Here is a 576,614-nt window from a genome sequence, read left to right as displayed (position 1 = left end):
CCACTGGTGCCATAGAAGTTTGCAGGGTGATCTTGGGCTAGTCGCACTCTCTCATCCTCACTTACCTCACGGGATTGCTGTGGAGATAAAGGTGCAGGAGAGGAAAAGGATGTCCCCCTCTTTGGGTCCCTCCTGAGGAGAATGGCGGGGTATAAATGAATTAAAACGAATAACTAAAACAGGAAACCAGCAGCTCCAACCAATAAAAGATCTATTCGTGTTCTATTGGTGTGCAATGTTTTTATGTGAAAGGCTATTTAGTGCTGGAATCCTGAGTCTGCAGCCTAAAGTGGTACAGCCCGCCCACACTTGTTCAAAGCTCTGTCATCACCTGTGAACCTATCAGGCCATAAGTTACACTGTGGGGGGTGGGGAGGCTATATCATGCCAAGAGGGAGTCAGGAATTTACACACATCCAGGGCATGCGTGGGGTAAAATGATCATCAATGCAGTTTATTTGACGCCCTCCAAGAAGAGGAATCCTACTTAGCTACTCATTTTAGTGGGTGGTTGCTGCTCTAAACCACCATCACATGACTGAAAGAACATTGGAATCTGCTTCCCACATATTAGTTCCAGAACATAGAGAAAATTAGAGGAGCACAGTATAATAGAAGCTACCCAACAAAACACAATACTGTGATAAAGACACTACACAAATCTTATAATAAAGGATTTTTCATGTGTGTTTCTTACAGAATTTACTAGAAATTGCATTATAATGAATTTACAAATATAGTGTTCCAATAACTTAACAAACAAATCCCAAACTCCATCAAGACCCCCCACAAAATCCACCGTCTCAAAGAACCTTCCACAAATGAACAATAAAAGAGGCCTTGAGGCAATACTGCCCCCCACCTCAGCCTCCTCCAGACTGAACATTCCCAAGTCCCTCAGCCTTTCCTCATAGGGCTTGGTCTCCAGGCCCCCAATCATCTTCATTGCTCTCCTCTGCACCCCACTCCATTCTGTCCACTTCCTTTTTGAATATAATAATTCTAGAATTGCAAGAATCCCAGTATTAAATTACTAGAATATAGGACAAAAAGCACTGTGTTCTGTTCATTCCAAGTCCTGTAAGCATTGAAGAAGCAGATAAGACATTCATTCTTAGTTACACTATGTAGTTATATGGTGGGAACACCTTGTACCCTGGGTTTGTTAACTGTTATGTAACACACCTTAAAAACATTTAAAATTATCCAGTAAGTTGTAATTTGCAGCATATTGTTGTCATCTTTACTTCTTTGTTCAAATTGCAGGCTTGGTCCAGCCAAAGAGCACAGGGGGCATGATACAATAGGTTAAATATTAGGTGTTCAGTTAAAGTTAGCTAAACCAATACAATATTATCTAAAGGTAAAATCCCAGAAGCATCCTGACCCTTAATCACCATCCTAGTTTAAAGATTTTCAAGGCTGGGTCAAGCTCCCTGGCCTTTAAATTGCCTGTATCAGTAGTTCCCAAACTTTTAAAGTTGAGTCCATTTTGAAACTTATTCTACCTTTGGGGGTTGACTTAAAAAAGAACTGTTTGCTACTTTCCCCCTCACAGACATGAAACATAATAGTTTCACACTGATTAAGAGTGAATCATTTATATTCTATTTTTATTTTTTAAGATATATAAATGGTATGTGGCAACATTGATCAACAGGCTGTATAAAAATTTCTTGCCCATTTTGCATAGCATGCAGAAGTAAAACCCAAATTTGCCAATGAGTATACAGGAACTGCTACCAAGATCACCTTCCAAATTAGTGTGTTGTCCAGTGCTTAAATTTATAAATATATGAATGCAAATCTCGCTGTATTTTTGAAGGTATGAACTTAAAATATTAGGTGTGCTCCTAAAAATATAATCTGATACGGCTTCTGCTGCCTGTGCAGAAAAAGTTTATTTATTTATTTATTTTATTTATCTGGGATTTATATCCCGCCCTTCCCACCGAGTGGCTCAGGGCGGCTTACAACATATATAAAACCAACATAAAAATATAAAATTACACTTTAAAATTAACATTTCATAATATATAATTAAAATCAACATTTGTTAAGAAATTCAACTTACTTTCCCCTTGTTTCTCCCTCACAGCCTGAACAGCCCAGCTTAACCTGAGATGGTCAGAACTTGGCAAGACTGGCCACAGTTAGTACTTCCATGGGAAACCACCAAGGAAAATGGGGATTGCTATGCAGAGGAAGGCACTGGCAAACCAACTCTGCTTGTCTCTTGCCTAGAATGCCCTCTGGATGGGGTTACTATGAGTTAATTCTAACCTAAGGGCACTTTGTGACTTGAAAGCACATTTTTCTTCTGGTTTCTCCCTCTTCTATCCTTTTCCCACCACTGGGAGAGGCAGGCCCAGAAACCCTCCTCTCCCAGCTCACCTTGTTCATCTTCTTGTCTCCTAGTCTCACAACTACCTACAATAGGTCTGCAAGCCACTGAAATCTGGAATCTTTGGGGATTGCATGGAGCTGTGTGAATCTTTCTCATGTACCACTATGGGAGCAATGGACATATAGAGCTGTTTCATGTTGAGTCCATACCATACCAAACCTTTCATGGCATAACAGTTGCAAATAAAAATACACAGAATATAAAAATTTAAACATTGGAGATAAAATCAAAATGAAACCAAGCTTACAGATGCATTCATACATGGTCAGATTTAAATTTAAGGATGTCAGCCAAAAATTTTGCCACAGCCTCGCTAACCTCCCCTTCAGTATCGTTCAATAAATAATAACAGGATGGCAGAATAGACAAATCTGGGGAGAAAGAAAGCTTACAAAATAAATCTTTACAGAGATTATGATAAAAGGAACAAACAAGCAATATATGCTGAATTGAGGCCTGTCACTCCAAAGACCCAACAAAAATTAAAGCCTACATTGCTTGTGAAACAGCCTATCTGGAGCTTATTACATCCAAAAAGAAAGTTTTCTTTCAGAATAAATGGGACCAACTTTACCGCTTGATAAAATCTAATGATAATAAGGCTTTCTGGAGAATCATTTCAGGTAATCTAAAAATCAATTTATGTTGAGTCAAATGAATGGTCTGTTTAGCTTACAGCTGAGCACTTTGACCAACAACAGCTGTTCAGGGTCTCTGACTGAGATCAGTCCTTCTGACCAGCTGCTACCCAAGACTCTTTCCACTGAAGTTGGTACAGATTAAACCTGGGATCTTCTCAGGACTTTTTTTTTCTGGGAAAAGAGGTGCTGAACTCTGAAGAGGGAAAGGAAGGAGAAACACATGGGTGCCACTCATGAACTTTTAATTTTTTTTAAAAAAAATTTGTTTCCACAAAGAGGTTCTGGAACTCCATCCTGCTGTGGTCCCCAAGAAAAAAAAGGTCTGAGTCTTCTGCATAGAAGCATGTGTTCTACTGCTGAACTAAATCGCGTCTCATATAGCCTGGGGGAGCGCCTACATGTGGGCAGAGCATTTGCATCTCCCTTCACAGAACAGAGCCTGCTGCTACATCTTTTTTCCTGCCCTTTTCCAAGGAGCTCAGAGCATCCTGGTTCTACCATTCCACACAACAGTGATCTGAAGTAGGTTAGGTTGAAAATAATGTTACTGGCCCATGTGATCTTCACTGCTGTGGGTCTCAGATCCAGGTCTCCTTGTCCGTCAGGCATTCTACACAGCACTGGCTTTCTAAAGTATGCCTAATTTAAACAGGACAAGAAATGAGTACAATTAACTCCTCACAGTGACTCAGTCCCACACAAGCCAAGACCCTAGAAGTCCTCTCCCCTCCAGTATGAACACCTGCTGTGGTTTTGGAAGAGCTCTCCCTTTATTCTCCTGAACCACCTGCCCTCATTTGCCCTTTTTTTTTTTTTTGCTAACACCTTAGAAACATAAGGGGAAGAACTCTGACAGAACCTCTCTGTATTCATACATAGGTGGGTTAAAGAGCTGTTTGCCTGTGTCTCAGCTTTCTTCTATTGTTACCTCATCCTCCTTCCAAAGATCTCAAGGCAGTGCACATGGTTCCTTTTATTTTCATAGCAACCTTGTCAAATAGGTTAGGCTGGGAGAAAGTCAGTGACTCAAGATCACCCACTGAACTTCATGGCAGAGTAAGCACTGGAATCTGCATCTCCCCAGTCCTAGAATGCCTCACCAACCACGGTATATGGGATAAGGGTTCTTGGAATCAGGCACTGTCCTGGGATCCTGTCAGGAAATCCCAGAGCTAGACTGGGTTCCTGAGCTGCCAGTTAACTCTCTCTGGTTTGCTCAGTTAAAGAGCCTGAAAGGGAAAACCAGGGCTTTTTTTGTAGCAGGAACTCCTTTGCTTATTAAGCTATACCCCCCTGATGTAGCCAATCCTCCAAGAGCTTACAGGGCTCTTCTTACAGGGCCTATTGTAAGCTCTTGGAGGATTGGCCACATCAGCGGTGTGTGGCCTAATATGCAAAGGAGTTCCTGCTACCAAAAAAAAGCCGTGATGATAACCTTGATTAATTTGGGTGGAATTTGACTTGATAAGGGCCTTGAAGCTGCCACTGTGGCCCCTCCAGCCAATTATGTGAGGTGAGAAAACACACCATGCAATGTCATCACATCCCACATTATGTTTGCTTCTTGTAACATCTTGTTTAGTCTTTCAATGGGATTAATTTGTCATGGCAAGTAACTCTGCTCCAAATTCCCCATTCCAAATGACCTCATTTAAAACTATCTAATATACAGGTTATGCAAGAAACCGTAAAGAAACATCAAACATGATGAATTAAGAGTATTGTAAACAATAATTAACTTTTTCAGTGCAGTGCACATATTTTTCCACTGAAACAGTTGGGTTTTACTGTATGGTTATGTCATAACTAGTTCAGTGAAGTCACATTCCATGTTAAGATAGCTTAGGAGTTGCCCATTACTCATAACTTTGTCTTTGCAAATATGGTATTTTCAAAAGGCGAAGTGTCTCTGATTATTATTTTTTCAATGCAGACCTTTGAAATGATGATTAGATGACTCAGAAGAGGAAAGTGTCAGGCATCTAGGTCAAACGGAAAGCAGGGGACAGATGAATTCTGTTTCTGCTTGATTATTGGCAACAAAAGCCCAGGCAAGAATAAAAGGCATCCCAGTGCTATGTTGCCACTTCAGCTGCTGTGGTGTAAGCATTGTACTAACAAAAAAGAAAATGTCAATATGCCATGCATCTAAATAACTATAGGCATGTATCCAGCTTCCCATTTCCAGTGCAGAATAATAGCTAAAGAACTCAAGAGCAGAACAGTTATATCTTACATACTACTAACAGTGTAATAAGAGTGGATCACAAAATTAGGGAATGACACTTTCCACACACAGTGACTGTACAATGAGAACTGCCTAGGAATTCACAGATACTAATTACAACCTTAATCCCTTTATAACCCCCCCCAAGTTTCAGTATTCTGAGGAATGATGGGAATGTGGGAGCCTTTCTGGCCAAACAGGTCGTCCACCGTAAAAGAGAATGGTGGGGTGCAAACAGCTGTCAATCTCACCCATTTTCAGAGTTGCACCACCAAAAGACTTTGCAGAGATAAAGCAGAGCACAATGGGAGAAGCAGTCCTGCAGATATGTGGGTGGTAGGCCACGAAGTGCTTGTACGTAATGAAGTACTTTGAATCTATAACCAGTGCAGTGACTGCAGAACAGGTGTCATCTCATACTCTGCCTAGCCCCCGATAATTATCAAGTTGTAGCATTCTGTACTAGCTGCAGTTTCTGAATTGTCCTCAAGGGCAGACCTATTTAAAGTGAGATACAATAGTCTAGCCTTGGTGTTACCATGGCATTGATCCATGTCAAGATAGGGAGCAATCCTCTAGGCTAAATGAAAGTGAAGAATAGTAGTAAATCAATGTCTGAAGACAATAAAGGGCCTGGTGAGGGTAGATAAACTGAAATTTAATCCAGACAAGATCAATGTGCACTGGGTGGGGGCAAAGGGCATTTTGGGAACAAAAATTCCACCTAGTCCAGATAAGGTTACATTTCCAGGTCCCAGGTTCAATGCCAGGTACCTGAAGGGATCAGGTAGCTGGTGACATGAAAGACCCTGAGAAGCTGCTGCTAGTCAGAGTAGATAATGATGTCCTTGACAGATGAGTTGCCTTACTCACTTTAGGGCACCTTCACATGGCATTTACACCTGAAACTGCTTTGTATTTTAATCTATCTGAAAGCCACCTCGAAGACCTATTGGGTGGAAGAGCAACCTGTAAAAATAATCTGAATAGATAAAGCAGCATCTCCTGCTGAGCAATGATCTGTGCCTGGATAAAGCACAAAGCTCTCCTTCCTGGTCCCCAGAACAATATTGCATTAGTATTCTGATGCTTGATGAATTAGACTATTGTAAACAACAATTCGCTTTTTTGATACAGTGCACCTCCCATAATGAAACAATACGATGCTTACAGTACCCTGTTCTCATATTAACCACAGTACTAAGGCATGCCATATTCATTTATTGTGCAGCAGCCCAAAGGTCAAGAAGATTTGGTAAAGAAACACTAGATGAACATAATTATCCCACAATGTGTTATCACGCATTCAAAACAGCAGCAGCAATGCACTGCACAGCACTTTGGTGTTCATGTGCAGGTGTTTGCAATAGATATGAGCTAAAGATGAGATGCATCCAGCTGCCAGAGATTTTAACTGTTGGAGATCCTAGGGAAGGAGTCGTAAACATGACAGTGCATAACACCATATTTTACAAGGAATCCTTAAAATGGCTAAACAGGGACAAAATAGGAAAAGTGATTTCAGAGATAACAGAAAATATGGACTCTTCCTGCTAAATAGGGACAGTCAGGGGTAGAATTCTAGCAGGAGCTCCTTTGCATATTAGGCCACACCCCCTGATGTAGCCAATCCTCTAAGCGTTTACAATAAAGGGCCTTGTAAGCTCTTGGAGGATTGGCTATGCAAATGAGCTCTTGCTAGAATTCCACCCATGGGGACAGTTTATTCAACAGCACTGTTCCAGTTGCTCTAGGATGTGAGTATGTACTCTCGGAGCTGGCACAGATGACCATCTTGGAAAGCAACAAGAGGAACCTCCTCCTTTGTGCCAGGATAGAACTAGCCCCTGTCCTGTAGCCAGAGTGTAATAATGAAGCAGCACTGGGGCCCAGTTTGCAGAAAGAGGACATTTCTGCTTCCACCTTTAATAAACGTGGGGGAGGAAAGTCACAAAGGTTGACTTCTATCTATGTATGATGCACATGATTAGTAGCTGTACTTTAAAGATAATGTGGGGCTCATTTCCAAGGATATGGTCAGGAGTAAGATGAACCAATGCTGTCTGTATTTTTAAAACCCTCCCTGGAGGCTTGCCTGCTCCAGAAGAAGCAGGGCACACCCTTGGAGCTATTTATAAAAACAGCAACCCAAGTTCTTACCAGTAACTGCCAAAACAGAAATCAGATCCTTTCCCAGAACAGGTATGCACAGTTTTGCTTTGTAAAGTTATGGGATGGCAGTAGGACAGACAGATTTTACTGTGTTCTTAACAGAGGTAGTATGAAGCTTCGGGTATAAGCTAAGGATGGCATTCTCATTGTACATGAGTTTCATTTCAGATGAACTGTATCATTATCTAAGTAGGCAGCCGTGTTGGTCTGAAGTAGTAGAACAAAATAGGAGTCAATTGCACTAAGCTGGTCTGAAAGGTGAATCGACTCCTATTTTGTATCATTATTTGAAGAATATGTTCCTCCTCCCCCCAAGTCTGAACTGGGAATTCATTCTGTATTTGTTCATGGCATTTGGTTGGCAATTTTTTTTGGGGGGGGGGGGCGGCAGGGGTTCTGTGTCTGAGGAAGTGGCCTGCACATAAAAACTTATAACTTTAATAAATTTTGTTGGTCATAAAGGTACCACTGGATCCAAAATTTTGGAAATTGTAAGCCACTCTGAGTCTCTGATTCAGAGAGAAGGGTGGGGCATAAATCTGCAATTCTTCTTCTTTTTAAGAAATTCAAAGAAATCTTTCTTCCTTTCTGTGTGAGGTTTGAAAAGCAAAGAATAGTAAAGCCTGGTGTGATCCACCCCCCCAACCCCCAACCTCCAGGAATTTCCCAGCCCAGAGTTCATAACCCTAATGGGTCATCCTCCTGTCCTGACTCTCCAGATCAGAAGCAAAAGAAAAAGGCCTATATAAATGCTAATGCTTAGGTCTTGCTGTGGCGCACACTTCCTCTTCTGCTAGCACTTCTGTTTGCACTAGGGTCCCTGCTAGGGATGGGTACGAATCAAACTACAAATCGTGATTTGAATCTAAAATAGCTGATTCATGGTTCATTTCAAATTGGTTCAGGTACTCACACTATGCATGACTTGCAAAATGAAGTGCCTTGTTTTTTGGGAGGTTTGTTTGTGTTGTTATAGGCAAGGGATCCTCCTCTCCCACCACAATGTGCCTGGTGCAATGACTTCACACCTGCAAGTGATGCTATTGTGCCAGGCATGTCATCCTTGCAAACGTGCCCAGTGTGATGGTGTCACTTCTGGATGACATCATCATGCCAGAAAATGTCTGCGGTGCACCAGCACTTTCTAGCCCTCCCGAACCAAACAAACCAACAAACCACAGTTTGTTCAGAAAATTAAAAAAGAAAAACAACATGAACCAAACTACCAAATTGGGCAAACCAATGAACCACAAAACAAAACAAATCACCATTTTTGCATTCTGTGCCCATCCCTAGTCCATTCTATAGGGGAAAAGGAAGTGTGATTGCAGCACAGAACTTGTTCATAGGATCCAAGCCTAAATTGTTACAATACTACCATACAACCCTAACAGTTGTATATAGATTTAGAGTGAATCTTGCATGCATTTGAAATAACCTTTAAAAAAATTAATTAATTTTTTTCATTTGAAACAACCTTAATCCATCAAGTTTTTCCATTTTTGCAGGTCTATTGCCAGCCATGGAATTTGTGCTGGAGAAGAAGGAGGCCTTCATTGAGAGTCAAGAGATCCATGCAGGCAGAAAGAAGATCCCTTTGGGGTCTATTGGATGCTTCATCAAGGGGAAACACAACATAGGCCACATTGTTGACCAGAAATCTAGGCCTGTCATAGCCTTGATGAGCAGCCACATAAACCCACTAAATCACCATCAGGCTGCCCTCTTGCTCGCCATTGACAGCCCCAAAAAGAGGTACAGCCTTTTTTGCAATGAGCAGCACTTCACCTCCATTTGCTTCCTGAAACTCCATGATGTGGTCTTCCTGAGATATGGCAGCGTAATGACAGCTGGCATTGTGAGAGGCTTCTGGGAACGGCTCAGGAATCCTGGCAATGAAGATCTGAAAATGGTTCTCATTGAGGTGAATGCTGGTGAGGGCATGGTAATACTTGGTTCAGGGTGTTTTTGGTGGTTTTTTGGGCCTTCTGGTGACTGGAAGCTTCTGGCAGAATAACTTGACTCTTCCCATTCCTCTCTCCACAGCTCTTACTCTCTGGGTCTTCTGCTACCTCCTGTCTATGCACCTGTGTATCCCTCATCCTTTAAGACACACATATTCTAAAATATTTACAGAATTGCTGATGAAATATAGCATTGCTGTAGTTACAAGTCCACAGCAATGTATAGATTTTTGCTTGACACAAATGTTTCCATTTTAACACTGATGTTTTTCACTGCATTAGGATCCCAGGATTGTTGCTCTTAGTAACAGGTTCTCTAGACTGAAGGTGGATGCAAGTAAGATTCTCAGGGTTAGCTCCACTATTGCCATTTCTCCCTGCTGTAATGAAATTGAGCAAAGACCTCATAAAAATGGCAAGAGGGCTTGACTACTTGACTGGCTAATATTTCACCTTTGTTTGTACCTTGTTACCTGCCATAGGGATCTCTAGTCCTACTGCACAATTTTCCTGATTTCAAAGGATTGCCTTTTATTCCAGAACCTCACATTTTTGTCATAATCATCTTATTGAAAAAAACTTGTGCCTTGCTTCTTTGTCTTGGAGTTCTCCATGATGCAGCTTTAACTGTTATTGGGAGGGGCAGGTCTGCACTCAAACCCAACCATAGCCTCCTTGATATGATAAAAATGGCTTGGCTCCTGCATAAAATTTCTACTGGCTGAAGTGATTTCTGTCAGCAGAACAGAACTTCTTCACCTTCCACCTCCCTCAGTCTCCCATGCTACTCCTGGAAGACAAGGAATATCCGCCCCCTCCCCAGGAACAGCATGAAGTTAGAGGTCTGAGGCAAGAGGTGGGAATGTGGGGAAATTGCTTCCCCTTCCATTTGGGGAAATTCTCCTTAGGATCCAGCCTCAGCTCACATGAATGTATTTTCTGCACTCATTTAACAGACTTTTTACTAGGTTTCCCTTTATGTCTTGTTCCTTCTTTGGGTGGCACAGAGGTAAAATTATGAAAAGGCACATTGTGAAAAGGAGAACGTTCAGGGACCACATCTGCTCATTAGAAATGTGTTGGATTGGGAGTTGCCTCTTGTCTCTACTGCAGCCCAACCTCTTTCAACCTTGGTACCAGACTATGCTACATGGAGGGAACAGGGTGCCCCCTGAACACATCTTGACATTTTTGTCATATCCCTTAGATCTAAAACATCATGTGGAAAGATGCTAAAGCCTGTCAGATCAACAGAAGTGGACTATAGCAGGGATGGCCAATGGTAGCTCTCCAGATGTTTTTTGCCTACAACTCCCATCAATCCCAGCCATTGGCCATGCTGGCTGGGGCTGATGGGAGTTGTAGGCAAAAAGCATCTGGAGAGCTACCCTGGAATATAGTACCCATCATGAGGAGACTGAAGAAGAATGTGCTGTGAAGCAGAGATGATTTACCATTGGCTGCCTCTGCACAGCAATCCCAGTCTTCCTTAGTGGTCTCCAAGTACTGACTGTGACCAACCCTGCTTAACTCCCAAGCTCTGATGAGCTCAGGCTAAGCTGGTCTACAGCTCCATAGAACCTTGTGGAATGTATTCCAAAGCCCGTTTTCTGAAATCTTCATTTGACCACCATTTTTTAAATTAGGTACACTTGTTTGACTAGGCTCCCATCCAGTGGTGACTTTATATAAGAATATAAATAATGTGGAGACTTTATATAAGAATATAAGAACGTAAGAGAAGCCATACTGGATCAGGCCAGTGGCCCATCCAGTCCAACACTGTCACACAGTGGCCAAAAATCCAGATGACTAGTTATTCTAATAAAGTTGGATTGCTCCTTCTTTCTAATGGAGATGTAGCCTAAATAGGCTTCCCAATCCCCAGGTCCCAGCAAAGGATCCCCTGGTTTTACAGGCTTCCTCCCGCCCCCAGCCAGCTGGCCGGCGAGGGAATCCCCTCCCCCATAGCCACCATGTACCTGTAGATATCCAGCAGGTTTAGAAACCTGCAAACAGATCCGGTTTCAAAATGTTTGTGTGTGCCTTTAAAGTTAAGCAGGAAGTACTTTATGGGGAAGGGTCAGCAGCAGAGCCCCTCCCCTCCATTTTTTTTGGTTTGTTTCAGAGCAAGTAAGTGTGTGTGTAAAAGAGAGCAGCGTAGCCCCAGTACTCGTCGGACCTCCTTGTGGAGGCACCAGAGACAGTTAAGTGTGTGTGTGAAAGAGAGAGAGAGAGAGAAAGAAAGAAAAAAAGAAAGAACGCACAGAAGTGTGTGTCTCTGTGCTTGTTTTGCATTGTTTTCACAGTCTTTATATAGGAATCTGTTTATGTAGGGTTGCCAATCCCCAGGTGAGGGCAGGGGATCCCCCAGTTTGGAGGCCCTCCACCCACTTCAGAATCATCAGAAAGCGGAGTGAGGGGAGGGAAATGGCTACCGGGAACTCTATTATTCCCTATGGAGTCTTATTCCCATAGGAAATAATGCAGAATTGATCCGTGGGTATCTGGGGCTTTGGAGGGGGCTGTTTTTTGAGATAGAGGCAGCAAATTTGCAGCATAGCATCCAGTGCCTCTCCCCAAAATTTCTCCCAAGTTTCAAAAAGATTGGACTGGGGGTCCAATTCTATGAGCCCCGAAAGAAGGTGCCCCTATCCATTGTTTATTATGGAAGGAAGGGATTTTAAAAGGTGTGCGATCCCTTTAAATGTGATGGCCAGAACTCCCTTTGAGTTCAATTATGCTTGTCACATTCTTGCTCCTGGCTCCACCCCCAAAGTCCCCAGATATTTCTTGAATTGGACTTGGCAACCCTAAGCCTAAACAAGTACATACTGTTTTTCTAGAGGGCAGATACCTAATTCGGAATTGGGCAGAAAATAACAGTGAAGCAGCTTGGGAACATGAAATTTTGCTGAAGGTGGAAGGTGCCATGAAGGGAATCCGGGGACAATGCAATTCCTGCTACCTCGACACAACCCTTTTCAGGTTTGTTGTGTGCTAACTCTGAATGGGAGCCTAGTTCCGTGGGTTGTGAGTTTCCTCTCCTCATTGACTCCAGCTTGGATCCAGTCCTGCTCTTTTCAAAACCAGTGTCTTTTCCTTCCTTTACTTTGCTATGTCGGCTGCCTCTTCCAAAAACAATGCTTTGGCCATTTTAGAATATTCATTTTTCTTATCACCTGCAAAATGACTAACTGGATGGAGTTACAGTTGTATGTTGTGCTCTGGGGTTGCTACTGCCTCAGAGATGGCGCAGTGTAGTCAGTACATGGACTGGGCCTAGATAATAGCAGGCTATGTTTTGTGATTCATTGTGATTCAATCTATTTTATACTTCAGTGTACATATTCTGTGTGTGTTTCTTTATAGTTTATTCAGTTTCTCCTCTGCCTTGGATAGCATCCTTGATTCTGCTGAGGTACACGATACAACAGCACAGCAAATACTAAGACAGGAGATTGTGGAACCATTGAGACAGTGAGTTCCACCACATTTCTCAAGTGTCTGTACTGCATTGATGAATTGGATTCTTCGAGCTGTTGAGTTTTTGGTATTGGACTGCTGTGTATTATTTACTGTACAGATAAAGCTACTGATCAGTAGAGGTGCTTTTAGTTTTGAGGGGAAAAGGTGACATTTACACAATGCCATTTTACAAAAGCCATTTACCCAGTTTTGATGCTTTGTGTGGTGTATCTGTGCATGACAAGCGACAAAATCAAGGAAATAAACCGAGTGGTTTTTGTGTGGGAAATGGCTGGTGGGGGCAGAAGCCATTCCAAACTTGTTTGGGCTCTCCTTTTAAAAAAGAAACTGTTCCCCACAACTGCTGTGTGGCTGCAGGTAATATGAGTTGGGTCCAGGGAACCCAGACATTATAACCGCAATGTTCAGTTTGGCCCCAAGTGTGTGTAAACCCAGACCAGCTACTATTCCAGGTCAGTGAACAGAACAAATGATAAATTCTGAATATCCTGGAACTGGGAAGGTGAAGTAGAAAAATCTTGCCGTATCAGGCTCAGAAAATATGGCCCAATCTCTTGAAATGCTATGAAAGGCACTGAGCAAGACTACCAGAAACTTCTTATCTCCCTTCTCTGCTGCAGTCCAGTGCACACACCCTTGCAAATGAATAAATAAACAAATGCTGCTTGGGAACCCAGTAGAAACAGCACTGGGTACAATATAGGGGTCTTCAGTAGTAGTAGGAAGACAGCAAAAATGCCTCCCTCCTGCCAAGTGGAAGTGCTCTTAAGCAGGTAGAAAATCAAGCTTGGATACAAGCCATTATTCCTCATTGGAGCAGTTCATTCTGCCTAATACATAAGGCCATTAAAAGATATCATCTTATGTATTTTATAAAACATACACAGAACAAGAAATCTTTCCAATGGGCAGTGAAAATGAGTATACAGAAAGGCTGAAAGCATTGATCAAAATGCCAATCTGATTATTTGTTATGATTATGAGTTTCCCAAATTGCTGCTAATCTATGTTTATGATAGGGTTGCCAAGTCCAATTCCAGAAATATCTGGGGACTTTGGGGGTGGAGCCAGGAGACTTTTGGGGTGGAGCCAGGAGACACTGGGGTGGAGCTAGGAGCAAGGGTGTGACAAGCACAATTGAACTCCAAAGGGAGTTCTGTCCATCACAATTAAAAGGACCTCACAACTTTTTAAATGCCTTCCTTCCCTTCACCCTCCCCTTCTCTGATTTCACCTCAGAGGCGAAGCGGGCGACACCGCTGCGCAGCTGCCGCCTCTTCTCCGCTTCACCGTAGCTGGTCCTCTGAGATGGGCTCAGCCTGAGCCCATCTCGGAGGAGCAGCTACGGTGAAGCGGAGAAGAGGCGGAAGCAGCGCAGCGGCATCGCCCGCTCCGAGATGGGGCGGCTCGCCAGGCTCCTTGGCACAGTTCCCCCCCTTCCGTTTTTTTGGGGAGCAGGGGAAGAGGCTGGAAATTCTGGGGTCCCCCGCCAGGGCGGGAGGGTTGGGAAGCCTAGTTTATGAGCCAAGACTAACTCTAATCAACTGGCAAGTGCCTGGATGGGAGACCTCCTTGGAAAACCAGCAGTTGGGGGGCAGGGGCAGGCTTTATTCAGCCACCTCCCTGAATATCCTCCAGGCCACCCAGTAGGGGTCAGTCACCAGAGCTTGCTATGACTTCCAGGTGCGTGTGCATACACACACACACACAGAGTATAGTTGTTTTGAACTATAAAGCTTCTGCCTATGCCAAAATCATGGTTTCTGCCCTCTATGGAAGGTTTGTGGAATCATTGTCCCTGAATTTCCAAATCCTCTCCCCAAGAGCTGGAAATTGTAGAGAGAGATCCTTGTTTCTGAACTCATAGCTGTAAGAGCTGAATTTTGGTTGTTGGTATGTACACACACATGAACATATAAAAATACAAAGATACCAAAACAACAAAAGCAAACCAACAACCCTATGAAGTATGTTAAGCTAGGACCCAAGATCACTTGGCAGTCTTCATTGCAGAGCAGGGTTTTGAATAGGGGTGTAGCCAGAAAATTTTGGGTGGCAGGGCATTGGGAAATCCTGTGGGGCTGGGGAGCCAGGGGAAAGAGAGAGAGAGAGACAGAGCAATAAGAGAGTTGGAAGCTGCTGACAGAATGGCTCCCCACCTGCAGCCTTCGTGACTCTACTGGCTTCCTCGTTTACATGGGGGGGGGGGCGGGAATCTCCGTCTCTCTCTCTTTTGCATTTTGCAATTTTTTTTGTATTTTATGCAATTTTAATTTATTTTATTTTGCATTTTTAAAAACCTATTTATTTCCTGACCAGAAAAAAAGAAAACGAGACTGAAACTTCCCTGATTGTGCCCAGGGTCATTTTGAAAACCCCACATATATCGCTTTTTTTAAAAAATTATTTTTAAAATATGTTTTTAAAATTTTCTTAAGTCTTTGGAATTTTTTTCTGTGGGGGTAGTGATCATCTGTGGTGGGCATTGCCCCCAAATGCCCCTTTGTGGCTACAGGACAGGATTTGAACCTGGATCTCTAGCTGTAAGTAATCAAAAATTAGAAGAGTGTTAGCTTAGCAAATAGGCAAGTAAAGCTAACAGTGAGATGACAGACCCTGCAATGCCATCTAGGGAGCAGAGCATTATTATAATAATCATTGTGTGCTGTAAATTTACAACTGACATATGGTGATCTGAAACCATGAGGTTTTCCACGCAAGAAAACCTCATGGTTTATCTTTGTCTTCCTCTGCATAGCAACCTTGGACTTCCTTGGTGCTCTCCCATCCAAGTACTAACCATGGCCAACCCTGCTTAGCTTCCAAACTCTGATAAGATCAGGCTATTAATGGCTATTCAGGCCACTACAGCATATTATAACATATTATAGCAGACTTCTTTCTCTCTTTCTCTCTCTCTCTCTCTCTTTCTTTCTTTCTTTCTCCCAATACCAAATTGTCTCACCTACCCACCAGTACACTGATCTCAGCCTCCACCCTTCCAGGGAGCTGTAATCCTCCACTAGATGACCTGCCCCCTCTATTACTTAACATGCATTACTAAGTACTTGTAATGTTGTAACTCTATCAGTCCTTGCCAGGTGTGGCTATGTGGGAGCTGAGAATGTGATGAACTTAAGGAAATTGCTGCAATCTGACAGTTTTGTTACAGAAGAGAAAGGTGAGCTACAAGAGCATGACCTCTTCGCTGGGTAGAGCGACCTTGCTACACTGCACTCCCCTCCCTCCCTTAAATTTGCATATTTTTACACCCTCCCACTTACTTGGGCAGTGAGAAATTCAAAAGGTAGCGTTTACCTGGGTGGATTCCTTTTGGAGGACAGGTTGAGGAGTCTGTTAGCATTTCTGTGCCATTTGTTTTAATTGCAGATGTATTAATGGAACACAGGTAGAATCACTCCGGGGGGGGGGGGATCATATTCTTCAAACCCTAATGGGTGCTTGGACAGAGTCATTTCCTAGCCATTAAGGTTAACTGAAGTAATATCAATAAGAAACATTGTCATTTCTTTTGTCATGAGCTCTGGTTTCCTCTAGCATGCTGCTTTGGCCAATTCCATAAAACAGAGTAACTCACAGTACCCAGAATCCAAGCTTACTCCAGTACCCATAACACTATTGACCTGGATGACATATTTCTAGGGTTGCCAGCTCTGGGTTGGCAAATACCTGGAGGTTTGGGAGGTGGAGCCTGGGGAGGGTGGGGTTTGGTAGGGGATGGATGATCTCAGCAGGGTATAATGCCACAGAGTCCACCATCCAAAGCAGCCACTTTTTCCAAGGGAACTGATCTTGGTCATCTGAAAATCAATTGTAATAGCAGGAGATCTCTAGGTGTCACCTGGAGGTGGCAACCCTATTACTGCTTTAATGAATGCCTTGTGATTTCATTGTTAAAAGCTCTTCTGATATATTTACTGCAGTATCCTTTTCCTGTAAGGTGGACCAATGTTGCCAGTAGAGTTGACCATGACTGGCTTGCAGATGGCCACCTAGTGAGCTTGTGACAAAGATGAAATCTAAACTAGGACCTCCCAGTCACAGGTCATTCTTAGCCACTGTGCTGCACCAGGGTTTTTGTTATTCTAATGGCTGATCTGGTTTACAGATCCAGAGGAATTCCTGAATGTCCTTCTAGGAGAGGTCCTGGCTATAGAGCCCTTGCTCAAAATCAAGTAAGAATTTGATGTGTTGGGTTTTTTATCTCGTCATTTGAGTGCCACTCTTGGTCTCACAAGCATGATTCATGACTTAGGCTGAAAACTCTTGCAATTAATTTGTTTTTTTTTAAATCCAGTACCTAGATGGAGCCTAAGGGTGGAGCCCAGCAGTTTTGGACAAGTCAGGGGGGAGGGGACATGAGCCTGGCACGCAAAGCTGCCCATCCTCCTTATTAAAAGCTGGGGTGGTGGTGGGAAAACAGCCTTAGCCCTTGCAGCTGTGGCAACTGACTTGAAAGCAAACCAAAATGTTGTGTCCAATTTCTTTCAAAAGAGGCCCTAGCACTGGCAATGAATAAAAGGAAGCAATGGATTGCTGATGTATGATGGGCTGATTGCCTTTTGGCTACCATGGCCTTTCAGTCAGACGTGCTCTGGTAGATCTATGCTTGGAACTTATTCCCAAGCGTACAGGGACTTCGCTTGAATCAGGACTGTGACATTCAAGGAGACTGTTTTCCCAGTCTCGAACAGCCACAGCAGAGAGTCAGTTTAGTGTAGTGGTTAAGGGTGTGGACTCTTATCTGGGAGAACCGGGTTTGATTCCCCACTCCTCCACTTGCACCTGCTGAAATGGCCTTGGGTCAGCCATAGCTCTGGCAGAGGTTGTCCTTGAAATGGCAGCTTCTGTCAGCCCCACCTACCTCACAGGGTGTCTGTTGTGGGGGAGGAAAGTAAAGGAGATTGTGAGCCACTCTGAGACTCTGAGATCTGGAGTGCAGGGTGGGATATAAATCCAATATCATCATCATCACCTTCTTCTGTTACAAAAATTTACATATGTGGCTGGTTACATTAGTTTCCCTAGAGCAGCAAATAGTATTTCCTGGTGCTATTTCAGGTAGGGAAAATGGCATGGAGGCAGGAAAAGGTTCTTTCCCACATGTGCTGTAGTCATGATCCAATATGGGCCCCTTTGTGTTGCAGGGAACTCCCAGGCCAAACATGTCAACAGTCTATGAGAGGGGAATATGTGTAGAATGTGAATTGGCCTGAGACTGGGTGGGGATAGGCTGGCTAGGGTTGCCAAGACCTCTCCGCTCTCTGGAAGTGATGTCATGGCACTGGGAACGGCACTCGTGGCTGCTCTAGGTGTTTCCAGGAAAACTCTATGGTTTTCCCGGATGCTCTAGCCATTTGGGATGGGAAAGCTCTATGGTACCTATTTATACCATAGAGTTTTCCCTCCCAAATGGCTAGAGCATCTGGGAAAACCATAAAGTTTCCCCAGAAATGCTCAGAGCAGCTGCCATGCACTGGCGCGATGACATCACTTCCTGGTGATGTCATTGCGCTGATGACGTTTGCGGGGGGGTTTCCCCTGCTGGCCCAATGTGGGCCAGTGGGTTGGGAACCCCCTGGGTGGGGGAATCCCCGCCCAGATGGGGGCTTGGCAGCCCTAAAGCTGGTTCAGAGACTCTGCACCCTCTGGCCTGGCAGGCACATACTAGGTGGAGTTAGAAGCCCATATATCTACTGAGCGGCAGGGCTTTTTTTGAGCAGGAATACACAGCAATGCAGTTCCAGCTGGCTTGATGTCAGGGGATATGGCCTAATATGCAAATGAGTTCCTGCTGAGTGACATTATGAAAAGAAGGTATCTGACAAAGAGAACTTTGACTCTAGAAAGCTCATACTCCACCCACCCCAAAAATCTTGTTGGTCTCTAAGGTGCCCCTGGACTTGAATCTAGTTCTTCATAGAACAGACTCCTTGCCCTTTTCTCTTCAGATGCAATAAATGCATTCCCATGCTACAGCTAGATTAGTTTTGGCCTAAGAATTTGAAGTGAGCTCAGAGGTGCTTCCTATATATCTCTCATTTTTAAACAGATTTTGATGCTAGCTGATGCATTTGTCTGGGGGGAAAAGACATAATAGGCCTCTAAACAACTTTGTATTCTTTTGCTGTGAAATCCTAGGGCAGGCAACGAAGTACTTGAGTATAATTGTTATCAAGTTCTTGTGGCAAGAGACAGTATGGTCAACATGCCCGCTGTGCAGCAATGACTGGAAGAATCTCTGCTTTCCTATGACTTGAAATTTGCTGAGGTAGGTAATGAGATAAGTAATGTTGTATCACTCCCTTTTGCAGACGATACTCCTTCCTGGTGGAAGCAGTGCCTGTAAGCACAGGGAGTCCCATGTACTTCAACAGAGCCCCATTTCTTCCCTCTGATCTCGCTGAAGCTTGAGGGCCAGTGCAAGGAGGGAAAGCTATATTGGGATGTGGGAGAAACAGACGGATCTCAGGTTCTTCATAATGCTAATGTACAGTGTTGGGTGGGAATGAGAATAGACCATTGTGCCTGTGCTAGGGAGGATTCCTGTCTTCAGTGACAGAGTCTTGTCATTATTTTTGTTTTACATAAATTCCATAGCACTTTTAATATGTAATGTGCTTCATACCATTTATGTTTAGTCTAACAATGCCGCTGTAAATTCTCAATACCCTGACTATATAGATGGGAAACGGCAGGTGGGTAAGATTTTTTAAATTATTATTTGTGGCCTGCCCATGGAAGGATCTTGTGGCTGAACTCAAATCTGAATCCAAACGGATATGTACTGCATTTCCAAGTCTATGAAAATTTCATAGAGTCTTCTAGGCTAGAGAACTGTCTTTCAAATATCAGCAAAAACACATGTAGCAACCCTTGTCTGTTGTCCAGTCTTTCTTGAGCCAACGTCTGCAAATCTGTTAGCAGAGAGTCTTCAAAATGGCTCTTCTCTTTCAGATTCCTTCATGCCTCATCTTACAAATGCCAAGGTTTGGAAAGGGGTTTAAGACATTTTCATCAATGTATCCTTCTCTAGAACTTGACCTCACAAGCTTGGTTGACCAAGGTAAGCAAGTTTGTAACCATGGTAAAGATTTTATGCTGGTTGTGTTAGAAATGTGTCTGCCAAACTGAAGACCTACTGATCCAGAAAGATTGCACACAACTCAACAATCAGCAAACCAGGGCCCATCTGAGGGCTTTTGGTGTCTTAGGCCAGCCACTAACAGTGCCCACCTGCCAGAAGCACACAGCCCTGCCACGGCCTGGGTGCACTCCAAGTACTCAAAGCCTCTGTGAAGCCAGAAGGAGGGAGCACAACAGAACTGTCATTTGCCTGCTCTTGGTAGGACAGGGCAGGGTGGAAGGGTCAAGCAGGGAAAGCCACTGCAACTCAAGCTGTGAAGCCAGAGAAAAGGAGCATGGTGGAGCTGGTGCCTGCCTGTTCCTGTCTCCTTCCCTCCTACTGTGGGAGAAGATGGCAAGCTAGGCAGGCCACCATGCCCCAAGCCTCCGCCAAGCCAGAGGGAAGGAGCATGTTGGAGCTGGGTGGTGGAGAAGCAGGCAATGGTGCCAAGGCCAGGGGTAGCACTTGAGACTGCCACTAACTCTGCTTAAAAAGGTAGTCCTCTGTGCAAGCACCAGTCTTTTCCAACTCTTAGGTTCACATAAGAACATAATAAGAGCCCCACTGGATCAGACCAGTGGTCCATCTAGGCCAGCATCCTGTTTCACACAGAGACCAAACAGTTTCTCTGGAGGGCCAACAACAGGGAATAGAGGCTGAGGCCTTTCCCTGATGTTGGTTCCTGGCTCTGGGATTCAGAGGATTAGAGCCTCTCAACATGTTGGTTCCCCTCAGTCACCATTGCTAATAATCACAGATAGACTGTATGGTGCTAGCTGCCTGATCTGTCGTATTTAATCCCCTTTTAAAGCTGTTGATTCCTGTGGTCATCACATAGATCTATACAGGGGCATTACAATATTGGCTGTTTAATTCTCAATCCCTTTGCTAATAAACCATAGCATAGAATTTGCCTTCTTCATTGCTACAACACACTAGGTTGACACTTTCATCGAGCTATCCACTATGACCCCAAGATCTTTTCCCCTCTCAGTCTCAGCAAGTTTCTGTTGTCCTGAATGACACTGTGGTAACACTGTTCCCAGTTGGTGTAATAACAGCCTCTACAGCTCTCACCTAGTGGGCGGGCTGCTCCTGCTGCTAATGATTACACTATGAAGCAATACATATTGGTAGAGCAATCCACCTGTAAACACACAAGACTGAGTTTTCTTTAGCTACATGGATGCAGCAGAAAATGATGCCCACATACTTACTGATCCCTACCCACCTCACATTTCTTAGAAGTATTTATCATCTGGAGCTTAGCTATCACAACGTGAGTCTCTAAGCCCAGCCTCCGCATTCCTGATGGCTGCCAGTGCATTCAACATGCTTCTGATCCCCAGACAGGACACCATGGCCACTTCCACATCGGTTATTCACTCCAGGTCCCATGATGATAGGAGCAGGGGTGGGGAGTTCCTGCTTCCCCACAGCATCATAATACATTCATGTACTTCCTGGGGTTTCCCTACTTTTTCTCCAACATTGCTTTGTTGTAAAGTTTTGGGGAAAATCACAGCAAAGCCTGGATGGTTTCCATGTCTACAAGATTCTCCCTGTCCCATACCTGCAGCAGTCATTTCCTACACACACAGAGGAGCTTTTTTGATTTGTGATTAAATTCATACCCTTGGGCTGGAGACTTTTAAAAATGAAAATGGGAGATTCAGGAAACCTGATATACCAATAATCGTTATAACATACTAACTTGCCAATTTTTTTTTTTAAAGCTGGGAGGGAGAAGAATTGCTGTGTGCATGGGGACTGGGTTAGAGAAACTCTATATGCATAAGCTAGTTTCTGCACACAGCTCTCCCTTCTTAATCTGGTTTCATCTGCACTGTTTGGTATCTGCTACTGGATCCTTGTGCAGAGTGCTAAGGATGCCACTGGCAAGCCCCTTGCTGGACTGGGGCTGTGTGTCCTTTATGGAAAGATGTGTGTGTGTGTGTGTGGGGGGGGTTGTTTCTGTCATGGCAGGACTAAGGTTCTTTGACAGATGATTGGTGGGATGTAAGATACAAAAGGCTGAGAATCATTGTTCTTTGGAACACAAAAGTTACTTTGGACTGTTGGAGACCTCTGACATTTTTGAACTTGTGGGCACCTTTGGAACTCTAACACAAGGTAACAAATCGTTGCCACTGGAGGCAGAGTCCACATAGAGGAAGCCCAGAAGAGAAGGGTAACTTAAAAACTGGGAAAGAATAAAACCAGCATTGTGGAGGCAGTTGCTGCTGCAATGAAGTCATTTTCATCTGCATCTCCACCTGGACCTCCAGTAGCAAATCAGAAGCCTGCTCTGTTGGACAGGAGCACTTGATGGATGCCGGGAAAGGTGTCTGTGCACTATGGCACCCATGGAGGCCACATGGGAAATCCTTGATCTAGACTTTTTAAAAAAATCTAAAGAAAATACTGGTGGCACTGGTTTCTACAGATCAATGTATGTGGGGTGTATTTTCACTTTAAATTTGTGCATTAATTTAACTGGGTCTTTTCAAGATTTAGTATTGTTAAAATTAACTCTATTGCTTTCATCCAAAGCACTTAACGAGCCTTGCTCAGCCCCTTAGATGGCTGTTCCTCAGCCTATTGGTAATCTTTTCATTATTCACTTTTTTTTAACTGGTTATGTTTTCTTTAGAGAATGAGAAAGGATCATATATCCCTGTGGTAAAGGCCTCTCCTCAGCTTGGACACTTAACGAGCCTTGCTCAGCCCCTTAGATGGCTGTTCCTCAGCCTATTGGTAATCTTTTCATTATTCACTTTTTTTTAACTGGTTATGTTTTCTTTATAGAGAATGAGAAAGGATCATATATCCCTGTGGTAAAGGCCTCTCCTCAGCTTGGACACTATCTGGCAATGACATCAGAAGAGATTTCTGCTGTGGATATCAAGAAAATTGATCAATTTTCCAGAAGATTCTTCTGTGATTCTTACACATTCATGTACCAACGACCAAAATTCAGCTCTTACAGCTGTGAGTTCAGAAACTAAGACCTCTCTTTACAGTTTCCAGCTCTTTGGGAGAGAAAATGGGCCGTTGGCCTGATCCAGCATGGCTTCTCTTATGTTCTTAAAATTTGGAAGTTCAAGGACAATGATTCCACAAACCTTCCATAGAGGGCAGAAACCATGATTTTGGCATGGGCAGATGTATAGTTCAGAACAACTGCCTGTTCAGTTTCTTGTTTGCATTAGTACAGTATTTTGAAAGAAGACCATTATGGACAGGACTTAACATAATGGAAAATATATATATATACACACACACGCACACATATTATATGAGCATGTGTACACCTGGAAGTCATGGTGACCTCTGGTGACTGACCCCTACTGGGGGCATGGAGGGCATTCAGGGAGGTAGCTGAATAAAGCCTCCCCCTGCCTTTCTGGCTCTGGTATTCCAAGGAGATCTCCCATCCAGTACTTGCCAGTTAGCTCTGCTTAGCTTCCAAGATCTGATGAGATCAGACTTGCCTGGGCTACCCAGGTCAGAGTATAAAATTCTTAAGATCAAGTAGAATTCAGTTAACTATCATTCAGTACTTGTTAACAGTGCTGGATACAATTATGGTATCTGTAGTGAGAGGAAAGAAGGAAATTGTTGAAAATTTCCATACACCTCTTGAAATAAACTCCCACCTGCAGGAAACGACAGCTCTTAATTCCATGCACTTAGTGTAGTTCCCAACATAAAATCATACTGGACTTCCAGTTCATATTGCTCATACATGGGAGCTTCCTAAGACAGCTCCATGCCTCAAAAGAATAAAACCATAATGAGAGCTTGCTGGATCAGACTACTGGTCCCATCTAATCCAGCATCCGGTTTCACACAGAATACTGATGCTCTATGGATTTCTACATGTTACTAGGACAGTGAAGGAGTTAGCCACAAGAAAGCATGCCTGACACGCCATACTGTGACTAAAAGTTAACAGTCAGACACAGCATCATAATGAATTAGCCCAAGTAATGCACTGCATGCATGGTCATACCATCATTAAAGACTGTATTTCAGAAAATGAAGTTCATACTGGTAAAGCTGTCCTATCCAGGCAAGCAACATAAAAGCAAGGCACACAGGCACTTTTAGCTAAGCTCCTGTCTTGTGCTGAAAGTTCAGCATGCCTCAGCCACTAATACATCACAATGAGAAAAACAGCCATTTGGAAGAGGGTTTTTTCCATGGTGGGATTCATGCCTATGAATGTTGCTGGGCAAATGATGAATGGATGTTCCCATGAGACTAGATTTTTTTTGTCCTTCCAGCACCAGGTGAAGACCTACTTATTCTCCCCTAGACTGTTAGATGACATTTTTTGGTTTTCCTTCTGTTCTGTAGCTGAATTTTGAAACCATTCTGCTTCTTTAATTTGTTGTTTGTATGATGTTTTGAGTGCTTTACATTTTAGATTATTTGACCATTGTAATTTTAATTATTTTGAGTATGTTGATAGTCATTCTGAGAACCAGTTTTTGGGTTGTGGGATATGATACAAATTTTTAAAATACAATACAATCCATTCTTGGGTTGCTATTGGCTCATTAGTTCACCAATCACAGTTCCAGCCATGCAGCCCCAGATGCATGGGGTCAGGTAGGTTATAAGACATGCCTGAGGGAAAGATATCCTTCACACACTCCAGAACCCTCTTTCATTGATTCCGGAGCCAACTCTTTAGCATTCAAAATAAATCACTGGGTTGAGTTTAGGTGCAAACAAAGGCCTGTGCTTGCCACAGAAAGCAATACTTCCAAAGATTTTCTGCTTGCAAATTTATTTAAATGATCTTAGCTTGCTCTCCTCCCTCTACAGGACCCAGTTATAAGGCACAATAGAATTACATTTCCTGGTCTTGGACAAGTGATGTCATAATGCCAAAGCAAGCACATCTGTGTTTCCATCCTTTCAGACATCAATAGATCCACTTAAGTGATAAGTCCTGAAGCTTTAATACTCAGATATAAAAGAACACTAATAGAAATGAAAAAGCCATACCAACTTCATAACCACATGACATTTATTAGAGCATGTTCATGTATAAAATGATCTAATATACTGGTGGGTGACTGTAGCTTTAAGTAAACAAAATCAGATGCTGATTGAGAAATATAATTTGAATACTAGCAGAAATCAAGTTTTAGAGCAGAATGACAGACTAATCCATACAGTAGGAGTCTGAATGAAAAACTATTCAGTAAGTTGGCAAAAAAAGACCTGCAAGAAAAGCTCCTGTGATGGCTCTCAGAACCTACAGTACTTTTGCCTCCCCTATGATGGAATTTGCCTCTAATGTTAGAACTGAACAATGGAAGGGGGCAAGGTGGTATTTGTGGTATCTAGAAAGTTGCCTTGAAAAGTGAAGTAAGCAAAAAATAACGGCTTAATGGAGGAGCAGGAAGAATAGCAGAATCCATCCACAGTATATTAAGACTCACATCAGGTTCTCATTATAAGGCAGTCTTAGTGCAAACCTCCTTCTGTCCTCTGTCGACTGATCTTCAATTAAGATTTGAACAGTCAGGTCTACTTCTGGAAGATACCCATGTAGATAGTCTTTATATATTTTAAAAATATTCCTGGATGGGATCCATGAATAAGAATCATAAGTAGCCTAAACTAGTGTATAGTCCATAATCCATTATCACTATCTACAATAACTATAATCACAAAAAAATCAAAACTGTAGCCCAATCTATTCCCATCATGGAATAGCTCCATGGAATTAGCTGCCTTCATTTATATTAATTTTTCAATTATTTATTAAAACTGAAAAATGAGCTGTGTTTGTACTCCAAACACCTGTAGAAACCCCTAAGTAACTGAGTTCTGAATTATGTCTTGAGTTATTTTGTGCATTTAGACCACTGAACTCTGAGGTAGGCTCTGAGAAGTTAATTAGTTGGCTAATTGAAACGTTAAGGTGCTCTTAAAATTGTGACTTTTAAAAAGTTAAACAAACCAAGTATACCTAACAATCCCCAACAGGAGTTATAATATGAAAGTTTTAAGAAATAATCTGAAGATTCTGGTTATAACTGAACTAAGCAACCAAAGTTTAAGAAACCCCAATGACCCGGTTATAAACAGTAATACTTAATACAATCAGTTTACTGAAGTCAGACCTTTAATTTTCTTAAAACAAGTCAAAGACAACTGTCACATTCTGTGCTCTATAATAAATTCCACAGAGTTTTCCTCCTGCCAAAAGCCTCATAACGGCTACTATTTTAAAACCGTATACTGTCAAATGGAAGACAAGACATAAATTGAACAGATCTCATTTGGAGAGGGCAACACAGTGGGCACAAATTAATTACTACGTTTACCCTTTAGCAAAGAGAGGCTGGTTGTCACTGTAGTGGAGAAAGTCACAGAAAAAATTCAGATTGAACAGTCTTGAACTGCTTAATATTGTGATGGCTTTTTTAAGTTCCAGAAAAGCAACACTTTTTAAAAAATAATCAACACAGACTCAATTTCTCTTCTCAGAAGCCATGAAGCTTGTCCCATCTCCTCAGACCTTGGGCATAAAAGCAGGCTTAGTTTACCTCCCCCCAATCCATCAGAAGCCGTTTCTTAAAGTGTTCTTCAATAACTTATGACAACTGATTTGGCTTATTTTGTCAATCATAATGGATGGCAGTGTAGAAGATTATCCAGACAACCTAGAAGGGAGCACAAAAAAAGAAAGGCAGCATCAGCAAGAGGTCTTACTCTTTATCACCACATGCTGATTAAGAGCCAGTTAGGTGTAATGGTTAAGAGCAGCGGACTCTAATCTGCAGAACTGGGTTCAATTCCCCACTCCTAAACATAAAGCCAGCTAGGTGGCCTTGGGTTCATCACAGCGCTTTCAGAACAAGTCAAGCTTGCCACAAAAGAGCTAAAACTTAAGGCTGTCAGACAATCTTTGGATCTCCTGGCTATGCGACACACAATGCCATACAATAATTATTAACTAGCACCACATGCCCACAAAATTCCTATTCTGTTTTCTTCTTTTTTGAAAAACAAAACTTCAATTTGGTCCCGTGGTCAAGAAGAAACTTTGCAAGAGGGGTCAGCATTCCAACTGTTAGAAATTACACTGCTTGTATAGCATTGCATGGAGGAGGCCATGTCAGGGTCGGGGATTTCAGTTGTAATAGGGCGGGGAAGGTATGATGGTGGGAATAGGTTGCGAAAACAGAGAGGGAGTCGGAGATATGGAAAAACTCGGATATCCTCCCACCGATGTCCCATCCCGAGGCATGCTGGTTGCGGGGCTAGGATAAATTACCCATCTCCTTCACTGGTGTTAATGCCAGGTCCATTAATAATAAGTCCGCCACGTTACGGGATTTTATTATGGAACAGCAAATCGACCTGGCCTGTATGACGGAGACCTGGGTTTGGGATGGTGAAACTGTCACCTTGAACCAGCTTACCCCGCCTGGGTTTGATGTCTTTCACCAGTCTCGGACAAATGGGTGGAGGGGAGTTGCTGTGCTCATCCGAAACTCTTTTTCTTTCAGGGCACTGCCTGATCTGAATATTGCTGGCATAGAGTGCACTGGCCTGATGTGGGAAACTGAGGACAGTGTGGCGATCTGGGTGGTGTACCGACCGCCTGATGCACCATCGGAGAGCCTACCTGCCCTGCTAGACACGGTGTCCACTTGGGCATTGGACTTCCCCTGACTTTTAGTTCTGGGGGATTTCAATGTCCACGTTGATGACGCGGCGTCCTTGCAGGCACAGGACCTGGTGTCATCCATGGAGACGCTGGGACTCAACCAATTTGTATTCGTTCCCACACACCAGGCCGGTCACACGCTAGATTTGATCTTCAGGGCAGGAATATCAGTGGATTTGATGGCGGCAAATGCTGTTCCATGGTCAGACCACTATGCCTTGAAAGTCTGGCTGGACTTGCAACTTCCGCCCTGTTTAAGTGGCGAGCAGATTTACGCTCGTCCACAGAGCCAAATGGACCCAGAATGGTTCCAAGAAGCCCTGCGGGATCTGATGCCCCCTGGTGGGTCGTTAGATGAGCTTGTGGAGGATTGGCATTCCTGACTCTCCACTGCCATTGACAACATCGCCCCCTGGCGCCCTCTTTGCTGCCGTACCAAAGCAGCTCCTTGGTATTCCTTGGACCTAAGGATGAAACGGTAGCTTAGACGGTTAAGAGAGAGAGTTGCGGTATGCTCGTGATGAAGAGTCCAGAACCTCTTATAGAACGCTTATGACGTCTATGAGAAGGCTGTGAAGTCCGCCAAGAAAACTTTCTATGCGACCTCCATAGAGTCTGCAGTTGTGCCCAGCCCAATTATTTAGAATGATTTGGTCTTTGACAACCTTGCCATCGAGCAACCAAAAAGGGAATTGGATATTGGCTCTGAGGGTTTTGCGACATATTTTGCAGATAAAATCTTGACTCTCCACCAGGACCTCCCAGTCACGGTTGATACAGTATGTGAACTGGAAGCTCCTTGGCCGTCGGATGGTCCAATATTGGACCGCTTCAGCTGACTTGCATTGGAGGATGTAGACAGGATCCTAGCAGCAGTGAAGTCTACCACCTGCCCCCTGGACCCCTGTCCATCCTGGCTTGTGAAGGCTTGCCAGGATGATATCAGGGACTCTCTGGATGATATTGTTAACCTGTCCCTGACAAGTGGGACATTCCCAGAGAGATTAAAGGAGGCTGTAATTCGCCCGCTTTTGAAAAAACCTTCACTGGACCCTAGCATCCTAGCTAACTACCACCCAGTTTCGAACCTGCCGTTCCTGGGAAAGGTAGTTGAGAAAGCAGTAGTGGAGCAGCTGCAGCTTTTCCTGGATGAAACATCCGCCCTGGACCCATTCCAGTCCGGCTTCCGCCCGGGCCATGGGATGGAGATGGTACTAGTTGCCCTCACAGACGACCTTAGAAGGCATCTGGACCAAGGCGGGTCAGCACTGCTGATTTTTCTTGATTTATCAGCAGCATTTGACATGGTCAACTACAACCTATTGACCCACCGCCTTGCCGTCGCTGGGGTACGGGGGGTGGCCTTACAATGGTTTTCCTCCTTCCTCCGGGGACGGGGCTAAAGGGTGATGCTTGGCGAGCAGATCTCTCTGCGACACTCACTTATATGTGGAGTGCCGCAGGAAGCTATTCTCTCACCTACATTATTTAACATCTATATGCGCCCTCTTGCCCAGATTGCCCAAGGTTTTGGACTGGGTTGTCACCAGTACGCTGATGACACCCAGCTCTACCTGTTGATGGACAGCAGACTGTCTTCCACCCCTGAACAGCTGGCAGAGGCATTAGAAGCCGTGGCTGGGTGGCTACATCAGAGTCGACTGAAGTTAAATCCAACTGAGGTTCTGTACCTGAATTGAGGGGGGTGGGTTCGTGCATCCAGCTCCCAGCCCTGGGCGATGCCGCTTTGGTACCAGCCCAGCAGGTGAAGAGTCTGGGAGTGATTCCGGATGCCTCCCTCTCCATGGAAGTCCAGGTCACAACAGCTGCATGGTCTGCCTTCTTCCATCTATGGCAGATCAGGCAGCTAGCACCATACCTATCGTCCCAAAATCTGGCTACAGTGATCCATGCAATGGCCACTTCCAGGCTGGACTACTGTAACTTGGTCTACGCTGGTTTGCCCCTGAAACTGATCCGGAAACTGCAGCAGGTGCAGAATGCGGCAGCTCACCTGCTGACTGCATCACCTATATGGGTGAGCATACAGCCAGCGCTCCGCGACCTGCACTGGCTGCCTATAGAATACCGGATCCATTTCATGGTGTTAGTTTTGACTTTTAAAGCCTTATGTGGCCTGGGACCAACATACCTGCGGGACCGTCTCCTTCCATATACACCCCAGAGGTCGCTTTGTTTGGCCTCCCGAGATCTTCTGATAGTTGCCGGCCCAAGGGATGCCCGTCTTGCCTCTACCAGGGCCAGGGCTTTTTCAGTCCTGGCCCCGACCTGGTGGAATCAGCTCCCTATGGAGATCCAGGCCCTACCTGGCTTGTTGGCCTTTCATAGGGCCTGTAAAACAGAGCTGTTCCGCCAGGTCTTTGGATGAGGTAGCGGGCATCTATCCGCCTATTAGATTGGTTGGCCTCCCCCTACGCCCTTATGGCCTGCTGCACCACTGTATTGTGGTGCTATACTATCTCGCTTCATATCATCATGCTGAACTAACCTATTGCACTTTACTGGTTGCTGAAGTTGATTTTATTATGATTTTATTGTAATCTTAATTTAAATTGTTGTACTCCACTCTGAGACCCCCAAAAGGGGGAAGGGGTGGAATAGAAATAAACTAATAATAATAATGAGAAAGAACGGCTTCTTAGATATGTTTCTCCAACATACACTGAGACAAAGATATATGCCTGTGTGTGTGTAAGGATAGTGCCTATGTTTAAATCCAGAATGTACCCAGAACTTCAAATATTCTAGATAGATAGATAGATAGATAGATAGATAGATAGATAGATAGATAGATAGATAGATAGATAGATAGATAGATAGATAGATAGATAATTTTATTTATATCCCGCCCTCCCCGCCGGAGCAGGCTCAGGGCGGCCAACAACATCATTCAGTTATACAAAAAACAAAGTTACATTTAACATTAAAATTCTGATAAGTTTAAAATTAATTAATTAATTAAGTGATAAAAGTGCTAATGCTATTTGTTCTTTTATGATGGCAGTAATCATTAGCAATTACTTTCTTCGTCAGCGAAAGCCAGTCGGAAGAGGAAGGCCTTGCAGGCCTTTCAGAACTGTTCAAGGTCCCGCAGGGCCCGCATTTCCTCTGGAAGTTGGTTCCATAGGTTCGGGGCTACAGAGGAGAAGGCCCGATTGCGGGTGCATTGCAGCTTCACCTCTCTTGGTCCGGGGGTGGTCAACAAGTTTTTTCCAGCTGACCTCAGTGCTCTCTGGGGTTCATATGGGGAAAGATGGTCCCTAAGGTAGACAGGTCCTCGACCATATATGGCTTTAAAGGTAATGACCAACACTTTGTAACGAACCCGGTATATAACTGGCAGCCAGTGCAGCTCGCACAGTCCAGGCTGTATGTGCTCCCATTTAGGGAGCCCCAGCAACAGTCTGGCCGCTGCGTTCTGCACCAGCTGCAGCTTCCGGGTTCGGTACAGAGGCAGCCCCATGTAGAGGGCATTACAGTAATCCAGTCTCGAGGTGACCGTTGCCAGATCTTGGCGCTCTAGGAAGGGAGCCAGCTGCCTTGCCCGCCTCAGGTGGAAAAAGGCTGACTTGGCAGTGGCTGCAATCTGGGCCTCCATTGATAATGAAGGCTCCAGTAGAACTCCCAGACTCCTAACCCGGTGCGCCACTTTCAGTGGCGCCCCGTCGAAGACCGGAAGAGGTATTTCCCCTTCCCGGGCGCCCCGACCCAGGCAAAGGACTTCTGTCTTCGCTGGATTCAGTTTCAGCCCGCTCCCCCTCAACCACGTTGCCATATCCTGCAAGGCCCGGTCTAAATTCTCAGGGACGCAGTCAGGCCGGCCGTCCATCAGCAGATAGAGTTGGGTGTCATCTGCATATTGATGGCACCCAAGTCCATATCTCCTGGCAATCTGGGCAAGAGGGCGCATATAGATATTGAATAACATTGGTGAGAGAACTGCCCCCTGAGGCACTCCACAATCCAGTGTGCGCCTCCGGGACCGCTCGCCACCAATTGCCACCCTTTGTCCCCGATCCTCGAGGAAGGAGGAGAGCCATTGTAAGGCAGACCCCCTCACCCCTATATCGGCGAGGCGGCGGGTCAGTAGCCGATGGTCGACCGTGTCGAACGCGGCCGACAGATCTAACAACATCAGCACCGTCACACCGCCCCAATCCAGGTGCCATTGGAGATCATCTACCAGGGCGACCAGTACTGTCTCCGTCCCATAACCCGGGTGAAAGCCGGACTGGCAAGGGTCTGACTGACAGAGTAATCTTATCCTGTTACTTCGGTCTAAGTCTACTAGATTCAGTCTGCATAGGACTGCACTATGAAACTCCAGAAAACTTGTTTTGCCTACTCTTGTCATTAGTATTTTAGGTTATTTTGCACAGTGAGTACAGTCAAATGCCACGTTTTCCTTGACTCATTGTTCATAGTAGTACAAGACAAGGACATCACTGATGCCAGTAAAGAAAAGTTTTGCCTGCCTGAGTCTTCTAATGTATCTATCAAACTCAATGACAAATAATACATATAACTCTCTAAAGCTGCAATCATATAGTGCAACTTATCTTTTTGTTCCCTCACCTCTTCTTTGCTTCTTTTCCCACTAGTTAAACATTTTTAAAAGTTTCATGGAGTGATAATCTGCCTCTTATTTTATATTGTGGCTCTGTACATAAGGCCTCACATCTAAGAACATGTAACATAAATTTACCAAAAACAATGCGAAAGATGTCATGAACCCTTCCTTTGTTAGCTCCCATGTTCCTCCATACTCCTCTTCATCTATTTGCTGGAAGCTACTAAAATAGAGGTATAGGACACCGGCATTTATGAGGCAGAATCTGGAGAGGAAGAAAATAACAGCAATTGAAAGCCACCATTTTAAAATGACAGTATGCATTCAAATACTTAAGCCATGATCCATCAGGAAGATAACCTGTGAAAGCTTCAGTGAATTTAACAAGATGCTTGAGAACCCAGCTCCAATGCATTTCAACATGGCAAGCATAGGAGGTTTTCCTGATGGCCAGACAAATGAATCTATAAGAAGAGCTACAGCAAGCACCTGAAGCACTCTTGCAGAGCTGTGAAACTGGCTAAGTTAGAGAATTGAAATGCATGCAAGGACTCCATATGCTACTTTGTTTACTAACTCCAGTTAGCACTCTTTGCTTTTTAAAACTAGTTATCGCTAGAGATAGAAGAAACCATGGGTTTCCAATATATCAGTATAAATGTTCAGCCAAAGCTACCATTTTGGGTACAAATCCTGCACAGACTTGAAATGTATAAACACTTTAGGCATCAGAGTGACTGTCATCCAGGAGTTTACCCTGATCCAGACTACACTGGCAAGTTCTACTGATTCTTCTTTTCTGTTAACCATGCCTCCTCCCCCCCCTTCCCGGTCATTCCTTGGGATCCCCCAGAGCCCAGGAGCAGCATGCCATGGAGCTGGGAGGAAGGAAAGTTCCATTCTGCCATTGGAAAATTTAGGCTAGATCCAACCCAGCTGCTGTAGGCTTTCAACTGAAAATTCTCTATACACAGAATGACTTTTTTTGGGGGGGAAATCTTTATTCTGTTCTAAGTAAGAATTTAATATTATCTTCAGTATTAATACTTTCCAATGTTTTGGCTTCCTTTTTTCCTATCTGCACTGAGTAAAAAAATTAATAATCTTCTCTGACCTTCACTCTTCTGTATTTCATGCACAATCCAATGCAAGAAGACTGCAGACTCTCACCATTTGTGAATTGATGACTTCCAGCAATGTACATGGAGAAAGATTTCTATCACCTTGTCATCTCAAGTGCTTAACCTACTACTGTTACCAGCTGTAGAATATTTAACAACAAAAAACTTACATTGCTATGCCTATAAATCCTTTTAGTGGAACAATGCCCCAGATCACTCCCAAAATAACAGCAATGATCTGCCGGAACCAATAAATCACATCTAGAAACTCATCCTGCAGAGAAAAAACAAGATCAAAATTTTATATTTGTGAATAGCCCTATAATTCATACACATACCTTCCAGAGTGGATCCTGTAAGATTGTAAGTAAGTAAGTAAGTAAGTAAAATTTTATTTATATCCCGCCCTCCCCCGCCAAGCAGGCTCAGGGCGGCTAACAACAGCAAAATAACAATACATTTAACAAAACATTAAATTAACCCCAAACCGATTAATACATTAGTTAAAACAGTTACTAAGTCTAAAAACATTAAGTTAGATCTGACAGTACCGTTATTAATCGACGCTATGCCTGTCAGTTTGTGTAATGATGGCGGATCTCCAGACTGGACCATTTTGATGTTTCTTTGTGGACTTGGTCAGCCGTTCATGAATGCCTGTTTGAAAAGGGTGGTCTTGCAGGCCCTGCGGAACTGATCAAGGTTCCGCAGGGCCCGCACCTCCTCTGGGAGTTGATTCCACAAGGAAGGGGCCGCGGTAGAGAAGGCCCGTGCATAGGTAGTCCGAAGTTTAACTTCTTTTGGCCCAGGGGTGGTCAATCTGTTTTTACCTACTGACCTTGGGTAAGATTGGGGGGAAATAGGCTCTGAAAACATCTGGACTCCTTTGTCTTCAGAGCCTTTTTATTATAAATTATTGAGAAATACATCAATTGCCCAAGTCATCACACAATCTGATAATGTACCCCCATGAACAAGTTGTTTCACACTAGCCAACATCATAAACACAAACCACACCACCTTAAAGAAAGAAGGTTACGGCACCACAAAAACCATAGAGTAAGCTTTTTGTGGCCTTCATTCTTCAGAAACAAGAAGTATATTCTCAGTTGGCAGATATATAGATACTCAAACAAAAGAAAAAGTTTAAGCTTGGTGTCAAAAGGTCATGAAACACAATCTGCAATGTTTTTATATGATACTAGCTGTACATAAAGAATAACAATAGCAGGCAATACCCCTCCATACGTATTTATATTCTACATTCCTATCAAAGTGAGGCCACCATGGTTGATGTCAGATGATGAAGTGTTTTGTAAAGCTTTGCCACAACAAACTCACTGAATTACCCTGGAAATCTTTCATACCAGTGATCGAGTAATGCAATCCTCTACATATTGCAGCACCACATTTTTAAAAAACAGGCCAGCGCTTAAGTTAAGAAAAGTGAATCAACAGGCCAGCCATCCACTCCTCCTCTCCTCCACTAAGAGATCTATTCTGGATTCCCTGAGGACAGGAGCGCTGACTCTAGAAAGCTCATCCCTGAAAATCTTGCTGTCTCTAAGCCTTAGAGAGTCTAAGTAACGTATTATGGGATTCGAGTCTAGCTGTTCTATTGCTGACCGACAGGGCTAATTATCCTCACATGACTCCCAAGTCTCCCTTCCACTCTCAGGACACTTCGCAAATAACAGGACAATCACGGGGCCTCCACAGGGCGATCCTTCCACCTACCCGTCCTTCCTCCCCTTGAGGGGCGCTCAGGGCTGCAGCCCACGCTCGCCCCTATCACATTGTCTATCCGGAGGGAGCCGCAGGACGACAGCACGACGGGCCGAGCAAGCCCCAGCCGAGCCTCACCTTGTCCTCCCAGGCGGAGTCGCTCCGCAGCGCCTTGCTCCACAGCGAGCCCCGCAGGACGCCGCCGCCGTTGGCCACCAGGTGCTGCTGCGAGTGCGACGTCTGGTCCTCTTTCCGCCGGCCGCCACTCATCGTCCCCCACCAGGCCCCAAGCTCCGCGCGCCCCGCGATCACCGCACGGAAGCCACCCGCACGCTCACGTGAGCGCCGGCCCCACGGCCTGACCAATAGGGACGGCTTTAGCCACGTGCCTCTCATCACGTGAGATAAGCGGACAACGGCAAGGGAAGAGGGTCATGCCGAAACTGGTGTTGCAGTTGCGAGCCTTTGGCTCGACGAGCGCAGACTTGCGGCAGGGAAAGCGAAGGGCAACTGGAAGGGACAGTGAATGGCAACTCACCTTCGGCACCCTGTGTCTTCCCAGTAGGCACACAGGAAATCAGAAGGCTGGCTTAAAAATGGTAGGCTCGCCCCAGAACCTCAACATCCTCCAGAGACAACCAGTCACTCGATCAGCTTTAGTGGCCATGTGATGCAGCACCCAGCAGGGCGCCTCTTATGTTCTTATTTGTACAGTGCACAACCCCAGGTTGAACAGTATATTAACTGACTGTATGTTGTCAAGTAGAGTTCCCTGGGGAATTGGCTAAGTTAGTAAAGAGATTCGGATCCCCTCAGCACCACAAAAAGGCAAATCCCACCTTTTGCCTATCAACAGGCTGATCATCAGCCCCAAAACAGACCGGGAAAAGCCAAACGAAAATTGAACACTTCAGACTCTCCGGATTACTTCCCTAATCATGCACCCAGCTGGGCATACAGGAGTACCAGGCATCTCGCAACAGCTATGGCATAGCATCCAGCCTAGTAGCCAGCTCTCCAGGTGGTGGCTGGTGATCTGCTAGGAACTGGATTAAAAGTAGTCTCCAAGTGGCAGAGATCAGTTTATCTGGTGAGAATGGCTGTCTTAGAAGTTGGACTCTGTGGCATCAAATCCACTGAAATCCCAGCTCTGGCTTGGGAAATTCCTGGAAATTTGGGTGATACAGCTTGAGGAAGGCAGAGTTTGGGGAGAGGAGGGCCCTCAGTGGGGTATAATAATGCCATAAAGTCCACCATGCAAGAAGAAGAAGAAGATACTGGATTTATATCCCGCCCTCCACTCCGAAGAGTCTCAAAGCGGCTCACAATCTCCTTTACCTTCCTCCCCCACAAAAGACACCCTGTGAGGTGGGTGGGGCTGAGAGCTCTCGCAGCAGCTGCCCTTTCAAGGACAACCTCTGCCAGAGCTATGGCTGACCCAAGGCCATTCCAGCAGCTGCAATTGGAGGAGTGGGGAATCAAACCCGGTTCTCCCAGATAAGAGTCCACACACTTAACCACTACACCAAACATGCAAGCAGTCATTTTCTCCAGGAAAACTGATCTCTGCTAAAAATCTGCTAAAAAGTTGTTATTCCAGATCTCCAGGCCCCGCCTGCAAGATGGCAACCTGATGCAGTCCATCCTTCAATACAGCCATTTTCTCAATGGGAATTGATCCCTGCCATCTGGAGATCAGCTGTAATTCTGAGAGATGTCCAGGCCCCACCTGGAGTGGGGCTGCCAGCTTTGGGTTGGAACATACCTGGAGATTTGGGGTGTGGATAGGGTTGCCAGGTGGTCCCTCTTGGCAACCAGCAGGGGATGGGGAGGGACTTATTGAAAGAAAGGCAAAGGCCACATTGCTGGTGTCACACAGGGCGTCTCATACCAGCAATTTCTGGATGATGCTCTGGTATTTGTGCAAAAACTCCATGGCAAAACTGACTTCTACCACAGAATTTTTGCCCAATACCACAGCATCACCCAGAAGTCACTGTGATGATGGCACTTCCTGTGCAACACTGGGAACGTGGCCTAGGCTTTCCTCTTTCTACTGATTGTCAGATACCTGATGAAAGGAGCTTTGATTCTTGAAAGCTCATACTCAGAGAAGCTTGTTAGTCTCTAAGGTGCTATTGGACTTGAATCTAGCTGTTCTACAGCAGTCTAACATGGCTACCCTCTGAAACTATTCCCATGCTGTAGACAGTGGAGGTCAGCCTGGAGCATGGTGTGGAAGTTGATCCCTACCTTACCTCTAATCAAACAGGCAACTGCAAGAGAATCCATACATTTTTTGAACAGCATCAAGCTTACTGCAGAATCCCTATCACTGTGTGCTTATGAGAAGGATAACTGTCCAGGTTTAAAAACAACAACCCTCCCCCCATTCTTTAAGCAGTTTGCAATGATGCAAGATCAAGGCCAGAAGATGAAAGCTGGCTCCGATCCTGCAAGGCAACAGGCACCATCAGGGTTTAGCCAGCAGCTGCTAGTCAGAAGAGACTGGGCTTGAGCCCTCCATGAATAGGGAGTTGTACCAGCAATGGCAGCAAGCTAAGAACACAACAGTTACTTGCTGCTGGCAGATTGGTAGCCCCCACCTTTTCACCCTGTCCCTACCTTTTCACCCTGTCCCTACTGACTGCCAGCAGTTGTTGAGGAGGAGGGGGTTGCTGAGGCAATACACAGGACAGATGAGGAGGTGGGACAGCTTAAAACACTTATACCTGTCCTTCTCTTATGTAAAAGATGCCCCTCCCATGCTTAGCTGTGTAGAGTGCATTGCCTTTGTGTACCCAGTCAGAGGTGTGAAGAAGACTCTTGTTAGATGTCCATCTTCTGACCTGGAGTGCCTGCAAGGGTTCTACACACAGAAGAGTTCATAGTGTGCTACATCAGTTTATTTTCTCCCTTGGCTATTTGTGCAAAGTACCCTCAATTTCCACCAGCTGCATTCAAAGTATGCATACCAGAGGGACAGGGAGTGATGACTTTAAGCCATGCACCCTGTCATCTGAGATTTACAAGTCCTGGCTGGGGTTTATATGACTCTTTATACAAGGACTGTGATTGGCTGCAGACTGAAGAAAGTTTGGGCGCTGACTAAGCCTGGCTCCACCCGCAATATAACCCAGATGCTGCCCTATTCTAACAACAGTGCAGAGTTATAACAGTGTGTTGCTAGCAGGCTTGGTGCTGGCATAACTCCGATATCGTCAGTATATCCTGACCCTCCATGTCTTCAGTATATCCTGGCATAAGAGTACATAATGCAGTGAAAGCTCAATAGTGGGGAGAAGACAGGAAAAAGGGGGATCCACAGCTGAAGAAGTGAACAGTGACTCATGAGAGCTCATACTCTGCCACAAATTTTGTTAATCTTTTGAGGTGCTACTGGACTCTTGCTATTCTCTTCTCTAATTGTTATTATTTGTAATTATTGAGTATATATAACTAGTAATTAGTAATTATTAAGAGTATATCTAAGTGTGAAGCACCTGCAACATAGAGGTGCCATTGTCAGAAAGCCAGGATTGCTTGACACTGCCTCAGCTCAATTGTTTTGGTTGTGAAATGGCTCTAATCATAAGCACATGTTTGAGGTTGTCACCCCTGATGCTGAGCCAGCATGTTATAGCGTTGGACTAAGCTGGGGGTCAAATACCCAGGGCTTTTTTTTTGTAGCAGGAACTTCTTTGCATATTAGGCCACACACCCCTGATGTACCCAATCCTCCAAGAGCTTACAGGGCTCTCATATGAAACTGACTGGATGGTCTTGGGCCACACATTTGCACATAATCAACCTCACAGGGTGTTTTGCAGGATAAAAAGAACCAGCTGTCTTGAACCCCTTGGAAGAAGGCTGGGGCAGGTGAAGGCAAAGGACTCATTCAACCAGTTCAATAGGCCGTGGAGGAGCAATGTGTTGCAAGAAGAGCCAATTTGCATCTGAAACCAGTGTGCAATAGGTTGCTTTCTCTGAGGCTGTCTTCGGACTCAGGCACAACCACTTCCAATAGATCTCTTTTACTTATCTTCATCTGCCACAAGGTGGCAGAAACGTATAATCTTCCAGGGCTTCTACAATTGTCCCTTATTCCACCTTCCCCTGGAGAGCCTCTTTTTTTTTTTTTTTTTTTGCTAGGGTCTCAGATGCAGCCATTAGAGATAAAAGGCAATGGGGAATTTACAATATTTGTTTAACCTCCTGGTCTCCTAGTAGGAGCAGACATCCTATAAACACTGCTGTGCTTAAGGCTCCTCTGTGGTGAAATACTGAAGCACTGGACTGTTCAACAGTTGCAGCACTGGCAAAGCCAAACTTTACTGTGAGTTTAGTTAATTTTTTTATTTAAAAAAAATCCTTCTGGGCTGGGCTGTGAACAATAAAAACATCTACAAAGTCAGGACAAAAGAGGAGCCCATCAGAATGGGAACTTGATAGGAGCCCCCCAAAGCACACCCTCAGGAAAAATATTACTTCCTTATTGCACAGGCATTGACTGGTAACCTATTGATTTGGTGCCCAATCCTGGAGTTTATCTGCCCTTAGTTAAGAACATAAGAGAAGCCATGGATCAGGTCCATCTGTGTTACACAGTAGCCCAAAACCAGGTGCCATCAGGAAGTCCACCAGTGGGGCCAGACTCCAAAAGCCCTCCCACTGTTGCCCCCCAAGCATCAAGAATACAGAGCATCACTTGCCCCAGATATAGTGTTCCATCTATAAAAAGGTAAAGGTAGTCCCCTGTGCAAGCACCAGTCATTTTTGACTCTGGGGTGATGTTGCTTTCACCTATACCTTACGGCTAATAGCCACTGATGGACCTCTATATGTTTATCTAATTCCTGCTTGAAGCTGTCTAAGTTTGTAGCTGCCACTACTTCCTGTGGCAGTGAATTTCACGTTAATTACTCTTTGGATGGCACAATGTTTCTGCCAACTTACTCAGTAATTGGATAAAAAAATAGTGTTGGGTACATGGATAATATTAGAGTCCAATGGCACCCTTAAGACCAACAAAGTTTTATTCAAGTATGAGCTTTCATGTGCAAGCACACTTCTTCAGATAAAATGAAATGGAAGAAAACCATTCACACTTATGGACAGGGCTGAACAGCAAATTAGGTACATGATTCAGAATATGACTGTCACCCAATAAAGGACATTTGAGCTGGTTACATGTTAGGGACTGTGGTCTATGCTACTGTTTATCTTACTGAAACTAGGATCCCACTATATAATTTTTGTATCATTTGATGTGTCATGTTAAGACTTCTGTTTTTAGATTTCTGATTGGTTTTACAACCCAAGTTGTATTGAATTGCTTCCTGAATGCCCCATCTTGTTGATTGTATTGACTCACTCTGTGTAACCTGCCTTGAGTCCAAGTGAGAATAGCAGACTATGAATGGCATAAATAAATAAATAAATGCCCCATTACTTTGGCATTGTCTTCCATCAGTGGGTAAAGGCTTTTTTGTTTGGTTTGGTGCACCACCCTATAAAAAGTATGCCATGAAAACATTGTGAAAGCAACATCACCCCAGAGTTGGAAACAACTGGTGCTTGCACCAGTACCTTTTAATGTTTTATTGTATTTTAAAATATTTATATCTACATTTTCAAAGTCCACCATTCTGTTTCCTTGGAGGGCCAACAAACAGGGCACAGAGGTCAAGAACTAGGTATTTCTGTTCCACAAGGTAAATAAATTGCCATAACAAAGGTCAGGAAGCAAAGTATCAGATGATGAGTCTCTGGATTGCTGGTCTTCATAGGATATTTTTGATTAATCCCTCCAGTGTGAGGTGGAGTACATGGGATAACCATTAGGTGGCAGTATTAAATATATATATATATATATATATAATTTCAAAAGTAAAGTAGGTCTAATTTAATTTATTCAAGATTAATTGTATGAATGGCTATTCAGCGCAGCCATCTGCTTTTCTGAGAGAGAACCCTTCGCATCCATCTACCTGGACCCAAAAGGTGTCTCAGTGAGAACTGTAAAATGGGGGGGGGGGGGGGAGATAACTAAACAACTGTACAACAATTCTTCTGAATTACAAAATAGCCCAGCTGACATTCCCCTTTTCATGTAACCCTTGGGTTGCAATATTTTGCATGTGTACTTAGAAGTTAGGTCCATGAACTCAGTGGGACTTGCTTCTGAATAAATCTCCACAGGACTGAACTGCAAAAGGCACAGGCTCTCCCTTGCCCTATTCAGCAATGGTCCCACCTGTGATCAGATCTGAGCCTGCAGGGTGGCTGATGCCTTGCAGCTGACTTGGTCACGCGTCAGTTTTGTTTCTTTTAAAACGTTTAACTCCTGGATTCTGTGGACTCAATTGCCAGTAGACTGTGTTTATCAGGGCTTTTTTGTAGAAAAAAAGCCCAGCAGGAGCTCATTTACATATTAGGCCACACCTCCTGACATGACCATTGTTTCACACAGGACTTTTTTGTAGACAAAGCCCAACAAGAACTTATTTGTATATCAGACCTCACCCCCTGACACCAAGCCAGCCAGAACTGCGTTCCTGTGTGTTCCTGCTCAAAAAAGCCCTGGTGTTTATAGATTATTTGAACAAATGAGTTAGCCACAGTTTATCGTTGGAACTCTCTATCTGGGGCAGCAGGGCCGGATCTAGTGGGGGGGGGCAGAGGGAGGTGCTTGCCCTGGGCACCAACGGAGGAGGGGCGCCAAATTGGGTATGGAGCCCATTGTATTCTATGAGAGCATAAGATAGAATGGCCCATAAGGGGGCGCCATTTTTTAATTTTGCCCCCCCTCAAAAAACATGTAGATCTGGTCCTGTGGGGCAGTGATGCTCTGTATTCTGTTGTTTGGGAGGGGCACAGTGGAAGGGCTTCTAGCCCCACTGGTGGACATCTAGATGGCACTTGGTTTTGTTGGGGGTTTTTTGGCCACTGTGTGACAAAGAATGTTGGACTGGATGGGTCACTGGCTTGATCCAACATGGCTTCTCTTATGTTCAAATAAAAAGTGCTGTTCCCAGGATTTTTTTGAGCAGGAACGCAGTTCCAGCTGGTTTGGTGTCAAGGGATGTGGCCTAATATGCAAATGAGTCCCTGCTGGGCTTTTTCTCCCAAAAAAGCCCTGGTTGTTCCTAGAATATTTTTAAAATTTTTCTCACTGCCCCTTCTATTTCACTTCATCACCTTACTTGTACAATGAGGACAGCATCATAAGGTTTTTTAAAAAGCTTAGTCACCGCTGATTTCTCCATCATGTGTGTATTGGGGACCTGGACTTTTGGCTCAAATTTACCTGAGGAGAGGGTGGAGCTCCACCCCAGATGACATCATGCCACCTCCTAACTGGATTGAAGGGGGTCTAATCCCACAGGGCAAGGGAAGTCCCTGTTCAAATCTCACCTCAACTGTAAAGTGACTTTTAATACAGTTATTTCCTCTGAGTGTCACCTATCCTACAAGATTGTTGAGAGGATAAAAGGAAGTGGCTGAGATAGGGCAGGATAAAAATGTAATAAAGAAAACCCTGGTTTTTCTAAATCCAGAGTCTAAATTGAGATCTAGGCCAGGCAGGTGCAATAGGTCCACCTAGATAAGTGGTGAATAGGAAGACTTTACACGTAGTCGTTAGACAGCTGACCAGGAGAGGCCTGAGTTCAGATCTCAATTGTCCCAGTCACAACATTTACTGAGTGATCTTAGACAAGTCCCTTCCTTGCTGCCTGATCTCCTCGCTGGATTGTTGTCAAAATAGAAACAAAACATTAGTAGCACCAGCGCAAACGAAACTAACCCAATGTCGTCCGACCTCAGAAACTAATCAGGGCCAGCCCTGGTCGAGTGGCAGTAGTTCGCCACGGCTGCAGTGCTACCCTCCGCCACGAGGGGGGAGGTCTGCGCAGGGACCTGTGCTCGCTCAAAATTAGCGAGGGTCAAGTGAAGGCAAACCGCTCCTCAGAATAAAAACTTTTTGACCTGTTTGTTTTTAATTCTGTATAAAGAAACAGCAGGGAACAACCGAGCCCTGCAGTCAAAAACTGCGCGTAGGAAAAAATGCCAACTATGCCAATGCCCTACGGTAGGGCCCCTACCAGCCTCTGCCTTTTTCTTTTCTTTTTGCATTTTATTTTTATATCTTTGTTTAGAGCTCCTGCACCCAAGGCAGCATGAAAGCGGGTCCTTCGCCCGGCTTGTACCCTTATAAAGGAAGCTGCCTCTCGGTGGCAACCCAGGCTGCCTGCCCAGAGCGCACCGGGACCCCCGCGGCCCCCGCCCTGCCGCCTCCCGAGCTGTTTCAGCTATATAAGGCAGAATCCTCTCTTCTCCCTCTCGCTCCCCCCCTCCATTCTCTTCCTTCTCACAGACCCAAATCCAGCGTCCCACAGCTGGGCTGCTGCCACCCCTCGGCGCTCAGCATTCTTTTGCCTTGTATGGCCAAATCCTTTGGGGTGGGAGGGAACAGTTTGGGCAAACTCTAGTCTCCATTGGCCGCTGCTTCCATCTGATCCCGCTCTTTCCCAAACTAGGGAGATTAAAACAAACAGCTAGTTAATTTCACCTCTTTGCGGGAATCGGAAACCCTTTGGTCCACCTCGAAGGGGTCGAGCAGGTTTCTGGCTGAGGCAGGTAAGAGAGCGCTTCCTTGACTTCTGCTTAACGAACGCTTGGGTGGGGAAAGAGAGACATCTCCCCTTCGCAGGAAAATAAAAGATGAGAGGGCCATAGTGCCCTACGTGCTAGATCTCTCTGCTACGGCGCCGCATGCAGCTGTCCAGAGTAACTCCTACCGTCGGGGGGGGGGGGCAGACAGACTAACAAGGAGAGCCTCTGGAATTTACTTGATCTGAATGAAGTGGGCTCCGAGCCAGGAAAGTTTATGTCAGGACAAGAGTTTAAAGCTCCACATTTTGGGTGGGGAGGGGGCGGCAGATTACTAGTCAAGAGGTGATCTTTGGTGCCAGTCTGGGTCCTTAAATTCATGTCTGAAACACAGCCTACGCTTACATTGCTAGCAGCCTGGGGGGGGGGGGGGGTCTTGAGAATTTTTCCTTTCTCTTTTTAACACATTTTAAATATTTTCGTGACACCCGGCCTGGTGAAGGGGATTAGTGAACTTGAATGCTGGCAGGCTGCTAAGTCTCATTTGGTTGGTCCTAATGAAAGGCGTTAGGGGGAGGGCGTTCAGATTGCTTGCACAGACATGTCCCCCCCTGCACTCGAGAAGTGGTCCATTTCTGAAGCTCTGTCCATACCGGGAGGGGGAATGTCCATGAAGAAGTACCCACTTCGGGGGTGGGGCCCTGGCTCCATGGTAGAGAAGGCCCCAGGTCCAACCCCTAGGTGTAAAAGGCAGCTTGGGGACTGGGAACGTGGTAGGGTTGAATGCACTGGACAGTGGACCTTCTAGCCACCCTGGGCTTGCCATTGGACTACTGGTGCATAGGGCTGGTTAGAGAGCAAGTTGTATGGAACAGGTTTGCCCCTCCCCCAAGACTTTTACCTGATAATACTCTTCAAATAGTTATACCCTTCAAAAGGGGTGGGAGTACTTGTGAATTTCCTGCATTGTACAGGGGGTTGGACTAGATGACCCTGGAGGTCCCTTCAAACTGTATGATTCTATGATGCAAAGAGAGCTCAAGAATGCTCTTTGACATGGAAAGCCAGATCATCAGTTCTAGATGTGGGGTTTGAGAGGAGGGGAGCATGTAGGTGCTCAATGGTGAAGAGCATGCATTTTACATATGCTCATAAGTACACCCATGATTTATGACTATTTCATGGTTTGCAATGAGATTTTATAGGAATGTAGATGACAGATGGTTCCACCTTTTCCTTAGACCTGGATTCCTTCCACAAGTGCTTGGGGACAATAATGGACTGGATGGGAATGAAGTTGAAACTGGTTCCTAATTCGTTGCTTGCGGAGATAACCACAAATAGTGATGAAGATCACTTTATAGGGCACAGGCCCCAGAGTCTGGGCATACAAGATTTGTGGTGGTCTAAAGCTTTCTTTGGGGTGCATGACATTTAAAATTCCTTCCTTCCTTCCTTCCTTCCTGGTGTGCGTGACTAACCCAGCAGCACCCAGCAAGTTTCCAAGGAAGGGAGTGGGATTTGACTCTGGGTCACCCAAATCCTATTTTGACATTCTAACCACTACCCCCATGCTGACTATATTTGCAAATAAGGAACTTAGAAACACCTTTAGCCTCATCCACAGGAGCACGTAACCTGGAGCTTAATCTGGACAATGCAGAGGGTAGGTGGACACTTGACTACTGAGGAGGTACATGGTCTGGGCTGGATGGAGTTTCACTCCAGACTCCAAAGGTCAAGCCTTTAGTGTTGAAGTGCCATCCGATCCAGCTTTGCTTATAACACCTACATGATACCTGTGGTACTGGAGACTGCCTTTCACCATTGTCTCCTGGGGCACCAGCAGCATTCCCTCCTGGCAAAAAAATTAACTCGCTACATTTCCCCATATTCGGATCACTTATAGAATTCAGGAAGCGCAGAGCTTTCCAAACATTTTTCAGATGCACTGTCTTTTATGAGAAGCTGTCTCTTATTTTTTTCCATTTATTTGTTTGTTTGTTTGTTTATTTATTTATTTTATTCGATTTATATCCCGCCCTCCCCACCGAGGTGGGCTCAGGGCGGCTTACAACAGAAAAAAGTTAACAGAGATCAATTTAAATACGTTTTACTTTACTTATACCCTGCCTTTCCCCCCAAGTGGAAACCCAAAGTGGCTCACGTCCTCCTTTCCTCCATTTTTCCCTCACAGCAGCCCTGTGAGGCAGGTTAGGCTGAAAGTGCGCTACTGGCCCCAGATCTCTCAGCAAGTTTCCATGGCAGATCAGGGAATCAAACATGGGCCTCCCGGATCCTTGCCCATCACTGTAGCCCAGGAGTCCCCTATCTTTTTGACCCTACAGGCACATTTGGAATTTTGACACAACATGGTGTCACAAAAACACCTGCTGCAGCTTACGTGGTGCATGGTGTTACAAAATGGCTGCTGCAGCTTACCTTCAGTCACACAGTGAAGATCCTTGTGCTGTGGTGGCAGCTGCTGCCAAAGCAATGTTTTTAAAAATCTGCACAGCCAATCATATCTCCAATGGCCAATCAGAAGTCGTGCTGAGCAAAAGCCCCATCTGATCTCACCCACTTTCTAAAAACAATTGGCAGGCACCAGGAAAGGTGTCAGTAGGTGGTGCCCCCATGCAACACTTTGGCGACCTCCGCTCTAGCCTCTGCTTCACATTGGCCTCTGAAAAGGGTTTGGAAACATCTGTCCTTCCAGAAATACAGCAGCCAGGGCCTTAACTGGGATCCACTTCCCCCATAGTTGAAGAGCTACACTGGCTGCCAGATTGTTTCTAGGCACAATTCATATTGCTCTTTTTTTAACTTAGAAAGACCCTAGTGTTGTTAGTATGAGAATATGCTGTCCAGTGTATCCAAAATAGGATATCAACCCCCAGGCTTGGTTAATATCACTGCTGTACACCACATAGAATATTCCCAGTGCAAAGTGACCCTGATAGTGGTATTAGAAGCACAGAAGATCATTTGTTTGAAAAACATCCTAAGAGACCTTTTAGTACTAAGAAAATACATAAGGGTTACCAGATTCTAAGATTCAATGTTTGTTTGTTTGGGTGGGGGGTGGGGGGGATAACTTGTACCTGCAAGTGTAATAGTGAGACCCGGTGGATTGGGTTTAAAGTGAGCAGATCTTTTGAGATTCATTACATATTTTTCTCATCCTTCCTCCAAGGAGCTCAGGACAGCAAACCTGATCTCCTCCCTCACAGCAACAATCCTGCGAGGTAGGTAAGGCTAAGAGGCACCGACCGGCCCAAAGTCATCCAAAGAGACTTCATGACAAAATATGCATCTGAACTCAGACCTCACTGGTCTAGTCCAGCTAGATAAAATACTACATCACAGTGGGACCATAGAAAGGTGAACCACAGCCAGGGCAATAATATCACTTGGACCACTAAACTATGCTGAATTTCTTCTCCAAGCAGTGCAGGGTAGAGGAAGTAGGAATGAGTTGAGACTCCCAAGTCAGAAACAGAGAACTGGACTGACAGTTCAAGCAAAGAAAGGGGTGCTGCAGTCTTTGACTCACCTTTGCAGATGACAAGAAATCCCACTATCTCTCATACGACAAATTTCAGGCTGGCACTTCCTGGGCATAATGCAACATATCCCAGCATCACTAAGCACAGAGAAGGGAGGTTCGTGGAAAGGCCATACAGACTTGTGATGTAGAATAGCTTTCTTCCGCCAGTCTAGAGATCTCCACTGGAAAGGAGGAGCATACAACTGCCTTGAGAATGCCTGGAGTTGTCAACTCCAAGCTGGGAAATTCCTGGAAATTTGGGGATGGAGCCTGGGGAAGGTAGGGGTTTGGTAGGGGAGGGACCTCAGCAGAGCATGATGTCATGGAGTCCACCAGCCATTTTCTCCAGGGAAACTAATCTCTGTCACTTGGAAATCAGTTGTAATCCCAGGACATCTCCTCCATCACCCCAGGCGCTGGCAACCCTGTTATTAGTGGAGGTGCTTTCTTGGGAATTACAGCACAATCCTAAACCCTGAGCCAAGAGTGTTTGGGATACTGGCTAGCAGCACTAGCAATACCTATTTGTATGCTGGCACTATAGCCAGGATTAATATAGGGCTACCTGAGTCAGAAGTGGAAGGAAGAGACCAGCAGAGGAAGAGTGTGTGACAACTTTTAACATGCAGGCAGCAAAAAACTGAGCCCACCTCTGGCTAGACAAGTGAACCAAGGCCCTTACTGAACCAAGGATGTGAGATTTCCCAAGGGCACTAAACTGGCTAGCTGCTAGGCATCTTCAAATCCAGTTTGCACATGCTGGTAAATGAACTGGCAGAATGGACTGTACTGCTTCAGACTGTAGGGGATGGACTCCAGTTTGGAAGGGTCCATTACATCAAAACAAGATTTCTATACAAATAGAAAACTAGGACAGCAGGAAGAAAGGTTCTTCTGCAGCTTCAAACTTGCTGTGCTGCTTTTGCAGGGAGTGCTTAACATATGAGAACATTCCACAATGTGATCCTCCACCAACAGTCCATAGTTGTGCAGGCCATTCTTCCACCACAGGTCTCTGCCCCGTCATTGCCAATTAATTTTCCCTGCATGTGTGAACTAGGACTCAGTTCTTGTTCCTTCATTGGAATTAGTATTGCACTGCAGACTGGGGTTGGGGAACCATTTATCTGGTTCAAAGATATTAGTGAGAGCAAAGCAGGTATGTGACCAGTAAGCTGCAGATACCGATGAAAACACTCTCAGTGCCATGCAGAATAGCATTCTTTGCAAAATCCAGCTCTCTGGGGGGGGGGGGGGGTTCATTTTTATCTTGGATGTATAAACAACAGTGCAATTGCCTCACATCCCAGTCTTATGCCTTCACAAAACTATGGCAACAGATATCCGTCGCTTGCAACACCACAGCAAAAGCAGCACCCAGCTCTGTGCGAGAGGCTGAGGTGATGCCAAAGCTGAGCAATATCTTACACCTCCTCCCTTATCAGCAAGGCCAGCACCAAGGGTTGGCATCACTGGGCAGTTGGCCAGGCCCCAGAACCTTGGGGGAGTCCGCTATTGTGCAGCCTCCACAGCTACCTCCCTTCTGCCAGACACTGGTTCCCTGACCTGCTGCTGCCAACAAGAGGGTGAGGGAAGGCAAGCAAGTGGCAATGGCTGCACATTCGCCTAGGCAGGTGAGTAAGAAGCAGCAGCAACTAGGAATGGCAACTACCTTTTGCATGCCTGAGCTCTCTCCGTGTCACTGGCAAGCCCAATGGAGAGGATGTTACGGAGGAATAAGGCTGCTTTGTCAGATTCATGGTAAGAATTTTGCATGGAATGGATGACACTATAGCAAAAGCATAAGGGCTAAACTGCCAGTGGCACAAGGCAGGAATGAGCTCTAATGTGGCAGAAGTGTAAGGAAATCATTTCTATCCTGCAGATTAGTGTTAGTGATATCACTACATTATCAATCTGGCACTGCATCAGGACTCCAGTGCCTGACCTTATCTACTGCTTTGCTGGTGCAATGATTCATAGGATTGGACTGTTAGAAAATTTTGGAAAGCAGCCTTCTTCCCAGGTATAAACACAGGTGTTCCAAGCAGTTTGATCCATTCACACATGCATGCAGGGCTTTTTTTTGTAAAAAAAAAAAAAAAAAAGCCCAACAGGAACTCATTTGCATTTTAGGCCACACCCCCTGACACCAAGCCAGCTGGAACTGCGTTCCTGCTCAAAAAAAGCCTTGCATGCATACATACTCCATGATTTACCATGAACTGCCTCCACTGAAAATAAAAGATACAGAGAGAGGTCACTCTAGATTGCAAAATGGAAACAACCCACAGGGTTATAGTGACTACAAGTACTAATATTTCATGCACTATAATTCCAAATTTATAGGTGAAATGCAATACATGCATACATTAAATTATGGAACACTCAAAAATATCTCAGTACATTACAAATTCACAATACAAAGTAGAGTCCCATTGTCACAGGAGGTCGACTTCATATCCTGCTTCAAAGTTCCTTCCAGCAAGGTACACTCCACAGTCCTTTTTTCACAGAGCTGTAAGGTAAGTAGTGTCCAAACAATTCATGAAATTTTCAATCACAAGATGGTACAGCTATTGAGATTTACTTGGATACATAATTGTCATAAATTTATATTTACTTGCACTACTCCAGTAATTTCAAGCACAATCCAAATGAAAGACAACTTCCAATCCTTCCTCCTTCAATTATTCTACTGAAACATAATATAAACCATTACTATACATCTACTCACCCTACAACCCTTAACTATAAATTACCACCTAACATACTCACATAAATTCTTCATATAGTACATTTACAACTGACATCAAAGTCGTATCTCTTTCCAAAAAAGCAACAGTAGCACTATTCGACCTGTGCGAGTAAAAATGCCATATATTTGATCCTGTGTGAATGTGGGCTCCCCTATGTGGGAGAATAATTCAGTAGAATAATTGAAGGAGGAAGGATTGGAAGTTGTCTTTCATTTGGATTGTGCTTGAAATTACTGGAGTAGTGCAAGTAAATATAAATTTATGACAATTATGTATCCATGTAAATCTCAATAGTTGTACCATCCTGTGACTAAATTTCATGAATTGTTTGGACACTACTTACCTTACAGTTCCATGAAAAAGGGCTGTGGAGTGTTCCATAATTTAATGTATATGTGTATTGCATTTCACCTATAAATTTGGAATTATAGTGCATGAAATATTAGTAATTGTGGTCACTATAACCCTGTGGGTTGTTTCCATTTTCCACTGAAAATAAGGCTGCCAGTTCTGTTTTGGGAAATACCTGGAGATTTTGGGGGTGGAGCATGGGTGGGGCAGGGTTTGAAGAGGGGAGGGACCTCATCAGGAGTCCATGGAGTCCACCCTCCAAAGCAGCAATTTTCTCCGGAGGAACTGATCTTGGTCACCTGGAGACCAATTGTAATAGTGTGTCATGAGCCCTGACGAGGAGGAGTTGGAAGGGTTAACAGACCTGGAAGAGTTGCCAGCCAGTTCCTCAGCTGAGCAAACAGCAGCTGGCCCATCAATTACTCTCCAGGCACTAGTGTCAGCTGTTGACGATCAATCTTCTCCAAGCTCTCCTCCTCCCATCTCAAGAGTTTGAAGCAGGCTCCGGAAAGAACTTTCAGAGCGAACACATGAGGCACGCTGATGCTTCAGCTATCTCAGTCCTGAGTTCTAGCAGAGTCACTACCACCCAGGGAGCAGGTTGATTGAGAATCCCATATAGCTCCCACCCAGGACCTGGTAACCTTGGGAAGCAACACGTCTATTCTCTAGCTTGCAGCCACGCTCCGTCCTGATCCTGACCTGCTTGATTTCCTTGGCTTGCCTTCCTGATTTCCTTCCTGACCTTTTGACTTTTGGACATTGACTTCTGATTCCGGTTTGTGATTCTGCATTGGTGACTTGGCTCCTGCTTGACTTCCTGGGCTTTGACCTTGGACTGGCTTTGGACTTCTGCCTGTCTGCACCCTGAGAATGTGACATAGTGGGAGGTCTCCAGGTGTTACCTGAAGGTTGGCAAACCCAACCAAAAAACATTGGAATGTTCCAAATACTATTATATCACCATTAGCTCATGGCTGCATTGAATATTTCTGACCAACTGAAAAAGGTACACAACTGAACCATTACTATAGGAAAATGTACCTGACTATGGCAGCAATCTATCAAAAATGGGACCTTTGATACCAGCTGGATAGTAGGATTTTTTTTTTTTACAGTAATAGTAGCTCAGCAGTGGAATCAGCAACCAAAGGACGTGGTGAGCTCCCCCTCACTGGGAATCTTCAAGCAGCAGCTGGACAAACTTGTCAGGGATGCTTTAGGCTGATCCTGCATTGAGCAAGGGGTTGGACTAAATGGCCTGTATAGTCCCTTCCAACTCTATGATTCTATGATGGCTGAGAGTATGGTTATATTGTGCTGGCCAAATCAATGCTGTCGACAAATCGGCTGCAGTGTTTGGAACGAACTCAGAGCACATCAGTAAACATGATGAGGAAATGGATAGTCCATTTAAATTATGTATTATATTATAACTACACTGGAAGGGTATGAAAAATCCCGTTGCAGTAAAAGGGATGTATCTGCAACTGACCGGGAAATGTAGGGACTGTTGTCAGAAGCTGCAGAAGGGAAGACAGCCTGGGAATGCAAGACAAGAGGGAATACATCTCTGCAAAGAAACTATTTCTAGAGGGCTGGGACCTCTGGCAGAGTTAATGCTTTTGCATAGGGAAAGGCCCAGGTTCAATCCTCAACATTTCCAGATTAGAGTTTAAAAGGTTTCAGAGGTGAGCAGGTCTGAAACCCTACAGAGCCACAGTCAGCTAGAGCAGACCTGTGATCTGACTTGGTAGAAGGCAACTCCATATAGCCGTGTGTGCACAATTAAATTGCACAGCTGCAGATGCAGTCTGAATAGGAGGTGTCTGCATATGCAAAACCTTCACTGAAAAAAAGACCCAAGTCTGCTTCTCAAGAGGGACGGCAAGGATGCAAGGCTACTGAACACAGTGCAGAAGGTCTGGAACACTAGCATTGCCTAGGCCAGCAGTAGCTTTGTCTGCGATAAGGTTAGTAGAAAAGAGGCAGCTGGTGACAAATGTAAGGTTGGGTGACTTCCCGCTGTAGGCTGGAGGACAAAGAGGCTTTTATCCTCTTTGCAAGGGGAGGTGTACCTCAGCCTTGAACTAATCATCTCCCTCCCTGTCTTCACTAACAAGCCAGCCTTTGAGCTTGACAATAATTGTCTAAGGTTTTTTTTTTCTTGCTTGCTAAGCAACTCCCTCCCTTCCAAGGGAAACTGCTTGACAAACCCTTATCAGCTCTGTAAAGGAGTAAAAATAAAAATAACCACACTCTCTGAAGTTCCACTACAAGGAGCTGTACCTGTGTTGTGAGGACCCCACAGGGAAAGTGCCCAACTATAGTATTGCAGGGCAGTGAAGGCAGCAGCATCAAGAGCAGTTTGGGAATTTCCTGGACCAGGGCTCAGTGTGGGGGAGCGAGGGCTCCCACCTCTAGAAAAAGCATGGCAAACTTCAAAATCAGCTGGGGATGCCAGCCTCCAGGTGGGCCTGAGGATCTCCTGGAATAACAGCTCATCTCCAGGCTGCAGAGACCAATCCCCCTGAAGAAAATGGATGCTTTGGAAGACAGACTCTGCGGCACTGCACCCCACTGAGGCCAGTCCGTGTCCTCCCCAGGCTCCACCTCCAAATCTCTACGGGTTTCCCAGCCTGGACCTGGGAATCCTAAAACCAGCACAGAATTGCACATGCACACAGCTGTGCTTGTATTGATTTCTGCAAGTTGGGGTGAGAGTGACACAAACAAGAACCAGTGTGTTGTTGTTCTGGATTTTTTTTTTGAGGGGGGGGGAGGAGGGAGCTCTGAGCTGGTGTTCCCAGAATAGCAGTCCCCAGGGGAAGGCCAGTTAAGAGCCTGGAGACATTTCTGTTCCCTATTTACAAAGAAACTGTTAACAGCTTCTACTGTTTCTTGGGGAAAGGGGACAAGGGGGAGGAGATGACACAAACACTCCCCTTCCTTATCTAGTAGCAGCTGATGAGAACAGGCTTGCTCGATTGGGCCAAATGTGAAGCTCATCCAACATCCAGTTTCCCACAGGGGCCAACCAGGTTGACAGAGGAAGCCAATAAGCAGGACATGTGATTTGGACTGTGCCCTTCCTCCAAGGAGTTCAGAGGAATGTACACAGTTCTTCCCTTCCTCCTCAGGTTAAGAGAGATCTGAATAGAGATTTGAATCCAGGTTCTCCCAATCATAGTTTGGTGCACACTCACCACTACTACACTTTATTGACTTTCCTGGGGGCAGGAATAATGTCCACGCTAAGCCACGTTCTTGCTCCTAGAAAGACAACTTGTAGTGTTTTCACCTGACATTAGAATGTGGGAAGTTTCTATGGAGACAGGGTTGCAGATAGGGTTGCCAACTCCAGCTCAGGAAATTCCTGGAGAAATCTGAGAGGGCAGGGTTTAGGGATTGGAGGGAGCTCAGCAGGGACACAATGCCATATAGTCCACCTTCTGAAACTGCCATTCCCTTAATCTGGAAATCAGCTGTAATACCAGGAAAAGTCCAGCCCTCACCTGGAGGTTGGCAAACCTAGTTCCAAGACAAGAAAGCTGAACAGTTTGCAGTACTTTTGGATAAGGGTGACCTAAATGGTGAGGCTGAAATCAGGGGTATCCATGGACTGGCCAGCACGGAAAAACCTTTTGTCGGATGTTTGGGGGGGGGGGGCTGAGGCTCAGCGGAAGAGCCTCTGCTTGGCATGCAAAGGGTCCCAGGTTCAATCACCAGCCTCTCTAGTTAAAAGGATCAGGCAGTAGGTGATGAGAAGGGCCTGCGATCCTGGAGAGCTGCTGCCAGTCTGAGTAGGCAATACTCACTTAGATGGCCCAAGGGTCTGATTTAGTATAACACACCTTCATATGTATGACCCAGTGGCAAGGTAAGCAGGCCTTTATTACGGGGAACACGGTGGAATGGCGTTCTGGAGCCTCTTTGTGGAAACAAAATTATTGAAAAATGTTTAAAAGTTCATGAGGGGCACTTGTGTATTTCTCCTTCATTTCTTTCATGAGAGTTCCCACACCTCTTTTTCCAGATGCTTGATTGCTACCAACCTGTTTGCAAATTGTTTTGCCATTCCTTGAGAGCAAGGTATGACTATCCCCTGGCTCATGTTTAAATCAGCACAACCATTGTTTTTTCTTCCTCAACCATGTGCCAGTCAACAAGAACTGTATGTATGGAAGTGCAGTGAGATTTGCAAATGCGTGACAGCTGTTTTCCTGCCTTCTGTATGATGTGATGGAGAATGAGCGTCATGTAGTGCCTTGTGTGTGAGATATAGCGAGATCAAGACTCAAACCCTCACTCTGCCATGAAGCTGGGTGACCTTGATCCAGTTTTTAAAGCCTAATTTGTGTCATAGGGTAGCTAAATAAGTGAGGCTCAATTCACTAAAACTTATGTTGAGATAAGCTTTGTTAGTCTTTCATGTGCCACTGGGCATCTGTTTTCTTTTGCTGTGATAGACTAACATAGCTGCCTTTCTCAAATTGGGAGCTGTAAGAATAAAATGGGGGGGGGGGGTAGGATTGCATGTAGGATGCAAACTAGGGGAAATATCTGGGGACTTTGGGGGGGGGGGTGGAACCAGGAGCAATTGTGACAAGCATAATTGAACTTCAAAGGGAGTTCTGGCCATCACATTTAAAGAGACCATATTCTTTTTAAATGCCTTCCCTTCACTGGAAATAATGCAGGATGGGGGCACTTTCTTTTGGGGCTCATAGAATTGGACCCCATGCTTTTTTCTGCCCCTCTTGCTTCCTTCTGTGTCACAGCTTGCTTTGCTAGGCTTGCTCAATTACACAGAAGCTACAGAGCAAAGCCTCTATTTTTTCTATTGGCTGAGGCTTCTCCCTTGGGGAGGGAGGAAGGACAGCTTGCTTTGCCAGGCTCTCTCAATCATACAGCAGAGCTACTGAGCCAAGCCCCTTTTCCTTCTATACTGGATGAGGCTCCAACCCCTCCTCATCCCCTGGGGAGGGAGGGAAAGATCCAGAGCTTCCTTTGCCCAGTTTCCTTGATCACACAAGAGAGATACAAAATCTTTGTGTTTGTCTGTGTACTTTAGAAAGTTTATGTCTCCACTACCTGGCATTACATTTTATGACACACATGACCCAGCCCAACAAGGTCTCATGTATGTCAGATGTGGCCCTCATAACAAATAAGTTTGACATCCCTGCACTAGAGTCCACCCTTAAAAACGGCAATTTTCTCCAGGGGAACTGATCTCTATCCTCAGGAAATCAGTTGTAATTCTGGGAGAACTCCAGTTCCCACCTAGAGGTTAGCAACCATATCAAATACCCACTATAGGCAATATAAGGATCTGGTTTTGCAGAATGTTCACAAAACTTTATAAAGTCTTCTCGAAGACTGAGGGATGGTTGCCAGCTCCAGGTCGGGAAATACATGTACATTTGGGTGTGTGGGGGGGTGTACCCTGAGGAAGGCAGGGTTTGGGGAGGGGAGGAGCTTCAGTGGGGTTTAATGCCATACAGCCCACTCTCCAAAGCTGCCATTTTCTCCAGGGGAACTAGGGTTGCCAGCTCCAGGTTGGAGAATACCTGGAGATTTGATGGATGGAGCCTGAGGAGGGTGGGGGTTGAATAGGGGAGGAGCTTCAATGGACATAGCCCACCTTCTGAAGTGCCCACTGTGGCCAGGGGAACTAATCTCTGTCACTTAGAGATCAGTTGTAATAACGGGATCTCCAGCTGCCACCTGGAGGTTGGCAACTTTACACTGAGGTGAATGCCCTGAGGAAGACATGGTTGACTGCCTAGGAATAACAGGTGTGCCTCTGTGGTCATCCCAGTTTATTTATTGCTTATGGTTGTAGTAGATGTATTTTGCTGGGGCTGGGAACCAAGTGGGATAGCCCCTGTTGTTGCATACAAATCCCAATTTGCATTCCATCAGTGAGATCAAGTTGCTAAAATACTGTCTAAATATTTGCTTCATCCTTCTGGGTGTTCATTGGCAAAAGAAGAGGTGTCGAGACTCTAGTCAGTCTTGAATCTTCCTAGACGTTTGGGGTAGTGGTTAAGAGCATGGAATCTAATTTGGGGAGACCCGGTTTGCTTCCCTACTCCTCTGCATACAGTTGCTAGGTGACCTGGGGTCAGTCACAGATCTCTCAAAGCTCTCTCAACTCCACCTATCTCACAGTGTCTGTTGTAGGGAGGGGAAGGAGATTGCAAGAAGCTCTGAGACTCCCAGTGGAGGGCAGGGTATCAATCTCTTCTTTTCTTCTTCTAATCCCAGATATGCGAGCCATAAAACAGTTATTATTCACAGTTGAAAGAAGAGCACTCCGCCCATGCTTACAAGTACTCTCTTCATTATTGCTTCAGGTCTAGAGCCTTAGCACATGTTCTAGAGATGAGCCAAACTAAGCCCTGCATGCATTTTCTGTTGTTGTTCTGAAAACAGAAATAAATCTCACCTGCGAGCATTGTGACTTTTTCCCCCTTGGCTGATAACACCTGAAAAACTTGCCCTATCGCATTTTAAATATTAGCATCATAAAGCTGAAGTCTCACTTGGTCTTTATATATTCCCTTATTTCCAATTTGATTCTTGTTTGTCAACCCTGGAGAGGAGTTCAGCATATCTAAGAGATCCTGCTGTATTGATTTTTCTTTCTGTGTATGTGACTTTGGAGCCTGTGTGACTGCATAAGCAATCCCAAAAGCATTCATTTGGAGCAATACTATTTTTAGGGTCAATAAATTAAGTACGAGAGAATGTTTCTAGGTTGTCCTTCCCACTGAGGTCCTGCCCCTGCCCCAAATGCCTCCCTTCCCTGGCTTCATCCCCCAAATCTCCAGGCATTTCCCAACCCACAGTTGCCAAACCTCATTAGAGAAGAAGGTATGTGGCTGGGGAGATGGGAGTAATTGGGATCCACTTTCTCTCCTAATAACTTCTGCAAGAATTTTTTTCTTTGATTGTAAGCGGTGGAAATTTTTTTTCCTTGTTGTAGATTTGTAAATCATCTTAACAAGGTAGGTAAAAACAAATCAAAATGAGTTAAAGGAGATTTTACTTTTTTTAAAAAAAGACTTTGAATGTCATTATAGTAGCTTTCCATTTTTGTTTGGACTTTGGGAAGGCTGAATAGATCTTGCAGTCTAACCATTCCAGGGTGGGATGGAAATATTTGTTGAAGAATATCTAATTTGTGCTTATTCTTCCTCTTCTCGTCATGATGGGTGCCTCTAATCCTGATTAACAAACTGTGGTTTAGGAGGCTGAAGTTGGTTCCTTATTCGCAGTTCCTTAGTCATTCCTTATTCGTGAATTCAACCAAAAACACTGAAGAGAGTTTTAAAGCTCTGAACCCCAAAATAAGTCCTGGACCACCAAATATCATACACCCCCTTGTTCAGGGGACTCTGCCCTTCTAGAAGACATGTGCTGCCTCATGGTCCAATGAGCAGTTCTCATGCCAGCTGCTCCAAAACAATTTGCCCCCAGAACACTTCAACAGACAGACACTGGGGACAGGCTGTACCCCAAAACAATATTTGGACCAGCCCAAGTGACACATCCCCATGCTTGGGACACTGTTCCCTTCAAGAAGACATGCATTACTGCCTGGTCCAAACACTGGTTCTGGCACCACAACCTTCTATTTGGAGTGCCACCTAGAAGCCTGTATTTCAAAGGAGATTTGAATAAGGAACTATTTTGATAGATTGCCCCCTCTACACCCCAAAAAGCAATATGGACCACCACATGCCATACACCCCCACGTTCAGGGGACTCTGCCCTTCTTGAAGACATGTGCTGCTTCATGGTCCAATGAGCGGTTCTTGTGCCAGCTGCTCCAGAGCAAGGTGCCCCCAGGACACTCAAAGAGGTAGACACTGGGGCCAGGCTGTACCTCAAAACAATGAATAGGGATTGACCGTCCTCCATAAATCTGGGTGTCACTCTGGCTTCCTTAGTTTAAATGGAGGTGGTAAAAGCTGTCTGTTGATTGCCCTATTGCTAGCAAGCAGGGGCAAACTAATCTCAAAGGTTTGGTCAGTTCAGAAAATGGCTATATAATTTTAGGCGTGAAGACCGAAGGCGACTAAGAGTTAAAACAATTTTAATGGTTCAAGCCAAGGAAACCTATGGTGACTGTAAGCAGCCTGAAGATTCATGTCCTTCTGTCATGTATGACGAATGCAAGGGTTGGTCTCCTCCGATAACAGCTGAAGCTGCACAACGAAATCTTACTGCAAGTAGTGCTGTGGATCCTCAAAGTGTGGTGGTTTCCTATAACAGTATCAAAGAACATGAAAGTGCCAGTGAATGTTTGTATGTGTTTTCTGAAAAGAAAGATGTGCTCAGTTCCAGTGAGAAAAACCAGCAAGGAATTGTTGATCATGGCAGTTATTTGTGTCTGAAAACAGTGAAATGATTCTTAGCAATAGAGAGGTGGTGGTCAGAAATTCCACCTTGCAGCAAATGCTGCACACTGAATTACCTGTTTCTGCAAGTGGGGAATTTAGAGCCACATGTTTACCTTCATTTACCATCACTTTGTGTACAAGTGAATAGAGGCAGATATACTTGGGAAAATCACAACCTTGATTACAGATTGGCTGGGCAACTGTCTTGGAGGAAAAAATTAAGGAGTATAACAAATCTTGTGTGTGGAGGAAAAAATTAAGGAGTATAACAAATCTTGTGTGTTCGCTTTCATATACAACTGCATTAAAATGGAGAATTCAAGGAAAAGAAATTGCCCATTTTGGTATGGCAAAGCAAAATGCAAATTTAATGGGTGCATTATGCTATACATGAGTATTAAGGATATGCCAATAAACGAAATGAGTTCTGTCAAAATAAATATTACTGTAAAGGACAAATATGTCATGAAGTTGGCCAATTTTACAAAAGACACACATGTAAACCTGAAAGAATTACACTGAGAAAAGAACTTAAAGGAGACACGCCGAGTCAACTGAGAGTTCAGCTCATCAATCGTTGTGACCCTGATGCATTAATTGCTGGCAACCACAATTACATTAAGAGTTCTTCGGTGCTGCAAAAAATTTCAGGTGATGGACGGACAGATCCTGATGCCATCCAAGACTGCATCAATGTCCAGGGGAAGTAGGATGCTGCAGAACATTCATACTTGCAGGTGATTTCCAATTCACCTTTTGAATTAAACATGTACACGGATGTACAGCTTCACCTGCTATCAGATCATCAGAGGTTTATGTGAGCTATACCTTGATGCCACTGGATCTGTCGTTAAGATACCCCGATCAGCTCAGCACCAAATATTATACTATGCTTTGTGCACAAAATTACCCTTGTACTCCTCATGTATAATTCCTGTAGCAGAGATGCTTTCCTCAGACCAGAGCACTCCTATCATCCATTGCTGGCTGGCATTGCTTTCATGTGATATGTTTCGAGTTACTGGACACCATCTGAAGCCTCAAAACATCGAATGTGACCATAGCTGGGCATTAATACATGCTGTCACACAGGTTTTCAATGAGGTAGCACTTCCTAAGTACTTAAAAATGTGTTATGGTGCATGACAGTGAGGTCAACTTCACTGTAGTACACATCTGTGCAGCACACATGATAAAACTTATTGTTGGACATGCCAGTAAGTTAAAGCTTTCCAGAGAAGTGAAAAGTTTTTTTCTTTACTCATTTGCACTGCTACAAAATGGAAAAACAATTCAGGAGTGTGGTGAGCTTGTAAAACGCCTCACCATAATTGTAAGAAGGCAGTCAGCAACATACAGCAGGATTTGAAAAACCAAAAATTTTCAGTGATTGATTAAGACTTCCACTTGGAAGATGACACAACAGAAACACCAACAGAGGACATAGATGAGGAATCTCCCTTTGTAAAATTAATACCACAAGAAGACATTGAGGAAGATATACTCAACAGTGATTTACAACCCAACATCTTCTACAGCCTAGAACTGAGGAAACTCTTGTTAAGATACATTAGAATTCTGCCATGATGGACTGGAATTATGCTGCAAGCCAAACAGTGCGGCAAACCAGAGACAGTAACTCTAATGCTGAAAATTGGTTCAGATTAGTTAAGAATCAAGTTCTACATTCCAAGCTTCAATGCAGACCAGCGGAATTTGTTGAAATAATAAAAGGTACCATTCAGGGAAGACTACGTAGGGCTACAATAGGCATCTTCCAGGAAAACAATCCAAAGAAAAACACATTAAAAAGAAGGTGCTCAAAAAAGGAAGAAAAAACCCAAAGAGATCCCACACTCCCTGACTCAAGTGGAAACTTGGAGTAAAACACCCACGATCAGCATCCAAGAAAGTTCCAAAGTACTATCAAGCACCACTCATGTCTCTTTGCAAAGGGAAACATAAAGAATATGACTGTCCTCCATGGAATGGAACAGCTTACTTAAAAAGGCAAAAGGTAGTCCTTAGAAATACTTGTACCATTGACAATTTACTGTATCTAATCCATATGAGCTTTGAACAGTATCCAGAACTTGAAAAAGAGATAAATACATTGAGGAGTGTGGAAGCAGTTAACATCTTAATGCGAATACATGATGCCTTTTCTGAGAAAAAGTGTAGTACAGGAAAAATGGAATGGCTGCTGCAATTTGAGAGGTTCAAGGGGAAGAGTTTATGGGACTGCTATGGAACAGAAGAAGAGATGGTGACCTCACGTCTCTCTTACTTCTGGCATACCAAGCAGTACTCTACCTGCAGCAACCATGATTGCTCAAAAAAGGAATATCAAAGCAACTCCTTGGATATAGTTCTGTGGTGAGTATGCATTCCTGGAATGTAAAGCTTTTTGGTAGTCTTTGCAATAAACAGTTATCTCTGCAATGTTTCATATTACTATTATTGGGGAGTACAGTAATTTTACTTGGTAATCTTGCTTTTGTGAATGTAGTCTCAGTGATGCCCAGGAAGTCCAGGATGCTCTGAATTCATTCCATGAACCATCATCTTTGCCATGTACGATGCACTATATCAAAAGAAAACTACACATCGATGAGCAGAAAGATTGCCTCATATCTGACCACAGGACAAGGTAAAAGGAATACTCTCTGTGACATATTCATGATCTTAGTGATGCAGTCACTACCTGACAACATATAGGAATATCACACACTGATGACAATGTAATGTCCAGCCATTCTTCCCACTAGAAGGCATGCCACTAGTACCCACCATAGTGATTTCCAGTCCCTGTGTAATATACACACCTTTTCAATATTCTCTTCAGAATCACGGTAAAAAAATGCAGAGGGGCATGCCAGCTGGGCTCCCGGTTATTTGTCAATGGAGTGCCACATATGCTGATCATCACAGTTGCCATGAAAGGTCCATACAGAAATACCAACCACTTTGACCCATGAAACTTCCCAGCAGAGCTCTTCGTGCATACCGTTAAGTATGTTGCAAACTCATTTAATATATTATGTTATTTCATTCGAATGTCAATGTAAAGAAATGATGATTTTGACTATATTCCCTAAAAATGTCATTTAAAAAACAAAGTAGGAATCCCTCCCTCCCTTCTTCCCATCACAGCAGCATAGAACATGTACTGGTACACACAAAAGGTAATAATCTCCTCTCTTCTCCAGTTACAAAACTGTTGGCATAACTTACAACACAGGACAACATTTTGTTTGCTTTCACAAATTTGGAAAGAATGGCAGCTGGTGTCTGTATGCTGGACTGAAGGAACACCACCACTCAGGAAATGGCAATGTGGAAGCCCTAGAAGCTGTCTTCAGCAATATTTTGAAGAAATGTCCACTTCCCAACCACATTGTTGCTGTGCGTCAGTCATGAGTATTAATGTTCGCTCCCCCATCCAGGAGGGAACACTCACATTTCCATAGACAATGCCTCAACAATACAATTTGTGTTGCCTTGGATCAGCTGGCAGTGAGTGCGTACATCTAGCTTGTGCCACCTTCTCTCCTTTGGATGCTTAGGCTTTGGACAGAAGGATGGTAAAACCAGTGGTTGGTTTCAATGGAACCAGGAATTGACCTTGGGAATGAATGATGGAGCCATTCTCAGCGTTATGGTCTCCTTTTGAAATATGCACAGTTCTTTCCTGGCTGATAGAGCTGCCAGCTCGGAGACTCTCCATGCTGAGGTAATGGCCACGAGGAAGGCCACATTCCATGACAGGAAATGAGGCTCCACTGATTTTAGTGGTTCGAATGGGGGTTCAGATAAGGCCCACAGTACCCTGTGGAGACTCCATGTGGGGAACCTGTATTGGACTGGTGGGGCCAACTGACATGTACTGCGTATGAATCTCCTCATATGCCTGTTTGTGGACAGACCTTTGAGCCTGGCTCTGAGGTGCACCAGATCCTTCGTAGGCACCAGGTGCTACTCGGTGCCATCAAGACTTGCTTCCAAGTGAAGTCCCTGCACTTCCCAGGTGCCACATTGGTGAAATGATATCCAAAATGTTGAATAAATAAGATAAATACCTGTAAAAGTGGTAGCTGTTTCACACAAAACGATAAAAAAATTTACACATGTGTGATTAACAGTCTTACTATGACATTTCAGTATGAGAAGCCATTTGCAATAGATGTAGCTTTTTAGCTGGCACACGAACCTTTCATTGGGCCATGAGGCAGCAAATGTCCTCTCAAAGGGCCGAGTTCCCTGAACGTGGGAGTGTATGGCATGTGGTGGTCCATATTGCTTTTTGGGGTGTAGAGGGCAATCAATCAAAATAGTTCCTTATTCAACTCTCCTTTGAATAGAGACCTCTTGGTGGCACTCCAAACAGAAGCTTGTGGTGCCAGAAGCAGTGTTTGGACTGGTTAGCACTGCATGTCCTCTTGAAGGGGACAGTGTTCCGAGCATGGGGATGTGTCACTTGGGGTGGTCCAAAGATTGCTTTGGGGTACAGCCTGGCCCCAGTGTCTGCCTCTTTGAGTGTCCTGGGGGCACCTTGCTCTGGAGCAGCTGGCATGAGAACCGCTCATTGGACCATGAAGCAGCACATGTCTTCTAGAAGGGCAGAGTTCCCTGAACAAGGGGGTATATGGCATGTGGTGGTCCATATTGCTTTTTGGGGTGTAGAGGGGGCAATCAATCAAAATAGTTCCTTATTCAAATCTCCTTTGAAATACAGGCTTCTAAGTGGCACGCCAAATAGAAGCTTGTGGTTCCAGAATCAGTGTTTGGACTGGGCAGTACTGCATGTCTTCTTGCAGGGGACTGTCAAGCGCCGATATTTCTTAATAACCAGTTTTTTGTTTTGAATCAAAAGTAGGTTTATTATTAGAAACTCAGGAGCAGTACCAAGGACACAAACCTTGGGAGTAATGATGTACAAACAGTTACACAGTTGCTATATAGGATATCATCAAAGGTTACCATACAGATGCATACTTGAGTCACGGGTTCAAAGGTTGCTAACCAACTATTTTATTACTAAGGAATTTTAGACTATTGGAAACATCAAACATTCTCACACTACTCTGGGAAGAGATAAGGGTTGTCTGTGTGAAACTGTGGGAGAGGCGACTTGAAGGTAACATCAGTCAGGCTGTAGCATAAACATCCTAGGGCCAGATGGATTTATTACTTGCCCTCTGGCAGTAAATAAGGGGGGAGAGAAATGGAGAGCTGGTGACCTGCTCTCTGTCTAGAAAAATGCAGTACAGAAATGAGCACGCTTGACATACTGCCCCTCCTAAGCCCTCCTTCTGGGCTTTGGATATTTAGCATAGAATTGTTTAATCAACATTGGTGTTCTCCCATTTGAACTAATCACCTATTCATCGTGAGCTGTTGAAAAATCCTTCCATCTAATCAGAAAATACAATACACCGCACTTCAGCTTAGCATCTAAGATTTCTTTTACTTCATGGTGATTCTAATCTCCCACTGGGATAGGTTCTGGAGCTTCGGGTCTGGGTGCCAGGGCGTTGCTCCAGGATCTCTCTGAAAGAGGCTGCAATGAAAGATTGGGTGCAATGAAAGATTGGGTGTATCTTACTAAACAGTTTTGGTAACTCAAGTTCGACAGTCACTTTATTAATCACACGTTTTATACGGAACAGTCCCAAAAACTTGTATGCCAGTTTTTTTAGAGATTTGTGGTAATGGCAAGTTTTGGGTGGACAGAAATACTGTTTCTCCTACTTTAAAATCCCAAGCAGGAAAATGATGCTTGTCGTAATGTTTTTTGTAAGTCTCTTTAGCCAATTCCAGATTTTCTTGGATGTTGTTCCAAGCTTTCCCCAACCTTCCCCACCATTGTCCAAAAGTTGATGGAGTTTCAGGTATTGGTCCTCCTGGCAACTGTGGAAAGGGTTTCCCTTCATAGCCATTCACTACCAGAAAGGGGGAGGATTTAGTGGAGCTATGTATGCTGTTGTTATAGCCGTACTCTGCAAAAGGGAGCAACTCTGCCCAGTTCGACTGTTGATAGTTCACAAAGCATCTTAACTATTGTTACAGCAACACATTTACTCTCTCCGTCTGTTCATCCGTCTGAGGGTGATACGTGGAGCTCAATCCCTGCTCGATCCTGGTTAACCTACAGAACTCCCACCAGAAGTTGGCAACGAACTGTACTCCTCTGTCACTAATTAATTTATCCAGAAAAGAGTGTAATTTCACCACGTGTTGGAAGAATAGCTGGGCTAGTTTTTTGGCCATGGGTATCTGTGATCAGGGGATGAAGTGCGCTTGCTTAGAGAAGGTGTCTACTACCATAAAGATTACGTTTTTTCCCTGGGAAGGAGGGAGTTCTACGATGAAATCCAACGATACCACTGACCATGGTCTGGCTGCTGCCTCCAGTGGTTGTAATAAGCCCTGTGGTTTTCCCCCTCGCCTTTTAGCCATTAAATTGGGCAAGAGGCTACATAGTCAGATATGTATCTTTTCATAAACGGCCACCAAAATTGCCTATTCACTATGTGCAGGGTCTTGACATATCCAAAATGCCTGGTTAGTTTGTTGTCATGACAGAACTGTAGCACTTCTTTCCGGAGACTCTCTGCCATGTACAGTTTATTCTCCTTGTACCAGAAGCCCCCCTCCCCCTTTTTTACTCCCTCGGGTACTGCATTGCCTTTCTTTTCCACTTCTTTAATCAATCTGTCCCCCCCCCCCATTTCTCTTCAGGTTTTGCGTGCTTTGTCTGTGAGCGGGTGGTCACAGCTCCCCCCAAGGGGCTGGGGGAGATTAACGAATTATTCACTTCCTCTCTTTGGCTGTTTGGCTGTTGTGCTGGGGGAGGCAAGATAGCTAAGAAATTCTTAGACCCCTCTGGAACTGCTCGATCTTCATCTGCTCGTTCCACCTCCTTACTTTAGCTGCGCTGACCCGAAACTCTGCCACGTACTCTCTTACTGCCTTGGATTCTTGCTGTAGGTCTCTCAGGGTCGTCAGTGCTCGGGTCTCTTGTAAGGGAGCTTCATACTGCGTTCGCAGTGCTCACAGGAATGCTGCCACTGTATCTAGTTCAGGGCTCTGGGTTTCGTACAGACTCACGTACCATCTCTTGGCAGCCCCTTTTAGTTTGGAGCCTAAGTAATCCATTTGGCTAAACTCATCGAGGAAGGTGTGCCCCCAATAGAACATGAAGCTGTTAGCTTGTATCAAAAAAGTTTTCCACCTCCCTTTGAAGGTGGCATCCAGCTCGCGGCCTCTGCTGTAATCCCTTGGTGGCGGGGGCTGAGGTTGCTGGGGTTGTTGCGGTTGTGATGGAGGGGGTTGATGTGGTTGCCCCACTCTTGGTGCTGGCGGCTGCAGTGCCCGGTCTAGCTAACTCCTCACTTCTTGGGTCATGAATGCGTTATTTGCCTGCATTTCTTCCCTGAGACCTCTGGCCATCTCTGCCATCTCCAACCTCATCATTTGGAGGAAGTCCTGGGGGTTGGGATTTTGTTCTTCCTCCTCTTCCTCGTCTGGGATCGGATCAGGGCCTCTCTCCTCTCGACCATCCCCTCCACTTGCTTCATAGGTGCCCTGGTCACTGTCATCCCCCATTCGTGTGTGTAAGGGGGGGGGGGGGTAGCGCTAAGATCGCCTCTCTGTGAGTGGGTGCTTCATACATCAGGTTAGTGGACCTTCTGGGGCCCAAATCCGTTGAGATTATAAACAGTCGCTGTATGTGCAGCGGAGACCCTCTCCCCGCTTGCCTCCTGGCGTTGAGCACATGCCATGGAAGTTGCCTTGGGGCGGTGTTGGCTCCTTGATCCTCACCAATAAGGGGGGAGAGAAATGGAGAGCTAGTGACTTGCTCTTTGTCTAGAAAAATGCAGTACAGAAATGAGCGCACTTAACAGGGACTGTGTGCCGACTGTGTGGATGTGTCACTTGGGGTGGTCCAAAGATTGTTTTGGGGTACAGCCTGGCCCCAGTGTCTGCCTCTTTGAGTGTCCTGGGGGCACCTTGCTCTGGAGCAGCTGGCATGAGAACTGCTCATTGAACCATGAAGTAGCACATGTCTTCTAGAAGGGCAGAATCTCCTGAACATGGGGGTGTATGGCATGTGGTGGTCCATATTGCTTTTTGGGGTATAGAGGGGGCAATCTATCAAAATAGTTCCTTATTCAAATCTCCTTTGAAATACAGGCTTCTAGGTGGCATTCCAAATAGAAGGTTGTGGTGCCAGAACCAGTGTTTGGACCGGGCAGTACTGCATGTCTTCTTGAAGGGGACAGTGTTCCGAGCATGGGGATGTGTCACTTGGGCTGGTCCAAATATTGTTTTGGGGTACAGCCTGTCCCCAGTGTCTGTCTGTTGAAGTGTTCTGGGGGCAAATTGTTTTGGAGCAACTGGCATGAGAACTGCTCATTGGACCATGAGGCAGCACATGTCTTCTAGAAGGGCAGAGTCCCCTGAACAAGGGGGTGTATGATATATGGTGGTCCAGGACTTATTTTGGGGTTCAGAGCTTTAAAACTCTCTTCAGTGTTTTTGGTTGAATTCACGAATAAGGAATGAATAAGGAACCAACTTCAGCTTTCTCTGTGGCTCAATCAAAGAGCCCAGATCCACATGCCTGCTTGGCCTGGCCAGACAAAGAGAACAGGGGGAGGGGAATGGAATGCTAGGAATCTGCTAGGAACAGATAACCAATTTCCTGCTTATTCCTGAGTAGGCCTGAAGCTTGGGTTCTTGTTTGTGAGTCTGCTTTGTGCAAATAGTCAGTTGCCTAACCGAGGGTGGCTCATTCAGAGGAAAGGATCCTGGTGAGAACTGTCACAAATTTCTGAAGACATTTTCATCTCTTTTTAAAGAAATTGGACACCAAGCAGAGTGGCTGCCTTTCTTTTTCCAAACTAGTCTTCTGTGCCCAGTGAGGCAGAAATAGAGGAGTTCCTTATCTTTGTAGTTTCTTATCTCTGTACTTCCTGAGCAACTCATCTACCATTTATAGACCTAGGTGCACAGATGTTGCATGAAAGTTCTCAAAAGCAGGCCCATCATGGGACTTTCCCCTCCATGAGTTCTAGGGTTGCCAACCTCCAGTTGGTGGCTGGAGAACTCCTGGGATTACAACTATCTCCAAATGGCTGCTTTGGTAGGGTTGCCAGCTTTGGGTTGAGAAATACCTGGAGATTTTGGGAGTGGAGTCTGAGGAGTGCAGAAACTTCAGTTGGGGTATAGAGTCCACTTTCCAAAGTGGCCATTTTCTCCAGGTGAACTGATCTGTCACTTGAAGATCAGTTGTAATAGCAGATCTTCAGCTACCACCTGGAGCTTGACAATCCTAGCTTTGAAAGGTAGACTCTGTGGCATTATACCTCACTGGAGCATCTCCCTTAACACTGCTGTCCCCAGGCTCCACCCTCAAAATCTCCAGGAATTTCCCAATCCAGAGATGGCAACCCAATCCATAACCATGCGGAGTTGTTTTTATATTCAGACTCAGGACTTCCATCTGTATAATGAGACTTATAGTGACCTACCTTGCAGAGTTGTTGTGAAGGTGCACCTGATTGAGAATGTAAATCACTTTGCAAATTAAAAGAAAGAAGTACTTGTCATTTCCCAGAGTTCATCCGTGTGTGCTTTAGTGTTTTCAGTTGTCTGATGCATGTAGTCATGACAAAGCCTTGGCAAGATAATTAGAATGCTATTGTTACCAACAAGACCGTACTGGATCTGGGAAAGGTTGTTAACTCTACGTGAGGAAATTCGTGGGGATTTGTGGGTGGAGCCTGAGCTCTGTAGTCTGGAGATCAATTGTAATTCTGGGGAGATCAATTGTAATTCTGGGGGAATTCCAGGCCCCACCCAGAGGGTGGCAAGAACTGGAATCTGCATCTTTTTTTCACCTTCAGGCTGGGATGAATGGCATGAATTATTTTATAAAGTGTAACACTCCAATTTTAGAGAAGAGATTCAAAATGCGGTATTGATAAGCCTCATCAATTACTGAACATTCAAAAATAAATGCCCAAGATTTGAAATGATAAAATGTTAGGCTGACTACATGCAAAGGAGGACAATTTATTTGTTTAGTACATTTGTATGTGTGTTTTTGGGGTTTTTTGCAAGGAGCTTGGGATGACATACACAGCCATAGATCTCAAGAGTATACTTGAACCCATATGTGTCTTTAATGAAATCTGCAGGCTCAAGGTTGTGTCTCCAGCAAGCCAGAAAGTTTTTCTTTTCTACTTACTCCTGATATGAAGGCAACAAAACAAAGCATAGTACGTTGGTCCAGCTTAAGGTTGCCAGGTCCTACTCAGGAAACATCTGGGGACTTTTGGGGGTGGAGCTGGCAGACTTTTGCATTCCAAATTAAAAAAAAATTCAATACAGCAGTGCAAGTTTCTCTGAATACAGTTTTCATTTCCCTATCCACTTTTTTGTGTTTTTGTTCCCCAGTGCTGCACTTCCACTAAATTAAAGTGAACTCACACACTCACAAAGCAGCCAAACTTCCTGGCTCATTCTCATCACAAGCAAGCCAAACTTTATCCTTGGCATATGAATGCAGCTCATTAAACTGGCAATGACCAAGTCTACTATGGTCTGGACATATGCTTGAAGTCTCTCCTGCTGCCCCCCCTCTCCACAGAATTTCCCTGTCCCAAAACAACTGGATGGTTCATTAACATACACTTGGTTAATGGAACCAAATTTTTATCTTTCTGCAAAGCCAGGAAAATGCTTACACAGATAAATTGTGCACCTGTAAAACTGAGGGTCATATAAGTTTCAAAGATTCACTGCATGAAAACATAGGGGAGGGAGAGATTCCAGATTGCCAGCTCTTGCAGCATTAATTCATCCAGCCTTCTCTTGTATCCAGTAAACCCATTTATTTTCCAGGCACAGAAAAACTTCCAGCAAGATGTCCAGTAAGCGAGCCAAAGCGAAGACCACCAAGAAGCGCCCTCAGCGTGCCACCTCCAATGTCTTTGCCATGTTTGACCAGTCGCAAATCCAAGAGTTCAAGGAGGCCTTCAATATGATTGACCAAAACCGTGATGGATTCATTGACAAGGAGGATCTGCATGACATGCTGGCATCTCTCGGTAACAAAGCAATGCCATGGGCTGGTGCAGCACAGCAGCCAATAAGATGATCTGACCCAGGAATTCCTAAGCTTTGAATCTCTCACCTTGGCCATAAAATATACAAGCATAGCTGCTCTGTTTTACTCTCAGCTCTCACATCATTTCAAAGTGGGAATAATGATACCAACCCACTTCACAAGGTTGTTGTAAGGGTTATGGAGATAATGTATGTGAAGCATTCCAGATGTTTTAGAACACCTAATTCTGATTTATTCTATGTATTGTGCTTGGATGAAGCCTGCAACTGGCCATTAAGGAAGTCTAAGGTCAGGTCATATATGCATCCAGGCATCCTAGGTGACACACTTTAACTAAACTGAAAAAGTACAGGGCGGGGGGGGGGAGGGAGAGAGGAGACAGAAACTGGTAGACTGATGAGATGCAAAGGAATCAGAGCTCCTGCTTATTTAAGTTCTGGGGAGAGCCAGTTTGGTGTAGTGGTTAAGTGTGTGGACTCTTGTCCGGAAGAACTGGGTTTGATTTCCCACTCCTCCACTTGCACCTGCTGGAATGGCCTTGGGTCAGCCATAGCAATCTCAGGAGTTGTCCTTGAAAGGGCAGCTGCTGTGAGAGCCCTCTCAGCCCCACCCACCTCACAGGGTGTCTGTTGTGGGGGGAGAAGATAAAGGAGATTGTAAGCCGCTCTGAGTCTCTGATTCAGAGAGAAGGGCGGGGTATAAATCTGCAATTCTTCTTCTTCTTCTTAAAAGTTGGAGAAAAGAGGAAACTCTGGTAGGGCATCTCTGGGGTCATGGCTCAGTAGTACTTTGCCTGCAGAGGGTCCCTGGTTTATCTCTACTTAATAAGTTAGGTAGTGTTAGGAAAAATCTTTGCCCGAGGATCTGGAAAGATGCTGCCAGTCAGAAGAGACAGTACTGACCTTAACATATCAGTGGTCTGCCTCGGTACAAGGCAGCTTCATGTGTTGCAGCAGTGTAATATGATAAGCTGTAGCTACCCAAATTCCTTCTCCATAACTGTTCAACGAAACTAGCTCTCTTTTGTATCTGGCCACTGTACAAACGTTGCTTCCCAAGTGCCCTCCAGTCTGTCTGTTGTACAAAACAATGGAGGACAAACTGACCACCAGTATCTCGCAAAGATCACAAAGTGTATCTAAGCACAGGAAAAAGCCTTAATAAATGTTCAGATTCTCACCTGGAGATGATAAAGCCAGAACCTTTTACCTAGTCTGAGACAGTAGTACAAGTGTCTCCAGGATTTTTGAGCCTGCAGGCACCTTTGAAATTGTGACACAACCACAAAATGGCTGCCACAGGAGGTGAAGCAAATAACTAAATGTCAGGGTGGGGAGGTGAGGTTATGCATAATTCTGGTAGTAGCTCTTCTACATTTCAGGCAGAAGTTCTGTTTAATGGGCAGGAGGAAATCTCTCTCTCACTCACAGATACAGAGGAAGCCCAAGTTCTGGGGAGAAGAGTAATCTTAAAAATGCACGGGGGTTAGAAAGTGAGGGAGAATAAAGCCAACACTGGTGGCAACTGCCACTGAAGATCACAAACATTAACCTGCATTCTGTAGACTTACTAAACCTCTCCCATGGGCCATTACAAGGTATACAAATACAACCTGTTTTGATTGAAATCAGAAGCATTGGAAAGAATAAGAGAAAAATGTGTGTGTGGAAAAAAACTCTTTGAAAATTGGAAGAAACTGGGAGACAGGGATGGCACCATGAAACATAAAAATATGTGCTTTAAAAGAGGGGTCTTTTTTTGTATTTTTTTAATATGCATGTGTGTGCACCTGGAACATGGCAACTGCTGGTGACTGACATCTACTTGGCCTAGAGAATATTCAGAGAGGTGGCTGAATAAAGCCTGCCCCTGCCCCCTGACTGCTGGTATTCCAATACTTGAGAGAGATTTCTCAGAAAATGGATATCAAAATATTTAACCGTTCCTGATATTCAAGAAATTCGATTAGTCCTGAGCAGCCTCTGCAAAAACTGTATTGTTGATGTGGCAAATTTCTGTTTTATTGTGATTAACTCTTAGCTCTTTTAATTAGTGTATGGCCTACATGCTGTTAAACTTGAAACTTGGTATTCCAAAGAGGTCTCCCATCCAAATACTTTCCAGAGTTGGCCCTGCTCAGCACAGGGCTTGCCTGAGCTATCCGGGTCATGACTTTTAAAGGAAGTTTAAAAGGTTGCATTTCTATATATGACCACTAGAGGGCACTTGATTATGCACTTGTGTAAATAAAAGAATGGCCTTTTCTGATTTTTTTTAAATGGAGCCAATGAGCAAGCTGGGACTAGTTCATCCAGAAATTGGACTTGGATGCTGGTATGTGACAACCTGGGCCACACTGGAATCCCTCTCCTCCCATTTATTAAGTTAATGAGTTGTATGAACTTGGCAATATTTCTTCCATGGGGATTATCCTCCTCAGCATCCATTCCTGATTGGCTACTTAGCATTCTGACTAATGTTAGTTCCCTAAATCATATCCCCAGGATCTGGTTTATGGGCAGTTTAAAAGGAAGCTCCTAGGAAACTATCTTCCTACATCAGCAAAGGGCCGGGGCCCATTCACTTTTGTTTGTGAGAACAAGGTCAGAGGGGCATTTTATTGCCCTAGTTTAGCAGGGGAATGTAATGTTTATACTCTGGCTAGAAAAGACCTCATAGAGAAGAAGTAAATGCACTATTAGGATGCAGTCAAGCCAGCTGATGTAAACACAGTGGAAACACTTCCTGTTATGCTGATCACTTATACAAAAGTCAGTTATTTGAGTTTATAAACAAAGCATATCTCATAAGCAAAGACAGATGCTCTGATGCAGGAGGCCGGTCTTTGTTCAAGAGAAGCCAAAAGACTGGAGCAGCTGGTTCTGCAATAGTTGGGGGAGAGAGTATACCTCAAGAGCACAGGACTTACTTTGCATGTAGAAGGTCACAGCTTCAAGTAGCTCAGTAGAGGTGCTCGGGATTGTTCTCTTCTCTAGACTTGGAAGAGCCTCTGTAGACATTATTAAGCCAGAAGGACCAAAGGCCTGACTCAACAGCCCTGTTCACATGTTGCAGTGAATGCACAGAAATCCTGCAGGTATGTTTGTGCACCTGTTTATAAGGAAGTGCCTGGGTGTGTTCAGTTTAAAAATGAAATAGAGTATTTAAATAACATGATCAGTTTTACATGCATTGAATGTAACATGAGAATAACTCAATGAACTTTTTTAAAAAAAAAATCAACTGTATACTTTTTATATTGTACATGGACTGTAAATGGATTCACTGTAACCTCACTGTAACTTATGAATAGGGCTACGATAAGATAGCTTCATGTGTTCAAAATTGCACTGAATTTCAGAGAGAGAAAAAAAGGAGGAGGGAATTCCAGAATTAGCATATCAGGGATATTTATGAATACTGATGTGAACATTAAGGAGGAGTATTAGTGTTGTGAGTTGTGAATAATTCCAGATGGGTAGCTGTATTCATCTGCAACAGAAAATAAAATGGTAGTCCCATGGCATCTTAAAAATATATTCCAGCTTTTGTGAGCCAGAACTCATTTCATCAGATACGTAAAGTGAGCTCTGACATAACAGCATATATGCTAAAATAAATTCTGTTAGTCTCTAAGGTGCTACTGGATCCTATTTTTGTTCACGTTTACAATTGATTATTGTATAATCTTGTGATTTCTCCATATGCCACAATCAGAGAGAGGATGCTGGATGGCAGAGAGTTGCACTGTCCGAAGCACATTCATTGAGAAAACTCACTGTTGAGCGTAGTTTATCCACAGGGTCAGCCATATGAGTCAAACCACAGTCTAAAGATAAAAAAAAACTGCCAGCATAGCAAGAATACAATATTCTTTGGATGTCTAGACATTTATTTATTAATCCTCTGCTTTTCTCCACAGTGGAGATCCAAAGAAGCAGACCCTCTTCCATTTTTATCCTTACAACAACAATCCTGTGAGGTAGAGAACAAGTGACCCAAAGTCACTCAGGAAACTTCCAGTCCATGGCCAAGTGGGGTTTTCAACCTGAGTTTCCTGGACTCTAGTTTGATGCTCTTAACTTTGTTGTTGTTGTTCAGTCTCACGGTCGAGTCCGACTCTTTGCAACCCCATGGACCAAGTCATGCCAGGCCCTCCTCTACCAACCTCCAGTCTGTTCAAATTCATGTTAGTTACATCAGTAATGCTGTCCAGCCATCTCATCTTTTGCTGTCCCCTTCTTCTTTTTACTTGTCTTTCCCAGCATCAGGGTCTTCTCCACTGAGTGCTCTTAACTACTATACTTTAACCACTCCAACAACTATAATACCCTCTATGGGGAGGCCTTCCCCAAAAGAGGGATTACCATGATTCCTGGCTTTTATTCAAGAAGCTCAGAGTAGTGTATTATCTTGAACTCCTTGGAGGCAGGTTAGGATTAATATGATAAAAGCAGGCAGTAGCTATTATCTAGCAAAAAACCCCACCAGAAGTTAAATACATCTCTCAAAACCATCAGCAAATAAATGTTGATAATCAGGGACAATCCTAGGTCTGACAAGTCTTCTCAATGTTGGGGCTCCTGTGCTAAATTTCTTGGTCCTTTTTAAGTCTAGAAAAATAAAGATGGCAAGGACACAGAGCTATGAAATGACAAACACAGACTTTTTTTCTCCCTCATTAGACCAGATCTTAGGGTAACCACTGAAATCAATGGGCAGCAGATTCAGGACAGAGCAGAACCTTCTCCAGTGGTCCCAGGAGCGGTCCAATCCTTACTCCTGGGATCATAGCTCCTCCCCTCCAAAGGCAGGGGGATCTTCTTTGGAGAGGAGGAGCTATGATCCCAGGAGTAAGGACTGGACCACTCTTGGACCACAGAGGAGGAAGACTTCATGGTAAGTGAAAAGAATCTTCCGTTCTTCTTCACACCATTGATGTATGGAATTCACAACTGATGTATGGAATTTACTGCCACAAGAAAATATAATGGCCATTGGATTAGATGGCTTTAAAGTGGGATTAGTTGACGGCGTGGAACATAAATGTATCAAAGGCAATTAGCCATGATGGCAAATAGAACCTAAGATGAGAGAGGGCCTGTGTTGCTAAGTAGCACTAGCTGAGTGGGTGTGCAGAAAGCCTTTTGCCTTCATATCCTTCTTTTGGACTTCTTGGGTTTGATCACTGTGGGAAGCAGGATGCTTTAGTCCTTGGTCCAGTAGGACTCTCCTGTCCCTTGCCAGATGTGACTCTGATAGGGTTACCTCACTCCAGTTACAATTTCTGAGTCTCTATCTTATCCTCTCATGAGGACAGAGTGTAGTAACCACAGCTTTCACTAAAAGGCAAACTAGGCCACTGAGATGAAACACTAAACTCTCCCTGGCTGACTCTTTCAGGGAAGAATCCCACAGATGAGTACCTGGAAGGCATGATGAGCGAAGCACCTGGGCCCATCAACTTCACTATGTTCCTAACCATGTTTGGAGAGAAACTGAATGGCACTGATCCGGAAGATGTTATCCGAAATGCTTTTGCTTGCTTTGATGAGGAAGCCACAGGTACAGTCAATGCAGATCAGTTCTCCATAGCAACTGGAAATACTAAGTTAAGCTTCAGCAGGTAGTGATAGTGATAAGCAAACATTCTGTTGTTTCATGAGAAACTCTCAGACTTACTCTTGGGACTCTTGCCATGTCTCTTGGCTGTCTGTGTGAGAAAGCATTCTGGGGAACTTGAAAACTTGGTCAATATTCTGTGTTTCTTTTGGTTGGTCCTAATTGTCACAGTAAAATTCTAAGTTGGCCCCTTTGTGAAAACAACCCTTAAAATTTGCAGGCTATTCATACAGTGTTTGAAATCACCTGTTGCCTACAAGCTTGCAGAAGAGAAGCTAGGTAAGAAGAGGGTTTAACTAAGGATCTGAGGATGTTTTGCTTAACAGAAGATGGGAAACTCTTGATAGCAAAAAATTTATCATTGGACTTTATCTGAGCCTAGTTTGAGATCTAAGGAAGATGGACATTAGCCAACATGGGAGTCCATCTGCACTAGCAGGTGGTGAGAATAATGTCAGGGTGACATTAGTAGGCAAGATATTTATCAGAGATAAGCATGTGAAGGAAGAGGGGTCTCATGAGAAGAGAGAAAAGTTCTCATGGCAAAGGCTATATAGGCCTTAAAATTTTTCCATCTCCTTGCTGTTTCCTTAAGAGAGCTAACAAGTCTGCTCTGGGGAGGTCAGCCATTTTGGTTAAAGATCTTTAGCAAGATTGGGTCGATAGAACTTAGAAAAGAGAAATATTGAGAGTTTAGAAACTTAGCTTCTGACATGCTTAAGCATCTAGCTTAGAATCTAGCAGGTATAAAGTTGTATAAGACTTTCTAACTAAGAAAAATAGAGTTATTAAAACTGTTATTATTTGTGATTAAAACTGGAAATTGTTTTAAGTATAAAAGAATATAAAAAGCAATTCCTTGACACTAATAAAAGATCACGAGTGGATTGGTCATTATGGTCACTGGGACTTCTCCTGGTGGAATGATGATGCCCCCCTCTCCACTTGGGCTGGGTCAGTCAAATGGCAAGAAGGGCCCATGCATGGAAGCAAAACCAGGCCTGCCCACATGAGGAAGCACCCAGCCTGCAGGATTCCCGTGTGGCCAGGGGAGGTGGCATCTAGCATGCCAGAAGCCTGCACAGCCCGGCGGAGACAACCCCCAAGGCCTGCCTAGGGGAGACTCCCAGCCCACCTGAGTCTTGTGCAGAGCTTGGAAAGAGGTGGCCAGCTTGGCAGGCAGGATGTCTTTCCCTCCCTTCCTCCTTGGGGAGGGGCAGGGCTTTTTCTAGGGTAATTTTCCCATCTGCCCCTGTCAAAGATACCAGGTGGATTTCCTTTTTGGAGGTTGCTTTGGACCAGCACAACTACCTGCAATCTCTATCTGCAAAACAGTCATTCTGTTGATGGAAATGGAAGAGACCTGAATTCTGTCTTTGATGTAGCTCCCCTTCCCCCCCTTAGGGTTACCAGTTCTGACTCAAGAAATACCTGGGGACTTTTGGGGTTGAGCCAGGAGCCAGGGTGTGACAAGCATGATTGAACTCCAAAGGGAGTTCTGGCCATCACATTTAAAGGGACTGCCTTTTAAATGCCTTTCCTCAATTGGAAATAATGGAGGATGGGGGCACCTTCTTTTGGGGCTCATAGAATTGGACCCTCTGGTCCAATTGTTTTGAAACTTGGAGAGTATTTTGAAGAGAGGCACCAGATGCTATGCTGCAAATTTGGGCCTCTACCTCAAAAAACAGCTCCTACAGATACCAACAGACCAATCTCCATAATACCCTATGGGAATCGGTCTCCATAGGGTATAATGGAGTGGCCAGTAGACATTTCCCTCCCCACCCTGCTTTCTGATGACCCTGAAGTGGGAGGAGGGCCTCCAGAATGGGGGATCCCCTGCCCCCATCTGGGGATTGGCCGCCCTACCCGCCCCCACACTCTTGGCCTGTTAGAAATCCTTTCCTCCTAGCAGCATCTTTTTAGAGGTTACAAGGGGATGCCAGAGGAAAGGGAAGTAATGGAAAGATCTGTTTCTGCTTGTGGAACAGCAGTAGTAGGATACAACCCCGGAAAAACAAACAGTAATAGTAATATTCCTTAAAGTGGAAACCATGCCTGTAGGGGTGGGTGAGTCAATGAGTATCATGAGACAGACATTTGATTTCTGGATTTAACCTCCCAGTGAACTAAAATCTAAATTGTAGTCCACAAATCTGTTCCTATGATCATGAAAGCACAGCTTCATGTGGCTGTTTTGTTCAGCTGGGCCTCGGTCTTCGAATAGTGAAGACACAAGGAATGAGTTAATGAGCTCAGCCTGGGAAGATGGAGGATGGCCTGGATTAGAAAAGCACCTCAAATGGGAGTGAGCAGTAGATGCTTCTGGGAGGAGGAGAAGGATTCAGTCTCAGACAGTAGATTATTTCAGGGGGCTTGTGAAGGAGTATCCCATTGATCAGATCTGATACTTAGGATGGCCACCTCACATTTTTTCATTGAAGGAGCTGTCTTGGACATGATCCTGCTTTAATCCAGACCTTTTTTTGGGGGGGGGGGGATTTTTTCCCCTTCCCTTCCTTTCTTCCAATATAGGTTTTATTCATGAGGATCACCTGCGTGAATTGCTTACTACCATGGGCGACAGGTTCACAGATGAGGAAGTTGATGAGATGTATCGAGAAGCCCCCATTGACAAAAAAGGCAATTTCAACTATGTGGAGTTCACCCGTATCCTGAAGCATGGAGCCAAAGACAAAGATGATTAGAATTAAGAGAGGGTCCCGCTTTCTACTGCCACTGTCCAAATCCAGGCCCCCCTTGCTGCTCCCTGAAGATCCCCTGCCATCATGGTCCTGAGTCTGTATGGGCAAAAGAGGAAACAGCTTTGAAGTATTCAGCAGACCAAGTGCTAATTTAAAACAAGAATACATGTTACAAGTTTGTATACATGCACCTCCATACACACACAGAGCATATTGGTCCTTTGTTAAGCTGCTCCTTGATTCTGTAGGTCTCTTGGAATAAGGTACTTTGATTTCCCCTCTCAAAGGGTCTAACTGCAAAGACTTTGCCAAAGGAGGTAGCAGATACACTGGATTACCAGACCATCTGGCACTGTACATATATGACATACAATCACCCAATGCCGGATCCAGTATAATCTAAGGGGGCTTGCTGAGATAGAGTTTATATAGCACTTTTTTCACTTGCAAAGTGGTTTACAGTGCAATCCTAAACAGAGTTATAGCCTCCTTAAATCCACTGAATCAACAGGCTTAGAAAGGAATAACTTTGTAGGACTACACTGTTGCAGCCCTTACTGTTTTCTCATTACCCCATCTCTGTTATTTTATTCCCACTGTATATCTGGGAAGCTTGGACAGACATTTCTCCAGGTTTATAAAATAACTGCAGAGATGAGACTTGAATTCAGGTCTCCTAGAATCTAAGTTTAAATCTTTACAGGCTGTAACACATGGGCCTTCACCATTACTGCTTTTTTTTCAGAACTGCAATGAAGCCATTCCAACACTCACTGGGAACCAATTCACAGGTTGTTTTTCCACCCTGGTAGGCCGCCTGCTCTCTGCACATGTGCACAAAAGAACACCTTTTCACCTGAGGATATGCAAAGCGCACAAACATACCTGTGGAGAAGAAATTCCCTTGATTCTTTCTTATTCTCCATTTCATCCCAAATGCATACAACCACCCACACCTTGAAAAACATGATCCATGGAGGTACTTATTGATAGTTGGCTACCTGGCAAAAAAATAAAGGAGGAATACCAATAAATAAAGGAGGAATACCAATAAATAAAAAAAGCTCGCCCTCTTGCTTATAATTATATTGAGGGGGGAATCTGCTTTATGGGGTAAAAAAGGACTATTTTTTTTCAGTTTTAAAAAGTACAAATATCGAGTGCTATAGAAGCTCTTGTACCATAATCCCTGCTAATTAAATAGCTAAGGGTATAGCTTTGTGTTAGGAAATTCCTGGAGATTTGGGGGTAGGGCTTGGGGAATTCCTGTTTTCTCCTGGGAAACTAATTCTGGTAGTCTGGAGACCGGCTGCAATCCTGTGAGATCAGCCCACACCTAGAGATTGGTAACCCCAAAACAGCCTGTAAATCTGTTCACTGTCAGTCAGGCCAAATCTCAAGAAAGCAAAATGGTGTATAAAGAGTACAATACAAACATACTTCCAGTCTGTATGTGGCCTCCTTCATAATACAGCTCAATAAGCATTGGCAAGGTGAACATTGGAAAAATCTCCCTTGGCTCTGGAACATTCTTCTCTGGGCCAATTTTATGGTCCTCCCTATACATACCTGAACTGAATACTTTATGCCCTGAAGCTAAAGACACGAGGAGAGCATGCATAATGCAATCCAAGAAAAGTCAGACACACCCAAGACTAAACCTTGTTGAAATTCACAGGACTTAAAGGAATATCCAAGCAGCTGAATCCCATCAAACTGTGATAGCATTGTGTATACCCAGCTGTCTCAATCCAGCATCACTAGAATCAAGGTTTAGGCCACACATCTTTCCTAAGAGATAAAAATTATGCTACAGCCCAACTAATTTTTATCAGCAACCAGATTTTGTATGGAGCAAAGACAATGGGGCAACAAGGCTCCACCCATGATTCCCTCTCATAAGGAGGAGGAATCAAGTGAACTATTTAATTCATTCCTCCCCAGTGGGAATGTCAAGAGCTCCTTGAGCTAACTACCTCCTGTAATGGTTTACACACAGTTGCCAACTCCAGGTTGGGAAATACCTGGAGATTTGGAGGGTGGGGTTTGGGGAGGGACTTCCAAATGGGTATATTGCCATAGAGTTCACCTTCCAAAGTGGCCATTTTCTCCAGGTAAGCTGATCTTGGCCAACTGGAGATCAGTTGTAATAGCAGGAGATCTTCAGAGACCACCTGGAGGTTGGCAACCGTCACAGAGGAGTAAGAGTTGGGAGTGGAGACATAATAAAGAGTGAGCTTACAGAGTGTTAGAGACTTCATTTAAGATACCTCCTTCCTAGGGTTGCCAAGTCCAATTCAAAAAATATCTGGGGACTTTGGGGGTGGAGCCAATAGCAAGGTTTTGACAGGCATAATTGAACTCCAAAGGGAGTTCTGGTAGGGTTGCTAAGTCTGTCTCGGAAAATATCTGGGGACTTCGGGGGTGGAGCCAGGAGACTTTCACATTCCCTAAAATAAATAAGTAAAAAACCCCCAGTATCTCTCTCTCACACACACAAACACAGAGAGAGCAGCCAAAGTAAACAGTTTGCAATCCCACACTTGTGTGGTCTCACTAGGGCAATTTACTTACTGAGTTGATGAGGTTCCAAGTTCTAAAGAGTAACACAAGGAAACTAAAGGTTCTAGTTTACCCTTTCTTGTGCAAACGGCCTCTGAGACAATTATAAAACCAACACAGTTTCTGGACTCCTTCCCTTCCACCAGGCAGGTTGTTCTGCAGGCTTGCCCCGCCCACAGCCTTGTCTAAGGTTCAAAGGCACAGAGCACCTTTTTATGAAAAAAGCTGTTCCCAGGATCTTCTTAAGCCTTTGAGGTTTGAAGGCACATGCCGAGCCTGCAAAAGTGAGGGACCCCTGCTGGGACCTGGGGATTGGCAAGTCTACTCCTTCCTCTAGTTCAGGAGTGGCCAAACGGGTTCCTTCACACATATTGTGTGGCTCTCGAAGCCCCCACTGCCCTGTTGACCAGCTTGGAGAATACATTTAAAGTTGCTTTCTTTCCACCCTCCCTCCATCTATTTCCTTCCTTCTGACATCTGATGTTTATTCTATGTGGCTCTTACATTAAGCAAGTTTGCCCATCCCTGCTCTAGTTTATTGTGCCTTGTATTTTTAACTGCCCCCCCACCCTGCAACAATGTGCCCAATCTTTCTTAAGCATCTTGGGGAAAATTGCAAAGACCAGGAGTGGCCAAACTGCAGCTCAGAAGCCACGTGTGACTCTTTCACACATATTATGTGGCTCTTGAAGCCGCCACCCCCCCCCCCCCCCGTTGGCCAGCTTGGAGAAGGCATTTCTCTATTTAAATCACTTCTGCAAACCAAGCCAGCTAGCAACTTGGAGAATCCATTTAAAGTTAAAGTTGTTTCTTTCCACCTCTCTTTCCCTCCCAGCTTTCAAACATCTGATGTTCATGTCTTGTGGCTCTCAAACATCTGATGTTTATATCTGCTTCTATAATCCTCCCAAGAAGTTAGAAGCATAGCCTGAAAGAGACTGTCTCTTCAGGAGCTAGTGTTTACAAAGAAACCAAGTAGCTGTTAAGGCACATCCTGTTAATTGTGGTCTCTATGGTAGTTTATAATGATTTAAGTACATGGTAGATAATTACATACATTTCTTTTTACAGTAATTAAGGAACAAAAAAACCCCCTACAGGATAGAGTTAATAACCCTTCTTGTAGTTACCGGATAGAATCTAACAATCATAACTAGGCATTTATACACTGCCAAAATTGGACTAGATGCTTAAACAAAATAAAGAACTAACTTGGTCCTGCCTATCAAGACAATTCATGGAAATTAGTCGAAGAACACTCCCCCGTAACGAAGAGATAGGGTTTATAAGGTCCAGTTTGTGGAATGTTCATGTTTTATCTGTTTATTTATACTGATACCCTGCTTTTTTCCCCACTGGGGATCCAAAGCTGCTTACATCATTCTGCTCTCCTCCATTTTCTCCTCAGAACAACAACCCTGTGTGGTAGCTTGGGCAGAGAGAGAACAACTGTTCCATGGCCACCCATCAAACATCCATGGCAGGACAGGGTTTTTAATCTGTGTTTCTGGGGTTGCCAGCCCCAGGTTGGGAAATACCTGGAGACTGGAGGGGTTGAGTCTGAGGACAGTGGGGTTTGGGAAGGAGAGGAACCAACAAGGTATAATCCCATAGAGTCCACCTTCCATGGTGGCCATTTTCTCCAGGTGAACTGATCTCTGTTGCCTGGAGATCAACTGTAATAGCAACAAATCTCCAGCCACAACCTGGAGGCTGACAACCCTATGTGTTTCTCATATCTTAGTCTGATACACTACACATGACATGTCCAGAGTCAATTTCCCATACAAATGTATACTGAAAGAATGGGGAAAGTTTACTCCTTTCATGTTGTGTTTGTGTGGCAGAGTGACCAAAAAGTTTAACAAGTACTAAAGCATCACCTGAGCCCTGTGGCGCAGAGTGGTAAAGCTGGTAAAGCTGCAGTACTGCAGTCTGAACTCTCTGCTCATGACCTGAGTTCAGTCTGCCGTGAAAACGTTGTGAAAGCAACGTCACCCCAAAGTCGCACAGGGGATACCTTTACCTTTACCTTTTTTTTTTTTAAAGTATCACCTAAGCTATAAGCAAGCAAATAAATGGATACAAATACATGAAAAATGGAAACACTCAAAACCCAGTGATGCAGCATCCAATCTCCCTGGACGTTCGGGGTGGGGGGTGGGGGGAGATGAGAAATTCTAGCATGAAGCTGCTGAATCAGAATTCATACACAGTCTTGGTTCTAGCAGTTTAGGCTCAGTAGAACTAAAGAATCAAAGTGGTTAGTCCACTTCAGAAAGTAATTGTCTCTGATTAATATACTATTCAACTTACTTTGCCAATTCATCAACAGTTGGGAGTGATGGAAGCATTTATGGAGTGATGGAAGCAGTCAGGTTAAAACAGATAAAAGGAAGTACTTCTTCACCCAAAGGGTGATTAACATGTGGAATTCACTGCCACAGGAGGTGGTGGCGGCTACAAGCATAGCCAGCTTCAAGAGGGGGTTAGATAAAAATATGGAGCAGAGGTCTCGGCCTACAGTCTTTGATGTCTTGGATTTTATACATTAGTTGTCACCCTCCCTTCCACCATTCTATGGAGTGTGTTTATGCCAATTATTTCCCTCTTTGTTGGCCCTGCAGGGCAGCTGATTGGCTGCTGTGTAAAACAGGTATAATGGACTATCAGTGGGCTCCAGCAGAGCACCTCTTCCGTTCTTATATCTCCGATATAGAGCTCTGTCTGACAAAGCCTGATGCCATAATAAGTTGGTTTGTCTCTGCTCACGACCTGAGTTCGATTCCAGCGGAAGCTGGTTCAGATAGCTGACTCAAGGTTGACTCAGCCTTCCATCCTTCTGAGTACCCAGCTTGCTGGGGGGAAAGTGTAATGACCAGGGAAGGCAATGGCAAACCACCCCGTAAAAAAGGTCTGCTGTGAAAACGCTGTGAAAGCAGCGTCACCCCAGAGTCGGAAACGACTGGTGCTTGCACTGGGGACCTTTCCTTTCCTCTACAAGGTGCCCCAACCTCCTTGTCATTTTGTCTGTAACAGACTAGCACCACAGTATGTATTCTTAGAATGCCAAAACAAAATTCGCCACCATCCCTGGCCAAGACTACCCAGTTGTATTAGGCAGATGAGAAATTGATTGATAATGAGCGGAGTTGAGACTATTCATTCTATTCAACTTTTCTTCCATTGTAGATTCTAGAGAGCATAAATAAAGCTCCCACGGTTCCCTTCCACCACCACTGGCCAGGCCAGATGTTATTTTCAGTAAAGTTCACTTACCTTCAACCTAGTCCCCTGCCCCTATGCCTTTAACAGCAACCCAATGAAGCTCTTCCTTTCACTTAATAACTATCACCCCAAAAAAGCTTAACTTGCTCAGTTACTTTGTTTTAATTGTTACAGGTACAGAAGTGCAGTAGCACTTTAAAGTCTAACCTGTAACCACATTTATTTCAGGTGGGTAGCCATGTTGATCTTGAAGCAGCAGAACAAAGTTCCAGAATAGTAGCATATTGGAAAAGTGTGCTTGGACATGGTCTTTTATGCTTTAAATAAAACCTTGTCAATCTTGCTGTGACTTGGATAGCACAGGCAAGTCTAATCTCATCACATCTCAGAAGCTAAGCAGGGTTGACTGTGGTTAGTACTTGGATGGGAGACCTTGAAATATCCAGTCCCAGAGACTGGGGCAGGCTCTATTCAGCCATCTCTCTGATTATCCTCCAGGCCCCCAGTAGGGGTCAGTCACCAGAGGTCAACATGACTTCCAGGTGGAAACACACACACACAGAATGGGGGTGAGGAATAGATGCTTCTAAGATCCTAAAACAGGAGGAGGATTATACTCAGTCTCAGCTAGTAGATTATTTCAGGTGGCTTGTGAGAGAGGATCCCATGGATCAGATCTGGATGGCCACTTCACATTTTCTGATAGAAAGCCAGTTTGGTGCAGTGGTTAAGTGTGCGGACTCTTATCTGGGAGAACCGGGTTTGATTCCCCATTCCTCCACTTGCAGCTGCTGGAATGGCCTTGGGTCAGCCATAGCTATCGCAGGAGTTGTCCTTGAAGGGCCCTCACCCAGCCCAGCCCACCTCATAGGGTGTCTGTTGTGGGGGAGAAAGATAAAGGAGATTGTAAGCTTCTCTGAGACTCTGATTCAGAGAGAAGGGCGGGGTATAAATCTGCGGTCTTCTTTTTCTAATGGAAGGGGCTGTCTTGGGCATGATACTGCATTAAACCATACTTTTTTGGGGGGGAGGGGTTCCCTTCCTTTCAATCTCTCCAGTACAGGTTTCATTCACGAAGAGCACCTGTGTGAATTGCTCACTACCATGGGTGACATGACTTCCAGGTGCAGACAGACACACAAAATTACAAAAATTCAACTTTCCCCCTTTGTTGGTCTTAAAGATGCCACTGGACTCAAACTTTGTCCCACATTTATTCCAGTACAAATTTTTATGAGGCAGAATTCACCTTATCATATCTAAGTTTTGACTCAGGAAAGATGATGTGGGAATAAATTGTACATTCCTCTAGATTTCCACTTAATTTTGCTACCACAGCTCTGGTGTTAAAGGTAGGGTAAGAATAAAAATTGGCAGCTTCAGCTGTATAGTGATGGATTAGTAGCTAGTGAAAGAGAGGCCAGCATAGTGTGAGTATGGTTAAATATAAGAGGAATGTCAAAAGAAGGTGAGCGAGCAGTGACCAGAATTTGAAGGTATAATTCTCCCTATGCAAAGCAGCACCATCCATTGAATTTCTGGTTGTCCTACAGCTGATAAAGACACAAAGTCTCTAGGAAGAGAAAGTGACAACCCAAGGACTACTTCCCTGAGAAGAAAAAAAACCTTCCTTGGTCAAACATCCTCCTAATTTGACCTCCTTGTCCAGAAGCCTTGAGTACCCAGAGCTGTTGACTCATTGGCTGGTGCATGGGGGAGGGAGGGGCCAATATGTCTTGAGGTAAAAAAATTTTCTTGGGAGATTTTCTCTCCTCAGTAACACAGGCTATATCCCCAAAATTATGCTGATTGGGTTCAAATGGTACTTTATATCAATTCTGTAATTATCTAGTTAATCCTTTAATACAGTTTACCATCTCTATTCAGTCCAGTAGCTCTTAAACTGGACCTAGCTAGCTCATTTTTTACAGACTCTAACATTCCCACAGCAGCATCTCTCAGGTGGTGGAAATTTGGCTGTAATCTAGAGTCCTTCAAAGAAGGTTGAAGTAGCTCACTGTTTTCTTGCTTTGCAGTAATTTATTACAACACACCTGAATTTAACACCCATCTCTTCTAAGTTTACTGACCCTTCAGTTGCTGGATTTAGAAAACTGGCACCGTCCAACAAATTTCAAGCTATGGCAAATGACAATAACAGCTTCAAAATGGTTTTGCAGTTCCTAGGTGGAAGTTGTTTTGTGATAGATAGCTCGGGATTTATTTTAAGGCGCTGTAAATTTTAAGACAATAATTTGTTTCTAATGCTAAAATGATTGGTGGGGGGGGGGGAGAGTCTTAACAAATTCTAGCATGCTTAATGTAAAGTCTGTTTTCCTAATTTTATTTTTTAAATGTTGCTTTTTTAAAGATTAAAAAAGAACCCCTAAGGGCACTTTCCTGGAAGCAAGCTGCACTGAATAACATTACACTTAATTCTAAGTAGACCTGTTTAGACTTGTTCTGGCACTTTGGGTTTAAAGGTTGAGTTTTAGAAAAATATCCTTCAAAAATATGATTTGAAAACAGATCTTCGCAGATAAAGTCTCATCGCTCCGCCGCAACCTCCCCGCCACAATTGAAACGGTATGTGAGCTCAAGGCTCCGTGCCTGTTTTCCGGATCAGCCCTAGACAGTTTTACAACACTCAGCTTGGAGGAAGTCAACAGAATCCTCTCTACTGTGCGCCCAATAACATGTGATTTGGACCCTTGCCCATCCTGGCTGATTAAAGCATGCCGGACGGAGCTTCAATATCCTGTGAGGAATATTGTAAATAGATTCCTCTCTGAGGGGCTTTTTCCAAGGCCCCTCAAAGAGGTGATAGTCCATCCCCTCTTGAAAAAACCAACATTAGACCCAGCCAAATTGGCACATTATCGGCCTGTCTCCAATTTACCCTTTTTGGGTAAAATCATTGAGAGGGCAGTAGCGCTGCAGTTAGAGTTTTCTGGAGGATGCTTCCATCCTAGACCCACACCAGTCTGGTTTTCGCCCAGGCCATGGGACAGAGACAGTGCTGGTCGCCTTAGGGGATGATCTTCAGCGACATCTGGACCAAGGCGAGTCGGCAGTGCTGATGTTGCTGGACCTGTCGGCGGCGTTCAACATGGTCGACCATCAGTTGCTGGTTCACTGCCTCGCTGACGCAGAGATTCAGGGGTTGGCCTTGCAATGGCTCTTCTCTTTCCTCCTTCGTCGGGGACAAAGGGTGGCAATCGGGGGACAATTGTCCCCGAGACATCCGCTTAATTGTGGGGTGCCTCAGGGGGTGGTGCTCTCCCTGATGTTGTTTAATATCTATATGTGCTCCCTTGCCCAGATTGTCCGGAGATTTGGACTGGGTTGCCATCAGTATGCTAATGACACCCATCTCTATTTGCTGATGGATGGGCAGCCTGCCTCTGCCCCAGAAAACCTAGTCCTGGCACTGTAAGCCATGGCAGGGTGACTCAGGCTGAGTCGTCTGAAGCGGAATTCAATGAAGACAGAGGCCCTTTGTCTGAGTTGTGGTGGTCTGGGAAGGGAAATCCCACTACCAGCTTGCGATGGGGCACCATTTATATTGGTGCCCAAAGTCAGAAGCTTGGGGGTGCTACTGGAGCCCACAATGGCTATGGAGGCCCAGATAGCAGCCACTGCGAAATCCGCCTTTTTCCACCTTAGGCGGGCATGACAGTTCGTCCCCTTCCTGGAGCACAGCGACTTAGCAACTGTGATTCATGCAATGGTCACCTCAAGACTAGACTATTGCAATGCCCTCTACATGGGGCTGCAGCTAGTGCAGAATGCAGCAGCCAGGCTGTTACTGGGTATCTCTATACGGGAACACATACAGTCAGGTCTGCGGAAACTGCACTGGCTGCCAATAGTATTCCGGATTCGCTACAAGGTTCTGCTTATTACCTTTAAAGCCCTATATGGCCGAGGACCTGTCTACCTTAGGAACCGTCTCTCCCCACATGTTCCCCAGAGGGTACTTTGATCCGGATCGCAGAATTTACTGGCTGAGGGAGGCGAGATTGAAGGCTACCAGAGAAAGAGCCTTCTCAATTGCAGCCCCCCACTGGTGGAAACAACTCCCAGAAGAGGTAAGGGCCTTGCAGGACTTTGCCCAGTTCTGCAAGGCCTGCAAAACAACTCTATTTCGATTGGCCTTCAGCCCAACTAGTATGTAGATGCCCAGCATCGCTGAACGTACTGTACCAACTTTAGCACCAAAAATTGTTTTAATTTTTAAACTGTTTTAAACTTTTAATTGATAGTGGATTACTAATTTAATTGTTTGCTTATTATTTTACTATCTGATGTTAAATTGTTGTTAGCCGCCCTCAGCCTGCTTCGGCGGGGAGGGCGGGATATAAGTACGAAGAATAAATAAATAAATATTTTTTTGTAATTCATATTTTGAAATACAGCAATATTATAACCCTTTTCACAATACCATTACATTTGCAGGAATTATATCTATAACAGACTCCAGTGTTCTTTTATATATGAAACAATTCCTAATAATTAATTTAGGCCAAAATCTGTAATTAAACATCATGACCTCCCCATATGTTGGATGTACTAATCTCAACCTGGTTTCAATCAATATATCTAAAATTTGAATAGCTAATTTGCTTAATTTCCTGAATGAAGTTAAAATCAATTGATTCAAGATGTAAATCCACTTAAAGGTTTATGCAAGCTTAACAAAAGAAACTTCAGATTGCTTATTATGAAGTAGCTCACTGGCCTATTTCACAGGAAGAAACTTGGAAACTATGGTTTAAATTAAGTTAAAATGGTTTAAATATGTGTATAACCACCCTTTCCTCAAAAGAATTAGCAATTTTAAATACTAAAAAGAATGCCTGGTAAATGAAACTACTCTAGTATAGTCACCTTGGTACCAGAATGGTACTGCATGGTTCATGTTTGTGTTTTTAAGCTATGTTTGAAGGCTTCACTTGGATGAATTATTGTATTAAAAACTATTACTGATGATTTGAGAATAGGATGCCAGCTTCCCTGTAGGACCTGGAGATCCCCTGGAACTACAGCTCATCTCCAAACTACAGAGATCCGTTTCCCTGGAGAAAATTGATTCTTTGGAAGGTGGACTCTATGGCACTATATCCCACTGAGGTCCCTGTCCTCCCGTAGTTGCATCCCCAAGTCTACAGCCTGGATCTAGCAACCTTGCTCCCCTAACATGGCAACCCCATTGTAACATGTTGAACTTTTGATCAAATACCATTTGCAAGTTTTCAAACATCAAACCTTGCAAATCCATTTATCAGAGACAGAAGTGGATTCTATATATGTCAGCTTTTGAATTACCCAAAATAATAATAAAAAGGTTTTCACTGTTGCTTTACCTGCATCTGTGTTAGTGATGTCTTAGAAAACTGACATTATGTCCTCCATCTCTTTGCAAGCTTTGTGCAATCCTTATCTGGTTATCCTTCTCTTTCTCCAAGCAGCTCAGAGTGGATTACATGGTTCTCTGTTCCATATTTGCCCTCTGAATGTATCTGAAGTGTGCATGTACACAAAAGTTTATACCTTGAATAAAACTGTTGATCTTAAAGGTGTGACTGGACTCAAACTTTGTTCTACTGCTTCAGACAAACACGGCTGCTCACCTGAATAAATTAAAGTGTCGAACATTTTGATCATTTAACAGTGTAATACAAATAATAATTACAATGGATACATCCTAACAATTGGATTACAGATAGTTTCAATGTATTTATTTCCAGAGTTTCATTATATAGTCCTCCATGCAACTATCTGGCCAGCCAATAGTTGCTTGCTGTCTCATTCCAGCACTTTAAAAGGAATCATTTATTTCAAACTATCAACAAGTGTCTCAGCATGATTTTCTCAAAACCAGTGTCAACAAACAATTCACATTACCACCTCTTTGCAATGTGAGTTGTTAATTTAAAGCAAATGTAACAAACAGAACTATTTCACTCCTAATCTCTAAACTCCCTTCACTTTTCTTGTTCTTTGTTCATGGGCATTTGGCTACAGTGATGATTCCCATCCTGTATTAAATGCAGAACTGTGTCAAAAGCAGTATTTATTTAAAACCAAGAGAAAATGAGAGGAAAACTAGAATACTGAAACACTAAAATGAATTAAAAGTACTGAAATATTCTGATTGAAATGTTTAACCCCCTTAATTTAATTTATGCATGTTTCATTTGAAAGCATATTTATTTGGGATTAAGCCCTATCTAATTCAGGGGGATTTTGTTTGGAAATAATATGGTCAGGCTGCATGCCTGATTCTAAGCCAATTTTTCACTCCCAATTTAAGTTTTGTGTGGAGGGGGGATGATTTTATTATTCTTTTTTCAGCCCTGCTGAATTAGACATCTCAAGAAACATTACAACGTCTCAGGAACAATATATACCATAATGCCAAACATGATTTTTACATTTCTGAAACAAATTTTTACATAAACTGTTATTTTACATGTGAAGTATGTAGCTGCCTAGAATATTGGCAGCAACAAGAAAGAAAACATTGTGAATGATATAAATACAACAGCCATGTAAAATCTTTTAACACCAACTGAAATATCACAAAATAGTGTGCAAGCATTTGAATTCTCCAGAACTCTTATAAGGCTGAATGTTAAAAGAGAGGGGTAGCGAGATCTTTCAGTCCATGATCCTACAGATGGTTTCTTTTAGAGTGCCCTGTGTAAGGATGTTTTGCTGACTTCACAAGCCACAAAGTAGTTGCATCTGAGGCATGTTCAAAATAAGCAAGAAAATGAAAGCCACCCAACTGAAAACATAGCAACAAATAGCTGACCAGTGACGGATTCACTTTTGGCACCAATCTCTGGAGAATTCAGAAGTTACTCCTTCTGAAAGCTAACTTGATGATCACATTTGTGTCAGGTAGCAATACAGGGCCATGTACAGATAGGCTCTGGTTTCTAAATACTAAGATGATAGGGTTGCCAAATACCTGGAGACTTTGGGAGTGCATCCAGGGGAGGGTGGAGTTTGGGGAGGAGAGGGCCTCAGCATGGAATAATGCCACAGAGTCCACCCTTCAAAGCAGCCATTTTCTCCAGGGGAGCTGATCTCTGCCAGCTGGAGATCAGTCACCAAAGCAGATCTCCAGGTCCCACCTGGAGACTGGCAACCCTATTAGATGAATCCATACATATGCATAAAATATTACTTGGTAAATTAATTATTTGCCCTCACTTTTTCAAAGGAAATCATCAAGAATTTAAACAAGAGTCAGTAATTTAGGGAAAAAAGGGGTGGGGGATCAAACCCCCAAAGACCACACAAAAATTGAACTTGCTCATTGCCTTCCAGAAGGCACAGAAAATACAGTCAATTGTGTATTAGTTCAAACAACTGCTGTCTCTGGCTGCTGTATTTTTAAAAAATCAAATACCCCTCAATGTGGCAGGCCATTTTTATTTGTGGCGACAATGATCCAGCTGGCAGATAACTCTACTTCAGTGATCCCCAACATGCAGCCCCAAAGGCTCAACCAGGCTGGGGACTTTTTCTCTCGGTTATGACCAGGCTGAGAGTCATTAATGTGACAGACACTAAAAAGGTTCACCCAGGTAGGGATCTCTAGAGGAAATCATCACTTTGGAGGGTGAACTCTATGGCATCATATCCCAATGAGTTCCTTTCCCATCCTCAAACTCCACCTTCCCGAGGCACCGTCTCCAAATCTCCAGGAATTTTGTAAATTAGCATTGGCAACCTAGAGATCAGTTCCTCATATTTTAAAGGTCTAAGCCTCAAATTCACATTACTGCAATTAACTTAAGAACTACTTTATCAGCAACATCTATGATGCCTTCATTTTTCAGCTAATTTCATTACAAATCATAGTGTTTTTTCTATTCTACACTTAGATCAAGAAAATGACAGGATCCATGCAATGGCTTAGATGAAATTTCATTCACCATTTCCATTCTCTTACCTCTTGCCCTTCCATGTTCATCCCAGAGTCACTGATTAACAGGTTACTCTGCTATCTCTATCACCTAATATCCCCTTAACCCCAGGAGATCAGAAAGCAAACAGGGAACATGGAGGGAATGGTTATCTACCAGTTTGATGGTAGACACAAAACAAATGAGCAAAGCAAACACAAGGTGAAGGGGGGAGCCTAATCAATATACCATAGCTCTGTGATTAAGGCTTCCAGGAACTCAAGAGTTTTAATCCCCCCCCCCCCAACTTCTTCTAAACCAGCAAGACTTCTCAGGAAAGGTTGCCAAATGCCCTTTCCCTTTTATAAAGGCATAATGTTTAGGAATGGGAAGTTGAAGCTTTTCATGGCATGTAGGCAGGGCTGTTGTTGTAGAAAAAGCCCAGCAGGAACTATTTGCAAATTAGGCCATACCCCCTGACACTAAGCCAGCCAGAACTGTGTTCCTGTGCGTTCCTGCTAAAAAAAAGCCCTGCATGTAGGTTAATAACATCACCTGGTAAATAACACCCCATTAAGCCTCTGTTAAAGGGATGGGACATTTTATCTCATAGGCAGTTGGCATCCCTCTGGATGTCAGATATGTTCATAAACATGAAATTGCCACATCAAATCAGACCACCAAAATAGTCTAACCCAGAGGGTTTTTTGTAGAAAAAGCTCAGCAGGATCTCATTTGCATATTAGGCCATACTCCTGACATCACCATTGTTCTACATAGGGTTTTTTTTGTAGGAAAAGCCCAGCATGAACTCATTTGCATAGTAGGCCAAACCCCTGACACCAAGCCAGCCGGAACTACATTCCTGTGTGTTCCTGCTCAAAAAAAAGCTCTGGTCTAACCCAATAGGCAGCAGTAGAACAAGGCAGCCGTTATCCAGGGTTTCAGGAAAAAGCATTTTCTAATACCTGCTGCCTAAAATCCTTTTATAGAAGATGGCGGGGATTGAATCCAGGACTCTCAACATGGTGCTTCCCACTAGCTGCTACTCTTTTTTATGAACTGCTAGCCTGCCTGTCAAATAGCAGCTACAAATTAAAGAGCAGAATTAAAAAAACCCAGAATTAAGTGCCATTTAATACTTTTCATTATTGTCAACCAAACTTATACAGCAGTGTATTTCTTCCTTGAGGCTTGTTTAGTGGCATCCTGTAGAACTTAAGGTTTCGTTTCAATGGGCACAGGGTATGGCTGGCTAGTATTAGGCTATGTCCTTGGAATACTAGGAACAAGAAAAAAAAACTGGAAGTAATCCAGACAGCTGAAAATATAATTAGCAGTAGTTGATCAAAAGTCTAAAAGAATGCATGATTTTTTTTGAAAGGCAACACAAAGATGTAGTAGTCATTTCATCAACAATATAAGAGACTGATTCAGGTGTGTAGCTGTGTACATCTGAAGCTGCAGAACAAAGTTTGAGTTCAGTGGCACCTTTAAGACCAACCAGATTCAAGGTATAAGCTTTCATGTGCAAGCACAGTTCTTCAAATATAGGAGATTACTTCTGATGAATACACTGAAGTCAGCAGTACATGTAAGCAATACTCCCTCTAAATCAGAGGTGTCGAACTCATTTGTTAGGAGGACCGGATCTGACATAAATGAGACCTTGTTGGGGCGGGCCATGTTGGGGCAGGCCATGTGTATACCTATTTAAGATTAGGTAGCAGAGATATAAACTTTATAAAGGACAGGGACAAAATTAAAGGTTTTTTTTAAACTTAAAACATGCTTAAAACATTAGCACTCATTGGTCTTAAAGGTGCTTTCTTTGTATCTCTCCTGTGAAATCCAGGGAACTGGGCAAGGGAAGCTCTGGCTCTTTCCTTCCTTCCCCAGGGGATCAGGAGGGGAGAGCTTCAGCCAATAGAAGAAAGAGAGGCTTGGCTCAGAAGCTCTGCTGTGTGACTGAGAGAGCCTGGCAAAGCAAGCTATCTCTCCCCCCTCTTCCTCCCCAAGGGAGGAACCTCAGCCAATGGAGAAAAATAGAGATTTTGCTCTGTAGCTTCTGTGAGATTGAGCAAAGCAAGCTGTTATGCAGAAGGAAGCAAGAGAGAGGGAGAAAAGCAGATGACAGCCAGTTGCTTGGGGGCCTGATAGGAGCCCTCTGAGGGCCTGATTTGATCCCCGGGCTGTATGTTTGACACCCCTGCTCTAAATTGTGGAGTCTTGTGAGCAAAAATTCTACTTCATGAGTTACCAGCATTAAAGTTGTGAGCTACTACATACATTAGTTTGCACTGGGGCCATTTTTCCTGAGCTAAGACAAAAATATGTGAGCTGAAGGAAAGGCTGAGGGTCTTAGGAATGTTCAGTCTGGAGAAGAGGAGATTGAGGAGGGACATGATTGCTCTCTTTAAATATTTGAAAGGTTGTCATTTAGAGGAGGGCTGTTCCACTTGGCAGCTGAGGGTAGGACCTGAAGCAATGGGCTCAAATTACAAGCAGAAGGGCACTGGCTGGATATTAGGGAAAAAACTTTTACAGTTAGAATAGTTCAGAGGTGGAACCAGCTGCCTAGGAAGGTGGTGTGCACCCCTTCCTTGGCAATCTTCAAAACTGCAAAAGCCACAAAGAATAAACATCAGATGTTTGAGAGCTACAAGACAGGGAAGGTGGAAAGAAAGCAAAGAGATGGGGGAGCAGGAGGAAGGTGATAGAAGTTGAAAGAAAGCAACTTTAAATGCATTCTCCAAGCTGCTGGTTGGCTTGGCAAAATGATAAATGCCTTTTCCAAGCTGGCCAATAGGGCAGTGAGGGCTTCGAGAGCTGAATAATATCTGTGAAAGAACCACAGTTTGGCCACCCCTGCTATAGAGTATAATGGAGAATTGATCTGTTTGTATCAGGGGCTCTGGGGAGGGGGGCTGTTTTTGAGTTAGAGGCACCAAATATGCGTCATAGCATCCAATGCCTCTCCTCAAATACCCTCCAAGTTTCAAAAGGATTGAATTCTATGAGCCCCCCAAAAAGGTGCCCCTATCCTTCATTATTTCCAGTGGAGGGAAGGCATTTAAAAGGTGTGCGGTCCCTTTAAATGCGATGGCCAGAACTCCCTTTGGAGTTCAGCTGTGCTTGTCACAGCCTTGTTCCTGGCTCCACCCCAATGTCTCCTTGCTCCACCCCAAAGTCCCCAGATATTTCTTGAACTGAACTTGGCAACCCTACTGTGCTACAACACAGCTACAACATGACTATACTGAAACAAGATTTGAGATCAGGATTTACCTGAGCTACATGTTCCCCGTGTGACCTATAGCCCATACTTTATTAATTTAGGACTACACATTGAGGCCTTGTGTCTTAGCATGATCTCTACTATCTTGAATGCTGGTATATTCAGGTGGGTAGCCATGTTGGTCTTAAAGGTGTCACTGGACTAGAATTGTGTTATCTTGAATGCTGTAACATTATATTTTCCCTAGTTCAATCTTTTGTATTTTTTTTGGGGGGGGGTCATTAACAGAAGACTAAATACAGGAAAAGAAGCCTCTGCTCAATGTGGATTACCCTCCAAGAAAGTAGAGTACTAAGAACACAGCAACCCATCCTGAATATTTTGAAGTTGGATCAACAGTTGGTAGGCAATACCAAAAGGAAGACAAGGATAGAAGAAACTGAAATGAAGACAAGGATACAAGAAACTGAAACGATAAATCTTTGTGATGAGAGAAGAATGGAAGAAGCAACAGCAACAAATGCTCTGGAAGGTAGGGTTGTCGTCTCTGGGTTGGGAAATTTCTAGAGATCTGGGAGTGGAGCTTATGCAGGTAGGGATGCCAGGTTCCTCCCCCCACCCCCACCCAGCTGCTAGCAAGGAGTAGGTGGGGGTAGGGTTGCTGGTTCCAAGGAGATCTCAAAATCTCAAGGAGATTTGGGGGTGGAGCCTGGGGAGGGCAGGGACCTCCATGAGCTACAATGCCATAGAGTCCACCCACCATCCAAAGCATCCATTTTCTCTAGGAGAACTGATCTTTATAGTCTGGAGATGAGCTGTAATTCCAGGGGATCTCCAGGTCTTACCTTGAGGCTGGCATCCATTTGTCAAATGCTGAGTTTGGAGAGAGGAAGCTCAGCAGGGATGTGATGACATGGAGTCCACCCTCCAAAGCTGCCATTTTCTCCAGGGAATTGATCTCTGTAGTGTGACTGGAAATCAGATCTCCAGCCATTACCTGGAGATTGGCAATCCTACTAAGAAGGACATGCAGAGAATGGCTATAGCATGCACATTCTGAGGTATCAAATGATGTCTCTGGGTTTATTAACACATCATGTTGTACAACAAAGACACTACGTGGTAGGTTTTGTTAACACGTGGTAGGTAGCCTTAGCCAAACTGTTTATAGAAAGCAAATTACAGTTATATTTCACAGGTTTTTCTACTTCCCCTCTAAATGCCATTCCCCCCCCCTAGTTTTCAGGGGAAATCCAAAGAGAATTGTCTATTTCACACCATGGACAAATTAAGATTACCTTCACTTCTGGTTTGGCTGTTTTTGCAGGCTGAAATCTTATAGAAGTGAATCTTGCCAGCATGAAGGTGAGCTGGGAAAGCTAAATTGATTGAACCGCTGGTGTGTCATGCAATTGTTTTAAGGCTCTCAGGAAAGGCCGCCCTGAGCCCGCCTTGGTGGGGTAGGGCGGGATATAAATCAAATAAATAAATAAAAGGAAGGCAGCACTCCTGCAGGCAATTCTGTATGAGCTGGTTTTCCTCTGCAAAGTACAGCTTGATTAGATTTCTGAACCACAGGCCAATTGTTTTCTTATGTTTCCAGAGTCTGTTAGTTAGCATTTGAATGAGGTTGGTTAAGCTTTGTTTTACAATTAGCTCAACAACACAGAAGTGAACAAGGTGTGGGAGGTACTGTGATGTTGCTTGGGGCTATTCTCTGCAAGGCTGGGCTGATGAGGCAGCAACATTAATATCAGCAACATCCTTGAAACTACAGATACAGAGTCTGCAAATATAACTCCTATAGAATCTTTATCTGGAAAAAAGGACATTCTCATGATACTAGGGGTTCTTTATAAAACTTGTTTCCAGAAATGCTGTTGTATTTAGTTTGTGGTTTCAAGAAAATATATTTTATGGTTAGGAAACTGGGTACTTGATGCCTTAACACTTTTATTTGGGTACTTTTGTGACATGTTTGGACATGTGTTTTGAAATGTATAACTTAATGTGTACATACAAAGAGACAAAAATCACTATTGGAAAGGATTTAGTACAGGATAGGGCTGCCAGCTCTTAGAAAATTTTTGGAGGCTTGGGGGTGCTGCCTGAAGGAGAGAAGAGCTTTGCAAGGAAGCTGTATGGGGTTGTGATATCTCATTAACTCCTTCCCTTTTTGTGAGATAACTACATCTGACTGGCATTTAAATTTACACTTCCTGTCCTATCTCATATCCCCCCTCCCATCCTCTTCTACCTTATAGTGCTTGTAGGCGTGTCTATGTCTCCTGCATCTTATAACAGCCCTTTGATCCAAATATTTATGCTGGTATAATTGGCTGCTATCTTGTTCCACTCAAGCTAAAAAACCTCTTCAGCTTTTTAAATTCCAACAAAAACACAGCAGACTTTGTCACCAAACTGCTATTTTGTTCTCACCCACAACCACTTCAGATTTGGTGATGAACTGTTCCTTCAGATCAATGCTACAGCCATGGGGCACCCAAATGACCCCACAATATGGTAACATCTTTATGGCTGACTTGTAGCAATGCTTCCTAGATTCCCACTCACTCATACCTGTGCTACATGATGACATTTTTATTGTCTGGACACATGGTCAAGAAGCCCTGGATGCATTCCACCAGGCAATCAATGACTTTCACCCTACTATCAACCTGACAATGAACCAATCTATGCAAGAAATACATTTTCTGGATACCACTGTAAAAATACACAACAGATGCATAGACACCACCTTATTCTGGAAACCTATTGACTGACAAACATACCTAAGAACATAAGAGAAGCCATGTTAGATCAGGCCAATGGCCCATCCAGTCCAACACTCTGTGTCACACAGCGGCAATATATATATATATATATACACACATACACACACACAAACATACACACACACACACACACACACTGTGGCTAATAGCCACTGATGGACCTCTGCTCCATATTTTTATCTAAACCCCTCCTGAAGGTGGCCATGCTTGTGGCCGCCACCACCTCCTGTGGCAGTGAATTCCACATGTTAATCACCCTTTGGGTGAAGAAGTACTTCCTTTTATCCGTTTTAACCTGTCTGCTCAGCAATTTCATCGAATGCCCATGAGTTCTTGTATTGTGAGAAAGGGAGAAAAGTACTTCTTTCTCTACTTTCTCCATCTCATGCATTATCTTGTAAACCTCTATCATGTCACCCCACAGTAGACGTTTCTCCAAGCTAAAGAGTCCCAAGCGTTTCAACCTTTCTTCATAGGGAAAGTGTTCCAGCCCTTTAATCATTCTAGTTGCCCTTTTCTGGACTTTCTCCAATGCTATAATATCCTTTTTGAGGTGTGGCGACCATAACTGCACACAGTACTCCAAATGAGACCGCACCATCAATTTATACAGGGGCATTATGATACTGGCTGATTTGTTTTCAATTCCCTTCCTAATAATTCCCAGCATGGCATTGGCCTTTTTTATTGCAAACGCACACTGTCTTGACATTTCAGTGAGTTATCTACCATGACCCCATGGTCAGTCTCTGCCAGTTCACATGCTTCCATACCTGCATGCTTCCAGCTACTATATTAAACATACCAAACAATCCATTGTTTACAGCCAGGCTCTATGCTATAGCCGCATTTGTTCCAATCCTACTGACAGAGATTCTCACCTGAGGGATCTACAACAAACCTTTTTGGAACTAAAGTACCCACCTGATGAAGTCAGGGAACAGATTAAGAAAGTCAGAATGACACCCAGGGAAAACCTGTTACAAGACAGCCCCCCAAAAGACAATAACAGAGCATCAAGAGTGGTCACACACAACTCTCAACTAAAACAGTTCAGTGCATAATCAATTACTTACAAGCTCTATTGGACAGTGGCAGATCTCTTTCAAAAGTACTGTGTGGGGGCAAACCTTTTCTTGCAGACAGACAGCCCCCCAATCTCAAACAACTCCTTACCCACAACAATACAACATCTCATTTGAGCATGGACACTGGTAACAGAACTTGCAATAAACCCAAATGCCAACTTTGCTGTCACATATACCCAAACAACACAATCACTGGACCTAAACCACTAACTATAGCATCTCAGGCTCATTCACTTGTTCATCTTCCAACATTATATATGCCATTAAATGCCAACAATGCCCTTCCGTTCTCTACCTAAGGCAAACTAGACAAACCCTGCACCAAAGGATAAATGGACACAAATCTGACATCAAAAATTTCAAAATGAGAAACCTGTGGGAGAATACTTCGGCCTTCCAGAACATTAAATGGGTGACCTCAAAGTAGCTGTTTTACTGCAAAGGAACTTCAAAAACAGAATGGAGAGAGAAATTGCTGAATTACAAATTATTATGAAACTTGGAACAAACACCTTCTCGGGACTGAACAGGGATGTTGGTTTCTTATCTCATTATATGTGTTAGACCCATTCTCACCAAGTAGGGTTATACATCCAAATATTCCAATGTCTTTTAGAAGAGTGTATCAGAATAATTTCTTTTTTTGTATTGACAACCTTAAATAAGGGATATTGGCTCTTTATCTCATTAAATATGCTAAACCCATCTTGTTTTTTTACTGTAATGATGTTTATATTGTATGCTACATGTTAAAAAAGTAAATTAGGTGGACAGGAACACCTCTGAGAAAAACATGTTCTCAGTTTAACCCAGGCTTGAGGAGCAATAGAGCAATTAACAGACTCTGAATTTATTGCCTTTATCACAAGGCAATTCCACCATACTCTCACCATACTCTCACCATCATTCTCCAATTCTGACATGTTTACTGCCTTTGTTGTTGTGCCATGCAAATGCTAGCCAGACGAAACTTTGTGTTTTTTCAGTCTGTTCATTTCAGCATTTTGCTATTGGATTCTAACTTTGTACTATGCATACTTAACACTGCCCACCAGCTATATGTAGCACTGCTCACTGTACCTAATTTCATTGTCTGATGAAGTGTACATGCACATGAAAGCTTACATTCTGAACAAAACTTTGTTGGTCTCAAAGGTGCTACTGGACTTCAGTTTTGTTCTATTGCTTCAGCCGAACATGGATGCCCACGTGGTTTTCCCTCAGTGTTTAGGAGAAAAATCCACTGGGAAGGATACCAAACAACAGCAACAGCATACATTTTGCAGTCCCCATTTGGCCACTGGCTTTTAGGGTCTTGACAGGCAACATTATCTGCCCACTTGGTCTATATATTATTCTATAGGAAAAATAGAAGTTTTAGCGCAGGAGTGGGGAACCTTTTTTCTGCCAAGGGCCATATGGATATTTATAACATCATTCGCGGGCCATAAAAATTATCAACTTAAAAAACAGTGCCCTGCCAAGGGAGAATAATTCAGGTCAGCAAAATTAATGCAAATAATTGTTTTTCTATTTGAAGTCATGTGGGGAGAGCCTAATCTGGCGCACACCCCCCTACCCTAGGCAAATGCATAGGACCAGAGCTTTTTTGTAGAAAAAATCCAGCATGAACTCCGTAGCATATTAGACCACATCCCCTAATATTAGCATATTAGGTCACATACTCATTAGCATATTAGGCCACACCATCTGAGATAATCATGTGCAAACTGAACTGTGACAGTAACTTTTCCAGGCCCTGCAGCAATTCTGGCTGGCCAGCCAGGCCCCAGGGAGGTTGCTGCACAGTACATCTGGGCCCTGTGATTTTTGCTTGGCCCTGGGGAGGCTGCTGCACAGCGCAGCTGGGCCCCACAATCCTCGCTGGCCAGCCAGGCCCCAGGGAGGCTGCCACATGGCTTGGCCCAGCAATCCCTGAGGGCCACACCAAGTGACCTCGAGGGCTGTATACGGCCCTTGGGACAGAGGTTCCCCCCCCCCCCCCGTCTTAGAGCATGCATGCTGCAGCCATTCTAGGACTTCCATTGTATATCACAGAGTCTCCCTTCTGAATCTGCCATATTCTCCAAGGTAACTGAGGTCTGCAGATCAGTTGTAATTCTGGGAGAACTCCTTAAATTTGGTAACCCTATTAATCCAGTATGCTCGATGGAATGGCCTTATCAACTTCGGGTAATATATAAGGTTGCCAAGTCCAATTCAAGAAATATCTGGGGACTTTGGGGGTGGAGCCAGGAGCAAGGATGCGACGAGCATAATTGAACTCCAAAGGGAGTTCTGGCCATCACATATAAAAGGGACTGCACACCTTTTAAATGCCTTCCTTCCATTGGAAATAAGGAAGGATAGGGACACATTCTTTTGGGGCTCATAGAATTGGACCCCCTGGTCCAATCTTTTTGAAACTTGGGAGGTATTTTGGGGAGAGGCACTGGATGCTATGCTGCAATTTTGGTGCCTCTATCGCAAAATACAGCCCCTTCAGAGCCCCAGATACCCGCAGATCAATTCTTTATTATTCCTTATGGGAATAAGTCTCCATAGGGAATAACAAAGTTCCCAGCAGACATTTCCCTCCCCTCCCCCCGCTTTCTGATGACCCTGAAGCGGGGGGAGGGCCTCCAATTCGGGGGATCCCCTGCCCCCACCTGGGGATTGGCAACCCTAGTAATCTACCAACTCTGGCCTTCCTCAAGAAGTGGTGTCTGGCCGCAGTGATCTGTGCTTCATTTGCATCCAGGTTAAATTACGGTAATGCATTTTACATGGTCTATACTTGAAATCACTCTGGCAATCAGGCTGCCGTTATAGGATGAATACAGGAATCCTGTCATCCCACATGAATGCACATTGTAAGCTGCCTTGTACTGAACCAGACTATTGCTCCATCAAGCTTAGTATTGTCCACTCAGACAGGCAGTATCTTTCCAGGGCCTTTCACATCATCTACTTGTCTGAACTTTTATCTGGAGAGAGGCTGGGACCCTCTTAATGCCAAACAGATACTCTATCACAGCCCCTCCCCTCCCTGTGTTAAAAGATCTGCATTGGAGACCTCTGTTTCAAGGCAAAATTCAACTGGCTGGTTCTTACCTTTAAGGCCCTAAAATGACTTGGGGCTGGGCCCAGTGAAAAACTGCCTCCACTCATATTATACAGCCAGGCAGGTAAGATTCTTTCCAGTGCCTACTCTCAGTGCTCCAGCCTGCAGAGATGAAGAAAACAGCAACCCAAGAGTAAGCTTGTTAGGTTCTGGCAGCTTGTTTTTGGAATTGCCTACTCATTGAGGCATGCCTGAAGCCTATTTTACAGTCCTTAGGTGCCAAGCCAAAACATTTATGTTTATCCAGGCTTTTAAATGAAGGATTCCACCTTTTAAGGCTGGTTTTTTTTTTTTATCTTTTTGTACTGTGAGGGTTGTATTATGGATATCATTTCAGGCTGCTGATCTTGTTGTTTTGTGCTTTTTAAATATTGCCTTGTCAAAATGATTTTAGTGTGTAGGATTCCCACTCCCCCACCACACACACACCTTGTGAGCCTGGCTTGGGATCTCTAGAGAGGTGGCATATAAATCTTCTAAATGAGTAATGTTCTGTCTCACTGTTAACTCAAAAGTAAATCCTTCTGGTTTAATGGAACTTTTTTTTTTAAAAAAAGGTAAAGGTAGTCCCCTGTGCAAGCACCAGCCAATTTTGACTCTGGGGTGACGTTGCTTTCACAACGTTTTCACGGCAGACTTTTTACGGGGTGGTTTTGCCATTGCCTTCCCCAGTCATCTACACTTTCCCCCCCAGCAATCTGGGTACTCATTTTACTGATCTCGGAAGGATGGAAGGCTGAGTCAACCTGGAGCTGGCTACTTGAACCAACTTCTGCTGGGATCAAACTCAGGTCGTGAACAGAGGGCTCTGACTGCAGTACTGCAGCTTTACCACTCTGCATCACAGGAATTTACTTCCATATAACTGTGCAGATAGGATTGCATCTGAACACAGGGAGTTGCTTTGTACTGAATCAGACCCTTAGCCTATGAAGAAGTATGCTGTGACTAGCGATGAATTTCAAGGTCTCAATTATGCATAATTCATAGTCCTTCTGCCACAGATGTGCTTACCTGGAAATGGCATCCTCTGAAGTTGGGGATGTTTTGAATACAAAGCATGTTCTATTAGTAGACTGTCTACGCCCCTCCCCACAATTCTGGAAGAAGAAACTAAAAAAGTAGACTTGATCATATGAACTCCTCTCTCCAAAAACATGTTAGCCTTTCATGTGCCACAGAACCTCTTGTTATCGGAAATCTATTCTGTCCTTTACCATTTTTGTAATAAATTATTTTGCATGGAAATTACAAGCAAGAACTGAAAAGAACATTGTAGTTTATACCTACATGCAGTGTATTATTAAAGAATTAAGCATTTGGCATTACATTGTTAGAACACATTCAGGAAAACAGCTGAACTGTATGGAATAGTTGCATTTTCTGCTGGCTCTCTGCCCTTTTACCCCTCAGCCTTGGAGCCTCTTAAGCCCTCTGGCCTCACTCCTGAGTGGATCCTCATCTGGCCCCCACCATTTCCCACATTTGGGCCTTCCTGGAATTGACAACCCTCCCCCATTCATTATGCATTTGACTGATCAGATCAGTATTGCCCCTCCCTCTCCTAGTCTTGGACTTGCCTCAAAATATGGTGAAAAGCCTAGTATGCTTATGGTTGCAGAATCATATATCCGTTTCTTTTTCATTGGAGATAAAACTGCTTTTAAAGATTTTTTAAAAAAAACCCAGATCAACATAGGGGGAGAAACATGCAATCTTATGTATGTAAGTGTGCACAGGATTGTTAATGCACCACATGCTAAGGTGTTTATAAGATTAGAGAACTGTGTAAGCACCATTGAACACAAGTGAGGATTAGGTGCATACAAATATGCATAGGATCTGTCTGTATATCAGGAGTTTGTTTCCACAGACTGTGAAGGGCTGTCCCAGCTACATTTCTAATTAGTATCTTTTATTTCTCTGCCAGACTCTTGAATCTCTTTAGGTCACTTGTTGAGGAAAAGATTGAGTGCCTGAGATCTACTTCACCTCTGCTGTGCATTGTTGTCATCTCCCATTCAACTCTCCCTGCCAAAGAGATGTGTATGGGGAGGGGGGGGGGGGAGGCAGCAATCTTTCCTTATCTAGATTCCTTTATCTCTCTTCAAATCTTTCCTTCCAGCTAATCCTGCCCCATCTTCCCCCTAACTCAGATTCATCAGCTACCACAATCAGACAATCAAATCATTTGTCACTTATGCAGGCCGATGAATTCAGATTCAAATCCCATTCCTGAAACAATCAAGGGTTTTTAACACATTAGCTGCAGGTGAGGAGGACTGTGTTTCACAGAACTGATGTTGTGTGTATATTTTCAGATGCAAAATCAAACCAGCTTAGATGTGAAGCACACTAGTATTTTTATAGTTTGATCATTATGAAGTGTTGTTAGTTCTATTTCACAGTGACCGTAAAGATGTATGGCCTGGATTTCATTCATTCATGAGGGTAGCAGTATCACTACAGGTCACTTCCTGTTGAGCTAATGATCTGAAATGTGGTGTTATTTGTAGTTGATAGTACCCTAGTTATTAGAAAAAAAATATAATTTCTACATATCTGCCAAAAATGGAGACTCTCAGTGTTTATCATCTAAATTAGAGATGCATATTAGGATACTAACACTTCATAGAGAAAGAAAAGTGTCAAATGACAAGGAAAGAGAAACTAAGGAGAGATTAAGCAGCTTTCTGGAAAGGCTTGAAGGGAAACATAAGTGGGAAGAGAAGACAGAGATGTTAATGTGCCAGAATGGAACACAGACTCCAAGGAAGGAATCTATGGAAGAAGACAGTTGGGTGAATTTCTTAAGAAATATGACTGGAATGAAACCTAATGAGAAACCTGTTGGAGATTTAAGGGGAGACATTACTAAACCACAGCACTTGAAAACATTGCTTTGAATGAATGCTATAGTCTATAGCAGGGGTGGCCAAGGGTAGCTCTCCAGATGTTTTTTGCCTACAACTCCCATCAGCCCCAGCCATTGGCCCTGCTGGCTGGGGCTGATGGGAGTTGTAGGCAATAAAACATCTGGAGAGCTACCCTTGGCCACCCCTGGTCTATAGCTTTCAAGGCAATGTTTTCAAGTGCTGTGGTTTAGGAATGTAAAATCTTCTTTCACCCTCCCAAGAACATGAAGGCATAGTTTTATATTATATTACTTGATCCATGGTATCTATTCTTCCCATTATTTTGTAAACATAGTAGAAATACATAGCTATACATTGAAAAGGTGAAAAAATCGCTTTTTTGCCACAAAAACTAGCTACAACTCATGAGCAGTACATGATGTCATTCATATTAATCTCAGCTTACTGGTGGTGGTTATATGTGAGTGGCTAGCTCATGGTAGATAACAAACCTTGACTTTAGCACAGTACTTAGGGTGCCAAAGAATACATTTACTTCCAGTGGAGTGCAAAATGTCAGCTGCCCCTATTTAGCAAGCAAGATGGTTGAGCCCAGGTTTCACCTATATTGTGATGCTCCCCAGAACCCCCTTGAACAAGTTACATGTATCTTTCATGCAGGTGGGAATAAGAATCCCCATTTGGGGCCACTCATTGTTCCAAGTAACTAGTGATGGATCTATTTACTTCCTTTATACCCTACTTTTGTCCATGATGTGGAAAGTGGCTTACAACATTCTCCTCTCCTCCCGTTTTATATTCACAATAACCCTTTAGGCCGTGGTATGCTAGACTGAGAGATCATTGTGTCATTGGCCCAAGATCAACCAGCAAGCTTCTGTGTGGGGATTTGAAACAAGGTCTGACACTTAGTCTGACACTCTACCACTACATGACACCAGGGAGTTAAAGTCACTACAAGTAGCATGTTCCAGAGTAACTGAGTCAGCACTTTTTCTTGAACAGTTAAGAGTTGATTCCAATAGCACCAGTTACCAGCAGGATTTTTGGCGTATAAACTTTTGAGAGTGAGCACCCCCTTCATCAGATTAATCTGGATTTGAATCTAGCTGTTCTATTCCCAACCAACAGAGCTAGCCTCTGAAATTTTTGTTGAACAATCCAATCAGTTAATTGGTATCCTTTGCCTGTGAAACTGCAAGCTTTCTTCCACCACTGCAATTTACATGTTGTGTTAATTGTATGAGATTAAAAAAAATCAACAAAAGATTGCCCATGCCACAAAGGTTACCTAAATTTCCAGGAACCTTTTAAAGTACAGAAGTGTTATGCCTGTTCTGAACATGCTTTCTTGCTCTGAAGTGCATAAATTACATTTTAAAATCCTCTTGCTTCCTGCCACTCTAATCTCTTCCCCTTGATATGTAACATATTTATGGATGCTCCCCATGTTGGCTTGTAAACAACCACTCACTGTAGTATCATACAGAATGAACACCCTCTTTCTAGGATTGGGTATGCCTTGCCTTATTTATATTCATAGACTCATGGTCCTGTAGTATGTCCTTGGTCCAAGAATTGTACCCACCACATTCACTGTCCATAAAGGATAACACAGACTCTTAGGAAAACTCATGTCACAAGTTATGTATTAATCTTTAAGGTGCACTGGGATTCAGAGCTGGTTTTGCTGCAGGAGTGGTTATGTTTTTGGAATCCGTGAAAAATGGTTCTTCTTGTTTTAAAGCTAAAAGTGTCTAAAAACAGATATTTTCAGGCAGGTGAATAAAACTTTTCCCTACATATTTACAAGGCTGTCTCCTTCAGTAGATTAAAGCCTTTAAAGCCTTATATGGCCGAGGACCCGCCTACCTGAGGGACCGTCTTTCCCCATATGAACCCCAGAGAGCACTGAGGTCAACCGGGAAAAATCTAATGACTATCCCTGGGCCGAGAGAGATTAGATATCAAAAGACCAGAGCACGGGCCTTCTCAATAGCGGCCGCCGCCCTTTGGAACCAACTCCCTGAGGAGGTGCGGGCCCTGCAGAACCTTGACCAGTTCCGCAGGGCCTGCAAGACCTCCCTTTTTAGACTTGCACATTCGGACTGCTAGAGAGGCCCGTAAATCAAGGATCCGCCAAATGCGGTTTAAAGATCTATACCGCACTGCTGGTACTAGCAGAACTAGCGTCAATTTCCATCAGTACTGGCAGATGAAGTTATTAACTGTATCAATTGTATTGACTGGTTTTTAAAATTGTTAAGTTCAATGTTTTATATTGTTAAATTTAACTGTTTTGATTGTTATTGTATGTTTTTATGAAATGTTGTCAGCCGCCCTGAGCCTGCCGAGGTGGGGAGGGCGGGATAAAAATAAAATATTATTATTATTAGATGAAACTGAAGTTTGGTGCCCAATTTGGTGCCCCTGGAAGGCCGGTGCCCTAGACAATCGCTTAGTTTGCCTAGTAGCAGGGCTGGCCCTGAGCATTCAATCTTTTGAGTTGCGCCTTATTTCAAACAAAGTTCTAGTTGTTCTAAAAGACTGTATCTTAATCTCTTAAATGGGGCCAAACAGCATTGCAGCAGACATGTAGAGTCTGTGACATGCCAAGCCTAAAGCGAGCCCAATACTAATGTGTTGCTGCCTGCAAGGTGAACCTTTTGCTTTTGCCTGAGACTCTAGACAAACAAGGTAGTTCTGCCGGCCATAGCACATGACTGGTGGTCGCATTGTGGATGGGTATGGCTGTGAGGGTCTGATGAATCATTACAATTCCTGTAGAGGAGTAATGAGACCCCAAAGTGTCTACATGTGTGTGACAAGCAAATCTGGAGGGAAAAAGAGTCCTATATGTTGTTAGGACCAGCCAAAATTACACATTTTTTTCTAAACTTCTAAAGTTCTCCAGAACTCTTAATTGGGCTGCATATTAACAATAAAAGGTGGCCAGGAGTGGGGTGAGGGGAGGATAAAGAGTCTTAATATCATGGCCTGAAAATTACATTCTTCTCCTCTTTTGTTTTTGGATTTTGCTTTGGACCAGCATAGCTAATTCAAATCACCTTCTAGTATGCAAATTCTGTATAACAGAACCATAAAAGTCATTTTTAAAGATGAGAAAGCAGCTTTTAATGATTTGTGTGAAGTGACTGGCATGTGTGTTCTTTACTTTTTCTCCCTCTATTGCTGATTCACCTCAGAATTGCTTTCCTTCATGATATTGGAAATGTGTTTTGGTACTCTAGAGGGGGAGGAAATGGGAGGCAATTTGGAGCAGGAAAAGTGATGGGCGTGAAAAGCGTTAAGCATCCCTTTCTCTATTCCAAATCACCCTTAAAACCAATTTAATATGGGGTTCTGTTATGTTTCCAGTGCAAATTTCACATTTTACTATAATTACAAATGCCATAGAATTGGGTGGATATAAGTCTAGTTTAAAAATAAATACATTAGCAGACCTTTTTTGGTTCCTTCCCTCCTCCCTTTTTCATTCTTAACTATGAATTACAAGGTGTTAACACCTGTCAGAATCTCTTGTTATAACAAGGATAGTAACAATCTCTTGCTGTGTTAATAGAGCTCTTCGAAGTACTATATATGCTCTACAAAGTACTATAGAATTAGGTATATTTGAGATTAGCTTCAGTACCATTCAAAGATATCTCCACTTACCTGGAAGTGAGTCCTATTAAACTCAGTGGTCCATACTTCCAACTAAGAAGAGTTGACATTGCTGTGTTCAGGTTTGTGACTGCCATGTCCTAGCATGTGGGACCATTTGTAAAACAATTCCCTTTGATTTGAATGGCTTGGCTTTGTGTTTATGAACAGAAATTTTAAAAATCTCCAAAGGGCCCTGAAAAGTATTTCAACATTGTTCTCCCCTCCCCCCCCAGTGTGGAGCCCACCATTGGCTTCCTAGAATTTTTCAATGGAAGGAAGATTTGCAATTATAAGGTGAATCAATTAATATTTCACTATTAACAAAAAGAGGACCCACATTCTTAAATGCAAGATGTTATAAACTCCTTCCTCAATCAGCTACAGGCTAGATTTTTCTTATTGCTGGTTTCACATCAAGAAAACCTTTGCTCACCTAAAGACTTCTCTAGTAAAGCAGTGAAGTCTGGTTTTTCTTAAAAAATGAAGATCCCAGTGACCAGGCACTGAGTAAAAGTGTGCCTGCCCGCAACTTGCCACTCTTTCTCCTGAAAAGGGAGGTGTGTTTTTGTTTTTTTCTGTCCTGGCTGGTACCACCCACCTTCCGCCTGTGCCCCCTCCCCCACATTTCAAATCTGGGGGGGGGGGAGGGGGAAAAGGAGAGATTGGATTTCTCCCAAAACTGGTTGCCCCAGCCCTGCACTCTGCTGCGTGGAGCCGAGGCAGTCACTGGAAGAGGGGCTCTGACGTCACCCGCAGAGGTAGTTTCCAGCGGCCCGAGCTGTCAGTCCGTGTGTCAGGTTAGGTATTAAAGACACATCTAACAGCCCCCCCCCCGTCCCCTCCTCTAGAGCGGCCGCGGCACACAAAGAGAGTTGTCCATCTCCTCGGCCTGCGAGGATCCAGCATCAGCTGCAAACGCTGCCTTCTGCCAAGACCTGGATTGAAACTCAGCCGGGAGCGGAGCCAGGAGGTGAAGGGGGTGGGGTGGGAGACACCGCAAGGAACAGAATGAAGCCGACCAGAAAAAGTGAGTCTAGAAAGTTGCTTGCTTGGGGTAGTTCGTTGTTCGTGTGTTTTGCCCCCTTTCCACGGTGGATAAAACTTCTTGCAAGGCGCCAAGTGTTTTGAAAGGTTGAGAAAGCACTTGCTTTGCCAGCCGAAGTCGGGGGTGGGGGGTGGGGTGGGGGAGTTTTCGTGAGCGTGTGGGCGTAGAGAATGGAGCACCCTCGTGGAGACAGGGGCTGTTTGTGTGTGCGCAAGTGGTCCTGATCGGTGCTTGCAAAACCTTAGAAACTTTGCAAGAAGTTTGGGGAAAAGCGCGAGGGAAGGAGATGAAAAGGGGGTGGGGGTGGAAATGCCTTCCAGGCACTCAACTATGCTGAGGGAGGGGGACCAAAGGAGCTAGGCGAGGAGTCGCGAACGGAATCTTTTGTTCGGTCACATTTATTGCAACATTGCAGGAAAAAAAGCAAACCTGACTCAACTTCATGCCTTCCTTTCTCAATGGAAGAGCCTCCCCACCTCCAGCCTCCCAAGATGAATATATGTTTTAAAAACCCTACCTAAGGTTTTGTGTTTTTTTCCCTCTCCTCCCCCCCACTTGCATGTTCGCTTTTCTCTCTTGATCCCAAAATGGCAACTTTCCCAATTTTCTCTTTTGCAAACTCCTCCCTCTCTCATATGTGCCCCTCCAACCTCACGGTTTCTGATGTGAATTTTTAGGAGGGGTTCCCCCCCCCCCCCGTTTGCAGAGTTTATAAAATGACAGCTTGGGGGGGGCGGGTGAAAGGCGATGTGTTTGGAGCAAAACCGAGGTAACGTGTGTGTGGGGGGGGGGGCGCGCGCAAGTTCCTGTTTCTTTTGGAACAAAGAGAACTCTGTCTAGGCATCTGTCACTCAGGCAGAGAGAGACAGAGAGAAACTTTTTGTGTGCGCGTTTCTGGCCTTCCGATTGCTTCTATCCGTGGGTGCCGAGGGACCCCTCTTCTGGGGGGTGGGGGTGCTTGGCTAATCCAAAGCTTTGTCCTTTGATCACCCCATGGAAAGGGCTCGGAGGAGGAGACGCAGGGGTAAGAGCGGCGATGTAAAGGCAGAAAACATGGAGTCCCGGTTTGTTTTGTGTGTGAAGTCAGAGCGGCAGGGATTTAAAGAAAGAGTCTGGGAAAGGAGATGGAGAAGCTGGCCTGTCTGTGCTCGCCCCTTATTTTCCTCCCCTTGAAACTGATCTGACCTCCTTCTCAAAGTAATGCAGATGGGAAAAAATTCTTCAGTTTTTAAAAGCACATTTTCGTGCTTCTTACTAAGTAGCAAACTTATGACACGTGATTTGTCTCCTAAAATTTAATGTAAGCCTTTTCATTTGCCCTCTGTCCTGCTTGGATCTGCCTTCGGTGGTATTCTCTTTGTGTAGGAATGAACACGGGAGAATGCCGCTTGTTGCAGACTTAACTTCTAGTTGTATTATTTTTTTTTTTGAAAGGGGTATTTTTTAAATTTATGTAGAAAGTAGGGACAAACGTGCGGCGTCTCGAAAAGGTGCTTCCCAGGCGAGGCTTGTCGCTCCTTCCTGTGTTGCTTTATATTTGTAATTTTTTCGCCCCTTCCTTGCTTTGGGCAGGCTTGAGCTTTTCCCATGTGCAGCTGGTTGTGTGGGCAGCAGCTCCCCGGGCCTGGAGGAAACGGCGGCGAAGCGGGGGAGAGAGAAAGAGCTCCTCCTCTGTGCTGTTCCAAGTCTGCAACTCATCAGGGGATGGAGGAGGAGGCGGCTTCCCTCACGTAGCCAGCGACTCCCCCTGAGCCCTGTGGCACTGCGGGAACAGGACGAGGGTCCAGTTGCCATTTTCTCTTGTTCTGGGGAAGGGAGTCGGGTTTGCATCTCAATGGACTTGATTTTGCCTGGTGTTTGTGTGCTGTGCGTGCTGGGTGCCGAGGGAGTGAAGGAAGAGAGCGGGATCCCGACGTGTTGATCTTTGATTGCCTTCCTCCAAACAAACTCGACCACATGTCTGGAAAAAAGGGCAGCGAGTGAACCTTAAGCAAACTGAAAGTCTGGCGGACTCATTTGCTCACCAGTTTTATAATTAGCTCCTTCCCCCTTTAAAGTAGGGGGGGGGCAGGGAGACTTGCATGTAGATCTGTGCTAAGGAGTATTTGAAGTATCTTTTTGGATGCTCTTTGAATATATTTTAATTTTCCAACAGATGGGGTATTTCACCAGGATAAGGAGTTGGCTTTTGACCTCTTTTTCTAAATCACTTTAATGAATGAATTATAGATAATTAACAGCTCCAGTGACATACAGCTCATATGGGGGGGATTAATGAAAAGGTTTATCCCTTAGAACAATGCACAAGCGCTGGATGTGTCCAGAGGGGTAGCATTAAAGCAATGAAGCATATTTGGGGGGATATTAAAAAAAAAACCCCTTGTTATCCTTTCCCACAAAGAACAGGCTTGTAAAAAAAGAAAGAAAGAGAAACTTAAGTGTTGCCGCTTATTACAAAGGATTACTTATTTCAAAACATGGCAACTCTAGTTCCCTAGAATACAAAGCGTTGCTCTGCAGTGGATTGTCCTGTGGAGGTTGGCTCAATTGGATGAAATGCTAGCCTTAGTCAGGCTTAACCCACCCTTTGCTGGAAACTTTGCATCAGCTCTTGCTCATCTGTGTCCAATAGCAATTCATGTTCCCTGCTTCACAGTGGCACTGAGCTAATGACCAAGGTCAATTTTATAAAGGTCTCACTCTCTGCAGTGGCATCTTTTGCATCCATGTAATAATGCATACCCCAAAACTTTCTCCATGTTAACAGGCTTGAATCAGGACAGATCTGCCAGCAGTTCCACCATGTCAGACAGTGACATTGGGGAAGAAGATGGGATCGTATCTCTGGATCTGTCACAGGCTATTAAGAGGAAGCGAAGGGGAAATCTTCCAAAGGAGTCGGTGAAGATTCTCCGGGATTGGCTGTATGAGCACAGGTTCAACGCATACCCGTCTGAGCAAGAGAAACTCAGTCTCTCCGGACAGACAAATCTTTCTGTTCTCCAGGTAAGTATGATTTGCGAGTCCATCCCAGGGATTGCAAGATTACATTGACTGTATAGCAGACATTCAACATTGCACATTGCTGACTTACACTGAAATTAGATTATTATAATTAGTTAATGCAACAGGTGTCTGAATAGAAATTCTCCAAATCACTTTTATAAAGCAATTAGCCAATTTTCTTTTCACTCATATGGTGCAACTTAGTGATCTCATATCTGTTCTAAGATGTTAGTTGAAGCTGAAGGGTGTAAGGAATCTAGGTTTTAAGTATTCAGTGGTGATTCATTTCTCCCAAATACCCTGAAGAACAACAACAAAAATCTTGCACCTCAGGGAAAACATGTTTCTACAATATGCAGTGTAGGCATTTGTTCAGGGAATTTGATTTATGGGCCAAGTTTTGCAGCCATTCCTTTCCTGCTACATTGGTTTTATGGGAGTGCAATCCTAAACAAGCTTTACATGGGAAAGATCCATTGAAATAAATTGTGTTTAACTTGCACATAATGTCAGAGTATCCAAATCTGGTTCACAATGCCATGCTAGGCTACTTATGCCATTGATGGGATTAGCTCCAGTCTTGCATGAATCCGGAAGTTAAGTAGTTGTGGAGGATTGTAACTGGCATGGGTGAGTGTACAGTTGGCATTCAAATGACTTCAAGCATCTATCAAGAGGAGGGAAAGTTACAGATACTGATATCTCTTTTTAGAGGTATTAGAGTGCCGTGCCTATGTGCACATACATTTGATATATATAACAGAGGAATACTTCATCTTAACCACAGGATGTGTTTATGATGGATTCCTCCCTTGATCATAACTGATGTTCTAGAAGAACCTGATTAGAGGTTAGCCCACCACAGGTTTTATGGCTGATCAGTTGAGCAGAGAGTACCCCAGAATGAAAAAATTAAAGCATGGTCTAGCTGGATTCGTGCATGAGAGTTGAGATTAACATTGTGAGTTTAAGTAAAGACAAATCCTTTTAAAACCAATGACATCACAGGAAAGGGTGTAACTCGGATTAGGATTTCACTCAAACTCTCCAGGCTGTTTGCCTACAAAACTTTCAAGCGTTTCTGCCACTTCCAAGGTACAAGTCCTAGAGAGACAGAAGCCGCTGAAGTATTTGATTTCTTGAGATCTCAATGAAAATTAGGAAGTAAGCCTATGCAGGTTATTCAGTGATGCTTACTCCTAAAAAAGTTTTCTTAGGATTACACTTCTAGGCTCTTGGATCCCAGTCTAGCAGGAGAAATTGAACAATGTGTGTTTCCTTAATTTAAACTCCTTAACCTTATAGGAGGACCAAGCTTTGTTAAACGTAAGAAGCAGTAAATAGCTCTTACTTTGAAGTTTGCCTTTTTTCTTTTCTTTTAAAGAATCCATTTTAAGAGACTTCTTTGCATGAACTGTATTTAGGATAGCAAAATGTGGGCATAAACAAACCAATGGTTCAGTTTGGTTTTTTTTAAGCTGAAATAAAATGGTTCCCCAAAGGTGTTTTCTTGTTTCCTCACCATAACAAATCCTTTTATGTGTGTTTGTGCAACAAGGAGAGGGTGGAGGAAGGAAGAAGGAATGAAAATCAGAAATAAAATGAGCATTCACTTATTATACCCAATCTGGATGTAAACAATGTGTCACTGAACTGTATGCAGTGACACCCACTCAACACCTGATCTGAATTTAGCTGCCTCTATTTGTATAGAATGAAGCTCAGCTGAGGGGGTGCTTCCTGTGGCCACATCTAAGTTTTGGCAAGTGTGTGCTTCATTGTGGGAGCTAGGCTGAGCAGCCTGTGAAAAAAGCCACGCTTTTCTAGGTATCTGCCCCCTTCCAAGGTTTTGTGAAGTGCTTTCTGTATGTAAGGGATTGGCCAAGACTTTGCAGAGGAACTAAATATCAAGCATCGTGATTGGCTATGGTGTTGCTTTTTGGGAGGATGGTAGAAGACAGGAGGACCTGGCATGACTTTGTCCATGGGGTCGCAAAGAGTCAGACTCAACCGTGCAACTAAACAACAACAAGGGGAAAGAAATCTAAAAATTGAATGCTTGTATTTAGATTTGGAGGTTAAAAATGCACATTCTTTCATGCTGTATTGATAGATAGCACCCTGTTTTGTTTTTTGTCTGCGTCCTTGTTTTCAGGCATGGGTCTTCTTAACCAGTGTTGTGGTCTCATTCAGACTTGCTTTTTGACTAGTAACAGAAACTGTCATTAATCTAAGATTTATAAGCCAGTAGTAGTTTTTTTTGTACCTGTTTCTGAAGGGAAATTGAAATGCTTTTGGGTTGCAGTTTAAATGTTATGTGGTTTCCTTCCTGATTTATCACTGGGGTGCAGCAAAAATGCTAAAAGCTGACAAACAGTCTAGTTCACACAGGAAAGCAATGCCAGGTTTAGAACCAGAACCTTGGGAGTCCACAGGCAAATCTCTAGAGTTCTTGGTTGATCCATGCAAAGTGAAAAGTATCAGTACTAACTCAGAATTGTTCAGTGTTTTAACCAGGGTTTTTTAAAAAGCAGGATATAAGCCCATTTTTTGTTTTTAATATGACTATATAAAACAGGAGATTCACAGACTAAACTCCATTTAGAATACAGAGTGGCAGAATTGGTTCATATATGTTGTTCACATGCGGAACTTAACATTTCCTTGTCTGACTTTTTAAAGCTTTTTTTTGTAAAGACAAGAAACAAATTATTGAAAAAACTTAGTACATGACTGAACAAAATTCAAAGTTGTTATAGGATCCAGAATTATCAGTGTTTCTGGCTCTCTGTGGTTCTTTCCATTGCCTTAGCAAAACCTTTCTTCATGTTTTTCATTGTTTATTTTGCCTTATCTGCCCCCAAGGGTTGCTTCATATGTGCTGCCCACTAAATCTGAAGGAAAAGAATGTGCTTCATTGGATTTCTGTGTATGTTTAAGAATTGGTCACTTTTCCATTGTGAACTCTTGCTCAAATGTAGCTTTAATCTTCCTACTTATTGCTTATATGTGTATTAAAGGAAAGACTCATACTACAGGCACTACTCTTATTTGACACAACTTGTCAGACTTAGAACTGTTTTGTTACTGAAGTATCTGAAACCAAACACAGAAATCTGCTTAGAAGCAGCCTCTGGACTCACTGTCATCTGTGTGAATTCTGAAAACCCCCATGAACCAGGTCCAAGAGATATTTGTCATTGCCAGTTCCTAAAGTATAAGTTTTCAGTGGGACTCTTTGTCCTTGAAATTGAAATGAACATGGCAGTCCAGGGAATCATCTGAGATGCAGGATTTATTTAGACTCTGGATCCAAAAGCTCCCCTCCTGAATTTTTTTTACCAGTACAAGTGACCTATGCAAACAGATTTTTGTTGTTGTTGTTAAATGGGGTCCTGGTTAATAACTAGTTTTTCTGGGGAGGGGGGAATATTTTTTTTAGACCATGGGAGGTTGTTGTCTAAATTGGCTGTGGTGTTAGGCTGCCATTTGTTAAAGGCCTTATTTCCTTGTGGGGAGAGATGAGGGACCACATGCTGCCACCAGGAACATTCAGGCTGAGCCCAGACCGCTGGCTCAGGGTGGCAGTGTGCTGATCTGGAAGTGAGCTGGCAGAAACTGGAGTGCCCTGGAGCATCCAGACAGCCCGAGGAACAGGGGCAGGCCATGGCTACCCTACCCTGGGAGAGTGCTCATGTGCCTGTGTGTCCCATCCGCCACTCCCCAGGTGCTTCCCGGCTCTCCAGGCAGCTGGGGAGGTGCCTCAGAGGTGCTCCAGGTGAGGTGGAGATGGGTTGAGGGCAGAAGTAGGATAGCAGTGTGCATTTGGACATGCTTTTTTGGTCTGCTTGCCTGCCATCCCTGGTGCAGCTTAAACCACCCATCTGAACCCAGCCTCAAGTTGCTTTTTTTTGCCCACAGATTCAGTTGAGGCTCTTTATTTACTCTCTTAGTACATGAACATGGAACGAACAGTCATTATCCTCACCTGGCCAACATGTGGTTTTCTGGGAATTTCCCACTTTGCTGTTTAGTCACTGGGCCCTTGACTGGTCTACTTTTGCCCCTCGCTCAAGCTTCTATGAGAAGGAAAAGCTGGGAAGGTGAGAAAGGCAGTCAAAGTAGTCTCTTAAAAGTCAGGGAGGGCACTACAAGGCCTGTAGGATACTGTTTAGAGTGATGGACACGGGAACTGAAAGGAGGGGGGGAATATCTACTGAACAGAGTAGAATTTGAACTATATGTGTATGGGACCATCAGTGAGGGTACTCTATAGAATTACTGTAGGACAGTGGACAGGCTTTTGCTCCCAAGGAACTTATTGTCCAAACTAGACAGTTGGGAAAGTGAGTGAGGCAGAGACAAAGAGCAACATGAATGTGGGTAAAAAATGTAATTGTTTAGAATTTGACCAGAGACTGGAATGAGGGATAAAACCAAAGGCCCCAAAGTTTAGGTGATTTTTGAGGAGAAGCTTGAAGGTGGAGTAGCAGTGCAAGCTGGTCACTGGAAGCGTGTTCTCTGACCCGCTGAAGCACCTCAGTTGTCTTAACATGTCTCACAGGCTTCCTTTTGTCTTCCAGTATTTTATTAATTTGTTTCTAGTATCTTCAGGACCAAATCAAAACAAAACTCGATGTTTACTTAGCATGGAGTGAAAGGAAAGTAAAAGAGACATATTTGATTTGTTGCAACATAGTTCTTGTGAAAAGTAGCTCAGAAGCTCCATTTAGAATTATCTGCTGGGCAAACAATGCCTCAGGTCCATCTTCATGTTCATATTATACAACTGGAGATCAGTGGGGAAAGTGCCCATCTTGCTGAATAGTCGGCAGCATTCCTCAGAGAGTTCTGAGCTTCCTTTGATAGTTTCCATCTCTCTGCTGACCAGGCCTGGCCCTCTGAGCTGGGATCTGACTGCACAAGAATGCATAGTCTGTTCTGCTTGGCTTGCTCTTAGCACAAATGTTCTGATAACAAGTTACAGCCCTTGCTTGTGTGCAGAGGAAGAATTGGCTTACTATAAAGATCGTCTAGTAGTTCAAGGTCACTTTTAGTATCTCAAAAGCAACACATCATTCCATCTTGCAGTAAACTCAAAGGGCCTTAACAAAGAAAAGTGGCTGTGAAAATTCTGTATGCAAATGTTTCTTGGGGGTTTGAGGCAATTTCCTTATTCATGCTGTAGGGTCTGAATGCTGCAGGGGGCAATTCCTATTGACGTAAGAATCATGAAAGGTGATCCGCTCACTTGACCCTGCAGTCTTGCTATCAATGCTAGAAACAGCCCCTCTGTCCCCTTGCTAAGGGGCTTTTGAAAGCTGTTGTGAAATGCCTTCTACTTCATTTTGGCCATTTTAGCAATAAGGGGAAGAAAACTGCACAATGTTGGATTGTGTAGGAAGTTCCCATGTCAGCGTACTATCTCCCTGGAACCTGGTGGTTCTACCCTGGCTGCTCTCCGTGCATTCTCTCCATTCCAAATGACGTTCATATGTTATTGGGGTAGGATCCATGTATGGTATGTTGAACACCACTCTGTTTCTTCAGTGTATGTCTTGGAACTGAGGCTTCTATCAATGGGAGATACAAAGAAGAAGGTGACTCCTTTTTCATTGAACTCTGTCTACAGTTACATCACAGCCCAAATACACAGAGGCTCGGAAAATAAGATTTACCCTTGTAATATGAGTAACAGTTTGGAGACTACCCTGTCTGAGATTTACTTAAGAACATAAGAGAAGTCAAGTTGGATCTGGCCAACGGCGCATCCAGTCCAACAATCTGTATCACACAGTGGCCAATAATTTATATACACACACACACACACACTGTGGCTAATAGCCACTGATGGACCTCTGCTCCATATTTTTATCTAACCCCCTCTTAAAGCTGGCTATGCCTGTAGCCGCCACCACTTCCTGTGGCAGTGAATTCCACATGTTAATCACCCTTTGGGTGAAGAAGTACCTCCTTTTATCCGTTCTAACATGACTGCTCAGCAATTTCATTGAATGCCCATGAGTTCTTGTATTGTGAGAAAGGGAGAAAAGTACTTCTTTCTCTACCTTCTCCATCCCATGCATAATCTTGTAAACCTCTATCATGTCACCTCGCAGTCGACGTTTCTCCAAGCTAAAGAGCCCCAAGCGTTTTAACCTTTCTTCATAGGGAAAGTGTTCCAAACCTTTAATCATTCTAGTTGCCCTTTTCTGCACTTTTTCCAATGCTATAATATCCTTTTTGAGGTGCGGTGACCAGAATTGCACACAGCATTCCAAATGAGACCGCACCATCGATTTATACAGGGGCATTATGATACTGGCTGATTTGTTTTCAATTCCCTTCCTAATAATACCCAGCATGGCATTGGCCTTTTTTATTGCAATGGCACACTGTCTTGACATTTTCAGTGAGTTATCTACCACGACCCCAAGATCTCTCTCTTGGTCAGTCTCTGCCAGTTCACACCCCATCAACTTGTATTTGTAGCTGGGATTCTGGCCCCAATGTGCATTACTTTGCACTTGGCCACATTGAACCTCATCTGCCATGTTGACGCCCACTCACCCAGCCTCAACAGATCCCTTTGGAGTTCCTCACAATCCTCTCTGGTTCTTAGCACCCTGAACAATTTAGTGTCATCCGCAAACTTGGCCACTTCACTGCTTACTCCCAACTCCAGATCATTTATGAACAAGTTAAAGAGCATGGAACCCAGTACTGAGCCCTGCGGCACCCCACTGCTTACCATCCTCCACTGCAAAGACTGTCCATTTATACTCACTCTCTGCTTCCTATTAATTAGCCAGTTTTTGATCCACAAGAGGACCTGTCCTTTTACTCCATGACTCTCGAGCTTTCTAAGGAGCCTTTGATGTGGAACTTTATCAAAAGCTTTCTGGAAGTCAAGGTAAACAATATCTATGGGGTCTGCTTTGTCCATATGTTTGTTCACCCCCTCAAAAAAATGTAACAGGATAGTGAGGCAAGATCTTCCCTTACAGAACCCATGCTGAGTCTTCCTCAATAACTCGTGTTCATCAATGTGCCTACTCATTCTGTCCTAGATAATGGTTTCTACCAACTTTCCCGGTATTGAAGTCAGACTGACTGGCCTGTAGTTACCCGGATCTCCTCTGGAACCCTTTTTAAAGATGGGGGTGACATTTGCTACCTTCAGTCCTCAGGAATGGAGGCAGATGTCAATGAAAGATTACAGATTTTTGTCAGAAGATCCAGAAGTTCCACTTTAGGTTCTTTCAGAACTCTTGGATGTATGCCATCCGGACCTGGTGACTTATTGGTTTCTTCTTTATTTCTGAAAATTCCTCTGGGTTTCTTTGTGAGGATGCTGTAGGAGATCCCTAAAAAGATTATGGTCTGGGTATCCTTCAGGATAAGATATGTGATTGCACAGTCCCTTCCTGCAACCTCAGCCTGGCCTTGCATTCTGAATCAAAGCTCCACATTACCCAGTTTACCAAAACTAGTGGATCATGCTGTTTTTTATACCTCCTCTATAAAGTACAAAGAGCCCCGTGGCGCAGATTGTTAAAGCTGCAGTACTGCAGTCCTAAGCTCTGCTCATGACCTGAGTTTGATCACCGGTGGAAGCTGGGTTCAGGTAGCTGGCTCCAGGTTGACTCAGCCTTCCATCCTTCCGAGGTCGGTAAAATGAGTATCCAGCTTGCTGGGGGGAAAGTGAGGATGACTGGGGAAGGCAATGGCAAACCACCCGGTAAAAAAGTCTTCCATGAAAACGTTGTGAAACAACATCACCCCAGATTCAGAAACTACTTGCACAGGGGACCTTTCCTTTCCTATAGAGTGCATGCACAGTGAAAATCCAATCAACTGCACCTGAAGATTTGACTATAGTTGACAAAAGTTTATGCAGCAATAACATTTTGTTTAGATTAAGTGCCACTGGAATCCCTTTTTGTTTACTTATTTAAAAGAAAGTGTTAGGCTGGTTATTTTCTGCAACCAAGGCATTGTTTTGTAAATATTTTGCCAAAAACCCAAACTAACTCCCCTCCCCACCCCCGACGCCTGCAGCATGATAAGCAGAGATTCAGCCTGTGCTGTTTTCCATGGTTGTGCTTCATATCAGGAAAAAAAACATATCCTGCAGTTCTGTATCTGCTGCAGAAAAAGAGTGGCAGCCCTAGTTATGGAGGAAGTGCAAGCAAACCTTGGAGTTACACAGAACTTTTCAGTCGGCTGAATGAGCAGCAGGTCCTCATGAAGAGTCAGCACTGAGGGTCTGTGTGCTCCTTCTCACAAGGACAAAGACAGGTAAAAGCTGTTCCCATAACTGATGGGCCTCAAATGGCCAGCATCATTGGACCTTAGAGAGCGGAATGAAGGCAGCAGCTCCATGGTAGAGCATCTGCTTGGCATGCAGAAGGTCTCAGGTTCAATATCTGGCATCTCCATTTCAACAGATCCAGGTAGCAGGCAAGGTGACATCTAGAGACCCTGGAGAGCCAGCTGCCTGAGTAGATGGTGCTGACACTGATTAGGTCAGCTGTCTGATTTAGTCTAAGACGTCTTCATGTGTTTGTGTGATTAGCGAAAGATATGTGTGCAGGATTCCTTGTTGAATTCCTTGAAAACAGAAATCAGTACAAGGGTACTTCTTATCTGTGGTACTTTGTAGAGCGTGGGGAATGGTGAGCTCGTAAGAACTGCACAGCACGGTGGAAGTTTAATATCAGCTTCTCACAGTACACAGTTCAAGTATGGAATTCACTACCATTTATTTTATTTGAAACATTAGCCACCTTTCTACTTGACAAGGACTTAAGGCAGCTTGCAGTCTAAAAGAACAATAAAATACATAAAAATAACTGCTGGTAGACAGAAAACTGCTGGTAGACAGAAAAACTGAAATTAGTCAAATGCTGTCATGAATAAAACAGTCTTCAGCTATCCCTTCAGGGCTGAGAGGGGGCAGGTGTCCTTTCCTGAGAAAGTTGTTCATAATTGTGGACCTACCCCTGAAAAGTCTCCCTGTTGTGTACCCACCAGACAAACTTCTCTAGTTGATAGGACAGTCCTGAGGGTTTCTCCCTGTGATCATAGGACTCAGACAGGAGTTGTGGTGATAGCTGCTGGCCTTCCTTTGTCAATGGCTATTAGTCTTGAGAGCCAAGTGGATCTTGGGGAAGCTTCCCAGCTGCATGTGACTGAACACTGCTGGAAATTTTGCTCTATTAAGCAGACCTTTGGCTCAATCCAACATGGCTGCCTTTCTATTCTTATCCTGCTGCTGCAAATCTAGCTCCAGTCATTAATTAGGTCCAAATGGACTATTGTGGTATCTACAGTGCCTCCATTCATTCTGTCTCTAGTGACTGTTTTGATCGTGGATTGTAGAGGTGGTTTGCCATTCAGAGAGAGTTTGCCATTGTTTATAGATACATATAGCATGTGTGCATATGTAAATGGGGATGGCATGTTAGAAAGATCCAGTGTATGTACAGTGAAAACTAGGCCACCCCTATTTTGCAAATTACTCAGCATTCCATTTCCTTATTCATTTCCCTTTTTAGAAATTGTTTTATTGGTTTACTGATACTGCGTTAATAGGTAGGAAGATGTGGTATAGTATAGTGGTTAGAGAGGTAGGCTAGGACCTGAGAATCCTTGATTCAAATCAGCCTTGAAGCTTGCTGGGTGATCTTAGCCTAGCCAGCCTTATCTCACAGGGTTGGGGTGACTGTGTGACCAGGCACCACTGAGTTCCTTGGAGGAAGGGTGGGTCAAAATGTGATAAACAAGATACTGAATTTTTTTTTAAAACTCCTTTTACTTCGTCATGAAAATCAGTGATAAGGAATAATTGTAGTATGAATAATACTTTCAACAGCAGCAGCAATGGCAGTTGGTTTGCTTGTTCTCCAGTGGTAGGAGATGTGCAAGTTCTCCTTTGAGTGGCACAGAAAAGCTAGAGTTAACTCATCTAAATACCCACGACAACTTGGACCTGGCCTATTTTGGGGGAGAGTGCATTTCTCACCCTGTTGGGTATATTGCAAAAGCTTCTAAGTGATGTCCTGACCTGACTGTTTCTCACCCACTTTTAAGTTGGACAGATTATGGGAATAGTGTCTTGGGTTATTGGGGGACTTGAAGCCGTGAGCAGAGTGGGTAGTTCAGTTTTGCTATACTGCACATGTAGCGAAGGTTTAATTTTTGCAAGAGTAGCAGTGCCTCAGGGCTTCAGCCTTTTTGCAAATGCATATCCACAAACAGAAGTTTAGAATGCTCCCCACAATCAGTAATGCCAATAAATAGCCATGCTTTGAGTTCCAGTCCTACCTGTTGATCTATGTGCTTGGCAACCCAGATATTTTTAATGTGGAACATAGGATAAAACAGCATGGAAATGTATAAAAACAAACATCTACTTGTAAAAAGTGGCCACTGAGACTGTAGAAACATAATATCATGAAAAAAAAATTACAGTGAGTGGGGAAAATTTTTTAATGAATTTGTGGCAACACATGTCCCCCCCGAGGGACTATTTTACAGGGCTGCCGATTTGCAACAAAGATATGTCAATCTGTATGATTTATATTTCCATAATTGTTTTCTTGGAAGCATGCGTTCATATCAGCTTGGCTTTCAAAAGGAAGGGGGAATGCTGTACACCCTACTACATGTAGTGAAACAAATTGCCTAAACAGCAGCTGTGCTTCTGAAAGTCTTGTAGTTCTCTCCACGTGGTGTTGCTGTGCGATTCCTGCAGGCTTCTTAGGCAGCTGCTGTACAGTTTGGCTATCTGGTAAAATGAAAAATGGAACTGTTCCTCCTTTAATCTTTAGTCTCTTGAGAGTAGTGCAGTTGTACATGCTTGTGCTGCCTAACACAGGTATTCAGCAACTATGCTAGGTGCTATACAGTTGCTCATCTGTGCCGGGCTGCTGTGAGCAAATAATGTGATTTGTGTGAAGCTGTCTTTGTGTGTGTGTGTGGGGGGGGGGGGGACTGTTCCTTTTAAAGCAAAATTTTATAGTCCTGCTGCAGGTGTGATGCAATTTCAAGGCAGCCCTGACAGGAAGCAAGGGGCTATATTATGGGTCCTGGGCAAAGCTGTGGTACCAGCAGTTGGGGTACTGTTTATATTTCCTGCTTCTAATACATTAATTAAATGTAATGAAAGCACGTGAAGAATGAAATGGGGGAGAACAGCTGATTTTCTCCTCCCCCAAATAATTTTATGTCCATCATGAAGTATTATTTTTATTTCACCAGTGGAAAATTTAGAAACAGATATATTTAAAACATTTTAGCTGTAGTTTCCTTTAAAAATAAACCAGTTGAAATTGAAAAATCTAAGTGTAGGGCTATAACATACAGGTGTTATAGCTAGCACATAGGTGAACGCAGATAAACTGAATTAAATAAATTAAAGACTGCATTATAGGATACATAGTTTCTGCTTAGTGGCTGATGACACATGTACTATTACTGTAGGTTTCTTACTGGACTTTTGACTAGTGATCCCATCCTGTAGCTCAGCAGGGCCATCCACTTTTGCTTCTGCTTATGTGTCCTCTAAGTTATCTGAACCCTGCAGTCCATTCAGTCCTCCTCCTGTGACTATGACTGAACGAAACCGCACTGGAATTTGCTTTCTATCCAGTGGAGCAATGACATGCTAGCCAGTAATCACCGGTGCAGGAAGTTCTGAACATGTAATGGTGCAGTAAGTGAACTTGTTGCAGACACACTGTGAGGGAGATCAAGGTCTGTTTGGTTCTGCCTCTTTCACAAACTTAGTATGATTGTTCATGCCGCTTTTGTTCTACATAACATTGCAAGCAAATATCTTTCTCTGTTATGGTCTGCATGTTTGTTCAGGAAATATGCAAATTATAAATAAGAACTAGATGTAATCTCTCTGGTGCTTTTGAACACCTTGAGCTACTCTGATCGGATACTACCTGGACCACGTTTATGAACTATTTGGAGTTCCTTAGAAACATAAGTGTAATGAACATTATCAAATCCCACCACAAGTTTTTCATGAAATACAAAAGGAGTTGGTGGTAGGGATCCCATTTGACAGCCATTTAATTCTGTGAGTAGCAGCATTCCAGTATGTTTAGAGATGAAACATTTTTGGCTGCAAACTGGCAAATGCTCCAAAAGACCAGCACAACCACGTTTAGCTTTAAAAGGGGTAAATTCTCTGAGATGAGGAGGCATGTGAAGAGGAAACTGAAAGGAAAGATAAATACAGTCAAAACCCTTGGGGAAGCTTCGAGGCTATTTAAAACTACAATCCTAGAAGCTCAGATAAAATATATACCACAAGTTAGGAAAGGTACAAACAGGTAAAGAGAAGGCCTGCATGGTTAACAAACAAAGTAATGGAAGCTTTAAAAGCTAACAAGGACTCCTTTAAGCGGTGGAAAGCTAGTCCAAGTGAGATTAATACAAGGGAACACAGGCAGTGGCAAATCAAATGCAAGACTGTGCTCAGGCAGGCAAAAAGGGACTATGAGGAGCTTATTGCAAAAAACATAAAGACCAACAATAAAAATTTCTTCAAATATATTAAAAGTAGGAAACCAACCAGGGAGGCAGTGGGGCCTTTGGATGACCAAGGGGCCAAAGGATTACTGAAGGAGGACAGGGAAATGGCTGAGAAGCTGAATGCATTTTTTGCCTCCGTCTTCACTGTGGAAGATGAGAAGTGTTTGCCTGCTCCAGAACCACTTATATTGGAAGGGGTGTTGAAAGACCTGAGTCAGATTGAGGTGACAAGAGAGGAGGTCCTACAACTGATAGACGAATTAAAAACTAATAAGTCATCAGGTCCGGATGGCATACATCCAAGAGTTCTGAAAGAACTCAAAGTTGAACTTGTGGATCTTCTGACAAAAATATGTAATCTTTCATTGAAATCTGCCTCCGTTCCTGAGGACTGGAAGGTAGCAAATGTCACGCCGATCTTTAAAAAGGATTCCAGAGGAGATCCGGGTAACTACAGGCCAGTCAGTCTGACTTCAATACCGGGAAAGTTGGTAGAAACCATTATCAAGGACAGAATGAGTAGGCACGTTGAGGAACACAAGTTATTGAGGAAGACTCAGCATGGGTTCTGTAAGGGAAGATCTTGCCTCACTAACCTGTTACATTTTTTTGAGGAGGTGAACAAACATGTGGACAAAGCAGACCTCATAGATATTGTTTACCTTGATTTCCAGAAAGCTTTTGATAAAGTTCCTCATCAAAGGCTCCTTAGTAAGCTCGAGAGTCATGGAGTAAAAGGACAGGTCCTCTTGTGGATCAAAAACCGGCTAATTAATAGGAAGCAGAGAGTGAGTATAAATGGGCAGTCTTCGCAGTGGAGGATGGTACGCAGTGGAGTGCCATAGGGCTCAGTACTGGGTCCCATGCTCTTTAACTTGTTCATAAATGATTTGGAGTTGAGAGTAAGCAGTGAAGTGGCCAAGTTTGCAGATGACACTAAATTGTTCAGGGTGGTGAAAACCAGAGAGGATTGTGAGGCACTCCAAAGGGATCTGTTGAGGCTGGGTGAGTGGGTATCAACGTGGCAGATGAGGTTCAATGTGGCCAAGTGCAAAGTAATGCACATTGGGGCCAAGAATCCCGAGCTACAAATACAAGTAGATGGGGTGTGAACTAGCAGAGACTGACCAAGAGAGAGATCTTGGGGTCATGGTAGATAACTCACTGAAAATGTCAAGATGCTGTGCGAAGGTTAAAATGCTTGGAAGAAACGTCGATTGCAGGGTGACATGATAGAGGTTTACAAGATTATGCATGGGAAGGAGAAGGTAGAGAAAGAAGTACTTTTCTCCCTTTCTCACAATACAAGAACTCATGAGCATTCAATGAAATTGCTGAGCAGTCAGGTTAGAATGGATAAAAGGAGGTACTTCTTCACCCAAAGGGTGATTAACATGTGGAATTCACTGCCACAGGAGGTGGTGGCGGCTACAAGCATAGCCAGCTTCAAGAGGGGGTTAGATAAAAATATGGAGCAGAGGTCCATCAGTGGCTATTAGCCACAGTGTGTGTGTGTGTGTGTGTATATTGTGTGTATATATATATATATTTTTTGGCCACTGTGTGACACAGAGTGTTGGACTGGATGGGCCATTGGCCTGATCCAACATAGCTTCTCTTATGTTCTTATGTTCGCTGTGACTATCCAACTGAAAGCAATGGGATTTATTTTAGATGTGACTAACCTGTTTTCTTGGTTCCGTTATTTCTTTGGCTATAATTCTGCGCAGGTTTCCTTAGAAACTTACTTTCAGGTAAACCTGCTTTTTTATATAGGTAGGAGGGAACTGTAATATTTCTGACACTGACCAGCCAAGGGATGAGTCCTTTGCTGGAGAAGGGAGAAAGCCCAAAACCAGAGTAAAAGCAAGGGACATGGGCAAAAAGAAACACTCTGCCACCAGTTAAAAGTTAAATTGACTTCTGGGTGGTCAGTTTGCTTGAGAAATACACCCGTTACTCCCAGACAGCTATATTAAATATCTGACCTTTTGATTTAATTGGGGAAATTAGTACCAAAGGCAAAGCTTACAAGAGGTACCAGTGTTTATGGAGATTTTCCCCTGATAAACCCTTTATTGGAATCAAGAACCAGGTCAGGTATGAAAGCAAATAAGTTTTATTAAAATGTCTATAATTTAGAATACACTCATTAAAGCACACATACAAGATACTGGAATAAAAAAGTAATAATGGTTGTGCTGGGAGGGGGGGGAGTAGAGTGAGTAATACATTACTGATCTTGGAGACTGGATAACCCTGAACCCGACCAGCATCTTCATGTACAAAGATCTGATGTGAGTCAGGGGTGTTGCTTTCTTTCCAAGTGTTAAAGCAAGACATGCCTGGGCCCTGTAATGGGTGGCTTTTAATACTATTTTCAGGGATGTGAGTGTGAATTTTTGAACCGGGGTGGTGGTGGTGGGGGGAAAGCTTTCCTTCTTTGATTATTGATTCTCAAGCTTGGGTGGGAAATATCCTACCAGAATTTTTCCTATTATGTAAACCAGACTGTTGATAGTGATCTGATTGATCAGTAGGTACTATAATTTTCTTCAGTAACCCTGGAAGAATCATAAAACTTGCTTACCAGAGGGGACAGCCAAAGTTGTGTATACTACAGAGGATGAAACACCTGGAGAGCTGAGAGCCAGAGGCAGGCAGGTGTCACGGGGCAATATATTTAGGGAGCTTTCAGACTCCGGAGATAAAGATGCTGGGACTCAGCTGGTCTGTAATACTTATCAAGGGGGGGGGGGGAGGGAAGGGTTAGAGCACGTCATGTAGATCAGTTATGTCTATGCTTGTTTTTAGACACACGTGGTAGGTACCTGTTGCCTAAATGTCCTGTTTCATTCTGTAGGTAAAGTTGCATATAAACTAAAACATTGTGGACATCTTCCTGTATGGGGTGTACAGGGGCCAAACACACTATCAAGTTTTTTAGAAATTAAAGAGATTGGGATTGAGATTGGGATGGGAGGGCAAGACTTTAGGCTAAATGACTGTATTAGAAAGGAAACATCCATCAGACTTTCTGTTCAACCCTGAACAGATCCGGCACGAGAAAAGGAATCCCAGGAATCTTGGAAGACATCTTCTATGCCTTATCCTTGTGCTGGCTGGGCAGATCCCAGCTTGTCACCTGAATTCTCCCTTTCAGCATTACAAGGTGGCAAGACCAGTGGGGGTGGGGGGTGTCCCTTTTTAATTCTTGCAAGTGGAAGGCACAGCTGCCTCTCTCTGCATACTCCTATTGTGATGTTATAAAAGTTCCTTGAGTGGCATATTCATTGGATACTTCTAGAGCGGCATTGTGAGTTCATTTTTGTGAAAATCTGTTATCTTGCTCCCAAAACGGAAGCTGTTGGTACTTCCTTGTACATAAGTTCAGACCTGCATGCTCTTGTCCACTGCAGGAAAATGCTAAACCCTATGTTTAGAACTCTGTTGGATTTTTACAAAAATATTTTGACTTTGACCATGGTTGCTATTAATTTTTAACATGGGACTTTGCAAACTTTTTTTTTAAAGCCCCAAATTCATAGTGTAGTGATAAGTTTTCAGTGGGGGGGGAGAGAATACACATGCACATTTAAGCTAGTTGGGCCAGTGGGCCAAAGCTCTGCAACTTCATATCTCAACTCCGTATGCTCAACTTAAGCAAACTGGTAATGAGAATCAATAAAAGCAATTGTGTGACCAAGTGGTTATTAATGTGTTCTAAAGTAAATGATGAGTGTTGCTTGTACAGTGCCAGAACTTATAGCAGCAGGAAAAAAAGGTAGCTTGGGAGGGCACACAACTTTTGTGTTGGTATTGTTTTAAACCCCTTAATTTTCTTCGTTTATACCAAACGCAACTTCTGTGTAGGCTAAAGTCATTTACTTTTAATTTGTAGAATAGGGGATTGGTGGGGGAAGCAGCAGCTGAACTGGGAATTTGAGCTGTATTTTTTAAGCCCGGTGTTTTAGCTGCAGGTTCTCATGACGCTGTGTTCTAAGCCTGCCACATGTATCTCTCTCCCTGCAGATCTGCAATTGGTTCATCAATGCCAGGCGCAGGCTTCTTCCTGACATGCTGCGGAAGGATGGCAAGGACCCCAACCAGTTCACCATTTCCCGTCGAGGCGCCAAAGCCAACGATGTAGCGCTGCCCCGTGGTGCTGTCACCAGCTCTGGCTTGCTGATGGTGCCTCCTGCCTCCACGGCCACCACCGCCTCCAAGGTGCTGTCCATGTCGGTGTGCCCTTCCATGATCTGCCACGCTGCACAGCCTCTTGCTGGCAACTTGACTGTTGTGACAAGTGAGCAGGAGAAACAGTCTGCATTCCAGCGGGTTGAGCTGGATTCTCACCCCAAGCAGCCGCAGCTTAGTGCAGTGGGCAACACCCTGGCCCTTCTGACCAGGGCAGATGCAGCCAGTCCCACAAATGGACTCTTCAACACACCCCCTCCGACACCGCCGGAGCTCTTTGGAGAGGACTTCAGTAGCTTCCAGCTGCTGGTGGAAGTAGCCTTGCAGAAAGCAGCTGAGCTCGACTCGGAGAGGTTGAATGGGCAGCTCCCTCCCTCGCTGCAGAGGGAGTCTCCCTCTGCTGTCCTCTCTGAAAACTCCAAGTAGCCCACTCTGGCCTAGTTCCTCCTTGGAGGGTCTCCTTTCTTCTTCCAGGTTCTTTTTTTTTGGGTTGGCCTCTGCAGTGAGGGGCCACCTACCAGAGGTTAACACTGTGACGGCTTCCTCTCAACCAGGAGTATGGCCAAAGAAGCCTGCCTTGTTTTTGGCGCTGTGCTGTCGATTCATCTCTTAAGCCAGCCACTTGACTTGATCTTACAAAACCCTCTTCCCTCCAAAGACAATGCAGCATCCTCTGCTTGGCAGAAACACTTTGAGTCCTACAAGTCCCTTCCTCTTGAAGCCATGTGGAGGACACCATCTTTGGCCATGCACACCGGAATCACGCACAGAAGCTTCTTGTAAGGGCTCAGGTGCTCTGAGAGAACACTGTTGCTGGCTGATGCTTTTTACTGGGACTAGTTATGCTGTGGAGGAAATATGCACAGTCCCTCCGCCATTTTCTTTCTTTCAACGCTTGTTGACTTTTTGAAAAAAGAACAAAAAAGGGCCTTTCTGGTAATGGAGAGAACATAAAAAACAAGTATTGTTTTAAAAAAGAAAAAGAATTGCCGTGTGTTTCTCTTGTCAGGCCTTTCTGATGTGTATTTTTTGAAGATTTTTTTGGGGGGATATGTGTGTGATTTTTTTTTTTTAACTGCGGCATTTCTTTGCGACATACTCTCTGTATGGTGTGACTGACAGTGGCTGGTTCCTTCTTTCACATCCAGCGAGAGTCCCTGTGATGACCTGGAAATGTTAACTGTTAGGGGCATTGTTTTCCTGCACATACACTGTGGGGGTGGGGGGGGGGGAATCATAACCCTGTGAATATTGATGCCAGTAATGTTGGTATGGTGCTGTTGAACAATTTTGTAAGTGCTGGCAGAAAGGTACCTGTTGTGGGGGGCAGCAGGAACTAACCCCCCTTTTTCTATGGTGCTTTCTTCCCTCTGTGTTTTCTCCTATATGATGTCTAGAGATCTGTAGATGGGACTACAGATCTGTGGTGGGACAGTGCTGACCAAAAGCAGTAGAGGGCATTTTTTTGGGGGGGGGGGGGAGGGAATAGGAAATAAGATTGCTGACTGTGAAGTTGCTTTAACACCCCCCCCCCCCCTATTGAACTGTCTGCTGTCTTGCATGAGGGCATTTCCTGGAAGTCTGAGTGTCTTTAAGGATGCGATGACAAAACAAAACAAAAAAACTACCTATCTGAAATGCATCCCAGTTCTTGTTCTGTATCCTTGCTTTCGTCATGCTGAATGTAGTTACTCCTTTGCTGATGGAGCAAGGGCGCTCTCTAGAGGCCAGGAAGGGAAGTTGAACAGAGCAGGGTCTTCCTTGATGAATCACAACTCCTCTGGCGGGCTAAAGCTGACCCTGAAATCTCTATGTGAATTAATCTGAAATGTACAATGTATCTGCAGCCCTGATAGAATTTTGTGCCCAGCGATAGCACAGAGTTGCATATTAGAGAAGTATGTCTTGGGATTTAGGGGAGGAAAGCTGTGGTGGCTAGTTTGCTTGCTCAGCAGTTATGTCCAACTTTTGTTTGTTTTGTACCGCCTTTGGCTTGAGACTCATGAGTATGCAGAACATGGAGTAACCCTGGGCAACACAATTCAAGTCGCCTGTGCTAAATAGTGCTGTTTCACTGTAAATGTAAGTTAAATAGTGATCTATATATATACACATCTATATATCTATCTTGAGAAACACTAATTTTAGAAGGCCTTAGCCTAATTATTATGTTGCATGAATAGTAAAAATAAGCCCAGGAGAATGCAACTTTTCAGATTTTTTTTTAAACCAGGTGTATGGACCTGATGTTGATGGGTATCTTGGCGATAAGGAAGGCAAGCAGTGAGCACATTGGGGAACTGGAACCAGAAGTGCAAGACTACTTCATTTTTTAAAAAACCCCATAATTCAGAGTGCCTTCTTTTTCAACAAAACATGGATTTAAGGCTAAGATTGTTGCAACCTACATTTGCTGCTGCTGGGCAAATGGTTGGCCATTTCAGCCTTCACAATGCAATCTTAAAGCAGAGTTGCACCTTTCTAAGCCTGTTGATTTAAACGGAGCCACCAGGTGTAACTTAGGGGGTTGCACTGTTTGTCTCTGTGTAACTGTGTTTAAAAGCTGTCGTTCTTAATGTTAAGGCTGAAGCCTTACAAATCCAGTTCCCACGATACACTGCTCCTTGTTGACCACAGTGGCTACACTGCTGTACCTTTTTTTTTTTTGTCTGAATGTGGTGGAGATGCTGTTTTAGATGGGATGGAAAGTTTAAAATAGAAAATATTCTTTTGACTGTAGTTTATGGAGCAAAAAAACCCTACTGTAAATAACTTTTTGGATTTTTTTAATCAATAAAGTTTTTTTTAAAATACAGTCTACATAGTGAAAGGTGAATTTGTATGTTTGATCCAAAGGACTGAAGTCATTAGTTGAAATACCTGTATATTTCAAATAGATCAATACTCTTGAAATGTTTAAATTTGGGGGGGGGGGGGTTGCCTCTGTAGAACTAATGCCACAAGTCATAATGAATTTCTTGTTAACTGTTCTGTAGTTTTCTTTAGTACTTTCTTCATGTAAGAAGCAATATCAAAAAAGAAGCAAAAGGGGTGTTTGGTAGTTGGTTCATAGTGGTTGGTTCTTTGAGCTAGGAAAAGACATGGTACACAAGGGGGCAGTGTTCACATTGTAATCCTCAAAGGAAAAGGTACTGTGATTCACATACAGTATGCATTAGAGCAAAAAACAGGAAACCTGGTAAACGTTTCAAATTGGAGCGTCTTTGGTTGACTTTAGTAGCTGCTTGTCCTATACAAATGGGTTTCTTACAGCTTCCTTGGTAGTGTCCCCACTGCTGAAAAAGAAGCAATGCCCTCTTATTCTCTTACACTGTATCCCTCCTCCTTGGCTGTACAATGTCTGGGAGGGATAGACGTAACAGAAGTTTGCCATTGCCTGTTCAGGAAATCTGAGTCCTTCCCGGCAGTGTAGTCCACACGTCTGCTGTGATGTGGGCATAATTCATGCACCCTTCGGCCCATGGTAGGCTGCGATGGAGAGTTTATTTATTGCCCATTTCAATATTGAAGGTCTAATGAAGCAGCCAGAAAACTGTTAATGGAGATGGTCTATCCCATATGCAGTTTGATCAGGAAGGAGATGGCCCCTGAATGTAATGTGGGTAGTTGCTACTGAATTAATTTGGTATGAATTCTTAACAGGCGTTCTTAAATCCTACCTGTCCACTTCTCCATAGGCAACATCCATGTCACAATGGGGTGTATTTAGCTCCTCCCCACCCCTGCTGGCCCATTTAGGCTATGGGCAGGAAAGAGTGAAGTGAGCAACTGACAGTCAAGTAAATTTTGTAGTTCTTTGAGAGATTCTGTTCTCTGGCTGAAGGTGGTCACTCTAGTAGTTGTCTGCTTCTCAAGTGCCCTCCCCCCAACCCCCTCCCCCAGGAAGTAGCCCATAGCATCTTTCACCAACTGGACCTTTTCTTAGAAAAACTTGATCTGTTAGTAATATCCAGACTTGATTACTGCAGTGATTTGAATGTTTCATTTGGCCCAACATGGCTAGGTTTCTTAACAAGAACAATCATGGGAAGCCAGTTATGCACCAGCAACACTGGCTTGCAGTATTTTTCCAGGCTTAACTACAAGGTGTTTTTGACTGTTAAAAAGTCCTAAATAGTATTAGAAGGTCTGCCTCCATCGCTACCAACCAACTTGAGCCTTGAGGTTTGTAACCAGAAGCCTTCCTTTAGGAATCAGCCTTAGTGGAAGGAAGCAGAAGAGGACTTTTGGGCTGCTCTCCTCCCAAATGCCAGTTTTCCTCTGGAGCTGGTTCCCTAAAACCTTCTGGATGGGTCTGAAGACTTGCCTTTTCTGGAGGGCCTTTGAGTTGCACTAATGAATAATGGCACTACAGAGGGGAAATTAACTGTTGGCACATATTAAAAACTGCTGTGGGATGTCTTGGTTTTATTGTTCTTGCTGCAGATTGCTTCTTAGCCTTTTAGCTAAGATCAAGTGTATAGTTTGCTTCCTGTGTTGTAAATTTGCCTTGGGGACTTTTTTTTTTTTAAATTGCTAGGTGGTCTATAAATAAATCCCCTTGAAAGACACAGGAGGAGACAAAGTAGCAGGTTGAAACAAGGAGCCCCAGGTAACTAGCATTACAAAATAGACAGCATGACAAACAGGGTTTTTTTAGAATGATGGCAACTGATGGCTTCTAAAGGTTTTCACTCTGTTTCAGACAAAAGAGGTACCTTTTCTGCCTCTTATTTGTGAAGCAAGTCTGGGCTTCAGCCAGCAGAGAGGGCTCCACTGCCAGGCTGCACCTTCCTGCAATTCTAGTGCAGGGAGGTAATGTTAAATGTGAATGTTAACAGCATTCTTTTCTTGGATACCTTATCTGTTTTAATCATGCCAGTTGCCTTGAGCATGTCTGGCTATGGGAAAGGGGTGTTGGGAGCTAGACATTCTAAGACGCAACCCTTGCAAATAACAAGTGTGCAAGATGCATGGATGGATGTTGGGAATTACTTGTCCTTCCTTAAGATAAAATCTGCAACTCCTTTCAGCTACATTCCCAGCTTGCGTGGACAGCTGCTTGTCCTTGAGAGTTGCATCATGCTATTGCTACAGTAGCAAGACAGAAAAGTCTCTTGAGCTCATGCAGAGTGGCATCCCTTCTCTGCCACATTTGTCCTTTGGAGTCAGAGTTTTCTTGACAGACTTGATCACCCAAACCTTTGCCAAAAAGCCTGTTCACTGGTGAGGCCAATAGACTCTGAAGCCCAATTTAAGCAAGCAGAAAAATAAGATGGCGCCTATAAGGGCTCATGGGAGGTAGGAACAACATTGCTTTTCCTAATACTTTTTTCCAAGCTCCCAGGAGCTGGAGTAGACCAGCTTTTCCTCCCCCTCCCCTTTTTCCCTGACTGGTGCTCTCAAAATTACATGCTTCTGGAACATGCACAAGTCTACCTGTGATTTTTTTTGGGGGGGCGGGGAAGATAGGTAGGTCTTCTTTTGGTTCCTTGTCACTCATTTTCTTGCAAAGCCCCCTGTGTATTAGCAGGAGGACCAGCCATTTTATATGATCAGATGAAGTGATCAATACTGGGAGAATTGTGCCAAGCCAGCCAGCAGCCAAGCCAATTGCATAGTAAAGATGCATGAATGAAATCCTCTAAAGCTGCCAATTCTCATATTAATGGGAGGGAATTGTACATATACAGGCTGTGAATTACAAATGTCAAAAGACTTTGCACATCCCTTTTCGTTAGATAAATATGAATTTAAAGTATGTCTCCTCTCTACATTGGAGGAAGAAATTTTGTTTGAATCTATATTATACAAAATGGAACTGGTTTACTTTTTAATTTTTTGTATGCTTTCTGCTGAAGATTTTTTATGCAATATAACTACAACAAAGGCATTTAGCAAGTTGAGCATTAAAACTGCCAGAGATAGTTTTATTATTATTATTGACCATTTTATGACTCCTGCACCTCTCCTACCAGCTCCTAATTTCTGCCTAGCCAACTTTAGGCATGTGCATAACTTAACAAAGCAGCTTTTAAACTAATTCATGGGGATGGCTAACAGAAGCTTGGACATCTCCCATTTGGGATAACGCATCCCAGTAGACTAGAACATGAGAATGAGAGCAGGCTGGTACATGAAGGATGTGTGAGGAAGCCTAAGGGCCAATGAAGGCAGGGATCCTTAGAGCAGGCAGCAAAATGCATGTATGCTAGCGCTAGAAGTCTCCAAATTAAGAGTGATTGTTTCTAAAAGACAGTTTTATATATGGTAGGAATTTTATCCCTGGGTATAAACTCTGTAGACAGGATGGGGTGTGTGTGTGTTGGGGGCTAGTATTGCATGTAACACCGTACAGTCAAATAAGCTAGAAAAAATGGGAATAAACTACTTTCCAGAATTGCTATGGGAATATGGGGCTGTGTTACTTAAAAATAGGGGTGTGCTTGAATCTGTAATACTGTGTGACTTTAACTGCCCTCACACTGACTGGAACAGTATGTGTTGGAATCATGCAACAGAAGAGGATTCCAGGCATCACAAATGTATATTAGGACAACTCATCATAGAGTTGACTAGAGATGCGGCAACTCTGGACTTGGTTCTGAGCGAAGCTGGAAACCTGCTGCAAGATGCAATTGTACTGCTTGGGGACAGTGATCACAATGCTTATTAAGTGCAGCATTCATGTCAATGGAAAGTTGCCCTCAAAGTAAAAAACAAAAACCCAAAAAACTCATGATTTCAAAAGAACTTCACAAAAATGAGGGGATGAGTTAGAAGTTAAAACAGAGAACTAAAGAGTCAAATCCCTCCAGGCTGTCTAGAAATCATTAACATTATACTAATAGACTGAGGTAGAATGCATACCCTGTTAGGAAAGGTACCACCGTGTAAAAGAATGCTTGCTTGACTAATGGCCCAAGTCAAGGAAGTCATAAAAGGGAGGGGGGCTTCTTTTAGAAAGTGGGAGACTTGCCAAAAGGAGGTGAACAGAAAGGAGTGCAGGTTCAAGCAAAGCAAATGTAAGTTGATAATAAGGCAAGCCAAAAGAATTTGAGGAGCAGATTGCTAAAAACATTAGCTCCTACAATAACCCTTATCTACATGCTTAACTTGATCAAAGAATTCTGAAAGGTTGGCAAGGCAAGATTTCCTTTGGTAGAAGCCATGTTGAGCATTCCTTTGTTCCTCCATGTGCGTAATAATTCTCTTTCTACTGATTTTCCTGGTGTTAGGCAAGTGGCCTATAATTCCCTGGACCCCAGCTGATGTGACTATTGCCACTTTCTAGTCCTCCAGTTTGGAGGTTGGTTTTAGTGACAAGTTACATGTGCTGGTTTGAAGAGCCGCCATTTCCCACTTGAGTTCCTTAACTTGGGTGTATGCCATCTGGACCCAGAGACTTACCTGTTCTAAGTTTGCCTAGTAGTCCTGGAACTTTATCACTTCTCATCTGAATCTGACCTAATTCTTCAGACACCATTCCCCTAAGACAGGCTCCAGCATAGGATACATTTTCTACAGTGAAATCAGATGCAAAGAAGCAATTTCATTTCCCCACCATCTCCCTTAAGTAACACTTTCATTCCTTTGTCATCCAGAAGTCCAACAGCTTCCCTACAGTTTCCTGCTAGATCTGAAGAAACATTTATCCAATAGACATTAAAAAGGTTATTTACAAGGTACCTCACCAAAGATTTTTGAGGAAGCTTAACAGCCATGGTATATGAGGGCAGGCTGTTGAAGGAGAGCCCCTAAATAATTAATATCCCAAATAATAATAGCTATATTGAATAAGAGCACGAGTTGCCTCTAATGTAGACTCTGATGTAACATTCTGTTAAAACGCTGGCCCCAGTAAAGTGGGTGTATACCTAAGCTGGCAAGAGAGATAAGAGAAGCGGCCTCTTTGAGGCAACTTGCTATAATGAGATAAGTAAGGAAATGACGTCATGGAAATTTACTGGGGAGAGATCCGTGAGGCGGGATCTTTGAAATCGGATAAGCTTACGGCAGCCTACTCGCTTTCTTGCTTGCTAGAAAAACTGTATGCACTCAGAAATGCATCTCAGTTTTGTGGGGCTGTTCTGCCCAAACTGGGATCCGCCTTTTGGTACCAAAAAGTAAACCTCGCTTCATACCACTAAGTCTGTGCAGACCTCGTTATTTCTCTGCTTCATTTTGGTGTATTGGCCAATGGGAAAATAACGGGGTAGGATATTTCCTTCCCCTTGGGGTGGCTGCATAACTCTCCGCCTTCCACCCTCATGGGAGGAAGATCAAACTAGGCGCCACGGTCACATTTTTGATTGAGTCCAGCTCTCTCTGCCCCGGTGGGGGGAAGGTGTCTGGTTTGCCAACCAAGATCCTGTGCCTGATTGAACTGATGTATCCAGGGAATCGGAAGACCTTCAGAATTGTGAGTATGAACTGTCTGGGAATTCTGATTACCTCTCCTTAGGAGAGAAGGGTCTAATCACCCCTTAAGCTCTGTCTATTAGGCTCCGCTGTGGAGCTGAAGCACAGAAGCTAGGATTTGGGAGGATTTCTGTGGTGTGTGTGCATGTGTGAATGAGAGGAGGCCTCTAAGCGAGAAGGACTTTCTCTTGTGCAGTTCCCAGTAGGGCGACTTCACTGGGTCACGAGAGAGAGGAAGTGAAAACCCCCAGGCTCCCTGGCTGCCAGACCCCTTATTGGCAGCTGCTGATTTCTGTTTTCCTTAGAAGTGTCTTGTCTAAATGTCTGGGATCATGGGTGGAAATCAGTCAAAACCCCCGCTAGAGTACATGTGTAAAAACTTCAAGGAACATTTCTGTGATGATTATGGAGTCAAATTGACTCCCGGAACTCTGAAACCGTTATGTCAGAAAGACTGGGTGGCCTTACATGTAGAATGGCCACCCGAGGGTACCTTTGACCAAGGCTTGGTTCACAAAGTTTACAAGAGTGTAGCACAGTCCCCAAGACACAGTCCCCTACATTGACAGTTGGGCAGCAATGGTGCAGAAGTCTTACTGGTGGCCAGGAAAGTTGCAGAGGAAAAATGGGCTTAGAGGGCTGCTGCCAAAGCTGCAAGTCAAGTTATGGCTTTGTGCCAGGACATGTTAACAAAAACAACGACCCCTCCAAAGAAGGAAAAGCCCCCAATGTTAGATGCCGAATCAGAAGACTCCTTGGCTAGTCCCCCACCATATGTTCCAGTGTATCCACCTCTCCCGATGCTGCCAGCTGAAGGAGGTGCTGGGGCAGCAGACGGTGAGGCTGAAGGCAAGAGCCAAGTGCAGCCAGTTAAAAGTGCTCCAGAAACCTTTGAGGGGAACCAGGAAGTAGGGATGAAAGAAGAAGCCGGGGCTGTGAAAGGGTGAGCAAGATCTCTGCGAACTTTAAATCCAATCCAGCAGTTGTTTCCTGAACGATCGTTCCAAGCTCCCCTTTATCCCATGCCTGTGTCTAACAATCAAGGACTAGCAGCAGGTCTTAGTTCACCCCTAGAATTCTCCAACACTGAACTCTCTCCCAGTACTGAGCAAACATCTAGCTCCTCCACGGTCTCCCCCTTGACTTTTCCGGGTTTTATATCTAGCGCAGAGGGGCTGTACGGAGGCAAGGAATGAATGGTGGAAACCAAAGAACTGTGATGATATTCTGATAGGAGCCAAAGACTTACAGACTTGCCAAGATGCCACTGCTGCCCTGCTAATGCTCCTGACTGAGGCTGGGTATAAAGTGTCTTGAAAGAAAGCATAGCTATGCCAAGAGACAATGAAGTTTTTGGACTTCCATATATCCCAGGGCAAACAGCAGCTAGGCAGAGAATGGAAAGAGATTGTGTGTGTCATTCCCGTGCCCACTACCAGACGCCAGCTAAGAGAGTTCCTGGGAGCAGCAGGGTTCTGCAAAATTGGAGACCCCGATTTTGCTATAACAGCTAAGCCCTTGTACAAAGCCACAAAGCGGGGGGGGGGGGGGGGGGGGGAGAAAAAGCACCTTTTGAATGGACAGAGCAAGGTCAAAATGCCTTTGAAACCTTAAAACACCAGCTCATGAAGGCTCCAGTCCTGGGATTACCAAATACCAAAAAAACTCTTTACTCTGTATGTGCATGAGCGAGAAAGAATAGCTGCAGGCATTCTAACTCAATTGCTGGGATCTTAGCCCCGACCAGGGGCATATCTGTCCAAGCAGCAAGAGACTGTGGCTAAAGGGTGGCTCCCCCACCCCACCCCGTATGCATCCAATAGCAGCTGTAGTAAAACTTGTGAAGGAAGCAGACAAGTTTACCTTCGGGAGCCAGCTTGAAGTGAGAATGCCTGATTATGTGCAAATGCTTCTTGAGCACAAGGGGAACTATTGGTTCACTAATGCCCGCATGGTCAGATACCACGCTCTTATGTGTGAAAATCCCCGTGTGAAAATAGTGACTGTGTCAACTCTGAACCCAGCTTTTCTGTTGCCAACTCCTGGGGAAGAATCAGAACATGACTGCCTAGAAGTTATGGAAGACCACCCCCTACAGTCTAGGGAGTTAGGGGCAACCCCTCACAGTTAGGGAGCCTTATAACTTGTGAGGAACTGCAAGCCTTGGGCAAAGCTGTAAAAGATGTGAATAGATATGTGTTTGAGACCTTGCCATATCAAATTTATTCTCCTGTACATGCTTACCAGCTAGGAGACAGTGTGTGGGTTAAAAGCTGGAGGGCAATGACTTTACAGCCTAAATGAAAGGGCCCCTTTACTGTTCTTTTAAGTTCCCCTACAGCTGTCAAGGTCCAAGAAGTGGCAGCCTGGATCCATTGGTTCCACTGAAAATGTGCTGCAGATCATTGGAAAGTACAGCCAGTCCCAGGAAAGCCATTGACTCTGAAACTTACTAAAGACTCGATCCGGTCTTAAGCCATCCAGTAAAGATTGTTAAAAGTCAGCAGCTTGTAGCTGGTGGGACTTGTTTGAAAGCAGGTCCAGCGCCCCTGAGCTTCATCGGCAAGCCTTGCCCCAGCCACCCCTGGAAGCTGGCTGGTCTACGCATGGCCGAAGCTTTGGGGAAGTCATCTGGAGCAACAGAGAGTTAGATAATTCCTTGCATTAGTTATTCTGACTCTCTTGAGCCTCCCTTATTATTCCTTGTGTTGAGTGTGTAACCAAAGAATTATGCATGCTTCAAGTGCTTTTATTGCTGTGTCCTTCTGCTGTGCTTTTGCTTATGTGTGTAGTTCTCAAATGTAAGATGTTCTAAATGTTGGGACGGGGAGAGTTCACAACGCATGCTGCGTGTTCAATCTAGGGAAGTGTATGGGGCTTGCATAGAACAAAATACAAAAATACTTTGTGTAGAACGTGGAGTGTCATGTTATCAGGCAAAAACTGAACATCCCGATTCAGGAGGGACAATACCCTATAGAGGGAGTTTCCGCTGCCCGACTTAACTGTGGGCCCTGGCTGAAGAGATACCCGCCTCCCTAAATATTTTAAACTTTTGGGTGTGCGAAGGTCCGCTGATGAGTGAAAGATGGCCTTGGGTTGGCATGAAAGTTTTGCCTTTAGACTTGGCTTGATGGAATAAACCTAGATTGGAGTCAAGGCCAGAAGAGAGAAAAATTTGGGAGTTGCAGGCAGTTGTGAATGGATAATTGTGCATTTCTCGAGCTGTGCTATGGATGAATGGAAAGCACGTTGGGCATTCTCCATGCCGCAGAATCCTGCTAGTTAGCTCCACTAAGGAGAAACCAAAATGGGTACAAGCGAATGGTACTGTTATAGATAATTTTCAGCCATGGGAAAATATTAGCAGCATAAATATTCCAATGCTGCTTCAGAGTCCTCTGATCAATAGATGGCTCCTGAAGGGTTATAGTGGATCTGTGGTAAAATGGCTTATACTCTCCTGCCCAGGAGATGGCATGGGACTATGTCCCAGCTTTTTCCTTTTTCCTTCAAATGTTGGTTCAGCTCTAGGAACCTCAGTGTTCGATGATTATGTTAATCAAAGCATTCTCTGGACATTGGAGGTACACAGTGGGGAGATGAATGGCCCCCACAACAGATCATTGAATATTATGGCCCAGCCACGTGGGCGCAGGATGGGACCTGGGGTTATTGAACACCTGTGTATATGCTTAGTCAAATTATTAGATTGCAAACTGTGGTAGAGATTATAACAAATCAAACAGCCATGGCATTAGAGTTGTTAGCTAGACAGCAGACCCAGATGCGTGCAGCAATATATCAGAATCTGTTGGCACTGGATTATTTGCTGGCTGGAGAAGGTGGTGCCTGTGGGAAATTTAACCTTTCAAATTGTTTAAATATTGATGATAGTGGAGAAGCTGTACATAATATAGCATCTGAAATTCGTAAAAATGCTCATGTACCAGTGCAGACATGGAAAAATTTGGATATATCATGGTTTGGGGAAATTATGGGAGACTGGAAATGTATTCTATTCTTAATTGGTATTTCTTTTGGAGGCTTAATGTTATTGCTATGTTTAATTCCTATAATGAGGTCTAGTGTTAATAATGCCATGAAGGCACTCACTCCCTTAGGGAAAAATGTTAACATTATGTATATGTCTCCAGAGGAAAGGAAACAGTACTTTATTACTTTGTTTGAGGATAGTCAGTCTCCTTCAGACTAAATAAGTTTTCAAAAGATCGAAAGGGGGGAATGAAGGAGAGCCCCTGAATAATTAATACCCTGAATAATTAATAACAATAGCTATATTGAATAAGAGCACGAGTTGCCTCTAATCTAGACTGTCTGATGTAACATTCTGTTAAAACACTGGCCCCAGTAAAGTGGGTGTATGCCTAAGCTGGCAAGAGAGAGAAGAGAAGCGGCCTCTTAGAGGCAACTTGCTATAATGAGATAAGTAAGGGAATGATATCATGGAAATTTACTGGGGAGAGATCCGTGAGGCGGGATCTTTGAAATCAGATAAGCTTACGCCGGCCTACTCACTTTCTTGCTTGCTAGAAAAACTGTATGCACTCAGGGAAATGCATCTCAGTTTTGTGGGGCTGTTCTGCCCAAACTGGGATCCGCCTTTTGGTACCAAAAAGTAAACTTCGCTTCATACCAGTAAGTCTGTGTCCACCTTGCTATTTCTCTGCTTCACTGTCTTATGAATAAAATTGGTAAACTGATAGGAAGCAGAGACTACGAATATATAGACAGTTCTCATAATGTAGAGATGTGAACAGCGGTGTCTCAAAAGGTTTGGTATTGGGAACTTTTCAGTTTAGACAAAACCACAAATTGTATATGGGGTAGAGAGAACTCCTCCTCCCATAATACTAGAGCTCAGGGACACTCAATGATGTTTATGGGTACTCAGCTCTGGTCAGGCATACGGAAATACTTTTTTACCCAATGACTAAGTAAATGAGTGTCAGTGCCTGCAGTGATAGTCATGAACAGAGATGGATTTAAAAGAGGGTTGGCCGGAATCACAAAGGAACCCCCATGCCCAGAGGCAGCAAATCTCTAAATAGCAGTGCTCAGAGGCAACATCAAAGGAAGGCCTTAGCCACTGTGCCCAGCTGTCCACTGTTTGAAACAGAGAATGAAGGACATAATCTGATCCATCTCACCAGGGCTGTGCTTATGTTCTCTTCACTGGAGGATTTGTGCGAGTGCAAAGTGCTACAGAAGAGTGCCTTTGGCCTTACTGTGCTTGCATTCTATTTAAAACTGGCCTGTGCTTATTAAACCTGAACCGCAGCTCCAAGGAAGGATCTTTGCCCTATTCTGTTCTGGTGCATAGCAAGCAATGAAAACCTCTTATCAATCCTTAAACACTTTGGAGTGTGTGGTGGGGGGACAACATAACCCAGCTTCCTGGGGGGGGGGGAAGGAAAGATATTCCCTATTGCTTGATAACTGGGAAAAGAGCAGACAAAACAAATCCCACAATAGTAACAAGCTCATTCACACTGTAGAGCTATGTTGGCAGAGATAGTTACTATAATATCTCAGAAGGGTAGTTACTAAGAATCAAGAGCCCAAAATCCAGAACAGACCCTATGAGCTTCCCAAAGCCATTAGCTTGGCCACTGATGGAAACAGGAAAGATGAGCCACCTATTGCTTTGACTCAGCAGTGCTCTCCTTATGAAACAATCTTTTCCCAAGAGTCTCTTTTCTGCAAAGTAGATTTGGGCTTCAATTCTGGCATGGCATCCATGTGTAAAAAGCAGAAGATCCAACCATGCTGGACTGTGGATATGGAGTTTGAAAACATTCTTACCACCACCAAGTGTCTTTTTTAAGATGACCATGCAGCCTCAACAGGCAACAAATAACATACTGTTCTTTAACCACAACTCTTGGTTGTTTTAAAACATAGTTTCTCCATTTTTGTAGCTGGATGCAGAAACTGGATATCACAAACTGCAAGAGACACAGATATCAGGGCACCCATGAGGCACCTTCTCTTTGTTTTTACTGTAGTCTACAATGGCAGCAAATTCACATTACAAAACGTTGGGCCAAGGGGCTAGGTACAAGGCTTCATTTTTCATTTTTTTTTTTAAAAAAGTGTCATGAAATTAACAATCATGGGCCTAAACAATTTAGTTTTCTGCCATAGAACTAAGCTAAATCACTGAGGGGAAAGTGTCACAATTTTTTTTTTCATATTTGTGGTCATGAAAAATAATAATGTTATTAACCAAAGCATTCTATGTACACTTTGTTTTAAATCCACACAACTATTAGATAAACAGAACTACAGAAGCATCTAGGGAGCACAGTTGAACCAAGCAGGGGCTGTTCAGAGCCACTTGAGTGTCAGATCTCTCTAGATTGTCTCTTGAAAACACTGAAACCAGGAAAGTGACGGAATTTAAAACAATAGGGAGAGGAACGCAAGATACACCACAGTCTTCCCCCCCACCCACAACTATTGCTACAAGAGATGAAGTTACGCCAATCTTCCTAGCCTTTTTACTGAAACAAACCTATTCTTTTGTGGACTTGTCCTACAATGGAAGTGATACCTTGAAGTGGCAAGGGGGAAAAGTTAGAAAAGGTTAGATTTAAGGATGTCTGAAACAGCTATATCTTTGCACTTAACTGATCAGGATAAGCTGCAGTTGATCCTAATACATGGGCCGGCAGTGGCTGTATTCTTGTTACATTCAAGCAATTTTTGAACTATATTTAATCCATTCCCAGCTATTCAGTAACCACACAAGAAATGTAGGAATAGAGGAAATTTAGTAGGTTCACAATCCTTTGAAGGTATTTTTTTTAAAAGGGTTTTGCAACTATTGAGCTACCTGCTTTGTCCCCTTACAGAGACTGCTGAGATCTGGGTGTCTGGAAGGCCATTATTTCAATTTGGTGTAGTGGTTAAGTGTGTGGACTCTTATCTGAGAGAACCGGGTTTGATTCCCCACTCCTCCACTTACGGCTGCTGGAATGGCCTTGGGTTAGCCACAGTTATCGCAGGAGTTGTCCTTGAAAGGGCAGCTGCTGTGAGAGCCCTCTCAGCCCCACCCACCTCACAGGATGTCTGTTATGGGGGCAGAAGATATAGGAGATTGTAAGCCGCTCTGAGTCTCTGATTCAGAGAGAAGGACGGGGTATAAATCTGCAGTCATCATCATCATCCCTGGATACTAGGTTTCTATAACAGAGGGCGTAGCAGTGATGGTGAAATGTGGATTCTGCAAGAAGAGGTAGATGATGTGCTACCTTGTCACCCTACTAACTAAAACTAATTCATATATGAAAGTTATTTCTCAAAGCCTGTTAAGTCTCCTAGAGAGATGGGAGGTATTTTAAAGCAAAGGGTGTGTGCGCATGCGCACACAATGGACAGGAAATCTGAGCCAACTGCATTCCAACGATTGGAATACAAAAAAACCACCATATTCAGGCTATTGTCATTTCAAATATATTGCATGCAAAGGATGTCCATGTAAACATCTTTCGGTGCTCTTCTATAATACAGAAAACCACTCCTGCTTCATTACTACATTTTTAAGAAGCGAGAAGGCCTCAGAGCTATATGTTGAATGGAAGCTTTATTGTTTCAGCTGCTTTTGCTTTGATCTCACCCCTCCACTGAGGTAGGAGAGGAAACTCATATTTCTAGCTATGTGCAGCATGGCTCAGACTGTTCTGAAATATTCCCCAAAGCCCAACTTCCTTTACAACACAGTATCGAACCCATTATCCTTTCAGTCCTTTTTTGCTGCAAACTGGTGCTGCTTCACACTCTTCAGTTGTACACATTAACACACTTTTGCATGCACAGAACCTGTAAAAGGGTGAATGTGGCAAACACATGCCTCATGCAGGTACATGTGCTAGAGAGAAGAATTGTACATACAGAGGCAAATGTGTTTACCAGCACATCATATGTGAAGCAGTGCTGCGGCACGGTGAAAATTTATCTTGGCTGTAATTCATAAACTGATTTAAACTGCATTTACAGAGTTTTAAAATTTCATCTCACTGATTTTGTGTGGAATACATGGGGTTCAGACATTTGGCAGATGCCACTGCCCTCCAAAATTACTGCTTGGGGGAAACCTGAGAAATATCAGTTCCATTCCAAGTGTTTCAGATTTTAATAGAAAGAACTGTGGCTACTAGCCATTTGTTTAAAAGTCATCAAAGAAATCTCTACCACCATTTAGCATGTGGCGGGGTGGTGAATAAGAGGAAAATAAGTCTGCCTTGATTGGAAACCACATTCTCTATGGCAAGTTTTTACCAGAAAGACAGGTTGCACATGAGGTGGAGAGATCTGTATATGCATAGACAGCAGACATGTGCATGACAAAATTAGGATTTTCTATTGCCTCCTAAAATTACCAACACATTGGTATAAAATTCTTTCAGCATTTTGACTATTTGAAACCATTAACAAAATAGCTTCTATCATTCTTCCACAATGTGAGTGTTCAGCTTTGAGACAAATGCACACTGGGGGTGGGGGTGGGGAAGAGGGGGGTTGAGAGAGAAGGTGGAGAAGTCATTAACTTCTGGCTCCACAACATGAGGCCAAAATGGGAGAAGAAGGGCCAACGTGAAATTAGTGAGTGTTCCCCACAGAACATGGGATACAAAGGGGGTGGGACTGGAAAAAGTAATTTGATTATACACGGGTATATATTTTTGCACACACTTTTACACACATCTAGCTATAGTACATGTAAAAATATATGCTGTACATACACCCACTCTCACTGAGGTGCTTTTTTGTTTTTTTTTACAAACACCATCCAAATGCGTGTGTGCGCGCATGGGTATGTATATGTGTGTATGTGTTAAATATACAGATCCTACTAAGCGTGTATATGCATATGTACACATACATACAGGCAGGCAGGCAAACTGCCAGCCCCCCAATAGCTAACTACTCTTTCTTTTTCTTTCCTTTTTTTTTCTGAAGCCATCATCTTTCACCCAACAATGGTGTAATATTACATACCCCTTTGGAGACAGTGTTGTCTTGTGTAGCAGCTGCCTTCTTAAAGAGTGACCCTTGCAAAAACAAAAAAACAAAAAACAAAGCAACCCAACAGAACAAAAACCCTTGCAGGTAGGGGAGGGGGAATTGCAGAAAGAAGTGTATGTGTGCATGTGTGCATATCCACTGTGTAGTATGAACTGGGCACCCTGAAAGGGGGCATCTTCCTTTTGTGGCATCCTTCACAGGAGTGTTGCCCAACTCTATCTTATTGCAAGCCTGCTTCCAAGTGGCATGAACAGACAGCCTAGTTTACACACCCCATTGACCTTGCCCTTTGTGTATGTTAAGCTACAGATACATGAACCCCAAAGCCCAGTCACCTCCCCCTCCCTGCTTGGCCTCCCACACCCCGCCCACCATCAAGGAAAAAAAATAATACATTAAAAAAACTGCAAAAGGCTGCTCACTAGCAGAGTGCAACAACAGTACACGCTGAACAGGTGTTCTCTTCTGGAGCTCTGTGGAAGAGTTTACTTCCAACACAGTAAACAACGCCATGCAGAGAAAGGATGACGGAAGAAGGAAGGCTAGCAGGAGGACGACAAGGGATAGGGTGCAGACAGAAAGAGAAAGAGAGAGACCATGTGTGGAAGGGGAGGACAAAAAATACAGCGGAGAGGAGAAAAAGCACAGCATGGCAAGTGCCCAAGGCTTGGTTTCATTTTGTCCGTTTCATGTAAACAAGCTAATAATTTTCCTTAGATAGAACAAGTAAAAAGGATGCAGTTCCAAGTCTAAAGGACTGTGTTTCCAAGAGTCTGTTCCACCACACCACAGCCAGTGTGAAAGGGCAGGAAGGGTCAAGGGAGAGAGAGAAACCAGATTGGGAAAAGGGAATTTCCTTTCAAAATCTTCATTACTTAAAGCTGGAGAGAGAAAGAGAGAGAAAAAGCCAAATTGGGAGCCCTTTGAAAGATTGGCTCTGTGTCTCTAGACCAAATAAATCACACTAAGTTTAGTGAACCTTTTTTTCCTTTTAATGATGTGAAAAAGAGTGCGTTTTCCTCCTCTCTTCCCCTTGCTCAAAGACGGGTCTGTGCCTCAGGAACGTAGATTTCAATGCTGTCCGCACTCTCTGTGGCAGAGTTCTGCCGGACCGAGGCAGCACGCTTTGCCGCCATCAGTCGCTTGCGAGCTTCCTGGCGCTGTTTATCCACTGAATCAGAGGCCTTGTCCCTGTTTAGCTGAGATTTAGATTTGGCTGGCTTCTTTGGCACAGGAGGGGGTGCTTTCTTCTCTTCCTTTAAAGAAGAACAAAGAACACCAGATTACACAATGGGTACACACATCTTCATTTTACTCTATTTATTTGTATGCAAACAACTTTGCTCAGGGCTGGATCTGGGGGGGGGCAGAGGGGGGTGCTTGCCCCGGGTGCTGACGGAGGGGGGACGTCAAAATGGGTATGGAGTCCATTGTATTCTATGGGACCATAAGATAGAATGGCCCAAAAGGGGGTGTCATTATTTAATTTTGCCCCCCCTCAAAAAACATATAGATCCAGTCCTGGTTTTGCTTGCCAGTTAATTTACCTTTAAAATATATTTATTCAGGGCATGTTTCCAAAGAAACATATAAAGACAAAATGCAAATTAAATACAATCCATTTTTAAAAAAAATCCACACTTTTCAAACCATCAACATAAAATATAAAATAACAACATGAGCCAGTCAGCCACAAGAACTAAATACCAGTAGGTCACAATACACTATTTCAGAGATAGGTAGCATTGAATTCGTATCAATTAAAAGAATCAAACTTTAAAAATTTTGAGCCCAAAATGCATTCCTTGTAATTATGTTTACAATTAGGTTGAGACAGGAGCAATTTAACCTAGCACTTTTGAATTCTATGTACTATCTCAAAGGGACACACTTTTTGCAGTCACCAATTCTGCAATTATAAAGAGGTTCCCAGTGATGCAGCAGTATTTTTAAAAAAAAAAAAAAACAACTGCCAAACTAACATGATACTGTCTGAGGTTCAGTCATAATGCCACAATTCTTTGGGCAGTATATAAGTGATCCCAGAAGGATCCTTGGGCTCAATCAGTTCGCATCCCTCTGTGTGCATCATAGTCTAATTGTGTCCTCTTTTATGGCAAGACCATGAACACAACAGAGCCCCATGGTTTCATGAAAGTCAGTAGCTAAACAACTTTCACGTTACCCTGCATGTACATCTGGTTTAGAAGAAAGAGCCAATGTATGTTCACTTTACAACTGAAGCCAGAAACCAACACCTGGATAAATGCAAGTTTGTTACACACACTGAGCAGTACGTGCATTAAAGGTATCATAAGAATTATGTTTATTTTAGTTTTATTTAGGACAATTTTATTTAGGACCGTATTTGACTAATTTAGTTTTTTTATTCATTGGCAGTCCTGACTGAGATTTTAAATTGCAATCTTTTATGTGTTTTTATTATTGTTGTTTTAGTTACTTTGTAAGTCATCATCAGTTCTGCAAGGTAGAAAGGCACTAATAGATGCTTTAAATAAATAAGAATGACCCAACACATGTTTAAAGAAAAATCATGTGTACATTGTACATGGATTTTACAAACATTCAATTTAATTTGTGAACAGGGCTGGGGTGGGGGATTGTGCAAGGAACCAGTTCTCTCTTTCCAGGCTCACTAGCATAAAGCCAAACCATTGTTTGGCATTATGTCTGAACCAAGATTTTCTGTGGGAGTGTTATTATTGCTGGGGGATGTGATCAGTTTACATCTAATAAGAAAACAACTACAGCTGTGACTGAGAATGCTTACTTGGAAAGGAGAAGAGGAAATTGGATTTATACCCGCCCTTTATTGCCCAAAGGAGTCTCAGAGCAATTTACAATCTCCTTTCCCTTTCCCCTCCCCACAACAGATACTGTGAAGAAGACGATTGCAGATTTATACCCCATCCTTCTCTCTGAATCAGAGACTCAGAGTGGCTTACAATCTCCTATATCTTCTCCCCCTACAACAGACACCCTGTGAGGTGGGTGGGGCTGAGAGGGCTCTCACAGCAGCTGCCCTTTCAAGGACAACTCCTGTGACAGCTATGGCTAACCCAAGGCCATTCCAGCAGCTGTAAGTGGAGGAGTGGGGAATCAAACCCGATTCTCCCAGATAAGAGTCCGCACACTTAACCACTACACCAAACTGGCTCTTCAGCGAGGTAGGTGGGGCTGAGAGAGCTCTCCCAGAACTGCTCTTGAGCAGAACACCCTAGAGAACTTGTGGCCGACGCAAGGTCACATCAGCTGGTGTATGTGGAAGACTGGGGAATCAAACCCTGTTCTCCCAAATGGCCACTGGAAGAACCTCAGTTACAGGTAAGCAAAAACATGAATGTGCTTTATTTATAATTGCTGAACATTAAGCAACATGGCTTGAGTTCACACACTTGACCACTAACAGCAAACTGGCTCTTAATTCACAGTCACTATAAAGACCAATAGGTCTTCCTTCCAAGCAGACCCAGTTAGGATCAAGCCATGTTGCTTAATATTTAGCAAATATAAATAAAGCACACACTTATGCTTTTGCTTACCTGTAACTGAGGTTCTTCCAGTGGTCATTTGTGCAGTCACACTGGTTCTGTGCCAGTGCAGAAGAAATTCTAGATTTTTGAGCTCTAGGCCAGAAACTCACTTTCCAACCTGCTCCCTTGAGAGAGGATACAGACCCCCCCCCCCCTATAATGTGGGAAGGAAGGGGCAAGCACTTTTACCTTCCTTTTCAGTTCCTTTACAGGGTAGCATCCCTCTGCAGGAAAGGCCAGCAGGAACAAAGGAGGACAGCCTGTGTACCTGAATAGACGACCACTTGAAGACTACCTGATACAATCAAACAATTTGTTTTCCTTTAGAGTTTCTGCTCTAGTCCTATATACATGAAATAAGCAGATAGAAAAATATGGAGGTGGGTGCTGGCAGGAGAAGATGGCAGGGAAAAACAGCCTGGCTCAGACTACAATCTTGTCATGTTCTGATATCCAGAGCACAGTGAGAGATAAAAAGTAGAGGCTGTTGTTCTAGTGCAGTGCCACATATTTCTTAAAGTGAAACCCTTCCAGAGCCAGAAATATTGCCATTAACACTGAGAACCCTGCTTCAATGGGAAATAGTTATTCTCCCTTCTGAGGGCACAAAGGTTTGTTTAATGGTCCACAATGGACACAGGAATCAGTGTTGTACACTTCTCTGAAGTACAAAAAAGAGATTACATCATCATTTGAATTAGTTCGTAACCTGCCTTGTTTGTTTAAAAGAACACTTAAAGAAGGCAGCTGACAACTGTAAAACACCATGTTATAATACAAAATATACAATAACAAGCTAGTGACCAAACAGTGCCAGCTTTCAGGTTTCATCAGAACATAGTGTTTGGTTTCTCCAAGAGTTCCATGCTCACCTTCTTCTCCGGTGTCTCTGCCAACTGCCAGCCATTAGCCTTTAGATGGTACAACTCATCAAATTTCATGCTGATGTCTTCGATGGACAATTGCAAGAGATCCCAGAAACCAGCAAGGTCCTGTGCTGTGGGCCTGGGATTGGAATTGGGGTTCTGCAGAAAAGGAAATGTGAAGGAGGAAAATCAAGTGACTTAGATATTACTACATGTAGCTATTGCAATTTAGAACGAAGATGCAAGACAAGAATTGCAAAATACTTTGAATTCACATTGAAAAGGCTGGATCTGTTTTGGCTACTGACATGTACATTCTTGATTATGTAACAGCTCCTTGGGAGCAACAACTTAGCCCTGCCAGAAAGATTTTAGCGCTCTGGAACTTTGGTATTCCAGCAGTTGTCATACACAATTCAGAATAGTCGGGTTAAGAGAGTACTGCATTCTTTTATGAATGTTGTCACAATTGTCATCAAGATTATATTTTATTCCAACAAGGCAGACCTTCAAGTTGTGATTAAATTGGCTTACTAAAGTGGCACAGTCACGTGGTTGCTTAGGAACTTGCTTCTTGCTATAAACACACTAAGCTGAAAGACCAAAAAAGGGCTATTGAGTTTTGCTTTCCCAGTGGAGAACAGTTAAAGAGGGATAAAGAAGACTGACAGGTAAATTTGAGCTCATGTGTACACTGTCCATGGATTGTACATACATTCAGTGTAATTTATGAACATGCTGGGGAAAAATTGTTCTCAGTGAGCTTAGTGATTCTATCACTTGGTACTTGCTGAAAAAAAAATAATTAAAAAGAGCAGGTTTTCAAATTAATTTCAATACAATGTTTTGCACAGTGTGGATTCCTAAGCAATTGGAAAGGAAGATGTTCCTTTTTTCCCTTGCAACACTATTCTTAGTGTGGCCAGGAGACACTGCCTGCCTCTAGGGGTATCCCACTTCAGCTAAGGGGGCCCCAAGCTATGGAAACAAAATGGATGGTCAGAAACAGGCCAAGGAAACACTCTGTGAAATAGCAGAGAACATGCTGGGGCCTGGCTCTGATTTCAACAGAGGCAGTTTCCTGTACTGGCTATTCTCCCCCTCCCAACTGATTGATAAGATTATGGGTTCAACAGGTAAATATTGTTTCCTCCTCAAATCCTTGGCCATCTGATTAAGTGGCCATGCTCCTGACTCATTACTGCAATTCAGCTTTTCCTTTGTTTACTGCTATGGTAATATCTGACACCTGGATAAACGTTTTGTCTTCTACACTTACTCCTCTTCAGGGTATCACAGCTCAATTGATTAAACCATTAAAACTTGGTTCTGACCCACCATGACTCACTAATCTTGTCAAACCCCTGGGAGCCTCCCCTGTTCTGCCCCTTCTGTGACATCAGAGGTCACATCTACTAGTGTCATAAGTCACCTGACCTCTACGTCATGGATCACATGATACCTTTCCCTGGAGACACAAATTGGGTAATACAAGGCCATGTGGTCTGCCAGTTCAGTGTGTCTTGTCTTACACTACCACAGACTTGCACCCCCAAACTCTGTTTGGGCCACTTTCCACATTCATGTCTTCTGCTTCATCGATCTGTGGACCTCTGCACATCTGGACAGGTAGTGCCTTAAACAAATCCTACAACTCCCTATTGATCAACCCTTAGTTCTTGATTGTGTGTTTTATTGCATGTGTGTGTGACTATACCCCTTTTTACATTATTTCCTAGTAAAAACATTATAAAATATATTTGCTCTGGAGTTTTTCGTTATGAGAATTGGACCTTTGTATTATTGGTGAAGACCCTAGTTCCTAATTAGCTCTACCTGAGCCTTAGAATATAGTCTCCCTGGACAAACTAATTCAGAAAACTGCAATCCAGTAAATTCAAGATTATTTTACTTTTTCATACATTGTTGTATGAGCTTGTGATGAAAGTAACGTCTTACATGGCTCAGAAACCACCTTTGTTCTCAAAACACTCAGCTGGCATTACACCAAATCTAGAAACACTAGGAAAGTTCTGCACAGAGCTTTTGGGGGGCCAGGTGTCCTCATTCCGTACACCAAATCTGCAACCCTGACCAAATCCCTTTCCCAGTCGCTGGTATGCTTCAATGGCAGGCAATATATGGAATCCAGAGCTGTACAGAGAAATGACATGACACAGGAAAGTGATGCAAGCATGGAATACACCATGTCATCCCTTATTTGGGAGAGGGAAGGAGAAAGTAGCAATAGGAAATTGAGAGTGGTATATCTCACTGCCCAGGAGTCCTCATAGATCTCCCACTTTAGTCTGTTCAGAAGTATTCACCAGCATTCAGATAAAAATTAATGTAAGAAGATATGCTGCAATTCAAGATCTACTGGACTATCTCTATTGCTTTGTCATGCAAATTACCATTAAATGTAATACGGGACAGTTATTTTTTCCTACTGATATGTGTACAACACAAAGGATAGGTGAGGGAGAGTAGAGCTGTTTAAACTGCATTGAAACAATGTGAAAACTATAAGAAAGAAATAATTGGCTCTGAAATTAAAGTGTAAACAGTAACAGAGGAAGATACATGTATTAAGGCAAACCAAGTTTCCTAATTTGTGAAACAAAATATAGAAACTGTGAGGATGGTCTCCATGCTGCACCACAAATCCAAAAGTCTTCACTATGCAGTGGATTGCTAACTAACATTAATCATGAAAGTGTACGAATGGAGGGAGCAGGTCAAGTAATAAAAGTACAATAGCAGTGCAATCTTTGGCCAACACGTTACACTTATAATGCAATTTAAGTGGCCAATGTGCTTTCAATATATTGGACAGTAAACCTTAAAATATAAGAGTTCCATGGCACAGAGTGGTAAGCTGCAGTATTGCAGTCCAAGCTCTGCTCATGACCTGAATTCGTTCTTGGCAGAAGCTGGGTTCAGGTAGCTGGCTCAAGGTTGACTCAGCCTTCCACCCTTCTGAGGATGGTAAAATATGTACCCAGCTTGCTGGGAGTAAAGTGTAGATGACTGGGGAAGGCAATCGCAAACCACCCCATAAAAAAGTCTGCCAAGAAAATGTCGTGATGCAATGTCACCCAAAATCATCGGCAATATAGTTTAGTATTATCCCAGTATGGATATGGGGAGGAGTGAGGGCAGGGGAAAGAGAGTATGAATCATGCCTTTCTTGGGAAGAGACTATTTATCCACTTACATGTGGCCTCTGCTACTGAGTCACGTTACGCCAAGATACCTCTTGGTATCCAAGAGACCAGCAGGGGAGATAAGTGCTGTTCTGATGCCTGGGCAAAAGCCAAGCAAATGGTCAAGCATGCCATTCTATACTCGGCAAAGATTAGAATGCTTTCAGAGGTTTGTATACTCACCAAGTTTTGGTCACAGAGGCCACGGAATTGCTGGAATTTCTGAGACATTAGTAACTGTGCACTGCCCACTGCACTGAGGACTTTGCCTAAGACTGAAAAATAAAAAATACACTTAAGAAGTCAAGCATGGCAGAAAGACATTAACTGAATCAACAAGGAGATCTGAGGTGAAAGTGCCTCTTTTTGTCCTTCACACATACTTATTCTTCCCCCCCTTTTTATACCAGTAACAAAAGTGTTTTTCAGTCAAAGCCATTAATGACAAGTCATTAAAAATGACGTACGGCTCTTTTGTCTGTGCATGTTTTGTTAGCCCTTGTTCTTCTGCCAACAGCCACAACCAGGATGAGAGTCACCATCACGAATGGCAGACAGCCACACGACAGCAAGATTCTTTGTTTGCAACAGAGCATTAATGAAGTCTAATGGAGAGTTTTGGAAGACTCATTTTTATATCCTTCCAGAGCCAACCCACCCCCCCCTCCCGACACTGGCAACATTAATATTTCAGAGCTCTGAGCACAACTTGCTCTTACTATGGAGTTGGGATCCATGGCTTCTCATTCACTCCTCCCTCTCCAAGGACAATCACTAACTTTACAAAGTGAGTAATGGGAAACCAGTCTTTTAAAACAAAACAAAACAGGGAAGCTATTTTTAAGTGTACAAGCAAGTGCATTGCACAGGCTAAGAAACGTGTATAAAGTTTGGGATCACATTACTTATGTTTTCTCAAGGATTCTGGAGCCTTAGCCCTGTTCAGTCCTCAATTCCATTTAAAGGTATCAGAAGAACACTGTGAGGCCTGGTTGAGACAGAATGAAGTATAGACTTCTGTCATGGCAGAATGTACTGCACCACATTAGACTACAGATGAGGTTTTAAAATACATTTTTAAGATTCCCTATGTACAACTTCCCACCAAACGAGAATGTAAGCATACCAGAAAGAAAAGTTCTAGCCTAGCTTACTGTATGATGCACTAACCTCCCACTTACAAAAGCACTGATGTATTTGGACACCTCTGCTGCTGCCTGCAATGGTAACAGACTATTTCCTCACGTCAACACTGCCCTCTCATTCTGCTACCTGTGTGAGCCAGACCTCATTTAGGCTCCATTTCAGTGTTAAACTGCTTCAGAGTATGAAACACAGAGGGTGTGGATAGGAGTGACTCTGAGGAAAACTAAACATCATGAGGAACATGACAATCCAGAAAACAGTTAAGTGAGGCACGCATCTGGGGAAGTTGCTTCTTTATTGTTAAAATTGTGGGATGCCATTAAAACAAATCCTCAAAGAAAAAAATACATAAACTGGGGTTCAAAGTTCCCAATCCTTTTCTCTGCAAGGTCATGCCATGCAACAGAAAATAAAGCTCACTTCCCAGTATCCAGAATTTTTGTCAAATCCTCAGCTGAAGACTCATGGCTCTCCACTGCAGAGCTCATCATCAATACTAACCTTCTTCAGAGAGATTGTTCTCTTTGGTCTCTTGGTCCATCTGACGACACCATCCTTCTAATCTTTCAGTCTCTGCTTGCAGCAGTTTCTGAAACCAATACCCGTCCCTTCGGCAAGCTCCTGGCTGTGTTGGTTCTGATGGAGTGTTGGTGGAAGTCTCAAGCCAAGGGTCAGGAGGAGGAAGAGAGGAAGGCTCTAGGGCTGGGTCATTGCTGTCTCCATAGGAGAGGTTTCTCTTGATCTGGGAGGGCATGGCTGTTTGCCTCGTACTGGCATCAAGGCTGTTGGAATTGTTGCATGGTGGACAATCAGCAAGGCTTCTCTCAGATGATTTACAGCTAGAGTTATTCGGTTCTTGTGTGTCAGAATCTGTGTCCTGCTTGGTGGACATGCTGCGGGAGTGGCTGTTGCTACAAAGAGAAGAGGGGGGAAGGGAGAATTCAGAAGAGGCAGCCCTCACAGAGAGCTAAATTTGTTCCACAGCACACAGAGACAACAATACGCTTTTGTGTTTATTGTGTCTGCAGCTGAACTGCATTTCCCTGGCCTGTCCCCCTCCACACACAAATACACACACACCACACATGCAGACAGACAAAATTATAAGGTTGCCTGCTTACTGCAATAGGCCATCCAAGCAAAAACTGGCAAGCGTCTATAATTACATCACCAGTTCGAGCTTTCATTTCTGGCTTCCAATGATTTGTTTACACTACTAAGTTAACTTTTTTTTTTTTTTTAAGTAAGGAGCACATGCTGTTGAAGGTTCTGCAATCCCCGCTGTTCAGCAGTGATTTGAAGGGGAAAAAGAAATGGGGCATCTAAGCTATCAATAGGATACTGCAGCTTAAGAGATTTTTTTAATTAAAAAAAGAGCCCGGTTCTTCCACTTACCGCCACTCGTCCTCTACCTGTACCCCGATGGACTGGAATTTGGTGGCTGATGGAGGGGGCTCCTCTTTTGCCACTGGCTGAAGGCAGTCAACCTTATTAACAAAAAAAAAAAGATACAAACAAAAAACAAAAACACAAAAACTTGCTGCTAGAATTCACATTAGAAGGAAAGAGGCAAACATGCATACAAACACACGCACACACACACAGAGTGATCATGCAGACACCACACGCCAAGAGGCAGCAAAAATTTCTCTGTATCATAAAGGGCCCAAACAAGGAAATTACTAGATGACTAGCATTGCTTCAGTACTGTGACATCTTTGTGGAGGGAGGGGAAAAGAGACAAGGAGGTAGCACATTGCTGCCACAGTGACCTAGGTGACATTTTCTTATCCAGAGATTTTAAAGACAGCTTTTGTACCCCCACAACAATAACTTAAGCCTAAGTAATTTTGACTTATATTTTTTAAAAGCAGCTATGTTGAAATTTTTGATTTAATGAGTGGCCCTGTGGAAAAAGGGGTGTGTGTGTGGAGACTGGGGCTTAGAGGGGAACACATTTATTTGCCCTAGGCCTCAGATTCAGTGGGAGCTCACAGGAGCACAGCTCCTGAACCTTTCTGAGAATTCCACCTCCTTCTGAGAGTTCCACCTCCTTGTCCATTGAATAGTATGTGCAGCTACATCACAATCCCTGGATGAGCGCCACCACCTATTTTTCTACAAAATGACCCCTGGCCTTAACGTACAATACTGTGCAGGTACAGGGCAAAATTTGCCATGAGCAAAATTTCCTCTTTCTTTCATCTCATATTATTTGGACTATTTTTAGTGGCTAGACTAATGTGACATAAGGGTAGGGTTTAAACAACTGACATTTTAAAGTTGCTCTTCAAGTTTTTTTTTTTTTAAAGAAAAAATGTTACTCAAGTCTTTGGAATGGGGCAGGCAAAACCAATGTACAAATAGAAGGAATATAGCCTAAAGATCATGTAGAGAAGAATCTGTCTGTCTGTCTTCCTGCTTTCAATGTCACCCTGACTTCAGCAGCATTACAGCCGGCAGCGCTATGCTCTTGGCAAAGCATGCACTTCCAGAGCTCCCAGCAAACTCTGACCAAGGCAGTGTGGTACATCCTGGCCTTATAGGCAGGTTGAGAGCATTTCAATTTCAAACATGCTACCATATTTTCCTTTGGCCCTGAAAACCAGCTAAATGTTCTCTTTAGTGTTGCACTGATACAACACAAGGGATATTATATCTTTGCTCCTGGGATTCAGTGTATTAAGGAAACAGAAAGAATGTCATTGTGCTGCTGCAGAGGGAATGTGACTATTGCATTAAAAAAAACCCAGCAACCCCAAAACACGCAATGGGTATATGCACTCCAAGAAAAATGGATATGGATGGAAAATGGAAGCTGAGTTTATTGTATTTAATTGCTGGAAGCCACTCTGAGCCCTGCCTGGTGGGAAAAGGAGCAGGATAAAAACTGAATTAATAAATAAATACTACACATCCAGCACTTGAAAGAGACTCCCATATCTATAATCAGCCTGGAAGGGTATGCACAGAAGAGAGCAAACAAGGACCTGGGGGGATGGATCCCATGGCATTGTTCCCCTCCTGCTTCTCTCTGGCTGCCACTAGCATCTCAGTGTGCACAAGATCTGTATTTTTCTAGAAACTTCTGCAATGGCCAGAGTGAAACAAAAAGGAAAGTGTCATAGGATCCAAGTCTTATCTTTGGAAGCATCAGCTCCAGCACAGCTATCTTATTCAGTCACAGCTATTGCGCATGGATACTTTGTTACTAAAAAGTTCTATCCCATTTTTGCTGAACAGGACAAGTGACTGATTCCTATGAGAAGGTACTATAGAAGAAGAAGAGGAAGAATGCAGATTTATACCCCGTCCTTCTCTCTGAATCAGAGACTCGGAGCGGCTTACAATCTCCTATATCTTCTCCCCTCCACAACAGACACCCTGTGAGGTGGGTGGGGCTGCCCTTTCAAGGACAACTCCTGCAATAGCTATGGCTAACCCAAGACCATTCCAGCAGCTGTAAATGGAGTAGTGGGGAATCAAACCTGGTTCTCCCAGATAAGAATCCACAGACTTAACCGCTACACCACACTGGCTCTCTTTGGAAAGTTGGCAGCAGAGAGCAAAAGCCCAAATAGTCTTTTCTTTTTCTATATGCTGCTCCCTTGACTGAGAAGAACAGAGTCTGCATTCCCAATTATTTCCCTATTAGACTGGGTATAAAATTATAGGAATTCCAGGAACTAAAAAATTGCTATTCTGATAGAAAACCAATTCAAATTTATGCTTTACCCTTAGAAGAAAAAGAACCAAAGAACATTTGGACTAGAATGTGCCAAAAAGGAGGAGGGATAATGAAAAAGAGCAGTTCTGCTGTCAGTAATGACTCAGATTTGGGATTTCTGAAGTGAGTTAGAGCCCCGAGCCACTTCTGGTTCACAGCCATCTTGGATTCTTTGTCCTACTCTCTCTGTTTTGAAGTCTTGCTTCAATATTAACAGACAAGATGCCCTTAGCTGCATATATTGTTTATCTGTTACCCAAGGACACAGGCACATTTAGGTAAAGTCGAACATAGGGAGTAGACATATCTGCATGTAATGCCAGGCAGGGAGATAACAAAGGCAGCGCAACTTGCCCCCTAAGCAGAGATATGCCAGATGGCAGAGAGAGATCCAGGGAGAAAAAGACCCTCTTCAAGGACTCACAAGAAGACTCCCTTATCCTGAAGGATCTGGGTCAATGAGGAGAAAGGGGTGAAAAGGGATGGTATGTAATCTACCTACCACAGCCCAATAGAGAGGTGGGTAGGAAGGTCCTCTGCCAATCTACATCTCTCCATGCAAGCCAACACATAGGTGAGATTTTTTTCCTCTGTGTTGGGTGTCAGCATGAATGAAACCCTCCAGTAAAATTAGTAGATTCTTGGGTGAGGGTGCCCTCTGGTCACGGCAGGAAAATGTTCTGAATGAGTTTTCCATTGTTGGTTGTAGTGCTGCCCTTAAGTAATCAGTTCACTTTGCATTCAATAAATCTTGTTAGTCTCTCAGAGTGAGCAGGCTCTCTGTAAGTGCCAAAAAAGGTAAAAGTCCCATTGCCTTTGGACAGCCCCCAAGAACTGATCACACTTGCAGGGCTGGCACTTGGAAATGCATTGGGGTGATCTGCACCAAAGGATTCCCTTAAACCCATACTTGCCCCTTCAAACCCCACTCTCTTTTCCATTTAAAAGAGGACAAATAGTTGCAAAAGAATGGATGGAGACTAGATAAATCCCTAAAGAACTGCCTGCCTCTCCCAGCCTTCAGTCTAGGGGACTTGCACACTTGCAAATTGTTATGAGGACCAGGAAAAGATGTTCTGCTTTTTCTCTTCTCCACAGTCAACTTCCTATTTCTCTGCAGCCTTTACCTAGATGGCTCATTTTACTCAAACCAATTCCTTCCTCCACAGCAAAAACATCCACCTTTTTGGGCAAGGATGCCACGCTTAAGTCCAAAGCAGTTCCACTTCAATACATATGAAAGCAGCAGCATCCATTCTTTCCAGACCCAAGCCTACTTCTAACTTCCTCCAGGAATATGGGACCAAGTTGATGTATTTCTTTTGTTTATATATATATATTTTTTAACATGCATTCCCCCTTGTTCCCTTTTTGGCCTTTCAGACATATAAAAACAGCAGAGATATTGGTCTGATAGAGAGCTTTGGAGTTATAGTTTTTGGGAGGACGACTGGGGGTTAATATATTTTAGTATAAAATTTTAGCATCCTCACCAAAGGAAAAATTTCCATGACAATTAAACTAATAAAGATCCAGTATAAATTTGCAGTGTATGCACAATTTTCTTTCCCTCCTTTTCCAAACCCTCCATCTCTCTCTAAAAGAAAAAATGAGCACCTTGGTGCCACCCATGGAGTTCCGACACATTAGTCAAACCCAGTGCGCTGGAGTGCACATACATCTGCACTGAATCTTGATGCACAGTTGGCTACAGTCTACTGAGCCAGGGGATAAGGCAGTATAGAAAAGACAAGCAGTCATGCAAGGCCTGAACAGAGCATACTCATGCACAAGAGCTCTTCTACCCCTGCCTGGGAGGCTACGAAATCCTTCTGCCTATGCCACTGTGACAACCATTTTTATAGCCATTTTCATTATTTCTACCCATTTTTCCTGTGGGGCACAACACAAGCGGATAACCAAAGGTTTTTTAATTCAACTATGTGTGGGTGTGGATGGTCCAATTAAAATATGGTACATGGAACAAGCTCTTGCAAATCTTTCCCTGTAAGCTTCTCCTTTGAGTGTCCTAGCAGTTTGTTTTATGAGCTTCTCCTGAGGTGTACTACATAGATTAAAACATTCAAGCAGCTGAACAAGTATGCACAAGTTAAAGTTACTATATTAAGGACATTTTGTACTGTTGATGAGAACAAACAATTCCATACTTGTATTCCTATAGATGACAACTTCCTTTTGGGGATATTCTCCACCTTTGGCTCTTCGTTAGTCAGCGTTCCCTTGTCACTTTTCAAGGCTGCATTTTTCTGGGGTAATTCAGGAGGCTCTCTGGCTGGCGTCACAATGCTGCCTCTGGTTACACTGGGTGGTCTGGTACTATCTAAGCTGTCTGAAGAATTGCTCAGTCCCGACTGGCTGTTGACCTCACTCTTGTGGTCCTGGTTGTCTAGGTAGTTGTCCTGAGCCGATTCAGTGCTGCTCTGCACTGTGACAGAGATGAACGGCTTTGAGGTGGTCCGAGGTGGGACTGGTGGCGGTGTCTTTTTATATCCCACTAGACATGCCGAACCTGTGAGAGCAGTGGTGAGGAAGTATGAAGAGAGAGGAGAAAAGTAAAGAGATGAAGAGAAAGCAGTAAAAAAAATTAAGTGAGGAGAGAGAAAGAACAGATTAGCAACTCTGTTCAGAGAAGCTGGCAAGCACAGATGCGGAACATACCATTTTAGCCAGCAGTGTGCACGCAGCAGCCCAAACCACACATAAATAGCCAATGCTACCCAAATTTGAGAGAAACATCATGATAACACAGACTGGAAGATAATGAGAAAGAGGAGGAAGATCCCTCTAGAAAACTGCAAAGCAAGCCACCGTGAATAGGATTACAAAGGTTGTGTGCATCTCTGCAGTTTTGATCTATTTCTCAGGGTCAGATAAAGCCACCTCTTGGTGCTTGAACCCACCAGCTGACAAATTTCAGTATCTTGACCAAACTGGTACTTGTACCTAGAAAAAGAAAGATGCCATAAGAGGACTCTTTAGCAGTCAATAGCTATGTTTGGCTATGTTGAGATGAAATTTCTTTGCTGAGTAAAACTCCCAGTAGTCAGCAAGGTAAATAATAAGTAAATGATTATGGAAAGATTTTGGAGAGTTCTGCTGATACATTTTGCCTGGTGCAGGAATGAAAGTAGGATCCATACTAGATTTAGATTATTAAAGAATAACTTCACAAAATTAATATGGGGTCATCTGAAATCGTGTCAATCACTAATGCACACATATTCACATTTCACAAGGAACTGAATTTAAGCAAATTCAAAAGAAGCTTCAACATTCATCAGCAAGAGGAGTAACAGGGCAGAAAAACATCTTCCTTTCTAGAATGTCAAGGGTATACATTCAAGTTGCCATGACTTTCATGACAGTGAAAGTCTCTGGTCCTATCTAGTGATTATTAGGGAACTTACATGTAAGTGCCAGTTATTCATTTTTGGTGGGATTTTTTATATTTTTATATGTGTGTGTGTATGAGAGTGTGTGTGCACACATGGAAGTCATGATGATCTCTGGTGACTGGTGACTGACCCCCTACTGCAGGCATGGAGGATATTCAAAGAGGTGGCTGAATAAAGCCCACCCCTGCCTCCAGCAATGGTATTCCAAGGAGGTTTTCCATCCAAGTACTGCTTAGCTTCTGAGATCTGACAAGATTGGGTTTGCCTGGGCTATCCAGGTCAGGGCATCCACTTTTTGTTTTGAAATTACTTAGTACTTTTAATGGTTTTAGTCCTGAATGTTTTTTTTAATGTGTATGTTTCAACTGTCATTATCCATTTCATTTGCACCACACCTTTCTCTCCAATGGGGATCCAAAGTGGCTTATATTGATCTCTTGTCCATTTTATCCTCACAACAACCCTGTAAAGTAAGTTAGGCTGAGAGTGGTTCACTCAGCAAACTTCCATGGCAAAACAGAGATTCAAAACTGGGTCTCCCAAATCCAAGAATGACACTCTAATCACTATACCATAATTTCTATTATCTTATCATTTATCATGTAATATTATTTTAATTTTGCCTTAAAGTCCATCAACAAACATGGGCTATCCTAGTCTTCAGCTACATAGCCACCAATTTGCCACGAGCTTATCAGAGTAACTCCTAATTAAATGACTATTAAACAAGCCACACACTACTATTAATATGGGTGGACTTCCCCATTTCCCTTTTGCAAGCAGGATACACAATAAAGGTCTGGGGCTCAGAACTCATAGCATTTTTTTAACCTTTATGTATTTTTATGTATTTTATTGTATAATTATTAATGTATTTTAAACTGATCTTTGTTAGCTTTTTGTATTGTAAGCCGCCCTGAGCCCGCCTTGGTGGGGTAGGGCGGGATATAAATCGAATAAATAAATAAATAAACCTTTGCAAACAACCACCATGTGGCAGTATGATTCCAATCCAGATTGTCTCCACCATTCTCCCAATCTGAAACAGCCCCACAGAGCTGCAGTTTGTTACAGTGGGGCAAAGATAAAGGGATATTACAGGCCGCCTATTTAAAGTCTGACACTTTGGTGGTACAGATCGTGAAGAATCCAACCCCCTGCATGCTTATATCCTCAACTGCCACCGAAGCCCAGAAGCAAACCCTTCCTGCTTTGATCTTGGGTCCCCCTGTAGCATCTCAGCCTTCATTGCAAATGCTCATTTCCTTTGAATCAGGGGCACAGAGATTTGCCTCTACCTTAAATGAACAGGATGTACCCCCCACGTATTACTGAGTAAGAATCAATGACACAGAGAGCTGAAAGGACAGGGAACTACTGTAGCAAAGGCTGTGAGGTATCACCTCAAAGCATTAGAATTAAGAAATGCTAGTGTTACAAACACTTCCTCTCAGTTACAGTTTGGGCACACCACTGCACATGGCTTACATCAATGTGTAAAACTCATATTAACAAACCCTCCATTTTTCTTTTATGTTCCCCATGCAATACTGAACACAAAAGGCATAAAACACACTCCAAAGGGCATTTGAGCCTCACATATGAAATTGCCTTATATGAACACAGTGTTGTGGATCTGCATTAAGGGGATGTAGTCCCTTAAACAGATTTTAAAGGATCAGTTTTGGAACACACAAACAGAATTAGGTTAAGACTTTTTTTTAAAATGTTCCACGGCAACAGCTAATCTCTTCAATAATATTCATTGTTCACAATACAAAAAAGGGATGCCTAGCATACTAAATTCGGATAGGGGAAAATATCAGCATTCCATTTCAAGAAAACTTCACCTGCTCTGTTGAGAAAACTTTTTCTGCTTGTCTGAAATTGGACCGTCTGGGCTTCCAGCTACATACCATCACCTCTACCAAAGGAGGATCAATTAAATAAACGTTTAGATATCTTCACAGATGTCTATTCTAACAGAAATATATAACCCACAACAAAGCTTTTGCTTCCAGGTGGTGCCTGAGGAACGCAACCATTTCCTAAGAAAAATGAGATACAGAATTGGTAAGGCTTGCCTTTATAAGGGTAAAACTGCTAAAGCTGCTTTTTAAAAATATGATGTTGCAACATCAAAGAAGGAACAGTAATCAGTATGTAGCTCCAGACATGTCTAATTTCCAATTACACATGAAAGCAGCTACAGAGAATGTGATGACAACCACAGTGTAACCATCAAAATTCTGAGAGATTAAAAAAAAAGTAGGATGAAATAAGAATTAGCATTTCTTTTTAAATCTCATCTTCCCTTCGATTTGGGAATGATGAAATCGGAAGGAGGACTCTACAACAATCCAAAGCAGCAGCTGTTACTATATGAACAATAATATAAGACAGAGTCAGTTTCTCCAAATGAAATTTTGTTGCTTTGCCAATTTATAAAAAATAGAGAGCAGCTAAATTTTCACTTCAAGACTAGCAGCATTATTACACCTATGGAACACGCTGGATAAAGTTTGAGTCCAGTGGCATTTTTAACATCAACAACATTTTATTCAATGTATAAGCTTTTGTGAAGAGCGCTTGCATACGAAAGCTTATACCTTGAATTGGTCTTAAAGATGCCACTGGACTCAAACTTTGTTCTGATGCTTCAGGCCAACATGGCTACCCACCTATGTTCCCTCTAAGCTGCAGAGTCTTGTGAGCAAAAATTCTACCGTGAGCTACTGGCATTAAAGTTGTGAGCTATTGCATAAATTAGCGTGCTCTGGAGTCATCCTTCCTGAGCTAAGACAAAAATGTGCGAGTGGAAGGCTAAAAATCTGTGAGCTAGCTCATGCTAATTCAGCTTAGAGGGAACACTGCTACCGACCTAAATCTGCTTTTACATGTTATTTCTCTGCAAAATAAGAAGTGTTTATTTTCCTCTGAGAACACCCTCAGCCAACAAAACATATTGATCTACATTCTGCCTTCAAGTTCCTACATCCTGTATCAAGTTTCAAACAGCCAACTCTAATATCCACTACCTTGATTTCTCTTTTTAGAAGAGAAATGTGTGTCTTACTGTTGGAAAAGGAAGCTCCAGCAGTAGTTGCCATACATAAGAGCCTTCTCAAAGCTACACATTATGCCCAGGAAACAACTGAAAAATGGTGCCAGAAGCAAAGAAAAATTCACTCTAAGCATTGTGCGTACAATAGCAAATTCTTTTCATCACAGTGGTGGTGATGAACAGAAACATTTTGTTACCCCAGAGTTATTCAGGGACAGAGGTTATGATCTCCATTATTGTTTCCATTTTGCCTCATGCAGGTGGAAATACAGGTCAGTGTGAATGTGAGCTACTGGCATACCCTTGACGCATTATGGGGTTTGGCAGTTCTAAAAACAGATGCACATAAAAGTATCATCATGTTTGAAATGAATGGAAAAACCCTTACAAACTAGAGACATTGATGTGTATTATGATCTCTGAACACATTATAAATGTGTGTGGGTATGCTTTTTTAAAAAATGTTGAGGTTAAGTGAGTACATGACCTTGTAGCAACCCGTGGCGCAGAGTGGTAAAGCTGCAGTACTGCAGTCTGAACTCTCTGCTCACAACCTGAATTTGATCCTGGTGAAAGCTGAGTTCAGGTAGCTGGCTCAAGGCTGACTCAGCCTCCATCCTTCCAAGGTCGGTAAAATGAGTACCCAGCTTGCTGGGGGGAAAGTGTAGATGACTGGGGAAGGCAATGGAAAACCACTCTGTAAAAAAGTCTGCCGTGAAAATGCTGTGATGTGACGTCACCCCAGAGTCGGAAATGACTGGTGCTTGCACAGGGGACTACCTTTACTTTACATGACCTTGTGTGATCTGTGTTGTATCAGACTACATGTGGGAGACTGGATGTCTGAATGTTCTTCCATGATTGAAAAGGGGTAACCATGTTAGTCACTTACAGCAAAGTGAAACAATAGTCCAGTGGCACCCTTAATAAGCCCTTGATCAGGTGCATTCAAATTATTTTAGAAAAGGTTATACTCTGAAAAATAATAATATAATATATCTCCACAATAGATTCTCTTAAGTGACAGCTATAACCCCCCTCCCCAAACTTAGACCTGAACTCGAATGCACCAATAATTTTATAGCTGATCTAGCTTCTTTCTCTCTTTGGATTCCAGTACCAAGGATGGGAAAGACAGCCCTGGTTGGGGGGGAAGAGAAAAAAAAAGTACTCAGAGAAATACCAGTGTCATGACAGATTTAAAACACTAAGGAGAAAAGGAACACTTTGTTTACGATGCTATTTGTGCTCACTAGTAGAAAAAAAAAATCACTTGGATTCCCTGAGAGCAAAAGAAGAGCTACTAAAAGGGATGGTGGAATTGCCCAGAAGCTATAATCACTCAAAGACCTCTTCCTATTCAGCTCTCTCCGATATTTATCAGCCTAAGCATTCTAATGAGGACTGTATGAACTCCTTATTCATGCACACACCAAATTCTGTGCCAAGTTAGAACCAATATTCTGAAACCTGTACACTGGAGCAAATAAATCTACAGTGTTTGTGTAACTTATATGGACCTAAGTAGAAGAAGCAAGTTATACACAACACCGAAGACACATATTTGCAGTCACCTGCCTCACATGTTAGTGCTGATTATGCATTTTGCTTCTTAGAGGAACCAATATGGAGGTACTGAAAAGCACTGTAACAGTGACAGAACTTATTACATAAGGATGCTGTAAACCCACTTTTCTCCACTTAATACAGATTCAAGGATGCTCACATTGTCAAAACTAGACCATGCACATATGGACAACAAATAAACTTACACAAAATCCCAATACACATAAATTACCTAACAACAAAAACTACCAGCTACCAACAGACTAAGCCACAGGGTGAAGGAGGCGGCAGAGGACCGAGTGACAGCTCCACCCTTGGTTGAACAAGTTTCCTCGCAGACGGGCAGGTACTCTTTTTGCTAATTAAGAATTTTTCAAATAGATGCTACTGAATTTCCTGAATACACTTCTAGGATATAACCTAATGCTTCAATTAGAAAGTTATAACTATAAACATGCCTTTCCCCCTATTTTTTAAAGTAGCTTTTCACATAATTGCAGCCACCACATGCCCTTTACTTAATAGGTAGTTCTGAACGCCTGAAAAAATAATCTTCAGAACACAGTCAATCCTTTCCAAGGAATGAAATTTATTTTTGCTTTCCATATTTTGTGTCTATAGTTATATTTTTTTTTGGGGGGGGGGAGGAAGAATTATAGTTTTTCAGTGTCCAAAACTGAATTACACAGGGGAAAGAATAAGGCTTCCAATAATAATTCTGCTCAGATGCAGAATTCTGATTCAAGCTGAAATACATGCAAATTACTCTAATACCAGAGTATTACTGGAAAAAAATGCTGGAAAAAATGCAAAACAAGCAAGCCTTTAAATCCTCTTAATAATGTAATTAAAACACCACATCACATTATTCTTGACTGGCACAAATATAGTGCAGTCCCATGGAACTGTTCCACTCCAAGACCATTGATTTTCAGCTGGAGAAATTCTGCACTGTTAAATTCCTAAGTGCTTCTTATGATTAAGCTATAAGAAATGTACTATTCAAAATTACTTCAACAATTTCCATAATGCCCTGCAGCAGCAAGTTCCTTTTTTAAGCAACAAGTTCCACAAGTACCAGGCACACATTTATTTCCTCTACAGTCAGTGAATGATCTCAACTTCTTTGAGAAATGCTTGATCAACTTCATCATGTGAAAAAATAACAGAGCTTAATGAGAGCCCACGTAGTGTAGTGATTCATGTCAGACTTGGATGTTCAGATTTGAACTCCAAATCTGACAGAGAGAGAGAGAGAAAGGGGGAGAGAGAGGGCGCACCTGGAAGTCATGGTGACCTCTGATGACTGACCCCTACTGGGAGCATGGAGGATATTCAGAGAGGTGGCTGGATGGAGCCTTCCCCCAGCTCCCGACTGCTGGTATTCCAAGGAGATCTCCCACTCAAGTACTTGCCAGAATCCACTCTGTTTAGCGTTCAAAATCTGGCAAGATGGGGCTTGCCTGGGCTATCCAGGTCAGGGCAACTGCAGGTGAATATTCAGTTATCTTTTGATGACACTTGAGCTTTGTTTACTTATAATGAGTTCGGTATCACAACTGAGGTACTTCCACAGCAAAAGTTTGTTATAAGTGGTTTACCTGTCTTCTGAACATAAGCATTATTGCATTTTTTTAAAATCAAGGGACAAGATTAATATAAATTTTGGCATGGTCATAATCCAGAACACCAAAATTACTAAGGACCTGGCAAAACTGAGTATAGAGGTTTCCCCCTCCATCTGGCTGTGCTTTGCATTTCTATCCTGCCCTTCATCAAAGGGAGGTCAAGGTGGTTTACAAGGCTTCTCTCCCCTCTTTTACCCTGACCATCACTTTGGGAGGTAGGTTAGGCACACAGAGCATAACAGATTCAAAGTCATTCAGTCAGTTTCATGACAGAGTTGGGATTTGAACCAGTTCCCTAGTCTGAGATTCATAACAGGTGCTGCACTCTGCCTGCTATGGTTTGGGAAGGCAGTAGGAAGTAGGAGCTGTGAGCACATCCCTGCTGGATTCGGGTACATTATATCTTCAAAGGGAGGAAGACCTGGATTCCAAATTTTGGACCTACCACCCACTGGAAATTATAGCACAGGTGGGTGTGATAATTTATGGTACCAGCTAAAAACTTATGTCTGAAAACAAACATGTGTCACTTTTTTTTTAAAACCCTCAGATGGGATAACAAGTGTGTGTACCTCTGTGTGTGTGTGTGAGACAGGGATGGTGGTGGTTGAGACCGACCACTGAGGCCAGAAATGCATCTGTTTTTGTAATGCAAACTGTGTTTACAGATGCTTGTCCACATGACTGTCCACAAGACTGAACCATAACAGAAGACAAAGCTACAGCATTATGCAAACATTGGTCTGTATCCCTAAAAACTTCCAGTTTATCAGCTAAACAAACCACAGCCTTGTCTCCACATTGCCAGCAGCGCAGTGAATAAACAAATGGTAACAAGAAAAACACAAAACAGCCTCTTCACTAGTAAAAATGGGGATATTTAGTAGAACAAAAAGACTTTTTAATTTGAGTAAATAGGAAAAACAAAACAAAAACAAATTACTACAAAGATGCAGACATTAGCTGACACAACAATTTGCTCTATTGGGAGTCTGATGTTAAACAGCAACAGTGATAAGAATTCAAGGAACAATCAACTGCTCACCTGGCAAAAGAAAAAGTAGCAATTACATTTAAGGGGCAGCTGAAGCAATGCTCCTTGAAGGGAAGAGAGAGGCAAATAGATATCAGAGGTCTATGTGCCTTCAGTCAAGGCTGGAAAGAGCATCCCATACACTGTATGTCTGTGGATGACACATCCATTCCGCTTGTTACAATGTAAGAATGTGGCAGACATTATCATCCCCTCTCTATGGAAAATGAAACAGCACTCACGAACACAGAAGCATATACAAAATGGCCTTGAACAGGAAAATCAGTATGAGAGTCTTTCTCCTTTTTGGGGTGCGGAAAACCTTTTCATTGCTTTAGCAAGTGAGCATTACAAACGCTGGAAATTTGGAAGGTTAGCTTACTAAATGATGATTTACTACAATCTTCATTCTAAAAACTAGCCATTTCACTTTGAAATAATTCTTTAGAGGGTGAACATTTCTCTCTGCTTCAGTCTGGTGGATGGGAAAGACATTCTAGTGCTAAGGAATGTTTTGAAGCAAGAGACCTTCACTTTTTTGCTGGAAATGGAGCAAGTGTTTAACCCTCAGTTCCATTCTATCTGCTGAAATACAATGAAAACTCTGTAAGTGGAGCAATAATCCAGAAAGCAAGGCATACTGTACCTATAAGCAAAATACCACAGGGCAGGAAACTGGCACTTGCCCATAACTCAACATTTTTCTCAGCATGATGGTCCAAGAAGGGAGCACAAAAATATTGTATTTTCTGGAGTAATTTATTTGTGTTCCAGGAAGAAATTTAATATTTTGGTGTGTTTTTTTGTAAATCAAGTGACAAGATCTGATATACAAACCAACTTTGTTTAATACCAATGAAAACATCTTCCAGGCATAACTAAGGCTAGCTGTAACTTAAATGTAAAGGACTCTAAAGCCAATAATATCTTTATAGATCCACTCCCCCTTACATTAGAATGTTAAAGTCACTTTACACGTTCCAGAAAGAGAAACTGCACACTTTAAAGCCAGAGTCAGATATGTTTCAGCCATAAACACATGGGTGTGGAGATACTGATGAAGTATGCCTTGCACCCCAGCCAAAGCAATGAGCTCCACATCTGCATGATGCTTTAGCTGCAGTTGTTTTTAAAGTCTGACACTGAACTGAGAACAGCTGACTGACGTTAAGGGAAGGCTAATAAATGTTTCTTCTGCCTTAGTCAATTTAAGGGTTCCAGTTAAGTAGGAAATTGGACTGAAAGGTCATTTCCTCATTGGTGACATTCCTGAGGTTTATTGTGTGTAGGCCTTTTTTTAATTCCTAGACTCTAGCCAGACTCCTCCCCCTTTCCAGTATTAGATCTCCATTCTGTCATGAATTTCGAGGTTGCCCTGTCAGTCACTAATTCTTTCAGACCCTTCAACTGTAGAACTAGCTTCTAAGAAGCTTTTACCACCATTTAACCTTCAACATAAATTACCAATCAGACTTTTTAAAAAAATTACAAAATATCCAATCAATGCTCTCAGAGCATCAAGTTAGAACAGCTAAAATAAAGGAGAGCATATAGAATCACAAGTTTGGTTATGGTGCAGAGTACAAAGCAGGAAAAAGAAACCCTAAACACCACACACCTCTCCCTGTTAAACTTTAGAAGAGAATATGCTGCATCTCATGCCGTAACATGTACCATTCCTCCGGTTTTCACATGCCTAGGAAAATTCAAGAAAAATGGAATTTCTGAAAAATTTAGACTGTGCTAACAAATGAGCCTCTTTTGTGACACATATTGCCTCTTCCAAAATTACATTCCAGCAAATATTTCATTCATTTTTAGTTCTTCCAACAGATTTCTTTCTATCCACACTGCAGGGTATCTACTCCAAAAGACTGTGCAGCACAACACAAAGAGCTCACTCTGCATAAATACTCCAAACATAATTCTGCATTTGATGAAGTGGGTTTAGACCCATGAAAAGCTTATTCTACAATAAATAGGTTGTTAAAGTGCCACAGGATTTTTACTTTTGTTGTAGGCGGATGCTGCCACCCAACCGGAATTTACATATTCAAATACTGTTTTCTGAAGGAAATCAAAACAAAACCAGGCAAGGTTCAGGAACAGACAGGGTGTGCCTCAAACCTCGATACACAGAGAATTACAAAAAATTCAGAATCGTGTGCAATAGCAGCTGAGATCTGATATTCTAGCTCACCTGAACAGGAAACTTACCAAGTCAAACTCTAGGTAAAACATGCAAGAAAATCACTGAAAACCCAGCTATAAATAGCTACACTGGTGTCTCCAAGGTGACCAACACCAACATCATAATAATACTCTAGTGACCCACATGTGCTGCGTGTGCTTTTAAAAAAGAGGATGTTTCTCTCTCATCCAACCCTTGCCTCCCCCTTTCACCCCTCCATTTGTCCATTCAAGCTGCAACATGAAGCACTTTGAACACTGAAAATGTTACATAAATGCTTACAATTTATATTTCAAGCATTCAAGTAATCTTGAGGTGAGTATTCCAAAGCAAACTAGATCTCTCCAAGTCAGGAATAGCCACTGTATTTTATAAGCAATTGTCCATAACTGAGCAAAAGTATGGCATCAAGTGAATCACAGATGTTTTGTTAAGGCACAAAATTCTCAGGGATTTTTGTAACAGCTCTGGCAATCACAATAATTGCCCCCGCAGGAGCAATATAATCCCTAAAAATTACATTAAAGAAAATATCAACCTTTATGAAGACTGACTGGGAAACAAAAGTTTGGCAATACAAAGTGCCTGCAAAAGGTGGGTCCTTCATGGCACAGCCAGGTCATGTAATGATTAGGGAGTTAGATTAGGACCTGGAAGTCCTAGTTTCAAACCCCACTCTGCCATGAAGCTTCAGTGAATGACCTCAGGCCAATCACTCCTTCCCAGCTTTCCCTATTTTACAGGATGGTTATGAAGATAGAACACTACGGGCCCTGCATATGCCACTCTGGTCTCTGTGGAGGACAAGTTGTGTGTGAGTGTGCAAATTATGGCAGTACGTTACAAGGCAGGTAGCAAAATTCCACACAAAACCCATCTATATTTTTAGATAAAATCCAGATATTCATTGTATAGCAGATTCCCCATATTTCACTTCCACTAGCTCAAAACTAATTTCCCAGCTGTCTGGAAAAGTGGAATAATACAGAGAGAATTAATATAACTAACACATACATACACACAGACCGATGAGACCCAAGGTTTAAATCCCCTTTCAGCCACAAACAAAAGCAAAGGGTTCACAGGGTGCTGATGGTCAATACTATATCTAATCTTAAAGGCATATTAGCTGTGCAGTAGAAAAGCTCTAGGCATGATTGTGATATTACTCTGACATGGTGGCCTCAGCACACTATCCTAATCAGCCTTTTTCTAGCAGTGAAAAAAGATCAATATCTGAGAGTTCATGAGAAAATCAATGTATCTAATTCTCAACATAGCTCCAACTGTGGATACTTAAATCCAGAAACTGGAGCCATGAACAGACAAGACAAACCTGACAAAAGCCCCAGGTTTGCTGAAAAATCTGAATTTTTTTTTTTAAGGTTACAACACCCACCCCCTCCCCCCTCCTAGAAGCAGTGCTTATCAATTAATGCCTTTCTAAGGTCTCAGTGGCCACAGTCAGGGTTGCTAGCCAACAACAACTGTACCGCCAGTCTTCAAACCTTGATTTCAGTCATTAAAAGGCAGGGGGAAGGCCTTTTCCAGAGCTATTTTGGCTTCCTAGCCCACTCTTGCTCTCCCCTTCCTTCTAGTGCGGAAAAGGGGGTGGGGAAAATGAATTTCCTGGTTTGTTCAATTCTATTAGATGTACTAGTAAGTAATTTATTAAAATGGCAGCTTGCAGGATGCTACCTAAACTAAATTTACTCTTCACAACATTCATACAGCATATTTTAGGACAAACAATAGCTATTAAGGCAGCATATCTGAAAATGTAAGTTTTCAGAGACGCAAACAGGACACTCCTGGATGTGCTTCTAATGACAGATGCCTTATTAAATCAAAACTGAACTAGTAAATAAGCTCATGAAAAAATGTGATAGATAAAGTCTGGAAAAGTACCTGGAAAGAATGTGTGAAGCTGGCTTAATAAAATAAGCATCTTACTGCATATTACAGAGATGTATCCTCCTCTGTTTCACAGACTTCTCCTTATATTCATTTCAGTATTAAAACAAAGGGGAAAGTAACATAACAAAGAGACCAAATAACTTTCAGAAATGGCTGAAAACACACACACATAAAATCTTGCCAGCCCAACCAGAAATTTGCAGTCAAGGAAACACACACCCTGTGGAAAAAATTACTTATAGGGCTCGTGAAGATTTAAATAGGTGGGAGGAGGGAAATCATTCCATGTGGGCTTTGCAATTCTTGTGGATTTGAGAGCTACAGAAAGCTGGTGAAACTATCTTTTCAAAATCCCCCCCCCCCCCCACAACTGTATGCTAATCCTCTGGCTGACCAAATGGCTGGTACATTCCAAGAAATACAAACTGGGTTCCAGATGGCTGTTGCTTAGCAGCAGCCCACATACTTGGTTGCTTAGGGAACAGGTTCCTCACATTCTCATTAAACAGCTGCCTGCTGGAACTGTTACTCCTGTCTGGGAAGATTTCTCATGCTCTGCTACAAGCTGAGGCAGAGATTTCAGTCAGAGCATGTCTGTGAATAAAGATTACAGCAGCAAAAACTAAATAAAAAAGAAAGAGGGATTGGGAACATGTTGTGCAAGTTACTTGCCACGATGAATGAAAACCAACAAAATCAGGTTATTTGAGGTGTGAGAGCTTTCTTTTGAAGACAGCACTTTAGTAAGCAAGACACAGTTTTTCTGTGAATGATCCCATTCATAACCACAGAGGGATCACTGGCCTTGCTATCTACTTGCAGTGATTATGGCTGCTGCAAGCCTAGGGTCGGTCTGTCTGTTCCCTTGGAAAGACCAAAATGTGATCTTTGTACTTACAAATGATCATGTGCCCACGGTAGCATCTAGGTACAACAAATGGTTCCTCAATCAAGGGGCTACATAAAGCTGCTAGACTGGAATACTTAGAGCTATGTGCTTAAAAGAGCAGCTTATCAAAACAACTGTCCACAGTGACATGAGTATAGAACCAAACACTCTTCACACAGTAAACAGCCACAGGACTTTTTTTGAGGAACACACAGGAACGCAATAGGAGTCGATTGCACCTTTAAGACCAACTTAGTTTTATTCAGAACATAAACTTTCGTGTGCTCTCTAAGCACACTTCATCAGACGAGGAAACTGGCACAGTGAACAGAGCCATACATAGCTGGTAGGCAGTGGCCCAGAATGCAAAATTGTACAGATTTAAGAACTAATGACAGTGAAGTAAAATTATCTGGTAAAATGATACAAATATAAGATTCAATGGCAGAACAGTAAAATTAACAAACTGAGCAAACCTTTGATCTGAGTTTGCTCAATTTGTTAATTTTACTATTCTGCCATTGAATCTTATATTTGTACCATTTTACCAGATAATTTTACTTCACTATCATTGGTTCATCTGTACCATTTTGCATTCTGGGCCACTGCCTACCAGCTATGTATGGCTCTGCTCACTGTGCCAGATTCCTCGTCTGATGAAGTGTGCTTAGAGAGCACACGAAAGCTTACGTTCTGAATAAAACTAAGTTGGTCTTAAAGGTGTAATCGACTCCTATTTTGTTCTACTACTTCAGACCAACGCGGCTGCCTACTTGGATCCATCTACACAGGAATGCAGTTTTGGCTGTCTTGGTGTCAGGGGTGTGGCCTAATATGCAAATGATTTCCTGCTGGGCTTTTTCTACAAAAAACCCTGTGTGAAACAATGGTGATGTCAGGGTGTGTGGCCTAATATACAAATGTGTTCCTGCTGGACTTTTTCTACAACAAAACCCCCTGAACAGCCATATTCTAATATGAACAATCAATTCTCAACCATAGGGTAGGTCAGAAAAAGGACTAATAGTGTGAACTATTAAATAATGGTTAAGCATTTTTAAAGCACTCACTTTATTGGAACAAAAAGGAAACTTTAGTGTAAGCATCAGGATTGCTGATCAATTACAAATCAATTTAGTTAATTGTTTTACAACAATTTCAATTACACTTTCAAAAAGTGTAATGTCAGTAAGATAAATATAAACAATTCACTGAATACCACTTTTCTTTGGCTTTTATCCCAGATAATCATGATCAGATTATGGGTTAGATCTCATGTGGGAGTTCTGCAGTTGAAAGGGATTTCCTTTCATGAAGCATAACTTTCTCACCTCACTGCAACCTCACTCTGCTTGAGGGAAGGAGAGAATGGAAGGCATGGAGGGCTGCAGCAGGAAGGGGGAGGGAACTGGCAAAAGAAATCCTTCATAGGATCCAAGCCATTAGTAACCAATAAAAAGAGCTGAAACACGGAAGTGGTACTCCCGAGTTACTGCAGCAGGAAAATTAGAATTACAGACAGTCCTAGGCTGGGACATTTGCACCTAGTCATTCTTCATGCTTGGAAGGAACTGGGCCCCCATTTGTTCTTGCTAATAGGTGATGCAACATGAAAATGGTAAGCAGCAAAATACCTTTCTATCCTGCCATGCTTCCAAAGACCTTAGAGTAGCATTCTTGGCCTCATGGAATTTCTGACTATAAATGACAGTTGTCAAAGAACAAAAAATAATTGACACCTGACTAGTCAGTTGACCGGCATGCTAAACCTGAAGTATCTTTTATATCAACAGTGTAAGTATAGGTACTTGTGAATTTCCTACATTGTGTAGGGGATTGGACTGTGGAGTTCCTTCCAAATCCATTCTATGATTAACACTCTCCCACCCACCCACAAAAGGCGGTAGAACTACAGTTCACAACTAAAGCAGCATCCTAAATAAGCACAAACACAAACAACTGATAATGTCCCAGTGCTGGGTCAAATTTTTAAATTTAATTTAATCTCCTTTTTAGCTCTTTCACCAAGACAGCCTGAACTAAGTCTTTATAGGATTGTACTGCCAATCCAAGCCCATTGATGTCAAAAGGCTTAGATTAAAGTAACTCTGCACAGGATTGCACTGCAAAATTTACAATATAAACAGCCAATTAAATCAAACTGCTAGTAGAATGCACATCAAACATACATGGCCTGTCTATAGCAAATGCTCTGGGGTTGCAGCATCCCACTTCCCAGAGAGGCAATTTCCCATCCTATGACCATGACAAAACTATCTCCAATTAGCATCACAAACCTCCTACAAAAAAATCATGAGTACTGTAAGGATTGTTGTGACTTCCAAGTCATTTTTTCAAAAACTTTAGATGTATTTACTTTACTGGAAAAAAAGTAACTTTCCCAGTTCCACCTAACCAAGGAGGGGCTCAGTAGTAAAGCATCTGCTTGGCATGCAGATGGTCACAGGTTCAATCCTCAACATCTCCAACTAAAACAGGATCAGGTATAAGGTGACATGAAAGTTCTCTGCCCAAGACCTTGGAGACCATTGCAAATCTGAGAAGACAATACTGACCTTGACGGACTAAGGGCTTGATTCATATGAACATATGAAGCTGCCTTATACTGAATCAGACCCTTGGTCCATCAAAGTCAGTATTGTCTTCTCAGACTGGCAGCAGCTCTCCAGGGTCTCAAGCTGAGGTTTTTCACACCTATTTGCCTGGATCCTTTTTTGGAGATGCCGGGGATTGAACCTGGGACCTTCTGCTTCCCAAGCAGATGCTCTACCACTGAGCCACCGTCCCTCCCCCTTATTCAGTATAAGGCAGCTTCATATGTACAGAACCATGACTGACCAATAGCTTACTGATACAGTTGTTGCTTACTTGGGAAAAAAGGCACAGCAGCAGGTCTGAGACTAACTAGAAGCACTTAGGATCACAACACAGTGGGAGTGTCAATATTAAATGTCCCAGAAAAACAAAGCCAGAGCCCTCCCAGTATTGTTTGGCTATAAACAATGTCACACCAGCGTTTGCAACACAATTGATGTATTTCATCAGTTTTCAAGACTCTCTATACAAAAGAACGGTGGAATTTTTGATGCATCCAACAAAGTATAACAGTGTTGGCAGCAGCAACTATTTTTAAGTCCCATTCCAGATTTATTGCATAATTCACATACAGGAAGGTTAAACAAACTTTGCGGGTAGACAGTTCAATCCCCAACATCCCCAGCTAAAGGCTCTCAGACAATACCTCCTATAAACTGTGGAATCTTGTGAGCAAAAATTCCACTTTGTGAGCTATGGCTTTAAAGTTGTGAGCTACTGCATAAATTAGATTGCTCTGAGGCCATTTTTCCTGAGTTAAGACAAAAATGTGTGAGCCAGAGTCTAAAAAACTGATCTAGATCACACTAACTCAGTATAGAGGGAACACTGCTCTCAGATATCAGATTTACTCTGGTAGAGTCACCATTAGGTAGAGTTGACCTTGCTGAACTAGACTGAGTAGCTGTCTGACTCACTCTGACAATTTTATATTCTTGCACATCTTATGATATTCTTGTTCTAAAATGGCTATTCATACTATCACTTTCTTTTGAACCTGACTTTCTAGCTTCTTTGTAGTTATTAATTGCATGCACATATGAAGCTGCCTTATACTGAATCAGACCCTCGGTCCATCAAAGTCAGTATTGTCTACTCAGACTGGCAGCGGCTCTCCAGGGTCTCAAGCTGAGGTTTTTCACATCTACTTGCCTGGACCCTTTTTAGTTGGAGATGCCAGGGATTGAACCTGGGACTATCTGCTTACCAAGCAGATGCTCTACCACTGAGCCAGCATCCACTGTACATATTAAGCAAAAAACAAACAAACTTGTTAGGCAAAGTTCTCTTCAGATAGACCAAGTAGTATGAACACACCAGACAATAACAGCAGTGGAGTTCAACTATGTATGGACAGAATACAGAACCTAGTATATATTGACAGAAAGGAGAGGTAGATCTGGAGGGAAAGCTCTATCTGGGGAAAGCCAAATACATGTCAAATAAACAAGACTGAATAGCAAGAAGCCTTGATTTCCATTTATTTGAGTCCTCTGCAAGAAATGTGAGAAAAAGGCAAGTGCCTTTACTGATCATCCAGGCATGGTTTTATATAAAGCCAGAGAAGAGAGAATAGTGGGGAAAGCAGCCTGAAAGAACAAAAAAGCAATTCTCCTGTTCTCTAAAGAAGTTGGACTGAATGTTGGCCAGCACCTAAAAGAAAGATATTTGGGGGATAGGCAAGTTGTCTAAACATGAATTTCTGGACTGATACAAAATTACACAGGAGTCCAGTAGCACCTTAACAAATAAACATTTGTTTCAGCCTGAGCTTTCCAATATCAGTGCTCACCTCTCTCCTGAGATGCATTAGAAGTATACATCTACTAGGCCTGGCTAAAAACCTAGCAGAAGGGTGTGGTGGTAGTGGGGAGGATATCAAGAGAGACTGATGAAAAGCTAGATCCAGTTAAAACACACAAAGGTACATCTTGAATACAAAGTAACTATGCAAGATAAATTTTAGATGGATCAAATAGTATGAGTTCACCCAGAGTAGGTGAGAGGCATTCCCATTGCTGTTCAAGCCATGTTGAAATGGTCTTTAAAAATGCTAGCAGACTCTTGTGCAATTTTTATATGACAGACTAACATAAGCTACCACTCTGGTTTGCTACAGAGACTAAGGTAAGGGTGCCAAACTCATTTGTTATGAGGGCCGGATCTGACATAAATGAGACCTTGTTGGGTTGGACTATGTGTGTCATAAAATGTAATACCAGATAGTGGAGATATAAACTTTATAAAGGACATGAACACAATTAAAGATTTTGTATCTCTCCTGTGTGATCAAGGGAACTGGGCAAAGGAAGCTCTGGCTCTTTCCCTCTCTCCCCAGGGGATGAGGAAGCGGCAGAGCCTCAGCCAAGAGAAGGAAAAGAAGCTTGGCTCAGTAGCTCTGCTGTGTGATTGAGAGAGCCTGGCAAAGCAAGTGCTCCTTCCCCCCCCCCAAAGAATGAGCCTCAGCCAATGGAGTAAATAGAGACTTTGCTCTATAGCTCCTGTGCAGTTGAGCAAGCCTGGCAAAGCAAGCTGTGACACAGAAGGAAGCAAGAGAGAGGAAGATGAAAGCAGACTTGCTCATGGGCCTGATAGGAACCCTCTGGGGGCCTGATTTGGCCCCCAGGCTGCATGTTTGACACCTGTGGACTAAGGCTTAAAGGGACCTATCAGATGCACCAGCAGCAGTTCAACAGTTACTTGTGTGAATTACATAAATTGGGATTTAAGCAAACCAGATCTAGCTAGAAAAGCAAGTTCTCATTATCACTGTTGCGATCCTGCTGCACTGTAGGCCCTGGAATCAAGTACTAGGTGGCTATGCAGCGTTCATGCCAGCAACTAAAATGTGTGCCACTGCTTCTCAGGCAGCAAAAGAACTTTGTAAATGAATTCCATGTTTCTGAAGAGAGACTGGTTCTTGTAATATGAGCATCAATTAGGTTTTTAATGCCAAATTGGTACACTTAAAAATCTAATTTTTTATTAGTTGCATAAACTTGATGGTTGACTATATATATACATTGACAAGTCACTGAAACATTCGCAGGATAGATCCCAGGAGATCACTGCCAGTCCCACCAAAACCCACTGTGTGTAGCACGCCAAGAGGTGGTTGCAAGCATTCTGAGAAGACAGTTTTGAAAAGATATCCTGCTACTTTTACAAGTCACCACAGTGAATGTACAGTAATTTACATGTTTTAATTATGGTATGTTTATATTTTGTAAGCTGCCTTAGGAAGTGTGGAAAGGTAAGATATACAGACTTAAATACACAAATGATGCTGCTTATACTGAGCCAAAGCATGAGCCCTGTCTTGTTTGTGCTGTCTACTCTGACTGCCAGCGGTTCTTCAGGGTCTCTAGCAAAAAAGAAAGAAAATATTTCCAAGCATCATTTCTGGAGATGCAAGGGATCAAACCTGAGACTTTCTGTATTGTGTTTGCCATCCCACAGAACTACAGCCACTCCCCAAAAAACCAAGGGTGGATTTTTTTAGACCAAATCAAATAAGCAGCCCCCCCACAAAAAAAATTCAGTCATAAACAAATATTTTGCATGGCTACCCTCTGATCCTTGAGGAGGGACATAACTCAAACATAGGGCATCTACTTTATGTGCAGAAAGTTCCAGATTCAATTCCCAGGACCTGTAGTTAAAACGAACAGGTAGTAAGCAGTATGAGAGACCTCCACTTGAGAAATTGGGGAGTGGCTATTGTCAGAGTAGATAATACTGATGATAGAGTAATTGTTTGACTCTGACTGGGGCAAAGGAAGGAAGAAGTCAGTGTTGCAGAGAGCTGTCATGTTTGTTCACTACCCAGATCTGCTTGAGTTCTTCCATTTTCTAGCAGCTCCATTCCTCCCCTATTCAGATGTGCCAGGTTTATGACAGTGTAAAGCAAGGCTATTCCTAGCTCAGTTTGGTTCTTCTATATGATTTACTGAAAGAAGCTTCCATAAAGAGAGAATTAGGCAGTGCCCAAGCCTAGATTTTTTACATTAATGGGTCACTGTCTGGACTGCAAAATTTCAAGACATTTTGCTCCAAGAAACCTGAAGTATTTATTCAGTCCTGTGTACAGCAGGTTAAAAAAAGTTATTATTGGTGACTATAAAACTGATTGTCAAGAAAAACATTTGTCAAACTGAGTCTTGCTGTGCTAAATCAGCCCATTTTCCAAAAACCTATTTTCCTCTCAGAATCATTTTGTCTGAAAGAAAGTGTGCCCCAGTCTTTTAACCTTTAGTATTTCACTGACAGAATAGAAGTACTAAATAGAGATTCAGTACTTCATGGCTCTAGAATGTGGTTTTCAAAAACAAAACAAAAAACTGACATATCACCAGCTATATGAGAATACAGCAAACACTTTAAACCTTAAAAGTGAAACATCTGATGCACATATAGAATACCCACCATTGCCTTCTATTCATCTTATTAGATATCACTAAAGGGCTAGACCTTCTGTTGATCATCTCGGAAACCATGAGATCCAGCCACTACAAACATCATTTTGACAGATACTACCATGGAGAATAGAACTTTGCTTTAAATAAAAGCCACATTTTGAGGTGTCTGATGGACGCAATAAACTTATACCTCAAATTAAGATTAGTGGCCATCCTGACTTCCAGCATTTCATTATTAACTGTTTGCATATAAGAGCATTTTGATTATATGTTCTTGTACAAGTCGATGTACTATAGTTATTAAAATGGCCAACATACAACCAAGACCCACACAACAGAATGCCATACAAAGGAAAAACTCCATTAGCCCTTCCCTTTAATTGAAAAGTTAGCTGCAGACACAAGAGAAACTTCTCAAAGAGCTATGCCTAAATCATACCTTGATTAAAATGAAACTCAATGAAAAATATTCTAGAACCAGTAGCCTTTTTCATATTACAAACCAGTTAAAGATGCAATCCTCTTTAAAGAAAGACAAAGTAAAAATAAAACGGTAGAATTGAGGCCTCTTAAACTATTGATAGCTTCATATGTGGGAAGGCAGAGGTGGTCATGATTCATGTGAACTGCTTTACCAACTCCCTTCTTTTACACGAAGGAGTTTTAGAAATGTCATCTATAAAAGAAGAGTTTCTAGCCAAAGCTATTTATTTTTCTTCAGAATCCACTTCCAGACTCCCTGCTGTGATCTTTTGTGAGAAGTAAGGAGAGACAGATTACAAGAAAGTTACCCATGTAATGCATTATTTCAGAAAAGCTAGAGTTGAAGAGCCCTGACCTGAATGGCACAGGCTAGCCTGATTCCATTAGATCTCAGAAGCACTAAGCAGTGTTGACCCTGGTTAATATTTGAATGGGAGACTATCCAGGAAGTTCAGGGTCACTATGCAGTGAGTAATGGCAAACCACTCCTGAACATCTCTTGTCTTGAAATCTCTGGGGAGCTGCAATATATCAGCTGTAACTTGATGGTACTTTTCACTACAACTGGAGTTGAAGATATTTTTGCACTGCAATAGGCACAACCCCATTGTAAAATACAAAACTTATCCAGTTTCTCAAATATAGCCAAAACTATATACCAACTAGTATTAGGAACCCTGACCATCAAAGGTTCCTGTAGTTCATAGATAATAACCTACCATTCAACAGTCATTACAAACAAGTTAACAACTTAGCATGTGAGACACAGATTTTGAAACAATTCCCATGTAAGCACATGCAGATATTTTTGTTCCAACAGACAGCTTCAGAAACTTGAAAGTAGAGGATTCTAGTAGACAGGATTTCTCAATAGGTGGCTGAACATCTAACTCACAAGTTGCATAGATGATCATTGCAAAACATTTTTGTATTGCTTTTTCTTTCTAATAAAACAAAACAAAAACATTTCTAAATGCTGTGTCAGAATTCACACCAAGAACCTATACTTCTGCATTAAAATCAAAACTTCTCTCTTTGTGAGAGTTCCAACACAGCATTTGGCAGCATTTTAGAATGCTAACACCCCCCCCCCCCATGCAATTTGTTTGCTGACAGAGAATCAAGTAGTGGTCACATTGAGAAACTATGTTTGGATCAAAGTAAATATCCTTCCTTATTGGTCTCAAGGGAGCAGATGACAAATGATGCCGAAGATTTTTAGCAATACTTTCTTGGGTACTGAAGATTTAGCAAGAAGGGAAAAAGAATATTGTTGGTTAATGTTAACATAAAATTGCAACAAGTTCACAGGAATAACACTTACATCAACTATGTTAATCTTGTTACCTTTATGAAAACAAGGAGTTTCACAAAGGTAACCAAAAGCCAACTGCTGTCCATACTGTGACTGGTGCATCTTATACAAGGTAGTTTGAACCATTCTGCAGACTTTCACAGCAACCTGTTACTTATAAAGATATGAAAATATAGTAGAATGTTGTCAAGGGCAAACAAGGGAACATCCAAATTGCTACTTCTTGTACTTATGGTCAGATCCTTTCCTGAACAATCAGCTATGCAACAAGGATTCCTAGTGAAATTAAGGATTTAAATTTCTAGGTTATCTCTGCATAGACACTGGGAAATGCAGATCACACAGCTTATGGTCTTACAACCTTTCCTGTTCACAATATGGATAAAAAGAAAACTAGTGCAGCATGAAGAATGTGCATGGAGGACAAATATATTGGGTGTATTCCATAAACGTACCCTATGCCTGAGATATACCACAAGGAGATGGAAGCCCAAAACTAACTGTATTGAGAAAATAAGGGGGGGGACCCTTTCCTTGCAGCTCTCTTTCCTAGCTTCAAACAAAAAACTGAAGAATTACACAAGCCACTTCCACTCCCCCCCCCCAAATCATATTAGGTAATCCTATACAAATGTACAGCAAGACAAGTCACATCAATGTGGTGAGATCATAGGCGTTACACAGGTCTTGGCAGAGAATCTAATTCATCATGTGGGTAAACACAACAGCTGCAGACTTTGAGACATTCATTCAAGAGCTAAGGAAAGGAAGTAAATCGGAAGTGCTTCTACCGTGTCCTATGCCCTTCTGTAAGTGAAAAGGAAAACTTGGAGAGTCTAGCCAGTTTGCTAGATCTTTGTACCAAGGCCAAAGTCAACTGTGTAACAAATGCTGAAGCTGGAACACAGCCTAGTAGATAGCTATTTTGTTTGTGAATTACCTGTTTAACAAGGACTTAATGAAATCAGTAAACGGTAGTTAGTTTTTTGGGCTTCCTGCCATCTTTAGTAAATATGACCTCAAAAATGAGAAGGCATCTAATGTTTATTTTATCAAATGATGCAGTATTAGTATCCTACCCAGCCAGATCCCTGGAAGCTTCAGTGACAGAGTTGCAACTCAGGCTAATGTCATATTTAATTCTATTCCATCCACAGAATCATTTCTGCAGTTTTTCAGCATCCTTCAATTCCCAGGGTCAAAAGTGAACACAGGCTTAGCAGCAGAACCAGACTCCTCCTGTCTGATTCATTCAGTGACATGGCAAGTTTGTGACATCACATATTGTTCCTGTGCTGACTGTCTGTGACAGGAATGAATCAGTCAAACAGAAGGAGGCCAATTAGAGAGCAGTGGACCAGGCTTTATGGATACTCCAAGACCTTGTAACTGACAAGAATAGGAAAGCAAATTATAGAGAGTACACGACAGCTTAATGAGCAATGCCTAATGGATTTCAGCAATGCCTGCTATATTTAGACTTTGTCCAAAGGGTCTTAAAAACACAAACCATAGCAATCTATAAATTAAAACAAATTTCTATAATGGAAGTGGTAATAATGTAAGAATACACAGTAATTGTGGAAGGCAAGAGTTTGTGTAAATGACAGACTGTGTGCACACAAATGATTTTATAAATATTTTTTAAAAGAAAGCAATACAACTGTAATTACTGATAAGCAATGCAGCCCTTCATCAATGCAATAAGCCTTTGCAGTTCAGGAATCTAGTGCAAACCTGTCTTATTCTTGTAATAACCATGCACATTAATGACAAACTGCCAATACCTTGCAGGACATAAATTCAGGTGGGTAGCCATGTTGGTCTGAAGCAGCAGGACGAAATTTGAGTCCAGAAGCACCTTTAAGACCAACAGAGTTTTATTCAAGGTATGAGCTTTTATGTGCATGATACAGAAACAGATGCTCGATACAAGTCACCCTCCAAACTTTTAAGAACCAGTGCAGAAAAGGCAGAAACAGGATTATGCCCTGGCTCAGTTCCACTAATTGTGACCAAAAGCCATACCTCATGCAAGTAATTAAGATGTTTGCTACTCCACCCTGTGGGCTTGAGTAACTTCACAGTGGCCTTGAGGGAGGTTGGGCAAAAGAAGACTTCATCACACCCACTGACAACAAAGTACATACACTGGCTCAGATTTGGAAATTTAACCCACAGAAGTGCTTTCTCTCTTCCTTCAAACAAAGCCTTACAATGTCTGACATTCCCCCTCCCCCGTGATGGGAAACTTGTTAATTTCAGCTTTCTACTAAAAGATGGTATGGAAGACCCCCCTCCCCCATTTATAATATTCAGCAGACTGATTTCAACATCATCAAGCCTAAAATATCCAGAGGAAGAGGACTGGTGCATTACAGTCAGTCCTGCTGTGACTAGTGTTGATCTACAAGAACAGATCATCTGGCTGTATTGTATAGTCTATGCTTAGAAGGCAACATCCTAGTGTATAAAAAGCAGCACAACTTAGAAGCGAACAGTTCGAAAGTGACAGCAAGGAAAAGCTAACATCAGAAGCAGCAATGTGCAAGACATGGTGTTAATTATCTTTTTATGAGCCCCATAACTTTTTATTCAACCCAGTGATGAAAGGGAAGAAAGAACTGAAGGAATAGAGAAACAACATTGATCTTATTTTGTGGAGCTATTCATGGGTTCTTTGTCAAGGGGAGGGTAGACAGCAACAGAAAGAGATAAGAAAGCTGTCTCCACACCTAAGGTTTTAAAAAATTACTTTAAAGCTAGCTGCTGACTTGAAGTCAGCAACTGAAAAAGGCTGGCCCAGTTCTGTCTTTGGATTCAGCTCATTAGCACAAACGCTGAAGCAAAGCACTGTTGTGTGCAGCAATACTATTAGAAATCATAACTTTTATATTATAGAAGAGAACTGTTCCTATTATCCTACAGGAAATAAAGATTCAACAGCTTACTCCTCACAATTCCTTCTGAGGGGAAGTGTATGGTCATTACAAAGGGTTATGCAGTATGAATTCTTAGGAGGGAAAAAGGGACACACAGAGAGTTTACTTTCAATATCTGATGTGCTCCCAGAATTGGTATTTAAACTATTTTAAGTTATCATACCTCTAAAGTTTGATAAACTACAGCTCACCAGAGAACTGTCATACAATATGAACACATCATGTTCAAACCATGTCCAAACACACCCTCCTACCTGAAATACTAAAAGCCTAATAACAGCCAGCTAAGCAAAACATCCTAAAAATCTTAAACCTCGCTTATTCAGAAAGAACGTACTTATGCTACTATAAAGAAACAATAGAGTTTGCCAGGGCTTTTTTGGTAGAAAAAGCTCAGCAGGAACTTATTTGCATATTAGGCCACACCCCCTGACAGCACCCTTGTTTCACATAGGGCTTTTCCGTAGGAAAAGCCCAGTAGGATCTCATTTACGTATTAGGCCACACCCCCTGACAAGCCAGCCGGAACTCCGTTCCTGCTAAAAAAAGCCCTGGAGTTTGCATTTAGAAATCTCATTGAATCGCTGGAAAAACCCATCAACGAAAGTGTAACAATCTTCCAGAACCACCACGTACAATATACCCACTTTCAGTTTTTTAGCCATTTTTTGTGTGTGGGGGGTATACACGCGGAGCCCCCAACCTTGTCCACATCTTGGATCCCTGCTCCTTAACGATCCACTGGCCTTCCTCTCATGAAGAGACACAGCCACACCACTTCTATGCTGTTAACCCAACCTCCCCCACCCGCCCGCGCCTTCCCTCAGGGTTGTCCCAGTGATAGGGAGTGACCCAGAAATGGCCGAGGTTTGTTGCTGGGCAGCCCTGAGAGCCCCGCTCCCACATCACAGGCGTGCGCCCTCCTTACCCTCGTGGGATGAAAGGCCAGGCCAGGGTCCAGCCGAGCAGCTTCCATAGGGAAAGGCTGGCTTGCCTGCCCGCCCGGCCTCCCAGCCAGCCAAGGGGTGGGCGGAGAGCAAGAGGCAAAGCCGGCAGCGCAGCGCAGCGCACCGCCGCCACAGGCTCAGGGGAAACTTTTCTTACTCCTCCCAGCAGGACGCCGATTGAGTCATAGTCGCTGCCTCACCCCAGGAAAGGGAGGCGCTGGCAGCTGCCGCCGCATGCTCACAAACGCTCTCCCTCCGCCGCCGCTTCGGGGGATTCCCACACCCCGCCCAAGCCCTGCCTGCCTTCAGCCACGCTCAGCCCCGGGCAGGGGCGCAGCAGCAGCAGCAGCAGGCTGGGCCGGCTGAAGCCGCGTGGAGCCAGCGAACCCTGCGCTGGCGAAGCAGGAAGCCCGGTTGGCTCGATGCGCCGCGCTGACCTCGCTGGACTGCCGGCAGCAAAGACCTCGGGCTCCCTCTGCAGCGGCGGCAAGGCCGAGGTTTGCTGAGAAGGGAAGCCGGAGACATGGAGGCACCTGTGGAGCCAGGCGGCCGGATGACCTGAAGGCGCTGCTTCCAGGACGGCTCTCCAGTCCCTTGGCGTCACCTGAGTGAGTGACTGGGACGCTGCCATTCTGTTTCAGGTTGCGGCGGGGGTGGGAAAGAGGGAGACTCTGGCCAGGGCTTGCAGCAGTCAGTTTCAGATGGGCTTGTCTTACTGCCCTGCTGTGGGGAGGAGATAGCTACGCCTCCCCGTGCTCCTTGGAGGAAGGGTGCGAGAAAAATATATAGATTCTGAAAACGGTGGCCTGCTTGAGACTTTTTTTAATCCTTAAGCAAGAGATTGTTGATTCCTTTCACCTTCATGGCTAAGAGGTGGTGTATGCATCCTTGCTTTGTAAGTTTAACACACAGGACTGATAGTTTCAAGTGGTCCACAGTAGAAGAATTAGGTTCCAGTGCAATAGCACTTTTAAGACCAACAAACACGAAATGCATAAGCTTTCACAACTCAGAGCTCTCTTTATCAGACACAAGTCATGTATCTGACAAAGGGCGCTTTGACTTTCAGAATTGTATACCCTGGACACCTTGACCTGATTGGTCTTTAAGATGCAACTTGAACTGGACTCAAACACAAGACTAAGAAGGTTAAAGCTTCTGGGGAAAAAAGTATAATTGTTTAAGTAAACCCATCTCTGTTAACTACAAAGAAAAGCACATCCGGGCAGTTAGGATTTATTCAGTGCTTTGCCACACTAACTGAAGGGTGCAAAGTCATGGCTTCTGGTTCTCTGGCTCAGAAAGATAAAACAGCAGGCACTTGTGATGTTCATTTCCCAAACTATTTAGGAGTGCAGCTTCACAGGATGCAAAAAACACAGCTGCTGCATTCTTCTTCACTGCTATCGCTGCACTGACTTATGGCAGCCTCTAAAATGTAAGGAACAGGGCATATGCTCATATAGCTTCCTCCTATGAAATAATAGCTGTAGTTTTAAAGCTACTTCCATTTAGCCCTGTTCCAAGTGATCCTCAAGCTACCTGACTGTTGTGTTCGCTGAGGGATAATGTTAGAGAACTCTTAAAAAGCAGATGAGTTGTAGATTGCACTCAGAATAAAAAGGCTAATCTAACTCAAATGGGTTTGTGGAACACACTGCATGTGGTGAAGAGGACCCAAGAGACCAAATGCCATGCAGTGTTTTAAATAGGACGCTTTTAATGTGCATGCTTCCTAAAAAAGATGCGCTTTCAGCATCTCCAGTAAGTTGCTTGTTTAGGGCATATACTAGAACTCTGATAAAAACACAGAATGTTCACTGCCCATTCTGTTTTATCTCTTAATATACAGTGGAATTGTTTCCCCACCTTTAGACTGAATGCTTTTAGAGACCAGACTGGGAACCTGAATATGGGAAGACATGGGATTTCTCTTAGCCAATTTTGGTGCTGCTTAGATTCATTATAGGGAACTACTGGATTTATTCACGAGCCAAACTCTAAAGTAACTACTTGGTAATAAATCTAAATGATTTCATAATATGCAGATTCTGGCTGCTGTTCCAAGAACCAAACCAACAGGATCTCTGTGTTGAAAGAAAGTTGGGATGGAGAACATGCTTTGCCACTTGTCTTAAGGTAGGCATCAATAAGGAGCCCTTGCTTTTTATAATATGAATATTTTAACTGCTTTCTTGAGCAAGCTGTACCTTAAACATCGTGTTGGAAAACCCTGGCCATTAATTTTCTCCTCAAGGAAAAAGAAACATTACAGAATTCAGGATCGAGTACATTTAAGACTTAGTACATAAGGACTGGCGGGTTACTGGATCCAGAAAAATGTCCATTACACTATGACAATAAAGCATTTAGAAAACTGCAGCTGCATTACATTATGTAACACTGACACTACAATAGTCTCTCAGCACTTGAAAAGAGGAACTGCAAATAAATACCTAAAGTTAAACTTTGTATTCTTTTCCCAAACAGAAAAGTTACATAATATTTTTGTATTGTTATGAATCTTTAGTTGAGAGTATGTAGCTTAGGAAACTTAATACACTAAGAAACTAATACAGTAAGATGATACATTATTTTCCTCAAGTGGGAGATAAATGACAAAAGCTGAAATTAATGGCATGTTCCTGTTACTTTTTGTTGTTGTTGAGACCAAGTCCTGAGATAATTGTTCCGTCCTTGTCGTGCCACTGGGTTTCACCTGTTTTTACTGTACATTAAAAGAAACTTCATTCAAAGAAGACTGTTTAGGCTCCCATAGGACAACAGTGCTAACACAACAGGTATGTGCAACTGCAGCAACGAAATTAATCAAGTGAAGTGCTTAGTTACCAGATCTGGGGAGGTGGTAACCCTCAAGGAGAACACAAGCTTTAATTATAGCTGAGCGGCAAGAGGCCTGTTCATATGGCTCAGTATTAGTTGCTTGATAGTTAAAAAAAAGTTAATTACAAATATCTCAAAACAAGCCATCCTGAAAGCAATGGTGCCAAGTGCCACTGGCATAACTGACTGACTGCCCACATAGAAATGGATGTTGCACAGGAGCCAAATTGTATTTAATCCTCATTTTTTCCAACGTAAAGTGAAATCTTGTGCTTTGACACAAGTATATATAACAAATTCTGACATGCTGTATTTTGTAATTTTAAAGCAATTTTGTGCTTTTCCCCTAATGAAATATCTTTTAATAAACAGCAGCTGACAATAGGTATGAGCACATGGACCTTTTTTTTTTTTGTAAGAACAAGTAGGAAAAGTTAGTTCACTAGTAGAGGTAAGAAAGTCCTGTAAATCCAGAATTATAAAAATGAGTGGATATGCATGTAACAAAATTGCTAAATTGGCTGTTTTTCAAGTGTCACATAATCAAGCCAGCTCTTGATGAGTAAGGTGGATAAAAGCACATTGTGACATACAGCAAATTAATCATTGTACATAGATCCAGGTGGGCAGCCATGTTGGTCTCAAGCAAGAAAACAAAGTAGGAATCCAGTATCACTTTTAAGACCCTGATGCTGGGAAAGGCAGAAGGCAAAAGAAGAAGAGGATGGCAAAAGATGGGATGGCTGGACAGCGTTACTGATGTAACTAACATGACTTTGAGAGGACTTCGGAGAATGGTGGAAGACAGGATGGCCTGGCGTGACTCGGTCCATGGGGTCACAAAGAGTCAGACTCGACTGTGCAACTAAACAACAACAAAAGCTTTCATCTGCATGCATACTTCTTCACACAATGGAATGGGGTACAGTGAACAGAGCTACATATAGGTGGTGGGCAGTGGTTAAGAATGCAAAGTGGTACAAAGTTAGAATCCAATGGCAAAAAAATGGCTTATATTGCTTGTAAGCAATAGAGCAATTAACAGACAGCTTTTATTACATTTTATTGGTTTCCCATGCAAATGCTATCCAGAGCAAATGTTCTTTCAATTTGTTAATTTCACTGCTTTGCCATTGGATTCTAATTTGTATCACTTTGCATTCTTAACCACTGCCCACCAGCTATATATAGCTCTGCTCACTGTACCTCATTCCATTGTCTGAAGAAGTATGCATGCAGATGAAAGCTTACATTCTGAATAAAACCTTGCTGGTCTTAAAGGTGCTACTGGACTCCTACTTTGTTCTAATTATTGTACAATTAGACTATGCTCCCTTTGTGCGTATACATGCATGTTTTTAAACTTCAAGCACGCTGCTCTTGAAGAATGGAGGAAATTTACACTGCTACTGAGGATCTGGTACCTGCAGCTGGACAGAATCCTGGAGCCATGTGGGAAAGCCTTTAAAAAATTCTTATAATCCATTCACAGTGGATAGAGCTTCAGGGTGCCAGAGTGACACCTACTGTACACTGGATGGATTGTGAACAGAAGCTGAAATAAAAGCTGTTAGAAAATTGAAAACGTTTCCTGGAGTTTGAATTCTGAATTAGCATGTTGGCACAGCATCTGTAAATGTACTGTAGAACATAATATGCACTATTAGCTGTGAAAAGCTTGATAATGTGTGAAGAGGTTTTATTGTTTCTTTCAAACATGTGCCAGAATCTGGATTTCTGGGTAAAGCAGAATTCACTGCCAGAATTTACCTCATTGCATTTTGTCTGTGGCAGGTAATGAAGAAGCAATAGTAACAAACATTTTTTTTAAAAGTAACTTGACTAACAATGACATATAACTGTAATACCCATAACATGGTACATTCATATCCTCAAACTGAAGCCACATCCCTGTTATCAGTCAAAGCCAGCTGAAAATAGCTTTTGTTTTGTTAAAGACTGTAAAAGGTCAAGTGCAGTTAGCCATGCATTGCAATTATTATGGAGGATTTCTTACTGGTGCCAGGCACTACAATACAGGAAATATCATCCTATATGTCACTGATCCCACTTGGGATGTCCTGTTCAGTTTTGTGATGCCCTGTAACAATCTGAGCTATGCTAAGTATTCAGATCTCAGGTTCTGACTATACCATCTCTGTACCCAGCTTGATGCGGGGGGGGGGGGGGGGCATAAGTGTAGATGTCTGGGGAAGGCAATGGCAACCCACCCTGTAAAAAAGTCTGCCATGAGAATGTCATGATGTGACATCACCCCAGAGTTGGAAAGGACTGGTGCTTGCACAGGGGACTACCTTTACTTTTTTACCAGCTAAAATAGCAGGACTTTAGTTTCAATATTATGGAGAAACAAGGATGGGCTCATGATACTTCCTAAAGGGGAGTCCCCTCCCACTTTCTCACCAGGCATAGCATGACACCCCCTCTGGCATACCCAGTGTGACTCAGCAGCGGGCCCCACGGGGCTCCCAGGCTCCAATAATATCTGCTGGAAATAGGTGCATTCTCTGCACTTGTGCAGGGAACACTTTTATTTAACCTCTCATGCAGGGTTTTTTTTTTTTAAAATCAAGTTTTCCTGCAAATATAAGCAATATAAAGGCTCTAGTTGTATGCCAGTACATTTTGTACTAGCAACCATGGTAAGAGTGCATGTTTCCTCAGGAGAAAATATGAATCATAATAAAGGAAACCTGATATAATTCAATAAGTTAAATGCCCTTCCATTTCAATTTTGGCTTTAATTCTATACTGCATTATTGCTGGTTTTATTTTCTTGTACAAGTTGAGAAAGTCTTGATGTCCTCCCCCCCCTTCCAAATCAATCCATCTTAAGTGAGTTCTTTTGCCATCTCTCCAGTGACACTAAGGGAACTGACAGGTTTTAACCCAGGGAGTACCAACAGGGTTATGATAGTAGCTGCATTCTTGTATGAGCTGCTTGGTATGAAGCAGCAGCAGGACAGGCTAAGGTACTTTGACTGACAAAGATACATCAATTCCTCTTTCTGTTTCACAGCATGGACAACAGTGCGACTCAAAGCCCATTACTGCTTCACTGCAGTTATCACATCAGAAGGCAACCTTGAAAAGCTAGCTTGCAGGAAGGCGGAACAGAAGTTCTCTTGAGTTATTTCTCCTGATAATAGCCAATGAATTATTTAGAGGCCATTAAAGAAAAATTAAGAAATGTAACTGCAGGACAAAAACAGCAAGACAAGTGTAGCGGTACTTATCCAACACAATCCAACCCATCGTGGCCATTGAACAGTCTGGTTTTATGCATAACTTGATGGAGAATTGAAAGTGTGTTGCTTCATCCAGCAGTGGCAGCAACATGAGATGTTAATGGTTCTTTTTAGATAAGTTGGGAATTACAGTAGAGAATTTCTGAGGCCTTAGAGCAAAGCAGCATAACCATAGCATGTGTATGCAAAACCTTATTGTGTTAACTAGTGCAGATTTTCCTTCCTTCTGCACAAAAACAGCCATCAACAGTTTTTAGTTGGAAATAACAGATTAATATCAGATTTATGAGTACTTGCTCAATGTTAAGGAATCTGCCCTGCAGGAATCAATGAACCTGTAGTATTATGAGAGAAAGGATATTGCTTGGTTTAATAGGGCTGTGATGCTCTGAAAGGAATTGTTAATTAAACAAAGGAGCATCTGATCAAGCCACTGGAACCAAAGAAATTATGCACCACATACTGTCATATCTCATGTAATACATAAACAGAGATTGCAGCATATTCAGAACTTACGTTTCTCACTCTTAATGACATTATCCTGAGGCAACTGGATATATTACAACTACCTGCAGTTTTGAAGAAGCCTATATGTCATACATTATTCCGAAGAACAATGAAGTTCAAAGTTCTAAAGATGGAAACAAAGTATATGAACCTAGTTAAACAGGGACATTAGTCCCTTGATAATATCATTGGCTTCCATCAGGTTTCCTTCTTAAATACTTTGCTTCAGTTTTTCAAGAGCCCCTTCAAACAATGGAACATAACATAAGAGAAGCCATGTTGGATCAGGCCAATGCCCTATCCAGTCCAAAACTCTGTGTCACACAGTGGCCAAAAAACCAGGCGCCATCAGGAGGTCCATCAGTGGGGTCAGGGCACTGGAATTACTTTAGTACTGGGGCAATTATTATTATTATGGTTCAAAACATGATTCACTGTCAGTAGCATATAGAGTCCTACTTCCTAAGAGATCCTTCTATTGGACATCCTAAGCTGCCATCCGGATAGGAGAGAAGATTGATTTAATATGCTGCTCATCTGGGAGCAAGTGCCTGTCGTTCATTAAAAATGCATGACTGTCAGGCAGAATTCCCAGTCTCCTCGTTAACTCACAAATTTACAAACACTGTTTAGGAAAACATTTAAACAAGCAGAATTTAACTGCACAAAATGTTCCACCCCTCAAAATCTAAATAGCTGTTAGTATCCTGTCCACAAGACCATCCGTTTTAGGAAGCACACTCTTAATCTTACATCAAAAACTTTAAAAGCCAATGAAAACTGGGGAAAGCCATTACTATGCCTCAAGAACTGTCTTCACTCATTTCCTCCCTCCAGACTGAGAAGAAAATAATCACAGAAAACAAAAGATTTAACAAAATTGCTCTGGTAAACAAAGTTTTCCAAACATCTTCGCAACCAAATATGAAATTGTGTGGAACAAAGCCACCCACTATCTTGAATCTTCATTCTACTCAAAACATGTCTTTATAGTGAGTTGTACCACAGTTAATCCAATTACAGATTCAACCCATAAAAACTGGAGTTGCTATTATGAATAGGGGAAAAAAGAATAAAGTAATCAGAGAAGTTTCTATGGAATTTGATTGAAGATTTTCATCTCTGGAGCAAGAATGTGTAAACTGTCATTACAACGCTTTTCAGGCACCCTTGTCACAGCTATATTAAATGCCTGCTTTGTTTGTATAGTAGTTTGGCCAACATAAAACATAACAGGAGACAAACAGTTGTGAAGTTGTATCTCCTGACGCCTGACAACAGCTATTAATTTTCTCCTTTAAAAGCTATCATTCAGCTGCAGGAGATGCTTGCATGGAAAGTTAGTTTACATTTTCTCAACACTTTTTACAGACAGTAGGTAAATAATCTTGGACTAAAATGATCTGAAGAACTAGCCAAGAGTTCACACAGTCACATAGTTTGCATGTCTGACTATCCCCCTTGCACAAGACCAAGACAAATCTGAGTGTGGGCAGTGTAAGGAGGGGCAACAGATTCATCAGCAGTCAGAGGACAGCTGCAGATTTTTTCATGACTGAGTCAAGGAATTGCAGCTCACAGGCCTTACCATTTATACACAAGCCAGCCCTTTTGAGCTGTCCCCCCCCCACTCCAGGCCTAGTTCACGCAAATAGATGGTGATAAACCAGTGTTTTATTTGATCTGTATCACTCAGACTGCTGCTCATGGGACTGAATGCCCTGCTCACCCTCTTTGTGTAGCAACTAGAAATTGTGGGGGAGAGAAGCAGTCCCCTGTCACCAATATACTTCATGAAGGTACAGATCCCCCCCCCCCCTGTATGGAGGATAGTCATTCGAGCCCCCATCCACAGCTTAAGTGGTACTGCCCAAACAGACTTACTGCCTCATCTGCTGTCTGACAAACCAAAGCTCCTTTTCCAACATTCAAGAAACATGTTCCAGTCTGTATAGGAAATATTTATCCATCAGACTGTAACATCCTGTTACCCTAAAATCGGTTCCCTTATTATTTAACTTCATGAAAAAGGGTGGCAGTCTGTTGTTTACATGGCCTTGTAGTCAATCCACTAATGGTAGGAAAGAGCTGCAAGATCTGATTAGCAAGAGGCTTTTCGTTTTAAAATCTCTAGAGGACTCTTAAATGAATCTTAAATGAAGCTTCATCCTTCTAGGCCCACTGAAGTCAATGGATTTAGAAGGGTGTACCTCTGTTTAGGATTATGCTGTGAGGTTCAGGGTTAGTAGATACATAGATCCTCAGGTTCTTCAATGCAGACAGTTGCTTCCTTGTTGAATTAAGACTGAGACTACCATATAGGAGAAAGGTGGCCCCTTCCCTACCAGCTGTAATGTTCCTTGCAGGAGAAAATACACCTACACCTATATTCCATATGGTATTTATATACTCTTTCTACATGATAAAAAGCAGTGGTGGGAGAAAATAAGAGGGCAAGAACAGTGCAAGGGAAAGGCTTAACCCCCTTGAACCACAGCCCAGATCTAATGGACTCAGTGTTCAGTTTTTAAAACAGCATGAAATCCACTCACGGATCTTCCCTTGTTGTGTGCAGGTAAGTCCTGAGCCACTACATTGCAATAACTGCTCTGTCATCTTTGGAACAAACTAGCAAATAGAGCTTTTGTTTTGACAACAAATCTTATAAAAATGTAACAAAGAAAACAGTTGAAATCTTCTCTAAGGTAAGTAATCTTGTTGGCACATTCAAATATCCATTAGTATATGTATATATGTTAGTCACAAGTTGTGGGATACTTTGTAATCCTTGATTTTAAAAAAAAAATCAGTTCAGATGTAAACAGAGAAACAAATTTCTTAATAAGTTGTCACCTCTCCTGGCCAGAAATGGAAAGGGGAGGGGGCAGGCCTCTGTTCCTTGTTGCATTATTTTTTCTTTGTTAGTCAGTGCTTCCATTACATTTGGCTAGAAAGGACACACCCCAGATTATTATTATGGAATAGAAACCAGACTTCTGAATTACATTCACATTTTGACCAAGAATTTATTTCTTCAATGTGAGAGGTAAGGCTAGGTAGCATGAAAACAATATTGCAGGACTCTGTATGTTGGCCTTTGATAAAGGCAGAAATTAAAATGAATATAAAAATAACCAGAGTACATTTTAGCAGTAGTTAGATAAAGCACCCTGTGGCAATTTATGCCATTCTAGCCTGATCTCATCAGATCTTGGAAGCTAAGCAGGGTTGAACTTGGTTAGTCTTTGGATGGGAGACACCAAAAAAGTCCAGAGTTGCTGGGCAGAGGCAAGCAATGGAGAAACCCTTCTTTCAGTCTTTTGCCTTGAAAACCTACAGGATTGCCATAAATCAACTGCAATCTGACAGCACTTTGAGTTGCCAAGATACAGCAGTGCTTCTGAAGACGATCCCTCTAATGAATGCTAACACACACTGAGGTGAGCCAGGAGGTCTTTAACTCCAGATGAATGCTGTTTCAAGAATTACTTCCCAACACCACCTTTAAGAGGGGCACCATCTACACAAGGCACATTTCTCATCTTGGCCAGGATTTGCTGCTACATCTTTCCCCAAATTGCTTTAGCTTGCTGCCCAAATCTCTCTCATCTGAGACAAACACACTAGCTATTCAAACAAAGGGTAACACCATTAGCAGAAGAACGGAAAGCCACATATCAATTCATAAAAGTTAGACTTACAAAACATAAAAACAATTACCTACACAAGCCAGAATACCCCTGTCCTGAATTTTTGGAGAGCCATGTAACTCAGGTTTTTAAAACAGAAACAGTAGCCCCACCAGACACAAGAGTACCCAGGAAGAATTTGATATAAGATACCAGTATTGCTTTCTGAAAGCTTCAGCACTCCTTATCAGCCTGTTACAGTACTGACCTGCATTCAAATGCTGACTTAGCTTGACACCACTTAGTTTACAAGGCTGGCAAAGCATTATGTTCAGCTTCAGGTTTCACACCTCACTACCCATCTATGTGCTTGATTCATGCATTGGGTTGCTTTTTTTTACTATAGTGGTTCCAGAACTCCCCACAGGAATTCCCATAGCAAGCAATCAGTATGGCCACAGCAAAGACAATCCACTTTATCAGAGACTTTCTGGAAGCAAAGCACCTGTTCTGAAGCAAGGGACAGCCAGTCTGCTCTATGGGGCTGTTGTGCAATAAGGACCATTTGTCAACCCCAGCATGCAGCATATTCCACTTTTTATAGTGAGAGCCACCAAATCCTTGAAATCTGGGTCTATGCTCATACAGATCGTACAATCACCCTGAGATGCCAGCTTTATTCCACATTGCCTCTCTACCCAAGGAGAACTTTTCATGAGGCAGAGCTAGGCAGAGATCACTGAGGCAATATTCTGGCCAATTAAGGACTCATTAGTCCAACCTAAGAGGCATTTCAGGCTTACTTTCCTCTGTAAACACAATGCATCACCACAACATCTTCAATTGTAACTGACAAGGGGATACTTTGTTATGGAAACCAGCTCATGTAAGCAAGCTCTTGCCATGAAAAAGAACTGCTGGGAAGGCAAGTCTAGTGTCTCTTGCACTAGGAGAAATAAGTCAGCACATTAAATGAAGGATATGAGCACACTCCTGTCCCTTCCTGCTGCTGTACACAGATAACAAGGCAGGTAGCTTATTTTGGGATAATTTGTGGCCCCAGACAATTTTGTTATCAGTTAAAAGTTCATCAGATGATGATGATGATATCGGATTTATATCCCGCCCTCCACTCCGAGTTTCAGAGCGGCTCACAATCTCCTTTATCTTCCACCCCCACAACAGACACCCTGTGAGGTGGATGGGGCTGAGAGGGCTCTCCCAGAAGCTGCCCTTTCAAGGACAACTCCTACAAGAGCTATGACTGGCCCAAGGCCATTCCAGCAGGTGCAAGTGGAGGAGTGGGGAATCGAACCTGGTTCTCCCAGGTAAGAGTCCGCACACTTAACCACTACATCAAACTGGGTGAAAAATACTTGTGAGCACATTGGGGCAAGGAGAAAAAGAAAAAACTGAAGGACAGGTCTTATGGGGAGCCAGAGCTGTGTGTATTTTTTACAGATTCAACTCAGCTTCCTGTGTTTATAAATATACTATATTTTAATCTTTTTTCCCCAAGCCAACTCCCCTGAAACAGTCATTAACATTTCACAGCACAACAGCATTCCTGTAAACAAATCTGAGCTTGGAGAATCATCTTACTATGAAGTTTTGCTGTTGGACAGGAAAAAATCATTGGTTTGCAGTATTCTTTTTTGCACAACCTGATTTTCTTCATTATATTCCCCTCATCTTAAAACACACACATAAACCTACAGATTTCATCTCCATGAAATCAAATTTAATAGACTAAAGCAGAGATTACACACACATTTTCATGCCACTGTTTCCTCTACTTTGTACCTTTAGGCAACATGTATTCTGAAAGATTTTTAACCAGTAGCTTTTAAGTTTTTAAAAAATTCATGCAGATTTTGTTGGCTGACTTCACCTTAGGGTAGAATACTGTAGTGACTATACAGATCTGTGGCAGGAGACTTGTAAGTCACACACACACAAAATACAGGAACTCCCAAAGTGGTACAAGTTATAAAATAGCACCATTGTTAAGGAAAGTCTAGCTGATTAACCACCAATCTGTGTCATGGCATTACTCTGGCAGCAGCAAACACACACAGCCTCACGTTTTAAGTTTGACAGGATATAAATATAGGAAAATGATACCATATCCTGTCATGATCTGGAAGGTCACAAGTAGCTTAAATATATCACAGTAAAAGAACAACAATCCTTTATATCAAGCACAGAGCCATGCACTGGGTGGGAAGGGGGGAGACTTGTGCACTCTCCCTCCCATACACGCCCCCCCCCCCCAAAAATGATGCAAGCCACTCTCAAGCTCAGGATTTATCTGAAAATGCAATTAGATCGGCAGGAGGTGTGGAGAAGCATAGAAAACTAAGCCTTTCCTACAGTCAAGCAAGCTACTCCGACCCCCACCCACTTACTCAGCTCTATATCCAAGGCAATTTGCTCACAACAGGAAATGAACATTTTCCTTTGCATAAAGGCATAGCTAGCACATTAAACTACATGTCTATATGCAGAAGTCACATAATGAATGCATTCAAGTGACAGCACGACAAAAAAAAAGGAAAAAGGAAAGAGCAGCCCCAGAAGAAGCACAACCTTGAGAGCCAGAGGGTCGTCCACACAAGCCATCCCGAGATGTGCATGCCATAATGAAAACCACAGAAATCTTGTCCACTCACATTGTTTAAATAGCTCCAGACACAAAGCCATGAGAGACACAAAGAGGGTGGGGGGACGACGGAGAAAAGGAAGAACAGAGAGAGAGAGAGAGAGAGTTGAGATGATGGTGGGGAGAAGGGCGAAGAGGAGGCTCTTCTTCCTTTCTCTCTGGAGGGGGAGAAGAGAGGAATCACTACAGCGGCAGAAGGACAGAGGCGGGTTTCACCATGTTCATTGAGAAAACAACAAGCAGCAGCTTTCCCCGGCCGAGGAAGGAAGAGGGCGGCAGAGCTGGCTGCCGGCTTGCTGTGGTGGTGAAGGTGTTGGGCCTGCCCTGTGGCGATCCGGCTCTGAGGCAGGCAAGGGCAGCCGAGCTGACCGGTGCTGAAAAGATACAAAGTGACAGAGACGCACGGGCAGCAGCGGAGAAAAAAAGGCGCACTCACCCTCCTCCCTCACTCAGCCAGCCCCATCCGCTCCTGTTATGTACTTCCAAGGGGAGGAGCATCTGGGTTAAAGCCCCGGGTTCGCCACGCCCACTTTCCCTCGGGGCGCGCCGGGCTCAGGGGCGAGGGGAGCGGAAGATGCCGCGGCTGCAGCAGGGCGCCGGCAGCTGTAGAAGCGCGGATGCCAAGAGAGCAGCGGCGCCGCCAGACGGTGGAAGAAGCCTTGCCCCAGCTGCCCAAGGAAAGGCGGGAAGGGGGAGGGCGCTACTGCTGCTGCACCGAGCGCTGTAGGGAAGGCAGAGCCAGCGGCCGCTCCAGCTCACAAGCGCCCTCCGTCTCAGGCAGGGCTGCGAAACCAGTTCCAGCTAGTATTCCGCACATGCTCACAAGACGCTTCGCTCTTGGCTCCAGCCAACGAGGGAGTGGGAGAGGGAGCGGGCGGGCGCGCGCGTGTCGAGGAGGAGAGCGAAGCCTCGCGTGGAAGAAGAGGCGGGGGCAGGTCGAAACCCCCGCAGGTGTTAACAGCTTGTGTTTCGGCTGCGATACGCCGGCCTTGCTTCCTACAAAGGAGGAGGGAGGGGAAAAGATCTGCATGCGCAGACAGATGGCTAACAGGTGTGTGAACCCCGGGAGCTCTGGCAGGGAGGGGGAGATGCAGATGGCGGGAGGAGGGGGTGCGACGCGCGCTCAAGAGGCTAAGTATATCTCCGGATACAACCAAGGGATGCATTTCACCGCAGAGATGCGCTGCTTGAAATGAAGGCGCTGCAATACACACCCTCGCCCTTTGTTTTCCTCCTGCAACTTCAACCAGTTGCCCAACGCTGCTCCATGATCCCATCCAAGCATACAGAGGGCACCAGCTAACTCTCCAAATGCCACTCTGCTGTGGATGCTAATATGATGGGTTTGGAGGGATTACTTCAGGCAAATAGCTGGAGGTGGCAAAGGTCTCCACAGGATGAGAATTTTGTACTTCTAATTTCTTGGAATGGGTCACAGGCAAGAAGACCCTTGCTGGCCATCTCCCTTTTAGCTGGAAAGTAGCCAGGTACAGCCTCACCACCTGCCTGTGACTAGTCAGCACTTTCACAGAGGGGGGAAACTTTCATCACAGAATGCCTTGGCCTTAGCAGGCATCATCATTGAGACCCTGGAGAGCCGCTGCCAGTCTGAGAAGACAATACTGACTTTGATGGACCAAAGGTCTGATTCAGTATAAGGCTCATAATATTGTAACATGGAATCAGGGAGGATGGCCTGAGCTCAGGGAAATAATGTTTGGGCCCTACCAGCATCTTAAGCCATCTATATAGGCATAAGAACAGCTCTGTGAGATCAAATGCTCCATCTAGTTCAGCATCCTATCTTACATAATGGCCAATAATTTCCTCTGGTGGGTGACCAATGGGGCATAGGGGCTGAGACCTTCCCCTGATATTGCCTCCTGGCAGGGCTTTTTTTTAGTAGGAACACTCAGGAATGCAGTTCCAGCTGGCTTGGTGTCAGGGGTGTGGCTAATATGCAAATGAGTTCCTTTTGATACAAAAAAGCCCTGTGTGAAACAATGGTGACAAGAGAGGAGGTCCTACAACTGATAGACAAATTAAAAACTCATAAGTTACCAGGTCCAGATAGCATACATCCAAGAGTTCTGAAAGAACTCAAAGTTGAACTTGTGGATCTTCTAACAAAAATCTGTAATCTTTCATTGACATCCGTTCCTGAGGACTGGAAGGTAGCAAATGTCACCCCCATCTTTAAAAAGGGTTCCAGAGGAGATCCGGGAAACTACAGGCTAGTCAGTCTGACTTCAATACCGGGAAAGTTGGTAGAAAGCATTATCAAGGACAGAATGAGTAGGCACATTGATGAACATGAGTTATTGAGGAAGACTCAGCATGGGTTCTGTAAGGGAGGATCTTGCCTCACTAACCTGTTACACTTCTTTGAGGAGGTGAACAAACATGTGGACAAAGGAGACCCGATAGATATTGTTTACCTTGACTTTCAGAAAGCTTTTGATAAAGTTCCTCATCAAAGGCTCCTTAGTAAGCTCGAGAGTCATGGAGTAAAAGGACAGGTCCTCTTGTGGATCAAAAACTGGCTAATTAATAGGAAGCAGAGAGTGAGTATAAATGGGCAGTCTTCACAGTGGAGTGCTACAGGGCTCAGTACTGGGTCCCATGCTCTTTAACTTGTTCATAAATTATTTGGAGTTGAGAGTAAGCAGTGAGGTGGCCAAGTTTGCAGATGACACTAAATTGCTCAGGGTGGTGAGAACCAGAGAGGATTGTGAGGAACTCCAAAGGGATCTGTTGAGGCTGGGTGAGTGGGCGTCAACGTGGCAGATGAGGTTCAATGTGGCCAAGTGCAAAGTAATGCACATTGGGTCCAAGAATCCCAGCTACAAATACAAGTTGATGGGGTGTGAACTGGCAGAGACTGACCAAGAGAGAGATCTTGAGGTCGTGGTAGATAACTCACTGAAAATGTCAAGACTGTGTGATTGCAATAAAAAAGGCCAACGCCATGCTGGGAATTATTAGGAAGGGAATTGAAAACAAATCAGTATCATAATGCCCCTGTATAAATCGATGGTGCAGTCTCATTTGGAATACTGTGTGCAATTCTGGTCACCGCACCTCAAAAAGGATATTATAGCATTGGAAAAAGTGCAGAAAAGGGCAACTAGAATGATTAATGGTTTGGAACACTTTTCCTATGAAGAAACGTTAAAACGCTTGGGGCTCTTTACCTTGGAGAAACGTCGACTGCAGGGTGACATGACAAAGGTTTACAAGATTATGCATGGAATGAAGAAGGTAGAGAAAGAAGTACTTTTCTCCCTTTCTCACAATACAAGAACTCATGGGCATTCGATGAAATTGCTGAGCAGTCGGGTTAGAATGGATAAAAGGAGGTACTTCTTCACCCAAAGGGTGATTAACATGTGGAATTCACTGCCACAGAAGGTGGTAGCAGCTACAAGCATAGCCAGCTTCAAGAGGGGGTTAGATAAAAATATGGAGCAGAGGTCCATCAGTGGCTATTAGCCACAGTGTGTGTATTTATATATATAATTTTTTTGGCCACTGTGTGACACAGAGTGTTGGACTCGATGGGCTATTGGCCTGATCCAACATGGCTTCTCTTATGTTCTTATGACATCAGGGGGCATGGCCTATTATGCAAATGAGTTCAGGCTGGGCATGTTCTACCAAAAAAGCCCTGCCTCCTGGCACTGGTATTCAGAGGTTTGCTGCCTCTGAACATGGCAGTTCCCTTTACTCACCATGACTACTAGCCATGGATGGATCTTTCTTCCATGAATCTGTCTAGCCCCCTTTTAAAATTATTTATGCTTGTGGCATCACTAAATCCATGGGAAGAAAGTATTCTCCCACTCTACCTAAACTCAGAAGCCTAAGGAGCCCTCCTTTAACAAAACATGCCATGGAGTTTCTATTCAGTTTTAGCTTCTGGAAAATGTCATAGTTTTCACTAGACAGTACCCAGAAATTTCCGATCTTTTCTCAGCAACCGTGAGTGCTAGAAAAATAGAATAAAATATTTAAAAAGGAAAGACAACTGATAAGACTGAAATACCAGGTTCCATGCTTGTAATTGTATAATTCCATGCTTGCAATTATAAATAATGTGTTGGATCCCATCAGCTTTGCTTTGGTGAAAAAGTAAGGAGCGGGTCCCTTCTGACTACCAAAAAAGCTATGCTGGGGCTCATGGGAGCAGCACAGACAAAAACCATGTGGACTAAGGACTAGTGACGAGGAGAACTGGGTGAGACTGAGCAAAAAAAAAAGGGGGGGGGCCTGGATTCAATCCAATACATGGGTTTCTACAATGGTTTCTCTCTAGATTCATTTTTAACATGGCAGCAAAAAGACAGATTCACAGCAAGTAAAATAAACAAGTTTCACAATCTTGTATTTCTTTGATTCTCCAGCACACCATATGGAAGAAATAACCACACTACGTTTAGCGGGGTTTACAGCTAGATAAATGAGCACAATGCAGGCTAATTTTATGGCAAAGACTTTAACGATCCCCCTCCTGGGCTCTCCTTGCCTAAGTGAACCCACGAAGCATTGGATAATCTGCACTGTTCTCATGTATTCTGTCCTGCACCTTTCCCGTCATAAGAAGGTTGTATTCAACCTTATGGCTCTACCTCAGGATATCCAAACCACAATGGTCATCTGTATCCTGCCCATTGGTCTCCATAAAGGGAAACCATCTTCCCTCAGCCTGAAATCCAAGGAACTTATTGCTTTGGTCCCAAGGAAGAGGATGGTGATTGGTGACCTATCTGAGGGCCAATGTCTCCAGTGTGTTAAACAAGGCATTTCATTATTGACATAGACTACTATGGGGGAAAAAGGGGGGTGGGGAGAGATGTTTTCTCGTCTTGCTTTACATGTTTTTGAACCAACCAAAAGTATTAAAGGGTGATGTTTATTTTTTTGCCTACAATATAATTTGAAAAGCAATTCATTAAGGAAAACTACACAAATTTAATTCTTTCTTTCATTTGCATGATACAAAATATACTGAGGGCTTGTGGCCAGACAGTCAGTCTAGAGGTGACCTTTCTGCTGTTGGCAAGTGATTTTGCACAGCAGGTTTCAAGTAAAGCCCATTATATGCAAGTATAATTATGTGCGGTTTTGTGCTTAGGGCTAAAAGACCATCTGAGATACAAAGTAGAGTCATTTGTGTATAGTTTAAAAGCAAGCTGCACAGTATGTCAGAGAGATACAATTCATCACAGTATAGATATATATAAAAACTTGAAACAGTGGATTATTCTATTAAAAATTAATGCTGATGCAGATCCAGGGTACAAAAATCTATGTGTGTATATGTAAATTGGGACATTCAATTTTATATCTTGACTCTGAATTTATTTTTTTTAAAGAAGAGATTCACTTATGACCTTATACATTTTGGAAACGGCAGTTTGAATTTGTTTTTCTTGAATATACAGTTCCTTTTTCTAAATGACTATATGTGAATTTAAAACATTTTCTGCTTGTTTAGAATATGTTACATCAAGTACATATAGTCTATATCACTTTTGGCAATTTTATTTGACACTTGTTTTGGGGCACTTTTTCTAAATGAATAACCCAGAGGGTTAGGCTTCCCAAACTTCCCGCCCTGGCGGGGGACCCCTGAATTCGCAGCCTCTTCCCCCGCCCTCCAAAAAAATGGAAGCGGGGGGAGGGGGGAACGGTGCCAAGAAGTGTGGCGAGCCATGAGTCCGGCTCCTTCGGAGGCTGCTGAGCCCGTCTCAGAGGAGCAGCAGCTAAGGTGAAGGTGAGAAGAGGCGGCAGCAGTGCAGCGGGTCACCGGCTCCACTCCCCTCCCCTCCCCTCTGAGGTAAAATTAGAGAAGGGGATGGTGGAGGCATTCAGGCGGCACTTCCGTCGCCGCCTCTTTCCCCGCCTCCAGGCTTGGGGTGGGGGTGGGAGGGAAGGTTGGCCGATGCTGCCAGCGCCTCGCCTTGACCTGGGGGTGGGAGGAGACATCCTCCTGGCGCAACCCATCCCCCACCCAAAGCAGAGGCAGCCAAACGCGCCTCCTCCTCCTTGCAACAGGGCCGAGCTTTGCAACCCCCTTTTCCCGCCCTCCCCGGGGCCTGAGGAAATAGGTGGGTACAGCAAGAAAGAAAAAAAGAGCATTGCAAAAAAAGAGGCAGAGGGGGAAGAAGCGCCCTTCTCGGCGGGTAGCACCTTTGCAATGGCAGGGCTTTGCAAATGCAGGAGGAAGGAAGGTGTGTTTTTTTGTTTGTTTGTTTGTTTGCCCGGAGCGGCTGGAGGGGGGAGGCAGAGATGGCATTGCAGCAGTGTGTGGGGGGTGCAATGCCCGAGGGGGCGTCCCACTTGGGCCTGTTGTGGGGCTGCCCCCCCCTCCTCCTCCTCCACTTGGTCCTGGGGGGTTTTTTTGCAATGCACTGCTGGGGCTTTTGCTCCTGGTGCTGGCGCTTGCAGCGACAGCGGCTGAGCCCCGCCGCAATTCCTTGAGAGAGGAATTATTGCTTAGTCCCCTCCCTTCCGGTGACCTGGCCGCCACTTTTCAGTTCCGGATGCGCTGGGACTCAGACTTGCAGCGGGAGGGCGTTTCTCACTAGGAATAGCTTTGGGACAGCTCATCTCTAAGTATTCAGTGCACGAGTTGCATCTCTCCCTCACTCAGGGCTTCTGGCGAACACAGAGTTGGGGGCAGCCATACCTACAAGCTCCTGCTGGAGCCGAACTCTGGGTCTGGTTTCAGGACTCTGTTGCTGATGTCGACAAGGCATGGAAAGATCTCAGTAACATCCTCTCAGGGATATCTGCGCTTCTCTGAACTTCATTGATTCCACTAACACAGTCATTCCAACAGCATCCTTCAAACCTCTGGGATTGGCTAATGTTACAGATCATCATTTTAAAAGGTATGCTGTCCCTTTAAATATGATGGCCAGAACTCCCTTGGAGTTCAATTATGCTTGTCACACCCTTGTTCCTGGCTCCACCCCCAAAGTCTCCTGGCTCCGCCCCCAAAGCCCCCAGATATTTCTTGAATTGGACTTGGCAACCCCACAGAGGGTTAGGCCCTCTGAGATGAATAACCCAGAGGGCCTAACTATCCATTACAATTTCCCATAGATACTCTACAGGCCCACAGAATCCTTGCGCATTTGTGAGTTCCCTACTGTGTTTCTGGAAACATGGTGCTCGGTTTGGATCATGATTGTGGCACATAAGGAAAAGGTCTTCAGCCTCCCCCTGGCCTGTTTTGGGGGCTTGAAATGGCTCTGTGATGCCTCTGTTTGCCCTTTTAGGGGCTTCAGGCATACTTCTGGGATTCACCAATGTTTCCTAACATGGCAAACAGCATTCCCCTAGGCAGGGCTGCAAACTGTGCATTGGGAAACTCCTGAATATTTGAGGATAGATGCTAAAGATAGTTGCAGATGCACTAACAGCTAACAAATACCATAGATGGTAAGTACCTGGTTAGTAACTTTCCTTTTGTTTATTTTGCTTAGTGAACCTAGCTCTGTTCTTGTAGTACCCTGAGTTTGTGCCTGAGAACTAAAGCTGTTCAATTAGAGCAGGGGTGGGGAACCTTTTTTCTGCCAAGGGCCGTATGGATATTTATAACACCATTCGTGGGCCATAAAAATTATCAACTTAAAAAACAGCGCTCTGCCAAGGGAGAATGATTCAAGTCAGCAAAATTAATGCAAATAATTGTTTTTCTATTTGAAGTCATGTGGGGAGAGCCTAATCTGGCGCACACGCACACACACACACACCCGGCCTGCCGCCCTAGGCAAATGCATAGGTCCAAGGGTTTTTTGTAGAAAAAGCCAAGCAGGAACTCAGTAGCATATTAGACCACATCCCCTAATATTAGCACATTAGGTCACACACTCATTAGCATAATAGGCCCCACCATCTGGGATAATCAAGTGCAAACTGAACTGTGACAGTAGCTTTTCCAGGACCTGCAGCAATTCTGGCTGGCCAGCCAGGCCTTAAGGAGACTGCCACACAGTACATCTGGGCCCTCTGATCCCTGCAAGGCCCTGGGGAGGCTGCTGCACAGTGCGGCTGGGCCCCACGATCCTCGCTGGCCAGCCAGGCCCCAGAGAGGCTGCCACATGGCTCGGTTCAGCCCAGCAATCCCTGAGGGCCACACCAAGTGACCTTGAGGGCTGCATACGGCCCTCGAGACGGAGGTTCACCACACCTGAATTAGAGAGATTGCACAGGTCCTTATCCACCTGCCCTGGCTGCTTGGCATGCTACAGTGATACACCCGATGGTGTTGGTCTTGGGCAGGATTTTACCAGAGAGAGAGAGAGAGAGTTCAAGTACAGGGAAAAAGAGCAGTGGTTTAAGCAATACACTGGGAAAGAGAAGTGAGAGATAAAATAAAACCAACACTGTGGTGGTAGCTTCCACGAAAGCAACATTATTTTAATCTGTACAGCCAATCAGATCTTCAGCAGCCAATCAGAAGCTGTGCTAGGCAAGAGCCCCATCTAGGGCTGTCAAGCTCCTGCCAGGGGTGGGGGATCCCCCACCTGGGAGGGCCCCAACCCGCCGGCAGGGAGCTTGTTGCCAGGGGGATACCCACCCCCGAAGAGCCCCATCAGTGTACGCCATCCCTGGTGTGATGACATCACCTGGAAGTGATGTCATCGCACTGGGGATGGTATGCCAGGGACGCTCTAGGACTCACACTAAAATCCTCTATGGTACCATAGAGTTTTACCACGAACTGTAGAGTGTTTCTGGTGTGACACTAGGAATCATGGTAAAACTCTATGGCACCATAGAGTTTTATTGCTACTCACAGAGCATTCCTAGTGCTATGCCCCTGGCATGATGATGTCACTTCTGGGTGATGTCATTGTGCTACGTGTGTTTTGTGTGTACGAAGAACAAGTCCCCCACTGCAACGGCGGAGGGACTTGGCAACCCTAGCCCCATCCACTTTCTGAAAACACTTGGCAGGTACCAGGTAAAGTGTCAGCCACATTAGAGAACCTTGGTTTAGGGTCACAACAGGCAGCATGCCCTAAAATATAAGTGTCTCAGTGACAGTATACAGTACAATAATAATCTTTTTCAAACTGTCCATGAAGGAGGAATGAATTACACAGAGCAAAAGATGGTCATAAAAATATTTTCCTCTTGCTGTAGCCAAAAATTAGGCAAGCATTATGGCTTGGCAGGTCATCTTGTTCCTTGAGCTAGGTCAGGCAGGAAGCATATGTGTTCCTTGAACTGCTTGGTATTCCAAATGGCCAGTTAGCCTTGTGATTTATTTACACTCCACTGATTGTACTGTGCTCTGCTGAGATATATAAAGTCTGGCTTTTAAGAGATGGAAATTGGAATACAGTAGAAAAAAAGGCCAAAAGCAAGCACTCATGGTTTGGACACTCTTTAGTCTTCATGAGTAGAATAAATATGCATACATCAATCTGATCTAGTGTTAAAAATTAAAGATAAGAGCCCCTGGTAGGGATCCAGCAATCCTTTTATCAATATAGAATAGAGTGCATCAATTTGAAATATGGACAGCTTCAGACTAGAATGTTAAGGCTCTGTAGTGCTCACTAAGAAAAATGTAAACACATTTTGATGTTTTCTGCCTGTTATAAGCATCTTCCAGGGTTGTCACCTGTTAAAGGGGAAGGGACGTGTACTAGGCAGTGGAAGGAATAGGGACTGATCCAGGGCTTTTTTTGAGCAGTAATGCACAGGAATGCAGTTCTGTCTGGCTTGGTGTCAAGGGGTGTGGCCTAATGTGCCAGTGAGTTCCTGCTGGGCTTTTTCTACAAAAAGGCCTTGTGTGAAACAATGGTGAGAGATAAGGGTGTGTGGCCGAATATCCAAATAAGTTCCTGTTTGTAGAAAAAGCCCTGAGGGATTCCGATATTATTGTGTTTCTAATTAGTTGTGTTCTGAACTGGATAGTCAGGCCAGTCAGCTTTCATCAGATCTCAGAAGCTAAGCAGGTTCAGCCTGAGTTAGTATGTCGATGGGAGACTTCCAAAGAAGTCAAGGGGGGTGCTACACAGAGGCAGGCAATGGCAAACTGAATGTCTTTTGCTTTGAAAACCCTGCATGATTACTGTAAGTCAGCTGTGACTTGATGGCAAGGAAAAAATAGTTTGGGTTATATAAACCCTCAGAATAGTTATTTGCTGCTTTCACAGATGGTTGTAACTATTCTGAGTTGTAATAATTAATAGGGAGTGGGCAGCTTGCACCTTGTGAGTTCCATACCTCCTGCCTGGCCCCTTTTTATAGTCTAGCATAACTTTAAAAAGTACATGGAGTCTGGCCCATATACACATTTCTTTTCCTGCCAATTTACAGTTGCATTTAGATAGATACTTTTTAATTACTGCGTTGCATGATTTAATGTGATGTTAGAAACAGTGTCTGTGATTTAACAGCACTGCAAAATTTTCATATCCCTGAAAGGTAAGGCATACATGTTCTGGATTGGGGGTAGCTTCCCGAGTAACTGCAATGAATGATGGTACTGGGGAAGGATCTAAAAACATGCTAAGAATAAAATGTGCGATCACAGTGTTCAAGGAAGGGTTAACCATTAAGGCTGCTGGGACATTTCCCAATGGGCTGATGACCTGCTCCCCAAAAAGGACTGGGTCAGGCCAGTGCCAAGTAGAGCAGAGCCTGGCCATGTCAGTGAAGGCAATGCCCCAGCCCAGCTGTGCACAGTGCCCTGGCTTAGCAAAAACACTGCCCTGGCTTGGCCATGCACAGTGTGGAACTGACAGGGCAGACAGGCTGGCCCTTCCCTTGGTGGTGGTGGTGGGGGGGGACTGGGACTCTTTTTCAGGCCTTTATTTTCTTCTCAGTTTACCCCTGCTGGTATGAGGCTGTGGGTGATATAATACTACCATAAATACAGACTGTACACAATGTGAAAAGCAACAAATTCTCAAGGGCAACCATGGTAGCCTGTGGTATCTAAAACAATGATCCTGGGGCATCAAAGAGACAAATCTTTTGGGTCACAGCCCACTTTATCAATTACATCAAGTGTATCTTGGAAGTGATGGAGGGAGGTAAAAATCGATAAGGTGCTGGGAGAAAATAAATAAATGATTACAAAATAAGGCCAGAAAAACAACCATGAGATAGGTATACATAAGCCAGTGTGGCATAGTGCTTAAAATGTTCACTAGAAGTGGCCTATTCCCCATGCATCCAAGTGGTTCCATCCCCATGCATCATGAAAAGCACTGGGTAACCATGGGTCAGTCAGTCACTCTCAGTCTAATGTACCTCACAGGATTGTTGTGAGGATAAAATGGAGGAGGGGAGAGCTCCTTTGAGGAAAAGCAGGATAAAAATGTGCTGAATAAACCAACACACAACACACATTAAATAAACAAGACCCAGTAAAAGGGAAGTATCAGTCTCATCAGAATGGGTGTGGACTATTCCCAGCTGGTGTCAAACTGGCAAACCAAACTGAAGAGAACACATGAACTTCTAACAAGAGACAACTTCTGTAAAGCGTCAGCCACCCCTGCTCTCCACTCAGACCAATATTATATCATTGTTACAGTAGATGTCCTAGGAGAAGAGTAAATTTAAAAAAGCTTGCACAATACTTACAACAGGGTTGCTAGCTCTGGTTAGGGAAATACCTTAGAGCAGCAGGCCTGTAGGTCAGTGCAGAGTACATGAGAAGTGGAAATTTGACACACTGAATGATTCAGCTTCCCCACTTCATGCAAATGTGCCCCAAGAGTTCTGAAGAAGGCACAGATCAACCCATGTTGTTTTAAAGGTCACCATAAAGAGTACAGTTGCATCCTTGGGACTTCTGCTTTCCTCTGAGAGGTCTTCAAGAGACAATCCCCCCATTCCTTTTGGAAAATACCCACCCCCTCCTAAGGCTGTTTGGCATTGGATGGCCAGCCAAGCTATTAATAGTCAGCCAAGAGGTATAGTTGGAACTCTGAGGCAAGTGATGCTCTGTATTCTGGGTCCTTGTGGAGGCAACAGTGGGAAGGCTTCTAATGTCCTGGCTGCACTGGTGGACCCTCTTGATGGCAACTGTTGTTGTTTTACTGCCACTGTGTGACAGAGTGTTGGGCTAGATGGGCCATTGACCTGATCCAGCATGGCTTCTCTTATGTTCTTACGTATGAGAGCCCAACAATTGCATCCTAAATTAGTAGGGAAAACAACATTGCTGCTATAGACCCTGGCTCCTGTACTTGGACAGCAGTATTTGGAAACCTTTATTTGGCACCATTAGGGTTAAGTAACTATGTAACATAAGTTAACCAGATGACCAGATGACTGCACAGGGTGGAGATGGATCAGAAAGCACATGAAATAGTTTCACTGCAAAATACAGGCATGTGGCAAAATGATTGCTAAGACATCTGATAATGCAAGCCAGAAAGAGAATATGGCAGGAGGAGTGTCACTAGAAATCATTCTAAAACCACACATTCTGCAAAGTTCTAACAACAAAACACAACTTTTGTGACTGTATAATGTTTAAAAAACAAATTTCAACATCCTGAGGGGCAATGAGGATACATTAATGCTAGCTAAAGCCTGTGGCTACATCTCCTGTTTTACAGTGTATGTTGTTACTTTCCCCCCCTGTTTATCAGTGATTCCACTATTTAGATATGTTCCCAAATACTTTACAGTCCTGATCTTGTTCAAATCACAACTCCATCAGGTGAGCCATTGTTGTTCCCATGTCAGAGATGTGAAAGTACAGCTGTTTTAGCCAAGTCACCCAGTAAATTCATGATTTCACTTCATACCATGAGCATTATCTGTGTATTAGCCATATTTTGATGGAACCCCATGAACCTGCATGCGAAGGGGTCATCATTAGACATATAGAGATTTGTGGACATAGTAAGTGCTCTCACACATGCTAAATAATGTAGTTTCAAACCGGTTGCAAAGTGCACTGACACAGGCTGCAAAGCTTGAGCTCCATTTTTCTTCCTTCCTTCCCCCGTCTCTGTGTTGTGTAGAGAAAAGCTAGGGTTGAAGACTGATACAGGCTGCAAAGCCTGAGTCCCATTTTGCTCCCTTCCATCCGTCTCTGTGTTGTGCAGAGAGGAGCTGGGCTTCCTCTCCTTCCTTCTCCCCCCTCCCAGTGTTTGAGAGAAAAGCCAAAATCCACTGACACTTTAGACCCATGAAGTGTTCTTCAATGTATGAGCTTTCATGTGCTTATATGAACTTCATATAACTTGAAATGCATTCATTAATTGCAGCACAATTCTCGACTACCTTTCACAGCAATTTCCCAGCGTTTCAGCCAAGGAAAAATAGCTGACAAAAGATTTTCTTGAAACCAAGCAAGCTTGGTTGTAGCTTGAGGCAGTGCCCAGTAGTAGCAGCTGAAGGAAGGGCCTACTAAATGTGTCAGCATATTTTGAGGTAGAGCAGCTGCCAGGGCCCAGTGTGGGTGGTACATAGTGCTGGCATTCCTGATGGCAATGGCAACAGCACTCCCATCCCAACTGCATACACTGGCCAGTGCTGTTGATGAAGGGGTGTGTAGGTGGTACAGGCAATTGAACATGGGCATTAGGAGTGCTTGCAAGCTGGAAAAGAACATACAAACAGATAGGTGCATGCAGGTGTGGGGGGTGGAAAGAGAGGACCCTGGGAATGTATGAAAAAGTGGCAGACTGTCCACTTTCCAACCCCATTTTGGCTCAGCATGAGTTTCAGAGAGATTTTTCTGAAAATGAAGTTATTTCAGAAGAAGAGGCAGGTTTGGGGGAGTGCCCTGGAAGTGACATCACTTGGCTCTTAACCTGGAAGTGGCACCACAGGAAATGACATAATTCCTGTCTCCCTGCTCGACCCCCAAATTTTAGTGGGCCACAAAGGAGAAGTGTAAAAATAACCAGGCCACAGGGGGGAAAAGTTTGGGAAACCCTGGAGTAGCCCACAATCACATAATTACAGTGGCTACCAAATCAGCCACAACAGGATGATTCTCTCAATCACTGCCTGCATGTATATATGCCTTCTCTGTGCTCTCAAGGGTTGACATCTTCAGTTGAGGGCCATCATTAAGTGAGAATTGACCATAGTCATAGCATACATTCTGCTATCTGTATACTTTTAAAAAAAGATTGTGTATATATTACACAGCACTTCCTTGTAAATGAATCTGGCAAAAGAACTGAATAGGCAAGATGAAAAGAGAAATATTCAGGCTATACATAAAGAACAGATATATGAAAAACTGCCTAATTGCACTCAGGCTAGAAACTCACTAGCAAAGCACAGCTCTGCCAGCTTTACTGATAAGGATGTAAGGAACCTGTCTGGTCACATTACATAACAGTGCTGTAATCTGAGGAAATGAAGAGCATGTTTGCCCACCCAGAGATCATGGATGAAATATACAACTCACAGGTACGTGGCTGTAATATAATTAAGTAGCTTTTCTTCATACACCCCAATATAATCTATATAATCTATATATTTCTCTTCCTCACTTTCTCCCACACAGATCCAGGCGAGAAAATTAAACTAAAAGACTGCATTGCTTATGGGTGTTCACATAAAAACTGCATAATCCTCTGCCCTGTTTTCAGAGAAAGCTATTTCTGGAAGATGGAATCTAGGTCAAAAAGAAGAAGAAACTCTTGAAGGGGAAAAATAATTATTGCTGCCATGAAAGGCATTGAGGGGTCAATGCTGGATGATACGATTAGTAATGGGCCTCATTATGGGACTTCAGCTTTTCACAGATGGCTGCTGAGCTGCAGTACAGCAGTGATAGGTTGTTCCTTGCCCATTTTGTCACACATTTGGACTGCTTCTCAAGCTAGGTCCTCAGATGCTTTATCAGTGGCACACAGACTTGTGTCCAGATACACAGAATGCTCACAAGGACTGAGCGGCCATTTTCTGCCTAAGGCACAAAATCAAGGATATTTGTCAGTGCTTTAGAACAAAGGAGGTATTGTTGGAGTGCAAGCTTTCTTGGCACTCCTTTCTATCTTAATTCATTTGAGAGCTAGCTGTGGCTGTTCAGTAGTGAGAGAATACTTCACATAAGCTCAGAGATGTCAAGTCACACCCAACCTAGGGTGATCCCATAAGGTTTTGAAGGCAAGAGGCATTCAGCGGTGGTTTGCCATTGCCTTTCTCCTAGTAGCAACCCCTGTCTTCTTCCTCTCATCCAAATACTAGCCAAGATCAATTCTGTTTAGCAGTGTAGTTCTGACCAGCTTGGGCTAAGTTGGGCTATTCAGGTTGCTTCCTATGTTATAAGGGAAATAAACTACTTAGAATATCCAACTTTATCTATGCCTTCCAAGCACCATGGGCTCCCATCCTTCTGATGAAACCTCAACAGAAAGTGTTAAGTTGGGGGAATGTGTATCTTCCCCCCCATGTGATTACTCCTCAGGAGCTCCTGCATCTTTGCTTGTGATGTTGCATTAAAAAACAATCACAGCAAATGCTTTTAAAACATAACTTTTAAAAAATCACCTTGAATGATCAAAGTACAGGCCTCAGAACGTTGTCATTAATCTAGCCTCCATCTACTGAATCTTCCCTCTCCCGAAATGGCACTCTTGCTATAAAATTCCGACAATACCTTTCATGTGTGATAATGTATCAGTTCTGTATCATGTATCACTAGTCAGCAACTAACCTTACTGAAGGCCCTCATGGGCCAAGATGCTCTTTCCCAGCCAGGAAGTCTCATCATGGTCAGGGACCTGCCTATCTACGGGACTGCCTTTCCCCATATATCCCCCAGAGAGCACTGCGATCAGGGACAAAAAATCTGCTGTCTGCCCCTGGCCCAAAAGAAGCCAGGCTATGCGCAACAAGATCCAGGGCTTTCTCGGTGGCAGCACCAGAACTTTGGAACACCCTCCCAGAAGCTATAAGGGCCCTGCGGGATTTGTCGGCGTTCCGCAGGGCCTGTAAGACCGAACTGTTTAGACAGGCTTTTCTGGTTGATTGAAAATGGGCTGCCACCGGACATCCTACAGAAGCTGGCGATCATAGTCAGAACCCAAGACCGCCAGACTGGATTGAGACAGCGCAAATAGTTTTAAATTGATAAGTGAATTATGGTTTTATATGTTTTATGGAATTGATTGTTTTTATGATATTGTAAGCCGCCCTGAGTCCGCTTGCGGAGAGGGCGGGATATAAATGTAAAGTAATAAATAAATAATAAATAATAAATAAATAAATCATGGTCACAGTCATCAGTCCCTCTAGTTTTCACTCACGAGGATCAACTGCATTTCCCCAAGAGGCTGGATTTCACCCTGAGACTGCTGACAGTAGATACACTAATGTACAGAAGTATTATACTAGTAAAAGCAATGCTATTTATTAATTGATAATCAATATACTCCTAGTGCTCAGTGGCCTTTGGATTCATATGCACAATGATAGTGCAGGTCAGTCCAGCCCAAGCACAGAGCCTAGAGGGCAGCAGGTCCACATTAAGCAATGGCGAAATCTACATTTTTCCAGAGGTTGTTTCTTTCCCAGCATAACCATTTAGCTAGGGTCCCCTGAAACCCAGCATATATTATCTCTTTTTTCCTCACAAAGGAGAAAACTGAACAAAACTATCAGCCCCCCCATCCCCCAAGGAAACACAGCCAGGAGTACCTTGCGTTTCTTTATTAAAGCCAGTGATTCAAAGTAGCAGTAAAAAAAATAAGTCACTTAGATGAGCTGGTCTCACTATTTACCCCCTTCTCAAGGCACAATGGCTTCATCTGTGGCATGATCAAGGGAAGGTATTCACCTGTCTTCCTGGCTGTCAAATCTGAGCTAACCCATATATAGTGTGCAACCTATACCTGAATTTACAGAAAGAATTGGAACATTGTGTGGCTTATCAAGTATCTGATGGTTATTAAATTTTTCCTGCTCAACACAACACAGGCTTTAGTTTGCAGTGAGTAGGAGGCTTTGTTTTCATAAGGAAGATGTTTGGGGGGGCGGGAGAGAGAGAAATAAAGAATGGAATGCAAATGGATGGAAAAGTCAGCAAGAAAGAAAGGTCAAATGGGAGTGCAGAACTGTAATATTTCAGCTTCTTATATGTAAATGATACAAATAATACTATTCATAAAATGGCTAACAACTAACACTGTACAAAAAATGAAATGGAACACTGAATGAAAAAGCCACTTCGACTAGCATGGAGGGGTATTTAAAATTACTTTCCTCCACTTTCTGTATCGCATAAATAACTTCACAGCAGCATCCTTAGTATTGCTTTGTGAATATATCCTTATGTCCTCACACCAAGTTCATTTAAGTTGTTTGTTTTATTTCCTTTCCCCATTTTTCTAGCACCCACAATCCCCTGGGTCTTCCACATCATCACAAACACTGTTCTCTCCTCTCACTTAAGCTGCAGCACTGTAGCTTTTGTTGTTATTGGGGCTATTTCTACAGGGATGCTTTGCTCTGCTTTGGCTTCCTCACTGCAATGTTGTTTGGGGGATAATTCATGTGATGTCATTGTCTATTCATCCTGTTTCTGTAGTTGCCCCTGCTTTGCTGTGATCTGGTATGCTCTTCTTCGAGCAATCATAGTCAAATTGCCTTTTGGAGATGCATGGATAAGAAGGCATCCATTTTTGCAGGTTCTGCCAACATGAGCACCATTTTTGTTACTTCGGTCCCTCTGGCTGCCATTCCTACCCCACCTCCCTCTATGGAGGGCTGAAAAAAATGGAAATAGATGGCTCACTATAAAATTAGAACAGTACTGCAACAGTATACCAGTCCACAGGTTCCATTAAAAAATCTTCAGCCCATTTTGTTGCAGAGATATACAGGGAAAGGTCTAGGTTGCATATTTTCCCTTACATATTTTTTTGTAGAAAAAGCCCAGCAGGAACTCATTTCCATATTAGGGCACACCCCCTGACACCATCATTGTGTCACACAGGGCTTTTTGTAGAAAAAGCCCAGCAGGAACCTATTTACATATCAGGCCACACCCCCTGACACAAAGCCAGCTGGAATTGCATTCCTGTGTGTTCCTGCATATTTGTAATGAAAAAGGCAAGAGACATACTGGTAATTTAAAAACAAAAAAACCTCTCAGAGCTGGGAAATAGTACATTATTGGAGCAGACTGTTAGAATGCTATAGTGATCTTTTTAAAAGTCTGAAAGAAACCCTGTGTTGATGGGGGTTGGGGTAGGAATGGCAGCCACAAAAGGCTGAGCAATGGAAATCTCCATTGCCATGACAAATGCCTCTGCATTTTCAGCAGCCATAAGCGCTACACAGAAAATTGGTTTCAAGTGAAAAGAGCCCTTGTCTTCACCTGGCACCTGTCTCTTTAAAAACTTTATGGTACTTGAAAAGAATGCAGCTGCTACACCTCACATCCTAGTGTTCCAATGACTCCTTCACCCAACCTTTATTGTTTCCTGCTGACAGGCCAAATTGGAATTCTCTTCCAAAGGTGAAAATGGATTAATGGACCCATAATATTTTTAGGAGCTACAAGGCTTTTAATACAAGACAGACATCACTGTTAGGATGATTAAACACCTCCTCCTCCAGTGCCATTTCCCCCACTGTTGGTGGGGAAATCTGTGCCTGTAGAAATTCTCTCTGTTATGCAGCTCTTTAAAAAACCCCCAGATCCTCTGCTTGGAAAAAGGTAGAAACCCCTGTTTAGACGTTTTTGGATCTCGCTGTTGTTGGGATGAAATACGTGAAATTTGATTATAGTACAATATACAAGCATTCTGACTCTGTCTAATGTGTAATAAGCTGTCATAATAGCCTCTCTAGGAATGAGAGGGGATGTGGACCTGATCTCTTTGTCCTGAGGAAAACCCTTTTCCTATTCTATCAAAGAGGAAGAAAAGAATCTTAACAGAAGTGAGCTTTGTATTCCATTGACAAGTGCAATTTATTTTCCATGGAACAATCCATAAACCTCTAAGAGCCATGAATCCCATGCTGATTGCAGCCTGAACTGACTTTTTTGCAACACACATCATCATGATGCACACCATAGTTTTTATACAGCCATCGAAAGTCTTGTAGTCTCATGAGCCATGGTCCTTCTTGTGCACAATGAAAGCTTTCAAGCCCAAGACAACAGACTAAAATCCATCTCACAAAACAGCAAACCAGAATTATGGAACAAGCTTGGGAGCATCTTTGAGATTACACTCTCCATCTGTTTGCAAATTTATCACTTCCTTATTCACAAGAAATCATACTTTGGTATTCCATCCAAATCACAAACAATAGCTTGTTTTCTTGTCGTTCTTGGGAGACTGGACCAAACAAGTGCTGTGTACACAAGGATGAACAGAACAGTCTATTCAGAATGGGAGATCTGCCACAAGCACTTTATCCTTATATATTTTTCCCCCCACCAGTCCTATGGATTCATTGGTGTCCACACCCAAATAAGCACAGGTAGGATTGCAATCTAAGAAATAGGCTCCCTGGGAGAAAACTGAATACAATAAGATCCTTTCATGTTAAAATGCACATAATATATGCATATATATTATATAATATGCATATAATCATATTGCTTGACTTCAATCTTAAGTGCACTTGCTTGGAAGTAAGCCCCATTGAACTCAGTAGCACTGATTTCCAAGAAACATGCATAGAGTCAAGAAGTAACTTTGATAAAGCTTTGTTTAACCCAGCAAGGTTTTAAAATCTTGTCATTTTTGAAGGAAGCACTGGAGGTGGCCTTTTCTTTGAGATATTTCACTCATGTTTCAGCCTTGCCCTATGAGCAGGTCAGGTTCATGCTCGTCCCGTCACAACACAATCTCTTTCTGCCCATCTAGGGGAGAATATTAAATCCAACTCACTAAGGGTCTGCTATTCCAAATGAAGACAGTTAAAACACATAACTCCTGATGGTTTCTAAGGCCAGAAAGGGAGGCCTGACCTGAGCGCTCAGCTTGCTGTGAATGCAGTCAAGTCTTATTCTGGGGAGAAAGTGAGTATATTGCACTGAATAAGGGTGGAAACAGATATTTTGGCAGAGCATTGTAACCAGCCAACTGTTTCTTGGAAACAGGTCAATTCTAGCACAGAAATTTAACAAAGTATAGTTGTTTAAATTACCTAGAAATGGAGATAATACCTTTAAAGTATTTTCACTGAACCAGGCAGTTTTTGATATTGCTAAATCCTATGAAATCAGCTCTTAGTGGAAGACAAGACACTGAAAGAAGAAATTTGGGACAACTACTGATTGGAGCCTAATTTAAATGTCTAGAGTTTAAAACAGAAAATCTTCATCAGAATATCTAACAGCCCAATTTATACACATGTACAGTGGTGCTTTTTGCCTCCATTTTCAGATCAATATTATGTTTCAAAATAGTTTGCAATGCAGTACAAAAAGAAGTGAATGGAACTGCTTACTCCTCCATAAAAAGAGTCTTGCCTTGCCCTGCCTTGTACATGAATCTAGCCATCAAACTTCTTTTCAGTTAGGGCAGATGTCCCTAATCTTGTTGAACTTGAGGGTGCATTTAAGATTTTGAGAAGAAAGGGTGGGTGCCATAATCAAATGACTGTTATAAGAGCCAGTGGGGCCAGTTGCAAAGTTGCTACCATAGGGGCAGGGTCCAATCACAAAATGTCAGGGTGTTTCAAGCCAAGCATCCTCCTGGTTGTCGTTAGCTGCCCTGAGTCCGTTCACGGAGAGGGCGAGATATAAGTTAAAAATAAATAAATAAATAAATAAAGGTGGCAGCGGTTGCCAAAGGGTACTCCTCATAAAGGGCTCCTCTAGTCAAAAAAGAGGATGCATCCTGGGCCCTTCTGAATCATGTCTGACACCACTGTGGAGGAAAGCCAGGACTAGCTGTTTGCTGTGGAGAAGCAGCAAGTGAATGCAAGGAAACAGAATGGCGCTTTCACCCATAGGCATTGTGCTGGTGATCTTTGGATAGGGCTGCTGACTGCCTGGAGGAAAAAAAAATCCTGTCTCTTTATTAGTGGCATAATAGAATGTTAATTACTAGGTGATGTCACTTACTTCCATACTATGAATAGCTTCACCTACCAGTTTCACATTAAATTCTATTACAGAGACAGGGCATTTCCCCCCAGGTCGGCTGGTAATGCTACTGATTTAGGCCTTTGCTCCAAGCATGTTGGCAACACTACTGATTTAGACCTTTACCTTCTATTCATGTCCTATAAAGGTACTCAGGCAATTCAGTTCAATGTAATTCCCCCCCACCCCCAACATGTATGCCTCATCTATGCATACATGCCTGCCAAATGTTATATGGAAACAGCTCCTCCCACCCTGGCAATAGACTGCTGCTCTGTGTGACCGAGGAACTGCTTCACAGCCCCAAGTCTATTATAGAAGAATGCAAAGCTCAGCAGCTCATAGCAGAGCACAGGCTTTGCATACAGGAAGTCCCAAGTTTAAATCACACCATCTCCAGTTAAAAGGACTTAGGAAGCAGGCTGTGAACCTCTGAGACCTCAAAAAGTCACAGCCAGTAGGGCTAGGTAAGCCAATGGTCTGACTCACCCAGCTCAGAATTCAATCACTGTTTCACTGGAACAATGTTAACCAATGTTCTCTAAGCTTCAGAGTCTTGTGAGCAAAAATTCTACTTTGTGAGCTACTGGCATTAAAGTTGTGAGCTACTGCATACATTAATGTGCTCTGGGAACATCCTTCCTGAGTGAAGACAAAAGTGTGTGAGCTAGAGGCTAAAAATCTGTGAGCTAGCTCACGCTAGCTCAGTTTAGAGAGAGCACTAATGTTAACCAGCCAAAATTCTCTTCTCAATGCTGACTGAAAGCAATAGCCCCAAAGATACACACCATTTTTTTTAAAGAAAAGAGAAAAACCATTTTGCCTACTGTTGCTGGGAAGCGTCCGACTCCCGCTGATGCTGTTGGCTGGGGGTGGAGAGATGGACCGAACAGAGACGGTGTCCTCTTCCTGGGAGCAACCTGCCTGAATGGCTCGGAGGTAGCTGTGGCTCCGCGAGCGAAAGTAGCTGGGAAGAGGCAGATCCAGCACCTCCACAGCTGCTGACTCTGCTTCACTGTAGGTGGATTCACACAGGCCCTCATACTGGTCATTCAGCTCCACCTCTCTCACCTGTAGGGACACCAGCAGTTATCTTTTCTGTCAAAAGTACTTTTGGTTCCATATGTCTTATGAGGCTTCTTTAATTTGAATGCATTAGTCATGTTTGCAAACATATTAATTTGGTAAGGAAGGGTATGAAATGCGAGGCTAATAGGTGATGAAAGAGAGTCAGATGCTTGGGTTCGTCTATGTAATCTACTGTTTCCACAAACCAAAGCTTTCCTCTATGCAGGAATGCTTTGAGAGCTAGTTCCCTGGTGCCGTAAAGTAATTTGAGATCCTCAAAGAATGAGTACATGGAATTTCCATGAATGAGGAGGTGAAAGTACCAAGATGTGGAAAAAGAACTTTGCAGCCAATTAATCACTCTGTGATGCTCAAAACAAGATTTTGGTTATGTTTCCTAGTAAGACTCCCACATCTGATAATCTAACCCTGAGCAATGGATTGTAGTTGCAACTAGGAAGAATTTTTTCTATTATTTTTCACTAAAGCCATAAGATTTAACACAAAATATTTGATTTAGGCATCTTGGGTATTACTTTCCCCATCCTAGAGACCCTCTTAGCACCTGTCCTATATAGCCTTTCTGGTGAGATCCTATCTTCCTCTAGAAATAACTAAGCAAGTTTGGTATTTATCACCAAAACAAGCACAGTTGATACCAATTCATTTGGAGGAGTCATTCCTATATCATTAATTCAACAAAGCAAACCAGAGCAGCAAGGGTCACACTTAATTAGCCCGTTTAACTTTATCTGCCTTCTCTCTTAGCTTCCAGACCTTTCACCAGTGCCTGGACTTGATGCCTAGGGTCTATGAAATTGTTTCCTTCTCTTATTTCCAATAGACTCATTCCAATCTACTGACTTTTAGCCAGGTTTGGCTTCATCACAGAAAAATTACTCTCAGGCTTCACTGCAGTACTGAAAGGCAACAGAGAATCTCTCACAGCAATAAACCACCTTGAAATATCCATGAGGATGTTTTGTCTCTCTGCTACTTCCAGTCACCTCATTCCAGATTCTCTTTCCTTCACTCAGCAAGCTCAGGCATCAAGCCATGATTCTTCCTTAAAAAGCAACTCACTTTAACTGCTCTAAGAGCTGAATACCCACATAAAGGGCAGTAGAATATGGTCAGTACCTGCTCTTCTTGTGTAAATATCTGTGGAATAAAGGAGGACTGTCCAAATATCTGGAAGAAAGAGTTGGAGAAGATTAAAGCGCAAGGAATGGAGATCTCACTGCTTCAGTAAAGAAGCACTTCACAGGAGCCACAGACTAATAATGACCATACAACAGTTTCATCTGTGATGTTTACATGGAGCAGCAGAACAACCCACAACTTCTAGGACAACTAATGAAGCATGACAAGACAAAATTCTACAGGCCAGTCATTGAAATCCTTGGAGACATTTAACACTGTGAGACAAAGTTCATTCTGAAACCAGGTGGTGAGACAATCTATCACAATTTACACCAAAAGCTTAAATTCCAGTTGCCACTAATGATGGTGAGTGGTACAAAATCTTTGTGGAAACAACATCCAGGAATAGACTGAGAAAGGGGAGAGAGGCATATTAGTCTATGTGTCTACACGTCTGCTACCCAATACAAACCTATTGTGCAATCACAATCGCCATGCTTAGAATGGCAAAGCATAGCAAAATGATCCATCTTCCATGGGTAAACTAGCTCCTGCCAAGCTACTGCTGAGATCAACTCTTAGACCCTGCTATGCAAGGACAGACACAGTGCAGCTATTATATTGACTGTCAGACTGTGCTAACGAATTAAGGAGATTTACTCAAGGCAAACCACACACCTGAGACCAGTACAGGAAAAGATGTACCATAATCTCAGTGGCTGCAAACAGCCATACACAGGATAAATGCATTCTTAAAGCAGAACAGGACTTCAGCTTCATTTATTTGCCCCCGTAAAACAAGACATGGCTTAACAGACTGGCTGCTGCAAAGACATCTATCCCATTCCATTTCACAGAGCAGAGCAGCTATCCAAAGACTTGTATGGAATATTCTCATTCGTCTACATATCTGTCCAGAATTATGCTAGGAAAGTAAAATTTTGTGGCTCAGATGTAAAGGCTCTGCTCTGCATGAAGAAGGTCCCAGGCTTTCAATCCCTGGCATCTCTTGCTAAAAGATTCAGGTAGCAAGAGTTGTAAAAAACCTTAGCTTGAAACCCGCGAGAGCCACTGCCAGTCTGAGTAGATTATATGAGGCAGTTTCATGAGCTTAAGATCTCAAATAGTTTTAGGAGAAACCTCTAGTGGTAGTGACAGAGGAGAAGAAGAAATTAGATTTATACCTTGCCCTTCACTACCTGAAGGAGTCTCAGAGCAGCTTACAATCTCCTTTCCCTTCTTCTCCCCACAACAGGCACCCTGTGAGGTGGGTGAGGCTGAGAGAGAGCTCTCCCATAACTGCTCATTAACAAAACAGATCTGAGAGAACTTGTGGCTGACCCAAGGTGACACCAGCAGGTGCATGTGGAGGAATGGGGAATCAAACCTGGTTTTTCCAGATAAGAGTCAACCACTACACCAAACTGGCTCTCAAACTGGTGGTTTAACATTTCAGTACTTTCAAAGCTGAATTCGCATATCAGATAGCAGTTGCTCTCCTTTGCCATATAAATCAAGAATTACGGTACCAGATGGACTTCTTCCTAACTTGTTATTATGTCTTCCACAGTGGCCAATGCAAGAAAGGTGAAGTTTTAATTTATACAAGTAATTATTTTCTCAGTTCGCAGTTGCTTATCCCCAGATATCAGATCCTCTGTTTGGGGACACTCTGAAAATGAGCATGACTGTTCCCATCTTCTTGTTTCTGACTCAATCTAGGCCCTTTTAACAATGTATTCTTACAGGTCAGTAATGAAATGTGTTGAAAACCGCTTTCTTTTGTTGATTTTAAGCCTGATGCTTGTTGGTTTTGTATGTGGGTCTCCTAATTGTTCCATCAGGTTTCCTTCTTTCTCCGAACTAAGCTAATCTCATATGGAACATGTAGGTGTTCTTAGTGCACTAGTATATCAACTAATGCATAGGGCCAATGCAAGATCTTTTGTAATTTTCTTGGTGCTTTCTTAATGTACCACTATTAAATATACCACTATTGCCATGTTCCTTTCAGTGAAAGAAGTGCATCATTAGCTCACAAATCCTGTAAAACTGTTTCAAAAGCTTGCATGAGAGGTAAAATTATCCACAAATGAAAGCTGATATGTGCACGTGGTATGACGAAAAACACCCATTCAAAGTATCCAAATGACTGTCATTTTTTAAAAAAAATAGTCAGCATGTAAGAGATGCTGTATACAACGATAAAGGCTAACTTTTGGTATTTAAAACTGGTATTTATAATCTACCACATATACAAATAATCAGCTTTTGTTTGTGGGTAATCTGGATGTATCCTTTATTGTTGTCATATACCATTGTGGGAATATGTATTAGTAGGATATCTAGTACTTTCCGGCATGAGGAGGCCCAAAATAATCAAATATCACAGTTCTGTTCACAGGTAGCATATAGTTAGGAAAGTTTCAAGAGGATCACTGCCAAAATTTGAATTATGGGTGGGCTGATTATGAATTATGGGTGGGCTGATTATGAATTATGGGTGGGCTGATTCAATACATGATTGCATCAGTATCTGAGAATCACTATGTTCACAATGCTCACTATCAATATTACTGAGTTCACAATGCTCTCTTTTCAACAGCCCTAATAACTGGAAAAAAACCACCCTTATTACAAATGTGAATGATATGCCTGGGATCAAGAAGTACATCCAGTTCAATACCCTGAAGGAAAATGCTTATTCCTAGGATCTATTCCAAATCTCAGCAAAATGTTCAAAAAGAATGGGGAAATGCTTCTGAGACTCTGATATTTAGGACCAAGATGCCAAGAATTTCCATTGACAGAGACCTTCCTCTTCAAGGACTGGCTAAAGGAATTCGTTCATATGTGAAATGAGTTTGATATTCTTGATTTGGAACATCCAGAATATTGATGATTATTATTTCTCACTGGAGAAATGTAACATAGCCTATTTTCTGAGGATCTCAAAAGAGTATCACAAAGTACTTTTACAGAGCAAACACACCAACATACAGACAAATGGAAGATGCACAAACACCACAAATACAGACTGCACTCATATTTGGTCTTGTTGTGTTCCGCATTGCCCATTATGTCCATAGCACCACCCACTACTCTTTGTTGCCTCCTCCCAGCATGCAATTAGATTCAAGTTGACTTTTCCCAAGGGCATTTTGACCTGATTAACAGCTTTTGGAAGCCTCTGAATCAAATGAGAAGGCCACCTATCAACACCGTCTGGCTCAAAACACTTCAGAAACATTTTTAGGAATAATTTTCTGCATGTATTCAAGTTTTCACAAGACTACTCACTGTATCAAAATCCTACTAATGTTGCTGATGGTACCAGATAGTCCAGATGTACTAACTGGCAGTAGGATAATAACTTATTTATTCTTCTTCTTTGCTATTGCACAACTCACTCCTTAATGGTTTAAGGAAAGAGGCAGAAGTTGCAGTCCAATGGAAGGAGGAATAATTGGGTAATGGCCTTGACTGGATGTGCATCCTTCAGATAATAGGGTAAAAGGCTTTTGAAGACAGGGCCTGGTATGGGCTTTTGAAGACTTAGGGCCAACTGTTCAATTCCTCAGCAGAACAACATTACTATTTTCAGATGAGGGGGTGGCATTTTCTGCTGTTTTCTCCTCTCACTGCAGCTTCCCCCTTTGCCCACTACTCTTCTCCTGGTGGTCCACTGACACCCCTACCCCGAATAAAATTTCAGGGGCCTCAGTGAGCTGCAGCAGGAAGGGAAATCAGGAAAGTTCCACTCTGAGAAGTCTGTAGACAACTGGATACACCCAGTGTGCAAATGAGAAGTGAGGCTGATTCTTCTAGAGTTTGTTATGGTTTGTAGTAAGTTACGAGAGAGCATAATTTGGTCATGATTCATTTAGACTCGTTACCTTCCTCCACATAATTCAAGCATTGCTATAACAGCCTTTCACATGGGCTTTATCAGCCATACATATTTATAATTTTGCCTATTTCAAAGGCTAATCACCATATGTCCATTCTAATGAATGACCAAGGTAACTAACAAAAAATAAACACGAATCCATACATCAATAATTCTAAAAATGGCCTGCAGTTCCCTTTATCTCCTATGTGGGGCAAGTGAGGGGGTCTATGGGAATGTGTAGATAAATGGTGCATATCTGGAAGCGGTTGGGGATTCTGAAGGAGAATGCAGGAGAAGAACCCTATAAAGCTGCTGACAAATGTGAACTATATACAGTAGAAATTATTGCCTTTTCATCTGCAGTAATATTTGGAAAAATGTTCATGTTTGGTGTGCTACAGAGTCTCTTTCGCTGTTAGTGCTCAAGTGTGTATGTTCTTAATGTGTGATAGAAAGTCTTATAATTCAATCGTTAATACATGCAACAGAAAAAAATTGGTTTAAGTGTCATGTGTGAAAGTGATCTCATTAAGCTATCTCTTTCCATGTTAGTGGGAACAGTCTGTCCTGCAGTCTCCCAGCTACCATCCCACTTGAACACAGGTCTTAGTTGCCTAGCTGCCCCTGCTACTGGCTCTTACCTGGTTGATGGAACTGGACTCGTTGAGGTTTTCTGTAATCTGGTTGTATTCTTCCTCCCAGCTGGGGAACTTTGGAGGCAAGAGGATCTCAACAGAGTCTAGTCGGTCCAGACTTCTGTAGAATGAGAACAGGGACACTGAAAGGATGACCAATTAACCAGACAAGAGATGTAATCATGGATCTTGTTGGCAATCAGCTACTGCAAAAGACCTTTACACCAATTTCATTTTCTGTGTAAACACAATGCTTTCATTCCTTTAATATATAGCCCAATAATTTACTCAGAAGCAAGCCCCATTGAGTTCGCTGGGGTTTACTCCCAAGCAAGAATGCATAGGATTGCATACGTGCCACTTGATGTTATGTGCAGTTACGTGAAAGCTAAGTTCCATTGGGCTCAAAAGTGCCCAGGAAGAGTACCCAGAAATAAGCACACAGACTAAAGTCCTATTGAATCTAGGTCCTTTCTACACTAGACTTTTATCCTGGTTCAGCCCTGTCCTCGAAATAACATTCTACACTACACTTGAGTTCACCCCTGATTGTATCTCAGGGTTTTTTTGGTTTCCACACTACACTTGAGTTCACTCTTGCTTTTATCTTGTGTTTTTATTTTGTGTCTACATTACACTAAGTTTACTCCAGTTTTGCACCACGATTTTCCCTGGATATATGGATTCCCAGCATTTTCCTGCAAGGTAAATGAATGTGAGTTGAACTCAGAGAACCCAGGTAGAGGTTCAAGTGTAGAAAAGGCCTGGTGGATCTTACTTCAGGGTAAACCTAATTAGGACTGTGTGACCTTAAATATTTGCATTTGTCTATGCTGACATGGGCTAAAAGCATGGACTTTAAAAATTAAAGTATTCAGGATTCTAGAAAGAGATTGATCTATTTTGCTTTGTCAAAATGCAACTACCACAAATGTGGGCCAATTGTTGGCCTTCCTATATTACTGTACTTAGGAAAAAGGGCTCCCTTGGCATTGTATCCCTCTTACGGGGAAGCAAGCATATAGCCAGATGCTCTTAAGAAGGCAAACAGCAACATGGCTAACCTTTTCCTTCTTAAATGCACAGTTAAATGATTGACTGATGTCCCTGGAAAGTCAGTTGTGGGAATACAACACTATAAAATGTGCCCATGGCATGCTTTCAGCTGTTCTGAAGAAAGGCCATGCACACACTAGCCAGAGCAGTAAATGGCCACAGGGTGGCAATAGTGCTCCACATTAATATATTGTCTGCCCATCACTGAGCAATTTATGTTTCTCATGTTGAAGTAAAAAACTGCAGGGGCACTCTTGCCTCTTCAAACTCATTTGGCTCCTCCTCAAACTCATTTGGCTAAACATATCTCCAAGACTTCAACACCAATATGTGTAAAACAAATCCCACTGACAAAGCTGGAAAGCTGATTTGCTGGACAATGTGATGCTGGGAATGCCCCGTTGCCAGCAAGCCCAGACCCCAGGCCAAGGCTAGACAAGCCAGCCCTCCTGTGGCTATAGCAGGGTTTTTTCTTCCCTAAGGATTATCAGAAGGAGACTGAGACTGGGAAGGGCTGCCATTAAGGAGCCGGAAAGGATCCTTAAGTGCAAGGTTGTATCACCAGCAACAAAGATCAAGGTAATTCATTTCATACCACAGTATTCCCCATTACTATGTATGGGAATGAAAGTTGGATAATGAAAAAAGGTGACAAGAAGGAAGCTGATTCATTTGAAATGTGGTATTGGAGGAGCATTGTATGGATAACCATGGACCACCAAAAAGACAAATTAAATGGGCTGTAGATCCAATTGAGCCCGAACTCTGATCAAATCGAGCCTGATCTCCATCCATAGGAGTTAAAATAACAACTGAGACTATCTTGATTAGGTCACATTAGAGAAGATAACACGCACTGTAAAAGACAACAATACTAAGAAAAGCAGAAGGCAGCAGAAAAAGAAGACTCAACATGAGATGGATTGACTCAGTCAGGAATGCCACAAGCCTTAGTTTGCAAGGCTTCAGCAAGGCTGTTAATGACAGGATATTTTGGAGGTCATTAATTTGTAGAATCATCATAAACTGGAAACAACTTGGCGCACACACAGGGATCAGCAAACCAGTTTGCGGGGGAGGGGTGCTGAACCTGCTTCTTGATGTCCAGTTTGTAAAAAGAGAGAAGCTGCATCTGATCCCTGCCTAGAAGTTATGTGCTCTCATCTGGAAGCTGTAATTTCATAAGGTTTTTGTTGTGCCAGTTGCTTCATAGGAAATGAGAAAGAGAAGGCATCTGAAATATATTCTGGGTCCGTCACCAGTCTGTCACCAATTCCCAGTTTTATCAGTGAATTTTTTAAAAGTTTCTGTTTAGATCTAGTATGCTAAATTTAGCTAGGTGTCATACATTCCTTTAGATGGAGACTTGCCGTCAGGTTAGGAAGATTCATATTTATAAGATGGGTGCATCAAAGGGCCAGCAGGTCTGCATCCTTTAACCTTTATATATCGTCTTCCTTTAACCAGAGATTCCAGTGCAAATGCATTAATACCCCATGTTACTAGATGCAAAGCTGAGAGGAGCCTTGGATCTAAATGGAGGCTGGCAAAACACATAATTGGTGGTACCCAATGCCCAATGAATACAGACATTTTCCCACAATATACAGATTTTGTAACGTGTGAAAAAGCCATTATGTGATAGGTAGATGTCAGGATTTTCAGAACCTGCAGAAGGATCAAACTTAATTGCATTATTTGAACTGCAATGGATGCATTACTTTGATTAATTTAACATGGTTCTGTCCCCAAGGCTGTTTGGGTGCTCATGGATAACAAACAACAAATAACAATCCTTGCCTGGAATTAGTGGCTTCACTGTGCACCCAACCATTCTAATGTGCACATAGAGTCTGCCCTACCTAATTCTCTGGCATGGACATGTCAATACATGCAACAGAGATCCCCCTCTGGACATGTGGAGAACTCTGCTGAGTAAACAGGGCAGTTCCTGTGCATCAGAGTCCAACAAGCTTTTGTATTGTGACCAGTGTCCAGTGTTGTATCAGCGTTATGCTGTTCACATCTTAAAACATAAACTAAATCTAGATGTGAAGCTATTATAATGAAGAAGTCTTATGGCAAACATCCAGGAAAAGAGAGCTCTTGGGCTGATGGCTGGTCTGCAACTTTTATCTGACCATGTCCCATATCCCAGCAAAAGGTACAATCACAAAAACCTGTCTGTGTTAGCAGAATCACCAGAACTTCCCCAGATATTAGTAAAATGCAACTTTATAAACAATCATCCCAACTCTATTTGCATGGTTTTTGAATCTTTTTTGGCTTAATGTTCTGGAGAACTGAACAAGTTTCAGAAAACCAAGAGATTCCCCCAGAGTGACCAGCAGATGGTGCTAGAGCTCACATTTTTATACCAGTAAAGCCCGGACTGTCTTTATTGACCATTTTCCACGGCCATTGGCAAGCTCTCCTGGAGCCTTCTTTATTGCATTTGCTGAGGTTCCTTGAGAGCCGAAATGTTCTTGCCCTGGGAGTGGAAGGGCAGGGCAAAGACAGGACAAAGGCTGGAAGCAAAATGTAGAACTTTTCATTGTTCTTCTAATAAATACAACGGGGAAACTAGAAGCGACCTTTAAATTTTTGTCTTCTCTGTGGACAGGAAACAGCGGTCGCATGCCAGTTTGGATGAAGGAGTGGTTTAAAGGGCCACAGGATAAACTGCGACTGCTCCTGGGAACATTAATGGGAATTTAAAATTTTATTGTAAAAATTTATGCAAAGAACATTATTGCATCCATGGCCTCTTTGCCATTTGAGTCTGAACTAGCCCTCTTTTCTGCAGGATGCTTTTCCTTCCAAAGTCCAGAACTATTCATCTCCCTTTCCTCCATCCCTCTGACCTAACTCCCAAAGCCTCCAGTCCAAAAAAGATTTCCATTTCTTTTCTCATATACATTAGTTTCACATTATATTGATTCAGCACCAGCTGTTCTGGTCAGGAAGGAAACTTCTGCAGCTGGGGAGAAACACGTGACAGCTCCAGACATTACAGCTGCAGTGTGAGCTATTTTATTTTTAAAGATATCTATCAAGGCAAAGAAGAACCTTGTGAAACCCTACAGATGAACCAGTTCATGGTGGGATAAGATTTTGCAAGTCACAGTTGACTTTGTCAGATACAAGAGTCACTATATAGAGTTGGCACATGCATAAAAGATGGGCTCTAGCTCTCAAAAGCTGATGACCCAGTAAATGAGTTCATCTTTAAAGTGTTGCAAAACTCTTCCTTGTTTTGGCTGCAGCTGACTAAGATGGTTAGCATCAGCATGAAATTGATCCCCAAGGCAGTTTATAATATTGTGATGTCCTTGGGGCCAGAGGCTGTTTCTCCATCCAGGCACTGGATCATTTTTCAGCCTCTTTAATAAAAAAACAGACACCATGAGAGCTGTTAAGGCTGTGGTTTATTGCACAGCTCATCTGAAAGAACAGAGTTCCAGGTTCACATGCTCTGTTATAGTCAGGGACGCATCTATCCCTCGTTGCCTCCACTTACTTCTGTTAAGGCTCTGGTCATCTGGTCTTTACCACAGAGACTGGGGGAATTCCTAGAGCACTGTTCAACAGTGACATCACGTCTAAGTTTTCATGCAAAAGTGAAGTCACTGTGTAACACAAAAACCCTTCCCAGGGTTTTTTTTTTTTTGTAGCAGGAACTCTTTTGCATATTAGGCCACACCACTCTTATGTAGCCAATCCTTTAAGAGCTTACAGGGCCTACAGGACTGGCTACATCAGAGGGGGTGTAGCCTAATATGCAAAGTTCCTGCTACAAAAGAAGCCCTGCTCCTCCCCAGACGATGCCTCTCAGATTACTAGGTGAGGGCCTGGCAAACTCTATCTGGTCTAGCTACCTAGATGCCTTTACATATTGTCTCTTAGCCACTGTAGTAAGGCACTAAGATGAGGAAGGAACTATTATTCTCCTGGTCAGGAATGCCACCTCCTTGGCCCATGGGAGGAGCTGATCCTGTCTGCCCTCCAAATTCACAGGCCTTTCCAGTTCTCTGGCTTCCTGCCCAGATGGCTCTCTCCCCCTCCCTTCCTCCTATTCTAATCTTTTATTCTCCTTCCTCTTAGACTACCCATGAACAAGCTTTTACTCCCAAGGACTTCCCTATGTCTGAGGCACATTTTATCCCCAAGAAGACTTATACTGGTAGATTTCAAACCTACCTGGACTTCTGGTATTTTTGGGACCCAGTCTTGCCTTTCTCTCTTCCTGATAACCCCTCTCTTGGGTTGTTTCTTGATTTCCCCACTGAATACCCCAACCTGAGATATCACAGGGTGTGATTAATATATTAAATGTATATGAGAAACTGAGTTTTATCTTCCGCTTCCCCCAAGGAGCTCTAGGTGGTATCCATGGATCTCTTCTCATTTGTTTTATCTCACAGTAACTTTGTGAGGTAGGTTAGGCTGCAAGACAGGGATTGGTCCAACGTCACCCAGTGAGCATCCTGACTGAGTGGGAATGCGGAGAAGTCTCCCAGCTTGCCTCTTTGGAATGGAGTGGCTAAAAAAAAAGATGGCCCTTCTTACTATAGTTAATAAAAACCTGTAGTTTAAAGGAACTTATCTCAGAGCTAACAAGAACTTAAAAAAAAAAACCTGCTATGCAGATTGCTAGGACAAACTTATTTTTACTACCATTAGGAAATAGGGTTGCCAATCCGCAGGTGGGGGCAGGGGATCCCCTGGTTTGGAGACCCTCCTCCTGCTTCAGGGTCGTCAGAAAGCGGGGGGAGGGGAGGGAAATGTCTGCTGGGAACTCTATTATTCCCTAGGGAGATTTATTCCCATAGAAAATCATGGAGAATTGATCTGCAGGTATCTGGGGCTCTGGGGGGGCTGTTTTTTGGGGTAGAGGCAACAAATCTTCATTATAGCATCTAGTGCCTCTCCCCAAAATACCCCCCAAGTTTCAAAAAGATTGGACCAGGGGGTCCAATTCTATGAGCCCCAAAAGAAGGTGCCCCTATCCTTCATTATTTCCTATGGAAGGAAGGAATTGAAAAGGTGTGCCGTCCCTTTAAATGTGATGGCCAGAACTCCCTTGGAGTTCATTTATGCTTGTCACACCCTTGCTCCTGGCTCCGCCCCTAATGTCTCCTGGCTCCACCCCCAAAGTCTCCTGGCTCCACCCCCAAAGTCCCCAGATATTTCTTGAATTGGACTTGGCAACCCTATTAGGAAAGGATCTGTGGGTGATAAAGAAATTAAACACACCCTTCCTTAGAAATAAAAAAAGATGTTTCTAGTCCTTATGACTCCTAGAAAAATCTTGGAAACTGAGAGTAATTTGTAATGGGATATTAATAAACAGGAAGTTAAATAGAAACTCTAGTAGAGGACAGGGCCCTTCATGACCTGCAAAGTTTGTCATTCCTCATTTCAGGATTCTATTCACAGGATGCTGCTACTGCAGCCTACATATCACAAGTGCCCATACCTTTCCCCTTAGCCATCCCTGCAGTTAATACGGGAAAGGAGCTCATGGGCCCAGCTCATGCTTCATCTGAACTGTTACCAGAAATCCAGGTAGAACCCACTGTCTACAGAGCTTCCTGTTAATGGCAGTACCTCTGGGTGGTGCTCTGCTCACTCAGTGACTGTTGAGTGGCCTTGAGGTAACTCTGCCTTCGTGCTGCAGTTTTCGGGGATGGCTTGGGGCTGGTTTCAGAGTCTTCACTGTCGTCATCCCCCATGGCTTTGATATAGCTCCCGCTCCGCATGCGTCGACATGGGATTTCATTGTCTTTGTCCTTCGTCAACGTATTATTCCAGTCTCCCTGAGGCACCTGCAGAAAAAAACAACCAAAATGAAACAGAGCACAGTGATGGTATATGGCAAGGTAAGAAAGATGGGCCCTGGGCATATTGTGGAAGAATGGAAAACTGGAGGAACTGAAGGAGAGCAGTTCATCCTTGTTAGCCCTACCTCCAGTGCTGGGAAATAGAGTGAAATTAGTTTCTACAATGATATTAAATTGTCTTGTTTTGCTAGCTCATGGGGCCAGTTTCTGAGTCTTCACTAACATGTCTTTAATATAGCTTGTCCCTCTGCATGGACCAACATGGGATTTCATTGTCTTTGTCAAGCAAGAGAATGGCTTGAATCCAGAGTAACATTTCTGCAGGCCCCAAAATTTCTTGCTCCACAGTGTAATTCTCCTGCATCCCCCCACTTTTGACGGCAACCTGAAATGGAACATGATTTTGGAGAGCAATTTAGAATGCTGGGGAGGGGGGAAGCAGAATAATCATGCTCAATGAGCAGAAATCTTTGAGCCTACAGAAATCATTGAGCTCAAAGATCCAACCCATGGTTTGTTTCTCCTCTCAAGTGTCAGCAAATGCCCATTCTTAATTTGTGGAGCCATCAGGTGACCTGATCAACCACTTATATGAGACAGAAATAAAAAGAATAAAAACTTACCAATTCAAAGATTCTCCCTTTCTAAACCAAACAGAAGCTGTGGCACCTTTGCTGCAAAAGACAAACATGGCTCCTCCTCTGGAATCCTTTTCTAAAGTTGCTGAAGGTTCAATAATGGCTCTCCTTCCCCACCTTTAAAGACCTTAGTAGCCAGAATTAAGGCCCTTCTAGTCTGGCACTGTTTCCAAGAGTGGTCAGCCAGATGTTCTGTGAAGCTTACAAGGAGGGCACGGAGGCAACAGAAAATTTGATAATCAGATGCAGGCTGCCTCTGGAGGTTCCATTTTGTTGCCACAGGCAACAGCCATACAACTGATGAATTTGTATAATTCCCTTTTGAAGCCATTTGTAAAACAGTGTCATTACCATATCTTGTGGTAGTGAATTCTATAAACTACATGAACAAGAACCTTTGTTTGAGTTAGCTCTACTAAGCCACAATAATCACCTAGTGTGAGAGCTGTAATACTTACATGGGCTTCTATATTTTTGTGGATATATTCCTTACAGCCAACTAGATATGATGGAGAAAAGTCTGAGGTCAGAGCTCCCACACGGAAGGAAAAAAACCAAACTAGTAGGAGTTGTGGAAGCCATGAATCAGATTGGAACCATGGTGTTTGAGGGACAGAGGTGTAATACTTCTCCCTTTCTCACAATATACATGTTTTCCCCATGAGACACAAAGCAGCTCTGGAGAGGAGGGTAGAAATCTAGAGCAGGGGGAAAGCTTTAGCTTACTGCTGTGGCCTCAGTCTGATTTGGCTCCCCCCAATCGCTTCTGCTTTTGGAAAAAAAAGTAAATGCTCTCTTGTCCTGGAGACACTTCACAAATATAGAGGCCTGCATGGGTGCACAGCATGGGATATGCTATATATCTACATATTTTGTTTGATTCAAGATTGTGGCATGGGTGCACAGCATAGGATGTTTTATACACCTACACATTTTGTTTGATTCCAGATTGTGGCTATTATTGCCAGATTCTCTCTCTCTCTCTCTCTCTCTCCCCCTCCCTTCCCATCCATCATATTGCTCCTGGGCCTTCAGATGTGAGATCTGGCCACAGGGCCCATGTCAGTGCACAGAAACAAATCCAAGGCAGTGCTTTTCCTTCACGTTACTGGTGGCCTGCAGTGTATCTGCCTCTAGAGGGGATGAGACACTGGCAGTAGTGGAAGTTCATCACAGGGTCCTAGGCATAGCTCTGCCTTCTGCCTATTCTTGTGGAAGGAAAAAAAAAATCCCCCAAACCTCCAGTGTCACATTCCTATGTCTTGTTCTCTGCAAATCACCACTAGGGTGATTGGCTTTGACCTTTCCTAATGAAGGAGACACAAGTCTTCTGAAAGCACTTTAATCCTAGCTGCCTTGGAGTCACGTCTGACTGGAGATGAGATTTCTCTCTCTCTCTCTCTCTTTTGGACTGTCTTCGTCTCAACTTGCTAATTTGACATCAGGAAAAACTGCCTGCTTTGAGAGGGAAGGCAGCTCCTAACGTGACAGTCTGTGCTGCCGTGTGATGACTGGAGTGGGGAAGATGAGCAACTGGGTATAATCAGGAACTGGTGGTGATCAGAAGCACTCTGAAGGCTATAGACACCCCCCCCCCCCTGACTATTTTATGGGACTCAGTGTGGGTTGTTTCACATGCTACATTTCTTAGGTGCACATCTAAATATTCTTAAGGGGATACTTTAAAAAAACTAAAGAATGAAAAGACAACACAAGCTTCAGATACATTAATCAGAGAGCCTAGTTGCAGCTTCCTGTCAAATGCACATTCAAGGGGCCCATTTACACACCTGGGGGTAAGGCTTACCAGGTGCCTGCATATGGCGTACAAACTCCAGGTAATTGCTGCCGATGCCTGCTGACATTCATCTGGTGGGCAGCCAGAAGCAGGCTGGCAAAATGGTGTGTGATCTTTGGCACTGCACAATGATGTCATGTCCAATGCAGGCCAGAAGCACTGGAATTGCACCAAGACAACACTCTGGCGCTCACCCAGAAACTCCACAGAGTTTGGGGGAAGTGCTAGAACATCATCCTGGTGTGATCCTGGCACTTCCAAGTTGCTCTGCAACTGACATTGCTTGGTGACAAAGATTGCCCTTCCCAGTAAGTACCTGCCTTCCCCCATCTTCTGCCAGTTGCCAGGCCATGGCAGAATTGGCAACTCTTCCTGGGGCCCACACTCTGTATAAGTCAGCTCTTGCACACATGGTGCCTGATTTGGATTAGGGAAACAGCATACATGGAGAAGGCATTTCAGCCCCACCTTCCCCTTCAGTTTTTCTGGCCTGAGAGTTCTGGGGGGAACCCACATCCACCTTGATTTGTGTATCCTCAAGAGTCAGTTAAGAGAAGCAGGAGCTGAGAATGGCCAGAAGGATGATAAATGGCACTAGCAGAAGGAAGGGAAGGAGGAAGTGGCTGAGTGGCACAGACAGGAAGTTGAGGAGGTGAGCTGCTGGTAAGGCTGGGAGTCCTTGCATCTTAGAGGCACAGTACCAGAGATCCCCAGTATGGTGCCTGCAAACACCTTTCCTGGGGTCCACCAGATGTTGCTACAAAGAGGGCAGGGCCAGGTGGGGCTTATGCCCAGCAGGGTTTCTGATTGCCTGTGCAAATTAAAAAGCCTCTTGTTAAACACAACTTGTGCCTTGAATGTTGAAGAGTTACTATAAAACTGTACACAATTTCACTCCCAGAGAGGCAGCATGGTGTAGTGGTTAAGAGCGGCACTCAAATCTGGAGAACTGAATTTCTTTCCCCATTGCTCCACATGCAACCAGCTGGGTGACCACATTTTCCTGAGAGCTCTCTCAGCCCCACCTACCTCACAGGGTGTCCGTTGTGGGGAGGGAAAGGGTAGGAGATTGTAAGCCACTCCGCTGCCTCGCCAGCCGCGGCGGCCGCACCAACTCCCCAACCAACCCTGAGGAGGTCGACCAGGGAACACCGGGCACTGGCCTACTTGAAAGACTTTGTGTCCTGAACTAGGGGGGGAGGAGTGTTATGTCCTGCATTCAAATCTCTATGTACACCACAGCGCACACTACAGAGGTGACCAGTGGAACCCCACTGGTCCCCGGATGTAGCTCACTAATACGCACCGCTAATCAAGATCTGTGGCGGGAAGTTTAACTGACCAGGATTGGACCTGGCCGGACGGAGGGTTGTTTCGGGGCATGTATATAATTGGGACCCGGACCGCCATTCCCTCTCTTGTGATGTACTTGCTAATAAAATATGTTGCCTTCAACATGTCTCGTCACTCAGTACATTACACACTCTACTACTTTGGGTAGTGAAAAGCAGGGTTTTCCCCTGCTACTTTTGTGGTTAGCTTCACTTCCTGAAACAGCTCTTTTGTTGTTGAACCCCCTACCCTGTGTCAGAATTCAAAAGGGCTACACTGTATTCTCAGTGAGCCCTGAGAGGCAGTATCCTGCCCCAGGAATACAGCAGGAAGCATTCCTGGGACACAAAGAGTTCAGCCACATCCTGGGACACGGAGAGTCCAGCCACCTCAAGGCTTGCCTCAGCATGAAGTGTTCAGCAGCAGCCTAAAGCTGGGACTGCAACAACCTACTCAGGTGTGAAGCCGGCCTGGAACCTGGGTTGAAACTGGTCTGTTAATGGCCTTAGCAGGCTGTTACATGTAAAAGAGCCATTAAAGTGACATCACTGCAGTTCCTGGTTGCTGAGGGCTTTTTTGGGGGGGTAGAAAAAGCCTAGCAGGAACTCATTTGCATATTAAGCCACACTCTCTGATGTCAAGCCAGCCAGAACTGTGTTCCTGTGCGTTCCTGCTCAAAAAAGGCCCTGGGTTGCCTAGACTGACGATGTGAGAAGATGGGAATACTCTGAGAAGAGAACTGCCCCGGCCCTAAGTTGTGGGTTTACGCTACCTGCAGTATCGTGAACAACAGAACACCTTAGCTGTGTTCCAACTTAAGAAGGTTCCTTGTTTAGCATTCTCACTGGCTTGGCTATTTTCCTACCCAGCTTCTCAGTCAGTTCCCTCAACAATTCATTACATACCTGAGCCCCACAGGACCAAAATAAAGGGCATGCAAAAGAACAACCTTGCCCCTAGAGGCTGCTTGCATACATTACAACACTACCATAAATATTTTGCACTTTTGTTCCTGTCACTATTTGTTGACAGTATTTTTACGTAAATTATTTAGCTGTTAATGTTAAGATTCTTTACTATATATGTGTAGATGAAAAGTGGTTGAATATAATGATAAACTGAATTTTTATGCAACACTCTGTGCCACAAAGGCATACCATTTGATGCTGCATGTTGTTAAATTCAGGTATTCTAAGTGGTTATTCAAATGCTTATCATGATGGAAGAAAAAATATGGCCAAACTGCACTCTTGGGGTGAGCTCATGCAATGTGCAGGGGCAAGATCCATATAAAACAATTCCACAGTCCAGCAAGCTATGGATAGAGCTGAGGTGTTTCCCCAGTGTAGAATCACTCTGCAATGTTAGGTCTGCTCAAGCTTTAATTCACATTAAGGATTCAGGAATTCGAAAGAAGCTTCTGAGAAACTTTCATCATACATCTCATGATGAGGGTTGCCAGTTCTGGGCTAGGAAATACCTGCAGATTTGGGGGACTGAGTCTGAGGAGGGAGGGCTGGGACTTCAGTAGTGAATAATGACAGAGTCCAGCCTCCAGAGCAGCTATTTTCTCCCAGGGAAATGATCTAGAGATTAACTGTAAAAATGAGAGCTCTCCAGGCCCCACCTGGAGGTTGGCACCCTACTCATGACCCACCTTGTTGATTCTACTCTGACAGTATTCACACAAAAATACAGGAAAATGTACCCAAAGTCAGAAGAAACAGGACTCTATGCCCCTGGTTGTGCTCCTCTAGGAGCATTTTTTTGGTTATTGTGAGACTGGCACCCAGTTTGACTCCATCTTCAGCAAGAGTCACAAAAGACTGCAGTTCCAGGGTCTGAATGAAACATTTTCAAGCTCCTATCTGGATTTGTGGAAATCAGTTCACCTCTGTTAGATGGTATGAACTTTGCTGCAGATATTCAATTGTGAATGCATTTATGGGAGGTTGAAATAACCTTGCATACTAGCCAAAGGGTTTGAACTGTCTTGCAGTATTCTGCTGCAGAGCAATGTGTTCTGTTATTTAAAAGCCTTGCTATGAATTCTGTGCTTTCAATGAATGCCTGACTGACCAATCCACTGTGTGAAAACAGAGTGCTATGGGGATTATTCAGCTAACAAAATGTACATTTTGGAAGAAGTTATTGTTTACCTATTATTTCCATCTGAGGGTAATAGAGTGGTTGGCAAGAAGTGTGCAGGGGTTGGGGGTGGGTGGGAGAGATTTCTCAATACTGCTCAGGATCTCTTCATTGGCATAAATGTGCCAGGGGCATTCCCTGATCACCAGAACAAACAGAGCATTAACAGAAAGGGAAATGCTGCTGAGTGGAAAATTCACCTTCTGGTTGCAGGGCATACACAGAAGAAAGACTCTGTTTCTCTTTTCTTCTGCTGGAGTCAAATGAGGGATAGGATTCTCTACATATTGTACAAAGAAGATGCAGCTATGTGCTCACACCAACATTGAGTCTATGCTTGTCCAGAGCAAATGTCTACTACGGACAAATGTCAAGATGTGACATCTGCACTATGCAAAATTTCATGATTATAACCTTAACTTCCTCACATCTTTTCTCTAAAGTACAAAGCTCAGGCCAAACTTTTCTCATAAGGGGGAGGGTATCAAACTTCTTTCTCATTTTGGTTGCTGTTTTCTATATCTGTTTGTTATGTCTTGAAACACAAGCTGATGTACCGCATGGTGATCGCTACAGAGGCGACCCACGGGTCCCCGGATGTAGCTCGCCAGACGCCCCGCCCATCAAGATCTGTGGTGGGAAGTTTGACTGACGAGGATTGGACTGGTCAGACTGGGGGGCAGTTCCGGGAAATGTATATAAGCGGGAGCCGGCCCGTGTGTTCCCTCTCTTGTAATGTACCACTGAATAAAGCATGTTGCCTTCAACCCGTCTTGCAATTCAGTACATTACAGTGGCGATAATAATAATAATAATAATAAATTTTTTTGTACCCCGCCCTCCCCTGCCGAAGCAGGCTCAGGGCGGGATGAGGATGGGATCCTAGCCAGGTAACTCCCGAAGAGGACCTTCGTGGAGCTGGCCAGAGACAGAGAAGGCACGCCATCCAGGGAAACGGAAGCACCAGCCGCCACAGCCACCATGGCTAACCCGAGCGGAGCGACGGGTCGCCTCGAAGAGTTCAACCCCGGTAAACCGGAGAGGTGGGAGACCTACACAGAGCGGGTCGATTGCTACCTTCGAGCAAACATGATAACGGACGACAGCTGGAAAAGAGACGTGCTCCTGAGCATCTGCGGAGAGGCCACATTCGAGATCGCCAAGGGTCTCTCGGCTCCCATGAGACTCACGGAGAAGACATATGAGGAGATAGTCCGACCACCAAGAGGAGATGGCACAGAGCCACCCAGAGGAGGAGATGTACCAGCTATGCTGCTCACCAGGGATGGGACCGAGGGCGACCCAGCGTCCACGAGTGACGGAGAAACCAACCAGCACCAAGCGCGCAAGCTGCGGGGACCCGCACGAGCGTCGGGACTGCCCCTATCGCAACGTGGACTGCAGGAACTGCGGAAAAATGGGCCACATTGCGCGGGCTTGCAGGGCCAAGGCCGGCCGCAGATGCCAGTCCAGAAACCAAGACTCGACCGAGGACTACTCGACCGCCTCAACCAGCCTGCAGGTAATGAGCTTGCCTAGCAACACCCCCGACAAGGTCAAGGTATCGATCAGGATCGAGGGAAACCCCTGCCTGATGGAACTGGACTCGGGCTCCTCCATCTCCATAATTTCGGAGGAGTCCCTAAGAAAACTGTGCCCATGTGGCCGGCCTAGGCTGCGACCGGCTGGTTTCATACTACAGGACTTCCAAAAGAACCCCGTACAAATCCTGGGATGGGCCACGGTGAGGGTGGAGTTTAAAAGCTTTAGGGGGAAACTGGATATACTGGTGGTCAAACGCCAGCTCACCACAACGCAAGGGTTTGAGCATGTGTGCAGGGAATTTCCAGAGGTGTTTGATGGGGCTCTAGGGTGCTACAAGGGTCTTCCTATATTCCTTACCCCTCGACTCCCACGTGCGGCCGATATGGCTAAAGGCCAGGCGAGTTCTGTTCGCTCTGAAGCCCAAAATCAAAGCAGAGCTGGACCGTCTCACAGCCCAGGGAGTGCTCAAACCGGTTTCCTACGCCACATGGGAAACCCCGATAGTAACCCCGGTGAAGCGTAATGGGGACGTACGCATATGCGCCGACTACGTGTGCACCATAAACAAGTCACTACAAGATAACCCCTACCCTGTCCCAGTAGTCAGTCACATTTTGGCAGCCCTAGCGGGGTCAAAGATTTTTGGGAAGCTGGACTTGACCCAGGCGTACCAGCAGCTCCCAGTGGACGCCGATACGGTGGAAGCCCAGACCATAGTGACCACCATGTGATGCTCATTGAAACACTACCGGAGAGACCCCTACACGCTGCCGAGGTAGCAAAGGCCACGGGGCAGGACAAAATACTCGCGCGGGTTCTTTGTGTTTTAACAATTTATTGATAACATATGGTTACAAATCTTAATTATAAATTTTCAGTACTAACCCATATGGCATTTCAATCCCCCCTCCCTCCAATATTGACTTCCCCAAAGTTATAGATTCAAGTTCAATACTAAAGGTACTACTAACTGATCAAAGTTCAATATATATATTTTTTTTTCCTCATTAATGCTAAAAAATTGTCCAATGTCTTTTTACATTCCACTCTTTCTCCATATATTCTTTAAATTTCTTCCACTCCTTTTTGAATATCTCTAAATCATAGTCTCTTAGCGTTCTAGTTAGTTTGTCCATTTCACTCCACGATAAAACTTTCATAGTCCAGTCCCATTTCTCTGGTATTTTTTCTTGCTTCCAAAGCTGCGCATACAATGTCCTAGCAGCTGATAGCAAGTACCAAATTAGAGTCCTGTCTTCCTTTGGAAATTTTTCTAATTGTAATCCAAGCAAGAACGTCTCTGCAGTTTTCTTAAAATACTCTTTCGCTTTTTCACAAGTCCACCACATATGGAAGAAAGAACCTTCATGTTTTTTACATTTCCAACATCTATCCGACATTTTCTTACTCATCCTAGCCAGTTTTTTCGGAGTCATATACCACCTATACATCATCTTGAAACAGTTCTCTTTTATACTCTGACAAGTTGAGATCTTCATTGAGTTCTTCCAAAGGTGCTCCCATGCATCCATTTGTATTTCTCTATTCACATTGATTGCCCATTTAACCATTTGAGATTTTACTACTTCTTCTTCTGTAGACCATTTCAATAATAATTTATATACTTTTGATATCAATTTTTCATTGTCTCCAAGCAGGACCCTTTCCAGTTCTGTTTGTTCTCGTCTGATTCCCTCCGATTTGATATCATTTTCCATCAAGCTTCTGATTTGTTGCATTTGGAACCAATCGTACTTATTATTTAACTCTTCTGAGGATTTTAATTCGATTTTGTCGCCTTGTATCTTGAGCAGTTGATTATATGACATCTCTCTTTCTTCATCGGATTCAGCTGTTATTTTTATTACTTCTGCTGGCACTATCCATAGCGGTTTTCTCTCGTCCCCATATTTCTTATATTTTATCCAAGTATTTAGTAAACTATTTCTGATATAGTGGTGAGAGAAAAAACCGTCCATTTTATTCTTCCCATAATACATGTACGCGTGCCAGCTGAATTTATTCCCATGAGCTTCTAACCATAAAGGTTTTTTATCTAACAGCATTATCCAATCTTTGATCCATGTCAAACAAACTGCGTCATGATACAATCTTAAATCTGGGAGTTGAAAACCCCCTCTCTCTTTAGCATCTATTAAAATCTTCATCTTAATCCTTGGTTTATTTCCGGCCCAAATAAAGTCAGAAATCTTCCTTTGCCATTTGTTAAATTGTTTGACATCTTTTACAATCGGGATAGTTTGAAACAAATACATTATTCTTGGCAAAATATTCATCTTGATTGCAGCTATCCTGCCCAGTAAGGACAAGTTAAGCCTATTCCATTTCATCAAATCTTTGTCCATCTTACACCACAGTTTTTCATAATTATTTTTAAATAGATCAATATACGGTGGAAGCCCAGACCATAGTGACCCACAGGGCTTTCAGGGTGCGGCGGTTGCAATTTGGGGTGAGTGTGGCTCCGGGGGTCTTTCAGAGCCTGATGGATTCTCTCCTCAAAGGGATCCCCGGGGTGCAACTGTTTTTCAACGATGTTCTGATCGCCGCACCAGACGTAGAGGAGTTCAGCAACTGGCTGCGAGAGGTCCTCCGCAGGTTCCAGGCTGCCGGACTTAAAGTCAAGCGGGAAAAATGTTCTCTCGGGTGCCGAGAGTGGAGTTCTTGGGGTTTGCGGTAGATGCTGCAGGGATCCATCTGACGGTGGACAAAACCAAGGCCATTGTGGAGGCCCCGGCCCCCACGTGCAGGGTGGAGCTACAAAGTTTCTTGGGGTTATTACATTTTTATCATTCGTTCTTGCCCCACAAAGTGGCCTTAGCAGAACCCCTACATAGGCTCTTAGATAAAAACGCCCTGTGGGTCTGGGGAAAGAAGCAGGCAGCCGCTTTTCAGGCTGTCAAGGAGCTCCTCGTATCCAATAACGTGCTCCACCATTTTGATGAAGCCCTGCTGGTGGTCTTAGCGTGCGATGCGTCACCATATGGGGTGGGCGCCGTTTTGGGCCACCAACTCCCGGACGGGAGGGAGGTCCCGATAGCATATTACTCCAGAACCCTGACCCCCGCAGAGCTCAACTATGCCCAGATTGATAAGGAGGCCTTGGCAATCATGGCGGGGGTGCATAAATTTAATGACTACCTGTACGGTAGATGTTTTACAATCACCACGGACTACAAGCCGCTCCTGGGACTCCTCGCCCCAGACTGCCAGACACCCCAGATTCTGTCGCAGCGTGTCCTGCGGTGGAATCAGTTCCTGAAATCTTACTCATATGCTCTGGTCCACTGCCCGGGCAAGGCGATGGGTCACGTGGACGCCCTCAGTCACCTTTCGCTGCCCTCCATGGATATGGCCCCGCCCCAGCCAACCATGTGATGCTCATTGAAACACTACCGGAGAGACCCCTACACGCTGCCGAGGTAGCAAAGGCCACGGGCAGGACAAAATACTCGCGCGGGTTCTTGAAAGGGAGGGGATGGCCCAAGGGAAAACAGGCCGAAGAATTCAGGGCATTCACATCTTGCAGGGAAGAACTCTCCTCGCACAAGGGGTGTCTTCTCTGGGGAAGCAGGGTGATAGCCCCCCCATTGCAAAAACGAGTGCTGGAGGCCCTACACGAGACTCATCCCGGGATTGTACGGATGAAGGCCCTAGCGTACAGTTATGTATGGTGGCCGGGAATGGACGAAGAGATCAAGGGGTGGGTTCGAAGGTGCCAAGCCTGCCAGGAGTCCCGGCCCGAAACGCCCAGTGCCCCGCTCCACCACTGGGAAGCCAATAGGAGGCCATGGTCTAGGTTACATATTGACTTCGCGGGGCCATTTCAGGGCCAAACATTCTTCATTCTGGTGGACGCTTACACCAAGTGGTTGGAAGTTATCCCGGTAGCCTCCACCTCAACGGCAGCGGCGGTCCGAGCGTTGCGCAGGGTCCTTTGCACACACGGGATTCCTGACACCATCGTCTTGGATAATGGGACCAAGTTCACCTCCCGGGAATTCTGGGAGTTCTTGCAGAGATACCTAATAAAACACATACAGTCCGCCCCCTTCCATCCGGCCACCAACGGTCAAGCAGAGCAGATGGTACGCACCACTAAAGACGCCCTGGGATGCATAGTACAGGGGGACTGGGACCACCGCCTGGCCGCCTTCCTATTTGACAATAGAATCACCCCCAACCCAATCACAGGGGTGAGCCCAGCAGAGTTGTTAATGGGAAGGAAGCTGATCACAAGGCTGGACCAGTTGTATCCTGACCGGGCCACCGATCTCCGCAGCTCTCTCGAGATCAGGGAAGTGGCTAGGGGGTTCTTTCCGGGGGATCTGGTATACGCAAGGAACTATGCTAGTGACCTGAGTGGGTAGCTGGTCAGGTGCTGCGCATGATGGGGTCCTGCCACTATGACGTCTCAACGGAGGGGGGCCAAATTCTGCGGAGGCATATAGATCAGATGCGCCGCCGCACCTTGCCGGAAGAGCCGGCTGCAGTCCGGAACGAGGAGGAACCAGCAGCCGCACCGCCACTGAGAGCTACCCCGCCCCTGCCGACCGCTCTGACCGATCGGGCAGAAGGGCCACACTGGAGCGGGGATGAAACCCCAAGAGTAGGGACACCAGAAGAGCAGCAGGGCGCAGACAACCATAGGCCGGCGTTACTCCCAAGCGGGGAAACCGCCGCCCCATCCGCTGCAGCAGCTGCGGCCCCGGCAGCCCCAGTGACCGCTCCTATTCCACAAGTAACCCCAAGGAGGTCAACCAGGGAACGCAAGGCCCCCGCTTACTTACAAGACTATGTGTCCTGAACTAGGGGGGGAGGAGTGTTATGTCTTGAAACACAAGCTGATGTACTGCATGGCGATCGCTACAGAGGCGACCCACGGGTCCCTGGATGTAGCTCGCCAGATGCCCCGCCCATCAAGATCTGTGGCGGGAAGTTTGACTGACCAGGATTGGACTGGTCAGACTGGGGGGCAGTTCCGGGAAATGTATATAAGCGGGACCCGGCCCGCGTGTTCTCTCTCTTGTAATGTACCACTGAATAAAGCATGTTGCCTTCAACCCGTCTCACAACTCAGTACATTACACTGTTGTAGGTCTACACTGTATATACACACACACACACACACACCCAGCTGTTCTCCCAGAAGAGGGACTCAAAGCTGTGTACTAATTAAAACAAAAAATATTATTAATAATAAAGCTATACAAAACCAGAATAAACCCAGAGACAGTAACAACAAAACTTCACCTCTACCCACCTGCCTAAACAATTCAGTTTTACATAGCTTTCTACCAGTCACTGGGTGCATTTTTAACTATTTCAGGAAAGGCTACATATCAGTGCATTTTCACCCTGCCCTTCTTTCAAGAAGTTCAGGGCAGCAGATGGGGTTCTCCCCAAATTTTGCCCTCACAAAAACTCTGTGAGGTAAGTTAGACAGAGAGTGACTAGTCAAAAGTCACCCAGTGAATTTCATGGATGAACGGAGATTTGAATGTGGGTTTCCTAGAAGCCAGTCTGACATTCCAACCATCACACTGGCACTGAGAACACTTTCCTGGGAGTAAGCACCATTGAAAAAAAAGGGACTTACTTCTGAATGGAACTGCTTAGGATTGTTCAGTATACTAGCTGTTTCATGAATGGGAGCCAGCACAGATTGAACCAATGGAAGATTCCAATATGTTTTTAAGAGCAGGGTTGCTATCAATTTCATGATGATGCCATCAACAATTAAACTTACTACATTTAAAGGTGTTGATCAGATGCGAGACAATCACCCAGTCTGTTTGGTTGGTGACACACAGCTGTGAAGTGTGCTGAATTGGTTTGTATCAGGTTTTCGCACAATTGCACCTGGGCAAAGGCATTGCCAATTCAAACTGACAGGCAGCTGCTAAGGACTACTAAAGCAAGCACCAAAGGGCAGGATTGTACTTAAACACACTATTTGTTAATGACTGATTTATATGATTTGTGGGTGATCTAATTGTTTCTTTAAACAATTGCCTGCTGAACAAAGCAGTTATGCAGCAAGGAAGGGGGAGGAGTAGTAGAATTTGATTAGGCCTTGTGAGAACATGCATGCATGGAAAGCCAAAGAATGCTTAGAATAGAATATGGTAAAGAAATACAGCAAAGCAACCTGTCAGACACCAACCATTGCCCATTTGACTATGGCTAACAGAGCATACCCCTGTCTGAGACAACAGCTTTTGGGGGCTTTCTGTTATGAAACATACAGTTGAGTGACATCAGCATATTGAAGACACTCCATTCCAAAGTACTGGACTATCTCACAGTGTTGCAAAGCATGGGAAGCGATAAAAAAGTCGAAGAAAGAGAAGATAAGGTTTTTATACCTCTACTTTTCTCTACCCTAAGGAGTGTCAAAGTGGCTTACAATCCCTTTTACCTTCCTCCCTCCACAACAGTCACCTTATGAGGTAGGAAGGGTTGAGAGAGGAAGGGTTGAGAGAGTACTGAGAGGCTTGTGACTGGCCCAAGGTCACCCAGCAGGCTTCATGTGAAGAGTGAGGAATCAATCTGGATTAGAGTCCATTACTCTTTAACCACTACACCATACTAACTCTCAGAAAATAACTTCATGAGACATCAGAGGCTAAATCCTGCACTAAAATCCCGACCCAAAGTCCTCAGCAGCCACTTTCTTTGATCAGTCATTGTTTTGAGAAAGACTGCCCATAATCATACCTAGTATTGCAAGTGTGACCACACAGCAATTTATTCTTGTTAGGCTCCAGATCCTGCATGCTGGTGTCCAGGCCGGGCGTGCTCTCCAGCATTCTTTCATCAAGAAGACTAGGACCAGGGCCAGAGGCGTCACTAGGGCAGGGCCAAGGGGGCCATTGGCCCCCCCTAGAGCATTCTCATTGGCCCCCTAGGGCTCTTTGAAGGCAGCAGGCGGCAAGCAATCACAGTCTTTATTGGCGGGAGACGCGGGGAGGCTCTTTCAAGGCAGTGGCGAAGCGAGAGAAGGCCGGGAGGGAAGAGGAAAGCGCAGCTCTCCGCAGGCAGGCATCAGAGGGCGAGCAGGCAAACCAGGGAAGGGAGGACGTTGCGAGCCAACCAGCGAGGGAAAGGAGGCTTTAGACGCGCGGGGCGCAGGAGGGAAGGGAAGGGGGCAGGCAGGCAGAGAGCGAGGGAGTCCCTCACGCAGGAGGAAAACAGGCGGCATCGGGCGCGCTCGCAGCAGCAAGAGGAGGAGCGGGTGAGGGGTAGCGCAGGAGCATTGCCGGCAGTGCGCATGAGCGCCAGTGCTGAAGACTCCGCACCGCAGGCGCTGCTGCTGGCGGCGGGGGAGGAGGGGGCAGGCGACGAGGACCCGAAGCGGGCTTCTTTCTCGCTGGTTCTCGCCAGGTGCGCTGAGCTCCCCCAGCCGCCGCTCTCGGCTAGCAACTGGTCTTGCACAAGCCCGCGCCGCCGCCAGCGCCTTGGGAGGGACGGACTGATGGAAGAAGTAGTTTGCAGGACGAGCAGCGCCTCTCCTCAAGTTTCGGGATGGTTACCGTCCCCAAATCTTTCGGCTTCTCCAGGCGGAGGCTTCCTTTGTTCGAACGCGAGGGATTTAGCACCTCTGGGCAGCGCACGAGGACTGCTGCTCTTCCCTCCGAGTCCGGCACACTTGGCCCCAGGGTGCAACCGACTTGGCCCCAGGGTGCAACCCACGCACTTGGCCCCAGGGTGCAACCCACCCCAGTGACGCCACTGACCAGGGCCTCAGTATAGCACCCTGAGCCCCGTCTCTCTGGCCTTGTGCCAGTCCTTTCGCTGCAAAAGCATAGCATAGTAGCACTTCCTCTTCAGCTCTCCCTAGGCCAGCCTAATAGAAGATTGCCAGGGGGCTGACCGTAGACTCTCCCTAGGTCTGTCAACTCTGGGTTGAGAAATACTAGGAGATTTGGGGGGGAAGCCAGAGCAAGGTGGGGTTTGGAGAGGGGAAGGATTTTAATGGGAGTATAATGCCATTTTCTCCAACTAATCTCTGTTCTCTGGAGATCTACTATCATAGCAGGAGATCTTCAGCTATCACCTGGAGGTTGGCCACCATAACTTCCCCAATGTCTGGTCCTCAGATACAGGCCCACAGTGATTGAAGGGAATCTGGATCAATGGCCTCCCTGGCTGGGCCCTCCCCTCTCCTAACCCCCCTTCCGCTGAGGTTTTAAGAGACTCCTCTGTCCAAACTTCTGCTAGCCTCCTCCTCTGGCCTGTTCCTGGGTGCAGGCTGCTGCCTAAGCATTTCTGTTCTGAGGCACTGTGCAGGGCCTGCCAGGCTCTGAGGCCACTGTTGGCAGCGCATTCCCAGATTTGGCTTATCACACCCTTGCTCCTTTCTCCATAGCTCCTGATTGGGCTGCCTGGCTCAGCAGTGTCTGGGTGAGGGAGGGTTTTTAGTCCCTCCAAACCTTGCCCTCTGCCACTTATCAGCTGGCCAGTTGAGGGACTTACTAGGAGCAGGGGGGAAGCCCAGGCTACATCAGCAACTATGTGGCATCATCACTTCCAGTTTGTATGGTCATAATGTTGATCATGCTGCCTGCCACCTCTAGACAATTATACATTGCTTGTGAGCATCCTGTGAACTATGCTAAGTTCTTTGAAGGAAGAATGAAGGGTACATATATACAGTCACACCTTTCAGAGCTCGCTACATAGCTAAAACAAGAATTTAAGGCAGCTTTTGAGTCACACAAAGTTCTCAAAAGCTTATACCTTGGCAATTTTGACTCTTAAAAGCTTTTACCTTGGAAATCATACAGAACATACCAGAAAGGAATCAAAGTAGAAATCAGAAATGGATAAAAGTTCTTGACCAATGCAGACTATGCAAGACAGTTCATGTACTAATGAGTACCCCTTATCCTTACAAAAAGTGTCCTTCATTTTGTTTTGTTTTTTCCCCACAGCTGCACTGGGAAACAGGCTGAAAATGTCTGCCTGTATCTGGGCAGGTGTCAAGGCGGGGGTGCAATTGCTATGGAAACCAAGCTGATGCTTCTTATCTTGCTGCGAATATTTTTTCCATGTAAACCTTACGGAACCCAAAGTGTTGAATTCTTGTTTATTTGGTTTTGTGAGCAACATGTCTCATATTTGCAAGGCTCCTGGTACATCACAACACAACATACTCTTATTCATTCAGAGAAGGACTTTTATATCTTGGTAAAAACAAGGAATGACAATTTAAAATATTATGACTTGAGATTTAGTGCTGTGAAATAGTTCCTCTGGAATTCCAGTGGTTCACAGTAATTAGGATGGCCATTACTATTTATAAAGTTGTTGTGGTATTGAATAAGAGCTAGCCCCAAATAAGAAATGTCCTTTCAGCCAGTTTGGCGATAGTTATTTGGTTTCCTTTCTTCCAGAATTTTTGTTTCTGGAAAACTATATTATTTTTAATAATTTTTTAAATAATTTTTTAATAATTTTTTATTTCTATCCCGCCCTCCCCGCCAGGGCAGGCTCAGGGCGGCTCACAACATAAAACACACATTACATCAATTATACTTATAAAATAGTTAAAACAATTACAGAATATTAAAATTAACATAACAGTATGGCGTTAAAACAGGTTTCAATAAATTTCAGAAGTAAAACATTTCAGGAATAAAAGCATTTCTAGCAGCATATCTAGATTTGTCACAGTTTTTCGCTAGTTGAAGGCCATCTTGAAAAGGTGGGTCTTACAGGCCCTACGGAATCCCTCTAAACATCGTAGGGCCCTCACCTCCTCAGGGAGTTGGTTCCACAGTAATGGAGCAGTAATAGAGAAGGCCCGGTCCCGGGTGGCTTTCAATCTGGCCTCCCTTGGCCCAGGGATATTCAACTGGTTTTTCCCAGATGACCTCAGTGCCCTCTGGGGCTCATATGGGGAGAGACGGTCCCTTAGGTAGGTAGGTCCTCGGCCATATAGGGCTTTAAAGGTAATAACCAGCACCTTGTAGCGAACTTGGTATGCCACTGGCAACCAGTGCAGTCCGCGCAGCCCCGGCTGTATGTGCTCCCACCTTGGGAGCCCCAACAACAGCCTAGCCGCTGCGTTCTGCACCAGCTGTAGCCGCCGAATTCGGCACAAGGGCAGCCCCATGTAGAGGGCGTTGCAGTAGTCCAGTCTCGAGGTGACCGTAGCATGGATCACTGTTGCTAGGTCGCGGCGCTCTAGGAAGGGGGCCAACTGCTTCGCCCGACGAAGATGAAAGAACGCGGACTTGGCAGCGGCCGCTATCTGTGCCTCCATTGATAATGAAGGCTCCAGAAGAACCCCCAGGCTCTTGACCTTGTGTGCCGCTTTAAGCTGCACACCGTCAAGGACTGGCAAGGGGATTTCCCTTCCCAGGGCACCGCGACCCAAGCACAGGACCTCTGTCTTCGTTGGATTCAACTTCAGCCCACTCAGTCTGAGCCAGCCTGCCACGGCTTGCAGTGCTAGGTCCAGGCTTTCTGGGACGGAGCCAGGCCGGCCATCCATTAGCAGGTAGAGTTGGGTGTCATCAGCATATTGATGGCACCCAAGTCCAAACCTCCGGGCAATCTGGGCAAGGGGGCGCATATAGATGTTAAATAACATCGGGGAGAGAACTGCCCCTTGTGGGACCCCACATACTAGTGGGTGCCTCCGGGACCGTTCCCCCCCATTGAGTTGTACTCACACAATGGACTTAAACCGTCGTAGCTAGCTGCCATTTCTTCTTCCTAGGAACCCAGGGAACTCTAGTTCTGTCGGGGGCTAGGGATCTATAACAAAATTCTCAGAACTTCACAATGCTAACAATTCCTAGAATTCTTTGGGGGTGGGGAGCCATGGCAACTTATTCTCTGAACTGGATTGCCCAGGCTAGCCCAATTTTGTCAGATCTTGTAAACTAAGCAGGTTTGGCCCTGACTGACAGTTGGAAGGGAGATCACCAGAGTTGCTACAGAGAGGCAAGCAATGGCACACTACCTCTGTTTGACTCATGCCTTGAATATCCTAAGGAGTCACCCAAGTCAGCTGTAACTTGATAGCACTTTACACACACATAACAACTTGCACTGGTGCTCTGTTTTTAGCACAAAAAGGCTGAATGCGCCTTACTTTCTTGGACCTCTTCAGTCCAGATATTGTGACTTTGCTGTTAAAAAGGTCCAAGGGACTTAAATATATTGATCTACACTTCAGGGAGTGTGAGAAAATTCACTCACGTGAACATACATAAAGCTGCCTTATACTGAATCAGGGTCTTGGCCCATCATGGTCAGTAATATCGTCTACTCAGACTGGCAGCAGCTCTCCAGGGTCTCAAGCAGAGGTCTTTCACATCACCACCTGCCAAGTCCTTTCAACTGGAGATGTTGGGGGATGAACTTGGGACTTTCTGCATGCCAAGCAGAGGCTCTTCCACAAAGCCACAGTCTTTCCTCCTCTGCTATACTAGTGAGGGCAGCTTAGACCATCTACTCATTTTTATCCTACCCTTCTACCAAGCAGCTCATGGCGGTGTAATGCTTTCTCACTTTCCCCGCTTACAACAACCTTGTGAGCTAGGTTGGACTGTGACTGAGTGACTGGTCCAGAAAATTTCATGGCAGAGTGGAGATCTGAACAGTGATCTCTCAGATCACAGTCCAGCACTCTACATACTATACTGTGAAAGTTCTCTCTGTTTCTCTTTGTAGGTATTAACCCTCTATAAGTAGCTGTGATTATGTAGCCATGTTAAGTCTTGCATGCTTGAGAGACCAGCAAAGTGAGTGGGAGGCTGGGTGTGTAGGCAGGCAGGCAGGCAGGCAGATGATAGCCAGACAGACATACAGACGAGAGAGAGGTGATAAATAGATGATAACAGATAGATAGATAGATAGATAGATAGATAGATAGATAGATAGATAGATAGACAGACAGACAGACAGACAGACAGACAGACAGACAGATAGAGAGAGGGAGGGAGGGAGAGGGAGAGGGAGAGGGAGGGAGAGAGAGGGAGATGAAATTGACTGCAGGTCTGTGGCTCTAAACGGCAAGGCTTAACCTGAGGTTAACTTTTTAGAAACAAAACAGATTGTTAAACATGGACAGATTAAAGAATGGGGAGGGTGAGGTGGTCAGAGAGAGGTATATCTGATGCACAGACAGATGCCATCTCACATCTACTGGCATCAAGCAGAGGCAATCATACACTATATTATCCAGTCATTTCCACTCATTTTTTGTTCATTGTCTTCTTCCTGGTATACCAAACGCTCTGCAGAGCACCAAATACTTCATTCACCCCACTGGCCAAACTACCATTGGTTTACATTTACCTCAAGCTGAGGCCATGGTCATTGCTGCCCAGCTTTATGATGAGGGAACCAGCGGTACATTCTGAGTTACAAGGAATTTCAAAGAAACTTGGTGCTGGGAAAAAGGAGAGCATACTTCTCACACTGGGGAACCCTAAATAATTAAACTTCAGCAGCAGGGGCCCTAATTGAGCTGGGTCCCTACTCTGTGGTGTGTTTAGCATAACAGTTAATGAAGCTCTGCTTTTAAGCAAGGAAATGGCTGCCTTCCTGTAATAATCCACTGTGAATACAGAGGAAAGGTCAAGAATGAAAAGAATCTGACAGACAGATCTTTCAGTGGCCTACACATGAAAGATCAATAAAGCATGATAATCAGGATCAGAAGCAATAATTAAGGAAGAAATAATTAAATTACAAAAGGGCTGGAAAAAAGTGAAGAAAAAAGGGCAAGACAAACCCACTCAATGGACCAGTTGTGGCATCTGTTTTTTGCCTATGTGCCCCCCCCCTCCAACATCTCTGGCATCACCTTCCAGTTAATCTGTGATGTCTGGTTGAAAACCAGATGCTGGTGCTAAGTAACCACTATGGGTGTTTTCGCACTCACGTTTTACTGGCGCCACGACCCTCCTAACGCCGGCGAATCTGCATGGATTTCGCAACAGAAGCGCCGGCGCTCCCAGAAGCGCCGGCGCTTTCCGTCGCTAAGCCAGCGCAAACGTTTTCCTGCATCTTTGCGATTTCCGTTTGCGCTGGCTTAGCGACGGAAGTAGCCGGCGCTTCTGGGAGCGCCGGAGCTTCTGGTGCGAAAGCCATGCAGATTCGCCGGCGTCAGGATGGTCGTGGCGCCAGTAAAACGTGAGTGCGAAAACGGCCTATGCTTCTTCAGTTGATCCTTCACAAAGCACACATACACACTTGCAACTACAGTTTGGTGGAGGAGGGGGAGGAGGAGGAGGAGGAGATTGGATTTATATCCTGTCCTTCACTTGGAGTCTCAGAGCAGTTTACAATCTCCTTTCCCTTCCTCTCCCCACAACAGATATCCTTTGAGGTATGTGGAACTGAGAGAGCTCTGAGAAGCTGGTCTTGAGAGAACAACTCTGAGAGAGTTTGTGGATGAATCAAGGTCACACTAGCAGGTGCATGTGAAGGAGTGGGGAGTCAAACCCAGTTCTCCCAGATTACAGACTCCCCTCTTAATCACTACACCAAATTGGCTCTTGGGTTGTCAGCTTCTATTTACCAAAACTCACTCAGAGGGATGCTCCTGGGCATGTGCAAAGTACTTTCAAAACTGGAAGTGTCCAGGTGTGCTGTGGAATCTGACAACTTCAATTGTATCTGAAGAAGTGAGGAGTAAGTCACAAAAGCTCATATCATACCAGAAATTTTGTTAGTCTTTAAGGACTCTTTTCTACAATACTCAGCCATGCAGCCTTATAACACACCCTGCAGCTTCCATATTCCTCAACTTCATGGTCCATGTACAACTAAAAAAATTCAGTTAGATGCATGCTGTATGCAGCAGCTACTCCATGCGGTGTACACCGAGCCAGTTCAAGCATGCATACTATGAATAAAACAGCTTAGCTGGATTCTGCCCCTTGCCCCTGAATATGCATCCTCCAGTTCCAAGAAATGGTGAAAAAGGTAAAATTCAAGTTCGGGTAGCAACACTGGTAGGTACAACAGTAGAAGGAAAGAAAGATACAAAGCTGCCCCCATCAACCCTCACAGTTTATTTCATCCCCCCCTCCCCCAGTCTTCTGCTTAACTGGATGGATTGGGAAAGCGTTGCTCTTTCTTTCCATATGGTTCAATTCTACCTTAGTCAGTCTTACTTCAGACTTTCCTCTTTCCCTTGCTTGCATACAGTGTGGCTGAACCATGGTTCTAAGCAGGTGGCAGATAACTGAGCTAACGCTGCAATCCTAAACAGATCATACACTTTTAAATCTATTGAAGTCTGTAACTTTGTTTAGGATTGTGCTGTAAATGGGCATTGCTTTGTTTCTGATTGGCTGGCTACTTTGGAAGAAATATTCATCAAGGGGTGTGTGTGTTTGTGTGTGTGTGTGTGTGTGAAGGGAAACAGACATGGCTGGGTTGTAAGCACACCAGGGTAACAGGGGTTCCAGTCATGCCATAGGCATGTTCTTGCTGATTCGGTTATCAGGGCAGCGGGGACTGCCTAATACCACCCCCCCTTCTGCTGAGAGGGCCTGAGCAATCACAAGCTCCAAATGAGAAAAAAAACACTATTTTGATAAAATCTCCCTTCTGTTTAATCTCCACTTGGGAGAGTTCATAAATAAAACAGGTGCTGGCTGGGAGTTCTCATTGGCTCAAGCGGTCGCAGCTTTAGTTGGTCCCATCAAAGTTATCTCATCCCCAGAGGACAACAAGGAATTGAGGCTTGCTGATCAAGCCACATGCCTGCGTCACTCGAGCCCCAAAGTGAACACCCACTGGCTACTCCTTGTGAGACTTGTATGAAATGTTTTGCACTTGTTTGACAGAGTAATTGCATCTGACACCTCTGGTTGCGGTAAAGCTCATAGGCTTTTGATTCATTTCTCACTTCCCTCCCAAAGCTAGGATGAAGAATGCTTCCCACTCCAGGGAAGGAACAGCTCACTTTCCCTCCACCAAAGCAAGGAGTTTGAGAGCAGCTAAAGAGGCTCTCAGTTCATTGCAGGGTTGCCAGGGTTCTCAATTCTGGATTGGGAAATACTTGAAGATTTTGAGAGGAGGAGCTTGGGGAGGGACCTTAGTGTGGTATAATGCCATAGGGTTCACCTTCTAAAGCAGCCATTTACTCCAGCGAAACAATCACTGTAACCCAGAGATCAGTTGTAATTCCAGGAGCTCTTCAGCCACCACCTGGAGACTGGTAACCCTCTTTAGGGGAGTCTCCTGTTCACTGGTTTCATGAAAAATCATCCTTGCATCCATTTAGTTAGATCTGACAGACAGACAGACAATATCACAAGACTAGGTTTGCTAAGTATCTCTGAGTATTGTTCCTTTTCCTGCAACATTACAAGTAATGCTGGAAGATGGAGCCCCATCACTTTGCTGTCTAGAGCATTACTGGGTTCAGCTGCTTCTTTCTGAGGGGTTGGCATGGGAACAGTCTGGTTCTAGAGATTGTTTCCAGCCTAACCAGTGGCAAACAGACTAGAAAGAGCATCTTTCAATCATATTGCATTTTCATGTATGTCCTCCATGTCTGTAGCTGGAAATTTCTGGTGCATGGTTAAGAGGGTTTCCTGGGCTATGGTAAGTCAGTTTGAAAGGGCAAAAAACAAGACAGAATTCCTGTATAATTAACTCAGGGCCAAATTCCTAAGCGCTCATGACTAGGAGCTGCCAACTCCAGGTTGTGAAATTTCTGCAGTTTTGGAAAGCAACTGTTATTCCAGGAGAACTCCTGGTCTATTCTAGTTGTTAGCAGCCCTAACTCATGTCGGGCTCTTATCTGAGAGCACCCACTGACTGAAGGCCAATTCTTATACTATAGATCAGATGTGCCCTGGGAGTTTGTACTCAGAACTGAAGTCCCATGGATGTGTGGGCCCCATTTGGATCAGGACCATGGGGAGTAGGAACCTAAACCTTCCATGATGTTTTCCAGCCCAGAAATGGCCTTGAAGAGACATTATTTGCCCCACTGAGAAAACTACCATGGACTGATGGCTACACTTAAGTTTCTGCAGTGCAGCAAACAACAACTCCTTGTGCATCATGCAGTTGGACCTGCATGAGTCCGGAAACCCAACAAGTCAGATAGGTAGGCTCTAGTCCAGTCTCCAGTCCCTGCTTGGCTTGGTTTCTCTATAGGCAATCAACTTTGTGAACACCCCCCCCCCTCCCCAGTAGTCACCCCAGAAACAGAGTTACCACTTCAGAGCCGAGGAGGGTAGCCAGGCCATAACAGGAACCCTCTGAGAGCAATAAGGGGCCTCGTGTCCCGGTGTCGTGCTGGCTCTCTAAAACTACTTTTAGTAAAAAACAGAAGCGATGTCACAGTGGGGTTACCAGGTCCTACCTTCTCACTAGTGGGATGTGTGTGTCTGGGAGCTTTCTGGGAGCAGGGGGCAAGGCAACATGGCAGCATGGCAGCATCCGACAACCCCAGCATGTTGCTTTCACGCAGAAGTGACATCATCACATTGGGGGCATTGAATGGCAGAGGTCTGGTATTTTGGGCAAAAAGCTATAGTTTTGCTCAAAATACCAGAGTGTTACTGTGTGATGTCCATGGCATGATGACATCACAGGATGCCATGCTGGGTGGTGGCTATTGGGGGCAGGGCTTTCCCCACTGGCCAGCAGTGGGCAGGAGCCCACAAAATCAGGGAATCCCCTGCTCCCACCTGGGGGCTGGCAACCCTATGTCACAGGATACTCTAGGATTTACAAAGACTCAATGGTTAAACCAGGGCCAACATATGCCCCAATCTCCTCCCCCATTTCTTCTCAACAGCATTTCAGGTGATGGTGGTAGGGTTGCCAGGTTCCTGGCTGGGGAACTTAAAAGGGAAAGCCTAGACCAGCATCACAGCCCCATATCAGCTTCACTTATACCTAGAGCCTCCTTCTAAGCTTAGTAGCAGAAGAAAGTATTGGATTTATACCCCACCCTCCGCTCTGAATCTCAGAGCAGCTTACAATCTCTTTTACCTTCCTCCCCCACAACAGACACCCCGCAAGGTAGGTGGAGCTGAGAGAGCTCTCCTGGAAGCTGCCCTTTCAAGGACAACTTCTACAAGAGCTATGGCTGACCCAAGGCCATTCCAGCAGGTGCAAGTGGAGGAGTGAGGAATCAAACCCAGTTCTCCCAAATAAGAGTCCATGCACTTAGCCACTACACCAAACTGGCATGAATTAGGATTTAAATGGCTAAATTCCATGTAACACCAGGGACACTTTGTATAATTTAGTAGCAGAAAGCAGAGTCTGGGGAGGGGAGGGAATTCAGCAGGGATGCGATGCCATAGTCCAAAGCTGCCATTTTCTCCAGGGGTACTGTTCTAGTCTAGAAATCAATCGTTTTTCAGTGAGAACTGCAGTCCTCACTAGGAGTTTGATAGCAGCACTCTCTGAAACTTCTCCCTGGCTGAACATCCCTCACCCCCAGGGCTCCTTTAAGCTCTGGTGGGGGGGGACCCCTAATCTGTCTTGTGCCCCTTTGGGGGCTGGAGGCAGCTGGGTATGTTCTTTTTGATTGAGAAATGATGCAGTGCCTTGGCCTTGGTCTATATCACCAACCCCTCCAGACTGATTTTTGCAGCTAAATTCCATCTTGAATCACCTTTCACAGTTCCCCAGCATCCAAGTATCTCTCATGGAATAGTCAGCACCACATTTCTCACTGATTACAGTTTATGTTTCATAACTAGTTCCAAGTGCAAAAACTGTGTCAAACTGCAGCTTATACTTTTTAGATTTCCAGTCTGCACCATTTTTTGGGGTGGGGGTGGGTTGGGGTTGCTGGATAATTGCTAGCTACTGGAAGTCAAGTAGGCTGGCAAAAGACAAAGCATAAAAATAAGTCAAATTTCAGAATTCAAAGCATTTGCAATTGGCTTCTGATGCCTGGCTTATAATTTTGGAAGTTTGGAAACCTAAATACCCTTGACCTCTGGCATGGTTGAGCTGTGTGAGCCTCAAGTCTTGCCAATGCCCCTCCTACCCATTTCTAGTTTTAATCACTATTCTTGAAATACACAACCATATCACTGTGTCCATGTCACTAGTTTCTAGATGACTGCTCAGGACACAGAGTCCCTTGGGAAGCAGAGAAATGCCATTTCAGTCACTGTCCTATTTTCCCAGCCACTATGGTGGGATGCACGTGTGGCACAAGTTGCAAATCCAAAAGCAATGAAATGTTAGAGCAGACATGATGGTGTCGATTTGGTTTCTGCACATGTCCTTGGTAGAGGAGACGAGTCAGTAGGGGACATGTCCCTTTCTTTGTGCCCATTATATCCTGGAACACCATATTCTGTCTTGGCAGGATGCTGCTGCTCATCAGTGTTGCTTCAAGGTTTTACCACCTGGCAGTTGTATGGCTTTTTGTACAGATTCCAGAACAATACAGTTCTAAAGATAATGAACATCCCTCCCAAATCATTTGGTAATTTACATGGTACAGCATTTGAGGACTCCCTCATTTTGGATTATAGGTGGTGGTAGGAAATCCCTATGGACTGCTTCCCCTAAAAAACAAACAAGATTTCTAAGTATCTGAAGGCTGTGTACTCCCCCACTCTGGTGCTACAGAACTTACTTCCACTGGATATAAAAAAGAACTTTACCCCTTCCATGTCTCCACTTGGTAAAATAGAGAAAATTCTGCAGCAAGGCATTTCCCTATTTCCAGTCCCATAAGAATTCCATGATCATACAATTGAAGGAATAGCAAAAAGAACATTCAAAGAGGGAAACTGCAGCTGGTCCAGAATGTGGCAGCACAGGTCCTTACTGGAACACCATGGACAGCTCATATACAACCAGTGCTGTGCCAGCTGCACCCACTCCAGGTGGAGTACTGGATCAGGTTCAAGGTTCTGGTATTAAATTTTAAGGCCCTAAAATGGTCTGGAACTCATGCATTTTTGGGACCACCTCTGGCATACCCCTTGAAGAGCACTATGCTCTGCAGAGAACCTCCTGGTGATCCCCAGCCTGAAAGACATCTGGCTATCCTTGACCAGAGCCAGGGTCTTTTCAGCTTTGGCCCCAACCTGGTGGAACTCTCTGTTAAATAACATCCATGTCCTGCAGGACCTAATGCAGTTCCACAGGGCTTGCAAGGCAGAGATGTTCCACCAGGGTTTTGGTTGAGGACAGTGGTGGGCTCCACCTTGTCTGGCAATTGCCCTCCCCATGTTTTCTGTCTCCCTCACAACACAGTGGCACAATCTGACGTTTTTAGTGCCATCTGGTAATGTTTGAACTGTGTGTTATTCCACTGCTTTGAACTGTTTTTATCAATTTATGAATGTGTTTATTGTTCACCACCCTGAGCCTTGTGTGCACAGGGGAAGGCAGTCTAAAAGCTTTATCTATAAATGAATAAAATATGGTCCAGGATAACCACCACAGGATACACCATTGTAGAAGGTACAAATGTGTCTCTCCATACAAAAACTAAGATTCACATGCACAATGCGTCCAATGTCTGACAGAATTCAGAAGAGTACCAGAACTGGAAAAACTTGACAAGACAACACTGTTGTGGGCTTGGGAAACATATCGAAATCATCACACTGCATCTGTAAGTAGAGAGATTGGCCCCAAGCAAAATGAACTGAAGGTGAACTGTCCAGTGCCCAGTGAGCAAGGATCCCTTCAGTGTGTCTGCTCAGCCTAATGAAATGCAAATGACTTTTTTAAAATTGGAAGGCAGGGACAAGGCTTTAGGTGATATTGCCTGGGGAAGAGTATCTTCTATTCTTCCTGCATGAGTTAGAAAAAAGAGAGAGCTGAGAAAAATTGTATTTTGTGTGCATGCTGGATTCTAATGTCCTCTAATGATGCTACTTGGTGTCAGGGCTGATAGCCAGCGGCAGGCAGGAGGTACAATAGTATTTCAGATAGTCTGTTGAGTAGTTCAACCTGCAAGTTGTCCATATTAAGGAGCTATGACTGAGTCAGCCCATTGGCTCCTCAGGTTATATGATTCTACTGGGCTGAAAGCTAAAGTTCACCCTCTCTTAGTAATGGCAAGGCAACCCAGCAGTATAGCAAATATATTTCTTACACACTCAGGGAAATGCTAGTTGACACTCTGGGGCCACGAAGCAGCTTTTCTCCAGGCCAATTTGACTAGAGATCTTGGAGGTTTTTTGCCACCTTCTGGGCATGGAACAGGGGTCACTGGGGGTGTTTGGGGGGAGGTGCTTGTAAATTACATGCATTGTGCAGGGGATTGGACTAGATGATCCTGAAGGTCCCTTCCAATTCTATGATTCTATGAAATATGGCAACTGGACCCTGCTGCTGAAATGTCTGGCAGCTGACATGGACTGTGCTTCCTGTTGCTCCCCTAAAGCAGTTTCTCAGTCTGTCATTGCAAAATAATCAAATTTTCATGAAGATCTCCTGCATTAATTTCAAAGGAAGGCAGACCTGCAAAGAGTTCCTTAAATTTTCCTTTAACAGGAACCACAGTATGCCTCAAATGCTTTCATCTGATTCCTTGGCAAAGCAAAAGATTTATATCTAATTCCCCAAAACTGGTGATCTTGAATGTTCAGGAAGTCTAGCTGGTCTGTTCTGGATTACAAACCAGTGACTTCCACTGAGGAAGAAAAATATACAGGACTACACTGATACTCTAACACTTTACTGTGCACAAATATGCATGCAGACAGTGTTGGATATGGGACGAGGCTTAAAAGGACTACTGGAATGAGGAACTGCTGGACTAAGGATTAAAACTCTGTTTTGCATGTATTGGGATACAACAAGGCACTGGAACTAGGACATTATTGGTACCCAGAACAAAACTGTGTTTTATTTCCTTGTCCTGCTAAAATGTCTTAGCGTGACAATTGCATTAGCTATGATTCTTTGCCCACAATGGAATAGACTGGAGGCAAATCCATTTGCTTTTTGTGTACAGCCCTTTGTAAAACATTGGGGGAGGAAAGGTAGCATTGTATGGCCTGATCTGGTCAGATCTTGGAAGTTAAGCAGGGGTGGTACTTGGAAGGGAGGCTACCAAGGAAGACTCTGCAGAGGAAGGCAATGGCAAACTACCTCTTCTCGTCTCTTGCTTTCAAAGCTCCTTGCTGGGGTCACCATAAGTTAGCTTGGCTACGACTTGACAGCACTTTACACACACAAGTATATTGGGCAAGTAGCATATAGAGATACTGGTCACCCTTGAAATCACAGGCAGAATTATATAATATAAATGGACTCCGTTCTATTATTGAAGCTCTTATTCTAGAGAGAGACAGACATGGGATGTTAACACTGTGGTACAGCAAGAGCTTTGTAACCATTTACTGTCCCAGCTTGCTTCTCAAGGTTGTTATGATTGCGGGGGGCGGGGGGGGGGCACAAATGCAACCCTGAACTACCTGGAGGGAGGATAGAGTAAAAAGATAATAAACAATATTTTTATGTACTTCAAGAATTTGGTCAACTGCCTTTATTGGCATAACGGTTTGATGTTCTTTTGGAAATAGCCAATTCTCTTTAAATAGGCTGATGAAGAAAAGCCACATCAGGACTAAACAACAAGAATTACATTTTAATGTACAGTGTTCATGCATTTCCTATAAATTTTCTTAGTAATCCTTAGAAGAACCCTGTAATCTTCATACTGAAACGAGAGATATGGAGGAAGACTGAGATGGTGATTTGCTGGGGGTGGGGGAAGATCTCCTATTAAAATTTCCAGAAGTGGGATTTGAACTGGATATTTCATGTTCATTCATGGTGGCTGAACCAAGCCTTAATTAAGGCTCTTGTTTTTCTGGTAGAGGAGAAGATATTTTATTGTTTTTCCCTTTGTGGCTGAAGCTACTGCTCATTAATTGTTCTTTTATTTTTATAGTCATTTTGTAAGAATATAACTAATCAAATTAAGAAAGATAATTAATGAGCCATTCCATTGGCTGCAAAGATAAAGCAGTATTAAACTGTCTCCTCTACAAACAAAGCCTGGCGATTAGGGATCAAATCAGGAATGCTTCAGCCTCGAGTGAATAGGAGGTAGCTAATTAAGCAAATAAGGGAAATGGTTATAGAACAGAGAAATAAAAGATCTGTAGTTTTGAGAATTCTTTACAGTACTTTGTCCATTCAGAGTGGCACTACAATTGTGTTCTCAGATTTAGACAAAAATTGCCATAAATGAGGTCTGCAAAAGGGAGGTGGGGCACAAGGACTACAAAAAGAATGCTGGAATGAGATTTATGGTTATTTTCACACTAACAATTCACTGTGGACTGGACATTGTTTGCTCATTCATGTAAATGGCTAGTGTGGGGCAACCATAGCACACACAAACTAGTAGGTCCCCCCCCAACAATGCTGTCTGTTCATAACAGTACATCTTCTTCCTTCTCCTTCAAATAACTGACCTTTGTTAAATAACATACCTTTCCATTTTGCGTGGACAGAGTCATTTATTGTATTGTGTACAGAAATAGGGACACTCACATAATGACAATATAGTGTTTGATTCCCCCCTCCAGCACATTTTCTGTTTAAAAAGTCATTGTGTATAAGGACTCTGAGATTCCACCATTGTTGAGAAAAAGGGTCTTAGAGTCCTGTTAAATGTTTGTTCACCTCCTAAGTTTTGAAGACTGAAACTCCCCAACAAAATTACACTGACAGCCAAACTTTATAAAGGTTTTCTTTCTAGAGAGTTATTTCCAGTTGCCATAGGCTCATTGATTTTCAGACTGAGAAGGAACAGGGCTGCCTAAGGAGGCAGAGGTATTCATTAGGGAAGGGTCACAGATATTTTCCAGACCAAACTGAGTTTGTGAGGGCAACCTGGCTACGACATTGGTCACCCTATTGATCGTTAGAGTTTTATGTGTATGAACATTAGCCCATCTGTTCAAGGCAGCATCTGTTTAACCCTGTCCAGTCACTATAATGGAATGTCAGAAAGCTGTCTGTGCAACCTAAATGACTTGATCTCTGTTCTTGCCCATCTTACAAAAACACTGATGCCCATCTTACAAAAATACTGTTTCACTTGGGACTTTTCCTCATGGGTTTTTGTCATTGGTTCTGCCCCCATTCTGCTTTGGTTTATCCCTTGATTTCTGCACACATTTTTGCGCCTCTAGTTTACGCTTAATTTTTCTTGTTATTTTAATCAGCACAATTCATCCAGTTATTATTAAACACCATTAGAATCAACGAATCATATGTTAATTGTGGCTCAGTCTTTTTCCATTGGGATCAACAGTATATACAGATTCAACAATAAATTCACTGTCTCCCATATGTTTCATGTTAGGATTTAGTAGTAGCTGCTAATAATCTGTGATAAAACTGATAACAATCTGTGTTCAGCTAAAATCAGACTAGATGACCTTTTCAAGATTCTAACCCTAATAAATCTGTTTCTACTATAAATTTCTTGACCTGACCTATTTCTAACCAGGCAAGAACAGGGTAGAATAGTTTAAACTGATATATACCTAGAATGAATAATTTAATCCTGATTTTCCTGCAAACAACAGTCTTGACCACAATGAAATAGTGTCCTATACAAAACATGCATACAACTGGAAGATGACCCCAGCCATGGCACTGACCTGCAAGTACTGATAGGCTAAATCTTGATGGCAGGACTTGGATTTCAGCAGAGCTCGGTCAATGGTAGCGGAAGCCTTTTGGCACATCTCCCGGGCATGACTGAGTGTGAGTGTGGACCAGGAACCTCTTTTGATGTAGTTGGACTCACTGTTGATGGGCATGTTGGTACAAGGGGTGACCTTGAGGTCATTATTGCTCTTGGAGGATTTCAGCATGTGTTCACTAATCGTGTTGTAAGCGTGCATGAAGTACCTAGGCTGGCTGTGATCTGGCTGCCGGCCAAGTGTCATGAGGCCCATAGGGTTACGATAACTGCATGTGTCACTGTCTAGATTGTCATCTGAGCTCCACCATCCTGATATGTTGGATCTGGTCCTGCGCTTGGTTTCAGTAGTTTTTGCCCTGTCCTTACTCTTGCTCCTGCGGTTCTGCTTTGAGTCCTCTGTGCCTTTCTTGCCATTGATGCTACCTTTGGAGGCACCTTCCAGTGATTGTGACTTAGCAAAAAGCTTTTGGACTGAGTGAACCAAATGCCGGATCCTTCCAGGGCTCTCACTTCGCTGTTTGGAATCGGAGCTTCGCTGGAACTGGAGGGTGCTGAAGCCATCTCTGTGGATGGGAAGTTGTTTCTCAAACTGGTCTAGAAGGTTGGCAGGGAGCCTGTTGATCTTGGTGGCTTGCGCATGGCTTGGAAATGGGTTCTCATCAGGCACCTCAAAGTGGGAGTTGTAATGGATCCGTGGAAATGTGCTACTGTTGGAAATCTGGTTGTTGAGTGGAAGGAGACAGTCACTATGAAGGGAGTTTGGAGTGGGGAACCGAGGATCCATGGTATAGGAATCTGTGGGGCTAAGGAGATAAGGATTCCTGTCCTGGGTGGCATAAAGAGATTCTTGGGGGGAGTCCAGATTATCAGAGAGATGGCGGCTTCTGTTATCTCCTAAACCCTTCATGGTGCTAGTATTTCCTAGAGCATTGCTTCAGGAGGAGAATGCTAAGATTCTGTCAGTCCAGTTTCTTGGGAGATGTTCCTAGAACCAATAAAGAAAGACAGCTAGATTAGTGACTGATAGACAAATGATTTTTCAGGATCTTTGTACCCAACTGTCTAATACATACTAATGTCATGGAGAGAATGAATGAATGAATGAATAAATGAATGAATGAATGAATATTAGGGTTCCATGAGTGAGTGAATGAATGTTAGGACTCCATGAGAGACTCAGGAACTGGCACAGTCAGTTCAAAAGATGACATATGTTTATGTTGCTCCGTGTTGGTACTATCTCCCCTCAGAATCTTACAGTAAATCTGGATGTCTCTAGCATAGTTAATTGAATTCTATGTTTTCAGTTGTTCTCATGTAAAATCTACTTATTTTAATAGGCTAGGAATGTGAAAATGTTTAGCAATTTGCCTAGGAACATATAAAGCCATGGATTCAAATCAGTTATAATAGAGAAAGAGAGCGTGCTAGAGAAATCCAGAAGATTCACTGTGAAGGGAGATGTTTAGTATCACATTCATACACCTACATATGTACACCAACACAAACTCAACTGCTTCCCTGCAACACCCATTTATACTTCATCCTTCCATCAAATCTATCCTTCAGGCTAGAATTCTATACACATAGCGCCATCCTAAATGGAGTTGCATCTTTCTAAGTGCATCACAATAATCTTGGAAATAGACAAGAATTCTAGAATTATCACAAATCAACATAGATTAATCTTTCTCTGCAAGAAAACAGAACGAGAGCTAGTTTAATAAGAGCTAGTTTGGGATACAGATGGAAACAGTCTATAAGAAAGAAAGCCTGATTCATACCCAGTTAAGTGCAAAACACTGAAGATTTAAGCTGATAAAGTCAAACAAAAATAAATTGGACTAAGTAAACAAAAACCCAAGAAATCAAGCCAAACAACAACAATATTTATGAACAGATCAAATATATATTTCTTGCTTCCCCTTATGGATTTGTTCTTGACATTAAGAGGTTGTTTTGCCTATAGGTTTTGCAAACCTGGATCCAGCCTCATATTAGAGTCATATCTATCAGAGTTGTGCCTTGATAACTGCTTGCAGAAATATGAAAGGCAACATTATTTGCATTCTTATATATTCTGGCTTGCCAACTGCTTTGGCTTGGCTCCTTTTCCATTCCTCATCATGCTATTGTACATTAGGCACTCCAGAGTTTAGAAGCAAGCAGCTGTGAGACGCTCTGCGATTCACTGCGATGGTAATGATAAGAGTGCAAACAAGAACCTGCATAGAGATGAGGCAAGTGACTCGGTGGAGTAGGCAGTCAGGGCAGCATAGCAATGGGCCATGATTTTCCCCACAACAAGGCTGATTGGACAAGCAGAAAGGTCAAGGACAATTCAGGAACATCAATCATGTGTTTGGGCTCTGGAACATCCATATGGATCTGCCCATACATATGCATATAGGAGAGAAAGAACGCAGAGTCCTCTGCGCACAATCCCACATTAGTAAGAGCATTTGTGGCTATTCATGCTAAGATAATAGCCATCAAATCTTCCTTCCTGATTGCTGCAGGCAATTAGCTCCTACCCTGCAGCAAAGGGATTCTTTCATCCTTGCGGAAATAGTCAAGATAACCAGGTGCATTATTGCATTTTTATGCCTGCTTTCTTTAGAAGCTTTGGTTTCTTGGCCACCATCATCAGAAGCAGGAAATGATCTTGATGGGGCCATCTGTCCAGCTTGGCTATCTTCCAGGGTCACGTTATGTAGGCCTGATGTAGGACAAGGCATATGCTTTACAAGCTATGAAGCACATCACAGGGGGAAAGACAATTCTTCACGCAGTACTGAAATTCGTTCTGCTAGTGACTGTGAAGTCATATTACAGCTTGTGTACTTCCCATTCATTTCCATGGGCTTGGGAAGAACATTTAAGCAAATTGTGCCCATACTCTTTAGTCAGTTTCCCTTGTTAGCTTTCCTTAGCTGAGCATAGTTTTTAAAAGGGATTGTTGTATTTTGTAGTGATAGAATATCTGGATGCTGTTAGATGGTAATAGAACACACAAGTGGGAACCCACAATACTTGCAAGGAAATCCCATCCCCCCCACTTGCCTGCAGGGTCCAGTGTGGCTCCTGGGCTCCCTAGCAGCCAACAGGCTCACCGTCTCTCCGGTCTTGGCAGCTTGTTCAGAGCTGCTCTGGATGGCCTCACCCCTCGGCCACCCCCCAGTCTCAATGGTTCACCCGGATCTGCTCTGGGCGGGCTCATCAAGGACAACTTTCAGCACTCTTGCATGAGGGACAGGGCGGGGTATGGATTGAAAAATTAAATTAAAATTTCCAGGAGCCACTCACATATGGGCCTGCGACATTTGTGAGGGGATTCCCTCCCTCACTTTTGCATCAGGCCTAGCACAACTCAGGGGCATCACTGGACTGTGTGGCCACCACTGCTGACACCAGAGGGACTCTCTGGTGATGCAGCTGCTTTCAGACCCAGTGCAATTTATGAGTTGCATGCTGGTGGTGGCATGCCCCATGAAGCTCCTGGGCTGTGCAGCCACTGCCAGCAGGCTCAGTGGGGCTTTTGGGCTGCACCATCACCACTGTTGCCAAGCCCAGTGAGGTAAGTTCACAAGCACAAGTAAAATGCTACTTTACTTTGGGGGAATTACTCCCCGCCACATAGGTTTTTTAAAAAGAAAGATTTCAGATTTTTCTGCAAACCTGGGGAGCACCCCAAGTTTGCTGAAAAATCTGTTTAGCTTTCATGTGGCCCCAGTCTGCAGATTTAAGTGGCTAATATAGTATAGATGCCATTGCCAAACTGAATGCAATAGAAGGAGAGAAGTCACAAAAAGCTCAAGGCAAAAACTCACCTAAAAAGGTTATTGCGACTCAAATTACTATGAAATACAATTTATCACAAAAACATTACAAATTCAATATTCCCAGGCAAAACAGCCATACATACAATTCAGTATTTGATGTAAAACTTCAATAATTATGTTCAAACTCGAAATTCACAGTAGATAGACAATTTCCATTAATCCCATGAATCCCAATCTGCAACAGGACTGTTAACTTTCACTTCCTGTTCCAATAATTTCCTCAGGCATGGGATTATTTAAAAAATCCAAACATCAATGAAGACACAATTTTTCAAAACTCTCATGGGACCTAAGGTCTCTGCAATTCTCTATAACAGTCCTTGAGCCATCTGAGCATTTTTCCTGTTATAGAGAATTGCAGAGACAATATGTAATGTTTTTGTTATAAACTGTACTTCATTGCTAAATTGAAGACAGCAGGTAAAGAGGAAGACCCAGCATGGACTCAGTAATGTCTCAGGTTACAGGGCTTTTTTTGTAGAAAAAGCCGAGCAGGAACTCATTTGCATATGAATTCCTGACATCACCATTGTTTCACTCAGGGCTTTTGTGTAGAAAAATCCCAGCAGGAACTCACACCCAGGAGCTCATTTGCATATTAGGCCACACCCCCTGATGCCAAGTCATTCCTGCTCAAAAAAAGCTCTAGGTGCATGGTCCCTGCTTGCACTTTTTGCAAGTGGGGCCCATGTGTGCTTGAATTCCAAGTGGCAAATTCACCTCTTGGAGTTCAGGCATGTGGGGAGCAGACAGTGCCTTCCATGGGGCTGCATCCCTAATATGATGATGTCACTTCTATGTGATGCTGTCACACTGGGATGCCCCCTCCAGGAACACCCCTCGAAGTCCCTCACTGGTGACAAGGTAGGACCCGGCAACCCTAATTGCCTGGCTCTACATCAGGGCTTGCAGAATTTGTGGCCCTGGAAAATAACTAACCTGGTGCAAGGGTAGGGACCAAGATAAATCACTCCTCTAGGAGAAATGAGCTATCATTTCCAAATGAATTCAGAAAAAACACACAAAGGTTTTAAAGTCTCATTTGTTTTCAAACAAAGATAAATGGAAATTACAGTGGGATTCACATCTCTGGCTATGCAATCATTTTTCCCCCATCCAGTATCAATTACATTTTCAGGGACTGCATCCCTCAACAAAGAGATCATGCCTTGAGACAAACAGAAGAAAGTGTGCCACAATCTGGGTATGTTATGTGCTATATGCCATAAGCTGCTTCCGAATTATGGTGGACACTATGAAATAATGACCTCCTAAGCATCCTATCCATCTCATGTTGTGTCTTCCTCTTTTCCTGATGCCTTCAACTCTCCCTAGCATTACTGCCTTTTCTAGTGACTCTTGTCTTCTCATGATGTGATGATAGTGTATGTGTGTAAAGTGCCATCAAGTCACAGCTGATTTATGATGACCCCATAGGGTTTTCAAGTCAAGTGATTAAGCAGAGAAGGTTTGCCATTGCCTTCCTCTGCAAAGTCTTCCTTAGTGGTCTCCCATCCATGTATCAATCCTGCTTACTTCTGAGATCTGATGAGATTGGGCTATACTATACCATTTCACATCCTTAGTAGATACAAAGTCAAAACAAAATGTCAGCAGTCATTTTTCCACTTTTCTCTCAGTTTGGATGGCTTTTGTAGGGATCATACCCCTTACTAAGGGATGTTTCCCTACCAAATCTCAGAGGGATGGACAGAAGGACCATAGCAGCAGAGCAGCAGTGAGGAGCAGGCACAAACATCACCACCTGGCAGCAGTTTCAGAAAGCAACTATGGAGCTCCTTGCCAGTCAGTTGACTCTAAGAGGTGTCCACCAGAGAAAACAGGCAGCATTTCTTCCTTTCTTAGCCCCTCTCTGCTCTGAAACATTTAGCTCTTTATAAGGCTCAAGCCCTTGACAGGTGTGTCAAATTCCCTGCGTCATGGTTCTTCCCTTAGCTCTGGTAAGCCTTGTCAACCAACCCAAATAATAGATGGCATATCAGATGCTTAATGAACTTCCTGTGGGTGCTACTCAAGTGCAGTTGGGTCTGCAAAAGAGATGGTGGAGATCTGTCAACCAGCTGGCAAGCCGCATTGTGTCACTGGTAGACTTCACTTGGTTTGGATAGTCATCAATTGTAATATGGCAAGGATCATACTACAAAAAAAAAGTTCTGTCCAGAGAGCTCCTGCCATTGGTTTCTGGAGATGGCCATCTGCTGCTTTTATGTACCTTTAATTTTGTGTTTCAATATTTTACATTGCCAACTGCCTTGAATGCCTTGGCAGGAAGGGAGTATATAAAGGCAGCAAATAAATAGGAAGTGATTTGACACAGTACATCTTACTTGCTACTGCTTTTTTAACCAGAAAAAAAACCCCATGTTCAACAGATAGAATTAGGATTAATTTGTTTGGGGTGCCTATATAAGGGTGAGTAGTGAAGGATGGATTATAATATCTTATTATATCTACTTGTTATAGGGACATGCAGACAGCTATTATTTTTCTCGTTATGTTGCCTCCCTTCCTGTCTTAGGTAGGTTAGATAGAAGCCTAGCAGCCCAGTCAATCATGGAAATTCCTGATATGGGGATTGTTGCAGGGTGGGCATGCTACAGTCGCAGGAAAAAATATCTCTCTCTCTCTTCAGCAGAGTCATGCTTTAAAATCTGGCTAGTGTAAGTTAAGCAAGTAGCTGTTAAAAAGGATGTAACAGAGGCAGAGCTGGCTAAAGGCCAGCATGCTGCAAATTGGAGGATCTTTGGCATCTAATCCCTTCTTGAGTCCCTGGCTTAGTTGCTGACCCTCAGCCAACAGGTTAAGCTGCCTGGGTGCCTGTCAAACTGAGTCGCATGGCTAGGTGCAAAGAGCAGCCCTGCTGGGAAGCAGCTGCTGCCTCAGAGCTGAGCTCTCCCCAGGGCACAAATCATAAACATTTGAGGAAAGGGCAAAGGAAAGAAATAGAAATGCATAATGAGCCAAGGCAGAAACTTTTATCAGAACGTGATGAAGTACACTGTCTTATGTGGCAAAGTCCACCATTCGAGAAGTGCTGTGTCAGGAATGTATGCAGAAATGTCAAGAGGTAATATAGTGAAGCTGAGGGCTGGGCTTGGCCATTATCAGAGACTACCTGGGATACACCAAAGATTCAGGAGTTTCTGTACAGCACATGTACACTGAAGGTCTCAGAGAGCAGAACAATAACTAATTCTGGAATTTAAAAATGAAGCTGGAAAAGCAAAACAAGTCATCCACTGGACTCTGCACTCACATAGTGTTAAACTGAGCCATGACCTCTGTGAAGCAAAGAAATGTACTGAGAGTGCAAAGCCTTCCAGATACATGCTTATCACATTGAAAGCTGGCTTGTCACAGTATGATGTGTCCATTGGTCTTACAAGAGTTATTAATGATGTTCAACTGGCGGGTCATGTTCCATAACTGGTCACATGCTGACTGAAGGGGTGTCACAGCTTCTGAGTCCTGTTACCATGCTCTTCTTTCAAGATTTTTTTCAAAGCAAGGATAGAAAGATGGGCAGCAGTAAAGAATTAGAAGAAAAAATGATGAGCATTTTTTATGAGCATAAAAAAAAAATTGATGCCTATTTACAGGAAATTAATGTTAAACCCCTGACAATATGAAAAAGATCTTAAACGACCCAATTGGTAAGGAAGTGGCAATTAACTCAATGAAGCCAGGGAAGGCTCCGGGTCCTGACGGTTTTGCAGCAAGATATTATAAAGTTTTTAAAGAAATTCTACTTCCAAAACTTCAGAAATTGATGAACATTATAAGAATAGATGGGAAGATACCTAATACTTGGAAGGAAGCAGAAATCTCGTTGATACCAAAAGAAGACAGAGATGTGATTAATGTAAAAAACTATAGACCAATTTCATTGCTAAATAATGACTACAAAATATATGCTAGAATTTTAGTGGGACGCCTGAAGCAGCATTTGAATAGTTTTGTTAAAGAAGAACAAGCAGGGTTTCTCCCCAGAAGGCAATTAAGAGAAAATATCAGAACTGTAATAGATGTAATAGAATATATTATGAAAAACATCCTGAAAAAGAAGCTTGCTTTTCGCTGATGCAGAGAAAACTTTTGACAATGTTCATTGGGACTTTATGTTTGCAGTAATGGAGAAATTGGGATTGGGTGAAGACTTTGTTAGAATAGTAAAGGCAATATATACTGACCAACAAGCAAGACTTTGTATAAATGCAGATTTGACAGAGAAAATAGCAATTTGTAAAGGAACAAGGGTGCCCTCTATCCCCTTTGATATTTATAATGATGCTGGAAATACTGCTTTTGCGAGTTCAAGAAGATAAGGGGATAGAGGGTTTGAAATTAAAAGGCTTTTCTTACAAATACAGAGCGTTTGCAGATGATGTAATGTTTATAAATGAAAACCCAACTCAAGTTACACCGTTGCTGCTCCAAAAAATAAAAGAATATGGTGAACTGGCAGGCTTTTATGTAAATAAAGAGAAAACAAAAAAATTGTGTAAAAATATGTCAAAATCTAAGCAGATGGAATTACAAAATTTAACAAACTGTAAAGTGGCCTCTAAAGTAAAGTATTTAGGAGTAGAAATTACAACAAAGAATATTGACTTATTTAAAAACAGCTATGAAAAGCTTTGGCGGAAAATTGAGGTGGACTTACAAAAATGGAATAAGTTGAATTTGTCTATCCTGGGTAGAATATCGGCAATAAAAATGAATGTATTACCAAGAATAATGTTCTTGTTTCAAACTATACCAATAGTGAAAGAAGATAAACAATTTCATAAATGGCAGAGGAAACTTTCGGAATTTATATGGGCTGGCAAGAAACCAAGAATTAAGATGAAGATCCTGACAGACGCTAAAGAAAGGGGAGGCTTCCAAGTACCGGATTTAAGACTATATCATGATGCAGTTTGTTTGGTATGCATTAAGGATTGGATAGTGTTATTAAACAGAAAATTATTAACATTAGAAGGCCATGGAAAGGTTTTTGGTTGTCATGCATATTTGTGCTATGGGGAAAGTAAAATAGATGGTTTTTTCTCACATCATTATGTAAGAAGTAGTTTGCTTAAAACTTGGTTGAAATACCAAAAATATGGAGATGAGAGGAAACCGCTGTGGATTGTGCCAATGGAAGTAATAGTTATATTCGGATATTGAGGAAGAGAAATGGTTACCATATAAACAATTGTTAAAAATACAAGGAGGCAAAGCAGAATTAAAATCAGTGGAAGAATTGGATTATAAATTTAATTGGTTTCAATGGTTACAAATTAAAAGTCTGCTGAAGCAGGATATTAGGAATGAAGGAATAAGACAAGAACAAACAGAAATGGAGAAAATGCTGTTTGGTGAGGACGTAAAATTGATCTCAAGAGTATATAAACTGTTACTGAAATGGTCTACAGAGGAAGAAGTGGTAAAATCTCAAATGATAAAGTGGGCAGTTAATATAAACAAGGAAATTCAGATGGAGCAATGGTAGTATTTGTGGAAGAACTCTATGAAAATATCAACATGTAATAACATAAAAGAAAATTGTTACAAAATGTTGTATAGATGGTATATGACACCAAAAAAACTGTCGAAAACAAATAATCTGATCGATGTTGGAAATGTAAAAAACATGAAGGGTCCTTCTACCATATGTGGTGGACTTGTGAAAGGGCTGTACAATATTGGCAAATGATCCAGCAAGAAATGTCAAAGATTTTGGGATACAAAGTGAAGAAGGCACCAGAAATCTTTTTGTTGGGATTACAAATAGAAAATTTTCTGAAGCAAGACAAAACATTACTTTGGTACGTGCTTTCAGCTGCATGGACATTGTATGCGCAGTTGTGGAAGCAAAATAAAATTCCAGAAAAATGGGATTGGATTATGAAAACTATGCACTGGAGTGAAATGGGCCCTGCGGAGCCTCGAACAATTCCGCAAGGCCTGCAAGACCGTCCTTTTTGGGATGGCCTTTACCTGACTGAACGATTGATGATTCGCCTTAAATGATTCCGCCATAGTATTTACACCTAACAGAGTAGCACTAGGAATGTTAATTTTAATTGGAATGTTTTTAAGTGAATGTGATTTAAAAACCTGTTGTATAATTTATTGTATGGATCCATGTTGTTAGCCGCCCTGAGCCTGCTTCGGCGGGGAGGGCGGGATATAAATAAAATATTATTATTATTAAATGGACAAATTAACAAGAACACTAAAGGAAATTGATATGGAAAAATTTAATAATAAATGGGGAACGTTTCAGAACTATGTGGAAGAACACTGGAGAGTGAAAGGACACTTGGTGATATTTGATAATGGATAACTTGTTTATTAGCTATTTTTAATTTATTGAGACAAGAAAGATAGTTAAAATGAGAGTATGAGAAAATATTTTGTTCTTTCTTAAAAGATTATAATAAGAGATAATATGACTTAATTTAGTAATATATTGGATCATTAATCGAATGAGGTAATAACCATAAAGAAGTATAAGTTCCTTTTTTCTTTTTAAACAGTTTTTTAAAAAATGTTAAATTACCTTTATTGCTTTTATATTGTAAGTAACACTGGGGAAGTCTTGAAAGGGAGGAGGGGAGGTGGAAAATGTGATGCAACATATTGACTTTTATTTGAGAGAAGTAAATGAAATAGTGATATAATATGTTGTAGAATAATAAAACTTGTTCCAGTTTTGCAGCTTGGGATTAAAGCTGGATCTTTTGTCTGAAAATGCTGTATAGAGGATTTGATGCAGAAGTCAAATCTATTTATGAAAATGAGACAATTTCCAAGATGTTACCTGGCTATAAGATTCTGAGCACTAACAATGGGGTTGGGGGATGGGCACTGCTGTTTTTGTGAGCCTTGTTGAAACAGCAGCCAACCACTGCATTCTGTGGGCAGACATAATGCTGGGCTAGAGAGAGACCACTGGTAGAACTCACTGTGGGCATTTCTTATGCAGAAAAAAAATTCCCAATACATAGAAACGAAACAATGCACATGTTCCCCCCATCATTTCAGTTGCTTTAAGGAAACAGAAAATGTACAGAAGTATATGGCAATCTAAGAGCTGTAGCAGAAACAATATATTGAATGGTATTACTCTCCAAACACAGGACAAAGAAGCTCAAATGATAGTGAGTTCTTCCTTTCCCATGCATCCCAGCATGGAACTCATGCATCTTAGACATTCTGGTATTCTGGAGAAAGCCTGGACCCACATGGAAATCTAATCTTACATCATTATGCAAAGGACTCCTTACATTTCCCCAGTGCATATCAAGCATCCCCTGATAAAAAAAACAGTTTATATTTTACAGAACCAAGTAAAGAAGTTTTTATGATTGCTCCATTTTAGGCTGCAAGTCGAAGGGAGAGGAGAGAGACTGTACATTTGAATCCTCTCCCAGGGAAACACTTCCTAAATATAGACAACTACTTTGCTGCAGAGAAGCAGTCCATTTAGCCTTCTCCCCTAACATGCTGTGTTTTATATACTGCAGGAGGGGTTTTCTTTTTTAGGATGAGCAACTCCCGCCTATCTGCTGCCTGAATTGGTTACCATCTCAGAAAATATTTATAGCTTGTGTGAACAGGTTTTTACATGCAAAATGGCAATGCACATACTTGACTCGTCCACCTTGGGGTTTTGTGTGCTTCTGCTCACCAAGACAGAGGAAGATCAACACTAGTTTAAATTAGTTCCACTGGACTACCAAGGGCCTAAGAAATAGGAGCGTAACAAGCCACTTTTCAAAAAGGGTAAGCTGTTAGTTAAAGTACTTCCATCTGCTCTCCATTTCAATTTGCACCTTCTGCTGGCTGCTCAGCATGCATGTTCTGGCTGTCCCAACACAATCACACACATGGAGCACTGGTGTGAGCAGAGAGCAACTGAATGACAGTTGGGAGGGAAGCTGGGTTGTCAAGCCGCCTCACACTTCAGCTCAGCAGTGGAGCTGGAGGTGTCTTAGAGCACTCTGGGGGGAAAGCTAATAGAAAGAGGCTGTTACTCTCCCGTTCAACCCAGCAGGGGATCTGGTTCCGTGTCACTTTCTATTCTCTTCTCCTATTTGCAAGCAAAATTTAGCTTCTTCTTGTGAACCACTAAATCTTCTATCAAAGGCTACTTCTATATGCCTCCTTCTCTAGAGCCATTTTAATATCAATGACTTTGCTCCTATAAATACAGGAAATTTATAGTAGTGCTATTTTAATATCAATGACTTTGCTCCTGTAAATACTGGAAATTTATAGTTTCATTGCAAGTGCTCCCCATTTACCATCAACACGTATGTTGTGTGGTTGTGACTTGTATCTTGCAGTTAGTAGGGTTAACAAAAAAGAACTGTATTGAAAAACAGGAATACTTAACCAGTCATCTTTTGAAGTTTTGCAGTCTGTGCAGTCTGAAGTGGCCTTTCTTAAGATGCTTAGAGCTACTTCTGGATCCTTCATTGGCAAGGCAATAGAGTCTGGGCAGAACGAGTATGGACCTACTGCAGTAAGGACTTTTCCATATAGCTAGCATTAAATGAGTGGTCATAATCATGTGTGAAGGCAGGCTCAGTTCAGGATTATGCCCTGAAGACTCTTTTATGACGGTCCATGACTTCTGAGTAGGGTTGCCAGCTCTGGGTTGGGAAATACCTGGAGATTTGTGGGGTGGAATAGTGGGAGATCTCCATGTTCCACCTGGAGGCTGGCAAGTCTACTTATGGTCAGAGAACTTATACTTTATATTGATTAATCACATTCATAACCTTAACATACTCCACCTACAGTAATACATGAGCTAGTTCTGGAACCACACAAATGTGTGTGTGAGTGTGTGTGTGTGTGTGTGTGAAAGAGAGTGCTACGCTTGGCCCACTTCCCTGAGTGATGAGAGGGCCCAGAAGCAGTGGTACCCAGGTTCAATGAGTGATTGTAGGAGGAAACTGGGAGTTTGTCCAAGTTACAGATGTGAGTAATCAATGTACAGTATAAGGTCTTGGAAAGTAGTCTTCCTGGCACTCTAGAAAGCAGCACGTCCACTACTCTATATCAGAACCACAGTGAGAGGGATCCTGCCTCTCCAAGGTATTTCACTTTCAATCTCTGTTTTGTTCTCTGTCTCTTCCACTTTTTGACTGTTTAATTTACCGTATTTTTCGCACCATAAGACGCACTCCCCCCCCAAAAAAAAGTGGGGGGGAAAGTGTGTGCATCTTATGGAGCGAAGGTACGTACCTTCCTCCGGGGGGGGGGGGGGGGGGCGATCCGCTGCCTCCGCCTCTGATCCCGGCGCTTCCCCCGTGCCTGCCTGCCTGGCTCCAGCTCTGACTCTTACAGCAAGCGCCAGGATCGCTCCCTCCACCCTCCGATCCCAGCGCTTGCTTTAAGCATCAGAGCTGAAGCCAGGCAGACAGGCCCGGAGAAAGCACGCCGCCCCCTCCACAGCCGGCGCTCGTGAAGCGCTGGGTTTGCGGAGGGGGTGGGTGCTTCCTCCGTGCCTGTCTGCCTGGCTTCAGCTGATGCTTAAAGCAAGCGCTGGGATCGGAGGGTGGAGGGAGCGATCCTGGCGCTTGCTGTAAGCATCAGCTGAAGCCAGGCAGACAGGCACGGAGGAAGCACCCACCCCCTCCGCAAACCCAGCGCTTCGCGAGCACCGGCTGTGGAAGGGGCGGCGTGCTTCCCCCGCGCCTGCGTGCCTGGCTGGGAGACAAGCGGCGAGATCGCTCCCTGTGAAGTGCTGGATTTGCGGTGGGGGCGGAGGGAGCGATCTCGCCGCTTGTCTCCCAGCCAGGCACCTGCGTCTAATGGTCCGGAGCATCTAATGGACTGAAAAATACGGTAATTTAATTTTTCAATTTATGAAAGAGCCGCATGGTGCAGAGTGTTAAAGCTGCAGTACTGCAGTCCTAAGCACTGCTCATTGCCTGAGTTCAATCCCCGGCGGAAGCTGGGTTTTCAGGTAGCCAGCTTGAAGTTGACTCAGGCTTCCATCCTTCCAAGGTCAGTAAAATGAGTACTCAGCTTGCTGGGGGGAAAACGTAGATGACTGGGGAAGGCAATGGCAAACCACCCCGTAAAAAGTCTGCCATGAAAACGTTGTGAAAGCAATGTCACCCCAGAGTCAGAAACGACTGGTGTTTGCACAGGTATGAGGAAAAGCCCCCTTTCTGAACATCGTAGTCACCAGCATGGTTGCCAGGGCACCTGGAGAAGTAACTCACACACGTCTGGCTAGAGAGTGTGGGCAAACCTATCCAGGGATATAAAGGATTTATGTATACAAGCAGCCACAAGTTATATAGGCACTCTAAACCGGTACAGAGTGCCTACTAGCATAACGGACGCCTTCCCGTCATTCCGTATGCCAGTCAAGGAGCGGAAGAGACTCCGCCGCCAAGGAGCTATCCAGGCGAACGGTTATGAAGCGCTGACCATGGAATCCACTGTGGAGGGCTAACACCACACGCAGCCATCTTCCCGTCAGACTTGACTCCATTTCGTCGTAACAGAAGGCTCACGTACACACCAGATGTCACCTTTGGCCTGCAAGCAACCCATCTACCCAAAGAATTGGATAATCACCCAGCAGTCACTATCTTTGTCCAACGGAACCCTGGACAAAGACTAGTGCACAGAAGAAGAGGAAGACCATCTCCAGCCAAGAGCCAAGTCCTTTGTCTAAGTCGGGTGTTACCTAGGCCAACATTTGACTCTCTATTGTCACAAGCCCATCTAATCTTAAGTGTCCCCCACCCAGTAGTCACCTCTATTCTTCTTCCCAACTGTTACTTTGGAGCCGCCCCAGAGTCCTTTTCAACCTGAAAGTTTTCTCAGGTACACAGGATCCAGCCAAGTCCATTGGTCAAGAGCAAGCACCCAATTAGGTGCCACCAATGAACTTTCTATTGGCTACTGCAGTAGTCCAGCCCTTATGACCACTGCAGAGCCTCCCCTTTCTCCTCCCTCGTACCTCCCATCCCCTGAGGGCTCAAGAGAGTCCTTATAACCTGTGGACTAGCTACCCACAGGTGTGCTTCTATCAGTATCCTACCTTCCGCTGCATAGATCCATCCCCGATTCTAAGGCCAAGTTTCGGGTCCCTTACCCGCGCCCTCACTCGTCGCCAATTGGAGCCTTCCTTGAAGACTACGATAGGTAAATATTACCCTGTGTGTCTACCCTTTTTGTTCCCCTATCCATCTATCTATATTTCCTAGGACTGTATGTGTGATTGTATGAACATTTTATCCTGTATGGAAGTCTATATATATATTTCCAATAAATTATAATTGATTTTACTAAATTAGAGTCCCCATTATTTTAAGCATTATTCTCCGGACGTGTATCTTGTATACAATGGGAAAAGATCCCGAGTGAGCCAGGTGCCTACCTGACTAATTCCCCAACCTCGTTTTGAGGGCATTTTGGCTTACACAGGGGACCTTTCCTTTCCTTCAATTTATACCCTGCCCTATCCCGCAAGTAGGCTCTAGGCGACTTACAACATTAAAACCTTACAGAAACATTAAACAAACCACACCCAGACTAGTAATAATTTGTAATAATTACAAAATCTGTAAAATTACAGAATTATCAAAATAGTATTCAAGCATCTAGATGATAAGATGCTGATAAGGTGCTGGGCAGAATGAGTATGGACCCTACTGCAGTAAGGATTTTTCCAGGATATAGCTAGCATTAGCTAACATCTCTCTCTCTTCCTTTATCTCACACACCCACCCCGCCCGCACTTTGTCAGCTGAGAGTAGATATGTTAACTTCTCCAAGCTCTGATGAGCTTTTGAACATAGTACTATAGAGCAGGGGTGGCCAACAGTAACTCTCCAGATGTTTTTTACCTACAACTCCCAGCAGCCCCAGCCAGCATAGCCAATGGCTGGGGCTGATGGGACTTATAGGCAAAAAACATCTGGAGAGCTACCATTGACCACCCCTGCTATAGAGCCATCTGGAGACCATTTCCTAACAATTAGCTGCTCCCATTGATTAATTGTCATTCGTCTAACAAACGTACAATCCACCAGCAGCCATAACATCATATATTATTTGCACAATTCAGGAGAGGGGGTGAGAATTACCAAAACAGGGGATTTGGGCTTGGATCCAGATTTAATTGGCAGTTTCCGCTGATTCCCCATTCCCATTGCAACTTTCCCTTCCCAGTGTAGTTCCTTATGGCCCCCTATTCTCCACAAGCAGCATTTTGTGGAGATCAGTGGGCTGCAGTCTGGGAAACACTCTTCTAGGCCTTAGTTAACCTTCTTCTCGAGACTCTGTTTCATGACATGTCCTTCCCCTATTCTTTTGGCAGGCTTTTCAGTAGGACAGAAGGGGATGCAGGCTTCCCATACAATGGCACCCCTCCCAGACAGATTAAGTTGTTTTCATTACATTTCAATTCCCTTTAGCAATCTTTGATGCATTCAAAAAGAACCACGAAAGAGAAAAAGCCTTTTCCTCCATTTCCTTTTTTAAATTTGGAAGGATGAAAAGCATAAAATTAATTTTCTCAAATTCATGATCCCTACAGCTTTATAAATTTATCAAGGTCTGTGAACAGCCTCTGCTGTCACACACTAGTTATTCCTGATGAAAGGAATTAAAAAAAAATAAATCAGCCTTATTGGGTGCCAAATACTCTCCAGATGATGTCTGATGAAGAGAAAAGATTTGATCTTTGGGTCTATCTGTACCTTGAAACTTCTTTTGCCTTCTACATTTTGACTCCAAGATATCAGCATTCTATTTTGCAGTTCATTGACAATTCTGTGAACATCTGAAGGGTTATAGTCCTATCCTCTGTCCTGTCTGTCACTGCTAACAGCCATTTCCATTTCAGAATGGTTATTAGAATTATGAGATATTATACATTCTTCAAACATAGTAATCATTTGTCAATAGCATGTAGGAAGAAAAGGGCGAGGAGTGAAAGAGTGAACTAAAGGAAGGCATTCATTGGAATGGGGCTTAGAATTAATTTAGAAACTGGTATAACGAAAAGCCTCTTAACGAAGAAACATCACCTTCACAGCTTCAACAAATAGTGATGACAAATTGGGTCTACCAAGGTTAATGCTTTTATTTCCAAGAATACTCTTGTGTTTGGATTTTAGCAATCAGAAATGGGGACTCTCCTACACAAAATGTATGTGAACTCAACTGTAACATAAAGGGTAGAAATAAGGAAAGAGAATGTAAACCACCTGAATTCAGGTACCCAGAAAGAATATAAAATGTCTATATTCAGGGGTGGCCAAGGGTAGCTCTCCAGATGTTTTTTGCCTACAACTCCCATCAGCCCCAGTCAGCATGGCCAATGACTGGGGCTGATGGGAGTTGTAGGCAAAAAACATCTGGAGAGCTACCCTTGGCCACCCCTGCTTAGATGTCAGGTATAGAAAGTCTCCTGAATTATTGAGAGGTCCCATGGACACAGAAGGACTAATCAAAGAGGTTAAAACACAACCACTTCACACATGTACTTTGGAAACTTTTTGTTGGAATGAGTTACTCAGCATGGAAATTGAGGGGCACTACATTAAGTGTGCATAGGTGCTATTGCCTTGAATGGGATACCTTTCTTTGTCTTAACCTGGGATCTGCCCTTTGACCTCTCCTCTCTCCCTTGCTTTGTCTTCTCACTCATTTCACATCACCTACCATAGAGATATTTGTCTTTTCTAGTCTCTCCTGTAGATACAATCTGGTATTTTTTTTCCGAGGGAATGGAATTCTGGAATCTCTTCATGGAAACAAAATTCTCAAAAATTGTTTAAAAGTTCATGAGGGGCACCCATGTGTTTCTCCTACATTTCCCTTGAGAGTTCCAGCACCTCTTTTTTTTTTTTTTTAAAAAAAGCCCTGGATACAATGCCCATCATACTCCCCCACATGATGCTAGACAAGCAGGTCATTTGTTATACAGAAAGTACTCTTTAGGGTGCAGTCAGATGTACCATTAGTGGCGACACAGCTCCGTCTCGCTGACGGATTAAATCTGTTCGTCCAGACATCCACATCTGGCAATTGAGCATCATCGAGGGTCATCTTGGCTTGCTGTGGATCAATGCTGCATTAATTAGACAGTGCAGAAAGTTTGGCCCTTTTTCAAAAAAGCAGCACAAGATCGACTTTCCCCTGTTTGGACAGCTCATGCGCAATACTGCCCCTTGGAATGTTTACCACCCCCTCCCACCTTTAAAAAAAAAAGCCCCAGAAGACATGCGCATTGCCAGATCATCCAGGAATCTGAGGTGACGCTTCTGCTTCTCCAATCAACACAGAATCAGACGGGGGGGGAGGGGCATTATCCTAACAGGAAAAAAAATCTTTTTTTTTCAATGTGGAGGATTTCCAGATATCATTGTCACTGCCAATTTCTAAGAAAGTAATTCCTGGCAGTTTTCTGGTTTGAATAGGCAATGTTAATTCCGGAAACTTTTCCCCCTTCCCCCCCGCCTCTGAAGCAATGTTTGATTTCCCACCTCCAAACAGGTGGGTGCATGTTCAATGGACCCCCCCTCCCAGAAATCACCATCTGATCATGCATGCGCCAAGAAAAGAGCATGATAGTATTGGATGTCTGATCGCTCAACAACAGAATGAGTCGCATTCTTGGATGCTCGTCTGAACGGCCCTGCATCGAATCAATATTCAGCGGTTCAAATTTGAGCGCTACACACCCGCTTTTAATGTGACGTGTGATCGCACCCTTTAGATTACTTTCTCTTCTTTTGACAGCAACCTGAATGTTAACTAGATCTACTTGAATAAATGTAAGTTTATCTTTTTTGCAATATACTTCTTGGGAGATTTATTTACTACATTCAGTGTCACAATTCTATGACTGGGCAAAACTCTTCTATATTAACCAAATATCCCAATAAGGTCATGGGTGCCCAGAGTGCATTTAAAAGTTAAAAGGAATTTTCTTTATTTGTTTGTTTTTCTCTTGCTTGAGCAATTACAAGGCTCCACTGCCTCCTGCAAGAACAAAAGACACTGGGAATTTGCTTAACAGCTGGTACCAAGCTCTGAGTGCAGAAAGAAACTTTCCCCCCTCTCTCCCTTCCTTTTGAATTGCTGCACCATGGAACAACAATATGCAATCCAAGCAGGGCCGGCTGGCCCACTAGGCAATTAGGCATTTGTCTAGGGCACCGGGAGGGAGGTGCTGAATTGGGCTCTCCCCCCCCTTCTGGTACCCAAGACAAATGCCTAATTTCTTTCCCCTCTGCTGCTGCCACTGTCCCCACCTCCTCCTCCTCCCCTCCCTTCTGCAGCACTGCAGCACCACAACGCAGCACTGTGCTCCACTGCCCCACCAGCGCGCTCAGAGGAGTGCCGCTAGAATTGGCCCTACCCACTTTGATGAGGCCCGGGCATCTGAGTCTTCTCTCTTAAGAGAGTTCTTGACAAGGCTTCACTCCCCCTTCACTTTCGGTTCTGGAAAGGAGGGGGGGAGCGAAGCCTTGTCAAGTGCTCTCTTAAGAGAGAATGCTCAGATGCCTGCATTGAAATGGGTAGGGTCAATTCTAGTGGTGCTCCTCTGAGCATGCCAGGCCGGGGGGGGGGAGGGTGCCGCAGAAGGGAAAGGAAGGGTAGGGGGGTAGGGGTAGCAGGGGTGGCCAGCCTGGGGTGTGCATGGGTGCACATGCCTAGGACCCCCAGTGGTGCGGGGCGGCAGACAGTGAATCTGCCTGGGGTGCCACATGCCTTAGGGCCAGCCCTGATTCCAAGAAAAAGTTAATGGAGGTAATTTTGATGTGTAGCTTTTTAGAATTGAGCATTGGCTCAATGAGGAAAAAGCTGTTTTTTCATTAACCGCTTCACAATTGTTGGGCCACAACAAAGAAAAAACTTTCCATGTGAAAACACAATTCTGACTTGTTATGAATAATAAATGTCAAAATACAAAAAGAGTATCAACAGTACACAGCGTCTCAGTCACGCACAAAGTTAAAACCTCATAAGTACCACAATGCTCCTACGGTCCTTATGTGGCTCAAACCCACTATATTACATTCAGTGCAATGTTTAAGAAAATGGTCCAATGAAAAACCAGTCTGCTTTGCAAGCTATTTTGGATCTCAAATCCTTCTTCTTGGGACCAATCTTGTATATTTGAAATTTTCTAGGTCCAGTAGTGTCAAAAATTATTCAGTCATGTCAGTCTAAAGTTCCTGGCTTTCTCTAATTTTCACGCTTAATAGCGGGAGTGCCATAGTTAACACATTCCTTGTCAGAAAAACAGGCATCCATCTAGAAACCTTATGAACTCTAACTGATAATTTATAAGCTTGTAACTGCTGGTAAAGTATATATATAAATATATATATGCTATTTAGGCTCTGGTACACAAACATTTATGCCACAACGCATCAAGTTAATTTTAATTTTCAGGTGGCACACATGTTTGATGATGAAGCAGGCCTGTCCCTGACTGGTGGCTGCTTCAAAGGGAGGAAAAGACTATTTGGATGGCCACAGTGGTTGCATTTGAGAAGCTGCTACAACAGCAGAGTGGAGACTTCAGAAGAATGTTTAGCAAAGCATGGTACTCAGAAGTGGCCATCTGAGCACCTCAAGTATCTCCTGACTGCTTGCAAGTTGGAAGACTCCTGTGAAAAACATGAGGGTGTGCCTGGCTTGCTGAGTCTTTATCTAGTGGTCTTGAGTGGTAGCCTGTAAAGCTATACTTGGCCATCTATTCCAGACTGTAAGAGAATCTGCTGAAGTCCTTGATATTGGGCCACTGTATGTCTGATATTGGGACACACCCAGTAGGAACAACAGGGTTTTCAGGGATCATCAATGTTTGATGGTAGCAATTGCTCATGGCTACTGGCCCCATTTCAAGCCTCCAAACACTGAGCATGTCTTCTGTAAAGAGCCTATGACCCTTATATAAATGCAGAATATCCCACCAATATATGGAGGTCAAAAGCAGTAGGCACAAGCAGGCTCTTACTTGCATGCATTAATTGTGCCTGATCCTCACATCATCTGCACAAGGATCATACCTTGGTGTCTTTTCTGCAATTAATCTCAGTCTCCAACTGTGGCAAGATGCTTGAAAGAGGGGGATACCTTGAATCATGAAAGGCCAAATCCTGAACACAACATGCAAGCCAGCTGGCATTCACAGATTGCTATGTATAAGTAGCATGATAATTCTTCAACAGCATGCCTGGTAGCTCTCCTCAGAAGCTGTTGGGAGAAAGTACAAATCTGAAGTATGAACCATCTGATTATAGTGGTCTCTATTGGGTTTTTGGAATTCATGATTCTGGCAAGCCCTGCTTGCTATGTGTCCCCTTCCTCTCTTGGAAGACAAACCCAACCCTATAGCATGTGCTTTCTATTACTCTGTTGCCCTGGTCACTTCTATACTCATGTCACAGGATTACCATTTATATGGTACACATGGCATCAGTTGACTTTTCACTTTTCTGCAAGGTAATGTTGAAGGATCAAACCCACAGAGAAGTGAAAATACCAAGCATGAATAAACCACACTCATTATGCAATATAGTTAACAGCATTGCTGTTGCAACTGTAGCTGACTTTTCAAAATGAAGGGGAAATAAACTGAAAGGATTTAGACAATATCTGGAGCTCCAGGGGGTCGTGCCTTGCAAAACACAGTAGCAGTTGATGGATGTCTGGTCCTAGACTAGGTGTCAAGCACCTGGAAAAACTTCTCCAAAATGTCCTATCCAGTAACAAGAGCAATAGAAAGGCTTCAAAAGGCAAGGCAACAGGAAATCTTCTGTTAATTGATGCATCAAAAGAGATAGTCTAGTCTAGTCTACAAAACCAACCAAGACATTCTGATTTCTTGCTAGTGGCTGACAACTGGAATGGGAGGGGGGAAGGAGATGATTGTATGGGTGCTTTCACGTGGTGACTTTCTGCAAGTGGATTTTGCTATTCTTACACAGAAAAAATCCAGTTGCAAAGTGCATTATTTAGTGTGTGTGAACGCACCCTATGACTGTTTCATCACACAGCCATAACATAATATACTGCAATGCTACAAAGCTCGGGAAAGAAGACTGAGAAGTAATATAATAAGCCCACACACATCTCCTGCCCAGTGGAGAAAAAAGTTCACCGAGGTTAAGGGCATTCTGTCAGTCTACATTCTACTACATAAAACGTTCATGGGAATAAATATTTAAATCATTCTATGCAGTGTTTCTCAGCCTCCTAACTCTCAAGAGATGATTGCAATAGTTTAAGATGAGATAGTAGGTCTGAATAAACTGTTAAGCTAAATATTCTCTAGAGCACAAGAAGCTGTAGGGCGCTGAACTCCTGCCAGTAGTTCATCTTAACTAAAGATTAAATGGTTATAACTAAAACTCCATTGCCGGTGCTTAACAGCAGCAGCAGCAATAACAACAATGTTATAGTAGTTTAAAGTAGTTTTGCATGGATCCAGTTTGTGAAATATTGATGTGTTTAATCTACTTGATCCATAACTATCTTTTCAACCTGCGCTGTACCACATAGCACCACATGTGCCTTACTGGCACAATGATTCTATAAGGGTGTGCATGATATTTGGATCTTCCTGTACCGTATCAGGCATAAATGGATGGCTCTCCCTTTTAACTATTTCTGAACTGTGGAAATTGGACATGGGCTATTCTAAACACTGCTGTTCAGTAATTGGTCCTATCCCAACACCCTGCTATAGCATACCTGGTTTTGTTTAAGTGAACATGGGGCATATGAGCCTGCTTCGGTGGGGAGGGCGGTATATAAATTAAAAATTATTATTATTATTATAGGGTACAGACTGTGGTCTACTTGAATTACATTCTGTTTAGATGATGCCATCAACTACAGAATTGATCACTTCCAAGTGATATGGTTGATAATACATATGATACACTGGATATATTAACACATTTATATCCTGTAAAACAGGGGTGGCCAAGCTGCAGCTCCAGAGCCACATGTGGCTCTTTTACACATATTGTGTGGCTCTTGAAGCCCCACCCCACCCTGTTGGCCAGCTTGCAGAAAGCATTTGTCTCTTTAAATCACTTCTCCAAGCCAAGCCAGCCAGCAGCCTGGAGAAGGCATTTAAATTTAAAGTTGCTCTCTTTCCACCTCTCCCTCCCCCATCTATTTGCTTTATTTTCACCTTCCTATCAATTTTTCCATCCTCCCTTCCCTCCTTGTGGCTCTCAAAAACACCTGACGTTCATGTCTTGCAGCTCTCAAACATCTGACATTTATTCTATGTGGCTCTTGCATTAAGCAAGTTTGGGCACCCCTGCTGTAAAAGCTGGTTGGGGCCCAACATGCCCTTCTGAACGCAGGGAATGAGGTATAATTGTAATAAGCAATTGAATTTTTTCAGATTTAGAGAATTTATACACATCACAACTGAGCTGGCAGTGTTCTGAAGTATACCACAACAGACTGAAGGAAAGGATGAGCTGTGGTTCTGAATGCTTCTCTGCAACACAAAACTTCTTGTAGATGGTTAACCAGCACCTCAGGAAGGAAGAGTTAACACTGATCACTTAATGATGTGCTAATTTACAGGGTTTTTAAAGTATATATAGAAGAGCTTTTAAAATATTTCCCCCTCTTTCTTTATTATATTAGATTAAAACCTTTCTATCTCAGACTGCAAAAGACTAAGGTACTTCATTAGTTAAGGACAGATATACCTCGAATATTAACGAGCCAACTCCAAGTCAGCTCTGAAGCTGCAGCTCGCATCCAGCCTTTTAATATAAATGTCAAAATGAAAGAACAAAGCCATGGGAAAGAACAAAGCTGTGGGAGTTATCAAGCTTCAGGCCTCACACTGATGATTCGACCTCTGCAACAGAGGCCTGATGAACATATTCTGCCCCCCCCCCGCCAAAAAAAATGGCACTATCAAAAGGTGGTGCCAGTGGGTGGTCTCACTTGCAGAATAATGTGGTAGAGTCCAGAGTTCTACCACCTCAGTCTATCATCTCATTCTGCATATGTAGATCAGTTCTTTCTCTTCACTGTGTTCCACCAGGCATATGGCTGAGGACAGCAACTGTTAGAAAGAACAGAAGCCCCCTGGGTTCTTTCCCCGCTCCTTTATCCTCTCCTGTTTAAGATCCCTCCCTGTGGCTAGAATACAGATTGCATGCCAGTCATCCAGCTGTACTGTGGGATTAATATATGGTGCCATCTAATAGATTAATTGCCAAATAGTGTTCAGTTCTAACTGCATGTTATGTAGAATCATAGAATTATAGAGTTGGAAGGGCCCCCCAGGATCATCTAGTCCAACCCCCTGAACGATGCATTATGTATTGTTGTATACTGCATGTTGTAAATCACCCAAAGTCCTGCTTGTAGGAAATGGAGTGGGATAGAAATCAAACAAACTAAACTAAACTGTGCATTTCCGGTACCTCCAGATACATGCATCCTTCTAAATATAGACAAATCTATTAACTGAGTCATATATTAATACATAACCAGATAAAGAACAAAAGATTTGTTGATCACAAAATTGCAATTCTCCCAATTTCAGGAGTTTTTTTTTAAAAAAATTACAACTGCGGCTTACATGACGTCAGTCTGCCTACATGCACTATTTCAAATCCTCCCCGAATTAGCTGGGAACACTTAATGTAGCCTTCAGCTCAGGCTGTAGCTTGTTTCTAGGGTGTTACATTAATGATGATTCAAAGAGTTCAGAATCTAATCATAGTGATAAAAATAGAAAGTTTCTACTTATAACAATTCATTATACAACAGGTCTTCCTCCAGCTTCTCTCCGCTGCTCATTATCTCCCTATGTGAAATTTCCCTCAGCATTTGGGGTATTTTCTCTTGATTGCAAAAGAAAACAGGAAAACCCCTCAAGCAATTTCTTCCAGAACTTCCCTGAGCCCTCTTTGATTCTGAGGGCTGCTTCTTGGTATTTCAAACATATGATTTCATTGAATTTCTCCTTTGGTGTGTCTTTGGATTTGATGCTTTGTCCTGGTAGTGCATCTTGAGCAGGTTCCTGGAGAGGTGGCATAAATTTGTTCTAAATAAACAAACAAATGCATAGTGCCCAGCTTGCAATTAATAGGAGCTGTGCAAGAACACAAGGAAAATGTGTCTTGTGTGAATGAGACAGCTCAGACAAAAACCATGAAACTGCTGGTTAGTTTCAACAGTACCTTCTTTTCTCATTGCTTTGTCGTTTCCCTCGCTCTGCCCTTCAGACAGACTGAAAAGCCCAAGAGAGTTCTTGCAGTTGCCTTGATGCCATATTGTCAAGTCAAAAACAAAAATAAAATAATGCCCCTTTCTACGTCTTTTGAGATAAATGCTGCTTTGAAGCATGTAATGTGTTTAGGAACAAAAAGAATTGCAATGGCTTTTACAATCACCCTGCAGGGGATAGGCAACAGTGGTTGCTGCAAATAAATAAAATGAAACATTGGCGCTTGGAGTGATACAGGCTGACCAAAGGCAACAGGTAGCCTTTCCCAGTTCCCTCCCAGTACTAGTGAGAAAGAACAAAGATGAACCAGTGGGTGTTTGTGTTGTAAGAGAAGTGGATGTCACTCTCTCCAGAGTTGTGCTAGGCTGATTGATTAGTTTTCTGCTGTTAGAAGTTACAGCCCAAAGCTACAATTAGTAGTGCTATAGTCAACAGCCCTTCCTGGAAGGACTAGTTGGTTAGCTAAGTACTTCACACCTCTATCCAACTGGTTGTGAACATTTTAAAACCAGTAACTGCTTTCAAAATATTTTTAAAATGCCCATCTTCTTGCAGTGATGCCCTGCTCTTATTGAGGGAGGAAAGGGTGGTCAGAAAGCCAGCTTCACTGAGAAGGACAGTGATTTCTCCATTCTCTGCCATGATTTGTAGGGTGCTTCTGAGGCTTTTTGCTTTCTCCCCATATCTTTGGTCTTTCTGTTTCGGTCTGCAGCAGTGAAATTCTCAACAATGAGAGCAGCTTCAGTAGCCATTGTTTCTGTGTATGCTTACAAGTTGAATTCATTGCCGGGCAAGCTAGGAACAGTGCGTGTGTATGTGCCATTCTGCTCATTTTGTTTATCTTAAAGAGGATTTTCAGAGTGGTAGAGGCCCTTGCTTCTCTAAATAAAGTGTGGAAAAATTAAACTGTGTGTCCCAAATGTGTGTCCCTAAATTCTCACTGGAACTGTGGTTGGAGGGCTTGGGCCAATTAAGGGTCTCCACCACATGCTTTCAACTGCCACTGATTGGCATGCCACTGACTGGCACACCACTGGCTGCCATTCTTTATGTATTCACTGCAGGAAACTCAAACATAGCTCCATAAAATGTAAAGCAGCTCTTAACTTGGTCATACCCCAGTCACCTCTGATAAAATGCTCTGAATTCCATTTATCTGCAGTCTTCTCAGGTAAAAAAAGAGAGTCAAGATTCTTTAATTTGTTTCTGTATCTGCTTGTGATGCTTATCACCTGTCACAAGCCATCAGTCCCTTTTGTGTTGCCACAGCTGGCTGCTGGGGGAAAATAAGTGGTTGCGATGTGACAGAGGCTTTTGACTTCAGGTGTTGAATAAGCTACAGAAGCAGATGAACTCTTCAGAAAGAGAACCTATTTTAATGCAAATGTCCCTGGGAATAAAATAAAATCCTGGGGGAACAAATCCCCATCAAAATTGGCAGAAGCTGCACAATCAATTTGATTCTCCCTAAATAGAAATGGTTCTTCCCCCCCCTTCCTGAAGTTATCCATGAGATGTCATCTGTTCAGTAAAGAGAATGCTAACATGCAAAGTAGGTCAAATAAGCACACACAGAAATATGAAAACAAGCCACACAGAAATACAAAGCTAAAAGATGTATGATGGTGAACTGGCAAGAGAGAGGTTCATAAAGTACTGATGTTTCACATCTGGAGATACAGAGGGAATGGTAACAGGGCGATTTTGCCTGAATTGAGCACAAACTGACCCAAATGACTGAGGTTACCCACGAAAGGCACAGTATGAGTATGGGCCAGCCAGTGACAGGTTACCGTTCTGGAACAGAATTAATCTTACAGAACTAGCAATATGAAGAGAGAACTAGAACCTAGGAAAAGTTAATATCACTTCTTGGTGAAGGAAAGAGACTGTAACAGTGCATATAAGGATGGTCCACAGAATGGGGCTTTAGACAACAGGGCTCTAGACTAAAGCTCTACAGGGCTGAATAGGGATGCTGAATGGACACGGGAAGCCAACTCACTGAAGTCAGTTTCTTTGGGCACACACATTCAGGCTAGTGGGGGGTTAAGTCACAACATTTTCTGCACAGAAAAGAAATACAAAACAGATCAAAAGATTCAACATGCTATGTGTCTGCCTCTACTTGTCTTAGCAGAGTTAAGACAGGAATTGTTTTGTAAGACCATTCTTGCAATGACAAACCGTTCATGGATGCTGCATGATTTTCTTCTTTTGCACCTGCAGGATATTCTTTGCAATGTAATGGTCATTTTATGGCAGCCATCAGTTCTTCAATAGAATTAGTAACACTGACATTATTCTGGATGTTTCCTGCTCTCATGGCAGCAAAGGGAGGCAGAAGGAAAGTAAGGGAAAAACATAACTGTCATCATCAGTGGAGGGGAATGTCTTGCATTCAGATGGACACTAGAATCATCTTCAGTGGGTAGCCTGCACAGGCACAGTACTCGTTTATAACATTGTAGCTGCTACTTAAGTATTAAGGAATTCTGTATTTAAAATGTTTTCCCATGAACACATGACGTTGTCTGCTACTGAGTCAGACCAATGATCTAATTGAGGTCAGGAAGGTCTAGTCTGGCTGGCAGAATATCTGCAGGATGTCAAACCGCAGTCTCCCACACCATAGACTACCCAGTCCTTTTAACTGGAGATACTGTGGATTAAACCTGGGTCCAGGCACTCTGCTGCTGGCTCTCAGCCCCTCTCTTAATTTTATTTAATTTTTAAAAACAATCTGCTGCTCATTTAATCAAGGGGACCATTTTAATCAAGTCAAATTTGATTCATCATTAATAAACAGTGCAGCCCTAGAAGAAACATGTAAAAATTGGAGCGCCTACACACTACTACCGCCTTGAAAACTGGCTTCCTCCAGGCAGCTTCATGCATTCAATATAATCCTATGCTGAAAGCCAAACTAGTTGAAATGGAAATAGCACCCATACAGGGCCCCAAACTGGACTGGAGACACAGTGCAAGGGGAGAAGGGTTTAACTTTCCCCTTGGATGGTTTCACCAATCAAACCCAAGCCTGTAAGAAAAAAAAAGACAGGCATCCACTTTTTTACCTGTCTTTTCCCCTTTTGAGAACTAATAATAGAATGTGTAGGACAGGTTGTTTTGGTTAGCAAAATCCTGCCAGGTAAGAGTTAATCCTCTTCTCTGCCTTCCTTGGGACCCCAGTCTGAATCAGGGTCATTCAAAACATCTGTTACATTTTAAAAATTGAATTAAAAAAAAATTAAAACATTTTAAAAGTCTTCCAGAACTACATCTAGTTTGATCCAGAGACCAGAATGTAAGGACAAAGGTTTCAGGTTTTCACGGCTGGTAACATCATTAGGGTTTGTAGAATCTTTCGGGATCAAGTGCCGTGTTCTACTGAAGAAAGTTTTCCTTCCAGACATTTCGTTCTCAGCTGCGGAGAACATCCTCAGTGGCGTTGCAGCTGGAGCAGGCGCTCAGACCTTCTTGGCTGCTATGCATTGAGTGCTCAATGCATAGCAGCCAAGAAGGTCTGAGCGCCTGCTCCGGCTGCAACGCCACTGAGGATGTTCTCCGCAGCTGAGAACGAAACGTCTGGAAGGAAAACTTTCTCCAGTACAACACAGCACTTGATCCCGAAAGATTCTACAAACCCTAATAAGGACAAAGGGTTCCATCCTTTTGCACCAGTCTGTTACTCATTCTCCATTCATATGCTTGGACAAGTCTGGAAGGAAACTTGAGGCAGTAACATGTGAGTGAGCAAGTCAACTTCTTCCAGTCTTGTACATCCAAGTAATTTCTCTCTTTCAACAACCTTGCACCTCAGACTCTTGGCTTGCTCCACAAATATGTGATGAGTCCTGGCCATTATAAGGTCTGGACCCGAATAAAAAAAGCACATTGTTAGCAACCATGCCCTGTCAAGCCAAGTGGAACACTAATCTGTTGAGGATTTAACAGGACAGGTGGAACTTCACCACAGATTACAGAGAAATATGCTCACTGAAGAGACTTACCCATCTCACTGTCATGGGGCCTCCACAGAGAGGAAAGCAGTGAAATCTGTGAGGAGTTTTCTCTTAGCTAATCAAACTTAATCATCATAAACAAAGGAATGATTTGCTTTCAGACAGGCTTCAGCCTCTAAAGCATTCAGTGACTGTGGGACATTTCCTTTGTCATAAAGTAGGTCAGTAAAAGGCAAGACGTTGCTATAGCAATTTTTCATATTACTTCGTATTTTCCCCTGGTGATTTACATGATTCTACCCCCACCCCTCCCCGCAAGATGAAGAAAGAGCTGCTAAGTCAGTCAGTTGATGATCAACTTTAGCCTTGTTTTCACAAACCTCCCCCTTAGTCGCAGTGTGAGGGCAGAGAGCAAACCAGGAAACTTGCATATTCTTCTTCCATATTTTTCCAATTTCAAATGCCTCTAAACTGCTACCTTCTACTGAGTCTGTCATAGTAACACCAGAGACTGTAAGTTTTTAAATAACATACAAACAGAATAGCTTTCCCTCACCGGGTTCCTTTCCTGTGTTTCTGCTTCCCTTATATACTTCTGGTTAGGGCTTCTGGCTCCTCCCGTCTTCCTAGAGGCTCACATTTCCCTATAGAGTCTTACCAATGATCCTTGTAGTCTAGTATTGTTTCCTCTCATTGGCTGAAGCTGGCCAAGATTTCAGGTAGGTGGCCTTAAGTCCCTTGCTACTTGGGATCCTTTGATATGGATGTGGTGGGAATGGAACCTTTGACATGTGCATACAAAGCGTGTGTTCTACCACTGATCTGTGTCTCCTCCCTTTAAAATTCTCTAAGGTGGCTTCTCTCTCTCCCTGTTTCAGCAAACAAAACTTTTCTGGGAGTCAAATGTGGAACTAAGCAAGAATCATGCTCCTAGGTCAATAAACCCAATGATTATTTTGCAGTTTCTGGAGAAACAGCTGAAATGCAGACCGGGGCCATACTGTGCCTCTCACATCTCCCTATGCTTCACGTACAGGCCCAGTTCAGTGCTGACTCCTCTTGTCCCTCTGGATTACAGACTTGGTCCTCATGAAGATCTAGGGTTTCAAGAGGAAAACACATTTTAAAAAAAGTTCCATTTCTCTCACTCTCTTTTAGTTTGATGTTGTGTGCTTATGCTGACTGAAGACTGTGGATCAACTGGCATTGCTCAAAACTTCAGGGCATCTTTGTTTGTACATATTGCCAAAGGGCTGGTGTGCCTTCTTTTAAGGGTGCAGCAGAAATCTTTAGGAAAGGTTGTTCTCAGAGGTTAATGATTGTGCTGACCTCCACACTGCAGGCCTGTTCTTTTTGCTCCTATGGAAACTCATTTGCTTTCTGGTTCTAAGCACATTGTTCCTTAAGGGCAGAAAAGCCCTGCTGACATCAGCTGTATTTCTTCTGCTAAGTCATTGCACTTATGCTTACATCAGGGAAAACTCCTACCTATGTTCTCTTGTCTATGATGTGTTTCTGCTCATTGATTTTATTATCTTCCAAGGAGAATTAAAATACCCAGAAACAAAAGCTTTAATGTGAACATATCTGAAATAATAAGTGGCCCTATCAAGGCATCTGATGGGGATCAGAATTCTAATTCCTGACTTTACCATTTTAATAAGGCACTTAAAACACACAGTTTGTTTTCAGTGGTTTTCAGGGGATTTTTGCAATCTGTATAGAACAGATACAATGTTAATATGTTGTATTAACTCTCAAATTTTACAGTAACATAAATAAATGATTGCTGAAGTCCCAAAATGAAGTTCACCAATCATGGATTTCTTCACGGCCACCCACTTCTTGAAAAACAACAACAACACATTGTTCTCGTAAATGTAGAAGTGTTTGTTCTGTCTGTTCTTTTTTCATAATTGTATGTCATTCCAGGAAATTGATGCATCATCTTCAGAAAGGTGGAAACACGAGAAAGAAAAAGGAGTGATAAAAAGAACGTTCTTGCCATAAACTTCTTTTGGGGCTGACTGAATTGGGGAAGAGATTGTCAACATTCCAACAAAAGACTAGAAATTATTACCTCTGCATAGCTGCATTCCATGCATCTGATTATTTATTTATTACTTTAAATTTCTATCCCGCCCCCTCCACAAGCGGACTCAGGGCGGCTGACAACATTCATATTCACAAGTTAAAACCAATAAAACATAATTACAATTTAAGATTTTAAAACCATTTTGTGGTGCTGTATCACTACAATATAAACGAGTACTTCTTTTCTGACGGTGATCACATAGTACTCTATAATGATGTCGGGTGGCAGTTCTCTCCCAGTTAGATATCAAAGGCCTGTCAGAACAATTCGGTCTTACAGGCCCTGTGGAAAGTGGAAAGATCCCGCAGGGCCCTTATGGCCTCAGGGAGAGCATTCCACAATTCCGGTGCTGCCACCGAGAAGGCCCTAGATTAGGTAAACTGTATACCACAAGGGCTTCAAGAACTATTGCAATCGATCTCTAAGTAGCCAATGAGATCACTCTTTCCTTTCATCAGGATCAAAGTTAACAATCTTTCTACGGGAGCAAAGATTTTCCACTCACAGAGCACCACTGCCCACCTCCCTGAAAACAGTTCAAAATGCCCCCCACCAAACCCACAGGAGGGAGGAGGCATCATGCTCCACAGGTGGAAATACTCTCCTAAATCCAAGGCAATCCCTGGGTAGCAACACACACATTTACAGTTACATGTGAATGCTGAACAAATGTTTATCAGTACAGCAGTACCTAATTCAGTTCAGAGTTTTCATTAAGAGACATACATTTGTGCTGGACTTTGCACATTGCTGGATTTTTGTCTTTCCCTACATAGATAACTTGCCCATCAGCTAAGGGCTTCAGAAGATGCAATGTTTTGTGCCCCCTTCAAAGGTGGTAGACAGACCCTTTTATGTAGCAGCACCCCAACTTTCAAATGCTCTCCCAGAAAGTTTCTGAAAGCAAGACAATAATGAATATACCTATGGAAAAAAACCTGTAATATTTGAAGCAGGCTTAACAATGGATGTGGTCAGATGGGTGTGGTCATGGCAGTATCTCAGCTTTAAATAACAATGGGTGTGGCCATGGCAGTATCTCAGCTTTAAATAAGTCATGTGAGTTTGGAATGGTGTATGTCAACCAGATCGCGTTCCCTAAGCTGGCATCATAGTGTCACAGGCCCATGGTTGGTCATCCACATAGCTAATGGAGAGCCAGTTTGGTGTAGTGGTTAAGTGTGCGGACTCTTATCTGGGAGAACCGGGTTTGATTCCCCACTCCTCCACTTGCACCTGCTAGCATGGCATGGCCTTGGGTCAGCCATAGCTCTGGCAGAGGTTGTCCTTGAAAGGGCAGCTGCTGTGAGAGCCCTCTCCAGCCCCACCCACCTCACAGGGTGTTTGTTGTGGGGGAGGAAGGTAAAGGAGATTGTGAGCCGCTCTGAGACTCTTCGGAGTGGAGGGCAGGATATAAATCCAATATCTTCTTCTTCTTCTAATGTGCTGCAAACATGGACCCATGGCTGGGTTGGGTTTTTTCTCAAATTCCCACTGTTTGTGTGTAGAAGCAGGTGAGTGTGACATACTCCTGGCCAGTTCTATGGGGGCACTGAAGTGCACAGAGTAGGATTTGGAGAGGGGAAAGGATATGCCAGAAATGGAGTGTAATGATCACACCACTCATGCACTTCCATGGCGCACCAGCATGGAAGTTGTTTTAGCGCATGGTATAGATGAATGGGGCATGGGAGCTAGATGTCTCTGTGTGTGATAGTGCCCATTTAATCCAGAGGGGATGTGTGTATGTCAGGCCAAACTGCTCATATGATCACACCCAGTGTCTCAGAACAGATGCAAACTTAACAGTAATAATGGTATTTTTTATGGCAATGAAGTGCAGTGATTTTGATGCTGATCGCCAATGACTGCTATTTCAATTGGCTATGGGAGGTCATCAATGGTACTAATATCCACTAGCAAATTAATTTTGGGCAGTACTTCTGGTATCCTTTAATAAAAACCTTGACATTTGTCACTATAGCCACTAACTTCTGGAGGAACAAATCCAGTACCTATAATATATGCCACCAATATTTGTGAACAACAGCTTTGGTACTCTTCAATAAAACAATGACTCCTCATCTATTAACAGCACAGCTACTGGCCACCACTAATGCTATGGATGTTGATGATCCAAAGCACCAGCATTCATCATTAATGCTACCAGCTTCCATTAGCAAAGGCATGGTCATCCATCATTGTCGATTACATATCCTCCTCCCAAACCAGCACCCACCAATACCATGGCATCCTTTATCAGTGCCAGTGGCACATTATCACCAACATTCATCAATACTGCCATCAACATCTCTCTGGTGTGCCACCCACATCCATCACAGATACTGCTGGCATCCATCAATAATGCCACTGGCATCCATCACCAGCATCGTTAGGAGAGGCTGTCAATGCCCTCTGGCAGCCCATCAGCAATAGCTTCCCATATGGACAGAACTGGCAAGGCTTAGCTACATTTTAAAGAGGGAGAATACGAGGATCCATCCTTCTACTCACCTTGGAGATTTCTTAATTTAAATAGTTCCATAGAGGCAGTGGAGGGATGAGCCCCATTGTCTGTAATTCTTGTCTTTGCAAGCTGCAGCATCTCAAATATAGCTGTGCTATAATTAAGTTTAATTAATAATCGTCAAGGCAATGCATATGAGCAATTGTGTCTGGGTTACGTTAACTGCCAAACTCTACTACTTCCTTTAACGCCCACTCTAAAGCCTCTCCAATTTCAGTATTTGTTCACTTAGTTACTATTTGGCATGGGATGAATATAACAAAGATAAAACCAGCATTAAAAGTGTAGGATGAGCCTTAGCTGAAGTGTTCACTGTCATGGAATTAAAAAAGAGCTCTGAGCATCTCCAGGACTCAAAGGTCTTGGCTGTGCTGCATGACTGCAAGATAGATATCATTGATAATTTCTACCCAAGGGTTCTTTCACATATTCCAAATAATGCACTTTCAAGCCACTTTCAATGCACGTTGCCTCTGGTTTTTACAGCAACATCCACTTGCAAACAGCTGTTGAAATGCACTGAAAGCTGGATTGAAAGTGCATTATTCAGGGTGTGTGAATGCATACCAAGTCTCTGTATGGGTCACACTGGGGATTTGGAATGGTAGTATCCTGGCTTTGAAAAAGCTGGTTCTCTTTGATGTGTGCTGTGGCAATCACACAGCCCCTGCCCTGCTGCATGGGCTGGACATGGGTAAGAGGAGCATTCATACTGCTTCTGTGCATGCGGGGCAGGTGCATCGTGTGCCCTGGCCATTCAGACAGCCAGGAAATGCACCCTGTATGCGTTTTAGAGATTTACTACCGGGAAGTTCCCAGTAGCTATTAAATCTGGTCCTAGTCCATCCTAAAATGAGGTAAGTATGGGTGAGACTTGGGGAGCAGATCTGCACATTGAATGTGGAGGGAAGGCATGATTAGGTTGGGCCAAATATCTTGTGTGATCACACCCTCTGTTACTGTAACAGCTTAGAACTAACCACCAGAATGTTTCTGCAGATGGAAGGATTCCTGCCTATGGAACATGACTTTCTTGCCTTCCCCCCTCCACTGCTACATTTCCAAATGCCACCAGAAATACTCCTTCTTGGGGTGCATTTTGAGCTGTAGATAGAGGCGAGAATGTTGTGCTCTGTGGACAGGAATCCTTCTGTATGTGGAAACATCCTGGTGGAAGCCAATCTAATGTCCTTGTCAGAGAAACCTCAAAAAACCAACAAGAATATTCTTGTGAAACAAGTTCTTTAGAAAAGCATGTTACCAATCCTCAGCAACTATTACATATTTTCTTTCAAAAATGATATTAATTAGCATATTTAAATATAAAGGAGGATCAAAGTAAACTGTATGGCTATGGTATCTTGTCATTGCCTGTTATACTGCACTTGCCAGATGGAGAAAGTCAAACATAAAAAGCAGGGCTTTTTTGTAGCAGGAACTCTTTTGCATATTAGGCCACATACCCCTGATGTAGCCAATTCTCCAAGAGCTTACAGGGCTCCTAGTACAAGGCCTACTGTAAACTCTTGGAGGACTGGCAACATCAGGAGAGTGTGGCCTAATATGCAAAGGAGTTCCTGCTACGAAAAAAGCCCTGAAACAAAACAAACAGGCCTGAGAATAGCTGGTAAGCAGAAGCGCATCAGAAAAAGATTTGTAAGTTACTAAACCAAAAGCCAAAACCTCTGGACTAATATCTATTTGTTTGTTTACATAACTTATAATTCTTTCTCTCCCAAAGTGGCTTACATTGTTCATTTTATCCTCAAATCAACCCTGTGAGGTAGATTATGCTAAAAGTGTGCAGCTGGCCCATTGTCACCCAGCAAGCTTGCATGGCAGAGTGGAGACCTGAGACGCCTAGTCTAACCACTACACCACACTGGCCCTCAAGACAAGACCTGTGGTCATAGTGAGGTATACATATGGAGCCAGCCAGAAGCCTTGATCCTTAAGCCGCTACTACGTTCACTGCCCCTTTTTCATGGTTGGTCATTATCTACCCCCTGTTCCTACATTGTTTTATCTTTTCACTCTTAGCCTCTGTCTGTGCAACCAGGCATGTCTTGAACATAGAACTGTTGCTAAATCTTACATTAGCCAGTTATGCCTATCTTGGAAGTATTAACCAGATCAGAAACTCACTGTAGATGATGATTACCCAAGTGGTACATTGAAGTCACCTATAAATCTGCATCATCTAGTCAAGGGGTGAGCACTCCAAAGCTTTTGTAGGAAAGTGAATATAGGCCAAGGTCAGACGCACATAAACTGACGAGATGGGCATGGACGAAAGCCAGATGCAGGCGGAGAGACAGCAAAGAGAGTTGCTGTGCTCCCCCCCCCCCACATTTAAACACCACAGCGGGGTGTTTAAATGGGGGGAGGAAGATGACCCACCTTTGCTGTCTCCCCACCAGGCGGAGAGACAGCAAAGAGAGTTGCCGTGCTCCCCCCCATTTAAACACCACGTTGGGGTGTTTAAATGGAGGGAGGAGGAAGATCACCCACCTTTGCTGTCTCCCCACCAGGCGGAGAGACAGAAAAGAGAGTTGCTGTGCTCCCCCCCATTTAAACACCACGTTGGGGTGTTTAAATGGGGGGGAGGAAGATCACCCACCTTTGCTGTCCCCCCGCCAGGCGGAGAGACAGCAAAGAGAGTTGCCATGCTCCCCCCCATTTAAACACCACGGTGGGGTGTTTAAATGGGGGGGAGGAAGATCACCCACCTTTGCTGTCTCCCTGCCAGGCAGAGAGACAGCAAAGAGAGCTCCTGGGCTTCCCCTTCCTTTCTGGGTGTTTAAATGGAGGGGGTGGGGCAGATCGCCCACCTTTTCTGGCACTTTTTTTTTTTTTTTTAAGCCAAGCACAATATCCCATGTACTGCGCTTGCGCAAGTGTGGAATGCCATCTCAAAAAATGAGGTCCGGTTGAGACCTCTGATCAACCAGTGATGGAACCAATGCTGCTTAGAACTGAAGGATGGAGGGATGTCTGATCAGGAAATTCATTGTAAAAAAGCTGCGGGGTATAATAGCGACGGATTAGGGAAGAATTTAATGGTGAGTGTGACAGTGGCCATAGACAATCAGACTGGGAGGGAGCTTGTCTGAAACCAAGGTAGAAAGGGGCAGATGTGTGCTAAAATGTGTGATGGAATATGGAAGCCAATTTGTATGGGCTTGTGTAGGCTTGATTTGAAGGTACAAGAGTAGGAAAGGGTATCCAAGGAAGTGAACTCTAATCTACAAAACCTTTGACTGGAATAAAATATGTTGCTCTTTTAGTCACCACAAGACACCAATTTGTTTTCACTAAGAAGGTTACCCCTGTGAAAGATTCTGCTCTCCACTCAGCAGCAAACCGGTTTGATCCAAAGACTGCAAGCAGAGCTCGTCTTGTGGGATAGCTCTTCTCTATTCCCCCCTTAACCAAAGGCTTTTCCTCAGGGACAGTGTGGATGTAAGGGTCTCCAGGGCAAAGGAAATCTGTAAAATTTTTGCAACTGGAACTGTCCCCTTGCACTCAACAAAAGAGTGATAACCGGTTTACTAAGTGATTACATGTGCACATGTAGCATTGGTAAATGCATATTTGTGTTCACTTCTTACAATGGAAACATGAGTGGACCATAAAACTGGCCTTTCTGAAGGACTTCCAAAGTCACACTTTACCTGACTTCTGTCTCCTCCTTGACCTTACTCCAGTGAAGCAAGTACTCCCAATTGGATTCTTTCTTTAGACTTTCTTCAGTGTCAAGTGTTTGTAAATTAAACAAGCAAGCTGGTGGCAGTGCCATGAAACTTTAATAGCCCAGGAGACACATTTCAATCCAGAGAGTCTTGGAGGAAATAAAATATAAGACAGAAGTCCTGCAGCCAAGGAGCACTTTAGGGACTTTTGGCCTTCCTTTGTGGCTTCAAAAAAGACCTCTGTAACTTTTCATCTTGACTTCTTTTACAGGTGGAAGAAAAACTGAACTCATTTTACAGCAGGAATACAAACAAATTGCCCTGCTGTTCTCAAATATTTCACAATTAGAGCTGCTTGAACGAGCTATGACAGAAAATAAATAACTAACAAAGCAACTGAATTAGCCTATCAAGACATCTTGATATTGTATTGCATTATGGCCCAAGAGTTGTGAGACTTTCAGGCATAAGCATTGGATGAGAGGAGCCAAACAGTCACCAAACAGCAATATTCGCACAGCTACCATGTGTATAGGAAGTAGCCAGAACCCAACAGCTTATGTGATCACACACTATTTTGTTTTGCAAGCAGCATCACAGTAGTTTTGCCATCAATTGGCTGCATAACCACCAGATAGTATGAGTGATTTTTCTGCGGCACTGATACTATCAACAGGACACACAGAAGGGGGTTACGGCACTATGACACAAGATTATCCATGCTTCTGGCACAGGGTGAGATCCGTACTCCTACCTGCCTCTCTCATGTTTCTGCCTACTCCCTGGTTTGGTAGACAAGGGGTGAAACCATACAAAGGCACTGAAAGCTTAATGCATGACACAGTTCACACTACAGTGGCACTATTTCAGTACTCTGAATCCAACATGCAACAATTTTGTCCAAAAAGTCTGGCCACTACTGCAATAGGTAGATAAGTTTTTAAGGTGTCCACAGTTGTATAGAATTTTCTTGTTTGTTCTGGTTTGATGATGACAAAGCCTCATTTCACAGGAACCTCTCCAATGCATAGGGCAAAGAAGCATCTAGCAGAACTGTGCCCCCGTCAGAGGTCTGGTCCCAGTGTACAACTTCTGGTGATGGATAAATTGAAAGCAGCCAAAGAAAAGCAGCAAAAGAGCTGTTGACTATGTTGTGAAGACCAGCAGGAATGTTGGGTCTTGGTGATCATTATCTGCCTGACAGTTAGTGAAGGAATTGGAAAATTATGTTTGTATGTTTGGAGAACTGCAATTAACTGTGTGTATGTGTGTGCAATGGTAGAAAGAATAAAATAATCAATGTAAAATGCTTGAACAACAGTACAAAGGATCTGTTGTAATAACGTGCATTTGACTCGGGAAAGAGCATATTGAAATAAACTTGGTCAGTCTAAAGGTGCAACTTGATTTCTGTTTTACTATTCTATACCTTTGCAAGTCTGCCTCCTTCTGAAACAGCTTTGCTAGAAAACTCCCTTCAGAACCCAGGGTGCAGAAAATGTAATCTTATGAATGAGATTTCCTGGGTCAAGGAAAAGAGCCATGAGTAAAAATTATGTAAAAAATGAAAGCCAAAACTTAAGTTCAGACAAAGACAGCAGATTCTGTGCAAACTTTCCAGAGTCCATCCGAATACGTTCCAGAAAAATTATTCAGACAAATTTGCTTGGGGTTTTTGAGAATCATAGTTAAACCTGGTTTTACAGGTATGTTCTTTTAATGAATTTTAAAGGTTTTAATTTTATTCTCTTTTACAGTGTTGTTTATTCTGATTCCATCTGTTAACTGCCCAGAGCCTTCAGGATGTGGCAGGCTATAAAACTGAGTAAATAAATGCCATATTGCAAAATAAGGCAGTCATGTGATTAATCAACTAAAGCATATTAATTCACTTGCCCTTTAGCCAACTAAATGTAAATTAACCTGCATATTATCATCAACACCTTTATACTGGTGCTGGTCAGAGGGCTCTGCTAAGGCACAGTGGAGGGACAGAAATGTAACAGAATAAACCAGAAATAAATAGAACCATTTCAGATACTGAATAAGATGTGCCATTAAATAAACAAGGTATATTTTCAGTATTTTCTTTTTTTTTTAAATTCCTAACAGAGTGACAAACCTTCAAGCTCCTGGCTGCCCACCGTTAAAAGTAGGGATGCTTGAACCACCACCAGTTCAGCTCACATTCTGCTTCTGGTTGTGAGCTGATTTGTTATTGTTGTTGAGTATTTCCTCTGTTCATGAGCAACTCAAGCCTCTTTGAACTCCATGCATTCAAACAGTCAAGTAAATACACCTGCAGCATTTTGCATATACATGTCCTCAGTCTAGTAAGAATTCAACTGAGGGAGAGGGAGGTAGCTGTGAATTTCCTGCATTGACCTCTGGGTTCCTTTCCAACTCTATGTTTCCCTACCTGCAGACCTGTTGTCATTTCAAATTATTTGGAGAATAAGTGATTGAAGTAGTCATGAGCAAACAGTGATTGTAAAAAAACATGGTGTTTTAAAAATAGTTGCAACATTTGGTGTTCTTTGCAGTCTGTGCTAGTTTTTTGCACAGCCTTATGGGGGTTGTAGTTCACCCCAGTGCTGGTAATTTAATTACCTGAACCAACTATCCATGATGCTGAGGAAGAATCAATTTCGCTTACTGCTTAAATGGAAAAGCAGCTATAAGGCTGAAGACAACAAAACTCCACAATCACAGCTACCATGCAGTTTCAAGGCTGTTCAAGTGTACCTTGAGTCAGACAATGGCAAGGCAAGGCAATCTGACACTTGTCTCATGTGCAATCAAGGCCATCAAAAACATATTCTCATCTCCCAAACTTTGCCACCAAGATTCTGGATCAGGTGGACTCTTGGTCTGATTCTTCCATTTAGAACCAAAGCAATCGCTCAAAAATAAATACACATTCTGTAGATTCAGATTGCCCCATATTGATGAAATGTAGATCCATCAACTCACTTTTTTGGTTGATTAATCAACTAATTATTCATGACCCTGCTAGAAAGCCATGGAATCTGGTGTATTCACACACCCTATCATATTTTACAAGAACCATGAATATGTCTCAATATGCTGTAGAAGGAGGAATCAAACATGAAATGCCATGGTATTCAAACATGGAAAGCCATGGTAAGGAGATAATCAAACAGGGATGGTAATCAGACAGGGAATGCCATGGTAAGGAGGATGGATAAGATCTGAACAGGCAATGTAGGAGGCCATGGTGTCTTCAGCCCCAGCTTCCCCTCAGAGACATCACAATAGAAAATGCTGCACAAGCAGCCCCTGCAGAAAGGTCACAGCTGATCCTGTCCTTGTCTCTCCCAGTGGGAGCCATTAGCACAATAAAGTGCAGAACTATTTACTAAATCTGCTCTAAGGCAAATATTGTCCCTCTTGAATGACTTCACTATTGATTATGAGAGGGGAGAGAGAGAGAGAACGAGAGCACAAGCACAGGGCACCATTGCTGTGCCTGAGCTCTGAAAAATGGCACTTGCTTCCTCTGTTTTTTCAAGCCTGTGACTTGGATCACAGGGAGGTCACTGGGGACAGCTTTGGAAGCCTGTTCCGACAAAACAGTGCTGCTGAAATCCAAGCTCAGGCCGACACTGGGCTATCTAATTGTGACTGGAACACAAGAGTTATGTAGAGCAGCACAGCCTGATATCTATCTCTGTCTGCAGGGGAAGCAGAAACAGCCAAGTCCTGCAGGGCTTCTGAAGCCATAATTGTTCTCCTCCCTAGGATGACAGCCTGTGCATTGCCCAATTAAAAGTGGAAGTCCCTCTGTTTCTTGGCGGCACCTTCCAGGAGGCCATCCAGAATTATGGCATCCAAAGGCATGACTCATTAACAGGAATCATTCAGAAATATGAAACAGTCTACAAGACAACAAAAGAAAACAAAGCCCAAGGACTGCTAGAGCTGACAAAGGTGTCTGTAGAAGAGCTATGAAGGATGCTATATATTAATTTTTAATATAATATCCCTCTAAAAGTCCAGTCATTCTGTGTTATGTTAGGCTTGCTACAGCCAGAGGTTAAACTTCAAAATGAGATGATAATTACTCTGGAATGCGTATGGGAAGCCATTTACAACTAATTAGTCCTTTGATCCCCATCCTATCTGCTACCTAGATATACAGAGCACTGAGGGAATCTTGTGGATTCCATCTGCTTATTTTCTGTTTCTGGCTCCCAGCTGCAATTAAATCTACATGTTAAATCTTTGTCTGGTTTGAAAAGTAATTAAAATGGTTTTCCCAAGGTCATCAACTGTATCTGAAATGAACAGCATTTTCCTCTATAAAGTGGGAGGTAGGTTTTTTGGTGCTTGCATAGGACATAATATAGGGTTAGTTCAAATTGTTGTGTCTTTTGAATTTTTAAATCAAAAACACAGTACGCTTTTGAAAGAAAACTCTAAAATTTCAAGGCAGATTCATTAAGAGTAGAGTCTGAGCCATGGGTTTGTCAAAAGGGGCATGCACATGGACATGCTGCAGCTTCAACAGAAAACATTGCACAGTTTCCAGTGAGCCCAGGTTCTTTAGGTGTTTCTTTTGTGTTCTGGTTCCTAACCCTCTTAAAAATTAATGGACATTTTTGAGAGGCACACTGAAAAAAAAAGCAACAAAACCAGAGCGCCACCTAAAATTCAAAATCATGCAGCTGGCTTTTGCTCAGCTTTACTGCAATATTGATGAAATTGTTTTGGAATCTAACTCGCTGTGTGTGAGCGAGGCTGCCTTTGCCTTGGGACTGAGAGTAGTAGCACTGAGATGAAATATTTCTGTACCCCAATCCAAGAAGAATGTTTCATAGGTTTGAAGAAGTTGTTCTGTGCCTGTAAACTGACATAGCACCCACCAACCTCATGAAGAAAGAATGGCCAAGGATAGGGTTTGCCTTCTGTTCATGCATCAAACCAAAGTATCCTGGGAAAACCAAATTCTGTGCTACGTTCTGAGTCCTCACAATATGTATTTATCAATGTACAATTTCTAGACTATATTCTCCTGCACAAAAATAAAGCAGATGTAGAGGTGAGCAAAACCCAGGCAGGCAATCTGCCTTTGAACTCTGCAATGCATCAATATTTGATTCTGTACTCAAATGTGATTGGTGACTTGCTTTTGCTTACAGATGCAAGTGGGTCTCTACAACTAAAGAGCCGCTGTCATAGAACTACTTGAGTGTAGCAATTGCACCAAGCATCTCTGGACAGGGTCACAGACTTTCTCTCCACTGATCTGATGCATAGAACAATAGAGCAAAACCAAGATTACCAAATCATCTATTTGCTTTATATAGAGATTTCCAACAGATCAATTTAAGCATTTTTTTTTAACAACAGAAGGCCTAAATTTTGACCTGTATTTTGCCAAGTTGTACTGTACACAAAAGCAGGGCTTGTTCCTTCAAAAGAAAAAGAAAAAAAAAAGGAAAGAAAAAGGAAAGAAAAAAGAAAAAGGCACAGAGAACATTAATTTTGCTGCAATGTGTATTAGGGGTATTCTCTTTTTTTAAAAAAATGTATCTGGAACATTAATTTTGTGCTAATGTCTACATGCTCCAAGTTTTTGTCACTGCAAAAACCTCAAATATACATGAAAATAATAAACCTTAGTTTAATAATCATACCTTTGAGCTATATACATTCACATTAAGCATCTCCATCCTTCTCTTAATGCCACTAGCAATAGCAGCTCCCTGAGAATTGGGACATTTTACAAAAAGCGATCAAAATGAACCTATTTCCCAAGAAGAGTCACATTGCTTGTTTCCACTGGCCTATATACCTCTGGGACCTGTTGTACCGGTAAAAGGCAAATTAGCCCAACAGTTTGTGAAGGAAGCCCTAGAGGTTTCAGAAACCAGAATGAAGTATGAGATAATTTATTGCAGATGAGGAAGATGTTTTGCACTTAGGAATATGGCTGGCACTTATCTTTCTGCACTGAGCTTCTTGCCCAGTTTGGTTGCTGCTGATCTTATGAAAAACACCAGGGCCGAGGTCAGACGCATATAAACTGACAAGATGGGCATGGATGAAAGCCAGATGCATGTCGGATTTTATGTGGTTGTCCAAACAACAGCATCTGGCAATGGTCGTTGGCTCGTTCATGTCCCGAACTGCCACAACTGAGACGCAGACTTTTTTGATAGTACATTAAATCCGGAATAAGAATGCTTCCGACGACTCCTGCGCGTACTTTCTATGTTTGAACGCTCCATTGTAGGTGACTCGTCGCAAGTGCACATCCGCTTCCCTGCGAGAGCCCACTCCAAATGATATCATTGCGCCAGCGATTGTTGACTCAGCCTTCCAACCTTCCGAGGTCGGTAAAATATGTACCCAGCTTGCTGGGGGGGAAAGTGTAATGACCGGGGAAGGCAATGGCAAACCACCCCGTAAAAGGTCTGCCGTGAAAACTTTGTGAAAGCAGCGTCACCCCAGAGTTGAAAACGACTGGTGCTTGCACAGGGGACCTTTCCTAAATGAGGAAGGGGGGAGGCAGATCGCCCACCTTTGCAGTCTCCCTGCCAGGGTAGGAGGATGACCTACCTTTGCCGTCTCCCCGCCAGGCGGAGAGACAGCAAAGAGAGTTGCCATGCCCCTCCCATTTAAACACCATGGTGGGGTGTTTAAATGGGGGGGGGGAGATCCCCCACCTTTGCTGTCTCCCCGCTAGGTGGAGAGACAGCAAAGAGAGTTGCCATGCTCCCTCCACAATTTAAACACCACGGTGGGGTGTTTAAATGGGGGAGGGGGAGGAAGATGACCCACCTTTGCTGTCTCCCCGCCAGGCAGAGAGACAGAAGAGAACTCCTGGGCTTCCCCTTCCTTTCCGGGTGTTTAAATGGGGGGGGGGCAGATCGCCCACCTTTTCTGGCACCTTTAAAAAAAAAACAAGCACAATATCCCACGGTACTGTGCTTGCACGCGTGTGGAATGCCGTCTCAAAAAATGAGGTCCGTTTGAGACCTCTGATCAACCAACAATGGGACCAACGCTGCTTAGAACTGAAGGATGGAGGGATGTCTGATCAGGAAATTTGTTGTAAAAAAGCTGCGGGGTATAATAGTGACAGGTTAGGGATGGATTTAATAGTGAGTGTGACTGCGGCCCAGCAGCTCCTATTGACTGAGGTGCAGGCAAAAAGCCCATCAAGGCTAGCCAAGAGATGCTGCTACTGCAACAAGAATGAGAGTTAAAATCAGACAACTTTATCTTCAGTTCACACACAACCATTTAATGTAACAAAGATCAATGGGGTTCTTCTGTTTTTGGAAGCCTACACGAAAGGGAGGAAATGGAACCCTTCATATATTGTTATGGACTTGGCAACTCCAGTTACAGAATTTCAAACAGCAGAGCTGGGAAAGACTTTTTCATTGAAACCCTGAAGCTAATAGTTTAGCTGGATCCTGGTCATGATAGACCACTGCTCTGCTCTGCCTCTCAATATAAGGCAACTCCTTCATGTATAACATATCACAAAATACCAGAAGCTTTTGTTATATGTTATACATAAGCTGAAGGATGGATTGGCATTGAGGCCATCACATGCCTATGAGTCTAAATATACTGAACCTCAGCCTTGCTTAGTCAGAATGTTCTTTGATGGAGCAAACTTCTTTCAGGTACAGAGAAAAATGGCCTTGATTCTCGTCTCTCTTGTACCAGCTTGCTTTGCACTGATTTGCTTTCTATCTGCTTTCTATTTTCATCAATTTAAATGGGTTTCAAGGTTCCATATCTTGGGAAAGTTGTAGCCACAGATCTGGGTTATATTGATTGATTGATTATGTGCTGCAATTTCTTAATTGCCAACATTGTGTTGAGTCTGCATTACATTATTTGCCTTGGTCTTTTGTGATGAGTTGCAGCAATTTGCATTGTACTATAATTATTTCTATTGTAGTTGTATCAGCATTTGCTCTGGAAGAATCTTCCTGCATTTGTATGGGAAGCCATCTTTCTAACAGCAATATATGCTCTGCAGGTGTCTCCATTTAACAAGATGAGTAATCACCTATCACTCCTTTAACCAACCTCTTTTAATTAGTGTAACAGTTGTCTTCTTTTGAGAATCATTCTTTTAATGTGCTGTGTATGTCAGTGAGGAGTGAACGAGGTGCCCTGAAAAGTTGCGTTTCACTTTCTTATCAGACCTTTATTGAAGTGGATTTTGTGAGACAATAGAAAAATGTGCAGATGTCACTTAGACTTTAATTGTGGCACATGGGACAACTATGTGGACTATTCTTTTAGCATCTGTGATGGTTTCCTCTGCAACAACACAGCCATATTTGAGTCATCCAAAATCTCTTGCAGTAGCTAATATGCTTGGATAGACCACTGTTGCAAAACACCATTATCCACTGGCAGAATTGCTCAGTTATATCCCAGAGGACCCCTCCCTTTTTGCCTTTACAAATACTGCCAAATTAGGAGGTAGATCTGGTTTCTCTGTCCTGTTTGTTGTAATGAGCAGGATTCTAGGTATGCCAGACAGAAGACAAAGAAAGGATGAAAGCATAGGCAAATGCACAGGGTAAAAGCTGTGGTTGTCCTATTCTGCAATAGATTTAGAGAGGGACAGGGCTTTTTTCGTAGCAGGAACTCCTTTGCATATTAGGCCACACACCCTGATGTAGCCAATCCCCCTGGAGCTTACAGCAGGCCCTGTACTAAGAGCCCTGTAAGCTCTTGGAGGATTGGCTGCATTAGGAGTGTGTGGCCTAATGTGCAAAGGAGTTCCTGATACAAAAAAGCCCTAGAGGGGAAATCTCTGGGTTGTGACTTGGCAGGCATATTTATTGTGGGAGGAGTTATTTTTCTTAAAGAGCTGAATCTTAAAGAACTACTAATCTGAAAACCCTTCTAAGATCTGGACAAACACATTTATGCACATTAGACTCTTGTGGGTTTGTACTGGCAATATAAATGAGTGACAGTGATCCATGTGGACCTGGCAGGACGTGGACCTGGCTTGCGTGACCGAGACCTGGGTGCGAGAGGGGGAGACGGTGGCTCTCTCCCAGATGACCCCCCCGGTTACTCGGTCTTTCACCAATCGCGGACTAGTGGGCGGGGGGGAGGCGTGGCGTTGTTCATACGGGAGGGTTACTCCTTCCGGGCTCTCCCGGCCCCAAAGATCGATGGTATTGAGTGTGCCGGCCTAGCGTGGGATGTCGGAGAGGGGTTGGTGATCTGGCTGGTGTACCGTCCGCCTAACGCACCAGCCAGCACCTTACCATCCCTGATGGAGGCTGTGGCAGGCTGGGCGTTGGAGTACCCGGGGCTTATGGTCCTGGGTGACTTCAATGTCCACACCGATGACGCAGCCTCCAATCGGGCGTTGGACCTGGTGTCTTTCATGGCGACACTAGGACTCTCTCAATTTGTTACGACCCCTACGCATCAGGCAGGGCACATGCTAGACTTGATCTTTGCGTCCGGGATTCGGGTGAACGATATCGCGACAGAGGCGGTGCCATGGTCGGATCACCTAGCCCTCAAGGCCCGTGTGGAGATGCTGCCCCAACCCTGTAAAAGCGGAGAGCCTATTTTGGCTCGCCCGTGGAGCCTGATGGACCCGGAACGGTTCCAAATGGCCCTACGGGATCCCTGGCCCACTGGCGGTTCCCTTGACGCCCTGGTTGATGCCTGGCAAGATCGGCTATCCAGGGCGATCAACGAGATCGCACCTCGACGCCCTCTGCGCCCTCGTGTGAGGCTGGCTCCATGGTACACCTTGAAGCTACGACAGCTGAAACAAGGGCTCAGACGACTAGAGGGACAGTGGCGGCGCACTCATGATGAAGCGACGAGAACATCCTATAGAACGTTTATGAAGTCTTATGAGATGGCAGTCAAGGCCGCGAAGAAAGATTACTTCGCGGCCAGGATTGCGTCTGCAAATTCGCGCTCAGCACAATTGTTTAGAATAACTGGACATCTTACCACACTGCCTCAAGGCAGACCAAATGTTAGAGAATTAGAAATAGGCTGTGAGGCTTTTGCGAATTTTTTTGCAGACAAAATCACGTCGCTCCGCCAGGACCTGCCCATCACATTGGATACAGTATGCGAACTGGAGACTCCGTGCCTGTCTTCCAGTTTAGTTCTGGATCACTTCAACCCACTCAGCCTGGAGGAAGTTGACAGAATTCTCTCCTCTGCACGCCCAACAACTTGCGATCTGGACCCATGTCCCTCCTGGCTAATTAAATCTTGCCAGAGGGAGCTTAGATGTCCTTTACGGGACATCATAAATAGATCCCTCTTGGAGGGACGCTTTCCAACATCCTTGAAAAAGGCCATGGTTCGCCCCCTCCTGAAAAAAAGTACAGCAGACCCGGCCGAATTGGCAAACTACCGACCGGTCTCTAATTTACCGTTTTTAGGTAAAATTATTGAGAGGGCAGTGGCGTTGCAGTTGCAGGATTTTCTGGATGACGCTTCCATCCTAGACCCTTGCCAGTCCGGCTTTTGCCCGGGTCACGGGACGGAGACAGTGCTGGTTGCCTTGGCAGATGACCTCCAACGGCATCTAGATCGAGGTGGCGTGGCGGTGCTGATGCTGTTAGACCTGTTGGCCGCGTTTGACACGGTCGACCATCAGCTACTTACCCGCTGCCTCGCCAACGTAGGGGTTAGGGGGTTGGCCTTACAATGGCTCTCCTCCTTCCTCGAGGATTGGGGACAAAGGGTGGCAATCGGGGGTGAGCTGTCCCAGAGGCGCACACTAGATTGTGGGGTGCCTCAGGGAGCGGTTCTCTCACCGATGCTATTTAATATCTATATGCGCCCCCTTGCCCAGATTGCCCGGAGGTATGGGCTAGGGTGTCAACAATATGCAGATGACACCCAGCTCTATCTGCTGATGGATGACTGGCCTGGCTGCGCCCCGAGGAATTTAGACCTGGCACAGCAGGCCGTGGCAACCTGGTTAAGGCTGAGTGGGCTGAAGCTGAATCCAGCGAAGACAGAAGTCCTTTGCGTGGCCCGGGGCGCTCTGGGGAGGGAAATACCTCTCCCGGTTTTTGATGGGGTGCCGCTGAAGGTGGCGCACCGGGTCAAGAGCCTGGGAGTCCTACTGGAGCCCTCATTATCAATGGAGGCCCAGATAGCAGCCACTGCTAAGTCAGCCTTCTTTCATCTGAGGCGGGCAAGGCAGTTGGCCCCCTTCCTAGAGCGCCGGGACCTAGCAACAGTGATTCATGCAACGGTCACCTCGAGACTGGATTACTGTAATGCCCTCTACATGGGGCTGCCTCTGTGCCGAACCCGGAAGCTGCAGCTGGTGCAGAACGCAGCGGCTAGGCTGTTATTGGGGCTCCCAAAATGGGAGCACATACAGTCAGGGCTGCGCGGACTGCAATGGCTGCCAGTTACATACCGGATTTGTTACAAAGTGCTGGTTATTACCTTTAAAGCCCTATATGGCCGAGGACCTGCCTACCTGAGGGACAGTCTTTCCCCATATGAACCCCAGAGAGCACTGAGGTCAGCAGGGAAGGACCTGCTAACTATTCCCGGGCTGAAGGAAGTAAAGCTGCAGAGTACCCGTACTTGGGCTTTCTCCATTGTAGCTCCACACTTATGGAACCAGCTCCCGGAGGAAGTGCGGGCCTTGTGGGACTCTGACCGATTCCACAGGGCCTGCAAGACCATCCTCTTTGGCGAAGCCTTCACCGACTAAAACCTGAGAGTCTGCTTAAATGACTTATTATCTGTCGGAATAGCACCACGATGTTAATTTTATTGTTTTACTGTTTTTAGAATTTTAATCAATTTGTTATCTATTGTCTAATTTACTGTATAACTTGTTATATTAACCGATGTTGTTAGCCGCCCTGAGCCTGCCTCGGCGGGGAGGGCGGGATATAAATAAAATATATTATGTATTATTATTATGTGGACTAAGTGGAAATCCAGGCACTATCTAATAAATGAATTGAGGTACACTGCAGTCTGTATTCATATACAACCCAGTTCTCTGCACAATTCTGTATACATAAAAGTTCCTGCAGGAAAATAGGGTCTTGTTTGTATGTATACACCAAAGTGATTAGCTTGTGGTCATGAAGCAAGCCCATGACAAGAGATGGGAATCAAATCTAGGACCTGTAAATCTCAGATCACAGGTCACTTATACTAGCCCACATTAGGGTTGCCAAGTCCAATTCAAGAAATATCTGGGGACTTTGGGGTTTGAGCCAGGAGACTTTGGGGGTGGAGCCAGGAGACATTAGGGGTGGAGCCAAGATCAAAGCTGTGACAAACATAATTGAACTCCAAAGGGAGTTCTGGCCATCACATTTAAAGGGACGGCACACCTTTTCAATTCCTTCCTTCCATAGGAAATAATGAAGGATAGGGGCACCTTCTTTTGGGGCTGATAGAATTGGACCCCCTGGTCCAATCTTTTTGAAACTTGGGGGGTATTTTGGGGAGAGGCACTAGATTCTATACTGAAAATATGGTGCCTCTACCCCAAACAACAGCCCCCCAGAGCCCCAGATACCCGCAGATCAATTCTCCATGATTTTCTATGGGAATAAATTTCCATAGGGAATAATAGAGTTCCCAGCTTTCTGATGACCCTGAAGCGGGGGGAAAGTCTCCAAAAAGGGGGATCTCCTGCCCCCACCTGGGGGTTGGCAACCCTAGCCCACATATTTACACAGCCAGGTTAAAAATAAAAAAGATCATATTGAAATAAAAATGGCAACAAAAGAGCATAAAAACACCAATAAACAATTCAAGTCAATATAAAGCAACACCTACCCACCCAAACATCAAAACAAATACACAGAGAAATGGATTATTTGCAACCCTTTATGTTCAGGGGGCATGTCAGAGTATACAAGGGAAGGCCTACAAAGTTAGGTCAGCAAAATTATGGTTTAATAGCCAATAAACTGAAAAAAAACAATTTCTCCTTTGCAAATTTCTAACATAGTTTATTTCATTGATGGAAGAATGCATTGTGGAACACCCAGATTCATTTAGCTTCTATTCAAAATGCTATGGGATAATGGCATGCCTTGGTTTAATATAGAATTGTTTGGAGTGGCACTGCTGGATGTATTTTTTCTTACCAGCATATTGGCTAAATCACAAACGGAGGAGTAATCTTCAGAAGTACTATTATCAGATTAAAGCTGATCTAGTCACTGTGGGCAGCCTTGCTAGCTAAAATTCAGTGGAGAGGTCTATGCAATACAGAATGCTCTTCTTATCCACATGCCAAAGACATCCTGCTGCTAATGTCCATTATGTTGTTTTAAACCAAGAATGACGCTAGCATATTGTGGGCATCCATGATGACATGCCAGTCACCCCCTTTTCCTTTGAGTTAATAAAAAAATACTTTGCTGCAACCCCCCCCCCCCTCCCCGAGTGCAGCCAACTGGCAGGAAGGCTCAATGGGAGGCAGATATTACATCCAGGAAAGAAGGACAGAGACACTCCAGGGAATAACACAATAAACTGCACCAGACAGCGAAACAACCTATAAGTGGTTTCTCTCATACCTTTAGATTGGCCTGTGAGTCTTCTCATGACCAGCAAAGAGGATGAAACCCCAGTTTCCTGTTGGAATTCAGCCAGCAGGATGACTTGACACCTACACAATAAACCATAAGAGGAGACCTGGTCTTTATTATGTTCCTGGTCATCATTGGAGGAACAATGAGGGCTGAATCCTGATGTTTATTCTGCCAGTAACAAGGTATTTAGATTGATAGGGACTATATACTTAGCGGATGCATTTATAATTGTGTTTCCTTTTTTGCTTTTGTGGATTTTTTCTGAGTTTGTTTTGACTTCCTAGTTAGGTCTAAACTTACACTATCTCCATTCAGTTCCTCCCATATTTTGAATATCTCTTTTGTTTGGAGGAAGTGTCTCGTAGGTTTTTTTCATGGGCTATTTACATATGCCCTACAGCAGGGTTTCCCAAACTTTTCTTTCCTGTGGCCTGGTTATTTTTACACTTCTCCTTCATGGCCCACTAAAATCCGGGGGTGGAGCCAGGAGACTTTGGGGGTGGAGCCAGGAATTATGTAATTTCCTGAGGTGTCACTTCCAGGTCAAGGGTCAAGTGATGTCACTTCCACCAAAACCAAAACTCTACCTTTTCCTGTGATGTCACTTCCAGGGCACTCCCCCAAACCTGCCTCTTCTTCTGAAATAACTTCATTTTCAGAAAAATCTCTCTGAAACTCATGCTGAGCCAAAATGGGGGTGGAAGGTGGGTGGTCTGCAATTTTTTCATACATTCCCAGGGTCCTCTCTTTCCACCCTCATGCCTGCATGCACCTATCTGTTTGTGTGTTCTTCTCCAGCTTGCAAGCACTCCTAATGCCCATGTTCAATTGCCTGCACTACCTACACACCCCTTCCTCAACAGCACTGGCTAGTGTATGCAGTTGGAAGTGCTGTTGCCATTGCCATCAGGAATGCCAGCACTATGTACCACCCACACTGGGCCCTGGCAGCTGCTGTACCTCAAAATATGCTAACACATTTAGTAGGCCCTTCCTTCAGCTGCTACTACTGGAACCCTGCCTCAAGCTACAACCAAGCTTGCTTGGTGTTTCCCATGCCTTTAAAAGCAACCTGTTGTGCAGATATTTAGCCAGTGAACTTCTTTCATCCTTTTTGATATCTACAGGAGGAGTTTGATTTTGGTGTCAGACAGCTGTTAAAAGCAGGACCAGTAAAATGGTACCAAGTTCATAGTACCATCACTTCCAGTGCTGTTGAGATATACAGCAGTAATCTCCAATAATCTCTTTCTGCCCCACACCTCTAATTATCACTCACTTACTCAGAAATCTCAAAGAAAGGCCAGCTGGCTACAACTGGGGATGCCAATTTTTCATTGACAGCACTCCTATGTTTGCAACAACAGTATGATAAACAGAAAAGTTTCATCCGGTAAAAACAGAAGGAAGGAAGGAAGGAAGGAAGGAAGGAAGGAAGGAAGGAAGGAAAGAAAGAAAGAAAGAAAGAAAGAAAGAAAGAAAGAAAGAAAGAAAGAAAGAAAGAAAGAAAGAAAGAAAGAAAGAAAGAAAGAAAGGGAAAGAATGAAATGGAAGGAAAGGAAAGACATGGAAAGAGAGAACATAAGAGAAGCCATGTTTGATCAGACCAGTGGACCATCCAGTCCAAAATTCTCTCATACAATGCCCCAAAAGCACCAGAATGTCCACCAGTGGGGCCAGGGCACTAGAAGCCCTCCCACTGTTGCTTCCCCTCACCCCCAGCACCAAGAATACAGACAGAGCATCCCTTGCAGATGGAAAAAGAAAGAAGGTAAAAAATTAACTACTGGAATGCCCACTCCCCGCCCCTCCCAGCTGAAAAAAACACACACCCCTTCTTTGCCGCCCAGGCCTCCTGGGAAATCTCCCCAAAAGAACATACTGCAAGGCACATGAAAGCTCATACCTTGAAGAACACTTCATGGATCTAAAGTGCCATTGGACGCCAGCTTTTCTCTCAAACACTGGGAGAGGGGAGAAGGAAGGAGAGGCAGCCCAGCTCCTCTCTGCACAACACAGAGATGGGGAAAGGAAGGAAGTCAAACAGAGCTCAGGCTTTGCAGACTGTGTCAGTCTTCAAGGCAAGCTTTTCTCTGCACAACACAGAGATGGCGGGGGGAGGAAGGAAGCAGAACAGAGGTCATGCTTTGCTGGGGGCGGGACTAGCTTTGGCTTTCCTTGTGACCTGGTAGTAAGGCTTCCGTGGTCCAGTACCAGATCCTGACCCTGCAAATGGGAAACAGTGCCCTACAGACCTCTCAGCATTTCTCTGCAGGAATTGGTATAAATAAGTGGCTGTCCAGGGTCCTGAATGAGAAGTTATAGACATCTTTTATCAGAATCATCTCATGTCTGGTGCCAGTGAAAACCCCTTCCCCCCTGCCTTTTGGTGGTCCCCAGCACCTTTGCCCTTCAACCCAACCAAGGAAGTTGCCCCAAGGTCACCATGGAATGTGATCAGCACCACAGCTGCATATTTTCCAAAGGATGGGAAGCTAAACTAATGCAAATTCTTGCTGAATATATATGATCTTCATTGACAGGAAAAAGAAGCAAATTAGCCTTGTAATCAAATACTTCTCTTCTCTTAGCAAATACATTTCCTGCCACTTCCATCCAACAAGCATATATTCTGTGCAGGCAATGGATGCTCATATAAATACTGTTCATTATGTACTAGATCCAGCTTTCTCTTGAGACTGCCATTCAAACACTGACAGAGGGTGAGCTGATCAAGTCCCTACATCTGTAGCTACCAAGGACTCACTTTAACCCTTTGCTTGAATTGAAATCATAGCAAGTTGACTGGAGTAAGTGTATTTGCTACATTTTCTGGTTAAATGAATAGTTAAGAGAATCTGTATTCCTACTGTGACATTTTCCTGCTGCGTTCTCTTAAGCTTTAGCGAGTTCCTTCCTTCATTTCTCCGGTGCGTACATATTTGTATTTGAGGATCTCTGACTTTCTCAGCATGCTGAGATGGAGTAATGGAAAAGGAGTACATTCCTCTGAGTTCAGTGGGCCTTATTTTACATTTCTCACAGTACACACACCTCTTTCCCCTGTCTCTTCCTTCTGCTGCTTCAGAACAACATGGTTCCCCACCTGAATCTTTCTTCATATTGTGTTTCTCTGAATATTCTTTATGAAGAGGGATCCTTGATGGAATTTTCCCCCAGGGGTCTAGGAAGGCTTTCAGCAACCTGTACATGCTACTCTCCAGGTAAGGGGAAAGCTGCTGCCACCAATGCTCGCTCACATCGCAAGCAATGCCTCATTTTTTTCTTGAGCAATTAGAAAATATGATGATCACTCTTGCTTCATTTCTCTCTCTGACTGTTATTTTTTCCTCTATTACTCAGGATCTTGATCCTGATTCTAAAAGGATCTGTAAATTTCTTGGGGATAGGGAGTTGATACACATAGTTGGCTTGAACCCTGACAGCTTATCCTTTGATGATACATCATGATTAAGTTGGGAAAAACTTATGTCTGCTTGCATTCCATATGGCCCTAATCTTTGAAAATCTTGTAATTTGGTCAATTTCCATAGAGTTAGTTGGTTTTGCATGGTAATGTTTCTTTAATTCCTTGTACAACTTACCAACCCACCTGACTTTTGCAGTAATAAAGTATACTCTGTGGAACAATTTAAGAAAACCTTAAGGGCATTGTCAAGCATCTCAAAAATTTCATTTCCAAGATGCTCTTCTCACTAAGCTACCTGCTTGTTTGCTGACAAACCAGCTGCCATTGCTGCCCAAGCAGCCACAGCCTGCAGCATAGTAAGTGCAAGATGAAGAGAGAAGTCTGTCCCCTTCCCTCTGATCTTCTTGAATTCTCTACATCAGGCTGGAAAGCTTCATGGCAAAGACTCAGTGAATGATATTTGTCCACTGAGGCTTTTTCACATTTGTTTTTATTATCCAAATGAATGAAATGAATTGGCCCTTTTCATTTCATTTTTTTCAATCTTTTAGCAATGAGAGCTACTCTGATCTGAACACAAAATCTGATCTGGGTGGCAACCAAGAAGGAAGGGCTGTTTCCTTCAGGATGTGAAGCTGAGCTTCCCTGAAGTATCTGAATGGTGACTGTAGGAAACAATATTGTTTCTTATCTTGGGCACAAGGTGGAATACAAATGCTTGAAATTAATTAATTTCTTTAACTAATATATAGCCATACATATAACAAGAGTACCATATATTTTTGAAGTGCTGTGATCTTTTGTTTTCTCTCCCTCAGCACAAGACAACAAAAAAGGGTTAACAAACTCCAACAATGACAAATGCTCCTGGTTTCATTCCTTGCTCTGCGTCCTACCCTGAAGCATCAGCACTGCTGCAGTCCAAGTGAGCCTGTCAAATGCAGGAGCAGATGGACAGTGTAGCCCTTAGTGTTAGGCCAGACTCGGTGTAAATTTCCCCACAGTCCTCTTCCAAACAGCTGCCAATTCTAGCTGAGCCTGAGCACCTTTTACATAATTTGTCTAGCTTTGCTGTGTTGTGGATAACAGAAATAAGAGAGGGTAAGGAAGGCACTGGTTTACCCAGTGCTCAATTCAGCTTGGTTGGTGCCAATGCCAGTTAGAAAAGAATGCTTTGGACAGGGGGGACTGGTTTGGATTGGCCCTGTAGCCTAGGTCATGACAAAATGCTTTGGAAAGAATTGCTTGGTACAGTCTAGATTAAATATAATGTGACAGAGAGCAGGCCTGTGGATCCAGAAAGAAGTTGTTGTTGTTTTGCACTGGCATATTGTAAGTAGGGTTGCTATTTGTTTACTTTTTAAATGGATGGTTACTATTTCAGGGGAGGGAAGGCAGCATGGTATAGCCTGATCTTGTCAGATCTTGGAAGCTAAACAGGGTTGGTACTTGGAAGGGACACCTCCAAGGAAGACCCTGAAGAGGAAGGCAATGGCAAAGCACCTCTACTTGAAAGTCTCTAGCCAGGACTGTCATGTTGGGTGTGATTTAGAAATTTACATTTAGTAATTTAGATTTACATGCACAGTATTTCAGGAACTCTGTCCATATCAAGTGAAATTAAAATGGATGGAACATACCCATGGTGTTTTGTTATCGTTGTTGTTTTGTGGGGAGATTGCTTCCTAAGAAACAAAATGTCAATGAACAACAGTACATTTTGACTAAATAGTTTAGATCCCCTATGGAAAGTTCTCTGTGCTGATGGTGGCACCACTGACAGAGAGTTGGTCTAGAACCAGGAAGAGTTGGGTTCCACTCCCAAGGCTGCCATAAAACTTAAGTGACATTGGGCTGATCTTTCAGCCTAGCCTATCTCACAGGACTCATTCCATCTATGCCATCTGAAGATCTTTAAAGGAAGGGTGGAAGATAAAAGGTAATAAATAAAATAAACTTCACATGAATGAATGTCAATTTGAGTCCATCTTTCCCAGCAGTTCTTGTACACAGCACTGACATTTGAAAGACAATATACTCTCTCAATAAAACTAGAATGACCACTAGTCTTTAACAGCCTATTTTACAATTCTGTATTTAAAAATAGAAATGATGCACTGAAGACTCTCTAAACATTTTGACGGTCTTGCACAGCTTGATCATTTGGTGAGAGCAGTTCATCCCAAATTTGCTAGGTTAAATATGGCAGCTGTAGTTAGCTAAGTCGAGATAACAATGAAATTAATTATAAGATTTCCCTCCAATAAATTTGTGCAGTGCTTCAGTTGTCTCTTTATGCTGAACATGAACAATCTTGATAGTTCACTGAATTATAAGAAATTTCCCTCCCTCAAACTTTTTAGGTGCTGAAAGCGTCTGTCTGTCTGTCTATCTATCATCTGCCTGTCTGTCCAAATAAGATCTTGGATACCACTTATTTTAGTGTATTCCCTTTTGTCTGGTTTTATGTGTTGTATTTGGCAAGGAATTATAGGCTGTTCTGTCATCTTGAACCCCACATTTATAACATTAAACTACTGGTAAGATGTGTATTTGCTGTATGTTACATTGCTGCTACTGTAGGGCTAGCAAAAGCATACTACTACCAAGGTGTGATTTCCCCAAAAGCAAACTGTGATGCTTCTGGTCCAGTGCCTGACTGGCTCCCCTCTCTCCTTGTTCAGGCAAACAGTTCTTAACCAATCAAGTGAGGCTCAACAGGACTCAGGAGCTAGGGAGAGAGTCATTTTTGTGAGGGAGCCTACTTGTCCCAATAGGAATCTGTTGCTGCTCCCCAACTCCATCATGAGTAGGGTTCAGAGCCTTTCCCTGTGGTAGACTACTACCACCTCCTGATCCCTGTTCCCTCTCCTGTTTGGTACCAGGAGGAGCATTCAAACTGGGGCTGCTTTCATAAGGTGAGTCACAGTGAGGTACATAGATAGGAATCAAGGCAATAACTTTATCTTAAACTAAAAGAAGCTTTACTCTACAGGCACAACACTAGAGTATATATAGATTACAAGAGTAGGGTGAAGACTAATCAAAAGAAATGAAATTGAGAAAGATTGCTAACCCACTTGGAAATTACAGATCTTGAGCATCTGATCTCTTTTTCCTGTAGGGAGATTCAAATGGGTGTGTGCCTGATGAGGATGCTGTCCTTATATAGTAGCACTTCTCCCACCACGGCACGCACATATGCACAGAAGGGGCAGCTCCTTTTCAAGTCTCCTCTTCCATATGTGTAAACAGTCTTAATCAATCTGGGTCTCAGATTTTGGCAGCATCAGCACACCAGACCCTACTCAGCCAACAATGAGATGCATGTTTTCACTCCTGGCTGTGAAACTATGCCTACTTGGCAGGATGACATTTTTCCCAGTCTTGGTGCCACCACCAACATTGGTCAGTCTCCATAAATATAATCCCCTTCTGCTCTCATCCATGACAGACATTGTTTCCATGTAAGCAGGAGGCTCATTCCCTTGTCAGTGATACATGATACATAGAGACTAAGATGAGAAAGAAGTCTTTGTCTACCAGTTGGGGAGAATTAAAAACTGGATTTCTGATAGTCATAGAAAAATGTGGAAAGTAAAGAGTTCTGGGGTTTAGTTATTTATATTTATTTACTTCATTTAAATCCCACCTTTCTCCCCAATGGGGATCCAAAGCAGCTTACATCATTTGCATCACCTCCATTTTATCTAATAACAACCCTGTGAGGTAAGTGAGGCTGAGAGTGTGTGACTGGCCCCAGGTCACCCAGGAAGCTTCCACGGTTGAGTAGGGATTTGCTCATGTGTCTCCCAGATCCTAGTCCGTCACTCTAAATAGTACAGCACACTAACACTGGTAGAACAGGTCAGTTAAGGGTAATGGGAAAAATTAAGGAATTGGACCTAATAAAGGGGTAATAGGAAAAAAAAAAGAATTGGACCAAATATCCAGAAAATGACATTTTATAACAATCTCTGATGGGGAAATATGGGTTATTCCTAAGAAAATATATATCTAACCTGTGATACAAATTTAAAAGAGTGTGTACCAGACATTTGGACATACTGGAAAGAAACCATTTCAGAATTCTCTGCCATCAATGTGCAATTGCACATTTTCTCTTCCTAACCTACCTCATAAGATTATTGTAGACATCAGGAAGGACTTTGTATGCCATTTTAAGGTGCCTGGTTCCTAGAGTGGGATTACTATTGCAACAACACATCACAAGTAGGGTAAAATAGGGCTGTGTGGAGATTTTTGGGGTGGAGCCTGAGCAGGGCAGAGTTTGGGGAGGGGACAGACCTCAGTGGGGTATGATGCCATAGAGTCCATCCTCCAAAGCAGCCATTTTCTCCAGGGTCTTGGTCATCTGGAGATCAACTGTAATAGCGGGTAATCTCCAGCTGCCTCCTGGAGCTTGGCAACCCTAAAACTAACCTGTCATTAGACCTGTTCCTTATTACATGGTGAAAATCCACTGCTTGGTGAATTTTGATTTGCCATAACAGGAAGAGCCAATATCCAAGGATCAAAAAATGACATCACTGTGCGTACCTGGCTGCCACAACCTGGTTATATCCTGGTCATTTTTCTGAGCCCTTTCTGATCAAGGGTGTCTCTGATCCAGGGAGGGCATTATTGACTAGGCCATGTCAGTAATCAGAGATGAAGTCAAGCTGAGCATTCTTGTTTGGTCATTCATGCTGGTTAATGTTGTAATTAATGATCATTTTGGAACCGTGTATGAACAAGGAGGTCAATTTTCAGTTTCTCAGTTGTGTTAAACTAGTTTTAAGGAAACCAATCATGAATAAATCTCTGTCAACTTGATTACTCCTTAATTAATATTACTAGGAATGATACATTGGATTCCTTTACTCCAATGGGCTTGAACTCAAGTTGCATTGATTTCCTTGGAATAGTGTAGTGAGCCAAAAAAAGAAAGAAGAAAATTAACTCATTCATACCTAGATTATTTCCAGTTTCACATGTAATGACAGGGGCTAATTTATGCCTGAAGGCAAAGAAGAAACACTGGGCGATTTCCCACACAGTTTACCGAGGAGCGAAGTCCCTCCTCACCGCACAGTGTCTGCTCGGATTTCCCACCAACTGCTCCACAGATTCAGGAAGTGCTGCACCTTTTGCATTGCTAATGTAAACTAGGGTTTTAGCGATTCCATTTGAGACGCAAAAGGTGTGGCACTTCCTGAATCCATGGAGCAGTTGGTGGGAAATCCGAGCAGATGCTGCGCGGTGAGGAGGGACTTCGCTCCTCAGTAAGCTGTGTGGGAAATTGCCCACTGATAACTACTTACTCTTTAAGCCCGTTTTCAGCTTCTTTTTCTTCTCCATCACCAGAATTAACATGCATAGAGCCAGGAATGCACTTTGAGATGGCAGCCCAACTACCTTTATAAAAATGCCCTCCTGAACAATTCTGTTTTACATAGTTTTTGGAATAAGACAAGTGTGAGGTGGGAGTACTCTGCACTGGTTTATATTGTATTTGAAAAGCCTTTATAGGCTGCGATCACACACACTAGATAATGCACTTTTAGTCCTCTTTCAGAGCACTTTCCAATTGGATTTTCCCAGTTCACACAGTAAAATCCAGTTGGAAAGTGCATTGAAAGTGGATTGAAAGTGCATTATTTAGTGTGTGCGACCGCAGCCATAGTATATTAGGTGTGGTATTCTGCTGAAGAGTGACCATATCCTTATAGATTGAAAGTGCAGACAACTTTGCGCATTTCATAACTAGAATGGCACTGTTTTTAACCATATCATCCACAAAAAGGCAGGTAAAGCTACGGAATAGCAGCTAAAGAAAACATTGCCTTTTAATGTGAACTGCAGTTTGGTCAGAGCTCAAAAAAAGGCTAATTATGGATAGCCGTTTCAAGTGTCTATCTTCAACTGTAAAATGCACTTTTTATGTGCTTGTTTGCTTAAGTGCTTTAGCCTTATCTACTTGTTTGGTTTGTAACAACCAAACGGAGGGGATTTGCTTGCACCCTGCTGAATAACTGGAGGAGATAGCATTGGTTTGCTGAGTGATGGAGAGTGATAGTGATGAATTTGAGAGAAATGAGAATGTCTGGGTCTACCCATATGGCCAATGAATGGAAGGCTATCTTATAAGAACATGAGAAAAACCCTACTGGATCAGATCAGTAGTTCATCTAGTCTAGCATCCTGTCTCACATACTGGTCAATTGGTTCTTCTGCAGATCCAACAACAAGGCATAGAGGCTGAGGCCTTCCCTTGATGTTGCCTCCTTTCACTAGTATTCAGAGGTTTGCTGCCTCTGCATGTGGAGATTCCCTTTAGTCACCATGACTAATAACCACTGATAGACCTATCCTCCATATATCTGTCTAATATCCTTTGAAAGCCATCTACGCCTGTAACAATAAAGCAATAACATGTCAATCAAGACATCAATTAATAGAAATAATGAAGTTATAATAATGTTCAGCAGGTAGCAACGGGAAGAGGAGGAACAAAAACAGTGAAAACTGGAGACAGTCTTAGTGAGTTTGGGGTCCCGTACAGATGTTCAGGATGAGGCCCTGTCTGCCAGTCTGCCCTGGCCCCACCTCCTAAAAGGAGTGAGGAATGGAAAAAGAACCTGCATGGCTAGGCCCACTGGCCCCACCCCGGTCCTACCTCTCAAAGGAAAGAGAGAAAGCACCTGACCAGATGGAGGCAGCAGCGTTCCGATTTTGTACATTAATTTGTGAAAGAACTGAACATTGTGAACATTTTCTACACATATACCACAAGTTTTGCAAAACGCTTCCCGGAGGAAGGACCTGGTCATCCGAAACAGACTTTACTTTGCTAGCAGTCCGTTGCAGCAATTTTTGGACTTATGATTTGGACTTATTCATTATTTGGACTATTTGTACACTGTTGTATATATGTGCATAATTATGCACAGCAGAATGTAAAATAATGAGGTTGCTGAAATGCACTTTTTTCCTTGTATGAATTATACTTTGAAATAGTATTTTTCACAGAGTGTTTTTTTTATTTGGTTGCAGTAGTATAGTGGTGGCAGAAAAGATAGCAGCCAAACAGCAGTAGCAGGGTTATTGGGAAGCTCAGTGCCTCCCATGTGGGGCTCAGGGCAGCCCCTAAGACCACCCCTGGAACAAACCAGGCACCACACAAGAAACTAAAATCAAACAGAATCCTGTTTTACCTGATGCCTACAATACAAAATGCTGGGTACCAGAGGAGCATCTTAAAGAAAAGAGTTCTAGGGTTGTGGAGTCACTACAGAGAAGGCTCCACCTCTACTTACCATCTCAGGGCCAAGTATAATTTTTCTCAGGTCTAATACAAAGTTACAACTGGACATCCTTCCTGGTCTCATCCTAGACATACTGTCTTATGAGTTTCATGATCTTTTGGGAAAGCATATGTTTTAAAGCAGAATTCTATTTTGGAAACATATAATGCCAACAGGTTTGAAGACCAAGTTGCTCCCCTTGGAACTTATGGACTCTAGTAAAATGAATTAGCTCCAACCTGCCCCCACCCCCATGCTGGACCCTGAGCAATTTACCTTGCCTCTAAGAAAGATGGGCAGGTACAGATGGAAATGATTGGTCCCTTAAACACACCAGTCCCAGATCAAATATCTACAGATGTATCCTTTTGGCCACCAAACAATCAGAATTCACACCCATGTCCCTTTAAAACAATTTCAACACTCTTTTTTGTCACTCTTTCTTGCACAATGAAATGACAAAGGGGAGTTTTAGATCTGGTCTGGAATAGAAATAAAAAGAGAATTTCAACTGGCTTAGATTTGTCTGATTCATATTGCTCACTCCACTGTAGCTACCAGACACTGGCATTCATACATTTTGTACATTAATCCTTTAATTCTGCTAAGTTTATTCACCAGCTGAACATACAACAACTTGACTACTTATTTGCAATTCATCCTTGAATTCTGTAGACCTGAGAATTATTCAGATTTTTTCCCCAACAGTTATACCTGGCTACTGCAGGGATGGCGAGCTTTTCTCTACCCACGCTGAAATGATTAATACATTCAGAGGCATTCAAGATCAGTTCACTGGAACACTATGCAGCATTTCAGAAAGGCCACTGTTTCACTGACAAAGGCCCCCTGCTTTCAGATGAAGCATCCCAGAATCTGCTATTTGCTCTAACTTGTACAGCGCTCTCCTTAAGTATGTGTTGATTACATCCACTGCTTCTGGTATGTCATTGCTGGCATATCTCATTGCTTTAATCACACTACAGCTGTTGTTGTCAGAATGAAATAATGCTGTAAGAAGCATGTTTAAAAGTCTGAGCAACAACAACTAGAATGCTAAAGAGCTGTTCAGCCTAAAGTAAGAGGGCACAAAATTTCTCCTTGTAGAAGCAAAGGCCAGGGCTCACTTTGTAGCAGAAGCTGCTTTGCATATTAGGCCACACCTCCCAATCCTCTAAGAGCTTACAGGGCTCTCCTTACAGGACCTACTGTAAGCACTTGGAGGACTGGCTACATCAGGGAGGCGTGGCCTAATATGCAAAGGAACTCCTGCTACAAAGTGAGCCCTGGCAAAGGCCAATTGTGAACTTGCAGGGATGCACATGGTTGTGAGATTAGTAGGATGGTGAAATGTAATGCTGCAGTCCCCATTTTGTTCACTGAGGACAGAAGGTACAATTCTCAAGACAGTTGCTATGTAGAATAGGACACCAGGTTTTGAATTCAATGGTGGCCAGCAACTGTAGCTTTCATCTTCTGCCTCTTCCATCCCTAATGAACATTTCACTACTTTTTGTTGGCCAGACAGCCAGTTCTCAGCATCCCTTGGACAACAGAGGACCCTCTGGGGGATCAGTCCCCTTTCCCCTGTACTTGTTGCCCTCAGCTCTGGCCTCCCCCAACTGCCTCCTCCATCTGGACCCCTGCACCTACCCAAAGACTTTAGCTTCCCTCCCCAACTGTCTCCCTCCCCCCACTCCTCCTGCCTGCTTGCTCACCTCTGCCACCAGCACAGCAAGGGAGCAGAAATCAGTGTAAGTGGGGTGGTCAGATGGGGCTGGTGGCCACCACTGCATTTGCATTTTGGTGAAGCATTTGATGCTGCTTGATTCTGGCATTAGTTGACATGTACATGATGTTTCTATAAGTTGGGGGGTTTGTATCCTCAACATAAGACTTTTCTGCAAACCAGGGAGTCCACTCGGTTTGAAGAACCTCCCACATCATAGCTATTGTGCAATTTTTTTCTTTTCACATGTGGTTTAGTCCATGGCTACTGGATGCTCAGGATACTGCTATTCATGTGCAATCAATGACTTCAGGGGATTTTTTTTTAAAAAAAAACAATCAACCTGTGGGCTAGCAGGCTGCAATTAAAAAACCAAACTCAACCTGTGAAAGATGAAATAGCCTCGTCACACACATAAAACTTGCAGTTGTTCATGGTGATCAGATGACTGTGTGCAAAATAGGGTAATAGGCTTGGTTAAAAAATCCTGTTAGCATGGCAGGCTGGAGGCTGCAAGTGTTTCTCTTGAACGGGCAAAGTATAGAATCCACAGCTGACAAAATGGCCAGGATGTGGGCACATCTTGCTATAACCTCCTCACGCCCTCACACCCTGTCGAGTTTTATCTGTGCTCAGTGCATCCAAGGATTTAGATCAAACCGAGTGTCTATTTCATCTGGCTTTCTGATTCACACGGGTGCACTCATGTGTCTATATCAATCAGTCAGTGAGTATATCAGAATCTGGGAAAGCAACCCTCTAAATTTAAACCTGTGTGCTCCCCTACAGCTCTCCTGCTAGGTTGCATATGAGACACACCATTAGCAACTCTCTGCATAAGAATATGGTGCGAATATATGATGTTCTGTTCCTAGCCATTGGAACAAGTGGAAAAGAATGGTGGTATAGGCAACATTCCAACCAGGGAGGCAGTGGGGCCCTTGGATGACCAAGGGGTAAAAGGATTACTGAAGGAGGATAGGGAAATGGCTGAGAAGCTGAATGCATTTTTTGGCTCCGTCTTCACTGTGGAAGATGAGAAGTGTTTGCCCGCTCCAGAACCACTAATTTTGGAAGGGGTGCTGAAAGACCTGAGTCAGATTGAGGTGACAAGAGAGGAGGTCCTACAAATGATAGACAAATTAAAAACTAATAAGTCACCAGGTCGGGATGGCATACATCCAAGAGTTCCGAAAGAACTCAAAGTTGAACTTGTGGGTTTTCTGACAAAAATATGTAATCTTTCATTGAAATCTGCCTCTGTTCCTGCGGACTGGAAGGTAGCAAACGTCACCACCATCTTTAAAAAGGGTTCCAGAGGAAATCCAGGAAATTACAGGGTTCCAGAGGAAATCCAGGAAATTACAGGCCAGTCAGTTCCTCATCAAAGGCTCCTTAGAAAGCTTGAGAGTCATGGAGTAAAAGGACAGGTCCTCTTGTGGATCAAAAACTGGCTAATTAATAGGAAGCAGTGAGTGAGTATAAATGGGCAGTCTTCACAGTGGAGGACGGTAAGCAGTGGGGTGCTGCAGGGCTCAGTACTGGGTCCCATGCTCTTTAACTTGTTCATAAATGATTTGGAGTTGGGAGTGAGCAGTGAAGTGGCCAAGTTTGCAGATGACACTAAATTGTTCAGGAATTGAGAACCAGAGAGGATTGTGAGGAACTCCAAAGGGATCTGTTGAGGCTGAGTGAGTGGATGTCAACGTGGCAGATGAGGTTCAATGTGGCCAAGTGCAAAGTAATGCACATTGGGGCCAAGAATCACAGCTACAAATACAAGTTGATGGGGTGTGAACTGGCAGAGACTGACCAAGAGAGAGGTCTTAGGGTTGTGGTAGATAACTCACTGAAAATGTCAAGACAGTGTGCGATTGCAATAAAAAAGGCCAACGCTATGCTGGGAATTTTAGGAAGGGAATTGAAAACAAATCAGCCAGTATCATAATGCCCCTGTATAAATCGATGGTGCAGTCTCATTTGGAAAACTGTGCAATTCTGGTCACCGCACCTCAAGAAGGATATTATAGCATTGGAAAAAGTCCAGAAAAGGGCAACTAGAATGATTAAAGGGTTGGAACACTTTCCCTATGAAGAAAGGTTAAAACGCTTGGGGCTCTTTAGCTTGGAGAAACGTCAACTGCGGGGTGACATGATAGAGGTTTACAAGATAATGCATGGGATGGAGAAAGTAGAGAAAGAAGTACTTTTCTCCCTTTCTCACAATACAAGAACTCATGGGCATACGATGAAATTGCTGAGCAGTCAGGTTAAAACGGATAAAAGGAAGTACTTCTTCACCCAAAGGGTGATTAACATGTGGAATTCACTGCCACAGGAGGTGGTGGTGGCTACAAGCATAGACAACTTCAAGAGGGGGTTAGATAAAAATATGGAGCAGAGGCCCATCAGTGGCTATTAGCCACAGTGTGTCTGTCTGTCTGTCTGTCTGTCTGTTGGACTGGATCGGCCATTGGCCTGATCCAACATGGCTTCTCTTATGTTCTTATTCTTCCTTCCTGCTATACTGTGTATGCTTAGGACATATCTTCAATGGGCTGAATAACCATTAGCTAATTAATTGCTTCCATGTGGGAGGAAGGAACAGCTCTGGTGCTTGTTGATCATATACCTTAGAAATATGAAGGCCACAGAGATGATCACCTACAAGAGGCGGATAGGTCATCCTGGCATTGAGTCAGATAATTTCAAAAATGCTACAAAACCTGCCCAAACCAGTATCAAAATGCCTTTTCTATATTACATTTCCAATCCTAGTGGAACACAAATGTGGAAATTTTATTCTAACCATTGTATGCTCTCCCTAGAATAGTCATAAGACCTCCCATGACTTATAATGACAATTATTAAAAGTCACACTTCAGAAGGTTAATGCAAGATGAGCTTTAATCTGGTGCCTCTGAAATGTTTCTTGCACTGAATTTTTTTGAGGGGTCATGGATTACAAGCAGATATTCAAAAACATGCATGTATGGTGTAAGAATAACATTTCTATTGATATAGATTCAGTGGGTCATGATTCTTCACTCTATATCTATGGGTACCTGATACTGCCATTATTTCGATCCTTAACGAGTCACCAGTACAGATACTGCAGTCAGAGGCTCAAGTTAATGAAGGTCAGGGGTCTACAACACATAATGAACCTGGCCCAGAGGATGACTCCCCAGTGATATCAGAGGAATTGGATCCTGATACATCTTCTGAAGGGGATTTCCAGCATGCACATAGGATGCCTATTGTTCCGCATAAGCACAATTTGGCCAACAAGCACCATCATTACAGGAGTTGCTACCAAGAATATTCCCCTGAACGATATGAGCGGGAATGGTGCATGAACACCTATGAGCCTTATATGTGCCATTGTCGGGATTGCCAGTCTCGTCAGATGGGACACTACTGGTGTCATAGCATGTTGAGATTTTATTCACCACTGAGATATCATTAATCTTTGATGGATCCCCTGTCATGTTTCAAAATATAAATTTTGTTACAAATTCAGCAATTTAAGATTAAATTTTAAGTATGCTTAGTTTCTTTTCCTGGAATTAAAATTGGGAGGGTTATTCCCTGAAATGTAACTTTAATTTACAAAGTATACAGCATCGTGTCGAATTTTGCAACAAAATTTTTACAAATGCACCGTTCAACTTCAATATTGTAAACTTATTAAGCAAATGCCAAACCTAACAGCATCAATGTCTTTTTTTAATATAGCGATGCAATTATATAGTACACAAGCATACATAGACAGCTGCCTGAACTTCCTGATACCATCATAAAGGGATCTCTTGTAAAATGTGGTGTGGATTTAGCAGCCACATAAGAAATTGCTAACATTGCAACTTGCTGTCTATATCACTTACATGTTCAGCTTCCATCTGATGTCAAGGAGCATTTTTTTAAACCACTAGCTTTCATTAGGGCTAGATTCTCCATTTTGCCAAGGATGCTATAGAACAGGGACCCATCCAAATGAGAAAGCAGCTCTATATAAAGAGAACGTGCCTAGCCCTACTGTGTTCGCTTGGCTGTTTTAAAATTCAGAGCAATAGAGCTGAAAGGGACTCAATCCCCTCCTTAAGATTTACAATTTTCTCCAAAATCCTTCTCTGAAGATTTTGCTGTCAAATGTTCTCTGCACTCTCCGACTGCTTGAGTACTCTCCAAATGTGAGATACATGACACCCCCTGTATTTAATTTTAGTATTTGTCAGAAGATGTTAATTTGCTGTATTTGAATGGTGCCGAGGATTTGGCAATTTAGATAGCTGAAGCACAATAGCAGGGTGCAGTCATTTCAAAACTTCAGGGAACATTTTCCATGTTGATATATGCCAGGGAACCTCTGCAGGTCTGCCACAGAATTCCTGTGAGTTGCAGAGTTCTAGGGTTCACACAGTTCATATGAGGCCATATTGGATATTACCATCAATTACTCAGAACAAAGAGCATGTCCAAGAACACAAAGGTGTTTTGCATGTGAGAACAGTCATGTGAGGGTTCCCCAATGCTGCTGTGCCAATATGTCAGAGCAGCAATGGGGCTCCCACATTCAAGATTTCTCCACAGTTTCCCTACCCCATTCCATGGACTGAGGCCATCCTGCATGCCTTCAGGGCCTTCTCAGTTTATGAGAATCATTGAATTCCCAGTTTCAATTTTAAAAAAATTAAGCATCTAGCCCATTTTGTCACAGAAATATGCCTTTCCCCTTATTTCTCTGCAACAAAAAGGGCTACAGATGAAAACTGGGAATTCAGAGAGCCTGATGTATATATTGTTATAACATTACAACAATATTCAATTGCTAATTTAAAAAAAAACTCCCCCAGTGGTGGAGCCAGGCACCAGAACAAGGGCCAGACACTAGACAAGGGTGGGAAAATGACTTCCCTCTAGGCAGAACTGGGAAAACACAACCCACATGGCAGCCATCTGGGCTTTGCTGAAATCTTTCCCAAAACTTTACAGCAAAGCAGGTCTGAGAAAGATCAGGAAAAAAGCCAGGGAAACCCCAAGAGGCACACAAATGCATCACAATGCTGTGTGGAAATGGAAAATTTTGCTTCTTAACAGCATTGAACCTAAGGCAAAGAACCTATGTGGAAAGATTCACATGCACAACACTCTCCTCTAGCTAAGCATTGCCATAGAAGATCAGTAAAAGTGGGCAATCTGTCTTTCAGCTGTTGCTGCTGAGGAACCCCAGATAATCTTTATCCAGGGTTCTCTGAGAAAAACCAGACAGAAAGCTATGGGTGTTTCATATTTGTCAGTATTTGCCATGCTGTATTATTTAACATCAGATCTATTAGGCATGAAGTGGTATTTAGTATATGATGGCATCTGATTGATACTATGTAATGGCAATCAGCTTTAATAGTTATCAGTGTATGAGATTACATAGCTGAAGCCTAAAGCATTCAGATTCTGAATATATAAAATGTGATTTGTTATTATTTCAAAATTTTCCAGGCAAAACAAAAGAGAAGTTCAATTGGAAAATGGAGGGATTTCTGAATAGTTATGAATATTTGTTTCAGTTCCCTATTTATGAAGAGATGCATCTAAGCATCTCTTCATAAATAGGGATGCTGGCCTCCAGGTGGGACTTGAGGAACTCCCAGAATTACAAGACCTCCAGATTACAGAGATTCATTTCCCTAAAAAAAAAAAGATTATTTTTTTTGGGGGGGGCGCGTGGACTCTATCACATTGTACCCCACTGAGGTCCCTGTCCTCCCCAGGATACCTCCCCAAATTGTCAGGAGTTCCCCCACCTGGAGCTGGCAATCCTACCTTCCCAACCCCTGTCAGTCGCTGGGGAAATCTGGTAACTCCACTTCATAAATCAGCCAATATTATCCAGGAGAGTAACCAACAAAGACAGGGCAAATGCAGTAATACAGCAACAACAACAACAATAAAAAGTCTCTTGTAGAGAAACTTGGTCTAGATGATTCAAGTAAGCAGTAATCTTATTTCAAGCTGTTATAATAGTGAATTTCCCTATCGACAACAGGAATAACACGAGGAAGGGGAGGACAAAACTCTATGACCGCACATTATAAAGTACGAAAGTACTAGTGGTTTCTAATTTGAAAATTGGGAGTATTGTGGAAGGCCAGAATGAGAAACACCTTAATTCATAATTAAGTGGATGTTAAAACATATTGCACATGCCCAGATATGGTATATCACATCAAAACACTAGATTTATAAAAATTTGAGGAAATGCCTATAGTAGCCAAACTGTTTTCAGTCCCAAACACAATATGCAATATTTAAAGACTACAGTTAACAAAAATGCACTATAGTGGCCAAAACTATTTTCAATCATGAACAAAATGTGAGGTTCAGAAAATACAGCTCACAATAATACCAAGTGCAGGCTATCCAGCAAGTGCATTACACAATAATTACAGGATGCTAGCAAGCTCCATTTTGATAATCTCTTCTTTTTTTAAAAAAAGTAAATTTCCCTACTATGCTAACATTGACACACTAGAGAACAGAAGTATTACATTCACAGTACTGACCTCACTGATGATCGGGGGATGTTTCTATTTCCAAAGCTTAAAAGGAGCTTTAATCACAGTAAACTATATGCTGAAGCCAAATGCTGTTGTGAACAGTAGTGAGTGAATCTGATGGTCTCATCCTGACTCATGCCATGACAGCTTTTCTGAGGCCACCTCATTCCCAAATAGCCACATCTATTTGTTTTTGCAACATACCAATTTCTGTCTTCATTTCTGAAAGAAGGATACTGAAAACCAGTTTGGTAGTGAGGAAGAAGACAATCTGCTGCTGTGTGTGCCAAGTTGTGTTTGTTTCTCTAGCCTGTCCAAATAGAGAGAAATAGTACACCAGACAAAAGCACATAGCATTCAGAGTGCTTTCATCTATATCAAAATAAACCCACTTTTTTGAAGAAGAAGAAAAAGAAGCAAAAACCCTGCGGTTTAGAAAGCAGCTTTGGGCAAAGAGCAGGCAGAATCTCTACCTCTTCTTGCGTTGCTTGGAAAAAGCTTGCAAGGCGCTAAAATAATCTTTGTTGTGAGCAAGAAAGAAAGAGAGAGATGGCCTGCGGGCTTTTGCTGACCTTGCAAGCCTAACAGTAAATAAAGGGGGGGGGTGAACCCACACTAAGCGGCTTGACAATGACCTCAGATGACAGAATATTTAAGATGCTCACTCTAGTTATACTCCATTAAGTTCCCATTAAGGCCAAAAAGTGATTGTTGCACTTGGAGATTGAGTGAGTGATCACAACTGTGCTGTGATTTAGGTATCTTTTGGGCAGGGATTGGCTTCACAGGAAATTCACAGATGACCTTGGCCACTTACACCCTCTCAGCCTAACCAGGCTCATAGTACTGTGAGGATAAAATAGGCAAGGGAAAACCAGGCACCCTGCCCTGAGCTTCCTGAAGGAAAGATGGGTTAGAACAGTAACACCAAAATATCATTAGAATGATCTGTCCTCCTGCAAAGCATGTAAAGTAATTTATGATGTTAGTGTTTCAAGTGGCAGTTCATTTTTCTTCCTTCATATGGCCACCAAGGGGACTAACAAATTAAAACATACAAATTAAAATCTCATCTTAAAAGCCATTAAAACTAACACAAAAATACACCATTAACACGATTTAAAATCAGATTTCAAAAGAAATACAAAAGATAAAAAGAACAGTTAAAACATTGCGGAAGAAGGCAGGATTACTGAGGGAATGCCAAATGAAACAAACAAACAAAGGTCTTCACTCACTGGGGGAAGATAGCAATCGAAGGGGAAAGGCAAATTTCCCTGGGAAGCGAGTTCTAGAATTTTGGTGTCACTACTAAGAAGGCTCCCTTCTGGGTTGCCAGCTGTTTAATCTGAGTCCTTCAATTATGTTAATCTCAAACCATATTGGTAGGGTTGACAGCTCTGGATTGGGAAGTACTGGGAGATTTTGAGGGTGGAGGCTAGGGCTTAGGGAGGGGATGGACCTCAGCAGGGTACAATCCCATAGATTCCACCCTCCAAAGCAGCCATTTTCTCCAGAGAAACTGATCTTGGTCATCTGGATATCAAGTGTAATAATGGGAGATCTCCAGGTGTCAACTGGAGGTCGACAGCCCTACATATAGGGATTTGTTAGCAGAAGCACCTTAAATTATACCTAGAACTAAACAATTTGCCTAATCCAGGAGGGCTTGAAGTTGCCCAACTTCCACCAATTAAATCACCTTGCAAAAGAATCATAGAGTTGGAAGGTACCTCCAAGGTCATCTAGTCCAACCCCCAACACAATGCAAGAAATTCACAAATACCTCCCCCACAACATGTACACATCCAGTACCCCCTGCTCCATGTCCAGAAGATAACAAAAAACCTCCAAGATCCCTGGCCAAACTGATCTGGAGAAAATTGCTTTCTGACCCCAAAGTGGAAATCAGCATTTCCCCAGGCATGCAAGAAAGGGCCATAAAAACTAAGCACTGATGCAACCCTTCCTGCCCTCCTTCCCATAATCTGCCTAAATTCATAGAATCAGCATTGCTGTTCCAAAGTTCCAAAGTTAAAAAGTTCCAAAGAAGGAGAGGTCCACCACCTCCCACAGAAGCCTGTTCCATTGAGGAGCCACTCTGTCAGGAAGTTCTTCCTAATGTTTAGCTGGAAACTCTTTTAATTTCAACCTGCTGGTTCTGGTCTGACCTTCTGGGGCAACAGAAATGGGGTTCCACACCATTCTTTATATGACAACCCTTCAAGTACTTAAAGATGGTGACCATATCACCTCTCAGTTGTCTCCTCTCCAGGCTAAACATACCAAACTCTTTCAACCCTTCTTCATACAACTTGGTCTCCAAGCCCCTCACCATCTTCATTGCTCTTCTCTGGACACGTTCCAGCTTGTGTATATCCTTCATAAATTGTGTTGCCCAAAACTGAACACAATTCTGCTGGTGAGGTCTGACCAGAGCAGAGGAAAGTGACGCCATTATTTCATGTGACTTGGAAACTATATTTCTGTTGATACAACTCAAAATTGCATTAGACTGTCTAGCTACTGCATCACACTGCTGACTCATGCTAAGACCCCTAGATTGTTTTCACACATACTACTGCCAAGACAAGTCTCCCCCATCCTACCATTATGCATTGGATTTTTCCTACCTAAATGAAGAACTTTTCATTTATCCCCATTAAAATTCATTTTATTTGTTTTAGCCCAGCTTTCTAGACTGTCAAGATCAACCTGTATCCTGACTCTGTCTTCTACTGTATTTGCTGCCCCTCCCATTTGAGACTGGTTGATAGTTATTCAGAACTCCTGGGTCCAGGATGGGCTTCTTTAGAAGTGAGTGCAACACAAAGTGCATTAACTAACGCTGGGACTCAGTCAACCAGACCTCCCCATCTCCCTGGAACATTTAATTCACCAGAAGCAGCAAGGGTCATACAAGCAGGTGATAAGCCTCAAACCTCCAAGGATCCTATCTACATCTTCAGACAGAATAAACTTAAAGGTATCCCAAATAACCAGACACAATGGTCCATGCTTTATTCTTAATCTTTAAAAATGGTGTGTGTGTGCGTGCGCGTGCATGGAAAGGAATTTATGAGAGTTGGGGAGTGACCATGGTTCAGTGGCAGAGCCTCTGCTTGGCATGGGGAAGGTTCAATTGCTGGCATCCATTTAAAAGGATTTGGCAGTGGGTGTTGCAGAATAACTAAATTATAGTTTATGCAAAACTGAAGATTGTGGAATTAGAACACCTATTATTCTATGGCCTTTTGTCTTGGCCTCTAGACCTTTTTACTCATCTGGTCCCCTGGTCCCCATTTGCATCCTAGTCCCTGCACCTCAGAAGCCTGGTGTTATGTATGTGAATGTGTTACCAAATGGTGTTCCTGCATGGCTCATCAGAGCCTGAAGGACTGAGCTTGGGGACTTAGGAACAATGGGCAATAAGATCCAAATCCAAACTGCCCAGCTCCAATCACAGCCCCCCTGCTGGTTTGAATGATCCAATAACGTGCTAGCAGTTATATATTTGGCCCAGTGTGCCCCATTCACCAGTTGCGTTAGTGCAGCCACCCACCATGCTGTACTTAATAAAGAGCTTGTTATCACTACTACCTCACCTCTTCAATGCCTAAGAATCCACTATATTATACCTGGAGAGGAAGGGGTTCTTGGAACTGATCTCACCACTTCTCTCTTCTCCTGATAGGAGATCCATTGAATTCATTTTTCTTCTTCTTGCAGGAGTTCTACAAACAGAGCATGAATTTGTGCAAGGTGATGGAGTTCCCCAAGACTGAATTGCACTGTTTGGCTTTGGATAAATTATCATTCAGCTGTCCCCCAGTCACACACATTGAGCAGCATCTGAGCAAGATAATGAACACACAACCACTTCCTTGTTCTCTTGATATTAGACCTGCAACCTGATGAAAAGGGGAATAAAAATGTAGTCAATTAATCAGCTGTTTAAATAAGCATATTAATTCACACCAAGATGGTCTGTATTGTTTATATTGTCTGAGTTGTAGTTTTCTCCCAGTGTCATTTGCTGGGGCTATGAGCTAATGCAATAAAGTTTTATATATGTAAATACCCATAAATTTGCATTGAAATAAAACAAAAATTCTAGGGGAAAAGAAGTATTGTTTCCTCATTTTCAGGTATGTACACATGTCACACAAAAACACCTTTGCAGAAGAGATATTTCCTCATACATAAAGCACAGATGACAGGTGCCATCCTAAGAGAAGCTTTCTACCTTCTGCCTTGTACAAAAGGGAAATGCTAAGATTGTAAGCTGCAATTCATGGTTCTTTGTTAGAAAGAAAAAAGCTTTTTTAAAAAAGAATGTTGACTGATTAATAAAAGGCATATTTTTAATCAATCACAATTTTTTAAAAAAAGATTAATTGAACCAATTTTTCAACTAAACATTGCAGTCCTATTTGAAATATTTAAAAAGCTCTGGGAGTGGAATGGTTAGCTGGGCAGCGGGAAGTGCAGTGGGTTTTGGCTGTTGGCAAAAGGCCATGCAAGCCAGCATCATTACAACTCAGAAGGGCCAAAAAAGGCTCTCCGGAAATGTTGGGCAGCACAAAGACGCTGGGAATTAATCCACCGGCACTATTAGCAGTCTGTCCCTACTGCCATTTTATAACAAACATTCTAATTATAAAGTAATAATCATAACTGTAATTACATTTCATTATTACTCCAATTTATTATGGCGCTATCACAACTGCAATGTCAGCAACAAGATTCATGCAGCAATAAAGCAAGGTGGCCTCCAAACCCTCCAAACCAGCATACTCCCCATCAACAATGGGTCGGCTAGTCTACAGTTAGTGGCCCATCTCCTCCACATGACCTGCTCTCTGGCTCTGACTGTGGCCAATGCTGTATGCTTCCCAGGAGACATAAAGCTCCTGTAATCACCTAATTGCAGAGCCTCAAGCATGGAGCAGATTTCTTCCTGGCACAGCTGGTTCTCATCTTATGACCTGAAACCTGAGGATTAATAAGCCTTTCAATGTTCATTCCAGTAAGCAAGTGTAGCTGCAGCGTCTGCTGATGGCTGTAGAAATATTTAATCATTATCTCAAAGGCCCCCACGTGGATTCTTCATCAAACCCACCACATCCTGCTGAAAGGTAAACCTCATTTGGGAAGGAACCGAGGCTTGGCATTCTGAGGACCACTTTGAACAAGATAGTTTGCATCTGGAGTTAATACCCAAGTACCGTTTCAGATCTGGTGGCAGCAGTGTGTGTGTGTGTGTATCTCTCACTCTGTGTGTGAAAGAAATTTTACTGGGAAGGGACAAGATTTACAGCTGGGTTCAAAGGTCTGGTTTTCAATTCACCAAAGATCAAATTAGCCTAAAGAAGTACATTGAAGAGCATTTGCACTAGCTATTTTTACTCTCGTAACAAGTAGAGATTTAGGTGCTTGTTGTAAAGAGTAATCACATGTGGTTTCAAACATGGTCATGTGTGCCAGTGACTGTTCAGCTTGCAGGTTCTTTCCCCCAAAGCCCTGCTCTCTGTGCCCTCAGAAATGAAGTAGGTGGTGACAAGAGACAGGACATTTTCAGTGGCGACACCTCACCTTTGAAATGCCCTCTTCCCCCCCTGGCAGTTTGACTGACATTTGCCTTACTGTCTTTTAGATGCCTGGCCAAAACATTTTGCTTCTCCCAGGCTTTTAACTGAGAAATCTGATCTTAAAAAAAAAATAATAATAAAGTCTGCTTCGACCCTGCAGACTGTATCATATCATCATAGAGTATTCCTTGTTGCTTTATGATGTTTTTATTCCAATTATTTGTTTTAAATAGTTGTAAAGTATCAGTTAATTATGTACAGTAGGTGTTTGGAGAGTAGGGTTGCCAGATACAGGCTGAGAAATACTTGACGATTTTGGGGGTGCAGGGTGGGGTTTGGGGAGGGGAGTGGGCTTCATAGAGCAGAGGTCATTGAGCTGAGGTCCATAAGTGGTTATTAGCCACAGCATATTGTTGGAACTCTCTTTCTGGGGCAGTGATGCTCTGTAATCTTGGTGCTTGGGGGGGAGGCACAGTGGGAGGGCTTCTAGTGTCCTGGCCCCACTGATGGACCTCCTGATAGCACCTGTTTTTTTTTGGCCACTGTGTGATACAGAGTGGCCTGATCCAACGTGGCTTCTCTTATGTTCTTAGTCCACCTTCCAAACTGTCCATTTTCTCCAAGGGAATTGATCTCTATAGTCTGGGGATGAGCTGTAATTCCAGGAGACTCCCCAGGCTCCATTTGGGAGCTGGCATCCCTACCAACCCTCTTGCTGTCATTGAGCCCTGGCAGCCTGACAGCAGAGCACAGGCACAAGCTGGAGGCCTGGGAAGTAGATGGTTTGTCTATTGCTTCCTTGCAGTCCAGCACCTAATGCAGAGAGGGAACTGAAACTGGAGGAAGTGAGTCATCAGCCATGTATTCCTCTGTCCCAATAACTACCCTGTCCAAGTCCTTCAAGCTCTTAGGGTCACTGTAGCCTCTTGCAGCAAAAGAGTTACTTTAAAGTGCTTAATTAGGATTGAAGTGCTAACTTTTATCCAAATTAACCCCCATCAAGGTAGGAGAGCTTCTAACAGTTTGACAGGGGCTATTATATTCAGCACTGCGAATTTCTCAACCAGCACTGAAACCTCCCCCCCCTCCTACTGTTCTAGCACCACAGTATATCACATCTGTTTGGGGTGGCTGCATCCTATCTTGAAACAGGAACGCATGAGTGGTACAGCTTACTGGAATCCAGAAAGGAGTAGCACCGGGTGTTAGGATTGCTCAGTAGTGTTTCATTCGGCACTGTCTCAGTAGCTAACCTCAAATACAAATGCCATAGTGCTCAGTTTGCGGATTTACCTCAGTTTGTTCTTGCAGGTCCCCCTTGTGTATTTTAAAGAGACAGATATGACTGTAAGGTCCTTGAGGCAGGGATTTATCTTTTTGTTTATTAAAGTACTACATATATTAAGATCAGTAGGCACAATCTGCTGTTAAAGGAGATGGAGTGATTGGACAGGAGATTTCAATACAGAGCTGCAGGCACAAACAGAGCACATCTTATCCTCAAAGATGACAACTGGATTGGATACAGTCTGTGTATTAAGACCTTGGCTTTGTTTGAATGAAATATACCATAAGTCAATGACCAAAGAACCCACATCATTTTGCTTAATAGATAACAGCCAAATTTTAGATAAGTTCTTAGGCTTTGATGAATGTAACACAGCTGAAGAGTGATGCTCCAAGCCCCAAGGTAGCACTTTTAGCAGCCGCAAAAAACTGCCCTGTTCTTTTGGCAAGGACAAAAGTGGCATAAAGTGTTCGCCTGTGCAGAAAGAGGATAAGAGGTGATTCACATACCTAAATCTGGTTGTGTATGTAGTGATGTGAAGTTATCATGTGATCACTGGATGGCTGGGATCAGAACATGGAGAAAGAAGCCCTAATAGGTAAAAAACAGAGGCAGCTAAGCCAGAGAAGACAAGGGAATCTAAGCATCAAAGGTAATGGTCTCTTTTCTCAGTTTAAGTAGCTTGAGGAATATTTTGCCCCTCCCACAACTACATTTTCAGCCCTCAAACTGAGATGTGTGAATACCTGGCACAGTCCTAAGTCTACCTTCTTGGCTATCTCATGTCAAGGTCTTCTCACAAGACAGTTAGCCAAGCGACACCAGCAGAATTCTGCACGCCTGCTAAGCACTGTCCCTCTCCTACACTGAGCTTCAGCAGAGGATATGCTGCTGTCTCCTGTGTTGTCACTGCACTGATTCAAACACTTCATCATCACTGCAGTTTTCAGTTCAGCCTGTGCTTTGGCAAAACCAGTTATTGCCAGGATGCAGCTTCTCCCCTCTGTTTTGTGCTTGATCCTCTTTAGCAGTCAGCCAGTTTTCAAGGGGACTTTCCCCCCCTCACCCCCAGCAGGATCCCCGGGTGGATGAAAGGATTCCATTCCCTCTATTTCTTGCTGAGCAGTGCAGAAGTTGATTCTTCAGGGAACTGGGGAAGTTGCATTTTTCTCCTCTGTTCAACATCCTCTTTTCCCAACAACCTGTCTTAAGAGTAATGGCTCTGGTCCTTGGCAGGCCTGGTCTGTTTCATGCTCTAGAGTTATTATTTCAAAAGTCGAACAGCTCCCATTTCTACTTGTTTGCTGGTTTGTGCAAGATTTTAGAAAGGCATCACATATCCCTTGTGCTAGGGAACAACCTACAAAGCACCACCTTATCCAATCCTGAGCACTGAGGCCCACACTGGGATACACGGAGAGTCCTAGAGGTGGGTTTATTCTTAGGGAACTAAAGCCTACCCCGTGACCACAGGTACATTCCTTCACTATCAAGGAAAAGGGCATACTTATGCAGTGCATTCCCTGCATTCAATACAGTTCAGCATTCATTTAACCAAGCACAGCATAAGAACAGAAATGTATGCAGCTTTAGCAGCAAGTCAGACATACCTTTGGATCCACAGTGATGCCTCCAGTGAAAGCCTCCTACTCTTTCTCTTCCTCAGCTGCAGCCCTCTCCCCTTGCTCTCCCCCCCCCTTGCTTTTTTCCTCTGTTGCTAGGAAAGGACCGTTGCCAGGTGATGAGATGCTGGATCCAGCATGTACAAATAGAGAACCCAGAGTGATCTAAAATATGAAAGGGGACTCCCTTCACCCCCATACTCCCAAAGAATGGGAGGTTCCTGAAACAAGAGGTCCAGGCTTGCCTGACAGACTGGCAGAACAGCCCCGGACCCAGCCGGAGCAAAAACATCAAACTCCAGGGCTGTAGAAAGCCATTGGCCAGCCACAGTCTGTTGCAGGAACTGCAGTATGATAGTATGTGAGAAGTGAACATGGAGCAATGAGCTGCATTGCAAAAGGATCAGCTCTCCGATCAACGGGGTCAACCAAAGTTCTCAAAAGTTTGTCTAGGAGCTAAAACAACCCTGACCTGGATGGCCCAGGCTGTAAGGACCCCAACCTGCCGGCATGGAGCAGGTTGCCATGAGAATCCCTGCCCCCATCACCAAGCGACATGCCCTACATGATGACATCATCCAGAAGTGCTGATGCTGGGCACATCACGCCAGTGATGCTCTAGGATTTGCAGTAAAACTCTATGGTACCTTAGAGTTTTTACTGCGAATCCTAGAGCATCACACTGACTTTGGAGCAGGCACTGAAAACACACTGGCACCTAAGTAGTAAGTTTAAATAAAAAATCAGATGGCTATTTTTACTTTTAACTATGAACCTTTTATAAAAATAGAGGCAGCAGCAGTGGCAGACTGGGTGGAGGAGGGCAGATGAAAGAAAGTGTAGTAATGTAAACAGGTGCATCCAGATTAGCTTGCCTATGTTCAAACAGGTCAATGAACAATCTGCTGCCTGATAGTGATCCAGTAGAATGTAAGCTGAGGCAAAGGAAGGGGACTGAGCGTGACATTTGCAGGTAAAAGTAAGGTCCCCCCATTAGCTTATTTTCAATTGGAAATTATTTATTATAAAGATATTCCTTGATTATTAGGGACATTTGATTTTTTTTCATTTTTGCATAGTATCTATTACATTAATCTGAATTCTTCCAATACATTTTACCTTCAAGTCCTTCATACCTTTCTTGTTGCTGCTTGGTAAGAGCAAACTACAACATAAGCAGGGAGTGTTTCTGACATCAAGGGAACAAACCTATTTGTAAATGTGACTGGGGAGTCAAAGAGGGAAGAAAAAAGTCCATCCTAGTCTGTTTTGGGTTAGGACACTCCCAAACTGGCTAACTGTGGCCCCTCTCATCAGTATCAGAGTAAATAAATATCAGATCAAGTGAGTTCAGTTCTTTCTGTTCATTCAAACTAAGTCACAGGGGCCTAGGTCAAAAGCACTTCTTCTTGTTGCTCTCTCCTCTTCTCTTTACCTTCTTCTTTTTTCCAATGATCCACCAGTCATCAATCTTCAGCAACTGCTTGCCATCACCAACCACTGAGAGGCACATAAATTATTGGGCTGAGACTCACTCAGCAGGAATGCAGTCTATACAATTTCAAATAAGATTGCTAGGTCCAACTCAGAAAATATCTGGGGACTTTGGGGGTGGAGCAAGGAGTTTCCCATTCCCTAAAGTAAATAAAAATACAGCAATGCAGTTCCCCTGAACACACTCTTCATTTCCTCATCCCCCAGCAGCTAAACTTTCACTAAATGAAAGTGAGTACACACAGCCAAAGAAGCCATAAGAAACAGTTAGCAAGCACACAATTTTGTGATCTCACTGGGACAATTTATTCACATTGCTGAATATTACCATCTGCTGTATGTCAACCAACTTCTTCAGACTAATAGGAAAATGAAACAACAGCCTAGGATGTGGAGTTTTGCTGAAAACAGAGGAACTGAGAGCAACTTGGCTCTGTCTGCTTGCCCCGCCCTCCTGCAGCTTTCATTTTGAGATTTAAAGGCACACACGCATTCAGAAACACAAACAGCTGTAAGCCTCTTCTAAATCTTTGAAGGCACATGGTGGCTGTTGGGGTGGGGTTTCCCCCTGCTGGCCAGCTCGCTGGTGGGTAGGAGAGGCTGAAAAGCTGGGGGAACCCCCACCCAGACCTGAGGACTGGCAAGCCTAATTTCAAAGCTTAAAGTTTAAATAGAGTACATGGCCACCAGCCTTAAGAAATACTTTCTGGGAGTTTATATAATCCTATTATATAATCCTCCACACACTATTGATTCTAGGGTTGCTAGGTCTGTGTTGGAAAATACCTGGAGACATTGGGGGTGGATGCAGGAGAGGGGCAGGGCTTGGGGAGGGGAGGGGCCTCAGCAAGATACAATGATGTTGTGTCTACTCTTCAAAGCAGCCATTTTCTCCAGGGAAGTTGATCTCTGCCAGCTGGAGATCAGTTGTAAAAGTGGGAGATCTTCAGACCCCATCTGGAGGCTGGCAACCCTAATTGATTCCTATGGCAGAATTTCCACTGATATGCAAGGAAAAAATTCAGGAAGTAGTTCAGAGATTCTGAGGAAAAGACGAAGAAGAGGAGAAGGAGGAGATTGGATTTATAACCCATCCTTCACTACCCAAAGGAATTCAAAGTGGCCTACAAGCTCCTTTCCCTTCCCTTCCCCACAACAGACAGCCTGTGAGGTAGATGGGGCTGAGAGAGCTCTCCAAGAACTGCTCTTGAGCAGAACAGCTTTGAGAGAACTTGTGGCTGACCCAAGGTCACATCAGCAAATCCTTGTGGAGGAGTGGGGAATCAAACCCAGTTCTCTCAGATAAGAGTCTGTACATTTAACCATTACACAAACAAGGCTGCCAAGAGCCACCATGACTCCTCAGAGAAAGATTCTCTCCCTTCCCACACTTGGAGTCCCATTTCACATTTAGAACAATGTATGTATGATTAGAACAGGTATACTGTTACTGTCCTGTAGAAGCATCTAGTCTGACTCCCTGATTGCACAGGATGAACTGGACCCCTGAAATTTTGTGTCTCTCCCAGCTCTGACCATTTATGATACGCTTATCCCTGAGTGATTGCAATATTGCCCTTTGTTTTCATTGTGCTCTTCTGTCCATAGGATTACCTGAATAATCAGCCCAATAATAGAGTCCTCCAGTCAAATCCAAGAACTATTTTAAATAGTAGCATTCCATATTTATAGATGGGTCACAAAGCCCAACAAGCCCATACAGCACAAGAAAGACAGTAATAAAAGAGGGATTATCACAAGGAAGACTAAATTCTACAAGAATAAGGGACATTAGTCTGTTAAAGCAAACATTAGATTCCATTAAAACAAACCCAAGGCAGTGAACTCTAAGATTATAGCGTAAGAAGATTATAGAAATACAGTATATCCATCCTGTTTTCTCCCAGACTTTACAGGTCTATTTATCATTCTTTCCTCCAGATACCCCTCTTGTGGCAGGGATACTGTTTCTCTCAGCATGTGCAATGAACAAGAATCTGCTGCAAGGACAATGGCATTCCTTCCTCCCACTGGCACATGGTGTCGATTGTGGTTGCACATGCATCACTGACAGCTATTGGGATAATGTCTGTGAGATCATTAATTAAAACAATACAACTTCCTCTCCCTGCCCCATTTTTCACGGATTGTACTTCTAACCCAAGGGATCTCCCCCTGCCAATTTTCAGGCAGACAGGAGAAAGTATCTCTGTTTTACAAGCAATTAAAATACTCATTTACACACAGGGAGGCATGAATTGGCACTACTGTTACTCAAACTGAACCCAAAGAAGAGGAAATTAGCTTTAAAAAGGTTCTAGAAAGGACTAAGGATCTTAGTCTTTGTATACCAGTGTGGATCTCAGTAGGGGTACCCACAATAAAATTATGAAGAGAGAGTGATTTTTTTTAAAAAAAGCTTTATTGTCTGCAAAATAAAATAAAAGATGTAAAAATGTAAAGAACCTACACTAAGCACCTGAGAAATAGTTCTCTAAGTAATCACACAAGCACACCAGGGTATACTGGATAAGGACAAGGGAGGAAACTGGGAAGTTTTAGGGATGGGACAAGCTGAAATCCTGAGCTTGAGGCCTGGAGAGGAGCCTGTAACACAGATACAGGGATGTTCAAGTAATGGAAAACCTGGCACACTTTCCACTGAATAGGGATGGGTTTTTTTAAGGAGAAGGAGCTCATAGTTAGATACAGGAACCCAATTTCCCAGGAACCTGATTGGTCCAAGATATGAAGTTTGAATCTAACTACGCAGTTTCAAGGTAACTGCTGTCAAAATCTGGCAGGAAGAGTAGTAGGGAAAAACCTGGCATCAAGATGGTATGGGTTGTTGGATGGGTTCAGTATATTGACAAAAAATGGGAAGTGAATGGTGGGTTTAAGCATCTTCCTGATAGCCCATACAATTGTTAGGCTGCCTTTATCAATGACTGGATCAAATTAGCAATACTTAAGGGTTGCCTACCTGTCTATGTCTGAAAATTGCTCACATTGCCTTGACAAAGTCTCCCTTCCAGCAAGGAATATGATTGCATTAGGCATACCTCAGAATTTAGCATTGAAAGGGTTTTTTTTTTTTTGTTCTTGAGAACAAATATGGCACTTGATCTGGGGGAGACTGCACAATTCCAGCCCACCTTTCCTTATTCTTGGGCATTCAATAGCATGGCTACACTCAGGTGCTTTTATGAGACTTTCCAAGTTTCAGGTCCCCAGACACTTACAGTGCAATCCTAAAGAGAGTTACTCTAGTCTAAGCCCATTGAAATGAATAGGCTTAGACTGGAGTAATTCTCCTTGGGATTGCATTGTTAGTCACTAAAGGGATTGCCTATTAAAACAACTAAGTCCAAAGTAAGGGTGGAATCCCTTTAATCAAGGGCCTTGCCTCACTCTATATTCCCTGCCCTCGCAGTCTACTATGCCTGCCTTCAGAAAGTGTCATGAAAAACATGTTGTCCTTAACAGATAGGCAGGGATAGCTCCACAGCAGAGCAGAGAATGGGACAGAGTCTAAGAGAAATCTACTCCTTATATAAGAAAACTCTTCCTAGAACTGTAGGGGAAATGCAGTGGTTTGTGGACAATGCCCAGAAGCTTCTATGGAAATTACCCTGTTTGGTTCAAATATCTACAAACTTTTCTGGTTGGAAGATGTCCCTGTCAGCTACATGACTGGCTAAGACACTCTCCCCCCTTCTGCTTCTCTCATTTTATGCAACAATAAACAAAGAAAGAGATACATCAGAATAGCAGCCAGTTGTTTTTTATGTTGTGAGCCACCCTGAGCCCGCTTTGGTGGGGTAGGGCGGGATATAAATGAAATGAAATTAATATTGCTGGGTGCCATCAGTTTTAGCAATTTGATTAGTTATATTAAATATATTTATATAGGAAAGGTTTTGTACAGAATTGCTGAATGAACATTCCTACCTTTGATTGGGCTAGCACATTTACAGCACAAAAAGGGGAAATTATGGTATGAGCAGATCATTTGGAGATCCCTTAGACTCCTGAGCTCTGAATTGTATGATTCTGTTGCCTTCAAGGTTTTTTTTTCCTTGACAAACATATGGTCCTGGTTCAGAGTCTGGCTGATATAAAACAAACCATTGAAAACCATTGCTGTCTCCACACTCCTCTCATAGATGTTTTTTAATAATGAAATACTAGATTTGTGTCCAAACTATGGTCTCATTCCATTGAACCAGGATTGAAACATATTTTGAAAGCTTGTTTTGGAGGGACAAGTACAAACCACAGGTTGAGTTTGGGATGTAACAATAAACTATGGTTTACTGAGAATTTATTTCATTATTGACCCAAATATGAGGGAAGAGCAACAGTGAGGGAGGGAACACACGAGCCCTTCCTCAGATTTGTTTCCATAATAGCCAATTTATGATTCAGCCATAACATCTAAACTGTATCACTGACTTGTGGGTCAGATATAACTGCAAACTAGGGCTTTTTTTGAGCAGGAATGGACAGGAATGCGGTTCCGGCTGGCTTGGCATTGGGGTGCGGCTTAATATGCAAATAAGTTCCTGCCAGGCTTTTTCTACAAAAAAGCCCTGCACAAAACAATGGTGACATTGGGGGTGTGGCCTAATATGCCAATGATTCCCTGCTGGACTTTTTCTACAAAAAAGCCCTGCTGCAAACCAAGACTTGGTGCTATCTGCACTAGCTTTAGATTTGCATGTTCCCTCTTCCTCTTCCTCCTTCTCTCAAATGTTGTGAGACAGTTACAGTGACACCCTAAGTAGAGCTGCATGCTTCTAAGTCCACTGAAATCAATGGGTTTAGAAGGGTGCAAATCTATTTGGGATTGCACTTTAATGACTTCCATTTTAATTAATATTTGAAGCTTGCCCTCCAAACCACAACTGCTAACCACTGATGGAAGCTAATCTTTTAATCCTCATCTGGTGGGGAGGGCAACTACAAACCATAGTTTGCCAGTTCAGATATAATAGCAAATTTTGATTTGTCACTAAAGCAGACTAAACCATAGTTTGGTGTTATGTCTAGAACACAACCATAGCTTTCACTTTTGGAAAGCCCCTGACGTCATTGTGGCATACCCCCTCACTGAAATTTTATTTTCAGCAATTGCTTCCCACTTGTGAATGGATGTAACAAAATACAGTTTGGAAAGAGACAGAGTTTTTCATGTAACCTACTAGTATCCAGATGGATCTCACTGACTGTAGCTTATATTTACAGAGCTATTTTCTTTGCCCATCCTTTCAATCATGATGCACAGGCTGAATCTTTTCTGTTGCCCCCCACCCCAGTGATGCTCTGAGCTAGTTATAGCTTTGAGGTTGGATGCTTCAAGCCTGAATCTTCATAACAGCTAGTAACACCCTATTTGGTATCATTGCTGTGATTGGCTCTGTAAGGCATTATTGACTAGACATCAATTCAGTTGTCTCTGTTACTCAGAGACAACTGGAGGGAGCAGAATGAAAAGAGATCAAAACTCCAACATGTGGTCAGTATGTCACTAGGTTAATGTTCTTTAGGCAGCTCTCCAGTTAAAGAACTGTATTCTCCACTCAAGAAAAGTAGCACGTTCCCTCTGAACTCAATGGCATTTGATCACTTGGTAAAAGTATATCATTTCTGTCATGAAATTCATACTTAAATCCACTGGGAACGTAAAAGTAATAATGACCATTCCACCCCTGCCTGGATTCTTGAGAAGGGTACCACTCTTCTGTGAGAAATGGAAATGCCTTTTCAAGTTAGAGCTGTTTAAATACTTATGCTTTGTTCCAAGATTGCTTCAGCTCTGTTTCAGATATCTTCATCTCAAACCTTTTTGCACTGTTCATTGGGGCTCTTCCATCTTGTTGACTGTACTTTACTTGCGCTATGCAATCTTTTTTGAGTCTCAGTGAGAAAGGCGGACTATTGCAAATAAATATAGATAAATAATCATAGCAAATTCAGCATAGTATGGAAAGTAAGAAAGCTGCCAATTTTGCTCATTTTGTCAGAAAAAGTTTGAAATTCCATTTGACTGGGTCAAAGGTTGGTCAGTCTCTGAGAGAGAATGATGTCAGCTACTAAGCAAGACGCTGAGAAACTGCAGCCACTTAGGACCAAATAATGTGATATGTTTGGCCACAAGTTGGTCAGGGTTCCCCCAACACAACTCCCTTTCCCCACAGCTTATGGCAGCTGCAGGATACATACCCAAGTGCTACAGGGCCCAAACTGGATTGAGGCCACAGCAGTGGAAGAGGAGGGACTACAGCCTCCCCTACACTATTTTTCAGGCTCAAAAGGCTCGGGGGGGGGGGGGAATAGAGGCATTATTTGCCCCATTGTGAGGTCTGCAGATGCACTGAATATGTGCAGTGTTCCATAAACGTACAACCCCACAACAGGGCAAAAACATGGCCAAACATATCATGTGGCCTCAGAAGGTAGAACCAGAACCAATGGGTTGAAATTAAATCAAAGGAGTTTCTGGCTCAACATTAGGAAGAACTTCCTGACCGTTAGAGTGGTTCGTCAGTGGAACAGGCTTCCTCAGGAGGTGGTGGGCTCTCCTTCCTTGGAGGTTTTTAAACAGAGGCTGGATGGCCATCTGACAGCAATGAAGATCCTGTGAATTTAGGGAGCGGTATTTGTGAGTTTCCTGCATTATGCAGGGGGTTGGACTAGATGACCCTGGAGGTCCCTTCCAACTCTATAATTCTATGCAACTTGGTTCTTAGAAAACATTAGTTTTTTAATTTAGGAATCACTCACATATATACGTTCATCACTTGATGCCTTCACTCACTTATGTGTGTGAATGAGCCAAAACCAACCTTCACAGCTATAACCCATCCTCTGAACAATTACTCTGCAAGTGAGTATTGCACACGGGTAAAGGTGGATATGCCATCAGCAGCCAGAAATTCTATCAATAGAATTTTCTATCTAAGGAAAGCATTTTCAAGACCAACACAGAACTGCCAGAAGTCTTCGTTCCAACCAGGGGCATTCGTAACAACATCAGGAATCTGCCAAGGTGAAATTACAACAGGTCCATTTATCTGCACACACAAATGAATGTTGCAATAAAGCTCCATAGTAAAAGTTGAAGCCAAGTTACAGTCCTGGCAGGAGGGCCCAGAAAACATTGCCAGGGAAGCAAATTTTGGCACCTGATGTTACATGCTAATGGGCTTAAACATAGTGATGATCATCAATCTTTCCCCACCTAGACCCATTTTTGAAATCATACATTATCTGGATGACTCGTGATGATGACAGTTCATTCCACAATACTGCCAAGAAGCCAAGAGGCTCTTGGGTCACATTATTAGAAAGCAAAGAGATAGCTCAAGACAAGTAGTAAGCTTCTCAGCTGTACACCTAGATGTCTTCCTGGAAGAAGACAGAAGAAGAGCAAATATCACATCAGGGAGAGAAATTACCTTGGGATCCCATGGTAAATTTCCTTGGATATAAGGAAGTTCCATAACGGAACTGGAAAGTCCTCATCTCCCCCTCTCCAAAATGGTGCTCCTGAGGAACAGGGAACCTCTCTAGGAACAGCATGAGTGCAGACTTGGAGGTTTTCAGGGGGACGGAGCAACCCTCATTCTTTGAATGGAAATTTGTTGTGGGATCCAAGCCATGTGAGCCAGGAAGTAAACTATTTCACAGGATCAACATGTACCTTGAAGTGGAGACAAACTGCTTCCTGATTTTAAATATGGAGAGTACTTGGACCTGAGAAAGGAAACAGAAGAGCTCTGGCATATGCTTTCTCCAGATAGCATCTCTTTCCTATGGTGATATTCTAACCCAAAGAGAGAGCATTACTGAACCATTACAATTAATGCAATACTCTTAATGTAGCATAGCTACTGGCATTTCAGCAGCAGCGCTCCACTTAATACCTTGTTTCCAAACTATTGTTGTAGGTCACCCTGGAAAAGTGAGGTATAAATGCTCAAATAAATAAATAAATAAAACCAAAAAGGGTCCCAGTGATTCTGTTAAACAAGTAGGTGTATGTGCCAGAGTTATGGCAGGCTAGGTTCCTCAATCAATCCTGTATCCAGCAATGCCAGCTATAATTGCAAAGCATGAATTGACAACAAATCCTCACCGGTATGCACCATTAGTTACTCAAAGGTGACTTGGGGGAATTTCACTGCTGGACTCCTATTGCCACACATGAGCAACCATGAATGGACATTATTTCCACAACGCAAGTGTTAGCTTTGCTTTGCATGGTAAAGAATCAGAAACCAGATAGAGACGCAGTGGTACATTAAGGGCTGCTGTTTCAAATGCTTCCATTTCAACAGCATGCTGAGCCATTCTAAAAACAGCTCATTTGGCTGACGAAACTAGAATTGCTCAGTCAATCTGTCCTTTCCATTGATTCTTCCTCTCTGGCAAAAACACAGTTTTAATTCTGGAAGGTACATCTGTAAATTGTAGCCCGGTAGAAAATGTGGAGTGGAAACAAGAACTGAGCTTTGCTACCCTGGCATTGTAACCACTGTGTTGGGGTGGGAGCTGGTCAGCAGAGTGGGCTGCAACTGACTGACAAGGTATTTCTTTAGCATAAGTCTGGCCAATGTCACAGAGCAGATTCAGGGCTTGCTGCCAGTTAAGATAGCAGAGCTTGTCAAGTGCTGATTAGAAAGACCAACAAAGTGGAACAGGCAGACTAGCAGTCCAGTTTAGGAATGAGTTTCTGCTTCAGCTCTTGGCAGTTTGCGGGGAGGACATCTGTGCCCATGAGCTTGCACTTATTAGCTGCCCAGTGTGAGCAGCTGAAATCCAACAGGTGGCTAGATGTTTATTCATAGGTTGCAAAAAGGACAAGGGAGGAAAAGATAAGGCATGGCCTGGGTCACATTACCCCCACATTAAAGAGCACAGCATAGGATTGGTTTTAGCAGGAGATATCAGCTGGCACAGATGGCTAAGAGATGCATTCACAGACATCTCTGTCAGGGATTCTCAAACTTCTGTTTTAGGGAGCTGGTACAAGTCACATTTTAAATAATCTGATTTGAGGCTTCCCAAATATTTGTAAAGATGGGCAGGTTTGGCAGTTTTCTGAAACTCATCCAGGATGGCTTCCAATAATAGTTAAAAACATCCCCAGAGAGTTGAGAAGAAAAAGAAAAAAACACCAGACACTAGCATGGCTCAAGGTGCAAAATGGAAGCAAAGGCCTTTAACAATAAATCGGGCTTGATCATTCATTTGGCCTTGACAGCACCATCTATCAAAACCATAAGAAGATGCGTACCTAGCTCACACAGATAGTCTGAGAGCTAGTAGAGCACAGTAGCTAAGAGACTGAGCTGTGTACCTTTCTTTCCATGTCTCAGCTTTGAACTAGGTGGTCACTATTTCAGCATTAGGTAAGACCACATCAGCTTACAGCAGTGTCTAGCATGTGCATGTTTGGTGGATGCTTTTTACTGCTAATGGAGGGGGAAAAAATGGACAGGTTCAGAAGATGTTGGACAGAAGAGATGGGTGATGGGACAGGGATGGAGAAGATTGACAGGGAAAAGAGGCAATCTAGGTTTGTCAGCACAGGCAGTGAAAAGTCTGAGGCTGCCCTGTGATTCTTTAGCAAATGATGGGTTTAACTTCAAAGAACTTTTGATCTTAATCTGAGTTACAGGAAAAGAAGAACCAAAAAGCATAATTTAAATTCACTCGTGTTCTATGAACCCTCATCTCTTCCTCTACCATCTGATATCTTTCCAACTCACAGGCTGTCAATGTCCTGATGGAACTTCTAAAATGACAATGCACCAAAGAGCAGGAATGCGTTGAATTTTCACATCAGAAAAATGTTAAAGGGGTGAGTTTCACAACCGTCCTTGCTTTAATCTACTTTGTAAAACATCTGATGCCTTTTCACAGTGTTTCTTTCCCTGATCTGCAGCTTCAGTAGCAACTCAAGGATGGGCTTCAATACAATGAGGAATTTCATATGAGGGCTGCAGTTAACCCTGGCCTCCCCTGGGATCAGATCAACCAACAGTTGGTCCTGGCAAAACCAAAATAGGGGTGATAGATCTGATAGTGACCATCTTGTTCATAAAGCCCTGCATTCTTCTGGCACCCGCCCATGGGCGGGCAGTCGGTTCAGCCACGGCTGCTTTGTTGGGAGTTTACCTCATAGGGTGTTTGTACCAGAAAAGCTTGAAAATACAAGCATGAATGTCCATTGTGCGGGGGCCCCCATGCTTTCACCTTGTGTAACAGGGCCAAGCCCAAAGGGGCCAGCAAGCGGTTTGGTGGAGGCGGGCCAGCAATGCAGACTGGAAAAGGGACCCAGCCCCATTTGGCTGAGGGTCCTTAAGGTCCTGTTGCATGACTACCCTAACAAGGCTAACGCCCTGTTACTTGTGGGAGTGCTTTACCAAAGGGTTCAGAATCCCTTTCCAGGGCCCTTGGGCTCCATTTTCCTGTTCTAATTTGTGTTCTGTTAATGGTTTGGAGCACATTGCTCATGCCAAGATTAAGAAGAAATGTGCGGAAGGGCGGGTGCTAGGCCCGTTTCAACACCCCCCAGTCCCTAACCTTCATGTGTCACCATTGGTCATGGTCCCCAAGAAAACAGAGAGTGAGTTCTGCCTCATTCATCACCTATCCTACCCATGTGGCAGATCAGTGAACAATGCCATCCCGGTGGAGTTGTATACTTCCTTTGACCGGGCGGTGGGCATCATTCGGCGGTGTGGCTTGGGTGTGGAGATGGCGAAATGGGACATTAAGTCAGCATTTTGCCTTCTCCCTGTCTACCCTGAGGATTTTGAGCTGTTAGGGTTCGCTTTTGAGGGCAGCTACTATATGGATAGGGTGCTCCCGATGGGGTGTTCGGTATCCTGTGCTGCTTTATAGCGGTTCAGTACTTTCCTGGAGTGGGCGCTTAGGGTCAAGGCAGGTCAGCACGATACAGCACATTACTTAGATGATTTTCTCCTGGTGGCGCCGGCGGGATCCGGGCAGTGTGCATTTTTGTTGAACACTTTTATTAAGCTGTCCAATGCCCTGGGGGTTCCTTTGGCCCCGGAAAAAACAGAAGGTCCAGCTATGGTTCTTACCTTCTTAGGTATTGAACTTGATACAGGGAGCCAGGCCTCCCAGATGCCAGTGGAGTAATTGCAGGTCATTTTGAGTAGAGTGTGGGCAGTGAAGATAAAGCAGAAGGTCACCCTTCTTGAATTGCAACAGTTGGTGGGCCATTTGAACTTTGCACGCAAAGTTTTAGCCCCTGGGCAGGCATTTCTGCAGCATTTCTGCGATGCCATGGCAGACCTCCAGATGCCTCACCATCACATGCGAATAACCAAGGGCATGCGCAGCGACCTGAAGGTCTGGGAGGAGTTTTTGCTGACCTTTAATGGTGCTTCATTCTGGCAGGAGGACATGAAACTGGAGGCGGAGCTCCAGATTACATCGGACGCTGCCGGCACTATAGGTTCTGGGATCTTCTTTTGAGGGCACTGGTGTGCCGAGCCCTGGCCTCCAGAGTGGTTGGCGTTGGACTTGTGCCGAAACCTGACCTTCTTGGAGTTTTTTCCTATTGTCATTACCCTCTTTTTATGGGGACATTCATTGGCCAATAAAACAGTGCATTTTTGGTGTGACAACATGGCGGTGGTCCACGTGATAAACAACCTGACCTTGAGGTCCCCGCAGGTTATGAGCCTGGTGCGGGTTTTTACGCTTTGTTGTCTTTAGTTGAATGTACTGTTTTTGGCAAAGCATGTCCCAAGCATTTGTAATGGAGTGGCGGACGCCTTGTCTTGCCAACAGATGGAGCAATTCCGCCAGCTCGCCCCAGAGGCCAACCTGTTTCTGGTGCGTATCCCTGCGGAACTGTGGAGGATTGGAGGGCTGAAGCTGGTAGGGCAATCCAACTTGCTATAGCGCCCAGTACTGGGAAGTTGTACGACCGGTCAGCGAGCCAGTTCAATGTCTTTAGCCGTGAGTCTGGGCTTTTAGATAGCTGGCCAATCCCGGTGGATCATCTGATGGATTTTTGCATTGCGCAAAAGAAAAGGGGCCTGACGGTAAAAAATATTAGGGGACAGCTGGCAGGGCTGGTGTTCATAAGCAAGACCCAGGGGTTCCAAAAAGCCACAAGGGATTTTAGGATCCAAAAAATGTTAGAGGGATGGTCCCTGAGGACAGCCCAAGGGCCGACCGGAGGCAGCCCATTTCCCCCTTGATACTTAAAGGGCTATATATCACATGGGGCGCCATCTGTGCTTTGGCCTTTGAGGAAGCGCTGTTTCACGCAGCAGTGCTGACAGCCTTTTGGGGGGCATTGCGGGTATCGGAGTTAGTGGCTATGTTCTGTAATGATGCATCAGCTTGGTCCCTGCAGAGGAGAGACATCAAGTTCAAAGGCAAACAGGTGGCCATATGGGTTAGACGGTCTAAAACCGACCAAAGGCAGAGGGGATGTGTTGTGCTCTTAGGCCCTTGCTCTGAGAAGGAGCTGTGCCTGGTATTGGCCTTTAAAAATTATACAGAGCTGTGGAGGGAGAGGTCTGGCCCTTTGTTTCATCATGAGCATACCACTCCTCTGACAAAGTACCAATTTTGGACCATCACTTGTCGTGCACTGGTGATGTTAGGTTTGGGGGAAGTTAAATTTGGCACCCATTCCTTCAGGATTGTGGCAGCGTCTACTGCAGCTGCCTTAGGTTATGGGAGCAAGGACATTCGAAGAGTGGGGCAGTGGAAGTCCAGGGGTTACCAAACATATGTGTGGCCCTTGCCTCTGCAGTAAAAGGGAAGCCTTGTTATTTAAGCTGCAGCACCCTCCTCCTTCCCCCCCTCTTCACCTTCTTGTTAATCGTTAAATTTCAGGTTATGAATTGTTATTGACTATGTTTTATTATAGGTCCTGTGACCCATGAGGAGAGGTGGAAGATACTGATCTACGGCCACAGTATAGTCTTTTGGACAGCTCATCAGGCTGGAAGGACGATGGTGGGGTTGCAGCTGGGCCTGAGTGAGAGGGCCATTATTGAGTGGCAGGGTCGCCGCGGCATGAGGTGGCTGGGGCTATTGCCACTTCTTTTTGAAAGGAGGCGGAGTCCTCCACCTCATATTCTGGTGATCCACCTTGGTGGGAATGACCTGGGATTGTGGAAAGGGAAGGCCCTTTCGCTGCAGGCCCAGGCTGACCTGTCCCTGATCTGTGCCAGATGGCCGGGTGTAACCATTCTGTGGTCAGCCATGCTGTCGCGCCGTGAGTGGCGGGTGGCATGGGACCCTGCGGGGTTGGAGAGGGCTTGTAAGAAAGCCAATAGGGCCATCAGGATAGCACTGGAGAAGGGTCTGGGAATTTATATTCCGCACCCGGCTATTCGTTCCAACATTGTGGAACTGTATAGACCAGACGGGGTGTACCTGTCTGTAAAGGGCAACGAACTATTTTTGGAAGACATACATCAAGGGCTGTTAAAGGCACTGGATGGTTTAATGAGCACTGGGGCATAAGCAGAGGCTTGGCCCTGGTGGTGGCCGTTGTTAGTTGGGTGTTAGTTATGTTGGGAATGGTGAGCACCCTAGGCACCACACCGTTAGTGGTGATCAGCCTCTCTGGATCGACCTTTGAGCTTTACAGCTCAGTCCCTGCATCCAGGTGGCCAGGGGATCCCCTCACAATGGGAGTATTCCACAGCCCAGGCTGTATGGTTTGGGTGGAGCTCTGGTGAGGGGGATCAGTGGGCCGGTCCAGCCGTTGGGAGCCTGTATGACGGGCTCACACCTGGGGCTTTGGCGCTCGCCCAAATCCTGGACAAGGAGGTGGACGGCTGGTTTGTCCTGTCCCACAGTTGCCCTTGCCGTTTATATTAAACTAAATAAAGTGGCCCTTTACTCTCAGAATTTGTGTCTGCCTCATTATTCTGACTGGGGGCAACTAGGAAAGCTTTTTGCTGTTCCTTCCAGAGGAGAGTCCTCCCCCCAAGGAGTGAAGTTTCTTCTAGAGGGAATGTCTTTGCAAAACTTTCATTCCTACAAAGGAGAGTGGGATAACAGTACTCAATCTGATAAACCTACTCTAAATTAGACAAACTAATCCATGGGAAGTCAGTGTAACCTATTTCAGTCTTCAGCACCACTTTTTGCCGTAGCTTTATCATAAATCCCAGGCATAATAATATACAAATCAGGAGAGTTTAATTTTCCATTTGAACTGCCAGATACCATTTCAGGGATGACAACTTCTGATTTATTTTAACAAATCACTTTCTCCTCACTGAAATTCTGAAACAATAAATGTTCATTTTGCAGTCAGTAAGAATTTTAGTACACAAATATTCATTCCCTCAGCCTCCACTCCAAATATTAAATATGGCAGCAAATTAAAAGAAAGCTTTTTCCTCCCTGTCCTGGATGCTAGAACTCTGGTCCCTTGTCGCTCCCTTTCACCCATCTCACCTGACTTTATGGGATGATGCAACTAGATGGGGCACTGTCCTCTCCTGTTTTCACACCCATCACATTGTGTGGTCCATGGCTGGAAGACGTAGCAAGAAAGGCTGGATGACAGCAGGAAAGAGAAAGAACGACATGTATACTAACTAGGGGTGTCAGCTGTTTGTTCTTTCTATACATCTGTGCTGATAAAAAAAATCTGTTCATGTCATGAATGTCCAACTAGGAGCACAGCAAAAGAACAAATATGTGTATTAAAGAGAAAGAGATAACATGCCCCCTATCCTCTCATTACTTCACGTTCAGCCTCTCCAGCATTTTCTGTTGCTCACAATGACAAAGATGCTTCTCCTTCCACTCCTCAGCCCCCTGCCTCTCGGCCTGTTTCTCTCTACATCAGTGGTTGCACGTTGCACATCTTTACAAACACCAACGCAGAAAGCTGCAGAAATGAATGGTCCAAAAGGATTTAAGATTTATTTGCAAAAAGCATGTAGTCCCCTTCTGAGATTATACAATGAACATGTGGGGGTGGAGGGAAGTTCGATCATTACGGCAAAGTTTGCTATCAACCTACGTACGTTCACTGGAACATATGCAGAGAGCTTATAGGCATAAACCCTGGTTTTCTAGGTTCCCCTTCCAGGCCCTTAACAGTCTTAATTTCACTTGCTTTGGTGTGAGTTGAGAGCCGAACAGGCTAGGGAATCAGCTTGCGAGATAAGGCTTTGTAGAACCTGAGTCTGTGTGACTGGCTCCTGGGGTCATGTGTTGGGATCTAGTCAACTTATCCCAGACCAAGAGAACAACTGCATCCTGGGAAGTCCTTTTGTTACTGGAGCATCAGCAGCTAGCTCTGTAATGGAGGTTTTAAGGCTCTGGGTAAGAACTGCAACTTCTGAGTCAAGGGGAGGGGCCAAGGTGGGCACCCAGGACAAAAGTTCTACTATACCCACAAATTCTAATCTAATTTACAGTTTCCATTGAAATAACACGCATACACACCATTTTTTCAGAAAGAGTGGAATAAAATTGGCTACAACTTTATTGGTTACAGCTGTAGTAAGCTTTGGCACAGCATGATATAAGGATCCTGCTCATCAACCTACCCACCTGCCAGTCAATGATCCGCTGGTCACCTTGGGATGGCAGATTCTGGATCCTACTAGGGCAGAAGCCCAGAGGTGGTCTCTCCTGTCACCTGAACATGACAATAACCCTTGGACATGCCCCCGAGCTGGGCATATCAGTTGCCCCTCACACCAAGGTCCCTTATAGGGATCCCCACCCTCAGGAAATGGGCACGCAGGCCAGTTTTCCTGAGAATGGATCCAGCCCCATGCTGATACTGCCAAGTTGTGACAAGAAAGAAAGCAAACAGAACCACATGAAACCCCTACAAAACACCTGAATAAAGGGCTGGGAGGTTGGGCCAAGCTGTCCAATGGCCAAAGAGAGAGAGTGGGGGTGGCACAGCACCCTAAATAGCCATTGGGTGCCCTCATCCCCATAAGCACCCCAGAGCCAACTAATAGGGCCAGCGTCGGGTCAGGTGGGCCCCAGCGTCTCATGCTTGACTCTATCCCACCCCTTCCAGCTAGCCATGGCTGTCCTGCTACCCGCCCCCTACCCCCCCTTGTGGTGCCACAAATAGGACCCGGGTGGGTCTGGATTCTGATGTGGAACAGGTTACAGTTTGAGGCTGATCCCTCTGCCTTACATTTTGGGAGAGAGATCTTTGGAAACTTCTGGGACCTTGGTAATACTTGTTTATTTACAACTATACAATCAGCAAATTGAAGAGCAAGATTCAAGTCCAGCAGCACCTTAAAGATCAACAAGATTTCCACGAGGAAACTCCAAGGTCTTCTGAGACTCAAAGTTCCCTTTGTCAGATACAATCAGAAAATAGTGGAAGCAAATACATTCATAAGGTAGGTACAGATACAGTCAGAAAACAGAAAGCAAATATATCCCTAGGGTAGATCGTACAACCACAAATTCAGCAACAGATCCCTGTTCTAAACTGCACTTCAAGGATGCCTGAGTTAGCCAATTCCATCTTAAAAGCCCCAGCTCTCTCTCTCTCTCAGTGCATCTATCCCAATTCTGAGTTTTTGTGTCTTCTGTCTCTGATGGGTGATACATTCCAAAGGTTGATGAAAGATTCCAGACCATCAAGAATCACCCTCTTCCTTTTGTTAAGCCTTCCTTCCTGTTCCTTTCTGAAGCCAGTCAAGAAAAACTACTTCGCAATAATCAAGAGAGCCAACTTTGCACTGTGATGGGCACAAGATATATTTGCATGGCAACAAATAGGACTCTGCTCAGAATCAGCAGCCTTCTACAATTATGGGGAAAAATAGCATATGGTGGCATTTTCCAGTTTGGAAAATCACACCTGTATTGCTTTTTTGGGAACAAGGGGGTGGATAGGAAACCTTTCAAACATCCTTCATCCACAGATGAGCTCATTGCCTGGATACGAACAGAGGGTGGTGGTGGGGAGATAGGCAGAAGGAAATCTAGACGACTCCTTGTTTCCTTTCAAGTTCATTGCTGCCTAATTTATTCGTTGGGACTGTCTACAAAATAGAGAAGTCCTCGACACTCTGGAGCTCCTTTTCTTCTTGACTGGTAAAGACAGGTAAGAAAAGGAGGCTGTCTAACTATTCCATAATTTGCTGGTGACAAACCCAGGCGGTAACAACATTACCTTCTACCTGACTTTTCATTAAGGCTCCATTGCAGCTACACCTCTGACGTAATGGTGTTCATTTATCTTCATCAAGAAACCAAGCAAGCTGCCCACAGACCTAGGTTGGCATTTGGCACTGTATTTTTCTGTTAAGCAGCACCAATAGGTGACATTTAAAGGTTATCTTTCCAAGCTTGGAGGAGAGAAGTGGGGAGGAGCAGGGGGAAATGGCAGCCTGCACCCGCTACCCCTTTTGTTGTGGGTGAAAGAATCGTAGTTTTTGCATTATCAGGACAGATTGCAAACATGAGCCTGTTGCCCAAGACATGATGAAGTAACAAGCTGATTAGCAGTGACCAGAATGGGAGGCACAGTCCTGAGCTCTATGAATTGTTGATCTGAACTATTGCAGTTGTTCTTAGGCACAAGTCATCCAGAACAATTATGCCCTCTCGCAGCTGCCAGTGTGGCAGTCACATTATAGAGAACATCATTACATGCATGATATGGCTTAACAGCAACACAATGAGAGTAAAGGTCCCATCATGCTCATTTTTCAGAGCTCATTTCACTTGTCTGTCAAGTTTGGCAGACCTTGGAAAATCCACCTGCTCCACTAGCAAAAAGCACAGTAGAAACAGATGGTCAGACACAATACTAGTCCTAAACCATGGATCATGTCAAACTCATCACTTTCCCAGATTCTTTTGGCTTATTCACTACAACCTCCAAGTTATGTCCACCACTTTCTAGGGATTTCCTTTAGCATGTCATCATCTTATACCTCTGAATGCCAGCTCTTGGTGAGAAACAACAGAAGGCTGTCTCATGAACACTTTACTTGTGACTAGTTCCTGGGGTGGGGGATGGGGGGGTGGAATCTTGCCAGTAGCTTAGTTTGATAACAGCATGAGAACTCTTACATTCAGATTCATGAGAAATTGAAGATGTGAAGAACTGAAAGTGGAGTAAGACTGAGATTACCACCTGGCCAAAGTCAATGGTGAGCCACCTCTTCATCTATTTACAGCACCTATGCTGTGCATTCTTAAGTGGCTTGCTTATATCAGTCATTTGTTTTCACCATCAGTCCTACTGGCAAACAGCCTTTGGTGTAATGCTAAAGGGGGAATGTTTTTTTGACAGAACTGAAGATGAAATCTACTGTTTTTGATGACGCGATATTAGTTTCAAGCACCATGATTCAATCTGCATTTTGGGAATAGAAAAAAGTAGTTAATAACTGCAGGATTGTATTTGTGGCCTCTTCAACATGTTCTCCCCATCTGCTTGGCAACACAGTAAAAGTGCAGTTTCTACAGTTCTCTTGGGATCTTTTAGCATTCATTCGATGTATTTAAATAACAAAAGGAAAAACAGAAAGAAGTAACAGTAGCTGCTCTGGAGCTAGATGTTACAGTAAGCACAGGGCTGTGGTTACAACAGCAGACCTGTGTGTCTTGTTACCTCCTTTTACCTAGGGATACAAATACAATATAGAATACGAGATAATCAGTATTGAAACTACTCAGAGGGTGCCCCCATTCTTATTCTTCGGTTACCACTTTCACAGTTGGGCGGTCTTGCATTATGTTGCTGTCACATCACATTAAGTGCTTCTAGACACTGGTGGAGAGATGGAGGAAAGACACAACTGCTGTTTTCATCAGCAGTCCCACAACGGCAGTGATGTCCAGTTCTGGCCTGAGAAACAGGAATAGCCTCCCATATTTTGGGGGTGTGCATTCAGCTAAATCCAGGAAAGAAAAAAAATATCCAGAAAATGCCTTATTGGTATTTTTAGATATTGATTCAGCTGGATATAGATTTTGGATATTGTTCATCTATCCAAAATGGCTAAGCCCTGAAAACCCCAAATATATTCAGGATTTTCAGGACTGCCAGATAGATAAACTTAAAGAGCATTTAACAGGATCACAGTCAGTGTTCCCTCTAAGCTGAGTTAGCATGAGCTAGCTCACAGATTTTTGTCTTCAGTCAGGAAGGATGACCCCAGAACACACTAATTTATGCAATAGCTCACAACTTTAATGCCAGTAGCTCACAACTGTAATACCAGTAGCTCACAAAGTAGATTTTTTTGCTCACAAGACTCTGCAGCTTAGAGGGAACATTGATCACAGTCCCTTTAAATGCCTCCTCCAAGCTGTGGAGTCATGTGGTTTGAAGAAGGCATTTAAAGGGACTGCAATCCCTTTAAATGCCCTCCCCCCTCCACTGAAACCAAAGGAGGATGAGAGCACCTCCTTTGGGGACCATAGAATTGGACTCCCTGGTCTAATCTTTTTAAAACTTGGGGGTGGGGTTGAGGAGAGATACTAGAAGTTATGCTGCAAATTTGGTGCTTCTGCCTCAAAAAATTGCCCCACAGAGTCCCAGATCAAGTCTCCATTATACCCTATTGGGATCATTGACCATCATGGGTCAGTATACCACACTAGTATTGGGATTTGGGAATACTGAGGAATACTAATATTTTTCAGATTCAGTATACCCAAACCCAAAAAATACAGGTTGTTTTTTTTTGCTCACTCCTCCCTTTCCTCTAAACAGGCTGCTTTCTGAACTACAATGTCACAGTCCCACAAACTACAGGATTTCAGGCTAGGAAAGGGGTTTCCTAGGAGAGCACAGCTCAAGTCATATATTTTATTAGGACCAACCCACTGTCATATAACTGTGTTATGGGTTGTTGATTTGGTTCTAACAGAAGGTATTGTATGGATTGTGTTCTTAGATTTTTGGATTTTATTTCTGGACCAACAAGGCTGCAAACAGTTTGACTTCTTATGAGACCTTTTGTAAACAATTCATTGTGAAAGCATGATGACACCACCAGTCCTAATGAAGACTTTTAATGCTTTAAGGGCAAATTCAGAGGAACTTGTATCAGAATTATTGGGTCTGAAAGTGCAGACCCTGAAATTGGCAGAGGAGGACAGCTGGAGATGAGTATAATTCATATTCCACACATTGGTGATGGATATAGACATCTGCATCAGCACTAGTTGTATTATTTCATTTATTTATTCATTCAATATGTTTATATACCATTTAGGCTTGCCAATCCCCAGGTCCCAGCGGGAGTTCTTCCGCTTTCCCAGGCTCCTTCCCGCCCCCCAGTCAGCTGGCCAGCGGGGGGAAGCTCTGCCCCCAGAGGACCATGTGCCTTTGCACCTCCGATGGTGTGTCTGTGTTGCTGTGAAGAAGTTGGCAGCAACTCATGAGTAGACAGGCCAATCCCCTGCTTCAGACTCGCCAGAAACGGGGTGAGGGGGGGAGGGAAATCTCTGCTGAGCACTTCATTATTCCCTATGTGGAGATCGATTCTCATAGGGTATAATAGGGAATTGATCTGGAGGTTTTGGGGGCTCTGGGGGAGCTGTTTTTTGAGATACAGACACCAAATTTTCAGTATAGTATACTCCCCAAAGTACCCCCCCAAGTTTCAAAACGATTGGACCAGGGGGTCCAATTCTATGAGCCCCAAAAGAAGGTGCCCCTATCCTTTATTTCCTATAGAAGGAAGACATTTAAAAAGGTGTGCTATCCCTTTAAATGTGATGGCCAGAACTCTCTTGGAGTTCAATTATGCTTGTCACACCCTTGTTCCTGGCTCCGCCCCCAATGTCTCCTGGCCCCACCCCCAAAATCTCCTGGCTCCACCCCAAAGTCCCCAGATATTTCTTGAATTGGACTTGGCAACCTTAATACCATTCTTTCTGCACGTTTGAGACAATTTCAAGCTAAAATACAACACAATACAACAATAAACACAAAACAAAATAAAACCATTGCATTAAAATCTAACAGCCAAGTAAATAAAGAGAGATTGGATTGGATTTATACCTTGCTCTTTACTACCTGGAGGAGTCTCAGAGTGGCTTACAATCTCCTTTCCCTTCCCCTCCCCACAACAGACACCCTGTGAGGTAGGTGGGGCTGGGAGAGCTCTGAGAGAACTTGTGACTGATTCGCAGTCACACCAGCAGCTGCATGTGGAAGAACAGATTAGAGTCCGTGCTCTTAACCACTACACCAAACTGGCTCTCAAAAATAATAAAGATAATAAACCATAAAATGAAATGCAGCCCTAGAATTTGCAACATATAGAAAATTTGGACTTTCAAACCTTAGAAATTTCCTTGACCATTTTAAAAGTTCACTTAGAATGTGCAGTGGAAACAATGTGTATTTATATCCTACTTAGATAAAAATTTGCTATAAAACTAAACTACAAAAATATCAGCAAGATTATTTACTTCATTCATTTGTACCCCATTTTTCTCCCCAATAGGGATCCAAGAGACTTATATTGTTCTCCTCTCCTCCATTTTATCCTCACAACAACCCTGTGAGGTAAGTTAGGCTTAGAAAATGTGACTGGCCTAATGCTGCCCTGTCAATTTCTAATCTATGGCATGAGCGGGGAATGAAACCCAGGTCTCCCAGAAACTCATCTGACACTCTTAACCACTAACACCACATTGGCTGCCTAATCTTCTACATATGAGGGGCAGAACCAGCAACTAGGGGACATCCACATAGAGGCTTTGAAAGTACATTTAATGAATCCCCAAAGCCCTGCTGTATTGAATCATTATGTAAGTATGATATATTTTTTCACTGGAAGATGGTTGGTGGTGTCTGAATGTCCTGATATTTTTATATAATATTTTCTTTTGTTAGTGGCCCCAGGTCTGATGAAGACTGGAAAGAAACATGCACTTAATCAATTGGCTTGTCACCACACTACTTTGGGACTTGAATATACATGTTTTGGACATTTGGACTGATTTCTATATACATTAAACAATCAGCACGCCAGGTAAAGAGTTTGGGTGTTTTACTGGAGCCTTCATTATCAATGGAGGCCCAGATAGCAGCCACTGCCAAGTCAGCATTCTTCCACCTGAAGCGGGCAAGGCAGTTGGCCCCTTTCCTGGAGCGTCGCGACCTCGCAACAGTGATCCATGCAACTGTCACCTCAAGATTGGACTACTGTAATGCCCTCTACTTGGGGTTACCTTTGTGCCGGACCCGGAAGTTGCAGCTAGTGCAGAACGCGTCGGCCAGGCTACTGTTGGGGCTCCCGAAATGGGAGCACATACGACCGGGGCTGCGCGGACTGCACTGGCTGCCAGTTACATACCGAGTCCAGTACAAAGTGTTGGTCATTACCTTTAAAGCCTTATATGGCCGAGGACCAGCCTACCTGAGGGACCGTCTCTCCCCATATGAACCCCAGAGGGCACTGAGGCCAGTCAGAAAAAATAAAATGACTATCCCTGGGCCAAGAGAGGTCAGGCTCCAGAACACCAGAGCACGGGCCTTTTCAGCTGCGGCCCCTGCCCTGTGGAATCAGCTTCCGGAGGAAGTGCGAGCCCTGCGGAACCTTGACCAGTTCCACAGGGCCTGCAAGACCGTCCTTTTTAAACGAGCATACATCGACATCGACTGCTGAATTGTTGTGAATAAAGGATCCGCCAGCATGGTCCTGCTTAGGGACCTACATTACTATGGAACTATTTAAACTGGCAGAACCAGCGTCAGAATATCACTATCGCTGCCAGATTAATTTAAATCAATTTAAATTATGTATTTTAAATATACTAACTGGTTTTTATAATGTTTAATCTTTTATTGTTAAATTTAAAGTTTTTATTCATTACTGTAAATGTATAAAATGTTGTCAGCCGCCCTGAGCCGCCTAGGCGGGGAGGGCGGGATACAAATAAAATCTATTATTATTATTATTATTATTATTATTATTATTATTATTAGTCACCAGCTTGCTTTTTTTTGTGTGTGTTATCCATTATAGTGACCTCTCTCGGCTTGTATTCTAGTCAAAAGAGAGGTAACAGCCAGGAATCATTCCCTCTTGAAAATTTCTTTCGAGGGTTGGGAATCTGACTGGCCAAAAATGGTTTGGGTAACTGGCAGGTCAAATATTGTCAAACAGGAGTTAAGTGTTGTAGAATTAGGGCTGGACTGAGTGCCAGTCCTCTGTTAAACCTGTTACTTCATTTTCTATAGTAATTAGCTTCTATAGTATAGTTGAAACTTTGATTCTGTTTCCCAGGAGACTTTAGGATGCTTCTGGTGATGTGACCTTCTAGTACAGATAATGTGGTACATGTTTTTTGCCTTTTGGAATGTTTATACACTATCAGATTCTAAATAGAGTACCAGAACCTAGCGTCCTGGACTCTCTGGGTCACCCTAGCTTCCCCTGACTTTCCTTGACCTTCCTAACCCTAAGAGACAGAAAGGGCTGAGCTTTGTCATGTATGCCAGGTATATGTCAGATGCTTGGCACAGAGCTGATTGCCAATTATACTGGCTCCTAGGGATGGAAAAAATACTTAATATCTGGGATTAATCTTTTTCTGCATTGTTCTGGGCAACTATCCTCTTTTCTGGGTCTTGATGAGAGCATCCAAGGATATCCTTTACAGAACTAGTGTGCACAATGTTTAAGTATTGAAATGTGAATTAATATTGTATGCTGCATACTAGATTCTTATTTGTTTTTATGAATTTACATTTGGTATTGAAATTAAATAAATAAAAGGGGTTTTTTAGAACAACTCTCTCTCTCTCGATGCAACTGGGAAGCCAAATTTATTCCCTCTCCAACGAACACAGTGGGGATGGGAGTTCCTGCGCTCCTCATTCCAACATAAAACCTTAGACCAACAGAAGACACTGTTTTAATAATCAGAGTGTTTGATTCTTACGCTAATTGCATAAACAAATTAGTTAACTGATTCTAAAATGAATCCTTATCAAAGCAAAGTATTATAACATTAAACAATGCTAGGGAAGTTTTCCATAATTGAACAATTCTGCTGTTTAGTTTTCATCCTGGGTTACCAGGGTCAGATGATAGTTACAAAACTTTTAAAATAAACAGAAATAAAGCAAAGTACAAAACAACTGTCTGTTTGGATACGCTTGCAGTTCTTGGTGGTGGCCAATTAGCAAAGTTTTGCTTTGTATGTGTGTGTATGTGTGTGTGTTCGTGTGCCTGGAAGTCATGGAGACTTCTGGTGACCTCTACTGGGACATAGAGGATGTTCAGAGAGTGGCTGGATACAGCCTGCCTGGGCCTTCCACTCCTGGTATTCTAAGGAGGTCTCCCTTTCAAGTACTTGCCAGGATTGGGGCTCTGCTTAGCTTCTGAGATCTGATGAGATTCATTTTGTCTGTGCTATCCAGGTCAGGGCAAGTTTTGCTATGTTGATAGGGTTGCCCTGTCTGGTTACAGGGCTTGGTGTCAAACAGTCCTCATCTTAGTCCCTACTAACAAATAAAATGCAATAAAATAATAAACTGTACAGTAGTTCCTTTTGTGATCTCAAGTCTTCCTGCAGGTTTTGTTGAGCAAGGGCAGAGGAAGGACAATTCTTTCTTATAGGTGGTTCAGCAAGGAGGAAGTTTGGCTGGCATTGCCGCTGTTTGGATATAGATGAACAGTATGTTAAATGTTTTGTTCTCTTGATTGTACCAGAAAACATGCACAAATTGAACTGGAAGATTCCATTAAAAAAATACCCAGTGTTGAGAAAACACAATGATGATGCCGCTGCCTGGGCTCTTCAGGATGTATTGGCCACCTAAGCCACTGGTGTTACCAAAAGTATGGCTAGACATGGCATTTGAACTGGAATACACATAATTCCAGGCACATTCACTGTGTGCCTGGATTGCTATTCTGGAATTTAATCATTTTAAATATGCAAAGAATGTGTTCAGGAAAACTACTTATCATGGCTTGGCTACCTTGACATGTATAGAAAGTGCGGTTAAAGCAAGTTAAGTTTCTACTGATACAAAGTTTGGAGTGGCCACTACAATTCATGTAAGTTATTATAAGCACAGAGCCAGTGGGTGGTATTTATGTTGGGTTAATACAACAAAGCATTCTTGAGATACTATCTTCAGCATGGCTGCAAAAGATGTCTGGCAGACTCCACAATCTTTATTTCTACATAGCAGAAAACACAACATGGTTTTCATTTCCCCCAGTACTTGATAAGCTTTTGCTGTGTTCCATTCATCAGCATCTCCTTCACTATGGCAAGAAAAAGTATTCAGTACAGGCACGATATTCTATGCAACCCCCGTCAGAGCCCAAACAATATCTTCAGCATCACACTGTCAGCACAGTCAAAGGCACAAGGTTATGAACCCTTCAATGTAGCACATGTCATTGTTCCACATTTAAGATATTCCTTATGCCAGAGGTATACAATTTGGCCTAGAAGCCATTGCTATTACACTTTAGCTTGGTAAACTCAATTCTAAGTCGTCATTAAAGGGGGGAGGGACTTCCTAATCCTCATAGCTACCAAAATAAACTTGAAAGCGGGATAAAATCACAATGCTGCTAGTTCAAAAGCCTACAGGCCATTAAATAGGATCTTAATCTTGGCTTTTATATCTTGTTTTTAAAAAAACCCATTATCTTTTGGGGGAACTGGATTAAATTTCCCCTCACTTTTTTTTGCTAACAGTTCTGTAAACCATGTCAGAACGTTAGTAATGTTTACAACAACTGTGACATGGCCATCCTCGATGCTAATGCAAATGGCATGCAAAATTTGCCAAATTCAGATGATCAAATTATGCAAATAAGATACAGTCATCATCAAGCATACGGAATATTTGCAGTGCTGGACCATGCTGAACCAGTCACTCAGCCCTGCCCTAAATGGTCTTTGCATGATGCTCTTCTCTGATGACATTTCAACTCAACAGTCAACTCTCCAACAGACTTCCGAGAGGAATGAATACAAACTTCCATTTGCATTAATTTCAGTACCTTTGAGAGACAAAGCATATTATTAGATTATACAGAGTGGTTTATATTTAAATTCCATCCTGTGTGACTAACATTTCTTCCTCTGTGTTGCTAACTGATGCAAAGTTCTTTAATAAATTGCTCTCTGTGAAACTTCTGATGATCTGGGAATGGTAGCTCAGGTTCAAATGACACCTTACATATACCATATGATCCCCCATGAAGACTTGCAGTGGTGAGTTCTCCTTAGGAACTCAGTTAGAAAACACTGCTGAGACTTGATTCAAATCCGTCCTGTGGTGCTCTCCTCCCTCACCCCCTTGCATCATTTTTCTGATCTGGAATGGCCCGTTTCTTTGCTGATTATTATTGTGATAGCCAGTTTGGTGTAGTGGTTAAGGGCAGTGGATTCTAATCTGGAGACCCAGGCTTGGCTGCAGTCATGAGAGCAGTTTGCACTGATATAGTTGTGTTACCTTTGTGGATTGAAAAAGTAGACATCATCTGCCTTCTGTGCCCTAGTTGTTGGCATCCCATTTTGCCTCACTTTGGAAGCAGAATAGTCAGGCACCAGGACAAGTCTGGTATTTACGGATTCCAGTGCTTCCACTCTGCATTTCCAGCTGTCTGAACTTCCCTCTTGTGAAGTCATGCCATTTGGGAAGTCTGTACCTTCCATTTCCATCTCCTTTCCCCCTGATCAGGTAGTGATGTTCACATAAATTCATAATTGTGCCTGGCATTGTCAATCACCACAGCCAATTAGTCATTCCAGATCAAAACTGCCTACAACTATAAACCACCACAAATAGAGGCACAGCCAGATCATGACTGCAGCCTTTGACTCCCCACTCCTCCACATGAAGCCAGCTGTGTGACCTTGCATCAGTCACCATTCTCCCAGACCTCTCTCAGCCACACCTACCACACAGGGCGTCTGTTGTGGGGATAGGAAGGGAAGGAGATTGGAAGCTGCTCCAAGACTCCTTCAGATAGTGAAGGGTGGGGTAGAAAACCAATTTTTCTTGCCTCATCAGGGAGCTGCACTGAATGCTACCACATACAACTTCCCATTGCACAAATAACTGCCCCACCCGGTTGTTTCAGGCCTGGAAAACTGTGTGATTGGGAGGATTCCTTCCTTTCCATGGTCCTGACCTAAACTGCCCTGCCCCATGTTTCTGAATGGAGTTGCCAAAGGGAGCTTTCATACAGCTGCAAGTCCTTGTGGTGTCCAAGTGGTGTATTTAATGTGTCAGTTGGCCTCTTGCAACATGTTATGGAGATATTAAGGAATTTAGAAACCATTCTGGTATAATGCAAAAATCTAGGGCTTTGATCCCATGACATCATTTCCCTTGCATTTCTCTCCAGCCACTGCAGGAGCTTTTCTCCACTTTTTTATTATTTACTTTGTTTATACTCTGCCTTCCTCCCCCCCTCCATGGGGACCCAAAGTGGCTGACATTGTTCTCCTCACCTTCATTTTATCCTCACAACCACCCTATGAGGTAATTTAAGCCGAGAGACTGGCCCAAGGTCACCCAGCCAGCTTCCATGGCGGAGTGGGGATTTGAATTTTGGTCTCCCAGATCTTGGTCTAACACTCTAACCACTGGCTTTTTGCAGTTCTCACTTTGTTGCTGCTAGCACATCCACAGAAGAACTGTGCTTTCAAGGAGGCCTTTTTGCATGTGTAAGAGCTAGTGGTAGAGGAAGTGAGCACTGCAGTGGAGCAAAGTCAGACAGCAGGATGATTGAAACAGTGCTGAAGGATTCAAGACTAGCTGCCCACTGTATTTTTTTCCTGTAGTCTACTGTATTTTCCTGCCTCTCTTCTCTCCAGGCAACTTTTCACAATCCTTTGTAAAGTTATTGAGATTTAAGGTTACTGTTCACTCCTCCACCCAGAGTAACCATTCTTGCCTTCACAGACAATTCCACTTGGGCTTTTGTGTCCGGGAAAACTGCTTTAATGACAGGAAGTTCTCAAACTAAACAAACAAGCAACCATCAATGCCAAACTCTGCGGGATATCTGTGTAAACCATTAGAATTATTTCAGTGTTGCTGGGCACTCCCATCAATTAAAAAAAAACAGTGGGGAGAGAATGCAGAGCATGGTTTGATGGAAGTTTGGCACCCATGGAAATATTGTACATATCCATTCCAGTTGTGCTTTGTTTTTAAAAAAGCAAGCTGGAATCTATTAAAGATGATTTAGTTGCAATATTGTTTGGCATGCCAGATAAATAATGTAACAGATCCACACTGGCCTCACGCTTCAGACATTACTAATGGGCTATTTGTGGCAAGTGAAAATGCACTGGTGGCAGATCATCCTGAAATTAGGGAAGAAGCTCCTCATACAGAACTTCTGCTTGCTTACTCTGTGGCGGCAAGCCAAAGAACACTATCCTGGGAGTAAGCCTAGTGAATAAAATAGTACTTATTTCTGTGGAGACTTGCTTAGGATTGCTCCCTCATTCTCTTTAAAAGCTTATTATGTAGAATTCAATGGCCTCAGGAGTAGGATATTTAATGTACCAAAATTGGCCCTGGAATTAATTTTTTCTCACTCTTGCCAATCTCTCTCTCTATAAAGACAACTCTCCTGACCTACAAATCAAGCCCCAGCCAAAACCCCTGGGCCTGGAAACTTGAAATTTGGGGAGAACATTCCTTTCATGATGTAGACAGCCACTAAGAAAGGATTTTAAGACATTTGCCCACTAAGGGGGTAAAAAGGAGTAAAATATGTTTCTCCATAAGGATACACTGTGGCTTGGAGGCTGCTGCCTCTTCCCCCACTCACAGAGGCAGTTAGAGCAAAAGGTTATTTGTGTAACCAGCCTGATTGGACATCACCCCCAATATTCTAAAGCTCACTAGGCTTGCCAATCTTCCTGTGGAGCCTGGCTGCTCTGAGTTACAGATATAGGAAACTGCTGACAACATTCCATACCTCATCCCCTCACCCCAAAACTTTTGGAACACAGAGGTCATTTGCATATGTTGCCTGATGGGTCCTCACCCACAGCATTCTAAACAGTATGCATTTTCTATTGGGAGTCATTGAATGTGCGCTGAGGTAAAATGCACCTCCCAGTATTCCTCTAAAAATTCACTAGGGATTTTACATAAAAGCCAGGATGGAAACTGAGCTTTCAAATGATCACAGGGAAACGGTGCATGATATCTTGAGGGCCCATCTGGAAGTGAACCTCTCACATGAACATCCAAAATGTCCACCACACACTGCTCTCTCAGGCCAACTCCCCACTCCTTCACAGCCATAATTTCCTACTGCCCTCAAGAAAACTCCTGGCAGACATCATGTAAGATACACCAATGCTACAAGGAGGAAACAACTTAGAGATGTAGCAAAGAAATTCACTGACAGCAAAGCATGGGTATCAAGCTAGTATTAAATAATACCAGATAAACTTGAAGAGGGGAGAACCATGAATGCCCATCATGAGCTCCCTGAATGAAGGGTGGGATAAAATGCAATGACACAGACAAATAGGACAAACAGAAGGCATGTTTTGCTAACTGTCTTCCTCCATGCATAAATATAGCCAACAATGAGAATGGAAGTGGCAAAACGAGGTTCGTTTTGGCTCAGTCCATGGCTACTTTCTGTCATGGGAATACATGGACTACAGTAGGTTTTTACCATGTTTTAAATGAGATTAGGGAATGTACAAGAATGGAAAGAGTTTGCTCATTTGTGGCACTCCTTTTTTTGGATTGTCAGTTGTTACAACATGTACACTGCACATACTGTTTACATAGAGGTTTTGATGATGGGCATTCCATTCTGTATGCTACACCATGAACTTTACAGTTTTTGGCTTGGACCCACCAGAGTTTTTCTGTGGATGAAAGGATTTTCATCTGCAGATGATGACTTTTCTGCCTTCATCCTTCCACTGCAGCCCCAAAGGTCTCCTGAATTCCTGTTGCTCTATCCCCAGATTTTGGACCAAAGCATTTCAAAGATTTATTTTTGAGGTCTGAAGTCTAGGTAGACCAGATTTCTGCTCTCTTGTTGGGCTTATTTTCCTTTATCTATACTGTTGCAAAACTAACATTTACAGCTCTGAACTTCTCACCTTTTATCAATAGTGTTAAAACATTTCATTTTTGTTTGCTCTAGTGTTTTCATTTGCTAGACATTTCTTTAGAATGTTCCATCTTTTACATTTGCAGCTAAAACATCATTTCTCTCTCAGATCTAGTGGAATTCCTTTAGGGAGGAAATGTCTTGTTCAATCATTCCACATTTCCCCCCAAGGGACCTTCAGTCTGTTATGACTGTATAGGGCCTTCAATATTTTCCAATGTTCTTACACACTGGTGGGTTCTAGTACCATCTGACAAATACAGCTTTGTTTTTATAAATATGAGCACATACATGATAGCATGAAGCTGCCTTATATGGAATCAGACCATTAGACCAGCAAGGTCAGTAACAATCTAGTCAGGTCAGCAGTGGCTCTCCAGGATCTCAGACATATTTCATGTCATTTACTAATAGCCTTTCACATGTACAGCAGAATCTTTATCAGTGAACCATAGCCCCCCTCCCGCCCACCGCCTTGGGCTACTTACATGTTTTTCCACATAATTTATATGTCCTAAGTGTATTAGAATGACATCTTGGATCAATTCTATTTGGCCATCTACATGCTGGGTAATACAATCATTTAGAAAACTCAAATTTCAGTTAAATTTCTTCTGGAGCCTTGAAATCTGGCTCTTGTGAAAAATGCATTACACATAGTAATGTTTTAAAGCATCTCACTGGCATACTGCCATGTCCCCCCACCCCCATTCTCCTAGGGGCATATAATATCTGTTCACTAGATGTCATTCATATCATATTCCCCACTAAAATAGCTTTTCCTCAGAAATTACATTAATATTATACATTTTGTTGCATGACATTAGGCAAAGATGTATGTATCTTATGTCATTTATGTTGGTGGTGGTGATTTTGAAACAGATATCACATTTCCATGTGCCTGTGTGTGTGTAAAGTATCATCAGGTTGCAGCTGACTTACAGTGACCTCAGTAAAAAGCTTTCAAGGTGAGTGAGAAGCAGAGGTGGTTTGCCAATCCCTTCCTCTGCAAAGTCTTCCTTGGTCTCACTTACAAGTACCAATCCTGCTTAGCTTCCAAGATATGATGAGATTGGGATTCACCAGGCCACCTTTCCTCCCAGGCATATGTGGGACTCAGCAAAAGCAAGGCTCCTCTTTGCTTTCACTGCTGTAACAGCATTGCCTAATTATGAAGAAGAGACTGAGGCAGCCCAAGTTCAAGATGAGCTTGGAATTTTTGGCAAGGGCCTTTGAAGCTTCGCATTATGACCTGAACTCTTAACAGCATGCAGCTACCAGGACAGCATGATGATGACACACCATCCTTTTGTCAACAGAGGTGGTAAGCAAGACATTTCACAATATCGTACAATATTGGAATAAATCATGTGCGTCATTGCTGCCTGTTTCCAAATAAAACTGTATTGCATAGCTCAGAACACCCCTTCCCAGTGATTCAGAATATGTTGTCCCCCCCACCACCACCTTCCCCTGGTGAAGTGTCTGCCTATGCATCTATCAGAACCCACTGTTGTCAATTCTTTTTTTCTCATGGCGCTGATTAGACTCTCTTCATTAGTCTTCTAAAGAAGAGAAGCAGCAAAAATACAATATTATTTCCAAGCTGCTGGGTAATATATTACAAAGCGCAAGCAGCAAGCAAAATTCCAGAAGACACGACCTTGACTCTGCCTTTGTCATCAGATATTTATTGAAAGGCTGACTGTAATTCTACACTATAGACAAACCCATTAGCCAAGCAGTGAAAATAGGAGAAAACATAAAAATAAGTGAATAGTTGTTTTTAAGTAAAAAAATTTAACTCTTTAACCATAAACTGCACTTAACAGCTTTGCAACAGCTTTCTATATACAGCTGAGAACTGGGGTTCCCCTCCCCAAAGAAGTAATTCATAGCTTATGCATCCATTAAATATGAATTTATCATGACATTCAATTATTGCTAATTCATACTTCTTGCAAGGCTTCCTGCAAAAAATTGAGATTTCATGATCTCAAAATCCTGTCTTTAAGCCTGGAAATCAAATTTCACGTGATGTTCAACTTTTGTTCTAATGACATCATTCTGATATACAAAGGTCATGATCAGCAGAAAATCAGTTTTACCTACGTAAGTTACAGTTAATTTGGTAAATTCATTTCCAAAGAATTTGTGACTGTCTCTGGACTACTGCTGAAGAGCTTTATTCTTCTTATCACAATTACTCTCAGAACAACTATGTAATAGATCTATGCACTGTATCACCTCAGAGATAATAATTCACCAAGACTACTCAGCTGATAATCCATGATAATCATTTGAAATAATTTATAACTTAATCAAAATGAATGAAAAAGCTAGGCATTCATCAGATTTCAAATTCCCGTGAGACTGTGTTTTTGCACTAATTTTAGTATGAGGGAACCTTAATGCTATTCATAGAGCCCATCAGCATGCTGGACAGCTCTCAGTGCATAGAAGGGCTGTGAATATTTATCCTAAGATTCAGTGAGGAAAGCTGTCAGACGGTTTATATTTTTGTCTTCATAATGAATGCAAAATAATTTATGTTCTTGTGACCTGTTGTGCTAATTATGTTGACAGAAGGCTTCCGTATACTGATAAAATAGATGTCACAATATATAGTTCAGAATTTCGTCACCTTACTTCCACATGATGTTATTCCAGTTACGGTTCTGTCAGTGATTATGAAAATGGTGCAACATGTAATGAATTGTATAATTCTTTATGTGAATGGCAGTAATAGTGTCTCTTTGCAATTTTGGATGTTGGGATTTACTCTGGAAACCCAGGTCAATATAATTACTTCTGATTTCAATACAGAAAATGCAAGATCTCTAAATAAACATCTGCAGAGTCCTAAAAGAAGAATAAAACATTTGTGCCTAATTAAGAAGAAGCAGAGCACCAACCAAGCTTTTCCATTATTCTATCTCACTTTCATATGTCTCTAATACAGCACAAGGTCATTATGACTTCTTTCTTCTGTCTGAACTGTTTTTATAGAATACAGTCCATAGCAACATAGCATCAAAGCTTGAAGGGTCCTGTTTAAACTTTAGAGGGGCTGCAGCAGAAATCCAACAAACAGCGAGGTGAGTGAGGAGAGGTGGGAGCAGTCTGCTCCCAACTCTTTGCTGCTTTTGGCCCAATAATTTTGGGAATTTTGGGGGATTTCCCAAGAAAACCTGGATACATTTGGGATGCTGAAATCTACCTGAAAAATACCAGTAAAGTATTTTTGGCTAGAGTTTTGGCATAAGTAGACCCAAATGTACATCCCTAGCAGTGAGCTTTTGATAATGTGGAAATTCACTGCTAAACTCTATTAAAATCAATAGGAATTATTTCCATGCACACACGCTTGGGATGGAAAGAGCAGCTCAATGTCTTACCATCAAGAAGAAGAGAAGAGATTGGATTTATAACCTTCCCTTCACTACCCAAAGGAGTTTCAGAGAGGCTTATCATCTTCATTCCCTTCCCCTCTCTGGTAAGTGTAGCTGAAAGAGCTCTGACAGAAACTGCTCTTGAGAGGAACAGCTCTGCGAGAACTTGTGACTGACTCAAGGTCATGTCAGTCTTTCCTTTTATTTCTTAGCTTCTTTGACCAATGGTCTTAAGCTCAAAAGGTCACATCAGCAAGTACATGTGAAGGAGTGGGGAATCACCCATGAAACAAATCAAAACAAAGAATCTACAAGAGGAGGCAAGCAGATATTGCACATACATTTCTAAAACAAGTTTATTCAAACACTCTTTTATGGAATCTGCTTTAGAACCTTAAATGTGTATGTCTTCATATATGTATGCACATCCCTGGAAAAGGGTGGATCCACAATTTGCTGCAAGATACAATAGAATTTCTGACAGAAAACAATTACAATAGGGATGACAAGTCTAAAGTGTACTGGTCTCATCAGAAGGTGGGAAGACATAGGTATTTAGGAATATGAGAATTACATCTATGTTTTGTATACTTGCTGTGGAAAGCAGTATTATACTCACATTGCCTGCCACAATAAGCATGGAGCCTTCCTCAGAACATTTCATCTGAGTGTCTAATGATCATTGTATAGGTTGATTTTCACATCACTAATTTCAACCCAAATGTGTTGATTGTAACACAATGTCCAGGCAGTAGGCATCTTGATTAGGCACTTTGAACACCATTCTTCCTCTTAATAATTACTTTAAGAAAGAAGAGATGAAGCTGAATGCAGAACATCCAAAACTTCCCATGAATTCAATTGAACCACAGGTATTCAGAAGCTAGAAGCATGTCCCCCACAGTGGGAATTCAACAGTAGTTAATGACCATGTATTAAGTATGCTATACTCCTGAGGATTATTATTGTGATGTTCTCACAGCATGCTATAATGACTCATAATGCTATATATGTATTATTTATCTAATTCTGAAATGGGCCATAGAGTGTGGATTTAAAAAATCCAAAAAATGGAGCCAGAGACAGACAGGTGGGATTCCTCTACAAACCTTAAGGAAGCCCCAGGTTTCCAGAAATATCTAAAATTAAAACAAACCAACTAGCAGAACCTTGGGAGATTAAAACTCCCCCAAATCCCCCATATTCCTAAATACCTAAATAATAGAAACAATATCTGTAGCTTTAAGAAATACCCACTAAGACTATATTCTGGGATTTCAGTGGCCATTTGGGGACTGCTAGGCAACTACAACAATATTGCTCACCTTTCCACATCTTGGATTCTGTAAAGCAAAGCCATTGGGTAGGGGAAGGAGCAGAGATAAACTAGTATAACAAAACAGCCTTGGAAAATATCCTACCTCCTCCACTATTATATCCTCTGACAGAGGACTGCTTGCCATGGTCAGTCTCAGTAGAGACCATCAAAGACTCACTACCCACACAACTCATCTGGACCTGGCAGCAGTGGCTACTGTGCAACATGGCTAGACTTTACCCAGGGAGAGGCTACCAGAGGGAGGAAAAGCTGAAGATGGCAAGGACAGATAAAGGTAGATTGGCTGGCTGTTGGGAAGGAGAGAAATAAGCAAGAAACAGGAAGAGGTTATTGGGGCTGCCAGGGGAAGAAATGAGAAAATGTCCTCCACACGTCCTTGTGGTTCCCTGCTTGTGTGTGAGTATATCTTTATGACAAGTTAGCAAACTATATGCAATACTGATAGTAAAGGTAGTCTCCTGTGCAATCACCAGTTGTTTCTGACTCTGAGGTGACATCACATCATGAAGTTTTCACGGCAGACTTTTTTATGGGGTGGTTTGCAATTGCCTTTCCCAGTCATCTACACTTTACCCTCAGCAAGCTGGGTACTCATTTTATCGACCTTGGAAGGATGGAAGGCTGAGTAAATCTTGAGCCGGCTACCTAAACCCAGCTTCCTGATACTGATAGTAGACAAGCTCAATTCCCCTCAAGATCTCTAAACTATTATTTACCATTTCCGGGGAGTGGCTTTGACCAATATCCGGTCAAGAGCCTTTGCCTAACGCTTGCCCAGTTGGCTCCAAAGTTATATTCTTTTTACCCCTTTAAACTATATTTTTTGAATCTTTGAGAGATGTCTCCTAAAGGGGTGAAAAAGTGTAAACAGAAGGAAAAAAGTGTTCAGCTTTTAACTGACTTCTTGGAATTGCCATCCACCTCCCGCACAAGGTTGGAGAAATACAAGGAACCAGCTGGAGAATGTCCTCTCACATTGAATTTATTGACACAGGCAATGTCTAAGTTAAGACAAGAAATACGAGAGGACATAACCTCTGTGTTACAACCGTTGTGTCAGCATCTGGATGAACTAGAGGATTCTTATAAACAAGTTACCCAGACAGCACAAGAAGCTTTAAAAAGAGCTCAAGAGTGTGAAGGGAGAATATCTGAAATAACAGCAGATGCATGGACGAGGGAATGGGTTTTAATAATGGACTTTCGTAACCGGGAGCTGTGTTTAAAGTTTAGAGGTTTTAAATCTGATGTGGAAGCTGAAATGGACTTATATGTATTTATGGCAAATTGGCTTGCTGAAGCAACTCACCTGGAGGCCAAAGTTCTCCCACTCATTCAAAAAGTATATCGTGTCGGCAAGGTATGTGAAGACAATTTGTCTTATACTAGAGATATTTTGGTGCAGTTTAAGGACTATCGAATGAGACAAAGAGTCTTTGCAGAGGCCAGGGAGAGGGGAGGCTTGGACTATCAGGGGTTAAAGATTCAGGTCTTTCCGGATCTCCCTCCCGAATTTTTAAGAATCAGAAGAGACCTCAAGAATACAACTGCCAAACTGTGGGACTTAAATGGCTATTATTTACCATTCCCCACTGCATTATCCTAGCAAGCCTCATACAATCACAACATTGTGTATGCTTTTCTGTTCAAATATGTTTGTTGCAAAAAAAGAAATACAAGATCTTAATGTTCAAGAAGCAAAGGAGCATAAATACTTGAAAAGTCATAATAGTCTGAAGGATATCAGGAAGTGTTGGAACATTGTTTGGACAAGACTGCTTGAGGCAAGAATTAGGTATTTTAGAGAAGAATCAGATAATCAAAGACCAATCAAAATAGTGCAACAGCAGAGGGGTTCTGGCATTAGTATGATCAGACTTTGTTTATATGATAAATGACACAATTTTGCTTGTGCAACATTTTCCCAGTTCATTTAGTAATTTGCATCCTGACTTCCCATTTTCAATGAGGTGGGCTCAACAACAAAGCCTGAAACAGGAAATTTATAAAAATCTAAATGAAACAGTAAACTCTGCTGCAATGTAACACATAGCAGTAAGAACCGCTAGAAAATGACAGTTAAAAGAACTAGCAGTGTTATTGTGGTTCTCAGTGGTTTGTTGGCAGGAGTAAGACTTACACCTGTAAAGTAATTATGAGGTACACTTATGTTCTTCAGTAGGGAGAAAATCCCACAGTGTTGGAGAAGTAGCAGAAATGGCTCAGTTCCTTTGCATAGATACCTTGATCTTCTTGTGTCCAAACAGCACATTGTGGGGGTGGTTGGGTGCAGAACCTGGTGTTGGATCTCCAGACAAGTACCTTAACTTTAAAAAGCAGCTATGCAAATAGGGGTCAGATGTGGTGTAGTGATTAAGAGTGCCAGGCCAGGATCTGGAAGGTCCGGGTTTGAATTCCTACTCGTGCCATGGAACCTCACTGGGTGACCTTGGGCCAGTTGTACACTGTCAGCCTCACCAACTTCACAGGGTTGTTGTGAGGATAAAATGGAGGAGAGGAGAAATGACGTCAGCTGCTTTGGGTCTCCATTAGGGAGAAAGGTGGGGGTATAAATGAATAAAATGCAATACAATATTGTCTCATTTCTATCCAGGAAACAGCATGGGGGAGAAGGTTGGACTCACTGACCCATCCTGTGAAGGGTCCATAAAATTATGGAATCATAGAGTTTGAAGGGGCCACAGAGCCATCTAGTCCAACCTCCTGCTCAATGCAGGATCAGCCAGTTTTACTCTTACTGTAAAAACGTTTTTCTAAATACTCAACCAGGACCTCTCTTCCTTAATAAAAAAACATTATTGCAAGCCCTCACCTTTGCTGCTGACAGGAAAAGCTCCCTGCCCTCTTCTAAGCGACAGCCCTTCAAATACTTCAAGAGAGCAGTCGTGTCCCCCCTTATCCTCTTCTTCTCCAGATTGAACATTCCCAAATCCCTCAGCCTTTCCTCATAAGGCTTGGTCTCCAGGCTTTTCCCTGTGTGGTTGTTCTTAAGGTTCAAGTATTTGTCAGGAAACTGGATTGTGGATCGTCAATATAGTACATTGTCCCACAGTTGAAATAATCAGGGCCTCTCTTATAAACCTCAATAAGTGTATATGGGAATGTAGAGGAGTTCAAATGTGGAGAGGCATCCTCTGAGAATGAAAGCCAACACAACTGCTGCAAGTGTACATCTCTCCAGCTGTGGGCTAGGGCATTTTGCACACATTTCCAAACTGTCTTAAAGTACAGCTGTGTATGATGTATAAATAGTTTCAGTAGCAGCCCAGAGAACTTACCTAGGTTAGGTTAGCCAATGCCTTACTCCTCATAGAGAAGGAAATGTGAGATATTCGCACCTTGTCAACAGAGTGAGCATCTTTCTGTAGCAGTCACTATGATTACAGGTGTTAACAGACAGCAGCATTTCAAGGGGCTTCGCAGCAGCCTTCTGCACCATAGCAACTGCTGAGTGAGGGAATTTGATGTGATTGTACAGATGGACTCAGATCCTGTCAGGAGCCCAGCTGCCTTCAGAAAACCCTCCACCCTGCCTTTCTATTCTCAGCTGATTCCACTAGGAACCAAGGAGGTTTACCATCTTGCATATTCATAGTCTCTGAGATAAACGAGCACTCTGCTGCTTTTAAAAAGCAATGAGTTGAGTGCTAGATGGAAGGGAGTTTGCATTTCCTTCAAGCTGAAGCTTTCCAGTCCATCAGATCCCAGCTAGATACCCTGAGGCCAACAGCAAAGTACTTCTCGAATAACCTCTGTGATTTTGCAAGCATGTTCTAGCCTGACAGGTCATTTGTAAAAACTTTCAGTGTAAAGTAACTTTCATGTTGCTAGTGCAAATCTGTTTATCTTTGGGGGAATTTTCTTCCATGTCATGGCTGAAAGGAAAACATTGCTTTCATTTTACTCATTTAATTTAAGATATGAAATAGTTTGCTCAGGTTGCCATTTGACCTCTTTTTTTTTTTTGCTGCTACTGAGGAAAACTTTCTTCCGAGTTTCTCTGCTATCCTTATGTATCAAATGCTACAACTTCTCTCTCTCGTCCTTAAAAGGTATGCTGTGTTTTTGATATGAGCAGGAGCCCTTGACTTTCACTATGCAGTTCATTGTTAGAATCAAGAGTCCTTTAGTACTGATGCCCGTAATCAAGTCTGAATCTCTTAACCCTCTTTTGATCCGATAAACTGTTCAATTTCCATAAGTTTCTCCATGTGACTTCCTCTTCAGCCTTCAGAAGATTCTTGCGGCTCTTCTCTTGCATGTCTGAGTCAATCCTCAATGATAGCACTGCAATTGTGATTAGGATATTTCAGTTTATAAGAAACTGCTAACAATTAAACATACTTCAAAAAAGAAATGGAAACCAAAAGAAGAAATCCCTCACCTGACTGCATGTACTGATGTTTGCTGTCAGAAAGACAGAGCTGTAACATCAACGCTATATAAGGCCTGCAAGAAATATTGTCATTGGGATATCTTGATAGTTAGAATAATGTTGCAAAAGTACTCTGGACAAATCAACTTGAAAAACAAAACCCATGCAATATGTTTGATTAAGACCAATCCAAACAACACAAAATGGTGTGCAAGCTTCTCAGTTATCCAGAATGTTTATCTAGGTTGAATGTTATAGGGGTGGAAGGAGTCGTGGCACTGAATTCCTTGAATACATAAAGTTGCCTTTCATTGAATCACATCTCTGGCCCATCAAGATCAGTATTGTTAACTTCAGGGGTCTCCAATATGGTGCCAGTACCTTGCCTGATGCCCACCAAGTATTTTTAGAAAGTAGACAAGGCCAAGTGGGGCTTTTGCCAAACAGGGCTTCTGATTGGCCAATGGAGATCTCATTGGCTCTGCAGATTTTTAAAAAGTTGCTTTGGCAGCATTTCCCACCACAGCATAAGGGTCTTCACTGTGTGACTGAAGGTAAGTTGTATGTTTGCAAGATAGTATTTTAAAAATAGAGTGTTCATTTTAAAAGGCATCTTGTCAAACAGAGCTTCTGCCTGAAATGTTGAAGAGTTAGTAATACAGTTATGCATGACCTCACACCCTGACATTTTGTGGTTGATGCCACCTTCTGTGGCAGCCATTTTGTTTTGGCTCTGCCTCTTTCAGCAGCCATTTTGTAATTGTACCCACAGTTCTGTGTCAAAATCCCAAATGTGCCCCAAATCCCAAAAGGCTGGAAAGGGTTGGAGCCCCTGGTCTACTAATTGGCAGTGGCTTTCAAGTCTTTCACACCAGCTACTAATTGATCCTTTCAACTATAAAGATATCAGAGATTGAATCTCATACCTTTCACATCCAAAGCAGGTGCTCTAGCATGGAGCCATGTTCTTACTCCTGTGGTTTCAAGCCATGATTGTACAACTATGAAAGCAGACTTATGATGAGCCAGGCCACAGAGTGGACTTATGATAAGTCAGGCCACAGAGTGGAGCTGGTATCAGACACCACTGGTCTTGTGAGAAGGTGAGAATCATGACACATATTATTGCAAACATAAAATCAAATAGCTAATCAATATCTCAGTACCAAATGAAAGACATAGTAGTACCAAATGGAAGAAATAGGTCTCTTAATTGACTGAAATGCTTCCCTCCCTTCTCACTTTTAACATCCATTTTCATGAAGAGTTCTGGATGACTCAAAGCTTGTGCACTGTTTTGTGCCATTTTGGTTGGTCTTAATAAAGTTCAGTGTTTTCGATTTTATAAAATTTAACGATATGGAAATATGCTGCTCATCCTCCTGTGACTGTTTCTGTGTTTGTGTGTGTGTGTGCATAGGATTGAACTTTTCTTTGTAGCAGTATAGCTACTTAGAACTTCCATCTACTTTGACAAATCAAACAGTTCTCTGCAGACCCTACAAAGTTTGCTTTCCAATGATGGAATGGGGTGGCAGGGAAACTGTAGCTCAATGGTCAAACATACAATTTACATGTAGAAGTCCTGAGTCCAAACTGTGGCATCTTTAGGGAAAAGGATCTCAGGCAGAAGAACTGAGAGAAGGCCTTGCCTGGGGCCTTGCAAAAGTGCTGCCTCTCAGAGTTAGGGTTGCCAGGTTCCTTTAGGCAGCTTACTAGAGCAGAGTGGGCTTACTAGAGCAGAGTGTCTTACGCGACATTTCAGTGATGTGCCCGATGTGACTTCCAGTATGATCCGGAAGTGATATAGGCACATCAGGGAATTAGCCTTTTTTTGCCCCAAAACCAGAGCATCACCTTGGCATCCCTGTCATGTCTATGTTACTTTTGGGTCATGCTGAAAGTCATGTCGCTGAAATGTCAGGTGAGATTTCCTTTTCTGAAGTAAGCCCCCGCCCCCTGCCAGCCACCTGATTGGCAGCAGAGATGTGGGACCTCGGAGTGGGGGACCCCCACTTGGGGGGGGGCTGGCATCCCTACTCAGAGTAAATACTGGCCTAGATGGACTAATAGCCTAGGATTATATGGTGTAGACTTTTTTGCCCTAGATTAAAGTCTCCCCCCACAACATTTCAAATGATACAATGAGTTAAAATTTCTGAAGTGGCACCCAACTGACAGTGCATACCTCTTAGAAAGTCTTATAAGCCAGGCTCTAGCAAAAATCTTGATTGGGTGCCCAATACCTAAGCTCTTGTTATGGCCCGGATGAGGGTAGGATTGGTCTGGGCTGCAGTATTTTCCTGTGTGTTAGACATACACTTAGTTTTCTGGCACAGAAGATAGCTTTGCAAATAATAATAGGAAAGATAAATGCAAAGCAATGATGAAATGAGATTTCTCTTTGGGAGATGAAGGACCAACATTCTGGAATGCCAAGGCTATTTGTGTCTGAAATGGAAATGCAAAAGATACTGGCAAGCTACTCTGTATTAATCAGATCACTAGGTAGCAGTTATCTTCAACCATAATATCAAAATGTAGATTGAATCTATATTTTCTGTAATCAGACTATTTCACTACCCCTACTCCCCATTTCCATAGGAATGGTTTTGATTTATTTATGCTGTCTGATGGCAAGACTGGAACAGTTGGGGTTTTATGCTATTCTAATCTTTTTTGAACTATAAAAAACAATTCATGTCTTTTTACAGCATATGGTTCTCTGCTTCCAACAACAGACACCAGAACTTTCAATTAACTTTTTGGATACAGTGGCAAGATGCATATGACTCATTTTCAGAAACACATTAACGACTGAAATGATTCCTCTTTTTCCAAATTTTTCCACAATCAAAGGCAAACAGTATTTGGTGTCTTTCTTTGTACACAGATGAAAATAACACTCCATCTTAGACTCATTCTTAACTAGAACTTGTCCAGATAAGTAGCATAATATTTTATAAAGATCCTGCCAACACAGAGTTGGCCAATGTAATCTAATGTACCATTCCTCAAAAATTACTTTTTATCTATGAAACTGTTCTGCAAAACTATTCTCAGCTTGTGGACTGAATCCAGTGGAGCATTCTTTTCTGTCTTAACCAGCACAGCATGCTTTCCCATCATAAATGTTATATCATTCTCTTGACAAAAATGAGTGAGTACACACACAGAATCAAGTCACAAAACCCCATGGAAACATCTTGTTAACGAGACACACACTCAATTATTCCTTTACAGATGTTCACCCAGTGTTATCATATTCTTGATGCATGTATTCACATCCATGCTCTGATGCAAAAATAACAACCATATTGTGCCTTGTCCATTTTCTTCCTCTTTACATTCTGTGTAATTTGTGTCATATCATCATTCTTGTGGGAAAATGTCTTATTCCATCTTGCCATAAACATGATGCTACCACACATCAAGTGTAATCAGTCAACCTGCCCTGGAGACACATAACAGATGCCATTCCTTTGCAGCCTCCTATCAAGAGATCAACACTGCTTTCAGTAGCTGGTGATCAAAGGATGACTCTGCATCTTCCCTGTTCTGGACTATGTCTTGTTGTCCATTTTTCCTTCAAGTGAAAATGGAATGCAGCTCAAAAGGATCACTTGGCCTTCAGAGGTAGTATTTTGGCAGGTAACAGGGGACTGTAAAGCCACCATGCAAATACAGAAGACCTCAGGCGACATTTTTACAGCTTCATAATAGAAGTAATAGTAGCAACAATAGAATTATAACCACCTTATTCTATGCTCCTTACTTTTAAAATATTAATGCCTGGCTTTTCTCCCAGTCAACAGGTCTTTGTACACAACATGCATTAATATTAATATAAAAGCAAATGCAATATCACAACTAAATACAAATAAAAGGAAGCAATTCAAGGGCTTTTATCCAAGGGCTGGTGAAGGCCTCTGAAACCTGACTGAGGTTGAGGACTTCCTCATAACAAAGCCTATTTCACAGCACAGGTACAGCCACAGAGAAAGCATGAGCCGAAGCAGCTGCCATTCTTACTGACCAAAGTAAGAAGACAGCTAATAACCCTTGGTCTTCTGTGACAATACCATCCTCAAACCCACCATCTAGGTCAGTGGCACCCAACCTTTTTGGCACCAGGGACCGGTTTTGTGGAAGACAATTTTTCCATGGACCGGTGGGGGTGCTGGTGCTGGTTTTTTTGCCACCCCAGGTTACCCCTCCCCCAGCCCTGTCCCTACTCTGCATGGTGGTTTTTAAATGAGGTGTTGGTGAAGGCCACTGCCACATTGCCCCTTCAACCTGCTCAGGACCCAGGTAGATGGAAGAGGTGGTGCTTCAAAGCAAGACCATGCTGCCTCTTTTGTCCACCAGGATTCCAGGTGGGTGGAAAGGGTGGCAGGGCTGCTCTGCCTCACTAAAAGGCTGCCTCCCCACCCACGCCAGGTGGGTGAAAGGGGAGGTGCAGCACCTCTGCTTCGCTCTGCGGCCTGGTTGCTAACAGGTCATGGACTGGTACTGGTCCATTGCCTGGAGGTTGGGGACCCCTGATCTAGGTTACCAAAAATCTAGGTTTTTCTTCTTTTGCAGAACTGAGCAGCTTGTCTTCGAGTACCATTTCATCTCTTCTGGATTGGGTTTGCCAACACATACTAATTAAAGGAGTACAATTATTTTGAATCACCTCATTCCTCACTGGGAGATTCCTCCCCCTCCAAAGAAGGCATTTACTCTCGTAATTGTTGACAAGACTAAACATCCTGATCTTACCAGTCAGACAGACAGCTGTATTAGCATGTTGATCTGCAGCATTCTTATTGGTATTATACAGCTGAGCTGTTTTTATTACTTTGAATTTATCTTTCACTATGGTTTTACCTCAAGTGTCGCCTGATGAGATCAGGGACTTGAGAAAATAATGATTCTCAGTGTCTGTGGATGTTTTCCTGATTAAGCAATTTACCTGCAAGGGTATGGCCTAAACTCCCTGATCTGTAGGTTTCTTTGGGGGGGGGGGGGCACCCCAGCCAGATTAGATTTACAGAGACAAAGAGATAGAGTGAACATTTTAAACAGTGACAATGGTCTATACATTGTCTAAATATTCTAAATCAGTGTTGAATATGGATTGATGTACCACATTATATTCTTAAGACTCATTCACAAACTTTGTTTATTCCCCATTAGAGGATGATTTCATAGCTTGAGTGATATGTTTATGCCTGAGGAAAATCATATTTTACTAACTAGATTGTTTGTAAAAGTTGATCTTGCAAACATGTGAGCTCTTCATGCTTTAAGCCTATAGCATTCTTGAAGAAAGCCTAGCTATGGCATTAGTATGTGTCTGGATAGCACAAATTGTGCCCCAAGAGTCCCAGTGGAACTCACCATCCTAATTGCTGCCCCCAGGGGCTTGATAAATGTTCTGGTATTGCAGCCTGCCTCATAATGTAAAGGATGAGTGCAATTTAGCCCTGAACTGTACATTGCAGGTCATAATAAATAGCCGATAAATAGCATTCAGACCCTTGTTTGATGCTGTTGGGAATCAACCCCCCCCCCTTCTTTCCCATAGAAGGATGGGTTTCCTTCAGCCTTTCACTGATATTTCCAAACCTACTTTACTATGGAGTTTTGGGAAAGATCACAGCAATGCCTGGATGGATGCCATCTGGACAAGACAGTCCAGAGTTTCTTAGTCCTAACCATACAACAGCCATTTTCTCTTACCACGTCCCTGTAGTGACCATTCCCCCCGCACCTGAACATCATCTCAGAGTTTTTCAATTTTTAGGGCAGAAAAAGAAAATTGACCTAGTAATGTACTGCAATTACTGATTAAACAAGCCTTGAAACTGCCCCATGATTGTGGGGTGGAGAATTGCCAGGGAATGGATGTGTGGTGTGTAGGGGGGGATGCTGGGATACCTGCCATCTAGAAGCCCAGTTATCACTGGGCTGCAGCAACAATGGGACTTCCAAAGGAAAATGATGCTATGTGGAACAGTGGTATATCTGTAATCATTCTGACTTCTTGCCCCATATCTCATCCATCTTATCTCAGTCCTTGAACAGTGCTGGTGCACCTGACTAAGGGTGCAATCCTTAACAAAGTTATACCCTTTGACTTCAGTGGAATGAGAAGGGTGTTACTGTTGCCGCTTCTCTCATGTTCAAAAATCTGAAAAGCTCTGAGCATATTTTAGATAGGCCAGTGTCTTACTGGAAGTTCCATAGCACATTACTTTGCAAGACTTCCTGCTAACATATGTAGGGTAATTCAGATGCTAAAATACATTCAGCAGGTAGAAGTCTAATTAAAAGTTCTGATGTTGTGATTCTTTGAGTCTGAAAGATTTAAGCGTGCAGGAATATATTACAGAGCAATAATGCTTTTAAGGGGAATTATAGTTTAAGTCTCAGAGACAACCATAAGATGCCTTTTAAAACAGACAAAGCAAAGAATTAGCTATGGAGTATTCTGGAAAGATGGCATATTGAAGGCCCTAAATGGCTTAGAGCAAGGGTACCAAAGAGCTATCTTCTCCCATATTATCTAGCCTGTTAGTTAAGACCTGCCTCTCAAGCCCTTCTCTCTGTACCCCCATCTTCAGAAGTGAGGTGGGTGGTGGTGATTAGAGACATTTTCTGTGGTGGCACTTTGCCTTTTGAATGCACTCTCCCTTGAGGCCCACCTGACACTTACTTTACTTCCTTTATGGTGCCAGGCTAAACCACATCTAGGGTGAGGTCAGACGTTCAGAAAATCCCACTACGGGCATGAGTGGAGTCTGGAAGCATGTTGGATTTTAAGCGGTTGTCCAAATGTCAGCATCTGCGAATGGTGGTTGGCTCGTTCGAGTCCCGTGTTGAGACAACTGGGGTGCAGACTAATTTGATACTGCTTTAAATCCGGAACAAAATTCTTCTGACGGTTCCTGAGCGGAATTTCTCTGTTTGAACGCTCCATCGTTGGTGACTCATCGGAAGCGCACCACCGCTTCCCTCCCAAAGCCTCCTGCAAGTGATATCACTGCGCCAGTGAATGAGCGAGCGAATGTTGGCTCGATAAATCATTTACCTGCCCCTATGTCTGGAAACAAAACTCACTAGATGTGAGCTAGATGTGAACTGATTTGAATTCCTGGGGTTTTTTTCTGCACGCGTAGTGCTCGTGCTGGAAAAGTAGTGCCAATGGACTAGCAAAACTGTTCGTGATCTGACCCATTTAAAAGTGACGTGCATCCCCCCCCTTGAGAACGAGGTCATGGTGGGTGTGCGAGGTCTCTCGTGGAGAAGGGAGGAGACACTGGATCTGCTCGATAGTGCAGATAGCGGGCATCACTGCGCCTGCGCTAATGCAAATTGACATCTCATGAAACGAGGTCCAGTAGAGCACTCTGATCGACCAGCGACGGGACCCACATGGGATAGAACGGGAGCCTGGCTGTTGTCTGATCGGAAAATTGGTTGCGCGGATTATAATAGAGGCGCGTTGCAGGTGGATTTAATGGTGAGTGTGACCGCACCCCCTAGGCTTTTAACTGAGGTTTTTTAAATGGAGAAGTTTATCTTATCAGCTTTTTTAATGGTCTGCTCTATTGTTTGGATAGTTCTTATACTGCTTAGGTCTAACAGCTTGTATTTTTAATGTTTTTTTTTAACATGGCCTGTGATTTATACTGTGGTTTTTAATTGTAATCCACCACAAACAGGACTGTGAAGAGGTGGCATAGGAATGCTCTAAATAAATGAATATCTCAGCTATGTAGGTTGAAGTCAGGAGAGAGAGAAATGGTTTGTTTTGACATGCTAAGGTAGTTGCTGATTCTGTAGAGATCTCCTACAGTGGCCATCATGAAGGCTGGCTGTATATAAACTAGTAAAAGAAAGTGATTGAGAAGCCCTGGGGTGGCCTTGAAGTGCTGGCCAAAGGCAGAATGGGACACAGTGCAATTATGACTTGTCCTACTTTCTAAACTCTTCCTCCTTTCCATTCTTTTTACATCAAATAGTAGTTCCATCTATAACATGAAACTTGAGGTGGCATATAACAAAAATAACATTACTGCCATTTCATAGAATGTGTTCTTAAAGGAGCCCTAAATATAATTTCTACCTAGTCAGAAAAAGGATCCTCCAGGTGACTGAAGCAGCCTTTGGTTGCTACAGCTGCTATAACCACCTATGAAGAGTTCCTCCTTGTGCTTTTCCAGCATTGCTTGCTTAACCTCTCTTGTGAAAGCATTTACCTTCTTCTAGAAGCCCCATGCTGCAGAGTGGTAAACCTGTAGTACTGCAGTCTGAACTCTCTGCTCATGACCTGAGTTTGATTCCGGCGGAAGCTGGATTCAGGTAGCCACTCAAGGTTGACTCAGCCTTCCATCTTTCCAAGGTTGGTAAAATGAGTACCCAACTTGCTGGGGGGAAAGCGTAGATGACTGGGGAAGGCAATGGCAAACCATCCCATAAAAAGGCTGCTGTGAAAACATCATGATGCAACGTCACTCAGAGTCGGAAACGACTGGTGTTTGCACAGGGGACCTTTCCTTTTCCTTTCCAGAAACTCCAGAAAGACACAGAAGTTGCCATGAAATTCTGCAACTTCCTTGATCCTCTTTTCTGGGTGAAGACATAGGGAGGGAGCCTTGAGTAGGGCTACTAAGAGGGTGGTGGGCTAGGGATGTCAAACTCCTGGGGCCTGGGTTGCTATGGGAGCCTGATCAGCTAGGCCTCATTTTGTTCTCATCTGAGAGCAAGGGCACAGCCAGCAGAATGCCTGCTAATTAATGCTCATAGCTTAAATCTTGGGACATCAGCCACAACTACATTCTTTGCTTGACTTGAAATCATAGGAAGTGCTCTCCTGTAGCAAGAGGAGTTCACTCCAATCAACATCTTGGCTTCAGTATTCTGTTTCAACTGAAGTTTCCAAACACTTTCAAGGGTAGTCCCACATAAAGCATATTGCAGTAATCTACTCTAGATGCAACCACTGGTCAGATCTTTTCTGGCGAGGAAAGCCCATAACTGGCTAACTTGTTGAAGTTGGTAAAAGGTGCTCTTGCTGACAGCTGTCACTTGCTTATCCAGCAGTTGGACTGGGTCCAAGAGTGCCCCCAGCCTATGAACCTGTTTCTTCAAGAGGTGTCCAAACCCATCCAAGCAAATAGTGACAAAGGAACCATTGTGAGCTTCTCCACCCTCAGAAAAAAATGTGTCCTGCCCAGAACAAAATATCAGAGCAAGAGTGTGACCTGCATGATGAAGAAGAGTTGGTTTTTATACTCTGCTTTTCTTCACCTTAAGTAGTCTCAAAGCAATTTACAATTGCCTCCCCCCCCCCCACAACAGCTGGGGCTGAGAGTTCTGAAAGAACTGTAACTGGCCCAAAGTTACCCAGCAGTCTTCATGTGGAAGAGTGGGAATCAAACCTGGTTCTCCAGATTAGAGTCTGGCACTCTTAGCCACTACGCCACACGACCAGTTATTATCCCAGTAAGTGAAATAGCCATTCCATTGCTGTACAAAATGATGAGTGAGTGGACCACAATGGGCTGAGTGGATAGAAAAAGGTATGTATATTTTATGAAATAAATCCTGCAGCTTTGCTCATCTGCTAATTGTATATGCATCAAACTCATATCAAGGCCTTGGGGTAGTTACCAATGGGCCCAATGCTGTCAGTGAAGTACTTATTATAACATGTGTACGACCAGTTATTATCTGAGACAGGCTCATGGTTATCATGGAAACCTTGAACTCTTGAGTTGCTCCTGACAAGACAACCTCAGCTTGAATGTTTAAGGCTGGTTGTCCTAAGGGCCTGCAACACCATCCCCAACACCATCCACCTCTGTCCACTCAGTCAGGGAGACTGAGAAGGATAAGCAGTACATTCACAGAATCCTAATCTTGTCTCTCAGTCCCAACATTAGATAAACATCCTTAAAACTGTTAGTGCCCTGGATGAGCCACTATGCTAGGGGGACAGATCTTTATAGACTACAGCAACACCCACCTTACCATCCCACCATCTATCAGATTTATGTGGATATATCACCAAGTATCCCCTGGGAGGCATGACTAGAAGAGGTTAACCCCTCCATGTCTCAGTGATACATGGCAGGTCAGTGCTGTCATCCAGGACTAAATCTTGGGTGACTGATGTTTTTCCTGTGATTGACCTGGCATTTAGCAGCAGGACTATATAGCCTGGTGGGATGTTGATATGGTTACACTGCTTTGGCTGGGGAAAGAATCAGAAAGGGCAACAACATGCAACTGACCATTCCCCTTCCCTGGCCTGCTCTTCTCCCACTACCATATCTCCTTCTACCCTACATACTATGAAATGTGGCACAATGTCTGATCCCATTCCATCTCCCAAGCACGTGTTTCCCACCAGCAGGCAAAGAAACCAATAAACAGCAATGTGAAGACACACCCACAACTAATACTGAATATACAGAAGTTCAGACCCACGTATCACCTGGGTCTTAGAAGACATAAACAGATAATGAGGAGCACTTTGCCCAGTGGTGCCTCTCAGGCTTTTGGGGCTCTCAGATGTCAAAGGAAAATAAAAGAAGGAGGAGGAGGAGACTGGATTTATATCCTGCCATTCACTACCTGAAGGACTTTCAAAGCAGCTTACAATCTCCTTTCCCTTCCCCTCCCCACAACAGACACCTTGTGAGGTAGGGGGAGGTGAAAGAGCTCTAACAGAAATGGCTCTTTTGAGAATAAAAGCTCTGTGAAAACTTGTGACTGACTCAGGGTCACATCAGCAGGTGCAAATGAAGGAGTGGGAAATCAAACCCGGTTCTCCCAGATAAGAGTCTGCACACTTAACCACTATACCAAACTGGCTTTCTGAGAGTTGGCAGTTAGTTGTAGTAGCTGGCAGAATGGATAGCTTACAGTTCTATGTTACCTGGAGGCAGGGCTTTTTTTTTTTAGCAGGAACACACAGGAACGCAGTTCCAGCTGGCTTGGTGTCAGCTCCAGCTGACTTGGTGTCAGGGGATGTGGCCTAATATGTTAATGAGTTCCTGTTGGGCCTTTTCTACCAAAAAGCTCATGTGAAACAATGGTGATGTCATGGGGTGTGGCCTAATATGCAAATGAGTACCTGCTGGGCTTTTTCTACAAAAAACCTCCTGCCTGGAGGCCTTTTACCACATGGAAGCTGTGTTAAGACTTCTGTGTGAATGAACCTTTGGTAAACTGGGACATTTGCCCACCAACTCTGACATGCATATATTGAATTTCTGCAGTTGCCACTATTTGGATTTCCCCCCTTATATGTCACGATCAGTATGGGGTTTTGAAAATGAGCTTTCTAAAGCAAAGCAGAGGGGGAAGTGTCAACTAAGCACACTCCACACAGCAAGCCATCAATGATACATGCATATCCTCAAAACGACCAAGAAGAAAGGAAGCTGCTTTGATTTGCTCTAAAAAGAACGGGCCATGAGTTTCTCATAAGTGCCACACTCTTCAAATGTAGCAGTGCCCAATAAAATTCTTTCCCTCTGTAAAGAAGCAATTTATACAAATTAAATGAGAAGGCACATTGAACCCAGAAGGCAGCTGCGTGCTCTTTGGTTCTTTTAGTTGCACCAATAATAACGTAAGAAAGATTGAGCTGAACTTGCATTTATTTGGTGGAAAAGAAAATCAGTGTTCTCCTTAATTATTCCAAAGCATTCCTGCCTGGTGAGAAATAAAATATTTATAAGACCTGTGGCTTTTGCAAAGGACATTAAAGATGAATTAAATTGTTAGATGGCTGTAAAATTTAATTGGATTCAGCATGTAATTTGCATCTGTGAAGGAAAAATAAAAATTTTACAAGCCAACACCCTCCTTGACATTAAATAGTTTTCATTCTTCTAGGACAAGCCCTTTGGTAGTACTAAAATGGCAACACATCTGCCACTAGGTCAGTGATATAGAAGGAAATATGTTGACCATGGTTCCTTTTCCTCTCCTAAGGATCATTGGAAGATGTACTGTGCAATTTATTTCTTTAACCTTCTGGCTTTGAACATAATAGCATGTATCCTACTACTCTGCTCAGCAAAATCTAAAGACTTCCGCCAACATTAGGAGTCTTGATTCAGCTTAAGTGGCACTTAATTTGAAAGAAGGTTCCTTAGATCGGAGAAAGGCTTTAGACTTTGCTAACTTTGCTTAGTGGTATGTTAGGAAGAATTAGTCTTGCAGTTTACTGCATATATAATGGAATTGGATATGCTGACAGTATCCTGCTGCTAAACATGATAACCAGTAATCATTAACTGGGCTGTTATCTATGACCAAGTAGGTTGCAACAAATCTCCAAACTAGAGAAACCTAGAGGTATAACATACTAGGATCCTTCAAGGTTTGGGACAGAAGAGACCATATCCACATTCAGCAGACTAACGGAGGTTGGAGATAGCAGTGCTGGTTTACAGAAAAATTAGGACCAGTCCTAATTAGGGCTTCTACAAAGACCAATAAAAATGTCTGAAAATAGTGTGCCAGCTTTTGAGTTCTCTAGAACTACGGTTGCCAGGTCTGTGTTGGAAAATATCTGGAGACTTTGGGGGTAGATTCAGGAGAGAGTGGGGTTTAGGGAGGGGAGGAGCCTCAGCATGGCACAATGCCATAGAGCCTACTCTTAAAAGCAGCCATTTCCTCCAGTGGAGCTGATCAGTTGTAAAAGCAGTAGGTCTCCAGGCCCCACCTGGAGGCTGGCAACCCTATCTAGAACTCTTTATCAGGCTGGGTGTTAAACAGCCAGCCTGGTGAGGAATTCATGGAATTAGAATGTTTGTGTAGTGTTTTGTGACATTTTGTTTAGTCTAATTGAAATATTCTACAGCTTGAGGATGATTTTTCATATTCTCCTTCCAAAAGGACCTAGAAGGAAGACCTCTCTTGCATTCACAGACTCATAGGACCATTATGTATCTACTTCTTGCTGTGGGTAGGTTATGTGTTTGTGTAAGAGACAATTTGTATGAGGAACAAAGGAACTGTTTCTTCTCCAATAAAAATGGCAAGTACCAGGGCTCAAGTCTAGAGATGCATGCCTTCTGCTTTGAAGCTCATATTCTTAAAATGGTATAGGCTGATTATTTTTCTTTACCACTGAATAACTACAGTATGAGCACAGTAATGGGCATTGTCTTCTTTATTCTCACTTTGCATGTTTTATGGCTGAGCCTTGACCAAAGAGATTTCAGAATAAGCCTTAAATCAAATTCAGACTAGCTTTTGTTATGATCTGAATGGCTGTAGAATACATAAGAGATATGAATAATAGCCACATTAGTCTATAGCAGGAACTCATTTTCATATTAGGCCACACCCTCTGGTGCCGGTCCAGCCAGAAATGCATTCCTGTGTGTTCCTGCTAACCCCCCCCCCCGGTCTATAGTGTTTTTGTCCCTTGTTCAAAGCCCTGTACAGGTTGGGACCAACATACCTGAAGGACCACCATTTGGTCGCTAGGAACCAGAGCTCCTTTAAGAACACAGATCTAAAACATTATTAGCGCTCAACAGAAAGATGTCACAAGAAAGAACAAAGAAAAGAGAAATTAATTCCTCTCCTTTTCCTTCTGTCGCTCTTCTTAACTAGGACTGACCTGCCTTCCCTCACAAATCTCAATTGCACCCTTCCCACTGCATGCACAGAAGATATGTATTCAATGTAGAGATGCAGCTGAGGCATGTGTCTGTTTGGGTGCTGGTGGGTAGGGAGGAATTCAACAAATCTGGAACAGTTCAAGGAGCAGACAGATGTTCATGCAAAGTGATCACAGGGTGATGGAACATCAGATTATAGAACCAAAGCTCCTAATTATCTTTTGCCAATCTTGCAGAAAATCTGTTCTTTCTCCCTTCTCATTTGGAAGAAGACATTCTCCTGCTTTCACAAAATCCCTGCAGTCAAAATAAATGGATGGAATGGGTAATGGTGCTGTTCAAACCACTAGAAAACTATTGTTGCATTTCAACCTTTCAAGCAGTGCATTTGCTGATGCTCTATTTGCTGGAAGTTCTTGGGAGAAAATCTGGGTTTGCATATTATTCTAACTCGTCTGTGTTGAGAGCAGAAAGGGGCTAACCCAGCACAGAATGTACATGTTATACGATGCCAGTAAACCTTGTAGAAACTGAACAATTATTTTCTACTCTTATTCTCTAAGGGAAGCTGAACAGATGTCAAATGAACGCCTATCACTGTGCTACTGCATATCCTATCAAGACATTCCAAAGTGTATTCCTACATTACATTTATGGTCTGTCCTCTCCCTTAGCAGCTGGGTTCCCATTGCCTTTTTCTTTATCCAGTCTTGTTAATTTAAACACACACACAAACCAAACCTGATTTCATTTTAATCATTCTGCTTTGGACCCTTCCTCAAACATCAAAAAGGCATCACCTTGTTTTTCAGCTGTCAAAACACCTCTCCAATTAATTGACTAACAAAGGGCATCAAAAGAGTATGTCAAATTAATTGGACCAAGTAAACTAGAAAGTGACAGGAGAAGGGAAGGGAGCGGCCAAGCACAGAAGAGATCCAGAAGTTTATTTTGTCTTGTAGATGAACTAGGTTCTGCTTTCAACTATCATATTGATATGAAAATCCCAAAATTTGAATTCTGAAGTAGAAATGAATTCTGAGGTGTAAATAAAGAAAAATAGAATTAAAACACAAGTGAAATAAGGGTATATAGACCTGTCCAGTCCCCTGTTCTATATCAGATAGCCAAGCATGGCCTCCTACCCACTCTGCAGTTATTCAACTGTACTAATTCTTTACCCGCTTGCTGGAAGATCTAGGCTCAGATTCTTATGCCACCATGCAGTTCATTGGGTGCCCAGGGCAAGTCTATGGGTCACTTTATATCTTACTTCAAGTAACATGGCTGCCAGTCATCCATGGTTGCACTCACAAATATAATAAATGATAAATAAGTAATATAGTGGCATAAAGTAATGTGCTTTTTCTTAAGGACTTACCCTGGAAAAATAGTGGTCATTTTCTCCTGTACAACTATAATATGATCACTCAGATATTGAGCATAAATTTATTATTTTGAAGGTACAAATGGAAGTGGAGACCCACAGCTCCTTTACAGTCTCTGTTTGTGGCCCACTCCAGAATAATTACATTGTTGACTGTATTTGACCATTATTCTGTTTACTTCAGCATTTCTAATTGACCCTTCTCCACAGGAGAAAGCTGGGAGTTAATGGTGATGAGGAATACTGCTATGCTGCAGAAAGATTAATTACTATTATTTTATTGATTGATTTCATTTATACCTTGCCTTTCTCCCCATGAGGACTCAAAGTGACTTACTCCATTCTCCTCTCCACCATTTTATCATCACAACAACCCTGTGAGATAGGCTAGGCTGAGAGAAAGTGACTGGCCCAAGGTCACCCAGCTTCCATGGCATAAGTGGGGATTGAAACCTGAGTCTCCCAGATACTAGTAACAACAGCAGCAACAACAATCTCTACTCCCTACAGGTCTTGAGTAGTATCTGTCAGACTCAGCTGGTAATAAGAGGAAGAAAGGAAGAATTCAAGCCAGAGAGAGCAAAGGCATGTCATATAAAGGAGGACGTCCTATTAAAGGCTGTCCGAGCTTTCATGGCCTGAACAAGAAATTCAGCTAAAAGAGGAATATTTTCTAATCTACAATCTATTAAAAATTTAGTAACTAAAATATCTGAAGGAGAATCATTCCACTGTTGCATGAGAGGTTTAATTCATTTCTCTCTAGCCTCATTATACCATGAAGATTCAAACAGAACATAGGTCACAGTTTCTGCCTTGCTTAAACCACAACCACAGCATCTATCTGAGAATGATATCCCAAACGTATGTCTTATGTTTGATATCCCAAACTTATGTCAATTGCAGATGGCAGCACATTTAATCTTGTGAGCATAATTGCTCATCTATACCTTGGAATTGTGAGACTGAACAGATATTGCAAAGAGTGGTGGGATACCCATATAGAGAGGAGAACAAATACATCTAGCTTGGCAGATGGTACTATTATTATCAGTCTCCATAATCAGCTGCTTAATAGTCTTATGAGCTAAAGTGTATCCTAATGCCAAAATTACGTTCTCTGGACACCTTTCTGGTATAGCCTGATTCCATGAACTGGAGAAGTTATCGGAGTTCATATAATATAATAAGCTCTTCTTCTCTGAAAACTTTGAGTTTCAAATTTAATGGCAATATCCAGGCTCTAGCTTTGATAGAATGCTGACCAAGTTCTAATTTACGCATGGTACCAGCCACAAATTTTGGTATCCCACAGATTTGGTGTTGAAATTGTATTAATGGCTGATCTATAGTCTCATTTATCTTATGGACCCAGATCACTGCACCATATAGTAACTGAGACAGTATTTTAGCATCAAAAGCTGTAATTGCTGAAAGAAGATACTGTCCATGTTCCCTTTAGAAAAAATGCTTTATTACTGCACTAGGGCAAGCTGCTGATGCCATCACAGACTTGCATTGGGGTTTCCAAGTTAGATGTGTGTTGAATGTTACCCCCAGATATTTAAAGGACATGACTTGTTCTTATTCATTACCATCTAATATCCATTTATAAATTACCATTTTTTCGCTCCATAAGACGCACCTGACCATAAGATGCACCTAGTTTGTAGAGGAGGAAACGCAAACTCTTCTCCAGTCAGCGCGGCAATAACACAGCCAGCAACAGCACTCTTCTCCAATCAGCGCGGCAATAACACAAACTCTTCTCCAATCAGCACGGCAATAACACAGCCAGCAACAGCACTCCTCTCCAATCAGCGTGGCAATAACATGAACTCTTCTCCAATCAGCGTGGCAATAACACGAACTCTTCTCCAATCAGCGCGGCAATAACACGAACTCTTCTCCAATCAGCGCGGCAATAACACAGCCAGCAACAGCACTCACTCTTCACTTGCAGCCTTCCCTCCTCCTCTGTACGATCTCCTCCTTCTTGGCCAGGACCCGCTTCTCCATGCTGCCACCATGGAATTGTAAGTTTCCTGCCTGGACCCGCTCTCCTTCCATGTAGTCCTTGCTTTCTGGTCTGGCTGCAGGCTTCCCCACAGCATCATTAAGGTCCCCAACGTGCACTCTTTTTTGCAGTATTCGCTCCATAAGACACAAACACTTCCCCCCCTTATGTGTCTTATGGAGCGAAAAATATGGTAGAACTCATCTCTCTCTTGTAAAGACTAATATCTTTGCCTTTACAATTGATTGTTAGATCTTGTTCTTGACAACAGTTAAAGAAGGACTGTATTAGCCTTGGAAGCTCAATAGGAGATTGTGATAGCAAAACTGCATCATCCATGTATATTAAAATAGGTATTTCTAGAGCCCCAAGCTTTAGCAGGTGGAACTGATCTTGTTTAAGAGTTGCCCATATCTGACCTGGGCTGTTGGGTTATCATACAAGGACTGTATCAGCCACAGCAATCTACGATTGGTCATGGTTTTCCTAAGTTTTTGGTGTAGACATGTCCTGGGGATCGAATTACATGCAGATTTCAAATCCAAGAAGGCCACACATAACTTCCCCCCAGCACAGTGAGTACATTTTTCTGCTAAGTGGCCTAGAATAATATAGTGATCAATGGCTGAGGCTCCCTGACTGAATCCTGCATGCTCTATTCCCAGAACTGATTCTGAGTATATCTAGTCAATTAAAATAATTTACTAATCACTGGTAACAGGCTAACTGGATGGTAAGTACTTGGATCTGTTCATTCACCTTTCTTAAATATAGGAACAATAAGAATATGTTGTTAATGTTTCGAGGTTCTACCTATTAAGTTGATTCTGGTGTTAATAAAGTACTCCACCACTGTGGGTCACTCTTGAATATTTCAGCTGGTATTAACTCTATCCCTGGACCTTTCCCTGGTTTCAAGTGTCTTATCAAGATCAATGCTTCTTTGGATGACACTGGTGGCCATTTAGATATGCTATGTTCCTCTTCTGTAACAACCCCAGAATCAACTACCTGTTTGGTAAAAATATATTATAAAAATAAGTTTTCCATTATTATACATATAGCTCAACTATCTGTCTAGTGGAAGTCTCAAAGTGAGTTACAGAAAAACTTAAAAACAATATACATCCATGACAATATTTAAAAGAACCAATAATTAAAACAGCAGCAATAGCAACATGTATTCTGGCTCCAGTGATAATTTCTGTGTCTAGGCAGGTGTATACTGAAAAGGTTCTCTAAAATTCCTACAAGAAAGGAGAATATTCTCATGAATTTAACATCTCTTTGATCTGAGTGGTGCTTACACTTAGGGTACAACAAAATGATATGGAAAATATGGCAATGCTGCAGAAAATAGCAGCCTTGTGCCTATTTCCTGCTGATCCCCCATATCATCTAGTGAAGCTCCCCACTGCTGTCAGTTCTGTGTTTCCCTTGCCCACACTACATGTCATAGGTTGATATTGATAGATGTGAGGAAACTAGCAGCATGATGGTATCATGCCATATATAGTATTTCACCAGATGTTAGGTAGAATCAACAGAGAGTTAGACACACGGGTACCATTTTTAGTGGCACTCTGCATCACCCATAACGTCTATTTCCATCCTTATTTTCAGGGAAGAATGCTTAAAACTCACACATGCATTCCAAAGGAAAGAATACTTAAAACTCACATGTATCCCAACTAATTAAAATGAATTTTAAATTAAGCATACGATTGAACTCTTTGGTCAAAAAGGTGCATGAAGCTGCTGCAGTCATAATATCTTTCAAAATTCTAATATATATATTAATATAATATATATATGTAATATATATATATTACAAAGGATAACATAGACAGCGTTCAATATATGCAATAGTGGTTTTCTTTGCTCTAAATAAATTTATATGAATTTAACACACAGGGTCCCCTGGAATACAAGTCTGGTATGTCAATTGTTTTGAAAGATTTTAATTAATTTGCACTTAATTAACCATGTGGTGCCCTGAAAAACACACATCAAAAGGAATCAATTTACTTGTGTCACTCAGGAAGCTACACATACTTGGGAAAACAACAACTGTCTTGTTGAAAGGAATGTTTCAAGAACAATGTATTATTAAATCCTCTTCTGCAACCCCTTTGTCATGGTGGGTGACATGCCTTTGAGTATAACTCTTGCAAAATGAAACGTACGCAAGTGCCAGTCATGAAAAGGGAAAGCAATTTACTAGACAACCCTTGAGCTGTATGACGTTACAAAATCATTACTGAGTAGCGCCCCCCCCCCCATTTTTGGCTGAATTATTTGTAAGAAAATAGAAACACTCTCCAGAAGCAGAAGATAGACTATAACTGCTTTTTTAATTACCTGGGCTTCTTTCTTTGGAGATAAACTGAAAACACATCCATTGTCCATCTCTTGCACACAAGACATACATTATGTGATAACAATATATCCTGAGCTCTCTTTGATTAGATTGTTGGTTTATTTAGCTCACAATTCTGTTTCCCCACACTGGCAAAACAGATGCCCATGGAGGACTGAAAAAGCAGGGTAGAGAGGCCAAAGCTCCACCGACTGATTAGTAGCCTTTTAGTGGACATACCTTCCATGAGTTAGTCTATTTTAGGGTTGTTGGGTCCCCCCTGGCAGGGGATGGGGGATAGGGTTGACGGATCCATGTTGGGAAACTCCTGGAAATTTAGGGATGGAACTGGGTGAGGACAGGGACCACAGTGGGGGACAATTGATGTTTTGGAGTCCACCCTCCAAAACATCAATTTTCTCTAGGGCAGCTGATCTCTATAGTCTGAAGATGAGCTTTAATTCCAGGGGATCCCCAGGTTCCACCTAGAGGCTGGCACCCGCTAGTTTCACTTTTAAAACTATCTAACCTAATGGCCATGACTACATCTTGTACCAGTGAATTTCATAATCACCTGTGCTGCATGAAGAAGCTCTTTGCTTTGTCTATCCAGAATGATTCTGTTATCATGGAAAGGGGAGAAAACCTTACCAATTTTCTTCATATTCTGCATAACTTCCGAAACATCTATCATGCTCCCCCACAAAAAAAGCCTTGTACACTTGAACTTTTCTGCCAAAGGAAGACAATCCAGTGACTGGATCATTTTGGCTGTCCTTTTCTGAGCCTTTCACTTCCATAGTACACTTTCTGAGATATGCCCAGCATTTAAAACACAATCACACTCATGTCAGCTCTGTTATAGGTCAAGAACATCACTTCCCATTTTCAGGGGGGGGGGGCTATTTTCCCCTTCCTCAGTGTCTACATGTCCATCTCAGATCATGTGGAGTCTATAGAAAGGGCAAACATGACACCTTCAGCTGTTTCCAAAAGGGAAGCCTGAAGCCCCTCTTTTCCCTTATAGCATTTGGAACCGAGTGGAGTAACACAAAGCTTTCAAGGTGAGTTGCCCCAATGCTATGCAAGACAACTAGCTGTGCTGGCACCCAGGTCCCAGTTTATGTCACAAAGACCATGCATTTTGGCTTTGAGTCAACTTTTCAACCTCTCCTACCAACCTCCTTTATATGGTAAAAAAAAGTTAAATTTGAGTTTTCTTTCTAGCAGTCAGTTGTGAACTGGCTAGAATAGAAGCTGGAATAGGCTTTCATTCAAAATTATATAAACAGTGGAAACTTCTGTAGCACTGTATATGACTGTGGTGCATTCATTCATTCGTTATATTTATATCCTGCCCTCCCCTATTGGGCTCAGAGCAGCTAACAACCGTTAAAATACATAATGTTAAAATAGAATACAATAAAATCATTAAAATCATTTCATACACATACAATACATTTACTGTTACAATCCTAAAATCCAAGATGGCATCAGTATTATTAGTTCATATTTAGCGCTGCATACAATAATGTTAAATATTGTTAGCTGCTCTATGTTTTTACTGGGGTGGGTTTAGATATCAGTTCCAAATGCTATAAGGGGAAAAGAGGGGCTTCAGGCTTCCCTTTTGGAAACAGCTGAGGGTGTCATATTTGCTGTGGTGTAGTGGTTGTTTCCCCGTTAGTTATTAAAGGCCGGTTTAAACAATTGTGTTTTACATGCCCTGCAGAATTGTGGCAAGTTCTGCAGACCCCTGATATTTTTGGGGAGAGCGTTCCACAGGGCAGAGGGCTGCTACCAAAAAGGCTCTAGCTCTGGTGGTAGCCAGCCGAGCATCTTTTGGCTCGGGATCACAAGGAGATTTTGGGAACTTGATCTTAGTGCTCTCTGGGGCTCATATGGGGGAAGGCAGTCCCAGAGGTAAGCAGGTCCCTGGCCATGTAGGGCTTTAAATTTAGATAACTTGAGACTATGACAGAAACCCTATGAACTTACTAGGGCTCAAGAGTACACAAATCTGGAATCTTGGACCCTTCATTTCCATTCCACACTGGGCCATCCTGCTTAACTTAATCTTTTTGAGACAACAGAAGAACTGGTTGAGATGAGAAACCCCCCCCACACACACACACATTTATCATGAAAATTTAGAGCCATTAACAGATACTTGGAGGTGCATTAGAGCCAGAGACCTCAGACTAATGGCATCATGTTTAGAATAGCCAGGGGATCCAAAGATTGTCTGGCAGGCAGAAGTTCTAGCTCTTTTAGCATTATGCACCACTAGGTGGCAAGCTAGACTTATTTTTAAGGCAAGAGATTTCAGAGGTGGCCTGCCTCTGAGTCACGACCCTGGAATTCCTTGGAGGTCATCCTTTCAAATACTAGCCAAGGCCAACCTTGCTTAGCAGCTGAGATTTGATGAGATCAGGCTAGCCTGGGTTTTCCAGGTCAGGGCAAAGACCTCAGAGATTAGGATTTGCACTGGATTTACTAACCAACTAGTCAATCTTGGCCTCGGTCAGATTCCATTACCCATAAATATCTGGGAATTTTGGATCTGCTCTTTATCTCCAGCATGAAATCTGGTGAGACCCCCAGAATGATGGGTAGGGTTAATCATGTCAGTACTGCAAACAATTCTGCATGTACTCAGAGGAACCTGCTATACCCTAGGTAACCTGTTAGATCAACTGTATTGCTTTTTATTTGAAAACCTGTATGTTGTGATATTGTGTACTCTTCCCTGTATTTGTCTTTGTCTGCTTTTTCCATCCGATTTGGATTCTAAGCCCCCCCCCCCCCCCCCCCACAATATCCCTACGTGCCAGATCACAGGGGTACTACACAGTTTGTTATAAAATATTTTCCAGTGTTTCCATCTTGTTACTTTGTTATGAGGCCTAGTACTGTGCTCAAAAGATACCTTATAAGTAGGTCTGTATGTTCTAAGGAGATGAGTAGTGAGAGCTGGCTAACATAGTGCATTCCAGGTAACCCTTGGTTTAAGGGAGTTTCCCAGGAAGGAAATCACTTTGCTTCCTTCTTCCCATAAGAAATACTCTGTAGCTTCTATGAGGGGCTTACTTGGTAAGCTTTTCCCTCCAAGCCCAGTAGGACTTCCTCACCCAGGTACAGTCCCAGTGGGATCACTAGTTCCATCAGAAAGATTTGCCTTCTCACAAGGGCAAGGGTCTTGACTGCAGAATATGGTGGCAGAGAGGAAACCAGGTCCCCTCATGTTCAGACCTCATCAAGACTGTTAAGTGCAGACTTAAAATATGTTTAGCTTCAAATGCTAATTGAGTAGCATTGCCAACCTCCTGGTGAGGCCTGAAGTTCTTTCAGAATCACATCTCCCTACCACAGAGACCAGTTCCTCTGGAGAAAATGGCCACTTTGAAGACTGGACTTTATGGCATCATCCCTGCTGAACTCCCCCCCTCCCCCCAAGCTCCACCCCTTTCAGGCTGCACCCCAAAATCTCCAAGAATTTCCCAACCCAGAGCTCAAAATCATATATAGTAAGCATTCTTTTGTTTTACAGCAGCCCAGATAGATTCAGGCTTGGTGGAGATTGCAAAACACTATTTCTTTCTCTGGGTCCCTTTCTGTGTACTCTCATGGGCCCATTTTTTATAGTTTTGAACTATATGGGGACAGATATGATAATTTGCATTTATAATCTGGTATTCCATTCTCAATTTCTATCCTTGTGTTTAAGTGTCTCCATATTAGTCGTCTGTTTCTCTGGCTGAGTCAGTGTGTCAATATGGACAGAAAACATTAAAAAAGAATTTTTTTATTCATGCCCAATGTTCAGATATCAGATTAATCACAATGTAGAAAATGCACTGCATTGTGTATCAAAGAGCAGAATACATTCTACTCCCTTTGCAGCAGACCTCTATGAATTGCAGATTTTGTAGTCGAGCTGTGTCCTCAGAGACACACCGAACAGAATGTCTGTCAATGTAGCCATGGGCAACATATTTGTTTTAAAGCTATCTACCCCCTGCTTCCCCAGGCCGCAGAATCACAGGGAGAGATCCTATTAATATGAATTTTAAGTCGGCTTTATATTGGCAGAACGAGCATGCAGGACATAAGTTAGAGTTTAATTTTATGAGGACAAATACCAATAAAGCAAAATTTAATCATTCAGTGTATCATTTTTTCTCTCTGTGGGAGGCTTTTTATCGTTAACTAAGAAAGCATCCCACTGTGGCAATATTTTCATGCATGCTGTAATAAAGGACTAGTGACATTAACAAATTTTAGCCCAAGTATGTTGATAGGTCACAAGCCATAATGAACAGCTCCATTGATCCACTTGCTGAAGAAGAAAAAGAAGAAGAGGAGGTGAAGGAAGAGGAGGAGGAGATTGGATTTATACCTCACCCTTCACTTTGAGTCTCAAAGTAGTTTACAATCGCCTTCTGTTTCTCTCCCCACAACAGACATCCTGTGAGGTAGGTGGGGCTGAGAGAGCTCTCAGAGAACTGCTCTTGAGATAACAGCTCTTCAAGAACTGTGGCTAACCCAGTGTCATCCAGCCGGCTGTATGTGGATGAGTGGGGAATCAAACCAGGTTCTCCCAGATTAGAGTCTGTGCACTTAACCACTACACCAAATGGACTCTCAAGGATGCTAACGACAGACACAATACAATTTTAACACTGGACTAGTGAAGGTTCAGGAGGTGGCGGACGAAAGTGCTTGGTACTATTGACTCATGACAGAGGAAAGAGCAATCCAGTAACTAAAAGTTTGATGGCTGAGGTAACACCATGAAAAGACATAGGTAGTGAATGAGCAGCAATGCCCAGAATGGCCACTGATACATGCCCATATTGGGCACTGCAGTTCTTTCACTTCAGCAAAGTACTGTGCTATCTGCCCTCTGTTCCAAATAGGGTTGCCAGGTCTGATTCAAGAAATACCTGGAGACTTTGGGGGTGGAGCTAGGAGTAAGGGTGTAACAAGCACAATTGAACTCTGAGGAGAGTGCTGGAAATCTCATTTAAAAGAACCACACACATTTAAAATGCCTTCCCTCCAATTGGAAATAATGAAGCATAGGAGCACCTTCTTTTGGGGCTCATAGAATTGGACCCCCTGGTCCGATATTTTGAAACTTGCGGGGAGAGGCCCCAGATGTTATGTTGAAAATTTGGTGCCTCTAGCTCAAAAAACAGCCCCCCAGAGCCCCAGATACCCACAGATCAATTCTCCATTATACCCTATGGGAATTGATTTCCATAGAGTATAATGGAGTGCCCAGGAGGCATTCCACCCCCACCCCCCCGCTTTCTGATGACCCTGAAGCAGGGGGAGGGCCTCCAAACCAGGGGATCCCCTGCCCCCACCTGAGGATTGGCAACCCTAGACCCAAAGCAAGTGAAGGTATGAGGTTCCTTCCCCCAGTGTGACCCAATTTACAAGCTATCAATGCACTTTATGCTTACTTTTTAATTGTGAGATTATGTTATAACTTCAGAACCATCTGTGTAAAATAATCTCAGTTGTGGGAGGTTGTTTTTATATGCTAACTATGTTATATACTAACTATGTTATAAATGATGCATTTTATGTTGTTCCATCAGTAAAAGAAGTCTAGGTTTGATTGTATAAATGTTATCCCCCCCAAAAAAAGCCCCTGCCTCCTCAAACCCTCCTCCCTAAAAAGGTTATTTTCTTCATGGATTCAAAGTTTCCAGAAATTTTATATCTCTGCCTGTGCTGGGTATCAGTGCCAACCTCTTGCCATAATTCTATGAATAGTTTCAGACTATTTTCCCTGATCTATGTCAATTGAATGCTTAGAGCTGGGAAAGCCATTTCCTGCAAAACTGGATCCTTGCCTATCCTGGCTATTAAAATCATATCAGGAGAAAGTCACAACTTGCTTGGGTAAGATTATTAATATGTCCCTCTTACAAGGGATTTTTCTTCACAGTTAAAAGAAGCTGAGAGTAGACTCTTTCTTAGAAATTCCTCTTTGGATAAGATGGATGTGGGCAATTATGAACCTGTGTCTGATTCTAGTGAAGGTGATTTAACAGGTTGTGGCACAGCAACCACCGGAATTTCTAGATGAAACATCTGTCCTTGACCCATTTCAATCTGGCTTCAGGCCGGGTTTCAGGACTAAAACAGTACTATTGGCCTTGGTTAATGATGTTCAGCTACAGTTGAATAAGGGCAATCCATCACTGTCAATGCACAGACTTTTTATATGGTTGACCATGACATTTTGGTGGATTGATTGAAATGAATGTTTGGATAAAAGGTGCACCCTTCAATTGATTCCATTCTTTTCTTGTGTCAGGAAGCAATGAGTTCCCACAGGAGAGGCAGCTTCAGCTAGTTGGGAGTTTATGTATGAGATTCCCCAAGGGTCCATTTTATCTCTACTGCTGGGCATAAATTCGAGGATGCAGCTTGGATTAGCACAGAACTCAAATTCTGTTACCTACCAAATGAATACATTTGAGACAGGGAAATCTCCATACCTCATTCATCCCTCAGTGTGGCTCCTCAGGGGCCCACAAGGCTTCACATTAAAGTGAGGATGGAGTTCTCAGGTACCTTTAGGGCTGCCAAGCCCCTGGTCTAGGCAGGGATTCCCCCGCCTGGGAGGTTCCCAACCTGCCAGCCTACATTGGCAACGTTGCACTGTGGCCACTCTAGGTATTTCTGGGAAAACTCTATGGTTTTCCCAGACACTCTAGCCTTCTGGGAGGGAAAACTCTATGGTACAATAGGTACCATAGAGTTATTCCCTCCCAAATGGCTAGAGCGCCCAGGAAAACCATAGAGTTTTCTCGAAAATGCCTAGAGAGTCTGCAAGCACCGGCGCCAGCATGATGATGTCACTTCTGGGTGACGTCATACACACGCGCGGAAGTCCCCCGCCGGAGAGCAGAGGGGACTTGGCAATCCTAGGTACCTTGTACCTCCTCCTCCTCCCAGTTCCTGCCCTGCATGTGACAGAAACCAGCCATTTCCCCCTCAACCTCCTTCCCAACCTCTGTGGAGGCAGTGCAGCAAGCTATACCTGCCCCTTGGCCACCCAATCTCTTGTAAGGCCCTCTCCCCGTGAGAAGTGAGGAACTGCTTTGACTGTCTCCATGTCCAAACCCTGCCTCTGTTCCCCCCTCAGAGAGCCCATGTTGCCTTTGATGAGTTGCTGGGGCAGCAGCATCTTTTTAAAGGAAAGTAGTCCATGTGGGGCCTGCCTGACAGAGGTTCCCAGTTACATCCAAGGATCCCCCCACTCCTGGACATAACAGTCACACAAGTTGTTGCTGTTGTTAAATTTCTGAGTTGCTCATATATGTAATGTATATAATAAAGCTGCTCACAAAATGCATTTTTCCATTTTTGCTTTGCACCACACTCTTGTTCCTGATTCAATAGGGCCCTGCGAGAGCTCATACAGTTCCGCAGGACCTGTAGGACAGCACTCTTCCAACAAGCATTTGTAAGCCAGACCATCGGCCACTACAGCTCTTAGGTAACATATGGACCACCTCTTGCAATCTATTTTACAGCAATTGCAGGGAGGACTATCTAAAATCTGCCCTACTGAAAACATCAACATCAATCTGAAACTTAAGATCATAGCACTGAAATGGCAATCTTTTAAAACTGTTGAATGGTTTTTATGTCATACTGTATGTCTACACTCATGTACTTGCATGACCATGTAAGCCACCCTGAGCCCGCCTAGGTGGGGAGGGTGGGATAAAAATGGAATAAACTAACTAACTAACTAACTAACTAACTAACTAACTAACTAACACTGGAAGATGGGATAACTCCAGAAAACCTTTTGTCACAAAGTCTAGTATAATTCTGATCACTACCAAAAGTTCAGGTATCAGGAGTGAGCATAGCAATGGTGCCTATAGAACTTCCTTTGCAAGAGAGAGAAGAGTAAAGCCTGTCTAATCAGGGATTTTATTTCCTAAAGAAATGTAGTTCTGTGAAGAGTCACAGGGTTCTTGAACTGATAATTCCCATTACCTTCACTAAACTGCAATTCCCAGGATTCTGTGGAAAAGCCAAGGATTAAACACTGGGAAGCTGGGTTTGTAAAGTTGTTGTGCTGTAGTGTAATCTAGCAGTGTGCTGACTAGAGCTGTCCTTTACCTGATGAATTCTTGGCTGGCAAAAAAAAAAATCATACCCTCTTGGACATTAAAGGATTAGGGGTTATTTTAAGGGCAATATGGAACATAATGCAAGATAAGTTTTTTTGAATATTTCAAAATACAGACAACATTAGCTTGAAGGATATGTGATCTCTTTAGGAAAAAAAATCACCTGAATTGAGTCAGCTGCCATCAAAGTAGCTCATAAAAGAAATTACAGTAGTTTTTACCTCGGGTGGTGGGGGGGGGAAGACTGGCATAGGACCAGCCAAAGGCATTGTGGGATTGTGATATACAAAGCAGTCAAAAAGAGAAATGCTTAGCAGTAATTGCTGACAATAAAGAGGCAACGGAGCACAATCTCATTTTCCTTTCATGAAAACTTGAGTGAAATCTAGGTGACATATATAGGTAGAAGGATTACCTGTTGGACAAGACAGCATATGATGCCGTTGTTACCCTGGCACAGCAGGGGCACACATAGAATACTATATGCAGGTTTCATCCTTGTATTTTATGATGGCAATAAAACTGATATCACAGTCGAAGAAGTAATAGAAAAAATTGAAAGAGAAGCTTCATAGATTCAGGAACTGAAGAGTGATGACTTATGAGGTAAGACTCAGAAATTTTAACACAGATACTCCATAAGAAAGATGCCTAAGGGGAAACAAGTTAACACTATGTAAATAAAAAGGCTATCATCTAGGGAAGAGGAAAAGATGTTAGGCAACTATCATCTGAAAAGCAATGGATCTGTGACTGGGGATGGGGGATGGAAACTAAAGATGAAGGAAAGACAAGGAGCAAAGATTATCAGATGACTGAAGGGCATGCTTAAAGTTATTATAACATTTTCTTCTATATAGTATTTGTATTCTTGGGTTCTAGTTCCTTCCTTTTGGGAAGCTACTGCCAGTCCACAGAGCCATGAAAAGGTATAATCCAGCACCTCGATATGCACAGACCAGCATTTATGCATATAGTGAGGGGTATAAAAGCATACTTGTACAATATTAGGCACCTTTACAGCAATATTAGGCTACTAGTACATGCACTGCCCCTACCTAAATTTCAGTAATCTTAAAAGGATGCTCAGACTCTTTAAAAACAATGTCAAGGAAAGGAGGAAACATTTGCCATGTGTTCCCTTCCCCCAATCTTTGTGGTTTTCTTTCAGTGGGCTGCTTATTAGTTGGGAAAGTGGCTGGCTTTGACATTGCTGCCCAGCAGGAAAAGTGGAACCATGCCCCCACAACTGGAATGTCACCATCTGCTGCTCTTGTTGATTGGCTGAGAAGCAGAGCCTCCAGGTCAGGCCACACTTTTTCTCTGTGACTTCTGCCAAAGACAGTGCCCTCAGGAAGCACGAGAGGGCTTTGTCTCCTTACACAGAATTCTGGTCTCCAGTGGAATTCTCTTAGGTTTAGGGGGTGGAAAGATATTAGAATGGTGCTTAGGTGCAGGCAAGGTGGTGATTGGGGGAGACTGTTGTTGTGGATGAACAAAATACCACCAGATTTTATTTTGCAACATCAGGATGGTGTATGAGTCTGGGAAGTATGTTATTGGGAGTGGTGTGGGAATGCTGATGAGTTGTGCATCGCATTGAGAGAAGTATGGATTGAGAGACTCTTTCCCCCTCTCCTTTGACCTTGGTAATGTGCAGTGCCATCTCTGTGAAAAATAAGATTTCTATTATTCATGATCTTCTGTTGGAAGAAAATATAGGTCTAGCCTGCTGGACCGAAACTTGGCTGGGTGAATTGATGAATGTAATTCTGTTCCAGTTGGCACCAGCTGTATTTACAGTCCTTCACCAACTCTGAACTGGAGGGTTGGGTGGGTGGGGTATCAACTCTCCTTGGTGAGCCTTACACTATTGATATTCCTGAGGCAGACATAAACAAGTTTTCCTGTTTATTCATCTGGGTATTTCTGAGCCTTTCCCACCCAATGAGACTGAATACAGAAATTTCCAAAAAATCAAATTTAAGTACAATTTGAATAAACAAAGACAACAAACACACATTTGGCAGATCCTAACTAACTGGGCTGGCTAACATAGGCTTTGAGCCAAGGCTAAGAGCCCTACGGCTCTATCTCTGGCTCATGCACAGGAGTTCACATTTTTGGCTATGCCCCCAGGCAAAGTACCTACAAGCAGAGAAAAAAACAAACTGAATCTGGACAGTATTCTTCAGTTGCTAGCAAGCTAGCAGTTTTCTCCCCAATGTAGGATGAAGCAGATAGAACATGTCATGGATGCCGTTTGCAGACCTATGAGGCTGTGGGTGATGGCAGTGGAGGCTTTTTGGTTTGCTACCATTTTGTCATTTGTGTCAGGTCAACTCTTTCAGGTCATGATCTGATAATATCTCGGTCCAGCCCATCAGTAGATAAATTTGGCTTTAGCTGGTTCTGTGAGAATCTTTCCTAATATCTCTTCCAATCCAACTTGGAAGCCCTGTGCATCCAGTACGTGAGATATCAGAATCAACCAGTTTGTTGTCATGACTAGGGGTGCCAGACCCCCTGATGGAGGTGGGCATCCCCCACTGCTAGGCCCCACCTCTTCGCCACTGATCAACTGGCTGATAGGGGAGAATTACCCCTCCAAAAAAAAAGGAAAGAACACCTGACATTTCAGTGAAATGCCTACATGATTTCAACATGACTGGGAAGTGACATATGCACTTCAAGGTGATTCTCTGGTTTTGGGGCAAAAACATCCCAATGTCTCTGGTGTGTCTAGGTCACTTCTGAGTCATGTTGGAAGTCACAAGGGAGGGCACATCACTGAAATATGCAATGAAACTCCTTGCTCCCAGTAGGCCCATTCCCCATCCCCCATTATATGCCCTGGCAACAGGACAGATTGAAAACTGATCTCATCTACAGATTATAATAAGATTCTTGGCATTATGAAAGCCACCACCTGCTTATTAGATCCCCTCTCCTTACTGGTAAAATCATGCTGAGAAACATTGTTAGAGACTTATATAAAACCCTAGATGTTCCGAACTAGTATCTTGATGCTGCGATCAAGTAACTACAACAGTGAAAACTAAAGCTCAGCGCAGGCAAGATGTTTGTGATGCAAACTGGAAAAGGTTTGTATATCAGGCTCTCAATCCAGCTCTGTTGTTTAACAAACAGCTTAGTATTGTTGACAGATATGCTTTTTTATCAATTGCATTTGGTTCATCAACTCCCTCATGTTGGACTCAACTGATCTGGCCACACTTATCCATGCTCCTGTAACCATGTGGCTGGATTAGTGTAATGGAGTGTGAGGATGCATTCAAAAACAACTTAGAGACTTGGGAAAAACATGGTAGCCAGCTGATTATCAGAGGCTAATGGGCATGAACATATTTCCTTTGGTGATATTTTATGATTTAAATATATATAATACGTTGGTTGATTTTGATTGTAAGCAACCTTGCAGATGGAAAATTAATTGCTTAAACAAACAGTAGCTAGAATGGTTCAGTGAAAATGGCTCAACCTAGTCTTTTTCCTGACAATAAAGTTTTGCATGTACAAGGAATTCCCCCCCCCCCCACAGGAACACATTCATCCATATGGCTATCCAGCTTCAGCCTGAAGCAGTCCAGTCCAGGAAAAGTTTTTTCATGTGAATCTGGTGATCATATACAATAGGTCCCTACAAAAAGAATCAACTTTAGTAATCTAGGGATATCTCAGAATTCTCTTTATGCTATGTTCCCATTATTTCTTGAAACCTTCATGATTACATATGATATACAGGGCTTTCTATAAAAGCTACAGTTATCTAGAATATGATGATGTAATGGGAAAAGATACGGAAAGTCCTACTGTGGTGGTGTTATACAAAAATAGTATCAAGATGCAATAGTTTTCAAGTTCTGTATGCTTCTTTGAGACTTCCAATAACTGAAGGTGTGTTAGATTCAGGTAGGTAGTTACATAGGTCTGAAGCAGCAGAACAAAGTTTGAGTCTGGTATCACCTTTAAGACCAACAAAGTTTGATTCAAGGTATAAGCTTTTGCATGTATGCACACTTCTGAAGAATCATGCACCCAAAAGTTTATAACTTGAATAAAACTTTGTCGGTCTTAAAAGTACCAAACTTTGTACCAAGTGAAATTGCTCCCACGATTTCATGATCAGAATTTCAAGACTTTGAAAAAGCATAAACTTCTACAGGATGGTTTCCAAAGGTGTCCTATAAACTAGTTCTGATTTGAAAGCAGTTTCATAGTAGAAGGTCTGTTAAGTGTATCTGCAGATAGCTTTTTGTAATACCCACTAATTGTTCTATACCTAGCGATGTTAATTTGCTTGGTACAGTACCCAGCATGTTCTTTGCAAACCACCAGTTTACTAAGCAACACCCAAGAAAACAAAAGCCCCATGTGCAGACATGATAAGCTGTCCTCCTCCTCATCCAACAGCATAATACTTTAATAGAGCATTCACAAAACGGGGTATCATCAGTGAAATTCCTGGGGGTCAACAGAGGAGGCATGTCCATTCCAAGGATTTCAAAGGAATCTAAGTTTTGGTGCAACACAGAGGCCTCCAGAATAAAATATTTCTGCATGAGTTGCAGAGAGTTGAATAACAGAATGCATCTAGATTGGGAACATGATTTCTTTGCATCTGTAATTACCCACATTAGGAGTGCTAGATTAATGCAAGAGCACTGACACTTCATTGAAGTGTGTTGCCCTTTAATTCCTTTCTAGCCAGCTGTGGGGGTTGTCATGGAGACCTTACATCTGTCACCCATTTGTGTGGAGCCTTTTAAAATTAACCAAGACTGGAGGAGCTTTTCTTTTCTCAATGTGCATTTGCCCTAGATTTAGTCATCCCCCACCCTCTGCCAGCCGCTTCTGTCCCCAATTTCTCTTATGCAGGGAAAGTTAATAATCTTCCTGATAAACTTGCCCAGCTGCTATAGAGCTGAAAGCAAGTCCATATTGCACACTGATTTTTTAAGTTTGACCCACACCTTCCACCTTTGCTTTAACGCCTATTGGACACTGAAATGAAACATCTATCCCTTCACAACATCGCAGTTCTGTTTTGGTGATGTTGCCCTGAATAACCTAGAAAAGTTTCCTGTTGCTTAAAAATAACACACCCAGAAAAGCAATTTACTCTTAAACCTCTTAGGGAAAGACTTTTCCCAAAATGCACTCTTTCTGCCCTCATTTGTAGGGGAGACTATTAAACCGATTCAGGCCTCCTATTAGAATAGTTGCACATTTTTTTGTAATACTAAGCAACAGCAAAGTCCCGCTGATCAAGGATTATTGCTCACTTCCCCAAAGATTTTGCTGCACTCTCCCTCCTTCTTCATTACCTGGTGTGGATGTCGTTGAAAGTCATGAATGTTCACAGAATACCGAACCTCTGGAATCCTTGCTTTCAGCAATCCTGCATGATTCATAACACTGGGGCAAAATGTTAAATTCCTGAGAACAGAAAACATGTGTGGTACACTTAAGAGATAAAAGAGCAAAAGCTCTTGAACTCTGGCCTGTCAAAATGAGGACCCATCAGTACAAAGGGTTCTTCAGAATGAGAGATAAATGATGATGAAGCTGCATTAATAGAAGGAGTGGCAACACTCTGGGATTCAGGACTACAGCTTTTGCTCATGGGCATTAAGTAGTGAAGGAGTGTACCGGTACAAATAGATCCCAAATAATTAAAAAGAGAGGAAAGACAATAGTGGAGTAGTGCAGTGTCCAGGCAGCAGTGAGATTCTGTTTTTCACCAGCCACTCATGAATTTTATATCTGTAATAATTTTATTTGCAGCAGCCTAAAAGTAGACTCTAAAAAGGATCTGTTCATCGTAAGATTACCAGTTCTGGGTTGAGAAATTCCTGGAGGTTTGGCGGTTAGAGCCTGGGAAGGGTGGAGTTTGGGAAGGAAAAAAGCTCAGCAGGGATGTGATGCCATGGAGTCCACCCTTCAAATCTGTCATTTTATCCAGAAGAACTGACTACTAGAGTCTGGACATCATTTGTAATTCCAGTAGACCTTCAGCCCACACCTGAAGATTGGTAACCCAGATTTCACAAGTTGTACTGTATACTGTACCCTATTTTTTTCCCAAATACTGACTTGGATCCTATGCAATGTGAACAGAGATGTGCCTTCCCACTGCAGTCAATTATGCTTCTCCAAAATATCCCCCAGTGAGTCAGTGAACCCTCAAAAACATGATGGGGGGTCAAACTAAAGTGAGAGTGGAATCCATGAAAACTGCCTTCCCCTCTTCTGTAAATGGAAATGCCCACTGCAAGCAAAAAGGGAACTTTGGATGCAAGCCACTAGAACAGATCATCTGAAAAACTGCTGGTGGGATAAAGTTTCCTTTTGTCCCCTAGATTCAATATCTGAGGATCAGAATAATAATACATACCATTTCCATAGCAATTTCAACTGTTTTACATGAATTGCTTTATAACAAGCCTGCATGATAGGTGAAGGTTTTCCCTTGCTCTGCACATAGCAGAGGGAGCACTGAAGGAAAATACCTTGCCCAAAGCCATCTAGAGAGTTTGCGGCAGAGACAAATCTTATGATTTTCTGATTCTTAGTGCAATCTCTTGGCCACTACATTACATGAATACATTGTTAGACATCAGGCTTGCCAGCTTCCAATCACTGGCAAGGGATTCCCTGCCCCTGGCCCCCATTTCCTGCTGCCACTCCTGCAGCTGGCAGGAGAAAATAAATGTAAAAATACTGCTGTTGGGAGATATCATGTTGCCACTTCTGTCCACTCTAAAAACCAATGGGAAAACTATGTTTTGTCTGAAGTAACAACATGCTATTGCCCTAATGACAGGCATTCCCCCCCCCCATGTCCCCACCCCAGACGTCTGCCAGTTGCCATCTGGCAACTGATTAGACACTACAACATTGTATCCCAGGATACATTGTTGGACAATATCAAAACTACTGATGATTTATTTTATGATAAGCTTCTAATTATTGTGATATTGTATCTTTTGTTTAAGGTACTGATTTGCAGTTGTGGACCAGGGTAGCTCACTTTATTTATGACTTCTAGGACAGTTATCTAGTTGTCTCATGTGCTACTCTTCATGAGGTATAAAAATAGCCACCTGGAAGAAACAGACTAACTAAAGCATGTAAAAGATAGTACCCCCACCCCCCATTTGCCACGTGACATAGATGGTTTTCAAATAAGAGAATGCAGCCTAATGATAAGATCAAGCCTCATGGACTATATCATAATAAGTAAAGGTCATGAATAAATAATATTACATAGTAGCAGCTTTAAGAATAGAAACCCTACTGGTCTTTAATAGAGAGTTTATGAAAATCAGTGGTAATTATTTAATAATAATAAATTTATTTTTATATCCCGCCCTCCCCCACTGAAGGCAGGCTCAGGGTGGCTCACAGGACATGGTGTATACCATGATTACAGTAAAATACAATCATTACTATAAAAACAGTTAGAATATAGTTAAGTTACATTCATAAATTAAGTTAAAAGTTAGATAAAACAGTTAAACCATTATAGATCAGATAGTGACATCTGCCTCCCATTTCCAAGTTGTTGGCACCCCATTCTGACCTGCCATTGAATCAGTTATTAGGCACCAGGGAAAGTCTGGTCTTTATGGATGTCAGTACTTTCAGCTCACATTTCTGGATGTCTGAACTCCCCTGTTGTGAAACTCAAGCCAGTTGGGAAGTGTGAACCATCTTGTCCATTTCTGCCATCTCCCCTTTTTGATCAGGTAGTGATGCAAAGATAAGCACATAATCACTCTTGGGCTGTCAAGCACTGCTTGTGTGTTCTGCACCCAACACTCTGTCAGGATTGGGAACACCCAGGGAAGTTGTTTTTGAATGACAATTCCTCCCAACTCCCCTCCTGTTTCTTGGGGTTGAAAAGCCATGGAAATAGTACCTAGTTAGGGTCCCATATCGGTAGGGAGCCGGGGTACCCTGGCAACCCTACTCCCCATCCCACTTTCCCCCATGCAAACTGTGTTAGCAGAAAAAGGGTTGCTGTTTGAGAGCATCCCATGACTGACACAAGAGTAAATGTACTGAAGTCAGTGGAGCTACTCTCATATAAATCTGTATGATGCTTACACCTCCCTTCATGTATTCCAAGGAAGAGAGACAATGCAAAGGAGCTTAAGAGAGGCTGCAGTACTTGGTGGAGGGATTGCAGAGTGGTCAAAAAGGAGCCAGAGCTTTTGATACATGCTTATGTGCATGCATGAAATATAAACAAAAAAAAGGATGTCCCTGGACTGCCCACTCTGGTTACCGCACAGCAACCGTCTGAATGGTCAGCCAAGGAGTGAGTGCAAAGTGAAGAGAGTTAAGGGTGGCATGTTTGGACAAACCTCTCTGGAACAACTAACACCAGATAAAATAGAGGTGTGGCCAGATCACACCAAGCCTGTCATATGACTGCAGCCAAAAGCTTTATTTCCCTTCCCCAAGTAAGTCAGCCAGTCTTTAAAGGCAGAATTGTAGGGCCAACTGTGAGACCATTCTGGCTGATGAACCTTGAGACAGGGTGTGGTGGGAAAGGTGACTTCTTAAACCTTTCCCAAACAATGTAGTACTTTAGCAATCAATCTCAAGATCTTGAATTGCACCAGTCATCAAACTGGAAATCAACGCAGACCACAGAGAAATGGTGTAATACATTTTCCTTGTAGCTGACATTATTTGACTGCAAAGCAGCTGTGCTGTCTACCAGCTGGAACTTCCAAATAATGGAAACAATAACGACAGTGAAAATAACAATAGATGAAGGCAAGCTTAACCTCTGTAAAGCTTTCATAGATCTTTCTACTGAAGGTGATTCAACACTTGCCAGTCATCACTAAACAAAGGAGCAGGAATCCAGCAAGGGTGGTTTACTATGCAGCTAAAGAAGTTGAGAGATGGAGACATATGGGAAAGTCAGTGCCAGCACAAAGGGAAGAGGGGAATCTCAGTACTTCACCAATGCATTAGGTTGGAACTCAGTAGAACGACTGATATGTATCTGTTGCCCAAGAGGATAACTCTGCTTTTCCTTCCCTCTCCCCTACAACATCATCTAATAATACAAAGTGTATATGTGATATTCCTTTGAACTTCCCTAACCCACTTCAGCAGAGGTTAGGATACTCAGCACAAAGACATCCTGCCACAGAGCTGAGGGTCTTAGACGTTACCAGGGTGAAGGGAGAAGGAAACGTAGGACTGCTGTTTTTTGACATCTGCTGTATAATCTAGTTTTGGCCTCCAGCACTGCCTGCTTCTAAGTCCACAGAAAGATCACTTTGATTTTCCCACCTGCAAGACGGATGATTTTATTAAAAGCTGGCACAGACTGCCTATGAAGCTTAACATATCTATAAAGCCTTCTGAAGTCTCTGGATAGGAGATGAGGGGCACAATTAAAATGCAAACTATTCATTCTCTCTGGAACTGCCTTTGAGAGCTACAATTCAGGGACACGGAGAGTAACAGACCTTGAATGTTGAACCAAGGCTAGCAATTTATAGCTTAGCTCTAAAAAAGACTGACAATGTTAACAAAAAAAAAGGCACCCAGGATGTCTCTTATTTAATCTTACTGGATGTGCTGTAGCCAAGCAGTAGATAAAAAGGGATCACCAATATCTTTCCTGGACCACAACTGGATGGACACCCAGGACTTTTGCTATCCAGCAACAATTTCTGCTTGACATCCTTATTTGCTAACACATAAAGCAGTAAGATGAAAGGTAGAGCTGTGGAAGGGTTGCACAGCTGCTTTACAGTTCAGTCCATAGTGATTGCAGACACTTAAAATGCTTGGGTCTCTTTAGCTTGGAGAAATGTCAACTGAGGGGTGACATGATAGAGGTTTACAAGATTATGCATCGGATAGAGAAGGTAGAGAAAGAATTAGTTTTCCCTCCTTCTCACAATATAAGCACTCGTGGACACTCGATTAAATTGCTGAGCAGTTGGGTTAGAATGGATTAAAGGAAGTACTTCTTCACCCAAAGGATGATTAACACATGGAATTCACTGCCATAGGAGGTGGTGGCAGTTACAAGCATAGCCAGCTTCAAGAGAGGATTGGATAAACATATTAGCCACACTGTATTGTTGGAACTCTCTGTCTGGGGCAGTGATGCTCTGTATTCTTGCTGCTCAGGGGGCAACAGTGGGAGAGCTTCTAGTGTCCTGGCCCCACTAATGGACCTCCTGATGGCACCTGGTTTTTTGGCCACTGTGTGACACGGAGTGTTAGACTGGATGGGCCACTGGTCTGATCCAACATGGCTTCTCTTATGTCCTTATGTTCACTTTCACCATTCCTGGTACATTCCACTTCTACCTAAGATGTATATGTAATGACTGAGATGTATGAGAAAATGGATGGAATTAACTTTCTTTCTCCTGTAAAACACCCCCAACTAACCATATATTACAGGACACCTTCAGTAAGAAAGCTACAGGACAATCCAGAATCATAAGATGCCTTTTAAACCCCAACGTAGCAGGAAACAAGCCAGCACAGCTTCCTTTCCAGGTCCTTTTATCTTTTCCCCTTCCACTTCTAGAGACCTGCTGGTTACAGTTGTCAGGGAAGAAAGGATAGATGAAAAGTCTAGTGGTCAAACTTCCTTGTCTTCCCTTTGGGAATGTTAAAAGTAAAAACAGGAACACACCAGGTTGTGACTTGAGCATGCAATCATAAATGAAACTAAGTGGAGATGGAAATTTTAAATTTACCACAAATGTGTGCGAGGGGAAGAAGAGAATATGTATCCTCCTTAATTTGAATAGTTTCATACAATGGATGTGTTGTGTGTGTTAGAGGGTTAATTGTCCTTTGTTGTTCAAGAACTGTTTTCATTGTGTGTATATGTGCACACATGTGACCTTTAATTCACTAAAACAGTAGTACTAGAGTTGAAGTACAGTGAATTGCCAAAAAACTAACACTGCACATCCCACATGCTGGGCAGCAGCCAAAAAGCAGAAACAGATCAAATATCTTCACCTGCCTGTTAAAAATGAAATGTGTACGCATGCAGCCACAAGTCAGATTAGGGTCACACTGGGAAGACTTGAACCCTGCAAAACCCACCTGCTCCACTAATTTAATCCAGTCTCCCTGCCTATGAGTGCTTGAAAGGGAAAAGGGTGAGTTTTAAGAACACCTGTTCTTTTTTCCCTTTAAAAATGCTGACAGCACATGGAGCTTGGTTGCAATTAGTAAAATCTGGTGAAAACAGTTAAAAGCCTCTCTCCTCTCTGTGCATGGCCCCAATCTGAATTGGGGCCATGGAAACAATTTGTCTTTCAAAAGAGTCATCATGTTTGTCACATCTCTTTACATCCTATAAGGGTCCAACTAGAGATGTTCAAGATCTGTGAAACCTAGTGTTTAATCATGGAGACTCCTGAATTAGATCAGATCACTTAATCCTTTCTCATGCTGCTTTCCCAGTGTAATATCCCCAAAAGCTGCTATTTCCTTGACAAGGAAAATGTACAGGTGCCCAGGTGGCTCAGAGAACAGGTAGCAATTTACATCAGGAAAAAAGTATGAGGGGACTACAGTCCCAATCCAAATTCCCCTCTCCTTGGCTGTTACTTAAAGATGTGCGAAGAGACAAAAGAGACATGGATCTCTAATGTCTTGCTACTTATTTATGTTTACTTTAAATATTTATACCCTGCTCTCTCAGCCACGTTTGTGGTTCTTGAGGTGGCTTGAAATAGGAATGACAGAAACATAAAGACACCAGCACAACCGTGTAATTAAAAACCAGCAAAGGCCATATAGTTCTAAACTAAAAATTCTAAAATTATCTGAAAGCCCAGAATAATAAAACTAAGAAATACAGATATATGCTGTTTAAAAGTATTGTAAGACTATCTAGTCATCAATAATCAAATTGGAAATATAGTCATATAACTTTAATATCATAAGCTCCCCATGCTGAGCAAGGATGACAGCAGGTATACTAGTAGGAAGAAATGAGTGAAAGGAGCACTTCATCCATCAGTAAAAAGGAAAAAAATAGTCTCCCACCTTGAGACATTATCTGTCTCCCATCATGAGACAGAACCTCCCAAATGGTGAACCTGCATTCTTAGGGGGGAGTGTGACTCATCTATGAATGATGGATTCCTAGGCTCCTGACTGTTTTAAGAAGATAAGAGAAGCCATGTTGGATCAAGCCAGTGGCCAATCCAGTCAAACACTCTGAGCTTTTTCACACAGCCTATGTATTCTGGTATGGAAGCTGGTCAGTTACTTAACAGTAACGGGTTTCTGCTGGCATTTCAGACAGACCCGACTCAGTAACTGGCTGCTACCGGAATACTGTCACCTTTTCACACAGTCCCGTGGCTGTCCCGGTAGTGAGGCATGCCTGAGTTGTTACTAACAAAGAGCAGCTTCTTCCAGTTTTCATCCCCTCCTTCCGGGTTGGAATCGGTATGGGGCGCTGTGTGAAATGTCCAGTATCTAATCCGGGAGCTGTTTTCGCAGTCTTTTTTGCCTGCCGGCGCGTGTTCTCAGGCTTTTTTTTTTTTTGAACGTCTTTTAAGATTGCTATAGCGACGTATCACAACAGCAACACCATAGGGATGGCTGGGCTCCATTGAGATGCCAGAGATTGCCGCCACTGAAACTTGGTAACAGGTGCCCCATTGGATACACAGTTCAAGCGGGAGATCAGGGCACCAGGCGTTGGTCTGTCACCTGTTGCTATCACTTCCATGCCCACATGGGAGTCAGGGGAATGTGATTGGTTTGTAGGTTTCTCTGAGACACTTTTTTTTGGGGGGGGGGGCTTGTTGGATTGTCTGGTTTAATAGGTTGGTGAGTGGTTTGTCAGGAATTGTGAGGATGAGTGGGTCAAGAGGTGTAGCTTGCAGTGAGCAGGAGATTCTGGATCTCCTAGCAGTATGGGGAGATGATGAAATTCAAAAGTCTCAGTACTGTTATGATGGAAACCATGACTATTAGAACAATAGAACTGATGGAACAATAGCCTTCCACACAAACCATTCACCAACTACAACCCACAGAAATCTGTGGCTTCCCCTCCTGACATTTATACCTGCTGCAGCTTGGCACAAGTCACTTTCCAGCCAATAGCCTGTGGGCATGGATGGGTGCACATCAGGCTGGGTTAGCAACATCTGTCTCACCAATCAATGTTGGTCTGTTCTCCCGCTGAAACCTGCTGACCTATGGGCAACCCGTCTCCAAGTGGCAACAGCCCCCCCCCCCCACTCAAAAAATGTGCCTCAGAGAAACCTACAGAGAAATGTGCCTCAGAGAGCCAGTTTGGTGTAGTGGTTAAGTGTCTGGACTCTTATCTGGGAGAACTGGGTTTGATTCCCCACTCCTCCACTTGCACCTGCTGGAATGGCCTTGGGTCAGCCATAGCTCTGGCAGAGGTTGTCCTTGAAAGGGCAGCTGCTGTGAGAGCCCTCTCCAGCCCCACCCACCTCACAGGGTGTTTGTTGTGGGGGAGGAAGGTAAAGGAGATTGTGAGCCGCTCTGAGACTCTTCGGAGTGGAGGGCGGGATATAAATCCAATATCTTCTTCATCTTCTTCTTCTTCTACAAACCAATCACATTCCCCTGACTCCCGTGTGGGCATGGAAGTGATAGCAACAGGTGACAGACCAACGCCTGGTGCCCTGATCTCCCGCTTGAACTGTGTATCCAATGGGGCACCTGTTACCAAGTTTCAGCGGTGGCGATCTCTGGCATCTCAATGGAGCCCAGCCATCCCTATCTTAAAAGACATTAAAAAAAAAAAAGCGGGAGATCGCACGCCGGCGGGTGAAAAAGGGCGCGAAAACGGCTGGCGCTTGTGGAAGCGAGATAAAAGCGAAAACAGTGTGAAATGGCTCGCTTCAATCACGGAACCCTACCGGGGAAAAAAACATGTCTGAAAACTCCCATCCCTGTCTCAGATTACTGCAAGGTGGCACAATACCGACTCCCTTCCGGTTTCCACTGGTAAGTGTGAAAAGGGCCTCTGTGTCACACAGTGACAAAAAAAAAAAACAGGTGCCATCAGGAGGTCCATCAGTGGGGCCAGGACACTAGAAGCCTTCCCAAGCACCAAGAATACAGAGCAATACTGCCCCAGACAGAGAGTTCCAGTAATACGCTGAGGCTAATAGCCACTGATGGGCCTCTGCTCCATATGTTTATCTAAACCCCTCTTGAAGTTGTCTATGCTTGCAGCCACCACCACCTCCTGTGGGGGCTTTTTACCTGAACTGAGCTTTATTTAACTGCTAAGTATGGCATAAAGAAAATTTCAATACACACAATAAAATGGAATGCCAAAAATAAAAGTGTGTTCTAATACAGGACCCAACCAATGCTTTACTGAGTTATTTCTAGAGTGAACACTCTTTCTGCTTGCTGATGATGGCTTTGCTCACTCTACCAGAGTCAACCATAATTTGCTTAAAAAGCAGAAAACCTTCCACAGCATATTCATTAAATGTTATTAAGACATTTCATAAGATTAGTAACATATCACTGGTGCTATTTTGCTTATACCAAAGACTCATATACACATGGTCATTAGTGAGTTTCTTGGCTGCATTACCATCTATGGCCCAATAGTTACAAGCTGTTTCTCATTACAGACCACCACAATTATGTATAAAGTAGAGACTATATTACTCAGTAAATCGTCCTGTACACTGATGGGTCTATATAAATAATGCATGATAACAACAATCAAATTACTTTACAATGTATTGCAATGTAATATTTAGTAATAACTGTTAAGATTAGAAATACAAATCAGCACAACTAGCAGGGTTTGCTCCCCAGAGATTATGCCAGAATAAACTCTTGTTCATCAAAGTGCCACCAGACTCCTGATGTGGTCTTTTTGCTTTACTAGACTAATACACTAGAATTATTCTAGTACACTGATTCATAATATAAAGGACAGGCACTGATCCAGACCCTGCAAAAAAGAACAAAATTATTTCTAATTATCTCATTTGTTTGGGCCAGTGCTACACATTGCTCACAAAGATATGCAACAATAGCCCAACAGCTCTCTAGATGACATGGAAAAGGTAGAGGTGATGGGCAGCCATGAGGTGGACAAGGAAGAGTGGTGACAACACTCCTGGTGGACTAAAAGAGGTTGTGGTAACTCTTGAAAAAGCCATTTTCAGATTCTGCAGATCTGGCTAATTACTGCCGTTTCAAATTCATCATTTCGTCAGTCAAAGCCACAAAAAAAACTTACTCTGCAGCCAAGATAGCGTCTGCAACTTTGCACCCAGCACAATTGTTTAGTACAATTCAGACCCTTACAACACTGCTGCAAGGCAGGCCAAATTCCAGGGAACTGAAGATCGGCTGTGAGGCTTTTGTGAATTTCTTTGCAGATAAGATCTCGTTGCTCTGCCGCGACCTACCCACCACTTTGGAAACAGTATGTGAACTCGAGGCCCCGTGCCTGTCTTCTGCACCAGTTTTGGAAAGCTTTGATACACTCAGCCTGGAGGAAGTTGACAGAATCCTCTCCACTGTACGCCCAACAACTTGTGATCTGGACCCTTGCCCCTCCTGGCTAATTAAAGCTTGCCAGAGGGAGCTTAGATATCCTATACGGGATATTGTAAAGAGATCTTAAAGAGGCAGTAGTTTGTCCTCTCCTGAAAAAACGTACTTTAGATCCAGCCAAATTGGGACACTACTGGTCGGTCTCGAATTTACCCATTTTGGGTAAAATCATTGAGAGGGCAGTAGCATTACAGTTGCAGAGTTTTCTGGATGACGCTTCTGTTTTAGACTCCCACCAGTGCGGCTTTTGCCCAGGTTATGGGACAGAGACAGTGCTGGTCACCCTGGTGGATGACCTCCAGCAGCATCTGGATCAAGATGGCTCGGCGGTACTGATGCTGTTAGACCTATCGGCTGCATTTGATACCATCTTTCCTTGATGGTCAGGGACAAAGGGTGGTGATTGGGGGAGAATTGTCCTGGAGGCACGCGCTTAATTGTGGGGTGCCTCAGGGGGCGGTGCTCTCCCTGATGTTGTTTAGCATCTATATGTGCCCCTTTGCCCAGATTGTCTGGAGGTATGGGTTGGATTGCCACCAGTATGCTGATGACACCCAGCTCTATCTACTGATGGATGGTCGGCCTCACTGTGTCCCAGAAAATCTGGATCTGGCACTGCAAGCTATGGCAGGTTGGCTCACGCTGAGTTGATTGAAGTTGAATCCAGTGAAGACAGAGGCTTTTTGCCTGAGTCATGGTGGTCTGGGCAGGGAAATTCCCTTACCAGCATTTGATGGTGCACCACTGACAATGGCGCACAAGGTCAGGAGTTTGGGGGTGGTGCTGGAGCCTGCCCTGACAATAGAGGCCCAGATAGCAGCCACTGCCAATCCACCTTCTTCTATCTAAGGCAGGTGAGGCAGTTGGCCCCCTTCCTGGAGCACAATGACCTGGCAACAGTGATCCATGCTATGGTCACCTTGAGGCTGGACTACTGTAATGCCCTCTACTTGGGGCTGCCCCTGTGCCAAACCCAGAAACTATAGCTTGTGCAGAACGTGGCGGCCAGGCTGCTATTGGGGCTTCCCAGATGGGAGCACATACAGCTGGGGCTGCGGGAACTGCATTGGCTGCCAATAGTGTACCGGATTCGGTACAAGACGCTGGTTATTACCTTTAAAGCCCTATATGGCCTAGGTCCTGCCTACCTTAGGGACTCTCTCTCCCCACACGTTCCCCAGAGGGTATGCCGATCTGGATTGCAAAATGTATTAGTAATCCCCAGGCCGAAGGAGGCCAAACTAGATTGCTCAGAGGTTTGGGCTTGGGTGCCATCAATACGCAGGTGACACCCAGCTCTATCTACTAATGGACGGCCGACCTGACTCCGTCCCAGAAAACCTGGACCTAGCATTGCAAGCCGTGGCAGGTTGGCTCAGACTGAGCGGGCTGAAGCTGAATCCAACGAAGACAGAGGTCCTTTGCTTGGGTCGCGGCGCTCTGGGAAGGGAAATCCCCTTGCCGGCTTTTGATGGTGTGCTGTTGAAAGCAGCCCATAAGGTCAGGAGCTTGGGGGTTCTTCTGGAGCCTTCATTATCAATGGAGGCACAGATAGCGGCCACTGCCAAGTCTGCGTTCTTTCATCTTCGACGGGCGAAGCAGTTGGCCCCCTTCCTGGAGCGCCGTGACTTAGCAATGGTGATCCATGCTACGGTCACCTCGAGACTGGATTACTGCAACACCCTCTACATGGGGCTGCCCTTGTGCCGAACTCGGCGGCTGCAGTTGGTGCAGAACGCAGCGGCTAGGCTACTGTTGGGGCTCCCAAGGTGGGAGCACATACAGCCGGGGCTATGCGGACTGCACTGGCTGCCAGTGGTATACCGAGTTCGTTACAAGGTGCTGGTTATCACCTTTAAAGCCCTATATGGCCGAGGACCTGCCTACCTGAGGGACCGTCTCTCCCCATATGAGCCCCAAAGAGCGCTGAGGTCAGCTGGAAAAAACCAGCTGAATATCCCTGGGCCAAGGGAGGCCAGATTGAAGGCCACCCGGGATCGGGCCTTCTCTATTGCTGTTCCACTGCTGTGGAATCAACTCCCGGAGGAGGTACGGGCCCTACGATGCTTAGATCAATTCCGTAGGGCCTGTAAGACCCACCTCTTCAAAATAGCCTTCAACTAACGACAAGCCAGGAAGTGCCGTTGAAAATGCTTTTAGTTACTGAATTCTATTGAAGATCTAATGTTATAGCACTTTATTGTTAATGTTAATTTTAATAATTTGTAATCTGTTTTAACTATGATTTTATAAGTATAATTGTTGTATAATATATTTTATGTTGTGAGCTGCCCTGAGCCTGCCTTGGCGGGGAGGGCGGGATAGAAATAAAAAGTTATTATTATTATTATTATTATTATTATTATTATTATTATTATTATTATTATTATTATAAACTAAAGACCATCAGAGAGAGGGCCTTCTCAGTTGCAGCCCCCCACTGGTGGAACCAACTGCCAGAGGAGGTGAGGGCCTTGTGGGACCTTGTTCATTTCCACAAGGTCTGCAAGACTGCTCTCTTCTGGCTGGCTTTTAACTGACGTGCAGTCTACATTGTAGGAATCTGGAGAAATGCCGTCACCACCGGAAATGAGATGAGATTAGCACCAATTTTTTTTTTTTTTTTTTAAGTTTATTCAAAACACATAAAAAAAAAAAAATTACATACAACACCACTTAAACCCGACAAAACATGTAACAACACAATCCCAGTGAAGAACATACAATAACCCCCACCATTCCACCCACATAAATAAGGAGTTAAACAGGTTCTATCAGATCACAGTATCAATGTCTTACCATCATTCCAATACTTTCAGCCCAAAGATACAATGGTTCCCAAGATTTCATACATTCTTCCCAGTTACCATCTCTTAATCTTACTGTCAAAATGTCCATTTCGGCAATATCTAATACCTTAGCTAAAAATTCTTCCTTATCCGGAATTTGAGGAAGCTTCCAGTACTTCGCATAAAGTATTCTTGCTGCAGTTATCATATGCAACAGTAGCTTTTTTTCCCCCCAGGGCAGATTTTCTTTACAAATACTCAAAAGATAAAGTTCTGGGACATGCTTAATCCTTTTCTTACGAAAAACCTTATGAATCCATATATTTACATAAGTCCAAAATTTTTTGGCGAATTCACAAGTCCACCAGATATGATAAAGTGTCCCCTTAATTTTTTTACATTTCCAGCATTTGTTGTTGTACCTTGGGTTTATTTTAGCTAATCTTTCTGGGGTAATGTACCACCTGTACATCATTTTATATAAATTCTCTTTTAAAACTATTGCTTTAGTCAACCCGATATTATTTTTCCAAATTTTTTCCCACTCCTCTAACTCAATCGTGTAGCCAAAGTCCTGCAACCACCTTATCCAACTTTCTTTAACTACTTCTTTCTGCATCTCATATTTTAAAAGCCACTCATAAATTTTAGAAATAAGCTTCTGAGGTTCGTAAATTATATTATCAAATTCATTTATCTCTGAGTCTTTCGAGAACCCCCGACCTCTATCTTCCTGGAACATCGATTTGACCTGACACCTCACCCACCAATCCGGAACTATGTTTTCATCAAGTATTAAGTTATTATCTCTATCTAGTAATGTAGCATAATTATACGACTTTCCCCAATCATAAATATTCGGGTGAGTAACCGCTTCCACCGGGGATAGCCAAAATGGGGTATGTAAATATACTCTCTTTTTAATTTCGATCCAAACCTTATAAATTGCCTTACGTATTCCATGTCTTAAAAAGTCACTATTTCTCTGCGGTGGATGGTACCAAATATATGAGTGCCAGCCCTTAATTAATCCAGCACCTTCCAAAACTAAGAGTCTTTTATTATCCAGCAAAAGCCATTCTCTAGCCCAGGCTAGACACGCTGCCTTATAATATAATGTCCAGTCCGGTAAGGCCATTCCTCCTCTTGATTTAGCTTCCTGCAGGACTTTTAGCTTGATCCTTGGCCTTTTACTTTGCCAAATAAAAGCCAAAACTTTTCTGGCCTATCCAGTCCAACATTCTGTCACAAAGTGGCCAAAAAACCCAGATGCCATCAGGAGGTCCACTAGTGGGGCCAGGACATTAGAAGCCCTCCCACTGTTGCCCCTCCAAGCATCAAGAATACAGAGCATTGCTTGTCCCAGAGAGAGAGTTCCATCTATACTTGTGGCTAATAGCCACTGATGGACCTCTACTCCATATGTTTATGCAATCCCCTCTGGGTAAGATGGCCAAGTAGCTTCAGAGTTTCCTGGAGGACACATCAGCCCTAGACCCATTCGAATCCAGCTTCAACCCTGTTCATGGGATGGAGACCATGCTTGTCACCCTTACAGATGATCTTCACAGACAGCTCGTTTGCTGTCAGTGCTGCTGCTGTTGTTAGACCTAATAGGGGTGTTCAATATGGTCAACTGCTACCTGTTGGCACACTGCCTCAATGACATAGGAGTTTGTGGAGTAGCCTTAAAGTGGCTCACTTTATTTCTCCAGGGTAAGGAACAGAGGGTGACACTGGAAGAAAGGGTATCACCCTGCTACCCCTTGGTGTGTGGAGTGCCTCAAGGGGCAATAATCTCTCCTATGCTGTTTAACATCTATATGCACCCCCTCATCCAGTTTCAGGCTGGGTTGTCACCAGTACACTAATGACACCCAAATATATCTGTTGTTGGGCAGATGGGCACCATCACACCAATTTGGCTTCAGGATTAGAGGCCATGACTGGATGGTTGAAGATGAATCCATTAAAGACAGGGGTCCTGTGGTGGTGGTGGGACCCGTGGTTGGGGTGCCAACAACCAGCCCTTGATGGTGTGCTGCTGATCCTGGTGCTAACCATCAAGAGCTTGGGCATGCTCCTGGACTCCTGTTAACCATGGAGGCCCAGGTTGCACATGTTCTAGGCTGGCATTTTTTCAACTTTGCCAGGTCAGGCAGCTAGCCCCCCGCTGCTCTAGCTCTGACCTTGCCACAGTGATTCATGCATCATTAATATCAAGGCTGGATTACTGCAATTCGATCTATGCAAGGCTACCCTTAAAGTCAATCTGGATGTTACAGCTTGTCTAGAATGCAGCAGTATGCGTACTTATGGGTGCCCTGATGACGTATTCAAACTGTGTGCTCTGCTTGTTGCACTGACGCCAAATTGAGTACTGGATCTACTTCAGGGTTTTGGTTCTGACTTTTAAAGCCCTTAATGACCTGGACCACTATACCTATGGTACCACCTCTTCTGGTATGTCCCTGAAAGAGCTTTATGCTTGGGTGATCAAAATCTACCAGAGATCCCTGGCCCAAAAGACATCCAGCTGTTTTCAGCTAGAGCCTGGACCTTTTTAGCCCTGGCCTGGTGGGATTCTCTACCTAGTGACATCTGTGCCCTGCGGGACCTAACTCATTTCCAGAGAGGGTATAAAACAGAGATGTTCCATCAGGCCTACAGCTGAGGACAGCAATGGTGGTATTTCCATTCTGTTATGGCCTCCCCATGCCCAGTCTGTGATCTACCCATGCTATACTATCATGTTTGGAGGATATTACTGATTTGATCTGTAATTACTTATGTTCCTATTTATTATATTTAAATAGGATTTTATATGTTTTTCCATGAAGACACTGCAATACGACGTCACCCCAGAGCTGGAAATGACTGGTGCTTGCACAGGGGACTACCTTTACCTTTTTACGCCACCCTGAACTCTTCAGTGGAGGGCAGCTTATAAATTCAATTAATAACAACAACAACCCTTTTCCTGTAACATCTACTGTGAGGGTAAAAGCTGTCTGGGAAGCAATTTGGTTAAACACTCTTTCCCTGCCCTGTCTCTAGGATTTAGGGTTGCCAAGTCTAATTCAGAAAATATCTAGGGACTTAGGGGATGGAGCCAGGAGACTTTGGACAGAGCCAGACTTTCCCATTCCCAAAATAAATGCATAAAAATACAGCAGGGAAGATCACCTGAATAGTCATCATTTCCTCATCCCCCAATAACTGCAATTCTAGTAAATGAAAGTGTAAACACACAAAAAGCAGCCAAAATGCAGAGTTTGCAAGCTCACATTTTTTTGATCCCACTGGGGCTTTACTCCCAGGAACTGCTGTTCTTCAGGCTAACACTGGCAAATAAAAAGAGAGAGGGGTGGAGTCTTCTTCCATCCCATAAACAGGTTCCTATACAAAGACTCTGAAAACAATGCAAAACAAGCACAGAGACACACACCTTCTTACTGGCTCTGGTTCCTCTACAAAGACTTCTGAAAAGTACAGGGGATGTGTGTGCTCTCTCTTTCTCTCTCTCTCTCACACACACTTACTGGCTCTGGTTCCTCCACAAGGACATCTGAAAAGTACAGGGACTATGATGCTCTCTTTCACACACACTCTCACACACTTACTTGCTCTGAAATGAAAGCAAAACAAATTGAGGGACTGTGCTCTCAGGAGGCTCTGCTGCTGACCCTTCCCCATGAAGTACTTCTTGCTTCCTGCTTAAGTTTAAAGGCGCACACACACATTTTAAAATGGGACTTGTTTGCAGGTTTCTAAACCTGCCATAGATCTAAAGGTACATTGTGGCTGTAGGGGTAGGGCTTCCCACACCGGCCAGTTGGCTGGGGGCAGGGTGGAGCCTGTAAAACCGGGGATACCCTGCAGGGACCTGGAGATTGGGAAGCCTACTAGGATTGCCAACATTTAGGTGGGGTCTGGACATCTCGAATTGCAACTGATTTAGAGACTACCCTAGAGAAAATGGCTGCTCTGGAGGGTGGATTGTATGGCGTTATATCCCTATGAGGTTCCTCCCTTTTTTAAACCCTGCCTTCCTCAGGCTCCACCCCCAAATCTCCAAGAATTTCCCAAGCCAAAATTGGCAACCCAACTGGCCTCAGCACTTGATCACCCCAGATAGAGTTGCTGGGTCCAATTCAAAAAAATATCTGGGTACTTTGGGGGGAGTGGAACCAGGTGCCAAGTTGCGATAAGCATGATTGAACTCCAAAAGGAGTGCTGGCAATCACATTTAAAGGAACAACACATATTTTAAATGCCTTCCATCCTTTGGAAATAATGGAGGTTCACAGAACTGGACTCTATAAGCATGGAAGGAACAATGAGAATCTGGATATAGTGAAAAGCAGAAGTAAATTTGATTGAAGGGAACAGTACAAATATTGGGCTCAGAAATTAACAGGGCTTTTTTTTTGGAGGAACACACAGGAATGCCAGCTGGCTTGGCATAAGGGGGTGTGGCCTAATATGCAAATATGTTCCTGCTGGGCTTTTTCTACCAAAAAGCCCAGGAAATTAGCAATATCAAGCAATCAAACACTCACTTTCAATACTCACTATTTGAAGTCCACCTAAAGAGCCAATCATTTCAATCACCCAAACACTTTGCAAGTTACTACACTCGAGGAGAAAGGCAAGAGGCCAAAGGGGTAAAGTGAGACAGAAAACAAAGTTGGCTACAGCTATCTTTGAAGATGTAAACAAACATCTGATTTTCAAGTCAGGAATCTAAACATTTGGGCAACAAATAATCCAGCAACAATCCTAAACAGAAGAGAAGCAGACATACATCTCAATAGATGGGTCAATAGAACCAGCCAAAAGGGAGCCCTGGGACAGATTCCGGCTCCAATTAATAGTAGTCAGCTGAGTCCTTAAAAAATATTCTTTTCTTGTGAGACAAAAAAAAAAAAGGAAGAGGCAAGTTTGTGATGTGTAAATTGGATGGATGAAGGAAAGGAATGGGAGGGGGGAGGGTTGGAGTTCCAGTAAAACTTCGAGGTAAGAGGAAGGAGATATCCAAATGGAGCTGTGGCAGTCAGATCAAATAGTCTAAATTAAATCACAGTGAAGTTAGTCCAAGGCTGATGCCACACTCACCTTTCTCCGGAGCAGGCTTCCATTTTTGGGTGGAGCAAACTGGCAATTTTGCACCAGTTGCTCCACGCCGGCATTTTGCGTGGGGCAAACCCATGATTTGCCCCGCTGCAGTGTAAACCAGAAAAAACAGGTTTACACTGTGGTGGCGCAGAGCAATTGGTGCGAAATCGCCAGTTTGCTCCGCCCAGAAACAGAAGTCTGCCCTGGAGAAAAGTGAGTATGGAATCATCTCAAGATAAGAAAACCTTTCAATGGGAAACACTAATATGGCAGATTCCTTCTGTGGCTAAGGTCATATTGATTAATCATTAAGTGACCTTGATTAATTTTCTGATGGCCAGTAACTGGTGCGATGAAGCTTCTATTCTGCTTCAGCTAGTGTGATGGGGTTAGGTGCAGAAGTTTCCATCTTCTGTCTTGGAAATGGCCACAAACTTGTTTATTGGCCTGGTAAGATGTGCCAAAAGGAACTAGTCCCAGGTTCAAGATGGAGGGTGGGGAGGAAAAAAACAAGAGCTCAAAGAAAGGCACATGGCAATACTAGATGAAGATTTCTAATCCAAAATTACTGCCCCAATAACAACTCCTGATCAAAACTTTCAGAAAGCCCGGTAGACTCTACATAGACTAACACATGCCCCTATCCCCACATACACACATTCACCCAAATAATCTCCCAGTAACAATAAATTCTGATTATTTAAACAGCTCAGCTGCTCACTATGATCAAATTGACTCCAATCTACTGTTCTCTTTCAGCAGATTACCACCCACTGATCTCATTCAACCAAAAAGTGCCTACACACAAACTGCATAAAGTTTCCATCCCTGTCTTGACTCATTCCTGCTTCCCTCAAGAAGCAATGACCCCATATAGATCATCTGCAGCTGGAGTTCTTATGCACCAAAAAGGGACCATTGAGCAGAAAGTGGAAGCTACTGATTTAAAGCATATTTTGAGGCTAGCAGCAAAAATGATGCAACAACTGGGAAACAGTTTAATATTCTTTCTCCTTCATCTGAATTCAGTCCATCCTCGTATCCAGTTCAACGTGGAGAAAGAAAACAATGGTCAACTTGCCTTTCTTGACGTTCTCATTACCAGTAAAGACGACGGAAAACTCGGCCACACTGTATTCAGGAAACCCACACACACCGATCGCTATCTAAACAAGAATTCCAATCATCATCCTCGCCAAAAACGTACAGTTGTAAAAACCCTCATTCACCGTGCATCACGCATCTGTGAACCAAGCCAACTCCAACAGGAACTACACCACCTCAAATAGTCACTGCAGGCCAATGGATACTCCCAACAAGAAATTAGAAGAGCCCTCCATCCCAGGAGACCATCCACACCAAATCCCGAGCCACACACAAATGTGGGTACAGCCTTCCTGCCCTACATAAAATCTGTCACCGACCACATTGGCAAAATTCTCAAACGCCATAATGTTGACACAGTCTTCAAGCCCACACAACAGATCCGCCACATGCTGCGCTTGGCCAAAGATATGAGAGATCCACTTTCGACCCCTGGAGTCTACAAAATACCCTGCTCCTGTGGTGCAGTCTACATTGGCACTACCCAACGCAGTATCAACACCCGTCTCACCGAACACAAGAGACACTGTCGCTTGTTTCAGCCAGAAAAATCAGCTGTAGCTGAACATGCACTTCAAGAAGGAGACCACGTCATCCACTTTGAAAGAACTGAAGTCCTTTCTACGGTCTCACATCATCATACCCGCCTGAACAGAGAAGCTATTGAGATTTACAAACACCAGCACAATTTTAACAGAAAGGAAGAAGGCATTTTCATCCACCAATCTTGGTACCCAGCTCTGCAAAACACCCTACAGACTATAAATTGCAGAAAGTCTCAGAACAACCAGCAAATTCCACAGAACAATCAACACAGTCAACAACCATCTTCCTTATCTTCAAACCCCTTCCAACCTTCCCAGCAATTAACACAGAACAATGGTCACTTTCAACAGCCAGTTTCCTTATCACTACCCTTCCAGGAAGCCCCACCAAACAATGGGCACATCCACAAACCAATTGCCCTTTCATCACACCCCCTCCAGCCTACAAATAGCAGCTCTCCAGCAGCCCTGGCCCCACTCAATGCACAGCAGCCAAGAAGGTCTGAGCGCCTGCTCCGGCTGCAACACCACTGAGGATGTTCTCCGCAGCTGAGAACGAAACGTCTGGAAGGAAAACTTTCTCCAGTAGAACACGGCACTTGATCCCGAAAGATTCTACAAACCCTAATGATGTTACCAGCCGTGAAAACCTGAAATCTTTGATAGTTTAATATTCTACATCTGGAATGACACAAGGATAGGTCTCATGATTGCGCATGCTCAACACCACATACAGGTAATAGCACTAGTGGATAGCCATGTTAGTCTGTAGTAGCAGGACAAAATTTGAGTCCAGTAGAATCTTTGAGACCAACACAGGGAGACTGTGCGTGCATAATTCGTTTCTAGCAGCCAGCAGTACGCTGCTAGGCTGCTGGAACGTCTTTGCCTCCCTGGGAGGAAAGGGAGGACTTTTGCAGCCCATTTGGGCATGCTTTTGAAGGGGTGGGGTTTGCTGTGATAACAGCAGCACCATCTGCCCCCTACCTCAGTCTCCAGGCTGAGATCGGGGCTCCTTTGGCAGCTCTGCTGTGTTTGTCAGTTTCAGGGCTGGGAGGCTGAGCAGCACGTTTGCTAGCTCCTCTGATGCCTGATCGGATCGTAGATAAGGCGTGCTCCTGAAGAGCGGCCTGGACGGAGGCTGTAGGGGCTTGTCTCAAGTTCAGCTGCTGTGATCAGGCCTCTGATAAGGCCCCGCGGCTGGCTGTTTCTCAGCATTGGACTGGTGGCGTTTTGGAAGAGGAGCTCCATTTCATGGCCTGTTATTTCTTCCCTTTCTACCCCCCTCCCCATGCCGACTAAGGATTTGAGGGTTCTCAGGGTGGTGGTGTTTTTCTGCGTACCTTTCCCTTTTAGCTTGGCCAAGGGGAGGGGGATTTTGTACAGGGCCAAAATTTTGTTTTCTGGGCTGCTTCAGGCTGGGTCGGCCATATTTGCTTCTTCTTCATAAGAACAGTGACCATTTTGGAAGCAGTGGAGTGGAGGCCATTTTGGGGGTCTGTTTCAGTATAAGGCAGTTTCATATAGGCATCCAGTACCAGATTCTGGTGGTTGTTCTTTGTGAAAGTGTAGGCAGCCATTTTAAGTGGTGCCCGGTGGCATTTTAGAGCGGCAGCCATTTTAGGTCAGTTTCAGTGAATTCAAGGGTAACCATTTTTTAGGGGTATTTTGTTAGTTTTTATTTTTATCTCGGTTTGCACAATGTCTGGGAAGAAAGGGTCTGGGAAGCCTAAAGGCAAACAGCTGGCACCCAAGGCCCCTAAGGCCTCACCAAAAAGGCCAGCCCCCCTTTCATCTTCTTCCGATAAGGAGGGCGATGAGGGGCTTAATACAGCTATTCTGCAAAGGCTTTCAGCATTGGAAAAGGTGGCGGGCATTCCTTCCTTGCAGAGGTCAGGCTTGGGCTTGGGAAAAACCTCTAAGGTGGCATTGCAGGCTGATATATTAACTAGGTTGTCCATCCTTGAGGGCAGGTCTGCAGGATTTGGCACTGGAGGAGTCAAGGGCACCGGCAGAGCAGATGGAGGTGCAGCTTTGTTTCCAGTGGATGCCGGAGCAGGGTCAGCACTGGTGCCAATTGGATCTGGGGGTAAGGCTGGGGGCACTACACAGTTATACTCAGACATGGCTTGGCCATGGGGTCCTTGAGCCGCTGCTTCTCAGGCGATGCCAAGTGCTACTGTTGGGACTTCAGGTACCTCTCCCTCCATGGGCACTGGTCCGCAGCAAGCTTGGTCATGGCCAATGGGCCAGTTTGGCCCCTATGGACCCTGGCCTGCAGCCGGTCACCAAGGGATGCCATGCCCCTTTTCGGGGGGATGGGGCTGTTCCCCTCAGTTTGATGCTGCATATGGGCCAGTCCCATTTACTGCCATGCCTTTTGGGGATGTAGCGTTACCTTTAGGTGATCATCTGTTGCCTACAGCAAAGGATAAGATCCTAAAGGGTATGTTGACATTTTCTCCCTCCTTTTCTGTGAGTTGGAGAAGAAAGATAAAGAGGAGTTGGATGACAAAGAAAAAGAGAAATTGAAGAAGCGCAAAGTGGACTGGACTTGGGCCAATTGGCTGCCTGGGTTTTTTATATATGCTGGCATGGTTGCACTCACCCAGCCTTGGTGGGCGACTGTGCTCATCCAGTATATGGATATCATTTATAAGGGGTACATGATGTTTAGTGGGCCCTCCTGGATTCAATATGATGAAGAATTCAGGATGAGGGCCACTTTGTACCCTTCCCTTCAGTGGGATCGCATCCACCAGCAGTTGTGGCTTCAGGTCATGTCCCTGGCGCAACCAAATTTGGGTGACCATTCTGACAGCGGTCATTTGGTTGCTAGGACATCAGCTACTTCTTCTGCTTTGTCATCCTCTTGCCGCAGTTCTGCGGGGCAGGCGGTTCAACCCCGCTTGCTTTGTTGGGAGTTTGGCTCCCAAGGAGTGTGCAGCAGGAAAGCTTGTCAGTTCAAGCATGAATGCACCATGTATGGTGGCTTGCACCCCTTTAGTGACTGCCCCAGAGCCTGGCCATGTAAGGGCCAAAAGAGACAAGATGGGGGTGGAAGTACTTACCAAGCTGGAAAAGAGGCCCAGTCCGATAAAGGTGGGACCTCTTGAGCAGTGGCTGTTTAGGTACCCGCAAAGGGCTGATAGGGTTTACTTGTTCAATGGTTTCACATTCGGTTTTAGAATTCCTTTTCAGGGTCCCCAGGTTGCATTTCAGTCTGGGAACCATAGTTCTGTAAAAGGTTTAGAGCATGTAGTTAAGGATAAGATTGCCAAGGAGTTAGCACAGGGCAGGATTTTGGGCCCATTTCTTAATCCTCCAGTGCCTAACCTTAGGGTTTCCCCCTTGGGAGTGATGCCAAAGAAGGCGCCTGGTGAATTTCGTTTGATTCACTACCTTTCCTACCCCAAGGGTGCATCAGTTAATGATGGGACTCCTGAGCATTTATGCTCAGTTAGGTATACCACCTTTGATCGGGCCGTGGGCGTTGTACGACACTGTGGAAAGGGCGCAGAGATGGCTAAATGTGATATTAAGTCTGCGTTTTGCCTTCTACCTGTCCATCTGGCTGATTTTGAGCTTTTAGGATTTTCCTTTGAGGGGCAATTTTACATGGATAGAGCTTCGCCAATGGACTGTTCTGTCTCATGTGTGTCTTTTGAGTGTTTCAGCACGTTCTTGGAATGGGCTGTTCGTGAAAAAGTTGGATCTCAGGATGTTGTTCATTATTTGGATGATTACCTCTTTGTGGGTCCTGCAGGGAATGGACGTTGCGCACAGCTGCTGTCTGGCTTCATTGAGGTGGCTGCAGAACTGGGGTTCCGTTGGCGCAGGATAAAAAGGAAGGTCCGGCCCAAAAACTTCTTTTTTTTAGGGATTGAGCTGGATACCCTGGCACAATTGTCCAGAATTCCTATTCAAAAAGTGGAAGATTTGAGGAGTAGGATTAATTTCTTCTTAAGAAAAAGGTCACGTTGCTTGAGCTCCAGCAGCTGGTTGGGCATCTTAACTTTGCTTGCAAAGTGGTTGCTCCCGGACGAGCTTTTCTTCATAGGCTATGTGATGCTATGGCAGGCCTCCGCCTGCCCCAACATAGAACACGGGTTACCAGCAGCATGAGGGAGGATTTAAAGGTATGGCAAGAATTTGTGGAGTCCTTTAATGGGATTTCTTTTTGGAGAGACGACATGAGGCTTGAGGCGGAGCTTCAGGTCATGTCTGATGCTGCTGGGTCTTTAGGTTTTGGGGTTTATTTCCATGGACATTGGTGCGTGGATGCATGCCAGAGTCATGGGCTCAGGCAGGTTTGAACAGAGATTTACCGTTTCTCGAGTTTCCCCCCATTTTTGCTGCAGTTTGGCTGTGGGGGAATTATATGGCCAATCACACAATTCATTTTTGGTGCGATAATATGGCAGTGGTCCATGTCATTAATTCCCTTTCATCCAAATCTCAAAGGGTTATGAAATTGGTGAGGGCCTTCACTCTGCGCTGTCTGCAGCTTAACATACTGTTTTTAGCCAAGCATGTTCCTGGGGTAGATAACGGGGTAGCTGATGCTCTCTCTCGTAAACAGATGGAGCGGTTTTGTCAGCTGGCTCCAGATGCTGATCAAGAGCCGGCGCCAATGCCCCAGGAGCTATGGCTGATTGGAGAGTTGAGACCTGCAGAGCGATAGGCCTAGCCATTGAACCTAGCACCAGGAAGTCTTACGAACGAGCTGTGCGGCAGTTTGAGGACTTTAGGGCTGAGGTAGGGTATCGCATTGTTTGGCCCCTCCCGGTGGGGCAGTTGCTCCACTACTCTGTTTCTCTAAAAGGTAAAGGATTGGCCATGCGATCCATTAAGGGATGCCTGTCTGCTCTGGCTTTTGCTAGCAAGGCGTTGGGATACAAGAAGGAAACAGCAGACTTTGCCTCCTTGCTGGGCCGGCCTGGCAGGAGCGGTGCCACACAGCTCCGGCTGGGGGGGGTTGGGTCTCTCACCCGCTAATGGCAGGGGAGCGGTCTGTTTAGACCCCTGGCCCTGACCAGGCCACAGTTCTTGTTGCCCTTGCCATTTATTATTATACTTAATAAAGTGGCCCTTAGTTGTACCGATACCTTATGTTCGACTATTCATTCCGACTTGGGGGGCAATTCATTTCTAGCAGCCAGCAGCACGCTGCTAGGCTGCTGGAATGTCTTTGCCTCCCTGGGAGGAAAGGGAGGACTTTTGCAGCCCATTTGGGCATGCTTTTGAAGGGGTGGGGCTTGCTTTGATAGCAGCAGCACCATCTGCCCCCTACCTCAGTCACCAGGCTGAGATTGGCCCTCCCTCCTGCCCTGTTTGTTATGTAGGCAAGTGCTGGTTGCCTCATGGTTTGGGGGGCTGGGTAGGAATTTTTTGCTCCCCAACTGATTGGCAGTTTTCTGGGGTGTTTTTTTGCCTACCCTACATAGCAGGTCAGTGGATTGTGGATTTAGCTATAGGGAGGTGCTGTTAAATAGGTTGGTCACTTTAGTTTGGCAGGTTGTTAATGAGTTTATGGTTTTATGAGGCTAGGGGAGGACCAGAAAACATCCCCCTTTTGGGGAGTTAGGTTTCTGGCAGGATCAACCTTAGGGTTTGATGACCTGGGGTGTGAGAATGGACCGTCCTGGAGGCTCGACTAGAGGGTGCCTTCCATTGCGATGTGTGTCTGGTGGTCGGGCCCTCTGGGGCTTGCCTCCTTGCTGGGCTGGCCTGGTGGGAGCTGTGCCACACAGCTTCGGCTGGGGGGTGGGTCTCTCACCCGCTAATGGCAGGGGAGCAGTCTGTTGAGACCCCTGGTCCTGATCAGGCCACAGTTCTTGTTGCCCTTGCCGTTTATTACTATACTTAATAAAGTGGCCCTTAGTTGTACCGATACCTTGTGTCCGACTCTTCATTCCAACTTGGGGGGGCAAAGTGCTGTCAAGTCACAGTCAACCCAGACAAGGGGCTTTCAAGGCAAGTGAGAAGCAGAGGTAGTTTGCAAGTTCCTTCCTCTGCAGAATATTCCTTGGTGGCCTTCCTTCTAAGTACTGATCAGCTTAGTTTCCAAGATCTGACAAGACTGGGCTATACCATGCCACCTTCCCTCTCAACAAAGGGAGATTAAGAAACTAGAATTTATTAACAAGTTAGGACAATGGACCCCCAAATCCAGGGCTAAATAGGAACTAGGGATAGGCACATCAGTTCATGGCTGAACCAATATGCCAGTTCATGAACTGAACCTATTTGTCTTGGTTCATGAGCTATTTGAATAGCCACAGGGAGCAGAAAGCAGGGTTTGAGCCATTTAATCCCTGCTTTCTGCTCTTCACAAACTACCACAAACTGCATCAATATTCATGGAAGTTTGTAGTGGTTCTTCAGTTTGCAAATACCACTTCACTAACAGAACCAGCCGAATTTCATGACAAACTTTAGATCCTCATCTGGTCCATGCCCATCCCTAATAGGGACATAAGATGTTTTCTTATTACAGATGCTAATTTTGTGCACTTTCCATGTCTACACATATCTCCTTGATATAATCAAGCTGATCATGTTTAATGTTGTCGTACTGCATCCTGGCTCCTTCTTGGTAACACCCCTATCACCTTCTGACCTGGATATCAAGACTGATGGATCATTCTTACTTTTATCTGACAAAGTGGGCATTGACTCACCAAAGTTTGTACTCTGGAGGAAAAAAACTGTACTGTGTTACATGAGACAGGTCACTCAATTTCTGTTTTCCTCACACATTCTTTGGTCCTCTTATTTTAATACTTTTACCCATGATTATATCTCACCCCAAAATGCATAGAAATTGGATTCTGATCCAATTTATAGCAGCTTGTCCTTTTCCGGTGAAATAATTTCAAGTGATCTTTCTGTGGTTCAGATTCTCCATTTTTACTGGCGTAGGACAGTAGAGTAGTGAAAAAGGCACATCTGTATCTGCCCTGCAAACCCTGGCTGGTTGCTTACATAGTCTCTGCAAACCTGACTCAACAGAACAGTAAATATGGAATGAAATAGCTGGGAGGCTAACATGCCTCTGTTTGAACATCTAATTAGATCAGAGAAAACCTTCTGACTAGCAAAGTTACAGCAACATTTTCCCCTGGAGATGATGGGTCTTGTCAGAGTTGAAGTTTGATTCCAATCTACATAATTCACTATAATCCTTAAAACTGACTCCAGCAATGAGGTTCATTGCACAGCTCACTAGATTTAATCCACCACTTTGGATTCTCTAATGAAGCTAATGGCACAGACAGCGAAGTAATACATGTATTGCTTGTAGGCAGAGATAGTGCTAATCCTACCATATGCTTTCAAACTACTTTCTTTTTTTGACCCTGAACTCAGTGTCTCTTTGGAGTAAAGGAAAAGGAGAGCATGGTCTTTCAAGAAAAGAAGATTAAAGTATTTATGTACTTCATATGCACAGAAAGCCCATTCCCATCAAAAAATTTGATGCTTAGGGTAGGAATAATTTTGGCTTTCTCATCTCCAGATTAGTGTCAGTGTACACTTCTAATCTGTGAATACTATGCCAGATCCAGAAAGAGAATCTGTGGAGAATCCCCTTCACTAAATGGGAGGTATATAACTCACCTAGTAGACAGAGAATCTTTAAGGGAACCAATGAGCAGAGATAAGCATAGAAATCAATTCTGTACCCTAAATATTCTGTACTCCAAATATTTTGTGGAATCGTGCAAATTCTGTGATACAAAAGTGAGCATCTGGATTAGAGATTCTCCTATCAAAAACCGAGTTTTCTCCATCTCCAAAATTTAATTATTATGTATTAATATATTATATGACCAGTAGTGTCAAAAGTGATGTTCCGTGGTCTGAAAATCGTCTATCCAAGCAACAATTGATGCTGCTTTCTGAGCAGGACAAATATCACTGAATCAGCATTTATAATCATCTTCACTCAGCAAGAAAATTAGGTGGAAGGGGTCTCTTGAAAGTTAAACAAGCACTTGAAGAAGAAAAATGAGCACTGAATGACTACACCAAGAAAAGCAAAGAAAAATTTCTAGTTTCAGTTTACAAGGCAGATTTATGAAATCTAAACTCACTTTGATATTTGAAAGACACAGATAACAACACTGATAGTGAAAATAACCAGAAATGGCTCCAAAATTGGCACTTGAAGAAAGACTCATTCTAGCTGCGCAAGAGCAGGCACTTGAAACAAATAGTATGAAAGTCAAGATTCAGAGTAATAACAGCAAATGTCAACTTTGCAAGACAAGATGAAATAGTCGATGGCATAGTCAGTGCCTGCAGTAAAATTCCTATTAAAAATATCATTATAGAGTTGCAGTTATGTTGCACTGGAATCTTTGCAAGCAATATGGCTTACCATCAGCCAGAAATTCATGGCAGCAGAAAGCAGACACGATCATAGAGAATGATGAAACAAAGACTGTTTGGGTGATGTAACATCAGGCTACTGAAGCCCTAAGTGTGGCTGGTATGTATTGTTGTAACTATCTGTAACAGACTACTTGTAACAGATAAACACTTGGAGCACAACACCCCTGATACCACGATTATGGGGATGGGAGAGGGAATGAGAAACAGAGTTTAAATAACTGACACTGCAATCCCAGGAGACAGCAGAATAGAAAAGAAAGAAGAGGAGAAGATTATGAAATATCAACAATCTATGAACAGAGTTAGAGCGCCTCTAGGAGAAGAAGATTACCATCATGCCAGTTGTCATTGAAGTCCTTGGAGCAGTGCCTAGAAGTCTCAAGAAACACCTGGACATTCTGGGCATTGAGCAAATAATACCAGCTCAGCTCCAGAAAGCAATGTTGCTTGGAGCAGCAAAAATCCTGTGAATGTACATCTGCAATCCCCAAGAACTTGACTAGATTTCAAATTGCAGAACACCATCTACCAGCCACATATCTGACTGTGACAATTTATAATAATTGTAGTAATAGTCATCACTGTAAAAAAGCATAACAACAATAGTCTGATCTGATGGGCTTTCTGAAAAAGCTCTTTCTGTGGCCAGCACTACTTCTTTGGGAAATAACATATAAGTGAATAGTAATCAATAAATGGTCAATGAAAAATGATGAAGAATTGGGAAAGTAGGGAGGGGTAACAACACCAAGAAATTTGTGCATTGCATTGTTGAAAAGACACACACACAAAAAAAACCCCACAAAAAGACACAAAAATACATACCAGCCACACAGTCTGATGTTGCATCATATGAATTGATTAAAACCCTCTAGAGCAACTAAAATGACTCCTCTTTTTTAAACAGTTAAGTATTTATACAAATCAGCTATTTTTAATAAAAATTATAAGTAATTAGGAAACCCATAGAGGAGACATGGCAACTTAAACAGGCATTTCTGCTTCTTTCTTCTGTAAGAAGGAATGCTTCGTCCAAGATGTTTCCTCCTGCAACGTTTGCATGCATAATACAGAAAGAAATTATTTTTTCTGCAGAACTATTGCTTTTATGTGCATGCAAACTTGCATAGATTACTTAACTGGTTAATCAGCTCAGGATGGCACTGCTGAACTCCTAACACATATCAACAGACATTCCTTTAATCAGGCGCCAGTGCTAGTCCCACCCCCAATAATATCACTCTAAAACTGTCACTACACAGGGGACTTCGAAATAGATTTTCATCCTCACTCTGCCCAAGAAGCCATTCTAATGCAAAAAAAAAGGAGGGGGAATGGGATTAAGGATTCCTTACAGATCAGTCCTTTTGTTCAAGTGATGATGCATGAAATGTACCTTGTTTATTTTTGCTTTTATAATGCTGGCTATAATATAACCATCAAATAAACCGTTTTCAATAAACAGCTCCTGGGGTTGCTTCCAAACTTTCCCAAGGCAAGGAATTTTGCAGACTGATGGAATTTTTTATTGCTTTTCTCCATATGATTACACTCCCATCCCCATTTTTTCCCCTGCATTCTACTTTAGATTACAGGAATATAAAAGCATCTGTGGCAAGAAAATGTGCCTGCAGGCAGAGATAATTGGTGCACAGATGCAGATGGCACATGATGGCATGCTCCACTCTTTCTCTCTCTCTTACACACACACATGCAGAATGGGCAAACAAGGGAACTGTCCTATTTATTATTAAATTCACTTGAACTTCTTCCATCACAACTCAACCAATATCACTCAGCTTGCCCTTGGTCTCATGAAAAAGAAGTCATATTGTTATGATTCACAAACAGCAAAGCAAAGATGCTTTGCTTTGATAACAAAGAAAGACGAAAAAATACTTGCTGAAATTTGTCAGATCATCAAGATCAGAAATGCTATTATATTTATTCTGCTGCTATTCTGCCTGTGTCAAAATATGTGAACACTCGTTTCTTGTAGAAGTAGAACAAGTTCCATTTGAAAGCTATATCCGGGATCCAAAATCCCCAAACCAACTGCCCTTGTTATTATTTACTTTAAAGCTCCACCTCTAGAGCAAACCAGAATCTCAAAGTTTCACAGACTGAAAGATTCTAACTTTATAAAAGCAGGATAAAGTCTCAAAGTACAAGAAGACACCTAGTTTGAAAGCTCTGGCACTAGGAAGGGGACAAAATGAGTAAAATGTAAGATGGTGATCACATTATTTTTATATGAGATGTTGTACTGGGTTTGCTTATGATTTTGCTTATGATTTTGAAACACTGGGAGAGTCTGCTGAAACAGACTACAGAAACTTTGTAGCAGCAGAAACTTTGTCCATTTCCAGTGTGTCCATTTGGATTTTCCTTTTCTTTCCTGAGTTATCATGGTCTTCAAATGAAAACTATGCCAAGGCATTTTTCTAAGAAACAATGATGCTGATTATGAGAACACTTACCTAGACATTAGTCCTATTGAATAAATTGGGATTGATTTCTGAATAAACATACATAGGATTGCACTATAAGTGTTTCCACTATTTGGAGAGCAATCCTAAACAAATCTACTCAGAATTCCATTCAGGTCTGTTCAATGGGGCCTACTCCAAGACAAGTGTTCTTAGGATTCCACTGTTAATATACTAAGTGTGATCCAGACAAACTGAAGCTCATGCTTAAACCTCTCTCACTGAGACTAAGCAGTGCCTAAGTTTTGCTGGACCCTGTCCTTGCATAGCACTTACAGTCAGTAGTCTATGGAGTACTTAGCAGCTCATCTCGTGATAGGAGTGAGTTGCAAGCAATATGTAAGAATGACACTGAAACAGCTGCATGTAGTTGGAGGCCAGTATAGCTACTAACTGATGGCAGCAGGTCACACTGCTATCTGAAGATCACTGTGCAAGCATACAGTGGCAGCTGAATTTTGGAACCATATCTTATTCACTTATGATGTAGCAACACTGAAGAAATCAGCTAAGAAATTATCTAACAAAAATCAGTAAAGGCGAACAGGATGTCCACCTTACAAGGGATCTATGTACTCTGACTAGTAACTGGAGGATTTGCTGTGTTCAAAGAGTGTATGCCCGCTTTTTTCTCTTTCTCTGTCCCACCAACCCTAATGCTGCCCACAACTATTTGCCAGGAAATCAAATCAATCCATCAAGTCTTCATTTCATTTTATTTCAAGTCCAGAAACTTTGAAGGGATTATTTTGCAATGCCCTGAAACATCATGTTATCTCCCTTGGTTTTTTTTTTTTTTTGCCACTGAACACCCAAAGAATGCTGGGGAAGTCTGAAAACTTGCACATTATTTTGTGATGTGCATTATGGTTTGGTATTTTGGTTCATCCTTTTAAAAGGCTGTGACCCGAGATGCCTGTTTCCAAGTGTGACCTCGGGATCCCCTGGAATTACAGCTCATCTCCCTTGGAAAAATGGATGCTTTGGAGGGTGGACACTTTGGCAATGTACCCCACTGGGGTTCCTGTCCTCCACAGGCTCCACCCCCAAAATCTCCAGGGGTTTCCAATCCCTTGCTCCCCCCATCCCTATTGGCATGGGGGAACCTGGCAACTGTAGCTATGACAGTTTGATCAAAGAAAAGTAGTCAAATGGGTTGTATCAGAAATCCAACTTTCTGCCTATAAGGTCTATAAACCTGACTTCATATATAAACAGGAGTCTTGTAATATCTGAAAGATGAATGGAACTTTGTCCCACTATAAACAGATGTAAGGGGTGGATAATTATGTCTTGTAAACATGCCTATTTGAGTGTCAGCCTCATGAAATGTGGATTTCCCAGTAACTATCAGCATTCTTGTTGCCTGGAAATTGTTTGTTTTAGTTACTAATGAAACATGCATCCCTTGCTTCACAGCCCATCAGTGCCTACAAAACAATCAACCCTGTAAGATTACAAAACCTAGACTTTCCAGAGTCAGAAAATATTTTTAGCATAAGAAGTGAACTCTAATTTCAAAGGAAGTGCTGTCAATGTGCACCTGACTACAGAAAGTCTTGTTAACATTACCTGAAGCTAAATTAGCATCGTGAATTAGTTCAGCTCCCTTGAAGCTAATCAGACTAGCAACCTGGCAGCTAATCCCCCTCTTTCTCTACAAAAAAGCGGCTTGTGCCAAAGCTGAAAAAGATCCATTCCCTACCATGCTTGGTTAATTGCGGTCCATTATGTTATTCACATTATTCAGATATGAATGAATCCAGCCCTGAGTTTAGAACTGCCCTGAGCCATGGGGACAGGTGTGATTTTTTCCTTGCCATCAAGTTACAGCTGATTTATGGCAGCCCTGCAGGGTTTTCAAGGCAAGAGATATTCAGAGGTGGTTGGCCATTGCCTGCCTCTGCGTTGTGCCCCTGGTATTCCTTGTATTCAAATACTGACCTATTCTGCTTATTTTCTAAGATCTCATGAGATTGAACTAGCCTGGGCTATCCAGGTAGGGGAAAGGTGTGATATAAATGTCTTAAACAAATAAACCAGAGATATACAGAGGTGATAGAAAGTTAGGAGCCCTTCCCCCCATTTTGTTTCTCCATGAGTTTCTTATACTCTTTGATTTGTTCCTCTTTTTGCATGTTTCAAAAGCCCTCTTAAGACCCCTGCCTGTGCTGAAATGTTAGTGATCTCAGAACAGGGCAAATAGGAAAGATCCCTGCAGTCTCAGGGACTGGAAGCAGAGCTAATCTCCTCAAGAACATCTTATTGACAGCAGGCTAATATAACAATAAAAAGAAACTAGTGAGAGGAAAAGTTCCCTCTAAGCTGTGCTAGGGGGCGCGCTGGCACTCAAAGTTTTAGCCAGCAGCACAGGAGAACTGTTACAACCCACAACTGAGAAGGCATTTTCCCCATCCATTGGAAACAATGGAGGATGGAGGGCACCTCCTTCTGGGGCCCATAGAACTGGACCCCCTGTTCCAATCTTTTTTAAATATGGGGGGGGGGGAGTGAGGAGAGACACCAGCAATTATGCTGCACATTTGGTGTCTCCACCTAAAAAAACAGTCCCCCCCCCCACCAGTCCCAGATACCCCCAGGTTAATTCTCCATTATAGCCTATGAAGTCCATTGACTATAATGGTCCCCATAGGCTACAAAGGGCCTGGGGGGAAAGGTTGTTTTTTTTTACACACCCCTGTTTTGCTTTCCAGTGTTATTTGTAAGCTGCCTTGAGTCACAGGGAAAAATGGAATATAAATATCTGAATAAATATGTAGATAGGTCCAAGCAGGCAGCCATGTTGGTCTGAAGCAGTTGAACAAAGCAGGAGTCAAGTTTCACCTTTAAGACCAACCAATTCTTATCTAGAAAACAAGCTTTTGTGTGCTCTTAAGCACACTTCATCAAACGAGGAATCCAGCACAGTGAGCAAAGTCATACATAGCTGAGCAGAGCCATACATAGCTGTTTTGACTCCTGCTTTGAATAAATATGTAGTTTGTTGCAGATTGATAACATTTGAACAACTTCCTGTTTTGTTTTGTTTTTAGGTTAGCAAGGGTTCTGTCAGTGATTGTTATACTTGACCTGTAATGCTGGCTGCCATATTTCACTTCGTTTTGTTTTTAAAGTAGACTGCAAGAATCCTCCTGTCATGTGCTGGTATGTTTTCTGAGTCTCAGTTCAGGGTGACAGTCTAAAGCCAGGTCTACCAATATAGTGAGTTGAGGTGGGTAGACCTGTTCTCTGGAGACCAGGTCTGCCACTACAGTGCAAAGAAGTAGGTGACTGCTTCTCCAGATGCCAGGTCTCCCAATATAATAGAAAGGGGGCAGGTAGACCTATTTGCCAAAGGCCTGGTCTACCAACATAGAGGACAACATTTTCTGTAACAAAATTTGACTTGATTCTGTTTTCTTTCATAGAATTTAAATTATTATTAAAATATAGTTCAAAGGTACTTTAAAAGAATTATGGTTATAGAAATAATCTTCTAAAATAATTATGCAATAGTCAAATGTAGAATCACTTAAAACTTTAATGCTACTAGCTTTTTTCACTCACAAGGTAGAATTTTTGCTCACAACACTGTGGAGCTTAGAGGGAACATTGGTGAGGGGTGTATGAATCCATGTTGTACAATTTAAGAGATAGTCTTGCTGGAATATTCAAGACCCATGTCTAAGAGGGACAGATAAAACTTCTGCAGGCAAGGAAACCTCTGACCTGACACTAATGTTTTCAAATCTACTGGCAAAACATGACACCCATGGGTTCTTTGCCAGTGCTAAGTGTTTACTGATGATGAGCTCAGTCCATTGTATGTCCTGTTTTTTCAATAAATTTCAATTTTAGATTTATTACTCATTTACTTTTGATTTGATCAGGCAATATGGGCACAGTTTTGGCTAATGCAACACAAATACAGCAAGATCCTGTGTCTTATACAAACATATTTCTATATTCCTGCCAGGCACTAGGAAAAGGCACCTGACAATCTGCTATGCAAAGGCTGTTCACTGAACATATGCAACTCTTGGAACATTAAGAAATTATGCCTGTTGGTTTCAGTCTGAAGTATTAGACCCATATGCCAATTTATTTCCAAAATCAATTTCTAGGAGTTCATTCATATTTTCCTTTGGAAATGTCAGTTCAGATGTTGGATGAAATTGCACGCCATTTTCTTTTCCATGGAATAAAACCTCATCTCCCCAAATATTAGCCACTAGCTGCAAAATTCCATGATGGAGCTAATTTCTTTTCAGAGTCCAAATTACTCCATAGTTTCTTGAGTGGAAATGTCTGCATGAAATCTTTTGTATTATTACATGTAACTTTAAACATGACATTGCCTGTGCTGCAAAAGTGGGCCATTCAGTTCTGTGCTAATTTTCCCTGGTTCTTTTGTCCCAAGAGGCTCTATCTCTTCCCATTGACCTACTTCACTATTCTCAAGAGATGCTGTAACTTTCTCTTTTTGGAAGGAAAAATAATATATCATTGCACTAATGGACAATTCATTCAATGTATTTATTTACTTCATTTACATTCCACTTTTCTCCTCAAAGAGAACATTATCCCCTTCTTCACTTTGACCTCATGATGACCCCATGAGGTAGGTGTGACTGACAATATACAACTGGTCCAAGAGCACTAGCAAGCTAGCATGGCAGAGTAAAGATTTAAACCTGGGTCTTCCAAATCCTGCTCCAACACTCCCACCATTATATGATACTGGTTTTTTCTTGATTCTATGCAAAAAACTGATCTCCATTCCAGCCATTATTTTCTGCACTCTTTAGCACTTGTGCCCATATGTTTTCATTTTTTTTCCTTTTCCGCATGCGTTTTGCTCCTTCTAGTAGTTGCTTCAATATAACATCATTGTATCTTCAGAGTATTTCCCCGTGCATTTAAAGTGGAGGAAAATATGCTGGAGATTCAGTGATGTAATATCAAAGCCACCACTAGAGGGAGCAAAACACATGTGGGAAATAAAAAAGAAGCAATATGGGCACACAAGCAATGAAAAGGAGACTGCAGAAAAGTCCTAGGTTGAATCTTCATTCATTCCCAGTATAGGGGGGGAGCATGAAAAGCCAGCCCATAGCCTTGGGAGTGTGGTGGTGTTGCCAAAGGGGGAAATACAGTGAATCCTTGTGTACAAAGTATTGTACATACACCCAAAGATCCTGTTAATACTCAAGTCTATCTGTACACACAAATCATCTGCCTTAATAATGGGCAGAAAGAAGAACAGAACACAGAACAGCAGCAGTACCTTGCTCCTTAGGATTTTATTTCTTTATATTTAAAACGTTTATTAGCTGTCTTTCTACCTAGCAGAACTCGGCAGCTTGCAATATAAATAAAACAATGTTTATTAAAACACATAAAAGGCTAATAATAATAATACATTACATATCTGTGGTCTGTTTAGCTGACTGTAAGGGAAACAGGAACATCTCTTAAAATACAAAGTTGTTTGGTCCCAAAGACTAAATAAGGGCTATTTGAATCAGATTAAAAAAGATAGTTAAGGGCATCTGTTTGCACTGCAAAAAATCTAGTATGCCAAACTGGTTATGGGAAGACAAAGTTTGGCCAGTTTAGGCTTGCAGCAGGACAAATCCCTGCTAGTTGCCATGGTTACTGAGTATATTACATGGCTGATGGCTGGTCATGCCACCCTGCAGCGACAAAACATGCCTTAAAATAGTAGACTGGACAGGCTGCTCTCAGAGAAGGGTGACCGACAGGCTCAAAGATCTGGAAATCAAAGCATCCCTGCTTTGGAGCTCATCTATTTATGTTGGGATTTACAGAAAATGATGTGTAAAAAATGCTAGTATATGTTCACACTGACAGGAAGGCATGGAGCACGTGTGTAAACCAGAAGCCTAAACAAATCAGTATATGCATTTACTGTTTGTGCATCTCCAAGAGATGCTGGAGAATCTGATTTCATCTGAAGGATTTTGTACATTATCTAATGAACAATATATATTCTCTAGGACAATCCTGTAGATACCTAACTACAAAATCATAAGCTATGCTGTTAATTTGGGCACAATTCTAATGTTTGTATAATTACTATAAATTAGTTTTGGGATTTTCTTTTGTCTGGGTATTTAAACCTTGCCCTGACCTGGATAACCCAGGCTAGCCGGATCTCATCTGATCTTGGTAGTTAAGCAGGGTTGGCCCTGATTAGTATTTGGATGGGAGACCACCAAGGAATACCAAGGTTGTTGCACAGAAACAGGCAATGGCACACCGCCTCTCAATGTCCTGTGGGGTCACCATAAGTTGGCTGCAACTTGATGGCACTTTCCAGCACCATTTAAACCTACCTTTTACTCACTCTGAGTTTTCTTGGAAATGTGAGATATTACTGTCTGATAGATGGAAGCAGCCACCATACTCTTAAATACGTTTTTCCAAGTATGGTCATCCCTTGGTATCTGAAACTTGGTGAGCACTGAATATGTGCAAATGAAAGTGGCTAACGCTGGCATAGTACATTAGGATCAGATTTCCCTCTAAACTGAGTGTGAGCTAGCTCACAGTTTTTTAGCCTCTGGCTCATGCATTTTTGTCTTAGCTCAGGAAAAATGGCTCCACAGCAGACTAATTTTTTACAGTAGCTCACAACTTTAATGCCAGTAGCTCACAAAGTAGAATTTTTGTTCACAAGACACCAGGGATTATTGTTGAAGCAGGGATTGGATTTGTAATTTTAAAATATTTTATTGCTATTTTTTTCCTATGAAGTTGTGACCGGAGTTTGTGTGGACAGGACTCAGCTTTATAAAAACAAAGTAACTGGGTTGCCAAGTCTCCTGTGCCATAGTTTTCCCTCCCAAATGCCTAGAGTGGCCACTGCATGCCGTTGCTGGTGCGATGACACCACTTCCAGGTGACATCATCATGCTGGCAACATAAGGGGAGGTTCCCCCTGCCAGCCTAATATGGGCCGGCAGGTTGGGAACCTCCTGGATGGGGGAACCCCCGCCTGGACTGGGGGTTTGGCAGTCTTAGGTTATATTTAGATAAATAAATGACTAACATGATGTGATATTCTGGGTACCACACAATCAAAACATTTTTAGAAAGAGGACAACAAAAAGTTGCTGTCTGCTACAGCTCTTCCTTATGAAGCCTTTTTCGTCTTCCTCTTTATTCTGCTGAACACTGAATCCGGGTGCATTTGATATGATATCAATGTATTGCAGTATAATGTGCTCTGAAAACAGAAGGAGAAAACCAGAATGCAGACTTCTAAGTGACAGAAAAGCTCTGATGGAAGACTTGAAGCTGGAGAGCTTCTCTGCCTCCTCCTGGCTTCTCAATATGGAGTATGTGGGGTCTGTCATCTAAATGAGAGTCAGAACAGTGACTTTTGGTGAGCTTAACTGTGTAGACGTTACAAATCCAGGTTTTCCCTGTAGTGCATGCTGGGAAGCAATGCCACAGCATCTAGAAAAACAGGATAACAGAGGGAGAGAGACAAAGTTATTCCAGCCAAGAATTTCTGACTTGCCTGATTGAAATGATTGGATTCTACTGTGGGGATATTCATACTGGCTACCTAATGCAGAAACATTTCAAGGAAACTGTAATTATTTTTTAATCTTTTGGAACTCAGGACTTGTGTACAAGTGAGATAGTAGATGGAAGAATGGGCTATGCAACTTCAGACTATAGTGCAGAGAGGTCACATTTTAATGCTCCTCCATGTAAAAGCTCATTGCAATTTTTTTTAAGAAAAACTCTACCTCTTCTGGAACAAAGCTTCTAGTGCAGGCCTTCATAAGCTGTGCTAATTTTCCATTTACAGGGAGTTATTAATTTAAGGGACCTGTAGTCTGAAGCAGTAAGTCTATTCTACCTCCTTGGCTCTTAGCCATGCCCCCTCTTACTATGACCTCATTCTGCCACGTTTGAAGATCAAGCCTACCATACAACATGCAGCCTCCAAAGGCCAGGAAATAGCCAGGAACTGCTGCCATTGTAATGTGACTAGGTGGCAAGGCCTGGCCCTGCTGGGAGCATTTCCTCGCAGGCCATGGCTCTTACCTGTTACTCCCTTTCTCCCTCCTTCCCTCAGCCTCACCCCTAATCAGAGGTTGTTGCTAGGTAACCATCTTCTGTCAGTAAAGGGAGAGGCCTCAAGTGAATAGAATGGCATACAGTTCATTTTCCAAAGCAGTTCTTTTCTCCAGGATAGGAAGAGCGATCTGTTGTCTGGAGTTCAGTTGTGATCCCAGGAGATCTTCAGACACCACTTGGAGGTTGGCTATCTTAGGCCTAGCAACACCCTCTGGGTGACTTGTTGCCATCTGGCTGGCATAACTAAATCTGGCTGCTTGCTCATGTTCAGCAGCAGCCCCACTATGACAGCCACTGTGACTTAGCAATTACCAACTCCAGGTAGGCAAATTTCTGGTGGTTTGAGGGGTGGCCTGGAGAGGGTGAGTTTGAGGAGGACTGGGACCTCAGACAGGTACAATGTCATACATGCCACCCCCCAAGCCAGCCATTTTCTTCTGGGGAACCACTGTTGAGGGCTGGAGATCACTCAGATCACTGGAGAAAAACTGTACTTTTCCTAGGTAGAGGCTGCAAGGAGGGAGGAGGAGATGTAAAGCTGAAGTCAGATCAATTCCCCTACTCTATGGTAACATGGCCAGGCCATAACATGACCAGGCCCCCTCCCCCAACCCCCCCCCCCCCCCAGATCATGCCACAAGCTCACACTGATGCTAAATGCCACAAGGCTGAATATGACAGGAAAAGGCAGCAACAATGCACACTGCAAACAAAAGAAATGCTGAGCTTTACTGTCTGTGTGACTGTCATCATGCCCCGCTGCATCCCCCAAAATTATTCTTCAGACTGGCATGACTTAACTAGGCCTGGATGCTTGCTCCTGTTCAGCAGAAGCCCCCCGTATGACTGCCAGCGTGACTTAGCAGTTGCCAACTCCAGGTTGGGAAATTTCTGGAGATTTGAGAGGTGGACCCTTGAATGGGTAGGGTTTGAAGAGGGGTGGGAACTCAGATAGGTACAATGCCATAGACTCCACCCTCCATACCAGCCATTTGCTCCTGCAGAACCAGTGTTGCCAATCTCCAGGTGAGTGCTGGAGATCATTCAGAATTACAACTGCTCTCGAGATGACAGACATCAACTTTGGGTGTGTGTGTGTGTGTGAGTGTCTTCACTTAGGTGGGTGGGAAGCAATATTCCCTCTAAACAGGGTTACTGGAATCTAGCTCCAGCTCACACATTTTTTGTCTTAGCTCAGGAAAAATAGCCCCAGAGCAAACTAATTTATGCAGTAGCTCACAGCATTGATCCCAGTAGCTTACAAAATAGAATTTTAGCTCACAGGACTCCTTAGAGAGAGCATTGGTGGGAAGACAGCAAGGGGGAGGTACTCACCCGGAGTCTCTTTCCCCTCACAACAGGCCTTATTCCTAGTGTATTACAAAACATAGCAAGATTCAAGGAACACCTCCTTCATTAGTTCAGATATACTTTTATTAAGAGTGTGTTTCCAGATTGAGAGTTTTATGACTATCAGGCATGCTGACATGCCTAATGCTGGCAAGCCATATGGGGCCTCTGCCAGCTCCCCTGCTGACTGCTGCAGGTCTAAAGCAGTTAACAGGACCAGTGTGGGTGTACATCCCAGATCTGCAAGTAGAAGCTTAAAATGGGTGCAACTTGTGCCTCACTCTAAAATATGAAAAGCATGGCTAAATACTCAGACATGGGTATAGAATATCCTGGCAGGCACCCAAAACATCACCATTGGTCTGCATGCCCCATAATCTTTCAGGTGAGAAGTGACTCTGTGTCTGCTTGTAAACCTGGGCAGAACCCCATAAGTGAAACTTTGCTATGGTTAAAACAACATTTCCATAACACTGGAAACATTGTGTTTTCTTCTTTTGCCACAGTACGTAATTAACCTCTGGAAATTGTGGCCTCAAGATATCACTGAGACCAAGAGCTTAATAGGATTTCATAGACAGGAGCAGTGGCAGGAGATGTGACAAGTTATCCCTGGTGGAAAGTCTAATTGAGAAATGATACAGCTTTGATCTCAGTTGGTGCTCCTCTGCACTGCTGTATAATATTAATAATAACTGTGACTCCAGTGCTGACAAGAAAGTTATGCCTGATTTACATTTGAGCGAGAAAAGGAATTAGGCCTAAGTCTTTCTTTATCCTTTTAAAAGGACAATCCCAAGTAAACAGAAAACTGAGAGTACAGGTCCATGCCCCGTTCAGCACCTTGGATTTCAGTGCTTCCCATAATCTGAGCTCATTCAAGTCTCTTTCTGCATATAGATTTGAATCCAGGAGCAACATAGAGACCAACACTATTTTCAGCATGAGCTTTTGAAAGTCAAAGCTCCCTTCATCAAGTATCTGTCAAACAAAGCTTTGACTCTTGAAAGTTCATTCCCTGAAAATCTTGTTGGTCTCTAAGGTGCTACCGGACTTGAACCAGCTGCAGACCAACACAGCTCCCTTCCGCAGCAGTCACTTGGAATCAATAACATTAATCCCTGGTCTACAGTTGCTATATGCAATAGAACCTGTGAAATAAAGAAATGCAATATGAGACGCAGACCCCAAGGTGTTATGATTTATTTTGTGACTTAACCCATGGCAAAACTAGGGCAAATGGAACTGGTGGCTTATGGGAATGCAGTGGGTTTCATTGTAATTCCAAAGGCTGCATATGCAAACAGACCTATACTGAGTCAAACTTCTGCATAACATGAGAAATGACCCTTAGAAAGCACAGGAAAATTGAGTATAGGTATGGTGAGAATATAGCGAGCAAAACAAATCTCTGAAACTATGGTCAAGCATCAGTGTAAGAATTCAGCATAGAGTTAAGTGGAAACTTGCAGGAGGGTTGTATATATTTTCTAGGCTGCTACTGCTGTACACATGAGGACTCCAATTACAAAGGTTTATCTTACTTCTCTTACAGAGAACAGCATATATATCAGTGTATAAGAGCCACAGATTTTGACCAAGCCCTTAGTTTGTCCTGCATAAATATTAGAAAAATGATTACATCTTGAGGGATTTAGCATGGCAATGACTTGAGGAATGCATTGATAGTATGATTGTCAAGTCAATCATCACCTATGGGGACACATTCTGCTTTAAAAGATGTGGCAATGAAAACCTGCAGTTCAGGGGTCCAGGGGAAAATGGGACAATCCGGACCTCTCTCTTTGGCTAGAGATTGGCTTGGAGGCTTTCCATGCAAATAAAGCTGGGAAAATCCCTATTTAGGAGGTTATGAAAATATCACTGAATCTCTGATGGCCAATTTTCCCAACAGAGGAGACAGGAGCTCAGAGATAACATCCATCACAGTTTTTTGTGACCAATGTTAGCATTAAAGGCTCCACTGTGATATCATACATCAGGAATGGGCAACAGGGAACCCCTCATGCATGTCACTAACCTTCCCAATGAGGGGAACCCCTCATGCATGTCACTAACCTTCCTGATGAGGGGAACCCCTCATGCATGTCACTAACCTTCCCGATGAGGGGAACCCCTCATGCATGTCACTAACCTGTCCTGGTTTAATGAAAGGGAACTCCACTATGACTGAGACGCTTGTGTGTGTGTTTGCTTGTTTGGAGCAAATGTGATGCTGCCTTTCCAGAAAATCAAATCTATGTTGTAGACATCTATGTTGTACAAAACCTCTATATATGAATTTGTCCTAGATAGCAAGGATGAAGTCTTCTGTGCACACATTTCTCTCCCACTTTTGGGCAAAAATTGTCTATTGGGTGTGAGTATACTTGGTGCAGAAGGAATGTGCTGGTGTTTTTCATGAACAATAATGAGCACCACACTAAGCAACTGTCTTCTGTTGAACAGTCATTACAAAAACCTGTATGTATGAGAGTTTTAGTCCCACTTGGTATACTGACCTATCTTGGTGATACGATAGAAGCTGTTGACTGCTTGCTCACCTTTACCAAATATAGAGCCCTATTACTGGGGACTAAAATAAAGAAATAAACAACTCTATGTTTTATGTCATTTGAAAATCAAGTCATATATGCTCAAATAAAAATCTTTGCCTTGAAATGAAAAGGAATGCAATATCATTTTTTTGTTAATCCCCCCTACCCCAGTAGTATCTTTTTAACACTACTGTGGTGTTTAAATCAGAACAGTCCCCTTAGCTTACAAACCGTCATCTTCGAAATTCCCTCATACCCCCCCCCCCCCCCCCAGGTATCATGTTGACTTCTTTGGAAAGACACAGCATATGTGCTTTCCTTCTTTCAAGTCCTACTTCATTCCAGGCATGATTTACTTTTATTTACCTTCAGATCCAAGCTAATATAGGCAAACAGCTTATGCAATTCTCAAGCTTTGAAAGCATCAGTTCCCAAATGCAGCGTGCCACAAAGAAAGGGTCCGCAGTAAATGTGATCAGGTGGACAGAGATTTCTATTACTTCACACTTGCCAGCCACCCTTATCTATTCAATTAATGCAAGTCATGGGTTTTCGCAATCAATTGACACTGAAAAATAGAGACAGAAACACCATTATGAACCTACAGAAGTGATTTCCCTGGTCACATCTTCTTTTAAACAATTCACCAGGAAGATAGTACCAAAAAGGATTCAAGCAAAACTGGAGTAGTGTATGAATTAGAGTTACATACAAATTAGGACAATTACATGAGAATATATCTATGCAGTGTTCCTATTTTGATCAGTATACTTAATTCCTTTGGTCAGAGAGCTGAAAATACTCCATTAAGCTGTTAATTTTCCTAACAGAACTACAGTTCCCAGGGTTCTCTGGGGAAAGAGAATGTGAAAACATTTAATTCTGCATTGCAGATACTCCATTCAGCTATGCTCGCTCAACAGCTCTGGAGAAATTTGAAGACAATTATGGTAGGTTATTCATTGTCCCAGTTCACATATTACTTGTTTCACCATGGTGTTTGGTCATGGTGATTTCAAGTTCTCATGGTGCCTCAAGCTGTGCTTGGGAAAACGTGAAAGTGTTATCTCAAAAGCACTACCAGCACTTCTGCCATGAATGAAAGGATGTTTTAGGCTGACTGTTGTGGACACTTATTGGATAATTCCCTAATGCATGCCACCTTCCACACACATCCAGTACCCGTAACAAGTTTTTCTTTTCTTCTGCTTATTAAATTCTCAGCTATCATATTTCCTTTTAATATCTCAAGAAGGCATTGATGCTGAAGTTTTAGTTAAGGAATCAATCAGTTAAAAAGCAAGTGACTGAATAATTAGTAATTATTCTAATAAATAGATGTTCAGATAAATTATTCATTTCCAGAGAGTACTGGGACTAAAAAGATGTCTCTGATGTTATGCTGCATATAGAGTAGGTGCCTCCCAGAACAAATGAAGAAGGCTTTCACATTGCTGGATTGTTGGTGAGGCTGTAAAATGGAGTTGTTCAGCAGAGTTTTGAGGCAAGGTTGAGACTGGGCAAAATTAAAATATTTTCTGGCTCTTAATAGGGTATTGATATCTATTGTATTTTGTTATCTGGTTCCTTCACACCATGGATCCAACTCCTAACGCATCAAGAAAGATGAACTCATAAACAGTTTAAATAACTAAACCAAATGACTTGGAATGAAGCACAATGTATCTGGTTATGTCATTGTGTGCTTTGTTTCTCCTCCTCATTCTTGGTGATCCTTAAATGCACATCCTTTTCACTGGCCTCAGCCTCTGGACCAATCCAAGTGGAGCTGCCAACTTTGAGTTGGGAAATTCCCAGAGATTTGGGGAGGAGGAACTTGGAGAGGGCAGGGGAGAGACTTCAGAAAGCTACAATGCCAAAGAGGCCAGCCTCCAAAGCAGCCATTTTCTCCAGGGTAAGTGTTCTTTGTCATCTGGAGATGAGCTGTAATCACAAGAGATCTTACCTGGAGACTGGCAGCCTTCAACCCAAAGCATTGGGATCTAACACAAGATTAATCAAAATCTACTGTGCTGTGTTCTCATAGCTTCTAAAAACCACTGGGCATCTCTGCACCAATCTGTACTAGGCCTCTACTTGCTGATTTTAGCCTTCTGTCATATTCCCAAAGCAAGAGAGAAGCTGCATCCATGGACCAGAATTTAGTCACATGTCTAAAGGCAAACTAGATGTGAGATAGGAGAGCAGTGATGGGGATCTCCCATGTTTTATAGTGTTTTTACTCATCAGCAGCTCCACACTGAGGCAACAACATGGGGGGATGTTTTCTCTTTTGCCATTTTCCTGATACAAACCACCATCCCCTCTCTGCAAAGCTACAATTTAGCTACATGGAGATAATGAGATGGTGCAGCATCTGAGCCCTGGGACTGGCAACACTGGAAGTTACTGCGTTTGCTTGATGTTTATAGAGCTCCATTATCATGTGGGAAACTACATAGTGAAGTAGCCCATTTGCTAATGAATATCAAGTTCTATGCCCTGGCTGCCCAGGACTGTGAACGGGAGGCTGAAGATCACCAGATGAAGAAATATAGCTTCAGTTATTTGCACTTCTGAGTCTCCAAAAAGTTGCCAAAAAACTTGTTTTAAATTATCCAATTTAAACTCATTGAACTAGGCAGTGTATGTTTCTTCCATCAGAACAGCAAAGAATAAAGGGCTTTTAACACATCAGGTTGTCAACAGAAGCCAGGTTTGACAGCGAGTCTCCAGGTGCCAAAATCAGAATCACGAACTTTTCACCCACCACCATGGATCTTTGTCTTCATGTTTTCAACTAAGAAAATAGATGGCAGGGCTTCTCAGCATCTTTCTGTCCCAAGGAATGATAGCATATTCATCCGGCCAAACTAGAAGAACCGACCCTTGTTTACACTGGGAAAAACTAGTCATGGATGCTCGCTTGGTTTTAACAAGTTCCACCAAAAACAAAAGCAGGTAATCTATGACTGGATCTCCTTCTACTTTCATTTTTTCTCAAAAGCAGCTATGAGGTGGTATGTTTGATTGCAGCAGGGAAATCATGGCCCTGATCTAAATTGTGTTCTCATAGAACAAAGTAGGAGTCAAATAGCACCTTTAAGATCAACAAAGTTTTATTTAGAATGTAAGCTTTCGTATGCGTGCACACTTCATCAGAAAATGGAATGGGGTACAGTGAGCAGAGCTACTTATAGCTGGTACTCCGTGGTTTAGAATGCTAAGTGGTATAAAGTTAGAACCCAATGGCAAAACAGTGAAATTAACAAACTGAAAGAACATTTGGTCTGGATAGCATTTGTGTGGGAAATCAATAAAACCGTAACATGTCAGAATGGGAAAATGAGGCAATAAATGTCTGTTAATTACTCTGCTGCTAGCAAGATTCTCCCATTCTGACATGTTACTGTTTCATTGGTTTCCCACACAAATGCTCTCTAGACCAAATGTTCTTTCAATTTGTTAACTTCTGGGGGTTTCTTTTCCACTTAGATATTTGTATCTTTATTGTAAAAGAGTACAAAAACCAGCTTAGTCAAAGAGACCAAAACCCATGTCATCATCGGAGTCTTCAGACTCTTCTTTCTTCTCTTCAGCAGGAGCAGCACCACTCGCAGAGGCCCCTCCTCCAGCCGGGGCCACAGCAGCTGGAGCACCACCATCCATGCCAACGTTGCAGATGAGACTTCCAATGTCTATGTTGACCAAGGCCTTTACAAACAGGCCTGGCCAGAATGGTTCAACGTTCACTCCTGCTGCTTTGATAAGAGCATTGATCTTATCCTCCATGATGGTGACTTAATCATCATGCAGAATGAGCACGGAGTAGATGCAGTCGAGCTCGGAGATGGAGGCCATGACAGGCAAGAGGTGCGCGGTGCTGGTCGCCGGCTGGGACTCAGCCTACGTTTCAGCTGAAGGACATAGCACCTTTCGTGCCACTGACGGGAAGATGGGGAAAAAAGCTCAATTTGTTAATTTCACTGCTTTGCCACTGGATTCTAACTTTATACCACTCTGCATTCTAAACCACTGACTATCAGCTATAAGTAGCTCTGCTCACTGTATCCCATTCCATTGTCTGAAGAAGTATGCATGCATACGAAAGCTTACATTCGGAATAAAATTTTGTTGGTCTTAAAGGTGATACTTGACTCCTACTTAGTTCTACTGCTTCAGACCAACACGGCTGCCCACCTGGATCTGTGTTCTCATAGGCTTGCCAACCTCCTGGTGGGTCCTGGAGATCTCCTGGAATTACAATTCATCTCCAGATGACAGAGATCAGTTCTCCTGGAGAAAATGGCCACTTTGGATAGGAGACTCTGGCATTATACTCCACTGAGGTCTCATATCTCCACAAACTGTGCTCTTCCCAGGCTCCATTCCTAAATCTGCAGGAATTTCCCAACCTAGGGTTGGCAACCCCATACTCTCCCCACCCAGGTGTGTGTGGGAAACAATTACATGGCTTGAGAATCGAAGGGTAAGTGGCAGTTGGAAAGTAATTTAGACTGTGAATATACATAGGTGGGACTGATTAACTCCTCCGCGCATACAATTGCTACAACCAAATTCGAAGCTCCACCACAACAGCATTTAGTCAAAGTCAAAACATAAACATCTCAAGGTGCAACCTTAAATCTCCCATGTATAGTATAGCTTGGCTTTCAACATAACCTGGAAAAATGTAATCCTGGACTGTGAGTGTGAAATTATGTCTGTACATAAAGCAAAGAGTTTTCCCCTGCAGAAAAACAAAACTAGAGTGAACGATATGAAGGGCACTGCATCTGTGTGGCCAATTGCATTCTGTCTGGAACATTTTCAGCAGTACAAATGCTCTCAGTGAGGCATTTCAACAGCAGACTTCAGCTGCTAAGCAGACTGCTTAGGACTGCAATGTCCATGTAAGACTTCACCAGTCATATGGACTCGCTTATGGGCTTTGCAACACAGAGCATGTGGGTTACTGTGTCCTTCCCTTGCAGTGACAAAGAAGCAGACTAAAAGGGTCTGGAGGCACTTGATGTAGAGGTAAATGCCACCATGAGACTTACCTTTTTGACTTGCAGTGCCACAGGGAGAAAGAGGGCAAGGAAACAATGCAGCATGGCCTCTCTGATAAATGTAAATGCCTTGCAGGGGTTCAGAAGATAATTCTCTCCCAAACTCATCTAAATGTTCGCCTTGGGCTTCCAATCCTTTCCATTTATTCTTGCTGAATAATCAGGTTTAAAAGCTGCTGCAAGCATTTGCTTTGATTTCTGTCACAGATCAAGGAAAGATGTTTCTAAACTTTGAAAAAGTTTTTAAAAGGGATGGGGAGGAAAGCTATGATATTGGGCTTGCTGTGAATGGCTAATCACATGAAACAGTAATGAACAGATTCATACGCCGTCAGTTGTAGTCCTCGCAGCATTAGTAAGGACTGTTGTGATCTGGAGATGTTAGGTGCTTTGAAGTGCATCACGCAGCTCTTGGGATCCTGAAAGCCATTTATACTCCCAAAGAAGAAAACCATAAAATGCACAAAGAGCTCAGAGAGAGTGCAGAGATGGATTTCCACAGAGAAATGACCACTTGCTCACCTGCCAGGGAAAGTTGTTGTAAAATATATGGGTACTGAGATGTGCAGGACATACACTCTAGGGCTTGGTACAGATGGGCAGCTTGTGGTGGCAGCCTCCCAACTCAGAAAAAAAGCTGGCATAGTCCTTGGCAGCCTGGGGCAGTCAGATAGCGCACCCCCCACTGCCTGAAGAGGGATGGGCCGTGCATGCTCTGGAGGAGCAGTCAGACTGCTCAAGCGCATGGGAAGGACTTCCTTGGCACTCTGTGGCCATTCAGATGGCCGGGAAAGGTGACAGGGAAGCACTTTAGAGATTTGCTACCACTTAGTAAGTGGTAGCTTTTTAAGGTGGCAGAGAGGTGCTGGAGAATGACAAAAGGGCACGAGTGAGGAGGGACCAAGATTTGTGCATTTGAATCTGACTGTGGGTAGTTCCTGTGTTGGCCTAAATAGATTGTCTATATTCAGCCTAGGTTGATTGGGATATTGGGGTATACTTTCCTATGTGGGGCAAGTTCCCTAAAACTGAAATGGGAGAGGCTTCCGGCCAACATAGGCAGGGAGAGTTAAACAGTTGATCTATCTATTAGTCTTGTTCAAATGCTGGAGATGAGATTCCCCAGAATGAGGTCAGGATGTGTGCTTGTTCCACAGATAGCTCTGTGTGTGTGCGTGTGCGTGTGTCAGAGCTAAACCTTTTGTATTGTAAATTTAGCCAAGTGTTCTATTTCCCTATTCTTTTTATTAAGTTGTAAGGCATGATAGTATTTCCAATGACTTTTGCTCTAGCATAATCTATAGCAATAATGTATTTTCCTGTTTAAGAGAGCTAACATTGATTCAGATTCTTCCCTGTGAACTTAGATTACTCAATCACACTTAGATACGCTTAAGGTGCGGTCACACATCACATTAAAAGCGGGTGTGTGGCGCTCAAATTTGAACCGCTGAATATTAATTCGATGCAGGGCCGATCAGACGAGCATCCAAGAATGCGACTCATCCTGTTGTTGAGCGATCAGACATCCAATACTATCACGCTCTTTTCTTGGAGCATGTGTGATCAGATGGTGATTCCTGGGAGGGGGGTCCATTGAACATGAGCCCAACTGTTTGGAGGTGGGAAATCAAACATTGCTTCAGAGGCGGGAGGTGGGGAACGGCGGAAAGTTTCCGGAATGAACGTTGCCCATTCAAACCAGGGAACTGCCAGGAACTACTTTCCTAGAAATTGGCAGTGACAATGATATCTGGAAATCCTCCACAATGAAAAAAAAAGATTTTTTTTCCTGTTCTGAATAGTGGGATAATGTTTCCGCCCCCCCCCCCCTTCTGATCCTGTGTTGATCGAAGAAGCAGAAGCGTCACCTCAGATTCCCGGATGATCTGGCAATGTGCACGTCTGCTGGGACTTTTTTTAAAAAAAAGGTGGGAGGGGCGGTAAACATTCCAAGGGGCAGTAGCGCACATGAGCTGTCCAAACAGGAAAAAAACGATCGTGTGCTGCTTCTGCGAAAAAGGGCCAGGCTTTCTGCGCTATCAAATTAACGTGGCACTGATTCGCAGCAAGCCGGGATGACCCCGGACGACACTCAATTGCCAGATGTGGATGTCTGAAGGAACATATTTAATCCATCAGCGAGACAGAGCTGTGTCACCACTAATGGTACATCTGAACACACCCCTAGACATGCACATACAGGGGGAGAGCTGGAGTAACTGGGAAACTCTGCCCCTTGTACTTGCTCAGAAGCAGCTTCTACCAGTGTTCCCCAAGTAATTGGTAACATGGGAGGCTGGGTTCTTAACCTGGGGTGGTGGCACAACAAAGAGGAACATAATTTACATGCACACAAACACACATGTAAGCACACACAAATTCAGGGTAGGTTTATGACAAGGACATTTGTGAGCCAAAGCCCCCTCTCCATTCTATATGAACATTGTGTTTTCCGGTCTAGCTGCCTGGATGCCTGGACTTCTAGTTCTCACACACATCTACACTCAGGCATAGGCCAAGCTGCCAGTTTCCTGCCAGGCCTATGTGAGCTGTTTGGGCCTCAGTCCGCAAGGCAGTGCTCCCACAGACAGGCCCTAACCCAGTCTGCTATCATGCACAAGTCCCTGGTTCTGCGGAACAAGAGGTCACACGGCCACCATGAGCTGTCCAGCTATGTGGTTTTCAGTCCTCCTGGTGGAAGCCATTACAAGGGCTAACAGCATTTGTGATCATCTTCCTGCACCTTCAGGACACCATAAGAGTGAAGCGGGAGACCCATGTACTCGATGTGCAACCTGGACATTTCCATAAAGCAGTCAAGCTTATCTCTGTGTGCATCCTGCCAGCCATTCTAAACTGAACATCACACAAAAGACTGTGCCAGCCAAGTTGAGTCAAAAACAAAGACCAAGCCCGACCCAGAGACAAACACCATAGTGTAGGTTGAGTGTCACTTTAGATAATGATTTGGCCCTATACCGTCACATTAGATAAGTTTGTTCAGTTATGCTAAGCCCATTAGCCCCTGATACTTTCCAAACGTCACCATGGAGCCTTCCCTTTTCTGAGATCACATACCACATGTCCCAGCGTCATAGCCCACCTGACCCCTGGCTCCTCAGGTGTGCATCTGACAGTATCCCTACCCTGCTGTATAGACTCACTCCCCAAACCTAATCAGTTTCAGATATGCTGGCTGTGTCTTGCTCCCCTTTTTTCATTGCTATTGGAGCTTCAACTGAAGACTATGATAGGTAAAGTATCACCTTGTCCGTGTTTCCTTTTCATGTTACCTCTATCAATTTCCTTCTAATTTTCTTAGGTCTGTATGAGTGTTGAATGAATTTATTTCCTTGTATGCTTGACTGATTTCTATAATAAAAACCATTTATATTTTACTAAATAGTCTCCTCATTCTTTGGAGGGAAGTTCGGGAGGTCATCTCCTGTATACATAGGTTCTGTATCCTGCTGAGCCATAGTTGGCCACCACTCTAATTCCCCTATCTCACATTGAGGTCAATTTGGCTTACACATCAGGTCAGTCTCCTCACAAGCCATTCCTACTACTGCTGGCACCTCCAGGGAAGTTTTAGAAACAGGAATGGGTAGACAGTAAACGGCCCGTAATCAGAATTGGTTAAACTCTACCATGCTTCCTATGACATCAGCAGAAATACAAGAAGGCCAAATGAGCTCATAGTAACCATAAATTGTTTAAAATTAATTTTGAAAATAATCTGTTTTACCCAAGCTTATTTCTAGTCAGACTGCAGTGAGTTCATCTATTGTCAGTTCCTGGAATGAAAAAACAAATGATGCTCAGCACAGAGTTATTAACCAGGGGTCAAATAGACCTGACATCTTTCTTAGCCAGAGCAAGTGTTAAATTATTCAATATAACTAAGTAAATTGTGTTGTCACCAGTTACAGCCTGTTGAGAATGGCCACTGTGTTTATCCTGTAAACTTTTGGTTTTATATAGAAATGTCACTAAACGGTGCCTCCTGCATCTCATGGCTAGGCTACATGGGATGATGATAAACGAAAGGGTTGGAATCAAGAGAAGTGAAACATTATTAGAGGCCTATCAATAGGGTCTAATGGTGAAAATTCCAAATGCTTTATGGCCTATGCCATTTGGAAAGTAAGATTTATGGTATGTCTTTTTCTGTCTGCTTATTTGGTTATGCTGTCTCACCTTCAAAACCCTACAAGGATCAAGCACATTCATCTGTGTAGCAGAGGGTGCTGGGTTTCTTATATTCTTGTTGTGCTCTATATGTGGGAGGAGGCAGTGTGACATCAAAGAGGTGTGACAGAATTAGCACTGCTTCATTTCCTGTATGGCTGACACAAGAGTGTTGTTGGCATGCCAATCCATGATTGATATTTGGTAAATGTGGCTGGTGTTGCTATTGTCTACAGTTGCTTCATCTTCAGTTCCCTGGAATTGAGCCTTATTAAAACTTCTGTTCTCAATGGAGACATGTAGGGTACAGTCTGGCTCTGGTGCTGTGGCAGCAGTAGTGATGCACCAGTGTACAGGTTTAAGATTGAACTGTTAGTTTCCAACTTCTTTCTTCTTTGTATCTATACAACCAGTTCCACTAATATTTCAGTTGCTCCTGTTTTTCTCCAATTCACATCCAGATTGCTTTTCATACTGAAGATGTGACAGCCACTTATTCACTTCTGATTAGTAAGGGATTATGGAGAACACTGCTTTTGAATAGGACACCCTTTACAATTTAATTTTCCTCAAGAAGACTGAAGTGGTGACTTTGTATTCTGGAACACTTTAATACCAGCTCTCCTAGGACTGCTAGCTTCTAATACTAATGAAAACACTGTGACTTAGGTAAGATATAAGCCCAGTATTGGGAAGGCAAAGTTGTGTTTTTTATGGTTGTTAACTGCCTCAGAGGGGCCCTAGTGAGGTGAATGGCAAAGCAGAAATGTAAAACTAAATAAACTTTCAGGGATAATTTTGGCAATAAAAATCTTGTTCAACTGCAGTATTCACTTAGGGGCAACTAAAACAATTGGATGGTATATCTCTTTCTGTACCATACCGTATCAGAATAAAGAAAGGGAATTCAAACACATGAAACCTTATTCACTAAATAATTCCTTGCACATATAAGTAAATATGTCAGGAGGTATATATATGTCAGGAGGTATATAACACATACCTACAAAAACCTCTCTGTGCAGAAAAGCTCTTTGGTCATTTATTTGCTTTGTCAACCGTGTATCGAAATAAAATATCAGAATGTAATTATATTTTGTTCATGCAAATATTTGCATGAACAAAATATAATTACATTCTGATATTTTATTTCGATACACGGTTGACAAAGCAAATAAATGACCAAAGAGCTTTTCTGCACAGAGAGGTTTTTGTAGGTATGTGTTATGGAGATCTTCAAACAGGCAGTTGCTCTTCCCTTCAGCACATACCCCCACAAGCCTGCAGCATGGTGGATTACAGTCTAGGAAAAGCATTATTAAGTGGTTCTATAGGGGAAGGGCCATGGCTCAGCAGAGCATCTGCTTGGCATTCAGAAGATCCCAGGTTGAAACTCCAGCATCTCCAGTAAAGATCAGGTTGTAGGTGATACAAAAGACCTCAGCTGGACATCCTGGAGATCACCTGCCAGTCTGAGTAGACAATACTGACCTTGATGGATTGGTGATTCAGCATAGAGCAGCTTCATGTGATCTAGAAGTGTAAATGATTAGTAAAAATGGTGTGTGATGATGCCAGAGAGATTCCTGTCCAGGCCTCCATTTGCTTAATTCCCACTCCTCCTGCCTATTTCTCTGCTTTCTGACTCTCCCACTCTCGGTTGCCTCTTGAGTCATACAACAGAACATAAGGTGACAAAGCAGCATGTGGACTGATCATCCCACCTTTTGTGGGCTACCTGCTGTCATTCAGTCTTGTAGCACAGTTGCCCTCTCTTGGGCAGGATAGAGGTGGTATAGAACAGGATTTGGGCCAGCTCCATCCGCAGAAAACAGCAGGCTCCGCACCAGAGCATTTGACATCTGTCTTGCTGAATCCAACTGGCTTTCTCTCCTCAAGTCAGCAGCATGCATGCTTGGCTCAAACCACTGGCATGATTACCCTTCCAATTTTCAAGGAGCTTCCATCTGCCAAAAATATAAACATGTCCTAACTACACTCTACAACCTTTTCCTTCTGCTGAGCAGACTTATCCCAGTGCGGCACCAGTGCATCCATGCCATCAAACAGTAAAAGAGGCTGCAACTCCGGATGCGTAGGCTGGCTGATCGCATGCCGATTTAATTTGTTTCAGTATTTTAAAAAGAGAAAGCGCAGAGAAATAAAGTGAATCGACGGCTCCACTTTTTGTGTTAATGAATAAATGAAATGTGTCCCAAGAGGGTAATTAAGTGCTTAGAACCAAGCATGTGTCATCCAAATAATAATAAAAAAAATGTATAAGAGAGATGGAGAAAGCGAAAACACAGAGAAACAAATCAAGTGATTGCAATTAAGAGGAAAATATCCATGTGTGATTACTGCAGGAGTCGGAAGTTCCCAGCAAGGAGAATCTGTTTGAGGCTGAAAGCTCCTTTGCACTGGGTGCTCCCATTACCAATCAAGGAATGATTACATTGATGACAGCAATCAGGAGCTAGAGAAATACCTATCAAAATCCCAAGACTGCGAAATGAGGAACAATTCTTTTGGGAGTACAAAACATGATGGCACGTGATTCCTTTAGCGTGAAGTGTAATGATGAACCATAAAGGATTTCTGATCAGTCTTGTTTGAGGGGTGGTAGTGGTGGTTCTTTTCCGCAAAATAAACAAACAAACAAACAAACAATCAAAACAAAACAAAACAAAAACACAAAAACCCAGAAGCAGCATCTGTGCAGTGTCTATCAAAAGCTAATAATGCTTGTTATATATATAGATATATTTTACAAAGAAGCATTTTACATGCACAGCTATTTCAAGAGGGCCTTACGTAAGTTGCAAAGTTAAACACTTGCTACTTTGGAATTGCTGTATTTATAGTTGTACTCAGCTATATTCAGTTCAGCCTCTTTGTGGATCAACGTGGTAACAAATCCATTTGTTTAATGATCTTTAAAAATAAAACAACAAAGCCTATTGTAAACATTGATAACTTTGATACTATTTAGCATGCTCAGCAATACTATTTTCCCTGCTATGAAGAATCATTGAAAAAAACAGGGGACCTTCTTGCAATCAGGCAGATTGGGATGAGTTTCCCCATTCCTCAGCACAGCTGCCAACCCTGGGTTGGGAAATACCTGGATACTGAAGCCTGAAATAGGGCTGCCAGACCTCCTGGGGTAGACGGGGGTCCCCTGACATCAGGCCCTCCCCCCTAGCTGCCGATCAGCTGGCTGGGGGGGCGGGAATTTACCAACAGAAATAGGAAGGCCTAGACCCAGGTCTTTTTTTGCAGCAGGAACTCCTCTGCATATTAGGCCACACCCCCTGAGGTAGCCAATCCTCCAAGAGCTTACAGGGCTCTTAGTACAGGGCCTACTGTAAGCTCCAGGAGGCTTGGCTATATCAGGGAGGTGTGGCCTAATATGCAAAGGAGTTCCTGCTACAAAAAAAGCCCTGCCTAGACCACATTGCTGGTGACACACAGGAAGTGAAGTCGCCACACCACAGACTTCCAAGTGATGCACTGGTATTTGGGCAAAAACTCTATAGTAGAAGCTGTTTTTACTGTGGAATTTTTGCCCAAATACCAAAGGGTCTCCCAAAAGATCATAGAATTATAGAATCATAGAGCTGGAAGGGTCATCTAGTCCAACCCCCTGCACAATGCAGTAAACTCACAAATACCTCCCCCTAAATTCACAGGATCCTCATTGCTGTCAGATGGCCATCTAGCCTCTGTCTAAAAACCTCCAAGGAAGGAGAGTCCACCACCTCCTGAGGAAGCCTGTTGCTTACTTGATTATGCTAATTCCTGTGTAATACCAGCAGTATGGCCTGGGGCTTTCTTTTTCTCTTGGTAATTGACATGAGACAATTCCAGTTACAAAAATGCAGGAGTCCATGATTAGAAGAGTATATGAGATTCCATGTAGTAATAGAGGTAGTAATGTTAGAGGTTAGAGGTAGTACTATTAAAGATAGCAAGGTAGAGGTAGTAATATTAAAGGATAAACCGCATCTGTAGAAGGCATGGTCAACTTTTATTCACTGTTTTAAAGACTGGTTGGCTCAAAAACATGTATTAGAGGCTGTCCTCACAAACCTTTTTTGTGTTGCACCAACAGGGATGTGTTAATTATGTATTCTGTTCAAACTGTCAGTTCCATTTACTTGGGTGGTTTAATTCATGCTGACAACACATGCCAAACTCAACCTGGACCAGTTTTTTTGCATCCTGCTCTGATAAAAGTTTTTCAAGGCCTCTTAGCTTGGCCATATGCAAAAACAAACAAACAATGTAACCTATGGCTCAAATATAGCACATGTTAATTCAAAAGCCATAGCTGTTACATATCAAGAAAGTTATTGCCCCACATGTGGAAATTTTTTTATGGTGCAATTGGAAGCAGAATTACACCTTCTAGAGTCCATTGACTTCAGTTTAGGATTCCACTGTTAATGTCATATTGATATGAGGAATGACTGGGAGAATGTAATATTCAGAATTTTGTTTCATGCTTTATTAGAGTTCCAGGGCACCAGAATTTGGTGCAAACACAGACCAAGTTTTAAATGTTACTCTGGACAAACTCATTAGGCCAGTAAAAGACACTTACCCATTCCGCAGTAGCAGTTGCTCCACCCCCTGGGCTTCTTCTTTCCCTGGATCAAGTGATCGATTCCCCACCAGTTGCTGCATGGCTGCATTTTGACCTGCAGCTCCCTCCAATTCTCCCTGCATCTTCCCGATTTCTACAAAAACAAGATCAGGAAGACACAGGGGGAACTGGAGGGAGCTGTGGGTCAAAATGCAGCTGTGCAGCAACTGGTAGGGAATCAATTTCTTGAACTGGGGAAAGCAGAAGCCTGGGGACAGAGCAACTGCTACTGCAGAACGGGTCACTGTTAAGCCACAGAGAGAACTTGGGAAAGAGGCGGAGCAAGTCACAGCTTCGCAGCAGCATGTGCAAAATCAGGAAGAAATACCACTCTCAGTGGCTTAAAATCTGGTTTTCAGAGAATCCTACAGCTGCGGAGAGAGCTTGAAAAAGAGGCAGGGCAAGCTGCAGCTTCGCAGAAGTGTGTGTAAAATTGAGCAGAAGCACTACAGGAAAAAGGAGCATGAGACCGCAGCAAGGTTAGTGGGAATCAGCCTAAGATATCCTTAGGTAGCCAATATCGATATAAAACTGTGCCATTTGTAAGAGGGGACATATCTAGCCATTTCTAACTTGTCATAAATGCCAATTATATTCATTTTAATACTTGGACACATTTCACTGGTGCTGAAGATGTTTTATATCTTTGAACAATATCTTCTATCTCTTATACCATACTTAAAACAGTAGCAGTCCCTATGGATTAGAATCAGGGAGGGTTTCTCTTAACCACATTTTCAGGAGGTTCCTCTGATAAAGAAGAGTCAGTTTTTATACCCCACTTTTCTGTTCCTTAAGGAATCTCAGAGTGGCTTACAATCGCCTTTCACTTCTTCTTGCGAGATAAGAGGGGCTAGGAGAGTTCTGAAAGAACTGTGACTGACCCAAGGTCACCCAGCAGGCTTCACGTGGAAGAATGGGGAATCAAACCCGGTTCTCCATATTAGAATCTGCCACTGTTAAGCACTACATCATGCTGACTGAAGTGCCAGGGGAAGTGTCATTACAGAAGGGAACAATGTGAAGACAGATTCCCACCCCCCACCCCCACCTTTCCAAGTACTAGAATTGAGGCTCACCCCTTTAAATTAATTGGCACTAGGTTTGAAATCTGATTATTTTAATATATTCTGTAATTAACTGATTGAATTCAGCATCACAAACTATAGTGACACATTATTTTAGATGTCCTGAAAGAACAGGCAGATTCACTAGGACAGACTTATCAACAGCTTTCCTCCCCCCTTCGAGTTTCAGCTGACTTATGGCAACCCCACAGAGTTTTCAAGGCAAGAGATATTCAGGGGTGGTCCCTACCTCTGCATAGCAACCCTGGCATTCTTAAATAGCTTCCCATCTAATACTGACCAAAGCCAACTCTGCTTAGCTTCTGAGGTCTGAAAAGATCAAACTGGCCTAGGCTATTCAGGTCAGAGCATCAACAGCTGTTAGCCATGATAATTAAATGGAAGCCACATGTTCAGAGGCAGCATAACTTCAAATGTGAAATACTGGAGATAAAGAATAGGGGAAGGCCATTGGCTTTATAACTGGTTCAGACAATGCAGATTTTATTAGCCTTTCCAACTAGCAGTGGTTCAGAAATGGGATTAATGTTCCTCAACATTTGCATCCCTGATCAACACCCCGAAAACCTCCCAGGAAAAAATGCACAAAGCATTTCCACTTTTGAGACAATGACTACAGCTATGAGCTATGACAGACCCACATTCCGTCTATGAATCAGGCACAGAGGGGGATGTGTAATACAACACCTACAGATTTTGTTCCCATCCAGAATGGCATCCAGAAGAAGCAAAGGAGTCAAAAACAAGTTACTAGAGATTAAACATCTCATTCTCCCTTGTTTCTCACTACATACTTTCTTTATACTCTCCCCCCTTCCTAGTTTCACCCATGATACCCATGCCCTGTGATCAATATTCTTCTGAACAACCCATGCGCAAACTGAATCCATTCTATACCTAGGGCCTCAGAAAGCTCAGACAGCATTCACTCCACTCTTCTGTTTTTGCAAAACTGTACTAACTGGCAGTGTTGTCAAATATTGAAATCCAGTTGAAGGAATAATGAGGTGATAAGAAAATCCCCTTCATGAATTCCTTGCCTTCAGTATAGCTTTGAGTGACTGCACAAGCTGATTCTGTCTGCTGTAACTGTGGCTTCAAAACAAATAAATAAAACCATGGCCCACAGTTCCTTAGGCGGAAGTCCTGGTGGTGACCCTATCAAGTATATTGGCTACTGCCAATAAAAGACAGCTTTGAGGTTCAGGGCTGAGTTTGGTTACAGAGTGTGGAATTTAACACAGAGATGGAAATACTACAGTAACACTTGCTGCTTGGTTTCCAATTTGATTTAGGAAATCCACCCTTCTTTGTGCATCTGCTATGTAGGGTTACCAGGTCTTCCCTGGCCACCAGCTGGGAATGGGGCTAGAGTTGTCTGATCCAGGCTGGAAAACTCCTGGAGATTTAGGTGTGGAACTAAGGGATGACAGGGACCTCAGTGGGGGTTCAGTGCCACAGGGTCCCCCCTTCTAAAGCACCTGTTTTCTCCAGGGGAGATAAGCTATACTTCTGGGGGGGGGGTCTCCAGGTCCACCTGGAGGCTGCCATCCATACTGCTAGGCAGGGGACAATGCTGCTCCACACAGTGCAAAATAGTGTTACAATATAGTGGGTGGTTGCACCAATGACTGTTCGTGCACAGTAGTGGAAGAACACCGGCAGTGTACTATTGACTCCATGCCTATGATTAAAAACGTGAAGACATGAGATAGCCTAATGGTTGAGAAATCAGAAGGCTAATGAAAAGAACACAAACTGTTGTTTGTCCTTTAACTGAAATGATTCTAATGATGTATGCTTTGATATCCATTTCTTGAGGCAACACTGCTGCTCTATACTAACAACTCTGCTCTACTCAGTACAGACTGAACAGATTCCAAAAGGATAGCACATTAGTCTCTTGCAGCAAAGCTCGTGGTACTGGAACCAAGGTTGGCTGGGATTCAAATAACTGTTTTCCGAATGCATAAGGAGCCATGCATATTCAGTGGAATTTTTCCAATATTTGTTTTTAAATTGAACAATAGATCCTTATGCCATATCACAAACTGACTTTAAAAGTCACCTGTAAAGCAGCTTGCTGTATGGCTGTTCAAATAAACACAAACTCAGAGCCATACTGAGCATGCAAAATTTCTTGAGTAATCCATTAGAACTAAGCCACACAAACCTTTGTGGGCTAATGCACACACACACACATACATACACGGTAAGATTAGATGAATACATCCTAAATCAGGAAATTTAAATCTTGAGAAAGGTGGGGGGAGGGGAGAGAGAGAGAATGATGATAAACTCCAGTTTGTCTGTGACACCAGAATACTGAGACTCGGGAGTGGAATTCTAGCAGGAGCTCCTTTGCATATTAGGCCACACACCCCTGATGTAGCCAATCCTCCAAGAGCTTACAAGGCACTTTTTTGTAAGCTCTTGGAGGACTGGCTACATCAGGAAGGTGTGGCCTAATATGCAAAGGAGTTCTTGCTAGAATTCTACCCCTGCTGAGACTAAATCCCATGGAGGTGGACGGCCATGTGGACGGCCATGTTGGTCTGAAGCAGCAGAACAAGGCTTGAGTCCTGTGGCACCTTTAAGAATAATAAGATTTTATTCAAAGTGTGTGTCTGAGGAAGTGTGTATGCACATGAAAGCTCATATCTTGAATAAAACTTTGCTGGTCCAGAAGGGATAATTTTCAACAATTCTCCCCCCTGCTATAATCCATCATTTTACTCACATGCTGTTCCTGAGTGTGCCCCACCCCCCAGGAATAGCATTCTGGGGACCTTAGTGGTTTGCACTAAGAGGGGGAATCAGCATATTCCCTGCTATCCTGCAGGCAGAAATGAGCTACCTACTTCAGCAGAAAAGGACCTTTGGATTTAGCCCTTAATTATTACGGTGTCAAGATAATCTATTGTTTTTACTAACTGGAAATCCTATGCAGTTTTGAGGGCCACACATTTTAAAATGAGGACAAACTGGGGAAAATGTATAGAGGAGAACATTTGCAGTGATAAAGGGCTTGGTAGGTGTGATGTATGATAAAAGACTGAAGGCACAGGAAGATATTTTTAATCTCTTAAAAGCTGAAAAGAAAAAGAACAAAAGGTTTTTACCAGGGACCCTTGAGAAATAGTTAAGAAGCAATGCAACCAATTTGTAGAACAGTATATTCAGGGAGCCCTGACCTGGATGGCCCAGAGTGGCCCAATCTCATTAGATCTTAGAAAATAAGCAGCGTCGGCCTGGGCTGGTACTTGGATGGGAGACCATTAAAGAAGAGCAGGATTGCTATGCAGAAGCAGGCAATGGCAAACCACCTCTGAACGTCTCTTGCCTTGAAAACCCTATGAGGTTGCCATTAGACAGCTGTGACTTGATGGCACTTTCCACTGCCACATATTCAAGATGGAGGTCTGTGAGGAAACTCTCCAAAGAAACTTTGGAAAGTGGAACCAGATGCATTCGGAAGTTGTATAGTTTCTTTCTCTGGAGGTTTTAGAAGAGAAAACTCGACAGACTTTGGACAGGAGTAGAAGGTTCCAAGAGAAGCCATTTACTGAATTGCTGTTGGAGTAATTGAGGAATTCTCTTGTAGAAATACTACCAAAATGAATGGGAGTTGCTGAAGTGTTAGGACTTGCACAGGGAAGCTTGCTAAAGGGCCGTGCCTCCTGTTCTCACTGCTATTCTGATTGCACAAACTAATATGTGTATCATTGCAGATGGTGTTCTTTTGAACAAGAAAGAAAGAAAAGAAACCCATTCCTTGTGCACTAATAAAACACTTCCTGAAAAAAAAATTATCTTTCTTAAAGGAATATCTTGCTCCTACAAAAAAACATTTCTACAGCAATGAAATTGATACAAAGTAATGTTTTCAACAAAGGCAAGCTATGATTATTTCCCCTCCAAGCAATAGTTTGGAGGGGGAAAATGTTATTGGATGTTGCAGCTGGTGAAAAGTCTATGTGCTTCGAGGGCCATCAATTGAAAACAGTTTCTCCAAAGAGCAATTCAGCATATCAGTATAACCAGCAGTCAAGGTGGAATTCTGATAAGGAGTCCCCCCCTCCCTTGTACTCAGTAAGGGCTATAAAGTTCAGTCCTTTAAATTCCCCTTTCTTCCCCCCTCCAATAACCCTTAAAGAGTACATCTGAATTCTGCTTGCCTGTCAGCATCTGATCTGAAAGGTCTATTGATTCATAAAATTACAAGAGTATGAACCTCACAGCCTTTGACATATTGCAATTTGCAATGGAGATTCTATAGGTGATTCTTGAGACTTTACTGTACATTACAGGAATTACTCTATTAATTTTAAGGAAATGAAATAAGGCATGTTGTCTATAACTTTGAAAATACTTCATCCAGATGCACTTAGGCTCTTGTTCACCCAAGTTTTCATCATTTACACCATCTATCAACTAATCCACACAATCCATATAAACAGTAATACTCAGTGGCTCACATGTGACTGTTTGATATGCCCTCAGTGGCTCTTCAGAGCACTGTAGCCCAATATAGCATATTCCAGAAAAGTGATCAAGGCTTATGGTTGGCAAGTGGGTTCCTATCTTGAAATAACTGGCACTGAAGAGACTGAAGGATGGGTTAGGAGTGAGTGTCCCTGAGCTACTCCACAGACCTCCCTCTTGAATATGTAGTGGTGGGAAGTGCCATCAAGTCACAGCTGACTGCAGTGGCCCTGAGCTGCAGGTCTCATGCCAGAGACGGAAATAAAAGGCCCATCTTCTCTTCTCTTCAGCTTCTGTGCTCTCACCCAAGCAACCACCAGTAGGAGAAAAGCTGGCAGCAGAGAACAAAGAGTAAAACCTATACTGCCACAACCACAGCAGCCACCTGGGAAAAGAGCAAGATGGCCATGGAGGGGTGGTGGTGGTTTTACTCACACAGCCAACTTGCTCTTCTCCAGGCCCCTTGGCAAACTCACTCTCTCCTGCTGAGTGAGATAATGCGAAGGCAGACAAGGAAACTCTTCCCCTTTCTCCAGATATATAAGGGCTGGTTAAGGTTCAGAGATGGCAGGGAGACACAATCTTACATTCCTGGAGGTATTCTGGTAATAGTACATGTTAATAGATGTCTACTTTATGTATATGTTTAGCAAGATCATGGCACATAAGGCATACAGTAGTCCTGTGGCTCTTTTGGTAGGTGGTAGCCAACCTGACTCTGTAAGAACCACCATCTTATAACGGATTCCAACTCGGGTCACTTTCAGAATCATAGGCTGTTTTCCATATCGGTTCAGTAGTAAATTTTGGAACCTTCTTCATATTGGGATTTCAGCACAGTCAGGATCTATGGTGATATAATCATTAGCCTTATTGTAACAATTTATGATAATGACCTCTGACATCTGTTTGTAGCATGACCGTACAGTTTCTCCAGCTCTGGTAGAGGGCAGGAGTGCAGTACCTCCTCCTCTGACATAAAGCATAACCCTTACACTCCACCATTACACTCATCACGACTGCTTGAAATTGCTGCAAGCATTGGTTTCGGAGTCCACATTCAGCCAGTACAGCAACCACCATCACATACAAAACTAAGGGTTTTTTGTATACCAAAGCAATTTACCTCAAAGGTCAAGAGGTATGCAAGCAGCTGAAATCTGTACATGACAGTTTCTGAGCACAGCACCTGTACAGGGCAGCAACCAGCTAGCCACAGGCAGAGTGATAGTACATATAGCAAATTAAAAGTACCAATCACAAGCCTAATGCATGAATGAACTCTTATCAGTAATGTATGTTGACAATTCTGTAAACACTGCTGCTGTGTTTATAATTTAATATCTCACCCATAACCACATGCATAGAAAAGAACGATTCATACCTAGGGCTTAGGTTTTGGGTGTGGTTCTTTTTGTCAGTTATCTGCAGTGAGCTATAGTGGAAAGGTACAAACTTGAGAGCGAGCCTCTCTGCTGAACAGGGATCCTTGTAAACAGAGTAAATATACATCCTAAGAAGCAGCTGTACTGAGTGTTACTGAACAAGGAAATCTACCATCCACACAGAAATATAAGAGATTGCATTGCAGTGTATTTCCATATGGGATATGAAGACTACGCCTTCACTCATTATGGGCAAAACTTCCAATTATAATATATTACCAGACATGCAATTTTGTCACTTCTCTCCAGAAAACCTTGTTGCATTCATATTGTGCTAAGTGGGAACAAGTCAACCGTAGACTATGGAACAGACAAACACCTTGTTTGCATAATTATAACCACTTCCTGAAACCAGAGACCATCACAGCAACAATCCCAGCTTCTCAAAGCAAGCCACAAAAATGCTAAAAACCATCAGTTCTGCATGCCTCCTTTTTTCTGTGTTAGTCCTAGTTTTGGGACACATTAAAGAATGCTATTTCCCCATTAGCCCCACACTGTTATGCAGAAGCCACAGCCAGGGACTCACCATAAGAATGATCATCCAGCAACTGGGTTTCTCTCCATGAATGTTCCTGCTTAAAGAGAACCCAGTAATTTCCAAACATCCATCTGCTTGTCATGCAGAAACTTGGTTATGTGAATGAGGAGGATAGTAGCAGTTGCCTTACAGTAAATCAGAGTGTGAGTCCAATCAAGGTCAATATTGTCTACTCTGACTGTCAGTGGATCTCCAGGGCCTCAAGTTGAGGACTTTTACAGCATCTACCACTTGATTTTTTTAAAAAAAACAACTGGAGATTCCAGCGATTGAATCTGGGATGTTCTGCATGCACAAAAGATGGCCTCCTGCTGAGCAACAGCTTCCCACCCCTCCAGTAGTGTGTGAGTAGAAGAAAAAGTCTGAGTCATCAGAATGTTAGCAATGGATAGTGCAGAAAGACACAGGTTCGAGGAAGTTTCATCTCAAGTCAACAAAGGCTAGATGTACACTGTAATTTTGCAGAAATGGGGGTGGCGAGAGAATGTAATTTGGTACTGGATGTAGAAATCACCTTCCTTTGAATCCTGGATCTCAAACCAAGTTCTTAGGCTTTAAAATGCAGGCAATACCTGGGAAAATCAGTAGGTTTCCCAGTGGTCAAGAGGCACAGCATCAGTGACAGGGTTACCAGGTCCCCTCGCCAGTTCACCAGGGGATGGGGGCATTCTGGGGGTGGGGGGATGTCACAATGATGTCACTCAGAACTGCCATCATCATGTTGGGATGTTGTGTTAGGGACACTCTGGTTTTTGGGCAGACTCTGTGGTTAAATTAGACATCCCTTACATGACATCCCTAATATGATGGCATCACTTCTGGGGTATGTCATTGCATCAGGACATCACACAGCAATGCCCCTGTTTTGGGAAGGGGTTCACCCCATTGGCCAGCTGGTCAATGGTGGGGAGAAGCCCCTGAAACTGGGGGATCCACATTGGGATGTGGGGGCTGGCAACCCCAATCAGTAGTATTGTAGCTCCTTGCCCTTATTACAAGTGTTTAAAAAATACATGAAATCATGCAGGGTATGCATGGATGTCTAATGTACATACTTGGTAGACGTTGCACAATTCTTTCCTTAACACAGAATTTTGATTGGGATTTTCTTTTTTCAGCAGGAGTATTCACCAATCTTAATGTTATTCCTTTGGAATGTTTCAAAATAAACTTGAGAACTGGCAAGTTAAGCTATGATGAGCTTTGTTTATCCATCACACAGCAGAAGTTGGGCTTGTGGTAGATGCTAAGGTACAGGGTCTAAGGCTTGGTGGAGATCACACAAAGGTTCTTTGCAGTGTCTGAACATTACCTTCCAAGCATGTCAAGATTGCTGGAAATTCAGGAATGAGCTTAGTTACTTTCTGAGCTAGCCCTTAAATAAAAGAAAAGAAAACAAGAAAAGCCTCCCCAGTGTAGCTTTATTTGCTTTTAATCATCATGCACCCAAATGTTCAGCTCCAGCCTCCCTATCACTTTGTGACAATGAATGGAATAAGGCCTGTACAGCTTATGTAAGGAATTTGTAAAGCAAGAGACAGCTGGATTAGAAAGGTGAAGCCCAAGAAGCAGATGAAAAGAGAATTGTTCTTGATGGATGGGAAAGCACAAAATGTATCTCTTTTTTTCTTGTTGGGAGGAGAGAGAAGAGTGAGAAAGAGAGGAAAACTCTCCTATAGAGATAATTCAAGGACAGCTGAGATCAAATGTGAGTAAAATCAACTAAGGGGAAAGAAAGCAAAGGAGAGAGTCAGACATGGTTGGACAAAACAGCATATCAAGGAGACACAGTGGAGTAAACTAAAGGCAGACGTGAGGGGAAAAGCCAGTTAGCAATGCTTTAAGCTGGCCCCATCTCGCAAAAAAGAAATAGCAAAGGTTGATCCTGCACAAAGCTATGTATTTGCATCCACAAACCTTGACAAAACTATTTTGCAAGGAAGATGTTATGCTGTATTTTCTTGACAGCCATCAAACAAGAAATGGGATACTTTCTATTATGTATGCAAATTTTCCTCTAATAAAGAGTTCTGTATTTACCCAAAGCATGCTATTCCTTTCTCAACAGACATTGACACAATAATTTCACTGGCAGAGGCTGGCCCAGTAGCCACTTTGGTTTATCACAAATGGAATACAATGGGGCATTTTCTTGGTTTTGTTGAATCAAAGCTGTCTCTCATTTACACCAGTCTCTTGAGTCACACAACTTTGAAATGTGTGATAAAATAACATGAGCTGGCTTTGCACACTCAGTGAAATGATAGTGCTGTTGCTTTAGAACATTACTTGTGGTTTCATTCCTACTAAAGAGAGTCATACCTACTAGCAGAGGTGGTTTGCCATTGCCTACCTCTGTCCAGCCTAAATACTGACCAGGACTGACTCTGCTTAGCTTCTGAAATCTGATATCCATCTAGTCTGGTCATCTAGATCAAGACAAAAACACACAATACATCCAAGGAAAAGTAAATCCCCAATTCACTCCCATAGGTGGTGTTGCTATGGACTTCAGTGCAGTCACTATGCTCTCAGTTCCTTGGCCTTGGTCTTTATTGGCATTTCTTTCTGATGAGAGAGCGCAGAATACTGACTTGCTACACTGGTGGTGTACAGGTTGTTGATGCACTCCGGAGCTCACAGTTTAGGACTGAACTGCCATTGGAAACCACATTAAAGATAACTTACAGTTGTGTCATAAATAATTAGCCATATAAAGAAATACATTTGGTTCTGCAGGTGTCTTTCTGCTGTGTTTCTGTGTTCTGTTTGTGGCATACTGCGATCTTCATTGTGGTCCCTGACAGCTAACTGGATGCTGCTGCTGTTAGTAAGATGGCCAGACCAGATGACTTTTGGCCCTTTTTGACATGGACCTTTTTCTGAGCCATCACTGAACACTTCTTGGAAGCCACAGGTAGAGATGGGATGTGATGCGAACATGTACTGAAATACTTTGTGTTGCAATGAAAGCAAGCTCTTACATTAAAATGAGTTAATTCCTTTCCAAGGAATATCTGCAATGAGATATAGAAAACACTCCAGAAATAAAACATCAGCCATCATTATGTATGGCCTGTGGACCTTTAGCTTTCAATGCACTTTCAGGTCCACATGAATCAAAATACAGGGAATGAGAGAGCAGATCCCATCCTCAGGCATTTGACTCATGAAAACAGAAAAGTGTGCATTGTTCCAAAGGCCTTGACTGGAAATAGAAACTAAGGAATTATGGACCAGACCATGGGCTGCTTCCTCGTGCAGGAATGCATCTTCCTAAAAAGGCAGTAAGTGTTTACTCTGCAACCAGATGCTGATAATTGCTTCAGATTTTTTGATAGTTTCCGCCATTGTGCCTATGCAGCAAGCCAGGGCACTTGAATGTGCCCAATGCTGGATTGCAGTGATTAATAGCCACCACCATTTGCAAGGCCAGGATCAGGAAAAGAGAATGAAACAACTGTGAAATAAGCACAATGTAGATTGCTGTTAAAATAAAGGAAATGTATTTACATATTTTTTTTAAAAAAAACAGTAGGGCATAGCCTATTGTTAGCTTCCCTACTGGCTTCATGGGACCAGATATTTTAGACTTCACAATACCATTTGATGGAAGGTCACATGGTATAGTCCGAACTTGTCAGATCTTGAAAGCTAAGCTGGGTCAGCCCTGGTTAGTACCTGAATGGGAGATCTCCAAGGAAAACCACAAAGGAAGGCAATGACAAATCATCTCTGCTTCTCACTTGCCTTGAAAGCCCCTCGCTGGGGTCACCTCCAGCTGTGACTTGATGGCATTTAACACACACACACACACACAAATACCATTTGACTGGGATATATAGAGAAGGATGTAATGCATAGTATCTCAGCATTAACTACTGGCTCCTATCCGCAATCTTGCTTCCATTGGGATTACATGGCATACAAAATGGCCGTTCTTGAAAAAAATAAATAAGGAGATTATATGTTTTAAAAGCACAAAGATCCTGTGGTAAATCTGTATTGGCAACTTTTGAAGAGCTAAAATAATCACACAAAGGGTACGAGGTGGAACAGCACCTAGGCAGGGTGCCCTGGCTCCCCTCCAAAAGCGGGGGTGGGGGGGAGCAGCTGTGCACCTTTGCCACAAAGCATGCTTTGAGGCTGCCCTAGCTCCACCCCTGAATCTGATGCAGCCGGAAGAGTGACGGGCAACCCCGTGGTACGCTCTACAGCACAGGCATGCAGCTCCCCTGCAGCTGCTTTTGCAGGTATTTCCCTTGCTATGGAGATGAGGATGGGTGGGAGGGCCATTCCAGCACCCTCCCGGGGCTTGCACTGGGACCCTTGCCAGGGCTGCGCCCCAAGCAGCCAGCTGGGCTGCCTAGTGAAAGGGCTGGCCCTGATCACAGCCTAAGTCATGCTGCTGTAATTGAACCTTCAACCAATGTCAGTCCTCTGCCTGCCTCTCCTGCACTGTGTGTGTGTGTGTGTGTGCATGTGTGTCTAAACAGAATTGAAACACTTGGCACAGCTTGTAGCCCATCAAAAATAATGTCAGCACAGAGTTCTAAGGCACACTGTTCCTGCTGTTAAGGAGAGGGAAAAACCTCTGGTATGGCAGTTCATCCTCTTTCCTGCCAGCAGCAGAAGGTACAGGAGTTCATTACAGAACCTAAATAACACTGCCAAAATTAGCTGATGGAAGCTTCCCTCTGAGAGGATCACCAGATTGCAGGCTCTGACCCTGAGGCTGGGACTTCAGGGCTCATTATCAGAGCATCAGGTTGGAATCTCAGCCACACACTCAGCTACTCTTCAAACATATATATGCATGTTTGCTTGTGGTAATTGCTACATGTGTAAAATTGAAATGAGAGGCAGTAATCTTGTACTAACAGTTCCAACACATTTTACATTTAGTACAGAGTAAATCTCCATGTTTTTAAAATGTAATTGGTAACTAGTCCATCTTTTCAAAGCCACGTGATTGTGACTTCACACATGCATAAGCATCATATCATAATGGTGTGTGCAAATACTACTATTAGTAGCCAGCCAGTGTGACATCACCAAACTCCACCCCTTGACTCTTCAGGATTTCCTAAAACCTTTACCATTTTAACATGCAAATTTTAGCAGAGTTGGCTGTGAGAAGAAACTTAATTAAACCCAAAAGAGTTTAGAAATAGTTTCCATTTCAGATTTGAAGTCATATATCCCATATGATAGTGTTGCCAATCTCCAAGTGATGTTTGGAGGTCTCCTGGGATTACAACTGATCTCTGAGCAACAGGATTTAGCTCACTTGGAAAAAATGGCTACTTTGAAGGGTGGACTGTATGGCACTATACCCCACTGAAATCCCTCCCCTCTCAACACAGAACTGGCATCCCTACATGATAACATGTTAGCAAGGGTCTCAATAACCTGGTATATAATAAACACATAGTTATTTCATTTAGAACACATATACCTCCTCCATTTTGAAAATATAACATAGTCTGTCTACTGTTTTCTCTGAGACTGATGCTAATATATCAGTGAGATTTAAAGATAGGATTTTCTTGTCTAGTTCAGTGTGAATTTTCTTCACTGTCAGTTATGAGCTTCTCTCACTTTACAGGACCCACTTCTCCAGAACAGAGTAATTAAGATAAATGATCAAAGCCCTAAGCAAACATTGACAAGCAGATGTGCTCAGTTAGCATGAAGTGGAGAATACAAATAGGTTTAAGATTCAAAGAACTAAAAAACTGCTAAAAGGAACAAAATCCATTAAAAACTAAAGGTGCCTTAATAACTAACATCTTTATTGTTCCTTCATAAGCTTTTGTGGAACAACAGCCAACTTTATCAGATGCATGTAGTATAGAGTTGCCAACCTCCCTATCTCAATAAAGTCCAAAAGTAAGACCAGTTGTCAACCAGACAATCCACCAGACTGATGAAAGGACACACCCATTCTGGATGGAACCAGGGTATCCTTTCATCTGTCTACTGCTCATTGTATGAAAACTGCCATGGTCAACGAATATAAAAACATTTGAACCAATTATGTTACAAGGATAAGTTTCTCTTTGGCACAAAGCTCTTTATTTCCATTGAGAATTGTATTAGTATTGGACTGATTGGTTGACCATTGGACATTTTTGGTCTTTATTGATATATGAATTTATTTATTTATGAATATAGATTGTGAAATATGAGTGAAATAATATGAATGATATATGACAATATAGCTACATGTATTTCATAGTTATTTATAACGGTATTTTTGTTTTGTTTTATTTCCTTTCTGTGATTTTTCTCTTCTGTTGTATCCTAACCTCCAGGTGGATCTGGTGATCTCCCACTATTACAGCTTATCATCAGACAATAGAGTTCAGTTCTCCTGGAGAAAATGGCTACTTTGAAGGGTAGACTCTATGGCATTGTACCCTGATGAGGTCCCTCCCCTCCCCCCAAAACCCCCTCCCCACCCCCCAATCCGCAGGTCCTTTTCAACCCAACTCCAATGCAGTTTGTCCATCACCATTGAAAGTTGTTAAACTCTGAGGTCAAAAGGCAATGAAATATGGCTTTTCTGGTTTTGCTGCATGTAACATACACAACTTCCCCTCCAGAATTCAACTTATTTCTGTCCTCACCTCTTTTTTCATCTCCACTATAATTTCTCCATTTTCTGAGCTCATTAATCAACTGAAAAACTAGTGATCTGTCAAAAATTCAGTTCAGTCAAACATAACATGCAAATATGAAACTACTTGGACCTGATTTCATCACCTCTCTCTTGTTCTCTTTCATGGATTATGTAACCAGAATATTGGGGGGGGGGGGGGGGTGATGTAGATATCATGACAGTCAGTGCATATCTGCAAATATCTAAGTGACTGTATGACTGGGAGAGCATGGAAGGCTGCAACGGCAGCTTCTGTAAATATAATGTTTTTAAAAATCTTGAAAGAAGCAACTGCAATCTTCAGCAAAGCCAGACATGCATTACATTGCACATACAATAATCAGCATTTGCACAGATAAACCAGCTGTTGTAATCTCTGTACTACCTTTTAATAGCCTCAAAAGTCTGACTCCGGGGAAAAGTGGCAAAAAAAAAATCTTCATAGGCAGCCAAAGTTTTTGGAGCCCCTATAGAGGGCCAATCTGTCAAAATCAATGTTAGCTGACCTTCAGGAAACCATGTGAGGCCTACCATTTTAAATTGGCATAGACCTGTGGTCATTACTCACTACTGGTTACTCATGTTTCAATTTTATCTTTTATCTTCTTGCACATAGGCTCATTTTTAATATGGATTATTATGTTGGCAAACCCAAAGACCTTTGAGCATTGGGTGTATTATAGAAATCAGAATAATCCATATTTTATTGAGCTCGTTGCAGTGAAATCTCTGACAGTTCCCTGCCAAAGTGCTGCGGTGGCACAAAATGTTCAATTGCTCAGGTAGTTAAAGAGATTGTTGTTTAGCTCCTGTGAGGGAAAATTGTCAGTTTGGTTGCAACTAGAACTTCTCACAAGCACTGGTGGATGATGGAGAAGAGGTTGTGGGAGGTAGATAAGCTAAAGGACAGAGATTCAGAGACAAGACAGGAAGCAGGCAGACAGACAACAAAATAGATGGAGAGGAATATGAAGGAGACAGAAACAGGCAACTGAGGCACATTCTAGTCAAATATAGGGTTGCCAACCCCCAAGGGGGGGGGCAAGAGATCTCCAAGAATTACACCTGATCCCCAGACAATAGAGATCAGTTCCCTGGCAGAAAATGGCTGATTTAGAGGGTAGACTCTAGCATTATACTCTGCCCCTTCCCAAACCCTGCCCTCTCTTTGTGAGCTCTGTCCAGAAATTTCCAGGGATTTCCTAAAATGGACCTGCCAAATGGAGTTTTTTGCTATGGGGAGAAGGCCCTATCAACTAACCTTCACTTCCCCTTCTCCCCACTGATTTCTCCCAGCAGATGTTAGCATGAGGCACAAAACATGGGAAGGAACCCACAGCATAAATGCCAGTTATGGCAGACTGGCCCTCTATAGGGGCTCCAAAACACAAATACACACCCTTTATGGAAGCAAACTTAGCATAACCAATCTAATTGGGAGGGGGCAGCAACAGCAGAACCATTCTTTTCAGGAGGAGGAGACATAAACAGATTTTTTATTTAGTACATTCAGTACATTTTCATCCCACCCTCCTCCAAAGATCCCCAAGTGTACATACCCCCCCACACACACACACACCATTTCCTCTCCACAACAATTTGTGAGATAGACAGAGAATGACTGGTTCAAAGTCAGCCATTGAGTTTTTTCATAGTGAGCAGAAGCCACCATAAATTTGGATCTTCCCAGGCCTAGCTCTAATTACTATATCAGGTTGGTTTTCAGACAGCCAGGAGATAACATGAATTATGACAAGAAGTCTGGCTCAAGCACATTCCAAAATTTGGGGGTGGGGGACCACATCTTAGGTTCTCAGCTATCAACCCTGGCTCATGACCTCTTACTAGTTTCTTCACTGTCCTGGAGAGCAGGAAAATCCTAAGGACACCTCAGAGAAATATTTTTAATGCATTCACCCCAAAATCATGCCTCTTTTCTTTTGTTGATATTAATGGGAGATAATAGAGTTCAACATGACTGTAAAACCAGGGCCAAGTGAGCCCATTATTCTCTCAGAGGCACAAACAGAATTTAAACATCCCAATTACTGTGAGCTCAAGGTCAAACGCAGGGCAGATTGTAAACAGATCCATTATAAATTGCTGTCCAGCTTACATATGCCATGACATTCACATTCTAATACTGCTGGAAGAGTCCAGCATGAGATGGCCCCATTTAAAAAGGTGAAAAGCATCCTTGACTTAATGGCATGCTTCTCTACCATGCTAGTTTCAGATATGCAGAATGAGAACTATCATATGCTTCAACATCATCATCCCGCATCAAGCTGAAGACAATGAAACATGTGCAATTCAGTTCACAACACTTGTATTTTTACTGAACAATAGTTTTAAATCATTCCAGAGGGTCAGCTGTGTAAGAGTACTGTAATAAAATAAAATGGAAGTCCTGTGGCATCTTACGTAAATACCAAATCATGACAGCTACCTATGTTAATATTTCTTCTTTAAAGGGGTTCATATTCAGACTTCTGCAGCATAACTGAAGGGAGCAGCTGTGCAAGAACTTCAGGAGTTATGATATCGACAATGCAATCCTATGCAGAGTTATGTCTAAGTCAAACTGGAGTAACTCTGCACAATATTCTCAAAGAAGGGAGAAATTCTGTGAGCCGCAGGATACAGTCGCTTTATTTCTGCCTCTGCTGCAATTGTTAGTTGCCCTATAGTTACAGAAGCAAAGACACAGGCAATATGTATCTGATCACTGGCCAAATGACATGTTCTTGGAGAGAATGCATGGGAAAATTGCATTTTTGGTTTTTCTCTCTATTTTAAGCCAGCATGTTGTAATGGTTAAGAGTGGTAGACTCTAATCTGGAGAACCAAGTTTGATTCCCCACTCCTTCACATGCAGCTGCTGGTTGACTTTGAATCAGTCATAGTTCTTGAAAGAGCTGCTCTTTCAAGAGCAGTTCTCAAAAGCTCTCTCAGCCCCATCTACCTCATAGAATATATCTTGTGGGAGAGAAAGGGAAAGAGATTGTAAACTGTTCTGAGACTCCAAGTGAAGGCTGGGGTATAAATCTAACTCTTCTCTTTTAAACCTACTGTGATGGTCCTAAGTGGACAGCTAAGTTATACATTTCTTATGAAACTGCCCTCTGTGACTGTTACCAGAATATCCGCCCCCCCCCCCCCTTTCCTGCACCTACATAGCTATAAGGACACAACAGCACAGCAGGACAAATACTGGTTTATCAGATACAGATCATGAACCTTAGGATGTTGCTGAAGTCCATTTTAAAATGAAAACTGGTGGTAGATTTACCCTAGGGGACACTGCATTCTGTCAGAAGCTCAGGACTAGGATATTATAAAACAGTACCTAGAGAACAGAGGGAGTGACTGAGACATTTTGAAGCTCTCATCCCATCTTAGTACATTCACAGCAAAGATCTTGAACAGGATTATTGGAATATATAAAATATACATTGACAATATAGTTTTACAGTGTTCTGTATTTTCAGATTTAAGATCAAAACTAATTCTCCTATTAGATTCAGGTGGGTAGATGTGTTGGTCTGAAGCAGCAGAATAAAGTTTGGTCTTAAATGTGCCATTGAAAGCAAGTTTCAATGGCCAAAAAAGAAATGCAGACCGTGAATTTTTTTAAATTCAACTTCACATCTATAATCATGCAAGTAAAACAATTAAATCATGCCTATAATCACATCTATAATCATGCCAGTAAAAACAATTAAAATTCCAACACACTATTCCATTACAAGAGCCAGCATGGTGTGGTGGTTAAAGTGTCAAACTAGGATCTGGAGAATCCAGGCTCAAATCCCCACTCGTGCCATGGAGGCTTTCTGAGTGACTTTGGGCAAGTCACATTACTCTCAGCTTAGTCCTGATCTGGATAACCCCAGGATAGCCTGATTTCATTAGATCCCAAAAGCTAAGAGCCAACACAGAGGCAGGCACAGAATCACAGTCCAAGTAAGGAGGTGGGGTGGGGGGAGGGGTTGGAGGCCCAGCAGAACTAGTGCAATGTAGAATGCCCAGCAAACCCAGTGCCATTGCGGCAATGCCAGCTGATGTCAAGCATGGAATCACAGTCCAGGGAAGGGGGAGGGGGAAGGGTTTGGAAGCCTAGCAAGACTAGTGCAATGTACAGTGGTCAGCAACTCCAGTTTATAATATTAGCAAAAGTTGGCTACTATACTATTGTTAATTACATTCTGTCACCAAGCATGATAAAGACGAGAAGGTCTTGAGACCAAGAACTGAAATAAAGGTGTGTGTGTGAAAAATTAGGTAAAGGGAGACAGAAATGAATGAAAAACATGTAGAGAGATAAATTAAGATACGGAAAGGTTATTTTATCTTGTTGAAACACCCTAACTACTGCTTTGCAAAATCTGGCCGAGCTGGGTGCAAGGTAAGGAAGCAAGAAAGGCCAGACTATTGGAGAAAAAGACCAGCAGACTGGCAATTACTGTAGCATGCTGGTTTAATTGTATGATCTGTTAAGAAAGTTTGCTTCAGGCACTATCTATGGTGTCCATCAGCAAATCTGAGGCAGCACCTTGTATTTCTAATAGTTCATGGCACAGCCTGTCTTAGTTGCTAATGGTCCAGATGGAGTTTGGCTGTTTGCATGTTTGGAGCACTGAGGCAAGACAGGCAGCAAGAGAAGGAAGCATCAGACAAAGAATCAGAGGCCAACGAACAGCTGTTTGAGGTGGGGGCTATGAGTGCCTGCTGCTCTCTGAATGCTTTACTGGGATCTTGTGCTCCATATGGTGAACCTGACAAGTTATTTTTGTACATTCAAGTATGTTCAAATCAATTCTTCCATTTAAAACTAATGGGAGTTCAGGGCTGAAGCAGACACAGTCTGTGCAATGGAAGAGTGATGCATCAGAAGAGGGTTTTGTTTGGTTTTTTGCTCCATGCCCAGATGAGATATTTGCAGGTTCCCAAATGAGTCCACAAGAGACTGTAGGAACAATAAAAGCAAGCAGTAAAAGAACCATTTTGTTTTGGACTGGTCCTTGTCTTATGCCTGAACACCTAGCTGTCATACCTAGAAACAATATTGGGTGTATACAATTAGCACCTTCACTGCTTTTTCCTATGTGACATTTTATGCATGTATCCTCTCTAGACTAAAGTATTAGGCTTAGAATAGGGACTCAAAACTCAATTTCTTTCTTTAGAGTTTGGTGTTCAATACACACCTAGAAAGACCTGTCTCCCCACTTGAAAAAAAACTGCTTTATTCTTTCTTTGCAGCACCTATTTGATGCAAAACTGCCTCAAAAGAACTTTTTCTTTGACCAATGGATGCTTTGAATGTGTTAGAAAAGATGCCAAATAATTAGAGTAACTTCTGGTGACTCAATGCTGACAACACAGCATTTATCTTAATAAGCTTTAATGGACAACAGAAGTATTTAGATGAATTGCAGGTTGACACATACAACATCAGGCACTAGGGTTGTCAGCTTCAGATCAGGACATTTCTGGAGATTTGGGAGTGGAACCTGAGGTGGTCAGGATTTGGAGAGGGCAGGGACCTTGGTGGTGGAAAGTGCCATCAAGTTGCAGCAGACTTATGGCTTTCAAGGCAAAAAATGGTCAGAGGTGGTTTGCTATTGCCTGCCTCAGTGTAGCAACCCTGGACTTTCTTGGTGGTCCATCTCATCCAGGATTGACCCTGCTTAGTTTCTGTGATCTGACAAAACTGGGCCTCATTGGGCCATCCAGGTAAAGGCCAGGGAAGGGACCTTAGCAGGGTACAATGACATAGAGCAGGAAAACTGACCTCTGTAAAGTGAATCTCAAGGCCCCACTTGGAGGCTGCAATGATAACAGGCACAGAACCGCAGCTAATAATATGAGAACCAGTGTGGTGTAGTGCTTAGAAGTGTAGAGTATAGGGCTGTAATATACAGAACTGGGTTTGATTCACCACTCCTCCACATGAAGCCCACTGCATGACTTTCGGCCAATCACAGCTGCTGTGGGGAGAGAAAGGGAAGGCAATTGTAAGCCGCTTTGAGACTCCTTCAGGTAGAGAAAAGCAGGGTAGAAAAACCCTCTCTCCTTAATATAAAATAGCATTTGGTGCATATGAATTTACATTTGCAAATATTTCAACAAGTCATAGCGCTTCATCTAATCCATGAAGACTCTGGTGGATTGAACAGAGGCAGGGACATCACTACCACCTCCCTATCATTTCATTCCCTGTCCTCATTGGCAATACAGAATAGGGGAAGCTTAGCTATGCCAGACTTATTTGATGAGAGATACAAAACTGGAAAGTTTGTACAAAAAAACCCTTTTCCATTTCAAACTAACAGGACTACAGGTGGGATATCTCTATCAAAAGGCCTGCATGGCTTGGCCCGCCAAGCAAAAGGCAGCCTATCAACTATCTTTGAAGGCCCATGAGTAAATCTCCTGTTTTGCTGCATGCCTCTCCCACAAGAGGATTCTATGAAAATATTCACCTTTTGACTGTGAATGCTTTTTCACATAAACACCTATTAATCTGTGGTGAGTTTTGGTTTGGCCCCTTTGGTTCAGTGTTGTTCAGTGGTGTGGAAGAAACAGACATCTTGTCTGTGGCTGATGGCAGGTAGCCCTGCAAACAGTTGCCAGGACAATGGGCACTGGAGTTCTTCTCTGGCTGCTCAGCTTGCTGGCAGCCATTCAGATGGCTCTTCTGCTGAATGACCCATTTGGTCCTCAGCCACAAGAGGGGACAACCTGTTAAAAGAATGTGTTTTGTTTAGAGCAGCTGACATAATCAGGCTATTAGTAAGAGTAGTAGATGTTTCTATATCATCAAGTGTCTCTGGGGCAGTTGAAGAGTGAGAGCAATGTCCAGTTTCTCAAAGTACCCTCAGCTGTAACATCAACTATAAACCTCTTGAGAACACAGAAAATAAGAACAAGCCCATGTTAGAAACATGAAGTGGTTTCATGTCTTTGTTTTTTTTTTAAAAAAAAACTATTAGGAACTTTGAAAATTGTAACTCTGTGAAAAAGAGGGAATCCTCAACAATGAATTCTTAACATTCTTATGAAATGAAATTTACAGGGAGGAAATTTTGGTGTCATTGAGCCACCCTGAGCCTGCTTCGGCGGGGAGGGCAGGATAGAAATCCAATAAATAAATAAGTAAATGGGTCTGACAGATTAAAGTATCTGATATTAATTTCCAAAGCGCCAACGTATGTGCCATTGACAGAGGAATCGGAATGTATCTACACAATATTTTGGTGTGTGTGTGGTGCTGGGGAGGGGGAGAATTACAGATACATTTCCAGTGCACATCCACATGGACTGCCAAGTAGTCTGCTATTCCTTTTAATGTCATATTGCTGTTTTAATTTAGTTTTAATATTGTATTGGACTAATTGCTGTTTAGGAGTTGTTGGCTTGGATCCACTGAGGATTTCCAGAGGCAGAAATAGATTTCCATCCCGCTCAAGCCCAAAACACCCCCTGAAAACATTGAAGGTAAATGGTCCACAATAGGAGGAAGGAATCAGAGAAAATACCTCATAAGAACATAAGAGAAGCCATGTTGGATCAGGCCAATGGCCCATCCAGTCCAACACTCTGTGTCACACAATGGCCAACCCCCCGCCACGAAGTTCCATCTAGAGGCCCACCAGTGGGAGTAGAAGCCCTTCCATTGTGCCCCTCCCAAGCACCAGAATACAGAGCATCACTGCCCCAGACAGACAGTTCCAACAATAAGCTGTGGCTAATAGCCACTGATGGACCTCTGCTCCATATACTTATCCATTCCCCTCTTGAAGCTGTCTATGCTTGTAGCTGCCACCACATCCTGTGGCAGTGAATTCCTCATGTTAATCACCCTTTGGGTGAAGAAGTACTTCCTTTTATCATTTCTAACCTGACTGCTCAGCAATTTAATTGCATGCCCACGAGTTCTTGTATTGTGAGAAAGGGAGAAAAGTACTTCTTTCTCTACCTTCTCTATTCCATGCATAATCTTGTAAACCTCTATCATGTCACCCCACAGTCGACGTTTCTCCAAGCTAAAGAGCCCCAAGCGTTTTAACCTTTTTTCATAGGGAAAGTGTTCCAACCCTTTAATCATTCTAGTTGCCCTTTTCTGCACTTTTTCCAATGCTATATCTTTTTTGAGGTGCGGTGACCAGAATTGTACACAGTATTCCAAATGAGACCGCACCATCGATTTATACAGGGACATTATGACCTCTGTTGACACTTGCTGATTGAGTTAATAGGCTAGAGGTTATACTGAACCCAATATTACTACTGAAGAACCAAGTTAATGAAGCTGCAAAAAAGGCATTCTTCCAGATTTGCTTAGCCTGGAAGATGGCTTCTTACTTTGATTTGGCTTATGTGGCCATGTAGATTTATGGCATGGTTATCTCAAGGCTAGATTACTCTAGAGCACTCTACATGGTTCTGCTCAAAGTCAACCTGGAAACTCCAGTTTGTATAGAAGAGCACAGCTCAGTTACTTTCCATGGTTCGGTGGAACCTACTCTGCAGTCACTCCATTAATTGCTGATCAGTTACACAATTCAGTTCAAGGTATTGGTTATCACTTACAAAGCCCTTGGACCCAAATACCCGCAGAACTTCCTCTCCCACTATGCTCCATCACAAAAGCTTCACTCATTTGAGCAAAGCCTTCTAAGGGTGCCAACTTGCAAATGTTTAAGATTATGTATTTTCTGTTGTAGTTCCCATATGGTAGAATGGCTTGCTTCTGAAAGGCTCCTATACTTCTGTCAATCCATAGCATGTGCAAAGCAGACATGTTCAGAAAAGCATTAATAAATTAAAATAAAAGGGATTAGGAGTATAGTATAATGGAACAGTTCTGGAGGGTGTTTTTCTAATGGAATAGAATAGTTTTTGTAATGTAATAGTCTACCACTATGTTTATTGTATGTATCAACTTGCTTTTACTGCATTGCATTCATACTCTGGTTTCTCTTCAGATCACATAAATCTTTTGCATTCCTTTCTATCTTTGTAATATTCTTGTTGTATTGAATATTTTACCATGAGCAGTTTTTATTTCAAGAAAGGCAGGTTGCAAATGAAGTAAATAAAATAATAAATTATTTCACCCATGGAAATCATCTGTGAGATCCAGAATGTTGTGTTTAAATTCTTTTTACTGCTTTATTGTATTTATTGTCTTGGAAATTACCCTTGGGATAATTTTCAAGGAAAACAGTATATACATAATTTAAATAAATACCAATGATGGGATGAAAGGGAGCCTTGTGCCATAAATTGAAGTCACATTTGGAGCCTCCAAGAAGGGTTTATGCAAAACCTCATACTGAAATAAATGTTGTGAAGGGCAATTGCAGCTCTCACCTTCAAGAAGCTATGGGAGCATCAAAAGGATCAGTGATCCTGCTTGCATGTAATTTAAAGGGAAATGCTGCAGCTTATATAGATGTGTGTATTTTATCACTGACTTGATACCCCTGTAATCAGTTCCTGAATGCAAAACTATCATGTGAAGCTGCTCTCAGAAAGCCAGGACACTCTTAAGGTGGCAATTCTAGTATGATTGCAGCTCTGATTTCATAGCAAATAGCATCTTACTCTGTTGGGGAATCTATCAATGTGTCTTGCAGCATACTGTTGCCCAGTATCCCCTCACTTAAGATCAAACTGAACTACCTACCTTCTGTAGTCACATTATCATTGCCTGTTCTATCCATGTATCCCCCCCATACACACACACACCTCATTTACGTTGCATCATGAAGGCAAGCTGTCTTCATTATTCTGCATATTTGAATAATATGGCAAAGGAACTCAGGTAAATACAGTTATCCTCCATTCCAACCACCCTAATACCAGGGTCAATCTATATTTCAAGGTTGGGGATCAAGAGAAATCTATTTAGAGATTTCAAAAGGAGTTTCAGACTAGAACACTTTCACATTTTTGCAACTTTTCTGTTAAAGTTGCAAGAGCAATTTGTAGTGTGAATGAGCTCATGACATCTGGAACCAGCTTAAAACAGTAGTTCAAGGATAAATCAGCATTTATTCACAAGATTATTCGGATGGGGCAAAGGAGAATGCCTGCTTGGTATAAGGGTAATACACATACTTAAGAAAAAGTTCACAGCCTGGAACCGGGAGAACTCCTGGGACCAGCCATAAGTTTAAATCTCCAGCTGTGGCAAGAAAAGCATCCCCCTTCCCCTTCAAATGCTATGTCAGTTGCACCTAGTTTCTGTAATTTGTGCTTAGGTACTATCCACAGTTACTGTAATGTGCTCTATGAAGGGCTACCTTTTAAACAGTGGCAATCAGTGGCAATCAGTTGCATTTTCCAGATTAACCTCAAGGGAAACAGTGGCAACCTAAATTCAAAGAATTCATTTTGATGCTGAAAACTCTAAGCAACCTGCATCTGAGTCACTTTAAGGCATGTCTTTTCCAATGCTTTTTTTGTTTGTTTTTTTGCCATCAAGTCACAAATGTCTTACGGCGATTCTTCAAGGCAAAAGACTAACAGGTGGTTTGCCACAGCCTGTCTCTGTATAATGACCCTGTTATTTCTTGGAGGTCTTCTATCCCAGGGGTGGCCAATGGTAGTTCTCCAGATGTTTTTTGCCTACAACTCCCATCAGCCCCAGCCATTGGCCATGTTGGCTGGGGTTGATGGGAGTTGTAGGCAAAAAAAATCTGCAGAGCTACCATTGACCACTCCTGTTCTATCCAAATACCAGCCAGGGATGACCCTGATTAGCTTCTGAGATCAACCATAGGTCTAGTGGAAACACTCTGTTTTGCAGGCTCTGAGGAATTGTGCCAGATCCCACAGGGCTCTGATCTCTCCTGAAAGAGTGTTCTACCTGGCTGGAGCCAGGGCTGAAAAGGCCCTGGTCCTGGTTGAGGGCAGAAAGATGGGTTTGGGGCTGGGGACCACCAGCAGATTTTGATCACTCTAGTGCTCTATGGGGGGGGGGCATACCAGGAAAGGCAGTTTTGAAAGTATGCTGGTCCCCCACTGTTAAGGGTTTTAAAGGTCAAGATCAGAACTTGATCCAGTCCTCAGTCTGGAGCCAGTGCAGCTGATAGAGCACTGGTTGGATATGCACTCTGAAAGGTGTCCCTGTAAGGACCCTCACAGTTGCATTCTGGACCAGTTGCATTTTCCAGATCAAGCTGGAAGCACTATGTTGAGCAAGTTGCAGTAATCTAGCCTGGAGGTGACCACTGCATGGATCACCATAGCTTGGTCAGAGGGTGACAGGTACAGGGCCAACTGTTTAACCTGGTGAAGATGGTAAAGCACCAGCTGAATCATCTTTGTGACCTGGGCCTCCAGGTCAGGGCTTTGCAATATATCCTACATCTCAACCTCATGAACTAAACTCATTAGGAAACATGTTGCTTCAGATGCCAGTGCTATCAGTGTTGTGGCTACCCTTTTGCTAGAAAGGGAGGGGTTTTTTTTATAGTGGTGACAACTGCATTAGGAACTCCCATTCCTAGAAAAGCTATGAGATCTGCACCACTGAATTTTAATAAGATTAGGGCAAACTAGGAATGCCATTCCTCTGGTTGGGGCAGAAATCCCCTGTTGTTTGATCCAATTACCTTTTTGGGAGAATAGAAAAAATACCTGGTGCCATTGCAGGTGTTATGACATCTGTTCTGGGGAAATCCCAGAAATGATAGCAGGCAGCTCTAAGAATCACTAGAAACTCTGTGGTTTAACCTGCCATCATTTCATAGTTTTCCTCAGAAGTGACATCATTATGGCCCCGATGCTGACCCCCACCCCACAATGTCTGTGCCTCTAACCCTCTTGCCTCTAACCATAGGGCAAACTTACCTAATTCTTTCAGTGCTTTTAAGGTTAGTGCTGTTTTATATTAGTGCTGTTTTAAGGCTTTTTAGCATTACATCATAATGATTACTTTTAGTCATTGTTTTATTGATATGATTACTATCTTTAAACTTCTTTGAGAGTGTTTTCTGGTAGAAATGCAGACTATAAATTAAAATATAAATAAATTTTACTTCTTCATTCCAGCTATAAAAAAATAAAGACATCTGCATCCATTTCTACAGTTTCTTTCCAAAAGCAAGAGGGTGAACTCCAGCAGATGCAGGCTAAAGATAGCGATCCCAGAATATAGATGTCATACATTTGTGCTCAACTGAGGTTATGAATCATGAATAAACTATCTTCAATCAAAAGTATTCTGAGGCAGAGCAGAGGGTGATTTCTATAAGACATGCACAAAGGCTCAGTCCTCTCCAAGTCATACGCTCTGATGTGAAAACTCTTTCCCTTAATCTAGGAGTCCTCCCTCCCCCTCCGTTTGCTTTTACACTGAAGTGGGAGCTGACTGAGGAAAAAACTCTCAGGATATGCTTAGTTAGCTTCATGTTGATGAATCCCAAATAACACTAAAGACTGCTGTGAGGTAATTTCTTCCATATAACACACATTAAGTCCTTATGAAAGAAACATTTAAGTCCTTATTAGTCCCTTTCTGAAGACAGAATGAATGTGTGTAGGGAAGAACTGTGGTCACAGCAGCCCATTCATTTGAACATATGTATTGGCCTCATGTGCATAGACACAAGAAGGGCTTTTTTTTTGTAGCAGGGACTCCTTTGTATATTAGGCCACCCCCCCCCACCCCCGATGTAGCCAATCCTCCTGCAGTTTACAATAGGCCCTGTAAGCTCTTGGACGATTGGCTACATCAAGGGTGTGTGGCTTAATATGCAAAGGAGTTCCTGCTACAAAAAAAAAAAAACCCTAGGCACAAGCATACGCATGCCATTTCCCAACCACATAGAGGGAGCTGTACACTTGTCGGCTCTTGAAGACATTAGAATGAATGTGTGTTGACCAGGAGCAAAGGCTTACTACCATGATCCCTATCTTCTCACATGCATTCATTCTACTCATTTTGATTGCTACAAACAGGCTTCTATCTCAGTGAATAGACACAACTTACACTGTTATGGCCATGAAAAAATTTTAAAATCCTGAAGGCTATCAAATATGGCTTTATGGCAGTTACAATGAGGAGTATTGTGTATACACGTGCCATCAAGTTGCAAGTGACTAATGGTGACCCCAGCAAAGGGTTTTCAAGGTAAGTATGATCCGGAGGTGGTTTTCCACTGCCTTCCTCTGCAAAGTCTTCTTTGGCAGTTTCCCATCCAAGTAGTGACCCTGCTCAGCAGCCAGGATCTGATGAGATCAGACTATACTATGCTGCTTTCCCTCCCTCCCTCTCAAAAGACACCTTAAACACTACCTATTTTTTATTCTAACATAAGCTTTTATGGATCAGAGTCTACTATGTCAATCTGTCACGGCTGGGGCCGGGTCAGGCAAAGTCCAGAGGCAGTCCGAGGTCTGTAGCCAGTAAGCAGGAGGGTCCGAGGCGCCAAATCCGAATCACTGTAGAAGTATCGCAGGTCTGAGGTCCAGAAGCCGAGGTCAGGGAGTCCAGAAGTCCAAAGCCAAAGTCAGGGAGTCAGGAACCAAAGTCAAGCCGGAGTGGATGCTAGAATGTCAGGGAGATGACTAGTTGCTTCCACAAAGCTTCCTCCCAAAGCCCACAGCTATATAGCCCTCTGCTGGCTGTTGCCCGTTTGGGCTAATTGCTGGCTCAGGGAGGCAGCCAGGATCCTGTTACCACTCAAGCATCCTTGCTCTTAGAAGGGCCAGAATCCTCTCAGAACTCAGGGCTCAGGGAGCGTCTTGCTTGTGAGCGTGCCGCCCTCCTCCGATCCCTGAGGTCCTGCCGGAGGCGGTCACGCACACGAGCCACCCGAGAGGGCGAGGCAGGGGGGCTGGGATCTTCTCCAGCAGGAGGCAGGGGCACTGGTGCAGGTGGCAGGGGCACAGTTTCCTCATCAGACTCAACTTCCTCTGAAGGGTCCCCAGCACCCATGACACTATCCCCCCCCCCAGGGCCCCCCTCCGTCGAGGGACCTGGAAGGTCGGGGTGGTCGTTGTGGAACTGGTGCACCAAGTCCGGGGCATGAAGATTGTCCTCGGGCTCCCAAGACCGGTCTTCTGGGCCGTATCCCTCCCAGTCCACCAGGTACTGGAGGCCTCCACGATGGTACCGGGAGTCCAGGATCTGGCGCACCTCATATTCTTCCTCGTCATCCACCAACACTGGTGGTGGCGGCGGTGGGGAAGGAGTCCGAGCTGGGTCAGGGGGTGCAGCCGGAACAAGGAGGGAGCGATGAAACACGGGGTGAATGCGGAGGTGGGGTGGCAACTGGAGCCTGAAGGCGACGGGGTTTATTTGTTCAACGACGGGGTAGGGTCCAATGAACCGTGCATCCAGCTTGTGAGACCGACCAGGCCGGCGCAGGTAGCGAGTTGAGAGCCACACCTGATCCCCCGGCTGCACTGGAGGGCCTTCTTGCCTCTTTCGGTCCGCAGCCCGTTTATATGCCTCCTTGGCTTGCTGTAGCTGCTCTCGGAGCAAGTCTTGGCTGGCACGGAGTTCTTGCAGGTAGGCATCGATGGCGGGGACATTCGTGGGTGGTAGGATCGCTGGGAAGAACCGAGGGTGGTACCCGTAGGTTGCAGCAAACGGGGTCATTTGGGTGGATGAATGGACCGCGTTGTTGTATGCAAACTCCGCTAGGGGCAATAGAGTGGTCCAGTCATCCTGCTGGTAACAGGTGTAGCAGCGGAGATATTGCTCTAGCGTGGCATTGGTGCGCTCTGTCTGGCCATCTGTCTGTGGGTGGTAGGCCGAGGACAGGTGCACTCGAGTACCCAGGCTGGAATGGAGGGCTTGCCAGAACCGAGAGGAGAACTGAGGGCCCCGATCGGAGATCAGATGGGCTGGGAGTCCATGCAGACGAAAGATGTGTTGCAGGTAAAGCTGGGCCGTCTCCTGAGCTGTGGGGAGTTTCGGGCACGGAACAAAGTGGGCCATCTTGGTAAATAGGTCGACGACCACCCAGATACAAGTCTGACCCTTGGAGCGTGGAAGTTCCGTGATGAAGTCCATCGAGATGGTATCCCAGGGTCCTGAAGATGTGGGCAAGGGCTGCAGCAACCCTGAGGGTTTGGCTGGGATGTCTTTGGCCCGTCGGCAGACGTCACAGGAGCTGACATAGCGGGCAACATCAGCGCGAACTCGTGGCCACCAGAATTCCCTTGTCAGCAAGTGGGTGGTCTTATGCTGTCCAAAGTGCCCGGCGGGTAACGAGTCGTGGGTCAGGCGTAGCACTTCTGCCCGCAAGGGCCCGGGCGGCACATAGAGGCGTTCGCGGTGTAGCAAGAGGCCGCCTCGAGTCGTGAACTCCCCTGTTGGGTCATCTTGGAGAGCCTGGAGGTGTTGCTGGACCCAGGGATCATTGGCCTGGCTAGCCCGAATGTCCTCCACGAGTGCTGGTGAAGTGGAGGTGGCTGCAAATACTGAGGGCGGCAGGATTGGAGCAGCGGGCGCGGTCTCAGTTGAGGCAGGGGCGTATTCCGGTTTCCGGGAGAGCGCGTCTGCTTTCCGGTTCTGGGTATGGGGGATGTAGGAGATCCGGAAGTCGAAGCGAGAGAAGAATAGGGACCACCGGATCTGGCGCTGGTTGAGACGGCGGGTGGTCTGGAGGTGTTCCAAGTTCCGGTGATCGGTGAGCACTTGAACAGGGTGGCGAGCCCCTTCGAGGTAATGTCGCCAAACCTCAAACGCCGCCTTGATCGCGAGCAACTCCCTCTCCCAGATGGTATAGTTCCTCTCTGCAGCAGTGAGCTGCCGCGAGTAATAGGCGCAGGGCTGTAGTGGCTGGGACGGCTCCTCGCGCTGGGACAGCACTGCTCCCAGGGCCACGTTGGAGGCATCAGCTTCCACCGTAAAGGGAAGCTGGGGGTCGGGGTATCTCAGGAGTGGCCCGGTGGCAAAGCGAGTCTTCAGGGTGGAGAAGGCGTTATCGGCCTCTGGGGACCAGTGGAAGGGTTCTTTGGGGCGGAGTAGTTGAGTCAGGGGTGTGGTCAGGGATGCGTAGGCCGGGATGAATTGCCGATAGTAGTTGGCAAAACCGAGGAACCGCTGCAGGTCTTTGCGATTCTGAGGAGCCTGCCAGGTCAGGACCGCTTCTACTTTTTTCGGGTCCATGAGGATCCCCTGCGGTGACACGATGTGCCCAAGGAACTCGACGGAGCGCAGGTCGAAGTCGCACTTCTCCAGCTTGGCGTAGAGACCATGGGCTCGTAGGCGCTGCAGGACCTGGCGGACGTGCTCGGCGTGCTGGGCAGGATTGCGGGAGTAAATTAGGATGTCATCCAGGTATATGATCGCGAAGCGGTCGAGCAGGTCCCGGAATATGTCATTCATGAACCTCTGGAAGACAGCGGGGGCATTGGTCAGTCCGAAGGGCATTACCAGGTGCTCGTACTGCCCGTATCGGGTCCCAAACGCGGTCTTCCATTCGTCTCCGGGCCGTATGCGCACCAAATTGTACGCTCCACGGAGGTCCAGCTTGGTGTAGATTTGGGCCCCCTTTAGGCGATCCAAGAGTTCCGGGATCAGTGGTAGAGGGTACCGGTCGCGGATGGTGATCTTGTTCAGGGCCCGGTAGTCATTGCACAGCCGGAGCTCCCCACTTTTCTTCTTCACGAAGAGCACTGGAGCAGATAGGGGAGAGGTTGAGGGTCGGATGAATCCGCGTTTCAGGTTCTTGTCCAGGAAGTCTCGCAGAGCTGCCAACTCCGGCTCCGACATTGGGTACAGACGCCCCACCGGGAGTGGTGCCCCAGGTACCAAATCAATGGCACAGTCGTAGGGCCGGTGAGGGGGAAGCTGATCAGCTCCTGTCTCTTCGAAGACATCAGCAAAGTCCACATACTTCTGAGGGAGCTGAGGACCACCACTCGGGATGCCAGCTGCTAGAGTGGTGGGAGGAGTCAGATGGGGGCATGGGTCTCGGAAGCGTAGTTCCTGCTGGGCCCAGTCCACGATGGGGTTGTGCAGCTTCAGCCAGGAAAGGCCTAGAATCAGCGGGAAGCGAGGCATGCGGGCGACATCAAACCGCAGCTGTTCTTGGTGCTGCTGGACGTGGAAGGTGATGGGACAGGTCTCCTGGGTGACGGGGCCAGAACGGAGGAGGCGCCCGTCAATAGCCTCCACCAGCGACGGAATCCCTTTTGTCTGCACAGGGATCTGGTGTTGCTTCACAAAGGCGGCATCTATAAAACAGTGGGCCTCAAACCCCTGGTAATCAGTCAGTAGGGGAGAGGACGCGACCAGTAAGGGTGTGGCCCATTTGGCCGCCTGCCCCTTTAACAGACTGATGACGAAACACACCTTGGTTTTGTCATTGAGGAAGTCCCGTGCTCTCAGTTCAAAGTACAGCCGACACTGTGCTAAGAAGGCAGGAAATTCTTCCACGGCACCCCCAAATCTGTCAGGTGGGGGAACTGGGCACTTGGCTGGAGCACTGGCCGCAGGTTGTTGCTGCAAGTGCACTACTGCCTGTGTTAGCTGCTGTACCTGGGCTTGGAGCGCAGCCAGTAGTTCTGTGGTTTCACTTGCTTCAGCATCCATCCTGTGGAGTGGGTGTTTGTGGGTGGAAGCAATCTGTCCCGGCTGGGGCCGGGTCAGGCAAAGTCCAGAGGCAGTCCGAGGTCTGTAGCCAGTAAGCAGGAGGGTCCGAGGCGCCAAATCCGAATCACTGTAGAAGTATCGCAGGTCTGAGGTCCAGAAGCCGAGGTCAGGGAGTCCAGAAGTCCAAAGCCAAAGTCAGGGAGTCAGGAACCAAAGTCAAGCCGGAGTGGATGCTAGAATGTCAGGGAGATGACTAGTTGCTTCCACAAAGCTTCCTCCCAAAGCCCACAGCTATATAGCCCTCTGCTGGCTGTTGCCCGTTTGGGCTAATTGCTGGCTCAGGGAGGCAGCCAGGATCCTGTTACCACTCAAGCATCCTTGCTCTTAGAAGGGCCAGAATCCTCTCAGAACTCAGGGCTCAGGGAGCGTCTTGCTTGTGAGCGTGCCGCCCTCCTCCGATCCCTGAGGTCCTGCCGGAGGCGGTCACGCACACGAGCCACCCGAGAGGGCGAGGCAGGGGGGCTGGGATCTTCTCCAGCAGGAGGCAGGGGCACTGGTGCAGGTGGCAGGGGCACAGTTTCCTCATCAGACTCAACTTCCTCTGAAGGGTCCCCAGCACCCATGACACAATCAAGATAAGTAGCTGTGTTAGTCTGTCTACAGCAGTAGAAAAGAGCAAGAACCTAGTGGCACCTTAAAGACGAAACAGATTGTGGCAAGGTATGAGCTTTTGTATCTGAAGTGACTCCTGAAAGCTCATACCCTGTTGCATTTTTTACTCTTTAAGATGCTACTGGACTCTTCCCCTTTTCTACTGCTACTGTGTCAAATGCGTGCAGTGGGTTCTAGCCAGGCAGACACATAATGTAAAAAATTATTCAGGAAAGAGCTGCAACCAGCTGAAGGACCATAACAACCAAAAACTATGCTATAAACATATTTGCTCCAATTGACAGCTGAAGGGTTTACATCAAGTATTCTTGGGGTTACAACACCCACCTAGTGAAGTCAAGAAACAGCCTGAAAAGACTAGGAACAGCCTACTTTAAGACAGGCCCCAAAGAGATAACTACAGAACACAATCAGTTGTTGTGTACAGTTCTCTGGTCAACCCAGTTTAATGCATCATGCATAATCTACAATCCATTCTGAGCAGTACTAATTTTCTCACACGAGCACAGGGTAGTAAACCTTTCTTTCCTTCAGACCACCACCCCCTGAAAACAAAACAGCCTCTAAGAACTAAGGTTGCCAGCTCTGGGTTGGGAAACACCTTGAGATTTTTTGAGTGTAAAGCCTGAGGAAGGTGGGGTTTCAATGGGATATAATGTCATACAGTCCACCTTCCAAAGTGGTCATTTTCTCTGCCACGTGGAGATCAGTTGTAAGAGTGGGAGATCTCCAGCCACCACCTGGAGGTTGGCAATCCTACAATGAACAAAGTATCCTATTTATTTCTGTTGCAACAGACTAACATGGCTACTCTTCTAGAATAATTATCACAGGAGCCCCTGCTAGGCACAAACTGATGTTCAGAATCCTAAGCAGGTAAATGAAGAGTCACGAGAATTCTCCTTTTTCATACTCTGTGCACAAATATTAGAAGTTTCATTAGCTGAGGAAAAAGTTGAGCACTGGGAAATTTCCATCTTGTCATGCAATAGGAGTTTAATACTGTACAACCCAGCCTCCTACAGGATTGCCATAGAAACGACAGCTGAATGTATTTTGTTCTTCTCAGAGAAACATCTTCAGTTCTTGGTCTTGTTTAACTAAATTTAAAAAATAGATGCATTCAACACTTAATCCCACTGATGATACCAAACTGGGTCTTATATGGCATTCTTCAGAAGTAGAATGCTGCAGAAGTAAAGTAGTAAACTCATGGTACAATTATTCCATCTACAACAGAGGTGGAAATGCTTTGCATCCCTTTTATTTATCTCTGCTTAGAATTGCACTGAGTTTAAAATATATTATTTAAATAAATATATACTAAAGTTATATTATGGATAGATCCAGTGATGAAAGCAAAATATATGTTTGGTACACAGGAATAAATATAGTTAAAGCATTCTTCCAGAATTTCATTTTTTTTCTTCCTGGTGTTCTATGCCTGTCTGCTCTAGAACTTTTTAATGACAATGATGAACTTAATTCTTAATATCCTAACTTAAAGATTGCACTTCTATTCTAACAGCTATTCTTGGGTAATTCCTCTACATTCAACTTTACGCAGGGTTCTTTCTACTAAGTCCAGTCGATATTTCAACTGCTAATACATTCAGTTCCATTAGTATTTGGTTATTAAAGATAGAAATGGATGCTATGAGATGGATTGACTCAATAAAGGGAGCCAAGGGCCTCAGTCTGCAAAACCTGAGCAAGGCTGTTAATGATTAGTGTGTTTGGGAGGTCATTAATTCATAGAGTCACCATAAATCAGAAGTGATCTGATGACACAAAACAAACATTATCAAATGTCAACATACCAAAAGTTATCATTACCAAATGTTAACATACCATAGCATGTGTAAAACTGAAACAGTCTAGGGAGAGGGAAGCCATATGGACTTCTGTAATGGAGATAACAGTCTCTTTCCTGGGCTATTTCAATTTGGGTTAACAGTACAGAGCATTGAAGCTCATTCTGCATGTACACCACAGTCCCAATCCAGAATGGAAAATGGAGACACAGGACTTGAGACAAAACACAAGGCATGTATAAGAAGATGAAGAAGAAGATAATGGATTTCTATCCCGCCCTCCACTCCGAAGAGTCTCAGAGCAGCTCACAATCTCCTTTACCTTCCTCCCCCACAACAGACACCCTGTGAGGTGGGTGGGGCTGGAGAGGGTTCTCACAGCAGCTGCCCTTTCAAGGACAACCTCTGCCAGAGCTATGGTGGACCCAAGGCCATGCTAGCAGGTGCAAGTGGAGGAGTGGGGAATCAAACCCGGTTCTCCCAGATAAGAGTCCACACACTTAACCATTACACCAAACTGGCTCTCCAGTATAAGTATGACTGTTATGGGTCGTACCTATGGTCTCCACCTTGGGCACTCTATTTTGTGGAATTCAATGCTCAAGAGCAGTCACATGACTCAGTGTTTGCTAGAATGAGAGATTAAATGGTTATATCTCTCCAAATCAGCCCAAATCATCCTTCCTGTGTATTCCTCCTTCCACAACTCATTCAAAAGTACTCGAAGCTTTAACCCTATGTCAGCAACTGCTGTATGAGAATAAATGTCTACTAAGGTCTTTGAGAATAGTTACTAAATCAGCTTCATCTCTCATTTGAGAACAAATTCCTGAAGAGTCCTGATTTATCTGAGATATAGCTATGGTCCTCTTAGAATATGTAGCTGCTTTTGTGTGCTTTCCTGAATACATTTCCTGAGACATAGATTTTGTTCCTTCAAAGCATTACAAGTCTCAAATAATCCCAGAATCAACACTAAGAAGTATCACCACTTCAAGAGGGAGGGTTGCTTTTACATTTCAGCTAGCTGGTTGTTTGCCTCTGTTAATTGAGGAAAGTGATTCTGCTAGCTTGCCTGCATTTTCTGTGCCACTGTGCACAAGAAAAAGTGTAATGCACTGGAAGCAAAGGATTATATTTTCAGCTACTGATATGGTATGTTCCTCACTGTTCAAGTGAACAGTTATATTGAAATATTCACTGTAGCTAAGAAGTCATTAATAGCAATAAACATCTGCCCAAAGTACTACACTAAGCACATGCAAGGAATGGGCAGGCCACTACCCAGTCACTACACTGAATCCTAGACCTCCCACAAGCTTTCTATGTACCTGGTTCATCAATAGATTTGGGGCAAAAGTCAATGAAGGTTTCAACAATTCCATTATTATTCAAGACCTTGTCATGCAAGAACACACACTTAGTTAAAGCAGAGGATCATTCCCTTCCCACTCCCCTTTCCAATATATCAGGGCATACATAACCATTCCTCAGAAGTACACACTAGTTCTATGCAGGGCTGGCCCATCCATTAGGCAGCCCTAGGTGGCTGCCTAAGGAGTGGTAAGGGAAATGAGTGAGTGCAGTGGTGCAGTACCTGCACCTTAGAGCATGCAGGTGTCACTTCCAGAGGTAACTCAGGCCAAATGCCCTGAGGCCAGCCTTGACTCTATGCAAGAAATGTTCTATTATACACATTCAAAATGGCTTACGTTTGCATTTTAAAATTACAAATTATTTTGCTTTTTTAAAGAAGAAGGGTAACTGATTTGCATTGATAACACTGGTCTTAAATACTCTGGCATATTTGAATTTTGAATGCTACTTAGAAACTTACATGCTTTGGAGAAATCTCTTTCCCTGTCCAAACCTGAAATGATGTGTCTGTTGTTGTGGTCAAGTTGCTGAGATTCCATAATGCTGAGATTCCACAATGTTTTGTCATGACTGGTCAACATTTTCATGAAAAATATGTATCCCAGTATCCATTTCTTCGTGACCTTTCGAAAAGTGTGTAGAAGTGCTTGTACACAGCTCTACAAGCATGTCTACAAACCTTGTCTAGAATGTGGATACTAAGTTCTTAATTGGTTCCAAATTCTCTTTAATTCAGGAAACAGAAATTATATTAATAGTGAAAGGAATATGAAAACATTGTTTAACCACAGAAGGATGGCTTGCAGCAACCTGAGGAAAATCTCCAATTTTCTTATTTAGGGAGTCCCATTAAAAATTATTTGCCTGGGAAGTTTCAGACAGTGGTGTAGAAATGTGGTATAAAAATAAAGTGCTATCTATAATCAGGTTTTTCACTGGTGAAAAGGAGGAGAGGATCCCTTTGGTCAATAAAAAGTGTTTGTTGGGAGACCTGAATGGACAAAATCCATTTAGAATGGGGGCTACAATAAGGAGGGGTATTGGGAGAGATTGAGAGGAAAAGCTGGCTGGATCCTACCCATAAGATCAACATGGGTTTTCCAAAAAAGAACCTACTAGAAGGACACTAAATACATGCTGGCTCTGGCTCTTAGATATCTCATGAAGAATGTACAACTTCTTCTTATAGCAAACTTAATGGTCCAATGCTTAAACAGTAAGCCATCCAAAGACAACACCAGGTTTTTTTGCATTCTCAGAATATTTCCCCTTCCACAGGTGTGCAGGAAAAGTTAGTTTGTATAAGAAAAAGACATACTAAATCTGAGTGCTTACTGGCTGTCAAGAGGCAAAATACGTTGAGGGGAATTTTTAAAAATATATTTCATAGATTTTTTAAAAAAACCTGTGTTATTCATCAAGTTCAACTTCTCCTTATTTAAGCTTACCTCCCTTTAGTTTTATTCAAAAAAGATATTAAGGTCAGAGATCCATTTAATTGTTAACCTTAGATACAAGGGAGTTGTTTTAAAAATAACATTCCAGAAACACTTAAATGACCAAACCATGTAGGTGTGGTTTTATGCGGGACACACATGAGACAGTACCCATAGAGCCCCCAAATGTGGTTTTATTATGTATTTCTCCCAGGGCTTTTTCTACTAAAAAAGGAATCATTTGCATATTAGGCTCCCTGACATCACCACTGTTTCACACAGGGCTTTTTTGTAAAAAATGCCCAGCAAGAATTCATTTGCATATTAGGCCACACCTCCTGACATCAAACCAGCCGGAACGGCATTCCTGCTCAAAAAAAGCCCTGATTTCTCCAATTAACATATAGACATTTTGCTCTGTTCTCTTATTTCATCTTGCAAATGCTATCTGAACGTCTTTGAAAATAACTCTAGTAATTGTATTTGAAGAAAAGAAAAATAAGATGAACCTTGCTTCCCTGCATGTGTCCTATCTTTTTTTCTTTACGGTCAAATACATGCACAAAAGGCAGTGGTAAATTTGGGGTGCAGTAATGTGAAAAATTTCCAGGAAATAATACAAATGTCCTTGCTTTGATCAGAGAAGTGAATTTTTGCAGCTTCAGAAATTCATATCAAGCCTCCAAAGAAAATTGAGCTTGAAGGAAATCTGAGAAGTTCATAAACTTATTCTTTCAGCAACCATGTTTGACAGTCTAGTACAGAACAGAGAATTGCAAACATCTGTTAAACTGCACACTGTGGGTGATTCCACTGGTTTTGGTGTAAGCCCTTCAAATATATTGATCATTCTGGAAAGTGGACTTTATTGAACAACATCTTTTATTTGGTGGAACTCTATTATGCAAATAGATGCACTATACTGAACTTCAATAGATTTTCCTAGCGGACTTTATCTTGGCTGCACTATCCTTCAGTTTCATCCCCCCCCCCCACACACACCCTTTTACTGCTCCAATAACTTAGCCCTGTTATTAAATTTAAAAGGGTCTTAAGTATAACACACAGGTGGCCACTTGAAATGCAGCCATGTAGAGGTCATCTGAAAGAAGCATCCAGCAGAATTTCAATTACTTTTGTCACACATTTACACATCTTAAGATAAGTTTAATTGAAAAAGTTTGGAGAAAATCACCCTACTAACATGGGAAGCCACCAGCCATATTGAAGAACTATAACTATCCAAAAACTCTCTTGAGATTTTTCCCATTAATCTGAAACTCTTATTTATTTATCTAAAATATTTGTAAGCTGCTGCCTTTTTACTTTGTGGAACTCAAGGTAACCTTTGCCATTCGTTAATGCAGCAAACAATCCTCCATCTTAAGGCATCCCTTCTGAAAACACCTAACGATAGCTCCAGTTCCTCTTTGTTGTTTCCCTGAAAATGCTTCAGATTTTCACCAGAGGAACAACCTCTATGTTAGTTTAAGATTTAATTTTAGGCAAAATTTTGGTAATTTGTGTTTTAAGCAATCATTACTGCAGTTTGTATGCATGAATTGGAATTTAATGTATAATTAGAGGCAACCAAAGCTATATTCCTATGAAGATTATCCCCACAGAACACAGCAGGATTGATTGTGAATAAAATGCCTATGAATGTACTCATAGGATTCTGCTGAAAAACAGCTATATTTGAAGACATGGGACAGCAATAGTTTCATGAATTAGCCCCCAAACACTTCTTCTTTTAAAAAGTGAGTACATAGGCCATAATTCAGGCATGGATCACAGCATGGTAAGAGATGGCAGTTAAACCCATCATGGTGTTTAATGACAAATTGCATTGCGTGGGATGAATACACATCCTCTCAACTTTAGATTCAGAATATCCATGTGGCAACCAGTCAGCCTGTGATTTGTTAATATTCCTCACCTTTGGTTCTCTAGCTTTTACTCTTCAGAGGAACACTGCATTTGTGCTGAAGGTTTATTTATATAGGTGGCAAGAGACTCATGCATCACCTCTTCCTGTGCTTTTCAAAGGATACCAAAGATGTCATCCAAATAAACCTGTGATAATTTGTGACTGTCTTTTGGAGAAACTCTGATCTTGACCCAAAATGTACTATCTGGCCTCTGGTGAAGGGTACTAAAGGTACAGGCCTGCAAGTAACTGAGTCAGAACTGGTCTCTAGTTATAGTGTGGTAGATTCTGTACTATTCTGCTCTTCCTTAGCAGGAAACCACTGGATATTAGATCCCTGAGGCCTGGTCTAAACATGCAGCAAAATGAGACAGTGGAAACATGAGGTGGTAGAACAGAAAGTACCACTTATGATCTCAGTTTGATGATCACATTTTCAACATATTTATAGTACTTTTAGCCCAACTTTCTCCAAATGCTCCCCTATGACAAAAAGTGCCATACACACAAAAACACTCTCACAGAACACAGAAGAGTCAATTAGAACCTTCTCCCTAATATGATTTTCTACTTAATGGAAATTTTGTTTTCACACAGAAGGCATTACAAATTGCATTAGCCACATGCAGTCAAGGTGGCACAAACCATTCCCTATATATATCAGGGGTGGCCAACTGTAGCTCTCTACATGTTTTTTGCCTACAACTCCCATCAGCCCCAGCCATTGGCCATGCTAGCTGGGGCTGATGGGAGTTGTAGGCAAAAAACATCTGGAGAGCTACCGTTGGCCACCCCTGATATATATTTTGCCGTCAAGTGACAGTTAACTTTTGGCAAAAGACATGCAGGGGTGGTTTTCTATTGCCTGGCTCTGTGTGATAACCCTGGTATTCCATGAAGGTCTCCCATCCAAATACTAGCCAGGGCCAACCCTGTTCTGATATATGGTAAGATTGGGTTAAGCTAGGCTATCCAGGTGAGGCAACATACTACTTGCTCAGAATTCTATGGCTTCTTCATTTTTCTGTACGGATAGTCCAGTTCAAAGTATAGTATGTTACACTAAACACAGGATTTGTTTATTGGATTTTAAATACTGTCAGTCATGTGATGCTATCTATTGGTATGAAGATGCAAGTTAACATGACATCAGGGATACCTTCAGTACAGGAAATATGGGGACAAACAGACTAAAAGCCTTTTCAGATCTGATTGTGATGGATAATTCAGTGGCAACGGAGAGCAAAGGACACTGCAGTTTCAGAAGCAGAGAAGGTCTGAGCTAAAACTCAGAACTTGCTTTGCAAATTGTTGTTTTGCAATTCTGCCACAGTCCACTACCTTGCAACCATTCAGGAGGAGTCTAGTTACAGCCTAGTTGGTTCCTAGGTCAATGCCATTTTTACTTAAACCAATCTTCTTTATCCTAAGAACAGTCAAATCTGCATATGTTCCAACAACACAAAGAACAGTAAACAAACAAGCTAATTTGGACTGCATTGCCTTCACTCTGAATTAACTTCATTTGCCCACTATGACAATGACATCCGACTGGGTTTGTGACAACGTCACTACTCTAAAAATGAAGAACTCATTTGGGGTGGGTAGGTGGCATCAAAACTGCAGCCAATCTGGGCTGTTTAGAGGCTCTTAATAGAAAAAAGACAGATAAATAGAAGAGTTTTTTTCCTAAGCACAGTTTGATTCCCAACTCACAGTCCCCCCACTCAGTCAGAAAGTCTCACCTGAAAACATTCAGAACTCCCCTAGAAGAAAGCAAAGCAAATAAAACAGCCGCTTGGGATAACTCCTGGCATAAACCTTTATGGTGCTCTATTCCCAACAAAAGGCTTATTAGCCACTATCTAAATTAATTAAACAATAGTAGACATATAGCAACTAAATCCAGGGAAGTATCAAATTTTAATAGGGTGTTATTTTGAATTTTAAGATTTTATAAAAATAAAATGTCACTGTAAGGAATGTATTTTCACAGTGTATCATCCAGGAAGACTCATCAGGATGATACGAATATCTGGGACTTTGGTGCAGGCCAGATGGAGACTGCCAATTGCATACTCCTAAGCAAGGGCCCATTCCGGGAATACTGCAGCAGAACAGCAGCATTAAGTTAAGCTAAATGGGGAGAAGGAACATACACAGTGGCTGATAACAGACAGGAAGTCTGGGGCAGATGGGAGGAATTCCAAACTGGGCCAGCTCAGAAAGAACCATTCTGAACCACCTATACACTCCTTCAAAACCTGTCGTCGTCCCATCTGTGAGGTGCCATGGCACGGTCAGATGGCTGTAGCACACCATTCCCTTGGTGTAGTTTGGTTTTCTTTTTTCCCATACATTTTAGTGGTCATGCACATATGTACGCTCATACACACATGCATTCTGGGTAGTTTGTTCTTTTAAAAACCAGAAGCAGCTTGGGCTGGTTTGGCAGGTTTACACCGCCAAAACACCTCACTTGCACGCTTCTGCTCCATGCTTCTGCCCACTACTACTACTACTACTACCACTACTACTACCACCTCTTTATCAATTCTTTTGTTGTTCAGTCACACAGTCAAGTCTGACTCTATGCCACCCCATGGACAATGTCACGCCAGGCCCTCCTGTCTTCCACTTCTACTTCTCAATTCTACTCCTCAGTTAATGAATGGTAAGAGTTCTTAGAGCTCAGAACATATGGCTGTAGCAAGGTTACCATTTTTGCCCCCAAAATTTAAAAATTAAACCAATATTCCCTTTTCATTTAGTGCCTGAATGCACTATTTGATCTGGAGTATGTATTGTTGATGAGAACGAACTACTAGAAAACCTTCCCTTTTACTACCAAACTCATGACCTAATGGATTGGCTTCATTCATAAGGAGATACTCAGCCCCAGTTTTACCTCTTTTGGTTCCTCCCCCCCCTCCCCAGGGACTAATAAGACAGCTCATCACCTTTTGCTGGCCCTTGGACCCATCAGTCCACTTTAATCATTTAAAAACCATATCATGGGCTCATATATGCTTGTTCTCATCCATGCTCTTTATTTGTACTGCGATTAGGAAAATAAGGAGTGTAGCCAGTTAAATAGTCTTTATTTTTATCTGGAAAGGCTTAACCAGGTTTCAGTTTGATTTAGGAACAGCTAGATTTGCCACATTGTTTTTTAAAAGAAAATTTTATTGACCATGGATAGAACATGTCCAGACCTATAGGTACTTACAAGTGTGTTTAGTAATTTGATGCTAATCCCTAGGAAACTGAAATATTTGTGCAGGCTTAGATTCTAAAACTTTGATGCAAAACTCTAGAAGCCTGGCCATTTGGAATACCTTTCCAGACATACCTCTCTGTCAATTTTAGCAGATATTACTATGTATTTCAAAAGCATATTCACACCTACTAACTGAACTTTCATTTTCTCTTTGAAGACTAAATACGTAAGAGCAATCACACACAGATATGTACATCCTATACCAATGCATGGGTTATGCACTGCAGTGCTCATTCTCTACCTCTTCTTCAGTTTAAAAATAAAATGTTTCCCTTGAGCACTCTGGCCCAATTCCGATGGTCTCTTCTCTGGGCTCATTAGCAGGAAGGGATAAATCCTATGTGCTGTGGGTCGGTTCGGCACTGCATTCTCAGGAGGCATGAAGAGAGACTCCTTGAAATGACTATAGATACCAAGGGCATAATAGAGGCAGCACTTACATGATCCAAAAGAAAGGGCAGAAGGAAATAAAGTGGATTACAAAGAAATTGATTCTCATAAATTAGCCACGGGGTTTTAATAATGGAACAGGAAACTTTGTTACAAAAGGGGAAATAACTATAAACATAAATACAGTTTCTAACCACAATGTCTGTGAAAGACTTCATGGGGCCTCCTGAATCTTGACGACACAGCAGCTGCAGTCTGGGGAAAAGGTGACCTAGCTACATGGTTCTCCTCTGGAGACCATAGTATTCCCTCTTTGATAATGCTTTCTTATGCCTCATGTAAAGTCACCAGGCAAATGCTTTTGTAAATCTACCCAGAGAATTTCTCAGTATGCATTCAGAACATAAAATGGCATAATAATTCTATCAAATTAAATACCTTCCTATGAAACTGTCAAATAACTCATTTCAGAATCATATATGCAAAATCTGTCCTGCTTAGGCATTCCTACTCTAGTCATATATTGGTTTATTAGTCAGTGTTTTCTCAAGAGAAGTGTGAGACACATAGTTCACTTAGGTGGTTAAGGATCACTAACAGAAAATTAATAGCCTCTTCACCCAATTACAATTTCAATGGTTCTTCACCCAATTATAATTTTGATGGTTCTTCTGGGGCAGCCATGACAGTCAAATGTTTCAAAAATGGATAGAAGAGGATTGTAGCATGTAATCATCAAGTCATAAGATTCAATGTGCTACTACCACACAAATGCTTAGCAGGGGCATACTTATAGCAGTATCAGCACAACATCATGAAACATGAACAGTTGGGGATGGGGCATGGTTCAGTGACAGACAGAAAACAAAGTCTCAGATCCAGCCCCTGGCATGTCCACTGAGTGGGTTTGTGATAAGGGCTACAGAGAGCTGCCAAGGGCTAAGGTTGCCATCTGCAAGTTGAAAAATTCCTGGAGACTTGGGGGAAGAGTCTTTGGAGGGTTGATCTCTATAGTCTGGAGATCAGCTGCAATTCTGGGAGAACTGCAGTCACCACCTGTAGGCTGGCAACCTTGCCAAGGGCCTCCAGACAAAGATACTCTCCAGGGCCCTGGAATTACAGCTCATCTTCAGAATACAGAGATCAGTTCCCTCACAGAAAATGGCTGCTTTGGAAGGTGGACTCTATGGCATTGTATCCCACTGAGGTCCTGTCCTGCTCAGGCTCCATCCCCAAACCTTCAGGAGTTTCCCAACCTGAATCTGGCAACCCTACATTTCCATCCCCTGCCGGCAGCCATGGGGGGAACCTGGCAACCCTAGTACTGGTGGAAGATCTAACAGCCCTTCGTAAAGGTTACTTTGCTATATGACAAATGATGTAATCTTTTAAATATAATTAAAATTAGATTTATAACAAATAACATACACAGTCTTTCTCCTCAGTAGAGACCCAGAGCTGCATTGTTTGCTTGTCCTCCATTTTATAGTCACAACAACCCTATGAACATATGAAGCTGTCTTATACTGAATCAGACCCTTGGTCCTTCAGTATTGTCTACTCAGACTGGTAGTGGCTCTCCAGGGTCTCAAGCTGAGGTTTTCATGCCTATTTGCTGGACCCTTTTTAGTTGGAGATGCCAGGGATTGGACCTGGGGCCTTCTGCTTACCAAGCAGATGCTCTACCACTGAGCCACTGTCCCATCCCTGTGAAGTAGGTCTGACAGAGTATGTCACCCAGCAACCTTCCATGGTGGGTTGGAGGTCTGAGTATTAGAGATACAAGACAGTTTGGTTAAAATTGCATGCTGCCTGTCATGAAGAAGACGACTGTAGATTTATACCCCACCCTTCTCTCTGAATCAGAGTCTCAGAGCAGCTTACTGGGTTTATCTTCTTCCTCCACAACAGACACCCTGTGAGGTGGGTGGGGCTGAGAAAGCTCTCATAGCAGCTGCCTTCAAGGACAACCTCTGTGAGAGCTAACGCTGACCCAAGGCCATTCCAGCAGCTGCAAGTGGAGGAGGGGGGAATCAAACCCAGTTCTCCCAGATAAGAGTCTGCACACTTTACTACTACACCAAACTGGCTCTCTGAAGAAAACCTGGTTCAAGGTGTTCCAGTTTGCTTCATTTTTTGGCACTGCTTACATCATCATTCTGGAATTGATGGCCAGTTTTCAAACATGTAGCATTATTTTCTGAATGATGCCTCTGCCACAAGCAGAGACTCTTAGTTTCCACTGCAAACAGAACAGGTTGGTGATGGTTTGTTTCACCTGGGCCAGGATTTTCCCATGGCTTTCCATTTGGGCCTTGGAACTCCCACAAACATTCTGAAACTGGCAGCCAATTTTGAGTCTCCTAGCTGTATCCTCTGAAAAGTTATGCCAGTCAGCATGGTGTAGCAGTTAATGTGGAGGACTAGGATCTGAGAAACCCAGGTTCAAATCCCTACCCTGCAGTGGCAGCTTGCTGGGTGATTTTGGGCCAGTAACACACTCTCAGTTTAACCTACCTCACTGAGTTGTGGTGAAGATAAAATGGAGGAAAGGAGAATTATGTAAGCTGGTTTTCTCCTCTGTCCTCATAGAGGAGAAAAGCAGGATATAAGTAAAACAAAGAAACAAACAAATAATAGCTGGACAGAAAGGCCAATTATTTTATTAAAGCAGTGTTCTGGGCCAGCCAGCTGCCACGTCTTTGGAGGAGGAGGAATCTGAAGGATCATGCCCCACCCAACAGAATCCCCACCTGAGCAGACTGATCTGGCAGCAGACCCAATGGGGGAAGAATCGGGAAGCAAGAACGCTTCCCAGTCATAGACAGGCTGCTCGACCCTCCACTCTGAGTCAGTAAAGCATATAAGAAGAGAGTTCTTGGTGGCTCAGAAGAGGCAACAGAGCACCTGCTTGGCTGCTCAGCAACAGTCAGCATTAGTTTCTGGAGCGGAGTCCTTGCAGGAGCAGGACTGGCAAGCTGATAGGGAAACAGTAAAAGACCTGCACCTGTAGAAGATGAAGTGACTGTAAGGAGGGACACCTAGGCCCCAGAGGATCAGTCAGGAAAAGGTGCAGATAAATAGAACATGCAAAGCCAGATTCAGTGTGGAAGCAACTCTGCTTGACATTCCTCTATGTGCTGACCTGTTTAGCAAAAAGAGCTTTACCCTGACCCTGCTGCCTTGTACCTTGTCTCTGGTAATCTGTACTTGATCCTGAAGCCTGAGACCCAAACCTTTGTATCCTGCACCTGTTCCCAAGTAGGGTTGCCAAGTCCAATTCAAGAAATATCTAGGGACTCTGAGGGTGGAGCCAGGAGACTTTGGGGGTGGAGCCAGGAGACATTGGGGCAGAGCCAGGAACAAGGGTGTGACAAGTATAATTGAACTCCAAGGGAGTTCTGGCCATCACATTTAAAGGGACAGCACACCTTTTTAAATGCCTTTCTTCCATAGGAAATAATGGATAGGAGCACCATCTTTTGGGGCTCATAGAATTGGACCCCCTGGTCCAATCGTTTTGAAACTTGGGGGGTATTTTGGGGAGAGGCACTAGATGCTATACTAAAAGTCTGGTGCCTCTACCTCAAAACATAGCCCCCACAGAGCCCCCAATACCCGTGGATCAATTCCCCATTATTCCCTATGGGAATCGTTCTCCATAGGGAATAATAGCATAAGAAGTGAATCTAAATGGTGGCTAGATTTCTCCAACAGGCCATGGAAATATGACAGAGAATGGTTCTGGAATGACCACATTTTATCTTTTAATTATTTAATTTGGCTAAACTCGACTCATATATATTTTACTTATTTTATGTATTTTAGCTCCCTATGTACTTTATAATCTAGGATTTTATATTATTTATATTGCTATTTTACCGCTAAATCTGTTTTATGCCAATAAAGGCTTGCTATTTGCATAGGGAATAATAGAGTGCCCAGTAGGCATTTCCCTCCCTCCTCCCCCCCCCCCGCTTTCTTACCTGGTCTTGTTCCTGCAGAACTTTACTTGCTCTGAAAACGAAAGCAAAACAAAGGGGGGGGCGTTCTCTGAAGCCCTTCCTGTTTCCTGCTCAGCCTTAAAGGTACATATTTTAAAAAGGGACCTGCAGGAGCTCTAAAACTACATGGTGATTGTGGGGGGCAGGGCTTCCCCCACCGACCAGCTGGCTGGGGGCGGGGAGAAGCCTGTAAAAACGGGGGATCCACCACTGGGACCTGGGGAACTGGGCCCCTGACCCTTGAAATGGAGCTTTGAATATTTGACTCTGGACTGGTTTGTAGACCTTGCTCCTCTATTTTTCTGTAGTTGTAGGTAGAGCAATAGCACCAGGCTTTGACCTGAATGTGACGTGTAGGATGATAATGATAGCTGCCCTGAGCCTGCCTTGGCAGGGAGGGCGGGGTATAAATCTAATAAACTAAACTAAACTATAACAGATGGGTATTTTAAGCCACCCTGGGGAGGCAGGCAGATCAAAAAAGTGTGTCTACACACATACACATCTGCCTGCTGTCCCTTTCCCAACCACAGCCTGCCCAAGGCCGGATCGAAGCCGCCTCAGAAAGGCACCACTTACAAAGTGGTGCCTAATTTCTGAGGCAGCTTTGAGGCATTTCCCCAGACATCTGGAAGACCGGGAAGCACCTGGGGAGCAACCAAGAGGCATGCAAGCACTCCAGAAGCTCCTCCAGGATGCACACAGCCCGTCCCTGTTTGGGGGTGGGCTGCATGCTGTCTGGAGGCTTCTAGTATGCTCCTTTTCTGGCTGGGTCTCTTTGGGGTGGCTTGATGCTGCCCTGAGTCAGCCATCTGCAATCACCCGTAGATTCATATTATCAGCATGCCCTGTGATTTGTTTTGTCACGAATCATGATATTTAGTTTTGATCAGGGCTTTTTTTGTAGAAAAAGCCCAGCAGGGATTCATTTGCATATTAGGCCATGCCCTCTGCCACCAAGCCAGGCAGAACTGCGTACCTGTGTGTTCCTGCTCAAAAAAAGCCCTGCTTTCGATCAGGGTCTTGAGGAAGTCGAGTCAGAATCTTCGGTTGGAGGGCCATGGTGGCTCTCGACAGACTTGAGAGAGGGTACAGCTGGCTTCAGGTTTGGGTTTGGACATGAAACCCTAGTTTCAGAGCATGTTGACCTGCAGTAGAATAGCTAGATTGGAATTCAGAAACACCTTTTAGGCCAAGACTGTAAAAATATAAGCTTTTTGATAGTTAAAGGTCCCTTTGTCAGATTCTTTTACTTAGTTACTGTTTTATAGGCAGTGGTCAAATGCACATTCTTATAGACCATCACAATTTTATAGTACATAATCCATGCCCTTTATTTCAAAACAATGCACCTTAACAATTCTCATTATTTTTGGAAATCTGATTTAGTAACCGTATTAGTTTATAAGTCATGGTTTTCCATCTGAGAATGAGTAACACTTGGATGACTTTAACAGCTTCATTTGGCACTGGTCAGTTTGCTTTTAGGCTTGTCCATTGTGTGGCAATTACACAGCAATGAAGATAATGAGCTCATTTATATACAATAGAGAGCTGGTTTCAATATCTTTCTACCCTCTTTGTGATGTTTAATTTCCTCCTTTTTTCTGGTGTTCTCCCCCCAAAGGAATTAGTTTTTAGACCTTTATCAAAATGCTGTAAAGAAGAAATTATCCTGGTGTGGTTACACATTGGATACCGGAATTAACACTTCACCCTCATAAAAAGCAAAGCAAAAAGGAAAGAAAGAGAAGAAAAGGTGTACACTTTGTAAATGGTTATCCAATGAGATATGGCCTACAAAGTTGTTCAGGTTTTTATAAAATTCTATTTTGGCAGATAGCATTTATACTATCATATAGAAATAAGCAGTATATTAATAAATATGAAAAACTGTTAAAGCAACAATCAAAACAACTAAAACAGTAATAAAAGACCAGTTAATGCTGTGGTTCACAAACTGCAGATGAAACCCAAAAATGGATGACAACTAGAGTTGTCAGCTCTGTGCCAACAAATACCAGAAGATTTGGAGGTAGTGTTAGGTATGTGATATCACTCTAGGAATTTTCTCAAACTTTATTGTAAAGACCATAGAGATTGGGGAAATACTTATAGCATCACAGAAGATGTGACATCCCTACTGGGTGGAGGTTTGGGCTGTGGTGATGTTAATTCCAGGTGACACTCTAGGAATCATTCCAATCTCTATGGCCTTTATCATACAGTTTGGGGAAATTCCTAGAGCATCACCATCATTGTTCATTCCCCTCTGTTTTTTCCTCCTCCTCAAGTTATCAAGGTGGGAGGGACTGAGGCCTTGGAGGGGGTTTGTGGGCTAACAAGAGGTTAATAGAAAGCCTAGTGGCAATTCTATCACATGTGGAGGAGAGAAGTATATAGGAAGCTCAAAGGCAAATTTGGGTTTGTATTTGCATAATGTCTGAAAGCCTGTTTCAGATGCAGATGGCAGATGCGGTTCAATGTGGCCAAGTGCAAAGTAATGCACATTGGGGCCAAGAATCCCAGCTACAAATACAAGTTGATGGGGTGCGAACTGGCAGAGACTGACCAAGAGAGAGATCTTGGGGTCGTGGTAGATAACTCACTGAAAATGTCAAGACAGTGTGCGTTTGCAATAAAAAAGGCCAACGCCATGCTGGGAATTATTAGGAAGGGAATTGAAAACAAATCAGCCAGTATCATAATGCCCCTGAATAAATCGATGGTGCGGTCTCATTTGGAGTACTGTGTGCAGTTCTGGTCGCCGCACCTCAAAAAAGGATATTATAGCACTGGAGAAAGTCCAGAGAAGGGCAACTAGAATGATTAAAGGGCTGGAGCACTTTCCCTATGAAGAAAGGTTGAAACGCTTGGGACTCTTTAGCTTGGAGAAACGTCGACTGCAGGGTGACATGATAGAGGTTTACAAGATAATGCATGGGATGGAGAAAGTAGAGAAAGAAGTACTTTTCTCCCTTTCTCACAATACAAGAACTCGTGGGCATTCGATGAAATTGCTGAGCAGACAGGTTAAAACGGATAAAAGGAAGTACTTCTTCACCCAAAGGGTGATTAACATGTGGAATTCACTGCCACAGGAGGTGGTGGCGGCCACAAGTATAGCCACCTTCAAGAAGGGTTTAGATAAAAATATGGAGCACAGGTCCATCAGTGGCTATTAGCCACAGTGTATGTGTGTATATAAATTTTTTTGCCACTGTGTGACACAGAGTGTTGGACTTGACGGGCCGTTGGCCTGATCCAACATGGCTTCTCTTATGTTCTTATGTTCTGTTGTCTAGTAATGCTCTATGTTTATAAATACTGAATATGATTTTTTTTTTAAAAAAACAACAACAACATGTTCAGTGTTAACTAACTTCAGATTCTTGTGTTTTATGCTGGACAGGGAAAGGTAGCATGAAATTACCGTACTTTACAAGTGGATCCTGGAAACTAGAATAAATGTAGAAGTAGTTCCCGAAAAAATATTAAATTTAGAAGTGAGTCTCACCTCAAAAAGGTGGTGAAATTTGAACTAACAATGTCACATTCAAGTTAGACAACATTAGGGTCAGATTATCATGTTAAGGTGAAAAGAGAGAGAGGGGGAAAGTAATTTGAAAAGGAAAATTGTATAAAGAAAATCATTAGATGGCACCAAGCTGGCACGAACCTGGCAAATATCCATGGGGAGAGCATTCCAGAATCAAACCATCAGAAAAAGAAAATTACGTGTCCCTTGTCTGTTCTCAGGGTACACACACATAACCTGGATACAGCTGCCCAATCCCAACTAAATGCCTTCACCAAAGAGATTCATTTTTGTAATAAAATCTCATTTTTGCAATCTGAATTATTTTCACCAGGGCTTCTCTTTACCAGTAAAAATGCTGACCTTCAGTCTAGCTTGCCTTTGAGGAGAGTTATGAGGCTAAAATGCCACTCTGAGCTTGTCAGGGGAAGGATGAAATGTAATAACAAATATAAAAATATTGTCTCTTTCATATGACAGTTTAAAAATAGTTGATGGCATGATAATAATTTATTTTTCTTATCTCACACAAGAGGCAGGCATATAAATATGTTAAATAAAATAATTAAATACATTTTTGCTCACAAAGTATGTATTTAATTTATTTAAAATATTTATATGGCTACCAGCCTCCTGACAATTCAGGACCCAAGACAATTGTTTTCTTTCAAGATAGTTCTTGTTACATTACTCCTCTTTTCTGACCTTCCCTGAGGCTGGTTGGCTAAGGGAAAGATGCTCTTTCTCTCTTCTCACAGAACTGGAATGTATCTTGGACACTGTTATGGGTAATCAATGTTCTCAATGCTAAACGGGCACCTCTCTCTCTTTCTGAGAGGGCTAACACCAGGGCTTTTTTTTTTAAGCAGGAACACACAGAAATGCAATTCTGGCTGACTTGACATCAGGGGGTGTGGCCTAATATGCAAATGAGTTCCTGCTGGGCTTTTTCTACAAAAAAAGTCCTAGCTAACACTCCCATTTTGTCAAGAGATCTGTGTTCATGGGCTGGGGAGTATCAGGAGAGTTTATGTATTCCTCAGAACTAAGAATTCTCTAGAAAGAAATTGAACTAATAAAAACAATAACATCAATAATCCATCCCTAACTGCTTCACATACTAAAACCGTATCAATGGAAAACATGAAGCAGACAGCAACCATGAAATTTATATTTATAATCGCTCATGACATGAACTACAAGTTCATCTATATGTTGCCATCCAAACTGACATGCAGCTTCTTCTTTGATGATACTTCTTTGATGATTCTTCTATGGTCTCACCCCCCCAGCCTGGAAAATGAAATTCTACAGAATTACTACAAAAAATGCAGTGCCTTCATAAAACTGTGATTCCTTGAATTCTTGGCGGAGGGGAGCAATGACACTTGCTGTATGTCTGTGTGTGAACAGCTGTCAAGTCACTGCTGTGTTATGGTGGCCCTACGAATTAATATCCTCCCAAATGTCCAATTGTTAACAGCCACTCTCAGGTCTTGCAAACTGGAGGCCATGGCTTCTTTGACTGGGACAGTCCATCTCATGTTTGGTCTTCCTCTTTTTCTGCTACCTACAACTTTTTTTTTAGTATAAAGTTAATACAATATAGGTTTAATTTATTATTTTTTTTCTATTTATACCCTGCCCTATCCTGCAAGCAGACTCTAGGCAGCTTACAACATTAAAAACCTTTTTATATTGTAGATCTGCCCTGAGTTTTGCCAAAAGCCTCTTTTTGTTTTCTTGTACATTTACAGCTTCCCAGTACTGGAATGATCAATATATCTGAAGGATGCAGGATTTGGCTCACACTTATTTTACATAGGACAGCACTAATTATAGGCATAATTTTGAGGGGGGAGACCCCACATGATAACGGCACATACAAGTTACTTAGAGAATCTGCAGAGAAACTGCAGTTACGGCAAGTGCCAGCTCTTCTGTGGAGACAGAAAGGCTACATCTGGCTTGCCATCTGTGTGCCCTATGATTCATTCTATCGAGAACTGGCACCCAGGAGGGCAACCACTGCCTCTGTGTTTCAGCAGTTCAAATCCAGACCGATTTACAGCACTAGACATTGAAATCTTCCTATTCCAAAGGATTACAAATTACTGTCTGATCCACTAATTAGGAGCAGGAGACGAGAGCATCTTATGACAGAGGCTGTTAACAGCCATTCAGAAATTGCCTCAAAATGATTTCAGTGTTGTTAGCACACAGCGGTGTGGTTTAGCATATGCTTGGTGAGACTAGATGAAGCGTGAAACTACAAGCCTGCCCATTTGCCCTCATACCTCAGCACTGAGTTTTAGTACGGTGTGAGCCTGCTCAAACCTACAGTTTACAGAAAACTACAGAAAGGATTTTCAGAGAAGTGTGCCTTTTTTCTGTTGAGCTGAGTCCTCTCTACAATGCCCAGAGGCCTTTTGGCGTGTACCTCTGCTGCTGTTACATTATATTTACTTAACAAAATTAAAAACTGCTTAGCCAAATGATCTCAGGCACAAGAAACAAATTGAATCTTCATGCTGTTTTCAGACTGAGGAAATATTGTACTGAGACAGATAGGTTGCTTGCTTGTAACCAGCCACATGATCCTCCCACAAGGGGATTTGGAAAGGCGCCATCCCCTGTGTTACAGTAGTCATTTAATTGGACAATTACAGATTTCTCCAAATGCCTTCTATGCTAGTCAGAAGAAACACTTCTTTTTTTGTAATTAGATTGTGGAACTCATTTCCACAGGATGTCGCCAAGGAGAATTAAGAACTACATGTGTACATGGCTGACAAGACAATCCAAAACAATAATGCTTCCAAATGTTGGAAGAATAAAATAATTCCATGTTTCTGGATTAGCCATTCTTGAGGATTTGTAAATAATCTTAAGGATTTGTATATGATCTTCATGGGAGCTGTGGTAAATAATTTTACAGCTGCCATATTAACTAAAGGTTTGTTTTTATTGAAAAAGAAATATGTTTATTTTAAAAGCAGGAGCCAAAAACTAGTACTTTTTACATCAATCCAATGTGGTTATTTTTGCATACCCCACTTTAGCATACTGAGATGAACAAAAATCTGTAAAATAGGTAGGCTGAGAAAGAGTGACTAGCCCAAAGTCAACCAGTGAACTTCCATGGTCAAGTAGGGATTCAAACCTTGATCTCCCGGATCATATTCTCTTACACTCTTAATTATTATACTACATCGGTTTATATAGAGATGTCTATCTAAATCTGCATATGATCAGTGTTATGTGATGCCTATACACTTAGCATCCTTACAGACATTAAAGTCAGAGGTGATGAGATGATATTTATTCATAAACATAAGAGCTCTAAACATATATAAAGATTAGAGCTCTCCTGGATCAGACCAATGATGCATCTAGTCAAGCACTATGTCTCACACAGTGTCCAGCCATCTGACTTGAAGGGTTAACAAACAAGGCATAGAAGCCAAGGCCTCTCTTTGTTGTTGCCTCCTAGCCCTTGCATTCAGAGATATTCTGCCTCTGTATATGGAAATTCCCTTTACTCACCATGGTTAGTAGTCATTGATGGACCTATCTTCCAATAATCTATTTAACCCCCTTCTAAAGTCATCTGTGGGTGCGTTCAGATGCTCCTTTAGTTCCGACATAGGCATGTTTCCCATTCGGATTTTCTGAGCACGTCCAGACTTCCACATCTGTTACTCGACAGCAACTCGTAGTCATCCTGACTTGCCCCAGATTGATTTCGCTGCAATTTGACCCCAGAGAAAGTCCGGTCCTTCCAGCTTGGTGCGGCATACAATCGGGTTATTTCTGTCTGAACGGCTCATCTGCGATGCAGCCGGTTTGCACTTCCCTCAAACTGCGACCGTTTCTGGCGCCATTATTAACAGACAAATTCATGTGTCAAGTCCCACTTCTCCCTGAAAGTAGTTCTCTGCTGATCGGCAGTTTGAATGCGTCTGGCCAGGATTCTCTCCCCACTCCCCTCTCGAGGATCCCTTCCCACAACAGCTGTTTTTCAACTGCACAAAATGCATTGCAACTACCTCAGGCTTTTCTTTTTTTTCAAACACATGCACTGAAATTGTCATTCTCCAGAAAATGCTCCGGCTTCCCCACACACTCTCTTCCAAAAGTTTAACTGCATCCTTCAGCTTGCCCTGTAATAAAAGAGCATCATCCAGATTCAACTCTCTCTCTTTTTAAAAAAGTTTTGGAAAGGGCTGCTTTTCTTTCTTGGAAAGTGATTAGTAATCAACAATAACACTAATAACGGGAGGGGGAGAAGGGTTGCAGGAGGCATGGAAAGCAAGAAAGCCCTCCTCGCTGCCCAAGGTCCGAACCCAAGTCCTTTCCCCTCACCATCCATCTACAAATGTCTTGAGTTCTAGAGCAACCATATCAACAAAGAGATTGCAAAATACCCCCCCCCCCAGAAGGTGTGTGGGGTGTGTATGTGTGTGCGCATGTTGGGAGGAGCGGAAGAAAAAGGCAATTGGGATCTCTTCATCCCCCCCAAAGTGTGTGCATGTGTTTGCTTCTCCCTCCGCTCCAGGTTTTGCCGGAACTTGTTATTTCAAGCACATGCCCACAGGAAGAAACAATACAGGTCTGCGATGTCTGATCATTCAAATACGGGACCAGTGTGGGACTGCTGTCTTTCGGGAGTGGTCACCTGATCGGAAATGTGCCGATTCAAAATTGGGCGGTTCAAATTGGAATGCAATGCATCTGCTTTTAATGTAACGTCTGACTGCACCCTATGTTTGCGGCCATCACTGTGACCTCTGGGAGGTAATGATCCAATAGTCTATGAACCCCTATGAACATAAAATTTGATAGAAATGTTTAAAATGCTTCTTAAAAGGGAAAGCTATGACAGGAATAAAAATGTTACAGAATGTTTTCAGGAGCAGTGGCTGAGGTATATTCATCCCGCTTGCATTCTCCAAGCTGTAGCAAACAATTGACTCCTATATGCCTGCACTTGGGCTGAAGCAAATAACGATCCAACTCAGCTTTCATTGGTATCTTCATTTGCTCACAGTCATCTCAAATATGTCACTTCTGTTCCTCTCAGCCTTACATTTATTTGCTGTTAAGCAAGGCAATCTCCCTGTCCAGACTTATTAACGAAGGACTTAAATCCACTACGCCAATAAAAATAACTGTTGAAATGCGCCTCTCTTTCATTTTGGCAGCTGACGTTTTTAAGAGGATTCCAGGAATGCTTTGCATCTCATCCAACATCTCAAATGTATTAATGAGTCTGAAATGATATTTTACATCATTAATCCTTAAAAAAAAAATGACAGGCTAGATTTTCAAAATGGCTCAGGATCCACCAAGACATTTTAAAGACATCCAGCATATTGGATAGCAAGATGTTTTGGCAATCTGTCAATTAACAAACGCTACCTTCAACATCTCCCCACTCCTAGTCATCATATGGTATTTCTCCAAAGTGCAAAAAAATAGAGCTGCACACTGAAAAAACCTGCAGACCAAACTGCACAGCTATTCACTGATACCCATTCTTTTGATTTGTACTCATATCAGGAGGCAGCACAGGGACACAGTATATTTCAAATGCAAGATAAATCCACATTTTCCAGTACCAAACATGACCATTTCCTCATGAGTTATCTGCTTTGGGTTCAATGTTTCTGGGAAGCAGTTTCCCCCCACCCTCCTTGATTCTCCATAGCACTGTGGTATATGTATGCACCTCGTTGGGTTCCCTTGACTTTTCTCCCATCTTTCTTTCAGGACAGAGCTCAACAAAGCCTGAATGAGTGCCTCGTGGGTGAGAAAGTTCAGATTTTGCCAGTTCCCACACAGCTGCCATTTCCTCCCCTCACCAGCAGACTATCTTTTTTGGGGGGAGGGGGGGCTGCTAAACTGACAACTGAATATCATTATATAGATAACATGTTGTTATAATCTGGGTCTGTAAATTCCCAGCTTTCATTTTTTTAAAAAATCATGTCTTTATCCCCTTTCTTTATGAAGTTATAATGGGAGAAGCATATCTGTCCAACAAAGGGAGCTAGAAACTTAAAAAAAAAAAAAGAAATCTGGGAAGAAGAAGAAATAATTGGATTTATACTCCACCCTTCACTTGGAGTCTCAAAGCAGCTTACAATCTCCTTCCCCCTCCCCTCACTACAACAGACACCCTATGAGGTAGGTGGAACTGAAAGAACTCTTTCAAGAACTGCTTTTGACAGAACAGCTCTGACAGAGTTATGACTGACCCAAGGTCACTCCAGCAGATGTAGGTGGAGGAGTGGAGAATCGAACCCAGTTCTCCTAGATAAGAGTCTGCATACTTAGCCATTACACTAAACTGGCTCTCTAAAGAACCTGTCAGACAGATTGTTATAACATTATATCTACATAATGATGTTCACTTGCTGTTTTAAAAGAAAATCAGTGAACATTTCTGGTGGCATGGGAAGTGGCGTGAATGGCTGCTTCCAAGGGACTGAAGCAGGGAAACTACCTTCTGGAAGCACCACTGCCAAGCCATTGTACTGACATTCAGAGCTGTAACAGAGAAACCACACAAACCTGCCCCTTTGTAGGAAACATAAATGGGATGGATCCAAAGTGCTGGCCCACTAGTGTCACAGTACTTATGCTCAGGGCTTTTTTGCTTTTTTTTGAGCAGGAACATACAGGAAAACAGTTCCGACTGGCTTGGCATAAGAGGGTGTGGCCTAATATGCAGATGAGATCCCGCATGGCTTTCTCTGCAAAAGACCCCTGTGTGAAACATCAGGGGGTATGACCTAATATGCAAATGAGTTTCTGCTGGGCTTTGTCTACCAAAAAAGCCCTGCTTATGCTAGTGGAAGAAGACTTCCTTTGGTGATGTAGAGGGTGATTTTTGCTGGCCCCACTTCACCCCTCAAAGGGTTTGTGAGGTTCCCTTGCTCCCCTAAAGCAGAAATCTAGCATGCTCAGTGGGTTGCAGTGGTGGGGGGGGGATACCATTCCACAAGCCTCATTCCACACCTCCTACCCCTGCCAAAAGCAGATGTTAAGTCTCCTAGAGGCAAGAATCTGTTCCTTTTTTCTGGCTTATGTTTGCATTGATGATTTTATAATACAAAGACAAATAATAACAAAAGATATACATGGGGAAAGCACCAAGGAATTGTAGTTTCTAGGCCAACTTTCACACTACTTGACAGATTAACATCGTGTTATTTCTAGAGGAGACCTTCTGAACACATCTTCTTCAAGTCTTAGACAGGAGGATGGAAGTATGGTGAACTCAGAATATCCTACCGTGTTACTTCACAGCAGTGTTCTTTACTTTTTTGAACAATGACAAAGGAATGGGGTTGTCTCTTTGAAACTGAACACAGAAAAGTCACAATGGACGGGAGCGGACACTAATGTGATATTGAAAAGATAGTGGCAGTAAAGAAGCCCCTCCTAATTGAGCTGGACAGGGTGAACTGCTAGTTGGGGACTCACTTTCTTCAAGTCTGATGGGAAGAAAATAGAGTCAGATCTTATCTTTCCCTCCTAAGTGAGGGAGAGATTGAAACAGTCAGAATCCCAGCTTTGTGGCAGCCAGCATCAAAGTCAAGGTTCCTATCCCTGCCTACATTAAGACCAATGTTCCCTCTAAGCTGCAGAGTCTTGTAAGCAAAAATTCTTTTTTGTGAGCTACTGGCATTAAGTTGTGAGCAACTGGCATTAAAATTGCAAGCTGCTGCATAAATTATTGAGCTCTGGGGTCATCCTTCCTGAGCTAAGACAAAAATGTGTGAGCTGGAGGCTAAAATCTGTGAGCTAGCTCACACTAACTCAGCTTAGAAGGAACATTAATTAAGACATATATTATTTTCATCATCAGAGATCCAGGACATTTTTACCCCACCAGGCTTCTTTAGTACTGAAGTAGTGAAGAAAAGATATATCAAAGCTTCCATTCTACCTTGATGAGTGAATTTTATAGTAGCAAAGGAAACAGCAAGTAAAGACTTTTTGAAACCTTTCTCCTATCAGTTTCTGGCCACAAGGCAAAATGAAGTTTTCTAGTATTTTCCATTTGAAAGGATTTCATTGTGCATTACTAATTCTTGGTTTCACCCCTCTATTCCTTTCCTGTTTGTTGTATACCCTGACATTTCTCTAACTAGGCTCTGTGAAATGGCTGAGTTGTAATTTCAGGAATAGCATGAAGGTGAAACCTGATTATGTGAACAATAGAAAACACCTTTACCATTTTCTCCATGTTTGTGGAAAGCAATTATAACTTTCTCCTCAGAGCTGTAGTTTATGACATGATAGTCAAACCAGATTATGAAGGTTTGAAGTTGACTATGTGCTTGTTCATGCTTATAATGTTCAAGGAACACACAGTGGCAACTGTTCTATGAATATGGACATCAATGAGGATCCACAAATAAGTAATATGCAACCCTCTTTTAAGAAAGAATAATATATGGCCAAGTCCCAACTGGTTTTTTTTTTGTATATTTCATTTCTGGTAAAAAAGTATTATCACACCTGAAGACTAAATAGTTTATTGCGTCCTAACTTATCAGAGAAAGGTCCATTTCATTGAATGTAGGAATCTGTGAACACCAATCAATGTATCGAGGAATTCAGATCTAGTTCTAACTGTATCTGTGTTATATTGGAGCAGGTGCTATTTAATTTGTTTATAAATTATTTAGAACTGGGGGTGAGCAGTATAGTATCCAAGTTTGCAAACACTAAATCATTCAGGATGGTGAAGATCATGGTAGATTGAGAATAGGTTAAAAAGAACTCTCCAAATTGGGTGAATTGCCAACAGTATGGCGAATGAAATGGCAAATTTGTATTAGAACAAAAAAAAAAAATGACTTTTTAAATATATGCTGACAGGGTATGAATTGGCCAAGACTGAGAGGAGAAGAGATCTTGGGATTATAGGAGATAGTTTGATAATCTCCATCCCTGGAAATTATTAGGAAAGGGGTTGAAAATAGAACCATCAATACTATAATAGCCCAGTATAGAACTCTTATTAGCCCAGGACCCCTAAAGACATATAGCACCGTATAACACCTTAAAACCAGTGCTCCCTCTAAGCTGAGTTAGTGTGAGCTAGCTCACAGATTTTAAGCCTCCAGCTCACACATTTTTGTCTTAGCTCAAGAAGGATGACCCCAGAGCACACTAATTTATACAGTAGCTCACAAAGCAGAATTTTTGCTCACAAGACTCGGCAGCTTAGAGGGAACACTGCTTAAAAACATGAGGAAAAGGCTTTGTAAAGACACACAGCCCAGCTTGCTTTCAGATCTAAAGTACAGACACCAAAAGGCAAAGGGGAAAACACAACCTTGATCAGACTTAGACTTTGGCAAGGAAGTATATTGCCTGCTAAATTTAGTTAAAATGCAAAGTTAGGTATTTCAGGTACTATTTGCAAGAAGTTTCATCCAAAAAGGCAAATATCCTGACTAAGATAATTTTGGATTCCAGCAGCATGAAGAATGGTCTTTATTTGTAAAGAAGGGGAAAGAAAAATGATAGAGAAGACTTGGCGGTTTTTAGAACAGTAGCTCACTAGATCTGTAAAAAATCTGAAGCCCAGACATTTTGAAGCGGGGGGGGGGTGTTCTGTTTTTTTCCTGGAAAAATCAGAAAATTGGGGGGAAATTGAAATGTAAGAAGTAAATGGGGGGGCATCCCACCCTTGCTTCTTCCCCTATCCTTCCTTCTGTCACGGTTTCCCAGAGTTTTCTTGGAGCTGCTCCAAGGCTGGGCCACAGCCAGATCCTACAACAACTGTCCTGCCTCCCCAGCAGTAAGAGTCAAGGCCATAATTAATGGATGGCCTTGTGGAAAGGCCTCTTTTTTCATATCCAATCATGGCTAGGCCAGTCCCAGCTTTGTTAGGGCCAGCAGCAAGATGCTGAGCTGCACTGGCTGTGCCAGTGACAACAGAGCCTCTGGGATCTGTGCCAGGCACAGTGATGATGGAGGAGGATGCCTGGAGCCTGTCACCTGGAGTTGCACAAACATCCCTGGACATTACTCTTGGTCCTCCCACCCTCAAGCAGCAGGCTAATGGAGGAATGTTCAGTTTCCTGTCCACCCAGCAGCTTTGATGCCTCAGCAGAGGGGTGGGGGGTGGGGTGGAGGTGGAGTACTGGAACTTTGTGCATGTGCAGACAATGCTCTTGTTGGGGAGGGAGGGTTACTTCCTCCCATTTTCCAGATTTATTTTTGCAAACCTGGAAGGGGATCCTCGAAGTTTGCAGGAAAACCTGTTTTCTATCTCTATGGTCCAGATCCACAGCCTTAATTATCCACAGACTGGCCACAGTTGACTATTAGAATATACTGATACTTTCCTATCAAATCTAATCTTATTTTACTGACTGAACAACATACATTACATCGATGTATAGCAAATAAAATTGTACAGTTTGGCATGTTTATGGCATTTAAAAGCACAAATACCAATGATATGAGCCACTTGGGATCCCCATTGCAAAGAAAGTTGGGGTACAAATGAATTAAACAGATACATTTTCTATAGGAAAAAATAGCAAGTATACCCAATACTTGGAAAAGAGTGCAGATTGCTGCAGCCTATGTTACAACAGCACATGTAACTTTAATTTTTGCTCTCTAAGACATAGTAAAAAAAATGTGGAGATAGAAAAATTCTGTAGTAAATAAAAGAAATGTTACTGTACCTCCTGCCTTTATGTGCATATATCTGTGTGTGAAAAAGAGCCAGTGACCATTCACTTTATAAATGAAAGAAGGGACCAGTACTTGGATAAATATTAGGTTTGTATCACATGTTCAGTTGTACATGTGTTGACCGTAACATGAAAATTAATCAATCCACACAAAAAGAACAATCAAGTGTACATTGTAGCTTGTGAACAGGGTTAGGGGTCACAAGAGGTGAGACTGCCAGCATGTGTGGATATTAGCCTAAAAACTTTATAACACTGAAAACATCAAGTTTGGCCATTAGGAATACTGATTCAAGAAGACATTAAAAAGGAGCTGGCTGGGCATTGGAAACAAGAATGGACCAAGGGAGCTGTCCAGCAGAGAGCTACAGATATTTTCAGGTCCTTGGGGACAAGTAAATTAGCAGCAAAATCTTAAAGAGTAAAGATACAAAACTGTTTTCCTTGATGGAGAGTCAGTTTGGTGTAGTGGTTAAGTGTGCAGACTCTTATCTCCTCCGCTTGCACCTGCTAGCATGGCCTTGGGTCAGCCATAGCTCTGGCAGAGGTTGTCCTTGAAAGGGCAGCTACTGTGAGAGCCCTCTCAGCCCCACCCACCTCACAGGGTGTCTGTTGTGGGGGAGGAAGGTAAAGGAGATTGTGAGCTGCTCTGAGACTCTTCGGAGTGGAGGGGGGGGGTATAAATCCAATATCTTCTTCTTCCTTTTCCTTCTGTCTGACTATGGTGGCCTCTATGGTAGAAATGATTTATCCTGTTGGATTTCTAAAGTTTGGTCAACTTACCCTAACCAGCTCCTTTCTCAATCCATCTGTTTGAATGCATGTGTTCAGTTTCCTATGTTTGGAAATATCTCACACTCAGAAAGTCAGAATGTGTATCCTAGGCCTCATCACCAGGTGAGGTCACCTCTCTGTATTTTTGCAAGAAATATGAAAGATGCATTTTTTTACTCTTTTCTGAATGGCCAGTTGTTCAATTATGAAATAAGGAGCCTTTCCCTCCACCCTGAAAGGATTCTTTTCCAGTTCTCTCCTTCAGTGGTTACTGTTACAATCCTTTCTCAGTCTTCCTGATGCTTGGGGTGAGGGGCAACAGTGGCAGGGCCTCTAGCGTCCTGGCCCCACTAGTGGACCTCCTGATTGCACTTGGTTTTTTGGCCACTGTGTGACACAGAGTGTTGGACGGGATGGGCCCTTGGCCTGATCCAACACGGCTTCTCTTATGTTCTTATGACACACGATGAATGCCCCTCAGCTACTGAAATCAGCATGACATTCTATACAAAATACTGACAAAGAGGCCTTAAGGTCATAGCTTATTTGTCCCCCACCCTGTGCTTTTTAAAAAATATCCAGCCTGATGAGGAACTCTGGAGAACATGAAAGCTCTCATACTATTGTTTTGTGTTAGATATATTTTCTGTCACTGCTACCATGTGTCAGATATAAAAGAAACATTTCTTAATAGATCCTGAGGGAATTCTCTTTTGTCTGGGGAGATTCCAGCTGGAACAGATTCTGACTATGATGTGAGTTTCTGGCTTTCTTTGGTTCTTTGTTCTGGAACAACATGTGCTTTAGAGTCATGGCAGACTGCCATTTGCTTCCCCCAAATACAGAAACCCTTGGCAGTGGCTTGAAACCAAAAGGACTCTTGAAGTCATCAAAGTTTGAAAACTTTCACAAAATGTTCCAGGTAGTGCATAAAACTTGTTTTTTTTTTTCCTACTTGTAATGGGGTGTGTGCCTGGATAACCCAGATTAGCTTGATCTGATCAGATCTCAGAAGGCAAACACAGTTGACCATGTGCAGAATTTGGATGGAAGACCACCAAGGAATACCAGAGTCACTATGCAGAGGCATGCAAGGGCAAACCACCTCAAAAGTTCTACAGGTTCACCGTAAGTCAGTTGTGACTTGATGGCAAAGAGGAGGGGTATGCTATTTTTAGAAGGGTTTTTTATTTTTATTTTTTTGCTTTTAAATGCTATATAAATTCTGATTTCCCTAGATAAATTATGACAATGCTGGGTCCATATTATCAAGTTTGCTCCCCAGATCTGATGGAAGTTTCTTCTTCTTCTTACAAGATAGCTAATGGGGGCATCTATGTAGGCCTGAACGCAATGGCGGCATAAACAACTCTTGTAGGTTTTAGTCTTTTATATGTAAAGAGATGGCTGTTAGAAGTAATACTGCATGCTCCCTGTTCTACTGCAGTCTTGATGATCTTCCTTTTCTTGATCACTGAAGGAAAGGACATTGACAACTGGGCCAACAGAATGTTACTAGCGCAGAAGCAGTATGAAGTTTAAGGGGCACCATTGTTATATTAGTATAAGTGAAATCAGAACATTTTATTCTTTGATCATCAGTTAAGTGCTAACAGTGAAACCATAAGCTCTTTCACAAGCATGTATACCATCAAATCAGTGCACAGACAGGAAAGAGTATATTAAGTTAGCAGTTTGTAAACTATGTCTCTTAAGGTGCCATTACAAATATGAGATCTAAGAGTTCTACAATGTGTTGAAAACCATGGACTATTGCTAGAGTCACCAAAGCATGTTAAGGAGTCACTATAGCAGCTTGGTTGCGTTAGAGATGCAATTGTAAGCCTGCCTACCAAGAAATAAGACCTATTACATTCTTGGAATTTAGAATAAAGCTTTAAAAAGATGTCTGCAAGTCTTTTGCCAAAAAGCCCTTCCCCACCAAATGCTTAGCTCCATCCTAGTCATGTCTACTCAGTCCAATAATGCTTACTCACAGGTGAGTCTACACAGCTTTGCACCCGTATGTTCTTCAACTAGGGATATAAAATTAGCATCTAAAAATTAACTTCACAGCCATCTGGTGATTTCTGCTCTGAATTCCTTCCAAACTTTAAGATCTTAGCAAGTTTGTTTGGTTTTTAAAAACTGCAGTGCGGATTTTGGACAAGAGTGCTTCCTGATATGTAGATGCCTTTAACTGGTTGAACTGTGGCACAGAATCAAGCCACTGGAGATCATTTTGCCAATGAAGAAAGGTTGAAACGCTTGGGGCTCTTTAGCTGGGAGAAATGTCGACTGTGGGGTGACATGATAGAAGTTTACAAGATTATGCATGGGATGGAGAAAGTAGAGAAAGAAGTACTTTCCTCCCTTTCTCACAATACAAGAACTCGTGGGCATTCAATGGAATTGCTGAGCAGTCAGGTTAGAATTGATAAAAGGAAGTACTTCTTCACCCAAAGGGTGATTAACATGTGGAATTCACTGCAACAGGAGGTGGTGGCGGCTACAAGCATAGCCAGCTTCAAGAGGGGATTGGATAAAAATATGGAGCAGAGGTCCATCAGTGGCTATTAGCCACAGTATATTATTGAAACTGTCTGAGGCAGTGATGCTCTGTATTCTTGGTGCTTGGGGGGAGCAAAGTGAAAGGGCTTCCAGATCCGCTTGTGAACCTTCTGATGGCACTTGCGGGTGTGGTTTTTTTTTTTTTGGCCACTGTGTGACACAGAGTGTTGGATTGGATGGGCCATTGGCCTGATCCAGCATGGCTTCTCTTATGTTCTTAATGGATGAACTGTTCAGATTTCCTCATGATCTCATTTACAAGAGAGCATCAAATCTCTTTCTACTGACATGAGGCTATTTCATGTATGATTCTACATACGTCAGTGATGATAATTTCTTTTCCTCCTCTATTGTAGAAATGCCGATGTCCATCCTGTTGTGGGATGGTTAAAAAAGCAGGTTGAGACTGAATCCAACAAAGACAGAGGTTCTGTGGCTGGGTGTGTGTGTGAGGGGCTTCAGGACTGGAGTCCAGGCTTCCAGCTTTTGATAGGGCACCACTAATACCAGCACCATCCATCAAGAACTTGAGCATGATCTTGGATGCCTCCTTAACTATGGAGACACAAGTTGCACACATTGCCAGGCTGGCATTCTTCCATGTTTGCCAACCCCAGCAGCCGGCTCCTTTCTTGTTGTGCCCTGACCAGGCCATGGTAGTCCATACAATGGTCACCTCCAGGCTTGACTACTGTAACTCACTCTACGCTGGCCTACCCTTGAGGCTGACCCAGAAACTCCAGCTGATCCAGAATGTGGCTTCCAGTGGAGTACTAAATCAGGTTTAAGGTCTTGGTATTGACCTATAAGGCTCTGAGCAGTCTGGGACCAATGTATCTGCGGAACCATTTTCACTAGTATGTCCCTGGGAGAGCTTTACACTCTGCAGACAACAACCTACTGGTAATCCCTGGTCCTAAAGGTGTCTTGACTAGGACCAAAGCCTTTTGTAAACATGCAAACATGATTTCCAGATTGCAGAAATCTGTTTCCTGGAGAAAGTGGCTTCTTTGGAGGGTAGACTAATGGCCTGCTGAGGTTCATCCCCTCCTCAAACCCCACCCTCTCCAAGCTTCAGCCCCCAAATCTGCAGGAATTTCCCAACCCAGAACTGCCTGCCCTTTGGCTTAACCCTGAAGAAAGGGTCCTGCAACAGTACTTGGAAAAGTCCTCAGGCTGGGAAAGCAGCCCTAGCACCTGGATGGCAGCAAGAGGAATTGATAAGGACTGACGCAGCTGGACTACAGCTGTCTACAAGGGGTTATTTAACCCTTGGAATTGGCATTGTAAAGGAGCCAAGCAATTAAAGGGCAACCTCTACACTTCTGGCACATTGACCCATCTTTAAAATTGCAGGAAGACAACAGTTCCGCAGGTCTTCACTGTGGGGGGCAGCTAGCAGCTTCACTTGGGGAACAGCTAGTAACCTGCAGAATATATCTGGTATTTCTGAGCAAACTCATAAGGGAACATCAAAAAGGCCCCTACAAGTTGGCTGTAGGTATCAACTAAGCTGGTCAAGAGTCAATTACCATCTGTCACAAGTAACACTGGGGGTTCCTCTGAAACTACTGGGTGTCTGAGAAGAGCACCGATCCCACAGAATACTGCACAGTTTTGTTCATTACCCACAAAGGAAATTTCTATTCAAACAAAAAATTCTGGATACTGCTCAAGTAAAGGCAGCAGCAAAGGAGCCTGGGAGGCATCAAGCAGAGATCAAACAAGAAAGATGAAGCTAAATAAATGGCTTGTTAGGTCTCACTCAGGGGCAGCAGGCAGGATAAAGCAGTGGCCCTGAAGGATGCAACATAAGTGATCCTGAAAAGAACTTGCTTGGAGCAATCCCAGAGAGTGCACTACTGGCAGCACAGAGGTCTCTCTTCAAAAATGGAAAGAGATTCCAAGACATAAAACTAAAGTGTGTTTGATCTCCCACTGGTTAACAGCAATGGATTCCTAAATACAGCTTGCTGCACCTAAGCCTTTCTCAGCATCCTCAGGCAAACACTTACTTAGATGAATCTATCACATTTCCATTACATCCTTCCTCCAAGGAACTCTAGACAGTCTCCATACAATTGCCCATTATCAACTTTCCAAACAATCTATTCCAAATCTAGCTGTATCCAGTGCAGAATGTAAGATGCAGTGGGTGAACCAGGCAGCCATGGACAGAGCCAACAGCAGTGACCATGATCTCAGCAGGTGGAAAAATTATCACCATACTCATGGGAATTGCCACCAGCCATATTTCTGTTTGGTTGCTTTATTTTATATGTTAAATGTAATCCATGCAAATGCACAGCCAGGAACAGCTGAGGTCTACTCGTGTGGAGAAAAGGAACAGCTCATTGTTGTGAACATGCTCTTGGGGGGAGAAGATTGATTTGGGCATTGTTTTGTGATTTAACTGTAAGTGCACTGAATCAAACTGGGTTTAGTTACAGTCTGTGTGGACTAAATTAGGTGCAGCCCAATGAGCTAAAACATGGATTTCAGGGCATGAAGAAAGATTTGGGAAGAAAATCGATAAACTGTCACTTAGTATCTAGATTTATGAATGGATTACTATGAGGCCATTAATCAGTCCACACATTAGCAATCAGTAGTCACACTGCATGTTTTTCCCCAAATACCCTGGCACAGATTTTTTTAAAAATTACTAAAGGCTAGGAGCAAGCCTGTCAAACATTTTTCTTGTCTTCCCAAAGCTGTACAAGGTTATTATTACAAGTGTCAGCACCTCCTACAAGAGTGAATGAAAGAATATTGGGGGCTAAATTATGATAGTATAAACTTTCATACCTTCAAAGAGATGACAATTGTCCATAAGGAACTGTCAAATTGTAAAACTGTAGCATTGGAAGGAATCTCTAACACCCATCTTACTTTGGACTAATACAAGATAGACAAGATCCAACATAAGCACCCTTTGAATATTCCATATTGTAACATGCAGGCCACAAGCAGACAAAAGGGACACAGACTTATATTTCACTGCTCCATTTAGCAAAGTTTGATGCCATTCTCTAGCTGGAGATCTCTTAGTATTACAGCTGATATCAGTTCACCTGGAGAAAATGGCCACTTTTGAAGGTAGACTCTATGGCATTATATCCCATTAAAGTAGGGTTGTCAGTTTTGGCTTGGGATATTTTGTAGGTGGAGCCTGATGAAGGTTTCATCATGCAGCACAGACCTTTTTATCATGCAGTCTCATTCAATAATTGCACTCCTTTTCAAAAATTGACCATTGATTTCTGCACAGCCTAGAGAAACCTAGTTAGTTATTGCTTCAACCCTGCCTATGTGAACCATAGATGTCAATGATCCATGAATTTTTTGCAGTTCAGTTGTCTGCCTTTTCACTAATGAACCAGTTAATAAACTAAAATTCAATATATCTGCATATCACTAACACTTCAGCATAGATGCCTTTGAGGGTTACCAATGAGAATATAAGATCTTTTGCTTATTAAACTGTACCAGTTAACATTTGTCATTCCCTGTTAAAGTGTTATTGCAACAAAGCTAGCCTGAACAAAAATTAACACCCATGGTTTCACTTCTTTCCATTGATCAAAAGGCAGTTACAACTGAATCTTAGTTTCCTAATACACTGACTAAAGCTTGCAGCCATAATATAAAGCAACCTTTGTTCAACATGCAGATCATGGCTGTATTATTGCAAATGATTGCGTTGGTGAAATGATGGCAAACAAAATCTGGAGCACAAATAATTGAAAATCACCATGAGATTAGGAGAAGCGGCGCTCCATTTAATAACTAGAGTCCTGTGCATCCAAAAGCAACAGAAGAGAAGAGATTAGATTAATACCTCACCCTTCACTACCTGAAGGAGTCTCAGAGTGGCTTACAAAAAAAAAGTGGCTTACAATCTCCTTTCCCTTCCCCTCCCCACAACAGACACCCTCTAAGGTAGGTGGGGCTGAGAGAGCTCTCCAAGAACAGGTCTGAGAGAGTTATGATTGGCCCAAGGTCACTCCAGCAGCTGCATGTAGAGGAGTGGGGAATCAAATCCGGTTCTCCCAGATAAGAGTCTGCACACTTAACCACTACACCAAGCTGGCTCTCATATACACGATATAGTAGGGTAATACTATTACAAGTGAATACTATTACAAGTGTGTACTGTAAAACATCATAAAGTAGTGAGGAAGTTTTTGAGTTCTTTTGGAATTGTATTAGATGTTAAGAAAAATAAAAAGGGAGAAAAACAAAAATGATTCTGTAGGACGTGGTGGTACTCACAGTCTTAGGCTTTCCCTCTTGCCCAACAATTCCCCCCTTTTTTGTGTTTTGCTTAACATCTAACCTGAAGAAAAGTTTTGGTGAGCTTTAAGGCTTGCTAATTTGTGGTGAATTAGATGGTCCTATTCATGGGTATTTCTCTCCTGTTCCTTTTGGATTTTTTCTAACAAACCAACATGACCACTTTGCCATTTGCTATACATACTAGCGATTTTCCACACTTGCTAAATTTGCCATTGCTCTACAATCTATTCTTCACAAAGGCAGTCTTTGGATCTTTTCACCCATGAAGCTTAAAGCAGAACTTGTTTCAACTGGGTTTGTAATGTGAATGTAAAAGCCACACTCAACAGAATGTACCGTCACAGTACAAATGGCTCTTCAGAGTTCTTCCTCTCTCTCCCATACAGTGAACAACCAGAGATATGCAGTTTGAGAAAGGCTCAAAAGAAATTTAAGCCTCATATGTGAAAACATACTTTTGCTCACTGCTTTGCATCTTCCCTGTGATAAAAAGTCTCTTCTGTTAGCCTGTCTGTGGATTCTGGCCTTTCAAGTAGTGCTCCCATTGAGAACTTGAATACCTGTTTTTCAAAATAATTCATACTATGGTATTCCCCATTAGTGTGTATGGATGTGCAAGCTGGACAGCGAAGAAAGCTGACAGGAAGAAAATTCATTCATTTGAAACATGCTGTTGGAGGAGTTTTATGGATACTGCAGATCATCCAAAAGGCAGTTAAGTGGATTCTGGATCAAATCAAGACTGAACTCTACCTAGAAATTAAAATGACTAAACTGAGGCTATCACATTATGGTTACATTATGAGAAAACAAGAGTCACTGGAAAAGACAATAATGCCAGGAAAATCTGAAGGCAGCAGGGAAAAAGGAAGACCCAGCATGAGATTAATTGAAAACAGTAGGCAGCCACGGCCTTCAGTCTGCAAGACCTGATCAAGGCTGTTAAGGATAACAGAGCCAGTGCGTAGGAGTAGGCCAAGTAGGCGGCCACCTTGGGTGCCACCTGGCCTACAGGGGTGCTGTCAGGTGCCCCCTCCCCACATCACTCTTACTGTTGTGTCCTAGGCTCAAATGAGAGAACTGTTACTTTTGGAGGGAACTGTTACTTTTGGAGGGAAGCCGAACAAGCCAGAGCTTGAACTCCACACCAGGGTTCCAGAGAAGGCCTAAGCGTGCCCAATCAGGGGAAGGATTGAAACATAAGTAGCCAATCAACATCCAGGCTCATACTGTACCCTGATAGGCCCTTAGGGCCCTGTAAATAGCCAATCCATGTAGATAGTTAAGGACCAATCAGAAGGGGGCAAGAATTGTATAAAGGAGCGGGAAGTTTGAACAGAGCTCAGTGTGTGTGTGTTCCTGAAGTAAAGCTTGCTGAAATCACTCTCCGACTCTGGTCTCTTACTGCGCCGACCCCAGTACTTTACACTTACCTTCCTGGGTCTGCTCAGACCTGGGTAGTGGGATGAGTAGTGGGATGGCACAGCAGTGTGTGCTCTCCTTGGAGCCCACTCTCCTTGCAAGGGAAGGTAAGCTCCGGGGAGACCAAATGCCACCCCGCCACTCTCACCTTCCCTGGTCTGCCTGGCGTGGGGGTGAGGCCTAGGGCACCAGGAACTCTGACTCTGGCCGTAAATGATTATTTATTTATTTTATTTTAGTTGGCTTATATTTAGCCCTTTCCTGCAAGTGGGCTCAAGGCGGATAACAACACAGATTAAATAGCTAAAAATCTACAGATTAAAACCATATAACAAAACAACAAAATTTTAAAAAAACAGTGATATAAGATGTTTTAGACTGAGGTCATAATTCACATGGCTACTGTAAGTCAGAAGTGAATTGATGGCACATAACACACAACCCTCTCTCACTCACACACACACACTTGTACAGTTATTTCACCACCTCAAAATGCTTGCTTGCAAATCAAGTCTTGTTTTACCCTCACTGCTTGCCATTCAGCTCAAGCACCCAGTTGGGTAGTTTTGTGGCTGTGTAGTCAATGTAGTAGATATATTTTGTGTCTTTATCTTTTGTGGTAGCTTTTGTAGCTCTGCTGTAGGTGAAATTCTCTTTTTAAATTAAAGGAAATGTTTATTATCAGTCCTGAATATTAAAGTTCATGGATCAGTTCTCTTCCTTTTTTATGTTTGCACAGCAGAAAGCATAATTTAAATGACCTGTATTGGACACATACATGCCTGTGAGAATATTTCTAGTATGGTCTAGATATCAGTTTGGATTCTGGAATTGTTTTATCATAGTTACAGATTAAACACATCAAGACCAGTTAATTTCTATATTGAGGTGGGGCTGTGCAAAAATGTGCATGTATGAACAGCTCTTGACCCAGACAGTTTGGCAGCCAGTTTGGTCAAGTTGTTCAAAAGATTCCAACATCAGTCAGTAAGAACCCCCCCCCCCCCCCCATTAAATTCTTTTTTTTTTTTAAATGTCATATTAGTAATTTTCTCTTTGAAAAATTGGTAAAGGGGCAGATTGCTATAGGGAAAGGTTAATGCAGTTCTGCACGTGTGGAGGCAGCATTTCTATAGTTAATATTTTGTGTATGTAGGACAAAGTCCATTGAACATTCAGCTCCAGTGACCGCAGATGACGGCCCCATGCTTTTACTGAATGCACAGAGAGGCAGAGTGTGTGCAAGAGTGCCAGCCTCATCACCTGCATCATCATAATTGTCTGGTCATCTGCAGGGTACAACCATAAGGAGTAAGTGTGTATGCCCCCTTCCCGTGATCAGTGACAATGCTTTTCAAATGTTGCTGATCATGGGGGGAGGGGGGGAGTTCATGCAGCCACTTTCAGACACCCAGGCAATCATATGGAGGCAGGAGTTAAAGCTAGCATGCCTGCTGGCCCTCCCCACACATTCTGTGATTGTGTGAGGGCTGTCATCTGTACCATGCTAAGTGAAACAGCTCTTGATTGCCCATGTCTAGGCAAGGTATAAGGTTTGCCCTTTAAAGAAATACCTAAAGAGAATTATCACCTCTGTCAAAGAACAGCTAAAAAATTATATCCTTTAGTCCAACTCTAGCCTTTTAAAGCTGTTCTACAAGTGAAGAAAGAATTCTGCTTGCCACTTACAGTGTATGCAAGGAACAAGCATCTGTACAAAGGGTATAATCATAGTAGTGTCAAGACTACATCCCTCAACTCTTGGTTAGGTGTAAAACAAAGTAACATAGCCAAGGAATAAATTCATAGAAAGTGCACACTTAATTATGTGGACCTCCATTATAATGCCTGAAAAGCATAATTGTGATGTCAGTCTCTGATTGGGGCTGAAAAAGAGCATCTTGTTTATGTGAGCTATTGTGCCTTTGGGGTTCTATACTGCTGCAAGATGCTGTGTGATCCAGCACTGCTTAAGCAGTCGACCATGCAGATTTATAAAGAACATCTCCATGACACCGCCTTAATTTAAGAAGCTGCCTGATCTAAAAATATATTTGGGAGTCTCTGCAGCTGAAAGCTCTGGACCATCTGGTCCAGTCCCAACTTTCACCTTTGGTTCTACAACCACCTTCTGTTAGCACTTGGAGCCATCTGGATTTTATTTTCTCCTAGCAATGCCTAAAATGCCAGCACTCATTTCTGAAAGACATGTGCTTCTGGATGTGGGAAGGCAGTCTGGACTGCATGGGAACAACATATTTCTTTAGAGCTGCTATCCAGGATTTCTATCCATGTTCTGAATTAAGAACATAAAAATCCTCTGGATCAGACCAAAGGTCCATTTCATCTAGTGTCTCATTTGCAACACCAGCCAAACACTTCAAGAAAGCTCACGGGACAAGAAAGCAACAGCTTTTTTGAGTTGTTTGCCCCACAAAAACCTGTATCTAGAGCAACACAAACATGGAAATTCCATCCAGCAATCACGGCTTTGATACCCCTGTCCTTCATGGATCTGAAGTCATCTAAACCAGTGGTCTTTAGCACAGCACATTCCATAAATCAATTTTGTATTGGGTAAAATAGTACTTTTTTTCATTCTTCATTTCAGTGATGAATTGCATATTTTTGTTAGAAGATGAACAACATCATATCTGAGTTCTTTAAGGGTTTTTGGATGTACCATTTCCACTGATTTATCCATTTGGAATATGTTAATTAGCTCTGGAACATCTTCTGTTATCTTTATTTGACCCATATCTACTGATCCAAAAACATTTTTGGAAGTGAAAACCAGTACAAAGGGTTCCCTTAGCTCCCTGTAATCACCTATTATTTCAATATTCCTTTTACATACTTTTCATCTAACAGGCCAATCACCCCCCTGGCTGGCTGCTTCTGATCTAATTAAACGTGTGTTTGTTTTAATGCTTGTAGAAATGAGTTGCTCAAATCCCAATCTTTTTTTTTTTTTTACTTTTAACTGGCCTTAATGAACTTACATTTGTTTTGGTGGTCCTTTTTACTTCCCTCATTTGGGCAAGCAAGTCTTGTACTGTTCAAAAGGAAGGCTGCTTGCCTTTCCTAGCATCCTTGATTTTGTTTCTTAAGCACATGGGCACCCTCTTGGACTCATTTGTGTCTTTCCTAATCTGTGGCACACATTTAACACTAGCTTTTATTGTAATGCTTTAAACCTTTTCCAGAAGTTTGGAAATTATCTGACACTCCCGGTTCTTGCTTTGGATTAATTCGCTCATTTTGATAAATTCTCTTCTGAAATTAAAGTAAGCACGTTGAACTGTCTGGGCTGCATTCCATTTACATATAAGTTGAGTGGTCATTGCCCCCAAGTGGTACGACGACACTGACATCCGAACCTGGCTACTATTCAGAATGAAGTCACAGCCTATCTCCCTTCTAGTCAGCTCCATGATTAAATGTTCTAAAGCTTAGTCATTTATTGTAAAAGAAATGCTGTCTCTTTGTCATGACAAAGAATCTACATTTATCTGGGAAATGTGCAGGAAATCAAAGTAACTTCTTATTAATCAGTTGCATTTATGAACACTGGATGGGGGGTGTCATAAGACAATACCAGCTAAGAGGACCCACCACTTGGTACAAGTTGGCAGGATGGACCTTCTGAGTCTGGACCTTCTGAGTCTGGAACACAGAGAGATAAAATGGAATCATCACAGATGGGGAGAAGAGGAGCGGTCATTAATCTGTGCAAGGCTGATTCTTCAATAGAAAATAAGATAAACATCCAAACTTCAGCTAAAGCATTGCTTTCTGCATCTTTTTGCAACTGGGACAAGAAAAATGAATAGACAAAGTAGGAGAAATTAGCAGGTTTTTACACATGTTGGGTGCAGGTCAGTCCCTGTCAAACCAAATTAGGAGGCAAAGGCAGGATAACAAAGGAAAGATTTCATATGCTATATGTTCTGTTCTGTTATTCTACCACCTTATGGGATTCAGCAAGAGAACTGCTGCGGAAGGGTGTGGGTGATGCTCTGAAAAGGGCAAGATATGGAATACACTTCCCTGTTAGGACATGTTCATGTCCGTGGTTTAAACTGTTCTGTTGCAAGAATGTAAACCTCTTTTAGCTACAGGATATTTTCCATTTCTCTTCCATTTCATACATAACACAGTGAGCAAAAGAGAGACTCAAAGCCAAGCCATTTTTACATGCCACATGTTTCCTGATGGTATTTGCAAGGAAATATATCAGTATAGTTATGCTCATGTAATTTTGCCACACCACTGCCTGATTCCTGCTGCTGATTCTATGCAAAAAGATTCCAAATACTACACAATATCAGGTGCAGATCTGTCTACTAAAATCCCTCTTGTTTCTTCCAGATAGATATAATCAAGAACCGGTTAAAAAAACCAAAACACCAACTCCACATTTTTTAAAAAAGTGATAAAACATTTTTAGGTATCTCACCAGAAATCTGATACTGCCTGTAGTGGAAATATGTCTTCCCCTGCTTGAATGCCAGGGGCCATATACCTTTAAGAGTAGGGTTGCTAGCTCCAGGTTGGAAAATAACTGGAGATTTTGGGGGTAGAGTCTGAAGAAAGCAGAGTTTGGGGAGGGAAGAGATTTCAATGGGGTATAATGCTAGAGTCTACCTTCCAAAGCAGCAATTTTCTGATCAGTTGTAATCCCAGATCTCCAGCCACCACCTGGAAGTTGGTAACACTTCTTCAAGAGGCACCGGAAATAGAAGCTAATTTGTCAATACTGGGAGGGCCTGAGATATGTTATCCCTTCCAAAGTTTGTGATGGCAGATTAGGAATGCAGGTGCAAAACCTCCTATGGTAAGAGAAGTTCAGCCTTGAGAGCCAGACCAGGGAAGCGAAGCAGGAGAGCTACTGAATGGTTTCAGGGAGGACCTGTTTGCTGTCACTCACTAGGCTGTGTAACAATTGGTTTTCTTGTTATACTGATCTGCAGCTGTATAAGGAATTGTTTGGTTTTTTGTTGATAGCTATCAGCTGTGTTGTTAATTATCACTTTTTCCTTTTTAAAAAAAAAACATTTTTGTTCATTGTTTCCAATTCCTAAAGAATCACTGCCATTTTTTAAAAAATCTTTGGCAAAACACTGCCCCTTCTCTTGAGATTCAGTGAAACATATAATGATAATGAAGGTAGTATAATTGTGTTTATAAGAACTACTCACAGTTTGTAAGGTGTTAAGCATGATGTTTCCTATCTGTGTTGTGAGAAATTGTCTTAGGGCAGAATGATCATTCTGCTACTTTCTTATATCTTGAAAATTCAGTTGCTATATCTTACTGCAAAGCAACATTAGGAAAGGAAATAATTGACAGGCGTGAAGCAATAATCAGGGAGGAGTACTCCTTTCCTCCCATCTATCACTTTTGGTCCATTTGTTTCTACTCTGACCTGAATTACATTCCCAAGTTCCCATTGAAAACATGGATCTGAACCTCAACAAAAGTATTAGGTACAGGGGAAGAGTTATTCATAAAGAATATTTTTATCCCATCCCCCCCACCCCCATACTGGGGGCTCAATGGCACAGATTTATGTGGATTTGTAGATCTTAATCTAAGACCATGAGTACCTCTTAGGACCAAGATGGTGTATTTATCCTGGTGGCTTGGATATGTGATAGCTGCAGCATTGATTAAAGGCAGAATTCTAGAGTGAGAATAGAAACAAACCCACAGCTGCCAGAGATGTAGTCATGCCTTGACTATTAAGCCATCTCTTCCCATATATAGCATTGTATATAGCTGCACTTTTGTCTTAAAGATCCCACAAGGATGCATGCTTATGAATTTTTAAAATGCCCCTGAACTTAGTAATTATCCGGCCTTGATCAAAATGTTTTGCTCACAATCTGCAAATAGTCTCCTCAAGGATAGGTATTTCAAGGTGAAGATGAAAGGAATTTTAAAAATGTATGTTATTTATAGTCCTCCTTTAATTATAATTTATACAGAGCTTTAGAGCAGGTGTGTCAAATGTCCGTTCTGTGAGCCAGAACCATTCCACCCAGGACTTTAATTAGGCCTGAGGCTCTTTTCTCCCTCCTCTCCTCCCCCTCCTGTCCTCACCCTTTGAAGCTCCAAAGCTGCCAAAGTTCCTAGCTCCTTCTGCCTTGTCTCTGCTGGCTTCAGCAGAAAGGTCTTCTGGGCTTGCAAAGTTGCAAGGAAAATGTGGACTGGATTTTCCGTTGGGATCTCTGTGCCCAGATAGATAGCCCAGAGACCTTAATGGAAAATCCAGTCCATGTTTTCCTTACAATTTTGTCTGTGCTGCAATGTATTTCAATGAAGTGAAGCTCAGTTTCACTTTCCAGCATTTCTATGGCCAGCTGAAGCCGTTGTTTCCTGAAATTGTGTCCTTACAAATAAAGGGTTGGTGCTTTGAGCCAGCTTGTCTCTGTTGAATGGACCTGAGAACTTGTGCCTAGTGAGTACTCTAACCTGGGAACCCACAGCAAAAGGGGAATATTACACTGGAGAGCCATTGCCAGTCTAAGTAGACCTGGGATGGGGGGGAGAGAAGCCTGCAATGCCCAGCCATTTCGTATTTTCCTGTGTCCAGAGCATTTTATATTTTGGTTTCTGCCATGATCCTTATGCTTTTTCTTGATGTTCTAAAAATTACATTGCCAAATCCCACTATTCTCCCACCTTTCCATTTTAAACAAAACACTGCAAGAGTTTTAAGCATGCTTGTATTTTAAGTTGTGTGTGTGTGTGTTTGTATCCTTTATACAGTTTAAAATGTACCCAGCATTACATTTTATGAACACATGGTCCAGCCCCAGAGTCCCAAAGCCTTCAAATTACTCACATATACTCTTCTAATCCTTACAACAGCATTGTTATCACTCCCAATAGCAGATAGGGAAACAAAGGTTGAGAGAGTGAGAAGCTTGCTTGCTTAAATAATTTACCAAGCGTATGGCAGAAGCAATATTCAAGAAGGGGATAGTTCAGCACCTACATTGCACCCATGCCATTCAAGTTAGTCTTTCTTACCAAACTCCTCCTCTACTACAACTATGTCATATTTATTGAATGCTATCCCCAGCTGCTGACAAGAGCACAGGAAATGATAAGCTCACTGTTTCAAAGGTTTATCTTTAAAAAGAACATTATCTTTTTTCTAAAAAAAGGACACAGTATGAAAGGATGCACAATTCCCTCTTTTTTTCTTGGATACTGTATGACTAATGCTAGCTAAACTTCACTCCAGATTATAGAGAGGAGCCATTTTATGGATGCAACATAACTACAGGACGTATTTCTCAAATATTTAGAGTGACCAACAAGTGATTGGCAAATGTGCTCCATTGTTGTTAGGTAACAGTGAAATGATTCCTTCTGACCCCAGTGGGTTGCCACCTGAAGAACCCCCAAATAAAGAACAGAATGTGAAACTGTAAGAAAATGATATTTCTGTGTGTGAACAGTAAATGCTTAGAGCTTTAACCCAGTCTGAGAACCTTGAGTGACAGGAGAAGCAAACAGAATTCTACAGCTGAGAGTGGCAGTCAGGTTTGGCAGTTAGGAATAACAGTTAAGACAGTTAAGAACTGACAGTTGACCGGGAAGGAAGGCTAAGAGAGTAGGAGGATCAGGAAGGATTCCCATTCAAACCTGAGGGGAATAGCTCCTAGTAACATGGGATGATCCCTGTCAAGTGGAAAAGAAGGCATATTGGAACTTGTGTGAATATTCCTGCCTATCAGTTTAAGTGTCTGTGAGACAAAGAAGCTTATGCTTGTTTATTTAAGCTAAAATAGTCAAGAAATTCTTAAGAGTTTAAAGACAATTCTGTACAACTAATTAGTTACTTGTTTGTGACAAACCTACCTGAGAGAGAGAGAGAGAGAGAGAGAGAGAGAGAGAGAGAGAGAGAGAAGTAAATATCAACTACAACAGTAAGAACAAACAAAACAACATATCTAAAACCAAAACCCACTACCAAACTATGAACTCACAGAATAATTGCTGTGTGAACAACCAGGTCTTAATGCGATAGTAAAATACCAATAAACCTGGTGCCAGAAAGACATTCCAAAAACAGTGCCTTAAACAGAATGCCGCTGAGCTTAGCATACCCATACCTTAGCTCCAATCCTGACAACACAGAAAGCAGAACTGCTGATAAAGAATTTAAAAGCTCTGGTCCCAAACCAATCGGAGCTTGAAAAAGAAGCAGCCCTTAGAACTGGGCACAGAAATTGGCAGCTCTGGAAGGTTGTGTTCCCAGTAATTAGTACCTGACAGAAGCCTTCTGCATTCTAAAGTTTCTGAACCATTGTTAAAGGCACATAGAATGCATTGCTAGGGTTGCCAGCTCCAGGCTGGGAGATACTTGGAGATGGGGGGGTGGGGTAGAGCATGAGGAGAGCAGAGTCTGGGGACGGGAGAAATTTCAATGGGGTATAATGCCTTAGAGTTCACCTTCAGTTGTAATCTCAGGAGATCACCAGCTACCACCTGAAGGTTGTGTAACAGTAATCTAATCTGGAAGTGTCTAGGGTATGGATATATATGCCCAGATCCTACTGTTCAAGGAAGAGTTGGTGAATTAGTTGAAGATTATGTTGTTGCAACAAGCTACAAATTAGAGTTGCACATCCAAATATTTATCTGAAAACACAGATATGCTAACATTCCTCAAACCTGAGTCATCTTTTGGAGGTAGGGTGGTCACACTGGCAGGGGATGGAGAGGGTAGGTGGGGCAGAGAGAACTGTGACTGGCCCAGGGTCACCCAACAGGCTTCATGTCGAGGAATGGGGAAACAAACCCAGTTCTCCAGATTAGAGTCTGTTGCCGGCCTGGCTGTCTACTTCCTTTTGTGTGTCCTGAATCTCCCACCCTTCGTCTTCAGTGGATGACTCTGGCTTCTAGCATTATGAGGGAGGGAGAAACTTCTCCACACCATGCATAATTTTATAAACCTCAGTCTTGTCTCCCTTTACTTGCCTTTTTTCTTGGCTAAATAGCCTTAGAATATTTTGTGGTCTTCCTTTAAAGCCAAGTTGACATGACCAAGACATCAGAATATGGGAATATACCCCCACTTCCTCTAGCTTGAAAGGAAAGAATGGTACATTTGGTGGTAAACACAGAGATTCTCATATTTGCTGCTAAAAGGCAAGGTAGCAGATAGCCTACCACTTTCCCTCTGCAACCCCTTTCCCATTGCTGCATTTCCCTCGCTGACTAGCAAATGTATCCCAAAACTCTGGTCGTGGAGAAACTGGCAACAGAGAAGATCTGCAAAGGAAAAGTAATGGGTAGGGCAAGTGGTGAGGACACCTTCCCCACTCCAGAGTTAGGAATCCCATCTTTGCTGCCAAACATGTAGTTCTGAGCTAATAGCACAATCCTAAACAGAGTTACAGCCTTTTGCATCCACTGAAGTCGATGAGCTTAGAAGGTGATAGCTCTCCTTAGAACTGCACTCTCCTTTCTTGAGCCAGCTTGGCAGAAATATTAATTGGATTAAACAACTCATTAGTAAGGAAGTGTAGCTTCCAATTCATAGGATGGGGGAAAAAACACAACCACTGTGCCATTAAAAATTCCATCTCCTATGATATACTCATAGCCTATTTCAGTAATAGCTTGGCAGGGGAATAACATTATGGTGACTATAAATATCTCCCAGGATACCACTTTGTTCAGGGAGGCAAGAAGAGCCTTTCCTGCTAATGCTGCTATGCTGGACAGTAAATCCAAGGAGTAGTCTGGTGGGGTAGTGGCATATAGACTTATACCGCTGTCTAGCAGTAACCACAATTGCAGCTGACTTACCAACAGAAGAAAGAAGGAACAAAACTGTGAAATTTGGGTATTCAGACATATTTGTAAGTTCTTGATTTGAATTACCCTGAATCTGCCAAACACCTTGAATTTATTTAAGACAAGCCGTCTTAGAACAATCCTGGGAGAGCTGTTGCTCAGCCAATGAACCACATGTTGTCTGCATGGATTTATCTGGACATGAAGAGGTGAAGCAACATTTTAATCAAAACTGGTGCAGAACTAGGATCTGTGATGGTATTGGGTCAAAGCTTCAAGATCTGACTGCCTATCAGTGAAATATTGGTTGCACTGTGATTGATGCAGCTTTAGAACTGGAGAATGCACTGGTGAATAGGATCGGAATTGCCACAAGACAGTTCAGTTTTTTTTATTGTATACTCGTACCATATAAGAGTATCTAGAGGATGTAATGGGGATATGGGTCTAGTTGCAAGTGATTGAACTGAGTGGCAGGTATGACTCGCATCTACTGATGGTGGTCAGGAGACAGGCTAAAGGCCCTTCCTGAGCTCTTGAGTGAAGCAAGTCGTCTTTATGAGGGAGATTCTAAGAGGCTTGGATGTTATCCTGTGAAGCTGGGCCATTAGTTGTGGCTGCAATGTGAAAGCTTGGGAGGGCCACTGAAAAGATCCTTGATTAAAGTGCCCCTGGAGATTTCAGGACACTAAGCTACTTCATCTGGAAAGCGCCTAAAGAAATATATGCCTTAATCAGGAGACCCAATCTTTATATAAAAAAATGGATAGATTCATCCAAGCCTCTGACCTTGGAAGGCCAGAGGATCCTGAAGTACAAAAAAATAGAAATTGTGAGGGTAGGTAACACAGGGATCAACACAGCAGGATTTGTGTTTTTCCAGTAGCAATTCTGTGCATAATCCGGCCCCTTCCCGCACGCACCGACGTCCGGCGGCATAGGGCGGGGGCCGCGTTTGCCTCCCCGGATGGAGCCGAGGCAAATGGTCCTCTTCCATCCGGGGACGTTGCGGGCGTGGTTTGGGGGCTTTTATAAGCCCAGCCATGCCCAGAGCCACGCACTTCGCTGGTGATTTTGGCCCACCCTCCCACCCTGCAATAGTACATGCTTCTCCGGTCGCCGAGTTTACGGGGCCAGGTAGGAATTTTTTCATCCTAACTGATTGGCCATGGTTAGGATGTTTTTCGCCTACCTTGTACTGTTTGCCTTAAGGTTGGGTTAGGTTTGGTAGCTTTATTGGCAGGAGTTTAACTAGGTTTCCAGGTTTTCAGTGTGCACCAATGGTTTTCCCGGTTTTAAGGGAAGTAGTGGGATCGGATGGCAGCGGGGCTGTACAGCTGTCTGCTGTCTTGCCCGCTATAGGGTTCCCTCCTATGGCAGGCCGTTCCTGGGTGGGCGGCAGTGCCATTTGGGGGTATACCCTGCCTGCGCCAGCCTGGCAGCAGCCGGTTTAACGGGCTGCTGTTGGGGGCTGGGTGGCTCGCCCTTCCGGACAGGGAAGGGTCTGGGGTGTTTCCCTTGGCCTGTCCGGCAGTAGTTAGTTTGCCCCAGGCTGTTCTTGTTCAATAAAGTTGCCCTGTTTATTACCCAATATACCGTGTTGTCTCGTTCTTCTGAGTGGGGGGGCAATAATCATCAAAAGGTTCTGCAAGGGCTATTTTTTTTGTTTTGGCTTTACGCTACAGCTAGGTTTTTTGTTATGACTTGTCATTTGCCTCTGCTTCTCCCTTCCTGTTTTTCTAACCAACAGAATCCTTCAGCACTCCTTTACCCACTGCAAGACTGTGCAGAACAGCCATTTCCAACACTAAATGTGGACAGGAATCCCAGAAGTGTTTGTGAGTGGAAGGCTGGAACTACAGCAGTCATGACATGAAGAATGTTTCCAGGTGCATTTTTACATCTGTATTTACTGAACAAATAACAAACACCAGAACATATAATATTCACTCAGTTCAACAGAACAAGATGGGAGAAACAAGGAAAAGAAGCATATATCACTCATAGATTTTAGAGAAAGCAAGGTATTAGGAAAAGTGTATATAATTACATAGATTCAAATGTCTCAAAAAGCAACAGTAATCTTTAGAAAAAGGGAAAGAGACAGCAGATTCAACATCTTTTTGTACTGTTTTCACTCACCCTTGTCATTAGAGAAAGATCCCTTGCAACATCTGCCTTTGGACAGAACATTTTACCTACTCCGGGGTTTCTATTTTGTTTGATTGTGCCCCCCCCCCAATCTGTGTGCGTGTGTTTGGAGGCCTACTTTGATTCCCTCAATCTCCACAGCACAATTTATCCAGCATTTGGTTTAGGCCAGCACTGCCATTTGTTTAATTAACTGACAGCCTTAGCATACACCTATATGTGAATAAACAACAATAACCAGTAACAATGTTTTCATCAACAATTTTCAAATGACGATGAGCTAGAACTAGGGCTGCCAAGCCCCCAGTCCGGGTAGGGATTCCCCTGCCCGGGAGGTTCCCAACCCACCAGCCCACATTGGGCTGGCAGGGGGAACCTCCCCCGACATCACTGGCACCATGACGTTACCCAGAAATGACATCATCACACTGGTGACATCGCGTGACAGCCACTCTAGGCGTTTCTGGGAAAACTCTATGGTTTTTCTGGACGCTCTAGCCATTTGGGAGGGGAAGCTCTATGGTACAGCCAGAGGCTGCAAGGGACTTGGCAACCCTTGCCTATAACAAATTGGCTCAAGCACCTTGAGTCCTTTAGCCAGAAAAAGACAGGTTCCCCCAGCTACTTATAACACAGGATTGCTGTTAGTATTTCAATTGTACTTGGGTCAAAATCATGCAAACTCATCGCATCCTGCTACAAAATTTAAGAGACTGGTTTTGTTGCTGCTCTGTGTAATTCATATAGTTGCCGATATTAGTGATGCCATATTGTAACTGTTCTGTACACTTTGTCCTACTCAATTCACAAATACAGAGGTATGTAATTCATACACATCCGTCTGTTCACTGTGCCTCAGAGGGATATAATTCATTACTTTCAGAAACCACTACATAAATGTCAAGGCACCGTTATCGCAGGTGGTGAGACAAATGTAATGGCTTTGAAATCCTGTGTTACAGCTTCGTCACCGGAAGGGAAGTAAGGATGTGACCTGGATGTTAATCCAATACTGCCTAGTACCAGATGTGGACCATAACTGCTAAATTAAAAATGTAGAAGGGATATTGAAGGTAAAAGGTTATGAAATAGGAAAAGCTACATATTTTCCCTGTGACTATTGGTTCCCCAGTGTGGAACTGCTAATTAGAAAAGAAATTAGAGGTGCACTCTATGATATTGAATATTTGCAACACTGTGATAGCGGAGAATGTATCTCCATGCCTGTAAACTCTCTAGAATTTGTACACACAATAAGTATGTGAGCACAAAACCTACAGTGGAAACAGGTTTCTTCCAAAGCTGTTGCTTTGTTATTATTATTTTAGGTCTCATCCTGAATAAGCCAACTCTGAGTAGGAAGAGAAGGATATAAGTAAATATTATGTTTTAAACCGTGAAGAAGTGATGCATCTGAGCAAAGACAACTTCCTCTAGAGTTCATGACTTGTAGCATGGTAGTGGTGAAAAAAAGAGGTTTACGCTTTTCTCATACATATCATACTAAATTACCAGATGGTAGAATTCATAAACCTGCTTTGCTTCATTTTGGGACGTCTACATTAGAAGCCTTGCTGCCAAAAGTACAGACAAAGGAAATAACAACAACAAATTTGCTCTTAGATGTTGCATGTGTAGGCCAAGGTATCATTCAGGGGGTACATCTATCAAGACAATTCAGTGCAATGATCTGGATCTATTACCATATATATGTGAATCAGGGTAGATTTTAAAATGTTTTATTTTTCAGAAAATGTTTGTTTACTTTAATTAGTGTTTTTTTAAAATCTAATTCCCCCCCCCCCAGTCGAAATAAAGAGGCTGACACATGTATATGGGTAAACGGGCCACTTTATTAACATAACTGTGACTTATCTTGTATGGCAAGGGCTACCTAAGCTGGACAAGCCCCAGGGTCATCCCATGACCCTTCCCTGTCCAGAAATGGGCGAGCCACCCTGCCCCCGGCATGAGCCAACATAATGTGGCTAATGCTGGGCTGGCTGGGCCAAATGCCCTCACCCTGTTCTCAGCCTTGATCACCCGAAAGAGCCGGTCCTGGATGGAGCCATCATTATGATCTGCATTATGCGGCACTGAGGCATATAGCCCATCTGCTGCTCCTGCAGATTGCCTGCACCCAAGTGGTGCATAGCCCTGGGTGGTCACCGATAACAGTAACCCCATCCTCCTTCTGCCAAGTGGCCAATAAACTTTAAACCTATCAACTTTCCTAACCTTCCACCTCCTAATTGCAGTACAAGGTAGGCGAAAAACACTCCACCAACAGACAATCAAGTGAAAGTGAAAAAATTCTTACCTGGCCTCCAACAAGGCGACCGGCCAGAGCCTGTACTACTAAAGGGTGGGTGGGCTGACAGCCGTGCAAAAACTGTGCCATGGAGGGCGGGGCTGGGACTGATATAGCCCCGACGCTCCGCCCTCCTCCAGTTCCTGTATTTCCGGGAATCTGGGCAGCCTTCATCCTCCAGGGAGGCAAAGGGGGCGAGCCCGCAGCCTGAAGCCACTGCGTGGCTTGGCCAGGGCAGGGCCGAATTTACAGTATAATCAAACTTTAATGTAAACAAACATGTTACCTTTTCAAATTGAATCCATGACCTTGATCAAACAAATTATTTTTTAAAGTAGAATCCAAAAGAAAATATAACACAGTAGGCCAAATATAAGGTGTTTACATGAATCATGAACTGTCAAGTCCTGTCACACACTAGGATCCAGAGTACAGGGTGATAGGGATAACCCACTTGCCTCTTTAAGGAACTCATGTTTAATGCCCTGTGTTTAACTCAACTACAATGTGTTTACCTTAACTTGGATGGTCCAGGCTAGCTTGATTGCATTAGATCTCAGCAGCTAAGAAGGTTGGACTTGATTAGTACTCTGATGGTAGACCACGAAAGAAGTTCAGGGCTGCTATTCAGAGGCAAGCAACGGCGCACAACCTCTGTTTGTCTCTTGCCTTGGAAACCCTAGGAGTCATCATAAATTGGCTGTGACTTTACAGCACTTGCCACCACAATGTGTTGAGTTCTCATGTTCAAATGCTTACATCTCTACTAAACAAACAAGAGGGATATTTTATTTGATCTGATCTAGAAACACTATTTTATCCCAACTATCTGTATCTGGAAGGCTCTGTGCACTTACAATACAATCCTGAGAACACTTTCCTGGGAGTGAGCCCCATTGTATAAAATGGGAATTAGTTCTGATAGACCTGCTAAGGATTGCTCCCTAAGATCCCCCTCATTTCTTTAACTAATTAGCTCCATGAAGCTGCTTTGAAGAGTGAGGAAGGGGTATTGATGATGGGCATGGTTAACCTTTTCCTTACCTGCCTCTTCCCTGATTTAAAATCACCCCTTTCAACATTTAACTTCGCTTTGCAGGGACAGATGCTCTACCTGTCTTTTCTACATGAGAGGACTGATTAAAGTTAAAGAAAAGGCACAGAAGGAAGGCATTAGACATCTTCTCCAGGAATCCTTCTCTGAAGTTCAAAGCAACCCTGTAAGGCTACTAATTAGATTTTCAATTAAACTAGAGATCCCAACCACAGATATCCTTTCTCATGTCTTGTTTGACCCATAAGACTGGATCCAGACTAAATTGGCAATTTTAGATTATTCCTCCTTCTCACTTTAGCCCCCCCCCCCCCCCCGCCCATGCCATTCCTCAAGGTCTCATACTCCACGCTCCCCCCCCACCCCCGCCGGACACTATTTTGTGGAGATCAATGAGCTACTACTGGAGAGGGGAGGCAGGAAATCTCAGAAAATTTAGCCTAGATCCATTCCATAGTGCTTGGTGTCCAGGCATATATACAAGCAGAAATCAAGTAATTTACAATTGCAGCTCTTTGTAACTGTCTAATTCTATCTATTTATTTAATTCATAACATAGTCAGTTCTGTGGTTACTTAAATCTAGAGAACGGAGTTAAATTGAGACCGGCATTCTATTTCCTTTTCCAACTCCATCAACCAACACAAGCCTATCCCCTTCCTTCCTGGGATGTAACCTTAGGATTTAGGGTTGCCAGGTCCAACTCAGAGAATATCTGGGAACTTTGGGGGTGGAGGCTGGAGACTTTTCCATTCCTTAAACTGACTAAATAAATAAATACAGTCTTCATTTCCTCATCCCCCCCTCACAGCTGCACTTCCACTAAATAAAAGTAACCACACACAAACACACATACACAAAAGCAACCAAAATAAATACTTTGCAAGCACACACTTTTGTGACCTCACTGGGGCAATTTACTCATGGGAGTTGCTGAATGGAGTCATCTGCTGTATTTCAGTCAACTTCTGCAGACTAACAGGAAAATGAAAGGAGAGCAGCCTAGGGGGTGGAGTTTTCCCCCATTCCACAATCAGGTTCTAGTTAACTCCATTTTATTATACACACAATTTCTGAAAGCAATGCAAAACAAACAGAGGGATGGCACCGACTTCACATGGTTCACACACTCACCAGGAAGAGCCACGTGCCTCTGCTTGCTCACCCTGCCCATGCAGCTTTCTTTCAGCTGAGATTTAAAGGCTCACGGTCCAAAACACCAGCAAGGTTCTTTTAAGCCTGCCATGGCTGTTGGGGCAGAGCTTCCCTCTACCGGCCAGCTGGTTGGCAGTGGGGAGAAGCCTGCAAAAATTCCCCCCTTCCCACAGATAGGACTGTGTTATTCTAAACGTACATTTCCTCCTTTCCTAACACCTTCCCCTCTCAGTAGAAATACATGGTTAGGTCTTCTCCCACCCGACCCCCCACAAAATCCTTGGTATGCTGTTTTAACCCCAATGGTACAAGGATGAATTGCCTTTACATAGTGTACAAATCCATCATAGTATTCCAAAACTCACACAGCACTTGATAAAAGATAATGACAAAAGTAAAGAGATAAAAGCTTCTCTCCAAAATACAAAAAGATTTTCAGCATCATTGTAGCAGAATTAAAACAGGGTTACAATGGCTAAGACAAGTTCTTACGTTACATGACATGAGGGTACTTTGACAGCATTCTCTCCACACCTGGGCTTCCAAAACCGCAGGATTCACCGCCGACCTTCCCCAACAAAGTAAGATTTGAGCATATTTATAGGATACAATCCAAGAAGGAGGTCTGAGTCTTGAAAGGAAACAAGGTGATTCACCTCCCTCATTGTTTCTTTTACTGTATAGGATCCATAACAGGATCTCACTCTTCAATGTGTGCTTTCTGGACATAATGCCACTTCTGGCATGCTTGGAACACTCTAGGGCAAGGGTGTCAAACTCATGAGGGCTGGATCGGACATAAATGAGACCTTGTTGGTCCAGGCCATGTTGGGTTGGGCCGGGCCAGGCCATGTGTGTACCTATTTAAGATTAGGATAGCAGATATATAAATTTTGTAAAGAACACAGACAAACAAAATAAATATATATTTTTTAAAAACTTTAAAAACATGCTTAAAATGTTAGCACTCTTTGGTTTTAAAGGTGCTTTCTTTGTATTTCTTCCATGGGATCAAGGGAACTGGGCAAAGGAAACTCTGGTTCTTTCCTTCCTTCCACAGGTGTGAGGAAAAAGCCCCCTACTTTTCATACATATGGACATCGTGATCACCAGTATGGTTGCCAGGGTGCCTGGAGTTTTGACTCTCACACATCTGCTCTAAGAAGTGGACTTTGCTTACAGTTTCTAAGGCTTATGTGGATACTATAAGCCTCAGCTTTGCAGCAGCATTCTACAAATGAGCTGCCAGCTACTCCTTGTGTGCCCAGTCTTGGCCACTGCAGTGGCAGAAGCCACACCACCATGAACTGTACAGGCAAGCAGTTTCTAGCCTGTTTTCCATGAACCAAGGGCTAACACCACCAGAGTCCATCTTCCTGCCAGGCTGGACTTCATTCCCTCATAGTGGAAGGCTCACGTACACACCCTGTGTCACCCTTGGCTCGCAAGCAACCCATCTGCCCCATGAATTGATTAACAGCTCAACTAATGTTCCTGTTTGTCTAACGAAACCCAGAACAAAGACGGCTGCTCAGAAGATGATGAGAAAAGAGGAAGACCATCTCCTCCATCAACCAAGTCTTTTGTCTTACCCGGGTGATACCTAGGCCAGTATTTGATTCTCTATTATCACCTTTTCAGATAATCCCATTTAACCTTAAGTATCCAGCCATTCCCATTCTTACCCCAGTCTAACACCTTGGAGCCGCCTTAGGCCATATTGCAACTTGGAAATTTCCAGGTTCACAGGACTAAGGTGAAGTTCATTGGTTAAAGATGACACCCAATTGGATGTCACCAAAGGACTCACCATTGGCTCTGCTAATGTCCAGCCTTCATGGTCATCACAGAGCCTCCCATCTCTCCTCCCCGTCACCTCCCATCCCCTAAGGGGGCCAAGGGAGCCTATTTAACCTCTGACCCAACTCCACTCATGTGTGCATCTAACAGTATCCCAGTTCCGCTGTCTAGATCCATCCCCAATTCTGGCCACAGTTTTGGGTCCATTTCCCCTGTCCTCTTATGTCGCCATTGGAACCTTCCTCAAAGACTACGATGGTAAATATTACCCTGTGTGTCTACCCTTATATGTTCCCCCATCCATCTATCTATATTTCCTAGGACTGTGTGAATGTGTGATTGTATATGTGTTTTAAACTTGTATGGAAGACTATATTTTTCTCAATAAATTGTAATTGGTTTTACTAAATTAGAGTCCCAAATATTTAAGCATCACTTTTCTGGACGTGTATTCTTGTATACATTGGTAAAAGATTCCTAGTGAGCCAGGTGCCCACCTAACTAATTCCCCAACTTCGTTTGGAGGGCATTTGGCTTAACACAGGGGACCAGGAGGGGGAGGAGCCTCAGCCAATAGAAGAAAGAGAGGCTTGGCTCAGTAGCTTTGTTGTGTGATTGAAAGAGCCTGGAAAAACAAGCTCTGCCTCTCCCCCCCTTCCTCCCAAAAGGAGAAACCTCAGCCAATGGAGAAACCAATGTAGCTTCTGTGCAACTGAGCAAACCTTACAAAGCAAGCTGTGATGCAGAAGGAAGCAGGAGAGACGGAGAAGGAAGCAGATGACAGCCAGTTGCTCGAGGTCTGATATGAGCCTTCCAGGGGCCTGATTCAGCTCCTGGGCCGCATGTTTGACACCCCAGCTCTAGGGTCTCATGAGCCAAGACAAGCACTTCACTGAGAAAATTCTCTACATAGTTCTTCCAGTGCCAATCTTTCTGACAACAAAAGCATTACTTTGAATCACACTCCTGAGTACCAGGCTTGGAGGGCTGGCACCAGAAAAGTTTTGAACTTTTATGTCATCCTTCTCCCTATTCAATCTCAATCTTGTCAGCAAACCTGATAGTATCTAAAAGGCATTGAGGATTATTTTGTTTCCACTTTTTTCTCTGATGGAGCGAAATCATTCTAAGGTTAGGATCTGGACCAGTCGGTTTATGGTTTTTGCCTTTTTTGTTTTAAAGCCTTGCAGTCATCATTTCAGATACGTCTGAAAATGGGCACTGAAGTGCACTAACACTTCTGGCTGGTTACATCAGCAGCAGCACCTTGTGTCTGTAGTAGCCTATAGACAGGCCAAAATATTTATGGGCTTTCTCTTTAAAGGGGCCATGATTATGCAGTTCTTCCTGATACCCTTCCAGATATCTGTGACCTTATTTTTTTTTAAGTCCTTTTTTGGGGATATTTTCCTCAAAACATGCCCTTTCAAAATTAATTAAAAGCTACTTGATATTTTCATCTAGATAATAACATGCGAAGTGTCTATAAGAATGATGAGTTTCCCTTCCCCTCTTTTCACTCCACCCTTCAAAGGGCTTTTATGCACTTTTGGTTACAACTTAAAGAGAAAGCAGAACCAAAGTGCCTTAAGTTCCTTCATTTGCCATTCATGGTCCAGATGCAACCAGAACAAACCCTTGTTTGAACAAACTGTACCTCTGTTCTGACAAGACCTCTTGCCTGTTTCCTCCACAAAAGGGTTTTCTCAGTACTGTGTATATACCTTCTCCCCCCTCCATCTCCAGCAAAGAGACCAGCTCATCTCCCTGAGAATCATGCATGTTTCCATTTGGAGATGCTAATGTGAAAGGGACTTCCACCACTTTTACCTTTGGGGTGGTGTTCCCATGGAGCTGGTGAAGACAGAAGGGCTCCCTCCCTTGCCCACTCTTCTACTCCACTTGGGCTTTTTTGGCACACCAGTTCCTTTTGTGTCCTTCTTAGTTATAATCCTAACTAGCAAACAGTCTTTGCAAAACAAAACTTTATGCACTTTCTACTGCCTTATTTTTTTCCAAAAACAAATGTGTTTTCATATCCTCTGTGCTATTTGATAATGCCTAACATATACCTGAACTGCTGCCAGCAAATACAAAAGAGACAGGCCAAAATGTTAGCACTCTTGAACCAAAAGGGAACCAGGCTGCTGGCAACTAATATCAAAAAGGTTTCAGAGCAACCTGAAACTTAATCCTGGGGAGAAAGCCAAATGTAGCTGGGGAGCCTTTAGTTTGGGACAAGTCAGGCCAAAGGGATGATTGCACAAACATTCATGGTAATATTGAAAGGAGCGTAATAGAACTTGAGAGTGAGAGCACAATGGCAACTGGAGGAGGCAAGGGTTACTGGAGGGGAAAACACATTATAGGTGTCTATATGGCAATGCTACAAGTCTCTGAGCCAAGATGGGGGAGCTGGAGTGCTTGGTGTTCAATGACAATTTAGATATAGTAGGCAGGGCTCACTTTGTAGCAGGAGCTCCTTTGCATATTAGACTACACACCCCTGATGTAACTAATCCTCCAAGAGCTTACAGTAGGCCCTGTAAGAAGAGCCCTGTAAGCTTTTGGAGGATTGGCTACATCACGGGTGCATGGCCCAATATGCAAAGGAGCTCCTGCTACAAAGTGAGCCCTGATAGTAGGTATCTCAGAAACATGGTGGAATGGGGAAAAAATTATGGGATACAGTCATTCCTGGATATAAGCTCTATAGGCAAGATAGGGAGGGACAAGTTGGTGGTAGTGTCACATTGTACATCAAATAGGACATAGAGAGAATCAAATAAGTTAGAAAGTATCAGGGGAATTAACTGTATTATATCTAAAATGGTATCCAAGCCTGCATGGATTCGAGAACTTTGTATGTTTTAATGTTGAACCAACAAGTTAAAACTGACAAACATAATCACTTTGAGGGCTTTTGTACAAGTCCGATATCACTTTGAACAGTTCTACCAGTCAGTACCGCACACAGGCAGCAGTGAAAGAAAAGTATATTCTTAGCTGTCATCAGTGCCATAGAGTAAGTCCAAAAATGTGGTCCTGTCCTGCCCAGGTTCTACCTGCCAGCCTTGCTCAGACTTTTCCTCCACTTCAATGAGACTTGATTGCCCAAGCTTCCCCAGCATGAAAATGAGTTAAGCGGACTCTGTTCTGTAGGATAAGGCTCAAAGAATGTGTGTCCACAGCTGGGTTATCTCCACATTCTATAGATCAAGTACAAGATTATAAGTACAAGCCATTCCAACTGAAAACTCCCTCAGAGCCATAAGATCCATCAGCCTTCCAGGGCATACTAATCTATCTGGCCCCCAATTCCTGCAGAAGACCCAGGGACCTTGAAGTCTAAACCCCACCAGAAATTAAAACGGACCTGTAGAGACTTCAACCACCCCATGGATCACCATTTAGCTGCTGAGCTGTGTAACCTGACATATGTAGACAGATGTCTACATGTGTGTGAGACTGTTATTTATTTATGTTATATTTATATCCCACCCATTCTATGTAGACTTAAAGTGGCTAACAACATAAAATACACAACAAACAATAAGCATTATTAAAACAATAAAACAATCAAATAAAATTGCCATGGTGCTACTTCATCTTTTCAGGCAACACGTACAGATCCTAGGCAGTTAGTACTGAAACGCGACAGATCCAGATGCAGTGGCAGCCCTCTCCTGTTAGATGTTATATGCCATCCAAAACAGTTCAGTCTTGCAGGCCCTGCGGAACTGTGATAAGTCCCGCAGGGCCCTGATTTATTTATTTTAGTAAATTTCTATTCTGCCCATTCCCCGTAGGGCTCAGGGTGGAGTACAACATATAACAATAAAATACAATTAAAACATTTTAAAACAGACAACTCAACAGCACTCAGATTACCATGACATCACATATTGCCCAACCTAGCCATCTCACATCATGATATCTCATAGGGATGGCAGTTTTTGTTCCAATTCCTAGTACAGATGACAGTGTTGGCCGGGGAGGCCAACCAAATCAAGAATAGACGCCTGCGACCTCAGCTAAAAGCCTGGCGGAACAACTCCATTCTGATGGCTTCTGGGAGGGTGTTCCAAAATATTGCTGCTGCAACTGAGAAGGCTCTTGCTCTGGCGGAATTAAGCCTAGCCTCTTTAGCCCAGGGACAGCCAAAATATTTTGAGAACCTGATTGAAGTGCTCTCTGGGGAACATGTTAACATTCTGGGATAATCCTGTAATATGGCAGACAAGAAGTCTTGAGCCATTCTTGATGGTTTTGCTTTGTTTTTTCTAGTATAAAATTTTAAATTTTAATCCACTGAATTTTATATTGCCTGAATTTGATATTGTGTATTGTCATGATATTCCCGTGTGACTTTGTAACACACACTGAGCCTGCATGCAGGGAGGGTGGGATATAAATTGAAGAAAATAAATAAATAAATGAAGCAGCCTTCGTACCAATACTGAAGTCCCCCCCCCCCCCCCCGATTAAGAGCTGAGAATCCATGATCAACTTTACCAGCTTGGGCAGTGACACTGTTTAGAAAATATACTAGCAGAATATCTTGGCTTTCCTGTGTACCCAGTATGCCAGTGGAGAAACCTGGAGAGGGAGATAATATTCCAACAGAACTCAGTGACTTCTTCCATAAGCATCTTGCTTAAAATTATAATGGACCAAGAACACAGGGAGAAACAGCTGTGACAAACAAATGCATCTCAAGTGATCTACCCAAGACTCAGTAACACAAGCCAGGGCTCTAGGCACATATAATTCTGTCATGAAAAAGGCTGCATGATCAAAGGCTTTAAATAATTCTCTTAGGAACAATGAAACTCTATTCAGTTGGCTAACCAATATGCTTTAATTGTTATAGCAACAATTAAAACCTAACTAGACATTACAGGCAGAGGTTGTAATCATGAACAAGAGGCAGCTTGAGATGGAGGTAGTTTTGAGCAGAAAAAGGCCCCTCTCCCGTTGCTCCTCAGTCCTCCTTCATGATCTCTGCCTCCTAAGGCAACTTTTCTTTTCAAAAAGGCAGTAAAATTGCATATAGTATATAATGTCTAGCTTGGTTCTTTAAGGTCCATGCTTGCTTTAAATAAAAGTTATGAATTTCAGTACAGGAAACTCAATTTAAATTCCCTTAATTTAAATCAATCTACCCTGATGTCCATCACCATCTTGCAAAAAGGAGCAGCAAATGGGTTCACATTGGTGAATTTTTAAATTATTTGCAGAAGAAAATTCTCTGGGTGTGTCACCCTAGTTGCCAAAACAGATTGAAAAATGATGGCTGATGAATTTTCCACGGGGCTACATTAAATGTTTGACCACAGAAAATTCTTTTATGAAAGGGAACATGAAAGTTGCACAATTCCTTCCTTAACTTTTTTTTTGCATGTTGTTTACCATTTGTTTATCCTAGGTTTCCCCCTAAATCTAAAGTTTCATGAGCATTTTCAATCTACTTTGCAGCCCCCTCCCCCAACCGCTACATTCACCAAAACACACTTTACAAAACACCCCTATGCCCTAGTTTTACAATGATTTCCCCTCCATATTGATAAAGTTAAATAGAACCTATGCTGAACATAGATAGATCTTGATTTTTTGTTGCTTGTTATAGGAAACAGCATTAATATGTGTAAGATCACAGGTGTAATTCCCATTTCTTCAGTTAAAACATCAGAAATAGAAGGGCTTGAAACAACTTCCTCCTGAGTCTTTGAACCACTACTAACAACCATTGGACCACTGGGCCGAGTCTGTGAAAACTGTTCCTAAGGCACCTTGCAGGCCATTTTAACAATGGTTACAAAAACAAAACTCTGGGCCAGATTCAAATAATACAGCCTCCAATTCCTCAGTCACCTGTGGCTGAGAGGGGACAAAAAAGAAGTGCCCTGTCTCCAGGGCCATCTGGGACACATGCCACCAGACACCCATGCAAGGGTTTAACACACTAATAGGGCCTAAATCTCACCTACAATAATCCTCAATGCTGAAATTCTTGTCATCACAAACATTTAAATAGGCAATTCAGGCTGTAAAATGTTAGAGATTACCTGTGGCTACTGTCAGAAATAGCAATTCCATCTTCTATTACTTGGAGAGAGAGGAAAAAATGTCAGGCTGCTGTTTTCAGTGGCAGCCACATGTCTCCTACAGTTTCAGCCTGTGTGGAGTAGTGGATGGTATGTTGAATCATGTGACTCATCCCCATTCAGCTGTGAAGCTTGCTGGGTGAACTGGAGATAATTAATCAACCTCAGTTTGCTCACAGGTGTGTTGTGATGGCAACATGGAATGACCCTTCTGTAATTTGCCCAGTTCTTTGGGCAAGGCAAAAATGTGATTGTTGGTCCTTTTACAGCTGTGAATCTAACATTCCCTAAGAATCTAACATTCTCTGAGTGAGAAAGAGCTTGCATATGTCTTAGGCCTCCTAATTGTTCTTTTTAATATACCATGCAAAGCCATACATGACATTTATGAGACTTTCCTCATATGCTTTCAATTCCAGCAACAAGAGATGTTATCTACAGAGCCATCCAGCTGAGTTTAAAAATAAAGCTTTTTTAAAAAAAACCATTTACAAACCATGAAACGCAAATAACACACAGCAAAATGACACCATTTGGTTTCAGGAAGGATTGAATTCCCAGCAACACCCAGCCAAATGCGAATCATTTATTAGCATACCATTTGAAGATGATACAGAATAGCTCTTACAGCATAATAGTGTGTTTTCTATGAATATCCTATGAAGTGAAATGTGGATTTCCATTAGGATTACACCTAAAGGCCTCTGAATATGGAATTTTGCATTAAAACTCCTAAATTTATACAATTAGTACACAACTTGGGTGCTGAAAATGAAATGTGCAAATTATTACTTTTTTCTTCTTTATTTTAATTAGGGAAAATTGTCTCTATTGGTTTTCCTGCAAGTTTTCTTTTTATTGTAAAATTTGTTCTGTTTGAATGGTTGTTTTGAATTCAAGTTCTAAGGTGGCAGCAAAGAAGAAGAGGAGGAAGATATTGGATTTATACCCCACCTTCACTACCTGAAGGAGTCTCAGAGTGGTTTACAATCTCCTTCCCCTCCCCACAACAGATACCCTGTGAGGTAAGTGGAGCTGAGAGAGCTCTGGCAGAAACTGCTCTTGAGAGGAACAGCTCTGCAAGAACCTGTGACTGACTCAAGGTCACATCAGCAGTTGCATGTGAAGGAGTGGGGAATCAAACCTGCTTTTCTCACATAAAAGTATCTGCACTTAACCACTACACCACTGGGTCTCAATTTGGTGTAGTGGTTAAGAAGATATTGTGCAAATGGAAAGTCATGGGGGTGGTTGGAGAGTGAGACTGCAACTCTATGAAGACTTCCCCGAGGTGAAGGTTCATTGAAATTAAAGCATACTTCTGAATAAACTTCAATTAATCAGAATATTAGGTGCTTCTAGGCAACACTTGCCTAAGGTAGAGAGTAGCCTTGCTTTTTGATATTTTCTGTGTCAGGAAAAAAGAAATTTGTCTTCTAGAAAGTACCAGGTTCAGATCTAGGATGCCAATTCCATGCCTTGCCTTTCAGTAAAGGAAGGTCTCTGTCTACAAATGCAAAATTAAATACAAGGGAGAAGGCGAGTGTGGTTTGTCAAAACTTCCACATTTTTAGACAGTGAAATTGACAGAAACAGCTTTTGAAAACTAGAATAATGAGGAGGTAGAGAAGATGATGGGGAAAATGTGTTTCTCAAGTCCTGTTAGAATCAATTTATGGATGAAAGGGCAGGACTTTGAACTGGATTCAAAAATAATGTTAGTGTAATTTTAAGAGGATGGACACAACATGATCTGTAATAAAGGATTCCTGGGTTCAGCTATCTATGAAAGAGGCACTAGTTTCTGTGAGTTTCTTAAAGGAGTGTGAAAGAGCTAAAGAGATACTCTAAAATCTAGTATCAGTTCTTGCATCTTGAGACAGCTGACTAACACCCATAAGAGAGATGAACTTTGGCTATTTGTCCTCAAGGAAAACAAGCTTAAAAAAATCAGTGTAACCCTTGCCTCCCTCAGTGTTCAGAAAATGCCTGATTGCAGGCAATTTAAAGAATGCATGGAGTGCTTACTTCCAAACCTGCTGCACAATTGCCACTGGCTGGAAAATAAAGCAATTTTGCTGTTCTTGGTGTTGTGAGGAGTAAAGCACAATGCACGGAGAATTAACCTTTGCCGATATGCATCAAACTGGATGGACCAGTATCTGAATGGGTTTGCTCAATCACAGCCACTTACTGGACTAAACATTCATTTACCCAGGAAAACTGCCTGGATTTTATGGACCTTGGCATTGGGTAATAGGTATGCAGGATGGGCCACACCAAGAGTTATGGGTTGGATTCAAAACACCATGAGAGGAAGGGAAACAGATACTAGGACCGTTCTGCTAATGTTTGTGCAAGCTCTCACAGAAGAGTTTGCATAATGTTGTAACAGATGAGAGCTTGCAGAAGAGGAGGAATATCTTTGAAGTTAGGTTCTGTTTTTTCCAAGCAACATTCTGGTGTGAGGTTTTTAAGTGCCCTTTTTGAAAGCGAAAAGGCATCTTCCAGATGTGGAAGGACATCTTAGGATGCATCCCTATCCAGTCACCTACAGTCACATGCTTCCTAGGACATTGTGCTGTCATAGCAATGTGGAAAAAGATGAACCAGGGAACAGCCATCTTCCCTCAATATGGTACTGTGCCAACATATAAAACCACTGTTGTAACACAGAATGAATTGTGTTTGTGAAGCACGAGACCTGGGAATAGCTCACCTACATGGAAGGGTGCCATCATGTACTTCCCCATCCCCATGTTTGAGATCACACACATTGACTGCGAACAGCATTATGAACTATTAAAAGGGTGCATATACCACATGTGCATGTCAAAGGCACAAATCCCTTTGCATTAAATAAAAAGGTGATTCCCCTCCTGGGTTGATGGCCATTGCTATAGGTCAGGGATGGCCAACGGTAGCTCTCCAGATGTTTTTTGCCTACATCTCCTATCAGCCCCAGCCAGCATGGCCAATGGCTGGGGCTGATGGAAGTTGTAGGCAAAAAACTTCTGGAGAGCTATTGTTGGCCACCCCTGCTATAGGTAATCAAAACAAGCACTCTTAAAATATTCTGCTTTTCAAAACTAGAGATATTCAAATTAACAGTGAACATATCCAGCACTAATTTGGACTCTGTTAAAGTCTACCTGTGCTGCAATGAAAGCCTTTGTCTTTGCCACACCCTGTAACTCACATCTGAAATGTCAGACTAGCCAACATGCCCTCATAAAGTCAGCAGAAACCTATGACTATGAGGCAGAAAAGTAAACCATTTCTATTTAGTTACAAGAGTACACAATCAATCCTGCTTGTCTTAAATAAAAGCCACTGCAGCTGTATGTTTTCCCCAAAAGGATACATGGAAGCTCTAGGGGGGAGAGGGGATTTAAGATTTAACAAACAGGGCTGGGGAAATCTCAAATCCATCATCCCATTCCCAATCTGAAAAATAATCTGAACAAGCACTGGGGGTTCCCCTAGTGGCTGTTTTTTTTTAAAGTTGAGCTCAGAAGAGCATCTCAACTGGTTTGACCCCTCCCTCCTGCCCCTGCTTCACACATTTGTAAGATAGGCACACAATTCAAAATGCTTTGATGTAAAAGTTCCATTTCTGTCCTTATGTTGTGTAGGCCTTGCCAAATGTTCCTTATTTTTGGAGAGATTTCCTCCCTTTATTCCAGATTTTAACAGCACTGAACACAACAGACAAGAAACCTCCAAAGCATCTCTTATTTCTGAGATTCTGCTCACACTTTAACCTTAGCAGACATATGAGGCGCAGTTGCAAGCATTTTTGCTAGTCCTCCACACAGGAAGTGAATTTCACTTACAATTCCTCTGCCAATTTGTTCCATTTAAAGGCTCCACTACAGAGACACAAAGGGCTTGGTATGTTCAGCACAAAATGTACTTGCAGCATTAAAGGACAAATGATCTATTCCTTTCCATAACTGCATAATTCCACTGCAGTTAATGGCATGTTGCTCATTTACATCAGCAGGTTCCAGATGTGGTGAAGGCCTCTTGCTTCACACGCATTATCAACAAGACCCAAAAGAAGGTGTTATGTTCTCAAAACAGTTGGCTATAGCTGTTGGCCATGATCACTTGTCTTTACCAAAAGCACGATATAGGTGTCATGTATTTTGGTTGTCTCCACTTTTAGTGGAATTTCTAAAGACAGGCATCCCCTCCCCACACCTTGTAAAAAGCCTTCTGGAGAGCTACAATGTCATATCTATATACTGTGCAGTGCCTGGCATTATTCAGATTATTTTTTAAAAGTTTTAAAATAACAACTGTAGTAAACATCATTTCACTGCTAGTCAAGTTTAAGACTTTCACTCTCTTGAACTTCAAGAATCTTAGTCATGAGATGATATGCTATTTTCATTTAGTCTTTTATCAAGGTTGAGGAATTATTATTTGGGGCCAAGCACCAATGGGCTTTTGACTCCTTTTGTGGTACAGATGCCATGAAGTTAGCCAGCCCACGTTGTACCTTTGATGTGGATCATGAGATTAAATGTAGAAGCAAATGTGGTAAGGGTAAAAGTTAAATACTTCATGCATTTTTCTGTGGATGTTTCCCCACAAAGTCCATGTTATTCAGGTGCGTAAAGCTTATTCATAGACTACAAAAGACATTCCTATTTGATTAACTGGTTGGGGAACTTTACTGTGGTGGCTAAATCCAAGCCCATCTCAAGGGCACAGTGGCACAGTGGCTAGAATGCTGGGTTGACATATGGGAAATGCAGGTTCAAATCCATATTCATTTCTGAAGCTCACTGGATCCCCACAGCTAAGTCACTACCTTTTAATCTAACCAATCTTGATGGGTTTCTTTAAGTCTAAAATGCTACTCTGGGAGGAAAGATTTAACAAAGTAATAACAAACCTATCCTACAGTTGAGTAACGTAATACCTTGTATATGTAAATACAAAAATATAATTATTGCATTGCTAGATGGCTGAGTGCACCTGCAATGGCTTGACCTGGCATCATTATTTGAACCACCTGCAGCAGCTTTGTGGTGGGACAACATGAATGTGAGCTCCTTCACCATGCGCCAGCCTCAGCTTGGACTCTCTCATCCCTAGTAATTACTAAGTTCAAATAAGGTGGTTTTTTGAACTTGAGTTCATTCACAAATTCAAAACTAGGGACATCCCCTCTCCCCAAAATAGGATTCTTTCCTGTCTACAGGTGCTCATTTTCTGCCCCTAAGGCATTCCTCCCTGCACACCCCCCCCCCTGTAATCAAGCTGATTGCCACTTGCATGGCACCTCTGCATCCTCCCGACTCCCTTCTTTGCGACACCCTTCCTGCCTTCCAACAGGGATATAAGGACTCTAGGATTTCCACTCCTACCTGGATCTGACGAAGGAAGCTCTGACTCAGCAGCTCACAGCCCAAGGATTTTGTTAGTCTCTAAGGTGCTGCTGAACTCCAATCTAGCTGTCCTACTGCAGATCAACACGGCTACTTACCTGAAAGGCTCTTTGGGCACCCTTGCTTCCTTGCCTGCACACACCCCTTTCTTGCACAGATTTTGTTTATATAGAAGCCTGAGTTGTTGTGTGATGCTCTAAAATAAACACATTGTTTGAGTTTACATTTGCCACACATCTGTACCTCCTGAGTCATTTTGACTTCCATATCAGTTGAGTTTTTGCTTTTTGGCAATGGTATTCATCACCAACCAGTTACAGGAGATGCTACACAAACAGGTATTTTGCAGATTGAGGTATTTTGTAACGCAGGAAAACAGAGGTGCTGCAAAGCACCGGAATCCTCGATCTGTGTTGCCCCAAGATTAAGCAGACAGTGAGAGATTACCCAATATAGACTGAGATTCAATACCATTGTCTGCAAAGGGCTGCAGGTGTCTCAGTCCTCACATCCCCCACACAATCGCTTTTTGATGAAAATAGCACTTTACCCCACAGCACCCCCTGCTGATCTTTTTAGGCCACTGCACATGTTCCTCTTTGCTGCAAATTCTCAGTGGGAAACTGAAAACAAAGTACCATCAGGGACAGAAACAAAATAGGGATTAGCTGGGTCATTTTATGCTCCAACTGTTAGTTGCTTTAGCATGCAAGTTCGGGCCATAATGGTGTGATCCCATGACATACTGTAAGGCACAGTGAGAGCTACCATATGTAATGAAACTGGTAAGAACAAGATCCCTAAACGCAAGGAGGAAAAATGGATTGTCAACAAAGAAGTTGCATGGTTCATTTCTGCTCTGGGATTTCTTTTTTTTACGCCCACTCTCTAACCTTTAACGAGAACTGCTTTCCCTAGCTGCTCTGAAGTTCCTTCTCACACCCTTCCAACCTCCCATATCCATATGGTTTCATGTTTGAGAATCTACACTGAAGTCTCCATAGCTGGCAAGCATTTCCAAGGTCATCACAAGGCAAGCAAGCCTTGCTAGAAAGGAAGCCCACAGCTATCTGTACTCCCCTCCTCTTGTTCTCCATTGATTACCCTTTTCTACTACCAATAGGATATCTGAAAACACAAGCCACACTTTCATGTTTCGTCAGATTTTGTCAGGCA

At 43.2% G+C, this 576,614-nt stretch overlaps 5 protein-coding genes and 1 pseudogene across 14 annotated transcripts; 3 read left to right on the top strand and 3 right to left on the bottom strand.

The window, feature by feature from the left end:
• The first annotated feature begins 12,262 nt into the window (after positions 1–12,262).
• Positions 12,263–20,213, top strand: LOC132567565 (ubiquitin carboxyl-terminal hydrolase CYLD-like). The gene is made up of 6 exons (XM_060233244.1): positions 12,263–12,399; positions 12,784–12,891; positions 16,002–16,081; positions 17,030–17,096; positions 19,063–19,192; positions 19,879–20,213. The coding sequence occupies exons 1-5, from the start codon at positions 12,344–12,346 to the stop codon at positions 19,148–19,150; spliced, it is 399 nt and encodes a 132-aa protein (XP_060089227.1). The 5' UTR covers positions 12,263–12,343; the 3' UTR covers positions 19,151–19,192; positions 19,879–20,213.
• Positions 20,214–25,070: 4,857 nt separating this feature from the next.
• On the bottom strand, positions 25,071–35,584 carry RAB5IF (RAB5 interacting factor). The gene is made up of 4 exons (XM_060230973.1): positions 35,322–35,584; positions 33,629–33,732; positions 32,473–32,602; positions 25,071–26,736 (listed from the first exon to the last, which is right to left on the bottom strand). The coding sequence occupies exons 1-4, from the start codon at positions 35,577–35,579 to the stop codon at positions 26,695–26,697; spliced, it is 534 nt and encodes a 177-aa protein (XP_060086956.1). The 5' UTR covers positions 35,580–35,584; the 3' UTR covers positions 25,071–26,694.
• A 2,981-nt stretch (positions 35,585–38,565) lies between these two features.
• TGIF2 (TGFB induced factor homeobox 2) lies at positions 38,566–132,454 on the top strand. 6 transcript variants are annotated; one of them, XM_060230966.1, is made up of 4 exons: positions 95,263–95,452; positions 95,576–95,819; positions 112,652–112,890; positions 129,475–132,454. In XM_060230966.1, exons 2-4 carry the CDS (start codon positions 95,609–95,611, stop codon positions 130,063–130,065), a joined length of 1,041 nt encoding a protein of 346 aa, XP_060086949.1. In that variant the 5' UTR covers positions 95,263–95,452; positions 95,576–95,608; the 3' UTR covers positions 130,066–132,454. The 6 variants fall into 6 exon arrangements, with proteins under 6 accessions (XP_060086954.1, XP_060086949.1, XP_060086952.1 ...); XM_060230971.1 differs by lacking the exons at positions 95,263–95,452; positions 95,576–95,819 and adding an exon at positions 38,566–38,576; XM_060230969.1 differs by lacking the exons at positions 95,263–95,452; positions 95,576–95,819 and adding an exon at positions 109,489–109,866.
• Positions 43,670–79,400, top strand: MYL9 (myosin light chain 9). Its single transcript, XM_060230972.1, has 4 exons — positions 43,670–43,823; positions 69,782–69,987; positions 75,411–75,572; positions 78,168–79,400. The coding sequence occupies exons 2-4, from the start codon at positions 69,804–69,806 to the stop codon at positions 78,338–78,340; spliced, it is 519 nt and encodes a 172-aa protein (XP_060086955.1). The 5' UTR covers positions 43,670–43,823; positions 69,782–69,803; the 3' UTR covers positions 78,341–79,400.
• Positions 132,455–148,080: 15,626 nt separating the features above from the next.
• On the bottom strand, positions 148,081–570,213 carry DLGAP4 (DLG associated protein 4). Of its 5 annotated transcripts, XM_060230962.1 has the most exons (14): positions 569,998–570,213; positions 340,428–340,700; positions 317,752–317,843; positions 266,736–267,767; positions 235,415–235,632; positions 228,755–228,869; positions 224,219–224,269; positions 222,838–223,081; positions 161,779–162,140; positions 157,279–157,370; positions 156,385–156,794; positions 154,921–155,012; positions 151,538–151,690; positions 148,081–148,367 (listed from the first exon to the last, which is right to left on the bottom strand). In XM_060230962.1, the coding sequence occupies exons 4-14, from the start codon at positions 267,687–267,689 to the stop codon at positions 148,149–148,151; spliced, it is 2,910 nt and encodes a 969-aa protein (XP_060086945.1). In that variant the 5' UTR covers positions 267,690–267,767; positions 317,752–317,843; positions 340,428–340,700; positions 569,998–570,213; the 3' UTR covers positions 148,081–148,148. The 5 variants fall into 5 exon arrangements, with proteins under 5 accessions (XP_060086945.1, XP_060086944.1, XP_060086947.1 ...); XM_060230961.1 differs by lacking the exon at positions 340,428–340,700 and having other exon boundaries at positions 569,998–570,163; XM_060230964.1 differs by lacking the exons at positions 222,838–223,081; positions 224,219–224,269; positions 228,755–228,869; ... (3 more) ...; positions 340,428–340,700; positions 569,998–570,213 and adding an exon at positions 200,957–201,393.
• Positions 465,176–465,645, bottom strand: LOC132567564 (large ribosomal subunit protein P1-like; annotated as a pseudogene).
• Positions 570,214–576,614: the final 6,401 nt, after the last annotated feature.

The sequence above is a fragment of the Heteronotia binoei genome, chromosome 2 (assembly GCF_032191835.1).
Source record: "Heteronotia binoei isolate CCM8104 ecotype False Entrance Well chromosome 2, APGP_CSIRO_Hbin_v1, whole genome shotgun sequence".
NCBI lineage: Eukaryota > Metazoa > Chordata > Lepidosauria > Squamata > Gekkonidae > Heteronotia > Heteronotia binoei.
This window is presented reverse-complemented; position numbering and strand designations above follow the sequence as displayed.

Coding starts and splice junctions, on each gene's coding strand:
- LOC132567565 (XM_060233244.1), top strand. CDS start 12,344: ATGAAGGGAATCCGGGGACAATGCAATTCCTGCTACCTCGACACAACC. Junction 12,400..12,783: donor CTCGACACAACCCTTTTCAG/GTTTGTTGTGTG, acceptor GTTTCTTTATAG/TTTATTCAGTTTCTCCTCTG. Junction 12,892..16,001: donor ATTGTGGAACCATTGAGACA/GTGAGTTCCACC, acceptor AGTCCTTGCCAG/GTGTGGCTATGTGGGAGCTG.
- RAB5IF (XM_060230973.1), bottom strand. CDS start 35,579: ATGAGAGGCACGTGGCTAAAGCCGTCCCTATTGGTCAGGCCGTGGGGC. Junction 33,733..35,321: donor ACTCCGCCTGGGAGGACAAG/GTGAGGCTCGGC, acceptor TTTTCTCTGCAG/GATGAGTTTCTAGATGTGAT. Junction 32,603..33,628: donor GGATTTATAGGCATAGCAAT/GTAAGTTTTTTG, acceptor CTTCCTCTCCAG/ATTCTGCCTCATAAATGCCG.
- MYL9 (XM_060230972.1), top strand. CDS start 69,804: ATGTCCAGTAAGCGAGCCAAAGCGAAGACCACCAAGAAGCGCCCTCAG. Junction 69,988..75,410: donor TGACATGCTGGCATCTCTCG/GTAACAAAGCAA, acceptor TGACTCTTTCAG/GGAAGAATCCCACAGATGAG. Junction 75,573..78,167: donor CTTTGATGAGGAAGCCACAG/GTACAGTCAATG, acceptor CTTCCAATATAG/GTTTTATTCATGAGGATCAC.
- TGIF2 (XM_060230966.1), top strand. CDS start 95,609: ATGTGGATTACCCTCCAAGAAAGTAGAGTACTAAGAACACAGCAACCC. Junction 95,820..112,651: donor AGCAACAAATGCTCTGGAAG/GTAGGGTTGTCG, acceptor CCATGTTAACAG/GCTTGAATCAGGACAGATCT. Junction 112,891..129,474: donor CAAATCTTTCTGTTCTCCAG/GTAAGTATGATT, acceptor CTCTCCCTGCAG/ATCTGCAATTGGTTCATCAA.
- DLGAP4 (XM_060230962.1), bottom strand. CDS start 267,689: ATGAAGGGTTTAGGAGATAACAGAAGCCGCCATCTCTCTGATAATCTG. Junction 235,633..266,735: donor TAGCCTATCAGTACTTGCAG/GTCAGTGCCATG, acceptor TTTTTTCTGCAG/GTGCCTCAGGGAGACTGGAA. Junction 228,870..235,414: donor GAGCAGAGCACCACCCAGAG/GTACTGCCATTA, acceptor CTCATTCTACAG/AAGTCTGGACCGACTAGACT.